Source organism: Pelodiscus sinensis, chromosome 15 (genome assembly GCF_052426305.1).
Source record: "Pelodiscus sinensis isolate ZL-2025 chromosome 15, ASM5242630v1, whole genome shotgun sequence".
Lineage (NCBI taxonomy): Eukaryota > Metazoa > Chordata > Testudines > Trionychidae > Pelodiscus > Pelodiscus sinensis.
In genome coordinates, this window is record NC_143066.1 from 15,571,332 (window position 1) to 16,148,047 (window position 576,716).

The 576,716-nt window shown below is 44.2% G+C and overlaps 5 protein-coding genes across 18 annotated transcripts; 3 read left to right on the plus strand and 2 right to left on the minus strand.

Moving 5' to 3' along the window:
* Positions 1–433: 433 nt before the first annotated feature.
* On the plus strand, positions 434–90,048 carry CIITA (class II major histocompatibility complex transactivator). 6 transcript variants are annotated; one of them, XR_012896117.2, is made up of 23 exons: positions 434–773; positions 35,129–35,275; positions 39,470–39,595; positions 45,402–45,461; positions 47,406–47,486; positions 48,478–48,537; positions 50,353–50,436; positions 51,402–51,548; positions 53,008–53,148; positions 53,286–53,345; positions 62,628–62,735; positions 63,345–63,413; positions 64,515–66,225; positions 66,336–66,509; positions 67,634–67,705; positions 69,631–69,711; positions 72,494–72,586; positions 73,614–73,697; positions 81,414–81,497; positions 83,434–83,517; positions 85,476–85,571; positions 86,716–87,449; positions 89,473–90,048. XR_012896117.2 is itself a non-coding variant. In XM_025183390.3 (22 exons), exons 1-21 carry the CDS (start codon positions 473–475, stop codon positions 85,549–85,551), a joined length of 3,843 nt encoding a protein of 1,280 aa, XP_025039175.2. In that variant the 5' UTR covers positions 434–472; the 3' UTR covers positions 85,552–85,571; positions 86,716–90,048. The 6 variants fall into 6 exon arrangements, 5 of the variants coding, with proteins under 5 accessions (XP_025039175.2, XP_014427762.3, XP_075755411.1 ...); XM_025183390.3 differs by having other exon boundaries at positions 86,716–90,048; XM_014572276.4 differs by having other exon boundaries at positions 86,994–90,048.
* A 1,055-nt stretch (positions 90,049–91,103) lies between these two features.
* Positions 91,104–128,798, minus strand: DEXI (Dexi homolog). The gene is made up of 2 exons (XM_006120650.5): positions 127,581–128,798; positions 91,104–91,746 (listed from the first exon to the last, which is right to left on the minus strand). The coding sequence occupies exon 1, from the start codon at positions 128,162–128,164 to the stop codon at positions 127,883–127,885; it is 282 nt and encodes a 93-aa protein (XP_006120712.1). The 5' UTR covers positions 128,165–128,798; the 3' UTR covers positions 91,104–91,746; positions 127,581–127,882.
* A 9,099-nt stretch (positions 128,799–137,897) lies between these two features.
* Positions 137,898–479,265, plus strand: CLEC16A (C-type lectin domain containing 16A). 9 transcript variants are annotated; one of them, XM_075899302.2, is made up of 25 exons: positions 137,898–138,150; positions 152,597–152,725; positions 153,704–153,837; positions 156,367–156,515; positions 158,279–158,384; positions 159,906–159,971; positions 160,532–160,655; positions 164,038–164,212; positions 166,176–166,229; positions 171,333–171,446; positions 202,848–203,076; positions 221,305–221,434; positions 230,530–230,630; positions 237,227–237,349; positions 242,303–242,412; positions 249,388–249,432; positions 255,995–256,045; positions 266,235–266,363; positions 274,348–274,468; positions 315,256–315,407; positions 317,876–318,080; positions 321,516–321,683; positions 372,575–372,724; positions 392,728–392,847; positions 401,765–403,622. In XM_075899302.2, the coding sequence occupies exons 1-25, from the start codon at positions 138,071–138,073 to the stop codon at positions 402,124–402,126; spliced, it is 3,327 nt and encodes a 1,108-aa protein (XP_075755417.1). In that variant the 5' UTR covers positions 137,898–138,070; the 3' UTR covers positions 402,127–403,622. The 9 variants fall into 9 exon arrangements, 8 of the variants coding, with proteins under 8 accessions (XP_075755417.1, XP_075755419.1, XP_075755423.1 ...); XM_075899304.2 differs by having other exon boundaries at positions 221,359–221,434; XR_012896118.2 differs by lacking the exons at positions 392,728–392,847; positions 401,765–403,622 and adding exons at positions 478,345–478,462; positions 479,003–479,265 and having other exon boundaries at positions 137,899–138,150.
* A 24,511-nt stretch (positions 479,266–503,776) lies between these two features.
* Positions 503,777–507,390, plus strand: LOC106732382 (uncharacterized). Its single transcript, XM_075899312.2, has 2 exons — positions 503,777–506,228; positions 506,520–507,390. Exons 1-2 carry the CDS (start codon positions 505,800–505,802, stop codon positions 506,703–506,705), a joined length of 615 nt encoding a protein of 204 aa, XP_075755427.2. The 5' UTR covers positions 503,777–505,799; the 3' UTR covers positions 506,706–507,390.
* Positions 507,391–551,432: 44,042 nt separating this feature from the next.
* Positions 551,433–557,410, minus strand: SOCS1 (suppressor of cytokine signaling 1). Its single transcript, XM_006128498.5, has 2 exons — positions 557,224–557,410; positions 551,433–555,389 (listed from the first exon to the last, which is right to left on the minus strand). Exon 2 carries the CDS (start codon positions 555,312–555,314, stop codon positions 554,691–554,693), a length of 624 nt encoding a protein of 207 aa, XP_006128560.1. The 5' UTR covers positions 555,315–555,389; positions 557,224–557,410; the 3' UTR covers positions 551,433–554,690.
* Positions 557,411–576,716: the final 19,306 nt, after the last annotated feature.

Consider the following 576,716-nt stretch of genomic DNA (forward strand, 5'->3'; position numbering starts at 1 on the left):
TCAGCCCTGGCTGAATTGGATTTACATAACCACACCCCGGATTCCTTTCCCATCCCAGCATGAGCTGTATTTACATATCAACAGTTAATTATCTTGCAGGGCTAAACAACTTCAGCTGGCTCCATTGCAAGCAGTCCTTCAGACCCCTGGCTTACATCCTCATTATCAAGTAGTCCCATGTTAATATCTCTTCTTAATTCATGAATACAATGTGACCTGTAAAACTGACTGAAAATGTTTTGGAAACACAAAATTCACTGCAATAGTTGTGACTGCATCAAGAAGTGGTTTCTTGGAATCTTGAATCATAACTTTAATCAAATGAGGAAACACCTCAACAAATGACACAAACCAAAGTATTGTGTTAAAAAATTTCACTTCATCTTTTTTTGATGCTGACTGAGTAGATTTATTTTATTTGACCAGTTGTGATCTTGACTGAAATCTCTTTAAAACATTTCAGACTGCAGATATGAATCTCTTCAAAAAGATCCTGCCTGGAGTCAGGGAAATTCTCTCCAGTGGCACAACTTCTGATGTCCATGCATTGCTCAGCTGCATGTTGGAGGGTGATGTTATATCCAAGGAATATCATCAGAACTTACTCCAGGAAAAAGACAGAGAAGACCTAGCAAGGAAGATCTCTCTAACACTTGTGGAAAAATGGGATTTGTGTTTGAACACCTTAGTTCCTCTCCATTGTTTAAAACTATACAGTAATATGCCACAAGACATCACAGATCATGAGCCATCTCTGAACAGGGGTATAGCTGGTAAGTTTGCTTTTCATTTTACATTTATTCACCAATGCTTTTCAAATCTTCTCCCCTTTGTGGTATGGCTTTTTGATTTGGTACAGTGATGTTGATGTGCATAGTAACATAATGGATGTAGTAGAGAGACAGAACCACCATGTGACAATATCTTGAGTTTTTAAAAATAAACCGTCCTGAGAGCAGCTAAGCAGATGACAATTTAAGATCTATTGAAAACATTTCATTTGTGCTGCCTTTGCAGGATAAGAGTCTGTGCAGTGGGAATAGAAAGGAGATACTGGAGACTATGATTGGGAATATGAGTCTGAAACAGACTGTCACTAGTCTCAGGAGCATTTGCAGTGATGATGACTTGGTCACATGGTGCAAGCTCCATCTCCTGAAGTGTCTAGACTAGAGATGTTAGAAATCGGTTATTTTAGTAATCATGTAACAGCAACAATTCTTAGTGGTTACATAGTTATTAAAATGCTTCCCTCCTCCCCCAACATTGGGCTGACAGCCAGCGTGCTCTTGGGTTCCAGAACCACCCCCAGAGAGCCCCCTGCTGCCCTGCACTGCTGCCTGTGTTTAAAAATCGGCTCCCCACGCAGATCAGCTCTCACTTGCCACCCGTGCTGCTGCCTCTGATACAGGCTGTTTCCCATTCTGACACTTGGGGTGTGTCTAAACTACATGGCTCCATCGATGGAGCCATGTAGATTAGGCAGGACGGCAAAGGGAAATGAGGCGGCAATTTAAATAATCACTGCTTCATTTAAATCAAAATGACCGCCGCGCTGTACCAATCAGCTGATTGTCAGCTCAGCACAGCAGTCTAGATGGGATCTGCCGACCCCAGAACCCTTCGTTGGCAGATCCTTTATGCCTCGTAAAACGAGGCTTACAGAATCTGCCGATGAACGGTCCTGGGGTCAGTAGACTCCCGTCTAGACTGCCGCACTGTGCCAACAATCAGCTAATCAGCTTTCCCATTTCCCTTTTTTGAGTAAACTAATCTACACGGCTCCATCAATGGAGCCATGTAGTTTAGAAGTACCCTTAGTGTGCAGAAGGTGGGGGCTCACAAGAGACCTTAAAAATATCTTGCCTCTATAGGCTTCTGCTTAAAAGTTCCCCACGGTCACAGATTCCCTGGCCTTGGGAGATAGGCTTCCAGTGTTCCGTCTAAGATTCTCTATCCAGGAGTGGAATGAGTTTTGTCTTGTGCACCAATATTGAGGTCATGTGTGCCTGTTCAGATGTGTGACACCATGTCACTCAAGTTAGTAACACATATCTGTTATTTATTTTTTTTAAATGCTAAGGAAGAAAGAATACCAAAACAAGGGATAATTAACAAGGTTCACAACTTTAAATGTTTGTATAATATGAAGTCAAATAAAAAAAATAATATTGCAAGTCCAGAGTGCACATGCAAATATTTCAGTAGCCAACTTCCTCTTATAGTCCTCTACTAGACTCTTCCGTGGCTGGGCTTCCTCCTCAATTAAATCTGTCTCTTCTTTCGGAGAACCATGTTAATTGGCCTTTCATCAGAGTAATATTTCTGAGCTTGTGTAGGATAAACTCTCTATTGCACACCTAGACAACAACTTATTGAATATTTCTCCCCATTCACATTGTGTCTGAGGGCCATATTTTATTTTGGATCAGAGGTGAAGTCAACCCAGTGTCTCCCCACCACTGCCCTCAGTTCTTTTTATTTGGACAATTCTTTCTATATATTACAGATAAATAGCCAACTCAGAAAATGTAGCTACCTGGAATGTTTGTACTGCACACAAGATATAAATCAGAGCTAATACTCTTTGATGAATCAAGTGCAGATTTCCCTTGTCTGGTCTGATCAACTCATAAGCATTCTTCAAAGCTTGAATGTCTATTCTACATTATTTTTATTAAGAAAGGTGACAAATAATATTATTTACTTTATGCCGGAGTGCACATGCAGTCCAGCAGGAACTTGGACAGTTCTGTGACAGGATGGTTTATGAATTCAGGACTCATGAGTGGCTGGGCCAGGCAACTAAATCCTGTGCAGTCTTCCTTCTTCAAACTCTCTCAGATGGAGACCTTTCCTTCCCCCCCCCCCCTCCCCCACCTCTTTAGGCTGTTAAGTGTATGTGTGTAATGTGTAAAGAAGGAAAAACAGAAGGTCGAGTCATTGTGGTGTAGCAATAGAGGGTTTATATTGTGTATCAACTATTTCATGCTCTTTTTTGGGGGGGTCTGGCTTTGCAATGCTGAATGCTGTGTATGTTACACTGTTTTAAGACATGTTTATAAATAAAGGATGTAATATTTTTAAGAAAGTGTATTGCTCATCACACTATACCATTAAGCACTAATAAGAAAACAGTATTCCTCTATTTAGCTAGAGCTACATTTCAGTACATTCCATCTGTGTACATCCATTTTACCTCACCCCCACACAACCAAATTCCTTTTTCATCATGTCATTCTGTCTTGTATTACATGACAGTCAAGCCCATACCTCACACAAGCACTGCCCTCACCAAGAAAGTAATAAGCCACTTTTTCCCCACAAGTATATTCCCATGGGCACTAGTCCCACTCTTACATTGAGCTATGCAAGTCCACGTGGGCCCCCAGCTCTGGCTGCTGGCACACGATTCCTAGTTCCAAGCCCAGCTCTGCCTGCTGTCATGTGGCCCCTGGCTCTGGCCACTGCCATGTGGCCCCAGCTCTGGCTGCCACCACTAGGCTCCAGCCCCAGCCCTGGGCTCAGCTCTGCCTGTCACCACGTGACCCCCAGCTCTGGCTGCCACTATGGGGCCCTGCCTTGGCTCCAGCCACCACTCCAGCAGCTGCCACATGACCCTGGTCCCCCACTTTCCTGTCCACCACCACCAGCTTCCCTTCCACATCGTGGAAGCTGAGAGCTGCTGCACAGCTCTACTGATGAGGTAGGTGGGAGTAAAATTCTTTGTGCCACCACCCAACTGAGAAAAAAACCCTTTCTTCTTGAACCCAGGAAGAAGCATTTGGGAACTTCCAACTTCTAACAGAAGAAAGCTTGGGACAAACAAACTGTAATCTCTGATAGCTGACCCCTCAGTCTTAGGCATACATATTCAGACCTCCTGTTACCGTCCAGGACACAAGAATCAAATCATAGCCTTAAAAAAGGTGATTTTTATTACAAAACAAAAGATATACAGGCAGTCCCCGGGTTACGTACAAGATAGGGACTGTAGGTTTGTTCTTAAGTTGAATCTGTATGTAAGTCGGAACTGGCGTCCAGATTCAGCCGCTGCTGAAACTGATCAGTTTCAACAGCGGCTGAATCTGGACGCCAGTTTCGACTTACATATAGATTCAACTTAAGAACCTCAGGCATCCCCAAGTCAGCTGCTGCTGAAACTGATCAGCGGCTGATTCCAGGAAGCCCGGGGCAGGGGCTTCCTGTAGTCAGCCCCTGGTCAGTTTCAGCAACGGCTGACTTGGGGACGCCTGGGGCAGAGCAGCTGGGGTGCTGCTGGGTTGGTCCAGTAGCGCCGCCGCTCCTCGGCACTACTGGACCAACCCAGCAGCACCCCAGCTGCTCTGCCTCAGGTGTCCTGATTCAGCCGCTGCAGACCAGGGAGACGCTGAGCAAAGCCGCGGGGGACCCGGGCGGGATCGCGGCACTGATCTGGAAGCTGATCTGTCTCCTCTCCTTCCCCCCCCCCCCCCCCCCCAGCAGACCAGGGAGATGCAGAGCAGCTTTTCTCGCCCCGGAGGACGGGGGCGGCAGGACCGGGCGTCCCGCCGCTCCCATCCTCCGGGGCGAGAAAATCCCCGTTCGTAACTGCGGATCCGATATAAGTCGGATCCGCGTAACTCGGGGACTTCCTGTACTTGGTAAAGCAAATTTGGTTGCTAAGTCTTATAAAGCAACTGAGAAAAGAACAGATTGTATCTCTGGGATTCAACTTAATTACAGTGTGGAGGGGGACACAGACTCAGCACAAAAGAGTTTAACCAAGCAACAAAAGAAAGAAAATAAGCTGATTGCATCTAAACAGACATTTCTATTTACTCATGCATTCATGTTTAAAGGTCCAGTCCATTCTCATGCCCAGTATTCTTTGTAGGCATGGTAATTCATCTTGTTCCCCCAGCTCCAAACTTAAAACTCACCCAAAGAAAACAGAAGGCAGGTATATATTCCAATTTAAATCCCAACACCCTCTCCCATTGGCTCTCCTGGCTCCCTGCAAACACCTCCTAGCTACCTGAGTTTAACTCTTTAGTCACTGAGGGTACATCTAGACTACATGGCTCAGTCGACGGAGCCATGTAGTCTAGACATACCCTGAATGCTGGCCAGCACTCCTATCCATCACAGGGCCTCAAGAGCCAAAAGCTTCATCAGTTAGGCTATGTCTAACTTACAGACCCTGCAGCAGCACAGCTACTGCTACAACTTTGCTGCTGTTAGGTCTCCCACCTAGTCATTTTTTGTTGACAGGAGAGCACTCTCCTGCCAGCATAATGATACGACCTCAAATGAGAGGCACTAGCTATGACCACAAGATAGTTGCTCCTGCCAACAGAACTGTCTGCACCTGTACTTTTGCCAATGAAACTTTTGTCAGTCAGAGGAGTGTGGCTTTTTTATACACCCATGACCAACAAAAGTTTCATCGGCAAAAGTGGCAGTGTAGACTAGTGGTTCTCAACAAGGGGTGCCTCTAGTACCTCCCCCACACTCATCACATTAGTAGAAAGTGGAGCAAACCGGCCCCAGCCTCGGACCTCCTGCTGTGTAGACATGCCCTAAGAGAGATTAAGAGAGCTAAGAGCAGAATTCACAAAACCTAGTTAGAAAAGTGTTTTAGGAGTATGTCTGAAACAGAAAGTTATGAGCTTACTAATTTTCCAGGGAAGTAAAAGGAGCAATCATAGAAGATAAGGGCACAGAGGAGAAGGGGAAAAATTAGACATGAAAGGAATTCCCTCTGGATTTAAATGATTAGGATGGTTAAACAACAGCTGAATAAGAGTTGATATAATGCTGTATTATTTTTGACATTCTTTTATTGGACATTCATTGTTGATTTGATAATTTAAATAAAACGGAAGACTTAATAAAACTGAAAAGTAACAAATTTCAGATTGATAAAAATCATTTTTAATTTAAATTGCCCTTTGGAACTCATTGACCAGACATTAGTGGGAAAGTTTTAATAGGATTAGATAATTTCAAACCGAGAAAAATCTCTACATTTATACTAGTCAAGATACATTTATAAGGGAGAGAACCCTTTCTTTTTCAGGATGTATGACAACCCCCACACACACTGTCTGAGGACCATACTCCCCCCATGGACATGTTATCACACAACTGACCACTATAGAGGTCTGATTCCTTTCTCTGAAGTGCTGGTGCTGGCCACTGTTGATAGAATCCTTCTAAATCCTGGTGATACCCCTCACCATGGCATCCAAGCATCTCTAGTGCTAACAGATTTATCATCCTCCACCATCCTATGCAGTACGGTAGCATTATCCCCATTTTACATGTGGGGGAATTGAAGCACATGATGAGCAATTTGCTTATGATTACTTGGGAAGTTTGGAATTCAGTTCCTAGCTCTGTCACAATCTCCTGATTCCAGTTCAGTGCCTTAAACACAAAACCATTCCCAGACTGGCTGACTATTAATCTGATCTCAGAAACGCCCTTCTGCTTTTCTGAATGCATATTGCTTTTTATCAAAATATGGCAGCATAGGGCATGCAAACAACAATAAATTACCATTAGCTTGAGCAGTTCACTGCAATATCATTTGATTATTAAGTGCTTCAGTTCTCAGTTCATCCTTGTAATATTCATGTTTTTCTCTCAGCTTCTGATCTTTGCCCAGGAGTTGCTTTTTATGTGGTTTCCTGTGTAAGGAACTTCTCTCTTTATCTTCCATCCACACAGTCACAGCTGTAAATTAAGGATTAGCTGTTTTTGAGGAAGTTGTAACAGCAGCAGCAGAGTGTGGTTGCACTGGGATGTTTATCTCCTTCCAAAGGTGTGTAGAGCAGAAGCATGTAGGAAAGTGCTGGCCTGTATCCCTAGCCAGAGTTTATTCAAAACCTTGCCTCAGGGTCCCATTAATTTGAACACAAAACTGACAAACAAAGTAGGCTGCAGGAACTTCCAGGGCCTTTCTCTTTGACCCATGGACTTCCAGAGGAGTCCACTTGCTTCCTGTGACTTCTCTGCAACCGAAGGGGCAGGTCTGATACTTGAACGTGGCTGCCCCAGCCTTTGAAGGGGCAGAGCATCCTGGGACAATTGTATCTAACACATCTGTGTGCAGAGAGGGAGGGTTTACTTGAATTAGAAAGTGGAAGATACTTATAGGCATTTGATTGAGATCTGCAGCAGCTGACAGTTACAGTGCAAATACCGTGTGGGCTCCCTACATTCCCCCGGGGCTGGGACTCAAAGGAAGTAGGGGTCATGACTACCCTGAGAGCTCCTCTGGGGTGGCTTCAGTTTCAAGTGCAGGAGATGCTAGGTTAGGGTGCCTGACTAGTCAAGTGTAAGAAAGGTGGTCAAGTCCTGCAGCTGGCTGGCTGGCTAAAGAAGATACTGAAGGCAGGGGGACTGGTGCTGCAGATCCAAGAGATGGCCCCATCTCTCTGCTTTTAATATCCTTTATGTGGTGAAATAAGCCTTCCTCCCTGATGCACCTAATTGCTCTCTACTGGGAGTCTAAAATCCATTGAACTTGCAGTTTGGGAACATGATTCAAATCAATAAAGGGACATAGTCATCATAAAAATGACATTACTCCCTGTAAATTTACATGTTACAGATACTATTTTACTATTGTAACATTAGTTGGAGAAAATATTTATGCACTGGTACTTTAAGGCTTATCAGTTTCCCATCCGGGTTGGTTTTTTACACAGAAGAACAGGAAACAAAAATTATGGGAATAGAAAAATATTATTGCAAAAATCCTGCAACAGAGGCTGTTGTAAGTTCTGAAACCACCTTTAACTCTTTAACTTGACTAGATTTCAAGACGATGTCCCACAAACTTGATTGTTGTGGTTTTTTATCCTTCTATTGGCTGTGATGAGCCTGAAATCCATCAGATACAATGATGTAATTTAATCATATTCCAGCAGGTGGCTGCTAACATAGACTCCTAAATACTACAGTTATAGCCCACATGACATTCATGGTTCATACATGACAAAGAACTTGTACATGTTCTTTGTTAGCAGGAGACGCATGTGCATGACTCTAAACTAACTGGCATGGTGCCTGGTTTTAAAAAGTACTTTCACTTTTAATTGTTACAAGTTGTTGTGACTGTCTGGTGGGATGCAAGGTAAGGAGGCTCCCCATGCTGCTTAACTGATTCTTTTGATGCTTTATTTGCAACTTTGGGACAGAGTTGAGTTGTATGGGATTGGAATTGGTTTCAAACTTCTTGGTAAACCGGTTAGGAAAAGTTGTGAGGGGTGTTAGTTTTTTGGTTTTTTTTTTCCTCTGTCAGAGATCACTTCTTCCCACTGTGACTTATAAATCAGCATTTATAAAAATTGATCACCGTGTTACAGGCTCTCCCCCTTCCCTTGTGTTTTATTTTATTTTATTATTTTTGGGAGAGGAATGGAAAAGCACAAGGGAGGAGAGGTTGTACTGCAGCTTTTGGTCGCAGATTCTCATTCTGTGATTTGTACTTAAGGGGGACTTCCTCTTACTTTTCTCTCTGGGAATCCCCACACTGATTTAACTCCAGCCTTGTTCCTTTCTGCTATTATTTATTTGCCTTGAAAGATTCTTTCCTTCCACTTACTTTCATTCTTCACAAGCTCTAGCTAATGGTAGTAATTCTGGATTCTGCACCTGAGAGAGAAGCACAAAGCGAACAGGAACTGGATAGTTTCTGCAGGTCAGTTTCTCCTTGAGGAGGTTTTAGTGAAAGGCTACTCAGTGGGTTCTATGTATCCTTGTGCATATTGCTTGAAAACTGAGGAGCAGGTGGAGCTGCATTTGCCTATGAGGAACTTCTGGCTATTTAATGATGCCTCTGTCTTTGTGGTCAGAGATTGTTGCTGGATCAAAAACTTGATAGAACACTTCTTGTAATATTAGAGGGTGTGGATAAGGGGGCACTAGAGAAACTTACAGATTTTCTGGAGAAAATTAATGTTAAAAGTAAAAGTAGCAGTTCCAGGAAGGCTTCTGTACAGGCAAATGTGAAGGGTATGACTTGTGAGAATTAAAGCTTGTAATGTGGGGAGTGCCAGTACGATTGGAGGGCTGAGTTTGTCCTAGGCTGTCTGAAAAGGCTGCTGCCAAGAGGCTGGGCTTTCTCACTGGTATGAGGTGTCTTTTGTACCATGCCTGCTAAATAACCTTTATGTATTCATTTTCTGGCAACAAAAAACATACTTGTTTTACTTGCTGCTCTTAAATGTGTCCTTTTTCTAATTCTCTCCTGCATGGAGGGCCTAAGATTCTCATGTGCCGATTAATGGCATAAGATATCACAATTACTCATTAGCAGTCTCTGTCTATGTTTTTTATGCTTCATACTGACACCAGTCATAATCTTCCAAATGGTGTGAAATGCCTCTTCTGTTTAACATAGATGTTTATAATGATGGGCAGTAGCATGCATATAACACGCACAGGAGGGACAGTAGCTATTATCCTCCATTTCTAAGAGAGGTGTTTTATTCAGTGCATAGGTGAGTGTTTGCTGTGAATTGTTACATGCTCATCAATCACTTTTCATAAATTAATCTGTGACCACTGAAAGCTCAGGTCTTTCCCTCTGATCTCAAAATGGCTTCTTTACCATTTTTCTTTCATTTTACTAACTTGTCTCATCTAGCATGGAAGCACTATCCTTCACAAACTGACTCCAGTCTGCTTCCATCCACAGAGCAGTACAGGTGGAAAGCAAACCCTTAGCAGATAGTCTGAGAAGTGTCTACCTACTCCTTGAAGAGAACTCTGTGTAATCATGCCCTCTCATTTGATTAACATCAAATGAGAGATTAGTAAGGGACATGGTAAATCCTCCATCACTTCAAGGCTGTGTCTACACTGGCACGATCTCATGCAAAAGCGGCCGCTCTTGCGCAAAAACTTGCTGCCTGTCTACACTCGCTGTGTATTCTTGCACAGGTAAACTGACATTCTAATGTATGAAATCAGGGCTTCTTGCACCAGAACTCTGATGCTCCTGCTCAGGAATAAGCCCTTTTGCGCAACTGTTCTTGCGCAAGAGGCCAGTGTAGACAGGCAACATGAATTTCTTGTGCAAGAAAGCCCGATGGTTAAAATGGCCATCAGAGCTTTCTTGTGCAAGAGAGCACCTACACTGGCATGGATTCTCTTGAGCAAAAGCACAGCTCTTGTGCAAAGGCACATGCCAGTGTAGATGCTCTCTTCTGGAAGAGTTTTTGCAGAAGAACTCTTTCACAAGAGGTGTTGCGTGAGAACGCGCCAGTATAGACGTAGCCCAAGATTTTGAATGAAAACAAAATGTCTTTCTAAAATGTAGGCTGTAGTTCAAGTTGCAGAGTTCAATGCACTGTTTGAAAATCTATGGCCTATGTTATCCATGATGCTATGCTAGGATCATCATACTGCCTCCTCCTGACCTTAAATTTGTGGAAGTCCCATCTTTTTTATTAGTCTAACAATATCAAATGGGTTATTAACTCAAGAGTCTTAAAACTTGTGCAATTAATGAATTTATCTTTTTCCCCAGTCTTGTCACTGGTTCTTTAAGTGATTTTATTGTCTTTATCTGGTAGCTCTTGTTTAGCACTTGTCCCATTAATGTCTTTCTAGCAGTATGATTAAAGTTAGTTGCAAGGATCATTAGTGGAGTGCTGGTACCATTGCTGTTACCCAGCACTCTGTGGGCATGTCTACACAGCGGGGCTAAAGCCGAAATAAGCTACTCAACTTCAGCTACATCAATTGTGTAGCTTAAGTCAAAATAACTCATTTCAGCTTTTGGCACTGTCTACACAGCAGGAAATCCAAGGAAGAACATTCTTCCTCTGACTTCCCTTACTCCTTGTACAATGAGGGTTACAGGAGTCAGAGGAAGAAGTTCTCCAGCTCAAAATTATTTTGATATTATGTTGAAATATCTGCTTGTAGTGTAGATGCCAACTACGTCATTTCAAAATAACATCCATTATTCCGAAATAACACTGCTGTGTAGACGTTACCTCTGTGGAATTGAAATAAGTAGTTTCTGGTAAAATAACATTATTTCATTCTGGCTTCTGGCTTTGCTGCAACAGTTGCTAGAGCAAGCTGTATGTTGGGGCATGTGTTGGGAGGCTGGAAACTGAAGGGAAATGTGGCAAAACAGGAGTCTAACATAGTGAATTCTTGGGGGTTTATAGCATTGTGAGGGACAGGGCATAGATTGGAGGCATGAAATTGGGCTCAGGGAAAGGCAAATGGAGAGGGTGATTGGAAGCAGGGCATGAAAGACTGAATGTAAGGGAATCCTACATCATAGACAGGGGCATGTCTAGCTTGAGAGAAGTTTTCAGACCATGAAGAGATCAGAACCCCAGCTTTCCTTTGAGTGAACTTTTTTTTGCCACTGTGAGGACTAGAAAAAGCTTGGCCTTGAGGATGTGGTAACCAGTGTCCCAGACAGACTGTCAGCAGATGCAAGCAAACAATAACTATCAAGAGATGTGATCTGCCCCATTCATCTTAGCTCTGAACTCTCCACTCTGGGGAGCACCCTCCCACCATCACCCCAAGAGAGAATGTATGGGGGGAAGGCTTATTGCTACCATGCTATCATAGTGCTATTGGCATGATGTCTGACGCTCCCTTCCCTTCCAACCCTAAGTTTTCTGTTGTGCAGTAGGATGCCCTGAAACAGCAAGAAAATCCCCTTGAACCTTCTTTAATTTAAGATTATGCAAATCCCTCCCCCCCTCTATATATATACATACAAATTTCCTATGGGACAACAGAATGATGTCATCACATCACCTGCGTCCACAGGAGCCAAACCCCACCCACTCCCAGCCTGGCCTTACCCAGGGGCCACATGGAGAGCTGGGGCTGTCATGTTGCAGCCCCAGCCCAGTCCTCCCCTCCTCAGTGTCTGGGAGGCCAGAGCTGCCTCAGCCTGACCCTTCCTGGTGGCCATGGGGGAGAGGGGAGAGCCGGGACTGGCTTAGCCTTGGCAGCTCAAAGAGTGGGGTGGGCAGGGCTGGTGTGGCACTCTTGGCCCAGGGAGTGGGATAGGGGGGAAAGCCAGGGCCAGTGTGGTCTCGGTGGCCCAGGGAGTGGGAGGGAGGGAAAAGCCTGAGGCTGGTGTGGCCTTGGTGGCTCAGGGAGGGGGAGGGGAAGGGAAGGGGAGAGCCAGGGCTTGTGCGGCCTCAGTGGCCTTGAAGTGGGGAGGGGCAGGGTGGGGTGAGATGGGGCTGGTGCAGCTCAGTAGCTCTGGAGGGGAAAGGGGAAGGGAGAGCCAGGGCTGGCATGGCCCTGGTGGCCCAGGGAGAGGAGAAAGCCCAGGGCTGGCACAGCCTCAGCGGCCTGGCAGGGAAAAGGGGAAAGCCAGGGCTGGTGTGGCCTCAACAGCTGGAGGGGTTGGCAAGCATAGTGAGCAGGGGGATCAGCCCCCCAGTCTTTTAAATCAGAAATTTAATTTTCTAGTTCCTTACTAGCCATTGTTACCTGGGGCAGGAGTGGGCAAACTTAGGCCCTGGGGCCAGATTCGGCCCTCCAAGCACTTCTCTGGCCCACACAGCTGGGGTATGTCTACACTGCATCCCTAGTTCGAACTAGGGATGCAAATGGAGACAATCGAACTAGTTAATGAAGCGGGGATTTAAATATCCCGCGCTCCATTAACATGATCTCGCCGGCGCGCTAGTTCGAATCACAGCTGATTCGAACCAGGAAGTGCGCGCCGGGACGCGTTAGTTCGGACTAAAGCCCTTAGTCCGAACTAATGTTACTCCTCAAAAAATGAGGAGTAACATTAGTTCGGACTAAGGGCTTTAGTCCGAACTAACGCGTCCCGGCGCGCACTTCCTGGTTCGAATCAGCTGTGATTCGAACTAGCACACCGGCGAGATCATGTTAATGGAACGCGGGATATTTAAATCCCCGCTTCATTAACTAGTTCGATTGTCTCCATTTGCATCCCTAGTTCGAACTAGGGATGCAGTGTAAACATACCCCTGGTTATTAGAAGTGCATACTTACAGCCAGCAGCGGTTCAGTTGTCCCTCCCCAACTTGCTCTGTCCTGCAGCTGAGCTGCTCCCAGGATTCTTCTGCAGGTGTGCAGGGAAGGGGGGGGGGAATGAGGGGAGTGCTGAAGTCAGGGTGTCCCCCTGCCCTGTACCCCATCTCTGCAAAACAGAGGGCCTAGACAGAGAGGCACCATCAGCAGAGCTGCTCCAATCTGAAGCAAAGGGGGATGGGACAACAAAGTGGGACAGATTTCCCTTAAAGAGGTAGAATGTGGCTCCTCTCAGAAACATAGACAGCACACACACTCTGTCACTGTCACACACACACAGTCTATGCCACACTCACATTGTCACAGACACATTGCTGCACACACTCTCCCACTTCTTTGCCACACACACTCCATCTGTGTCACAGTCAATCTGTCACACACAAAGTGTCTCTCACACACACATGCACTCTTTCTCTCTCTGTGTAGGCCCAACCCCATCTCTTATGCATGATGCCTCACGCTTTCCAGGGAGCCCAGAGGCCCCCCCGCCCCTGACCTGGGGCAACTTGGCTCAACAGTTGTAGATGCGTAGGAAGTTTGTGTGGGAGAAAATAAGAATTGTACAAACTGCCTTTGCCATCAGTGTTGTTAAAAACACTCCTTCTGAGATTATGTCTACACTGCAGCCAGAAGCAATTTCTGGCTCAGGCAGACATGACTTCTCTAGCTTTGATTAAAGTAGTGACTAAAATAGCAGTGTTGCATTAAAGCTTGTGTGAGTATATCTACTTGAGCCAGAAATAACCCCTCTTTCTTAGCTGGAAAGGGATCTCCCTCTATACTTACTGCAAGATCAATGCTCCAGAGGGTGGATCTTCTGGCATTCAATTTAGTGGTCTATTCTGAGGGCAGCTCCTGCTGGCATCTCGTACTCCTCCTTTTTCAAAGAGTAAGGGAAGCTAATGGAAGCATTTGCTTCTGTTGGCCTCCCGCAGCATGGGCAGTAAGGCCAGTGGACTGCAGCCCATGCTAGTTCTTACAGTTCTTACTGTGAGCTGTATGGCCCCAGGTAGCAAAGCAGGGTGAGAGCAATTCAGACTGGTGAGGTGAAAAGGATAGTGGGGTCAAATTTTTTAAATTCCTTACCCCGTAATCCTTTTTGGATGAGGTAACTGATCAAATAACCTGTTGGCTGTATTATTCTTTTCTACTGATACTAGGCATTTCCCAGTACAGGCAAAAACCAATCCCTATCTATTCCTCCCTTGAGGAGTTGCTCAACTGATGTCAGACTTGACTTAACGAGATAGGATGAGGACCCGTAATGTCAATAAGCTAGTGCCTTAACTCACCACATCACAGTTTGCTGTGGAGAAGCTGTTGTTTCTTTAACAAATGATATAATTTATGTAGCATGAACAGTTTTACAAGGCTGAGAGTAATGGTCTTGTGGCTCAGCGCAAGGGGGGCATACATGTGTGCAGAATGGCATGGAAGAAAGTGCAAAGACAAAAGGGGCAGTGAGAGTCTGATGTAGCTCTCTTCCACCAAATGATTGTTTTACAACTCCAGCAGATTTTCTAAATGAGAGAAGGGATTGTGACCAAAGGGATTAAAGCAAGGGGCATGAGCCAGGACAGAGTCAGGAATTTTTCGGGTCAAAAACAACTCTTGCATAACTCTTCTCTGATACAAATTCTATTTAGTAGTATAGCTCACAGTAAGAACTAGCAATTGTCATTTAATTTGTGAAGAAGTTAGAAAGCTGTAGATCAAGACTCATGGTCCATAGAGAGACATAATCATTTGGTGGCATCAATATCTCCACAAACTCTACCACTTTCTTGCCAAAACTCCTGAAAATGACTGTATACGGTGCAAAAATAAAACACCCCTCCCCCATGTAAATAACTGAAATGGGACCTATACTCTGAGGGAAGTGAGGCAATGATTAACTTCTCTAACAGCTGGCTAAAGCAACTTGCTGAGACCTTTGCCAGAATCTACATGGGAGTACAGTTGTTTGAGGTATGGTGAATAAGTGACTCCCCTTCTAAACGGGAACAGAGAGTGGCTTGGGGGAAGTGAAGCAAACCATAGGAGTGACTAGCAGGCTAAGTGAAGCCTAAAGATTTGTCCCTTTTTGTACTTTTGCTTTGTTTGGCCCTGGAGGATGAAGAACACTTCAGTTTGTAATAAGTATTAACTGTTATTTGAGTAACAATTTTATATTTCATTTGCTTGCATGGTGCCTTTGTTAGACTAACACTAATCAGCCTCCAACAGACAGTTCTCATATACTCAGTGGAAAACCTCAGTCCAAGCCAGCTTTCATTGTAAACAGTATATTCAAAATGAGTCATGGAGTTTAAAGCCAGAAGGGACCATTAGATTTAGCCTGACAACGTAATGCTACCAGTCTACATGTGCTACCACCTGCATGTGTAACCAGGCTCCTGGAATTTTAGATTAAAGTAGTACAGCTCACAAGACACTAGACTAGTATGGGCCACTAGTAGAGAATAGGCGGAACCTAAGCCCTGGTCTACAGTAGGGAATTATTTCAAAATAACAGGCTGATTATTTCAAAATCTGTACTCCTGCTTTCCTGGGGGAATAAGCTTATTTCAAAAAGGTTATTTTGGGAGCTATTATTTTGAAATAAGTTATTTCAAAATAATTTTCAAGGGTGCCTCTACACAGCACCCTTACCTCGAAATAAGCTATGCAGATTGTGCTACTCAAATTGCTTAGCTTATTTTGAGGTAATTTCTAAATAAAGTGCTATTCTGAAATGTCCCTTAACCCTCATGCAATGAGGTTTACAGGGACGTCAGAATAGCGAGCCCGTTATATTTCGATATAATGGGTATGCTCTTAAGACATGAAATAGCTATTTTGGGATATCAGAGGCATCCCAAAATAGTTCCACGGTGTAGATATAGTCCTAGTGCAGACATGTCCTAAGTGTCCCACTGCTCTATGCTTCAGCAGTGGCCGCAGAATGATTGAGACAGACAAACTCAGATAATTTTGGAAAGTGTCCTGCACTCCCACACTGCAGAGGAAGGCAAAAATCCCCTAAAGTCACTGCCAGTCTGACCTGTGGGGAAATTCCTTCCCAATCCCACATATGGTAATCAGATCCTGAGCAAGTGAGCAAGAACCAGCCAGTCAAGCACCCGTGAAAGAGAATGTTTGGTGTCATCTCAGAACCCTGCTGCCCCTTGTCCCATCTCCAGTTATGGTCATCCCTGCTGCTTCAAAGGATGCTTCTTACTGTTTCTCCAAGTCTGGGATCAGAACATCTCTAAATCCTGGTACCACTGATAATTCCTTAACATCCCTCAACGTTAGTATAGCTAGTACCTTTCAACTATTCTGGCAGTTCTTATGCACCTAATTTTATTCCATCACTAATCTTTATCAGCACAATACACCTTTTATGTGAAGCCCTGCCTTGTAATACCTCTCCTTGTTACTTACCACAGCAGAGTAACCGTCACTTGCCCTTTTGGTCCATTTCATCAATATCACAGATCTTCTCAGACACCCTGGCAATGACTCTATTGCTCAGGCAACCTATGTTTCCCTGTATTGAATTGCTGTTGAAACAAGAAAGTATGAAACACACATTAGTCATTACATCGCTAGAGTGAAGACAATACACATTGCATGTCTGCAATAGCAATTTAATGCTTCCAGTTTTGACAATTCCCAATATAATTGTGTCTTTTTACACAGAAGCTGCTTAGACCTATGACCTATGAGGAGAGGCTGAGGGAGTTGGGTTGTTTAGACTGCAGAAGCGAAGAGTGAGGGGGGATTTGATAGCAGCCTTCAACTTCCTGAAAGGAGGTTCCAAAGAGGATGGAGAAAGGCTTCTCAGTAGTAACAGATGGCAGAACAAGGAGCAATGGTCTCAAGTTGTGGTGGGAGAGGTCCAGGTTGGATATTAGGAAAAACTATTTCACTAGGAGGGTGGTGGAGCACTGGAATGGGTTACCTAGGGAAGTGGTGGAGTCTCCATCCCTAGAGGTGTTTAAGTCTCAGCTTGACAAAGCCCTAGCCAGGTTGATTTAGTTGGGATTGGTCCTGCCTAGAGCAGGGGGCTGGACTTGATGACCTTCTGAGGTCTCTTCCAGCTCTATGGTTCTATGATTCTAGAGGAATTTAAAAAAAGTTTTAGTCTAAATTTCATATGCTTAGTTATAAATTAGAAGGTTTTTTTGGAAAATATGAGATTAGTGTGGGTATGATCAGCAGATTGATAAAATATCAAATTATCTGTTTACTTGGATTTGTTCCCTGGCCATTGAAGAGTTTACCTCTTCTGTGAACACTGCATTGTGTTTGTTGGTGTGTGGTGGTGGTGGGTTTTTTTTCCCCTTCTCTGTTTTTGAGTGAAGCTTTAGAGAGGGAGTTCTCCAGGTAGAGTAGAAGCAGATACAGGACTCTTGAGGGAAGTGTGTGTTGTGTTTGGGGATTTCTTGCTGTGTGCTGAGCTTGTGTTTGTGAGTGAGGGTTGGTGTATGTTCTTTTTTTGTTTTTGTTTGTTTTTTTTCCCTTGTGTTTGTGAGAGAGGCTTTTTTTTTCACTTCCCCTTTGCCCTGTCCCTCCCCTTGATGGAGTTTGTGCTGTGATTGGCTATGATTGGTAGGTGCTGTGATTGGCTGTGATTGGCAGGTGGAAACTGTTGGCTTCTAATTAAAGTTTGAATTCTAGAAGCCTCTGCTGATTGGCTGAGCCTTGGTAGGGGGAGGGACTTTCAGGCACTCCAGGGCTTTATAAGGCAGTAGGCAAGCGACCAAGGAGCTTGCGAACAGGACAGCAGCGATGGATGGTGATGGGTCTGCTGCTGTTACCTGCACAGCGTGTGCCATGTTTGTCTTCCTCCCAGAAGAAAGAACAGATTTAATCTGCACAAAGTGCAAGCTGGTCGACATTTTGGAAGAAAAAATTAGAGGACTGGAGGCCCAAGTGTCGACCCTATGCTTGATTAGAGAGGATGAAGACTTCCTCGATAGAAGGCAGCGTTTAATCCTTCAAGCATGGCAGGCAGAGAAGCCAGAGAGGGCAGTACGTGACCAAGAAGAGAACTGGGAGCATGTAACTTCTAGAAGGGGAAAATGCCAACATGGGAATCCCCCAATGCTACAGAGGTAAGTAATCGCTTTCAAGCTCTCTCCACAGGCTCTGCAGTGCTGAAAGCTTTGGAAGGGATCTCACAAGGAAGAAACCAAAAGGGAACACCATCTACTGGAAGGCATGGGATGCGCAGTCCTAAGGATGGGGGTTCCACGGCCACCACCCCCAAAAGAAAACGACGGGTGGTGGTGGTCGGGGACTCCCTCCTAAGAGCGACTGAGCCATCCCTCTGCCGTCCGGACCTGGAATCTCGAGAGGTGTGCTGCATACTGGGAGCTCACATTCAGGATGTCACTGAGAGGCTTACCAAGCTGATCAAACCTTCAGATCGCTACCCCTTCCTGCTTCTCCACGTGGGAACTAATGATACGGCCAAGAATGACCTTGAGTATTATGACTGCGTATTATGTAGCACTGGGAAGAAGGATCCAAGAATTTGGAGTGCAAGTGGTGTTCTCGTTCATCCTCCCTGTTGAAGGGAAAGGACTGGGCAGGGATCGTCGAATTGAGGACGTAAATGCGTGGTTGCGCAGGTGGTGTCGCAGAGAGGGCTTTGGTTTCTTCAACCATGGGACTCTGTTACGGGCATAAGGATTGTTAGGAAGAGATGGGATCCAACTAACGAAGAGAGAAAGGAGCATCTTTGCGGGCAGGCTTGCAAACCTAGTGAGGAGGGCTTTAAACTAGGTTCATCGGGGGACAGTGACCAAAACCCTGAGGGGAGAGGGAAAGTCGGATACCGGGGAGAAATGCAGAGAGGAAGGAGCAAGAAAGGAGGACCCATGTTTCTAATGGAGAAGATAGGGCAATCAACTGGTTACCTAAAGTGTTTGTACACTAATGCGGGAAGCCTGGGCAACAAACAGGAAGAACTGGAGGCCCTGGCCCAGTCCAAGAAATATGATTTAATTGGGATAACAGAGACTTGGTGGGATGACTCGCATGACTGGAGCGCTGTCATGGAAGGGTATAGACTGTACAGGAAGAACAGGCAGGGGAGAAAAGGAGGAGGAGTAGCACTATATGTAAAAGAGCACTTCGATTGCTCTGAACTCCAGTATAAAGAGGGAGAAAAACAACAGCAGTGATGTTGTGGTTGGTGTCTGGTACAGGCCACCAAATCAGGTGGATGAGGTAGATGAGGCTTTCTTCGGACAACTGAGCGAAGCTTCCAGATCGCAGGCCCTGGTTCTCGTGGGGAACTTTAATCACCCTGACATCTGTTGGGAATCTTATACAGCAGTAAACAGGCAATCCAGGAAGTTTTTGGAGAATGTTGGGGATAACTTCTTGACACAAGTGCCGAAGGATCCAACCAGGGACCGTGCGCAGCTTGACCTTCTGCTCACAAACAGGGAGGAACTAATAGGGGAGGTGCAGGTGGGTGACAACCTGGGAAGCAATGATCATGAGATGGTAGATTTCAGGATCCTGACCAAAGGAAGAAAAGAGAGTAGTAAAATACACACCTTGGACTTCAAAAAAGCAGATTTTGACTCCCTCAGAGATCTGATGGGCAGAATCCCCTGGGATGCTAACATGAAGGGGAAAGGAGGCCAGGACAGCTGGCAATATTTTAAAGAAGCCTTATTGAAGGCACAGAAAGAAACCCTAACCCTAACCCTAACCCTGGTAGGAGACTGGATTGGCTTACAGGGGAAATCCTTGGTGAACTTAAGCACAAAAAGGAAGCTTACAAAAAGGAGAAACTTGGACAAATGACCAGGGAGGAGTTTAAAATGTATAGCTCGAGAATGATGGGGGGTTATCAGGAAGGCGAAAGTGCAAATGGAATTGCGACTGGCTAAGGATGTGAAGGATAACAAGAAAGCTTTCTCATAGACTTTAGACTTTAAGGTCAGAAGGGACCATTATGATCATGCAGCCACAAAATCTCACCCACCCCTCCTAGAATAATCCTCTCACCTATATCTCAGATATTGAAGCCTTCAAATACTTTGAAGGCCCCAAGATGCAGAGAATCCTCCTGCTGTGATCTGTACCCCATGCTACAGAGGAAGGCGAAAAACCTCCAGGGCCTCTGCCAATCTACCCTGGAGGATAATTCCTTCCCGACCCCAAATATGGCGATCAGCTAAACCCTGAGCATGTGGGCAAGACTCATCAGCCAGACACCCAGAAAGTTCCCTATAGTAACTCCTATCATCCCTCCATTGACCTATTTACCACTGAGAATGAATGGTCAATTAGTTACCAAGATCATGTTATCTCATCAAACCATCCCTTTCATAAACCCATCTAGTTTAATCTTGAAACCAGATAGATCTTTTGCCCCCACTACTTCCCTTGGAAGGCCGTTCCAGAACCTCACTCCTCTAATGGTTAGAAACCTTCGTCTAATCTCAAGTCTAAACTTCCTACTAGCCAGCTTATATCCATTTGTTCTTGTGTCCACATTATTAAACTTAAATAATTCCCCTCCCTCCCTGGGATTTATCCCTCTAATATATTTAAAAAGTGCAATCATGTCCCCCCTCAACCTTCTTTTGGTTAAAGTAAACAAGCCAAGCTCCTTGAGTCTCCTTTCATAAGACAGGTTTTCCATTCCTCGGATCATCCTAGTGGCCCTTCTTTGTACCTGTTCCAGTTTGAATTCATCCTTCTTATACATGGGAGACCAGAACTGCACACAGTATTTCAAATGGTGTCTCACCAATGCCTTGTATAATGGCACTAACACCTCCTTATCCCTACTGGAAATACCTCACCTAATACATCCCAAGATCGTATTAGCCTTTTTCACGGCCATGTCACAATGGCAGCTCATAGTCATTCTATAATCAACCAGGACTCCGAGGTCCTTCTCCTCCTCCGTTACTTCCAACTGATGTGTCCCCAGCTTATAACTAAAATTCTTGTTATTAATCCCTAAATGCATAACCTTACATTTCTCACTATTAAATTTCATCCTATTACTATCACTCCAATTTACAAGATCATCCAGATCTTCCTGTATGATATCCTGATCCTTTTCTGAATTGGCAATACCTCCCAACTTTGTGTCATCTGCAAATTTTATTAGAACACTTCTACTTTTGGTGCCAAGATCAGCAATAAAAAGATTAAATAAAATTGGCCCCAAAACTGATCGCTGAGGAACTCCGCTAGTAACCTTCCTCCAACCTGACAGTTTACCTTTCAATATGACCCGCTGTAGTCTCCCCTTTAACCAGTTGCTTATCCACCTCTCAACTTTCATATTAATCCCTATCTTTTCCAATTTAACCAATAATTCCCCATGTTGTACTGTATCAAATGCCTTACTAAAGTCGAGGTAGATTAGATCCACTGCATTTCCTTTATCTAAAAAATCTGTTACTTTCTCAAAAAAGGAGTTCAGGTTGGTTTGGCACGATCTACCTTTTGTAAAACCATGTTGTAATTTGTCCCATTTGCCATTAGCCTCAATATCTCTAACTACTTTCTCCTTCAACATTTTTTCCAGGATCTTACATACTACAGATGTCAAACTAACAGGCCTATAGTTACCCGGGTCGCTTTTTTTCCCTTTCTTAAAAATCGGAACTATATTAGCAATTCTCCAGTCAAATGGTACAACCCCTGAGTTTAGAGATTTATTAAAAATTTTTGCTAATGGACTTGCAAGTTCATGTGCCAGTTCCTTTAATATTCTTGGATAAAGATTATCTGGGCCCCCCGATTTACTCCCATTAAGCTGTTCAAATTTGGCTTTTACCTTGGATATGGTAATATCTACCTCCTTATCTTTAGTCCCATTTGTTAATTTACCATTATCCCCAAGCTCTTCATAAGCCTCATTAAAGACTGAAGCAAAGTATTTGTTCAAATATTGGGCTATTCCTAGATTATCCTTAACCTCCACTCCATCCTTAGTAATTAGCGGTCCTACTTCTTTTATTTTGTTTTGTTTTTTTTCCTATTTATATGGCTATAAAACCTTTTACTATTGGTTTTAATTCCCTTTGCAAGGTCCAACTCTACCTGACTATTAGCCTCTCTCACTTTATCCCTACATGCTCTAACCTCAATAAGGTAGTTTTCTTTACTAATCCCTCCCATTTTCCACTCCTTATATGCTTTCTGCTTTTTCTTAATCACCTCTCTGAGATGCTTGCTCATTCAGCTTGGTCTAACACACCTGCCTATAAATTTTTTCCCGTTTTAGGGATACAGGCTTCTGACAGCTTCTGCAACTTTAACTTAAAATAATTCAAGGCCTCCTCCACTTTAAGATCCATAATTTCTTTAGTCCAATCAACTTCCCTAACTAATTTCCTTAATTTACTAAAGTTAGCTCTTTTGAAATCAAAAAACCCTAGTCTCAGATTTATTTTTGTTTATCCTTCCATTTAATTTAAACTGAATTAGCTCATGATCACTCAAGCCAAGGTTGTCTCCTACAACCATTTCATCTATGAGGTCCTCGCTACTCACCAAAACCAAATCTAAAATAGCATCCCCCCTTGTTAGTTCAGCAACTACTTGATGAAGGAATTCATCAGCTATCACATCTAGGAAAATCTGAGCCCTATTATTATTACTAGCACTTGTTCTCCAGTCTATATCTGGAAAGTTGAAATCTCCCATGATTACACAGTTTCCATGAGTATTTACTTAATTAAAAACATTAAAGAGGTCTCTATCCATGTCTCTATCCTGGTGGTCTATAACACACCCCAAGCACTATCCCAGGGGAGGATCTGATAGTTTTCTTCCCCAATGTGATTTTTGCCCAAATGGACTCTGTCTTCTCCATTCCATCACTTTTTATTTCTTTACAATCTACCTCATCTTTGATATACAATGCGACTCCACCACCTTTACCCTTATTTCTGTCTTTCTTAAACAGCACATACCCTTCAATACCTGTACTCCAGTCATGCCTAGTATTCCACCATGTTTCTGTTATTCCTATAATATCTAGTTTCACTTCCTGGACCAATAACTCTAGTTCCTCCTTTTTGTTACCTAGGCTCCTCGCATTGGTGTACAAACATCTTAATTTTTGCTGTTTGGCCTCATTCACATTCTTTACCCAATTTGGCACGGACGTTGTACCTCCAATATGACCTACTAGACTAGTATCCACCCCACCCTTCCTCATGTTCATTCTCCTACCCCCAGCTATATCCTTTCTTACTTCGCTTTCCTCCCTCTCAGTGTTAAAATCTGGCATAGAGATTACCTGGGCATCTCCCAACCATCTCCCCCAAATTCCTAGTTTAAAGCTCTCTTAATAAGTTGAGCCAGCCTCCATCCTAGAAGTATATTTCCCTCCCTACTTAGGTGAAGTCCATCTCTAGAGAACAGTCCTCTGTCCATAAATGCCTCCCAGTGACCATACATCCCAAAGCCCTCCTTATAGCACCACTGCCTAAGCCATCTATTGATCATCATAATCCTGTCACATCTTAGTTGCCCTTCTCTAGGAACAGGCAGAATCCCACTAAAGATCACCTGAGCCTCAATTTCCTTGAGCATCCTCCCCAGCCTAGCATAGTCTCCCTTAATTCGTTCCAGCGAGAATCTAGCCGTATCATTTGTTCCTACATGAAGGATGATCAATGGATTCCTTCCTGCTCCCTTAATAATTCTCTTCAACCTCAGTTCCACATCTCGTATCTTAGCACCTGGCAGACAGCACACCCTTCTATTCTCTGGATCGGCTCTGGTTACAGGCCTATCTATTCTTCTCAATAAGGAGTCCCCAATCACATAGACCTGTCTTTTCCTAGTGACAGTGTGATTCTGTGGTCTATCTCTAGCTTCCTCTGGCTGCAAGTCCTTGCCATTCCTATTTTCCCTTGTAATCCTAATGCTCATTATTGGTGTTGTCTCCATTAAGTCTTCCCCTTTATCTATGGGACTAGATAAAGGCATGTTAACAAGAAGAAGGTGATCAGAGAGGGTGTGCGGCCCCTAATGGATGAAGGAGGTAGCCTAGTGACAGTCTCCATCCCTAGAGGTGTTTAAGTCTTGACAAAGCCCTGGCCGGGTTGATTTAGTTGGGATTGGTCCTGCTTAGAGCAGGGGGCTGGACTTGATGACCTTCTGAGGTCCGTTCCAGTTCTATGATTCTATGATTCCCAGCTGGCATTTACCCCCTTACAGGAAGAAAAATGTCTAGAAACAAACTGGAAAAGTTGCCATTTCTTCACACAAAGAAGTTGAGGGCTTCCAGTGTTGATTGTATCAACAGCAGTAAGCACCTTAGACAACGAATAAGAATTGCCAAGGGACATGGGTCCTGTCAGTAAAATACAGACTGGCTGCTGCTTTAATAACAACAGCACCCATTCCAAACGAAGAAGGTAAAATGTCCCATTGAGGCAGCATGATGGTGCCAGCTTTATATATCAGATTTGCAGACCCAATATCCCCAGGGGTGAAGGATCCAAATCCCCAGCCCTGTTCTCACCAGGCAAAAGTACTCTCCCATCCACTGAAAAGAGTTGTGACTGGAAAGAGTTGAGACCTATAATGCTAATACCTCCTCTCCTCCCTGTCACCACATCCCTCCTCCCTCTGTTCCCTTTTTTTTCCTCCATGACCCTCAAGATCACCGCCCTTTCCAAACAAGTGCTCCTCCTGCCCTGACTATCACAGAATTTGAACAAATAATTATAATAAAAAATGGCCCCGTCTCAGGGCACTGCTTACCCATGAGACAGCTCTGAAAGGCTCGTCTGGACCAGATAAGGGGGATCCATTCCTCCTGGCCATTTATTGTTCTGCCACAAATGACCCAGCCCTCCCTGCAGCACACACAGCATAAGGCAGTGGCTACTGCATGAATAATGCAGAAAGTTTTGAAATTATAAAAAACGCTTTTTGTAAAATTGCACTTCTCAGCACATTCCATCTTATGACATCAAAACCAATGAATTTACTAAAACCAATGAATTTACACAACCCCTTCTCTCATTTAGAAAATCTACTGGAATTGTAAAGTAATTGTTTGTTGAAAGAGTGCTTTAATGTAAAGGTCCCAGACTTCAGACCCTCACTGCCCCTTTTGTCTAATAAAACCCCTTTTATAGACTAATAAAACATGTAGATGGTATCATGAGCTTTCATGTTAGTCTATAAAGTGCTGCCAGACCATTTTTTGCTTTTAGAGATTCATAGGACAGCAAACAGAAATACTGGATACAAAGTGTTACCTATAAAGTAAATCCTGCCATGCATTCTAGAGCCTGAACTCAACTCACAAGTCCCAGGCGGCTTACCTGGGTGGTCGACAAATACCTTTGATGTCGACACCCGCGCGTCCAGACTATCGCGCTGAGCCGACAAACAGCTGCAGCTGTTTGTCGGCTCAGCGCTGCAGCCATTTAAATTTAAATGAAGCGGCGATTATTTAAATCCCCGCTTCATTTTACTATGTCTGGTAGCCTAATCTACATGCCTCTGGTGACAGAGGCATGTAGTCTAGACGTACCCTCAGTGACCTCCCTATTACCTAGCAGGCCTTCAGAACATATTTTTCAGATAGATAGATACATACATACACAGGCATCTTTTACATAGCATCCGCTCATAAAAAGATTGTGATGCCCAGTGTGACACAGGCTTTCAGAAGAAACCTTCCATGACACTCCTTGATGAGTTAGAATGTAAGTACCAGACTGAGTAGATCCCTGTGTTGCTAAGTGTGGAGGAATGTTGTTGGTGTGGCAGCACTGTAAAGACTGCCAATCGGTGTTCCCTCTAAGATTTTCCATTCATGAGAAGAGTGAGTTTTGTCTTGTGCACCAATATTCAGGCCATTGTGGCACCCACCAGTGGTGATGCTCCCCAAGAGACTCTCCTAGCAGAGAGACCCCAGCCCAGCCCCCTCTTGCTGGGACCCCAGCCTTGCTTCCAGACAGTGCCCCCCACTTTGTGGAGAGTGCTGTTCCCGGGGCAGCCTGTGTGCAGGGCAGGGGCTGCCCCAGGCTGCTCCCCATGGGACTGGCTGCAAGTAAGAAGAAAGCTGCTGCCAGTGCCCTGGGGTGCTGGTGATGGGACAGCACCATGTAGGGAGCTAGAGGGGGTGCACTGACAAGGAGACTGAAGGGAGGCAGAGGATTCTGAGATCCAGAGGGCAGTGGGGGTGGGAAGGGGAAAGAGGTGGGGGAGGGGAGAACAGGAACGCAGGGGCCCCAGTCCCAGGAGCAGCTGTACCGCAGCCCAGTTCCAGTCCTGGCCCAGGCTCAGGAGCAGCCATACTGCAGCTTGGCTCCAGCTCCAGCAGCTATCTGCCACGCAGCTTGTCCCAAGGGCAGTCAGGCAGCCACCATGAGCCTGGGCTGTGGTGTGGCTGCTGCTAGGACTGGGGCCTCAGTATGGCTTATTATTAGAGTGCCCATAGCTAGGTTTTGTGTTTCTGTTGGTGGAGCACACATGCTTCGGTGCATATAAAATTTTATTCCACACATGGATGGAAAAGATTAGAGGGAACATAGGTGAGCAGCCCTTCTTATAGAGGGCCTAGCCTGTCCCTGATTGACTGTCTTCAGCCTCCCTTTTATTGGCTGGTGCCTCAGCCCTCTCCAAGGGCTATTTAATCCCTTGTTAAGCAGTGCAGGGCAACCGTCCCCGTCACAGTACCCTATAGAACAGAGTTTCTCAAAGTGGTCCATGAAACCACTTTGAGATCCTGCTAACTGGCTGCTTCACCATGTTTATTTACTGGCATCACAACCATGGAGCCTTACGGCTCTGATTGGCTCCAGTTTGTGGTATGCAGCCAAGGGAAGCCACAGGAAGTATTGTGGGCTGGACCTCCACATACCTGTGGTTCCCCTTGGCTGCAAACAATGTACTGGAACCAAATGGAGCCACAAGGCTCTGCTGCCATGGTGCCAGTAAATAAACATGCTGGAGTGGCCAATTAGCAGATTTCTCAAAGTGGTTTCATGTTTGTTATTGGGAATGAATTTGTGACTCATTCGGTGTGGTAGCATTTCATAAAAAAAGATTGTTCTTCAGCTCTTAGCAGGCGGTGTAAATAGTATTAATTCATAAAAATTAACCAACCTATGACTGAGGCCAAGTCTACTTTGCAATGCTGTAACTTCCTGGCTCAGGGGTGTGAAAAAACATCCCCCCAAGTGCAGCAAGTTACAGTGCTGTAAAGCATCAGTGTGAACCAGGCTACATTGCTGAGCCCTATTAGCAACTCCTCTCCTGCTGGGTGGTTTACACAGAGCATTGGGAGAGCTCTCTCCCTGCGCTCATGTAGCAGCCATGCTTCCAGTTTAAAGAGCTGCTATAGCAGCACTGCCGTAGCTGCACATTAAACTATAAAATATACACAAAGCCTTAGTCTTAGTCAATAATGACCTTATATTTAAGGTACTGTTGTCATTGCATTATTGTAAAACTGATCCTTGAGAAACTGGTGCTGATATGAAACAGAACCTCTTTTCGCATCTTATTCCTGGCATTGATGATAAAAGAAATGGTGAAGTGCTGTGATACAAAGGAAGTTATCACCTGTAAGCTTCCAGGGGTCCGTACTGTGTTCTGTAAGGTATAATGCCTGTCGCATTCACAAGCAGAAAATTGTAGATGCTAAGCAGACAATTTCAATACTATGGCTTGCTCAATTAAGGCATTTGCATGTTGTTCATACATGGTTTCTCCACAGTGCTTTGTGGGTACTGATAGTTAAGTGCACCTTTTTGTAACTTTAAATTCGCTGGGTGTGTCTAAGGGGGATAACAGGGTGGGAGCTGTGGCCTGGGCGGGTTACATGGTGTGTGTTGTAACTGGAGATGGACAACCACATGGCAGCCCTTGCCCCAGGAGCAGCTGCATGGCAGTCCCAGCTCAAGCCCCAGCACATGGGGCAGCCACCTGCCCCGCGGCCCTGCTCCAGGAGCATCTGGGCAGCTACCACATGGCTCTGGCCCCAGCTTCAGCCCTTCCCCAGGGCTAGAGCTGTGGCCAGGGTGGGCTGTGTGGTGGCTGCCAGAGCTGGAGCTAGGATTGCAGTGTGGGGGACAGCTGGCCCGCGACCCTGGCTCCAGCCCTGGCACACAGGGCAGGCATCCACCATGCAGCCCCACCCGGGAAGCAGTCGAGTAGCCACCACATGGCCCTGGCCGCAGCTCAAGCCCTGGAGTGAAGCTGGGGCCAGGGCCGCATGGGGGCTTCCCAGCTGCTCCCGGGGCTGCGGTGTGGCTGCTCCTGGGGTTGGGGCCACTGGGAAAGCTGCACCGTGGCTCCAGCTCCAGCTCCGGCAGCCATTATGTGGCCCTCCCTGCTGCAGCTGCAGCCCTGGGTAAGGGCTGGAGCTGGGGCCAGGTCCATGTGGTGGCTGTCCAGCTGCTCCTGGGTCGGGGACACAGGGCAGGGGGTATCTCAGGAGCACTTTAGCAGCTACCACATGGCCCTGGCCTCCCACTCTTCCACCAAGACCACCACCACCGCTTATCTTCCACAAAGAAGAAAGGCAAGTGCTGCTGAGCAGCTCTGCCAAGTAGGTGGGCGGGATTACAATTCTTTGTGCATGCCCATGCAGGGAAGCCAAAAACATGGAAACCTGGAAGATTGGTCAGGAATTGGGGGGAGCCTAGTATAGAAAGTGCAGCTTCCCCAGGAAGGTTAGGCATGGGAAAAGGGAGAAGATGTTGCCTTATATATTAAAAATGTATACACTTGGACTGAGTTTGAGACAGAGTTGTTAAAAATCTCTGGGTTAGTGTTAAAAAACAAGGGTAATGTCAAAATACGGGTCTATTGCAGATCATCTAACCAGAAAGAAAAGGTGTATGAGCCTTTCTTTAAATAACCAACAAACATCCAAAGCACAGGACTTGGTGGCAGGGCCGGACGGAGGCATGGGCGAGCTGGGCAGCTGCCCAGAGCTCCAACTGATGAGGGGCGCCTTATGGCAGCTGTAAGGGGCGCGCGGCGTCCCTTACAGCTACCATCAGGAGCTGCGTGCCCGGCTCCTGCAGCGCCGGCCCTGCGGCACCGGCCAGTAGTGCCCTTCCCCCACGGCCGCAGGGCCCTGCACAGCCCGGCGCGCATGCCAGCAGGGAGCCGCGGGAAGCAGCATGGGCCAGGCCACTGCTTCCCATTGCTCTGCTTGGCTACAAAGAGTGATACGGGGCCAGTGGGAGCCACGAGGTTCTGTGGCTGTGGCGCTGGTAAGTAAAACACAGGGGTGGCCAGTTAGAGTGTTTCTCAAAGTGTTCCCCCGTTACAGTTTCAGAAACACTGCCTTATAGTACCCCATCTACATCGTATTTCTCTAGTTTAATTATATGAAGGTCATGTGAGACTATATCAAATGCTTTAACTAAAGTCTAGTTACACTTTCAGAAACACTGCTATACGGGGTGCATAATTGGTTGGATAACTGCTTTCAGGGCATGTCTATACTGGATCAGATCAAATTAAGATATGCAACTTCACATGCAGGGCCAGTTAGGCAGGCAGAACTTCAGATCTCAATGCGTGGATGAGACGATAGTGTAGGGAGCAGGGGTATACATTAATTAGGAACTAAGAACACTTTGGGGAGAGGGGGAGCCTATACAGGAAGGATGGGCTCCACCTAAACCAAGGTGAATCCAGACGGCTGGCACTAAACATTTAAAAGGTCGTAGAACAGTTTTTAAACTAAGAGATGGGAGAAAGTTGATCTGGAAGCAGAGGAGCACGTGGATCAGACAGAGACTTCTCTTAGAGGAGAGTCCATTGATGGACATTCTCTAGGTTTTAATCTGAAAGAGATGAGGGAAGGTGACAAAGTATGGGCCAGATCAGACAGGAAACAATCACATATACAAGAATCTAATACATCAGGGAAGGGCAGACAAATAAACCATGGTAATTTTTTAAAGTGGTTCTACACAAATGCTAGAAGTCTAAATAAGAAGATGGGTGAACTAGAGTACAGCCGCTCCCCGAGTTACGAACAAGTTACGGTCCAACACCTGGTCCGTAACTCGACGTGTTCGTAACTCGGATCCCATAGAGTTACATGGCGACCGCGCTGTTCGTAAGTGCGGATCGCTGTTCATAACTCGGATCCGCATTTACGACCGCTTTGGTCGTAAGTGCAGATGGTCGTAAGTGGAGGTGGTCGTAACTCGGGGAGCGGCTGTATCTTGTATTAAAGGAGAAGATTGACATAACAGGCATCACAGAAACCTGGTGGAATGAGGACAATCAGTGGGACACAACCCTCTCAAGGCTCAGGGTTCCCCCCCCAGAATTGGGGACCCTGTGCTGGCACTCCAGCTCCTCTCTCCCTCTGCTTCCCCAAGCCCCTGATTGATTTTTCTGTGGGTCAGAGGCCCAAAAAAAAAGGTTCCCCACCCTTGGCATAGAGAGTACACTTATAAGGTTTGCAGATGATACCAAGCTAGGGTAAGAGCTTGCAAGTGCTTTGGGGGATAGGGTCATAATTCACAATGATCTGGACAAACTGGAGAAATGGTTTGAGGTAAATAGGGTGAAGTTCAATAAGGATAGATGTAAAGTACTCCACTTAGGAAGGAACAATCCGTCAATCTGTTTCACACATAAAAAATGGGAAGTGATTGTCTAGGAAGGAGTACTGCAGAAAGGGATCTAGAGGTTAGAATGGACCACAAGCTAAATATGAGTCAACAGTGTGATGCTGTTGCAAAAAGCAATCTCTGGTGATAGGATAAGAAGCAATGGGCTTAAATTGCAGCAAGATAGGTTTAGGTTGGACATTAGGAAAAACTTCCTAATTTTCAGGGTGGTTTAACAATGGAATAAGTTGCTTAGGGAGGTTGTGGAATCTCCATCACTGGAGATATTTATGGGTAGGTTAGACAAACATCTGTCAGGGATGATCTAGATGGTGCTTGGCCCTGCCGTGAGGGCAGGGGACTGAGTTTGATGTCTTGAGGTTTCATGCAACTCATGTATTCTATGATTCTATTAACATATGAGTGTCCCAAGCCAAGAAGCAGTTTAGTCACTAACAGGAATCTTTGCTGTTCTTTAGCCACATACAAAGTTAAGGGGAGCCATCTTGATATTTATAGACAAACAATTGGGATAAACAACTTAATACCACAATATGTTGTGTTTATTATCTCCCTTTTATCTTGCTCCTGATGTCTTGGGCAAAACAACACAATTCATTATTATGTCAACCCTTCTTATCTTACAAGGTGTGCTCCTGTAACATCTCTTAAAAATCTACTTATGCAGTTACTTGAAAACTCTCAATATTCTTGTACCATCCTCTCCTATCAGAATATGCTTCTTGCTTAACCAGTACCTAGTGAGTTGTTATTTTGCCAAGGCCAAGCCTACTCTGGTTCAGAGCCTTTGGTTCACATTGGTAGTTGTCTGGGCCTCCAGCAAAGCCTACACCCTGTAACCATTATGCACCCCAGACCCTATGCCAGGTTGTGCCTAGAGGTCCTTGAGTCTCAATAAGACATAAACCAGCTGCTGAGCCTTGCACTCCACTGGAGCCAAATTTGGAGGCCATTATAGATGGAATCTAAGTTGGATGAAACACCTTCTTCCAGCCTCTTGGCATGTGCTACATTATGTCACACTGTCACCTACCTGACGATGTAACTTACCCCTCCTGTGTACCTTGCTGCCTTCTTTTTATGGACCGCAGTGTATTGTGTACCTTCAATATGGAGCTAAATTCAGAGATGATGTCTGAAAGCAAGATGTCTGACCTGAATAAGCATTAGCTTCCCTACATCCAACACATCTCTGCTCTATACTGCACTTAAGCTGGAAGAAAGTTAAGAGAGGCTGTGTTAGCTTTGCTTGAGAGTTCTCAGCATGTTGGGAAAGTCCATAGCAGAGACTGGTGACAGCTGGAACCTCATTTGCAATGCTGTCCCATTAGGACTGCACTATAAGCAAACAGCGGCAGTGATGCGGAGGGCCCAGAGTTGTAAAGGCAAAAAACTTCGCAAGAATTGCTCTGTGTCATGTTAACATTAACTGCACCTGTGACCCCTCTCGTGTCTCTCTCAAGTGCACCACTTGAAGTGCTGGGGCCTATCTGAGTCTTCTCTTTGTGGAAGCCCACAATTCTCCCCCCTCATGGACTTCAGTACCCAAGCTATAAACATCCATGTTCACCACCCGTGATTCCTCAGAAGCGTCAGCGGGGTTTGGCACCTGCAAGAGACTTCCTTTCAGAAGCTGTCACCAGCACATAAATGCAGTGATCCAGAGCAGCTTCTTAAAAAAAAAAAAGTATTTATTATTTATTTATAGCATTGAGAGAAAAGAGTTTGAATGACAAGAGGTCTACAAGCCTAAGGCTTAGCATTTCCCACAGTGCCTTGGGAGGCCCAGCTCTCTAAGACCCATTTTGCAGAGGCTGCCCCCATGTGTAAGTCAGCTCTCCTTGAGCACTTTCCAAACAACCTAATCTCTCCCCCTCCCAGACACTGGATTTTTATCTAGAGCTCTTTGTTTCAGATACGTGGGTCCTGCCGCCCCAGTCAGTCTGTATGATGATGCAGATTGATCAGAGGGAATACTTCAAAGGCATTGACTCCTGTACAAGGATGTTGGAGCCTCCCCAAAAGTGGGGATGTTGTGGGACCCTGTCTACCAAGGTCCTGTTCCTGGCCACACTGTCCCCAGAGCAGGGTGGGGAGCTTTCCCCCACCTGGGATGGTGGAGGGACCCAGGCTCCCCACAGATGCCTGCGCAGCTTTCCCCAACCCGCCTCTGGCTGCAGGGGGATGGGCCTTGGACCTATAGCCCAGCCATGATAAGAGCCATGTTGGCAGCTGTGTGGAGCCATTGCAGACTCTCTACTTGCTTGCAGTATAAGAGGGCCACAGAGAGTGGGCCCTGGCCCATACCCCTGCCTTCCTGGGCCTCCCTGTCAATTAAGTTCCATTGACTGTGTTATATGAAACTACTGTTTGCCTTTCCTTCCTGAAAAACTACAGTGATCTTGTGCAGGAATTAATCCTGCTGTGTAGCAAAGAGCATAACATTCAAGCAGAGGTACATGAGAGTCATAACACAAAATACAGCTATCTCTCACATTCAGCACACTCTGCGAATCCACTAATTATCTGCATTTTATTTTCTTAACTTGCCACTTTTTGTTTTCAGTGAAAGTAGAGATAACTACTTCACTTCCACTTTGTTAGGTCAAGCACCAGTTTCAATGTCTAAAGAGCCACAAGCATCACAAGTTGTATTTGAACTCTACACAGCATTAAGGGACAACCTTGCACACGCAGTCCAGTTCCAGATGACAGTTTTTGCTAACTATGTGTAAACACACAAAGCCTAGCTACGTATATATACTGCTGCTCTGGCAGGTTTTCTTGGCTTCTGCAACATATGGATAGGTCTACACTGTGGGGAAAAGTCAACCTAATGTATGCCCTCCAGATGTGGAAATACCATAGTTGTGTTGACATACCTTAGGTCTAGTTACTGTTGTGTCTATACTGCGGAAGGATGACAGGAGAAACTCTTCCATGGACTTTCCTTATGTTTCTCATTCCAGTGGAGTATGGGTGAAGTTGACAAAAGAGTGATTGGTGGTTGATTTAGCGAGGCCTGATAAATTGACACCCAGGGGGTTGATTGCCACAGCACTGATCCCCTGGTGAGTGTAGATAAGCCTCAACATAGGGAGGCTCACTAGTGGATTCCCAAACTATTTAAAGGGATATTTCCCAATTCATCTATTGTTACTCTAGCCTGTGAAGCAAATTAGGAATACTTTCCTTTAATGGCCAGGGTTTGGGGGGGAGGCGGTTCCCCCAAAGAAAACATGTAGTGGTGAGACTAGTACTTAGAGTTAGTGTTTGGATTTAAAGTTGCTTAACTGCAAATCCTACAGTTTTTAGCAGTCTTGTGAAAAGATTTTTATACTTAACACAAGTTGTGACTGGTCCGGGCATAGGGATTAGTGAGACAGAAGAGTGCACCGTTTCTCTCTGCTCCTGCCTCTGCATGCTTCAAACCTGCTATTTGAAAACCAGCCACCCAGGCAGAACCTATGCTTAGAAAACTTCCTACTTCTCCCTTCCTAATACTCAAAACCTAGATCTCTCATCATTGTCTGTATCCCCTTCCTGCTGCACTAAGGGGACACGTTATCTGAAAAATGCTACTGCCATATGAAGTGAGTGAACCACCTTCTACAGCTGTGTCCTTCATCACGAAACCTCTAAGTCTTTTCTGTGTTTTCCCCTCCCCTGAACCCTTCCAACTCATGATCTTTGTTCTTTCCTCTTTCTTTCTGTTTCTCCTTCCTTCAAAGCTGCAGGGTAGACTGCCCTCCAGCAAGTCATTTAATTTGAAGGTATGTTAGCCCTGCTAATAAAACATATACACTACTTGGGCAGCTCTGCCCTGTTTTTTCTGGTCAGTACCCCCTTCCTATAACAGTTGCACAGAGGGCAACATGGAAAACCTGAGGACATAATAGCCTGCACATCTCTTTCAATCCATAGTACAGAAGTGAAATCATGAGTTGCAGTAGAAACATCCTGCACACCACCACCGGAGTACCCAAACTCCCAGCCCCAGGCATGCTTCGGAGTTGCAATACATGGAGGCAGGGAAATGTGTGCAGGGTTTATTATTGTTGCATACATCTGTGCATTTCTCAGTCTGTTAAAGAAATAGCAGAGGTATTTTAGAACCCTGTGCAAAAATCTATATGTTGTGTGTGTTACACCTCTTGTACGCTCTTGAGGTCACACAATACCCAGGTGGCTGAACTAGTGCAGCAGTTCTATAGTACCTTCCATCTTAATATTTCAGTGCTTGCAGTTATGGTAAAAGTAGCAGATTTCAGTGCTTTTAGGATATGACTTTTGAAAGTGAAAGATAAACAGGCCGCTACAACCTTCTTGTTTAAATAAGCAGCATTCTGTTTTACAGACTTCAGCACTGCCTGCTTTAGAGTAGATTCAATGGTAGATGCCATAATAAACTATTGATTAACAGAATAAAGTAGATGGATGTTTACCATTTTGTGCTTTGGTTTCAGGTAGCAAAAGACAAACCATGGATTCAGCAGTTTTGACTGAAAATAGCTTTCTTGATTTGCTGCACAGCAATATCGATCCATTACATCTATACAGTCTCTTGGACACAAGATTATCTAATGAAGATGAAGAAAACGAACTTTCAATAGGTTAGTAATGCAATGAATTGTTTTCCTGTTTAGTCCAGAATTTGTTAGTCAGGCATTCCTGATGGGTTCCTAACAAGTTTTCTGATCCGTTGATGATTAACTTTTGGCTGCATGTGTGTGGGTATTCCCCTGTCTAACACGTTAGCATGTACAATTAGTCAACATGACAGACTCCGAGAGAGCCTCTAAAGACCACAAACCAGAAAAGGATTAAAAGCACACGGCCAGGCTTATTGTCAAGGAAAGTACATTAATAATCATCGGAGAACAGACTTGCCACTGCGCCACTATGCATATGTGCCCATGAAAATGGAATATCTCAGACAGTACTATGGACCCAGCATGCCCCCTCAGCCAGACAAAGACAATTGTTTGGGGTACTCTTTTATACACAGATACAAACAAGTTACACATCACGCCTGAAATGGCAGGTTGCCACCTCCTGTTGCTTCGTTACCACCCCTTACCTCATACAAAAGGGGGAGGGGGTCAGTCACTATCCATCATGCTGTCAGTTTAGACCTGATCCTGAATCTGGGTTGGTCTGTATATTATTTGTGGGATGTGTGTTGGTACTAAGATGTTTCTTTATGAAGTGTTCTGTTATGACCCCTCTGGAACGTACTTATAGCCTGGTGCCTAGTACCTCTTAGATATGAGTGTTTTTGTAATATCAGCCCTGTTCTTGCCAACTTCCTTAAGCAGACTTGCCTCTTGCTCACAGCTTAACTTTGCTTTATACTAGCAAAGTCGTCACCATTGCTGTCTAGGACTCATACCTGGCCTGTGATATGTGATTTTTCAGGCCCTCATCTTACTACATTCCCCCACTTTTTGTTTTTTCTGGGGAGGATTTTTACCCATCATCCTGGAAAAGCATAATGTGTGGACTGAAGGTGACCCAGTGGGCTAAACTTTACTGTTCACACATTTATGCCCCGTCTGTTCCTGAGTCTGCACATTCCTTGTATGACTGATGCTCAGATTTTATTTGCCACCTGTGTTTTGTCCTTTATGATAGACCCTGGGACCATGACTGAGGAGTGTACTTTTGTGATTTATTTAGAAGCATTCTCAAAAAATTAATATGGATATGGTATATATATACTTGTAGTGTATATTGGGCATATATGTGTAGTATGTATGTGTACATATGACACAACTTTATAATAATTTTATAATAATTAATAATAATTTATTTTCCAATTTGGTACTGTGATTTGATGTTGTGGTGGCATGATAGCAACACACTCCTATTAGGGCATTTATACTTACCATCCGTATTATTATCAATAGCACGCTGAATGTTTTGGAATATTATAATAGGCATAGTTATACTGTGTCCTATAAAATTATATATATGAGAAACAAAACAGAAATTTGGAATAATGACATTACAAATAAGGCCTCTATATAAATGTCTTGTACTGTAATTAGTACTATCCATTCATATTATAGTTTACCCTTATTGCTGGTTGTCTCATTCTGGGATGAGCTTTGCTGGACAGGAGCCAGGAATGGCTAGCTTCTCTGTTCCACTAGTTGCAATGTTCTGTGATACACCAGTAGTTGATATAGATGCAATTATTTCTTATAGATGCTGTCTTCCAGATAACCCACTGAATGGACAGTTACCTATTTATTAATTATTGCTGTGTTGAGATTTAGTGTTGGTACCCAGACACAGAACAAAATTGTTTTGAACGTGTGTCTCAATTAAGGTACAATGTCCCTAATCCAAATTATGACTAGTTCTAACAGGGAATTTGTTTAGCCAACTTGTAGTTCTATGCAACTTAATTTCTTTCTTTTTTAAAAAAAATTGTTCTTCTCTTTTTTTCATATTTTTTGCTGCTATTTGTATGTTGATTTTTACCCGTGTTGTTTAAACAGTTTACCAATGTTATGCACATTGTAAATGGTGTACAGCAATAATACAACAATACAGTGACACGGCAATAAAACAGTTGGTTTTACACAGTAGCCAAGTTTATATTAACTAACAATAATTTCTAGATGACTGCCAGCTTAATTGTCCATATATGGTAGATTGAGGTGAACAGTCTCTCATTTATAAATCACATCATTTTTCTTGTATTGATGCTTAGGCATTTTTCACTGTATTCTGTTATCTTCTGGTGTGTTTGTAGTATAATATCTTCTGGTGTCTTTGGTCTGTAGGATGAAACCTTAAACAGCTTAAGTTAGTTAACATAATCAAAGTTTTTTGTTTTGCATGAACTTTGTTTTAGTAACCCAAATTTAATAAACGGATTAATTTAGTTTGCTTTTAATGTAATAAGGACCATGTCTTTTATAATACAAGCTAAACTTTTGCAATTGTTGCATAAACGTTGATTTTTTACTTGAGATGCATTAATATTATTTTATTCTAAAATAATGCTTAACTGCTAAAATACATACTCACAATTGTCTATGTGGTGTATTGTTTTCCCGTGCTGAACACCTTGTTTAAAAATGAATTTTTAAAACAGGTGTATGTAAATACTTTGAAGGTATTAAACTTTTATGAAGCTGTGTTTTGCTTGGGAGTCCAGTGTGGAAACCTTGTGAAAAAGTTTGGCTTGTTTTATGCTTAAATCGCTATTTTTAAACATTGCTATGTTATTCTTCTAATTATATTTAAAAGTGAAAACAAGTTTGTAAAAATCTATACAAAAATTGTCGTTTTGTTAATATTATCTTAACCTTAATGTTGAGGTTTCCATTTACATTTTTTCTTTGAATTAATTTTTTTTTAAATTAAAATTATAATTAATAAAAAACATTATTTTTGTTTGCAGTTGCAATATTTGTTGAGGCACAAATATTATGTACATATATTTGTAACTGAAATCTTGTTGAACTTTGCCAAAAAATTGGTACTCATAATATAATTATACCCCAAACATAATAGTAAAATTGTGTGGTACAACATTTGTTTAAAAAAAAAAGTATAAAATTGACTTCCATTGCAACAAAATAAAAATAATAAAAAAGTAGTGATGTAACACAATAGACAATAAAAGACCTCCTATCTGGCGGGCATCATGTCCTGGATGGCTGCCTTCTTCCTTGTCCACCTTCTTGCCCCACCCTCTGGGAAGCTCACAACAGGCATCTCCAGGCCAGAGTCCATGATGACGATGGGGGAAAGGGACCAACCTCCCCCTAAGATGCAGTGCAGCTGCTCATAAAAGTGACAGGACTGGCGTGCCGTTCCCTGGCCTTGGGGTAGACCAGTCCGAGTTCTTTTATTTTCATGCACACCTGCTCCTGGATGTCCATGTGGCCCTTCTGGCCCAAGTTTGCAGCCATCCAGCTGTAAACATCAGCATTCCTGTACCTGGTGTAGAGATCCTGGAGATTAGCCTCCTCTCCCCAGACCTCAATGAGATCCAGGGCAGGGGCTTGGGAGCTGGCTGTCGGCTCATTAGCAGCCCTGTGGGGCTTGGTGGGAGTCCTGGGGTCAGCTGTTGCAGCTCAAATGGGGCCTGCAATGTGGCACAGGTGCCTGGCAGGGCCTGAGTTGTGCCACAAGCAGTTTTTCACCTGTGGATGCAGCTTTAAAGGCTGCAGGGGAAGGGAAACTAGAGTTCTGAGGGGTATGGGCAGAGTGGCCACCAGGGCAGCTATGAGAAATCCTGGAGGCCAATTATTTCAAAATAACTACAGCTGTGCCATCCACACACACCTTATTTCCAAATAGCTATTTTGAAATAAGCGTTATTCCTTGTGAAATGAGGGTTTATTAATCTGGAATAAGAAGCCTGTTATTTGAAAATAATTTTGAAATAATGCACTTGCTATGTGGATGCTCACCTTGTTATTTTGAAATAATGTGAGTTATTTCCAAATAATGCTGTAGTGTAGATGTGCCCTCAGTTATTCCAGTGAAGCGCCACTGACTTGATCAGTTACTTCCTGATTCTTACCAGTGTGAAAGAAAATCAGGCCCAGAGTTTTAAGCATTGTAATTAGATTTGTTAGCCTTAAATGTGGTTTCCATTCCCTGTGCTATGAGTTAACTTGGAGTCAACATCCTAGTGAACCAACATCTATCACAACCATCACAGAATGAATGCTTCAGAGAGAAGTAATAATTCTGCCCTTTTGACTTGTCCTGCATTCTGGATTTCTTCAGCCTGGTTATGACATTCATTGACATAATTGTAACTTCTTTTTTTATTCTAGATCCTGAAATTGATACCAACAGCCATGATCAGTTTAGCAATTTGGATGTCTTTTATACAACAGAAAGCAATGAAAGTGAAGAAGAAACTCTCTTTTCAAATACAGGAGAAGCTTATTCTAGAATAGGTATGAAATTATTTGGGGGGTGAGTGATGTTTTGGGGCTAACCATATCAGTAAGGGGCTCTTCACTGCTTGCCCTTTAAAACCCCGAGTGCCATTATATTGTGTCACTTTGGTGAAACCAGCAGCCTGAAACCAGCAGCCTGGCCATATGCACAAAATCTTACCCTGGCTTCCATCAGCTTAGTTACTCCTTGTAGGGTAACACCAACAGTTCTTTCGATCAAAAGTCACCTCAAATCCATTCTTCCTGAGTTCTGAACTACCAGACATATGGAACACTCCCCTCTGGGACATCACGCACCCCCAGCTATCAGCCCATTGTGGCACCCACAGTCCATAGAGGCTGAACAACAGAAATCAGAAACAACAGAAACAACAGAAAAAACACAGACTGAAAGCTGAAATAGAAAGGGAGAGTTGAACAAAAACAGGTCCTGGAAAATAAACACAAAGACTCTACCTCATACTTTACACTTCCACGTTAGATAAAATTCCTTTACTAATACTAAGGAGCTATGCCCCCTGCTCACTACACTCACCAACCCTCTCCCTCTCTCTCCTCTGCCCCTGGTGACTTTCATGACCAGAGAGCATGAGAGCTACACTTGCCAACCCTCCACTCTATGGAAATAGGTGTCTGGCCAGTGAGGAGGGGACAGGAGCGGACTGGGGGCAAGGTGTTGGGCCAGAGGGAGAGTGCAAGAGCAGGTGAGGGTGCAGGAGCAGGCTGGGAGTAGGTGTCTGTCTAGGGAGTAGGGGGCAGGAGCAGGCTGGGGATAGGTGTCTGGCTGTGAGGAGGGTGCAGGAGCAGGCTGAGGATAGGTGTCTGGCTGGGAGGAGGGTGCAGGAGCAGGCAGGGGGTGTGGGGTCTTGGTGGAAGGGATGAGTGAAGGGGCTGGGTGTGCAGGGTCTTGGTGGAGGGGCTGAGTGAGGGGGCTGGGAGTGAGGGGTCTTGGCAGGGCAGGGTCTCACCAGAGGAGGTGTGTGAGGGGGCTGTGTGTCTGGGAGGAGGAGGTGTGTGAGGGGACTGGAGCTGTGCTGGGAGCCCACACGGGTACTCCAGCCTTGCCCCCTCAAGCCAAGAACCCACACCTCCACCTGACTCACCTCCCTGCTGAGACTCTGCACCCTCAGCCCCCTCTCACACACCCTCCACCAAAACCCTACAATCCCAGCCCCCTCAATTACCATCCTGCTGAGCAGTGGGGAAAGCCTGCAAGAAACACGTCCCTATGCTGGTGTTCCACCAGCTGGAGGAGGGAGAAGGGAAGTGGCAATACGCATTCAAGCTGGATCTGGCTGGGAGCCTTGGGGCTTTCCCATCCTTCCTCAGGAAACCAGCATTCGTGCTTCAACCTCATGGGGGGAGGAGAGGTGAGGCTGGAGCACTGGCATAGACTCCCTGCTATGGAGGAACAGAGGGGCCTGAGCTGGAGCTGAAAATGAGCCTTATTTGACTCAGGAGCCATAGGTTGCTGACCCCTGGCATAAGAGGCGGGGCTTTCACAGCCAGAGAGCATGAGAGCAGAGTGCTGATGTAATTCTGCCAAATGTCAGGAAAATCTTTTTTATATATAGAGAGAGACAAGTTACCTATTGCCACTGAAACAACTTACATTACTTGTGGTGAAGGAGCAGCAGCCATCTGTGATGTGCACATGCATAGGGCCTGCCCTATGTGGGAGATGATACTGAATCCCAAATGATGCAACCAGAAGCTGTACCACATTGCTTTGCTTTCCCCCCTCTCTGCCAACCCCTGCTGCATGCACCAGCCCTCCCACTAGTTCTGCAGACAACCAAAGAGACTCTGTCCTCACTAGCTCCTTGCCTTTCCCACCCATGGCATTTGGGGGCATGTGCCCCCCACACTTACCCCCTGATATGTATAGAGGACAGTAATACAATATGCAATCCATTAATTTAACCTCTCTTTTGAGGGTTTAACTTTCTGTTCAGTTTAGGTTGTCTGAACCCGATTATAATAAAGGAGAAGGTCCATATTAGCTGTGAATGTTTTTACTTTTCCCTTCCTCTATATAATGGTACCTTACAAGTTATAATTTGATCACAGTTAACTAGTCAGGCCTGCTTCAGTCTCATTTTGTCTAAGGCTATGTCTACACCTGCAATTGATTGATGAAAGTTTCAGAGTTCACAGGTGTTTAAATGCACACCTGCACACCGAACAACAAATGTTTTTCCGTGGCAAGTGCATGTGAACTCCACTTTGTCTGCAGGAGCACTGTCCTGCTGGCAAGAGAGAGCCACTCGTGGATGCTAGAAATATTTTATTCACAAACGTGCCAACAAACAGTATTTACATGTCAACTTTTAGTGACAGGGCTGTGTTGACACAGCATTGTCACTAGAAGCTGTGTAGTGTAAACATGCCCTTTTATAGTTAACATTTTAACATTTACTAGGGCGCTGCGCCCACTGCTCGCTATGCTTGCCAAACTTTGATGAAGTTATTCTGTCATGCAGCAGGAAAAACTTATTTATATCTTATAGAGAGATATGTTTAAGATGTTATTATTTTCAGTAAAGCCCATCCTGATTACCCCCAGGCCACCTAAAATTGCAATGTCTCTCTCTATATTTTAGAGTGCATCTGTCTGTGCATCTATTTATCTGTTTGTTCAAGAACTCCTTCTAAATTGTAAGAGCTAGGACCATCAAAGTTGGTACGCAGCTTCCTCTTATCCTAACTTAAACCCAGGTTAGGGTTGGTTGTACCTGGAAAATGGGTAGTGCCAGGAATGGGACTATTTCCTATAACATGGAAAGGGAGAGGCACAGAGAGAGGAGGGATGCAATACTGAGAGTGGCCAACAGGGCTGGGGCTCCACCAGCTTGCCTGCCTGCATACCAGTAAGGATCCCCCTGCCCCAAACCTGTAGCCTGTCCCCCTTTGGAGATCCTGCAGACCATGGAGGGAGATGCTGGAAGGGGGGTAGCCCCCAGAGCCTGTCTCCCTTGGAGAGCCTCGAGGCCATGGTGGAGGCTGCTGATGGGGAGTAGCTGGAGAGGGGAAGCCCCTGGAGCCTCTGCTCCTCCCCCCCCCAATAGCCTGCAGGCCCAAGGAGTCATTGGGGTGGGGGGCAGCTGGATGGGATGGCAGCTCCCTCAGTCTCTCTTCCCTAAACAGCTTGGAGTCTGTGGGGGAGGCGCTGAACGGGGAGGCACCCTCCAGAGCCTGGTCCTCTCCAGATAGCCTGCAGGCAGTGGTGGAGGGCAACTGGGGGGCCTGCTGGCAGGGGAGCACTGCCCCAGCCCCATGGGAGGAGTTGCTGCTGGAGCAGCGCCATCCTACCATCATGGATTGCCCTGGTGATCCCCCCCCACCTCCACCTCCACCTCCTAGCCCCCTGTCCCAAGTCCTGCTCCTCCATCTGCCCTGAGCCCCCACACACCTCCCAACCCTCTGCCCTAAGCCACCTATCCCCTGCTCTGCCTCACCTCTGAACGCTCTCTCCAGCACTCTTTTTTGAAAAATACAGTCATTGAAATAATACATGTATATTTTTCATTATTTTTTTTAATTTCTACAGTTACAGACCTGAGCAATGCCGGGTATGTCTGCTAGTTTCTTAAATATAAAAAAGTATAAATTAGTTTAACAGTCACTGTTCATAAGATGTGTCACACCAAAGTGGCAATTCTGTGTCTCGTACTTTTAGTATGAACAATGCTAGATACATAAATGCAATGTGCATATAAGTCTGATTATTACCTATCTCAATAAATATAAGTGTAACTCTTCTGCAGGTAGATGCAGCAGCAGCCAGGGCCACTTCAGTAGAGATTCCTTTCCATCCATCCCACACAAAACTGGCTAGAGTCCCCACCAAGTAACCTGGGAAATTCACACACCATCCCTAGGTACCTCTGGGAGGCAATGCTTCCCCACTCACAAGCACAGAGTCTAAGGGTACGTCTAGACTACATGCCTCTGTCGCCAGAGGCATGTAGATTAGGCTACCAGACATAGTAAAATGAAGCGGCGATTTAAATAATCACCGCTTCATTTAAATTTACATGGCTGCCGCGCTGAGCCGACAAACAGCTGATCAGCTGTTTGTCGGCTCAGCACGATAGTCTGGATGTGCAGGTGTCGACATCAAAGGTATTTGTCGACCACCCAGGTATGCCTTCTGGGATGAGCCCCTCTTGCACCCCAACTCCCTCCCTCAGGTCACCATCCAAACCCTCTGCACCCCTTGCCCTGGTCACAATTTCCTCCTAGACCCCTCCTACATCTCTCCCCCATGCCAGAATCCTCTCCTGCACCCAAACATCCTCCCAGACCCTGCACCTCATTTCCCTGACCCAGGACATAACCCCTTTCTTTTTCACCCCCACTCCCTCTCAGACCCCCAACATCTCCTGCACCCCAGTCCCTTACCCCATGCACCCTTCTGCACCCAACTTCCATCCTAGACCCTGCATCTCCACAAAAAGTGCAGCTTTTGACCACTTTCCAAAATCTTGGAGTGGCCCCCCACCAAAAATTATTGCCCATCCCTAGATTAGACCATTTCCTGATCTAAATGAAAGCAATGTGAGTTTTCTATTGCCTTATTAAGAACAGAATTGATCCCATAGCACCTGAACTACTGAAATAAGTCGTCACTCATGTAAGTGAAGCTTGCTGGTATGAATAAGAGCTATAGTACCAGATCAATAGAGTGTATGGGAACCCTAATTTACTGCTTTTGTAAAGTAGTAATTGGCTTTCCAATTTGAGTTTTATTAAGAAGTGAATGTAGAATCCTTTTGCTTGGCTCTTATGTGACTTCTTCCCAATCACAGGAGTGAAAGTTGCTTTAAACATAACTAATAACAATTCTTCTATGAAATAAAAAGATCTCTCTGGGTATGTCTACACTACCCCGCTAGTTCGAACTAGCGGGGCTAATGTAGTCATCCGCAGTTGCAAATGAAGCCCGGGATTTGAATTTCCCGGGTTTCATTTGCATGAAGCTGGCCGGCGCCATTTTTAAATGCCGGCTAGTTCGGACTCCGTGCCATGCGGCTACACGCGGCACGGACTAGATAGTTCGGATTAGACTTCTAATCCGAACTAGCTGTACGCCTTGTTCCATGTACCTAATCCGAAGCCTAATCCGAACTAGCTAGTCCGTGCTGCGTGTAGCCGCGCGGCACGGAGTCCGAACTAGCCGGCATTTAAAAATGGCGCCGGCCGGCTTCATGCAAATGAAACCCGGGAAATTCAAATCCCGGGCTTCATTTGCAACTGCGGATGACTACATTACCCTCGCTAGATTGAACTAGCGGGGTAGTGTAGACATACCCTCTCTCTCTAATAGAATCATAGAATCATAGGGCTGGAAGAGACCTCAGGAGGTCATCAAGTCCAGCCCCTTGCTCAAAGCAGAACCAATTCCAACTAAATCAACCCAGCCAAGGCTTTGTCAAGCAGAGACTTAAAAACTCTCACTCTCTCTCTCTCTCTCTCTTTCATACACACATATGCACACAATATGCCTGCTAGTATATTTGAAACAGTTTGTACATCTCATGGGTGAAATACTCACTATTGACTACCTGATATATTTTGGTTGGCAAAGAGAAAAAAACCTTCTATTAATGATACTTCCCTGATCAACACTTTCTGTGTTAACTTCCAATTTCAAGTGCTTTGCATGTCCTGAACACTATTTATTTAATAAGTAAAACTAATATACATTTCTGAGTCTCCTTTCAGATCTTGGACTTTTATACGTCATAATAATCTACAATAATTTGTTCTGAACAGTATAATTTACCCCTCTTCTTGTTAGCTGGATTAGCAGAATATGTGCTCAAAGATCAGCAGGAGAGACAGATGGAAGACATTTTTGGTAAGATTTTTTACACAAACAGTAAAGTTTAGATATGATTGCTCTCGATAAATATGTCAGAGAGAGAAATTTCAGGGAGCAAGAGGAGTTATTTAAATTAAGTGCCAATGCTGAGACAAGAACAACTGAATATAAAATGGCTATCACTACGTTTAGTCTAGAAGTTAGTTGAAGTTATAGAATGCCCTTTCAAGGGGAACAGTGCATACAAAAAACTTAACAGGTTTAAGGGCTGATCTTGATGAATTTATGAAAGGGAAGTATAATGAGCTCCGACTATATAACCATGATAGTCCCTTCTAGCCATTAAGTTGGGCCTCAGACACTTTATTTACCTGAGCATCCGCAGGTCTAGCCACTCGCAATTCCCGTTGGCTGCAGTTCGTTGTTCCTGGACAATGGGAGTTGCAGGAAGCAGCACAGGTTGGACCACTACTTTGCATGGCCCACACTGGCCAGGAACAGTGAACCATGCCAATGGGAGCTGCAAACACAGTGCCCTGTGGATTCTCGGTAAATGAAGCATCTGACCACTTAGTGGCCACCTCTGTTCTTGGTCTATGCATGGTAGTATGGAGCAGCAGCTGCACAATTGGGACAATGTTTACATGCTTCCTATTAACATTTTTTAAGTTACATTACTTATTTTTATCCTGCTTTGGTGCATATTTGGCTTGGATTTTGTTCTTATTAGTTAATAGTGAAATTCCTGTTGATGTCAGGGGAAACAAGATTGTGTCCAATGTTTGAAGTATTTGTAGTTTAAATTAAAGAATGAACCTGGCAACATATTTATTCTGATAATAGGGTTACCATATTTGAACTTTCAAAAAAGAGAACACTCCTTAGAGGGTGTGTATCTGTATCTGTATCTGTATCTGTATCTGTATCTGTATCTGTATCTGTATCTACCAACTCATGTGTATTAATACAGTATAACACATTTATACAACGTGAGTTGGTAGATATTGATACAGATACAAGCCTTCTCAGGAGTGCCCTCTTTTTTGAAAGTTCAAACATGGTAACCCTACTGATAACACAAATTATTTCTCTAGAAATTCTGTTTGACTCCTTCACTGTGTCTACATTGGTGCAATCTTGCGCCAAAGCAACCGCTTTTGTGCAAAACTTGCTGCCTGTCTACACTGGCTGCGAGTTCTTGCGCAAGAACACTGACGTTCTAATGTGTGAAATCAGTGCTTCTTGCATAAGAACTCTGATGCTCCCGCTCAGGAATAAGCCCTCTTGTGCAACTATTCTTGCGCAGGAGGCCAGTGTAGACAGGCAACATGAATTTCTTGCGCAAGAAAGCCCTATGGCTAAAATGGCCATCAGAGCTTTCTTGCGCAAGAGAGCATCTACACTGGCATGGATGCTCTTGCGCAAAAGCACATCTCTAGTGCAAAGGCACATGCCAGTGTAGACGCTCTCTTCTGGAAGATTTTTTGCAGAAGAACTCTTCTGTGAAAGAGTTCTTGCGCAAAATCATGCCAGTGTAGACATAGCCTTTGTGTTTTAGAACTTTTTTGGGGGGATATATGACTGAGGCACACTTTAAGTGATTGGCTATGGTCACATGGCAAGTTTGTGTTTCAGCTTGGGAGAGAACCCAAGAGCTGTGATTTCTAGTCCCATCTACTACTCACTAGAACATTGTGAAACATTTAAATTTAACAGTGAGGCTCTTGAGTGCATGACCATCTTCTGCACTGAGAAAGTTCACTAAAGGTGGCTGACTATGATTTCCATGGAAGTTCCAACCTGTGCAGATTTCGATGTACACTTTACTGTACACATACATGCCCAATCTTTTATTTACAGGATTTAGCCTTATTTCAAGAGACTGTTTGCATTTGGTGCTTGAATTTAATTATTAACTTTGCAGTATCCTTGGGGATCCTATTGATTCAGATTTGGCAACAATTTGGTTTTGTTTAATAGGAAAACTCATATTGGATGAAATGTCGAATGAAACTACAGAGGGTTTTATGGAGATAAAGAAGCAAAAATGTCAGAAACGATGTAAGTGAAACAGCATTTGCAGCACTTCCAGAAGCAATTCACCTATGTGGCTGTAGTGTTTTAAAACATCTCCCTTGCAATCATAAACTACCTGCATGGCAGGAACACTTGTTTTTAAAGAAGCATTGGTGCCCCTTTTATGCCAAATTATTTATTTGCATAAGTAGCTGCAACTCTTCTGAATCAGGAGGAGCCATGTCCACTTAAACAGGTGTGACTTGTCCACTCTTCCTTTGATAGACATTCAAACCAATTTAAAACATGCTCCTTATATTGCCAATAGTTTGTTGACTTGTAACATGGCTCTGTGAGCATGTTTTCAACTTTTATGAACTCTAGCCTTGTTTTGTGGCAATGTTCTAATTTTGCTATTTATTAATTATGGTTTAGTAAGTATCAAATGCATTATTTCTTTTTTATTTAAAAAAAAAACCAAACAAATCCACTAATCATTCTGGGTTATCTGTACAAAAATCTGCAGGTTATTCAAAAATGTAGGGTCAGAGTAAAATAACCCAGACCTTCATATTTAATACACTAAAAAGCTCCACTCCTGAGGTAGCTTGAAGCTGTCTCAGAATTTCTAGAGAGACAAGGTGAGTGAGGTAATATCTTTTATTGGACCAACTTCTGCCGGTGAGAGAGAAAAGTGTTCGAGTCACACAGAGCTCTTCTTAAGGACTGGGAAATGTACTCTGAGCATCACAGCTAAACACAAGGTGGAATAAATTGTTAAGCATAAGTAGTTAGCACATATTCGAAGGGACTGGAAATTCTAGTCTGACGCAATGAAATGGTGCAATTTTGGGGAGATTGTGCCCCAAAGAGCAGATCTTGCCATAGGGTCAGCTTGTCATAGAGTGCACAGAACTCTTGTTATGCCCCTGCTAATTCCCCATTTTATTTGACGTGTATAAATTAAGCTTCACTAAAACCTTAAATTGTCAAACTAGATTCAACCATCACTGACTATAAACTTTTTTACTTCTAGCATTCGTGAACACTGCAGAGAATTACTCTGATGCTTCCAAGCCCAAATGCAGGAGAACAGGTGAGTTATTAGCTGAAGGATTTTGAGTGCACTTTTTCTGTTGTTCTGATGTCCAGCACGCTATTAGGGTACTAAACAGAAGTACTGTAGCTCCTGCACACCTGCAAAAAGTTGGATGCATTGATATGGTGATGCATGGTAGTTGGTTTATCTAGCTTGATGTACAGGTTGTGTTAGGGGCCATATGCTGCCATTAATCTGTAAACCCAAATTTAATTGATATTGTAACAAACTTATGACCTCCTAGATACATCAGTGGTCATAGTACTGCACACCTTGGAAATGCATGATGGCAGGGTAGAACTTGGATAGTACTGTTCCAAAAGCACAGGCATCCATCGTTTGAATGAATGAAGAACTCCACTAACAACAGAAGGCCTACGAGATACAATCAAACATTTCTGATTTCATCTAGCAGATGAGAAAACTGAAATATCTGTGTTACTTCTTACGATGTGTGTGTGTGTGTGTGTGTGTGTGTGTGTGCACGTGTGCAAAAGGGATGTGCTAGATTAGTTGCACAGGGATAGCTTCCAATTTTCCCTGGGGGTGTTCAACCTCTGCTCAGCCCTAGCAACACCCCTACTTCATCCTTTCCCTCAAGATCCCACCTTTGCCCCACCTCTTACCATCCCTACTTTCCCACTGCCTCACCTCTTCCCACCCCCTCACCCCAGTATGCCTCATCTCTGTTCCGCCCCTTCCCTCTCAGAATCTCCTGCACACTGTGTTGCTCTCTGGCACACAGAATGGAGCATTCATGCCCCATCTTCTGCCCTGTCCCTTCTCCATCCAACTCACTCCATCCTCCTTCCCTCCATCTCTTGCTGTTCCCCACCCTCACTCACTTTTACTGGGCTGGGGCAGGAGTTGGGTTGTGGAAGAGGATATGGGTTCTGGTTAGGGTTAGGGACACTGACAAATTAAAAGATCTGCCCGGCAGATGTGGAGAGGTGGTGGAGAGTTACTGCCTGCTGTAGGCTAACACAGACTGATCCCAGGCAGAGTCTGCAGTAAGCAGGCTACAGCTTGGTCCCCAAGAGAATGGGAGACACCAAGGCTACAACCTATCTATCTAGGAGCTTGTGTAAATGGCCAGAAATAGTCAAGTCACTAGGTTTAAAATCCATTGCTCTGAGTGCTAGGAGCCTCTTTGCATACATTGTTTTGAAGAAACTGCTTCATTGCAAACTGCTTACAGACTCCCAGAGGGAAATTCTTGCAGGTACCAAGCTTCCAAGGCCTGTGCATATCAGTGTTGGCAGTCCAGAAGCCCAGTGAGAGAGTGATAGGATAGCAGGATTCCTACTTCAGGAAGCATGGCCCTGTCTCTTGAAAGGGCCAGTATCTATTGGAGTTTTGTGAACAATGCAAAGGAATTGTGCCACCCGTCATATGGGACACATTTGACAGACTTGAAAAACTTAATAAAGTCCTTGATGAATGGTTACCTGCTATTTGTAGTGTAGCTGGGTAGCACATTCCTTATTTTTACAGAAGCTCCTGGATCACATATAAATTGCCCATGGATTAAGCCACAGTATTGACTTTAAACCATGCACATAATTTCTTTTTTACTGCCTGCATTTAGAAGGATGTATTTTGCACACATCCTCCATTGAGGATTGGAGTGCTAAATGTTATTGATGCTCATAACAAAAAGATGTCCCAGAGTCCTCATGGCTCAGATCCTGGGCAGTAGTGTGCAATCCAAGGCACACTTTGTATCACTAACACTGACATTTTACAAAGTAGAACATATTTGTGTGGAATTTATAGAGGTTGCGCTCAGTGTCATTCTCTTCATCTTAACAGAAGCAGCAAAGAGGGTGAAGGAAGGAGTATGTACAGAAGACAGCAGAGCTGTTGGGAATATAAGAGCCACTTGCCAGGATAGAGGTAAGCACCTTGAAAATGCTTAGTAACCTTTTGCATTTGATAAAGTGAGAGCAACTTTACCCAAGTTCTAAATAAAATGGAAACAGTTGTTGTTATTACTTATTATTTATATATTGATTATGTGCAGCTGAGATTCCAAGGAAATCCTACTGTATTGTTATTGTCACCATGTACTAGAGACTAGCCCAAACATTCTGGAAGTGTTGCAGTCAGCAAAACGTACAGTATTGCACCTGTGCATCATTAGCAGATCATTTCAAAATAAACAAGGACAAATATTTCTTACATTTAAAGCTATTTCTAATTGCTTTAATAAGTGCTGCACAGAGTAATACACAAGAAGGACCTGACTGTGGGACAAATACTCTATGCAAGACAGATGCCTTTTAAACCCCTGATAAGTTACCAAGTTTGTTATTCAGGCAGGCACAAGAAATGGTTTCATTTGTCTAAAGAAAGATTGTTATTGTTTATCTAAGGAAGCCTGGTTACCTTGACTAGCCCAGTAAGACCTAGGCAGGCAGCCAAAATGTGGGGCCTTACCATCTGCGGCTTCCTGGATCTTGTGCAGCACATAAGGCAGTGGACCATGTCTAGGAAACTGAGCACAACAAGCTATCGTATTGGCTCATTACCTCATACTTGGTAATAATTTACACCGAGTCTGCATATTTACATGCCTGAAGCTATTTAGGAAGACAGGCCAGGAACTCTGAACCTCTTCTTTTAAACTAGTGAAGACCCTGAAGAAACTTTGACATATACACTCTATTTCTACAGCCACATTAGCTGTGCTACATGAAGTCTGTACTCAGTATAGACTTCAGGTACCAATTTTTGGCAGCTCAAAATACTTTGCTAATTTGATTAATTGGGTGACTTATGTCATCGGCTGCAAGTTCTTCTATGATCTGTCTGACTTTTGTAAAAAACTAACATCCTTTAATACTCTTTGTTTTTCAAAGTGGAGTCCCCCAGGTCTCCAGTCAATGGCAGTTTTGTGGCAATGCCTCTGAACTGCTCCCCAGCTAACTCTACCTCTTCGTCTTACCTGAACATGCCGTTTTCTGTTACCAATATAAGTCCAAATGGAAAAAATGTTGTGATGTCAGGTATGTACAGTATTAATTACAGCTTTCTACCCTTATACAATAGAGAGAAACAGTAAAACTCTTTGCCAAACCCTTCACTGTAGCATGCATCCATCTCCTCCACACAATGCTGGTAGGGCGTCTCTGTACCTCATACAGTTGCAAAGGGCTGCTGGAAAGCTGTTTCCTGTCCAACTAGGGCCTTAAAGCTGGACCCCCTTCACTTCATTCCCACAAGATGGAGAGGCAGGGATTCCCTCCTCATTCAGAAACTACTCTTTCTCTGCTCAGTCCAAGGAAGAGCAAGAGTGAAAATCCCTTTGAATGCAGCACTCAGAAACTGATTGTTTAATTCATTCTATGATAGTTACAGCTTGGACCTCTCTGGTCCAGAACCTGCGGGGTCTGACTGGTCCTGGATGGGGGATTTTGCAAGACCAGGAAAGGTCATTTCTGACCCCCCTACTGTCAGCCCCACCCCATTGGGCTTCTCAGCTCACGTGGCAGCCAAGCTGGGATGTGTGCTGGGCTCCCCGGCTCTCCCAGGCAGCCCAGATGGGTTGCGCACATTTGGATTCCCACGGCCCTCCGCAACCCAGCTGGGCCACATGCCAGTTCTCATCTCCAGCTGGTCCGGGCACCTTGTGCTCTCCCCATCCCGTTCCTCCACCCCGCATCGGGCCAGGCTCCCAGGCCTCCCTTGCATTGCACTGGGTTCCCCCACCCCCTGCAGCGCGTGGGGACTCTGTGATCCTGGAACATCCATGGTCCTGCCAGACAGTGGATGTTGCTGGATCAGAGATTCCTGGTTTACAGAAGTGCAATATGTAGTAAAATTAATGGTCACTATAAAAGCAGTACTTGAGCAGGTCTTTATTTGCATTTTGACTTTGTTTTTTTCTGCCAGCGTCCCTGGGAAAGGCTTTGGAGGCTCAGTTAGTTTTTCTATGATTTGTACAACTCCTGTATTTGTCAAAATCTGCTGAGCCAGCGAGTTTTAGGAGTTGCGGTACTGAGTCTGGAGCCAACTGAGAAACTGACATTAGGTAGCTGATATTAGTTAACACAGCGCCAGCTCTGCAGAAGTCCTACCTGCTGCAGAGCTGTGACAGGTGATCAGGTAACAAGCATTGCATCATCAGAATAAACACTTGGACTCTAGGACTAAACTCTGGACTAGATACTTCTTTGCTGCGCTGTGAGCATAATCACTTGGAAAGGTTGTGGTAATGCATGAGTCTTGTAAGTTATAACCACTTAAAGGGAAACAGACTCAGACTTCATAACAGGTTCACTTATGTCCGGTAGCCTTATGCATATTAACCTTCTGTGTCACAAACCCCACCAAGAGCAGCATCACCTTATTATTTTATATATGCGGTAAACAGTATGTCTCTCTGTGTACAAAGAGAATACCACTGAGAGCAGGAAGGGCTGGATCCAGGTGCTCAAAAACTAACTCTATAACTCTTGATTCCAGTGTCTTCTGGAAATTCCAACCCAGACTGTCTTGTTGTTGGTGCTAAAGGCATCCAAGTGATATCAAGCTTTACAGTTCTTCCTGAGCAAATAATTAATTTGACTGCATGGAATGGCGCATCCAATATTATAATATATCCAGGTGAGTGTGGTAGGGGTTCAGCCATTTTTCAGAGGCAGAAAGTAAAATCAGTTTTATCAGTGACGTACCATAAATCCTAATCACAATTGTTTGTAGTTTCACTCAGAAAGCTATTAGCTTATTTGTTTTATTTCTAGTGTCCTCCTCACTCAGTGAAACATTACCTATGTCATCGGATTTCCCCACAACGCTGGCTGGTAAGTGCAGGATGTCCATTCTTCTGCCCTGTATCTTTGAAAGTGTAACAACAGAGACAGTAGATTGTTTCTCTATATGCAAACTCCAGTTCTTTCCTGCACACTTGACTTATGTTTTTCCTAAAACAAAATTACATGCATTTGCTAATGTTGCTGACACAGGGTATGTCTACAAAGCAAAGTTATTTCAAAATAACAGCTTTATTTTGAAATAACTTTACTAGCATCTACAAAGCCATTTGTAGAAATGCTTCTTTCGAATTTGGTAAACCTCATTCCACGAGGCATAATGCTAAATTCGAAATAGCTATTTCAAAATAAGTGCTGTGTAGACACCTATATCAAAATAGGGGGCCTCCAGCCTTCCCAGGGTGCCCTGGTGGCCTCCAGCCTCAACCAAAAACACTCCTTTCCCTTCCCCCTCCCCAGAGCCCTTAAAGGGGTAGACTCTGGCCACAGTGCCTGTGCCAGCTCCAAGCCTGCCAGCCCAGACCAGCTGTCACTGCCCCTGACCCAGTGGCCCCAAAACATGAGCCAGCAAGCCACTGGCAGCCAGCCCTCTGCCGCTCCCCAGTAGCAGTCTGCCAGCTCCCAGAAGCCTGCCAGGGCCTGGAGAAGGCAGGCGCCTTCCTGGTCCAGGGTGGAGATCATGGACCTTATTCAGGTTTAGGGGGGAAGCCATGATCTCTGCACTAGATGGAGGAATGTGGCCATCTGTGGCAGGATAGCTGCCAGCCTGGCCACCAAAGGCCACATGTGAACCCAGGAGCAGGTTTGCATGAAAATCAAATTGGTCCGGCAAGAACCCCAACCCTGAGCGCTGAGCTTCCCCTCCTGCTTCTTCCCCTTGCTTCTCCCTTCCAGCTCCCTCCTCCCAGGTTTCCCCCTCCCCTCTCCCACCCTCTCTTCTCCCCTCTCCTGCCTCCTTTCCTCAGTCTCACCGGAGTTTCATTCTCCCTCCCCCCCCCCGTTGTGTTAAATAAAGGGAGTTTGTGTTCATGAAAATACATGTATTTTGTTTGATATCAGGAAGGGGGGTTACGGAGGGGTAAGTGGAAGGACATGAGAGAGGAATGAGGCACAAGCCTCCAGTGGGGCAGGCCAGGGAGGCTCTTACTGCTCCTCAGGGTGGAAGCTCTCCTGCAGGGCCTCCTGGGTACTGACAGCTCCCCGATGGACCTCCCGGATGGCAGCTTTCAGAAACTGCAGCCAGGCTCACAGCAACGCATCCATGAGAAGCACCAGAGTGCCCAGGGGCAGCTCTGGCTTCATGTTGCAGAGTGCTGTGGTGTCCCGAGTGAGGGCAATAAGAGCATGCAGAGACAAAATGCTTTCCTGTCCCTCATCGAGGTAGGCAAGCAATCAGGGAAAGCTGAGAACCGGCTGTCCGGGGGGGTCCCTTTAAGCACAGGCCTCAGATAGCCTCAGGCAGCAGCCACACAAAGTAACTCCTGACCTGATCCCCTGCCGGACCTGGTTCCAGCCGGCCTTAAATGTGATTCAGCATCCACTCAGTGTGGATGCGCTATTTCGAAAAAGCAAAATGCTATTTTGAAATACATTTTGTGAGTAGATGCGTTATTTCAAAATAACTTATTTCAAATTAATTATTTTGAAATAAGGTATTTCGAAATAATGCTGTAGTGTAGACATACCCTAATAAAAGAACATAATTTGTTGGGCAAATGTCAACATGGTTTCTGTAAAGGGAAGTCATGTTTTACTAATCTCATAGACTTTAAGGTCAGAAGGGACCATTATGATCATCTAGTCTGACCCCCTGCACAATGCAGGCCACAGAAGATCATCTTAGTGGCCCTTCTTGATGATCCACAACGGATCATCCTAGTGGCCCTTCTTTGTACCTGTTCCAGTTTGAATTCATCCTTCTTAAACATGGGAGACCAGAACTGCACCCATCCCCTCCTAGAATAATCCTCTCACCTATATCTCAGATATTGAAGCCTTCAAATAGTTTGAAGACCCCAAGATGCAGAGAATCCTCCAGCTGTGATCTGTACCCCATGCTACAGAGGAAGGCGAAAAACCTCCAGGGCATCTGCCAATCTACCCTGGAGGATAATTCCTTCCTGACCCCAAATATGGCGATCAGCTAAACCCTGAGCATGTGAACAAGACTCACCAGCCAGACACCCAGAAAGTTCTCTATAGTAACTTCTATCATCCCTCCATTGACCTATTTACCACTGATAAGGAATGGTCAATTAGTTACCAAGATTATGTTATCTCATCAAACCATCCCCTTCATAAATCCATCTAGTTTCATCTTGAAGCCAGATAGATCTTTTGCCCCCACTACTTCCCTTGGAAGGCCGTTCCAGAACCTCACTCCTCTAATGGTTAGAAACCTTCGTCTAATCTCAAGTCTAAACTTCCTACTAGCCAGTTTGTTCTTCTGTCCACATTGGTATTAAGCTTAAATAATTCCTCTCCCTCCCTGGTATTTATCCCTCTAATATATGTAAAGAGTGCAATCATGTCCCCCCTCAGCCTTCTTTTGGTTAAGGTAAACAAGCCAAGCTCCCTGAATCTTCTTTCATAAGACAGGTTTTCCATTCCTCGGATCATCCTAGTGGCCCTTCTTTGTACCTGTTCCAGTTTGAATTCATCCTTCTTAATCATGGGAGACCAGAACTGCACACAGTATTCCAAATGGGGTCTCACCAATGCCTTGTATAATGGCACTAACATCTCCTTATCCCTACTGGAAATACCTCGCCTAATACATCCCAAGACCGTATTAGCCTTTTTCATGGCCATGTCACAATGACGGCTCATAGTGATCCTATAATCAACCAGGACTCCGAGGTCCTTCTCCTCCTCCGTTACTTCTAGTAGAGTTCTTTGAAGGAGTCAACAAACATGTGGACAAGGGGGATCCAGTAGAGATAGTGTACTTAGATTTCCAGAAAGCCTTTGACAAGGTCCCTCACCAAAGGCTCTTATGTAAATTAAGTTGTCATGGGATAAGAGGGAAGAGCCTTTCATGGACTGAGAACTGGTTAAAAGACAGGAAACAAAGGGTAGGAATAAATGGTAAAGTTTCAGAATGGAGAGGGGTAACTAGTGGTGTTTCCCAAGGGTCAGTCCTAGGATCAATCCTAGTCAACATATTCATAAATGATCTAGAGAAAGGGGTAAACAGTCAGATGGCAAAGATTGCAGACAATACTAAACTACTCAAGGTAGTTAAGACCAAAGCAGACTGTGAAGAACTTCAAAAAGATCTCACCAAACTAAGTGACTGGGCAACAAAATGACAAATGAAATTTAATGTGGATTTTAAATGTAAAGAAATGCACATTGGAAAAAATAACCCGAACTATACATATAATATGATGGTGGCTAATTTAACTACAACTAATCAGGAAAGAGATCTTCGAGTCATCGTAGATAGTTCTTTGAAGACGTCCACGCAGTGTGTAGCGGCAGTCAAAAAAGCAAACAGGGTGTTAGGAATCATTAAAAAAGTGATAGAGAATAAGATAGAGAATACCTTCTTGCCCTTATATAAATCCATGGTACGCTCACATCTGGAATACTGCGTACAGATGTGGTCTCCTCATCTCAAAAAAGATATACTGGCATTAGAAAAGGTTCAGAGAAGAGCAACTAAAATGATTAGGGGTTTGGAACGGGTCCCATATGAGGAGAGATTAAAGAGACTGGGACTTTTCAGCTTGGAAAAGAGAAGACTAATGGGGGGATATGATAGAGGTATATAAAATCATGAGTGGTGTGGAGAACATGAAAAAGGAAAAGTTATTTACTTGTTGCCATAATATAAGAACTAGGGGCCACCAAATGAAACTAATGGGTAGCAGGTTTAAAAGAAATAAAAGGAAGTTCTTCACACAGCGCATTGTCAATCTGTGGAACTCCTTGCCTGAGGAGGTTGTGAAAGCCAGGACTATAACAGGGTTTAAAAGAGAACTAGATAAATTCATGCAGGTTAAGTCCATAAATGGCTATTAGCCAGTATGGGTAAGGAATGGTATCCCTAGCCTCTGTCTGTCAGAGGATGGAGATGGATGGCAGGAGAGAGATTGCTTGATCATTACCTGTTTGATTCACTCCCTCTGAAACACCTGGCATTGGCCACTGTCGGCAGACAGGGTACTAGGCTGGATAGACCTTTGGTCTGACCCAGTATGGCCATTCTTATGTTCTTATGTTCTTTTCTTTAACAGCTCAGTTAAGTCCAGGACACTAGGCAGCACTGTCTCTTTTACTCAAGCATTAAACCTACCGAGTATTGTGTTTCCAGTGACCAAATCCTTTGCATAACTGTGACGGCGTGTTGGGGTTTTCTCATCTCCTGCACCCCCGTTATGGCACGGACAGACTGCACCAGCCAGTAGCATATAGAGTGTTTATTACTTCTCCCGGATACAGCATAGTACAGATGTAATCTGGTTACAGGGCAGGCCTAGGATGCCTCAGCCCCCCTTGAGATGGGGGAGACTGGGCCCCTAAATTCCAGCCCCTTTCCCTAGGCTGCTTCCTCCATGATACCAGCCAGAAACTAACTAACTCACTTCCAGCCCTGCCCCCAGCCAGGGCTCCACTCCCCTTCGTCCCATTGTTCCACTCCCTGGGAGATAGCAGGTCAGACAGGTTTGGAGCCCCCTTTGCATAATGACACATCCCCTGCCCTGCTGGGCTGTGCTACAGACAGCAGCCAGTGGAGGTCACCCACAGCCCACTGCCCAGCATAGCAACCAGCAATGTACCCCCAGAGGTTCTTTAACCTATGGATGTCACAATAACCCCCAGAGGTTCTTTAACCTATGGATCGAGAATCATACTTTAAAGCTTATCCTATCATTCTCAGGAGTTGTGTTGGTGGTTTGTACATTAACTGCTTTATTAGAGTAAGTTAACTGGCAGTTAACATGGTTTATCATCATCAACAACAACAAAAAGTCAACCCTTTTTTACTAAAAGCTTTTCTCCAAATTTTGACTGTGGGTATGTCTACACTACCACCCTAGTTCGAACTAGGGTGGTAATGTAGGCAACCGGAGTTGCAAATGAAGCCCGGGATTTGAATTTCCCGGGCTTCATTTGCATCTCGCCGGGCGCCGCCATTTTTAAATGTCCGCTAGTGCGGACTCCGTGCCGCGCGGCTACACGCGGCACGGACTAGGTAGTTCGGACTAGGCTTCCTATTCTGAACTACTGTTACTCCTCGTTACGCCTCGTTACTCCTCGTTTCAATTTCAAACTCCCTGGTCCAGTGCACTCAGGACCTGCCCGGTCCCAGATGAGGAGTTTTGCTGGACCAGGAGAGGTCATTTCTGGTCCCCCTTGACAACAGCTGCTTTCCCCTGCCCCTGCAGCTCTGGCGCAGTTGCCAACCCCACTGCTCTGGTCCCTTAGTCTTGCCAGCTGTGCGCCAGGCTCCCATCTCCACTGGCAGCTCGCTGCTGGTAGTCTGCTAACCTACCAGCCCACAAATCTTCTAGCTGCCATCTTCCATGGTACTCTCTCTTCACAGATGTTGCTGGACAAGTGAGTCCCACTTTAGGGAAGTTCAACCTGTACTTCTTAATCCTTCTTTATATGTCAGGCTATAGACGCCTTCTGAGACAACCTCTCCCATTCACTCCTATGTTTAATCCTTTCCTGCAGTCAGTTCCTACCCACTACCTAATCTTCTGCTTTATCCTGTCCTAGTCATCCATCATACCTCCTTTCAGCTGTGAACTCCATTCCCCTGCAGAAATTGAGCTGAGATTGGTTCTGATGTCTCGGGGCAGTGAAGGTGTTTCCTGGTGCTGCTGCCATAGTTCTTGTCTCCTGGAAAGCAAAGCTGATTATTAGGCTATTCCGGGAGATGCTGGTGGAGCTCCTACAGTACACCTTAGAGTACAAAGGAACAACTGCTAATTTATCCACCACCTAGATAATGCAGCTAGAGTTTTTGGCTCCCAAAAGATCTACAGCCTTTTGTAGTTTTCCATTGATTCATAAATGGTAGGCCAGAAGTCACCACTGTGGTCATTTAGTGTGACATCCCATAAAATACAGGCCAGAGGACTTCCCTGAATTGATTCCTGTTTGAACTGGGGCAGCTTTTTTAAGGAAAAAAATACAGTTTTGATTTTAAAATTGCCAGTGACAGATAAGTGGTTTCAAACCTTCACTGTTTATTTGTACTTTATTTCCTGTCTGAATTTGTCTAGTTTCAATTTCCAGCCATTGGATCTTTTTATATCTTTGTCTGCCAAATTGAAGAGCTCTCTGTTATGAAATTTCTGCTGTCTATGGAAGGTACTTATAGACTGTGATCAACTGACCCCTTGCCTGTCACTTTATTAAGGAAATTGGATTGAGGTTACTCTTTAAAGCAGTGGTTCTCAAAGTCCATTAGTGTTCCCCAGCCACCTCCCAGGTAGTTCGCAGAGGGAGCTCACGCCCCCTCATGCAGCGGGGAGCCCACATTGGTGCTACAGCCTCATGGTCAGTGTGCAGCCACGAGCCTGCAGTACCAGCTCTGCCCAGCAGGAGGGGAGGTGAAGAAAGCAAACTCCCCCCTCTCCTCCCCCACATGCAGGCTACATGGCTATGCGTGGAGGAGCACTGCTGCAATGGTAAGAGTGGCACATCCCGCAGTTGGTCCTGCAGGGCAGGTAACAGGTTGGGCTGCGCAGGGCTAAGCCAGGTGGGACAGACTCTCATCATGCACAAGTAGCCAGCACCCCCTCCTTCGCTGGCAGCAGGTTGGGCTGCGCTGCACCTGACAGTGGTGAGAGGCGGTGATGCTGGGACTGAGGATGCTGGGACGCAGGAAGCAGGTGGGGGCTTGGGGCCCTTTGGGCTTTGCACCTATGGGGACTCGGTCTGGGGGAAGGAGCTGAGTAGCATCCTGGCCCCCGAGGGTGCCATGGACTGGACCCCTGTGGGACCCCATCCCCTGCAGGTCTGGATACCCCAGGGTCACCTACCCATCCACCCCTGCCTTGCTGCACTGCACCCAGCCTCCCTGCCTCTCCATTTCCTTGAACCCCCCCCCCAACCACTTTGACCCCAGCCCTATTCCCAGGGGCACCTTACCCACCATTTCTCTGAATCACCTCAGCCACTCTGACCCCCAGCTGTAGCCACAAGCACTCCCTGCCCCTGGCCAGACACCCTACCCGCAGTCCACTTTTGCACCTTCTTTCCTAGCCAGACACCCTATTCCCAGCCTGCTTTGGCACTCCACCTCCCTCACAGATTCTGCCCCCTATCCCTATCCCACTCACTGGCAGCCATGTCCCACACTGAACCCCTCATTTTTGTCCGCACCCCACAGACTAAGGGTGTCCATAAAATCCACTGATTCTGGAACCCCAGAAAAATAAACCTGGCATATAGGAAGACTTGAACCTCAGTCCTCCCTGCCCTTGCCCCTTCCCTCATCCCGGGAGGCTGGAGCGCCAGAGGAGTGAAGTATCTCAGTTGGAGGCCACATCAGTGAGGCTTGGGGGGTTTGGAAGGAATTTTTTCTGCTTCTCACTTATGTGGTCCCCAGCTGATTTTTCTGTGGGTCCTGACACTAAAAAGGTTCCCCACGCCTGTCATAAAGAAAACATTGAAACCTTTCGTGTTGGACACAAATTAATATTTTATTTTATTTAAAATAATGTTTGATAAACTAACATGAGAAAGTTAAAGCGCTTAATCTGTTTAATAATTTAAATTAAACCATTCTCCCTATCTGCAGCACTAGCAAAATGGCTTGGGAGTAATTGTGTAATTAATGGTGAGTTTTCATTAGCAACTGGTGGTCCGCAGAAAGGTTTACATTGAGCCAAGTGGTCCATGGGCCAAAAAGTTTGAGAACCACTGCTTTAAAGTAATGATAGGACTCAATAATATTACTAACATGGCTCACATTAATTGTGTCAGCAGGAACCACAGGCAATGCAAAGCAGGCCACTGCAGGTGAGATTCAGATCCCAGAATGCCACAAACTACGTGTTCATACCTGCCTCTTCCCCTGTGCATCCCCTGTCCCCACTTCTTCCCCTCCCTTTCTCCTCTCCCCCTGAGCTTGCAATGCTCCAGAAGCTCTGGAGGGGTGAGGTAGGAATCGTTGAGCAAGGGGCTGGCGTTTCCCTGTGAGAACCCTCAGGGATGCAGGACCACAGATGGTGCCAGACTCCAGAAGTTCAGACCATAGAGGTCAAACCTGCATTTCTAGATACTGATAGGAATTTTTGTCCTGCTCAGCTATGTTCATTGTGACATCACAATTCAGAAAATGCGGTAAGAACGTACTGCAGTTTTTTATATTCACTGGAATTTCCATTTGTTTTAAAGGAGGCTTTGGTGTACACTCAGGGTATGTCTAGACTACATGGCTCCGTCGATGGAGCCATGTAGATTTGTTGTTTTGGAAAAGGGAAATGAAGCCGCGATTTAAATGATCGCGGCTTCATTTACATTTACATGGCTGCCACACTGAGCCGACATACAGCTGATCAGCTGTTTGTCGGCTCGCGCGCTAGTCTGGATGTTCCCCTGCCGACATCAAAGCCCTTTGTCGGCAGCCCCGGTAAACCTCATTCCACGAGGAATAACGGGGCTGCCGACAAAGGGCTTTGAAGTCGACAGGGGGAACGTCCAGACTAGCGCGTGAGCCGACAAACAGCTGATCAGCTGTTTGTTGGCTCAGCGCAGCAGCCATGTAAATGTAAATGAAGCCGCGATCATTTAAATCGCGGCTTCATTTCCCTTTGCCTATGTGTCTAATCTACATGCCTCTGCCGACAGAGGCATGTAGTCTAGACACAGCCTCAGAGTCAGTATTTGATTCCCTGAATGGATAGTTTTTTAAATTATATTAGAAGACATTCTCAGAACTTTTGGCTTAACTAAACCTATGTAGAGGACATAGATCTGGGGACAGCTAGACTACAAGGTTTTGTCAGAAAAAGGTACACAAAATGCACTCCGCATTTTGCATACATTTTTCCGATTATTTTATTGAAAGAGTCTTTTCCAACATTTGGCCCGTCTAGACTGGGTCAAATGTCAGGAAAACACCCTCTTTCAAAAGCCCCCTTCTTCCTCGTAGAACGAGGAATTAAGGGGCTTCCGAAAGAGTGCATTTGCTCTTCCACAAAAACAAGTATTCCAACCCGCCCCCCCCCCCAGTTTAGCTGTACCCAGAGTCCTTAGTATTCTGTCTGCTCTTTGCTGTCTTTAAGAAATAATACTGATAACCATTTCCTTAACTGTATGAATAGCTTGTTGAATGCATTGTTTCAGCTCAAGTGGACTTGGCTGTTCAAAGCATTTTGGGACCTTCTGACAAAAACACCTCCATGGACCCCTATGCTTACAGGCCAGAGACTGCAGCTATGACTGATCAAGCAGGTAGATACTACACAATTTAAAAACCCCTATACACTTACTTTGCGATTACAATACTTTGTACGTATGGCATAATACAGAGTGGATCCCTGAAATGAGTTTTCACAAGGATGTTATTTGTCTATAATGCTCATCCTAAATGACTAACTACACAACTCGAACTACAATTGTGCAATTACTCTGAGGCTATTCCTTTTTATTACATAAGTAAGTCTTAAGTATGAACATATTTTCCACCACTATGCTAATATTTGAAAGGGGTGGTGGGTCTCATGAATAGTGTTCTAATGTTTCTCCACAACCCTGTTCCATGTAGGGTATTAGAACAGTTATGTTCTTCTGTAACATTGCAATAGCTACAATAATTAACTTCACCAAATGATGAATATCAAGTGAAGTGTCTGCAGAATTTCCTTGTCTTTTGTCTATCACAATGATATGATTTGCGTGATTTTTATCACTGAAATGGGCAAATATTTCTTTAAGTTAGTACATCAATTGTTTTGGCAATGTTCAAACTCATTTAACTAGTCACATTGCTGAAATTAGAAAAGCTCAATCAGTGAATGTTTAAGAGTCTGTTTTTCAAATAAAGTATTTGTTTTCCTCCAGGGAAAGAAATATTCAATGAGATATCACAAATTCTTGATGTTCCTTCGGCACAAATTTTCAAAAGGCCAAGTAAGTTTCAATCCCCTGTGGCAAGGTACTGGCTCAGGCCCCTTGCCCTGGGACATCTTCTGGTCCACAAATCAGCCGGAGACCCTCTCTGGTGCAGTCACCTGTGCCATTTATTATCAGCTTCGCACCACCTTCTATTTACAAAGCTTTTTGGATAACAGCAAACTCAGCCAGCCTCTCTTTCTGCCTGGGGCACACTCTCAGCCACACCATGGCTTCTGGCTCATCCCCATTGGCTGCCTCTCCCTAATGAGGTTCACAGCTGCTTCTAATAGCCCTTTAGGCCTAGGCTTGCTCATCTGTTTGCCATCAGCCTTTTCAGCCAAGGTGTGTCTAGACTGGCAAGATTTTGCACAAAAATTTGCCAGCTGTCTACACTGGCCACTTGAATTTGCGCAAGAACACTGACTTTGTAATGTACAAAATCAGTGCTTCTTGCGCAAATACTTTCACGCTCCTGCTCAGGGATAAGCCCTCTTGCGCATGAATACTTGCGCAAGAGGGCCTGTGTAGACAGCCACCTTAATTTTTTGTGCAAGAAAGCCCGATGGATAAAATGGCCATCGGAGCTTTCTTGTGCAAAAGCACATCTAGATTGGCATGGATGCTTTTGCGCAAAAGCACTTTTTGCGCAAAAGCATCCTTGCCAATCTAGACGCTCTTTTGAGGAAATACTTTTAATGGAAAAACTTTTCCGCTAAAAGTATTTCTGCAAAATCATGCCAGTCTAGACATAGCCCCAGGTTATAGTGGCAGAGCTCTGGCTTAGCCAATATTCTGTCTCACCCCTTAACCTTACATTGTTTTTCAAACTCTGTGGAAAACCAAAATATTTGTTTCTGCTCTATAATAAGCTGCTTGTAGTGGGGAAAATGTCTTGTACAACAGTCATGGAGCTGTTCAAAACTTTCTGAGAGGAATTCAATCATTTATATATTTTAGGAACTAAATATTTTCTGAAAACTATCAGGGGCCAGAATGCTGATGTATTTGAAGAGCATTATAACATACATATTTCAAATATCTAAAAGCTATGCTGAGTCTGCATTTCCTTTCAAATACTTGGTTCTTTAGCTCACGTGTGCTTTTGGTTTTTTTTAGAGCCAGTGGAAGCTTTCTGTGCATCACTTAAAGATTATTTTCAAGATGTGTGCAAATTCATGGCCATGGACCGTGAAGTGACTCTCGATCAACTTTACATTGATGGGGCTTTCATGCAAGGCCAAACCGAAATAAAGAGTGGGAAAAATCTCATAAAGGTGATGGAGAAGGAGCTGGTAATATACAATTTAGAAGAGAAGGAAAAAGCAGCTATAGAAAGAAGCCAGATATTTCAAGTCCCAGGAGGGAAAGAACTAGAGACCAAAGTCATTGTAGTTTTGGGAAAGGCAGGAATGGGTAAAAGCATTCTTGTTCAAAAGATCTGCCAAGATTGGTCCAATGGAAAGTTTTCTCAGTTTGAATTTGTCTTTTGGTTTGAGTGCAGACGACTGAGCCTACCGGAGAAGCAATACAGCTTGAAGGATCTGCTACTTGAACTCTTTGTCAAACCCCGAGAGGGAAGTGACAAAGTCTTTGAGTACATACTGAAAAATCCTGATAAAGTCCTACTCATCTTCGATGGTTTTGAAGAGTTGCAGGTTCATGATGGCTTTACACATTACTCAGACTGCCAATCTTATAAGGAGTGCTACAGCATCAGGGAGCTCTTTGCAGGGCTCTTTCAGAAGAAGATACTCAGTGGTTGTACTTTATTGCTAACAGCAAGACCCAAAGATAAATTTAGTCAGTATTTATCCAAAGTGGACAAGATTATTGAAATGGTAGGGTTCATACCACAACAGATAGAATCATATATAGCCAGATATTTTGAAGGGCTACCATACTGTGATGAGGCAGTGAAATCAATCAAAGATTGTCAATATCTGTTCAGCCATTGCTACAGCCCTGTCATATGTAAATTCATTTGTTTTTTCTGTGAGATGATGTTTGAAATGGGAGACAAAGATCTGCCTTCAACACTTACCACCCTCTTTGTAAAATACCTCCAGCAAAAGTTAATGCCTACACAAACAGATGCGACAGCCATACAAAATCAACAGCACATTACCAAGCTAGCTCAGGTAGCCTGGTATCTTGGAGAAAAGAACCAAAATGCCCTGAAGAGCAGCCTTTTTCCCTCTAAAGAAGTTAAGGAATTTGCTCTGAAATATGGCTTACTGTTGCCATTTACATTCCCAAATCATTCGGGGAATGGGGAAGAAGAATTTGGGAGTGCATTCTCAGACTATGTTATCCAAAATTTTCTGAGTGCAGTTCATCTTGTGCTTGCAGAAGAGATCAAGGATAAAAGCCTCACAAAGTACCTTTCATTACCATCCAGGAAAAAAAGGCCTCACAACTGGTTGGACTTGGTGCCTCGATTCTTGCCTGGGTTATTGTACCTCCAGCCCGATCCCTACCTCTGCTCTCTTTCAGATGAGCATAGAAGGAAAATCATAACTAAGAAGCAGAAAACACTCTTAAAATATATTAAAAAAATACAGATAAGTGAACTCCACCCAGAAAAGCTACTAGAGTTGTTCCACTGTGTTTATGAAACACAGGACAGCTATCTTTTGCAGCATGTGGCTTTAAGGCTGAAACCTGAACTTTCTTTTCTGGGCACTCCTCTTACTCCCCCAGATGTCTATGTGCTGCATTTTATTTTAAAAAGATCACAAAAGGAGTTTTCCTTGGATTTGAGGAACAGTGGTATTAACCTACAAGGGCTGAAACACCTGTCTGGCCTAAAGAATGTGATCTCATTCAGGTTAGTTATTACTTGTAATTGTATTATGAGCATTATGCTGTGACAGACCCTTTCATGCAAGGGTATGGACTCTACATGGGTCAACAAACATGTGTTTTGCCTCTTTACAGGGCTTCACTTAGCGATGTAGTCAGGCTCTGGGAGTCCTTAGAGGAAACAAAGGAATACGAGCTGCTGAGGATTTCAGTTGAGAAATTTGGTATTGATCCCTTTAAGGCAGAAAAAATGAAGGACATTAGTGATCTTTCTGACCTGGTACATATGCAAGAGAAAGTGATCCACTGGTAAGATCCTATCAAATTAATTACATAATTATATTTAAGTGCTACTAAATTTATGAAAGACCCTGATTTGATAACAGTCCAGGAGTGTGAAATTCTCTCTTTGTCCACGGGGCAAGTAGGTGCAGGAAATGCTCTCTTACTCTGCCCATGTTCTTCTGTTGTAATACATAGTGATAATGTAGGGTGGAGGCCCACAAAGAAGCCAACTAACAGCTTGATTTTTTTTCCTCTTCAGCGTTTTTGCCTATAATTTTTTAAATCCCTTATCTTCTAATCCCTTTTAATTATACATTCCTACATTGTGTGACTCTGCTCCAGGCTGGCTAGAGTCTGCTACTGTATGCGAGCTAAGAGAGCCAGTCTTTTATTCTCCAGTGGTAAAGGCTTGTACTTCCAGAGCCAGAGGTCCTGGGTTCTGGCCTCACAGCTGATCCAGCCAGAGAGCTAATTACAGTTTTGAGCGTGCAAATCATTGTTCTGATCTTTGTGAAGGAGACAGGACTACTTGTTGTATTTTGTGAATATTGAATGTTCTATCTGTTTGTTGTTTGTAATATGGTTAGAAGGATTAATTCAAGACATTAGCTCCTAATAGCCCCCAACTTACTGACATTTAAAGGACAATGCAACTGTCACTCACTTTGAAATTTTACATCTGTCTACACTAAGCCCATCATGTGACTTAGCTTTGGGGGAGTGAGGGGGTTGGAGTCAGTGTTCTACTTGGTAACCAAAGAGTGATCTAAATGAGAAAAATTCAAACTAAGAGCTTTGGGTGGATAAAAAAGACAGTGAGGTGCTTTGGGTGGATAAAAAAGGCTGCAGAACACACTGGTTCCCTAGTCTCTTGAGCAAAGCAATTTGGGGTAAGATCGGCCTAACTAAGTCTTTATACACATGGACTGTCTATACTAGTAGTTTTAAAATCCTTTTTCTGTTGTTTTATACTTTCTTCACCCTGAAAGAACAAACAATGCTTTGTTTTGTAAATGCTATTTCTAATAAACCTTTATAGCTAATAACCTGGCTCCACATAATCTGGTATTCTTTGTTAAGCAATTAGTGTTTCTACAAGTGTAAAACTTTTTCTAATACATACAATTATTCCATTATGGTTTATTTAGCATGGAAGATGCCTCTGGCTGCAATTTTTATGAAATTCCTGCTATCAAAAACCTTAGAAAACTAGAATTTGCGTAAGTAACACCCCTCTCCATTTGCTGAAATACTTCTGAAGCATTTAAGACTGTTAAAATAATCTTGTACATTAGCTACAATTTGTTACAGTTACATGGAAGTAAGTTTATGGTAAAAATATGAAGTAAACCCCATTTTATCTATATTTTTCTGACCTAAAGTAGGCTTATTAATTTATGGGCACAAACCAGAATCTCGTAGTGCCATAGCCCCATCTGCTGTAAATCAGCATAGCCCCATTAACTTTAACAAAGCTATGCGGACATATACCTGTTGCGGATCTTGTTCCTTGAGCTGTAAAATACACTGAAGATATTTCCTTCATTATTAGCAATGTCACTTTCCATTTCTCATTCATGCTACATTTCAGTCATGTAACCCAGAGATTCACAAACAAATGCTGTCCCTTTCCATGCATGTTAAGCCAGCTCCATTGCATCATTACTCAGTGTCTGTGTTAGCTAAAACACGGTATAACACTGTGACCCAACTGCTTGGGAAAGGATTCCTGCACAAAAGTGCTCTACTTTCCCATCTAAGGGTACGTCTACATTGCACGCTTATTTTGAAATAAGCTATTCCAGAATAGTTATTCCAAAATAGATTATTTTGAAATAGCACGTCTACACTGCAGGGAAGGCTCAAAATTAGTCGTAGGCAGACTTCCCTAATGTAGATGTGCTATCTCGATTTAAAGCCCCAGGAGGCACTGGGGAGGAATAACTCAGAATGGCCCTGGTGAAGGGCTGTTTCGAAATAGCAGAAGTGGAGTGTCCACACATGCCTTATTTCAAAATAGCTATTTTGGAATAGGCATTATTCCTTGTAGAATGAGGTTTAAAGATTTCTAAAGAAGCCGTCCGTTATTTTGAAATTATTTCAAAATAACGGGATGGCTGTGTAGATGCTCACATTGTTATTTTGAAATAACGCTAGTTATTTTGAAATAACGGTACAGTGTAGATGCACCCGAAGTCTTTTGGCATGAATGAGTGTCTGTATTAAGCCCTCTATTAGAGATGATTGTCGTGATGACTGAGCAAATACAGTGTGTCAGTATGAAACTGCTGACTGAAAACTATTTGCTTCCCTCTTTCTGATAAAGGAATAAGAAGAAATAGTCTTGAATTGGAAAGAATGATTACCTTAAGCACACTTAAACATTCAGTGGGAATCAGCCTTATGCTATTTGCTCCAGCCAGATGCAGTTGATGTTTACATTCAAATCTTTGTTGGGAGCTGATTTTGCCTCTCAGTTATACCAATGTAGCACTACTGAGCTAGTTAATACAGCATAAAGTTCAGAAAAATGACATCAGTCAGAGTTACAGAGAACATGTGACCCCTCCCCTTCCAATCCCTACTGCCAACATATAATTGAAAGTTAAGCCTAGCCTCTTTCCCTTTGCTTGGCACCACCTCTGAATTCTCAGTGTTTTCTCTCCCTATTTCCTCTCTTTCCTGGGGTAAGAACTTGTAAAGTCAATGGAGTTTACAGTTTACTCTGGTGTAAGATAAATCAGAATGTCACCATTGATTGAAATGGGAATTGCATGCATACAGTGACAGAATTTTATTTTAAGAAGAGGGGAAACAAAAATTACCTTGATCGGGTTTAAAACATTTAAAATGAGAAATCTGAAGTAGCTGGATATACGAATGAAAAACATGTTACAAAGAAAAAGAAGTTAGAGGAAAATATGGGCAAAACTTCTCCTGCATACACCTTTGCTGTATTTGATTTAATGTTGTTGGGCCACATTATACGTTAACTCTTAAGCACAGTTAATGAGGAAATGAAGAATTTTGCTTAAATATGATAGCATTGTCTTGCCTGTGGTATGGAAAAAAGATGCTGGTAACAAAATTAAAAAACATGTGCTGTTTCTGTACTGTGAAATTATCATTGTTTTTTCCCTTGCAGGCTGGGTCCAGTCTGTGGGCTTCAGGGATTCTTAAAGCTTGTTGATATTCTTGCTGCATTCTCATCTCTTCAGCATTTAGAGTGAGTAATACTTTTCCCATCAGTCCATGAATAGTGGTGGGTGAAACTCAACAATAAACAGCCTCCAAGCAAACAGGGGAGTGTTTTTTTCTGCTTTAAAAGAGGTAACCCTTACAAACTATTTGTTTGAATAGAGTAGCAGACTAGAAGTTAAGGCCTTAAACAGATCTGCTGTGTCTTTGGACAGATCCCATAACCTTTCTGATAAAGTAGACGTAATCTACTTAGCTTGCTTGGTGGTTGTGACCTGTAATTAATTACCACACGTACACTGAATGAGATCCTTGATTGAAAATGCTATATAAATTGTTAATTAATAGGAATTTGAGTGTTGTATAATGAATTCTTGTCAGATACATATCTACTATATATTTTGTGCAAAATAAAGTCATACTTTGTGATTACCTACTGATGCCAAATTCTGCATAAACAATTCTGCCGCTCATATTAGCTGAATTTACTCTTCGCTACACAGGTGCAACCCCACTGATTTAATTGGAATTGTCTGTGATTATCATTTCCACAAGCAATGTTCTCAGATCTAGCCCAGAATGATTTTCCTCAAACTCTCAAAGAAAGTCAGAGCCAGAGCTGGAATTAGAACTAGAGCTGGTCAGAACATGCCATTCTTTTGCAATGTAAACACTTTGTGAAATTTCATTTATTTTCCCAGAATTTTGTTATTAAAGAAAACAAAACAAAACAAATCGTCAAAATATCCTGTTTCAACATTTTTAACATTGTCAGAATTTTTTTTTCAAATATTTTTATTTTAATTGTATTTTGTAACAACATAATTTACTCAACAAAAGTCTAAATTTAAACACATGAATTTTGTCAAAATCCAACTTTTCAGCTGACCAAAATGTTTTTCTGTATTTTCTTAAAGAGAACTTTCAAATTCTTGGTTTTTTTTTTTTGATGATTTGGAACAAAGACAAATTTTGAAAGACAAGTATTTTGCTGAACAGAAGTTTATCTTCTAAACTGCTCTAGTTTGTATAGATTACACTTACAGAAAAGTTCAAGAAATTAAATATATGTAATAGAAGTTTTATTAATGTGCTTTCAAAAGGGAAGTAAAAGAACAGTTTTATTTTTTTGTAGGATTTCAATTTCAAATATTATTCATTTTATTGAAAAATTACCATACATAGTGCATTTGAATCAGAAACTTGCAAAGCTTCCATAACTAATTTAAATTATTTTGTGATTTGCAACAATAAAAATTTTCTTGATACTAAAATGACAGTTGAATAGGTGACTCGATTTAATTTTGATAGCAAATATTTTTATGAACTCTAATCATAATAGTCATGACTTTTTTCCAATGAAAATCAAAAATAATTATTTAAACCTTTCACCCAGCATATCCTGGTGTAAAAAGTAATGTATTCAGCTAATTTAAGTGGCAGGATTGTTTTTGCATAGTTTGGTATCTGTAGGTAATCATGAAGTATTACTTTATTTTGTACAAACAAATCCAAACTCTTCAAAATATATAATAGATAACATATTAATATATATTTTTAAATAGAGAAAAAAATCACTTCCATCTAATTTGGTGCCCCTTAAAGCTTGCTGCCCTAGATAACCACCTCGTTTGCCACATGTTCTGGGCAGCCCTGCTCTGAACTGTCCAGTGATTTTTATGGGGCATTCCATGAGTTGATGGATGTCAACATAATAGACCACAGTACCCTGCTTTACTGGCTCAGCTGACCCATTATGTGTCCGTTCCTGCCTTAGCAGTGGCTATTGTCTGATTCTTCAGGGAAAGGCCAGCACAACTCAAAATGGGCCTCAGTGTGGTCTGTAGGATTAGGAGGAGGTATGGCCTCAAATCCAGACTTCTAAATTAAAATCCTTTCCATCAAAGGGAACTGTAGTGAAAAGATATTTGGTTTTCCTTTGTAATCCAGGAGGGGAAACAGTGGAGATGATTGTGACAGCACAGATTTTTTCAGTATGTGAAAGAGGAAATACAGCTGAGATGAAAACTATTTCATAACTGTTTTAACAACATTTACTTTGTAATGTAAGTAGGGCTTTGCAATAAGAGGGGCTTATTAGAAAGGCTTGAATATGCAAGATTGCTCTTACCCAGGGTTTAAATTCTTAGGGTATGTCTACACTACCACCCTAGTTCGAACTAGGATGATTAGGCAACCGGAGTTGCAAATGAAGCCCAGGATTTGAATTTCCCGGGCTTCATTTGCATAAAGCCGGGCGCCACCATTTTTAAATGTCCGCTAGTGCGGACTCCGTGCTGCATGGCTACACGCGGCACGGACTAGGTAGTTCGAACTAGGCTTCCTAGTCCGAACTACTGTTACTCCTCGTGAAACTGAATTTAAGTTCTGTGCTTACTTGATCACCTCGGTCCATTTTAAAGAAGTAGCGTTTCAAATTTCTGAGCAGATATCTGCAAGCTTGTCTCCACTATATTGGGGATTGATGCTGCAGTGATCAATCCACCAGCTGATGATTTATCATGTCTGCTTAGGCATGATAAATCAATTTCCAAATGCTCTTCCATCAATGCCAGTATTTCACCAGGACAAGAAGAGTAGCTGGCATTGACAGGAGGGGAACCTCTGCTGATCTTACCACACACAAGACACCATGATAAGATGTCAACTTCAATTATGCCATCTGCATAACTGAAGTGATGTAGATTAGATCCACAGCGGACGGTTGGAATAGACAAGGCCTTGGATGACTAATGGATGGAAAATAGTTAAAAGGACACCTAGTAATTTCTTGCTTTGTGGTCCTGCAGCCTGGATGCTCTGAGTGAAAATGAAATCGGAGATGAGGGAGCAAAACGTCTCTGTGAAGTATTTTCTAAGCTGACATCACTGGAAACATTGAAGTAAGTCACAAGGGTAACAATGTCAACCTCTGACAGCCAGGAAGGAGAAGGTTAATCCTTCAGAGTTGGAATTATGCATTGAAGCTACCTGATGCCGCTTCAAGGGGTGTGTCTAGACTGCAGGCTTCTTTCGAAAGAGCCTCTTTCGAAAGCATCTTTCGAAAGAGGCTCTTTCCAAAGAGCGCGTCTAGACTGCAGGCGGATCTTTCGATAGCGGAAATCCGCTTTTTCGAAAGAGAGCACCCAGCGAGTCTGGATGCTCTCTTTCGAAGACAGCCTCTTTACATTGAAGAACGCCTTCCTTCGAAAGAAGAACTTTCGAAGGAAGGCGTTCTTCCTCGTGAAACGAGGTTTACCGCCATCGAAAGAAAAGCCGCGTTCTTTCGAAATAATTTCGAAAGAACGCGGCTTGAGTCTGGACGCAGGGGAAGTTCTTTCGAAAAAAGGCTACTTTTTTCGAAAGAACCCCTGAGTGTGGACACAGCCAAGGAAAGCAGTTAATTGTTCCCAAGTTTACCTTATTCATTCTTTTACAAGAACTACAGAGAATTATATAAAAGGCACAGTAAATATTGAGAGAAATTTTTTAGTTTCCAATTGTCTGCCATTGCTCCAAATGTGAAATAGCCATTGGCATCATGGTGACTTGGAGCATGGATGGATGGCCTAATTAGCAAAATACTTATTTTATTTGTTTAGATACATTAGACACTGAAAATCAATGGGAGAAGATTTCAGGCTTTTGTTTTTCAAATAGAGTTAAATTCTCTATCTTCTTTCAAATATATTGGTTACAGGCCTTAGTTTTACAGAACTGCTTCACATTTACCCAATCTTCTCTGAGATAATCTGGAAGGACAGCATCATTTTAAATAATTCTGGGATGGGAAAATTTCAGAGTGGTGATGGTCACTTTATCATGTTGCATCTTAGTGTCAAATTTGTAGAGCAACAGGGAAAAAAATTACCCAACATGATAAACTGGTTTATTTAAACTCTGTTAACAAGGACATCTTATTTGTAATAGCTTATCACAGAACAAGATAACAGATCTGGGTGCAGAACAACTAGCTACTGCTCTTCCCTCCTTAGCTTCATTAAAGACACTTAGGTGAGTGTTTCATTTCTATTCTATTGCTTTGTATAAAGTGTCACCGAGCCTTAGTTCAGAAGATAATACCTATACTTGGAATTAATAATGCCCACATACTGCAATGTGTTCACTATGGGCCTTGGTAATTCAGGAGTTACATATTCATATAGTTAGTTCCACTGAAAATATCTCCTTTGAGTAAGGGCCCCAGGATTGAGGCCTTCTGTTTTGATAGTTCTTATACACCAACAGTATTGGATCTTATTTATTTGTGAAAAGATAAATCTGATGTGGAGATACAAGTCCATAACTTAACAGTGTGTACAAAGAGGTATTCTGCCTTTAAGCCATACACAGAGCTCCTACTGGCCAACAGTTCCACATATAGAGCTGCTGTCCATGGCCCTGATCCTGTGAGAAGCTTTGCAAGGGTCTACTTGTGCTGAACTCATGGCAACATCAAGGTCTATATCACTAAACTATACCCAACTGGCTAGGACTTGACTTGGGGTATGTGAAACCAATGTTTCATCTGACATGGGACAGAATTAAATGCCTCAGAAAATACAAGAAAACCGACAGTTCAATTACGGAATAACGTGTTTCTAAGGGAAGCTTCTTCCTAGCCCTTGTACCATGAAGCATAAAGATTTAACCTCAGCAAAGTTTTAAATCACATTTAATAGAGCCAAATATGTTCTCATTAGCTGTCTAGTCCACTAATCCTATTTTTATTTGTTTGTGTAATGTGAACAGGGGGCTAAACATGATTCTCAATAGGACTGTTATTTAAAATTGCTTGAAACAATAATTTTCAGATAAGAAATAATCATACCCTAATACAGAATCATAGAATCATAGGGTTGGAAGAGATCTCAGGCAATCAAGTCCAACCCCCTGCTAAAAGCAGGACCAATCCCAACTAAATCATCCCAGGGCTTTGTCAATCCTGGATGTAAAAACTTCTCCCTAGGTATGGGGAGATTCCACCAACTCCCTAGGGGTATGTCTACACTACAAAGTTAATTCGAACTAACAGACGTTAGTTCGAATTAACTTTCATAGGCGCTACACTAGCGCTCCGCTAGTTCGAACTTAATTCGAACTAGCAGAGCGCTTAGTTCGAACTAGGTAAACCTCATTTTACGAGGACTAAGCCTAGTTCGAACTTACTAGTTCGAATTAAGGGCTGTGTGGCCCCTTAATTCAAACTAGTGGGAGGCTAGCCCTCCCCAGCTTTCCCTGGTGGCCACTCTGGGCACCACCAGGGAAACTCGTATGCCCCCTCCCGGCCCCGGAGCCCTTAAAGGGGCACGGGCTGGCTACGGTGCCCGTGCCAGGTGCAAGCCTGCCAGCACCCAGCCAGCAGACCCTGCACCTGGCACGCCATGAGCCAGCCACCCGATGCCCCCCAGTCCTCCGCCTCTTCCCGGGACCAGGCTGGCGGCTCTCAGGAGCCTGACCAGGACCGCAAAAGGCGGGCACCCGCCTGGTCTAGTGCAGACATCGTGGACCTTGTCCACAAACTCCGCACTAGTCACAGGAAAGTGGCCGTCTAGGGCAGGATAGCTGCCAGCCTGGCCACCCAGGAGCAGGTTTGCATGAAAATCAGGGTGGTCCACTGAGAGCCCCGACCCTGAGCTTAGAATGGCCATACAGGGTCAGACCAAAGTTCCATCTAGTCCACTAGCCTGTCTGCTGACAGCAGCCAACCCTAGGTACCCTGGAGAAGATGGACCAAAGACAGTGACCAAGCTATTTGTCTCGTGCCATCCATCTCCAGCCTTCCACAAACTTTGGGCAGGGACACCATTTCTACCCCCTGGCTAATACCACTCCATGGACCCAACCTCCATGACTTGATCTAGCTTCTCTTTAAACTCTGTTCTAGTTCTAGCCTTCACAGCCTCCTGCAGCAAGGAGTTCCACAGGTTGACTCTTTGCTTTGTGAAGAAGAACTTTCTGTTACTAGTTTGAAGCCTGCTACCCATTCCTTTCCTTTGGTGTCCTCTAGTCCTTCTATTATGGGAACTAATGGAGAACTTTTCTTTATGCACCCTCTCCACACCACTCTTGCTTTTATAGACCTCTATCATATCCCCCCTCTGTCTCCTCTTCTCTAAGCTGAAAAGTCCCAGTCTCTTTAGCTTCTCTTCATATAGGACCTGTTCCAAACCCCTGATCATTTTAGTTGCCCTCCCCTCTCCCAGCCTCTCTCTTCCTCTCTCCCACCTCTTTTTCCCAGTCTCCCCCAGTTTTGTTCAATAAAGAAAGATTCTATTTTTGAACACACGTTTTCTTTATTTTGTACATCAGGAAGGGGGGCTAGGGAAGGGTAAGTGGAAGGAGGTGAGGGAGGAATGGGGTATGCGCCCCCGATGGGGAGGACTGGGCTGGCTCTGCGGGCTTCTGGGGGTGGAAGCTCTCCTGCAGCCCCCCGATTGTCCCCTCCCCCCGGATGGCAGCCTGTGGCAAGTGCAGCCGGGGTGATGGCTGAGTGCTGTGATGTTCCGCGTGTGGGCACTCAGGGCACTCCAAGCCAGGACTGCTTTGCAAGCAGGGAACCCTGAGAACTGTCTGTCCGGGGTGGGGGTCGGGTCCCTTTAAGCACAGCCCTCGGCTAGCCTGAGACAGCAGCTCCACGCTCTAAGTCCTCATCTGATGCCCTGCTGGCACTGCTTCCGGCCATCCTTAACCTCTGTTCGGTGTCCACTCTGTGTGGACATGCTAGTTCAAATTAGCAAAACACTAATTCGAACTAGTTTTTAAGTCTAGCTGAGCTAATTTGAATTATCTTAGTTTGAATTAGCACTGTAGTGTAGACATACCCTAGGTAACTTATTCCAGTACTTCAACACCCTTCTACTGAAATAGTTTTTCATAATATCCAACCTAGACCTCCCACACTGTAACTTGAGACCATTGTTCCTTGTTCTGTCATCTGTCACCACTGAAAACAGCCTTCCTCAAACCCCCATTCAGGTAGTTGAAGGCTGCTAACAAATCTCTACCCCCAACTCTTTTCTTCTGCCCAAATCCCTCAACCTCTCCTCATAAATGGAACTGCTGTCCATGGCCCTTGTCAAGGCTGTTCCCCACTCTGGAAAAACAAATGCAGAAGTGGGACCCTACAAAAGCTCCTCAAAACTTTATCTCTACAGGCTTTGGTACAAAAACTTCCCCCCAAAATTCTAATACCCAGACTTTGGGGAATATCCGCTGACCACTGCCACCATCAAGTGCTTTTGAAACCACAAACAGAGGTGGACACTTGAAAAGATAAAAATTCCTTTGTCCCAGTTTGAGATCCCTACCTGCATTACTATTGGCTGACGAGATACCTGGCAAGGGACAGGAGATATAATTAACCCCTTAGCCACCAGGCAGCTGGTCATCCCTCCTGATTATGACAGCCCTGATCCTGTGAGAAGTTTTTCAGGGGTCTACTTTTGCAGAATTCATGGAAGAATCAAGGTTTTTCTTGCCCTCTGCTGGACTTTCTCCAGTGTGTCCACATCCTTTCTATAATGGGGGAGGGAAGCAGAATTCGACACAATACTCCAGATGTGGCCTCATCACTGTCAAATAAAGGTCAATAATCACTTTTCTAGATCTGCTGGCAATGCTCCTACTAATGAAGCCCAATATGTCATTATATTTCTTGGCTACAAGGGCACACTGTTAACTCATATCCAGCTTCTCATCCACTGAAATCCTCAGGTCCTTTTCTGCAGAACTGCTGCTTAGCCAGCTTGTAGCAGTGCTTGGGATTTTTGTGTCCCAAGTGCAGGACTCTTCATGTCTCCTTGTTGAATCTCATCAGATTTATTTTGTCCCAATCCTCCAATTCGTCCAGATCACTCTGCACCCTCTCCCTACCCTCCAGCATATCTAACTCTTCCCCCTAGCTTAGTGTCATCTGCAAACTTGCTGAGGGTGAAATCCATCCCTTCCTCCAGATCATTAATAAAAACTATCTTCCAACTTTTAATGACTTAACCAACCAACCAATGGAGGTGCTAATGGTTCTTAACAGCCTCTTGTAACTATTTGAACTATCTACTCACAGTCTTTTTTTCTCTTCCACTCCCGTATTCCCTCCTCCCCCCCCCCCCTTATTTATTCTTGGATTTGGACTTATTATACTCCGGTCATCTGAAGAAGTGGGTTTTGCCCACGAAAGCTCATGATAACATCTACATGTTTTGTTAGTCTTTAAGGTGCTACTAGACTATTGGTTGTTTTTTAAGGTTATCCTATTACAGACTAACTCGGCTATCCCTCTGAAGATTAATAAAGATGTTGAATAAAACCAGCCCCAGAACCGACCATTAGGGCACCCTGCTTGATACCAACCTCAAACCAGAAATCGAGCTGTTGATCACTACCCGTTGAACCTGATGATCTAGTCAGCTTTCTTTCTACCTTCCAGCCCATTTATCCAATCCATACTTCCTTAACTTGCTGGTAAAGATTTTGTGGGAGACTGTATCAAAAGCTTTATTAAAGTCAAGGTATATTATATCCACCACCTTCCCATGTCCATAGCGCCAGTTGTCATAGAAGGTAATTGGGTTGGTCAAGCATGACTTGTACTTGGTGAATCCATGTTGACTGTTACTGATCACTTTCCCTTCTTCCAAGCATGAGTGGTATATCGGTAAGGCAAAGAAAGGCAACTGATATTTTTGTTATGGTTCATGCAGGTTCCGGGGCAGTGTGGAAGCCTAAGTAGCAGGGAACCTCCTCAGCTGCCTGCCCAGGAACCTGCATGAAACATACAAGCTCAAATTTCAAACACAGGGCTGCCCAGCTTGCAGGCTGCCTCAGGAGTGCCTGCTGGCTGGGTCCTAGTGCACATTGGATAGTCGACTAGTTGCTTACAACCCTACATTGGACCTGTCTTTTAAGACTTGATCTCAAGGGAAATTATTCCACTGATTAAAAATAAAAAAAAGACATCGAAGAGTAACGGTAGTTCGAATTAGGATCTTTAATTCTAATTCCGTGTGTAGCCGCAGGCACGGAGTTCGGACCAAGGGGGATTTAAAAATGGCGGTGCCCGGGGAACATGCAAATGAAGCCCAGGATATTTAAATTCCGGGTTCATTTGCAACTCTGCTTGCCCTCATTACCCTAACTAGCTCGAACTAACGAGCTAGTGTAGACGTACCCTTATTATCTGATGTGCTTACTGCTGTTGAAAACATCAACCATGGAAGCCCTCAAATTGTTTGTGCAAGGAAGTGAAAATGAGGTGGCAACTTTTGCAGTCTGATTCTAATCATTTCTTTGGGGAAGGAGGGGAAGGGAAGAGGAAGCAAATGCCAGCTGAGGGTGAGGCCTGACACTTTGCCTGATTGTATGAAGAAAGGACAGAGATTTCTCTATTAGCTTTAGCTGGTGCTTGCCATTCTGTGTTCCCCAGAATCAATGAGAGGAGTCCTAGGGGTGTTTGCAAGCTGCCTGTAGGTCAACTATCAGAGTACATGAAAAAAATGTGACTGGCATTTCTTATTCCCAAATTTAGTGCTATTAATTAGGTACCTTCTGCATTTCTGGCACATGGTACAAAACAGTCCCCATTCTGTTGTGAAAGAAATTGCAAAAAAGTGGAGGGTTTTTTTTCCAATAATAATTTGCTTGGGTACTAGGATTTATCTGGAAGGGGATAAGCGTGCAGTGAACACGGGACATGGAATGCACTGGGAAGGGGAGGGAAACAGTGGGAAGTTGGGGAGGGTGTCTGGCAGGGCAGAGGATAGTGTCTGGCCAGAGGAGATACTGCCTCCCAAAGTGGAAGCTTCACCCACCATCCATGCTTCCAAGTGCTTCAAAATGGATTATTTGAATCATAGAATCATAGAATAATAGGACTGGAAGGGACCTCGAGAGGTCATCGAGTCCAGCCCCCCGCCCTCAAGGCAGGACCAAGCTCTGTCTACACCATCCCTTACAGATGTCTATTTAACCTGTTCTTAAATATCTCCAGAGAGGGAGATTCCACCACCTCCCTTGGCAATTTATTCCAATATTTGACCACCCTGACAGTTAGGAATTTTTTCCTAATGTCCAATCTAAATCTCCCCTGCTGCACTTTAAGCCCATTACTCCTTGTCCTGTCCTCAGTAACCAAGAGGAACAAATTTTCTCCTTCCTCCTTGTGACACCCTTTTAGATATTTGAAAACCACTATCATGTCCCCCCTTAATCTTCTTTTTTCCAAACTAAACAAGCCCAGTTCATGAAGCCTGGCTTCATAGGTCATGTTCTCTAAACCTTTAATCATTCTTGTCGCTCTTCTCTGTACCCTTTCCAATTTCTCCACATCTTTCTTGAAATGTGGCTCCCAGAACTGGACACAGTACTCCAGCTGAGGCCTAACTAGTGCAGAGTAGAGCGGCAGAATGACTTCACGAGTTTTGCTTACAACACACCTGTTGATACAACCTAGAATCATATTTGCTTTTTTTGCAACAGCATCATGTGCACCATGATTTTTCCAGGGACTGAGTTGAGGCTGACTGGTCTATAGTTCCCGGGATTGTCCTTCTTTGCTTTTATAAAGATGGGCACTACATTTGCCTTTTTTCAGTCATCCGGGACCTCCCCCAATCACCATGAGTTTTCAAAGATAATGGCCAATGGCTCTGCAATCACATCAGCCAGCTCCCTTGGCACCCTCAGATGCATGATATCCAGCCCCATGGATTTGTGTATGTCCAGCTTTTCTAAATAATTTGTAACCTGTTCTTTCTCCAGTGAGGGCTGTCCACCTCCTTCCCATATTGTGCTGCCCACTGCAGTAGTCTGGGAGCTGATCTTGTCTGTGAAGTCAGAGGCAAAAAAAGCATTGAGTAAAAAAAGCTTTTCCCAAATCAACTAGGTTAGCTCCCTCATCCAGTAAGGGCCCCACACCCTCTCTGATCACCCTCTTATTGCTAACATGCCTGTAGAAACCTTTCTCATTACCCTTCACATACTTTGCTAGCTGCAATTCCAATTGTGCTTTTGTCTTCCTGATTGCTCCCTTGTATTCTCAATCTATATGGCTGTGTCTAGACTGGCCACTTTTTCCGGAAAAGCAGCCACTTTTCCGGAAAAACTTGCCAGCTGTCTACACTGGCCGCTTGAATTTCCGCAAAAGCACTGACGATCTTATGTAAGATTGTCAGTGCTTTTGCGGAAATACTATGCTGCTCCTGTTCGGGCAAAAGTTTTTTTCCGAAAAACTTTTGCGCAAAAGGGCCAGTGTAGACAGCAGAGATTTGTTTTCCACAAAAAAGCCCCGATCGCAAAAATGGCAATCGGGGCTTTTTTGCAGAAAAGCGCATCTAGATTGGCCACGGACGCTTTTCCGCAAAAAGTGCTTTTGCGGAAAAGCATCCTGCCAATCTAGACACGCTTTTCTGAAAATGCGTTTAACGGAAAACTTTTCCGTTAAAAGCATTTCCGGAAAATCATGCCAGTGTAGACGTAGCCTATATTTATACTCCTCCCTAATCATCTGTCCAAGTTTCCACTTCTTGTGAGCTTCCCTTTTGTGTTTAAGGTCACCAAGGATTTCACTGTTAAGCCAAGAGGGTCACCTACCATATTTGCTTTTGTAACTCTACATTGGGATGGTTTGTTCCTGTGCCTTCAATAAGGCCATGTCTGTAATTATTTTCTTTAATTTACCAGTGAACATTTTGATGTATTTAATTGTGGTCCTGCTGTCTTTGTTTTCTTCAGTTTGTACAATAACTACATTTGTGATGCTGGAGCAGAAAATATTGCAAGAATACTTCCTGCAATGGCATCTTTAAGGGTTCTACAGTAAGTATCAAATCTTCAGAGAGAATAAAGGGGGGAAAAGCTTGCTGAAATACTATAAAATATGATATTGTAGATTGATATTTTATTGCTTGAGCTGTTACCATCAGCTGAGGCGTTTCAAATCCGTGGAGACTGGGAATTTGCACCCCTGTGTTCATGGGAACAGAGGGGAAGGAGAGAATGTGGGGGGAAATCACTAAAGAGAGCGTTAAGTATCAGAGGGGTAGCCGTGTTAGTCTGAATCTGCAAAAGCGACGAGGAGTCCTGTGGCACCTTTTCAGTTAGTCTATAAGGTGCCACAGGACTCCTCGTCACTTTTAAAGAGAGCGTTGTGATTGCAGATTGGGGTAGGAAGAGGAAACCCAGGGAGCTATGAGGGGAATGATTACAAGATGGAGCCTAATCAAGTGTTGGTATTTGTGGTTAAGTCTGAAAGTCAATTATGCTCCTCCTTTCAAAACATAAATAACTCTTACCCACTCCACCAGTGATAACCACAGAATTTTGGGAGGGCTAGTGATATTCTTAAAGGCATGTACAGGCTTATCTTGTTTATTTTATTTAAAGAAAGAAGCTGAGAAGCTGTATGCATTCCCCAGTTTCCTCAGGCAGAAGAAATGTGTGTGTGCTGGGTACAGATGTGGTCACTAAAATTAGAAAGGTTTAAGGGACAGTCCCAGCTCTAACTGCATGTCTGGGAGCCACTGAACCACACAAAGTCTGAAGGGATTTGCAATTCATAGCACTTCAGACATAGGTGCAGGAAGCAAATGTGAGGGGCATGCTGCGGCACTCCCAGCTTTTGCACTCAGCTTTCTTGTTCCTAGGGGCTGGCCCAGGTTCAGGTCTCTGGACAGCCCTGGGGGGTCCTGCTGGGCCTTGGACTTCCCTGGCCCTATTGGCTTTGCTGCCGCTTGTTGGCATTGACGACTCTGCCACCTTTGGGATCCCATTGCTCGCTGGCCCCATTGCAGCCTGTTGGCCCTGAGGGTCCAGACCACCCGTCCTAGAGGCTCAACTGCTGCCCAGGATCCCACTGCTGGTCTAAGGTTCTGCTTCTGGCATTGGTCTGGTGCTCAGCAGTTGTCCCCAGTTGTGGCTCCAGTCTGGGGGCTATGAGGGGCTGTGGTTGCCAACTGTTGTGGACCCTATGGATTGGACACCATTGCTGCAAATGGCATCCACTCGGGGCTGAAAGAATTGTTGGGCCTCTGGGCAAGGAAGGGGTAGGGGGTGGCTCCATGCTCTCAGAAGAGGAGGGGCCTTGGGCAGAAGGATGAGTGTGAGGGAAGCCAGCCCTCAGTGCCACCTGAGCCATGCCATGGCCACACACATCCAGCCAGCTCACAGTGGTGATGTAAAGGTGATTTAAACTGCCTGGGGCTTCAGCTGCCACCACTGCAACAGCAGCTGAGGTGGCAGCTGGGAGCTCCAGAACCTTTTGAATAACCAGGCCCCGGAGCAGCTGCCCCCATTCTCCCCTGCCCTGTCAGTGGATCTGTATCCAGTAGGTCCGGTCGGGAGAGTTGACAAACAACAGAGGGGCACAAAACTGGGGTAAAGGAGACAGCCTAACTCAGCATTCCCACCTTAAAAACTGTTCCAGTGCCACTGACTTCAGATACTTCATAAGTCATTGTGTAGTGCAGGGATTCCCAACCTTTTTCAGTCCCCGTGTCCCCTTGGCTTTTAGTAAACCTTCCCGTACCCCCTATTCAATATGAAAAGAAATAAAACTTGAGAGGGCTGAAGAGATGATGACTCAGGAAATTGACTATTTTAATCAAGAACCAGATGGCAGGTTGAGTTTCCCTTTGAGGACTAGTTTTCTTAAATTAATGCCCCATATCTCCCTTTATCTTAAGGATGATGTTTGATTACTATGATGGTTTGTGTGTCCTAGACTAATAGCCAACAAATGTGGTTTTACCTTCAGTGTTCAGTGTAACAAGATAACTGATGCTGGAGCTCAGAAGCTGACTGATAGCCTCAGAAAATGTCCCCACATCGAGAGTGTGGCGTAAGTCTCTGGACTATGTCATTGTAGCTTAGATCTATAAACTGAGTCAGGATTTGTTCTGATGCTGGTTTTAGTAGATTTGTCAGATTTTGTAACAGGATCCAAAAATGTCAGTAGTCCAAAAGCAGCAACTAAGTCTCCAGAATATCTGGCACTCTGTTGGCACTAACCCCTTCTGTGACAACAAGAGCTAGACTGTGCTGCTTACATGCCTGCTTTGAGCATCTCACTGGACAAGTTGAAACACACACACACACACACACACCAATGTACCTGACCTGCTGTGTGGGCTGAGATGAGGGAGATGTGACCCTACCTCCTGCCTAAAAGGGCCACTCTGCATTCTAGGGTTCTTCCCAGCCAAAGGGACTCAAGGGGAGGCAGCTGTTCCACAATCAGAACTGAGCCCCAAAAGTCTACACATGGGAACCTACCTCAAAAAGCCAAAAGCGCATGAACCCTGTAATCCGAGGCTACGTCTATACTGCAGGCTTCTTGCACAAGAACTGTTTTGCAGAAGAGTTCTTGTGCAAAAAATCTTCCACAAGAGCATGTCCAAACTGCCATGTGCTTTTGCGCAAGAGCATCCCTGGCAGTGTGGATGCTCTCTTGTGCAAGAAAGCTCTGATGGCCATTTTAACCATAGGGGCTTCTTGCATAAGAAATTCATGTTGCCTGTCTACATGGCCCTCTTGTGGAAGAGCTCTCGCACAAGGGGGCTTATTCCTCATCAGGAGAGGAATAACTCTTCTGGAAGAAGCCCTGTTTTCCAATGCTATACTGTAAATTTACTTGCGCAAGAACATGCGTGCAGTGTAGACAGCTGGCAAGTTTTTGCACAAGAACAGCTGTTCTTGCACAAGAAGCATTCAATGTAGATACAGCCTGAGAGTCTAAATGCCATTGTTTGTCTTGACAGCATAGTTCAATTAAAACATTTTGCTAGTGGTGATTTTACATGAAGGCTACGTCTACACTGGCATGATTTTCTGGAAATGCTTTTAACAGAAAAGTTTTCCGTTAAAAGCATTTTCGGAAAAGAGCATCTAGATTGGCACGGACGCTTTTCCACAAAAGCACTTTTTGCGGAAAAGTGTCCGTGCCAATCTAGACGCGCTTTTGCGCAAAAAAGCCCCGATCGCCATTTTAGCCATCGGGGCTTTTTTGCGCAAAACAATACTGTGCTGTCTACACTGGCCCTCTTGCACAAATGATTTGCGCAAAAGGGCTTTTGCCCGAACGAACACAGCATAGTATTTCCGCAAGAACACTGATAATCTTACATGAGATCGTCAGTGTTCTTGCGGAAATTCAAGTGGCCAGTGTAGACAGCTGGCAAGTTTTTCCGCAAAAGCAGATGATTTTGCGGAAAAACTTGCCAGTCTAGACACAGCCAAAGTGTAACAGGCTGTTGAGGGGAAGACTGTGTGGACAGTAAATCTTTACTCTTCCGTAAGCCACTGATGTTGGAAAGCAGGGTTTATTATCCTCACACATTTCCCTGGGCAACTTCTTATAGTTTTCCCATTGCATTGTGTTTTAAATAGCTGCTTTGTTAATACTTCCCATTACATCAACTTGTGTGCCATGTCAGGCTGCCAGTTCTGAAAGGCAGGCAGACGGGCAAGCCCTTTTGATGGCTGACCAATGCTTTGGGGGAACCGACTTGTGAGTTCTGACAGATACTCAGGGTCAGGGGTTTTGGTGGGATCTGAGTACTGCTCCCCAAGAGATTAATGTAACTGATTCCGTTACCAGAGAGCACTTGCTGAGTGCATCATTTTCCCTTTCCTCTTCCAAAGAAAAGAATGTGGATTTGTGAACCTTGAACTAAAATGAGGGAGGGAAGAAATGCAAACTTTAAATGAAAGGCAGCTATTGCAAAGAAATAGTGCTGGAAGTTTGCAAATTAAACATTCTGTTAATCTTGTTTTCCATTTCGACTCACTGTCCCTTAGGATGTGGAATCCTACCATTCCTTATGGAGTTCTTGAGTACCTTCAACAGCTGGACTCCAGAATCAGTTTGCTGTAGTCTCAGCTGATCTTGTCAAGGTAGCTGAACTATTTCATTTTATTTTTTAACCCTGTAATCTGGACACTCTGGGAGTGGGAAAGCACAGTAGTTCTCAAAAGGCATGATCTGATCAGAGATGGCATGGTCATATCTAGTCATTGTTTCCATTTTTCCCTTTTCAAACTAATTTGTGGCTGGGAGGTAATATGGATTCTGTAAATATTAATCCTAGGTGGTTTCTATGAAAGCCAAAAGACATTGCTGATACTGTGCTATAGTCCTTACAATAAATGCTTTATTCAAAATCATGCTGTAGGAAGCATGTACGCTACTAGCCAAGCATAATATATGTAGCATCTTCTATTCACACCCCCTGTACAGGCAGTCTCTGGGTTACACGGATCCGACTTATGTCGGATCCGTACTTACGAACGGGGCTTTTCTCGCCCCGGAGGACGCGGGCGGCGGGACCACCCAGACGCGTCGCGGTCCCGCCTCCCGCGTCCTCCGGGGCGAGAAAAGCTGCTCCGCGTCTCCCTGGTCTGCTGGGGGGGGGGGAGGGGAGGAGCCAGCAGACCAGGGAGACGCGGAGCAGCTTTTCTCGCCCCGGAGGACGCGGGAGGCGGGACCGCGACGCGTCTGGGTGGTCCCGCCGCCCGCGTCCTCCGGGGCGAGAAAAGCCCCATTCGTAAGTACGGATCCGACATAAGTACGACATAAGCAGACCAGGGAGACGCGGAGCAAAGCCGCAGAGGACGTGGGCGGCGGGACTGCACAGATGCGCCGTGGTCCCGCTACCCGGGTGGGGACACCTGGGATCACACTTGGGGACACCTGGGGTAGAGCTGCTGGAGTGCTGCCGGGTTGGTCCCCGCAGCGCCAAGGTGCGGTGCTGCGGGGACCTACCCGGCAGCGCCCCAGATGCTCTGTCCCAGGCGTCCAGATTCAGCTGCTGTTGAAACTGATCAGCGGCTGATTCCAGGAAGCCCGGGGCAGAGAAACTCTGCCTCAGGCTTCCTGTAGTCAGCCGCTGGTCAGTTTCAGCAGTGGCTGAATCTGGACGCCAGTTCCAACTTACGAACAAATTCAACTTAAGAACAAACCTACAGTCTCTATCTTGTACGTAACCCGGGGACTGCCTGTATCCTATTACTAGATACTGTGTCTTTAATTTTTTTTCAGATCCTGTAAATCAAGACTGGCTCTCAAGTGTATGAAGTTTGCAGGCTCTGATTCTACTGTTTACCCAGATCTCTGGCAATAAAATTCCAGGCCATTTCAGCACTGTGTAAACCTGATCCTGATCTTTCATACACTGAATTAAATCAGAACTATAACCCCACTGAAGTCAATGTCGCTAGCACCAGTATGAGCAGGATACTTTTGATTTCACGAAGATGAACAGTGGTTATCAAGCTAAAGGGCACAGAACTGATATTGTGCTCTCATAATTTTCACAGGTAACCTTAAGATGAGGTGAAAACATTACTGACTTTCCCTGTCTTCTTTGTTGCATTACGAATGAAGAAAAAAAATCTAACAACTTCACTAGCTTTCCTGAGAGGTACAGAATGGAAAATTCCATTGGAATGTCAGACGACAGTTCAAATCAGTAGATAATGAGGTCCTGATGCTCCTACTTAAGCAGGTTCGTTCAAATGCTATTGAAACTGACTGAATCAGCTCCCCTGAACAAGCCATTAAGAATTATGAAGCTTCACAAGTGTAAAGAAGATCAAGCTACAGTGGCTACTGTTACAAATTAACAAGGTGTTCGTCCATCATGTAGAATTCTATAATAACCATATTTCCCACACCGTGCGAAGGAATGGAGTCTGTGGGAACTGCGGTGGAGACCTGTGGATAAAGTGATTCTTTTCATGATGCCCTCTGTATCTGAAAATGCAGTTGGCATGGTGAGTTTGAACTATCAAGGCCCACTACTGGAGCTTTTTCACATGCAAATCTCCATTGTAAGCATAATAGCAAGATTGCTCAGCTTAAAGATAGCTATATTGACATGGGGCATTCAAATCCTGGCATATTTACAGTCCTTTAGATTTACAGGTGACACTTGTTAGCATTTTTGTCAAATGTTACACTAATCACATCTGTTATGATACTGTTGCTTTCATATGGTCTTTCACCCAAATCTGTTACTTGCTTATTGTCGATGTAAATCCCTTTTAAATAAGAAGACAGAAGAGAAAATATTACAAGGAAGGGAGAAATTAAAGATAGAAAATGTGAATGATTTTTAACAATAAGATCTTCACAGAAACACATGTACATTTAAATGGATTTAATCTGTTTTGCACAGATATCCTGAAAAATGTGTGGAAATATGCAATTGGCTTTTTCATTTAAATGAGATCTGAAAACTGACATATCTGAATAAATGAGAAGTTTGTTTGAACTTACTGTGGGAAATTCTCAGAGGTGTAGCCATTCTAATCTGTAACTTTAAAAACACTTAGTCTCTAAGGTGCCACAGGACTACTCATTGTTTGTATTGTGGTAAAGTTATAGAAAAACCTGCAGGCACAAATCATTAACATAAAATACATGTCAAATTACACACAATGCTTTTGTGAAGCGAAATGATTGAAACTGAAAGTTTTGATTATGAAAGCAAAGATGTATCCTATTCATGTTTATGGACTGGATTCATGGGTCTATGATCTCTTGTACTTCAAAACAGGAACATGGAAATAAGACTATTCAACCAACACAACTTCTACATGAAGGCGATGTCTACACTGCTGATATTTTTTCAGAAAAATATACGCAAATTGTGAACTGCAATTTGTGTATCTTTTTCCAATTCTTTTTTCAGAAGACACTTTTCTGACATTCGGCCCATCTACACTGGGCCAAATGTTGGGGAAAAAACCCCTTTTTCAGAACATCTCGTCTTCCTCGTAAAACAAGGTTTACAGGGATGCTGAAAAAATGCATCTGCTTTTCTGAAATTTTTTTTGGAAAAGCAGATGCCTACCTTGGATATGGCAGAGTTTTTCCGGGATACTAGAGTATCCTGGAAAAACTCTGCAGTCTAGACATAGCTGAAATCACAGCTTCGCATTGTTTCATGGACCACTTTTATAGAGTCTTGAAGAACAAGGCATGCTAGAAAAGCCATTTTCAGTGTATCAGCATATGTTTAGCTATTAGGCTCTGTATTTAATGATCCAAATCCTGATCCTATGGAATTCAGTGGCAAGATGTCAGTTACCTGTGTATTTCAGTTTGACCCTATGTCATTGGACGGTTTTTATGGTTTTCTAGAGACAGTGTGTCAGGACAAGCAAAGTGGTTTCCTGTGCATTTAGGGACTATATATGGGAGAAATTAGATTAAACAAGAGAATTTGAGGGCTCACTTCTGTACTTCAAAAATTGGAAGGCTAGATACTTGCACCTCATTCTGGTGTTGCAAAGTAGCTCAAAGCTAGCTCATCCAGCTACTTGAAAATTTCCCCTTGGTAAGAGGAAACCCAGAATGGCATTAAGACTCTGCACCATACAAATTATAGGGCCCAAATTACAGCTGCACTCCAGCTATTCCTAGTTGCAGAAACTGCCCCTGGAGATCAAAGGCTTCTCTAATTTCATCTGAGGACCAGTCCTTTGCAGGCCCCAAATTCTAGACAGGTCACAGTGCCACACAGTTACCCAACTGGGCCAATGATTCTCATTGGAATAGTTTTCCCACACTGTCGCACATTGGTTGGCTGATACTAGCCATGTACAAGACATTTTAGGCAATCTATCTTCCTGTTGAACTTGAAAAGTTAGTGAAATGGTCACTAATCCCGTCTCTGCTGACATCGTGCTTATATAGTCACATTCCTTTGTCTAAAGTCAACCCACCTTGATATGAGCTTTCATGTTCTTTCCAATAACTTATGCCTTTCTGCTGACGTCTCTCTGGTTCCAGAATCTCTTCAGAGGCAATGAGACAAAGACCAAATAAAGAAAAGAGGTAAGGGAAGATTGAACCAGCTTTCAAAAGAGGACTGGAAGATGGGAGATCAGCTAAATGGAGGAAATAGTAAGAGGGAGACAGGTCAGAGGGCAGAGGAACAAGCAATCCAGCAGATCATTTTTATAATTAGAAAAGGAGACATTTTCTTCACTTTGTGCCAGGCTTTTTGACTCCTGTCAGGATTGAAGGAAAACTCTGAAAAAAAACTCTCCGTTGCCCCTTCATGACTAGTTTTGCAGTCTTTGGACAACTCCTGTGTGTTAAATTCCCACCAATATCTTCGGAAATTCTGTGGCAGACGTGGGCCTTATAAGTTATCTTTTCTTAACTAAGTTGTGCCACAGAGCAACGGATGCTATTTTAGGGCCATATTTTGCAGCCCCTAGCCACAGCAAGTTATGGAACAATCTTACTAAACTGAATGTATGGAGCTGTTTCACTGGACTGTATAAAATAGTTCTAAACTGCACTGGTATTCCTTTAATGAGTTTGAGTGATGTAAAGATAATGTATAGTTTGTATAAACTCAGATGCAATTGGTGTGTGTATTCTGTTTGTAAACATTTAAAATGAAATAAAAATATACATGCGTATATAAAAATATATTTGCTAAATAGTTTTAATGTTTTGTTTGAAAGTTACTCAACTACCTCCTGCTTCCCAGTTGCAAAATCAGACTCTATCACCTCAGCTAATGGAAAGCTGAGCATTGTTTAAACTCTGTTAAAAATTGGGGTCTAAATCCATGTAGGGAACAATCCTGGCAAAAGGAGGGATGAGAACCTAATAAGTATTTCACTTGCTTTACTATCAATGAAAAAAAGTGACCCAGACAGAGATTGCATCTTAAAGTGGTGTCCATTTGTTCAAGAACTCCGAAATGGTAAGAACTAGGACCACAAAATTTGGTATACAGCTTCCTATTATTGTAACTTAAATAAGGTCAGAGTTTGGTTGTGCCAGAATAATGGGATGTGCATGGAATTTGATTGTTTTTCATAGAATGGAAAGGTAGGGGGTCTGGTAGGAGGGACAGTTGTACTGCAGAATCACCAAGGGGAGAAGCAAAGGGACCAAGACAGCTATAACCCCATTGTGCCAGCAGGGGACAGGAGTGGAGAAAGGGACAGCTACCTATTATATATTTCAGAGAGTTTGTGTGTCTGTCACCCTCACCTGGCTATATCCGCTGCAGCTGCAGAGGCCATGGATAGGCACTTTTCACCTGGCCCCAAGCTGCTGTGGTAAAAGAGGGCTGGGGGGGTTGTCTTCTCTCTCTGGGGCAACCTGCACACTGGACGCCTGGTCCCTAACCCCACCCTAGAACAATGATTTAAATGAAGAAAAATAAAACTTGCTTGAGTTAAGGACCTGATCAAAGTCACGTAAGTCTTCTAGATTTTAAAATATAGTAAAAATAGCTCTGCTACTTTCATTTAATGTATTCTTTGTCTTCTATAAAAGCTAGATTTTAGTAGCTAAAGACTTCTAAACATGGAACATGGAGTTGGTTTAGGAAAGTTTGATTTCTAGAAAGTACACTAAATTCCTTTGTGTAAATGAAAACAGAATGACCCCCAGCAAACTGATTGCATACTTTTTAATGGCAAGAGGTCAGTCTCAATGTATTGCTTTTACATGTGTACATAACTTGAATTGAAACACTGTGCAAAGTATCCTATTAAATTATTAATACTCTAGATTTACATTGGATTAGCTCTAGCTACCCTACTGTAAGACTCTGAAAATTAAAAACAAAAAAATATCCACACCTTACAAAACGATCCCTTTCTATAGGACTGTTTTGAACAGAATTTAAGTTGCAGTAAATTTATAATATATGCAAACTGACTTTCTGAACTAACAGCCAGTGAAGTTTTCAACGTGTCCTGCTTTGAACTTAGATTGCTTATTGGGGTAACAGGTTTACTCAAAAGTTTATCAAATCCAAGTAAAGACTTTGTTTAAAGTATTGAGACACCACTTTTTAAAATGTCCAGAATTACCTAAAGAGGCCCGGTGCTGCAAAAGACTCACTACAGTTAGTGTAACAATGCTGATCCATGAATCATGGGGAAAAGTCACAGCAGAAACATTCTGATGCTGCTAAGCCACCTTGTCTTGTCCATTTTGTCTCCAATTCGTTCCTTTTCATTTGAACATTCAAGGCCACAGTTTCTTGTCCCACAAATCCAGTCTTGGCATATTTTCAAGTGTGCAACAAACCTATTTAAAAGAAAAATGGAGTATTATGGCTGCATTAACTCATTAGTCCCCCGGCTCCCCAATGATTTGGGTTTAATCTAGGAAGCACTAAGTAGTGAAGAATAGCATGCAAAAAATCCCAAAGTAGACATTTTTCAGGTGAATATTATTTATGGTTTTTTTAAATTTTTGCTTTGTTTTAAGGTTGAGACTGTTGGTTGTGAATCCTAGGCCAGTTAAACAAATAAAGGTCTGAACCAACTCCCTCACTGAAGTCAATGCCACTCTTCAGATCCCCATGTCAGTGTGCTGGGTTAGGTGCTTATGATAATTCTAACGATTATGCATGTCCAAAATTCATGGGAGAAGACACATGGTGTTATCATTTTAAATGTAATTGGATGGCTCTCCTGAAATTCAGCGTAAATTCATAAACAAAAGGGGTTTTTTAGACAAAAATAGGTTGCTGTTGCCACTGTATAACATGCAAAGTTCAAGCAATTCTTGCCCCAAAGTTCTTGAGCAAAAGTGGATCAAATTCTTGTGTTGTTCAGTGTCATTATTTGAAGCGGCCAGAGTTTTCTTTGACAACTTCCATAACTGTTTGTTAGATACATGTAATCAAACATTCTTTACACACTAAAATTCATTATTGCTGATGTTTGATAATAGCTAACAGTTGTCCCAACAGTTGTAGATTAAACATTTTCTCCAAGATACGACACTCAGAAGGCAGGCCGCAGTTTCTGAATGGAGTCAGACTGTGAAATTAAACAGCGGGTGAAAAACCTAAGTGCATCACTTGTCCTTCAGTGGGGGTGTGTTTAGACTACACCTCTCTGCTGACAGAGAGATGTAGATTAGGCACATCGAAATTGTAATGAAGTGGGGATTTAAATATCCTGTGCTTCATTAGCATAAAAATGGCTGTCACTTTTTTCTGGCATGCAGCTTTCTCGGAGAAAAGCAGCAGTCTAGACGCTGATCTTTCGAAAAATAAAACCTTTTTTGAAAGATCCCTTATCCCTCGTAAAATGAGGTTTCCAGGATCTTATTCTTAATCTTAATGTAAGAACAACACTGTGCCCAAGAACAGGTTTGACAAGATCCCCTGCCCTGAAAAATTTCAGCATACTGATAAGTACAACTTGTAGGCTATGTCTACACTGGCATGATTTTCCGAAAATGCTTTTAACAGAAAAGTTTTCCGTTAAAAGCATTTTTGGAAAAGCGTGTCTAGATTGGCAGGACGCTTTTCTGCAAAAGCATTTTTTGCGGAAAAGCGTCTGTGGCCAATCTAGACGCGCTTTTCCGCAAAAAAGCCCTTATCGCCATTTTCGCGATTGGGGCTTTTTTTGCGGAAAACACTACTATGCTGTCTACGCTGGCCCTTTTGCGCAAAAGTCTTTCGGAAAAAGACTTTTGCCGGAACGGGAGCAGCACAGTATTTTCGCAAGAACACTGACGATCTTACATGAGATCGTCAGTGTTCTTGCGGAAATTCAAGTGGCCAGTGTAGACAGCTGGCAAGTTTTTCCACAAAATCATCTGATTTTGTGGAAAAACTGCCAGTCTAGACACAGCCGTAGTGAAAACATAAACAGAAGTTGTGGATAGTGATCAAGAGTTGAATGCAAGGTATGTGTTTCAGTCAGACAGACACAGGCTGTGACTCATTTCCCTGTCCTGTTAGTAGGGGGCACATGGGAGGGTTGATTTCAATAACACTCACTAATCTCCTGTGCATCCACCCACCTGCCTCACACTGGGGAAGCAGCAGCAGCAGCCCCAATCCCCACTCCCACCCACTAAAAAAGAGGAAGTGAGTGCATCTTTTGAGCCAGCAAGGGAAGCAGGAGGACAGGACCGACTGTTGATGGGGCGGCATAATTTAAAGCCTCCCCCAACAAGTATCATAACCCCTCCTCAGCTGGTAGCCCAGCCCTCCTCCTTAGTTTCCCTATGGGGCATTTGGGGGGGAAGGACAAGGGGACGGGGAGTGTGGAGCCAGACACCTGCATAGCAGGGTTGCTCCAAATCCCAGCCAGCCAGAATGTAGAGAGAAGCTGCACGTGCGCGCGCGCGCACACGCACACACACACACACACACACAAACACACACTCATGCTCTCAATGTCTATGTCTAGACTACGGTCTATTTTTGAAAAAGGATACGCAAATTCTGTGGGAATTTGCATATCCTCTTCTGATCTCACTTTCAAAAGAGGATCTTTTGAAAGTGAAAGTAATCTGGATGCAGTTTTTTTGGGGGAAAAAACCCTTTTTTGAAAAAATTTTCCACCCAAAAAAATGCATCCAGACTACTTTCACTTTCAAAAGTGAGATTGGAAGAATATTTGCAAATTCCCGCTGAATTTGCATGTAAAAAAACCTGTAGTTTAGACATACCCCAACCTCAGCCAGCCAGAACACAAAGAGAAACTGCGCGCGCGCATACTCCTTCAATCCCCACAAAACTCAGCCACCCACCCTGAGCTTCTTCCAGCACAGCCTGCCCCACCCTCTTCCCACATGACTTCTATGGAGACCCTTTGTCCCAGAGAGAATGGGGAGTGCCCCCCCCTCGGGGACCCACACCACGACTGCTCCCACCAGAGCACAGGAGTTAACTGAAATGAGTGAGTGAGTGAGTGCCTCTGTTCCCCCTTACCCTGGCTGAGCTGACTGGCCCCAGATAAGGTCATGTGAGACTATTCACGTGCACACCCATCAGCACGTCACCCTGGGGTTGCCCAGGTCTAGGGCCAACAGTGCTCCTTTCTGTTTATGTAGTATGAGGCATGGGGATCGGGTGCTAGGATGGGGGTATGTGTGCCAGTCTAGACGCAGCCCTGGTGGTTTGACTTTCCCAGTGCCCATAAGTGATCACTACATACAACTTTCCAGAACTGCTTGTGAAGGGAATCAAAACATCTCTGCTTGCAAGCAAGTGTTCACAGTTAGGCCTCATTTACACTATAGAGGAAGATAGAATTAGGTCTTGTAGCCTACAAACCTATACACTCTCCTAAACATTCGCACTATTAGGGTATGTCTAACTGTATGGCTCCGTCGACAGAACCATGTAGATTTGTTTGTTCGGCAAAGGGAAATGAAGCCTCGATTTAAATAATCGCGGCTTCATTTAAATTTAAATGGCTACCGCGCTGAGCCAACAAACAGGTGATCACCTGTTTGTCGGCTCAGCGCGGCAGCCATTTAAATTTAAACGAAGCTGCGATTATTTAAATCGAGGCTTCATTTCCCTTTGTCGATCAGCCTAATCTACATGGCTCCATTGATGGAGCCATGTAGTTTAGACACACCCTAATATTCTAGCTGTAGTGCAAGGGGCTACAGGGATTCGATACTGCAAAAGCTGACATTAGCAGGAGTGTAAATTAGTTATAAGTAAGGGTTAATATATCTTAGAAGTTTGGAATGATTTATAGTGAAACTTTCCAGTTATCTCAGGTACAACACAAACAGCTAGACTGGGGTGTTGAGATGTGAGTCAGTATCTTGTGAGACATCTAAAAAGGTATTAAAATAGAATGACCCAGCAAAATTGAATATCCTGCTTTATCAAGAAAACAGGGGCGAAGTGTAACTTGTGGTATTTCTTGGTACTTGACCGCAAGTTCCCTTTTTGCCCTCTTTGGAGAATTTGTCCACAAGGGCATCCAGTGACCTTTCATGCATATTCAAAAGGATGTTCTAATTTAATTGTCCAATCAAATATGTGCACCCACAAAAATCTCAGGGTGCAGAAATCTGTTTTGGCCTTGAGAGGTTGGCTAAAGGTGATACAAAAAGGGCTGTAAGACCCCATAGCAGTTGTGGTGCAGCAGAATTCTCCTCTTCACTGGGGATTCTCTTCCTCACCAAGGATTCTTCTTCCTCCAAACTTTTCCTTAAGAGTACTAGTACCCTTTTCTAAGTTTCCTCTGCTATCACACTGTGACAGGGTGAGACCACAGAGGACCCTCTGGGGCTCCTCACAGAGTGCTGACAAGGTCACTGCCACTCGCCTTGCCACTCACTGAGACTTCTCATCGCTCTGTCCTCTGCTCCAGCTCCACTGGTCTTCCCCAGCCAAGGCCCCGAGCTGAGATCCCTGTCCCCGCAAGAAGCAGTACAGACACTGAACCTCTTCAGGTCCAAGGAGAGTGCATTTTAGGGCCCAGTTTCCTGGGATAACACTCCCCAAATGGGATCAAACCCCAAAGAATTAGGTAAGGCACCTTTAACAATGAAAGGGGGAATGGGGGACACACTGGTCACTTCCACAGATGATAATTATTTACACTGGGTTTGAGAGAAAATAAAAATGATTTTATTAAGTACAAGCAGTAGGATTTAAGTGGTAATAAGCGAGAACAGGCAGAGCAAAGTAGGTTACAAATCAAAAGAAACAAAAGCACTTAGCTAATTCTACACTGAAACCTAAGTATAAACTTTTTCAAACTCACCCTAAATCCTCTTTTCCAGCTGCCCCTCCAAACCAGGACAGTCTCCCTACCCGGGGTCTTCGGTTCCATCCTTCAGATGCAGCTCAGCCAAAAGACCAAAGACCCCTCCCTTCCTATTCTTTTTAAAGAATTCCCATATTTTATGGGGAGTCACCTGGCCACTCCCTACCTACCACTGCTAAGCCTTACAGACAAAAGACTATTTGCATACAACTGCCCAGACACCACAGCCTCTCTTGATGACTTTCATTCACGGATTTAAAAATCATAAAGCATTCCCTATTCCATGGCTACCTCTAGACTGCCCCCTCTTGCACAAGAGAATACGTAAATGAGGCAAAGCCGTGAATATTACATGGCTCGTTTTGTGCAAAACTCCCTCTTGCATGAGAGCCGTTCTTCCTGAAAAAATGTGGCAGAACGGCTCTTGCACAAGAGGGGGGTTTTGCGCAAAAAGGAGCTGTGCAGACAGCTCCTTTTTGCGCAAAAGCCCCTTGCGCAAAAATGGTGGCTCATTAACTATGCAAATGAGGCACAGCGATAGTCACCGCTTTGCTTCATTTGCATATTCTCTTGAGCAAGAGAGGGCAGTTTAGACATAGCCTAAACGTCTAATTTTACACACAAGAATGATACATACACCAAAATAAGATAAATAGAATCAGCGGATCATGACATGAAGATTGATAGGTCACATGAAATAATTTGCTCAAAGCACCCATGAGTTATGTATATTCGTGTCCATTGGTGGTGGTGGTGGGGTCCATCACACATACTCCTTCACCTTTCACTGAGCTCCTCATTCCACCAGTGGAAGGAGGCTCCCCTCACTCCTTAAGGACTCCAGGAGGGTACATGTGAGCATGGTGGTATATTAGGTAATTGTAATTGTATATTACTAGGTAATTACAATTGTATAATCAGGCTTCATTTATATTACCACCTTGGGTGTTCAAATCCATTTATGTGATTGTTGCCATGGGCTTTGTAATGTTTGTAATTTTAATACCTATTGTAATAAAAATTGCTTTGTTTTGGTACCACCCATAGTGTATGATTGCTGCGGTTCCCGAAACCTGCCTCCAGAGATAGAGTTTATAGCTCTTCACCTCAGTGACCAGGGTTGAGAACAAACCTTGCAACTTTCTAGTCAGATTGGTGAGCCTACCCAAACCCAAAATCACAGGCAACAAACTCCAGCTTCGTTAATTACATAGCTGGAATTGACGTATTTGATATCCAGTTTTCACACCATCCATCGCCCCTTACTTCTTGTGAGGAGCAGGAGTACTGGCACTGATGGGGGTGCCCTCTGAGTTCAATTTAGCAGGTCTTCACTAGACATGCTAAATTGAATTCTGGAAGATTGACCAGTGTCAATCTTCCGCATAGTGAATACATGGCCTCAGGGTACAGGTCCCATTTCTCCAGGATGCCCAAAAGTGGTAAACCCCAACATAACAGATACCATACTCAAATCTAGAGCCTTTTTGTTCCCTTCTATCTGCCTTTCCTCCCACAATAAAATGCCTTGGAAGGAACTTAAAAAGTTAGTTGGGGTGGAGTGTGGCTCATCATAACAAAAGGGTGTTTCTCAAGACCTGATAATCCCGCCAGGAGGTTCCAGACTGCAGTCCATCTCTCATTAGGCTTGGCTCATTAGACCTTCCTTTCTTTTATTTAATATTTCAGTCTTCACCGAGAAGTGTGAAGGAATGCCTAACATAGTGCATGCTAGTGGGAAGGGAGTAGGTTTAGAAGATAAAATAAAAAAAGAACAAGTTAAAAATCACCTAGAAAAGTTAGATGCCTGCAAGTCACCAGGGCCTGATGAAATGCATCCTAGACTACTCAAGGAGCTGATAGAGGCAGTATCTGAGCCTCTAGCTATCATCTTTTGAAAATCATGGGAGACAGAAGAGATTCCAGAAGACTGGAAAAGGGCAAATATAGTGCCCATTTACAAAAAAAAGGAAATAAGAACAACCCAGAAAACTACAGACCAGTTAGTTTAACTTCCGTGCCAGGGAAGATAATGGAGCAGGTAATTAAGGAAATCATCTGTAAACACTTGGAAGGTGGCAAGGTGATAGGGAACAGCCAGTATGGATTTGTAAAGAACAGATCTGATAGCTTTCTTTGATAGGATAACGAGTCTTGTGGATAAGGGAGAGCAGTGGATGTGGTATACCTAGACTTTAGTAAGGCATTTAATACGGTCTCACATGATATGCTTATCAATAAACTAGGCAAATACAACTTAGATGGGGCTTCTATAAGGTGGGTGCATAACTGGCTGGGTAACTATGCTGGTAGTCAGAGAGTAGTTATTAATGGTTTACAATCCTGCTGGAAAGGTATAACAAGTGGGGTTCCGCAGGGGTCTCTTTTGGGACCGGCTCTCTTCAATATCTTCATCACCGATTTAGATATTGGCATAGAAAGTATGCTTATTAAGTTTGCAGATGATACCAAATTGGAGAAATGGTCTGAGGTAAACAGGATGAAGCTTAACAAAGACAAATGCAAAGTGCTCCACTTAGGAAGGAACAATCAGTTTCATACATACAGAATGGGAAGCGACTGTCTAGGAAGGAGTATGGCAGAAAGGGATCTAAGGGTGAACCACAAGCTGAATATGAGTCAGCAGTGTGACGCTGTTGCAAAGAAAGCAAGCATGATTCTGGGATGCATTAACAGGTGTATTATGAGCAAGACACGATGGCTGTGTCTACACTGGCATGAATTTCCGGAACTGCTTAAAACGGAATACTATTCCGTTTTCAGTTTTTCCGGAAAAGGAGCGTCTACATTGGCAGGCTGCTTTTCCGGAAAAGCCCTTTTTCTGGAAAAGCGTCTGTGGCCAATGTAGATGTGCTTTTCCGGAAAAGAGCCCCGATCGCCATTTTCGCGATCAGGGCTTTTTTCCGGAAAAGACTACTGGGCTGTCTACACTGGCCCTTTTCCGGAACAGTGTTCCGGAATAAGGACTTATGCCCGAGAGGGAGCAGAATAGTTTTTCCGGAATAGCGGCTGATTTTGTACAGTAGAGCGTCGTTGCTTTTCCAGAAATTCAAGGGCCAGTGTAGACAGCTCGCAGCTTATTCCGGAAAAGCGGACACAGCCAAGTAAACACAGCCAAGAAGTCATTCTTCCACTCTACTCTGTGCTAGTTAGGCCTCAGTTGGAGTATTGTGTTCAGTTCTGGGCACCGCATTTCAAGAAGGGTGTGGAGAAATTGGAGAGGGTCCAGAGAAGAGCAACAAGAATGATGAAAGGTCTAGAGAACATGACCTATGAAGGAAGGCTGAAAGAATTGGGTTTGTTTAGTTTAGTAAAGAGAAGACTGGGGGGGGGGGGGGCAATAAAGCAGTTTTCAGGTATCTAAAAGGGTGTCATAAGGAGGAGGGAGAAAACTTGTTCAGCTTGGCCTCTGAGGATAGAACGAGAAGCAATGGGCTTAAACTGCAGCAAGGGAGGTTTAGGTTGGACATTAGGAAAAAGTTCCTAACTGTCAGAGTAGTCAGACACTGGAATAAATTGCCTAGGGAGGTTGTGGAATCTCCATCTGTGGAGATATTTAAGAGTAGGTTAGATAAATGTCTATCAGGGATGGTCTAGACAGTATTTGGTCCTGCCATGAGGGCAGGGGACTGGACTCGATGATCTCTCGAGGTCCCTTCCAGTCCTAGTATTCCATGATTCTATGATTGATCAGTCTAGGGTAAATGTTATATGATTAACTTGATTATTATCACTGATTGTATAATGGTTTAATCACACATCTATATTTCACATAACCTCAAACTTCCATTTGTCTTTTTCACTTTTATTGCTGGACCTGCCAAGAAACTGTTATGGAAATCAGTAACACTGCAGGACAAGCAGGCTACATCTAGACTGGCATGATTTTCCACAAATGCTTTTAATGGAAAAGTTTTTCCGTTAAAAGCATTTGCGGAAAAAAGCGTCTAGATTGGCACGGATGCTTTTGCGCAAAAGCACTTTCGTCATTTTCGCCATCAGGGCTTTTTTGCACAAAACAGTTTTTAGCTGTCTACACTGGCCCTCTTGCACAAATACATTTGTGCAAGAGGGCTTTTTCCCGAACGGGAGCATCATAATATTTGCGCAAGAACACTGACAATCTTACATTAGATCGTCAGTGCTCTTGCACAAATTCAAAGCAGCTAGTGTAGACAGTTGGCAAGTTTTTCCACAAAAACAACTGCTTTTGCGGAAAAACTTGCCAGTCTAGACGCAGCCACTGGGTGCGTCTAGACTGGCAAGATTTTGCACAAAAGCAGCCACTTTTGCGTAAAAACTTGCCAGCTGTCTACACTGGCCGGTTGAATTTACGCAAGAGCACTGACTTTGTAATGTACAAAATCAGTGTTTCTTGCGCAAATACTTTCACACTCCCACTCGGGAAAAAGCCCTCTTGCGCAAGAATACTTGTGCAAGAGGTCCAGTGTAGAAAGGGAAGAACTGTTTTGCGCAAAAAAGCCCCGATGGCTAAAATGACGATCGGGGCTTTCTTGCACAAAATCCCGTCTAGACTGGCCACGGATGCTTTTGCGCAAAAGTATCCGTGCCAATCTAGACGTGCTTTTGCGGAAATACTTTTAACGGAAAAACTTTTCCGTTAAAAGTATTTGCGCAAAATCATGCCAGTCTAGACGCAGCTGCAGTGTTTAGTTTTAGTGACAAAAATAAATACATCAGTAAGTCATGCACCAGTCTTGTTTCATATTCTCCTGATTTATTCCATCTGAACTGCCTTTCTTAGGTCAATGTGTCAGAAGAGTTATTAAAGGGTGATTTACTATCATAGCTACAGGTAAAACCTGCCCTTACTTGGTGAGGGTAAAACCTGCCCTCGTCTCTAGAAGGATTTTGGGAAGTGATGCAAGGAGTTCGTCAGATACTGAAATACCATAGTGATGAATGAAAGATTTAAAATAACCCCATAGTACGGCAGAGAGCTCAGTTCTATGTGGGACTGGAGTCTTTGTACAGCTGTGTGCCAAAGAGGTGTGTGCATGCATAAAAGGTTAGGCATGGAACTAAAAGATCCATTGCTAGGAAGATTTTCTGCAAGCAGAAACAGGGATTTCAGGACTCTATGGCTACATTTAGATTGCAGGCTTCTTTCGGAATAAGCTTTTCTGGAAGAGATCTGCTGGAAAAACTTTTTTTGAAAGAGAGCATCTACACAGCAAAAGCGCATCAAAAAAGTGATCTGCTTTTTCTAAAGCTAGTGTCCACATTGATTGGACACTATCTCGCATATAAGGCCACCTAGTTCAGCAGTTGCCTCTGAGTGCGATTGCCTAAACCTAGCTGAGAGATGTGCTTACAGGGACCCCTCCGGACAGCTGTTTCTCTGTTTCTGCTGCATGCTTACCTACCTCTCTGAGGGACAGCAAAGCTTTAGCAGTACCTGCTTTGGTTGCCCAGCTTTTTTGGATGCCACAGCTTTTTCCTTTGTGCCACAGAGCCAGGGCTGCCCCATGGTATGCGAAGACCCCACATGGCCATCCTGCAGTTTCTGCAGCAGTCTGTGCAGGCTGTCTTCATGGCCCTCCACGAGATCAACACTGAGCTCATTCTTGAAACCCTCTCCCTGTGTGCAGGAGCAAGACCCATGCAACCGCACCCCACAATGGAGAGAGAGTTCGGGAGGCTGGACACCAGTTCTGACTGGTGGGTCCAGGTGGTCATGGAGGAGTGGGACAAACAGCAGTGGCTCCAAAACCTCCATATGCAGAAGGCCACCTTTTTGGAGCTGTGCCACTGGCTCACCCCTGCCCTCAGATGACACAAGACCCACCTATGGCCCGCCATCCTCCCGGAAAAGTAGGTCACAATTTCTGTCTGGAAGCTCGCAACCCCAGACAGCTACCGGTCAGTGGGCAACCAGTTTGGCATGGGAAAGTCCACCATCGGGGTCCCTCCCATGGAGATAAGGCACTCTCAGGCTGTCTCCTGCAGGTTGTGAGGGCCATCAACTCCATCCTGCCACACAGGGCCATCTGCCTGGGAGACCTGAACCCGATCATCGCTGCATTTGCTGCCCTGGGGTTCCTGAACTGTGGTGGAGAGATCAATGGAACCCATATTCCACTCTGCACACCATAACATCAAGAAGCCCAGTATATTGAGGGCTACTTCTCAGTGGTGCTGCAGGCCCTGGTTGACCACTGAGGACAGTTTAGTGACATTTTTGTCAGGTGGTCGGGAAGGGCACACGACGCCCACGTATTTCGTCACTCCAGCCTCTACAGGAAGCTGGAGGCTATCTTGTCCCACCGTGACTTTGCGGTTGGGGACGTGCAGATGTCACTGTGCATCATGGGGATGTGGCCTACCCCCGATGCCCTGGCTGATGAAGCCTTACCCTGGCAGGGACCAATTTCACTCCCACCTCAGATGGACGAGGATGCAGGTGGAGTGTATCTTCGGCCGCCTCAGGTACCTCCTAACTTGCTTCAACGTGGGGGAGCACAACATCCCCACGGTCATCTTGGCGTGTTGTGTCTTCCACAACATTGTGGAGAGAAAGGGGGAGGCTTCTTACCTAGGTGGGGGGCAGAGGCCAGCCGTGAAGGCAGACCCTTTGAGCAGTTGCAGACAGCTGCCATCCACCAGGCCCATCAGTTGGGGGTGTGCAGCCGGTACGCCCTAAGGAAGAGTTTCTCTACGGGACCCCAGTAACTCTCTCTAGGGCCTCCCCACTAGAGGCCTGGGCCTTGCTCCATCCCTTTCCCACCACATCCTCCCCCTTCCCCCCTTCCCTGAACTCTGAATAAAGACACCTGTTTGGATTTCAACAGAATGAACTTTGTATTTATCTTTCATTAAAAAAACTGGGGTGGGGGGGCTCTCCAGGCTGGGAGCAGTTTGGGGGGTATCTGTAAGTGCCACTTCGGGTGCGGGGACCTCGGCAAACTTGGGGTTGGCTGGGTCCAGGGGTGTAGGCAGGGGGGTAGGTGCTGGAGCGGGGTCAGTGATGGCAGAGGAGGCAGGGAGAGGGGGCATGGACATTTCTTGGGGAGGGAGCATGGGCATTGCTTGGGGAGGGAGCAGAGGCATTGCTTGGGGGGCAGAGGCAGGGGGAATGGTAGGCAGGAGTTGTGATAGACAGGAGCAGTGACAGCAGCTGGGTGTGATATTGTTTCGCGCACGATAGCACACGTTATTTCCCTGCCACATGAGCTGGTCCCACATGCACCTCTGTCACTCAGCGTCCTCCCGGACCTTCTGCGCCAGGGTCTGCTGCATGTCACAGAGGACACCCACATTCTGCCTCATGAGGCCTGCCCCTTCATCATGGCTGGTCAGGCTATGGAGAATAAAAAGAGGGAGAGGCAATCAGTCATCCATGCAGACACTGCCCCTGAGGCCGTGCCCTCCTCTGTGAGCAGCGACCAACAGTCCTCGGGCCAGAGGAGGGGGATGACCCAGGAGCGAGGCCATAAGTGGCCTGCACAGCAGGCCCTGCCTCACAGGGGCCCCAAGGTGCCGATGGAACAATGTTGCATGCTCCATCCCCCCCCCCTCCCATGGACAAGCAGGCAAGGGAAGTGTCCAGCCACAGTGGGATCCTATGGGCAGCAGAGAAGCCTGGAGCAGCCTGGCCCTTCCTAGGGCCCACACATACACCTGCACTTCACAGCACTGTACGCTGGAGCAGGTGGGGCCTCGCGTGTGCAGGCATGCCTGTGTGCAGCACTCCCCGGTCTGCATGGGGTTGTGCCTGTGCCCTTGTGCCTAGCTTGCTTCCACTCATGCCAGGAGGGCATCCCCCTGCCCGCCGGGGCCAGACGTGTGTGTGGCCTCCCCTGAGCCTGGAACAAGATCCCAGGCATGCTCTGGGGCTGCCTGCTGAGTCCATGTGGTGCACAGTAACACTGCACATAGTTCTACATGCATGGATTGCAGCACGATGTCCAGCCCGAGCAGGCCAAGTGACAATTTCCCACCTCTCCTGCCCTGTATGTGTGACAAACTGAGAACACTCACCTGAAGATCCCTCCCTGGCATCAGATGATGCCTGCGACACGTCCAGGTTTACAGCTACCAGCTCCAGGAACACCGTGACAGTTGTAGCTGTGTCATCCTCCTCCTCCCTCTGCTGTCCCTCATACTGCCCCTCCTCTGTGACCTTCGGCCGGGTGATGACAGATGTCTTGAGTCCAGAATTGACTACCATGGGAGGTGAAAGGGCTTCCCCACCTCCCAGGATCCAGTGCAGCTCATGGAAGTAGTGGCAGGAGTAGGGCCCTCGCTTAGCCCTGGCAGAGCTCCTTCACACTCGGGACCTGTTCTAAGGTCCGGGGTGGGTGTCCCCATTCTACCAGGGCCTTGACCATGTACCCATAAATGTCAGTGTTTGGAGTGGAGATCCTGTAGGGTCTCCTTTCTCCCTCCCCTATCCACCCCAGCTCGAGGAGGGACAGGATCTGCGCTCCAGACCACGAGGTTGCCCGCTGCTTAGTACTCCTTGGTAGGACCAGGGAGCCCTGTCATGCTCCCTGCAAGGGCCAGGGAGGTCTTAGGGGCCTTGTGGCTCGGCCATTGCTCAGAATGCCTGTGGCAGGGAGAGCCGTGCAGTCAGGTGCTGCTCCCAGGGCTGGCTTCCTGCCTCAAGGCTTGTCCAGGATGTCTGCAGCTTTAAGAGGGGCCAGGAGACAGGAACTATATAATTGTGATTACTTTGGACAGAGTGGCCACTAGGACATCTGTGTTATTTCCTGGATGCCTCTTCTTTTGAAAGAAAAGCCCTCTTCCCCGTCCACTTCCGAAGAGCTCTTTCGGAAAAGGCATTCTTCCTCGTAGAAAGAGGTTTAACACCGTCGGAACAACCCTTCTGTTTTTGTTGAAACAGCGCGATTGCAGTGTGGACATAAGTGTTTTCGGAAAAATGGCCATTTTTCAAAAAAAACTCTGCAGACTAGACATACCCTATCTCAGCCATTATGCAGGTATACACTTTCTAGAGCAATCCTCCAGGGGACAAGTCTTCTCCCTTCATGAAAAAATCACCACCTTAATTCTGCAGAGATGATGTCCTTATAAGAAACCATAATTATCAATTCAAGGAAGCTATATTTCACATTCACAGGAGATGGAAGAGCAGTACTAGGAAGCATGGTTGTTTTGGGGGGTTGTTTTTGTTTTTTGGGGGTGGGGGCGGTTGGTCTAGTGCTGAGTTTTCTTTCATAGGAATGAGTTAAAGAGAAATCATGAACTGGTCAACTACTATATATGTGAGAGAGTTGGTCTACCTATGCACCTGTATGTCTGTGTGTTCAAGAACGCCTCCTAAACAGTAAGAGCAAAGACCACCAAAATTGGTATACAGCTTCCTCTTATCATAAAGTAAGCATTGGGTTGTGTGAGGAAAATGGGATGTGTTTAGAATGAGATTGCTTTTCAGAAAACCATACAGAAAAGAGAGAGAATCACCTAGCAAGTAAAAGGAGCTGGCTGAGGGTGCCCCCCTCCATCTGGGACTGCCCTAGTCCCAAGCCTCCCATCCCCTGGGTGCCCTTTATAGGAGGCAGGCAGTATATCCGCCCCCCCCCCCAATTTGTACAGGAACATTGTTGGCTGTTCCCCTTCATCAGGGAGCACGGGGTAAGTGCACAGTTTGCTGCGTTCCTCAATCTGGCTGGGGAGTGCAGAAGACAAACTTGAACCTGCCCTAGCCAGGGGACATGCACTACTCCCACGTCTACGCCCACTGGAGCTGCAGTGGCCATAGAGAGGCGCTTCTCATCTGGCCCCAAGCTGCTGTGGTGAGACAGGGCTGGGGCAGTCTTCTCTCCCATGGCCAGCCTGCATATTGAACCCTTCATTCCCGGCCCCAACCCAGAGCAATGATTCAAATGAAGCATGTCCATTTTAATTTTATTTTCAAAAAAAAAAAAAACCCCAAATTACTTGAGCTAAGAACCTGAGCAACATCAGGTAAATCTTTTAGCTCTGGTCTACACTGGAACTTTATTTCAAAATAATACCCCCCAGATCAAATTTATAAGCAGAACATCAACACTATCAAGCCTGTTACTTCTGTTATTCCACAGGCTGTAGAATTCGAAATCTGTACTCCTGCTTTTCATCAGGAGTAATGCTAATTCCAAACTAGTTGAAATAATGGTACTGTAGATGCTCTAGTGCTGCTATTCCAAAATAATTACTCCCCAGAATAATTCCAACTAATTACTCCCCAGTGCTTCCTGGGGCTCTAAGTCCAAGGAAGCACATTCACAATAATAGAGCCTACCTCAGACTAATTTTGACGCTTCCCTGTAGTGTGGACACACAAGTCCAAATTTGTTAAATTGGGAGTTAAGTCAAATTTAGTAATTTTGAAATACTTTCCTAGTGTATACATGACCTTAGTGAGCAATAAAGAAAAATTGATGGAAGCCTGTGACCTGTCCATAACTTCTACTAAAAACATCCATTACAATATGGATGGGGAGAAGGCTCCAGCACCCATTGCTGCTGGGGATTTAAAGTCACCTGACCCCTGCAGCAGAGGGACAACTGCTGGTTCCCCACATGACTTGTGGAAGCTGGGCATCTATGGGGGGCTACCAAAGTACACAACAGGGCTCCCTAACGAATGTTTCAAATATAGCTTAAAAAACAACAATAGACTAGTAGCACCTTAAAGACTAACAAAACATCAACTACACAAACTTTCAAATACAGCTATTAGGATGCTAGACCAAGTTAGAAGTTACTGGCAAATGTTAAATGGTGTGTCCATGATAGAATTGACCACCATCTTCAGGTATTGCCTCTCTTCAGTTGCTTAAAAAAATGTAATTTGAACTTAAGCATTAGTATTAGAAAACAAAAGGAGGCAAATCTTGTCTAGATCTTATAGATGCAGCCATGATACTCACTACAAAAACACTGGTAAGCATATAATGGTTCAGCAGCTAAAGCATAATTCCAGTATTTTTAAAAAGTCATGCTATTTTTGTTAATTCTGTCTTTGAAGTTGCTCTTCCTCCCAGGTCATAGCAATGCAGAGGAAATAAGGTGCCTTTATTTGGTTTCCAGCACTGCATTCCTCCCAATTCCTGACAGAACTCTGAAAGAAAGGGAGAGTTTAGAATTGGGCATGCCTGGGCTACTCTGTTCAAACCACCACGCAGCCTCTTTTTTTTTTTTTCCCCAGTCTGAAAGTTTTATTTTGGTAAGGTCAGATTTTTAAGCCTGCCAACATCCACCAAATGGCGGGATTTTTATTTGGTAAGACCTATTTGAGATCTTCGACAGAATGGTTAGTCTCTGCACCTAACTGGCTCTGTAAAGTGTATAATGTGTACATTTGAAAGGCTAAATTCTGACCAGTTTTTCACTACTTGTCCATCTCAGTTAAATGAGAAATTGACCTTCCCAGATCAGGATCTCCATGGATTTCCAAAACCTGAAATGTGTCTCTCTACAGACTGAACACAACTGCTCATTTGTATAAACTACTTCTTTATTGTTTTACAGAATACTCTATCTGGGTATGTCTACACTACGAAGTTAATTTGAACTAACGGACATTAGTTCGAATTAACTTTCATAGGCGCTACACTAGCGCTCCGCTAGTTCAAACTTAATTCGAACTAGCGGAGCGCTTAGTTCGAACTAGGTAAACCTCATTGTACGAGGACTAAGCCTAGTTCGAACTTACTAGTTGGAATTAAGGGCTGTGTAGCCCCTTAATTCGAACTAGTGGGAGGCTAGCCCTCCCCAGATTTCCCTGGTGGCCACTCTGGGCACCACCAGGGAAACTCGTCTGCCCTCCTCCCGGCCCCAGAGCCCTTAAAGGGGCACAGGCTGGCTACGGTGCCCGTGCCAGGTGCAAGCCTGCCAGCACCCAGCCAGCAGACCCTGCACCTGGCACGCCATGAGCCAGCCACCCGATGCCCCCCAGCCCTCCGCCTCTTCCCGGGACCAGGCTGGCGGCTCTCGGGTGCCTGGCCAGGACTGCAAAAGGCGGGCACCTGCCTGGTCTAGTGCAGCCATTGTGGACCTCATCCACGAACACCACACTAGGCACAGGAAAGTGGCCATCTAGGGCAGGATAGCTGCCAGCCTGGCCACCCAGGAGCAGGTTTGCATGAAAATCAAGGTGGTCCACTGAGACCCCCGACCCTGAGCTTAGAATGGCCGTACTGGGTCAGACCAAAGGTCCATCTAGTCCAGTAGCCTGTCTGCCGACAGCAGCCAACCCTAAGTACCCTGGAGGGGATGGACCAAAGACAGTGACCAAGCCATTTGTCTCGTGCCATCCATCTCCAGCCTTCCACAAACTTCGGGCAGGGACACCATTTCTACCCCCTGGCTAATACCACTCCATGGACCCATCCTCCATGACTTGATCTCACTTCTCTTTAAACTCTGTTCTAGTTCTAGCCTTCACAGCCTCCTGCAGCAAGGAGTTCCACAGGTTGACTCTTTGCTTTGTGAAGAAGAACTTTCTGTTACTAGTTTGAAGCCTGCTACCCATTCCTTTCCTTTGGTGTCCTCTAGTCCTTCTATTATGGGAACTAATGGAGAACTTTTCTTTATGCACCCTCTCCACACCACTCTTGCTTTTATAGACCTCTATCATATCCCCCCTCCATCTCCTCTTCTCTAAGCTGAAAAGTCCCAGTCTCTTTAGCCTCTCTTCATATGGGACCTGTTCCCTGATCATTTTAGTTGCCCTCCCCTCTCCCAGCCTCTCTCTTCCCCTCTCCCACCTCTTTTTCCCAGCCTCCCCCAGTTTTGTTCAATAAAGAGAGATTCTATTTTTGAACACACGTTTTCTTTATTTTGTACATCAGGAAGGGGGGCTAGGGAAGGGTAAGTGGAAGGAGGTGAGGGAGGAATGGGGTACGCGCCCCCGATGGGGAGGACTGGGCTGGCTCTGCGGGCTTCTCAGGGTGGAAGTTCTCCTGCAGCCCCCCGATTGCCCCCTCCCCCCGGATGGCAGCCTGTGGCAAGTGCAGCGGGGGTGATGGCCGAGTGCTTTGATGTTCCGCGTGTGGGCACTCAGGGCACTCCAAGCCAGGACTGCTTTGCAAGCGGGGCACCCCTGAGAACTGTCTGTCCGGGGTGGGGGTCGGGTCCCTTTAAGCACAGCCCTCGGCTAGCCTAAGACAGCAGCTCCATGCTCTAAGTCCTCATCTGGTGCCCTGCCGGCACTGCTTCCGGCCATCCTTAACCTCTGTTCAGGGTCCACTCTGTGTGGACATACTAGTTAGAATTAGCAAAACACTAATTCGAACTAGTTTTTAAGTCTAGATGCACTAATTTGAATTAGCTTAGTTCGAATTAACTAATTCGAATTAAGTTAGTTCGAATTAGCGCTGTAGTGTAGACATACCCTCTGACACCAAGAAATAGGAGTAATATCTGGAAAAATGTACAGGCTGTCCACTGCAGGCAGCTGGATACCTTCAAAGGAGACCCTAGAAAATGCCCCGCTCAGATGCCTTTTCTAAAGGAAGTGGCAGGCAACTCACCTAAACTTTCATGCCCACAAAGAGAAAATTATTTTGTGACAATGTTGAGCTCCTTAAAATGAAAAAAAAAATCTAGCCATATCTGTGCAGTGATTGCTGGGTTTCCCAAATAAACCTGCTCCATTGCTACAAAGATTCAAATCCTTGTGTGGCAAAAGAGACAAAAGATCTAAACTGACCAAATCAACAGACTACATGTCTGTAAACTTGCTTCTTCTAGTTTAGAACATACTGGTTGCCATCTGAAATGGAATATGAATATAATCATTCTCTAAGGGTACGTCTAGACTAAATGCCTCTGGCGACAGAGGCATGTAGATTAGAATACCCGGCATAGGAAAATGATGCGGCGATTTAAATAATCGCCACTTCATTTAAATTTACATGGCTGCCGCGCTGAGCCGATCAGCTGTTTGTCGGCTCAGCGCGGTAGTCTGAACATTCCGCGGTCGACATCAAAGGTATTTGTCGACCTCCCAGGTATGCCTCATCCCAGGATTATTTAAATCGCCGCTTCATGTTCCTATGCCAGGTAGTCTAATCTACATGCGTCTGTCACCAGAGGCATGTAGTCTAGATGTACCCTGAAATAAATGATGTCTTTATTCAAAGGATTAGACTGGATTAATTCCTTTATTCCCTTGACAATATGGATGTTATACCTTGGGCAATGGCCCTTGTACCCAAGCTGTATTCAAGTTCAACCTCTCTAGTCCAGCACTTTCTGGTCTGGCAACATCTGTGATCTGGCATGATTTTAGTTAGCCGGATGTCTACTTATCATGGGTGTGACCAAGTTTCCTGTGGTTCCATAACGTTTACCACCACCACTCCTGGCTCTCAATGTTCTGTGCTGTTATTTAGCTCTAATTTACCCCTAAAAGCCCCATTAAGCAGTGGTAGTGATGGTAATACTGCTAGACAATATTGACCTCCCGTGGTTCAGCAAATTCTCTGGTTCAGGTCTGGTCAGGCCCAGAGGGTGCCGGATTAGAGAGGTTCAACCTGTATTTGCTTAGCAAAGGACTCTAACACAATAAATTCCTTAAATAGATTGGCTTTTAAAATCACTTGTACTCTAGTGCTATTAATAGATGAAAATGCTCAAGCATTTTTAGCCTAAACTCAATCTCCATTAATTTCCTCTGCCTCATTTACCTTTGATTCATATTAACAATAACTTTTGGAAAGCTCATAAATATGCAACTGAATTTGTTCTTGCTAGAAAATCTCTTGGGGCCAGGTGACAAACCAGCACAAGGTAATGTTTGCTAGACTGTAGCTCCTGTCCAGTCCAATCAATCTGATTTTGTCTTCAGATTCTATTTATGGCAGATTTCCTAGTAGCTTGAGCTGGTGTAGACTAGTATCACTACGGGCATGTCTATATTGGGAAATTATTTTGAAATAACTACTACCAAAATAACAAAATCTAAACTGCATGTCCCCACTATGGAGGAGCCTCAAAATTAGTCCAAGGCAAGCTCCGTTATAGTGGACGTACTACCTTGACTTACAGCCCTTGAGATGTGCCCTAGGAAGCACTGAGGAGTAATTACTTTGAATTACTCTGGGGCGTAGTTATTTTGAAATAGCATCAACAGAGCATCCACACTAATGCTATTTTGAAATAACTATTTTGAAATACGCGTTATTCCCCAAGAAAAGCAGGAGTACAGATTTTGATATAACAGGCTTGGAAGTGTGGACATTCTGCTTATTATCAAAATAAGGAGGCTTATTTCAAAATAACTCCCTCGTATAGACTAGAGCTATATGCGCTGTATTTAGACTAAGATTTTCAAAGCTAACTAAGTGATCTAAATATCCAATTCCCCTTAATTATAATTAATTATAATGGGAACTGGGCTTCCAGATCACTTACACAGCTCCAAAATTCTCAGCTATTGCTCCTACTGCCTGCTGTTTCCTTTGAGAGTGGGAAATGCCAACTAGATTAGAGTGTGACAGGTATGATCATTTTCTGCAATATGCTGCACAAACTTTTTGAATTAAATTTAAGTATCTTGGATGTCCATTTTGTATTAACATTTCATAGTTTATGTATTAGTTTGGGGGTTTACGCAACTCCTCTGAGGGCACCAGTGACCAACATAAACCTTGAGAAGTATTAGGACCTTCAGAGGACTATTTTAAACAATGTGTCAGACAAAGTGGAATGCCTAGGAAATATTCGGGGTGTGGGGGAGGGTAATACAAGTTACCACCTCTGGTTATGCAAATCCCCCAGACATCTGAAGCTCCACCCTCTGGAGGAGACCATTATCTGGCTGGTTACCTAACCACTATGTCAGCAAATGTGTCCACCTTGAAGGACTAGTAAGGAAGGAGAAGTGTGACGATCATATAAAAAGGAGACACAGATTAGTTGCTACAGCCTTCAGAAAACTGCAAGATCTGGAAGGCTAGTAGCCATTTTGATTAAAATGAAAATCAGCATATGAGACAACTGCCATACTGATAATGCTGTACAGGTTGGAATGCTAGCATACGAGGAAGGCAAAGGAACTAAAGATATTGATGGCACAAATGAATGAGAGATTCAAAACAGCAGGAAATTAAAAAAAAAATGAAGACACAGGAAAATAGCTGGAGAAGAAATAATGCTGTTGCGGAAGCTTCAGGAAAGATGACTGCAATTGATCAGACCTGTGTGAAGAATGGATCTGACAAGCAGTTATACATATCAGAGTGAGATCAAGAATGCACTGGACAGGCGTGATGAAGAATGACAAAGCAAAAACATGTAAAGATGAATAAAGCTGTGTGAAACTGATAAAAGCCAGAAAGCGGGAGAAAGGTTTCCTTCATCTCCATTAACATTGATGAGCTGTTTGACAGGCAAGGGCACCATTTTGGGAGGGTAGTGGGGGCAGCAACTGTGCGCTCCAGGATACAGGTAGCTTTTCATCCTGTTCCCCGGACTACCAGGGAGTGAAGGGGAAAAACCTGTGTTCTGTGCATGCCTCTCACACCTAGCTGGTGCAAAGGGGGCTCACCAGCTAGGTGTGATAGAGATGTAGCCGTGTTAGTCTGGGGTAGCTGAAGCAAAAACACAGCTAGGTGTGTGAGGCATGCATGGAATGCAAGTTCCCCAATAGTTTGGGGAATGGGAGGAAAAGCTAGCTGCGTCCAGGAGCACATGGCTGCTCACCCCACCCCCACCTCCTGATATGGCATCTTGTTGACATGTTCCAAAGACAGAGGAATTCTAATGCTGACAATGGGAATAATTACACCCTTCTGCCCACCCTCTCATCGATCATGCCTCTTTTACTGAGAAAGGTAACTCAAGTCCAAGTGAGTTCACACAGTATTTTAGGGGCAGAGAAAAGATCCAAGCTCTCCTAATTCCTTATCCAATGCCTTGTTCACTCTACCACATTGCCTCGTATAAACTGGGCAATTATGCTTAGTAGTCACTCTGTGTGTGTGCATGTGTGGTCTGCTATTTAAAGGATCTCAAAATAATTTGCAAAGGTTTGCCCCATTTATAGATAGGGCAGAGTTCATGACAGAATGTGAAACAAACCCCAGAGGTCTTATCTTCTGCATTAAAGGAGTGATATTATATCAACTTTTCAATATATATAGCTGTGTGAAAATAAGAACTCTCTTGGCTTTCATACAGGTAATGTTTAGTGCTAATGATTAAAGAGAGCTAATATTTGTAATCCTAAATTGAAGTGTGATCAAACTGAATAATTCCTTTGACCTTAGTTTTATATTTAAATACTGGCATGCATCTAAAATGTTGAATCACAGATTTTTGAATATAAAACAGAATTAACAATAATTCACTGGTTAATTTTTTCATATTATACTGGTACTATATATATAAAGGATTAAATAAATACATGTTTCTATAGCATATTTTTGCTGACTCTGATAACTTCATGAGTCACACCTAGTTTTCAGCGATGTACAAAGAGAAGAGCTGTTACACAATCACATCCCAACATGCTTGAAGTAAAACACTCAATCTAAAATAGCAAATGACACCAAGCAATTGTCGCTCTCTGAGGTCATTAGATAATGAGTAGGACATCTTCCTGTCATACTCCTATTTATGGATCCTTAGATGGCAGACCAGACCGATTCTGGAGCTGTAGGTTTTATCGCAGAAGGGGCAAGTGCTAGTGGCTATTGGAGGGGCGCAGGGCAGATTTTGGCACTCTTTCCTCCTTCACCGAGGGCCGGCTCTTGGTTCTTTGCTGCCCCAAGCAAAAAAAATTTTGGCTGCCCTTTTTTTGTTGGCTTTTACACATATTTGCACTTTGCAATTTTGTTTGTTTGTTTTTGACTGTTTAAAATAAAAAAATGAAAACAGAAAATTTGTAGTTAGTGAAATAAAACAATTTCCTACTAGTGTACTCATTTAATTTTAACAAAATCACAATTACAAACTATTTGGGATCAATTATACACTGTGATGAAAAAATGTTACTGTCTTCCGGTGTGCCCAGTTTCTCCTAAATTAAAAGAATTTATATGAACTGATTTTTTCTGGTTTTTATACTTGTGTAGCCTTTTAATAATTCAGTAAAATTAAATTTTTTGCAATGGTACTTTTAATTGAAATTAATGCGAGTCCTAACAAATGATTTTGAGACATGGTGGGTCTCAAATAATTTTTTAGTAATTTCAGTTTTGAGAAATTGCACTCACCAGAAGCCACTGATACTGGTAATTTTAAAAGAATGCATAATACTATAGCAGTGTTTGGAGTGAAAAAATAATTTCTTGCTATAAATTCTAATACTTTTAGAGAAGTTTTAGGACTTATTAGCTCAGATAAAGCTATTAATTCATCATACAATTCTACTCCATCAATGTCAGCAGCGTTATCAGTACTGAGTGCTAAATGTAGGTCCTGGCAGTGCTTCATGAGGTCTTCTTTAGAAAACTGATTTTTAATATTTCCAATATCGTATAAAAATTCAAAAGTTTCACAAAGACCATGCCACTGATAAAATCTTTCCTCATGAAGGGGGCTCAGACACATTTCAGTAGCAGTTAGGAATTAACAAAAATTATCAGGAGTATGGAATGGCTGCAATATAAGGAAAGATTAATAAGACTGGGACTTTTCATTATGGAAAAGAGACAACTAAGAGGGGGAAATGATAGAGGTCTATAAAATCAAGACTGGTGTGGAGAAAGTAAATAAAGAAAAGTGATTTACTTGTTCCCACAACACAAGAGCCAGGGGTCACCAAATGAAATGTATAGGTAGCAAGTTTAAAACCAACAAAGTATTTCTTCCCTCAATGCAGTCAGCTTGTGGAACTACTACATAGGATGCTGTGAAGACTAGGACTTTAACAGGGTTCAAAATTGAGTTAGATAAATTCATAAAGGAAAGGTCCATCGATGGCTATTAGCCAGGATGGGTAGGAATGGTGTCCCTAGCCTCTGTTTGTCAGAAGCTGGGAATGGGTGACACGGGGTGGTTCACTTCATGGATTACCTAGAATCATAGAATCATAGAGCTGGAAGAGACCTCAGAAGGTCATCAAGTCCAGCTCCGTGCTCTAGGCAGGGCCAATCCCAACTAAATCAACCCGACCAGGGCTTTGTCAAGCCAAGACTTAAACTCCTCTAGGGATGGAGACTCCACCACTTCCCTAGGTAACCCATTCCAGTGCTTCACCACCCTCCTAGTGAAATAGTTTTTCCTAATATCCAACCTGGACCTCCCCCATCCCAACTTGAGACCATTGCTCCTTGTTCTGCCATTTGTCACTACTGAGAATAGCCTCTCTCCATCCTCTTTGGAAGCTCCCTTCAGGAAGTTGAAGGCTGCTATTAAATCCCCCCTCACTCTTCACTTCTGCAGACTAAACAGATCCAACTCCCTCAGCCTCTCCTTATAGGTCATATGCTCCAGCTCCCTAATCGTTTTGGTTGCCCTCCGCTGGACCCTCTCCAATGCGTCCACATCCTTTTTGCAGTGGGGGGCCCAGAACTGAACACAATACTCCAGATGTAGCCTCACCAGAGCCGAATAAGGGGAATAATGACATCTCTGGATCTGCTGGCAATGCTCCTCTTAATGCACCCTAATATGCCATTAGCCTTCTTGGCTACAAGGGCACACTGTTGATTCATATCCAGCTTCTCATTCACTGTAACCCCCAGGCCCTTTTCTGCAGAACTACTACTTAGCTGGTTGGTCCCCAGCCTGTAACAATGCTTGGGATTCTTCCGTCCCAAGTGCAGGACTCTGCACTTGTCCTTGTTGAACCTCATAAGATTTCCTGTGGCCCAATCCTCCAATTTGTCTAAGTCACTCTGGACCCTATCTCTGCCCTCAAGCGTATCTACCTCTTGCCCTAGCTTAGTGTCATCTGCAAACCTGCTGAGGGTGCAATCCATCCCATCATCCAGGTCATTAATAAAGATATTGAACAAAACCGGTCCTAGAACCGAACCTTGAGGCCTCCGCTAGAAACCGACTGCCATCCTGACATCCAGCCATTGATAACTACCTACTGGGCCCAGCCTTCTAGACAGCTTTTTATTCATCTTACCGTCCATTTATCCAATCCATATTCCCTTAACTTGCTGGGAAGAATATTGTCTATAAATTGTTCTATTCATTCCCTCTGGAGCACCTGGGATTGGCCTGTCAAAAGACAGGATACTGGGCTAGATGGACATTTGATTTGACCCAGTATAGCTATTATTATGGTCTTATATTAACTTTGAGGATTTGGATCCAGGGAGGGGGGGCAAAGATTTATCTCTTCATGTATATTTGCACCATGGTTAGTACAGCAGGGTCCTGATTTCAGTTGCAGCCTGAAATGAGGGCAATGTTCAAAGACTGGACATTCCCCCAGGGATCAGAGTGGGTAGAATGAAGAACAAACAGGTCACAATTTACCTCCAGTCTGGCACCTGCTTGTCAGTATGAACTGACACTTGGTCAAGGTGAACTCAAGGCTTCTGCTTCCTGCAGCAGACTGAAGAGCCGACGGGGGTTCTGTAAGATTACAATTGGAGAGGCGACCTCGGCTCTGAGAAGAGGGAAGGAAGGTCGCTTCCTTCACCGCCCGCCCGCCCGCAGCAGATCGGGGACCTTTCCGCTTTTGGACAACAGCTACCCCTAGTGGCGAGGACTCGGTTCCCTCTCTCCCCTCTCGCTGATTTCATGCTGTCAACAGGTCTGGGAACGAGAAGCAGCAGCGGTCAATAACCTGGCAAGCACCCCTGGCCCGTCTCCCAGGACAGACCCCCCGGCGGCTGCAGCTCGGCAAGGCTGTTAGCAATCGCTCCCCAGCCAAGAGGCTGGTTCACGGCTCATGGAAGACGGAGCAAGAGCTAAACGCCCCGTAACCAAACGCTCCTGCTGGAGATGGTCCCTTCCAGGGCCAGCCCTCTAGCGTGGACAAGGCAGAAGCCCCCGTGTGCCACCCCCGACCCAGCAAAGGGGAGGCCATTGCCCCGCGCCTCCGCTGGTCGGTCCGGCTGCAGCTTCTGGATCCTGAAACAGGAGGAGACAGGGCAGAGAAAATGCATCAATACTGGCGCTCGATAGCAGGGAGCTGCTGGCCCTGCCTCGGGGCGGCAAGGTCGTGTCTCCCGGCAGCACCTATAGCGAACACTCCCGCTGCCCCCACACGTGCGCCGTGGCCCCCCCTCAGTGCTGCACTGTCCCCGGCCGGGTGTGCTGCCTGCTATCTGCCTCTGCAGCCCGGCCGCGTCCTGGCTTCCTGCGCCATGGCACATCCCTTGCAGCTCATGGTGGGGCTCCAGCCTCGCTGTGTATTTTTAGGTCACTGGCGCGGAGGGGTAGGTAATCCCCAGGGTTCAGTTCCAAAGGGGCGGGGTCCAGCTGGAGCTGGAGTCACTTTTCGTTTAAATCCCTGACTATAAAATGGGCTTAAAGAGAAGCGGGAGCTCAGCTGAGCTGCAAGGAGCCCGGCAGGCAGGCGTGCGTGGAAGGGGGCGAGAGCCGGTGTAGCGAGCAAAACACTAACTTCTCAGAATTTGCTACTTTGGGTGCACTGAATTTGTGACCCATGGACCAGGAGCAAAAGGCCCCCGCCCAAGGCAAAACACCAGCATCCCCTGAGTCCGTTAGCCAGGAGGTAGCAAATTGAGAGATTTTTCTACCAAAAAACACAGTCCCTCTGAATTTGCAACCAGCCAGCAAAGGTAGCAATTCCTGAGCAGTTATACCGAATGTCATGTTTGTTTGACAGAAACTGTGACTGTCACAAAAACGGAGCGGTTTCACTTTTTGCCTATACACCTGAGCCCAGCAGCCCTCACGATGCTCCACTCCCTCGGCTTTCACACCTTGTAGCTGCTCACACAGGCTACTGCCTGTTTCCTCCTGCTGCCCCGCTTCCTGCTCACCGTGCTGATGCTCTGGCTCCTGGATTTTCTGTGCATCGGGAGGAAGGCGCTGCTGATGGGCAGGGCGGAGGAGGCAGGCAGCCCTGGCCAGGAGCCACCCCCTGACAACCCTCCGGTCGGCGTGTCTGACTCCAACCGCATGTTCACCCTGGAGTCCCTGAAAGCCGTGAGGCACAGGCAGAAGCTGGACTTCTGCCCCCATCCAGCTGGATGGGCAAAAGCGACTCCAGATCCTTGACTATGCCCAAGGCAACAAAAATCAACAAACTTTTCTCAGCCAGACCAAAATATGGAGTTTTACATAGATGTTTGATGGAGAAAAGTTGGAAATTCAGCCCCAGAAAAATCGGCGGGGTGGGGCTGGGCATTGCTGGGGGCAGCTGCTTACCTGGAAATGCCACCCCTGGAAATGTGCCTCCCTAAGCACCTGCTTGATTTGCTGGTGCCTAGAGCTGGCCCTGCCTTCACCTCTTCTCATCTGCGCTGTGGCAGGATCTCTCAAATTGCGCCAACCTCTCACGGATTACCACTCTCCATTGGGGACAAGATTCTCCCAAGTATCAACACCGATACCACACTATTTCATGTTTGCTTTCAACATGTCCTTAAATCGCTTTCTCTGGCCCCTAATGCTCCTCTGTCCTTCCTTCAGCTCAGAAAACAGAATCTGTTTTGGGAGGCACTGATCAGGCAACTGGACCATGTGACCAGTCCAGCAAAGTTGTTGGTAGATGACGATAGCTCCTATGCTGTCATGTTTGACTCTTCCAGGATGCTAGTGTTCATGTGCCTGTCCTACCAAGGGATATTTAGGATTCTCCTGAGACAGCATTGAAGATATTGCTCAAGAGCCTTCTTGTCCAAGTTTCACATGCATACAGCAGTGTTGGAACAACCACCGCATGGTACATAAAGAGCTTTGTCTTGGCACTGATGTCCTAGTTCTCAAAGATCCTTCATCTCAGACAGGCATAAGCGGAGCTTGCGCAGCTCTGGCGATGCTGGATTTCTGCATCAAAGTCGACTTTGGTGTAGAGATGATTTCCAAGCTATGGGAAATGCGCCATATTTTCAAGCAATTCTCTGTTGACATTAATAGATGGTACATGAGATTGTCCTGTTGGCAAGGGTTGATGGAGCACCTTGGTCTTTTTGATGATCGGTGTGAGCCCGAGATTCTCGTATGCTTCAGCAAAGGCTCTTAAGATGGTCTGAAGAGCTAAGAGGGAAACAGCAGTGGCCATATTGTCATCCGTGTACTGGAGCTCCATGATTGAAGTTGTGGAGGTCTTGCTTTTGGCCTTCAGTCTCCTGAGCTTGAGAAGCTTCCCATTCATTCTGTAGACAATCTTCATGCTATCTGGAAGCTTGCCATCAATGAGATGAAAGGTCTTGGCGATGAAGATGCAGAACAGCGCTGGGGCAATGATGCAACCTTGTTTGGTTCCTGTTTTGACTTCAAAAGGGTGACTTTGGGATCTGTTGTTGCTCAGCACTATGGCAGTCATGTTGTTGTGAGGCAGCCTCAGGATGCTGATGAATTTTTTGGGACAACCGATCTTTGAGAGGATGGTATACAAACACCTTGGCCAGGTTGATGAAACTCATGTATAAGGCTTGATTATGTTTGCAACATTTTTCTTGCAATTGCCAAGCGGTGAAGATCATGTCAACCATTCCTCGGAATGGCCGGAAGGCTCACTAGGATTCTGGAAGAATTTCTTCTGAGAGTTGCAAGAGTCAATTGGCAAGGATTCGAGCTACGATTTTCCCTGCCATTGCCAGGAGGGAGATGCCGCGATAGTTTCCACATTCCAATGTCACCCTTCTTGAAGAGACAGATGATCAGTGTGTCTCTGAACTCTTGCGCTACCTGCTCCCTATTTCAGATTTTGAGAATCGGGAGATAGAGTTGTTTGTGGAACTCTGGCCCGCCTTCTTTGAAGACTTCGGTGAAGATTCTGCCTAATCCAGTTGCATTGTTGCTCTTCTTTGCATTGATGGCAGCTTAGACCTCATTCAGGGTAGGAAGTATTGCAAGATTGTCCCTATGTTGTTGCTGAGGGATTTGGTCAAGGGATTCTGGGACCATGGTGGAGGGATGGCTCAGAAGCTCGTAAAAGTGCTCCCTCCAGTGAGAAGCAATGGCTTAATTGTCTTTCAAGAGTTGGGTACCATCGTTTGATCTCAATTGTAATTACAGTTCAGTTGACACAGACAGGGTTCTTAAAATATGCTTTCAATTTAAATAGGATAGGAAGGGTTTTTTAGGTGTTTGCTGCTGTAATTTCCAAACTCTGCCCATCTACATGGGAGGATATAGAAAAGACAGGTTCTTCAAATATAGTAGACTTCTCTAAGGCCCATTTCTGTTGTCCACACAAGTCTGTAACTCTCTGTGATAAGCTTGCCTGGCCTATAGGGCCAGTGTGGGGAATATTACTAATTGACCAATTAAGCATGCAGTAGGGGAAGGGATGTAGCCTACAAGGAGGCCTACTAATCAGAGACAGTTGCAATTGGGCAGGAACAAGAGACTATAAAAAGCCCAGGAGATGCAAGAAAGTAGACAGTAGTCACTCCTTGAGCGAAGGGAGAGTGGGGCAGCAAATCCAAGGAGAAAAGCAAGCCAGTTACACAGGAAGAAGCCCAGGGAAACAGTGGTAAGAGCTAGGATAGCACAGGCTTGGCTGCATATTATAGGGTCCCTGGGCCAGAACCCACGGCAGAGGGTGAACCTGACACAGAAGATTGGAGATGTCAGATGAACAGCTAATCTGGAAGGAGTGTGACTTCACTGGGAGGGGAGGAACTTAATGGTGGGTCAAACAACAAACCAGCACTCCTGGAGGGAGAGAGAGGCTACCGACAAAGAAAGTGATTAGAAAGACTGCTGAGGAGGACAAAAGACCTAGAGAGCTGACCTGCAGGACGGCCAGAAGGAGGTGCTGAGAGTGGTGAGGGAACTCTGTCACACTCGCTCTGAATCATAGAATCCTAGGGATAGAAGAGATCTCAGAAGGTCATCGAGTCCAGCCCCCTTCCCAAAGCAGGACCAACCCCAACTAAATCATCCCAGCCAGGGCTTTGTCAAGCCGGGACTTAAAAACCTCTAGGGATGGAGATTCCATCACCTACCTAGGTAACCCATTCCAGTGCTTCACCATCATCCTAGTGAAATATTTTTTCCTAATATACAATCTAGACCTCCCCCACTGAAACTTGACACCATTGCTCCTAGTTCTGTCTTCCGTCACTACTGAGAACAGCCTTTCTTCTTCCTCTTTGGAACCTCCCTTCAGGAAGTTGAAGGCTGCTATCAAATCCCTCCTCACTGTGCTCTTCTGAAAACTAAACAAACCCAAATCCCTCAGTCTCTCTTCATAGGTCATGCGCTCCAGCCCCCTAATCATTTTGGTTGCCCTCCACTGGACCTTCTCCAATGCATCCACACCCTTTCTATATTGGGGGCCCAGAACTGGGCGCAATACTCAGATGTGGCCTGAAGCTAATGGGAATTTTGCATGAGTAACTGGGAAGCCCTAAAATTATTGTCCTCATTCAGAACAAAATCTGGAAACACTTTTATATTAAATAAAAGATTACAGTTTTTAAAAGAATGCCAAATTATTGTATTTCAGACCTCTATTTGATACTTTTGTATTAAATGATCTGGCTTTAGAATACCACACTGTTTTAAACACCATTTAACCACTTGGTACAGGCTGAATTCCATTAAGTGGAATTTATACTAAATGTCTTGAATTAATCTGCACTTTACCATTCCCTAGATTTCTGATTAAAACATCTTTGTATAAAGCACTTGATCAGGATACATACTTTTGGGGATTTTCTGCTAGGGGACAACTGGAAAACTAGAGTTCCTAATTGGTTCCTTTTTATCTGTATAAGAACTGAATTATGATGGTATGATGGATAGGAGGAGTGCTGGCCAGCACTCGGTGACTAAAGGGTTAAACTCAGGTAGCTAAAAGGTATTGGCCAAAAGCCAGGAAAGCCAATGGCAGAAGGTTTTGCAATTTAAATTGAAAGATATACTAGACTGCTTTTTCCTTTGTGGAGTTCTAAGCTAGGAGCTGTGGGAAGCAAGATGAAGTAATCAGACAGAATTACCATGCCTACAAGGAATATTGGGCATGCGAATGAACTGGTCATGAAGTATGGATTAGTACAGATTGTGAGTAAATAGAGAAATGTATGTTTAGTCAGGATTAGGTTATTTTTCTTTGTTTTGTTGTTTGATTAAATTTCTCTGTACTAAATCCATGTATCCCTCTCCCCATTCACTATATCTAAGTTGCACCCAGATATACAAGGTTTCTGTGTGTTTTAAATTGTCCTTTTCTCAGTTGCTCTGTAAGACCTAGCAACCAAGTATGCTTTATCAAGTATAACTTTTTGTTTTGTTAATAAAATCACCTTTTTAAGGTGATGATTTGATTCTTCAAAAGCGGCGAGGAGTCCTGTGGCACCTTATAGACTAACTGAAGCATAAGCTTTCATGGGCAAAGACCCACTTCGTCAGATGCATGTAGTGGAAATTTCCAGATTTGATTCTTGTGTCCTGGAAGGTAACTGGAGGTCTATGTATGTGTACCTAAGAGTGAAAGGTCAGCTATCAGAAATTGCAGTTTGTTTTCTGTTTTTCTCAAGCTCTCTTGTGATAAAAGAGCTTGGAGTTACCCAAATTCAAGTGCTTCTTCCTGGGTTTCAGAAGAAAGGGTTTTGTTTTTACACTTGATGGTGGCAGCTTCCTCACAAGTGCAGGAAATCTGTGACCTTGGGAAGTTTGTGTAAGCAGAAACCTACAGAGGCAAGATATTTAAGGTCTCTTGTGGGCCCCCACCTTCTGCACTTGGAGTGACACAGTGGGGAACAGTCTTGACAGATGGAAAGAAATAAAGGAAGGCTGCCAAGCTTTGTATATATTCTGCACTTTTCCATTGCTAGCCCATGCAGTCCTTACTTTTTCCTTTCTACAAATATAACAATATTTAAAATGCAAGGTGGTGGGGAAGAAAGGCCCACTAATTAAGAGAAAAGTCTCTGCACTGCAACATTTGCTACAGAGCCTGCGAGCTTAAACTGTGAGGAAGAGAAGCAATCTTCATATTCCTCAGTGCTGAACTTAGGGTGTGTCTGCACAGCACAGTTATTTCAAAATAACCGACGTTATTCCAAAATAACAATGTGAGCATCTACACAGCAATTTCTTATTTTGAAATAATTTCAAGATAATGGACATCTTATTTCAAAATCTGTAAACTTCATTCCATGAGGAATAAATTCCTATTCCTAAATAGCTATTTTGGAATAGCTGTAGTGTGCATGCTCCTCCTCCACAGGGCCATTCAAAGTAATTCCTCCCCAGTGCCTCCTGAGGCTCTAAATCGAGGTAACACATCCACATTAGGGAAGCCTGCCTTGGACTAATTTTGAGGCTTCCCTGTAGTGTAGACGTACTATTTCAAAATAAGCTATTTTGGAGTATGTCTTCTGGAATAGCCTATTTCAAAATAAGTGTGCAGTGTAAATGTACCCTCAGAGAACAATCAAGCAATTGTGAAGATAGATGTTAGCAAGACTGATGAAGTCTTCCTTGCATAGGAAGACAGTGCTGGTGATTTGTGGGCTTGAGCAGTGGGACTGGACTGAAAAAAAAATAGGGGAAATCCTTAAAGGTGGTTTTGCAAGACGCAGAAAGATGAAAACATAAAACCTGAATATAATATGTTATATTATATATGGCTGATAAAGAAAAGTTATTGAGGTCTATAAAATCATGAGTGGTGTAGAGAGGGCTGATAAAGAAAAGTTATTTATTAGTTCCCATAATAGAAGAACTAGAGGACACCAAATGAAATTAATGGGTAGCAGGTTTAAAACTAATAAAAGAAAGTTCTTCTTCACACAGCGTGTTGTCAACCTGTGGAACTCCTTGCCAGAGGAGGCTGTGAAGGCTAGGACTATAATAGAGTTTAAAGAGAAGCTGGATAAATTCATGGAGGTTAGGTCCATAAAAGGCTATTAGCCAGGGGATAAAATGGTGTCCTTGGCCTCTGTTTGTCAGAGGCTGGAGAGGGATGGTAGGAGACAAATCGCTTGATCATTGTCTTCGGTCCACCCTCTCTGGGGCACCTGGTGCTGGCCACTGTCGGTAGACAGGATACTGGGCTAGATGGACCTTTGGTCTGACCCAGTACGGCCGTTCTTATGTTCTTATGTTAATCATAATGGGCCTGTCACTGACTCCACAGAGGGCCTGTCACTGACTCCACAGAGGACCTTGATTAAACTCCCATATACTTCAGTAGGAGCAGGATTCAGAACAAGCTATGATTTTATGTTTAATAAGTAATGCCTATGTAATGGTGAACACTGATAGCAACTCTGACTCATCTTGCTGAACTTAAAAAACAACAAATGGTCTGGTAGCACTTTATAGGCTAACAAAACATGTAGATGTTATCATGAGCTTTTGTTGGCACAGCCCACTTCTTCAGATGACTGGGCGGTGCCCACGAAAGCTCATTATACCATCTACAGGTATGTTAGTCTACAAAGTGCTACCAGATCATTTGTTGTTTTTTAAGTTTATCCTGTACAGACTAATTCGGCTACCCCGTGAAGTTTCATCTTCCTGAGTTTTCTGTGATTTGTTTAGTACCATTTACTTCTGGGCTGAGACAGGAGGAATGGCTCCTTACCTATGGCTATTACCTATTACCTATGGCTATCTCAGGGTAATTTAAGATCCAGGTAGAGCTCAGAGTTCCTTGTACCATTCCTCCTTGGAAATCACTCACCCATCATTCACATGAGTTTCACAACATGGTAAGATAATGCTGATAAAGTCAGCCCTGTCTTAAACAGAATTCCCATATGGCTGGCTCTGAATGGCTACGTCTAGACTGGCATGATTTTCCGGAAATGCTTTTAATGGAAAAGTTTTCCGTTAAAAGCATTTGCGGAAAAGAGCATCTAGATTGGCACGGACACTTTTCCACAAAAGCACTTTTTGTGGAAAAGCGTCCGTGCCAATCTAGATGCGCTTTTCTCCAAAAAAGCCCCAATCGCCATTTTCACAATCAGGACTTTTTTGCGCAAAACAAATCTGAGCTGTCTACATTGGCCCTTTTGCACAAAAGATTTGCACAAAAGGACTTTTGCCCAAACGGGAGCAGCATAGTATTTCCGCAAGAAGCACTGATTTCAGACAGTAGGAAGTCAGTGTTCTTGCGGAAATTCAAGCAGCCAGTGTAGACAGCTGCTTTTGCGGAAAAACTTGCCAGTCTAGACACAGCCAATATGTTCAGGGGAGATTTCTGCAGGAACAGTAACAAACTTACTGTCTTTTCTTCCTTTTATGCCCCATAGCACATTCAGCCAGATTTGGCTCACCTCTTCTAATTGTATAATCACAAATTTCATTTTACATAGTAACCTGGAAGTCCCCAACACACCATCTAGACACTGATTACAGTTTGTTCTGCTGCGTATGAAAAACTTCTCTTGGCTTTGGTAGACATTATGTACAAATATCTGGGGACAGAATTTTACCCTGTATACACAGGGGTTACTCATCCATCACTTAAATGCTGCCAATTATGGGTATTGAAAGTTAGCTTCTGCAATGCACCACAGTTTCTTGGAAAGGAAATTTCTCCACCTTAAATTTCCTAAGGAATATAGAATGCTAAAATAATTACACAAGATGGGCTTGGGTCAGACTAACTAGCAAAATAAAAGTGGGATAATTTTAGAACTATGTTCTATTGACATTAATGGAAGCTGGGAAGAACTGAGCACTTACCAGGACCGAGCACTCAGTTATGTATTTGTTCAATGCTGACTCTAAGCACACTAGCCACTGAACCACTAACAAGACTTTCTGCACTTTTCCCTAGAAGTCTCCTACCCAGGCCTAAATCTGCTTTCCTGATGTAATCAGTTTACAGCTGAAGATGATGCAGAGCTCATTGCTTGTCTTGTACCATGGAAAATTAATTTCTTCTTTGGTAAGGGACAAAAATATAATGAAAGGTATTTTAATACTTGTATATTGTATGGAGAAGCCTGATTTTATAAGGAACTTTGAACAATATAGTATATCTTCATGTCTGCTATTATGAACATAATTTATCCCACCCCAAATTATTGCAGTTTCCCCTTTTCATCTTTGTAAATGCTAATATTTCTTATATTTCTACAATGTTTTTGTGTACTTACATTTGCTATAGGTTAGATCAAAATCCTGATAGTTTTAAAAGTTTATTTTCATTATTATATTAAATTTGTCTGACTTGACTACACATACGGACTCCTCATTAAAAATAGTGAATTTCTTAATGAATCACGTTTTAATATTTTTAAAAAATACTGCACCTCCATATAGCTTTTTCACTTGTAAGTAAGTCAAAAGTACTACAATAAATCTACTAGATGATTTACCTCTACTAGAACTTTGCATGAGTAATATGAAATCCTGTATTAATTGCAAATAACTTTTTAAAAGAGGGGTACTTATTCAAAACATTTATGCTGCCTCTACTAGAATTTGAGTTTGACTGCTGTGGCCTTTCTAGGTCAGTTATAAATTGTGATCAGAGACCAGATAATGTAGGGGCTTGATCCTCAAAGTTGTTGAGGCCCCGAGTTCAGCGTTTCTGAAAATAAGTCCTGTTAATTATACCAATTCCCTTGTCAGTGAACTAAACGAGCTGCTCTGTTAAACTGAGAGCATCTGCAGGAATGAAACAACAATTAAATGTTGTACTGGGAAATCTGAGGAATGTGGCAATTGAAATCATGTCAATTAAACTGCTCACTCTGAACCACTGTCCCGCCTTTAGTAGCAAATGGTCTGTTTTGAAGCAACACAAAGGTCAGCGGGCTGTCTCCATTATACACACAGAGCCAAATTCTGGCCTCCGCTGAAGTCAGTAGCGTTGCATACACCTGATAACGGCAGTATTTCAGCCCTTTGTGTGGTGCAGTTACAGACCTTACCACATCCATTGGGGGGAGGGGGAGGAAAGGCAAGCAGAGGCCATGCAAGTACTTAATTTAAAAACGCTCTGTTTTGTAACCTACGTGCCACCGGCCGCTCCCATCCCAGTCAAATCAGCGTGTAACCTACCCGCAGAGCCTTTGCCGACGCGCTGAAGCAACGTACGCAGCCTTTGCGCCAGGAACAAATGGGAATCTGGCTTGAGCAGTACAGATACAACGCTAGCGGCGCAACCCCTCCTCCCGCCTCCCACCCCTACGCTCACTTACATGAACGCGAGCAAAATTATTAGTCTAGACCGGTCTGCGGGGGGCAGGCCGGGGTTACGGGACAAGATGCACCGGAACTAACAGCCCAGTACATTGGGTGAGGGGCTGGGGACAGGTCCCGTGGACTTCCGAGTCTGCAACTTTGACCAAGCTGGAAGAAACGACTTACAGCGCTTTGCAGCCCGGCAGTGCCCGCTGTCGCTCACAGTCCCCCACCAGGGCCTCCTCCGCAGCCTCCGGTTTCCATCTGAGCAACACCAGGTCCTGGGAATGTTAGCGAGAGGCGGCGGCCGCAGCCCCCGTTGACATTGGCGCCGGTGGGGCCATTTTGAGCAAACGGTGCGGCGCTGAGTGAAATCAGAGGCAAGGGCGGCACAGGGCTCTAGGGATGCATTAGCCATGGCCAACAAGAGCAACACAAGCCCTCCAGTTCCTGTATTTCCTAGTCACTTTCTGCACGCCGTTTGCTTGTTATTCCAAATACCCATCAAACACATCCAGCTCGCTGTCCGTGTCATAGAGCACCGAGCCAGGATCTGACAGCACCCCCAAATCCACCAGAGCCTGGTCCATGTCTTCAGGCAGGAACACGATCCCTACATTGAGGACGATGTACTCCATCAGGAAGGCATAGTAGAGAATCAGCACATTGACAAAGAACAAGCCCACGTAAAACATATAGGGCAGGACCAGCAGCGCATGGAAGGCCCAAGACTCCAGCGAATCCAGATGTGCGGAGACTGCGGCGGGCATACAGCTGTGCGGTGCAGAGCTGCCGCGGCTCCCCAGAGCCTGGGGCCCGCCGGCTGCTGGCGCTGGCTGCCAGATGTGCAGAGCCAGCAAGCAGAGGGTGGCCGCGCAGATTAGCTGAAGGTGCTGCGTGGCGGCGGGCGCCCAGCTGTGCGGGGCGTGTGGGAGGTTCAGTCCACCACACAGCTTCACACAGAGCAGAAGGTAAAATAGAAACCTGGAATTCGTAATAAGTAACCCGAGACTGGGGTGGGAGGGACGTTCCTTCCACCCGCAAGGGGAGCAGGAATGGCAAACACCCGAAGAGATCCGCTTGATCCACTCCAAGTATTGCCAGGCTTGGCTTCAGGGGCACTGCCGCAGCTCGGCCTTTGGAGGAAGCTTCTTCAGAGGCATTTCTCCCCGGCTGCCGCGGTCTTGCCGCCTCTCCCGGCCTCGTCCCAGCCGCAAACTTTGGGGAATAAAGGTGCAGGATCGCTCTTGTAGTTGTTAGGACAAGCCCATCAGCCGCCCACCTCCTTAGCGGTAACCCCCGTCCTTCACCCCACCTCCTCCTCCTGCCTCCCCCCCACCTCCTGTCTCCACTGCATGCTGCGTCTCAGCTGTTTATGCCCCGTGGGTCTCCCCCAGCATCACTTCCAGCATTGCTGCAACCAATGCAGACAGCCCACCCAAAGTCCGCCTCTCTCTTTGCTTATTGGCTTGAAGGAGGCACTGATTGACAGCAGGAGGCTTGTTTGTTGATAATCAAATCCCCTTTCGCCGGGGGCTGGGCAGGTTGCTTTCTTCCTGCCTTTCTGACCCAGCTGCTGCATCAGTAAACGCCTCTCAGCAACATTTATGTAGTTTACATGTTGCTTCCTTGCTTGGTATAGCTACACTATTACATCATATTTCATTTCAAACAACTTTACTGTATAACTTTGTCTTTTCTTAAGAACATATACAAGCGTCCACACTGTAAGTCCTAGACATGTTCCAAAAAACTTGGATTTATAGTGAAACCACTTATAATGGGGAATTTCTTCCTGCGGCTAACTTCCATTTGCGCAAGGGGGTGGGGGGAGGGGTTACACGACTTAAGAGCGGGCAATAGGAGGACTTATAGTGCATCAGTTCCTACAAAAGTGACAAGGAGTCCCGTGGCACCTTATAGACTAAGGGTATGTCTACACAGCAAAGTTAATTTGAAATAATAGCTGTTATTTTGAATTAACTTTAATAGTGTCTATACATGCAAACTGCTATTTCGAAATTAATTCGAAATAGCGGAGCACTTATTTCGAATTTGGTAAACCTCATTCTACGAGGAGTAATGCCAAATTTGAAATAGGCATTTCGAATTAAGTGTTGTGTAGACACTTAATTTGAAATAGGGAGCCTCCAGCCCTTCCCAGGGAGCTCTAGTGGCCACTCTGGGCACAACCAGGGAAACTCCTCTCCTCTCCCACAGCCCAGGGGCCCTTACAGGGGTAGAGTCTGGCTACTGGGCACATGCGAACCAGAGGCCTGCCTACAGAAAGCCAGCACTGCCAGTCCCACACCCAGTGGCCCTATCATGAACCGGGCAGCTAGTGCCAGTCCGGTGTCCCCTGCCCAGTCCCCCAGCTCCTAGGTGCCAGCCTGGGACTGTAAATGGTGCGCACCTGCCTGGACTGGTGCGGAGATCATGGACCTCATTGAGGTTTGGGGGGAGGCCCCCAATGTCCATGATCTCTGCACCAGGTGGAGGAACACAGCCATCTATGGCTGCATAGCGGCCACCATGGCCAGAAAGGGCCACAGCTGCACCCAGCAGCAGGTGTGCCTCAAAATAAAGGAGCTGTGGCAGGCGTATGCCAGGGCCACCAGGGACGGTGCCGCAGCAGGGGCTGACACCTGCCCCTACTTCCCTGCCCTCGACTGCATCCTGGGGGGCGGGACGGTCCATGCCACCCTGGGGGGCAGCAAGCCGGGACCAGAGGGCTCTGACCTGCGTGCAGCAGAGGGGCCAGCATGGAGAGTGTCATGCCAGCAGGACCCCCAAGCTGTCCCGGCACCAGAGTCAGCAGGGTCATCAGGGGAGGCCACACTAGGTAAGTGCCATCACTGTCCCCTACCCTGGGGGGGGGATGGGAAGGGAGACCAGAGACCGTGCGCATGGGCCATGCCTCCCATGGATCACACAGCCACCTGTGCACATGCAGACACGTGTCGTGCCACCCTTGGGCAGGTGGCTCCAGCTGCGTGCCACACAGGGGTAATGGCCCAATAGCCACACGTGTGTGTGAAGAGACCTGACATGCTCCTGATCCCAGGGCAGGACCCAGCAGGACGCCATCCCTTCACACGCCCCCTCTACGCAGAGGCAGGGGACATCTTGCCTCTGCCTTGGCCGCACTATACATGGCACAGGGGCATACGTGCGGTCTTAGGGCAGCTCCCACTCCGAGGGAGAGCCAGACATCCCGACCATGGCCTCTGTGCAAGTACGTCGGCTTTGGTGGTGCAGGGCATGGTCGTCCTCACCTCGCAGGGGGCGTTGGGCACCATCCACTGCATCCCCAGGGAGAACTGACCACTCCCTTTCTTTCTCTACAGCCGCACCAGCTGCACATGCAGGGCGCACCACCCCGCCCGGGACAGCCTTCCGCATCGAAGGGCTCCTCCAGACCATCAGCACGTGGCAGGGGTACCAGGACCAGCACCTGGGGGCCCTGCGAGCCCTGCACCGCACCATCCAGGGCTGGGTGCAGGAGGACCTGCAACTCCACTGGGAGCATCTTGCCCAGGGCTGTGCCATGTGCTCACATCTGCAAGCCCTGGTGCAGAGCATGCTGCCCCGTGCCGCTCCAGCACCTGCTGTCCCCCCAGCTACTGTTCCTCCTCCCACTCCTGCCCCCCCTCCCACCTCTCCCTCCTCAACCTCCTCACCCCCCACCTCAACCTCCGCACCCTCCTCCCCATCCCCCCAGGAACACCGAGGCCCCCTCTCCCATGGTGCTGGAAGGTAGTTGGCCCAGCGAGACCCCCACCCCTGAGCACTGAGCTTCCCCTCCCCCTTCTTCCCCTCACTTCCCCCTTCCAGCTCCCTCCTCCAAGTTTTCCCCTCCCCTCTCCCGCCCTTCCCCGGTCTTCCCAGTGGTTCATCCCCCCCCCAGTTTTGTACAATAAACCCAGTTCATATTTCTGAACATACATGTCTTTTATTTGACATCAAGAAGGGGGGGTTAGAGAGGGGTCAGTGGGAGGACGTGAGGGAGGAATGGGGTACAAGCCCCCGGGGGGGAGGACTGGGGAGGCTCTTAGTGCTCCTTGGGGTGGACGGTCTCCCACAGGGCGTCCTGGATCCTGACAGCCCCCACTGGACCCCCCAGATGGCAGCCTACAGCAAGTGCAGCCAGGCTGATGGCAACGACCGCATGGGACGCACTGGCATGACTAGGGGCAGCTCTGGCTCCATGTGACCGAGTGCTTTGCTGTCTCTCATCAAGGCAGCAGGGAACCCTGAGAACTGTCTGTCCAGGGTGGGGGTAGGGTCCCTTTAAGCAGGGAGCTCAGTTAGCTTCAGGCAGCAGCCCCACACGCTAAGTCCCAACCTGATGCCCTGCCAGCACTGGTTCCGGCCAGCTTTATCTTCGGTTCAGGGTCCACTCAGTATGAACATGCTATTTTGAAATAGCAAAATGCTTTCTTTGTATAGATGCATTATTTCAAATTAGCTTATTTCGAATTAACTATTTCGAAATAAAATAATTTGAAATAGCGCTATAGCATAGACATACCCTCACAGAAGCATGCATCTGACGAAGTGGGTCTTTGCCAACGAAAGCTTATGCTCCAATACATCTGTTAGTCTATAAGTTGCAACAGGACTCCTTGTCGCTTTTGCAGATCTAGACTAACACGGCTACCCCTCTGATACTCAGTTTCTACAAGTGTCAACAACTTTAGTGTGGAAAGGATGTATACCACGGCGAGTTATAACAGGGACGTCCTGTATACATTTGATTCTCAAAGCCATTCTATTAATCAGACTTGTTTTCACAGGTATTTCTTCTCTAATAGCGTGAGATGGGGCTCGGGGAGAAAGAGAGATTAGAAATTGTTAGGAACTTTTATATTAAATTGCTGGATTATAGAGGATAAACTTAAAAAAACCCAGATAGTCTGGTAGCACTTTAAAGACTAACAAAACATGTGCAAGTTTCTTTGTGAAGTTGATGAATGTCTACTCCGTATGGCTGACTGTAGTGCCTTGCATGTTCAGAAGCTTCAGGGGGTAGCAAAATTAGTTTGTACAGGATAAACTTAAAAAAACAACAAATAGTCTGGTAGCACTTTAAAGACTAACAAAATATGCCAGTTTTGTTAGTCTTTAAAGTGCTACCAGACTATTTGTTGTTGTTTTTTAAGTTTATCCTGTACAGACTAACTTGGCTACCTTCTGAAGCTAGGTTATAGAGTTATTCCAATTCCTTTTACTTGATGTGATCACCTTCTGGAATTGGAATCTGAAAATCTTTTAAATCCCATGTCAGAACTGTTGGTTCTCTTGATGTCAGAGGCCTTAATAATAAAATACTATGGTGCACTTTTATAGCACATTTCTCTTCAAGGCAGATAAAGAATATTTAGGAATTAAACAGCCATGACGAATGCAGTCACTCCAGGGAGAAAGTTGGTGTCTGTTTAATAGTCCACAACAATGCACAACATCTTAGAGCTGAAACTACAGAGACAACTGGGTAAATACAATGTAAACTTGAGTTGGAATTTGGCCAGTAAACAGGATCCATACACTTATGAAAAGTGCATTGATATCTTACTACCAGTAGTGGTCAATATTTCTTTTTTAAAATTATGTCTGATAATGGCAGCTTCAGTGCAAGATCCTTAACATTATTTTGGACACTTATATAATACTGACAAAGGCCTTGCCTATATTCAAAACATAATGAAAGATTGATTTTTAAACTGATATAGTGAAACTGATGCCAAACTCCAAGTGGAAATTCTTTGCTTAATTTAAACCTAGTTATTTTGATTTATCTCAACTCATTTCAATATTGACTTAAGCTGCATCGATATAAATTTGGTTTAAATTGAATTGAGTGTCCACGCTGGGTTTTTTTGTTTGTTTACCTAAACTGGTTTATAAACAAGTTTAAATTTAAACTGGGGTAACTCTGAATATGGACAAGGCCTTAGCAGGAAAAATGCAATTGACACAATTAATAACACCATTTTTTTTTAAATATTTGGTTCTTCCCCCACTCTTCAACTGATGCAGCCCAACACTGCTTCATTTGAGGCAATGATGGGCAACCAAGACTAGTGAGTAGGCCATTTGAGTGGCCCTCCTGTGTCTCAGTGGGCATGATTGCCAGTGATGGGCAACCTGCAGCCTGTGGCCCATTGGGTTTCCACCTGCAGCCCACGAATCCCCTCTCTGCCCCTTCCCCCATCTTTTGCACACTGGGGCACTGGAGTCCCGCATGTCCTACTCCTACTTCCTCTCCCTCCCAACATTTTCAGACACCATGAATCCACTGATTTCTGCTCCTTCCCTGATCCTTCCGCTTCCTCCCAGAGCTTGAACAGCTATGAACAACTGATTCACTTTACTTGTTTGTAAATAAAGTAGAATACTAATTTATGTCCAACTCAAAAGATTCCCATGTTTTCTTTATTTATCCCAGGGCTGGGGAAACTTTTTTGGGTCGGGGACCTCTGACACATAGAAAAATCAGTTCGGGACTACACAAGTAAGAAGCAAAAACCCCCACTCAAGGCTATTTCAAAACAAGTTATTTTGAAATAGTAACTCCCAAAATAACACTTTCAAAATAGTGGGTACACACTACAGAGAAGTTAGTCTGAGGCAGTCTCCCTTAATGTGGATGCACTACCTCGACTTAGAGCCCCAGGAAGCACTGGGATTAATTACTCTGAATGACTCTGGGGAGTAGTTATTTTGAAATAACAGTAGCTGAACATCCACGCTAACCCTATTTTGAAATAGCAATTTTGAAATAGGTGTTCCTCATAAACTTAGGGGTTATTTTTTTGAAATAGCAAGCCTGTTATTTTTAAATAATTTCCAAATAATGGGCTTGCTGTGTGGACGCTCACCTTCTTATTTTGAAATAATGGGAGTTATTTTGAAATAACTCTGTAGTGTAGACGTGCCCCAACTGAGAGATGCCACTCCTCTGGCTCTCCAGCCCCACCTGGGGGAGGGACAGGAACATGGAGGACTGAGTTTCAGGGCTTCCATAGGCCAGATTTACTCCTCTGGGGCTCCGGAGTTAGTGGATTTTGTGGACCCCCCCAGGCTCTGGGGTTGGAACAAAAATGGGAGATTTAGTGTGCAGGACAGGGCTTCCAGCGAGAAGGAAGGTGCAGTGTGTGGCCAAGAAGGAGGGTGCAGGAGCAAGGGAAGGTGCAAGAGCAGGAAGTAGGGTGTCTGGCTGGACGGGAGGTAGGAGCAGCCTGGGGGTAGGAAAAACCTCCAGGCAGCATGTCTGCACACTGATGTTCCACCAGGCTAGGAGGGGGAGCACTTCTTCCCTGTGTGTCAGATCCTGCAGCAAGGATCAGGACTTTCTCTCCGTCCCTTCCCCTGGCAACGGGAAGCGGGCACTGGTGCTCCATGTTGGGGAGGGAGGATAAGGCTGTAGTACCAGCTCCCTGCTGTGGGGGAAAGAAAGGGATTGAGCTCAAGCTTCGGACCACCAGGAAGGTGGCCATGGAGCCCCCTCACACTGACTTGGGGGCCATGGGGTGTGCGTTCACACCCCCTCTGCATATGGGCTTGAGCGAGATCTAAGATCAGGTAACAAAGAGCTACTAAAATGAGGGAAGGGAAGTGAGATCAAAAGAGACATTCAAACATCTGTAGGTATATTCCAAATCTTCAGTTTACTCTGACTCAAGTATTACAGGGAATTAAAAATAATAACAGTAAGTCAGACATAGATTATTATGCAAATCAGACATGGATTATTATAATTTAGGGCTTTAACTCTTAGGTATCCAAACACTTAAGTATGTATTTAACTTTATGCACATTTACTCCCATTGAAACACATGTAAAAGTAAAGCTCACGTGTAAGTCTGCAGGCCCACAACTTTTGTTTTTCTTTAAAAAAAGAGAAACATGGCCAAAATAGAATATTCAGAGAAAGCAAAATTTATATGGGGGATTGCGTCTTTTCTCTGGAAATTGGCAATGTAGACAGGAAAGAACCAGGAAAATAGTTGATTTCATAAAAAGAATATTTCCGATTAATTCTGGAAAGACTTGTTTTCATTTTATAGAATTGCTAGAGGTATTGCTTAGGTCCTTGTAGAGGATCAGGGAGAGGGTGGGAGGTATAGTAGTCAGGGCTGGAGACTGGGACATTTGGGAGGCTCATGGGGCAGCCTGCAGAAGCAAGGGCAATGCTGCTCTGGCGATGGTGGCTTTCTGGAGCACCCAGGTCCATGTTGCCCGGTTGGTGGCTCCTCTAGCGGAGGCCAGAGATGCACTGTCCGTCTCAGGCCAGCAGCTCCTCCTAGGGGAGGGTGGCGAGGGTGAGTGCTCTGCTGGTCAGCCTCCCTGGTCCACGTCTCCTCTGGGGGGGGAGGGGGAGGCAGAGCTGCGTTGGTGCGCCCCTCCTCCCCTCTCAGGTCTCTTCCGAGGGGAGGGGAGGGCGGTGCTGCTTGGCTCCACAGGCCTGTCTCCCCCTGGGGATAGGGACTGTGTTGGTCACCCTCCTCCAGCCTGCAGCTCCTCAGGAAGGATGGGTAGGGAGGTGAGGGCTTCATTGGCCAGTCCTGGTGATGCTCCTAGAGACCAAGTTACGACCGTTTGTATTTATGATCAAAGCTCCCATGGAGCAGTCGTAAAGATGGTCCCCGAGTTACGAACGCGACCCACGCTTACGAACAGCGTGGTCGCTATGTAACTCAATGGGGTCCGAGTTACAAACAAATCGAGTTACGGCCAAGTATTTGGTCCGTAACTCGTTCATAACTTGGGGAGAGGCTGTATTAGGATTAATTGATAAACCCAGGTTTATCGGTTAATCGTGTAATCCACTACACACTAACATCCCTAGTAGAAAGTTCTTTTTTGTTAATTAATTTACCCATACATTTTTGATACAGTAGCGGGCATAGGCGTTGACTTCTGCTCTAGCTGGGGGTTGCTCGATCCTCCCTTTCCAGGCCATGCCCCTACTCCACCCCTTCTTCCATCCTCTTACGGTATGTGCCCTACCTCTTTCTGCTTCCTCTCCCAAGTGTACTGCATCATCCCTCCTTCCTCTCCCTCTCAGAGCTTCTGAATACCATGATGCTTTGGAAGCACTGGGAGAGTGGGGGAGAAATAGGTCAGTGGGATGAAATACTGTGGGGAGGGAGACAGAGAGGGGAATGTAACTGTGAGGCTATGTCTACATTGGCGCGATCTTGCGCCAAAGCGGCTGCTTTTGCTCAAAAACATGCTGCCTGTCTACACTGGCGGGGAGTTCTTGCGCAAGAACACTGACATTCTGATGTGTGAAATCAGTGCTTCCTGTGCAAGAACTATGATGTTCCTGCTCAGGAATAAGCCCTCTTGCGCAACTGTTCTTGAGCAAGAGGCCAGTGTAGACAGGCAACATGAATTTCTTGCGCATGAAAGCCCGATGGTTAAAATGGCCATCGGAGCTTTCTTGCGCAAGAGAGCGTCTACGCTGGCACGGATGCTCTTGCGCAAAAGCACCTCTCTTGCGCAAAGGCACATGCCAGTGTAGATGCTCTCTTGTGCAAATACTCTTGCGTTGAAGAGTATTTGCGAAGATCATACCGACGTAGACATAGCCTGAGTGCTGAGCACCCGTGAATTTTTCCCTCTAGCCCTGGAGCACCCACAAAGTTGGTGCCTATGGTAGCAGGGGTTAGATCATTGATAGGCAACTTTGGATTAATGAGTGGGCCACATGAGTAGCCCTCCTTCATCTCAGTGGATCATAAGATTGTTGTAACCAAGACAGTCTCCCAGGTTAGGGTAGATTTGCTAACTGTACTTGTAGAACTAGAATTTGCAGGGTGTGCTGACTGAACCATAGCAGAGCTTTGAATGGATGTGGACAGGAGCAGATGACCATTTTGTGGGGTCCAGAGCAGCACAATTTCGCAGGGCCCCCCTTTGCCACAGCACATACGTGGGGCTTCTTGAAGCGTGGGGCCGGGGGGGGGGGGGAGGGGGCGCTCGCCCTGCCCTGTTTCCGCCCCCAGATGTGGAGATTATGGCTCTCAATTGGGTAAAATCCGCTCTTCATGTGTCCTTGCTTTATGTGCATGTCACTTTAGTCATCTAGTAGGAAAAAGCTGTGCAAACGAATGGAATCTGACAAGCCTGCATGTGGGCAATGACAAACAGAACATCTGGCAGGCCTCATGGGCCACGTGTGTGTGTGTGGGGGGGGGGGGGCACAAGTTGCCCACCAGTGGTCAGGTTGTTTACAGTCAGGGGTGTGGAGTCAGACCCTGCCCTGTGTGCTGCCCGCACAGCAGCGGGGGAAGCTGTATAGAGGGGAGCCAGGCCTGCTCTCTCCCCAGACTGACCGGCTCTCCCCGCCTCTCTCACGCTGCGCGTCTCAGCGCCCAAGCGCCGCCCCACCTCAAGCCAATACTCCCGTCCTGCCGCCTACGCGAGTCACAATCAGCAGTGCGCATGCAAAGTGCAGGCTGGGAGTTGTAGTCCACCGCTGCCTCCTGGCCGCGGTAGACTGCATTTCCCAGCGTGCCATGCACGCGCATGCGCCTTTGCTTGTCCTGTCGCTGAGTGCCGGGCTGACCGGCCTGTAAGTGTCAGGGGTCGCTGGTGCCCGGCAGCCGTGCGCTCAGGGGGATGGACGGTTAGAGCTCGCGGCCGCCAGCCTCCCCCTCGCCGCCAGCATGTTCGGCCGCTCCCGCAGCTGGGTGGGTGGCGGACACGGTAAGGCCGCCCGCAGCATCCACTCCCTGGACCATCTCAAGTAAGTGCGTGTGGGGGGCGGCTTCGGGAGGAGCGTGTGTGTGTGTGTGTGTGTGTGTGTGTGTCAGCGTGGGGCGAGGAGTGTGTGTGTCAGCGTGGGGCGAGGAGTGTGTGTGTCAGCGTGGGGCGAGGAGTGTGTGTGTCAGCGTGGGGCGAGGAGTGTGTGTGTCAGCGTGGGGCGAGGAGTGTGTGTGTGTGTGTGTGTCAGCGTGGGGCGAGGAGTGTGTGTGTGTGTGTCAGCGTGGGGCGAGGAGTGTGTGTGTGTGTGTGTCAGCGTGGGGCGAGGAGTGTGTGTGTGTGTGTGTCAGCGTGGGGCGAGGAGTGTGTGTGTGTGTGTGTCAGCGTGGGGCGAGGAGTGTGTGTGTGTGTGTGTCAGCGTGGGGCGAGGAGTGTGTGTGTGTGTGTGTCAGCGTGGGGCGAGGAGTGTGTGTGTGTGTGTGTCAGCGTGGGGCGAGGAGTGTGTGTGTGTGTGTGTCAGCGTGGGGCGAGGAGTGTGTGTGTGTGTGTCAGCGTGGGGCGAGGAGTGTGTGTGTGTGTGTCAGCGTGGGGCGAGGAGTGTGTGTGTGTGTGTGTCAGCGTGGGGCGAGGAGTGTGTGTGTGTGTGTGTCAGCGTGGGGCGAGGAGTGTGTGTGTGTGTGTGTCAGCGTGGGGCGAGGAGTGTGTGTGTGTGTGTGTGTGTGTGTCAGCGTGGGGCGAGGAGTGTGTGTGTGTGTGTGTGTGTGTGTCAGCGTGGGGCGAGGAGTGTGTGTGTGTGTGTGTGTGTGTGTCAGCGTGGGGCGAGGAGTGTGTGTGTGTGTGTGTGTGTGTCAGCGTGGGGCGAGGAGTGTGTGTGTGTGTGTGTGTGCGTCAGCGTGGGGCGAGGAGTGTGTGTGTGTGTGTCAGCGTGGGGCGAGGAGTGTGTGTGTGTGTGTGTGTGTGTCAGCGTGGGGCGAGGAGTGTGTGTGTGTGTGTGTGTGTGTGTCAGCGTGGGGCGAGGAGTGTGTGTGTGTGTGTGTGTGTGTGTCAGCGTGGGGCGAGGAGTGTGTGTGTGTGTGTGTGTGTCAGCGTGGGGCGAGGAGTGTGTGTGTGTGTGTGTGTGTGTCAGCGTGGGGCGAGGAGTGTGTGTGTGTCAGCGTGGGGCGAGGAGTGTGTGTGTGTCAGCGTGGGGCGAGGAGTGTGTGTGTGTCAGCGTGGGGCGAGGAGTGTGTGTGTGTCAGCGTGGGGCGAGGAGTGTGTGTGTCTCAGCGTGGGGCGAGGAGCGTGTGTGTCTCAGCGTGGGGCGAGGAGCGTGTGTGTGTGTGTGTGTCTCAGCGTGGGGCGAGGAGCGTGTGTGTGTGTGTGTGTGTCTCAGCGTGGGGCGAGGAGCGTGTGTGTGTGTGTCTCAGCGTGGGGCGAGGAGCGTGTGTGTGTGTGTCTCAGCGTGGGGCGAGGAGCGTGTGTGTGTGTGTGTCAGCGTGGGGCGAGGAGCGTGTGTGTGTGTGTGTGTGTGTGTCAGCGTGGGGCGAGGAGCGTGTGTGTGTGTGTGTGTGTGTGCCAGCGTGGGGCGAGGAGCGTGTGTGTGTGTGTGTGTGTGCCAGCGTGGGGCGAGGAGCGTGTGTGTGTGTGTGTGTGTGCCAGCGTGGGGCGAGGAGCGTGTGTGTGTGTGTGTGTCTGCGCTAGTGTGTGTGTGCCAGCGTGGGGTGAGGAGCGTGTGTGTGTGTGTCTATAGGGAGCTCCGTAGGGGCAGGGGCGTGAGGAGTGTATGTATAAACAGCCGGAAGGGGGGGAGGGAAAGGTGGAGGTGTGTGTGTGTTTTGGGGGGCAGCCCCATTCGGGGGATGATGGTTAAGGAGGAAGTGTGTGTGTGTTTAGGGGACCTGAAGAATTTGTGTAGGGGGGAGCCCCATGGGGGTGGTTGAGGCGAAGTGTGTGTAAGAAGTTCTGTGAGTGAGCCTCAGAAGGAGCATTTGTATGTGTAGGGTGCCGAGGTGGGTGTGGGAGTGGAGGGGTCAGGTAGGTACTCAGGGAGGGGGGTAGGTTGGAGACTATGTGGGAGCAGGGGATTTGGGGGGCTTGTGATGTGGCTGAGTGAGCTTGTGTTGAAGGGGGGGTGGCACTGTCTGCTTTTGGAGCATGAGAGCAAGAGAGCAAGTGCAGGGCTTCTCTGAGGTAGAAGGGACATGTGGGACTCTAAGCCCTGACAAGGCCTTCAGGGATTTGAGAGTGTCTTGTAGCTGCGGAAGACTGACTATTGGAGGAGTTTCACCCAGGGTTGCTATTGTAACCATGTAAGACAACAGGAAACATCGTTGGTACATCTATGAATATTCATGTAACTATATTGATTACAGTTTTCCTGATGTGAAGCTCTTAAAGAATTTCACAAGTACTGGTTAGGTCAGATAAACTGTTTCCTTTCTCCCTCCCTCCACTGCTCTGTTTTGCCTTGCTGGTGATTGGATGTTCCTAAGTATCTGCAGGGTCATAACATAGCATGGAAACTCAAAACTATGATTTTATAATGCTGAACAAAGTCTAAAAGATGGTAACCCTAGACTAGTGCCAGCACTCTAGAGATAGGGGAGATATAGTTAACTGGGGGATGGAAGTCGTGAGAGAGTAGTCCAAAGTTACACTACAAGCAATACAGAGGGTTTGAAAATATCATCTACTAGCCAGAGAACAGAAACTCCTGGTGGGGAAACAGGAAGAGGGAAGAAGATCTTGCACAGTCAACAGGTCTCATTTCCCATTACCAGGTGCTAATAGAGAGAGATAAGGTACTGGAAATCTTACATGGGAATTCTTTTTTAGGTATTAGTCACTGGACAGGGAGTGTCTAATGAACAGGGGCGGCCCTAGACTAGGTGCCAACAACTGGCGCCCTACGTGAACCATGCAATCGGTGCCCCCACCTCCAAACCCCTCAATGACATTGCGCCACCATTTGGTGCCCCATTTAACTTGGTGCCCTAGGTGACCGCCTAGTTCACCTGCTAACGAACATGAAGCCTTTTGCACTTTTACTGGCTGCTGGGAGGGAGAATATCCCCACCATATCTTGGGGAGGAGAGGAAATAAGAGCAGGTGTAACCGGGTGGTGGGTGGCTGCCCCATGTGCCAGGGCTGGAGCCAGGGCTGCAGTGCGGCTGCTCCTGGGGACAGGGCCACAGTGTTATTTTTAGTACTGTGACCCTGGCCCTAGCTCTGGCAGCCGCCATGTGGCCCCGGCTGCAGCTGCTCCTGGGGTGGGTCCGTGTGGTATGAGGCTGCTTTGTGCACTGGGACTCGAGCCAGAGCCGCGGTGCTGTTTTTAATACTGCAGCCCCAGCCCAGGAGCAGCTGTACTGCAGCCCTGGTTTCAACCCTGGGAAAGGGCTGAAGTTGGAGCCAGGGCTCCATGGTAGCTGCCTGGCCCTGGAGCAGCTGAGCTGCCACTGCGTGGCTCTGCTGAGGGTGTGGGCGGGATTCAAATGTTTTGTGCATGCCCGGTTTTCTCCCTGGCCCATAAGAAGGGGCCAGTCCCGGCTTTCCTCTCAGCCCACTGGGAGGAGCAGGCCCCACCCAACCACTGGGAAGGAAGGGGAAGGCTGGGGCTGTAGGCAGCCCAAGCCCTCTATGTTGGCCCCCGGGAAGAGTCAGGTTGGCAATGGGTGGGGCTTGTTCCTGTGAAACGCAGAGTGACGTGATGACATCACTGTCGTCACAGAGGAAAAAGTTTTTTATATAGAGAGAAAGATAATTACCTCTATTGCAGAACAAGACAAAACTCCCTCTGCTTATGGATGGAAAATCTTAGGGTACGTCTAGACTACATGCCTCTGTCGCCAGAGGCATGTAGATTAGGCTACCAGACATAGGAAAATGAAGCGGCGATTTAAATAATCGCCGCTTCATTTAAATTTACATGGCTGCCGCGCTGAGTCGACAGACAGCTGATCAGCTGTTTGTCGGCTCAGCGCGATAGTCTGGACGCGCGGGTGGCGACATCAAAGGTATTTGTCGACTACCTAGGTATACCTCATCCCAGGAGGCATACCTGGGTGGTCGACAAATACCTTTGATGTCGCCACCCGCGCGTCCAGACTATCGCGCTGAGCCGACAAACAGCTGATCAGCTGTCTGTCGACTCAGCGCGGCAGCCATGTAAATTTAAATGAAGCGGTGATTATTAAATCGCCGCTTCATTTTACTATGTCTGGTAGCCTAATCTACATGCCTCTGACGACAGAGGCATGTAGTCTAGACGTACCCTTAGAGGGACCCCTGTGCTAGAATGGCAGATCTGAAGTGTTTGCCAGAAAACAAGTATGGCATAGATAGCAAAAATATGAGCTTCCTCAGACACACATGTCTGCGACTCCTCATTGATCTGGAAATGCCACTTCTAGGAATCAATGGGCTAATTTGGTGGCCCTGTCTTTTCTTAGCTACTTTGCTGAAACTTGAGGGATGTGAGATCTGTACTCTGCCAGCTTTTGTTTTGTGATGTGAACTACTTTGTAGTTTTTTTTAATGGTACAGGTTAAAACTCTCTGGTCCGCCAACCTCTATGGTCTAGCACAGATGTTGCAGGACAAGAGAGTCCTGCTGGAGGGCCAGAAGCAGCGAGCCCTGCGGGGCCAGCAGGATAGTGGACTGTGTGCAACAAGCTGCAGGCGCAGCCACTAAGCAGGCCTGGGAGACCCGGTGTGTAGCTGCCTGGCAGGGCCAGGAGCCCCTAGCACGTTGGTGGGGAGTGTGTGTCTGGTAGACCAGCGGGCTGGACCAGGCCTGCACAGGGTGGGGAGGGCTCAGAAATTACCTTCCCTGTTTCGACAAAATCCCTCATCTGGGACTGGTCAGGTCCTGAGGACGCTGGACCAGGGAGGTCCAACCTGTAGTGCCTGGAAGCTCCAGTAAGGGTCAAGAGCCCATTATACTGAGTGCTTTACAAATACAGTAAAATTCTGATAATTCAGCACCTTTAGGACCCAGAGGGTGTCGGATTATCATATATGCAGGACTATCGGAAGGAGGGGCTATGAGGGGTCTGGGGTGGGGTGGAGGGGAAGCTGCTTTGCTGCAGGTGTCCCTGATTCAGCCGCTGCTGAAACTGACCAGCAGCGGCTGAATCGAGGACACCTGGGGCAGAGCCGCTGGGGTGCTGCCGGGTTGGTCAGGTAGTGCCGCCCCTTGGCACTGCGAGACCAACCTGGCAGCACCCCAGCTGCTCTTGGGGACGCCTGGCACAGAGCAGCTGGGGTGCTGCTGGGTTGATCCCACAGCGCTGAGGGGCGGCGCTACGGGACCAACCTGGCAGCACCCCAGCTGCTCTGCCCCAGGCATTCCCGATTCAGCCGCTGCTGAAACTGATCAGTGGCTGATTCTGGTCAGCTGCTGGTCAGTTTCAGCAGCGGCTGGGCTGACCAGAATCAGCCACTGGTCAGTTTCAGCAGCGGTTGAATCGGGGATGCCTGGGGCAGAGCAGCTGGGGTGCTGCCGGGTTGGTCCCGTAGCGCCGCTCCTCGGCACTGTGGGACCAAGCTGGCAGCACTCCAGCTGCTCTGCCCCCGGCTTCTATGATTCAGCTGCTGGTCAGTTTCAGCAGCAGCTGAATTGGGGAAGCTGGGCGCAGAGTAGCTCCAATTGTCCGGCTGCCTGGAGCACTTCCGGTTTCCCGATGGTACTGGACCATCAGGAGTGCCGGAGCATTGGATGCCGGACCAATGGAGTTTTACTGTACATAGTAATACAGTCCTGTCCTGAAGAACATGCAGTCTAGTTTAAAAACAGATGTAAACAGACATAATGTACAAACAGAAGGAATGAAGGAAGGAGAATGAGAGTAATGGTGAGAGCAAAACCAGGTTATGTAAATTTAATCATGTGCCCCGCTAAATGGCTCCAGTTATTTTAGTATTAAAATATTAAAGAAAAACTAACCCCAGTTGCCTCCTGCTTCATCATTGTTAGTTAATTTAGACATAGTAGAAAGTAGGTTTGAGAGAGGATTTGAAGCAGGCACAAATATTTGCTTTTTGGAATAATTAAGGGAAAACATTCCATATGGTATTACTGAAACCTGGTGGGATGATTCTCTGGATTGGAATGATAAAATCAGTAATTATAACTTGTTTAAGAAAGAGGGAAAGTGGCACTGTTGAAAATGGTATTATCTGTTTCTGAGCCACCAGGAACAAAATGATCTTGAATGCTTATAGATTGGTATCCTAATTAGGGATGTGATAGTGTAGTCGATTAATTGATAAGAAAAAGCATATAGGTTAATGTTATAGACTACAAGCATCCCCTCGCATTCTCCCGCTGCCAGTAAATTTTTTAACAGGCTGGTCAGCAGCCTGGCTCAGTCCTGGCTTGTGTCTGGTCTGGGACCTACCCCTATTGCAGCTCTGAGTTTAAAGTGTATTAGGAGCCAGGTGGGCAGGCAGCCTGGCTCAGTTCCGGCTCGTGCTGGGTCCGGGAGCTCAGATCCCCCACTCCCCCAAAACGGGCTGCTGCCATTCCATGCTGCTGCCTTTTTATTAGAGGCAGCAGCACAGGGCGATAGGCAGGCAGTCAGTCAGTCAGTCTGCGAGGGGAATTGGTTTTGAAACCGGCTCCCCTTGCGGACCAGCTGGCACCTCGTGTGGCTGTCTCTGATACGTAGGAGTGGCAGGGGGCTCCTCAGGAGAGAGGCCGGAGCATACTGGCTGCTGGCCCTGCCCCTGGGGACTATAAAATAGTTGACTAACCGATAAGAATTCAATGTTATCTTCAGGTTACTCGACTGTGCAGTTAACCAATATTTAACATCCCTATTTCTAATAGATAATGCACATGATGAAGCATCAGGTATTGTCTGCTACAGACCTTCACTAGGGTACACGATTACTGTCTTATGCACCAGTGTCTAAAGCAGTGTTTCCCAAATGGTGCTCCACAAAGTGAAAGTAAGGGTTTGCTCGACAACTTTTCCTGGTGACAAATTTCCGCCCCGGCTGTAGAGGTTCCTCGAAATTCTTCCGAGTTTAAAAGGGTTCCGTGGCCAAATAAAATTGGGAAACACTTCTCTAATGTAGCTCATGTGATACTTCAGTACAAGAAAAACTGATCACAGAACTAAAAATTCATGATAACTTAGGTACAGGGATCGTAGTTTATAATGTGCAAACAGATTAAAGACTAGAACAGTGATTTCATAGACACCTATATTATATATAAAATCACTATTTTACTCTTTATTCTGTTTGCATTTTGTATTTATGTATACACACTCCTTTGATTTGGATATTTACACACTCCATGCTTTAAAATTGCCAGTTTCACAAATCTGAAAATAATTATAAACCAATCACATGGGAGGAAGAACTTAAATCAGAATATTGAGTGAGAATCTTTTAAAAGCACTTTACTAGATACCAAAAAAGTCACAGCCCATCAATCAAGGAAGAAGACCTGGTTTAGAGGGAAGAGAAGACAGCTATAAAAATTTTAAGCGTAATAAAAATATAACAAATGGAAAAAGGGGAAGTTGATAGTAATAAATATAAATCAGAAACTGGGAATCGTAGATAAGAGGAGCAAAGGAACACAGAGAAATTTCTGTTCAGCAATGTTAAGACAACTAGAAGAAAATTTTAAAATAGGATTATTTTTGTTCTTAACTTAACAATAGTATTTGCCTTTTCTACATTTCTGGTATTTCTACAATTTCCATCCAGTAGTAGGCTGAGTTGTTCAATTAATATTTCTGTTCTATTGGGAGGGGGCAGACAGATGAAAGTTTACGAGTGATAGTAAGATATAAGTGAACAAGGGAACAAAAAGTGAGAACAAGGGAATTAAAACTGAAGCAGTACTGGAAGATGGGGGTGGGTGGGTGACATCATCAGAAGAGGTTATGAACAGTATGTTTTTATAAACATTACAAATAGACTAGAGGTAATGTTCAAAGATAAAAATGAGGAGGCTAGAGTTTTCAAACAAGAATTTATAGTTGGAAAAAGTGTTAGTGATGCAGACAGAACAGGCTGGATCTTCGCAGTGTTATGTAGGAAGAAGTGGAATATAGTTAGGTGACTTGGTTGCTCTTAGGGTATGTCTAGGCTCCGTGGCTCCGTCGACAGAGCCATGTAGATTAGTTTATTGGACATAGGAAAATGAAGCAGCGATTTAAATAATCTCTGCTTCATTTACATAAAAATGGCTGCCACGCTGTGCCAATCAGCTGTTTGGCGGCATAACGCGGTAGTCTGGACGAGGCATAAGAGGCATTCTACGAAGCATAATGGGGCAGTCAACCGTGGAGCATCCAGACTACCGCACTGTGCCGCCAAACAGCTGATCAGCACAGCGCGGCAGCCATTTTGATGTAAATGAAGTGGCAATTATTTAAATCGCTGCTTCATTTTCCTATGTCCAGTAAACTAATCTACATGGCTCTGTCGATGGAGCCATGTAGTCTAGACATACCCTTAGAGCCTTAATTTGTCTCCCTTTCTCTATAAGCAATATGATTTTAATTCAGTCGTCCTCAAACTTTGTACCTTGTGCCTCTTCCCCCCCTTTAGCCCTATCAGCTGCCCTCCTACTCCACGCCAGGGCTAGGAGAGAGGCTGTGGTTCTGGGTGGGGGTATATGAACAGGATAAGGGTCCCAAGTGGGAAGATGAGGAGAAAGTAAGCAGCCTGGCAGGTGGAGTTACAGCTGTGCTCTCCCTCCCTGCTGCCTGTGAGGGCTGCCTTGCCTCCTCCTGAATGCTCAGGGAATGAATCAGATATAAAGGACAAAGGACCATAATCCCTTATGGTGGTGCATCTCAGTTTTGGGACTTCTGCTTCAGCATGAATGTAGGTCAGAGGAGCATTGTGGAAATTAATTTATTTGCAAGGAACTCAGATGCTACAGTGATAAGTTTTGTAGAAAAGCACACAAAGAATTCTATATTCACAGCAGAAATTGAATAAAGTATAGAAAATAAGGCATAGAGCCAAACTACAAAATCTTCAATAGATGATCATTCAGTTAACATTTTTCGTCTTGTGCTGTTGATGAGGAAGGGGACTAGTGTTAAAAAAATAGTCTGTGATTATGTAATTAAAGCAGAGGTCCCAAACTCTGGGATGCACCTCCCTATGGGTACATGGAGGAATATATGTTTTATTAATTTAAAGGTGCATACACTGCAGAGATGTTGTACAGGTTAATTTTTATACCATATATTACATACAAGAAAGACACTTTAAAAGAACATGACAGTTGCAATATCAAACATTAAAAAATTAGGAAATTCTGAGTTAGTATAATCACATTTAATAGGTCAGGTTTTGTTTCTGTGTGCTCAGTAGTGTTTTATCTGGACCCCATTACACTGCATTCCTGCTTGCTTCCTAATGGCCCTACTATTAAACTAAACAATCTGTACATACAGTACATATTCTAATGGATTGGCATACATAATTTTTTTACATCACTTGGTCACATACAGTGTTCATACACTAATATGATTTAGCCCTTTGTCCTTTATATCTGATTCATTCCCTGACCATCAGTCATCATGTGCACTGACTGATTTTGGCATCCTGCCTGTGGTAAAAACTGCATATGATCATGTATTTAAAGACCATTTAATACATACACACAATTAAGGCTGTACGGGCAACTTTAATTTAGCATTTCCTAACTTTTCAGTATTTGATATTGTAACCATGACGTTGTTTTCAAGTAGCTTTCTTGTATGTAATATGATACGTTACAAAAATGAATCTGCCCAGCATTCCTGCAGTATTTTTCACCTATAAATTAATGAAATATAGCACTGAATTTTAGCTCAGTTTTTGTCAGGGAATATTTAAGTAGTGCCTGATCCCATTCTTTTGCAAATCCAATCACATGAATGAATTTTTGCCTTGAGACCTAGAAACAATGAGGTCTCTTCCAGCCCTGGCAGTCTATGGTTCTGTGAACAACTTTCCAGTAAAATTCCTGAGGCAAACAGCTGGGGAACTTGTAATTTGTTTCCAGTATTGGCAGTTTGTTCATAAGCTCCATTCATATTGGCATAATGTTAAAATGTCTTCAAATTTAGGGTTTGCAGTTTTATATTGTGTACTAACTTAAATTTGTTTTTGCATACCCTTTGGGAAACTGCTCAGAAATGCTTTGAAATGCATAGTGTCTTGGGGCTAAGGTGAGTTATGTCTAAAGACTGCTTCTATTGTTTACTTGGACCAGCATTGCATTATTGGTTTAATTCTTCTCCCCGCTCTTTTCCGAAGTCTTCTGAATGTAATTTTAGTTGATTTCTAATAAATGTAGTCACTTACACAGTTTTATTTCTTTGTAGAAGTGATAGTTCAAGTTCATGGTTAATTCAAGTAAACAGGGCTGAATATTAGGGATGTTAAATTTTGATTAATCAGCTAATAGCGTAGTCACTGGAAATTCCACCAAGTACTCTATTCATTGATGGGGAGCATGTTATCCCATTGCACCTCTCCTTTTGAATGTACACAAGCGGGTTCCCAGTGGGTTCCCGCGGTCTCTCTCCCTTCGAAATGTACAGGAGCTCTCAGTGCCTAGAGAAGCAGCAGTCGGGACTGGCCCGAGAGGGACTGTGCCGTTTCCCTGCTGCCCTCTGCTTCCCCTCCCCCAACCTCGCAGAGACGGTGCTAGTGTGGAACCAGCTTTTAAACTGGCTCCCCGCAGCACTGGCTCCTGCTCCCTCACCCTTGCTGCGTCTCTCTGGCTATGTCTACACTGCCCTTCTCTTGTGCAAAAATGTATGCAAATGAGGCGAAGTGTGGAATATCGCGTGGAGCCTCATTTGCATAATTAATGGGGCTCCGTTTTTGCACAAGAGGCTTTTGCACAAAAAGGAGACGTCTACATGCTCCTTTTTGCATAAAAACCCCATGTGAAAGAACGGCTCTTGTGCAAGAAGAGGGTTTTTGCGCAAAAAGGAACTGTGTAGATGACTCTTTTTTGTGCAAAAGCCTCTTGTGCAAAAACAGAGCCTCATTAATTATGCAAATGTGGCGAGGTGATATTCCACGCTTTGCCTCATTTGCATATGTTTTTGCGGAAAAGGCTATAGTGTAGACATAGCCTCTGACAGAGGCAGCAAGACAGGGCAGGGGGAAGTGACTAGTCAAGTTCCTACCTATCTGCATGATAAGCAAATGCTTATTGGATAGTCAACTAGTAGCTTACATCCCTACCCGATAAGCCTAGGCTTATTGGGTAGTCGACTGTTTGACTACTCTTTTACATCCCTACTGAATATATATAAAATATTGGAGTGTTGTCAGTTACCAGGATCAGGAACAGTCAACAAGGATTCAACAAGTGCAATTCATGCCTGACCAACCTGATTGCCTTTTATTGCATGTGTGGAAGAAAACAAGCCTTCACTCTGCATTTGTGAGCAACAAGTAGTCAGAGACAGTTTATTTGAGCAATATTGCAAGGGAAGAAACTGCTACTAGGCAGATCGTCGAATACAAGCAATTATGAAGCAGTTTATATACTGTCCGTTAGATATAATAACATTAAACAATTAGTCTCCTTCTCATTACACACACCAATGGCTAACAGTTATTTTAGTTCCACCCAGATGCTCCTTATCTCAAAGTCCCTGCCAGAGTCAGCATTCTGTCCTTATCTCCATATGGAGGCGAGAGGCGAAGGCAGTGTCTTATTACAGCTCTTGCGTTGTCAGGCCACAAACTTAGCCTGACTCTTCCTCTCTTGCTAACAAGACCAACATGGCTGCACACAAATTCCCTTATTCTCTTTTCCCTGCCTCCACACATGGTAACTGGCTCTGTGGATATGGGAAAGGTGGTGGATGTGATATTTCTTGACTTTAGCAAAGCTTTTGGTACAGCTTCCTACAGTATTCATGCCATCAAGTTAAGGACATATGGATTGGATAAATGGACTGCAAGGTGAATAGAAAGTTGGCTAGATTGTCAGGCTCAATGGGTATTGAACAGTGGCTTGATGCCTGGTTGGCAGTCAATGTCAAGCGGAGTGCTGCAGAGGACAGTTCTAGGGCCAATTTTGTTCAACATCTTTATTAATGACCTGGATTAGGGCAGGGATTGCACCCTCAGCAAGTTCGCAGATGACACTAAGATGAGGGGAGACGTAGATATATTGGAGGGTAGGAATAGGGTCCACAGTGACCTAGACTAATTGGAGGATTGGGCCAAAAGAAATCTGATGAGGTTCAACAAGGATAAGTTCAGAGTCCTGCACTTGGGATGGAAGAATCCCAAGCACTGCTACAGGCTGGGGACCAACTGCCTAGGCAGCAGTTTGGCAGAAAAAGTTCCAGGAGTTACAGTGGATGAGAAGCTCGCTATTAATCAACAGTGTGCCCTCGTAGCCAAGAAGGCTAATGGTATATTAGGGTGCATTAGGAGGAGCATTGCCAGCAGATCTAGAGAAGTGATTGTTCCCCTTTATTCAGCACAGGTGAGGCCACATCAGAAGTATTGCATCCAATTCCGGTCCCCCCCCCCCCATTACAGAAAGGATATGGACACATTGAATAAAGTCCATCAGAGGGCAATGAAAATGATTGGGGGGGAGGGGGTTGGAGCATATGACTTACGAGGTGAAGCAGAGTGATTTGGGGCTGTTCGTTCTATAGAAGAGAAGAATGAGGGGTGGATTTGATAACAGCCTTTGACTACCTGAAGTGGGGATTCCAAAGAGGATGGAGAGAGATGTTGTCAGTGGTGACAGATAACAGAGCAAGGAACAATGGTCTCAAGTTGCAATGGGGGATGTCTAGATTGCATATTAGGAAAAACTATTTTACTAGGAGGGTGGTGAAGCACTGGAATGGGTTACATAGGCAGGTAAAGGAATCTCCATCCCTAGAGGTTTTTTAAGTCCCAGCTTGACAAAATCCTGGCCACGATGATTTAGTTGGGGTTGGTCCTGTTTTGGGGAGGGGATTGGACCTCCTGACATCTTTTCCAACCCTATGATTCTATGATTACCTTTGACCTAATCCTCCTTTTCTCCCCTGCAAAAGGGTAACAAATGTTTTCTACCATCATACTGTTCTCTCTGCTTGTAACAGTTCTTTTTTTACACTGTCTGGGACTTGTCTATTTAGACTGTAAATTTGTAGTGGCAGGTACCATTTATTGCTGTGCCTACCCTGCCTACTATAATGGGATCCATTCCTGGATGATTCTTAGACGTTAAGCTTTAAGCGTTAAGCTTACAAAAACTCTCAGAATCTTTACAGTGGAAAAGGCAGTACAGTATGCCAGGCTTATGCTATAAAGATACTAAAATCAGCATATGTGCTAGGGATGTTGGAGGGTAATAGAATAGTCAACTAACTACATGAATTTTTAGCAATTAGTCGACTATTCTATAGTCCTGGGGGGTGGGACCAGCAGCCAGTGCGTTCCCGGCCCCACTCCCGGGGAGTCCCCTTCCACCCCCCTGCTTCCACGGAGCAGCCTCTGCCCGCGGTGAACCAGGACCTGCTACAAGCAGAGGCTGCTTTGCGGCAGCTTTCCCTGCTCCCCTCTTGCGCTGATGCTTCTGATAGAGGCAGCAGCACGGGGTCATGAGGGACAGGCGGTACCATGGAGCCAGTGCTGGGAGAAACTGGCTTTTAATCTGGCTGTCCCCAGCACTGACTCCTGCTCCCCCCTCCCCTTCCTGCGGTGCCTCTGATACAGAGGCAGCGCAGAGGGGAAGTGAGTGGTTGACTAGATTAGCAAATAAGCCTAGGTTTATCAGTTAATTGTCTAGTTGACTACTTGTTGACATCCCTAATGTGTACATTAACATATACGCACATAAACAAACATGAAAAGATTCTGCAGCCGGAGTTAAATTACCAGTCCTTACCATTGCTTGAATTGTCTTAGTGGTCAGCCAGATAGAACAGGATTGGTATGCTCCGTTATTGTTGCAGAATGTACCCAAAGCTTATGGCTCTTGCTGCTCTTTATAGAAATAGCTCTCATGTAAGGCTATAGATTTTGCTTTCAGATAGGCTTTGTTACAGATTTGCCATTTTCACCATAATCTTTCATCGGGGATGTTTAGATCCTCGATCACAAACTGGGTATCCGGTGTTGAGACAACTGCAGATGCTTTGATATTTCAGGGCCTTCAATCTGCACTGATTGGATCATTGGGGAAAGGTGATACTGGTGTCTTGATTTCCTTTTCTCCCTGTTTTGTAATTAGGCCCAACTGTTGCTGGTGTCCTATCTCGTTTTTGCACATGTGCTGTTCTTTATGTGAATCAGGTACACAATAGTTTAAAAACATAATTCTAAAAGGCAGAACAGAACAATTTCATATTACAGTTCTTCACTAACACAATTTAGCTAATAATTTTCAAGTTAGTAATATGAAATAGCTTTATTGCATATAGGTAATCATAAATCAAGAAACTAAGACAATTTCATAACGTTTGACTTACAAAAGCAATAGTAATTAATTACATCTTTCTCCTCTTTTAGGTATATGTATCATGTTTTGACCAAAAATACCACAGTAACGGATCACAATCGCAATCTGTTAGTGGAGACTATTCGTTCTATAACTGAGATCCTTATATGGGGAGATCAGAATGACAGCTCCGTGTTTGAGTAAGTGCTTTATGTCTTCACTATTTTTTTTAAAAAAAGGTCAGTTGATATAAGAACAGAAGGCATTTGTAGATGGAATGTTATCTGAGATGAATTGTGAAGCTTGTAGCATGGTTCCTACCAAATGTATGCTACCTGTAATTCAGCTGTCCATAGAGATTAACTTTCCTACTGTGAAAATCATTGATTACTTTAAGAATTTTCTTAATTATACTTGAATTATTCTTGGTAGAGTTCCTAAACACACTTCATTGTAGAGGGGAAAGAGTAATTGCATACAGAGATGGTAGCACATGGCTGCTGTTCTTAAGACTGCTTTACAAACGTGCATGTTCATGTAACTGGTATTACTAGATAGGTAACATACAGATCCTCTGTAGGATGAGAAATTGTTAGAGGAAACAATAAATGATTATTTAAAAAAACTGAGAAATTCAAAGCATTGTACCATTTTGATGTCCATATGCCATGATAAGCTTTGGCAGTAGCTATGATATTGTAACCTTTAGTCTACAGGGCATTCGTGAGGGTACTGAATCATTCTACACTTTGATTTCCCCTCCTTGAATGACAACAAAAATAGTCCAAAATAAAAAAGAAAAACTGACGTGATATTTTTTTAAAGCTCTCAGAAATCCTAGTAAAATATTTCCACTCAAATACCCTTCTCTGCAGCTGCCTTCATGAGTTTTTGTAGGGTGGAAGCCTACATTTCTGTTCAATTGGAGATTACATATTTCATTAGCCATTAGATCTTATCTTTTTTGGTAAGTTTCTTGAGTGCACTTCCAAAGATTAAAGTAACCAGAAGGTTGTCAGAGAGGTACTATTTGTAGGTAAATGGATGCAATATTACAAAGCTTTACAAACTTCTAAAAAAGAAAATAACCTCCTACTTAAATCAACAGTTCACCTTAAAAAAAAAAAAAGGCAATACATACACAAATGACTCAGTAACACTTTTTCATTACCTTCTAGCTTTTTCTTAGAGAAGAACATGTTTGTTTTCTTCTTGAACATCCTGCGTCAGAAATCTGGTCGTTATGTATGTGTACAGCTGCTGCAGACCTTGAACATCCTTTTTGAGAATATTAGTCACGAGACATCACTCTGTAAGAAAACATTCCTTATTAAACATTTAGTTCTTATTATGAAACAATAAGTACTTTTGGAACTGCTCTTTTTTCATTTTATTAACTATAAAAGGAAATGCATAAGAACATTTTTAGGAATCAAAGTATCTAACTGCTTCTGAGATCATTAACTCTACTCTAAGATGGTTCAGCATGAGTTTCCATTAGTACAAAAACCTTTGAGTTGTACTGTTGAAAGAAAATAGTGTAAAAAAAAAAAAAGAGTGGTTTAATATGTGATCTTTTTAAAGAGGTCATTTAAAATAAACTAGGCACAAAATAACAGAAATGTGAACAGTGTGTTAAGTATGTTTTAGATCGGGGTGGCCTGTGGGCCGAATCCGGCACACCCAGCTGTTTGATCTGGCACACAGCCTCCTTTGCTGCATCCCCATCCCTAGGTCAGTTGAGACCAGGGGGCGGGGGAGCACTCAGTCTCTTCCCCCCACCAACAGCAAGCGGCACCAGAGGGAATCACCAGCTGTTCAGAATGGCTAGTGGTTCTTTGTGGGTCCTGCACATCCTTGGCAAGTGAGGCGAGGCAGGGAGAGACTTCCTGTCGTCCCCTACCCTATGGGGAGTGCAAGAAGTCTCCTTCCTCCTGGTCATGATGCCTAGAAGGAACCACCATTTCTACTCGAGGCCCTGGTCCTTCTGAGTCTGGCCCAGGACCACTACCAACATTAATGAAATGGCCCCCCTTACCAAAATTAGTGCCCACCTCTGCTCTAGATTCTAAATCTTCTCAAATGAGGTATTTAAAAATTAACAACCCAAGAAAGTCACCCATTGGTTAGAGTCTCAAATATGTGTACTTAACTGTTTCAGAACTATTGGTGGATTAGTATCTAAACAAAATGCCATGTGAATGTTAAAGTCCTTTAGAAACATAAGAAGGGAGAAAAAATAAGTTTTTGCGAAATAAGAGGGGAAAAAATGGCCAGAAGAGAGTCTGCACATAAGTTTTTGAGGGTAAATAATATGGAAAAAAAGTTGTTTATTTAAAACACTTGATTTGAAGTATCTAAGATTTGATTACCAGCTACAGTATGTGTAGGGTACATCTACACAGGAGTGTTATTTCGGAATAACTGACGTTATTTTGAAATAACATAGTCCGCGTCTACACAGCAAGCCATTTCAAAATAATGTTGTGATGGCAGACTTCTTACTCTCACTACTGTAACCTTCATTTCATGAGTAGTAAGGGAAGTTGAAGGAAGAGTGTTCTTCGACTTCCTGCTGTGTTAAATGGTGCCAAAAGCTGAATTAAGCTATTTTGACTTCAATTATGCAACTGATGTAGCTGAAGTTATGTATCTTAATTCTACTTTTGCCCTGCTGTGTAGATATGCCCCCCCCCCCCCCATCCTCATTAAAGAGCACCTGGGAGTGTGTGTGGATGGCTTGGGACTGAGGTAATCCCGGATGGGAGAGGGGGGCATGTTCTGAGCTAGCCACTTTGAGCTACCTGATGATTCTGTATCTTTTCTGTATGATTTTTATGAGAAGCAATCCCATTTCAGGCACATCCTGTTTTCCTGGCACAAATCTTACCTTGTTTTAAGTTACAATAAGAGGAAGTGGCATACTGAATTTGCTGGTCCTAGCTAAGAGGTGGGCAAAAGGGCCTTTGTGGCCTGGAACCGGCCCACCAAACAAGTTGATCTGGCCTGCCGTTCCCCCACCCACAGGCCAATCAGGGCCTGCCTGGTGATGGGGGAGCATGCAAAATCTCCTGCACCAGGGGCGCGTGGTGCTTAGTCAGCCACCAGGGTTCAGGAGCAGGGAGTGAGAAATTTTGTGCTCTCCTCACCCCCAGGGAGTAGGGGCAGAGACTTCACATGCTCTCTCCCTCCGCCCCCCAGACTAGTCAGGGTCTGTGGGTGGGGAAGCATGGAAGTTTCCTGGCCCTGCCCCTTGTGCCTAAGGCCCCACCCCTTTTGCGGAAGCCTGGGACCACTTCAGAAATTTCTGAAGTGGTCCTCATTTAAAATTATTGTCCACCCCTGTCCTAGCTCTTACCATTCAGGAGGAGTTGTTGGACAGAGACTCATATACAGACAAACACTCTCGCATATATGGTAGACTAGGCTTGGAAGGTTTTGTTTTCTATTACTAAGTAAGGATAAACATTGATTTTACTGTACACACACACAAAACCAAGTCTATTTCCATCAATGATGATTAAAATTTATGGAGGCTGCTTGAGAACTTAGTTTGTTTTAAGGATATTTGCTTCATTGTTTAGAAACATGATATTGACAATTTGTGTTTTTTAGCAGTTGTGGAACTGACTTTTTAAATGTGTCTACTGTCATTCAATTGTCTACTCACACCCCTCCCTAACAGTTGCCTGCAAGTGTGAAAATTTAAACAAATTAACAAAAAAAAGTCTAACCTAGAAGTCATAAAGAAATAAAAATTAAATGTTATGGAAACTTATGTATAATAACCTATTTCATAATATTTTCCTTTATGATTATGTTATATGGGTTTGTATTTCAGATTATTTGCTCTCTAATAACTATGTAAATTCTATCATTGTCCACAAATTTGACTTTTCTGATGAGGAGATCATGGCATATTATATCTCATTTCTGAAAACACTTTCCCTGAAACTCAACAATCACACTGTACACTTCTTTTACAATGAGGTAAGTGGCTGTTAGAATTCACAGTAAGAAGCCTTACTAACTGCAGTATATACAGAAGTGAGTTTAAGGCCAAAATTTTCGTGGATCCCAGAAAGACTCCTCTTATCCGTGAGCCTTTGCACTTTAACTCAACACAAGCGTCTTTCGAGGACTGACCCAGCTTTATTTGCAGTTTAGAATATCTCCTGTGGTAGCAATAAGTAAGAAACTCAGGATCAAGTTTTGCATGTTGAAACAAGAGTGTGGAGGAATCTTTTTGTGCTATGAAATGTCTGTTTTGTGAGTATTTCCCACTCTTCATACCTGTCTTAATGGTATTATTAACAGATGCTAAAAGCTTCAAGATCAGAGTCCACAAATACCCAGCAAAGTAGTCATTGATTGTCCAAAACTGTTTAGTTGTAGAGGATAACTTTCAATCCCATACCACAACCAGCTTTCTTGATTTAAAAACTACAGCCTCTGAAGTGAAGTCCTGGTCTACACGTAAACATAGTTACAGTACTCAAGGTATTAAAAAATCCACACCTGTGAACACTAGCTCACTGACCTAACCTCTGGTGTAGATATGACTACATCAACTGAACAGTGATTCAGTCAACCTAGCTGTTGTCTTTTAGGGAAGTAGAGTTTCATCACAGTAGCATGAATTTACAGTGATGGTGTCCAACCAGTTACGGTGGCTACTACTATGGCGAACTAGCTGCATTCAACCAGCCAGATAGCTACATGTTGTCCAGCGTGTTGGACACCACGGGTCTACAGTATGGTATTACAGTGGCATTAGCTCTGGAGCCTTAGCTGTGCTGCTGTGGTGCCCATTGCATAGATATGGGCTAAATATAAATCCACTGCAGTGTGGGTGGCAGAAGTTAACATTTGTAATGATTCTTTCAACATTTTTACCTTTTTGTGTGTATAATAACATCAGACTATATAGTTAGCTTTATAAATCTCTGCCTTAAACAAAGTAAATCTTTATGCAATATTTTAAGTTAGATTTCCATTTAGTAGAATTTAATATAGTCATATTTAAGTGCAAAAGAGTATCTAAATTTTATATAATCTTCATTCATTGGCATTTTGCATATGTATTAAAACTACTTCCTGGATTTTACTAAATATTAGTGTTTTGATCTCATTCAACTGCTACCTTTTGAATTATAAATGTTCACAGAACTTGGTATTGCAACATCAAACTTAATTCATAATTCTGAGAATGCAGTGCTTGCTCAGAGAATAAGAATTTTGTGTTACAGATTACAACTAAATAAAGTACTGTAGTAAGTCCTAATTCTGCATTTGAATCCATTCGGAGAGAACCCACATAAAGTCAGTGTGTAAACAGATCCACCTGTTTTGATTTAGTTGCAGGTTTAAGAGATGAACTTTTCACATACCCTTAGTCTTATTTCTCTGTCTTTGCATAACTGTTATTGCCAGAAGAGGGCATCAGAGCTGCTTAAAAAGTATCAGAGCTATTGTGTGAAGTATATGAAACTTACATTAATACATATTTCCTGTAATAAACTCATATACCTGCAAACCTAGTTGGTGTTTGAAAATCAGATTTTGTTTTAAAAAGAATTGTTAAAAATGACTAAATTTGCCCACAGTTATAGTACCATGCAATAATGTGATCTGATCTGATCTGATCTAACTGTTTTGTTATCTTAGTAGGGTAACTTTTTCGTGCAAAATCCTAACAGAAAATAGTATGTTTGACAGGACAGTACATAATGAAGCCTGTATTTTTATTTCAGCATACTAATGATTTTGCCTTGTATACGGAGGCCATTAAATTTTTTAACCACCCAGAGACCATGGTCAGAATTGCCGTCAGGACTATAACTTTAAATGTCTACAAAGGTAAGTTTCATGCATCAGAAGACTAATACACCTAATACTTTGTGTAGCTGAAGTTCAATGTTAGCAATTACAAACTGCATATTTGTCAGGTATAGCTTCTGGTTTATGCAAGGCTGAATTAATTGTAAGCATGCATTGGTAACAAACATACATGTGGTTTGTGTGTGTGTGTGTGTGTGTATGTATATGTATATATATATATATATATATATATATATATAAATAAAATCTTTAAAAAAAGACAAATTTAAATCTACTGTTTGTTTTTAAACATCAGTATGTTGTCTTTCATAAAGAATATTGTGCCAACATAATATAAAACACACAATTAAATTCACCTCAACTACCAGCAGAGGTCCTAATCCGGCCATTTAAAAAGTGTTAGTTTCTTGTTAAGGATATCAGTCTCTTGATATATTGAACATTTATAATGTCAGAAACAATCATTTGTATGGCAGAAATCCTTAATTTTTTTGGTGTATGACTGTGATTCTAGGTTTTGGTGGTTGGATAAAAGCTAGCAATAAGTTGTTCTTTGTGCAAGCAAGTAATTTGCACTCTCTTATAGAAACAATTTGTTTTGTGTAGTTCTGTGTAAATTCACCTGCATAATCTAGGCATAGCATTCTTGCTTCTAAAACCTGCCAGGCTCTAGAGTGCTCTGCATGGTGATATGCATTCATATACAGGGTTTTTATTCTGCAGTGGTCTTTTAAAATATGTAGTCTTTTTCCAATTTTTATACAGTTTTTCACATTACAAATTTAAGAGGAATTTTAATATTTATTTGGAAGAAGACTTTCATACCACCAGTATGAAACTGATCATAAAATTGACTATAAATCAGCAGGTGTTATAGTTGTGCATGGACTGAAAAATGACTATTCAAAAATTAGTATTTTCTAATGAACTTTTAGATACAAAGTAAACATGGTGTTTTTACCTCATGCTGATGATTTTCTCATTAGACTTCACACTGAACAATTTATCATTTAAGCTATAATATATATAGCTAGAATAATAACGTGATTTGGATTGATTTTAGTTCTCTCAAACTCTATGCCATTCTCACACATTGAATTGATTAGAATGTGCCTATTACTAGATGTAGCCAAGTTAATGCAGGATGTAAAATGGCAAATGTGACATTAAAGTAACTGTAATTATTGATTACTAAACCTAAGGCTGGAGAAAATTCAACTCCATGTTTTAAAAGCTACTTGTTTCTGTATTGAATAAGACGTCTCTGAAGCAATGTGGTTGCTAAGTGTCTACATTTTACATGATAACCATGAAACTTTTTTGCTTATGGACACTTTATGGCTGTGTTGGTATCTGGACTTTAAGTACAAAATGTGGCACTTTCTTGTCTTCAACAAGCAGGATCCATGTCAGTTTTTCTCTAACACCTAACCTTGTGCATGTGAGCCAGTTGTTACAAGAACAGTGAAGTATGATATACTTCATACTTTGTGTACATTTATTAAATAACAAGGAAAGTTTTATGATGTTCTTGTCTAGAGTTTAAGTTGAATGTTGGAGAGCTGCGGGGGTTGAATTTGAAAAACACAACTATCAAACATACAGGTTTCATAATTTTCTGACTATCCATTTGTAAATGTTCTGATTTAACACCTTCTAACCTGTATCTTTTAGTTTAGATGCTTCCTGCTTTAGCTCTTTAACCTTTTTGGAAGATGTCTCACCACCCCAGTTCCTAATCCTGTTAACTGTTGTCTGTTTTTTTTGCCTTTCCTCACTGATGATTCCTGTGTTCCTTAATGCAGTGTCATGTAAGTCTATTAACAAGTTTGGCTTTCAGCATTATTGCTTTAGTCTTACACTTGTCTTTTTAAAAAGACAACTCATTTGAATAGAGTGTGGTTTTTCTGAGTTGCAGTAGATTTACTCACTATTCTGAGACTAATGTAAAAATAAGCTTAGGAATTTAACAGGCTCGTTAAGCCTTTCAAGAGTTGTCATATGAAATTTTGATAGACGTCTTTTTCATGGATAAGAGAAACCCATGCAAATGTGTGTGTTTAAAAAAATGTAATATGTAATGGAAATTCAGAATGGTAAGTTGATTATATCTGTTTTTATATTTATCTTTTTGAAACTTTTATTTTTTTTAAACTTCTCATCAGTGGACAACCAGCCTATGTTGCACTACATTCGAGATAAAACTGCTGTCCCCTACTTCTCCAACCTTGTTTGGTTTATTGGGAGCCATGTGATAGAACTGGATAACTGTGTGCAAACCGATGAAGAGTAAGCTTCTACAACTATTTCTTTTTGGCAGATGCATTGAAAATCTCTTAAATTAGTTCCTAAATAAATAATCTTACCAACAAGCTACCTTAAGTCAAAGCATTGAGGAGTCCTGTGGCACCTTATAGACTACTAACAGAAGTGTTGGAGCATAAGCATAACACTTCTGTTAGTCTATAAGGTGCCACAGGACTTCTTGCTGTTTTTGCAGATTCAGACTAACACGGCTACCTCTCTGATACTTGATACCTTAAGTCAGTAATTCTTACAAGATCACATTAAAAATTGCTGTAGAAGGATATTTTCAAATCACTTATCAATTTTAACATTCTTGTAAATAAGTGATTTGTTGGGAGATACATCGCTCCACATCCCAATTGGTTTGAAGTATATAGACTTACTTTATTAATAAACTAAATTATTATGAAGAAGGTACATAAGACTAAAAGCACAACATCTTTAGACATTTGTACACATATTCAGAAAGCTGCTCATTAGGATAGTTTTCTGAAAAATATCATTAGATAAATAGTTCTTCCAAGTTAATTCAACAGCATTATCAATAATATAACTGGCAGATGTGTGGCTTGTATTCTTTTATCTATTCAACTACAAAATTCCTGCTGTTGCTCAAGCTCACTACATTGGATTTGTTCTTTGAGTTTGTATGTAGCAGTTTTTTAAAGCTTTATGTGGAAACAATACAGAAGAAAAATAATAGTTTTACTGGTTTTAAGATAATTAAAATAGTCATTTTTAATAGGAAAAAATTGTAACATTCCTTTTCATGACTGGCTTCTGAAAGGGTCATACAAAGTGGCAGCTGAGATTTTTAAGCTTCTAGAGAAAACCAAAATCCTATACTTATCATTGTGGATGTGGCATTGTGAAATTAAAATAACACTCTCCTTCAAAAACAACGAGAAGTCCTGTGGCACCTTATAGACTAACAGATTTATTGGAGCATAAGCTTTTGTGTGTAAAGACCCACTTTGTCAGATGCATGTAGTGGAAATTCCAGAAGCAGGAATAAATATACAGGCATAAAAAAAGATTTCCAATCAAGAGTAAGGTTAGAGATAACAAGGTCAAATCAGTCAGGGAGGATGAGGCCTTTTTCTAGCAGCTGATGTGGAGGCGTGAACACCAAGGGAGGAGAAACAGCTTTTGTAGTTGGCTAGCCATTCACAGTCTTTGTTTACTCCTAAGGTGATAGTGTCAAATTTGCAGATGAAGTGTAGCTCTGCAGTTTCTCTTTGAAGTTTGTTTTTAAAGTTTTTGTTGTTGTTGCAGGATGGCTACTTTTAAATCTGATACTGTGTGTCCAGGGAGATTGAAGTATTCTCCTGCAGGTTTTTGTATATTACCATTCCAGATATCCGATTTGTGTCCATTTATTCTTTTACGTAGGGACTGTCCAGTTTGGCCTATGTATATGGCAGAAGGGCATTTGCTGGCACATGATGGCATATATTACATTGGTAAATGTGCAGGTGAATGAGGCCCGTGACGGTGTGGCTGATGTGGTTAGGTCCTGTGATGGTGTCGCTGGTGTAGATATGTGAGCAGAGTAGGCACCCAGGTTTGTTGCAGGGATTGATTCCTGAGTTAGAGTTACTGTGGTGTGGTGTATAGTTGCTGGTGAGAATTTGCTTCAGGTTAGCAGGTTGTCTGTGGGTGAGGACTGGCCTACCTCCCAAAGTGTGTGAGAGTGAGGGATCATTGTCCAGGTTGGGTTGTAGATCGCTGATGATGTGTTGGAGAGGTTTTAACTGGGGACTATAGGTGATGGCCAGTGGTGTTCTGTTATTTTCTTTGTTGGGTCTGTCTTGTACAGGAGGCTTCTGAGTACACGTCTGGCTCTGTCAATCTGTTTCCTCACTTCCTCAGGTGGATATTGTAGTTTCAGGAATGCTTGGTGAAGATCTTGTAGGTGTTTGTCTGAGGAGTTGGAGCAAATGTAGTTGTACCTCAGTGTTTGGCTGTAGACAATGGATTGTGTGGTGTGTCTGGGATGGAAGCTGGAGGCATGTAGGTAAGCATAGCGATCAGTAGGTTTTCGGTATAGGGTGGTGTTTATGTGACCATCACTTATTTGCACTGTAGTGTCCAGGAAGTGGATCTTTTGTGTAGACTGGTCCAGGCTGAGGTTGATAGGAAGGTGGAAAGTGTTAAAATCACGGTGAAATTCTTCCAGAGTCTCCTTCCCATGGGTCCAGGTGATGACGATGTCATCAATGTAGTGTAAGTAGAGGAGGGGTGCTAGTGGATGAGAGCTGAGGAAGCGTTGTTCCAGGTCAGCCACAAAAAGGTTGGCATATTGTGGGGCCATGAAGGTGCCTATAACGGTATACTGCCTATACTGGTTTGGAGGTATAAATTGTCTCCAAATCTGAAATAATTGTGTATGAGGATAAAGTCACAGAGCTCAGTCACTAGTTGTGTCGTGGCATCATCAGTGATACTGTTCTTGACAGCTTGTATTCCATTTATGTGTGGGATGTTGGTGTAGAGAGCCTTTACATCTAAGTGCAGGACAATGTAGCACTTTCTTTTAAGTGCTACATTGTCCTGCATTTTGCTTCAGCTACCCCAGGCTAACACAGCTACATTTCTATCACTATTCTACATCTAAGGTTGCTAGAATGGTGTTTTCTGGAAGATCACCAATGCATTGTAGTTTTCTCAGGAAGTCAGTGGAGTCTTAAAGATAGGTGGGAGTGCTGGTGGTGTACGGTCTAAGTAGAGTCCACATATCCAGAAAGTCCTGCAGTGAGAGTGCCGATGCCCAAGATGATGGGGCATCTAGGATTTCCAGGTTTATGGATTTTGGATAGTAGATAGAATAACCCTGGTTGGGGCCCTAAGGGTGTGTTTATGTAGATTTGGTCCTGTGCTTGTGTAGGGAGTGTAGATTCTGGTGCAATTTCTTAGTGTATTTCTCAGTGGGATCTGAGGAAAGTGGCCTGTAGAATGTGATATTGAAGAGTTGTCTGGCAGTCTGACCTATTCATGATGACAACAGCACCTGCTTTATCAGCCTCTTTGATTATGATATCAGAGTTATTTCTGAGGCTGTGGATGGCATTGCATTCCACACGGCTAAGGTTATGGGGCAAGTGATGCTGCTTTTCCACAATCTCTACCAGTGCACATCGGTGGAAGCTTTCTATGTATAGGTCCAGTCTGTCAACTCTCCTTCAGTTGCTTCATTTTGACTGTCAAATCTCCAGGATTATAGGAGGTATCTTGGATGTTTGCATTAGACAGTCATACTGCACAAAGTAAGGCATAGAAAAACAATGCAAATACATTCTCTCACTGAGTTCTAATTATTCTTATTCTTCTGCCTTAGCTATGTTTAAATCTTTGTCTCTTTCAGGCACAGAAATAGAGGAAAACTGAGTGATTTGGTAGCAGAACATCTGGATCATTTGCATTATCTTAATGATATCCTTATCATTAATTGTGAATTTTTAAATGATGTGCTCACAGACCACCTACTTAATAGGTTGTTTCTGCCTCTCTATGTATATTCATTAGTAAATCAAGATAAGGTAAGGAATAGCTGGCATGATTAATTATTAAGACTTAACTAATCACTGAATGATTTCCCCTCAGTATTTACAGTAATATGTATAGTAAGTGTATCCCATAATAGAATAAATATCTTCTGCATTTAAGTACTTTATAAGAAACATAGTTTTAATAATTCAGGTCTTTGTTTTTCTTAAATTAAGAGATGACTGCTGGGGTAGTGCTGTTTTCGGTATATATGTACTTAGCTAAAGACTGATGTACATTGGCTAATGTAGTTAATTATTTGCTTGGAGTCAATTTTAGTTATTAACCATTGCTTAGCATTTCATGTTAGCAGTAGAGAGAGGGACAGGAGTGGAAAGTTCAGGTCTAAGTTTGAATTTCTCTGTAATATGTTTTAAAAGGCCAGTGTAATTAGATCAGAAATATGCTTAAAACAATTTTAAGATTGAAAACAGGATCTCTGTTAGTTAAAATTCTCATATAAAATTCATATACAATTTTCAAATCCACACCTAGCATCTAGTCTGATTTTTTTTTTTAAATCTTTGTGTTCTTTTTTTAAACACGACACTAATTTTAAGTGTCATCTGTGCTCTCCATAGACGGACTAAATCAGATTTGCTATGTACTGTGTGGAACAGATACAAGTTTTGCTTAAATCTAATCTAGGTTTTTATACAATGTCCATCTTGTCATAATTGTGTCATACCAGTTGCTCTGAAGATTCATCATGCTTTGCATACCTACAGTAGACTTCCGATAATCCGGAACCTATGGGATTTAGGTGGTGCCGGGTTATCAGATATGCCGGACTATCAGAAGGTACTATAAGCAGGTTATATTTATATTGTATACATTATATACTGTATATAAAGTGTTCTTAACCCTTTTTATTGTACATACTGTATACAGTATACTGTAATGTTTTAGTTTTTTTAAGCCTTTTTTACCCTTTTTGCTCAGTTCAGCTGCTGCCGCTGTTACCTTGTGACTCATTTTTGCCAAAGCTCACTCACTAGGCTCTTCCCATTTTGATGCCGGACTATCAGGAGTGCTGGACTATTGGAGTTTTTACTGTATATAGCCCACCATCAAAAGATTTTAGTGTTTTTATGTGTTAATTAATTTAACCTGTCATATCCCCTTCCGAGTTAAATAATTATCTTCACATTATACAGAGAGTTAGTGGCAGAACTACAGGTAGACCAGATTTTATGACTTCCAGTCTTATGCTTCAACTGTGTCTGTCCATATCTTTTTTTGAACAGAAAATTGACTTCCAAATACAAAAATATGCAAAAATCCTATTTTCATGAAAGTTATTTCCTAGTAATTTAAAACATGGTTCAGACAAGAGGGACAGTATATATCTTGAAAAAAAAACCAATAAATAGTTCTCTTTTCTATGGTTATTAGTGGTTCTTCCAAAATTCAGATTATTCTAATTATAATGGGGACTTTAGAGTATTGCCATTCTATAAGCATTTATTGTATTCTGATAATGGACATAGATTGCCTATGAAGGCAGAATTCAACAACTCCAGTAAAATGTATATAGATTTGATTTAACTCTGTAATAATAAATTATAAAAGCTTCCTTTTATGAAATTGCCATTTCAAAAGTTCTAAGGCTATGTCGGAGGGGTACAAATGTACTTCTCACGTAAGCATCTGGTAAAAACAAATATTACAGGAAATCTTGGCTTCAAAAACAGTGTGTAGCCATATTTTCAAGTGTACAATAAATGACAAACTCATTCTTTTGAAATCATTTTCCAAAGAACTGGAGTGTCACTAGAAAGTGTCAGCATATTCCTTGGAATAGTGTAGCATTGGGGAGGTAGTACACATGAATAAATGAAATGTTTATACTTGTTTTCTGTATTTTATTTTTAAAACGTTGGCTTTTGTTCTATGTACATGTGTAATAATTTAGCTTTCTGTAATTAACTGATCATTCTTTTGTTTCTTCCATAGCGTGGGGAGCGTCCAAAAATAAGTCTCCAAGTTTCTCTCTATCTTCTCTCACAAGTATGTCATGTTTCAGTGTGAAGTTTATGATGTCAGTAATTTCATTATAAATTGTGTGTTTCAGAGGGTCTGTTTTCAGCTATACATCTGGAGAGAAAATTGTGCTCTTTTGTGAGATGCAGTGTGTACATTCAAGGGCTGCTTGTGCATTTTTTAAAATGATTAATTCACTTGTCATCACATGGCCCAACTACAAGTTGAACCTCTCTAATCTAATACTCTGTTTCAACAACATCTGTAGGCTGGCATGATTTTAGTTAGCAGAATGTCCACCTATCATGGGTGTGGCCATGTTTCCCCCAGTCCCATTGTTTATTTACAGCCATCAGTCCTGGCATCCAGTCCAGCTGTTGTTAAGCTCTAATTTACCAGTAAATATCTTTTAAGAGCCCCGTTTGCACTGGTAGCCTTGGTAATGCTGCTAGACAATATTGACCTCCTGTGGTCTGGCAAATTCTCTGGTTTGGCACCAGTCAGGTCCCGAGGGCATTGGACTAGAGAGGTTCAACCTGTACTACCCTTTTCCTTGGAAATTCTCAGAATACTTTACAAACATTAGCTAACAAAATATTTAGAACACCACTAAAACACTTGCCAGTTTAGTGTAGTCACTTCGGAAGTGGAGTGGAGTGCAGCAACTGTTAAACACTATATAACAGCATTGGATGCTGGCATTGGGCCAGAAGTGAGGAATACAGAATTTAGCGCAACTACAGGCAGAATACATCATTCCAAATTTTAATTTGACTAGAACAAGTGAAAATTGGCATTTTGAATGCTCGCTCTTGTGTGCCAAATTACAAGCAAGCAGTACCTTTGTTTTATCTCTTGAGAAATGTGATCAAAAGATAAACAAGCTTTCTTGTATTTACAAAATTAAAAATAAGTGGCTGTATACTAAGCAGATGATATATCTTCCAGTGATTGAAAATGCCATTATGGATTGTTCGCATCCCATTTAGGTAGTTTTACCATAGACTAGAGTACCAACATAAACATTATTTTAAATAGGGGAATTTGAGTGAGTGGTGAAACATATAGATCAGTGAAAGTTCTTGGACAGTAACAGATGCTTATTTTTATTCTTTAGATTAATGCTATTTATGCTGGAGTTTGGAAAAGCTTGTCAGCTAAATATTAACCTACGTACATGCTCATTACATTTACATTTTTAAAGAAATACATTTTGGTCAACGTATTTTATTGTCTTGGGATTTCTTGTAGATTTCTTGACAATATTTTAAAATGACTTATTTCTATATCTACAAATTCTTAAATCTGCCTTTTTATGGGGGTATACAGATTGATTTCTCTGACAATTATTAGGCATTGCAAAAACAGTATCACTTGTTTTTGTTGCCTCAAGCAAAGAAACGCTGCAGTGGTGCTAAGTTTCTGGTACATGCATCATTTTCACCTTGAGTTAGGTGTATTGACTTTGGAAATAAGACCTTATAGTAACAATCCCCTTGAATATAAGATTTTCAGTCTTCTGAGTCACTGACTGCATCTTATAAGATGTTTTGAGCCCTCTAAACTATATGATATCAGTGAGAGGGTTGAAGTACTCCGCATTAGAGATAGTCAATAACCGTTCTTTCAATCCAAAAAGTTTAAAATTTTTTTTGGTAAAGTGAAATTTCATTTGGGGAGCACTGTCTTGAATAATCTATGGCCAGACGTAGGGTGTATGAACTGAGACTGATTCTAGCTTAGTGGCTAGTGCACTTGCCTTGAAGATTCACATCCTTGCTCTGCATCAAGCAGGGTTTGGGGTAGAGGCAGATGTATGCTGGGTGTCTCACTTTCCAGGTAACTACTTTAACTACTTGGCTGAAAGTAATAAAGGATGTCCTCTAGCTGTTTTGTGATTGACACTTAAGTCCTCTTGTGAATCTAGCGCGGGGGTGAGCAAACGTTTTGGCCTGAGGGCCACATCTAGGTATGGAAAGTGTATGGTGGGCCATGAATGCTCACAGCAAGTCCCCAACCTCACTTCTTGGCTGAAGCACTTGAAAGGTAGAGTGGGGCAAGCTCGTGTTCCTCAGCAGGAGTGCTGGAGCAGGACATTGGATCTCAAAGGCCAGATTGAAAGTTTTGATGAGCCGGATGTGGCCTACAGGCCATAGTTTGCCCACCCCGAACTAGTCCAAATTATTTTGGTGTCAAATTCACAATAGTTTTGGGTTGACTGAAAATGTATTTGTCAAAGAACATATTATTGATCCGATAAAACATCACCCAGCTGTGCAAAGTAGCTTCTGGGACCTATTTATTCATAGAATTATAGAGCTGGAAGAGACCTCAGGAGGTCATCAAGTCCAGCCCCCTACCCAAGGCAGGACCAATCCCAATTAAATCAACCTGGCCAGGGCTTTGTCAAGCCGAGACTTAAAAACCTCTAGGGATGGAGATTCCACCACCTCCCTAGGGAACCTATTCCAGTACTTCACCACCTTCCTAGCGAAACAGTTTTTCCTAGTATCCAACCTAGACCTCCCCCACTGTAACTTGAGACCATTGCTCCTTGTTCTGCCAACCGTCACTACTGTGAACAGCCTTTCTCCATCCTCTTTGGAATCTCCCTTAAGGAAGTTGAAGGCTGTTATCAAATCCCCCCTCACTCTTCTCTTCTGCAGCCTAAACAAACCCAAATCCCTCAGTCTCTCCTCATAGGTTACGTGCACCTGGCCCCTAATAATTTTGGTCGCCCTCCGCTGGGCCCTATCCAATGCATCCACATCCTTTTTATAGTGGGGGGGCCCAGAACTGGATGCAATACTCCAGATGTGGCCTCACCAGAGCCAAATAAAGGGGAATAATCACTTCTCTAGATCTGCTGGCAATGCTCCTCCTAATGCAACCTAATATGCCATTCCCCTTCTTGGCTACAAGGGCACACTGTTGACTCATATCCAGCTTCTCATTCCCTGTAATCCCCAGGTCCTTTTCTGCAGAACTGCTACTTAGCCACTCGGTCCCCAGACTATAACAATGCTTAGGATTCTTCCATCCCAAGTGCAGGACTCTGCACTTGTCCTTGTTGAACCTCATCAGAATTCTTTTGGCCCAATCCTCTAATCTGTCTAGGTCACTCTGGACCCTATCCCTGCCCTCCAGTGTATCTACCTCTCCCCCTAGATTAGTGTCATCCGCAAACTTGCTGAGGGAGCAATCCATCCCCTCATCCAGGTCATTAATAAAGATGTTGAACAAAACCAGTCCTAGAACCCATCTTTGGGGCATTCCGCTAGAAATCGACCACCAACCTGACATCAAGCCATTGATCATACCTCAGGCTTGTCTACACTTAAAATAATAAAAGGCACAGCTGCCACACTATAGTACTTTTATGTAGATGCTATCTCTGCTGACGGGGGTGATTTCTTCTAAATCATGAAATCATTGAGGATCAAGAGTGTATATCTAGGGGCGGAGCAGTATTCATAATATTGAATAGTATATTTCCACTTCAGTACTCAGCATCTTGATGTCACTGCAGCAAAACTCTTTCTTTATGGGCCTAACTATATAGTTAGTATAGACTCAGTGTTATGTTATGGCTTGGTCCATCTGACCTGAGATTACATTTTACAAATTATAACCTGTTTATTTTGTGTTCTTATTGTAATAGCATCTGTCAGTACAAATGCAGGATTATAATAATTACTCGCATACAAGAACTGCTTCCCTGCTTATATCTCCTCAGTCAATGTTAAGTTGTTAATTAATATTGTGATGGTCTATAGTGAAGCAAAGGCTTGATCAAAGATTCCTGAAATATAGATCTCTATAGGTCAATAAATATCTCTGAGAAAGTGAAAGCTGAACAACCAGATTCCTCCACTAAAATAACTTTGTAGAGAACACATTAAGCAACTGTTAATAAAACAACCTTACTGATTTCTGCCATGTTGCATAGACAGAGAGCAGCATTAACATACTAGAAACTCTATACAATGAAGTTTTGTAGCTTAGAACTAACAATTTGAATTGCATCCAGCATTAGATGGGAAGTCAGTGCTGTTCCCAAAGCCCTGATGCCAGGTACTTACACAGGGCACTAGGAATGTAATATTCTAGTTGATTAACCGATGAGCAAAAGCTTATAGGTTAATGCTATAGACTACACACATTCTTCCCCTCTTCCCCCAGTGCCAGTCAATTTTTTAGCAGGCTGGCCAGCAGTCTGGCTCTGTCCCGGCTTGTGCTGGGTCCAGGACCTATCCCTCTTTGTTCTGCATTTAAAGGCAGGCAGCCCACTCAATTCTTGTTCGCGTGTGGTCCGGGAGCACTGACTCCCTTGGACAGGGGGTTGCTGCCACCCCGCGCTGCTGCCTCTAAATCAGAGTCAACAGTATGGGGCAACAGGTAGACAGTCTGCCAGGGGAATTGTCCCACGCTGTTGCCTCTGCTACAGAGGCAGCAGCGTGGAGTGGCAGGAGGCTCCTCGGGAGCGGGGCTGGAGCACACTGGCTGCCAGCCCCAACCCTGGGGACTATAGAAGAGTCGAGTAACCGCTAAGAATTCATGAGGTTAATCGACTATTCAATTAACCAATATTTAACGTCCCTACAGGGCATTACTGTGAGCAAGCAGGCCGGCCATTGTCTTATATTTCTGAATGACTTCTAAAGGGTAGCTCCAAGTTAGTCTTTGAGAGCATATTGCTACTGAAAGCCTGAAAGGTATTTATATAGATTTTAGCCTATCACTTCCAAATAGGAAGTCAAAGGTTCCCCCTTGCCACAGGAAGCCCTGGAACATTTTCGATTAATATCATGTTCATGTTTCTTAAAACAAATCGGGAGGAATAAATAATGCTTAGTTGGAAGAGGATAAAAGGAAACTAGTGAACAATGGCCCAGTAGACTATCCATCAGGCTTGGAATTCAGGGAAAGGGAGATTAATTTGATGTAGAAAGGGATTATGGTCTGTGTTGCTCCTGAATACTAATTAGAGCTCAAGTATATCCCAGTTTGTGTTTTTATTAGACATTATGTAGCTTCAAGAAATGTAACAATGTAATTATTTGGGGAAAATGCCTTCTGTGTCTAAAACTGTATATTGTAACCTTCTTTTCTCCCTCCCACTTGTAATAGGTATTCCTGACTATACATTATGCACCTCTGGTGAACTCGCTGGCTGAGGTTATTCTTAATGGGGACCTTTCAGTATTCTCGTCAAAAGCTGAGCAAGATATCCAGAGAAATTCAGTAAGTGGTCAACTAACTTTTGTATGCCTGTGTTGTACTTTTTTAAAGGAAGAGGAAAGGGATGGGAAAATCTGGTTGGAAAATACTTCTCTGCTTCTGGAGAACTACACTAATTAGCTGTCATCACATTCAGTGGAGACTGTTTTGTAGCCTGGTTGACCTTTCTGTTAAGACACAGACAGACACCCCTACCTACTTAGGTGGGTTTTTTTCACTTACCCTGTATCATTTTCTTCATTAATAGTATCTTTCAGCTTTTTGTAGACTAATGACTTTCTGTAGATGAAGCCAAGCTTATAGCTTTGTTTCTATATACAGTAAACTTCTGATAATCCAGCACCTTTAGGACCCAGGGGGTGCCGGATTATCAGATATGCCAGACTATCGGAAGAGGGCGCTATGAGGGGTCTGGGGTGGGGTGGGGGAGGATGCCACCCCAGACTCCTCATAGCCCCCCCTTCCGATAGTCCAGCTCTGCCCCAGGCGTCCCCGATTCAGCCGCTGCTGGTCAGTTTCAGCAGCGGCTGAATCCGGGATGCCGTGGCAGAGCAGCTGGGGTGCTCCCGGGTTGGTCCAATAGCACTGCCCCTCGGCGCTGCGAGACCAACCTGGCAGCACCCCAGTTGCTCTTGGGGACGCCTGGAACAGAGGAGCTGGGGTGCTGCTGGGTTGGTCCCACAGCGCCGAGGGGAGGCGCTACCGGACCAACCCGGCAGCACCCCAGCTGCTCTGCCCCGGCTTCCCTGATTCAGCTGCTGGTCAGTTTCAGCAGCGGCTGAATCGGGGAAGCCGGGCACAGAGCAGCTCCAATTGTCTGGCTGCCTGGAGCACTTCTGGTTTCCTGATGGTGCCAGACCATCAGGAGTGCCGGAGCATTGGATGCCGGAATAATGGAGTTTTACTGTAATTATAAGTGAAAATGTAATATGTACTTCAGGGTATGTCTACACTACAGCACTAATTCGAACTAATTTAATTCGAATTAGTTAATTCGAACTAAGCTAATTCGAACTAGTGCATCTAGACCTAAAAACTAGTTCGAATTAGCATTTTGCTAATTCGAACTAGCATGTCCACATTGAGTGGACTCTGAACCGAGGTTAAGGATGGCTGGAAGCAGTGCTGGCGGGGCATCAGATTAGGACTTAGAGCGTGGAGCTGCTGTCTCAGGCTAGCCGAGGGCTGTGCTTAAAGGGACCCGACCCCCACACCGGGCAGACAGTTCTCAGAGGTTCCCCGCTTGGAAAGCAGTCCTGGCTTGGAGTGCCCTGAGTGCCCACACTCGGCACATTACAGAACTCGGCCATCAGCCCGGCTGCACTTGCCACAGGCTGCCATCTGGGGGGGTCAATCAGGGGGCTGCAGGAGAGTTTCCACCCCGAGGAGCCCGCAGAGCCACCCCAGTCCTCCTCATTGGGGGCTCGTACCCCATTCCTCCCTCACATCCTTCCACTTACCCGTCCCTAGCCCCCCTTCCTGATGTACAAAATAAAGGACATATGTGGTCAAAAATAGAAACTCTCTTTATTGAACAAAACTGGGGGAGACTGGGAAAAGGAGGTGGGAGAGGGGAAGACAGAGGGTGGGAGAGGGGAGGGCAACTGAAATGATCAGGGGTTTGGAACAGGTCCCATATGAAGAGAGGCTAAAGAGACTGGGACTTTTCAGCTTAGAAAAGAGGAGACTGAGGGGGAGATATGATAGAGGTCTATAAAAGCACGAGTGGTATGGAGAGGGTGCATAAAGAAAAGTTCTTCATTAGTTCCCATAATAGAAGGACTAGAGGACACCAAATGAAATGAATGGGTAGCAGGCTTCAAACTAATAACAGAAAGTTGTTCTTCACAAAGCAAATAGTCAACCTGTGGAACTCCTTGCTGCAGGAGGCTGTGAAGGCTAGAACTAGAACAGAGTTTAAAGAGAAGTGAGATAAAGTCATGGAGGTTGAGTCCATGGAGTGGTATTAGCCAGGGGGTAGAAAAGGTGTCCCTGGCCTCTGTTTGTGGAAGGCTGGAGATGGATGGCACGAGACAAATGGCTTGGTCATTGTCTTCGGTCCATCCCCTCCAGGGTACCTAGTGTTGGCCGCTGTCGGCAAACAGGCTACTGGGCTAGATGGACCTTTGTTCTAACCCAGTACGGCCATTCTTATGTTCTTATGTTCTAAGCTCAGGGCTCAGGGTCGGGGGTCTCACTGGACCACCCTGATGTTCATGCAGATCTGCTCCTGGGTGGCCAGGCTGGCAGCTATCCTGCTCTAGACAGCCACTTTCCTGTGCCTAGTGCGGAGGTCATGGACGTTGGAGGCTTTCCCCCAAACCTCGATGAGGTCCACGATGTCCGCACTAGACCAGGTGGGCGCCCGCCTCTTGCGGCCCCACGCAGGCTCCTGGGAGCCGCCAGCCTGGTCCCAGGAAGATTTGTAGCGGGTGGCTGGCTCGTGCCGTTCCAGGTGCAGGGTCTGCTGGCTGGGTGCTGGCAGGCTTGCACCTGGCACGGGCACTGTAGCCAGACCGTGCCCCTTTAAGGGCTCCGGGGCCGGGAGAGGGGCATACGAGTTTCCCTGGTGGTGCCCAGAGTGGCCACCAGGGCAAGCTGGGGAGGGCTAGCCTCCCACTAGTTTGAATTAAGTGGCTACACAGCCCTTGATTTGAACTACTTAATATGAACTAGGCGTTAGTCCTCGTAGAATGAGGTTTACCTAGTTTGAATTAAGCGCTCCGCTAGTTCGAATTAAGTTCGAACTAGCGGTTTGTATGTGTAGCGCCTATTAAAATTAATTCAAACTAACGGCTGTTAGTTCAAATTATCTTTGTAGTGTAGACATACCCTGAGCTATTTGGTACAAATGAGTGTTCTAAACATGAGCCTCCTAATGTTTTAATTTTGTGGATGTTTTAAATCAACTGTTTTATAATTAGATGTGTAAGTGTAGTATCTACTCTGAATGTAATATTCTCTAAAGTTCTTCCTTATCGTTTTGTTTCTAAAAATGTATCAACCCGTTACATCAGGGACAGTAATGAATCAGAGGTCCCTTTCAATCACTGAATTGGATTCAGCAAACTCTGAGAACAGAAACCTATGGCTGCCATAACTTTCAAGCATATATACATTATTACAGATAAAATAGAATACTTATGTTATGTGAGATTTGTAGTAGAAATGGCAGCAAAAGTTTGAAAATAACTAGACATATTAATCCTATTTAATGGCTATTTAATTTTTTCCCCATGTAATACTTAATAATCTGTTACTTATTTCTGAATTCCCTGCAATGTATGCTTCTATTTGGATACTTACCAGTAGCTAATTTTTCAAAAGGCAGTCATATCCTGGTATAAACAGTCTGTAATTCGTATGTCAAAAGTGAAATATGTCCTTTAAGCCTATGTTTACATTTATTAAGGTGTGTAGGGCACTGATACTAAATGCCCAGTTAGCATTAGGTATAAATAACAGGTGGTGAAACACTGCTCAGATGAGTGAAGTACAGACATGCCAAAACCATAGGGCATATATCATGGCTCTTTACGTGCCCAACCAGTGCCTTCCAGATTTGTGCTGCAGTGAAATACTCTGGAAAGGGGAGCTGCTGGAGCTTTTCCCCAATGCTTCCCTGTCAGCCGATGGTCAAGGCAGTGAGGGGTGTCAGCTGATGGTCAGGGCAGTGGGGTGTGTGTGTGTGTGTGTGTGTGTGTGTGTGTGTGTGTGTGTGTGTGTCTGTGTGTGTGTGTGATACACCCGAGACTTCAACTGCTGAGACTGGGGTCCCTTCGCAGTTGGCAACCTGGAGAAGGTTGACGGGCGCCCCAAGAAGTTTACAGGGAGAGCTTATTACACCTCAGATTTCAGCTGCTAGGATACAGGATCCCTTCGCAGCGGGCAGTCTAGGGAAAACTGAGAGATGCCCCAACAGATCTGTCATCTGGGAGTGACACGATCCAAAACGCCCAAGCTCTTCCTATACCTGTCCCTTATGACCGGCTGAAGTTCTTTTAAATTGTGCTTGGTTCTGTTATAGCAACCGAAGGAGTCAGGTTAAAGCTTAAACAGTTAGTATTTTATTGTTACAGAGTAAACTTAGCTGTTAAATGCTACTACTGTGTTACAGGTAACACAGCCGCTACAAAGGACAGGACAGAAATTACACTAATAAGTCACTTACAGGTACCATGAAACCTTTTTGGTTCTCTGAGCTCTTATTAAATGCATGCAAAATAGACACCTAGCAGGTATATATTCTCACCCCTGCGTTCCAGACTTGGCGTGGCCAGCGTCTTTCTCTCAATCCCTCGGGAAGAAGTAGGGCGAGGTTGGGCGTCCCACAGACCTCGGGAGACAATCAATACCTGCCAGCAGGTGTAGATGATTGGAGCTCAAATGAGGTGGGCTACTAAACCCCTCTTTATACCCCTTGGGTCACGTAGGCTTCTTCCTGGTCTCAAGTGGCCAATTAGGAAAAATGGCTTTGAACGCCAAGTTTTCCACGAAGGGTGCAAAGCATAATTCACACCTGGGAAAATGCAGACAATGGGCACCTCTGGTATGTGATGGGCGAAGATTCCTCTCCTGGGACAGTGCAGGCGTGTCAATTACTGGTACTAGCCATCAGGACGGCGGGAGGCCCCGGGTCGGCAGCTAGCCCGTTTACTGTCTAGTTTCTGTTTATGGTAGAGTCAGGGACAGGCAGCACACCTGCGTTTCCAGGGCATCAAAGGCTGACTGCCTTTCTCTTGCTCTCTGGGGGAGGGGGAGAGCGGAAACCAAGATGGGGTTCATGTCTGGCTACATTCCACCCCCTTGACACACCTCACTATGTCCCAGAACGCAAGATGGCAGTGATGCCAGCACCTTTTGCCCTCCTTGGAGGAAGCTAAAATCGCCCTATTGGCAGGGTCTGATCAGATAATTTTGGATCAAGGGATTGATTAGGATTGCTTCCCAACGCCATATGCCGGATTTGTGCAGAGGAGGTAGCAGTGTACACAAAATGCCTAACAATACATAGAAGCATGCAGCAAGCAATTACAACAAGTAAAATGGTTAATATAGTATTTACAATAGAGTGAAGGAATGGAGTTAATGAAAGTCCAAGGTGTTGAGCTAGCAAATTTAGCCATGAGGCTTTTTCGTTCTAAGTTACAGCGTGTATTATTTTAACAGCGCCCTTTATAGCAAATGCATCTTGTTTAATTTGTAAGCAGCAAGATTGGTTAATTATTGCACATACTCCCCCCAGAGTTATTTAGAGGATTGCGGTAGTCGCTGTCATCGAACCATACCGGTCCCCATTGGAAGATGTCACTCTTGTTTCACCAGTCATTTGGGCTGAGGGGGGCAAACTCGATTCCCAGTCCAGTAGAGGAGTCAAGTAAGGTGTTCTGGTACAGCAGTAGCAGTTGGGATGAGGAAGAAGACCATGTCAAGTTGGAGTACCATGTCTCATTTCAATAGTCTGTAACTAACAACAGTGGTTGCAAGCACTACAACAGCAAGCGGTATATATACACAAAAAGTTCATGGTGGTTTCCCAGATCCACAACAGCATTGTGAGGGATCCCTCTCACTGGAGCACTGTTCAGGGCTATTGCCTCAGTTTCCTGTAATAAAACATAAGGTTTGCCTGTCTTGGATACAATCCAAGCCTCAGTAATGGTTATTGGTGTTAGCCCAGCGTCTGCAGTGGTCCAGACTCCTTTTCCCTTGTAGGAGTGCAGTACGTGGGTTTGTGTCCCCAAACTGGGGTGTTGGGACAAGGGCTATTAAGCGGTTTAGTCCCATGATCGTAGACAACCCTGTTGTCCATCGGATTGGGTAAGCAAAACCAATTTCTGAAACAATTTCTACTCCAGTTAAAACATACTTCCACCCTTGCTTACTGGTGGGTGGTGGACCAATATAATCTACTTGCCAGGTTGCCCATAGTATTTTTCCATCTCTTAGCCTGGCAAACCTTTGCCCTTCTGTTATATGTTTCCTGAGCTCAGCACATAGGGTGCAAGCTTGTACCAGATCTCTGGCTTGTTTGTGGGTGATAGGCCACCCGCTTGCATGTGTCTGCCGCACCAGCTCATTGCTTCCTGTGTGTCCCAAGGTTTCATGTAGCCAAATGTACAGGCGTTCCTAATCCACCTGGGCAGCAAAAATTTGTGCTGCTGCATCTGCTAGGTTATTTAGCTGTGCAGTCGGGGTGTTATTCTTTTGGTGAGCTGCCACATGACCTATGCTTAAGGCATGTTGGGTTGCATGCTGGTATATCCATTTCCAATATTCCAATCTCCAAACAGGCTTTCCCCCTATTTCCCAGTTACTATTCTTTCAGTTAGTTATCGACTGGGTGGCTCCAGCCCATATAGCACAGGAGTTAGTGTAAATGGTACTGGCACCTGCCTCACAAGCTAGCTTGATTGCTGCCAGCTCTGCAAGATGAGCTGTTCCTTCTATGTTTGTGGTCAGGGGTGCAGCGGATGTGTCTGCTGAGACAGCAGCAGCCTTCCCTGTCCACTTTCCTTTGAAATAGCCAGGCAGTCTGTATTCACATATAGTGTTGAATTTAAAAGCAAGCCAAAAGTGTTATCAACTCAGCCTTGAAAAGAGACAGTTAAGTTTCAAAGCTTGAATTTCTAAACTAATAATTTGGTTTCTAGAAAGTTAAATTTAACCTTAAGAGTTGAATGCCCAACAGAAGCACTAACCAATTTGTGCCTTGTCTGTTTGCAATTTTAAGCATTACCCAAAACAAAATAAAACTAGTTCATTTGAAACCCACAAAATAGAGTTACAATATAGAGCTCATTCCTTTATGCAGTTAACCAATTAAGTTTCAGTAGAATCCCTAATTTTCCTTTGCAGATTTAACAAAGGTGTCCATAGACAAAATGTTTACATTTGATTGATTGTTTGCCTAGATGGTTTGCACAGTGCTTAAGGAAGAGGCTGCAAAGAAACAAGGTGTCATTTTTAAAACAAGATTTCCCTTCACATATTACAACCATCACTTAATTCCTTCCACACTCCCATGGAGTCCACTTTTTATCTTCACATTCCCTCAGATCACTTGCTTTGTCCTTTCAAAGAAAATGTTTCTCATTCCTAGTAACTTTCCAATGTCTGCTCTACTTTCCTTATTCCTTCAACTATGCCCATAGGGCTCCAAACTTTTTGCCTTCCCCTTTTCACATGATTTTTCCTTCTTATGGTCCATCCTAATTCCTGCTAAATGACTTTTCCCAATGACACAGGTTTGTCTACTATTAATTTGGTAAGGAGGGTGAGCTTGTTCACTAAGCCTCATACCTCCTGGTACTTTTCTTAAGCATATTCCTGAGGGAAGAAAAAAAAATAAATCTGAGAGTTGCTTTAACTCTCATCATCCATCCTTAAGGGAATCTATCTCGTCTGAGTACTGAGTACTCTCTACTTCTGAAGCAGAGGCTTTTACATTTTTGCAGTTTCATATTTGCATTCTTATATTCAGTCAATTTTGAAAAACACCTCATTACAGGTTTTCCATAGAAGACAAGCTGCAGCTGTTTCCCTCTCCATTGGAGCCAAGGGTTTACATATTCACAAGTAGCTAGCCAATTTGTCTTCTAGGTCTGAAATTGTATGGACAAACAGCTAACACTTGATCAGACCAAGGGCTATGCCCGAACCTTTGCAAGATTTTGTTCAAAAGGGATAACATCTTTTACAAACGCCAATTTCTCAGTCTTCTCTCTGGGAGCCTTCGTAAGAGACTGCTTACATTTAAACATTTTCTAGTATACCCAACCTCCTATTGGGACTAAAATAGCAATATCGATACCTCCTTTTTTTCTTTCTGAATTTGAACTTTCTGATCTCAGGTAGTTTGCTGATCAAATTTAGCTATTACCGGCAAAGCTTCTTTGTGCTGCCAGCTAGGGCATTTGCATCACACAGGAAATTACAACCTGTTGTGGCTCCTGGAGCCTCCACAGCATTTTAATTTGTTTGCAGTTTTAACCCCTTCTACATTATACATGGCATGCCACAGGAAAATGTGCAATCTTTGTTTACAACACTACTTAGCCACATTAAACTTTGCATAGAGTGTAACTCTTTCTTTATGCTTACAGTTTTCCTGTACCTTCATTAAACAACTTGGACTGAAATGGTCTTACTGAAAATAAACCAAACCAATTTGTTTTAAACCTACAAACAAGATTACTGGACCTTGAAAACTTCGTTTATTTATACTATATATATATATATATATATATATATATATATATATATATATATATAAATATATATATATACACACACAGATAGACATACATTCTCTCTGAACCTTTCTTACACTATTTCTACATAGCTGTACAACAATTACATCCCTTTTTATTCATTGGGGTAGTTAAGTTCCAATAGAACCCCCTCCCTTTAGAGTTCTTTTAGCAGTACAGGCAGTCCCCGGGTTACATCAATCCGACTTACGTCGGATCCCTAGTTACAAACGGGGGGGGGGGGGCGCAGCTAGTGCGGGGTGCCTCCCCCACTGTTGCCGCCTCCGGCGGCACGGGGGGCGCTTCCCCCCAGCAGACCAGGGAGACGCGGAGCGGCTTTTCTCACTGCGGAGGACGTGGGTCTGCTTGGGGGAACAAGACACCAGCCAAAAGGGGGCATCCCAGAGTGGAAAATTTAATTTCCTAGGGAACAGCAGGAGTAGCAGGCAGAGACCCATTGTGTTACAGTCCCCACCTTGGGAGCAACAGCTCTTTCCCTCTTCAGCACTAGAGCTGCAAATATCTTGTTAGCGTCACGTGAATTAACAAGTCCCTTCCATCCTGGCAGAGGTGAAGCTGAAAAATTACCCAGTGGTGTGGGTGGGCAAGAATGGGGAGGAGCAGGACAGAAGGGAAGAGGGGATAAGCCCCAACCTCACACCCTGGCTGGAGCGGAGCGGGGTAAGCCCCGAGGGGATGGGTCTGGTTGCAAAGTGGGTGAGTGGACAATGAGGACCCACCTGTGGCTAAACTCCTATTCCCAACACAGAATTTTTCTTTAAAATTAATCCTGTGGATAAATTCTCACACACACTTCACAGGAAGGGATTTCCATTTTCTGCTCAGCAGAATACAACAACAGCTTTGATTGTATCAATATTTCACTGAGCTCTCCAATGACTATTGATTATACTTAATACCCATTTCACTGAACCATCTGTAACAAATTCTATTTGGAACAGTAATATGCATTGAATAAACTTTTTTTAGTTATAAAAGCAAAGATTCTGACTATTAAATGAATAACTGGAATCTTTCAGGTACCCCAAAAGGAAGATTTGGATATAGCATGAAAGACTGAAACTTATGATCAATTTTTAATTAAAATATCAACCAAAAAAACCTTCATATCAAAACAGTATGTGTTTTTCTTAGAATAAGGAAGTTGTATGAGAATCAGGGTCTTTTCTACCTAACTCCAGCTCCCCGTCCCCGCCCCCCAAAATATGTACCAGTTCCGACTTACATACAAATTCAACTCAAGAACAAACCTACAGTCCCTATCTTGTACATAGGGGACTGCCTGTATCGATAATCAAATGTACGGATTTGAGTCAAATTTGCCTGGATTATTTACAGACATTCCTTTGGAAAAAGGGCCCATTTTTCCTTCAGAATGGCTGCAAAGAAACCACAATTTTCTATCTACACCATTTTAGCATTTGCACAGCTGCTCAATTCTCTCCATTCTCTGTAGAGTTAAATTCTCTGTGGGTTTTTCTTTTCTTAAAACTTTCTTATCTCTAAAAATAAAAAAACTGGCCTTGTTTCAGATATTACTCTTGTAAGTATTGTTTTAAGGATTTAGATTTCCAGTACATGTACTTACTGCCTTTTTCTCAGTTCTACCACAAGGCCTTCAATCTATCTGTTACCTGCCTGCTTGTCTGGGCCTGATCCTGTTTTCCTTGCGAAATGGAAAGTGTCTCCTTTCCACAGTCTCAGGCTTTGTCCCATTCTTTAACTTGTAGGCAGTTCTATACTTACAGAACTGCACCCACAACTCCTCAGGATTTCCCCAATCATTTTTCTAACATTTCTCTATTCCATTTTGGGTTGCCCCAACCTTCCTGGGCAAAATTCTTTTCTACTTTACTGAAATCAGTGTTTACCATGACTGGCTTCATGTTGCTGTATTTAAACCTATAACACAATCCTGCCGACTACACCAATTCTGTCAGCCGATGGTCAGGGCAGTGAGTGGTGTGTGTGTGAGTGTTATACACCTGAGACGTCAACTGCTGAGACTGGGGTCCCTTCGCAGTTGGCAACCTGGAGAAGGTTGACGGGCACCCCAAGAAGTTTACAGGGAGAGCTTATTACACCTCAGATTTCAGCTGCTAGGATACAGGATCCCTTCGCTGCGGGCAGTCTAGGGAAGACTGAGAGATGCCCCAATGAATCTATCATCTGGGAGTGACACGATCCAAAACGCCCAAGCTCTTCCTATACCTGTCCCTTATGACCGGCTGAAGTTCTTTTAAATTGTGCTTGGTTCTGTTATAGCAACCGAAGGAGTCAGGTTAAAGCTTAAACAGTTAGTATTTTATTGTTACAGGGTAAACTTAGCTGTTAAATGCTACTACTGTGTTACAGATAACACAGCCGCTACAAAGGACAGGACAGAAATTACACTAATAAGTCACTTACAGGTACCATGAAACCTTTTTGGTTCTCTGAGCTCTTATTAAATGCATGCAAAATAGACACCTAGCAGGTATATATTCTCACCCCTGCGTTCCAGACTTGGCGTGGCCAGCGTCTTTCTCTCAATCCCTCGGGAAGAAATAGGGCGAGGTTGGGCGTCCCACAGACCTCGGGAGACAATCAATACCTGCCAGCAGGTGTAGATGATTGGAGCTCAAATGAGGTGGGCTACTAAACCCCTCTTTATACCCCTTGGGTCACGTAGGCTTCTTCCTGGTCTCAAGTGGCCAATTAGGAAAAATGGCTTTGAACGCCAAGTTTTCCACGAAGGGTGCAAAGCATAATTCACACCTGGGAAAATGCAGACAATGGGCACCTCTGGTATGTGATGGGCGAAGATTCCTCTCCTGGGACAGTGCAGGCGTGTCAATTACTGGTACTAGCCATCAGGACGGCGGGAGGCCCCGGGTCGGCAGCTAGCCCGTTTACTGTCTAGTTTCTGTTTATGGTAGAGTCAGGGACAGGCAGCACACCTGCGTTTCCAGGGCATCAAAGGCTGACTGCCTTTCTCTTGCTCTCTGGGGGAGGGGGAGAGCGGAAACCAAGATGGGGTTCATGTCTGGCTACACTCCCCCAGCCAAAGCCATATTCTATGACATGTACCTACATGTACACCACAGGTAGACTACATGCGACCACAAGTGTAGAGAAGGCCTAAAAGTATCTGAGCCAGTCAGGGGAGAAGGGTTACTTATCTTGTCATAACCATCTTTTCCTAGTCCACCACACTGTTTTTATCTCACAAAATTTAATATCAAGTCTGTCTTTTTTTACTTGTTTAAGCATATTTAAAAGGACCCCTCAAAAAGGCTTGCATTAACAGAAGTGAACTTTCCTAACATTTTGTTGTGTTCAGGGACCTTTGTTATGGGTTGATCTTTGTCACTGGCTATCAGGCACAGTTAATTGGGGTATTCCAATATAACTCTTCATATTGGGTTTCTTTTAAACAGACATTCCAGGGTGAAGTGATAGTAAACACTTCAGGTTACGTATTCATGTAAATAACATTCTTTGACCTTCTGTTTGTCATATGCTGGATGTGTTGGTGTGTATTATTTGTATGCTGTAAATGGGTTTCATACAGAAGCAGTTTACTACAGGGAAATCTGTGGCCAGAGGGTGAAGAATGTCTGCAGAAATTATGTATATATTTTTTCTAATTCACAGCTACTATGTAGAGGTGCTTGTATCTGATGTTTGAGTGATTTGGCACGTGTTTGTATTAATGTTGACAGGTTTGTTGATTATGTACAAGCTTGAGTTCACTTTTACTGTTACTTGTGCAGGTTTTTTTTTTCTTTGTAGTGCTATTTTGGCTGCCGCTTCCTATCATCCAAAATAAAAATGAACTGGTTGCATATAAATTGGAAGTCATTCATATCAGTCACATTAGCTAAGTAGAGTGGGTGCTAAGTCTTTCTGTGTTTACTGATAAAAAATCTGCTTGTAGGAGAGAGAACTGAGCTTTTGGGGTTAAGGCAGTGGCCTCCAACCTTTTTATACCCCATCCCTTCCCCAAGACCTCACCCATTCCTTGAGGCACTGCACTCTCCATAATGCGCTATCCCTAGCTCTTACTCACTCTCACTGGGTTGAGACAGGAAGTGTGGGCTCTGGGGTGGGAATGAGAGATTTGGCTGTGGGAAGGGGTGAGAGGTTGTAAGCTCTGGAAGAGAATTTGGTTGCAGGAAGAGGTGGAAAAGGAGATGCTGGCTCAGGGAGAGGGGGCTCCAGGTTGGAGAGTCTTGGGGTGCTGGAGCAAGCTGCAGGCTTGTGGATGTGGGGGTGGAGGAGTTTGGGTTGGGGCATATGAGGAGCTCAGAACAGGGGGGTCTGGGTGTATGATGGGCTGTGGGCACAGGTTTGCAGCGTGTGGATGGTGCAGTGGTGGTGTGGCACAAGACTGGGAATGTGCATGGTACAGGAGTTTGGGGGTGTGAGGGGCTCAGGTTTGGTGGTCTGTGGTGGGTGCAGGAGTGTTATGATGCTGTGGCCAGATGGGGGCTTGGCCTCAATTCAGGGCTTGCTGGCCAGGTTTCATTCTTAAATAAAATATGTCCAACACAAAATGTTTCAGCATTGTCCTTGTTTATGGAAGGGGCTGGGAATCTGTTCTACGTTGGGCCACTGGCCCACAGAAAAATCAGTCAGGGACCACACAAGTAAGATTCCAAAAAAACAACCCCCTCTAAAACCCTCCAAGCCTCACTGATGTGAGACATTTCACTCCCCTGGCACTCCAATCTCATGAGGAGAGTAGGTAGGAAGGAGGTTCAAGGCCTTGGGCCAGATTAACTCTTCTGGGGTTCCAAGGTTAGTGGATTTTATGGGCCCCTCTACAGTCTGAGTTAGGGCCAAAAATGAGGGATATAGTGTGCAGGACATGGCTGCCAGTGAGTGGAATAGAGATGGGAGGGTGCAGTATCTGGGTGAAAAGTAGGGAACAGGAGCAAGCTTGGGGTAGTTGTGTGGTCAGGAGAGAGGGGGCAGGGCCAGAGTGATGGCGGGGGTCTGGCTAGGGAGCAGAGCAGGGTACTGGTGGGAGTCTGACCAGGGAGCAACAACAGGGTCCTGGTTGCTAGGGTGGGGCTAGGGTACTGGTGGGAGGTCTGGCCATGGGGAAAGGGGGCAAGGGCATCTTGGCCAGTACCTGGGGGTCTCCAGGGACAAGGGTCTCTGGGGCAGGATCTGCAGGCAGCGCTGGAAGAGCAATCCAGCCTCTCAGGATCCTGCACCACCAACTTAACTATGCCCTTTCCCCCCCACCTTCCCGGGACAGGGGAAAGGAAGGGAAAACAAGTAAGCGTGTGCACTGTTGTGGGCAGGAGAAGAGCACATGCTTTCTTGTTCTCCCTTCCTTCCCCGTGCTGCCTTCCTTCCTGGCATGTGGGAAGGGGGAGGGGGAGTTCCAATGCTCCGTGCCAGTTCAGGCTCCAGACCCTCCAGACCTGGTGTGGAGCCTGGGATTTCCTCCCCCCATCCCCGACGCTGCAGGAAGCCAGAGCTAGCTCTATTTTTGTGGGGAGCTGTAGCGCCAGCATAAGCTCCTCATTGAGAGTAGATGGGCAAAAATGGGGCTGGGAACACTGTCTCGTGATCGACTGGCAGTGCCCCTGCAATCGGTGACCATGGGGTTAACAGGTATCAGTGGACAATAGGAAAACTTGCAGTTAGGGAAACTAAACTTGTGGAGTGTTCAACTACAGACAAAGTGTTTTTACAAGGAAATAAGGGTTTCGTTAAGCTCATTGGGGAAACCTCTGTGGAGGAGTCTCCAATAGAAATACTGTTTGCAGGAGGGAGGATTGCTCACTGGGGAGGTTGGACAAGAGAATGTATGCTTATTGGGAACCCAGCACGGTTCCAATAAAATGCACGGACAGCACTGTGTATGTATAATTATGCTCATATATGGTCTTGACAGGCTAAAGCCAGTCAGAGGTATTGAGACGTTCCTGATGTATTGGGGAGAGGGTTGGGCAGGAGAGTGCAGTGTTGTCTTCTCAGTCACCCTTAGGGTTTTACAAGGGGTTGGGGCTTGGGCTTACCCAGCTCCTTGCTGTTCCTGTTGGCTTCAGGTTTTGGGGAAAGAGATCTCTTCCCCACTGTTTCTTTGCTTCCCCAGATGGGTATTTAAGTTATAAGAATGCCTGATAATGATCTTGTAAGTGTTTGTGGGATTGGAGTAAATCCAGTTGCATCTTTGGGCTTGGCTGTAAACAATCGATCATGTGATGTGTCCTAGATGGAAGCTAGGAGCATGTAGGTAAGGATAGTGGTCAGTAAGTTTCCGGTACAGGGTGGTGTTAACATGGCCATCATTTAAGTGTACTGTAGTGTTAAGGGAGTGGATCTCTTGTGTGGACTGGTCTAGGCTAAGTTTGATGGTGAGGTGGAAGCTGTTGAAATCCCTGTGGAATTCTTCAAAGGTCTCTTTACTGTAGATCCATATGATGAAGATGTCATCAATATGGCAGTACACTGACAATCCAGGAAGTTTTTGGAGAATGTTGGGGATAACTTCTTGGTACAAGTGCTGAAGGATCCGACCAGGGCCCCTGTGCACCTTAACCTGCTGCTCACAAACAGGGAGGAACTAATAGGGGAAGTGGAGGTGGGTGACAACCTGAGAAACAGTGATCTTGAGATGGTAGATTTCAGGATCCTGACCAAAGGAAGAAAAGAGAGTAGTAAAATACACAGCTTGGACTTCAGAAAAGCAGATTTTGACTCCCTCAGAGACCTGATGTGCAGAATCCCCTAGGATGCTAACATGAAGGGGAAAGGAGTCCAGGAGAGCTGGCAGTATTTTAAAGAAGCCTTATTGAAGGCACAGAAAGAAACCATTCCAATGTGTAGCAAGAGAAGCAAATATGATAGACTGGATTGGCTCACCGGGGAAATCCTTGGTGAACTTAAGCACAAAAAGGAAGCTTACAAGAAGTGAAAACTTGGACAGTTGACTAGGGAGGGGTATAAATCTATAGCTCGAGAATGCATGGGAGTTATCAGGAAGGCGAAAGCGCAATTGGAATTGTGATTCGCAAGGGATGTGAAGGATAACAAGAAAGGTTTCTACAGGCATGTTAGCAAGAAGAAGGTGATCAGAGAGGGTGTGGGGCCCTTACTGGAGGAGGGCGGTAACCTAGTGACATGATGTGGGGAAAGCTGAAGTTCTTAATGCTTTCTTTGCCCCTGTCTTCACGGACAAGGTCAGCTCCCAGACTAATGTGCTAAGTGACACAATATGGGACGAAGGTGGACAGCCCTTGGTGGGGAAAGAACAGGTTAGGAACTATTTAAAAAAGCAAAACGTACATAAATCCATGGGTCCAAACTTAATACATCCGAGGGTACTGAGGAAGTTGGCAAATGTCATTGAGAAGCCTTTGGCCATTATCTTTGAAAAGTTGTGGAGATCAGGAGATATCCCGGATGACTGGAAAAAAGCAAATGTAGTGCCCACCTTTAAGAAAGGGAAGAGACACAATCCAGGGAACTATAGGCCCATCAGTCTTACCTCAGTCCCTGGAAAAGTCATGGAGGGGATCCTCAAGGAATCCATTTTGAAGCACTTGGAAGAATGGGAGGTGATCAGGAATAGTCACCATGGATTCATGAAAGGCAAGTTGTGCCTGACCAATCTGATTAGCTTCTATGATGAGGTAACTGGCTCTGTGGATATAGGAAAGTCAGTGGATGTGATATACCTTGACTTTAGCAAGGGTTTTGATATGGTCTCCCACAATATTCTTCCCAGCAAGTTAAGGGAATGTGGATTGGATAAATGGGCTGTAAGATGGATAGAAAGCTGGTTGGACAGTCAGGCCCAGTGGGTAGAGATCAATGGCTCAATGTCTGGATGGCTGTTGGTTTCTAGCGGAGTGCCCCAAGGTTCAGTTCTGGGACCGGTTTTGTTCAACATCTTTATTAATGACCTGGATGAGGGGATGGATTGCTCCCTCAGCAAGTTTGAGGACGACTCTAAGCTAGGGGAGAGGTAGATATGCTGGAGGGCAGGGTTAGAGTCCAGAGTGACCTAGACAGATTAGAGGATTGGGCCAAAAGAAATCTGATGAGGTTCAACAAGGACAAGTGTAAAGTCCTGCACTTGGGATGGAAGAATCTCAAGGACTGTTACAGGCTGGGAACCGACTGGCTAAGTAGCAGTTCTGCAGAAAAGGACCTGGGGATTACAGTGGATGAGAAGCTGGATATGAGTCGACAGTGTTCCCTAGTAGCCAAGAAGGTGAATGGCATATTAGGTTGCATTAAGATGAGCATTGCCAGTAGTTCCAGAGATGTGATTATTCCTATTTATTCGGCTCTGGTGAGGCTGCATTTGGAGTATTGTGTCCAGTTCTGTGCCCCCCACTATAGAAAGGATGTGGATGTATTGGATAGGACCCAGTGGAGGGTGGCCAAAATGATTAGGGGGCTGGAGCATATGACCTACGAGGAGCGACTGAGGGAGTTGGGTCTATGTAGTGTGCAGAAGAGAAGAGTGAGGGGGGATTTGATAACAGCTTTCAACTTCCTTAAGGGAGATTCCAAACAGGCTGGAGAGAGGCTGTTCACAGTAGTGATGGATGGCAGAGTAAGGAACAATGGTCTCAAGTTGTGGTGGGAGACGTCCAGGTTGGATATTAGGAAAAACTAGTTCACTAGGAGGGTGGTGATGCACTGGAATGCGCTACCTAGGAAAGCAGTGGAGTCTCCATCCCTAGAGGTTTTTAAGTCTCAGCTTGACAAAGCCGTGGCTGGGTTGATTTAATTGGGATTGGTCCTGCCTTGAGCAGGGGGCTAGATTTGATGGCCTTCTGAGGTCTCTTCCAGCTCTATGGTTCTATGTTTCTATGATCAAAGCAGTGTATGTAGAGAAAGAGTGCTCGGGGGCAAGAGCTGAGGAAGCGTTCAAGGTCAGCCATAAAAATGTTGGCATATTGTGAGGCCATGCCCATAGTAGTGCTGCTGACTTGAACATGTGAATTTTCCCCAAATTGGAAGTAATTGTGGGTGAGGACAAAGTCACATTGCTTAGCCACCAGGTGCACTGTGGCATCATCGCGGATAGTGTTCCTGATAGCTAGTAGTCCATCTTCGTGTGCAATATTGGTGTAAGGAGCTTCTACATCCATGGTGGCTAGGAAGGTGTTTTCAGGTAGATTACTGATGCTCTGTAGTTTCCCCAGGACGTCAGTGATGTCATGAAGATAACTAGGAGTACAGATAGCTTAGCATCTGAGGGGAGAATCAACATAACTGGATAATTCTGCTGTATGTTGTTGATGCCTGAGATGAGAGGACATTGGGATTTCCAGGTTTATTGGTCTTGGGTAGCAGATAGAATACTCCTGGTCGGGGATTTGACGGGGGTTAGAAAATGCTACATTTTCTGCTCTATTCGGGGCATGGACAGATGATCCCTATCGGATGCCTTTCTGCTCCTATGTTTGGGACTTACTTGTTTTTCCTTACCTCTTCTACTTTTCCTGCCCAGGGTCCATATGAATACCAAGCAGGACAGGGCAAAGGTCATCCTCATTGCATTGGCTTGGCCATACCAAAACTGGTTTAGTGCTTTGGACCTCTTAGTAGCAACTCTGTTTCAACTGCCTCCTTGGCTGGACCTGCTGCCCAGATCCTTGCCTCCTAATGGCGTGTTGGCAGTGCTGCTGTATGGTTAAATCTGCAGAAGCACCAGCGCTTGGCCAAGCTCCAGTGGGTCTTGTCAGGAAGCAGAAAACCCTCTACAGAGCAAACTATGTGGCCAAATGGAAGCTGGACTGTGGATAAAGGTGTTTGTCTGAAGCAAGCTTTGCTGCAGCTAATTCCAGACTTCCTTACTGCATCTCAAGCTCCCAGGCTTGTCTCTTTCGTCTATGAAGGTTCAATAGAGGCCATCTCTGCCTTCCATCCACTTTGAGAGCAAATTGTTTTTTGCTGAGGATATGATGCCCAGATTCCTCCAGGGTCTTGAGAGCCTCTACCTGCACATCAAAAATACTGTTCCTCTGTGGGAGTTGAATCTGGAACTGTTGAAGCTTACAGGACCTCCCTTCGACCTTCTGGCTTCCAGTTGTCTCCTTTTCCTGGAAGGCTGCACTCCTGGTCGTAGTGATGTTGACCTGCCAGATCTGAGATGTGGACACATTTCAGAACAAGGACAAGCTGCAGCTGAGGTCACACTTGGCATTCCTTCCCAGTGTGGTTTCCCAGGACATTTACTTAATGATCTTCTTTCTGAGGAGGTGCATAGGCTGCATTCTTTGGAAGTCAGGCTCTAACCTTCTACATCTGAGTCATTCCTTAAGTTGATGCAATTTGTACATTGTGGTGGCTGACAGGAATGATCAAACAAAGGGGCCACCCCGGCAATTGTCACTACCCACTCTACCAGGGTGCCAGCCTCTTTAGCAGCTTTTCTGGCTCAATTGCCCCTCTGTGGGGTGCCTATCTGGTTGTCTATCCATACATTAGCATCCTGCAGGGCACTAACCCTGCAGACCTGGGACAATGTTTATCAGATCAGTACTGCAAAGCTACCAAATGGTAAACTTCAGAGCCCACCTCCATAGATAATGTTTGAGTCTCCGTCGATTTGACATGAACAAGCACTCAAAGAAAAAACTTACCTTGTGTAAATGTGCTGCTCATGTCTATTTCATTACCTGCTCTCTTAGCGTTCTCTTGGAGTTGTTCTGTGAGAGAGAACTGAAGGCGTAGGGCTGATGGTGCATGATACACCACTGAACATGACACTCCAGAGGGCACCACAGCCAACGCTACAGATCTGGCAAGGCAAAAATCTCTAAGAACTGTTCTAGGGATATAACAGTGTAGACAATTAAACAATTAATTAATCAAACAAAAGCTTATCAGTTAATGTTATCAACTATACATAATTTCCCCCTCCCCCTTTCCCTTACCCCCGCTAGTACGTTTTAAGAGGGCTGGCCAGCAGCATTGCTCATACCCTGCTTACTCTGGGTCCCAGGAGCTACCCCCGCTGTGGCTCTGCAGGAAAAGTATTTTAGGAGCTGGGCACGCAGGCAGCCCGGCTCAGTCCTGAAAGCTACCCCTGCTGTGGGTCTGCTGTTACTGCATGAGTCCTGAGCCTCTGGCTGGGAGGAACTCATTGAGCAGTTGTGGAGCTGTGCTGCCACACAGCTTAGAGGTAATACTGTAGGTAACTATTTTATTGTGAGACTCAGCAACAGCACCTCAGTTAAAAGTTTTATCTTTTAGTATTGGAAATGTCTTCAAAGACTTAATGTTTCCTAGTTACTAAGGTGTGGCAAAATGATGGTTAGTTGAAGTGATGGTGAAATAATTGCATTACAAGTACTGTCTGGACCCAATGTACTATTTTAAATATATATATTGGGTATTCCAAAACTGAGGAGCCCTAGAATTGTTTTTACAAGAAGTCCTGGATCAACTAATGGCACTTCATGTGGACAGAAAAAACAGATCTAGGAGAATCTGAAAATTGTTCTCAGTATCCTACTACAAATATGAGCCAGCAAGGGTGCCTAGCTGAAGATAAAGCAATTCAGTGTTGAATGTGAGTCTATAAGAGGTTTGCATCTATTTATTACAGAAGCAGTCAGATTTGTGCCTCATCATTATTTTCAAACCATAGATGTGGTAGGTACTCTATCCCAGTACCGCCCTTTAGATCTATATTCTCTTGCCTAGTGAAGGCCAGTGAGGAAAATACTGGATCCATTGCTGTTGTAGATTAATATTTTCATTAGGGAGGGTAGGGCCACAGTTTCATTTTTAAGATGTGCTGTTGCATCTTCTGCTCAGAAATTAACACTTGATACAGACAGTCTTGCTAATTGACCAATAATGCTGCTTCCTTTTTTGGTTAAGATCACAGAGAAGGTTATAAGATAACTGTTTCTCCAATCTCCCTGATCCTTGTTACTCTGATTATAAAGCTGGGTATGGAATTCAAGAAATACAATCTCCCAATGATGGATGAAGATCAGGTAGAGGGTGCATGCAGATACAGTCTGAGACATGTGCAGTTTTTGATTCCCTCTGATGAGGTAGTGATGACTTGCTGGTGGACTGCACCGGTGAGTCCATTTCAAAACAAAAAGAGCTTGGGGGAAGATAGCTTGGGAATGAACAATTACTCTAACACAAAAGCTAACTGACATATCTTACAAATTATGTCAAAATGCATTTGACAGCTTCACTATGGTGCTAATTTCTGGGCATTAGGCTTTGTAAAGGAAGTAGTAGCATGTTTTGGTGACTACAAAAAGGTCATTGTTTAGGGTTGTCAAGTTTCCTATTATCTGAAAACTAGATCCCTTTGCTCTGGCTCTTCCCTTGTGACTGACTCTTTTGTTCGCTGGGCTTCCTCTGCTTTGGGGCTGGCTCAGGAGCCAGACACAGAGCCTGCCTGCCTGCAGGTAGTAGGCAGCCCCAGCTGAACAGAGGCTGGTGTGGGTTGATGACACAGCATCTCCTCTGCCCACAGTAAGGGTGTGTCTAGACTACAGGGTTGTTGTTTTTTTTTAAAAGTGGCCTTTTTTTGAAAAAAACTTCCCTTGTGTCTAGACTGCTGCTGCGTTCTATCAAAAGTAAATCGAAAGAACGCAGTAGTTTTTTCAACTGTGGAAAACCTTGTTTTACGAGGAATAACGCCTTTTTTCAAAAGTGCTCTTTTGAAAAAAGGTGCTTTGTAATGCAAAGTGTGCATTTTCAAAAGAGCCTCTAGACTGCCTGGGTGCTCTCTTTCGAAAAAGCCTCTTTCGAAAGAGGCTTGCAGTCTAGACATAGCCCAAGTGAACATTTTCATGTCTGGTCAGTACATCTGATGAGATGCTGCCAGGTCCCTTTTTCAGCTGGATTTGAAAACTGGATGTCTTGCAGACTCACCATCAATGCACAACAACACACTCCTATTGATTTACTGCTCAAATCAGATCAACAGTAAACAGTGTTTTCGCTTTAAGTATGCGTACAGATACGGTTCAGTGAAACTTATGCCAGGAAGTGTTGGCTGCACCTGTGCGTGTGTGAATAATGTGGGTGTGTTGTGTGAACAAATACCATGTATCAATATGTAGTAAGTCCTGGAAAAAAGATGAGGGGAAGAAATTACATGTAGATATAACTATTTTCTGTACACTTCCTGTTATTGGACAGTGTTAAAATAAACTTCTTGCTATGTTCTTCTTGTGACTGGAATTAAATATGTGAAGTCAGGGAGACTATAGTATAACAGTTTGACAATAATCACATTAAGGTTTACCTTCCTTCCTGTCAGTGAGATCTGTTTCCTGTATAATTCGGATGTGGCTCAACTCTACCTGTTTTAGGTTTCTTGGTTTTTGTTTTAACCTACTTTCTCCTTCTCGTAATATGAAGATAAGTTACTGGTATTGACTTGCTTTACCAGCACGCATCACACAAGTTCAACCCCAAATTACAAGTTTGTGAATAGTTACTTGAGAAGGTGAATTAGCATTAACCTAAAATTGGCATTAATCTTGTTTAAATTAAATGATTCTTTCAACTTTCATCTTGTAAGATGTTTCTATAAAGAACAAGAACTTCATTGTTCCTCCCTTTTTTCATGCCTCTTGTAACAAAAGCTCATTTATCTAAATAGAGCTCTAATTCTAGTTATTTCTAAAACTTCCTGTGTTGCAGTTATATCGCTGGGTAAAAATAGATTTGAGTGGTTAAGAGGAGTTAATTTTGTGTTTAAAATGTAGAAGCTTTATAACGTGTGTGGTCATTGTGAAGGATTCTTATACCAAACTATTTTTTATCAGAAGACTTACCTGGTGTTGTCCAGGTCCTTCAGGGCAGAGGCCTGGTGGTGGTGGTGGGGAACAGGACAGCAGTCAATGAAAAGAGATGTGGAGGAGAGGCAGGGTGAAAGGAGAGTTAGGGGCCCTGGGCAGGGGTTTAGGAGGAGGGGGAGGTCAGTGAGGGAATGGGGTACTCAGGGGAAGGGATGAGGTGGCCACCAGCTTCTCCCTTAGGACAGTGTGGGGTTGCATACCCCGCCTGCTGTCTTCTCCTTGGGGGTGGCAGGGGCCATACATACTGCCCGCTGGAGACTGAGCTGGGGACTGTGGTGCAGGAAGCAGTACAGGCCGACCCTGCTGGTGCTCTGTGGGCTATAGGGGGCAGGCCACATAGGCCAGCACTCCCTGGGCCCAATTTGAGGGGACAGAGAAGGGGGGACCACATAGGCTGGTCCCAGCCCTACCCGATCCTAGCCCGGGAGGAAGGGAGGCAGAGAAGAGGTGGGGCCATGCAGGCTGGAAGGTGGGTGCACTGGGCAGTCTGGCAATACTGGTTCAGGATGGGACTTCACTGCCTGGTCCGAGCATTGCTCCTCAGGGAGTGAATGGCCCATCGAGTTAGGGTGGGCAGGGCAAGATGGAGGAGGGGTTTGGGTTGGGGGTCACTTATCTGAGCCAGTGGCCGAACAGATGGCAAGGCCCAGCCCCACCTGGCCACTGTCTTCCTTGTGTGGCCATCCTCCTGTGATCACTCTGCAGTATAGCTGTCCCTCCAATCAGTCTATGTTTATGGAAATCAGTCAGATTCCAGGCACATAAAGTTTTCCTGGCACAAACAGACCCTGACCTTACTTTAAGTTAGGATAAGAGGAAGGTGTATACTAAATGTGGTGGCCTTCCCTAACTCTTACCATTTAGGAGAAGTTCTTGAGCAGGTAGACTCTGACAGATGCAGAAATCCATGACTGTTGTGTGAGGATGCAGTGAGTCATGAAGATGTGTATTGAGGAACACAGAGCCACTCTGCAAATGTCCTGAAACAGAACCGTTGCCAGAAAAGCTGAGGATGAGGCATTCACCCAAGTAGAATGTGCAGTGATAGGTGGGGCAAGCACCTAGACCAAATCACAGCACAGCTTGCTGCATGTAATGATCCAGGCCAACAGATGCTGCAACATAATTGGGAGGCCCTTTATCTATCTCTATCCACAGTAGAGGCAAAGAGCTGCGTTGACTATGGGAACAGTTCAGTACATGCAGTCTCTAAAATATACATTTGGATTATAGTACTGTAACTAGCAAAGGCTGACCTGGGCAAGGTTTGAATCAGATTTCTCTAACAAATTACAAATCCTTACTTGACTCTTTTGCAACTAAAAGTTGTGCTGGAGATCTTGGTAGGCATCTTTTTCATGATTTTTCTTCACTTTTCATTGCTGTTCTGCAACAAATAGTGTAGAAGTGTTTAAAAAGTAAAGGGACAGTTTAAAAACTTTTTCTTTGAGCCAGAAGGCTTGAGTATATACATTTTTTACCTTTCAGAGGGGTAGCCTAGTTAGTCTAACAGAAAAAGCTTAAAAAAAAACAATAGACTGGTAGCATCTTAATGACTAACAAAACATGTATGGTAGATGGCATCATGAGCGTTCCTGGGCAGAGCCCACTTCTTCAGATGATAGGAGTGTTAGAAGTCCGGGCTAGCATCAAGGTGCAAACAGCTTCCTAGATGAAATTATCTTTGTGTCCTACAAACAGGGAACAGTGTATTGTTGATCACATCTGTGGGACTGCACAGTTAAGAAATATTCTCTCCAAATATTCTGCATAGTATGTACTTTGATATTTTCAAAATAAGGACATATCTTCAGCTAAATTTGGGAGTTAAAGACCTGTTTTTAAATGAAGTATGCATCAGAAACTTGCTGCCCAAAACAAGAGTTGTTAAGGTATGCTGGAGGAAGATACTAAAGGCTTACCTTTTGAGGAACTTAACTCAAAGGGCAGGAATAATTGGTAAGTTTTCCAAGTGGAAAGAGGCAACTAGTGGGGTTACCCAAGGGTCTGTCTTGGCACCCATCCTATTCCACCTGGGTATGTCTAGACCAAATTCGGCCAACGGAGGCTCTTTTGCCCACCCCTGTGTTAAACCATGACTTTCTGTACTTTATAGTATTTTTAATGTTTGAGTGGCATATAAGTTTAGAAAACTAGATGTGTGAAGATTTTTGGGAATATAGAGAATGACAAAATGAAATCAATTGAAGATTGTCTACCTGGTGCTGTAGTCCCCATGAGAGGGATTTAGATTTTAGTATACACTAGTATAGGGGTGACGAGCCATTTTTGGGTCAGAAGTCACTGAGCCACAGAAAAATCAGTCAGGGGCTGCACACAAGTGAGAAACAAAACAAAACAAAAATGCACCCCTCATCAGTGTGGGCTCCCCAATGCTGGGGGAGAGCCCAGATCCTCAGGGGTTCCTGGCTCATCTGGATCATGGCTTATCTAGACCAGTGTTTCTCAACCAGTGGTAAGAGTATCCTTAGAGGTACTTGGGAAAAGTCTAGGGACTATGTCAACACAACTGAAATTTGGAGAAAACTGAATTTTTGTTTTAAGTTTTACAGAATTTTATTATTATTATTATTTATTTACTTTTTATATCAAAAAATGTCATCACCCGCCTGGCTACAATTAAATTGTTTAAACAAATGTGTTGCAATGGTAGAAAAAAATGTTGTGTGTCTGAAAACCATAAGTACTGAGGGTACTTATAATTTTTTTTTAAAAAGGGGTACTTGATTAAAATGGTTGAGAAACACTGATCTAGACCATGTTGTATGTATTAATATCTACCTAATGCCTGTTGATATCTGAAACTAAACTGTTTATGTGAATTAGAGAACTTGCATTGTGTACCGGTAGGTTCCATATGAGCCAGTTAGTATGTGTCCTGCTAATGTGTACTAGAATTTATATCCCTGGGATGCAGACTAGTTCACCATTGCAGACAAGTCCTATGAAGCTATTATAGGTTTTAGAGGGGAAGGGTGAGGATAGGAGGGAATGATAGTATGTGAGGCAGAAGCACCAAGGAGTAAGAGAGAGTGCTAATAGTGAAAGACTGGGCCAAGAAAATAACATTGTTCTTAATGGTCTAGCTCAGCTGTGGCCAACCCGTGGCTCTTCTCTCCCTCCCTCCCTCCCTCCCCTAGGTGCGGCTCGCAAAGCCACCCCTGAAAACAGCCCTCTCCTCCCAACTCTCTCTGCTCACCAGGGTAGGGGAGCCATCCGGTGCGGCTATTAAAGATGGTGGGAACCTGAGGTGGCCAAAAAGCCTCTAAATGTGCTTTCTTAAAGGGGCAGTCTTTTTTTTTCTTTTTGCTTGACGACTTTGCCCTGGCTCTTCGTGGTGGATCCACAGATATCTTGGTTCTTTGCCTGGAATGGGTTGGCCACCCCTGGTCTAGCTATATTTATTCTTACTTGTATAGACTTATCTTTTTATATCAAGGGTAGAAAATAACTTCCCATTGTATGCGTGTTACACCATGTCTGATATTGTGATAACTTTTTGGTTAGAACTAACATTTTAATGAATCCAAATGTATTAAATTCTGTAAAATCAGGGCCTTCATTTCAAGTGCAGATTGTTTTTCTTGGAGCAATATTATATGCGGAATATGAGCAGACAGGAGGTATATCTTAAATGTCATCTTTTAACATAAATGGCAGAGAAGCAGTTTTCCATGTTTGCAGCAAGCTCAAGCTTAATGATATACATACAGTTTTTTGACCAAATATGGGTGCATATTATCTTTCTAAATATTTTTAATTTCTGATATGGCAAATTCCTTATATATCAGTGTTTCTTAAACTTTTTAAGACTGAGGAAAACCAAACAATATTTTTTTTTTAGGAACACCAAGGATCTTTTTGTTGAGAGAAGGAAAAAAAAAAAAAAAAGCTTGCCAATTGAACACCAGACAACACTTTTGCACTTTTACTGACAATGACAATTTTTGCTCACTGCCCAATGGTAATTTGTGTCTTTTTAATTATCTTTTGAAAAGTGGGACATCTTTTTTAATCTGAAACATAACCTGTCAGTCATATCCATTAAATAAAAAAAAGTTGTCAAAGAAGGAACATTGTATCTGGATTTAATAACAAAATATATATCGTATCAAAGAAGTGTAACAACAAAACAACAGAAAGAGCAAAGATAGCACAAAGCAATTACACTGGTCTACAATTTTTTAGAAGTCGTCTGCTTCAGAGATAAAATGTGCTATTTATTAGGTATTTTGATGTGCTGAATTCAAATATGACAATTAAAACAACTGATTGGCTACTGTTACCAAGATATTTAAGTTTTTACATTTTACGTCTATGCATATTGCGTAGAAAGTAGAGTTTTAATCATAAATTGTAAACCTAGGTCTTTTCATGTGTTTATGGTTGCTTTACATGATAATATTTCACCTGTCCTGTTTATGTAACACTTTAAAAATCAGCAAAAGGGTTATATAAATACAATTTATTAGGAAACAAAAGGCAAAAAACTATTATGTACATAGCTTAGTCCTATTCAGTGTCTACTCGGCACTTCTTGGCTTGTCTCTTGTATTCATTAAATGGAGCATCTCTTGTCACTGTCCAGCAATAGTCTGCAAGCATTGATGGGCTCCATTTGCCCTGATAGTGTTTCTCCATTATTGCAATGACCTGGTGAAATCACTCGCCGTGCCCGTCGCTCACTGCTCCGCAGTTCGGTGGAAAAAAATCTAGATGAGAGTGCAAAAAATGTATCTTTAGTGACATGTTGCAACCAAGGCTTTTGTATGCCTTGAGGAGGTTTTCCACCAACAACCTGTAGTTGTCTGCCTTGTTGTTTCCGAGAAAATGTATTGCCACTAACTGGAAGGCTTTCCATGCCGTCTTTTCCTTGCCACGCAGTGCATGGTCAAATGCATCATCTCGAAGAAGTTCACGAATCTGAGGACCAACAAAGACACCTTCCTTTATCTTAGCTTCACTTAACCTTGGAAATTTTCCACGGAAGTACTTGAAAGCTGCTTGTGTTTTGTCCATGGCCTTGACAAAGTTCTTCATCAGATCCAGCTTGATGTGTAAGGGTGGTAACAAAATCTTCCTTGATTCAACAAGTGGTGGATGCTGAACACTTTTCCTCCCAGGCTCCAATGACTGTTGGAGTGGCCAATCTATCTTGATGTAGTGGGAATCTCTTGCACGACTATCCCATTCGCAGAGAAACCAGCAGTACTTTGTGTATCCAGTCTGCAGACCAAGCAAGAGAGCAACAACCTTCAAATCGCCACAAAGCTGCCACTGATGTTGGTCATAGTTTATGCACCTCAAAAGTTGTTTAATGTTGTCATAGGTTTCCTTCATATGGACTGCATGACCAACTGGAATTGATGGTAAAACATTGCCATTATGCAGCAAAACATCCATGACTTCTAGGAATAACATGATGCAATTCATATAATGTATGACGCAATATTAGCTTCCAATTGCATCATTCATTGTTTTGCCTAAAAAGCAAGTACTGTCCAAACCCAGTTATAGATTTATTCATAGATCCAGTCAAAGATGTGTATTAGTCATTTCTGGTTTAAATTGAGATCCCTTCCTTTTATAACTCACTTATCCTCCGCCATTCGCAAGTCAAGGGTCATATATACTGACCCAATAGCATATCTTGAAAACTAGAGCCAATCAACAATTTTAAGCATCATTTTCGTTCTCAGTGACCCAGAATTAGTAAAGTTTGACTACATTTATTTCAGAAGTATTTTGGCTGTAGAGCAGTGTTATCTTATAACATGATATATTTAGCATAGTACACCAAAACATTATGCTAATAATTTTTGTTTAGTTTAATAAACATCATAATATTTGTTAATAATAAACATCATTACTTAATGGGATGGATGAGTTTGCATGTGATGGCATATTTCAACAATGTTTGGACTGAGATTTGTTAAAGAAAGTCTTAATGTAGGTGTAACAGTCAACCTATTTCAATATTTGGTCTTGATTGCAGTGATTGCTGAAAATCCACTTTCACAAAGGTACGTTGAAGGAAAAGGAAGTAGGACCCTCAATGCCTTTTCACTTAACAGGTTGTATTCACTGTGGACTTTCATCCAAAACTTTTCAAGTGATGAATTGTTTTTCCAGTTTTCAACGTGACATCTGAGGATAGATCTGCCAACATCTCTTTTTCATTCACAGATATGGTGTTTTTTTGGCTAGTGAAATTGAATGGATTCAAAACCCACAAAAATTCTTCCCTTGGATCTTGGTTTGCAGGGAAATACTTCTCAGATTGGAGTGACAACATTTTCAAGTGATTAAAAATAATCTGTTTAAGCTGAAAAAATTGTAATCTTCATTCTTCTCTTTTATCTCGTTCATAAACTCCATTAAGGCACTAAACATATCAAAACAGTTGTTTTCAACTTAATGTTTTTCTTTTGCCCTTCAATTTTATTATAGGTGTTAAAAATAATTTTATGTGGTCCCTGAAGAGACAAGTTTAACTCATTCAGAAGCTGGAATATGTCTGCAAGATAGCACAGTTTCATATTTCAATCTGTGTCTTCAAGGTCACAGTTTTTGCTTGATAGAAACATGATTATTTTTTCTTTAAGTTCACATAGTCTCTTTAATATTCGGCCTTTCGATAGACAGTGAATGGCAGCATGCAGTAATAAAGTTCTATGTGTGGATCCCATTTCGTCACATAAGACTGCAAACAGTTATGAATTAAGAGCGCTGGATTTTATGAAATGGACTGTTTTCACAGCTGTTGTTAGCACTTGATTTAATTCGGCACTTATACTTTTACTTGCTAACATTTCTCAATGTATAATGGAATGTGTGCCTTGCATATTTGGCGCTACTTGTTTCATTTTTGCAGCTAACCCTGCATGCCTACCAGCAGGGGCGGATATAGGGGAGGGCGAATGGGGCGGCTGCCCCAGGCCCCGCGCTTCAAAAAGCCCCGCGCATGCGCCGTGGCGCCACCGCGCATGCGCATGGCGTCACTGCCCCTGCGCCGTGTCAAAGGGGGGCCCTGCGAAATTACGCTGCCCTGGGCCCCACAAAACGGTCATCTGCCCCTGCCTACCAGTCATATTAGGCGCACCATCAGTACAAATTCAAACACAGTCTGACATTTTTAAATCAGCACTTAAGAAATAATCTGACAGTGCTGACAATATTTCCCTACCAGTTGTGTGTTTTTTCAGTTCCAGACAGTTCATGAATTCTTCTTTAATTTCTCCTTCATCCCAGTCCACATCCCACGGATAGATAAGCAGCATAACTTTGTCAACAATATCAGTCGACTCATCCGCTTGCAGAGCATACATCTTTGACATTTTTTTTTAAAGTTGTTGATGAATGTCTTCACTCATCATAATTATGCGATTTGAAACGGTATAATTAGAAAGAGGAATTGTTTTTAGTTTTTTGGCAACTTCATCTCTCAAAATTGCACGGCTTGCATCCAGAATGCAAGGCATAATTAAACCTTTCCCCTATGGTGAATTTTTTCTTTCACTTTGCAGCGTGAATTGATATAAAAAATGATGCTTTAAGGGCAGCTTCATTTCCAGTTCCTGTAATTCGAATCAGTTTCTTCTGAGCTTACAACTCACTCTCTTTTCTTTAAAAAAAAAAAAAAAAAAAAAATTGATTGGCATAGTCTGATATTGGTGGTGTTTTGTTTCCAAATGCCTTTTAAGTTTTGAAGGAACCGTAGAGTAATTACCCAAAATTTCCAAGTAAATAATGCATTGCGGGTAATCATCTTTATATGTGAATCCAAATGCTAGGTATGCAGGATCATATTTTCGACATACCATTTCCTTCCTTTTGGTTCTGGGGAAGATGTGCTACATTGAGAAGTGGAAATGTTTACTTGTTCTTCACTAGTTGATGGTACTGGTTCCTCAGCAGTACTATTTTTACTCACTTCTGCGTTTTTGATAGGGAAATGTAATTTACTCTGTTTACTCATATTGGTGGAAATTATAAATTCAATACTTTTATCAAGCACGGGTTAATGTCAAGCAGCTGACTGACGGCAGCCATAGCAGCATTAGGGACACTGAGGGCCTTATCCTGCCCCCAATTCACAGTTGGCCCCTTACTGCTTAATATTTTGTCCTTCAATATTTCTAGCCCCTGGCTCTGTTACTTTGACACAGAATACTGAAGGGAAGGGCCTTGTCTGTTGAAGAGGGTGCAAGATGCTGGCTCCCCTCAGCTGTCCTCGGTAACAAGTGAGAGCTAAAGACAGCGGTGCAAAGACCAAGTTGAGGTGGCAGCTTTAGGGCAGTTCTCTCCCCTGGCAGGCAGGATCCCCAGACCAGCAGCGGAGAAAGCCAATCACAGCTGGCCTTGCTGCTGACCCTGCAATGCTCTTTCCCTCTGGCAAGGGGTGCAAGTGAGGTGCAGAGCTTTCCCAGGCAGTTGCAAGCCAGGCACAGAAGCACGTGTGGAACGTGGGTAGTCCATCTTTCATTTCCAGGCGCATCACCACTTGCTTACCTCTTTGCACCACTCGCTGCATCTCAGCAGCTCTCGCGGGCATTTTTTTTTTCTTCAGACGGTTGCGGCACACCTGTGAGTTCTCCGCAGAACACCAGTGTTCCGCGGAACACAGTTTAAGAAACAAGGTTATAAATTCTTTGAGAGATACACAACATACTTATATTTTAACTCTAAACATTCTTGCAAATGAAACTAATGTGTTTAATTGAAGTTGATATGACTTTCTTTAAAAGCTTTATTTAAAAATGTTTTATATTAATTTTTTTTCAGTCCCATTTTTTGTTCGGTTTGGGGTTTTTTTGCTATCTTACTCCGTTTTGCTTGTGCAGTAGGATTTTTTTGAGTCCTCTTTGAGCTCTCTTTTTCATGCACTAATACATAACTCTAATTCTGCAGCACACAGCATCAGTGGAACTTGATTACTAGTTTTAGCATTGGATATTGTTGTGTAGCAAAAAACAAGATTTACTTTTTAAGAAATATTTTTCTTGGTGGTACATGCTTTAAAAATTGTCATGTTTAATAGATCTCAGTGTCCTCTTCATCTCAAAATGGTCAAGTTCCCTTAGGATTAGGATACTTTTATTTTGTAGGTGGCCTGGAGCTACAGATAATTAGGTATTGCTAAATTGAAATCCTCTTTCTGATCTTTTTACATGACATGTGTAAGTAAAATTCTTAATAGATTTGTAAATAACTATTTGCCGTGTTCATTTTGAAGTTTGTTCTACAATTTAACACAAAATGGGTAGCAGTAATCTATATCTAAAAAAGATATTTAAATTTTATAGGCAAAATCAAGCATAAGATGTTTCATAAAACCTACAGAGACACTAGAGAGATCTCTTGAAATTAACAAGCAGAAGGGAAAGAAGAGGTTGCAAAAGAGACCAAACTATAAAAATGTTGGCGAAGAGGAGGAAGAGGAGAGAGGACCAGAGGATACTCAAGAAGACCCAGAAAAGGGGAAATGTACAGAGGGTAGTTCAAAAGGCATCAAGGCAAGTGCAGAAAATGAAGGTGAGTCTACAATGACTGAAAGCCATGCAAACTTTATATATGCTAATAGTTAAATAATATCACTTGTTTATGGTTAAGTGTCTGTTTTTGTTAATTTATAATACTGGTTGCTTAACTGAATAAACAGAATCATTAGTTTTTCCACTTCCCCTGATTCCACTTTCACTAATATTTTTAACCTCTCCTTTATGTAGAATTAAATTCTTTAGAAAAACCGTGTTTAACTTGGTGAAAAATGTGTGAAGTGTCTGCCATTTCTCCTGTGCCATCCAGCCTTTAATCACAAGAACAGCTTTTAACTAGCTGTATATAATTAAACATTGTTATTAGTAGACTTAATAACAAGTCTGCTTCATTTGTTAGCGGAGAAGCGAAAGGAGTTAAAAAGTCATCTCCTCCCCCCCAAAAAGCCAAACATCCTGTGTTGACTGGTAATGAGTAAACTATTTTCTGTCAGTCATTGCCACATCTCACCTGTGCCTATTGTTCAAAATTCAAGAAAAACATCCCTCTGTTTTTTTATTTAATTACCTGATTTATGTGCATTCTGAGTGCTTCATGGGACTATCATGCTTGAATCATTAAAGTGTTGGGTGCTGCACCAGAAAACATGCTCTTCATTTGCTTTCACTATTTTAAGTTCATAATTAAGAGGAAACGCATATAAAAAGTAGAGTTTTTATGCATAAAATAAGACAATGATGACAGTTTCTAAGGAAGCATATACCAAGGTAAAAATTTTTTCCCTATGCTACAATTTCTTTGGCAACCCTTTTCATATAATGCTTGCATTTTGATGTGTATAACTAATCTTTCTGAAAAGAATTTCTTCTTTGAGCGACGTCCCTGGGGGTGCTCCACATTAGGTGCTGAGTGACTCAGCACCTCTCGATGGATTTTTCTCTAGCTGTACATTGGGGGTTGGACATGCACCTTGCACAGTGTGATTGGGCCTTCCCTGGTGCCATCGTGCATTCACGGCCCTCCCTCCCTTCAGTTCCTTTCTATCGTCCCTGGCTTCAGATGGAACTCTTCAATGCTTTCCTTCTCAAAATGTTACTGTTATAGCTAGCTTAGTTTTAGGTTCTTAGTGTTCGCTTAGTGTTACTAATAGTTTAAAAAAAAAAAAAAACTTGGATCGCAGACAGCTTGTGGCGTGGGATCACCCGGTTTCAAATGCTGCGCACTCTGCAATGAGGCAATACCAGCCTCAGATAGACACGAAAACTATGTCAAGTGCCTTGGCCACTTGCACTCTCAAAAAGACTGCCCACATAACACTAAGCTTAAAGCGTGGACACTCAAGGATAGAGAACTCAGGCTCAAAATGCTTATGGCTGACAAGGATGAACACCCTTCTTCTGACCCTGGCTCGGGACAGAGTAATGCGGCAAAAAGGGATAAATCCCCGAAAGCCACAAAGGGATGGGCAAACTCCCTGCCTCAGCATTCGCCTAAGAGGCACTCTGCTGGCAAACAATCGGATTCCTCCGATAAACGCCTCAGCACTTTTGACCACCCAGATACCTCGGGTGAACAGCTCATCAAGCATAAAAGAGCTTTAAAAACTACCCCCTCAGAGGCAACAGGCCACACCGTGCCTGCCCTGAACAATGTGGCACCAAGCAGGGCGCCGCTTACTTCAGCACCAGCTCCAGCAACTCCTCAGGAGTGCAGCACGGCACTGCAGCCGCTCACAGGGCAGCCACTCAGCACCGTCCCTCCCCCCTCGTTGTCAGGGGCAACCCCTCATGCTGCGAGCTCTGTCCTTATGGAATCCCAGATAGTGTACTCAGTGACAGCACAGTTCTCCACACCACACAGTCCCATCATGAATTACAGGGAGTACAAAGACTTAGCAATTTCTTCTACACTCCAGTCTCCTATTTGGAGTGACACTATATATCCTTACTCTCTTTTTTCTGATTATACAGAATCACCTTCCTCCCTCTCAGTGGAAGAGAGAGATGACTTAACTGTGTTTTCACCACAGCTATCTCCACACAAAAAGGGGTCAGGAATGCCAGTTAATCCCGCACAATCAGATTTCATCACAACACAAATGGCTCCTTGGGCTCCATACCCCTGCATGCCTCCACCCAGATTTACCCCCCCAAAGTGGCAAATGTGGAACCAATGGCCCCAACAACAGAAAGAGGCCATTTAAAACCAAGCATATGGTGAAACCTCTCTCTTCCCTGACCCAATCACCTCAAGTGCCTACTGATAGAAATGATAGTGAGGATCAATATTCCCCACATTCGTCTTCTGGAACTTTACTTCAGGCTAACTCACTTTCTGCCACAGAGGAGGCAATCCTACCACCATCCTCTAACAATGTGGAGGATGTTTCTTCCTTCCAAGACCTTTTTAAAAGAGTTGCAATGGATTTAAATATCACCATGGAAGAGGTACAGGACTCTTATCATGAACTCACAAACATCCTCCAAACGACGCCATCCACAAATATAGCTTTACCTCTCAATCCAGCCATACTTTAACTGGCTAAAACCTTATGGCAGACACCTGCCTCCATCCCACCTACATGAAAAAAAGGGAGATCAGAAATATTATGTTCCCCCCAAAGGCTCTGAATTTCTTTTTACACACCCTCCGCCTAATTCCCTTATAGTGGATGCTGCACAGCAGAGAAATAAACAACCGAACCGATTCACTCTATTTGAGAAGGACAATAAAAGATTGGTGATAGAAATGTAGCCCTGTTAGTCTGGGGTAGCTGAAGCAAAATGCAGGGCAATGTAGGACTTTAAAGACTAACAAGATGGTTTATTAGATGATGAGCTTTCGTGGGCCAGACCCACTTCCTCAGATCAAATAGTGGAAGAAAATAGTCACAGCCATATATACCAAAGGATACAATTAAAAAAATGAGCACATATGAAAAGGACAAATCACATTTCAGAACAGGAGGGGAATGCGGGGGGGGGGGGGGAGAAGGAAGGAAGATAAGTGTCTGAATTGATATTAGAGGTGGGGAGAGTGGGATGTCTATGAGCTAATGGTATTAGAGGTGATAATTGGGGAAGCTATCTTGATAATGGGTAAGATAGTTTGAGTATTTGTTCATTCCTTCTCGGAGAGTGTCGAATTTTAACATGAATGACAGTTCAGAGGATTCCCTTTCAAGTGCATTCTTACCAACAACCACAGGACATACCACACTAATACCAACCCTGGTACCTTCCCTTGCAACAAACCCCGTTGCCAGCTTTGTCCACATATTCATTCTGCTGATACCATTATTGGACCTAACCAAGTGAGTTATAAGATCAAGAACACATATTCCTGCGCATCCAGAAATATAATTTATGCTATCATGTGCCGAAAGTGTCCGTCTGCTATGTACATTGGACAAACATCTCAGACACTTTGCCAAAGGATTAATGCCCACAAAACAGATATCAGACAAGATCACAAAGAAAAAACAGTTTCTTGTCATTTTAACCAGAAAGGACACTCTCTCAATGACTTAACCACCTGCATTCTGCTACAAAGACCTTTTACATCTGCACTTGAAAGGGAATCCTCTGAACTGTCATTCATGTTAAAATTCGACACTCTCCGAGAAGGAATGAACAAATACTCAAACTATCTTACCCATTACCAAGATAGCTTCCCCAGTTATCACCTCTAATACCATTAGCTCACAGACATCCCACTCTCCCCACCTCTAATATCATCAATTCACAGACACTTACCTTCCTTCCTTCCTCCCCCCCCCCACATTCCCCTCCTGTTCTGAAATGTGATTTGTCCTTTTCATGTGTGTTCATTTTTTTTAATTGTATCCTTTGGTATATATGGCTGTGACTATTTTCTTCCACTATTTGATCTGAGGAAGTGGGTCTGGCCCACGAAAGCTCATCATCTAATAAACCATCTTGTTAGTCTTTAAAGTGCTACATTGTCCTGCATTTTGCTTCAATAAAAGATTGGACTCATTCAGCAAAAAGGTTTATGCCTCGGCTGCACTTCAAATGAGTAGCAAACTACACCGGCGTTACTCAGTAAATACAATCTTAATAACTATGCGAAGTTTAACACATTTATTGAACATATCCCTGACCATAAAAAGGCACAATTTAAAACTATCATCTCTGAAGAGCAAACAATATTGCATATAGCATTACAAGCTGCCCTCGACACAGCAGATACAGCCACAGGGACAACAGCCACAGCGATAACTATGGGACAGGCTTCATGGTTCCATTCTTCTGCCTTTCCCCACCAACTCCAACCATCAGTGGAAGATCTCCCGTTTGAAGGTGAGAAGCTTTTCTCGATGAAGACCAATGAACTACTTCAGTCAATGAAGGATTCCAGAACTATACTACGCTCACTGGGTATCCAAACACCTGCAACAAGATATCAACCATACCAGAGTTCAAGGTACCCACAGCCCACTTATCGTTACCAGAGGTAAGATCACCCACTGTATCATCAATTTAAAACTATTGCATCTGACAAAGTGGGTCTTTGCCCACGAAAGCTTATGCTCCAACACTTCAGTTAGTCTATAAGGTACCACAGACTCCTCGCCGCTGTATCAACAGTGCGGGCGAAATAGACAACAAAGATGACGTCCTCAGAATAACAACCACAACCGTTCATCCCAACCCAATAAGCAAATTTGAAACAGCAGTTGAGAGACCGAAAACCACATCACCTACCCCAGAGCTTTATAATGTATCAAAACTATTCCACTTTCGTTTGCTACCATTTACCATGGAAAACTATTACCTCTGGCAATACAAACTTTCTCCTTAGGTTATACTGTTCCTTTCCTCTCCCTCCCACCACCCTGTCCCTTTTCAGAGATACCTCTCATGAGATCATATTACAACAAGAGGTGGACCACCTGCTCCAACTAGATGCCATAGAACCAGTTCCCCCTGAGTTCCACAGAACCGGTTTTTACTCACACTATTTCCTAGTAGAAAAGAAGATATGTGGGTGGAGACCAATTCTTGATCTTAGATCGCTAAACAAATACATAAGAAAACAGATTCAAAATGGTCACTCTGGCCACCATTATCCCAGCTCTGGAGATTGGCGACTGGTTTTTGTCTCTCAAATTACAGGATGCGTACTTCCATATATTGATACGACCGACTCTCAGACCTTTCCTTCATTTTACTGTAGGTCTCTAATATTGCCAATACACGGTCTTACCCTTTGGGCTCTTCATGGCACCCAGGGTATTTTCCAAGGTATTAGCAGTTGTCACAGCTCATGTCAGAAAATGTGGAGTCCCTATCTTTACTTACTTATACAATTGCCTTATCAAAGCAAGGACCGAACACAAGTGCCACTAGCATACTCTCATGGTTGCCTTCATTCTTTAGGGCTTCTGGTAAACCATGGCAAATCAATGCTTACGCCTACCCAAACTATCCCATTCATTGGGGCCCATCTCAATTCCATCACAGCTATGGCCTCTCTGTCTACCGACAGATTCATCCGCATCAGTTAACTGGCACAATCTCTCCAAGAGATGCCCTCAGTAACAGCTCACAACTGCCTACAACTTTTAGGTCACATAGCATCGTGCAACCCCGTGTCTCCAAGGCTGGCTCCGACTTGAATACAAACTGCACATCCATCAGATGACCAAAACGCTAACACTACCACATACAGTAAAAGCATCCCTACAATGGTGGAAGAAATCATCCAGCCGCTGCATAGGCATACCCTTTCAAAGCCCAGAACCCACAGTAGTCATTACTATAGACGCCTCACTCACTGGATGGAGAGCTCATATGAAAGGCCGAACAACACAAGGCCTGTGGTCCTCCTCAGACCGCATTCTTTGCATCAATATCCTTGAACTCAGGGCAGTTTGCCTAGCATGCCAAAAATTACTCCCCCATTCCACAGGGATTCATATCACAGTATATATGGACAACATGGCATGCATGTATAAATAAACAGGCAAGGTGGCACTCGATCACAGACTCCTGCAAGGAAGCCATTGTGCTTTGGAACTGGTATCTAGCTTGAGATATCCACATAACCACATGCCAGCTCCCTGGGGTCATCAACTCAACAGCAGCTGCCCTCATCAGAGCCTTACCATGGGACCACTAGTGGGAACTCTATTATACAGTCCTGAATAACATATTCAGCTAGTGGAGCTTCCCATACATTGACCTATTTGCTACCAGAGCCAACAAAAAATGCCCAATGTATTGCTCCAAGGCGGGCATGGGGAAACAGTCCCTCAGGGATGCTGTCATTCTAATGTGGAGCATATCCTTGCTTTATGTGTTAACTCCATTTCCCATCCTCAACAGAGTCCTCATAAAGACACTGAAACACAAAGCAAAACTTATCCTCTTGCACCTTGTTGGCCTCGCCAACTGTGGTTTCCCCTCCTACATAGTATGGCATGACACCACCCAATCACGCTCCCATGCAATCCAAACATTTTATACCAACCGGAAATCATGTCTCCTCACTCTCAATTCCTGACACTCCACCTCAAGGCAGGGTACCTCGATGGTTCACGGGCATAGAAGTATAGTGATCCCAACAGGTGTGTGATGTCCTATTACAAAGCAGGGTTCCTGCAACAAGAAAAACATACATTAATAAATGGACCTGCTTCACACACTGGGTGACCTCCCGTAATATACCACCAGAAGACGCTCCACTCCCTGCAGTTTTAGAATATTTACTACACCTCAGACAATCACAGCTCTCTCTCAGCTTTCTCAGAGTACAGTTGGCAGTGATTACAACCTTCCACATACCAGTGGAGGACATCACGGTGTTTGCACACCCCATGATCAAGCGATTTCTAAAAGATCTACAGGCTCTATGCCCAGATGTTGCAGTCCCTCAAAACCATGGGACCTGCACATGGTATTAACAGCACTGACAAAGCCACCATTTGAACCTATGGCTACATGCTCCCTATGACACTTAACATTAAAGACAGCTTTTCTGGTGGCACGTAGAGTGAGCAAGGTGATGGCCCTTGTGGCTGAACCAGCCTTTACCATCTTTTTCAAAGACAAAGTCTCCATGCTGCCACATCCTAAGTTCTTATCTAAGGTGCACTCCTCTTTCCACCTACATCAAATGATATATTTACCAGTATTTTTTCCAAAGCCTCACGCCAACGCTTTTGAAGCACAAATGCACACCGTAGACGTCATAAGGGCACTTTCCTTCTATATTCATAGAACTGAACCTTTCAGATTGTCTCCATGACTCTTTGTCTCCATTGCAGATCACAGCAAGGGAAAACAAATGTTGTCACAAAGATTATCACATTGGATTTTAGAATGCATTGCTACATGCTGTTTGCTAAATGACTTACCTTCGCCGATTCCATTCTGAGCACACTCCACAAGAGCGGTTGCCACTTCCATCACTTACCTGAGGAAAGTTCCCGTGGACGACATGTCAGCAGCCAGGTGGTCATCAGAAAACAATTTTTGCAAGGCATTACGCACTTGCCTTGGGACTTCTCCATCATACTAAACTAGCAAAAGCTGTATTACAAACGGCTTACTTACTTGATCTGATGTCCTTACCTCCATAGAATATATTGTAGTCACCTAATATGAAGCATCCCCAGGGATGCTTCTTGAAGAAGAGGAGGCAGCGGTTACTCACCTTCCTGTAACTGACATTCTTCGAGATGAGTGTCTCTGGGTGTGCTCTATTACCCTCTCTTCCTCCCCTCTACTTTGGAAAACTTTAGTAATAAGACATAAAACATCTTTTGCTGGGTTACAGATAGCGAAGGAAAGGAGGGCTGCGCGTGTGCGATGGCACTGGGGGAGGCCCGCGCGCTGCGCATGTGCGGCCCGCAATGTACTGCTAAAGAAAAATCCATCAAGAGGCACCGAGACTCTCAGCACCTAATGTGGAGCATCCCCAAGGATGCTCATCTTGAAGAACATCAGTTACAGGAAGGTGAGTAACCTCCTCTTACAAGGCCTTCATTGTGAATTCATGTAAATAAAGCTAAATAATACATGAAATGGCGAGGGTGTCATTTTTTGTTCCAATTATATAGCTGAACTCCATGTATGCACTAAGAACATTTTTGATTCTTCCTTTTCCCAGTTTCACAAGAGGCTTAACAAACTAATTTTGGGGTAGTCAAGGGGCCATGTTAGAGAAGTGAAGGCAAAAAGTTTTGTGTGCCTAATATCTGAAAATGGGAAACTGTGTGCAAAATGTTTTTCTAAAACATTTGAAGTGGGCTAACATGGCTTGCATCCATACTACACTTTAAAAATCCCCTAGTACACAGGATAGCCTTAATCAGGTAGGTACTTATTGAGTGTCTAATTCCAAACAATAGTAATAAAGAGGTAGCCGTGTTAGTCTGATCTTGCTAAAACAAAAGGAAAAACTATGTAGCACTTTAAAGACTAACAAGATGGTTTAATAGGTTTTGTGGGCCAGACCCACTTCCTCAGATCATATTCTGGAAGAGAATTGGCATGACCATATATATATAAATGGCCATGCCAATTCTCTTCCAGAATATGATCTGAGGAAGTGGATCTGGACCACGAAAGCTCATAGACTTTAAGGTCAGAAGGGACCATTATGATCATCTAGTCTGACCCCCTGCACAGTGCAGGCCACAGAATCTCACCCACACCCTCCTAGAATAATCTTCTCACCTATATCTCAGATATTGAAGCCTTCAAATACTTTGAAGACCCCAAGATGCAGAGAATCCTCTAGCTGTGATCTGTACTCCATGCTACAGAGAAAGGTGAAGAAAAAAAAAGCTCATCACCTATTAAACCATCTTGTTAGTCTTTAAAGTGCTACGTGGTTTTTCTTTTTGTTTTAATGCCAATCAAGTAATATAATGCTAATCAGCGTAGTCTGTACTGGGCTTTGTTCCATGATTTCACATATTGTAAAATGTGTGTATTGTTTCCTGGCATAATAGGGCTGTTCTCATAAGTTTATGATAGTGATATAGCTTTTATAATTTATTCTTCAGCATTTATTCTGTATTTACCTTGAAACGCTTTAAATTCAAATTAGGCAAATATAAAACAAAAAGGGATTAGATGTTACTGTTAAGGAAAGGAAGAGTCAGGGTTGGAACAAAAGTTGTCAACCCCATTGTGACTGAAGAGAGGCTTCAATGTGGCCCACAATGTGGACCATAGTTTAGTGTGTTGTGCGTCACCTTCCCTCCCATTTACAATCTGTGACAGCGCTATCGCAATCACAGAAATATATTTGAAAAAGTAATATCAGGAAAAAAATTGGGAGGTGTTGTAGTGATGACTTATTAGCTTTAAATAAAAGCTGCAGACCAATTTGCAAACCTCTGCTTCAGTAGGTCTAGCGATGATCACATTTGAGTAACTTATCTTTGTGCTAATATTTTTAATACCCTTTGTTCTAGTTTGTTTTTGTTATTCATAAGGTTAAGTTTATGTGAACCTAGGTTAGCCTAAGGAGTTGTAAATCCTGACTTGGTGAGACTTTGATCGCTTGCACCTGAACTATAAAATAAAGGGTTCATTGGTAACCGGGATGCTGCACCAGAGTTGATTTGTATCACGCATATTAGGGAGATGATTTGACTAGGAATCTATTTTTATTGGCTAACTATAGCTGATGGAAGAAGATCCAACTCTGTGTAAGTTTGTGGATTAATTAGCCCTGTATAATTCTTGGGAATGGCACTTCTTTACTTGGTTTGAGCTGATTGGCTGCTTTTGTCATGATTATAGCCACCTGATCCACATCAATTCATGTAACATTTCCATGGAGCTACATGCATATACCAAGATGACACTGTATTTTGAAGTCTGAATTCAGTTTCTTTTCTGTTGCTGCTGCTCCTTGGAATCATATATGTGGTTGCAATAAAAATGAACTCATTTTTATACCCATGGAAATAAACGTATTCTAGGGACTAAATTGCACTTCTGATTTATGTATTGTGCTAGACTCTAACTCTGCTGAAACTACAACAAACATTTCTACATTGTCAGTGTCTACCTCTTTTTAAAAAACAGACAGATTTTTGTCATCCCATGAATGTGGCTTTGATAAAAATTGATTACATTTCTCTTCCTATAGTTTCTGGACAAGCAGCTACTATAAACTCTTCCGTGAGCATATGTGCTTTGTAAAGGAAATTTTGTATTTCGTCATTGTGCTAGGATTCTAAACTATCAAATGGCATAAGTGTCAAAACATTCCGCTATCTGCATGAAAGTTGCCAAGGCAACATGCATGCTAGACTTTCCTGAGGAAACAGAAAAAATATGATGAATCAGTGTGAATTGTGTCTTTGTGGGGGCTTTGTACACTTAACCTTTGTGGTGGAAACAAAGTCCCAGATTGCTCTGAGTAGTCTGTAGGGATGAGAGTACTTGGCTTGAGGAATCAGTTGTCACTGTCAAGGAATGATTGGTTGTGGATTTTAACTGCTGAGCCTTCTGACAGTGGAAATTCTGATTTTTGAGGCAAGCCGAGGAAAGGGATGGAGAAGTTTGTAGCATGGCTATGTACAATTCAGTTATAATTTTAGTTTGTGTATTACTGTAACTAAAATCCTGTATTATGCACAGGTATAATTTGTTAGTTATGAGTTTTTAAAAAATCATAAAAGGCTGAAACTTAAAAACTGAAAAACCGTGAAGCTCAGTTATGATCCAACCTCGTGATATTCTGAACAAAAAGATGTTGTCATGATCCTAACTGTTTTTATCACTTCATGCTGACTCAGCAGACATTCTAGGCTTTGGAGTGATGCAGTGACAATCCTAGGATCTTGATACATAAATATATTGAACTATCCTTTAACCAATATCTTGTTCTTTCATGGTTGGTGTTTCTTGTTTGTTTGTGTAACCTCTTATTAGTGTTGTTCTAAAACTTTATCCTTTCAAATATTTTGATCTTGTCTGATATAGACTGTTTTTGTTTGAAATAACATAGTGTGACAAACCTCCTCCTCAAGGTTGGTGGGCCCCATGCTTTTAAGCAGATTGCTTGCCTCAGCCTCACAGCAGCCGTCAGTTTAGACACTATCTCTAGGGTACCGTCTTACCATTTCTTAAGCCACTCTCATTGGCCAGCATGGGGAAAAGAGAGGAGACCAAATTCCATAGTCTCTGCTGCCCTTCAAGTGCTACAGGGCAGGACAGATCCAATCACCAAAACTAATTCTCCTCCATTGCTGAATTGGGGAGTTGGGGGAACCTGTATCTACCTTCTATATTGGGTTCTGGTCTAGAGACCCTGCGATATCTGGTACCTGTAAAATATCCAGTATCAGCTGGGCGGCAACTATGATCACCTGGACCACTTCCTCACAGACCTCCATAGTACTTTCCTTACCAAACACTCCTCCTTCCGGTACCTACTTGCACTTGCTCCACAAGATGCTCCACAGCACCTTCTTTCCTCGGCTCCTTGAACACAGTGAGTTAACAGAATCATAGAATCATAGAATAATAGGACTGGAAGGGACCTCAAGAGGTCATCGAGTCCAGCCCCCCGCCCTCAAGGCAGGACTAAGCTCCGTCTACACCATCCCTGACAGATGTCTGTCTAACCTGTTCTTAAATATCTCCAGAGAGGGAGATTCCACCACCTCCCTTGGCAATTTATTCCAATATTTGACCACCCTGACAGTTAGGAATTTTTTCCTAATGTCCAATCTAAACCTCCCCTGCTGCACTTTAAGCCCATTACTCCTTGTCCTGTCCTCAGAAACCAAGAGGAACAAATTTTCTACTTCCTCCTTGTGACACCCTTTTAGATATTTGAAAACCGCTATCATGTCCTCCCTTAATCTTCTTTAAAGAGAAGTCCTTTTTAACTAGGGATGTTAAATGGTGTTTAATCACCTAATTGACTAGTCATAGAATCCTAGAGCTGGAAGAGACCTCTGGAGGTCATCGAGTCCAGCCCCCTGCTCAAAGCAGGACCCACCCTAACTAAATCATCCAGCCAGGGCTTTGTCAAACCAGGACTTAAAAATCCCTGGGGATGGAGATTCCACCACCTCCCTAGGGAACCCATTCCAGTACTTCACCACCCTCCTAGTGAAATATTTTTTTCCTAATATTCAATCTAGACCTCTCCCAATGTAACTTGAGACCATTGCTTCTTGTTCTGCCATCCGTCATTACTGAGAACAGCTTCTCTCCATCTTCTTTGGAACCTACCTTCAGGAAGTTGAAGGCTGCTATCAAATCCCCCCTCACTCTTCTGTAGACTAAATAAGCCCAAATCTCTCAGCCTCTACTCATAGGTCACGTGCTTCAGCCCCCTAATCATTTTGCATCCACATCCTTTCTATAGTGGGGACCCAGAAATGGATGCAGTACTCTACCAGTACCGAATAAAGGTGAAAAATCACTTCCTTAGATGTACTGGCAATTCTCCCACTAATGCACCCTAATATGCTGTTAACTTTCTTGGCTGCAAGAGCACACTGTTGACTCATATCCAGATTCTCTTCTACTGTAATTCCCTGATCATTTTCTGCTAAACTGCTACTTAGCCAGTTGGTCCCTAGCCTGTAACGATGCTTGGGATTCTTCCATCCCTAGTGCAGGACTCTGCACTTGTCCTTGTTGAACCTCATAAGATTTCCTGTGGCCCAATCCTCCAATTTGTCGAAGTCACTCTGGACCCTATCTCTGCCCTCAAGTGTATCTACCTTTCCCCCTAGCTTAGTGTCATCCGTAGACTTGCTGAGGGTGCAATTCATCCCCTCATCCAGGTCATTAATAAAGATGTAGAACAAAACCAGCCCTAGAACCAATCTTTGGAGTATTCCACTTGAAACCAATGGCCAACCAGATAGAAGAACATAAAAATGGTCATACTGGGTCAGACCAAAGGTCCATCCAGTCCAGTATCCTGTCTGCTGACAGTGGCCAATGCTAGGTGCCCCAGAGGGAGTGAACCAAATAGGTAATGATGAAGCGATCTGACCATATATAGAGCCATTGACCTCTTGAGCCTGACAGTCTAGCCAGTTTACAGTCCATTTATCCAATCTGTACTTCCTTAATTTGCTGGCAGGAATATTGTGGGAGACCGTATCAGAAGCTTTGCTAAAGTCAAGGTATATCACATCCACCGACTTCCCCATGTCCACGGAGCCAGTTACCTCAACATAGAAGATAAACAGATTGTTCAGACATGACTTGCCTTTGGTGATCCCTTATTGATTATTCCTGAATACTTTCCCTCTTCAAAGTGCTTTAAAATGGATTCCTCGAGGATCCCGTCCATGATTTTTCCGGGGACTGAGGTAAGGCTGACTGGTCTGTATTTCCTTGGATTGTCCTTCTTCCCTTTTTTAAAGATGGGCACTACATTAGCCTTTTTTCAATCATCCAGCACCTCTCCCGATCTCCATGAGTTTTCAAAGATAATGGCCAAAGGCTCTGGAATGTCAGCTCCCTCAGTACCCTCGGATGCATTGAATCCGGACCCATGGATTTGTGTATGTCTAGCTTTTCTAAATAGCTCTTAACCTGTTCTTTCTCCACTGTGGGCTGCCACCTCCTTCCTATACTGTGTTGCCTAGTTTAGTAGTCTGGGAGCTGACCTTGTCTGTGAAGATGGAGGCAAAAAAACCCATTGACTATTTTAGCTTTTCCCACATCATCTGTCACTAGGTTACCTTCTTCATCCAGTAATGGTCCCTCACCCTCTCTGATCACCCTTTTATTGCTAACCTGCCTGTAGATATCTTTCTTGTTACCCTTCATATGCCTTGCTAGATGCAATTCCAGTTGTGCTTTTGCCTTCTTGATTGCTCCCCTGCATTCTTGAGCAATATATTTATACTCCTCCCTAGTCATGTGTCCAAGTTTCCACTTCTTATAAGCGTCCTTTTTGTGATTGTCAAAGTCAGACCGGACTCACAGATTTGTCAGACCGCTGTGTTTATTAGCAAAGCTACTCTGTTAAATGCACCCAGAAAATGTGAGTGCCATACAAGGTTCAAACCCCTTGATTTATACAGTCAAAAGAAAGCCAAAATTAACAGGATTAAAAGAGGGACAAAACTTCACATAATTAGTGTGAGGCTAGTCAAGTATCTTCATTTCCACATCAAGCACACAGCAATCTCCTGTCCATATCTCCCTGGTTATCTCAATTGCTTTCTGCCTAACACCTAATGTTCCTTTTCCTATTAACTCTGGCTAGCACTCCGATCTGCATACCTACAAACAACATTAACATACTTGTCTTCTTCCTGTTCAGAGACAAACAGTATTCCTTCAATTTATTCAATTATTACAGCATAATTCAGCTTTCTCTTACAGTATAATTCTTTCTACTTTCACATGTTTAAGCTCACCAAGGAATTTCCATTGACTAATAGATTAGTTGATAAGAGGGGGAAACTGTAGAGCAACAGAGTTCTTCGAGTGCTTGCTCATGTCCATTCCGACTAGGTGTGCACGCGCCACGTGCACGGATCTCAGAGCTTTTTTCCCTCAGCAGTACCCTTAGGGCCATCAGGGAGCCCCCTGGAGTGGCACCGGTATAACAGCACATATAAAACCCTGCTGGCCCTTCCATCCTCTCAGTTCCTTCTTCCCGCCCGTGCGGCAGTTGGAGCGTTAGACTCTTAGTCTTCCCTTAGCTTCTTGTTCACTTCTTAGTCTGTAAATAGTTTTTAGGTTTAGTATTAGTCTGTAAATAGTTAGCCAATACAAGGGCTTTGCCCCTTCTTGTTCCTCTCCCCGGCTGGGGAGGGGATGCCAGGACCACAAGGCTTCAAACTCTGCGAGTCCTGCCTCAAGCCTATGCCCTGCGGAGATCCCCATGTCTCCTGCTTAAAGTGCTTAGGCGAGGCACACTGTACCCAGACCTGCAAGATCTGCAGAGGTTTTAAACCATGGACGAGGCGAGAGAGGGATGCTTGTTTGAAGAGGCTGCTAATGGAATCCTCTTGCCAGCCCCCAGCACTAGAGGGCAGCCAGTCGGTGTGCAGTGCCCACCCGCCCCCATCAGCACGTGAGACCTCCTTTGAATCGGTTAAGACTAAAGCTAAGTCTTCCTGGCACTGCTTGCAATCCCCCTCTCGCAGGATATCTAAAGAGCGGAGAGGTCTCTCCCCTTGCAAAGAGAGCTGCAAAGTGTGCCCTAAGGAGAGGTACTCGACCCCGAAAGGCCTTAGTCAGTCACGGACTGAGATGGGCAACAGCCTTGCTACTGCTACTTCGGAGGCAGAGGGAACCCTGTGAGACTTACAGCCCTTGACCCCAGAGACATTCCATGTGGCAAGGGACCTTATAGCTTTAACTGCCCCAGACCTGTCGGCGTTCCTGCTTCCGGCACCGAGCAGGGCCCTGGTGCACAGGTAGGCTCAGACACAGGGTCTTTAATCGCCAGCACGATTGGCATGGGGTCATGTCCCTGGTGCCGCAGATGCAACAGCAACCGGATCAACATTTTTCTGACTGCCTCCGGCATCGTCCCTGCTTTCAGCCACGACCCCGGCACCAACCCCAGCCCTGACTTTTGCGCCACCTTCAGCCCTGGCTCAGTCACTGGTGTTTACTTTAGCCCCGATACTGGCACTCTCAGCAGCAGAGCCGCTCACAGCACATCTGGCGCCGGCAGTGGCATCAGCGCTCATAGCACCGCTAGAATAGTCAGCGGCACCAGCGCTCTTAGAGCCTCCAGCACTGGTAGGGCATTGACGTCTATGGTGCCCCCGGTGCCGGCAGTGGCGCTGGCATTTGTAGCGCTGCCAGTGTCTGTGACGCCCTCGGGGCTGGCAGCGGCACCGGCATTTGTGGTGCCCCTGGTGCGGACAGCAGGATTGTCACTTCTGGCAGTGCCGGCACCTGTACTGCATCTGACCCCAGCAGCGACACCGGCACTTGTGGCGCCCCCCGGCACCGACAAAGCCAGGGGCACAGATTAAGGTACTGGCTCAGACAAGCCATATCGCCCCAGTACCGACCCTGGCACCAGGAACGGTGCCTGTACCAGCATGGACTCTAACACAAATGTCAGCACTAGCGCTTCTCCCAGCATATGCAATTTTTGTACCCACGTTGGCTCTGATCCCAGACCCAGTGATGACACCGTTACCCATACTAACCCCGGCGCCACTGGCATCTTCAGCGTTTCCTGATCGACCGGACCCCTGTTTATATTGGACATCGGCTCCCCTGATGTGTGTGTCCACGGGACATCATGAGCAGGCGGTACTGGCGCCGCCTTTCCTGCCCCCTGCGCCAGCCCCCACGCTCAGGGGAAAGCCACGGGCTATGGCCCAGCACTGAAAGGACCAGGAGTCCACTGGCCCCTCACCCTCTCCCTCATTAGCGATCTACAACCCATCCTGGACAATGATCCCTCACTTTCACAGGCCTTGGGAGGCAGGCCAGTCCTTGCCCACAGACAACCCACCAACCTGAAGCATATTCTCACCAGCAACTACACACCTCACCATAATAACTCTAACTCAGGAACCAATCCATGCAACAAACCTCGGTGCCAACTCTGCCCACATATATACACCAGCAACACCATCACAGGACCTAACCAGATCAGCCATACTGTCACTGGTTCATTCTCCTGCACATCTACTAACGTACTATATGCCATCATGTGCCATCAATGCCCCACTGCTATATTCATCGGCCAAACTGGACAGTCCCTACGTAAAAGAATCAATGGACACAAATCAGATATTAGGAATGGCAACATTCAAAAACCTGTAGGGGAACACTTCAATCTCCCTGGATACAGAATTGCAGATCTAAAGGTAGCCATCCTGCAGCAAAAAAACTTCAGGACCAGACTTCAAAGACAAATTGCTGAGCTACAGTTCATCTTCAAGTTTGACACAATCAACTCTGGATTAAACAAAGACTGTGAATGGCTAACTACAAAAGCAGCTTCTCCTCTCTTGGAATTCACACCTCCAGATCAGCTACTAGAAGTGGGCCTCATCCTCCCTGATTGGATCCAGCTGGTCATCTCCAACCTGATTCTGGCCTGCATATTTATACCTGCCTCTGGAAATTTCCACTACATGCATCTGAAGAAGTGGGTCTTTGCCCACGAAAGCTTATGCTCCTACACTTCAGTTAGTCTATAAGGTGCCACAGGACTCCTCGCCGCTTTTGCAGATTCAGACTAACACGGCTACCCCTCTAAAACTTAGAGAGTTAGTGTTCAGGATCTGAAACAGTCTTCTCTTTATGGCATGGCACTTCCTAGGACTGGGGAGGAAAGAAACAGAGAGCAAATTGTTGCAGGGCACCAAAGTTAATCCATTGGCAGCAGTTAGTGGATCTATCAGCTGTCTGGCTGTGAGGGGTTTCTTATGTGACTAAATATGTAGTGTAAGGATAGTTTAGGGCTGCCATTGCTGTCAGGGAATGAAGTTTTGATGTTAGTGGTGAAGAACTAGAAATAACTACTCCCTGTAGGAGAAGAGTGGCTCTTTGGATAATTGCTTTAGAAATGTCCTCTATGCACAGATTTATATTTACTGGGAAAAAGTCTTAGTTCATCAGTGTTTTTTGTAGTGTACCCTTAAAGAAATTTAGTGAGGCCTTTGCCAAAACTCAGTATTGTGGAGGAAGTGTCTACATAGACAATTTACCTGTTGAAAGCCTTTCAAACTTATGAGGTTTAAACTCAGAATCTGAATCCTTAGCCTTAAACAGAGTTCATTTGCATTAGTTACTACAGAACAATTTTACTCCTTTAAATTCCAAATACTATTTCCCTACATCTCTTTGTGCCAGTGTACTTTTTATAAAATCTGAAACAATTACATAACATAACAATACACTAGTTTTGTTATGGTTGTTCACAGAGCAAACAATTTTTCACTTACATCCCCTGAGATAATTGAAAGTGTAAATAGGTTTTCAGCAGATAACTATTATTTTAAAAAAGCTGTTCATATGCTTGATAGCTAATAGTTTTGTAAAGGATTTTATATTCAGAACTGAATGTATAATTATTTATGAAACCCTGAGCACATTTTCTACAGATGGTGTTTAAAATCTTATAAGACATGCTTTTTAATATTTTGTGGTGATGGTAGGAAAATTAGCATTCTGACATGTGAGCAGTGTCTTCCCTAATTTTTACATGCATAACACTTGAAAAAATCACTATTTTTCACATTTTGCATTAAGAAGATTTCAAATAGCTCACATCTTCCTCTTAATACTCAATTTTGGCTGTTTCTTTCAGAAATAGAGATGGTAATCATGGAGCGGTGTAAGATGTCAGAATTGTCTGTTTCAGCAGTGACAGAGCAGAATACGACTGATGAAGAAAAGAGTGCTGCTGCCTCTGGTAGTGAAATGACCAACTGGAGCAGGTATGAAAGAAATCACCTGATAAGGTTCCTTCCTTCTGCTTCTTGTATCCTTTTTCCAGGTTTGTCCTCCACCCCCACTTACGTCTATTCCAAACATTTGACTTTGACTGACTGGAGTAGCTGACTTATGTATGGTCGTATAGAAGATGTTGCAGTAGGGAAGTAGTTTCTAGCCTCTTTGCTCCCTGGAGACTGCTATTTCTAGTTTCCCTTTCTGAAAGGAGTGCCTTGTCTTACTGCAACACACAGGGGGGATACCTCAGTGGTTTGAACATTGGCCTGCTAAATCCGGGGTTGTGAGCTCAATCCTTAACGGTGTCATTTAGGGATCTGGGGCAAATCTGTCAGGAATGGTACTTGGTCCTGCTGTGAGGGCAGGGGACTAGACTCAATGACCTCTCAAGGTCCTTTCCAATTCTGTGAGATAGGTATATCTCCATATATTAAGCAGGCCTGGCCAAAGAGTTTGTGGGGCCCGAGGTGACGTGCTGAGAGCAGGACTTGGCCGGTGGATGCTTTAGTTTAAAGTCAAACCCAATTGAGAGGTTGCAGAGTCCAGTCCAGGCAGTCCCACCAGCTATCTCTCACAATGGAGGGCAAGTTTGAATACATTTGTTTCCCAAAATTTTGCTTTAAAATGTGCAAAAACATGGAATTTTTAGGAGTAGCGGAGGGCCATGGCAGGGCAGTGTGTAACTAATTCAAAAAATTATTATGGCCTATTAAGTAGTAACCCATAAAACTTGTTAGAACTCTTAAATACACTGTTGGGCAGAGCCGAGGCCATGCGCTGTTAGGGTTGCCCGAACACACGGGCTAAAAATTTGTCAAGCAAAAAAAAAAACCACCCCCCACACCGACCACACATCCTGTGTGGCTACTACCAAGAGCCACCAAGCTGGGAACAAAGTGGGAGGCAGCAGAGCCTGCTCTGCAAAGCAGCCGCCTGCTACCCAAAGCAGAGAGAGGCAGACCTCACACAATGGCAGAGCGGGGGGGGGGGAGGGAGACCATGGGTAGGAAGGTGACTCCCCCATAGCCAGGTCTTTGGGTGTCCCAGTGGGAAGAAGCAGAAATTCCACCCCATTCAGTTTTGGCTGAGAGCCCATGGAAGGCCCCTAAATGCAACTACAAAGCACCTGCAGGCTTCTCTCCTGGACTACGGTGCCACAGCGTGCTTGAACAGCGCTCAGGAGCAGGGACAGGGCTTCTCCTCCCCAAGGCATCACTCCTCCTCGGACACATTCAGCTCAGGGCTCCCAGCACCGATTGCGCCCCGCCTCCCAGCCACTCCCCCCTCCTGGGCTTCTGCACACAACCAAAGGCTCCCAGCGCCGATCGTGGCCCCACCTCCCAGCCTGGGACTCCCTCTGGTTGTGTGCAGAAGCCTGGTGGGGGCGGGGGGAGTGGCTGGGACTCCAGGCTCTCTGTTACTGCTCCCTAGCCTGCCTCACCTTGAGGTTCCGCTTTAGCTGAGCTGCACTGCCACAGCTCCGACAGCACTGCCAGTGCTGGGACATGATGCAGAGTTGGTCCTGGGCCCTCCAGGGGTCCTGCTGCCACAGTTGGCCCCCACTCCAGGCTCCCTGGGGCTCGGGGCTGCCTAGGTCACAGAGCGCAAGGGAAGAGGCTTGGGGAGTGCACACAGACATGGTGCAGGGCCTCTGCCCAGAGCTCAGGCCCTGGCTTGGCCTGGGAGGCAGAGCCTGCCGGGTTGGGATGCCTTGGTCCGTACAGCCACGGGGGCTTGAATTTCAGTGAGGGGTCCTGTAGGTGCAGGGCTCACGGCAACTGCCTTGCTCGCCTTGCCCTAAGGCTGAGCCTGTACAGAACTACTCTATGCTGAAATAGGGTACAGTGCATGTAACACACAAACTGCTCTGGTGAAGTGTTTTGTATGTCTTTTGGGTTGCTGTTTTTCATACTTGCACTAATACTCTGAAGCCTCAGTCAACATCGGGGCTCAATTATGTGAGGTGGGAATCTCGCAGCAAGGGAGTCAAACTTTTTAGTGCATGAGAGCATTTTAAATGTGAACATTCTTAGCAGTTAAAAGCTGAAATACTACTACCAATTAGGAAACTAAAAGTGAAAAGCATTTACTTTTCTTCCTTTTTGATTGTCTTAAATTGCTAAAGAATTAGTAACATGTAAATTATCCTGATTTAATTTTTTTCAAATTAAATCTTGATTCCATTTTATCAATTTACTTTTCTCTACTAGGGTATCCCGCTGTGCCCTTTTCCTGTTTCGATAAATTACTTTTAAATGTCACCACACCCTGCGTAGTTTGGTTTGGATGCTGGAATGATCAATAGCAATTTTGATAAAGAGAATACATTGTTAGTAACATTTGTTGTACAAGTGGTTTGTAGTGTTGTAGCCATGTTGGTCTCATAATATTAGAGAGACAAAGTGTGTGAGATCATCTCTTTTTTACTTGGCCATTGTCAGCTGGTGAAAGAGATAAGCTTTGAGCTTACACTGAGCTCTTTCTTGGGGCAAAATGCAGGACAATGTAGCACTTTAAAGACTAACAAGATGGTTTATTAGATGATGAGCTTTCGTGGGCCAGACCCACTTCCTCAGACGAAAGCTCATCATCTAATAAACCATCTTGTTAGTCTTTAAAGTGCTACATTGTCCTGCATTTTGCTTCAACTACCCCAGACTAACACGGCTACATTTCTATCACTCTTTCTTGGGGAAGTGCTCTGCATAAGCTTGAGAGTTTGTTCTTTCACCAACACAAGTTGGTCCTGTAAAAGAGTACCTCTCCCACCTTGTCTAATTGTCAAGTGGGACAACTATAAAACAGTTCATGTCCAAAAATCTCTATTTAGAATATAAGGACAAGACATAACATATTTCAGGGCTTCATGGAAAGTAGAGATGGGCGATAATAACGGGAACGTAAGATTACATTTACTAGCAAGTGTGGGCAGCATAGGGGTTTTTAAGTAAAGTGTGAGTGAGCAAGAGATTCTGGTTTACCACTTCGTATACAATGAAGTTGGTCAGGATAGTACTGACTGTGTGTTAGAACATTCGCTTTTAAGTCTTCAAAACACAAAATATTCATTTGATCATCCTAACACCTTGTCAGATGTTTGCATTTCAGGACACATGAGAATGTAGATAGCAATCTAACAGCATCTTGTGTCTTCATTCAAATGTCATCTGTGCAGGTGTGAGGCATGTCTAAAAGCAAAAGTAGATCTTATCACATATGTAAGGGAAGTATTCCTAGACTTAACAGAATAAAATACAGCACAAAACTTTTTGTTAAAGTGAATTATTCAGTTACTAGGTAAATAAACTTAAAATCCTGACAGTAATGAAAAAAATCAAGTTTATTTTAAAGATTTATCTGTTTATAAGGAATATATTCTTTCCTACTTTAATTATCCAGTCTAATTGATCTCTACAAATGTCATAACTCTAAGTCCACACTTACCAAAAATTATGACATACTGGTGGAAAGTGCGGTAACTGTGTGTGGTCAGTATAGGCAAATGTTGACTTTTTAAATGGTGTTGAATGAAAATCCATCTTTATAATGCACTAAATTTAATATTTGATGTAAGTAAAACTTAATTTTTCAAGTTTTACTGTGCTAGACATTTGAATGCTAATGCAAATTAATTTTGGAATAAATAGAATCCTTGTTAGTTACGGGCATTTGTTTAACATTGGGAGAGATACTAGAATTTGGAGTTTCTACAGAAATTAAAAAATAATTTGCAGCCTTATCCTTCAAATCGCGCACCCATTAATTATTATTAATCATTATTAATGGGTTTTGTATTATGCTCCCATTAATCTTTATTAATGGGAGCAAAAATAACTGGGAAATTTAACACAAAATTTGCTACCTGACCATTAGCCAAATAGCAAATTGGATTTAGTACTGCACTGATGTACTATGATTCTAGCTACAATAGTTGGGAGAGAACATATGTGACTGTCAAATTCACACCAACTGCTAAGGTAGGACATTATTGCACAGGTTCTCAATTCCTCCCAGGCTATTTTTTTTTGTGAGGATGGATGAGGGTGGTGATGGGGAGGGGACTTTTAAGTCATGTCTGTGCTTCTGATGTTTTGTGGGTTGTAGCCAATGCTTGGATAGTTGAATGGAATGCAGCAAATGTGGCTTTATAGGGAACCATATGTCCAAAATCATAGACTCATAGACCATTAGTACTGGAAAAGACCTTGAGAGGTCATCAAGTCCAGTCTCCTGCTCTCTTGGAAGAACCAAGCATTATCTAGATCGATGTTTCTCAACCTTTTTTTAAAATAAAGTACCCCTTTAAAAAAATAAGTACCCCCCAGTACCTACAGTTTTCAGACACACACATTGTTTTTCTACCATTGCAACACATTTGTTTAACAACTTAATCATAACTGGGCAGGCGATGAAATTTTTGGGTGTAAAAAGTACAAAAATAATAAAGTGCTGTAAAACTTAAAACAAAAATTCAGTTTTCTCGAAATTTCAGTTGTTGATGTACCCTCCAGACTTATCTTGAGTACCCCTAAGTGTACTCATGCCACTGGTTAAGAAACACTGGTCTAGAGATCATCTCTGATAAGTGTCTGTCTAACCTGCTCTTAAATATTTCCAGTGATGGAGGTTCCAAAACCCTCCCTAGGCAATTTATTCCAGTGTTTAACCACCCGAAGTGTTAGGAAGTTTTTCCTGATGTCCAGCCTAAACCTCCCTTGCTGCAATTTAAGCCCATTGCTTCTTGTCCTATCCTCAGAGGCCAAGGAGAACAATTTTTCTCCCTCCTCCTTAAAATACCCTTTTAGATACTTGAGAACCACTACCACTTACTCTTATTTTTTCTAAACTAAACAAGCCTAGTTTTTTCAGTCTTCCCTCATAGCTCATGTTTTCTAATCATTTTTGTTGCTCTTCTTTGGACCATCTCCAATTTCTTGAAATGTGGTGTCCAGAACTAGACACACTACTCCAATTGGAGCCTGATCAGCACAGAGTAGAGCGGAAGAATGACTACTTGTGTCTTGCTCACAACACTCCTATTAATGCATCCCAACAGTGTCACACTGTTGACTCATGTATAACTTGTGGTCCTCCATGACCCCTAGATTCCTTTCTACAGTCTTTCTGGACAATTACTTCCCATTCTGTATGTGTTAAATTGATTGTACCTTCCTAAGTGAAGTACTTTGCATTTGTCCTTATTATACTTCATCCTGTATACCTCAGACCAGTCCAGATCATTTTGAATTTTGACCCTATCCTACAAAGCACTTGCAACCCCTCCCAGCTTGATATCATCTGTAAACTTAATAATCGTATTCTCTATGCCATCATCTAAATCATTGATGATATATTGAATAGAACCGGCCCCAAAACAGACCTGTGCGGAACCCCACTTGTTATACCCTTTCAGCATGATTGTGAACCATTAATAACTACTCTCTGAGAATGGTTATCCAGCTAGTTATGCACCCACCTTATTGTAGCCCTATCTAGGTTGTATTTCCCTAGTTTATTGATAAGAAGATCATGTGAGACAGTGTCAAATGCCTTACTGAAGTCTAAGTATACTAGAGATGTTAAATTGAGAGTAATTGGCAAATCGAATAGTTGATGCATTTCGCTTCAGCTAGTCAGTAGGACACCTCCACCTTTGAAGAGTAGAAACAGCCGTGTGGAGCCCGGGGTCACTCCCCTGCTGACCTCAGGCTGCATGCAGCATTTCAAAGTGGCAGTGCTGCATGGCTGTCTAATCTTGCCCCTGCATATCTGTGTTGTTTGCTTATATTCATCCTTTGTAATTTGACTTAGTTTCTACTTTTTATATGACTCCTTTTTTATTTTTAGATCATGTAAGATCTCCCAGTTGATCCAAGGTGATCTCCTGTCATACTTTTTATCTTTCCTAGGTAGTGGAATAGTTTGCTTTTGGGCCCTTAATAATGTTCCTTTTAAAAAAACTGCCAACTCTCTTCAGTTGTTTTTCCTCCTAATCTTGCTTCCCATGGGACCTTACCTGTCAGCTCTCTGAGTTTACTAAAATTTGCCTTCGTGCAATCCATCGTCTCTATTTTGCTCTTCTCCCTTCTACCATTCGTTAGAATCATGAACTCTGTGATTTCATGGTCACTTTCTCCCAAGCTGCCTTCCACTTTCAAATTTTCAACCCGTTCCTCCCTATTTGTTAAAATCAAATCTAGAACAGCTTCCCCACTAGTAGCTTTCTCAACCTTCTGATATAAAAAATTGTCTCCAGTGCAGTCCAAGAACTTGTTGGATAATCTGAGCCTTGCTGTGTCCCATCACCACCAACCGTAGGTTGTATGTTGTGATCATGGTTAAACTAGTGGCAGGATGGACTGGAAAAGTGCAGTGTAACTTGCTTGCATAGTGACTGTTTCTGTTGCAACCCTGGATGTTATTTTTTTGTTGGTGCTATTGAGAGGATGGGACCTGTATTTATTTTTTAAATTTGGGATTTATTGTTAATATTAAAGCATTTCATACTTTGAGTCCGAGATCATCAGTTCATAATTTTGATATTATACACTTAATTGTACGTGTTTCTGATGCTTAGTACTTTTATGGGTCAGCCTCTGTGAAGGGATTACACTCACTGCAGCATGTCTTCTTGCATCTAGGTTGGGGAATGAAGCTCATTGACCCAGCTTCCATTTTGTTGCTCATTGCTCACTCTGCAATAGGCTTTGGTCTGGAAATTTAGCCCTCTGCACAGGTTATCATGTTGTCCACCTCTAATGTCTAACAGAACAACTGTCCAAATGCTGTTGCCAGACAGTTACTCAGCCCCAGCTTGGGACTCTATGCCAATGGCTGTCACGGGAACTTAGGCTACTTGCTGTGAGTTCGTCATCCCTTCTAGACTTTTGCTACACTACATTTTTCAAGACAGGCTCAGAGGGCTGACTCTCAGTGCTTCCTCCTTGTCCATGATCACCTTCCTCTTCTCTGGGATTGACAGTGGACCCCTTCCTCTACAGCCCCCTTCTAGTCACTCATCTTTCTGGTTTTATAGTGCTGTCCCCACCCTACTTTAGCTGGGCTTCATTCTCAGTTTCAGCCTGCCTTCTCTCTTCTCAGGGCAGGTGACCCAATTGGCCTCAGGCCCTCATGAGCATATGAGTATGGAACACTGGCTCTTAGAATGGCTTCATGCATTTCATTGTCGATGAGTTTCAAAAAGTAGAGAGAGGAGTTCTTGTCTCTGTGCTCAGACTGGCAAACCTTGCTGTAGAACTCAAGGCTCACAGACTGCCTCTGCATCTGACCAAGTTACTAAAACTGTCCCATTTTCATCATCTGTAGCTGACTGCAGTATTGTGAGTATTTAGGGTTGCCAGGTGTCTGGATTTTGATTGGAAAGCTGTTGAAAAGGGACCCTGGTGGTTCTTCTGACTGGACCATTAAAACTCTAGTCACCAGTGCAGCAGGGCTAAGGCAGGATCCCTGCCTGGCCTGACTCTTGTGTGGCTCCTGGAAACATCAGCATGCCCCTCCCACAGCTAGTGACTCCACAAGTGACTCTGAAAGCTGTCGTCATCTCAAGTGCTGGCTCTAGAGTTTCTGTTGGCCAGGAACTGTTGCCAACGAGAGCTAGAGAGGTGGTGCCTGAGTGTGGCTACGTCTAAACTACACTCCTCCGTCGGCAGAGGGGTGTAAATTAGATGTATCTTGTACTCAAAATGAGGAGTGCAGGATCTTTCCAAAGGGGCATTTCTGTTGAAAATGCCCCGTCTAAACTGCCATTTTCTTTCTAAAAGCCCCATTTTGAAAACAGCTAAAGGGGGGGGGGGGCAACAGGGCTAGCTGGGAGACATGGGGGGCCAACACAAAGCAGGGCTGGTCATGGGGGGGGTGGGTCAGGCAGAACAGGTTTGGCCATGGGATATCAGGAAGAGGAACGGGTCGGCGGGAAGCAGAGCTGGGGGGGGGGGGAGAGTACAGGGGGGCTGGCCGGGGAAAATCAGGAGGGGAAGTGGGGGAGAATCGGTGAGCAAATTGGCTGGTGGGGAGCGGACTGACTTGGGCACTTGCTGTCTGTCCCGCGCAGGGTCCCGGCGACGCACGAGCAAGGAGGAGGCTTCTCCTCCTCTTCACACTCACCCGACTGAGGGCTCCCAGCGGCAATCGCAGCCCTGTCTTCCAGCTGGGACTCCCAACCACTTCCCCCACCCATACCAGGCTTCCGTCTGGTGCTCAGCCAGAAAAATCAGAAAATACCGGATATTACACATGTCTGGTATTTTCTGTTTTTTACCGAACAGAGCGCGTAAATACCGGACTGTCCGGTACAATGCTGGACACCTGGCAACCCTACCCACCCCTCCTCCCCCATGGCGGCCTGGCTGAGCGCGCAACACTCCGCTGAGCTGCCACGGAGGGAGGGGAAGGGGACAGAGCGGTGATGTACATGGCCAGGGGTGATGTACAAATGGCCCCTTGTGCTCCTGGCTCCCCCGCGGCAGGCGGGGAAGGGGGGGGGGCGGTGACATACAGGGCCCTACCCCCTGGCCGTACGTCACTGCCCCGCCCCCCTCCCTCACAGCGGCCCAACTGAGCTTGCAGCACTCAGCCAAGTGCCACAGCGGAAGGGGAAGGAGTGCGGGGAAAGATGGAGGGGAGGGAGAGGCAGGAGGAGGAGGAGAAGAGAAAGGGAGAGTGAGAGGCAGGAGGGAGAGAAGAGAAAGGGCGAGGCAGAAGGCGAGAGAGGCAGGAAGTGGAGGAGAGCTGAGACAGAGAGGGGGAGGCAGTAGGAGGAGAGAGAGAGAGAGAGACGGTGCGAGAGACCGGAGGCTCAGGAGAGAAGACCAAGGTAGAGGAGAGACCTGAAAATCCCATTTTATGATGGGCTAATTGGCTAGTACCAATAATAAACACAATAGAATAACTGCTTTCAAACAGCTTGACTTTTGTTCTTCACCATATCTAAAAAGAAATTTGAGGCATAATTTGATAGTGAGACAGTCTGTTGCAAAGGTAGATAATGGTACAGGCTGTGTTACAATTATTTAGTTCTTCAGGCATGAGACTAAAATCATTTAAATATTACTCTTTTTCACAGGCCTTTTCTTGATATGGTGTATAATGCACAGGACTGTACTGAAGATGATTATTATGCTCTCTTCGTGCTTTGTCTTCTGTATGCAATGTCTCAAAATAAAGGTAAGACGTTAATCACTTTGGCTAATCTTAAATGTGTCTTTCTCCACAAAAAGGAGAATGAAATGAGATCTGACTGGCTGTACTCAGCGGTTCTAGTTCAGTAAACATTTCTTCAATGAAGTGCATATTTGTTTTTTCTATGTGGCATAAATCACAAGAAACAAAATCCTCATACGATGCAAGGAAAAACAGATGTGGGAGAGTAAAAGTTGTGTAGTATCTGCCTTCAAAATAATTTTTAATAGAATGCTATAAATGTTTGGATGGTTTGTTTCTTCACTTGGTTTCCTGTTACTAGAAATGAATTTGTGCTGGCTGACATGATTTAGTTGGGATTGGATTTGATGACCTGTTCAGGTCTCTTCCAAACCTGTGATTCTGTGATTCTACTCATTTGCGTTTTATTCTCGGTTACTTGACTTCTGTACTCTTAAGCTAAACTAATAAAATATTTTCAATATGAACACTTGGGCCTGATTCTCCCCTGACTTTCACAGAGATGTGCTTGAAATTAGTGAAAAGTAGGCATAAAATACTGCCATGTTGAAGAACTCTGAATTGATAACATTTTATCCTTTGCTTAGGTTTAAGTAACTACAGGATATGCAAGGCAGTGGAGAATTAGGTCCCTTGTTTTTGAAAGTCTACTGGCCCTGTAGCTGGTAGTCAATTCCCCAAGTCCTTTGCTAGTGACACAACTCTATTTGTCTTTTACAACTTTGAAATATGTTGGTTTAAATGTTAAAGATTTTATTATGAAGGGGTTTTTACTTAGTATTTTTGCAGTTGGTTCATATGCTGGTATATATGATATTACTTGGGGTGAGTTGCAGATAGGGTTGCCAAGTGTCCGGTATTGGCCCGGACAGTCTGGTATTTGTGGCCTCTGTTCAGTTAAAAAACCCCAGAAAATACCGGACGTGTGAAATGTCCGGTATTTCCTGTTTCCCTCGGATGGAAGCCCGGCAGGCACAATTTTCCCCTGCCATGTCTGGCGGGGCAGTGAGGAGTGTGGCAGAGGCGGAGTAAAGGGCAGGCAGGAGGGGCACTTGCCCACGTGACATTTTGAGCAAAGACCTGGGAGCTGGCCACATGATGCCTCCCTCTACACACTGTGAGCCGAGGCAGCCGGGCTGGGTGGCAGGAGCGGCGACTTTAAAAGTAAGATTTCCTTACTTGTCCGTCCCATTCCTCCGGTGCCTGGCTTCCCGGGGGGGGGATTGACAGGGAGAGCATTTGATCGGAGCGGGGCAGGGTGCTCCTGGCACTGGGGATGCCTGGCTCAGGGGGAGGGGTGAGTTCATTGGGATGGGGGACACTGAGGGAGGAGTGAGTGCACTGGGATTGGGGCACTGAGCACGGGGCCATTTAAAGGCGCCAACACTCCTTTTTTTTCTCTCAACAACTTTGGTCTCTCCCTCTTCCCCCCCCCCCCCCTTTTTTTTGTCTTAACAGAATTTTTTCCTGGTATTTTTTTTTGGGGGGGGGGGGGTATTTTTAGTTAAACCATCTGGCAACCCTAATTGCAGAGTTGGCATGACTGCTGATTATCTTGTAATGAACAGATGCAACTTAAATTGATTTTTCATTGTGAAAGAACGTAAACTTATGAAACACACACAATGATATGAATTGAAGCTAATATCAGAATTTGGGGAAGTCCTAATACATGAAAGGCATTGAATAATGCCCACATAACATAAAAAATAATTTCACATGTGGAAGTATAGAGAAGTGGTCCTCTAAGTTTTTGGCCCCTGGTCTGCTTGGCTCAATGCAAACCATTCTGCAGACCACCAGTTGCTAATGGAAACTTGCGGTTAATTATGTAATTATGCCTAAGCCATTTTGCTAGTGCTGTAGCTAGGGAGAATAGTTTAATTTAACCAGTAAGAAAGGAATATTAAACAGACTAAGCACTTTAACTTTCTCCAGTTAGCTTCTCAAACTTCATTTTAAGTCAAATCAAATAAATTAATATTTTATGTCTAACACACAAGTTTTCAATGTTTTCTTTATTTATGGCAGGTATGGGGAACCTTTTTTGTGTCAGGGGCCAGTGACCCACAGAATAATCAGTTGGGGACCACACAAGTGAGAAGCAAAAAAAACCTCCTCCAAAAACCCCCAACCATCACTGATATGGCCTCCAACTGAGACACCTCCCTCCTCTGTTGCTCCAGCACCACTGGGTGAGGGGAAGGGAAGGCACTGGGAGGGCTGAGATTTAAGGCTTCACATAAGCCAGATTTACTTTTCTGGAAATTCGGAGTTAGTGATTTTTATGGATCCCCTTAGGCTCTGGGGTAGGGACAAAAACAAGGGGTTCAGTGTGTGGGACAAGGATACGGGTGCAGGATCTGGGCAGGAGGTGGGGTTCATGAGTGAGTGAGGGTGCAGGAGTAGGCTGGGACTAGGGTGTCTGACCAGGAGGAAAGGGGCAAAAGCAAGGGAAGGTGCAGTGTGTGGCCAGGAGACAGGTTGCAGAAGCAAGGGTGGGTGCAGGCGTAGGCTGGGAGTAGTGTATTTGGCCAGTGGGAGGGTGCAGGAGCAAGCTAGGAGTAGGTGTCTGGCTAGGGAGGAAGGTGCAGGATCAGGCAGGGGGTAGGGTGTGTGTCTGGGGTGGGGAGGGTTCAGAAGCAAGGGAGGATGCAGGAGCAAGCTGGGAGTGTGAGGTCTTGGTGGGGGGCGTAGAGCCGGGAGCGAGAGGGGTGCAAGGTTTGGGCATGAGGGGTGGAGGTACACTTACTTGCCTTTGCACCCCACACCACTCCTAGGCAGAGACTCACGCTGCTCCCATTGGCTGGATTCTGGCTAATGGAGGCAGCAGGGAAGCCTCAGGCAGCACGTTTGTGTGCTGCTGTTCCCCCCCCAGCCAGGGGAGGGGAGGGGAGAGTGGTAGTTCATGGATCTGCTTCTGGCTGTACTTCTTCCCTGTGAACCAGATGGTGCAGAGAGGCTTGGGGCTTCCTCCCCTACCCCACCCCCCACCCCCAGTGGGAAGCTGGTGCTGGCACTCCAGCCTCGTGGGGTATGGGGCATGGGGCTGGAGTGCTAGTGTGCACTAGCACTGAGGGAGGGAGAAGGGTGGCTGTTATTGAGCCACGGGACCACTTGCAAGGTGGCGATGGATCACTAGTGGTATGCGGACTGCAGTTTTAGAACCACTGGTATATAGACATGATAATTACAATTACAATTCAGTTAACCATCAAAATATATTCTGGTTTAAGTTTCCAGTAGACAATTGTACTTCCTCTTCACCTCTTGTATCTTTTTGAAATACTGACGAGTACAAAATATATCTTGCATGACTGCAGCACTATCTCAACAAAAGAATGTGACTCTGCTTTGGTGGTAAATGCATTTCCCTTAATACTTTGAACAAGGTCAATTGAGGAAAGGCAAGTAAATTGATAGAAATCCTGGAAGGTGAGGATGAGAAGACTCTCAGTTTAAATAACCATTACTTTTTATGCAAATTCAGGATGCTTTTATTTTGGAAACAATTAAGGGTTATGGGCACATGGGTGAAGAGATTATAAACCGTGGACAATTTTTTTTTCTCAGGGGGTAGAACTAGTTTGTGAAACTGGTAAATATAATTCAAGACCACGTACTGTGGAGAGGAGAAATGGATTTTTTTGTCTCTGACATGACTCTATTTTCTAGCTGGAGTTGTGCAGTGAATGTGATAGGACCAATATAATACAGATTGAGTATTTTAAAGATGGAAGCCAGGGATTGGTGACACATCAAGACCTTTAAAAGAAAATGAAGAGTGAGGTCTTAAGTTTGTTATGTATCAAATATGCCCTTATCCCATGGTATATTGGGATCATATATCTTACAGTCAGGAGCGGCCCTAGACGAGCTGCTGGAAATGTGCGATCAGCGCCCCCGCCTCCAAAGCCCTCAATGGCCATTTATATTGGCGCCCTTGGCGACCGCCTAGATCGCCTGTATTGATGGGCCGCCACTGCTTACAGTTGCAAAACATTGTCTTTCTACATTTGTAGTTCATGTTGAAGGGCATTAATAATGCTAGACTGCCAATACTTAAAAAAAAAAAAAAAAAAAAAAAAGAGGAGGAGATCAGGCTCTTGTTACATTATGTAAATGAAATCAGATTCGGTTTGGATGCAGCACATGTGAAGTTTATTTGGAAATAAGATGTGACATTTTGAGGAGTTAAAAATTAATTCCCAATAGAACAGATCAACGTGGGTTTTATGTGAGTAGTTTATTATAATGGAAGCAGTTAGATTCAGTAATTTCAGCATTCTTATTAAAACCTTTATTACAGCTATCTAAGTGGATAAATATTTTAATTCTTGTCCCTGTGTATATATAGAACACTTCCTTTCAAACATAATCTTTTTAGCTTGACTAATTTGGGAAGTTGAGTCCCATATATTGGGCTAGGCACAATGCAATGATAGCATAGTTTGAAGTCATAAATGTCTATATTTCAGATTATAATCCTTTTCTGGAATTTTATAAGCATCCCAATTCTAAATAATTTTGTCATAGGCGTGCAAAGTAGCTATAAAATCACTTCTGTGTTTCTCTATATGGGCTTGAATATGTTTTCTTAATACTTGCTTCTCATTTGCTCCATTATTAAATTTGTTCTGTTAAAGGTTTTGTTAGCTCTGGAATCCAGATATGGACAAGCAATATTTCTCCTTTTAACATATTTGGCTGTCATGTTGGCTCTTTGGCCAAGTCTATCTTTTATGCTGAGGGATTTTTTTAGTTCTTTACAAATAAGATGAATTAGACACTAACTTGGCAGGTGACCATTGTAGGGGCAGATGTGTGCCTGGAAAAAAGATTCAGTGTCCCTTCTGGATGAGTTCCAGCACGTAATGCTCATTGAACTTCTGAAGGTACTGTAAAGTTTCATCCTATGCCATCGTACTGTACTGGTTTTTTGACCTTCATGTTTTTGTGTGTAGTAAGAGGGGAGAAATTCTATCCAGTACTCATAAATGTCCAGGCCCTCCCTAAAAGACAGTAGAATGTGCGTAACACATTCACATTCATAATTTGTCATTATTCAAAAATCAATTTTGTGACTGATAATCTTTCCAATAGTAATGCTTTATTTTCTTTTTTATTAAGATTATTATGAAATTTGTAGCAAAATGTGTATCTTGGCCTCAGTTTCTTTGAATCCTACCACCTTTTCTTTCATCTGATTGGCACTGGTCTACGATTGATCATGATCCATATAGTTTTTTTCAGATGGCATTTCATTGACAATAAGGTTTGTTAACTCTTTTGCAGGACCAAACTTTTTCAGGACCAGTGCTTTTAAGTGTATACTAGTCTGAACTTCAGAGTCTCAAAATGTGCTTTTTGGATAATTGTATACCAGCCAAACGATCTCCAAGACAGATTTCCCTGTGGCTCTGTTATATGATTCTTTTTTCTTTAGATCAGTGTTTTTTAAACTTTTTAAGACCAAGGAACACCAAACAATATTTTTTTATGAGGAACACCAAGGATTTTTTGTTCAGTAAAAAAGAAAGGGGGGGGGGGGAGAGTAGCAGAAAAAGAGTTGGGAGGGGGGAAGTTATTGAGCGGGAGAAAAAAGGGTCGGGAAAGTTATCGCTCAAAAAAAGTGTCGCCTGCCTCTTTAAGGGCAGCCATTTTTAATTCTGTTGTTCTCCACAGCGCGCAGTTTAAAAAACACTGCTTTATATGTATTAAAGACCGTTACAGATAACAGGTTGGGTGGTGGTATCTCCAGTGTCTGGATGGGATTCAGCTCCATCTGTCTTATCTCATCGTACTCTGTGTGTAATTGAAATTGAGAGTTGGTCGAAAACTGCCTGCATAACACAAGATGGTGATAATGTGCAGGAGAGAATTTTAAGACTTTACAGGAATGAGCCTTGCTCCAGTTGTTGTGTGGCTTTGGCCATTTTTGGCCCAAGAGATTTGCAGTTTGGAGGTTAATTTGGAGTACATTGTTCTGATGTACTGTGGAAATATTTGTTACAGCTATTTGGAGCCAAGATAATGAGCTTTTGAACACAAGTCTGTAACCATTGTCTAAGAGGTTTTACTCTAACAAATGTTAATAAAGGCTAATATTTCAGCCTAGCATATTCTGACAAATCCACCTTGGCTTGAAAAGACTTTGTTTTTATTTTTGGTAGGTATTTTCACAAAAGCCAGTGTGTTTAGCATTTTGGATTTGTAATTGTGAGGTTTTTAATCAGGCTTTTTCCCTAAAAACTGTCAGTTGATATGATAAATACATTTTAACATGTAGGAAAAAAATCTCTAAAATCAGACTCTCTGCAGGACCCTTACATGACTTGATGAGTTGTCAATAAAGGAATTTCAATGGGATTTGAGTGCCTTCATCCCTCAGGCTCCTTTGAAAATCCCAATCTGAAAAGCTGAACAAATGTTACAATCTGCTGCTGCTGTTTTCTTTTCTGACTGTGGCATAGCCATTCAAATGTAGCAATTTTACTCTATGCCTAATGCAGATCTATATTGCGTTTGACACTCTACCTTTCCAAAATGATTTAGCTGTTAGCTAAAAAATATCTTTCTGTTTTCTCCTGCTTTAAAAGGAATTGACCCAGTCAAGCTGGAGAGAATTCAGCTTCCTGCGCAGCATGCTGAAGAGAGAGGCTCATACAATCATGTTCTTGCAGAAAGGCTCATCGGGATAATGAATTATGCTGCTCAACCAGGTAGAGCATTTCTAATCATGCTAGCTGATTCCTTTTTTTGTGCAACAATAAGTTCTAATAATGTAATGCCAGTGCTAAAAATATTTGAACTATTAAGTTATTGGTTCCATTTCCCATGGAGAGGAGACTGTCTCTCTCCACTGGAACTAGCATGCTCTTGTATCTAATAAGCAGATCTGGCCTGTGAAAAATGCACATGGCGGTAGTCATTGAGGAGCAGTATAAGTAACAATTCTACTTTTGCCACACATCAGCGCTACGTCTACACTGGCACCCTTTTCCGGAAATGCTTAAAACGGAACAGTTTTTCCGCTATAAGTATTTCCGAAAAAGCGCGTCTACATTGGCAGGATGCTTTTCCGGAAAAGCGTCCGTGCCAATGTAGATGCGCTTTTCCGCAAAAAAGCCCCAATCGTCATTTTCGCGATCGGGGCTTTTTCGCGGAAAAGACTACTGTGCTGTCTACACTGGCCCTTTTCTGGAACAGTTTTTCCGGAAAAGGACTTTTGCTCGAACGGGAGCAGCATAGTTTTTCCGGAAAAACAATGACGATTTTACATTAGATCATCATTGCTTTTCCGGAAAAGCAAGCGGCCAGTGTAGACAGCTCGCAGCTTATTCCGGAAAAGCGGCTGCTTTTCCAGAATAAGTGGCCCAGTGTAGACACAGCCCAGCTGTTGGAATTGCTTGTGTTTGAAGTCCTGCACACATGCACTTGAGTAATTACAGCAGTAGTTTCACTAAAGTGTAAGTAAAGTTACTTCTGTGTGTGATTCTTGCAGTAATTGTCGCTGCCCTTTATTTGTAGGCCGATTACAAATTTTCAGTCAATTTTTAGTGTAATATTGGATATTCGGCTAAATTACATTTTGCACAGAAATTGTCTGCTTTCCTTTATTTTTTATCAGAAAGTTGAAAGTTTTTAATAAAGTACAGATTTGTGAGAGGGAGGTTGGTAAGCAACACACCTATTTTTCCAATGTGATCTCATTAGCTAAGGTTGCCAGATACTTTCAGAAAAAATCCAGGACCTGGCGGGGAGAAAATTGGATGAGCAAAAAAACCACCAAGAGAAACTTGTTTAGAATGGGGGGGAGGAAGGGGAGAGAGAGGAGGAAAGGACCCGCCAGACACAGCAGGGGAAAAATGTCCCTGCCAGCCTTCCATCCGAGAAAAACAGAAAATACTGGTATTTTCTGTGGGTTTTTTTTGTACCGGAGAGAAGATGCAATTACCGGACTGTCCAGGTGAAAACTGCACACCTGGCAACCCTAACCCCATGCAGGGAAGGGGTGAGGGAGCTTCCCTTCCCTTCCCCTCTTGCAAGGGATTCCTCCTCCCCCGACCCAGCCTTTCCCTCAGGTCCCGCATGCCTCCATAACTGTTAAGGAGGCATTGCAGCCAGCGTAGGGCTAGCTAGGGGTATAAGACCCTGCCCCTTGTGGCAGCCAGCCTATTGCAGGGAAGGAGTTCTGGGGCTTGCCCAGATGTGGCCACTCCTTCCTCCATAAATAAACCCCATGCGGGGTAGGGTTGCCAGGTGTCCGGTTTTGAACTGGACCGTCCAGTATTTAAGCTTTCTGTTTGGGAAACAAATTGAGAAAATATAAATGAGAAAATATAAATGTCTGGTATTTTCTCAATAAGATGTAATGTAGATTGTGATGTAATGTCAGTGTGTCTGGTATTTTTGTTGAAACCATTTGGCAACCCAAGCTGGGGGTTATTCTCTTCCTTCCCACTCCTGCAAGGTATTCCCTGCACCACCTTCTCTCCAGTCCTGCATGCCTCCTTAACTGTTAAGGCTCTAGTCTATGAGAAGCTAGCCAGCTTATTCAGGGAAGGTGTGTGTGGGGGCGGGGGGCAGGGGAAAGCTGGCCCTGTTATGACTTCCTCCTTCCTTCCAATAGGTGCTCCATGCAGGGAAGGAGCTCAGGGGCTTTCCTTCCCTTCCCTTCCCTCCCACTCTGGGAACGTCTCTCCTCCTCTCCCACACCTGCTAACGGCAAAATGAGTTTCACTGGAAGCCTTTGCAGCCACCTGAGCTTGGGAAGGACCTGCAGCCTCTTTTTTGCCTCTTTCCGGGCATTTTGCATGTCCTTTTTTTTCCTGTTTTTTTTACTGGACAGAAGATGCAGTTACCGAGTGAAAACCGGACACCTGGCAACCCTATTTTTAGCCAGCTCATCTCTTCTAAATTAATTAACTCATGGAATTCAAGCATTAGTTCTTCACAGCCCCCCACCTCCCTTCTTTACCCTCTAATTCCCCCCAAAAAACCGAATGAGGAAACAAGCTTTTCCCACCTTTACTCCTTCATGCTGTGACACCAATGCATTTCAGGCAGGTCCCTAGACATGCATAAGTGGACATCAAAATGCTTTTTTACTTAATAGGGTGTGATCCTTTGCAGTCTTTAACTTGTGTTTTGTGTATGGACTCTGTAGTAGCCTCGCTAATGCATCATATTAGTGATTCTCTGACAGTATTTTAATAAGTGACTCACAAATGTTCTTTTTATGCTGTGTGATGTCAGAGACTGAGAATGCACATGCTTACTGAAGGAAGTTATGCAGAGCTAGAATTTGTTTAGTTTCTGTTTAAACAAAAGCACTTCCTTGGAATCCATAATGAGCACTGCTAGTCAAAACTGACAGTATGTTAGACACAGTTCAAAGAAGTCATTTTATCACACACACACCACTTTCCAGCTGTGGAAATAGGAGAAAGAAAGAGCCTGAAGCATGGGCCTCGTGCTTGAACCAAAGTAAGCAAGAGTTATACTATGAGTAATAGGCCAGGCCCAAAAGCAAATGTTTGCTTGCAAGTCAGTGTCTCTACACTAGAACTGCTAGACAGTACGAGAACAACCAGCTATATAATAAAATAGCTTAAAACAACAAGAATGAAAGCATAACAATGGGTAGTGAATGCTTTGGAGGAAAGTACAAGAGGGGGTACCAAATGTGGCAATAATACATAAGATGATCTGGATAGTGTGTATCAAAAATTGTTCATTTCTGTCTATAAATGTTGGGGTACCTTGACTTAACTCTTTGGCCAGCCTAAGGGACAGTAGTGAAATCCATACTATCAGTTGAGACGAGTCCTGGGTACAAATACATAGGCCCTCAAAGGCCATCTGGCTACCAACAATTATTAATGTCCTTGGTTCAACAATAAACCTGTCTCGGATGCCCTTCATGTCTTATCTGAGTCTGTGGTCTTTGAGGGCTCTCATGAAGTCTATTATGCTACCTACTCAGAACTGGCATGATATACTGAGGGAGCATACAAAAACACATGCCTCCGAATGTTCATCATCACTGATAGAGCAGGAGATCTGTCAAGATGCCACACTGCTGAATCCTGAAATTTACTGTATCACTGACCTGAACTACTACAGTGGAGAGAGGTCTACGTTGGCCTTTTTTATCCTCTTCTCCATTTTCACTTTCTCTGAGCGATCTCATCCTGAAACATGGATGAGACTCTGTCATATTTGCCTCTTCTCAGAACCCCCATCTGTTTTCCAGATTAAGATCTCTTCCTGTCTTTGTCATCTAATGAATGTCCAGCTGTCAGTTTCAGATCAACATGGCCAAAACAGAGGTTTTAATCACCCAACCCCCAAATCCTTGCACTCTCCCTCTTTTCTCTATTACTAGGCAACATCCTTATCTTCCCTGTAATCTAGGCATCATCTTCTCTGCCAAATTTAATCACAGCCTGGATGTGAGAATCTAGACATGGCAAATTCTTTCTATATAACACATTGTTGCTAATATATAGCATTTCCTATAATCCACACAACTAAAACTCTTGTCCAAGTCCTCATCTTGCATATTGACTCCTGCAGCATTCTTCCCCGACTCTACTTCTTTTCTGACCTTGACAAAAGCAATCTTGCCTCACCCAGCTATCGCTTTTCTCTCTTATTGCTTTGTCTGTCACCTGACACTTTGCTTCCCCACCACATCAGACATGTTACTTGTCTTCACTTTCAAGGTCATTCACTGCCTATTCTTTGCTACCTGTTGTCTTCTACTCTTTTGAGATGTTGACTCCTACCCCAGCTTTTGAGTGATGCCAATCTTGGTTTTAAAATAAATAACCTTTGTTTTCTTCCAGGTTGCCCATCGTGTGCGGGAAGGACTCTCTATTAAAAACCTACAACGCTACCTCATTTTTCTTCTCAAATCCCTCCTAAAACTCTCCTTTCCTCAATGCCTTGAAAAAACTTAAGTTAGGCAGCAGTCTCAGCATACCAGCAATCTCATACTGACCAGTGTTGACTGTTTTGTTCTCTCTGCATTAATCCACCTATTGTGTGTGTTGTCTGTCATCTGGCTGTGTTCACCTGTTGTCTGTTTCCAAATATTTAGATTGGGAGCAGAGAGAGACTTTTGTTTTTATACAGTTTTAGTACAATGAGTTCCTGGTCCATGATGTGGTATCCTGGGTGCAACTGCAGTACAGACAATAAATGGTGTTTATATTTCTGTTCTTGAAAACTGTACTGATATAACACAGTTTTTCAATCTCATAGAGTGGGCTCAGGATAGGAAGAGAAGAAAATTCATAGGGTTTCCTTTCCCAGAATGTTTAAAAAAAGGCCTCTTCTTTGCTGCAGTCTGGCTTATCCCAGAGCCAAAAAATTTGCTTTTAGTACTGTTGTGTATCTGGGGCTGAGTCTTTCCTGGCAATGGTGATTTGATAGTTCCCAGAGAGGGAGTTGACTCCATCCATTAAAAAAGGCTTCAATTTTCTCTTGAGAGATCATTATTTTATGTGCTTGAGAGTAAATTATGTCATTGTAGTATAGTCTGGTTTTGTTTTGTGTGGCCATTGTGGGGGGAAGAAATGGAAAAACCATGGAGAGCCTCTGCTTAAAAAGATTTCTCCTGAGTAAATACCCTGTACATCAGAATGCTAATTGGCTTCTTATTTTAGATGGAAAAGTTCGTCTGGCAACACTGGAACTGGGCTGTCTATTACTAAAGCAGCTGGTATTGTCTAAAAATGGCAGTATTATAAAAGATGTTCACCTTGCTTGCCTTGAGGTAAGTGTGTGCTACCATTTGCTGTTTCCAGTATTTAGCCATCATCATAAGAAAGTGTCTCTTTGAGTTAGGGCCCACATAAGCAGTGGTTTTGTTGTTTATAACTCACTTAAACAAAAGACTATTTGCTGTACAATTGCACAGAACTATCTGAGTTAGAGGTAACATGATGTCTAGTGGTTAGAGCTGGGACTCCTAGGTTGTGTTCTCAGTTCTGCTATTGCCTTGCTGTGTGAACTCAGGAAAGTGTCAACATAGCTGTGTATAAGGGCACTTCAGCACTACCCCACACTTCAGACTCCAGAGATGTGAATAGATGTGCACACCGAAGTGCTGGGTTGCAGTTCTCCTGTGTAACTCTTCCAGGTGCAAACTAAATGGTTGCTACCTCACATCAATTTGGTCCTGTTTGAAGAGGGATTAAGTTAATGTGAACTAGGAACCTTTTTGTTCCAATGCAGTGTCCACATGGGGGAGATACAGGGCAGCTCTTTGGTGCGTAGTGCTATTCACAACCGAGTCTGAATTGCAGAGCCACTTAGTAGACATGCCCTGTGGTTCTGTGTAAAATTTGAGTGCTACCCATCTTGCAATTGTGCAGTGAAAGTTAATTGTGATGCACTTCAAGTTGTTCAGATATAAGGGGGGAAAACCCTATTTTCATTAAGATTTGTGGGGCGAGTGCATCGAAACCATGACTAGTATTTAATCAGCTTTTTTTCTGAGTAAAATTATCAGTAAATAATTCTCCTTCAAGTGGCTTCTTCATATTCTCATCCATGGCATATGCCATTCAGGTACCACTGAATCAATGGAACCATAACTAAAAGTGCCCATTGGAGTGCTCTTGAACTCCTTCCTGCCCCTTTGCTCTCTGTTCCTAACATTATAGGGATGAGTCTAGGAAAGAGGGTGTGGCACGCTGGCCAGTTCAGTTCTTTCCAATTACTAGTGGGGATAGATTAGGAATTGCTCTATACCATTGGTCTGAATCCTTCTTAAATTTCCCAGTTATTTTTAATGAAAATCTGTATACATTCTAATAAATCTTTATGCTATGTTAGGATTTTAGTGTTAGTGCGGTTGTTCGAAATCTGACTATTGGAAGAAACTTTGATGGCTGATCCAAAAATTAAGCATCTTGGCTTTAAGATGTGTACTTCTTGCCATTCTGGATTCCGAGCATTACTGTCACATGGTGTCTTGCCAGCCCCAAATTAGAATGCTTATTAATTGTATCAGATTGTTAATTACTGGCCAGACTGGTTAATGCTCCCACGGCAAAGACGACAGTATAGGCTAGTTTCTTGACATTACTCATACCTTCATTACAGGAAACCCCCGCATTACAATAACCCGAGTTGCAACCCCCCGCGCTTATGACTATTTTTTAAAGTGCAGAAGGGGCTGAATCTCTCCTCCCCCGACTTACATCCTTGGCCCGCATTTACGACAGTGCACGGTGCCTATCGTGAATGCGGGTTCAAGTAAAGACGCCCCCCAACTTGCGATGCTTCCCCAGGAATCGATCGTGTCACAAGTTGGGGGCTGCCTGTACATCATTTCACCAAAGAATGCTAGTGTCCTTTTGAATCTTTACGTCTAAAGATACAAGATTTGTCTGCAAAACTGAAGGAGGAAGAACACTTCCCTTCTGCAGTGCATAATACATTGGAAAATGAAGAGTAGATAGTATTACACAAACTTCATGAAACAGGCCTGAATTTGATGATTGAACATCCATTGAAAATGTGGGAGTGACTTCAAGAAAAGAGAGTTCATATGCAACCTACAGTCTCTCAGAAGTATTAGCTGGATTTTCACAACTTGTGATACTCCTCTGAGAGAGCCTAGCTTTAGTTCAACCAATATCTTAAAATAGACAAATTATATTATGCCAAAAATGGCTTCTCTTATTCATATGCACAGTGGGGCCAAAAGCCTGGCTGGGCAGCTGAGCAAGGTGTGTGGAGGAGCCCTGCTCTGTGCCCCCAGAAGGGGCGGGGTCTTGGATAGAATGGACAGAGCTGGGGCTAGGCAAACCTCCGTACCACCCGGAGAGTGGCATGCCTTCCCCCAGCAATCTTCAGGACTGCTCAGAGTGTGCCACACAGTGCTCTGGTAGTAATTTAAAGGGCTTAGGGCTCTGGCTGCCACTCCTGCTGTAAGAATGACAGCGCAGCTGGGAGCTCTAGATCTTTTTGTATCAAATAATCAGTAAAGTTCTATGCTGTGTATTATGCAGGAGGTTAGACCAAATGGTCATAATGGGCCAATTTTGTATCAAAATTGTCCCCTAACCCCGCACCTGTCAATGGGCCTGCACACACAAAAAGCTTCAAACTCCTTAGTAGTATAAGTGGCTCTTCAGAGGTCTAAAGGTAGATCAGTCCTGTACTCCTTCATATAAGTATCAAAAGAAGATAGATTTATGGGGATTGGGAGAAGCCGTCTCTTCCTTCACTGTAGGTTTAAGAGTAGTGAAGTAACAAGCAGTGATCCTTCTGTACCAATATCATCTTTGGGTGAAAATGTCAGTGCCCACTGAACTTCACAGACAAATATAGAGATCTCAAATGCCCTCGATATGGTCAATCAGCAAATGGCAAATGCCTTGAGAATATGTCTCTGCATTAGAGCTGTAATTTTTGCACACAAACTGTCCAGGAGCTGCAGTCCAGTCCTAATTCTAGCCTATTCCCCTCATTTTGGAGATTCACTGCATGATTTTTTCCACTGCATTTCCACAGTCAACTGTTTATCATTTAGAACAGGGGTAGGATCTGGGAGCAGGAGTGGGTTGAGGAAGAGAGTCTGGGTGGGATGTAGGATCCATGAGTGAGCTGGGGGTGGCAAGTAGGATGGGAGTCAAGCAAGCCAGGGCCGGATTTGACACACGGGTTCTGCAGGGGGAGGAAGTGGCTCTGCATGCTGCTTCTCTCCCTTCTCCAGTACAGGAAAAACAGTGCAGAATAGCACTGCCTGCTGTGCTGATTGGCCGTAATTATGGTCAATAGCAGCAGTGGGGGACACAGAGCTATGTGCTTCCATGGAGAGCTGTGCCAAATAAGTACCTCCCATCACCCAGACCTTCCCAACCCCACCTTGTTCCTGCCAAGATCCCCCACCACCAGCCTTCTCCTGCACTCTAGAGAGTGTCAGAAACTTAGCATTCTCAAGCCTCCTGGGAAGGGGGAGATGAGGGGCTGACTGCATCAGGTAGGTGGGGGAAAGAGGGGTAAATAGGTGCTGGCATGGGGGTAAGGTGGAGGCGGGGGACGTTGGTTTGTGCTGTGAGGTGGGGGAGGCGTGGATAATTTGTTTGTGCTTTAACTGAGAGTTAAGACAGGACAGACTGCTGGTTCCTGTTAGTTTGAGAAGCAGGATTTTATCTCAGCCCCCACCTGGGCTGGGGGGGAAGAGATTGCACATGGATAGGTGGGGGAATGAGGGTGTGTGGGTGCTGGTGTCAGTGCAGTGAGGTGGGGAGAGTTTGTGGTGTCCCTGACTCACTTGCTGCAGTCCTCTTTGGCTGGATTGGGGGGGGGGGGAGGCAAGCAGGCTGCATAGAGTGTATTTGTGCCAGGAGGACATTTGCATGATTACATTCAAAGTTTGCATTGGTGTTAATGACTTAAGGTAAGAAAGAAAAAGATTCTTTTAACAGAAGGGTTTTTTTGAGTATTGCAGATATCTAAAATTCTGATCTTAATGATTTTTTAAAATCCTGTGTTACTAATTAATACAATATACCATGTATTGCATTAAAGTCTGATCTTTGATATGTGGTAGAGTTCTGGCACTTATGAGTCAGAAGTAGTAAGTACTAGGTGTGCTGTTAGTTGTTTTGTAGGTTGAAAACTTATTTTCAAGCTCTGTGAAACATGTATCTGTCTACAAATCCTGAAGCCATGTGTTAATTTGTTTTGGGGCTTCTATTCCAAATAGGGAGGAACTGGTTGAAAATTTGAAGGCATCTTGGGTGAAAGCAATCATGTAATTATAGAGTTCATGATTCTAAAGAATGGTAGAAGTGAGAACAGCAAAACAGAGACAATGGATTTCAGGAAGGCAGATTTTAATTAACGCAGAGAGCTGATAGGTAAGGTACTATGGGAAGGAAGACTTACAGGAAAAACAGCTGAAGAGAGTTTTTTTAAAGGGACATTCTTAAGTGCCCAAAAGCAAACTATGCCACTGAATAGGAAAGATAGAAAATATGGCAAGAGATCTTACATGATCTAAAAATCAAAAATAAGTCATATAAAAAGTGGAAAGTAGGTCAAATTACAAAGGATAAATATAAGCATACAGCTCAAACACGCAGGGGCAAGATTAGAAAGGTGAAGGCCCAAAACGAGCTCAGTCTAGCTAGCGACATAAAGGGTAACAAGAAGACATTCTACAAATATATGAGAAGCAAGAGGAAGACCAAGGATAGGGTAGATCTGTTGCTCAATGAAGAGGGAGAAACAATAACAGGAAACTTGGAAATGGCTGAGTTGCTTAATGACTAATTTTGTTTTGGTTTTTGTCGAAAAGATTGATGGTGACGGGATGCCTAACATAGTGAATGCTAATGGAAATGGGGTGTAGGTGTAGAAGTTAAAATAAAAAAAGAACAAGTTAAAAATTACTTAGAAAAATTAGATGTCTTCATGTCACCAGGGCCTGATGAAATGCATCCCAGAATACTCAGAGCTGATAGAGGAGGCATCTGAGCCTTTAGCTGTCGTCTTTGAAAAGACATGAAGGTTGGGAGAAATACCAGGAAAAAAAAATATATATATAGTGCCCATTATAAAAAGGGAAATAAGAATGGAGAAGAAATTAAGGAATTCATCTGTGAACATCTGGAGGAGAATAAGGTGATAGGTAACAGCCAACATGGATTTGTAAAGAAAAAATCAGGTCAAACCAATCAGATAGCTTTCTTTGATAGACTGTCAAGCCTTGTGGATAAGGGAGAAATGGTGGACATGGTATACCTAGACTTTAGTAAGGCATTTTGTACTATCTCACATGACCACCTTATCAATAACCTAGGAAAATACAACCTAGATGCGCTACTATAAGGTGGATGCATAACTGGCTGGGTAACCATTCTCAAAAAGTAGTTATTAATGGTTTACAGTCTTGTTAGAATGGCATAACAAGTGAGGTTCTGCAGGGGTCTGTTTTGGGACCAGTTCTGTTCAGTAGCTTCATCAACAATTTAGATGATGGCATAGAGGTTGGATAGACATCTATCAGAATGATCCCTAGACAGTGCTTGATCCTGCCATGAGGGCAGGGTCTGGATTTGATGATCTCAAGGTCCCTTCTAGTTATAATATTCTATGATCTTATACTCTTTGAGTTTTGTTAGTCTCTAAGGGTATGTCTGCACTAGCCCCCTAGTTCGAACTAGGGTGGCTAATATAGGCATTCAAACTTACAAATGAAGCCCGGGGTTTAAATACTACCTCCTGCAATGAGGTGTAACAGTTAATCCAAACTAAGGACTTAGTTCGGATTAACTTCTGACTGCCGCGCATAGCCGCGGGCAGTCAGTTCAAACTAAGGGGATTTAAATCCCAGGCTTCATTTGCAAGTTCGAATGCCTACATTAGCCACCCTAGTTCGAACTAGGGGACTAGTGTAGATATACCCTAAGGTGCTGCAGGATGATCTGTTGTTTTTTCAGTTATAGACTAACCTGGCTACCCCCTGAGTCTTTGAGTTGGTGACACACACAAGGTGAAAGTTCAAAACCAGGAGAACTTGTATCTGTTTTTACAGCATGAATCTTAAACATTCCCCAGAGAAACTGTAGAAGTCTTAATGAATGCCTTTTACCCTCCTTTCCAGTGTCAGTAAATATTGTATTAGTTTTGCTTTCCTGGCAAATACTATTTCCCCTTGACTCATAGATTTGTTTAGCATTTTAAGGCTGAGTTGTGTGGATAATATGCATTTGATGTGTTTACCAGCTTGGGGGGTTAGAAAGGATGATGATACGTATACTCCAAGTGTAGTATTAATTTTCTTTTTATTTGACTTCATATTAAATATCATAAGCATTGCTCAACTATCACTTGTTTTAATATATTTTCTTCCACATATGTGGACTGCTTAAAATATTGTGGCAAGCTCCTTGCCCAAGCCCCATTGTCCTGGGACTGCTTCTTCAGCCACAAATCACCAGAGACCCTCTCTTGTGTCAACTTCCCAACAGCTTCTGTTTACAGAGCTTAGGTTTTTCCAGCAGCAGACTTAGCTACCTTCCCCTTCTGACTGAGGCGGGGGCGCACACACACTCAGGCACTCTCAGGCTTCTCCCCCTCCACTTCCCCTCTGGCTGACTTGTATAGCCTTCTGGCTAATGAGGCCCAGAGCTGCATCCATTAGCCCTTCAGGCATGGCCTTTTCAGCCAGGCGGTAGTGGCAGAGCTCTGACTTAGCCAGCAGTTTCTCACAACATATTGTGTATGCATGTAGTTGTGTTTTGCTTATATTGGTGGTGCATATCCACACACTACCTCAATATTGATGTTGCACATAAGAAATTTCAAATCCTCAGAAAAAAATTCAACCCACCCAAGGATAGAAATTGTTAGAGGGAACAAAACAGTTTCATGTGCAGAGGCCACTCAAAGGAGAAATAATTATTTTTAACTGTTGGGCAAGCATATTTGCATAACCTACCCACTTTCCACTCTCCCTTGAGTCTTGTAAACTACACCTGAGGAGGCAGTGGGAAGGGACTGAAGTAGCTGGAATACTGCAGCTTCCTTTATAGGCTGACCTCCCCCACACCCAAACATTTGGGATCGAGGAGGGGAAGGGGACATGAGAAGTCCAGTGGTGCACCTGGCTGACACATTCCATGAGTGCAAATATTCAGAGTCCCTCTCAAAGAACTCCAGTGGGCAAGGAGGTAACCTTTATTTCAGGTATTAATCACATCATCACTTATGTATTTGTTTTGTTTAGGGTGCAAGAGAAGAGAGTGTTCATCTTCTGCGGCGCTTCTATAAGGTACTTTTTAAAGAGGCAGATAAAATTAATTACTAGCTCTTCCAAATGGGGTAGACCACACTATATGCATATATTAGAAAAATGTATACAATATTCGGAGGAAAAAAAGGACTTTAATACCACAAATTTCAGGAGTTTAAATGACTACTTGTTAGGGGTGTTAAATTTAGAATAATCAGCTAATCGGTTGATGCAATTTGTATTGACTATTGGATTTGTCGATAAGGGCACCTCCACCTTTGAAGTATAGGAACAGCCCCAGGGTTTGCTACGCTTCAAAGGCTAAAGCGCTGCAGGGAGCACTGGCCCAGCAGGGGACTCAAGCAGTCCCCACTGGCCCCATGCTCCCTGCGGGTTTCAACGTGGCAGCGCCACATGGAGCCTGTGGTCAGCTAGGGACTCCACAGGAGGCCCTGAGCTCTACGTGACACTGATGCGTTGAAATGATGTATGCAGCCTGGGCCAGCTGGGGACTCCCCAGCAGACACCGGGATGCATATGGTGTTTCAAAGAGCCTGGTCTGGTCCTGGGCTCCACATGGTGCTGCCGCTTTGAAGCCTTCCCCCGCCCCCGGCCCCCTCCTTTCTGCCTCTTTCTGATAGAGGCAGCAAGGTGGGGGAAGCGACTAGTCAACTAGTGTTGGGTAGTCAACTAATAGACTAGTTGTTCATATCCCTACTACTTGTATGCCTGAATATTGCCCATATTGTATGGAGTGACATTGTAGCTATGTTGGTTCTAGGATATTAGAGAGCCAAGTGGATCCAATGAAGATATTACCTCAGCCACCTTCTGTGTCTGTTGCTTTCAGGGCAGCATAACATTCAATTTTTGTAGTATAATAATCTTACTAGCTGTTTCAATTTATTGGAAAAAATGGTTGTTGCAAATTGCTTATTCTTTATGACTGTACATGTCCATTCAACTTCAGGCATGTGTGCATGCAATCCATCAGAGTTTCAGATGGTTTTCCTTAGTGGTGCCTATTAGCGTGACAGATGCATCTTTAGTATAAGCACAGAACTGTCATTGAGGTTCTTCTGTTTTGGAGCATGTTGAAGTGCTTACTCTAGTGTGTTCCCACTGTCAGTGGTTTTTTCCTGTGTCTGTGTATGTCTATATTGCATATTTGTGTCTGTTTAGGTTTTCTTTCTTTTTCTTGGTTTTCTGGCGTTGAGTCCCCAGGTGTTGACATTCTGTACCAGGACATTCTTGGTCCTTGGGTTTGAAGCCCTGTGCTGGTTGCTAGAAGATTCTGCCAATAAGTTACCCTAACTCCAGGTGCCTGAAGTGTCTGGGTGAGGGCCACATTCAGATCCAGTGACAGATCTGTAAAGACTTAAAGCTTCATACTGAAAGGACAGGAAGGTGAAACTGTACCACACTTTTATGGAGGCTATCTTGTGTCCATCTTTGGGGCCTTCCCATTTGGTGTGGGTGTTGGGTCAATCCTTGTCAGCTAGAAATGGCCCTCCAGACATTCCCATTTACCACACAGACAAGATCATCAAAAGGAAGCTGTCAAGCCCTCTTGTCTGTTACTAAGCAAAAACTCCAAGAAATGGAATGAACATATTCATTTATTCTAAGAAATAAAATCTATTACAGGTTGAACTTATCATGGGTGTGGCCAAGCTTTCCACAATCTCATAAAGTTTATTTCTAGCCACCAATCCTGGCTTTCAATGTTCTGTGCTGTTATTTGACTCTAATTTCCCCCCCAGATATCTTCTAAGAGCCCAGTAAGCAGTGGAAGTTTTGGCAATGTTGCTAGACAATATTGACCTCTCGTAGTTCGGCAAAGTCAGGTCCTGAGGTGCCAAACTAGAGAGGTTCAACCTGTGCTAACTGATTCTGTAATTATTGAGATGTATTGTACATGTCCTTTCCGTAACCCAACCTCTTTTTGTATTGAAATGTATCTGCCAAGAAGGAACTGAGGAAGTGTTGGAGCAGCTCCACCTTTTTTACCACTTAGCTGGTAACACAAAGGGTGCATGTGCCATCCTGATGCGTATTGCTAAGGAAAAAAAAAACCATATTCAGCTCTCGTGGGCTGGGTGTGCACACTCCTGAAGTAATGGGCATGTGAAACACATCTTGAGGAAAAACAAGACATATCTACACTGGGAAGTTATTTTAAAATAAGGTCAGCATCCACACTGCCAAGCCTGTTGTTTTGAAATAATGGGCTTGTTATTTCAAAATAACAACTCTTGCTTGTGAAGAGGAATAAGCTCATTTTGAAATAGTTTTTTCAGGAGTTATTATTTAAAAATAACTTGTTTTGAAATAACCTGGTAATGTAGACATAGCCACACAGAATAGTTTAGTAACAGTTGTGTCTTGGAGGTAAATTATTGGATCGAGTGCATGCAACATGTCAGAGGTGCATAATTGTAACTGTTACATGGTTCTACTACTTATGGATGGAATTTGCATATATCTGATTTGTTGTATGAACAGAATCTGAAACTTAAACCTCATTGTGGTATGTGAGAAATTCTATCAGCTTTAGGGAGACGTGGTTATTAAGAACACTTCTTGCTCAGCAGTGCTCTTTAGAAAAAAAGTAATTTATTCTCAACATTTAAAATATTTTCCCACTATTTAAGTAACACATGTACTGAATTCACTTCTTTCAGTACAGTACATTGTAAACATACCATGAGAAAAGTAACTGGGACTGAATATTTCAATTATGTATTCCTACATAAGTAACAATATACTAATGTCAAATACAGTAATTCCTCATTTAACACTATAGATGCATTTCTGAAAATGTTTATGTTAAGTGAAAACATGTTATGCGGGGTCAATTTTCCCATTGAAAATAATGGAAAAGATGGGGGTTGCGTTTCAAGTGCTGGTGTCTGTTGCAAGGGGATGTGGATTGCAACTGCTTTAAACACTAAGGAGAGGGGATCACCACACAAGTGTAAAGGGTCTGTTTATTTAGTTAAAACTGGGAAGGGAGGGGAATCTCACTCATAGGGTATGTCTAGACTACATGCCTCTGTCGCCAGAGGCATGTAGATTAGGCTACCAGACATAGGAAAATGAAGCGGCGATTTAAATAATCGCCGCTTCATTTAAATTTACATGGCTGCCGCGCTGAGCCGACAAACAGCTGATTAGCTGTTTGTCGGCTCAGCGCGATAGTCTGGACGCGCGGGTGTCGACATCAAAGGTATTTGTCGACCACGCAGGTAAACCTCATCCCAGGAGGCATGCCTGGGTGGTCGGCAAATACCTTTGATGTCGACACCCGCGCGTCCAGACTATCGCGCTGAGCCGACAAACAGCTGATCAGCTGTTTGTCGGCTCAGCGCGGCAGCCATGTAAATTTAAATGAAGCGGCGATTATTTAAATCGCCGCTTCATTTTCCTATGTCTGGTAGCTTAATCTACATGCCTCTGGCGACAAAGGCATGTAGTCTAGACGTACCCATAGACTCGACCACACTTTACAGTCCCAGGCAGGATGATAAGGCAAGTAGAAGGCAGTTCATGGTATCTGATCTTCCCATGTTGACTCCTGAGCTGGTTCACTGGCCAGGTGATCCAAGCAGAGGGTGTTCTGGGAGGCTCCACTTGATGGTCAACCAACCGTGTCTCTGTCCCTCTCTCCTTTAAGGATCAGTCACATGTAGCTTCTGAGTCTCTGGGCCTTCTGAGTCTGCTGGTGCCATGTGCTCTGTTGTTTATTCCTGCAGTTTACCTCAGAGTTTTCCCGCCTATGGTGTCCACCTCAGACATTCTTTTGCACTCGCTCAGGGAAGCGATGGGGTTAACAGATAACACTTTTAATAGTTTAGGGAACAAAATAACATCATTAACAGGTGAGAAAGAGAACAACATCCATTTTAACTCCCCCCTTGCTCCTCCTTTGCCTCCAACAATGTCAAAGTCAATTTTCTATTGGTGCTCAGTCTTCAACATGAACAGTAGATGATGTAAATGGAACAGGGCTATCTTGGTCATCAAATTATCTTTTTTTAGGTTGAACATGAAAAAAACTTTTGATAGAGAGCTGCTTTGCTGCTTTTTGTTTTTCACTGTAAAGTTCCTGGTAGCAAGATATAGTGCTTTCTAAGCTTTTCGCTACTTTTGAGCTCCGTTCATGATCAGCATCATTCTCATAAAAAATGTTTATTGCATCACTTATAAGCTTAAATGCTGCAGCCATAACTTTCATTGATAATGTTCGAACAACTGGCTCAGCATGTTCAGGCTCATTTTCCAGCCGCTGCTCATCCAGAAGCTTCAACTCGTCAATAGACAACTCCTCCCCATGAGAGTCGAGCAACTCTTGCACATAAGTAGCATCCACCTCCTCTAATCCTGCTTCATGGGCTAGGGCTACAATCTGCTTTTTAGCTTCAGCTATTTCAGTGTCAAACTCCCTGAACTCGTGAACGCATGCAGGCCGTATATGGCGCCATACTGTGTTAAGGCAACTCGATGAAACTTCTGCCCAAGCTTCTGCTATAATATCTATAGCATCTTTAATGTTAAATTTTCTCCAGAATTCCTTGATTGTAGGCTTAGTCTCCCTTATAAGCCTAGCAAACATATGGCGCAAGTAATATGCCTTGAAAGCAGCTATCGCTCCTTGATCAAGAGGTTGAATTAATTAGGTTGTATTGGGGGGTAAAAATAACACACAAATGTTTTCTGACAGATCAGTAAGGGAGGGAGGATGCTCTAGTGCATTATCTAGAAGAAGTAAAATTTTGAAAGCAAGATTTTCTTGCAAACAGTCTTTCAACTCAGCAGTTAGGCGATTGCTGAAGTAGTCTGTGAAGATGCTTGCTTTCAGATTAGATCTCCAAACAACTGGTAGATGATCCTTTGAATACCCAGCTAAAGCTCTAGGATTGGCAGAATGGTAAACTACTACCGGTTTGAGCTTGCAATCCCTGTTGGCATTGGTGCATAGCATCACAGTGATACAATCCTTTGCAGCTTTAAAACCAGGGTGCATAAGCCTCATCATGAGAGATATATGTGCGTGCTGTCATGCGCTTCCAGAAGAGCCCTGTTTCGTCCAGGTTAAACATCTGTTTAGACGAACAGCCACTTTCCTTTATAATAGCTTCAAATATCGCTGGGAATGATTCAGGAGCCTCCGTGTCAGTAGCAGCAGCCTCTCCAGTTATTTTTATATTATGTAAGTTCAAATGCTTTTTAAAGCATTCGAACCAACCATGACTTGCATTAAATGGCTTGGCATCAGATTCATTCAGTTCTATTTTAACAGCATCATATAAAGCTTTGGCTTTTTCCTGAATAACAGCCAATCTCACTGGCATCTTTCGTTGTGTTTGGTCTTCAATCCAGATAGATAATCGCCTCTCCATATTTTCCATTAGGTTAGATCACATACAAACAGCCTTCTTCACACTTGGGGTTGCATTTTTGCAACTTTCTTTAATTTTCTCAGCTTAGGCACGGATTGTGTGTACACTAGACTCATGCATATTCAAAGCATAGGAGATATCACAAGTGCGTTCACCTTTTTCAATTTGCTTAATCACTTCAAGTTTCTCTTCTAATGTAAATGATTTTCTATGCTTCTTGCTTGCAAAAGCAGATGTATCACTTTCCTTACACTTTTCACTCATGATAAGGGATACAATAACACACAGCAAGATACAATATCTAATGTCGTAGTTTAACACAAACACGTGAGTGACTTGAGTAAGGGGAGGAACACTGTGATCACATGTACAAGGTAGTCATCTGCTCATGCATAGAGTACAACTCCCAATAGGACATCAGCTGGAACCCAGAAGTGTTCCCGTCAGCCCCTCTTGGTTGGGCTGCTGAGAGTCACATGTGCCTGGAGGCTCCAGCCTGCACTTGTTAGGAGCTGGGACCAGGACATAAGGTTGGGGGTGAAAGGGGACTGGGTTATAGCAGGGAGCCAGGGAGGAGAGGTGTTTGGCTCTGGGGAAGGGAAAGGGAGGGCAGGTGAGGGGGCTTTTGCAGCCGGCGGCTGAGTTTCCCCAGCTGGCCGGTCACGGGCAGCTGCCCGGGGGTTCCTCTGCCTGCTTACAAAGCAGCGGAGGTTTGCCGCTTGCCGCACAGTTTCCCCATGACCCCCTCTGGCCGGAGGCAAGGCATCTGTCCAGAGGGGGTCACTGGGGAATGGCGCTGTGAGCGGCGAACTCTGTTGCTTTTCAGGGAGGCAGGGGAAGCCTTGTGCAGCTGCCGGCCACTGGCTGACCCTAGGGGAAATTGTGTTATTGTGGGGACGGGGTCGTGTTGTTTGAAAAATGTTCCCCCCCAAAAAATCGTGCTATCTTGAAAACGTGTTAAGCAGGCACATGTTAAGTGAGGAATTACTATATCCCAAAACAGTTAATGAACAGATATTTAGGTAAGTTCATAAATGAATGTTGAATGCTCCACAATGATAAAGGATTTTTTTACTTTAGATTACTGTTGACTTATGAAAAATCTGTTTTTCATTACACACATTACTTCTCAGCCATGACCCAGAATCCACAAAGTGCATGTTTTTGCATACAGAAATAATGTTTTGTATCTTTTTAAGGGAGAAGAGATTTTTCTGGATATGTTTGAAGATGAATACAGGAGTATGACAGTAAGTGATTAGAAAACAGAAACGCTTATGTAAAACTTCACAAAACACAAAGGACTGGCATAATATAGCCACATGTGTTTTTGCTCAGAGGAGCATGCCTACATTTACATAGACCTTTTAAGTAAATGTTGCACCTTGGTTCGGTGATGTGATGGGAGCCTCAAGGGTTAAAGCTGACTACCCAGTGAAAACTACTGGATGATGGTGAAACAAATGATTTTTATTAAGTGGTCAAAACCAGCAATTAACAAGTACGTGTTTAAACTAGCAATTGCTCAATGCTTTTACAGGATAGAAAACCCTAAACTTAGCTGTACTTAACTAATTACAAACTTCTTTGATTACAATTTAACTATACCAAATCACTGTCTCTAATTTGCTTAACAAAAATACAAAACAAAGACAATATAATGATAATAAAAACTTTGTCCAAAGTCAGCCCCTCTATGGTTATTTTAGGACAGCTGGTGGAGTTAGTTATAAATCTACTTTTACAACTTAACAACTCCGGGGCTTCTATTTCTAACACTTATACTTAACCTAAATACAACACTACTATACAACACAAAATTATACAATTTACACAGCGTGGTTAACAGAACTTAGATGCACTTTACAGAATTACACAGTGAAATTAACACAATCTAACTATTAATTAAACCAATAACTAATACATTTAAGCAATACTTACAAATCCAGAAACGATAACAACACAAAGACACACTAGAACTTGGAGCATGCTCAGGACTCGTGCACCCCTATATTTGATTCGAAGGGTGGGGAGGCAGCCTCAGGGTGATCAATCCTTTAGCCGGGCAAAAAAAAAAAGACACGTGCCCTCAATACACGGAACCTCCGTCGAACAAAGGGATTGAGGGTCTTTTATACAAAACTTCGGTGTCTGTGCCATGCTAGGGTCTGCATTTGGCAGGGCCTGATAGGCTAGTGATGAGGTAGTATAACAATACTGCCCTATAGGAATTTTCGTGATGTATGCGTGATCTCCTCGTGGACAGGACCAGATGGGGCATAGTTAGTGTAAGACAATTGTGTTTTATTACCCTATGTTTTTACTTTTTCCCTTGCCCCTAAGACTGGTCAAGCTACGGTCAAATGAGGCTTATCTGTAAATTCAGCTAGGCGTTATCTAGTTATGCTTACCTCCCTATTTTCTTGGTGCCTTTGAGTTCCAGGATGCCTATAAGGTTAAATTCCATTCACAAAAACTGCATTGTGCTGCCCATGCTCCTCTGAGTATCTGGGTTTTGTGTGAGGGGCCTTGTGTGGCAGGATAGGCTATACGCGAAGGCCATGGACAGAAAAAACCTGCTTTACAACAGTAAAAATTCCACATACTCTAAAATTGTATGAAAAGCATAATGCCCTCAGAAATGCAGTACCTGTTTAACATCATGCTGAAACACTAATCAATGGAAGTAAGAACATAAGACCTGCCATACTGGGTCAGACCAAAGGTCCATTTAGCCCAGTGTCCTGTCTTCTAACAGTGGCCAATAACTGATGCCTCAGCGGGAGTGAACAAAATTAGCAATCATCAAGAGATCAAGTGAACAAAATTAGCAATCATCAGGTGGAAGAGATGGATGAGGCTTTTTTTAAACAATTAACAAAACTATCCAAAGCCCAAGATTTGGTGGTGATGGGGGACTTCAACTATCCAGACATATGTTGGGAAACTAACACAGCGAGGCACAGGCTATCCAATAAGTTTCTGGACTGCATTGGAGACAACTTTCTGTTTCAGAAGGTTGAAAAAGCTACCAGAGGAGAAGCTGTTCTGGATTTGGTTTTAACAAATAGGGAGGAACTAGTTGAGAACTTGAAAGTGGAAGACAGTATAGGGGACAGTGATCACGAAATAATAGAGTTCATGATCTCAAGGAAAGGTAGAAGGGAGACCAGCACAATTGAGGTAATGGATTTCAGGAAGGCAGATTTTGATAAGCTCAGAGAACTTGTAGGTAAGGTCCCATGGGAAGCAAGACTGAAGGGAAAAACAACTGAGGAGAGTTGGAAGTATTTCAAAGGGACGTTGTTAAGGGCCCAAAAGCAAAAAATTCTGCTGTGTAGGAAAGATAGAAAATATGGTAAAAGACCAGCTTGGCTTAACAAGGAGATCTTGCATGATCTCAAAATAAAAAAGGAGTCATATAAAAAATGGAAACTAGGACAACTAACAAAGGATGAATATAGGCAAGCAACACGGGAATGCAGGGGCAAGATTAGAAAGGCAAAGGCACAAAATGAGATCAAACTAGCTACAGGCATAAAGGGAAACAAGAAGACCTTTTATAAATACATTAAAAGCAAGAGGAAGACCAAGGACAGGGTAGGCCCACTGCTTAGTAGGAGGGAGAAGCAGTAACAGGGAACTTGGAAATGGCGGAGATGCTCAATGACTTCTTTGTTTCGGTCTTCACCGAGAAGTCTGGAGGTGTGCCTAATGTAGTGAATACAAGCAGAGAGAGGGTAAGTTTAGAAGACAGGATACACAAAGAACAAGTTAAAAATCACTTAGGAAAGTTAGATGTCAGCAAGTCACCAGGTCCTGATGAAATGCATCCCAGGATACTCAAGGAGCTGATAGAGGAGGTATCTGAGCCTTTAGCTATGATCTTTGAAAAATCATGGCAGACAGGGGAGATTCCAGAAGGCTGGAAAAGGGCAAATATTGTGCCCATCTATAAAAAGGGGAATAAGAACAACCCAGGAAACTACAGACCGGTCAGTTTAACATCTGTCCCAGGGAAGATAATGGAGCAGGTAATTAAGGAAATCATATGCAAACACTTGGGAGGTAATAAAGTGATAGGGAATAGCCAGAATGGGTTTGTGAAGAACAAGTCATGCCAAACTAATCTGATAGCTTTCTTTGATAGGATAACGAGCCTTGTGGATAAGGGAGAAGCAGTAGATGTCATATACCTAGACTTTAGTAAGGCATTTGATACGGTCTCGCATGATATTCTTATTGATAAACTAGGCAAATATAACTTAGATAGGGCCACGATAAGGTGGGTGCATAATTGGCTGGATAACCGTAGTCAGAGAGTTGTTGTTAACGGTTCTAAATCCTGCTGGAAAGGGATAACAAGTGGAGTTCCTCAAGGGTCTGTTTTGGGACCCGTACTGTTCAATATCTTCATCAATGATGTAGATATTGGGATAGAGAGTACGCTTATTAAGTTTGCAGATGATACCAAACTGGGTGGGGTTGTAACTTCTTTGGAGGATAGGGACATAATTCAAAATGACCTTAGCAAGTGAGAGAAATGGTCAGAGGTAAACAGGATGAGGTTTAATAAAGAGAAATGCAAAGTGCTCCACTTAGGAAGGAACAATCCGTTCCATACATACAAGATGGGAAGCGACTGTCTAGGAAGGAGCATGGCGGAAAGGGATCTAGGGGTCATAGTGGACCACAAGTTGAATATGAGTCAACAGTGTGATGCTGTTGGAAAAAAAGCAAATATGATTCTAGGTTGTATCAACAGGTGTGTTGTAAGCAAAACTCGTGAAGTCATTCTGCCTCTCTACTCTGCACTAGTTAGGCCTCAGCTGGAGTACTGTGTCCAGTTCTGGGCGCCACATTTCAAGAAAGATGTGGAGAAATTGGAAAGGGTACAGAGAAGAGCGACAAGAATGATTAAAGGTTTAGAGAACATGACCTATGAAGCCAGGCTTCATGAACTGGGCTTGTTTAGTTTGGAAAAAAGAAGATTAAGGGGGGACATGATAGCGGTTTTCAAATATCTAAAAGGGTGTCACAAGGAGGACGGAGAAAATGTGTTCCTCTTGGTTTCTGAGGACAGGACAAGGAGTAATGGGCTTAAAGTGCAGCAGGGGAGGTTTAGATTGGACATTAGGAAAAAATTCCTAACTGTCAGGGTGGTCAAATATTGGAATAAATTGCCAAGGGAGGTGGTGGAATCTCCCTCTCTGGAGATATTTAAGAACAGGTTAGATAGACATCTGTCAGGGATGGTGTAGACGGAGCTTGGTCCTGCCTTGAGGGCGGGGGGCTCTCGAGGTCCCTTCCAGTCCTATGATTCTATGATCCCTTCCCTGTCATCCATTTCCAGTTCCTGACAAACAGAGGCTACGGACATCATTCCTACCCATTCTGGCTAATAGGCATTGATGGACCTAAACTACATGAATTATCTAATTCTTTCTTAACTCTATTAAAGTCCTCGTCCTCATCACATACTCTGGCAAGGAGTTCTACAAGTTGACTGTGCCCTGCATGAAGGAAAACTTCCTTTTGTTTGTTTTAAATTTGCTACCTGTTAATTTCATTTGGTGACCCCTAGTTTTTATGTTATGGGATCAAGTCATTAACTTTTCCTTATTCACTTTCTCTATACCTGTCATGATTTTATAGTCCTCTATCATATCCCCCCTTAGTCTCCCAGTCTTTTCTATATCTTCATATGGGACCCATTCCAAACCCGTAATCATGTTTGTTGCCCTTTTCCAAACCTTTTTCAGTGCCACTATATCTCTTTTGAGATGAGGTGACCACATCTGTACACAGTATTCAAGGTGTGTGTGTATCATGGATTTATATAAAGGCAATAAGCTATTCTCCATCTTATTCTCTATCCCTTTTTTAGTGATTCCTAACATTCTGTTTGCTTTTTCGACTGCCACTGCACATTGAGTGGATGTTTTCAGAAAAATATGCACAATGACTCCAAGATCTCTGAGTGGTTATAGCAAAATTAGTCCCCATCATATTGTATTTATAGTTGGGATTATTTTTTCTAATGTGCATTACTTTACATTTATCAACATTAAAATGACATTTTGTTGACTTTTCCCCAACAAATTATGTTCATCTATGCATCTGACAAGTCTATTCTTTATTATGGTTTCAACTAATTTGCCCGTACTGACGTTAGACTTACCGGTCTGTAATTGTCAGGATCACCTCTAGAGCCCTTTTAAAATATTTGTGTCACATTAGCTAACTTCCAGTCATTAAGTACAGAAGATGATTTAAAGGACAGTCTATAAACCACAGTTAATAGTTACACAATTTCACATTTGAGTTGTTTCAGAACTATTGGGAGAATGCCATCTGGTCTCAGTGACTTGTTAGTGCTAAGATTATCAATTAGCTGCAAAATCTCCTCTGACATAGTCTGGGACAGTTCCTTGGATTTGTCACTTAAAGAGAATGGCTCGGGTTTGGGAAACTCCCTAACATCCTTAGCCATGAAGACCTTATTGTCTTTGAGTGCTTCTTTAGCATCTTGACCGTTCAGTGGCCCCACTGATTGTTTAGGAATATAAACAGTCATATAAACATTTCTGATATACTTAATAGTAATTTTTCTATTACTTTTTGATTTTTTTTGACTAGCTATTCTTCAGACTCCTTTTTGGCTCTCATTTTTTTTTACACTTAATTTGACAGAGTTTATGCTCCTTTCTATTTTCATCACTGGGAAATAACTTCCATTTTTTTTAAATGATGCCTTTTTTATCTCTCATGGCTTCTTTTACTTGTTTTTTAAGCCACTGTGGCACTTTTTTGGTTCTCAACAAAAATTTGGGATGTAAGGTGGATCTCTATTATGGTGTCTTTGAAAAGTTTCCATGCAGCTTGCAGGGATTTTACTTCTGGCACTGTACCTTTTAATTTCTGTTTAACTAACCTTCTCATTTTTGTGTCGTTAACCTTTCTGAAATTAAATGCCACACTGAAATTTCCCACTACAAGGCTATTACATTTTATTACATTATGGTCACTGTTTTCAAGCAATCAATTACATTTACCTCTTGGCCCAGATCCTGTGTTCCACTTAGGACTAAATCAAGAATTTCCTCTTGTGTGTTTCATAATCAGCTGCTCCAAGAAGCAGTCATTTAAGGTGTCAAAAAACTTTATCTCTACATCCCATCCTGAGGTGATGTGTACCCAGTCAGTGTGGGGATAGCAGAAATCCCCCACTATTATTGAGTTTTTTAAATTTGTGTAGCCTCTCTAATCTTTCTATTTCATAGTCACTATCACTATCCTGATCAGGTGGTCGATAATATATCCTTACTGCTATATTCTTATCAGAGCTTGAAATTACTATTCATGGAGATTCTGTGGAATATTTTGGTTCATTTAAGCTTTTTTTCTTCATTTGATTCTACATTTTCTTTCACATATAGTGCCACTTCCCCACCAGCACGACCTGTTCTGTCCTTCCGATATATTTTGTACCCTAGTATGACTGTGTCTCATTGATTGTACTCATTCCACCAAGTTTCTGTGATTCCTATTATATCAACATCATCCTTTAATACAAGGCACTCTAATTCACTCATCTTATTATCCTTTTTTCTTCTCTTAGGTGTGTGGAATAAAATAATCCTGATTTCCATGCTAGATTCTGGTTTAGGTAACACTGCTTATGCTGTGACAGTGGTCATCAACTTGTTGCTCGTGATCTACAGGTAGATCAGGCACCTATGCCAGTAGAGTGCGATCCTGAAGAAGGCTGTCTCTGCTTGCCTCATGCTGCTCCTGAAAGCAGCCATCGGGGTGGAAGTAGTTTCTGCAGCCCTTGTGGGGGAAGATGGGGGCAGCTCTTTGCTGCTTCTGATGCCAGTGCTGTAAATGGAGCGTCCATTGGCTGGGAACTGACAAATGAGGGCTGCACTTGCAGGCTCCGGGCAGCAGTGTAGCACATGGAGACCCCCTTTCCTCTTCTGCCTCCAGGGGCCGGCCACAAAGAGAGGGTGCCTGAACTCAGCTAACCAGTGTTTCCAGGAACAGCGTGGGGCCAGGCAGAGGCAGCTTGCCTTAGCCCCACTGTGTTGCTGAGCCAGGAGCCACCTGTAATAAATGCTCCCCAGCTGCATTCTGCAGCCATATCCCCAGCTCTGAGCTAGCCCCCAAACTCCCTCCCAGAGCCTTCACTCTGTACAGCACACAACACTCTGCCCCAGCCTGGACCTACCTCCTGCACTCAAGCTCCCTTCCATAGCATTGGGGTGGAGGAGGTAGTGGAGGCCTTGGGTTTTGAGAGGGAGTTTGGGTGCAGGAAGGGACGCCAGGCTGGAGCAAACTTCTTCCCTGAGTTTTCACTCCTTCCTCCTGCACCCCAAAACTCTGCACCATTTGGAGCTTCTTCCTGCATCCAAATTCCCTTTCAGAGCCTGCAACCTACACTTCCTCCAGCATCCCAGCATTTGATCCTATCTAGATGAAAGTTAATGAGGGTGGAGAGTGGAGTAGGCAGGGCTTTGGAGAAGGGATGTGGCCTCAGGGACAGGAGGAGGGAGGGCAAGGTAGATCCTGGGTTGCCTTTAAACTTAAAAAATGATCTGTAGCATAAAAAGGTTGGAGACCTTACTGACAACAAGCAGCAGGGTCTGGGTTTTACACTGTATTTTTAAGATGACATCTCCAGCAGCCTAACAACATGTGTGAGAACCTCTTCAGACTTGCATATTGTCAACTCAGTTTAGACTGTTTTAATTAAAACTGGTTTATATGAGCAATGATCTAGCAGCAGTTTTGACATTGTTGTATAATGATAATGCTGGCCAGAGAATAGTCCCTGATTTTGCAAAAAATGTAAACTCTTTAATACTCTTTAACAAAGTGTACAACATACAGTTTGTATATTATAAAAATCTATTAAAATTGGGAGGAATCTTGCAAGTCTGTTCAAAGTAGGGAGGCTGGAAATAATTGTTCAGAAATGTTTCCATTAGTCTTTAAGTATTCATTAGATATCATTGAATGCTGATCCTGTCCTAGTCTGAAAAGTGCCTGAAAAACTAGCGTTTCATGTGTATTGCCTCTCTACCTGGGCACTGAGCCTCTGTGTTACAAAATCAAAGTTGTTCTCTACCAGTTCTGCAATTTTAGATCCAAAGATTGGATTCTTCTCCCATTGTATGTCAATACGAGACTGATGTAAATCTATTAACGTCACTAGAGTTGTTTCTTATTTCCCCTAGCAGATGAGAAAATCAGGCCCTAGGAGGCAATCTCTCTTTCAATCACAATCAATGTAAAAGTGACTCTGGAGGCAAAAGTGACTCTGGAGGCAAAATGAGGTGCTCATTGACAACTGTGCAAGTCCATTGTCATTAATAGGGTTTCTGCATGTGATTTGGTCATAATGAATAATTCTGTTGAAGCAAAAGAAACCAGTTCACTCACTGCTGTATTTGCAGTTCCAACAAGCAAAATCTTGTGTTTCAACCAAAATTCAAACCTGTTTTTTTTGTTTTGTTTTACTTTTTCAGCTAGAACTGTAGTTTGAAATTTTAGCTTCATTTTTTAACTCAGTTCACCTTCATCACTAAGAAACCTGATAAGCTTGTGTTCCTATATGTGATTTTTATCCTTAAGATAGCTGGTTCACCTTATCTCAAGACAGTTCATTTCTTGTAGTTACACATTCACAACAACATTATCATTAAATTAAACTTCAGTGTTGTCTTTTCTGCTTTATTAATCATGCATATCCACCAAACTTCATCAAAATAGCTTTTACCTGAGCTGTGCAACATTTTATATGTCTTAGGAGTTTCTTCCAAAGGTGTATAATGTTGAGCTACATTATTTTTTTCCTGATAACAAGCCATGAAGACCTGCATTCAGAGCCTTTGTTTGTGACTGATTACAGTGCTTTGAGCCTTATTTATTTCAGCCCCCTTTTATTTTGCAGCATCTGGAGGCACATCATCATAAAAGAGTAGACTTCACTTGTACAAGACTTCCCCGGAGGTGGATGTCTCACCCTGATTTAGGGCAGTTTTCACCTCAGTGTGTCACTTAAGAGAAATTAATTGTTCCAGAGCTACTCTGCCTGACCACAAATGCATGCGCTAGGCTGCTCCCCTGCCCTACTGTAGCTTAGCTATCCAGTTGTCCCAAAGGCTAGGGAAAAAACTGTTTGGTTTGGACTCTGGCTTTGCAGGTTTAACTTTCTGTGTGGTTCCCTCTGCCCCCCTCCCTGCCCCAAGCATCAAAAGGAAAAAAAAAATCCAAAACTTCCAATAGCAAAAGAGGAAAACAAAGTGTCCTTTTAAAATCCCGAGGTCTCTGTTCCTGATTCAAAATGATCCCATCAGCACAGCGCTGGGGTGTCTGTAGATATAGACTGAGCCCCTAAAAAAGTCTCAAGAATAGGATTAGACATGGAGGCCTGTTTAGCCTTGCTGCGGGTGACCATTCCCACCTTCTTAGCATGGTTGACTGTCCTCTCCCACCAGCCTAGGAATGGGATAATCTTCATAGACTGCAAAAGTCCAAAGTACATAACAGGCAATGTGTCTGTTGGCAAGTCAAGAGTCTTCCCTCAAGAGTTGAACAGTTACTTGCGCTTCTGGGTTGATGAATTTGGGGTCTACTTGTGACCGGTGGATTGTGAACATGTGTCTCCACGCAAAAATTTCTTCCTGCCCACACTCATAGCTTCCCTTCACTCTGGGGGTATCTGAGAGGCATCTGGACCTAAGGACTCTTGTTGGGACCGCAGTGCAATGCACTGCACTCTGCTGGTGCTCTTGGGGCTTCCCCTGCCCTTTGTGACATCATCCATTAAAAACATATACTCTGTGGGAAAATGTCAGATTTAAAATGTTATAAATACATATTAACACTTATTTTATATGCATTGTAATGCTCCTTTCTCTTTCTTGGTGCACTCGGGGGAGGGGGGAGAGTCACGCTTTACCTTGAGGTATGTCTACACTGCAGGGGTTTTCCGGGATACCAGAGGATGCATCTGCTCTTCCACTTCCTTTTGCGGAAAAGCAGACATGCTCTTTCGGAAGCCCTGTCTTCCTCCACCTTCGAGGAAGAAGGGCGCTTCCGAAAGAGAAGGGTTTTTCCAAAATTTGGCCCAGTGTACTTGGGCCAAATTTCGGAAAAGTCTCTTCAGAAAAAAACTGTTGGAAAAAGGTATGTAAATTGCAGCGCGCAATTAGCGTACCTTTTTCTGATACATCAGTGTAGTATAGACATAGCCTGAAGAGCACATATTGACAAAGACTGAGAGTATTTTGTACAACTTCTTTAAATTATCAGGAGTCCTGAAAATATCATGTAAGCTGCTACAGCACTTTGTTAAAAATGTGAATTGCTATGTAAGTGAATTTGCAAACTTTTATTGCTGTAAAGTTGTTGAATGTGGCATCATTTTCATAGGTTAAACCCATGAATGTAGAGTATTTGATGATGGATGCCTCCATTCTGCTGCCTCCAACGGGGACACCACTAACTGGTATTGATTTCGTGAAAAGACTGCCATGTGGAGATGTGGAAAGAACACGAAGAGTGAGTGAGCCTACTTTTCTTAAATCCTTTGGTGAAATGACTCTTAAGACTTTCCTAAATAGACAGGTGTCTTCACATTCCATAGGAAAAACACCATTTCAGCATGGAGCACCAATTGTATTGGCCAGAATACCAGAAATTACATCATAGAATCAAAATTAAAAATGCGGGGCGGAGGGGGGGGAGACCTAGTTAAGTCACCTAGTTCATATCCCATTCAGTGCAGAATTAGTTTTTCTAAAGTTTTTCTTGTATATAGTAACTTTAATTTGTATTTAGGAAAAGGGATTTTCTCTGCTTTACTTGGAGGAGTTCCATTGTCAAGGTGTATCCCCACCTTCTCCATATCCACAGAGCCATTTATCTCATCGTAGAAGGCAGTAGGATTGGAAAAGGTTCAGAAAAGGGCAACAAAAATGACTTGTCATTGGTGAATCCATTTTGAGTATTTCTGACCACTTTATTCTCTTCCAAATGCTTTAAAATGGATTCATTTCCAGACTCTTTTCAAAAATGTTAAAGAAAACTTTGATATTCCAAAGGAAATATCTTTATAAAAGTTTAAGGCTGTTTTCTTGCTGTCAAAACTCACTTTCATTAATGTGCTTTCTGGTGAATGACAGGAGCAAAGGATTCAGCTCAGTACCATATGACTGGAAGGTAGCAATACAATGCTGATTTTTTAAAAAGGGCTCTATAGGAGATCGTGGCATTTATAGGCTGCTGAGCCTAACGTCAGTACCAGGCAACTTGGTAGAAAGTTCAGTAAAGAATAGAATTATCAGACACTGATAAATATTAATTTTTTATTTTATTTTATTTTATTTTATTTTATTTTATTTTATTTTATTTTATTTTATTTTATTCCGGGGGAAAGATTCAAGCCAGCTTTTATAATGGCAAGTCATGTTTTCCTAATTTGTTATTGTTTGATGGAGTCCTCAATCATGTGGCTAAGAGTGATCCACTCAATATAGCTTACTTGACCTTCACAGAGGAGTTGAAATATCACTTATTTAAAGCATCCTTGAACATACTGTGTAAGATTCCATAAAGCCAGAATGAGGGAGGGTGCTCAGAACTTGAATAAGCCACACTAGCTGTTCACAGATGGCTTTAATTTTCACTACAGCTCTGGTCTATTAATGTTTTATATTAAATGGTAGCTGCAGAAAAGATAAAGAAATATGAGCTCTTAGTTGGCTTTTCATATGTATATTCCTGGAAATACATCCCACTGTGTATGGCTGTTTAACAAAAACTCTCTCACTACCAATTTGAGCACTTGTATTGTATTTTAAACTTTGAATTTTTGGAGTGGGGAAAAATGGTTGGAGGCCTTTTCTAATAAATCATTAATTGGAGTGCTTATAAAATTATTGAACATTAAAACACATAACAGTAACCTTTTTAAAAACATTAAGACTTTTGAACTCCTTGTTTAAAATGCAATGAACTTTCTGGAACATAGTACCTTATTTTTCCTCTTCGAGTGGTCCCTGTGGGTGCTCCACTCATGGTGTTGGGCTCGTCCCGACGCCGCAGCTCGGAGGCTTTGCATAGCTGTTTTCAGCCGGGTGCGCCATGGAGCTTCTTGTCTCTCTCCTCACAGCAGTTCTCCTTCCTTCAGGGAACCTGTAGTTAGTTAATTGTATACTTAGCTTCATTTGTTGCCAGTTTTATCTTATCTACAAAACAAACAAACAAGGGTTCCTGTTAATGCTTCAGCTCCCTGCTATTATGAGCCGGGGATCAGCTGCGGAGTAAAAAAAAACAAAAAACAAACTTGTTCTGTGGGAAGAAACTGATTAACAGTCATGCCTGGATCTCCAGGTTTTAAAAAGTGTGCCCACTGCAGTGAGCCAATGCCAATTTCTGATGGGCATTCACTTTGAGTACGTTGCCTGGGGGAGCCTCGTTGTGACAGGGAAGTGCGGCTAAAAATGTTCTTCCTTATTAAGGCACTGGACCCCAATGCGGGAACTCCTGAGCAACGGGGGAGAATCCCTAAGAGAAGAATCTCTTCCCTTGATTTGCGGGAGAAAAAGAAAAAAACCTTCCCAGCTAGATCCCTTCCACCTGAAATAATGGTGGTGGGCAAACATGGATCCTCTGGCTCTGTCCCGCGAGCCTCACCATCTGGTTTGGGGGCAAAGGGATGGAAGGCTCCGGTGCCCAGGAGTCCATATTCTGGGCCAGAAGCAGCCTTGGTGCTGGCAAGTGTAACCTATCTGAAAAAGGCGCCGGCACCACACCGCTCCTCTTCAAAAGCCCGGGACAAAGCTGGGTGGGCAGTGGCGGCGCCGCAAGAAACTCTCATGGCACCAGCAACTCATAGACTCATAGACTTTAAGGTCAGAAGGGACCATTATGATCATCTAGTCTGACCCCCTGCACAGCGCAGGCCACAGAATCTCGCCCACCCCTCTTAGAATAATCCTCTCACCTATGTCTCAGATATTGAAGCCTTCAAATACTTTGAAGGCCCCAACATGCAGAGAGTCCTTCAGCTGTGATCTGTGCCCAATGCTACAGAGGAAGGCGAAAAACCTCCAGGGCCTCTGCCAATCTACCCTGGAGGAAAATTCCTTCCTGACCCCAAATATGGCGATCAGCTAAACCCTGAGCATGTGGGTAAGACTCACCAGCCAGACACCCAGAAAGTTCCCTATAATGAATGGTCAATTAGTTACCAAGATCATGTTATTTCATCCAACCATCCCCTTATCATAGAATCATAGAACTGGAAGAGACCTCAGAAGGTCGTCAAGTCCAGCCCTCCGCTCTAGGCAGGACCAATCCCATCTAAATCAACCCAGCCAGGGCTTTATCAAGCCGAGACTTAAACACCTGTAGGGATGGAGACTCCACTACTTCCCTAGGTAACCCATTCCAATGCTTCACTACCCTCCTAGTAAAATAGTTTTTCCTAATATCCAATCTGGACCTCTCCCACCACAACTTGAGACCATTGCTCCTTGTTCTGCCATCTGTCACTACTGAGAACAGCCTCTCTCCATCCTCTTTGGAACCTCCCTTCAGGAAGTTGAAGGCTGCTATCAAGTCCCCCCTTACTCTTCGCTTCTGCAGACTAAACAGACCCAAGTCCCTCAGCCTCTCCTCGTAGGTCATGAGCTGAGCTGACAGCGTTGCCGGCGCAGAAGGCAGATGTGGTGCGGACAAGCAGCATGCACACTTTGAATGCGCTGGCACCGCTTTCTTCCCCCAGCAAGTGGCTGCAGAGCAGTGCACGATCGCGGATATGCTGCCAGCACCGGGGGGAACCCCTCTGGCACCGGCATCTCGCCAACCAATGTCGCAGGTGCCACATGGGGCTTCTCAATTACAACCAGCCCCGGCACCGGTATATACAACGCAGCAACAGCTGACGGACGTACTGGCACAGGAGCAGGAGCCAGAGATGCAGCCCCAAGCAGCGGCACCATTCATAGCACAGGGACAGGGTACTCACCTCTCTCCTTCCCCGAGATTTTCACTGGGTCCCTCTCTTTCTCCTACGGTGTATGGCTCACCTTCACACCATGGCTACCGGTACCTCAGCCCCAGGCATCCTACCTATTATAGACAAGATTCTCCATATGGGCGCCCTCATTGCAGGGGCTATTATAGACACCCATCCTACTCTCCATCATATGGACAGTCGTATTACTACTCTCCGCCCATTAGGCACAAGAGACGGCATAACAGCAATAGATCGTCCAGGTGTTCGTCTCCTCATCCATCAAATCGGTATTACGAGTACCACCGCTCTTCTCCGTACTCATCACGCCCACATTCCCCTCATAATGGGCATCAACAGTCCCCATGCTACAACCCGCCATCAGCGAGGCACTCTCCGCCACACCAGCACTGTGACCGTCACCTGGTGTCCCCATCACGCAGCCAGCCTGGTACAATGCAGCAGTCAGACCTGGAAGAGGGTCAGTTGTCTGAAGAGGATGACCATCAGTCTGAAAACCCAATTCCTGACGGTTCACCCTCATCTTCTCATGGGGCAGTTTCCTCACCGGACACGTCCCCACCAGATAACAGAACAACAACAACGCACTCATCTCTTTCACCATCGACTTCGACCCTTTCAAAACCAATGGACGGCAATTACATCAGACCGCTGGGTATTGCAACTGGTGGTATTTGGGCTCACCATCCCCTTCACTACCATACCACCCACCCACAAATCCACCAACCCCGTCCCTTTTCAGGGACCCCTTTCACGAGAGCCGTTTGAAAGAAGAAGCTCAGCGTTTGCTCTCCATAGGGGCTATAGAGCCCGTAACTCCTCAGTTCAGAGGACGGGGCTTCTATTCACGGTATTTTCTAACAGAGAAGAAGACTGGAGGATGGAGGCCGATCCTTGACCTCAGGAAGTTAAACAAATACCTACGCCGTCAAAGGTTCAAGATGGTGACCCTTGCCAAGATACTACCGTCACTAGAGAAGGACAATTGGTTTGCAGCCCTCGACCTGCAAGACGCCTATTTTCATATAGCCATACATCCAGCTCACAGGCGTTTTCTCCGTTTCACTATCGGCGATGATCATTTCCAATATCGAGTGCAACCATTTGGACTTGCATTTGCTCCCAGAGTGTTTTCAAAAACCTTGGCAATAGTAGCAGCTCACTTGTGGCGCAGAGACGTGATCATATTTCCATATTTAGATGACTGCCTCATAAAAGGGAGGTCCAGACAAGAAGTCCAACGCATGGTGGCATTAGTCAGACAGACATTTCTATTGCTTGGGTTCATAATCAACGAGCAAAAGTCGTCTCCATATCCTATACGTTTCATAGGCGCACATCTCGATTACACCACGGCCCGTGCATACTTATCTCGAGCGCTTCCAACTTCTACGGGAACTGGCCACTGTAGTCATCCATGCACCTATGGTCACTGTACTTACCTGTCTCCGCCTTATGGGGCATATGACTGCCACCACCTTTGTGGTTCAACACGCAAGACTTCATTTTTGTTTTCTCCAAAATTGGTTTCCTTCGGTGTACATTCCAACAAGGCACTCCATGTATAAAGTGATAACCCCAACTCCTCTAGTTCGCAGATCCCTGGGTTGGTGGTTGCACCCGAAAAATCTGCTAGCAGGGGTTTCATTCAAATGTTAGCAGCCATCGATCCAGCTGACTACAGACGCCTCCCTCTTGGGCTGGGGGGCGCACACTGATGGTGCGTTCGTGCAGGGCAGATGGTCCATAGCGGACACACTTTCCCATATCAACCTCCTAGAGCTGAAAGCTATATTTCTTGGCTGCAAACATTTTCCGTTCGCGTATAGCTGGTACAACCGTCCAAGTACTTACGGACAACATAGCAGCTATATATTATATCAGTCAACAAGGAGGAGCACAATCACGAGGACTGTGCACACAAGCAGTCCATCTATGGGACTTGGTGCATAAAAACCCGTACCACTCTGATAGCATCTTACTTATCAGGCACGAGCAATGTCATGGCGGATGCTCTAAGCAGAATTTTCCCTCAGGATCACGAGTGGGAAATTCGCCCCGATGTCTTGGATGACATCTTCCGAGCTTGGGGAATACCGCAAATAGATCTCTTTGCAACCTACAAACCCATAGCTGGTTCAGGGTAGAGGAGCAACTTTGTTCAGAAGCTGTAAAGTCAGTACAGTTGAACAGCAGGAGACAAACCACAAGAAACTCTTATTTGGCAAAATGAAAGAGATTCATTGCTTGGTGTGAGAGAGCTGACATCCAGCTGCACTCTGCACCAATGCATAAAATTCTTGATTACATCTTTTCCTTACACCAGGCAGGCCTTTCAATTTCTACGCTAAAAGTTCATCTCTAAGGAATCACTGTCTTCCATACCACCAACAAAGGTCATTCAGTTTTTACTCACCCCATGACCAAAAGGCTGCTTAAGGGAATAGCTAATCTTAGACCCCCATGAAGACCCATTCCCCCTACTTGGAGCTTGGATTTGGTACTTGATGCATTAACTCTTACAGCCGCTAGCCACCATGTCCTTATCAATGCTCAACACAAAGGTAGTATTCTTGTTGGCTATTACATCTGCCTGCAGGGTGAGCGAACTGGCAGCATTAATGGCAACACCACCTTTCACAGTTTTTACCAAGGACTCAGTCACGTTACGTACCCATCCAGCCTTTATCCCTAAGGTTGCTATGCAATTTCATATCAACGAGCCAGTCATTTTGCCTGTCTTTTATCCAAAACCGCATGCTTCGAATCGAGACTCACTATTTCATACCCTCAATGTACGTCGAGTGTTGGCATTCTATATAGACAGAACACGGACCTGGCGTATGACGACCGTCTAATAGTGTCCATAGCGGATTGCTCTAAGGGCACTGCATTGTCTTCCCAGCGACTGTCCAACATCATAGTTTTGTGTATCACCATGTGCCACGCAATGCGCAATAAGCCCCTCCAGACTGTACCTAGAGCGCATTCCACTAGGGCAGTGGCAACATCCACTGCTTTTGCCAGAGGAGTTTCTCTTCCAGAAATCTGCAGAGCAGCCACATGGTCCTCGAGCTTGACCTTTATGTATCACTACGCAATAGTGCATAGATGGACTCCTGACTCTTCAGTGTCCTCAGCAGTGCTTTCGGTCATTGACAGACCTGAAGTCCAGGAACGCAACGAGAGCACTGCTACAAAGTCACCGTGAGTGGAGCACCCACGGGGACCACTCGAAGAGGAACGAGAAGTTACTCACCTTCGTGCAGTAATGATGGTTCCTCGAGATGGGTCCCCATGGGTGCTCCATGTCCCACCCTTCCTCCCCATTCCAGAGTTGTTTTGTTCTTTGTATCCTTACAGATACAGAACTATGAGAGGAACTGACAGGGAAGCCGGGTGCACGTGAAGATCAAAGGGCACGAACGGCGCGAGCATCCGGCTGAAAACCAGCTATGCAAAGCTCCGAGCTGCAGTGCCGGGGCGAGCCCGACACCATGAGTGGAGCACCCACAGGGACCCATCTCGAGGAACCATTGTTACTGCACGAAAGTGAGTAACTTCTCATTTTGTTTTATTGTTAAGTCCATTGTAACTGCTTTTTAATAAATAAATTGTTGTATGTAGTGGTGTTGTAGCTGTGTTGATCCCACTTTGTCTTTATAATAAACACATTAAGTATGTGAGCTTTCAGAATATTATTAACACTAAGTTATTCTTGCACGCATGTAGATACTGATTCTCTGCTTTTCTGTCTCTGGGGTCAGTGATATTCAAGCTAGTTAGCTTTACAACCCTTGCTCTGAAAGACTGATCCCAGTCACTTTGAGCATATATTTTTACATCGAACAATGACACTCCATCTATTAAATAAGCTGTAGTGCACCTGAAACTACCTTCTGCTTCAGTTCACTTGGAAGGTGTCAAGCTATTGTCTAACATGACGCTTGAGTGTGGAGCTTACTGACTTTCCCTCCTTTCATCCCTCCCCAGTTGTTGCTGAGGGTATCACCACAACAATATTCCTGGGTTAAAAGTACTCTAGAGAATTTGGGATTCCCAAGCGAGAATTTATAGTGCTACTAGCCATGCTACTAGTCCCGTCTCAAAAATAATTATAATAAAATAAAAAGTCTACTCTCTCAAACAAAAAGAATCATTCAAATTGATCCACACATTTAACAACTATCTTAACAACATTTAACAACTAGCCTTATGATCTTCAATTGTAGAAGTATACCTTCACTATACGTTCTCTGCTGATTTCAAAGGATGGAAAATCCACAGTGTGCGCTTCTGCCTTGGTTTAGTTTTGTTGACAAATGGTACGCGAATGTACTTTTTAAGTTGAAACAGTTGACATACCACACTGCAATGTAATCAGTGGTCTTAAACATAGATGTATTTTATACAACTCTTTAAGTGCTTATTTCATTGTGCAGAGAGATTAGTATCTTTAGTCTAATGCAGAATAATTCAACAGTGTGTTTTTAATTTCTTTAGGCAATCAGAGTTTTCTTTATGCTCCGTTCACTATCACTTCATTTGCGAGATGAGCCAGAAACTCAGTTGCCACTGACAAGGGAAGAGGATCTAATAAAAAAAGATGATGTTCTTGACTTGAGTAAGTAGCTTCCTTCCCCAATTATTAAATACATATAATGGAAAGTTGCCTATTTCCTTTGTGGAACTGACAAAAAAATAGGTTTTTATTCTTCATGTAGCTGCATAATGACGACTGATGTCTTGGTACTAACTTTAGCTTCTGTTACAAGTCTGTTAGTCTGAATACATATCCCACCAGTAATAGATAAAAAGGGAAATCAAAATAGTAAATTAAGGGTTGTACCGAATTTATTTTTCCTTCGTTTGGTCCTTCACTAGAATTCCAGCTACTTCAACCCCTGAATAGGCTTTGCTAGTACAAACGCTGTTTGTCTTAACTAGTTGGACCTGAGAGGATGCATTTTGCTATTGTTCTCTTATGCTTTGGTTTTTCAATTCTGCCCTTCCAAAATGTGCACAACCGAAATTTAGACGGATAGAAAATAAATCCAACTATATCTGTGCTATCTTTTTGGAATCACTCTCTCTGTATCCCACTTTCCTTTTCACATTTCAGTATTAGCATTTAAAGATGGTAGTACACTGACTTTTTTTCTCCAATTGAACAGCACACCAACGTATAAGGTCTGAGGTAAATAGGGTGAAGTTTATTAAGGACAAATGTGAAGTACCCCACTTAGGAAGGAACAGTCAGTTTCATACATTCAGAATGGGAAACGACTGTCTAGAAAGGAGTACTGCAGAATGGGATCTAGGGATCATAGTGGACCACAAGCTAAATATGAGGCAACAGTGTGACACTGTTGCAAAAAAAGCAAACAAGATTCTGGGATGCATTAACAGGTGTGTTGTGAGCAAGACATGAGAAGTAATTCTTCCGCTGTATTCTGCGCTGATTAGGCCTCAATTGGAGTATTGTGTCCAGTTTTGGGTGCCACATTTCAAGAAAGATGTGAAGAAATTGGACAAGGTCCAGAGAAGAGCAACAAGAATGATTAACGGTCTAGAGAACATGACCCGTGAGAGAAGACGGAAAGAACTGGGCTTGTTTAGTTTGGAAAGGAGAAGACTGAGAGGGGACATGATAGCAGGTTTCAGGTATCTAAAAGGGTGTCACAAGGAAAAGGGAGAAAAATTGTTCTCCTTAGCCTCTGAGGACAGGATAAAAAGTGATGGCCTTAAACTGCAGCAAGAGAGATTTAGGTTGGACATTAGGAAAAAGTTCCTAACTGTCAGGGTCTTTAAACACTGGAATAAGTTGCCTAGGGAGGTTGTGGACTCTCTATCTCTGGAGATATTTAAGAGCAGGTTAGATAGACATCTATCAGGAATGGTTTAGATGGTACTGGGTCCTGCCCTGAGGGCAGGGAACTGGACTCAATGACCTTTCGAGGTCCCTTCCAATTCTAGTGTTCTATGATTCTATGATATTCTGAGGGGCTGTGTCTAGACTACATCCCTTTTCCGTAAAAGGGTTGCAAATTAGACACATGGCAATTGCAAATGAAGCGGGGATTTAATTCCCCCTCGCTTCATTTGCATAAAAATGGCTGCCGCTTTTTTCCGGCTCGGAGCTTTGCCAGAAAAAAGCGCCAGTCTAGACGTGGATCTTTCAGAAATGGCTTTATTTTCCGAAAGATCCGTGTCTAGACTGGCGCTTTTTTCCGGCAAAGCTCCGAGCCAGAAAAAAGCGGCAGCCATTTTTATGCAAATGAAGCGGGGGGGACTTAAATCCCCGCTTCATTTGCAATTGCGATGTGTCTAATTTACATCCTTTTTACGGAAAAGGGATGCAGTCTAGACACAGCGAGGGGGTTTAAAATCTGCAACTTCAGATTAGTGCAACATGCCCAAAGTATAGTCTCTAAGGATATGTCTACACTGCATTCCTCTTTCGAGAGAGGAATGCAAATGCAGACAAACGAAATTGCAAATAAAGCGCGGATTTGAATTTCCTGCGCTTCATTTGCATAAGTGCGTCTGACCACTTTTTCGAAATACCCTATTTTGAGCTAAAAACACTGTTTAGATGCCGTTATTTCAAGAAAAAACCCTTGTTTTGAAATAACCCTTAAACTTCATTTTGTAAGGGTTATTTCGAAAGAAGGTTTTTTTCAAAATAACCCCATCTAGACTGCGTTTTATTCTTTCAAAATAAGGTGTTTCGAAAAAGCGGCTGGACACAATTATGCAAATGAAGCACGGGAAATTCAAATCTATACTTCATTTGCAATTTTCTTTGTCTGCATTTGCATTCCTCTCTCGAAAGAGAAATGCAGTGTAGGCATACCCTCAGCCTTACATGATGCCTATGTAGGAAGTTGAGAGTCAAGGTAGTCTCCATTTGCAATATCATTAGAATGAGACTTTCAAATTCTATTTAAGAAGCAGAAAACTGGGAGACATGTAGAAAATTAAAATTCGTTCTTTGCAGTAATTTGTGAACTAAACCTTAGGAACCATTGTGTAACTTGTTCAGAATGCTAAATGGGAAAGCTCACTATACAGTGAGGATTAATCCATTATAATTATATCCGTGCATTTTAGTTAATAAGGTTTCTGTATAAATCAAGTGAGATACTTGGAGTGATTCTGGCCTTAAGTCAGAGGCACAAACTGCAGGAAACTTACTTTGTGACTAAGTTTCAGAGGGGTAGTCGGGTTAGTCTGTAACTGGAAAAACTTAAAAAAAACCAATGAATAGTCTTGTAGCACCTTAGAGACTAACACGGAATGCAGATGGTATCCATCCTTTAACTCCATTCATCTGAAGAAGTGGGTTGTGCCCACAAAAGCTCAGGATACCATCTACATTTTTTGTTAGTTTCTAAGGTGCTGCAAGACTATTTTCTGTGACTACAATGCAGCATAAGAAAAGGAAACATAACATGTCTTTAATCTCATTTTTATAGTGTGGGGTGTATTTTTATTAAATAAAATAGCAGTGTGTGGGGAAATCTGATTTTTCCCCTTCTATTATGCAAAAATATAATAAAAATGTAATACATTGCATTTACCTATCAATTTTAATTGATTAAAGTTAGCCAGTTGAGCTCTTAACTAATAGTGTGCAGGCAGTTTAGTAAGAATTTACAGGCACTGCGTCTGAATCTAATTAGAGTTAATGCAATGTAGCATGTTATAACTGAAGTAGATTCAAATCCCAGCAAATAAATGAAATTTACCTGCATCTAAATGGCATATTATATTCTAGACAGAACAGAAAACTGAAATCACTTTTCTGATACTTTGGTCTCATAACACTGAAATGTTACACTTGATTGTTTTTATTGGTCCTGTTTACCACAGCACTTTCAAATTGTTACATTTATGTTCAATGTGATTGTGTCATAAGTGTTGTAAGGGTATTTCAAAAGGATTTTTTTAGCATACTTGATTTTATTGTGAGGCACTGAAACAGGTTAATCACCTGAACAAAGGAAACTCTTTGAACCTGTAGCATGCCCGGACTTCATTTAATCCCAGGGTTTGACACCACCACTGCCATGCACCAGCAAAGCATTGAAAGAGCATTCGGTATAAAAACATACAAATGACACAGAAGATTTCACTTTTATTCTTAATACAGGTTGAAGCTCTCTGGTCCAGTACTCTTGGGACTTTACTGGTCCTGGATGAGGGATTTTTCTAGACCAGCAGAGGTCATTTCTGGCCCTCCTGCCACTGGCACCCTCCAACCTTGGCCTGAACACCAGCCTCCCCAGTAGTCCCCCCCCCCCCACTGGCCCCCACTGACCTGTCCGTTCTCACTGCCATGGTGAGCAGCCCAGCCACCTCTATTCAGTGGGCTCCCACTGTCATGCCGGGCTGGCCAGCCACTGCTGTGTGCTGACCTCCTGCTACCACATAAGAATGGCCATTCTGGATCAGACCAAAGGTCCATCTACCCAGTATCCTGTCTGCTGACAGTAGCCAATGCCAAATGCCCCAGATGGAGTGAACAGAAATAAGTAATCAAATGATCCCTCTCCTATTATCCATTTCCAGCCTTTGACAAACAAAGGCTAGGGACATCACTTCTACCCATTCTGGCTAAATAAGTATTTATGGACCTAACCTCTATGAATTTATCTTGTTCTTTTTTGAACTCTGTTAAAGTCCTGGTCTTCATGACAGCCTCTGGCAAGGAGTTTCACAGGCTGACTTTTCGCTGTGTAAAGAAAAACTTCCTTTTGTTTGTTTTAAACCTGTTACCTGTTAATTTCATTTGGTGACCCCTAGTTTTTATGTTATGGAATCAAGTAAATAATGTTTCATTATTTACTTTCTTCAGACCTCTATCATATCCCCCCTTAGTCTCCTCTTTTCTAAGCTGAAAAGTCCTAGTCTTTTAAATCTGTCTTCACATGGCACCCATTCCAAACCCCTAATCATTCTTGTTTTCCTTTTCTGAACCTTTTCCAGTCCCGCTGCCTCTGCAGACCAGGCTCCCGCTGCAGTGTCCAGTTCCTGCTGTCGTTCCGGGCTCCCTCTGTCCTGTAGCTGCAAATTGGATTCCTGCTGCCCTGCCAGGCTGCAGGGCTCCCAGGTGCTAGCTTTCCACCTGGACTTTTTAGTCCTGGAACATCCATGGTCTTTCTGGACCATGGATGTTACTTGTCTAGAGCAGTGATCCCCAACACGATGCCCGCGGGCACCATGCCCGCTGGGCCATTTGTGTGCGCCCGCCAAGTGCTCGGGGCTGGCCTGGCCCTGGGCACGTGGTGCATGCATCGTGCCAGAGCCAGCCCAGGCGTATAGTAAGCACCGGCCCCGGGAGCGCCGCAAATTGGCCGCTCGTGTCCCGGGTGCATGGTGCTCAGGAGGAGCGCTGGTCCCGGGCGCGCGGCGCTTGGGGGGGGGGCTCGCCGGGCGCGTGTGTCAGCCGACGGTCAGGGCAGTGTGTGTGTGTATGTTTCCGAGAAAAGGTTTAACGTCCGTGCCTTTACTGCTAGGACCGGGGTCCCATCGCAGAGGGTGGCCAGCAGGCCAACAGACGCCCCGTTATATAGGAAGAGCTTATTACATCTTAGATTTCAGCTGCTAGAATTTCATAATTCCTTCGCAGCGGGCAGCCTTGGAGAAAGACTGAAAGATGCCCCAGTGGATCCTGTCACCTGGGAGTGACACAGATCCAAACGCCCAAGCTCTTCCTATAACTGTCCCTTTAGACCGGCTGAAGTTCTTTTAAATTGTGCTTGGTTCTGTTACAGCAACTGAAGGAGTCAGGTTAAAGCTTAAACAGTTACAGGTTTATTTGAGGAAGCTTATAAATCATATGGTTGCAATGGCTATTGTTCTATTTCTTAACTATTAGCAAAATATAGGTCTTAAAAATGGTTACAAAGAAGATAAAGATAGAAAAATAGAAATAATGGTACCAAGTAACAGCTTACTCTTTCTATGTGTACACTTAAGACAGAGGACCACATCCAGGTACCATTTTTACCCCCTTCTGTGCCTCTCGACTCCAGCATGTCAGGCCAGGGCCGGTCCCTCAATTCCTAGGAAAGACGAAAATACGAGGTGGGCGTCCCCATAGAACCTCGGGAGGTCAAACACCTAACCCGACCAGCAAGTAGAGGGTAGAATGACACTCAAAGTGAGTGTGTGCTGGGCCCATCTTTTATAATCATGGGGTCACGTATTTTCTCTTTCTTATCTGTAATGCCAATTGATGCTGGTCTGTCTGCTGTGAGACCAGTTCTTACAATTTACACTTGTAAGAGAGAATTGAGATGATTAAATTTTGAAGTACTGGACATTGTTTTCTCAGTGGGAAATTCCTCTTCCTGGGACTGTGTGTTCGAATCAACATAGGTGCCAGCCGCAGCGAGGCCAGCTTATTGACTTAGCTGCTCTCTAGCCACATATCTGTGTTTCAGCTTCTCAGGATCAGATGAGCCAGCATAGACTATGCTGATATTATTGCTCCTTCTCTGCCCTGTGCTTCAGAGAGGCAAATAAGATGGATGATATGGGGTTATAGTCTGTCTGGCCACAGCGTGGCGCTTAGGAGGAGCGCTGGCCCCGGGAACGCGGCGCTTCGGAGGGGGGGCATCTGCCCCGGGCGCGCGGCGCTTGGGAGAGGAGGGGGCACTGGCCACGGGCGTGCGGCACTTGCAGGGGGGGGCCCGGCCCCGGGAGCGCGGCTATGGGGTGCCCCGCCCCCGAGCACGTGGCTATGGGGGGGGGCTGCCCGCCCCCGGGCGTGCAAGTGTCCCCGCCCCCTGGCGCCCGGCAGCCTCTAAAGGTTGGGGACCACTGGTCTAGAGAGTCTCAACCTGTAGGTACGATCAATAGCTTATGTAGATCAGTACTTAAATCTTGGACACATTCTATTGGGTTTGTGATACTAGAATTTGCAAGATGAAGTGGAATGCTTGGTATGTTCATTTGGCTATCAATCTCATTTGGCTATCAATCTCATTTGAGCTAAAATTCATCAATGAGCTCCTGGATAAGTTTCAAGCAATGTTAATGACAAAACAAGATGAGAGAGCTGAGCTTATTGCAAAGGGGATAACTACTAGGACAGGATCTAACTAAACTGGATCACTTATTAAATTCAGCAAAATACTAATTTGTATGTTTAGTTTCACTGGTAGCAGTGTGGAGGCATAATATTTTAACAAATGCTTAAAGATGACAAAATGCTAATTGTGACAGAGATCACATGGGGGCTGACACACAGTCTCTTTTAACTTGAGGTGTACTTGGTAGTTTTGATTTGGTAAATTATCTTCCTTCATTTTGCTTTAAATTAATTATTAGTCCCTTCAAGTCTTCAGGAGGTATTCTGAAAGAACTGAAACCACTTTACAAACATAAGTTGTATAGTTATAACAGGTGGCACAACTTACCATACTTCCTGTTGGATGCTGATGGAATTTGGAAGTTCATTTTGCCAACCATATGGGTGCATAAAAACTTGCACTACATTTGCTTATTCATTTGGTATGAGTCACGTCAGGCCATTTCCATCAATACCTATTTTTTTAAAAGGCCAGATATACACATTTAAAACCAATTAAGTGTGCATACATTTTCCCTTTCCTTTTTGATGCAGCTACTAATCTATGAAACATTAAAAATATCACTATACAGATTTTGTATAGGTTTTGAAAACAGAGTCAATTATATTTTAACAAGGTATTACAAAAGTCTTGGAGGATGGGTTTTCATTTCTGCAACATTCCCATAATTTTTTTCTTTTTTTAAAAAAAATGTAGTGTTAAATTCCCTAAAAATATAGGGAACAAACAATTAACAGTTGTTAGTTGATTAGGAAAACAGACTCCTACTAAATACAGAGGGTTATTCTCCAAGGAATTGAAAACGTAGACCTAAAATAATTTCATGTGTTTTCCTGAATTATACGTTGTTCTTTTGCTGAGACTGTGAAGTGGAGTAATGAAATACTTGATATCTGCTTAGGAAACTATGTAGTTTATAAACTAACTTGAAATGCAATTATGATGTATCTCTCAGTTTTGTTTGTGTTCAACTAAATCAAATTGCAATATTCTTTTTCACTTTTAAAGAGGAATGATGTAGTTATTTCCTGCATATTGATTATTTGATTGGTACCTGTCTCCTTCAATTTTTTTTATTTTCAGTAATGCTCATTGATGTGATTTAATGTGTGTTCCTGTAATATTTCCCCATTTTTATAAAATAATCCTAATCAAATTATGGCACAGTACATTGGATTTGTTCTACTAACATAAAAAAGGTTAATATACTTTTCTCCTGCTTTTATATTACCAAATTCTCCCCAATATTTTTGCTCTTAAACAGTTTTAAGAGTTATATTTTCCTATCAGGCATTTTAATGGAAATTCAGATATTTCTTTTTTGGAACTACTACCTGTATTCCTATTCCATTATATTTTATTGATGGAGTTACTAAATGGCACCTTACAGAGCCTGCACTGTGTGCAAAATTAGAACTACAGGCAGTCCCCGGGTTACGTACAAGATAAGGACTGTAGGTTTGTTCTTAAGTTGAATTTGTATGTAAGTCAGAACTGGTACTTATTGTAGGGGAAACTCTAGCCAAACATTTCTCCACAGCTCAGTTTTATTCTCCCACACCTCAGTTCCCTCAGTCCTTTATTCTCAAGCTGAGGTGTCTGCTGAGAAAAGCTGCTCCCTGGTCTGCTGGGGGAGGCGCTAGCTTCGCGTCTCCATGGTCTGCTGGGGGGAAGCAGCTAGTGCGGGGTTGCCTCACCCTGTTTGTAAGTAGGGATCTGATGTAAGTCGGATCCATGTAACCCGGGGACTGCCTGTATAACTGAAAAGTACACTTTTTGACAACTTTAAATACAAACCAAATAAGTTACTTATTTCTTTGGATGAGCAATTTTATGCTCTATTGAGACAATATTGCAATTCTCTCAATGGTGCATAAAGGTAAATCTTGATTTATTATTTAGGTTTATCTTCCTAGTAAAGATGGTACATGTAAATTGAATTGATGCTATGTAGGATTGCCAAAAACTTGGATCTCAGAAGTCATGAATCCGACCCTCCAAAAATCAGGAGAAAAGAGGAATCATAAAAGTAAAACAATAACTTTAGTTTAATCATTGATGTGAAACCCTCATCCAGTTAAGCCATATGTGTGTGTACTCATTTATTGTGCTGGCTTGCATAGCTGTAGTACAGATAGCTCTGGGCTAAACGAGGGATAATTGTTCAGATATGGTAACTGGTTACTGTTGATGCCTCTGATCTTGCACCTCCCTGCTTGTTCCAATAAATGGAGTTCTGTTTTTAACCCCCTAAACGAATTATACATCTGCTAAGATGCACCTTTCAAAGCCCTCCCTCAATTAAGTCCAGACAAAAGTTCTTTGGTTGCCTTAGGAAGTTTCATTTCACATAATCCTGCTCCATCTCTGAGCTATTCATTGTGCCTGCAAGATGTTTACTGTCAATGAGAACTAAGTGATACAAGTTCTTATGGATAAAACCACTGCCATGTTTCTTCAAAAAAAAGCAGAGAGGTGCAAGATAACCTCAACTGTGCCAAGAGGTTATACTCCTACAGAATTTATGAATTTCTCAGTTTCCTTTACAACCTTTCACTTTCCAGGATTCAGACATACTTTCAGATTCCTTTGTAGAAAAAATAAAAAAAGAGATATTGACGGAAATGGCCTTTTAATTTTCTGTTAATTTAGTGGTATTTCACATATTTTACTTTTCCTTCAGACACACCCTAAACCATACTATACCCATACCTTACAACTCTTGTGACAAATCCTGATCTTAGCAAATTACCTAGGTGACTAAGATGTACCCTGAGAGTTCTTTGGTAGCCACTGTAGGAAGTGCAAAGAATCCTTGTCCAGCTGATCACAGTGCGTAATACTTTATAGCTGCTACATTAGTCCCTGCAGCTCCCTTCATAGAACCAACATATCCATTATCTCTATTGTGTTAAGAAATCATTCTATACTCCTTCGCATCTTTACACTTGGGTGCAGAAAGACCTTGTGGAGCACAACTTTGCAGTGTAGGAGATCCCTATGCAATATCCAGACTCTTAACCCTTTCATCCCCACCACACAGTGTAACTACACCAGGACCGCTACTTTTGTGGCCTTCTGTAGTCATGGGTTGTGGAGAAATAAGCTGATCAGAAGTAACATGCAGAAAATCCATTCTCTTATGATTAATTTTTTTTAAATTGTTTCACATTTTCAAAATACATCTATATGCACCCATATAGTGCTCTGGGTGCCTTGCTATAAATTAAAAATTACAGCATGAAACCTCTGTTGAAACATAATGCTTTAAAACTATCATTCTTCTCTTCTGCACCCTGAATCACACATCCAAATTAAGGGAGAGGATTGGATTCAGTAGATCAAATGTAATTAATCAAGGAACTTGGGCAAGAGGTTGAAGCTGACATTCCTAATCTAAGCAAGTGCTCTTTGGGTTCTTTTTAATTTTTGGTGGCATCTTCAATCCAAGGAGCTTGGAGCTTATGAACACCAGTCTCACCACACTCCTGCAGGGCAAGGTTTTCTGTATCACTTGGATGCAGTAAATGAGTGAGACAAATCTTTTACACTACCCTTTTCTTGTTGATACCCCAGCTTTACAAGTACTGGTGCTAGCAGCCATCAGGAGCCCAGAACTTGGCACTCATCCATCTGAGCATGGTTAGATGACTGTAGTTAAAATACTGAGGGGTGCCTGGAATCTTGTCTACATTACTACTGCCATCATTGCTACTGAACTGGTGGTAGTAATGGTGAGTAATTTTTACAAGAGAGGCTAGTGAAAACATAGCCAGAACCTATAATATGCTCGGAGCTTATTTTAGAGCTCCAGTTCTGAGTTGTAGAAAAAAATTAAGAATTGGTCAGCATGTTGGTGACCAGCTTTCTGAGATGGGCAGTGTGAACTAAAACTGTATTATGGATGCATCTTACCTTTTTATATTTCAACATTTTTTTTCCTCTGTAAAAAATAATTTGGAGTTTAACTGTTCAACAAAAAAGTAGTTGCAGAAATGTTTTTCAATGACTTTGCTGGCCAGCATGTGCAGTTCATAACACCAAGTGGAACTGAACCTGGGCCCTCTGGAGCAAATTGCACAAACCTATGCAGCTTGAGCTAATAGCCAGCTATCTCTCAGCTAAGGCCATAGAGCAAACTCATTCTCTCACCCTGTAAGTGGTCTAAGTGCTACTACAGGGGACAGTGACCCACTTTCAGTAGATATGTAGGTTACAAAAGCAGTGATGATATTTTTGACAGCTATTTAGGGTACTTCATTTTCAGAGCATTTGATAACATGTTTACTAATTCTAAAAGCTGTAAAATATTAGCATCCTTATTTTCTAGGGAGTGTTATAGATTGCCCAAGGCCCCAGAAACACTTATACTAGTAAGCTACATCTAGACTGCAAGCCTCTTTCGAAAAAGAGCGTCTAGACTACAACCAGTACTTTCACAAAAGCAAGCCGCTTTTTTGAAAGACAGCACTCAGGCAGTCTGGATGCTCTCGTTCAAAAAAGCAGTTTGCATTACATAGCACCTTTTTCGAAAGAGCACTTTTGAAAAAAGGCGTTCTTCCTCGTAAAACAAGGTTTTCCGAGGTCGCAAAAACTGCCACATTCTTTCAATTTACTTTCGGAAGAACGTGGCAGCAGTCTAGACACAGGGGAAGTTTTATTTGAAAAAAGGCCACTTTATTAAAACAAAACAAAACAAAAAAAAAAAACCTTGTAGTCTAGACATACCTGTAAAGACTAGATTTTGGGAGTTTGTGATATCTAGTTTGGTGCTTCAATATCAGAATCATGTGCTGGGACAGATTTACATAATTAATTTAACACAGGGGCATTCTTCATTTGCTTATTTTTTGTGAACATTGCTGTCTGGCATGCAGTTAATGATTCCATTCATTCTAAAAATTGAGTGATTTTTTTATATCAATGTTTGTGTTTTCTCAGTTTACATTCGTGCATGAATGCATTTCTGCACAAGTAAAAGAAGGTGACTACTTTCCTAATACTGTACAGCAGCTACAGGTTGGACCTCCCTGGTCCCAAATGGGAAAATTTGGTAGATCAGGGGAGGTGTCCCCTGCCACCTGCCCGGAGCTCTTGCCAATGATCCCCCTCTGCTCCCTCCCTAGCTGGGCTGTCCATCATGCTGCCACTGCTCCCAAACTCTGGGCTGCCATGGGTGGCTGGGGTTCTCTATCCCTAGCGCTGGCCTTGTGCTGTCACGGATGGCCAAGGTTCTCTGGCTCTGCGCTGCCACAGGCAGCTGGAGATCTCCATGCCCTGGCTCTGCACTGCTGCAGGTGGCTGGACTTCTTTGGCTTTGCACTGCTCGGGCATCTAAGATTCCCCAGCCCTGCACTGCTGCCTACTGCCGGGCTTCTCTGGTCCGCAGACTTGTGCTGCAGCAGGCAGCTGACGTTCTCTAGCCCCTGGCTCTGTGCTGCTATGAGCAGCCAAGGTTCCTTGGCCCCACACTGCTGCGGGCTGCCGGAGTTGTATGATCCCGGCCCCAGCACTGCTGTGGGGCTCCTCCAGCCCTGCTGCCCTCCTCCCAGGCTGGGTTGCTGGCCCTCCTGCTGTTAGGCTCCTGGACTCTTCGTTGCCGGACCAGAGAATGCCGGATTTCAGAGGTACAACGTGTACTTAGAATTTTCTTGTGCTGACAAGCACTGGGCTGAAATCTCTACTGCAGGGACCCTATCCACTAATCCAGTTATCGTATATCCTTAATTGCTCTCCCTTTCTATATGATGCAAAGCCATCAGTTCCTTGAGATAAGTCAGAACACCTAACGTTGAAATGAGTTTCAGAAATATATGGCTGACATATGAGGCATTTTAAAATGACAGTGGTGTTATTTTACATGATGGTGTAATACATGCAGGAGTATGAAGTTGAAGTATGGCATGCCAGCCATCTGCTTAAGATATAAGTAATTCCTTACATATGCTAATAGTTTTGTTCTTCAAGTAGTCCCCGTGGGTGCTCCACTATAGGTGTCGGGCTTTTCCCGGCACCGCAGATCGAAGACTTTCAATAGCTGTAGTCATCTGGGCCAAGCATGCACAATTCGTGTCTCACGTCGTTCGTGCCCTTTGATTGTTGCGTTAGGTCTGGCTCCCGCCAGTTCCTCTTAACCGTCCTCAGCTGCGCATGGAGCTCATCTGTTCTCCTCATCCAGTCAGGATCCTGCAAACATAGTTGTTAAGTTAGTTAGTTAATTAGTTGTTTATTAGTTATTGTAGAAGCTCTTCCCTGTTTAAAAAAACCCTGTTTCGTTTAGCAGCTCTTACACCACTTTCAAAAGTCTCCTTCACGTGAGACAGAGCTAAACCCTCTAGTAGTGCGACTACTTCACCATGCCTAGCTCACCAGGTTTCAAAAAATGCTCCCTCTGCTGCAAGGCCATACCAGCCTCCGATGGCCGCTCGGCATGTATCAGATGTTATGGGGAGGCACATATCCCGCATATGCCCATTGCTGCAAACTAACTGCTAGGGCACGCCATGACAGAGAAATGCGACTCAAAATGATTTTATTTGACAACACCCCAATGGCTAGACCACAATCGACCGTGACGCGGAAGCGCAGGGCTTCTTCCCCAGACATAGCTGCGCCTAAAAAGATAAGGGCATCTCCTACCTGCTCTCTTCCCACCGAGCCGGTCAGCACAGCACAGCACAGCAGAGGAGACAAGCCCAGTACGTCCGGCACTGCCTCTGGACCCTCTAGATTCATTACAGCTTGTAATCCTAAGAAAATGGCAATTTTGGCACCAACTAGTCAGGCACCACCGGCGCCGAGATCTGCATCGTCACCAGAGATTCAGTCTAGGCAACAGTCGTCCCTGGCACCAACGACGCTTGAATCACCACCGGCACCGACACCGTTGCAGCAGCTGGTAACGATGGACGCACGGCACAAGTCAGCACTGGTGTCATCGGCACTGCAACCTTCCCAAATGCCATCAGCATTGCCACATGATGGGGGTTCATCGGCACTGTCTACAATGGCACGGAGTAGCATGGTGGCACCGAGTAAAGCCGCGCAGAAGACAAACAACTGTCAGAGCCCTATATCTCCTTCTCCGACCTCTTCACCACAACCATCCCCTTCACCACCAGGCCATGCAGAGCGCAAATCTGTGTCATCATTCCAGCATTCGTCTCCCCTGTCACCATACTGGGAACCGTCACAAGATTATAGGAAGCATTACTATAGATACGATTCACTTTCTCCAGCCCTTTCCTCCAAACATTCACCGCATTCACCGAAGCACTTGGCTCATGTCACTTATTGCAGGTGATACCATAGCATTGTATCGTCAAGACATTCATCACCAACCCGCTCTGACCGCTATTATGACCATTACCACAGACTGGGTTATTCCTTGCATCACTATTATAATTCGCACTCATATAGACTATCTCCATGCCGTTGTCACTCACCTCTCCATCAGGAGACTACAATCGAACCACAACAATGTCAGCAACGGCAACCAACTCCGTCTCCGCAAAGCCCTGAGATAGTGACGCAACATTCTGAACCAGAAGAAGGCCAGTTATCCAAAGGGGGAGGATCAACAACCCGACCAACCAATAATGGACCATTCATCTTCTTCTCCAGATGAGGCGATCTTTCCAGGGGATACATCTCCACCAGACGACCTGAAGCAATTTCAGGAACTCTTCAAGAGAGTAGCAGAGTCTCAGGAGGTCCAATTAGCTGAGGTGCAGGCCAAACAGTACTGTTTATTGAAAAACCAGCACCTTTAACAATGCTCAAATAGCTCTTCCCATTGATGGAAGCAATCATGGAGGCATGGGAAGCAATCATGGAGGCTGCGGAAGATATTTGGCAAACTCCAGCCTTGGTAGCGCCAACTAGTAAACAGGCAGATAAGAAATACTTTGTGCCCTCTAAGGGCTTCGAATTCTTGTTTGTTTACCCACAACCGAATTTGCTTTGGTCGATGCGGCTAATCAGAGATCTAAAATGCCTCAGTACAGAAATACGGCTCCTGACAAGGACACAAAGAAATTGTATATTTTTGGCAGGAAATTTTCCTTTTCCGCCACATTACTTCTCTGCATTGTGAATTATTGAATCATAATTTTGAAAATTATTCCAAATTAACCGACCTTCTTCAACACCTTCTTGACTCCAAGAGGCCACTTTTAAGATCTGTGGTCAAGATGGCTATATATCGGCAAGAGCAGGGCTTCAGATTGCCCTTGTCATGGCAGATACAGGTGCATGCTCCACCACCACAGCTATAGCTATGAGGAGATCATTTTGATTTGCCTCGGTGGGAGTTCCCAAGGAACTTCAGAATAAAGTTGAAGATCTTCTGCTCGAAAAGAGAGAGCTTTTTGCAGACAAGACGGATGAGGTCCTTCATTCCGGGAAGGACTCCCGTATGATGTTACATACTCTTGGAATGTACGCGCCACCTTATAGGCGTAAGAGGTATTATCCGTACCAAAGAAGGTATGACTACCCATCCCAGAGGCAAGAGCATCGTGCCTTCAATTAGGCCCATCCAAGACAACGTTTACAACACAGATGTCCCCGATCAATCAGGCTGCTGCAAAACAGCAGACTTGATGTGTCGGTTGAGGGCACGCAACCAGTCGATGTCGTAGGGAATCAACATCACATCCCATATATTTTTCACCAACTTCTACATCCATTTTACAACCAATGGGCCACCATAACAATGAACCGTTGGGTCTTAGAGCTTGTGGCATTTGGACTAATAATCCCATTCATATCTATTCCTCCCACTACCCCACCAACCTCGTCCCTCTTCAGGGACCCATCTCACGAGGATCTCTTAAAGCAAGAGGTCCACCGACTCCTGTCCATCAGAGCCATAAAAATGGTCCCATTGCAGTTCAGAGGAAAGGGTTTCTATTCCCATTTTTTTCTCACGAAGAAGAAAACGGGGTTGGAGGCTCATCCTAGATTTGAGAAATTTGAATCACCATCTCAGGAAGCAGTGTTTCAAAATGGTGATCCTTACCACAATAATACCAGTACTAGACCAAAATGATTGGTTTGCAGCCCTCAAACTCCAAGGCTGTGTCCAGACTCAGGCGTTTTTTCGAAAAAAGTAGCCTCTTTTCGAAAAAACTTCACCTGCGTCTAGACTGCAGACACGTTCTTTCAAAATTAAATTGAAAGTACGCGGCTTTTCTTTCGGCGGCGGTAAGCCTAATTCCATGAGGAAGAACGCCTTTTTTTAAAAGTGCTCTTTCGAAAAAAGGCGTTCTTGACAGCAAACAGGGCTTTTTAGAAAGAGCGCATCCAGACTCACTTGCTGCTTTCTTTCGAGAAAGCAGCTTGCTTTTTTGAAAGTTCCGCATGCAGTCTAGACGCTCTCTTTCGAAAGAGGCTTTTTCGAAAGTATCTTTCAAAAAAGCCTCTTTCCAAAGAGGCTTGTAGTCTAGACATAGCCCAAGACGCATATTTTCACATTACCATCTACCCAGTGCACAGGCGATTCCTTCGGTTTGTGCTTGGCAATGACTATTTCCAATACCGAGTTCTACCGTTTAGCCTGGCAGTTGCTCCCAGATTTTTCTCAAAAACTCTGTCGGTAGTGTCCGCATGATTAGGTTGCAAGGATGTCATGATTTTTCCTAATCTCAACAACTGCCTTATAAAAGGCGAGTCTCGGGAAGAGACATCCCACATGGTCTCACTAGCCAGGCAGACTTTCGATTCTCTTGGCCTTACAGTAAACGAGGAGAAGTCCACAATAGATCCGACGCAAGTTATATATTTCATAGGAGCATGGTTCAATTCTTATCATGGTACGAGCATACTTGCTGATGGAATGTTTCTGCACAATTCAAGATCTAATTGCTATCCTGATGCATGCCCCCACCGTATTGGTGCTCACTTGTCTACAGCTCATGGGGCATACGGCAGCCACCACGTTTGTGGTTCAACATGCAAGATGTCACTTCCACTGACTTCAGCATTGGCTGACATCAATATATATTTCGTCGAAACACAGCATTCACAAGATCATAACTCCTCCTACCCATGTTTGTGCAACCCTGTTGTGGTAGACCAAATCAAGCAACCTCATGGCAGGCATTCCATTTCACTGGCTGCAATCTTTGAATCAGGTGACCACAGATGCATCCTTCACCAGCTGGGGTGCCCATATGAATGGCATGACAGTTCAGGGCAAGTGGTCAGTCTCGGAGTCCCTTCTCCACATAAATCTCCTCGAGCTCAGGGCAGTGTTCCATGCATGCAAGCACTTCTCTGTTCACATTGCTGGCACAACTGTCAGTGTTTGACAGACAACATTGCAATGATGTATTATATAAATCGACAGGGAAGGTTGCACTCCTGACCGCTGTGTGCAGAAGCAGTCCGATTGTGGAATTGGTGCATTCAAAACGACATCACATTGGTATTATCATACTTACCTGGCACAAGAAATGCAGTGGCAGATTCACTCAGCAGACATTTCCCCGCACAATCACGATTGGGAGATTCGCTCAGACATCCTTCACACCATCTTCCGCCTCTGGCGGTCTCCGGAGATAAACCTGTTCACGACCTACGAGAACAAGAAGTATCAACACTATTGTTCAAGAGCGGGCATTGGGAAGGGATCCTAGGGGACTCATTCCTGATCCATTGAATCATGCCCCTGCTCTGTGCATTCCCCCTGACTGTACTGATATCCAGAGTGTTAGAAAAAATCAACACAGATTGAGCACAAGTAATCCTCATAGCCCCAGCATAGGCGAGGCAACCAGGGTATTCCTTTCTATGTTGGATGTCATTACAACCACCCTGTCCTCTTCCCCTCCTATCAGATCTTCTTTTTCAGGACCACGGCACTCTCCTTCACCCGAGACTGGAAACTCTACATCTAATGGCATGGCTCCTAGCTGCATTAGAGCAGCTGAGGAGCTCTGTTCGGAACAAGTAACGACGGTATTAATGCATAGCAGGAGAGAATCTACAAGAACAACATACCTTGCTAAGTGGAAGAGATTTGTAGCCTGTTGCTCCGATAATCCGATCAACCAATATGCATCACCACTACACCAGATCCTCGATTACGTTCTTTACCTTCAACTATCAGGTGTCTGTCTCCTCTTTGGAAGTTCATTTGGCAGCAATCAGTGCCTTTCACCATTATATAGGGGGGGTTTCAGTATTTGCTCATCCAACCACAAAAAGACTAATGAAAGTGTTGACTTTCCCTCACTCAGGCCTCCTCCACCTACCTGAAGCTTGGACTTGGTGCAGGATACCCTAATGTATCCCCCCCTTTGAGTCATTAGCCACAACTTCTCTCTACATGCTCATTGTCAGTGTTTTTTCTATTGGCAATCACATTTGCACACAGTGTTACTGAGCTGGCAGCCTTGATGGCTACTCCACCATACATGTCTTTTACCAACAATTCAGTGATATTGTGGGCTCACCTTGCATTTGTTCTCAAAGTCTGCTCCAACTTTCATGTCAACGAACCGATTGTACTATGTTCATTCTATCCAAAGCCCCATCCTTCTGCACAAGAAGTGCTCTTACATACCCTTGACGTACGTTGAGCAATTGCTTTCTATATCGATAGAACACGGGACTGACCTGATAGTATCACTAGTGAACCAATCTAAAGGTAATCCTCTGTCGTCTCAGCGCATTGCGAAACTTGTAATAACATGCATTATTACCTGCTATTCCATTTGCAACAAAAACCTTCCGAATTCCCCGAAAGCACACTCCACAAGAGCTACGGCTACATCAACAGCCTTCATTCAGGGGGTGTCCTTGCATGACATCTGTAGAGCAGCTACATGGTCATCGAATGCCACATTTATGAACCATTATGCTATAGTGCAGTGGTGGGCCACTGATTCCTCCGTGGCTTCAGCAGTACTCTGTCATTGACAAGCCTTGACTCTAGAGCACATTGTTAGTACTGCTATGTAGTCACGTACAGTGGAGCACCCACGGGGACCACTCGAAGAAGTTGTTACTCACCTTCGTGCAGTAATGATGGTTCTTCGATATGTGTCCCCATGGTGCTCCATGTCCCGCCCTCTTTCCTGCTCCGGAGTTTTGGTCTATTTCTCGTTCCAGATAACCGAGCAGTCAGAGAAACTGGAGGGAACCGCACCGTATGCAACGATAAAAGGGCGCAAACAGCGCAAGATGCTAACCACGCATGTGCAGCCCGGCTGACTATAGCTATCGAAAGTCTCTGATCTGCGGCCCAACACTTACAGTGGAGCACCCATGGGTACACATCTCAAAGAACCATTGTTTCTGCATAAAGGTGAGTAACTTCTTCTTTCTTACTGCAAGCTAAGTCACTCAGATCCAAGACTTCCATCAGCTGGTAAGGCAGCAGTCTGGTTGATGTTGTTGAGAACTAGTGAATCCCTTCCAGCAAGAAAGTTGCTGTGTATTTCAAGTAGTTTCTATCTCAGTACTGTTATGTATAGATAAGTTTTAATATTGCACCATGTTGTTAAATGAATATTATTACTGAAGGTCCAAGCCTGCAGGGGGAGGGATATTTTTAAATGACTTTACTGAATGAATCTATTTTTACTCATGCCTCCCACCTTCACTGCTGTTCCTTTTTTTTGTACATCTGTAACCCACCCTTCATGCTGTTCTGAGACAACCTCTCCTTTACATCAACTTCTGGATGAAACTGGAATACCTTTAGCAATTTTAGTTACTCTTATATGACACAATGCAATTAACTCAACAGGTGTCAACGGAGTCCATATTTATAAATAACAACTCAGCTCCAGTAATAGATTATTTTTTGCCTTTTAGCAGGTGAAATTAATACATGTGTATAATTACTGCCTGTGCAGATACTAAGCTATATTCTTGACTTTGATTTAGAAGAGCCTGATTTCAAGATAGTTTAATAGATCTCACCTGAAAGTCACTTTCCTCTTCTCTTACAATATACTGACTGTTTTACTGTTAGATCCGGGTTTGTTGTTGTTGTTGTTGTTGTTGTTTTGTTTGTTTTTGCATCTTAATCCTCTGTGAAGGATTCTGTTCTTTCTCCGTAAACTAAATGCTAATGTAATTCCTCTTTTCAAGCACATCTTCAAATACATAAACGGAAGAATATCAAGCAAATATCTGATATTTGGTCAAACAAAAACCATTTTTTCATATTCTAAGCTTGTAATCCTGGTAGTATGACTAGCTTGGGTGGTGTTTCTTCTTTCCAAAGAGAAGTTAAAGTAGAAGCCAGGATAGGTGAAGTGGCTGGGAAGAACTGATGCTTTTAGTCTCTAACGCGTTGGCCAGTTTTTCTCTATTATGCATTAATTGTACCTTTCTAGATCCTCTGAAAACAGATGTCAAAGGTTTCCCCTTTTCTCAGTGGCAAAATGGAAGATTTGAAATATGCCTGTACTTTCTGTAGGGTTGCCTTGTCTTATTCCTCATACTGTGTAATAATCTGTTTTTATAACAAGTTTGATAGGGATGTAAAATCCCATTCAATTGGTTAACCAGTTAAATATTGTTTGGTTAACCTTTCACATGCCAAGCTGTTAGAGAGGAAAGAGCATCTTCGCTGGTATGCTTGCAAACCTAGTGAGGAGAGTTTTAAATTAGGTTCATCAGGGGATGGTGATCTGAGCCCTGAGATAAGTGGGGAAGGATGATACTGGGATGAAACACAATGAGGAAGAAGCAACAGAGAAGCAACCATTTGATTCAAATGGAGAAGGTAGGGTGGTCAACTGGTTATCTAAGGTGTTTGTTCATGAATGCAAGAAGCCTGGGAAACAAACAGGAAGAATTAGAAGCCCTGGCACAGTCAAAGAACTATGATTTGTTTGGAATAATGGAGACTTGGTGGGATGACTCACATAATTGGAGCACTCTCACAGAAGAGTATAAGCTGTTCATGAAGAAAACTCTGGGGAGAAAAGGAGGAGGAGTTGCACTGTATGTAAGAGAGCAGTATGATTGCTCAAAGCTTCAGTTTATAGAGGGAGAAAAGCCCGTTGAGAGTTTGGGATTAATCTTAGAGGTGGGAGCCTTAGCAGTGATGTTGTAGTTGGTGTCTGCTATAAACCACCAGATCAGGTGGATGAGGTAGACGAGGCGTTCTTCAGACAATGAAGAGAAGCTTCCAGATCATAGGCTCTGGTTCTCATGGGAGACTTTAATCACCCTGACATCTGTTGGGAGACTAATACAGCAGTACACAGACAATCCAGGAAGTTTTTGAAGAATGTTGGGGATAAATTCTTGGAACAAGTGCTGAAAGACCCGACCAGGGGCCATGTGCAGCTTGACCTGCTGCTCACAAACAGGGAAGAACTAGTAGGGTGTGGCAACCTGGGAAACAATGATCATGAGATGGTAGATTTCAGGATCCTGACAAAAGGAAAACAATAAGAGCAGCAAAATACACACCCTGTACTTCAGAAAATCAGACTTTGACTCCCTCAGAGAACTGATGGGCAGGATCCCCCTGGGATACTAACATGAAGGAGAAAGGAGTCCAGGAGAGCTGGCAGTATTTTAAAGAAGCCTTATTGAAGGTACAGGAACAAACCATCCCAATGTGCAATAAGAAAAGCAAATATGGTAGGCAACCAGATGGGCTTAAAGTTAAATCCTTGGTGAGCTTAAACACAAAAAGGAAGCTTATAAGAAGTGGAAACTTGGACATAAAACTAGAGAGGAGCATAAATATATTGCTTGAGAATGCAGGGGAGCAATCAAGAAGGCAAAAGCGCAGTTGGAATCGCAGCTAGCGAGGGATATGAAGGGTAATTCGGTTTCTACAGGTATGTTAGCAATAAGAGGGTGATCAGAGAGAGAGTGAGTGGGGCCCTTACTGGATGAGGCAGGTAATCTAGTGACAGATGATGTGGGAAAAGCTGAAGTACTCAATGCTTTGTTTGCCTCTGTTTTCACAAACAAGGTCAGCTCCCAGGCTACTGCACTGGCAGCACATTATGGGAAGGGGCTGGGCAGCACTCGGAGAAAGAATAGGTTAAGAACTATTTAAAAAAGCAAAATGTACATAAATCCATTGGTCCAGAATTAATGCATCTGGGCCCCCCACTATAGAAAGGATGTGGACACATTGGCTGGAGAAGGTCCAGCGGAGGGCAACCAAAATGATTAGGGTCTGGAGCACATGGCCTATGAGGAGAAGCTGAGGGATTTGGGCTTATTTAGTCTGCAGAAGAGAAGAGCAAGTGGGGGATGTGGATGGTTCGGGGTGCGATCACCCCCTCCTGGGGGGGGGGCTTGGCGAACCCCTTCGCCCTCTTTTAACGGGGTCCTGTCCAGGGACCTTAGTTATAAGTCCCGTCTGTTGGGTGCGATCACCTCCTCCCAGCCAGGCCAGGGAGGAGGGTTCAGCGGACCCTGCAACTGTAGCCCATCTCTGCAGGGTGGGGGCCTGCTCCCACCATCCGGTCCTTCCTGGGACCTCTATCCAGGCCGGCCCTACTGTCCGACCGGCACCCTTCTCTGCTTAACGCACGCGCTGTCGCTGACCAGGATTGAATACACCCGAGGGATGGGGAAGGGGGACCCGGTCCCACCCTCGCTCCGGGTCCCAGCCCGGGACCCTACGCGCAGAAGCTCACTTGCGCCCTGACACAGTAGAGGGGGGAAATTCCCTCCGTAACCCATCTACCCAGGGGTACCAAAAAGGTCCCGCCCCGGGATCCTTTCTCCCTTCCCGCCACCACACCGGTTCCCAGAGCCTACCCAGGTTCAGGAGTCCGGGTCCGGTGACGCTCTGGCGTTGTCCCGCGGGTCTGTTTCCTCCGATGGGTCCAATCTCTGTCGGGTTGCTCCTTCCAGGGCCGTCGGGGTGGGGTCCAGCCGCTGTCTGAGCCGAGACTGGCCAACCGCCAGTCGCAGCGGCCGTCCCTGGAACCCCTAGGTCAAGGCCGGGCCATCTGCCGGCCTCAGTCCTGCCTGGGATCAGTCCTGTGCTTGGGGGCTCTCCTCCCTCCCTGTGAGGAGGCTGCCCCCTTCCTCTCTGGTGGTGGGCCTTTTTAAAATGGCCCGCCGCGCTGGACGTCACTCGGGGCTCCCCCCCTTCCGGTAGTGTGCCAGCGTTTCCTGCAGCCACCCGGCTGCCTAGCTCCGCCCTGGCCCCACCTGGCACTGCCCCTGGGCAGGGGCCAGCGGTTCCCTGCTGGCTCAGGCACGGCGGCTGCGACTGGCCCTGCTGTCCTCCTTCGCCCGTGCTGCGGCTGGGGGAAGGGGCTTGGACCGCGTCTCCGTGGTCCAGCGGCCCGGGCCGTCACAGGGGATTTGATAGCAGCCTTCACCTTTTTGATGGGAGGTTCCAAAGAGGATGGAAAGAGGTTGTTCTCAGTAGTGATAGACGGCAGAACAAGGAGCAATGGTCTCAAGTTACAGTGGGGGAGGTCTAGGTTGGATATTAGGAAAAACTGTTTCACTAGAAGGGTGGTGAAGTACTAGAAATGGTTTACCTGGAGAGGTGGTGGAAGTTTAAGTCCCATCTTGACAAAGCCCTACCTGTGATGATTTAGTAAGTGTTGGTCCTCCTTTGGTCAGGGGACTGGACTCGATGATCTCCTGAGATCTTTTCCATCCCTAGTCCAGTGTTTCTCAACCTTTTTTTGCTCATGACCCCCTTCTGAGCCTCGTTTACATCTGTGCCCCCCCCCCCATAGCCGCTATTAGTTGGAAAAAAAAGGTACATAATTTACCTAATGTTCCGTTTTTTCTATGTGGCCTCCTAGAGGTAGAGCATGGCCCCTGAGGAGCCATATGGCCCGCGGTTGAGAACCACTGTATGCTATCAACAAAATTGATTTAACAGTTATTGCTGTAAATAACAAGGCATAGTTATCAGCGCTGTTCAATAGACTTGTCTTATAATCTTAAACTTCTAGATCTGCACCCAAACTTTAAGGTCATTTCAGTACATTTTTTTAACTTCAACAGAAGGCAATAATCTGTTAGGTTTTTTAGTTAGAAAATACTTTATAAAAGAAAAATGAATTCATTTTTCAAAATTGGTCCAAAATAGAAATTAATTTTTTCTAGGACACCCTTTCCCATCATCCAAAAGTAAATCTTTTCTGTTTAGTGGGGAGAAGATTGTTTTGTTTTGTGATAATTGGTCCTTAAGTTGTTTCCCCCTTACTATTGACTAGTGTATCTATTTTGGTTGTTTAGTGGGTGACTGTTGTTCAATTCTACTAAGTATTTGCTGTACTAACAGACTAGGTTTAATGTGACTATTTCTATTTCCATTATGTAGCTGAATAGTATTTCTCAGTGTCTTGTATGACTATTGTTATTTCTGTCCCAGTTCTCCAGTGAAGTTTAAGCAAGCACTCTGCTACTTAGGGTGCCCTTTTTCAAATGAGGAGTTGTACCATTTGTCATTAAAAGACATTTTTCCTCAAGAGTAAGTGTATTAAAGGCCTATTTAAACAAATTAAACAAAAGAATTGTGGTCTGGGTAAACTTTCTCAAAATCTAAATGATTGTGGTGTGCTGTTAACCACTGGTTTGATTCAGATATTCTGGGAGCTGGAGAGGGGGTAAAGAGAGCTAACAACTACTAAGAACTTGAACAATCAATATTTATTTTAAAATGCTTTGGCTTTCCATTTATATGAAGGGTGCTTTAAAAATGAATGTAAGAAAACTACAAATTCCTAACTACATTTTTCATCTTCCTGGAAGATGGTTTAACGTTGTTTTTTAAAATTTCTTAAAGTGGTGTTTTCCCATTTCAGTCACACCCTGATTATCTAAAGAAATAAGAGACCCTAAATCTGTTCATTAGAAGTGTAAGTGTTCATTTTAACTCATGTAGGGAGAAATAATTGAATTTTGCGTAATAGGATTTTAACATAAAAGGAATTAAGATAATAAAAGCTCTATTGTAGTTTTCCCTAAAGGAATCAAATTCATATAGATCACAATATGTACACTTCCTTAAGCTATCATCTCCTTTTCTGAAGTGTTGGTATTGCAAATCTGATAGCTGAAATACAAAGTTTTTGATTTAGCAGATTTATTGATTGGACTTACTGCCAATGAAAGTGCTTACTAAACTCTGGGAAAGAAATACTCTCGCATAACCCAATATGGTCAAATTGTCAATAAGCAGAGGAAACTAACACTACTGTGGGTAATCAGTTTTTTGTTTGTTTGTTTTTTAAATTAAGTGCAGTGATTCACAAAATTGTGTTCTCAGGGTACTTTAGGATTCAGTGGAAACAATTTTATGCTATTGTTTAATTCAATGTGTCAATATTTGATTGTGGTTTTAAGTAGGAAAGGGAGTGTTAAAATTCATTTGTAAAGTGCAATTGAAAGGTTTACAAGTATTGTAAATATATATTTAGAAATGAGCCCAGTGTCCCATAGAATAGTTATATTGCATAATGATGGGGTTATAATGTAGCTACTGTATAATGCATGGTATTCTGATACTTTTCCAGTCTGGAAATCTGTATATGCCATATTTTGTAGTTGGCTTTAACTGTATGGCAACTAGCTTTGTAATTAAAGTTCACTTGTATATTAAATTGGCAGTGGCCTGTCATACTGCTTTGATATTTGTTTCAGATTATTGGTTGAAATCATTATAATTTCAAGATTCCTTTCATTAGTTCAGGGTACTTAAATGGGTAGTAAAAAGGTTGCATGTACTGAAGGTTAAAATATTATCACTGTGTCCAACAAGCGTACAGAGGTACACTCTGAATACCCTTTTAAAATGGGGAAAATTAGATTTTTGCAATTAGAATTTTTTTGGGGGGCGATTTAAATTGCTGTGATTAGAATTAGCTCTGGTGCTCTTGAAGCAGCATCAAATTTTTAATCTTGTTTCTTTGTTTTACTAGCAGGTGTCTATTTCTGTGGTGGGCCCAGGCAATCAATTCTTTTATTCACACTTGTATAGGTCTTAACAATATATTTTTCTTGAAGTGATGCTGCCTATATGGGTTCCAGATGTTAGTGCAGCAGATGGAACAGCAGGCAATGACATGGGCTTCCCTGAGTCAGTAGAAACAGTTCTGATGCTCATCACCTACAGAGAAGGAGCATAGTCATGAGGCATAGTTCTTGAAGCTGACTTGTGGGGTCATTGTACTGGAAGGGAATAAAGGGTCTCCCCACTAGGAGAAATCAAATAGGCGAGTCTCTCTAACCTGTACAATACTATATATAATGTTAACAGTTATATTCAGATGAGAGAAATGGTCAAGAATTCTCTTACCAGAGCTCTCAAAGAAGAACCTCCACTAAGTAACCTCATCTTCATTGCTCATCATAAGATGAGGGGTGGAGAGCAAAAGGATTTCATAGTGAGTGTGTTTGTAGTGAGTCTAGGATAGCAGCATGGCCTTCCTCTGACCTGGAAGGGGAAGGGGTCTCTAAGACCCCTTGGTGGGTGGGACCAGATTCACCCAGTCCCACCCACAGGAAGCAGGAAGGCAGGTCCGGGAGTATAAGAGTCAGAGCTCAGTTGGAGCCTGGCTGCTGAGCAGGCCAGATGCTCAGCCCAAGCTCCAGAAGAGGAAGGCCCTGCCACGTGGTCCTTGACAAGAGGACTGTGTTGGGCCACCGGGGCTGCTGCCTGCCTCCGAAGACTGGCCAATGCTGCCACAGCCACTGCCAGGCCCCGACGACTGGTAAAGGCTGCTGAGACTGCTGCCATGGCCTGAAGATTTGCTGGGCAAATCTCACAAGATCAGGGGCAGGTCTCACAAGATCACGTTGCTTTAAGAAGTACAGTCTCTCCTAGAATTGGGAACTACCGTATTTTCCAGCGTATAGGGCGACTGGGCGTATAAGACGACCCCCTATCTTTTTAATTAAAAGATAGGGTTTCATCTTATACCCCAGCGCCCCTCCGCCTCCTTTGCTCCCGGTGTCCCTGGTCTGCTGGAGATGGTCCCCAGCAGACCAGAGGCACCGGGAGCAAAGCCGCCAGGAGCGCCTGGGCTCCCCCCCCCCCCCGCACCGGAGCCCCTCCGCGGCTTTGAAAGCCGCGGAAGGGCTCCGGCGGGCAGGCAGCCCATGCGCGCCTGAGATGCCCCCCCGCCGGCTTCCCCCGAGGCTTTCAAAGCCGCGGAGGGGCTCCGGCGGCGGGGCATCCGGCGTACAAGACGACCCCCGATTTTTGGGGGATGTTTTTTAACTTCAGAGGTCGTCTTGTACGCCGGAATATACGGTATAGAAGAGGTTTCTTATTATTGTCAAGGTAAAGGATTGTAATTTTGTTACTTCCTAATTCCCATTTTGACTATGAGAAGTTGAACAACTTTATCAAGAAAATCAAATTCAAGGTGCTTATCCTCACTTCCCCTACCCTTTCCTCATTTAGCATAACACATACTTCCATGTGGCAATATATCCTGGCCATAGGAGTTAGCTATACTTTAGAGTAAGAGACCCCGACTATGCTGGACCTTCCCTTTGGCCCGTTGTTATCCCTAACGGTCTTCACAAAATGCATGGTGGAAGTAGTGATGTACCTATTGTCACTTTTCTTTACCTGGACAATTGGCTATTGTACAGCACTGTAAGCATCCAGATACATAGCAGCATCCTCATTATCAGGCAGATGTTATTTCATTTGGGCAGAAACTGAATTTTGGCATATTTAATGTTAGAGTCAACACAGTATTCTCAAGGGCAGTCCTCGTCATTAACCACAATGGCACATATTCTGACAGCTTTCAGAACATAATTGCTTTGTCTATTGACATAAGCACAGAAGCTTGAAAACTGTAACTGTTATTTTTATGCCTTTTGTGTTTTCAACTCACTTATGCTTTCAGAATTTTCCTTATTAAAAGATCTTCCTGCATTGTTCAATTGGTATTACAACTGGGGGAGCAGATAGATAATGACTGAAAAGCTAGTCAAGGCAAAGAAATCCAGTAACTTTTGTAACTACATAATGCAATAGCCTTATAAGGAGGTGGGTAGGCTTGCTGCCTCTCTTTGAATATCTCAGCTGTTTACAAGACAGTTCAAGGCTGGTCTCTTATGTTTTTGTTAAACACAATAGATTTCCTCCGCCCCCAGATACAAAGTGCCCTATTATTCATAATTCAGTGTCATACTTTTTCTATCTTGCCTTCCATGTGTTCACCTACAGCTTTTCTTCCAGCATGCTCAACATGTGGAGTTGGGAGAAACTTAATAACCTGCAGTCGCTGTTTTTGACATCTGCTGGAATGTCTGTTTCCACTCCTCCTCCCAAGAGATTGTCTTTGTCCTGGAAATAGGAGTGCAGCTGACATTTCTTTTCTCAACTGTCTCCTGGAGCTGGAAGCCTGCTGGGAGTCTAAACACATGTCAGCCATTATATTTACTTCCTGAGCACTGCCATAAAGTGTTAATTTACAAACAAGTGGTAGGAAAAATAAGGTTTTGGCTATGTGGCTTATTCAGGAATGTAAAATACTCAAGCAGATTTGTATAATAAAATTAACAAAAAATCCTACACTTTCTTCTAAGTATCTGTTAAAGTCTCAAAAGAGTAGATGCTCCATTGTAAAGGTCTGCCTAATTTCAGAATGTTTTTGTAATAAGCTATAAAACAAGCTTGCATTCACAAGCCATTCAAATGGCTTTCAAGAAACTTCACACTTTCTCTTTGGGTTCCTTATTTAGTTCCTTTCTAGTTCTGTGTATGGTTCATAAATGTCATGTACTTTCCAAGAAAAGAAGCTTGGTTTAAATGTAGTGTTATGCAAATACAAATCATTTTGACAAATAACTGCTTAGATACCAGGATGAAGAAAGCAACTTTGAAAAATACTTCCTCTTATGTAATTCAGCAGCCTGTTCCTTCTTAGATAAGTTTATTATCCATGGTATCAATGAGAATTTTAAATTTGCCCTTTGGTACTGAAAGTTTTGGATTTAATTTGACTTAATTTGAAGATAGGCTTTAATACACTTATTGGCATATAAGAACCATAGATTTAAGCAACAGAAAGATTTTGTTGGGCTTCAGCAGAAAATAATTTCAGTATCAAAATAATACCCGTTTAAAAATCTGCCTGAAATGTTTGTTCAGAATTAGAAAAGTCTCGTGTAAAATGTCCCATTAAATAATAATAGTCCAAAAAACAATGGAAGTTCATAATGTAAGGCACTTCACTGAGGTGTGTAAAGTAGTGTGATGGGGAGATGTTGAATTAGCTGTTTGGAAAGAGGTTGCAATCAGGTCTTAAATTCAGCTGGAGTGAACCAGAGTGGAAGACCAGTAAATATATTTAAACCTACAAGAGTCCCTATGCCTGCAACAGGGCAGAAGACCTTAGTTCCATAAGAGAAGCAAGGAGAGTCTAGGAAATAATCTGGGAAGTACTGGTTGCAAGTACTATTATAAAATAGCTGCATATGGGAATGAGATGCTTCTGGGAAAGCTCATCTGTTCTTTCTTTTAGTTTCTGAGGCCATGTCTTCATTCTGCAAACGATCTTCCGGAGTTTGATTATAGTGGGTCTAGTAAAGACCCGCTAAATCAAATTGAGAGGGCACCCCCTTTGGCGGCTGGTACGCCTGCTGCTGTGAGAAGGGACACCAATGAGTGTGTTTGTTCCTGTCAGCCTTCTGCTATGGGGATGGTAGTGAAACTCAAATTAAGGTACGTTAACTCCAGCTACACAATTAATGTAGCTGGAGTTGTATATCTTAATTCAGTCTTCCCCTTTAGTGTAGACCTGGTCACTGCCCAAGTAAAGAGCCTTTTGCTACACTCCTTTCAGTAGAGGTGAATCTTGCAAATGTCTGACAAGGAAAGGTTTGTATTATAAACTGAGGTATAATTGTAGCCAAGGTAGGCATGCCCATTCTAATTTTAATCCGCCTACTATGGGAAATGATAGTATAGGTAACGAAGTCCAATTTCCTCTAGTGAGGACAGAATTATTTGCATGCATACTATAGGAAAATTCATATGGAATTCTGTAGTACAAATAAAACTCTTGCTTAACATCCGAGACTAAAAGTCTTTATACAAAAATGTATGGTACACGTTGGCAATATCTACAATATTCCTCATATAAGATATTCCACTATTACCTTTAAAGTTGATTTTGGTTGCATTTCATATAACTTGTATTGTCCATCAAACTGAAATTTAAGGGCAGCATTCCACTTCTGAAATGTACAAGAGCCCTTCTGGGACTCTTGTACATTTCAAAGCAGAAGTGCCAGTGTGGAGCCCCGGGATCAGCACAGGACTCCATGCTGGCCCCAGGCTCCATGCAGTGTTTCAATCTTTGAAATGCACAAGAGCCCCTGTTAGGGCTCTTGTACACTTCAAAGGTGAAATGCTGCACTAGTCCTTATCGACTAATAGAATAGTCGATGGAAATCCCATTGACTATTCAATTAGTTAATTAATCAAAATTTAACATCCCTATCTGGCATAATAATATCCTTTCAAATCACTGGAAGAAAGATGCTACTCTGAGTATGCTAAAAAAAAGCCAAGAATAGCTATTTTAGAGGCTTGATGCTGTTTGTTGGTCCCAGGAAACATCTGCCTGCATCCATGTTAATATCTCAATTAGCAGTGCACTTTGTGGTAAAGGATATTGAGTGCAACTTTACACTTGGTTGTTCCAGTGGCAACCAGCTTTAGACAGCTTTTTCAGAAGGTGATTGCCTTTAATAAATGGTGCTCAGCACTTTTTGTGGGCTTCCATCAAACCTTTAATTCAGTGAACTGAGCAAGCTTGTGGGATCTGATGGGTTTGCACTCTGCACGGCTGAGTTGTGCCTTCACTGCCTGAGCTACTGTGGCCACGTTACTATTCGTTCTAGCACTCTGGATGAGAGCTAGTGTGAACATGTATACCTGTGCAGGGGAATCATTCCCCTACCTTATAATTTAGCTGTAACCTAAGGAAGCAATTTGAGACAGAAGTGTGCTGTCAGTTGGATACTATGTACTCATTACTTTCATAATGACAAATGATCAGTGGAATCATATTGCTGGTTCCTAGAGTAGATTCTGGTTCGTGTAAAGGTGATAAGTGTCTCCATCAAATCCCAGGCCTCTTGTCCATGTGGGCCATTATTTGTTGTTTGATTTCTCTCTGTATAACTTCCATTTCTTGTTTAACTTGGATTTATAAAGTTTTAGCTACTGTTTTTTAATGTAAATTTAGTTTCCAGATGCTATGTTTGTCTGCCAATCAAATATAAAGTACTTGCCTATCCACATCACTAAAATGTAGATATATTATAAAGTGATTATAGCTTTATAAAAAGGTATTATATCTGTAGAGGTCATATAAAGAAAGAGGAGCAGGATAATTGTCAGGTTGCACCTACCAAATCCCCAGTACATCAATTAATATGTTTGCTAAAATGCTTTAGATCAGTGGCGCTCATGTATAAAACACAAGTACTTGTTGTGAGTACCAACTTTTGTAATTCTAATCACAGTTGTAGTGAATTCTTTGATATTATAAAACAGTCTATGTACTCTGATGACTCTCATGCAGCAGTTTGAGAATTGCTGGGTTAGAACACAACCATATTTCAAGTGTTTCTTCACTGGGAACAGACAGCCCGGTTAGTGGCTGTGCATGCTTTACCATACAAACATCGTCTGTATTCGTGAGTGTCTTTTCCAAATGTTCACTTGATTCTTGGCCTGAGAGTGGAGGCTATCAATCAGGCTGACAGTTCTGTGGGAGTATTTATTAGATTTAATAGTATCTTTTTTTTAATTTTAAAAATATCTGACATACAAACTGCAGAGTAAACAGGGATCCAACTTGGCAAGTGTTAAATGGCACACAATACCACTGCCTAACAGATTATGATAGGAGGCTATCCTACTAAAACTCTAAGGGAATGTAAGTAATTGAAAAAGAAATATAATTTTGGTGGAATGTAATTGCCTAAGTTGGAATTTGACCAGAATGCCTGAGTAAAAATGGTCTGCAAATAATTAATCTGCAGCTGTCATTCAGTGGCAGCAGCGGGAAAGGAGGGAACAACAGCGAGCAGAGGGGAGGTGGCTTAAAAGCAACAAGGAGTGGTTGTGTGTTGTCATTATGATTAACTGGTAAGCCCAAGCTTATTGGTTAATGGTGTAACCAACTGTAAATTAGAAAAAGTGTAACTGAGGTTGCATAGCAATTTCTCGTGATGTAGTCCCTAATGAATGAGTAGTTTTTTCCTTTCTGCTCCTGCGTAATTTTTGTTTTTAATGTGACCTGTGTTCCTGTTAGCTGTAAAACAAAACCTTATGCTCTGATCTTTAAGAAACAAAAGGTAAAGTTATTTTTTCAATACCTTTTCTGTGGTGCTGACCTGCTGGATCTCAACATGTCAAGATTTTGTAACTAGTCTATGCAATACCTACAATAAAACTCTAATGACATAAAAAAGTTTGTAGGATCTGAAGTCATAGTTCAGCTGTGGGTCTTGGACCTAATCCTGGATTCTTTAATGATTTAAATGGACAAACTGACGAAACGGAAGTCCACGTGGCCCTTACTTAACTGCACTTGTGGTACCACTGAAGGAGAGGGAGGAAGAAGAGGACACTGATGTGTATAATCAACTTCTTAGCATTGAAGACACTTCAGGGAGTACGTATCAGGTTGGCTGTATATCCCTTGGGCATAGAGAACTTTTCATCTATGTTATATTGCTCAATCCAGGCATAGTCACATCCATCTGTCTCATTTTAAATTCTCAGCTACTTCAGGCTTAATGCATGTCAGAAGTGAAATTTTTTTTTTAGTTCTGAAAAAATAAGATTAACACTCATACCATTGTAGTTGTTGAAGTTTTCAAAAAGTTGCACACATTGTCAAGTGCTGGTGTTCTCTGAAGTACATTGAGGCACAAGATATTAGTGGGAAAGGACCAGCAGAGCATTTCACTTCTTATCGAATGCAATAGTCATAGATAGAGGGAGAATAAAATGACTTGTGTGTACTATGTTATGCTCGGGTTCATTTGCTGGAACTAGTTGGGACTGCTTAAACTTACTGTAATATTTTTTCACATTTTACCAGAAATTATTCTTGAATTCCTCGCTGATTACATTTTGAACAATTATTGCAGTACTATTTTAGGGCAATTTTTTCAACCGCTCTTTAGTCACTAGATCCCATATTAAAAAGTGGCTTAAACTCCCATGATAATCTTGACATACCCTGCATATTGCATTAGATCAGTGTTGATGTTACTGTGACGTAGTGGGGGTACCTGGCTGGTTCTCTGGGGTATCGATGACTGGTCCTGGTCCCTGGGGCTCGCCTCGGAGGTGTCTCTCTCCGTTGCTCAGCCAAGATCCGGGCTCTGCGCGGTTCCCTCTCTCTCCAGGACTCCGGTTCACACCCGGACCGGCTCTCCGTGAACTTATCCGCCAGCCTCCCGGCCTCCTGGGGGTTCTCTGGTCTCCGGTCCTTGAGCCACAGCCTCAGTTTGGGTGTGCACGCTTCATAGAACTGCTCCATCATGACCAGCTTGAGCAGCTCCTCTGCAGTCTGGGTTCCGACTCCAGACACCCACTTGCGGCAGTATTGCGCCAGGCGGGAGGCCAGGTCCACATAGGTCTCCCGTGGCCCTTTCTGTACCCCCCGGAACTTCTTCCTGTACATCTCGGGGGTCAGCCCGAACTTGTGCAGCAGGGCCTCCTTGACTCGGTTGTAATCCCCTGGCTGTAGGTCCTCCAGCTGACTGAGCACTCCGGCCGCCTCCTGGCTCAGTGCGGGGATGAGCTCCTGCAGCCAGTCAGCTGGGGGAACCCGTTGCAGTCCACAGGCCCTCTCAAAGGCACTGAGGAACCCGTCTATGTCACCCATGTCCTTCAATTGGGCCACCACGGGCCTCTCCAAGCATCTGGCAGTCCTGGGACCCTGGGGCCCATCCGCACTTGGCGCAGCCGGTGCCCCGCCGGTTCTCCGCTCTGCCATGGCCAGCTCATGCTGCCGCTGCCTCTCTCGATCTTGGCGTTCCTTCTCTCGATCTTGGCGCTCCCTCTCTCGGTCCTCTACTTCCAATTCCTTGATCCGCAGCTGGATCTCCAGCCGCCGTAGCTCCGCTGGGCTGGCCCCTGCCCTAGATGGCCTATGACTTGCAGGCCTCCCGGGAGACGCCGTCTCATCTCTCCGGTGGGTTCCAGCGCTCCTCCCCCTCTCTGAGCCTGACACACTCTCAGGGGGGGTCTGGCTGCTTCCCCTGGGGACAAGATCCTGGCCCTGTGGCTGGTCATTATCTTCCAGCTGGGTAATCGGTTGGGCCTTGGTTGCTTTCTGCACAGGCAAGCCCCTCTCTTTGCACAGCCCCACCAGCTCTGCCTTCAAGAGTTGGGCGTAGGCCATCTGCCCGCTGGTCCCCTTGGTGCAGACTCACCAGTCTAGTGCTGCAGCGCCCCACGATTCCCAGGAACCACTCCGCTCTGTCTCCAGCACGCCTGGCTCCAGGGCTCTTGCTTCTACTGCGCCTTGTCACTTGCCACTGGAAGCTCCATCCACGGGGTGCAGTGCATCCCGCTCCTGACACCAGTGTGACGGCGCGTTGGGGGTCCCCTGTCTCCTGCACCCCGAAATGGCACAAACAGACCGCACCAGCCGGTGGAATAGAGGAAGTTTATTGCCTCTCCAGGATACAGCACAGCACAGATGGAATCTGGTCACAGAGCTGGGCTAGGATGCCTCAGGCCCCCTTGAGTTGGGGGGAGACAGCCAGCCAGCCACCAACTCACTAACTTCCAGCCCTGCTCCCCAGTCAGGGCAGCATTCCACCTTCCTTTGTTCCTCTCCATGGGGGGTGTCTGGTCACTGGTTTGCATAGTGACTCATCCTGTTTTGCTGGGTCGTGGCCCCCACGACAGCCAGTGGGGGTTACCCCAGAGCCAGCAGCATAGAAACCAGCCAGGTACCCCCACTACGTCACAGTTACAGATAATGTTGTAGTGTTATGTTGTTTTTAAACTGTATAATCAATAAACTTAAATTCGCTTCCTAAACTAGAAAGTGTTGTGACGAAAGACTTTTTTCTGTTGCAACTATAAACTGTAGTCTTATCAAACCAATTACAGTATATTTGAGAATTATCGGGAAAAAATATAATAGTTGAGGAAAAAGTAGCATGAAGATATGGAATGAGAAAAGAAAATAGCACATCTAGAAAGTGGAGAAAGTTAGCCTCTACAGCAGCCACAGGAAACCTATACTCCTTGAGCTAGGCAGCCACCGCATACGTGGTCCTGACCCTAGCTTGAGTCCTTTCCCACGACTGGAGCTGTGGCCAGATCAGGCCACGTGGCGGCTGCTGCCATAGTACTAAATATAGCACCATGGCTCCAGCCCAGAAGCAGCTGCACACACTCCTTGTATTCCAGGACCAGAGCTGGGGTCACAGTGCTATTTTAGATGTCAGTTCCAGCCCCAGCAGCCACCATGCAGCCTCGGCCCCAGCTCCTCCCAGGGTGGGGCCGCATGGCGGGTGGCTGCCCAGTGTGCCGGGACTGAAGCCAGTGCCACGGTGCAGCTGCTCCTGGGCCAGAGTCACAGTACTAAAAATAGCAGGTCCTCATGGTGACATTTGTTACCAGATTTGCCTAATACTCTGGGATATGCTCATTTATCAGGGTTACTCTTATGGGACTGGGGAAAGGTTAACCATTCTGTCAGTGTGCTGTTTGTGCTTCCTTGTGCTCTCATATGGAGCTGAATTCTTCCTGATGCCAATTCCCCCTCCCACTGGAGCTCTCCTGCAGGAACTAGGTTCCTCAGGATGAAGTTCTTCCTACCTTAGCAACACACAGAGACATTCACACCCACTAACAGAGCATGTCTGAGAGGACTGGGTAATCAGCGCTCACAAGCTGACCTCCTCATATGACCCTGGATTCAGCAGGCTGGGTTAACAGAAGTGCCACACTTCACCCTCATGTGCCTTTGCACTCAGTGGGCTGGATTAAACAGCACTTTAAGATGCCATCCTCATATGCCCCCAGGTTCAGCACTCCCTATCCCCACTTTCACACCACAATCATTCACTGGTAAACCACACGATGAGCAAACCCCACAGGATTTTGGGCACTACAGGGATCTTTAGCTTGGGTACAAGAAACGTTGTTGCAGAGCGAATGGGGAAGCCAAAACAACACCCCTTGAGGAAGAGTGAGCAAAAGAGAAAGAGAGAGCGAGAAGCAGCCAGCTTAACAATGAAAGTTATTTATTTCTGAGTAGTGAATAGATATCAGAAAGTTACAATATTAAATCTAAATTGAAACTGATTACAAATGTTAGGTAACCATATAACAGTTTACATAGGGCAGGGTCAGGAGGCTATGCTTAGAGAGGTAGTTGATGGGAGAGAGAAAGAGAGAGACCTCACCACTCCATGGAGCTTGCACTGATCAGGGTTCCCAGATGATGATGGTAGCTGGGGGTCCACAGGGCAGGAAACAAGCAGAACAGAGGTCCCAGCACGATCAGACAGGAGATGAAAAAGTCTTACCTGGATTTAAACTGCATCAGTTCCATTATCAGAACAGTTTTTCTTGGGGCAAGGTTAGGAGTTTTTATAGGTAGAGTTCAAAGAGAAAGAGGAGGGACAATAGAGACTGATCACTCCTAGTTATGGATGATGTTCCTTGAACAAGCTCACAATGCAACTAGGCAGTTTCAGTTTTTTAGATGTCAATAGGATCCTTACTAGAATTGGTCTGATAATGACTAATTTGGGTGTGAGCAGGCCTGGGTTCATTAGCATCTAGAGTAGAGATTTCCCATCAGGCAGTGCTTCTCTGCTTTCGGTATCCCATAGTTCACTGCATTTCCTGCCGTGGAAGAGCTGGTCTCCATTCTGTATGCTAATGAGTTCTATCTTCAATGCAGATGAGGCTGGGGTGTTTCCTTAATTAGTTTAGTGTGTCTTCCCTGGCCTTTTCATTGCTTTGTCTGATTCCAGCAAAGGCTTAGGGAAAGAATGTCAGTCCCTGGCTCCCAAAAGCACAGGGCTGGTAGGTAACACTGTACAGGCCAGGGGCCATGGTACTAAACATAGCACCATGGCCAGGGCTCCAGCATCAGCACAGGGCAATCTCCCACCACAAGGCCCCACCCCAGGAGCAGATGGACAACCACCATGCAGCCCTTGCCCCACCTTCAGCCCTTCCTCAGAGCTTAGAGCTGCAGCCAGGGCTGCAAAATGGCTGCCTGGCTGCTCCTGGGGAAGGCCACATAGCGGGTGGCTGCTGGAGCTCGAGCCAGACTCCAGTGTGACTGCTTTTGGGAGTGCAGCAACAGTGGGATTAAAAACTATGATGTACCATCAGCACTTTATATTTCTGGGAAAAAAAGTATTGATTTTTGCGTGTGTGTGTGTGTGTGTGTGTGTGTCCAACAAAGTTTTTAAATGGTTTAATTTTTGAAATAAAGTAATGGGGCAAAAGTGATTAACAGATGAACAAATATGTATCCTTGATAGATTAGGGAAGATGCACTGTGGCAGCCATATAGATTGTAATGGTCCTGTGGTCAAATAAACATTGATTTGCCATGTTGAGTTTGCTTCTAGTTTTTAAATCTAATTTTTTAGGAGAAAGTGTAGGACTACCTCCTTCCCCCCTTTCAAGGAATTCACTGGAATTCAACTCAACACCTATTTAAACAATCAGACCCACTCCAATTCCTAAAATGGATTCAGGAACAGTCCTGTGTCTCAGGTACATAAGCCTAGGGTTAATTAATTCAATTCTAACTTCTTTACTTAGTGGGTCATAATTTTTAGCTTAAATGTCCAGAATATTGTGCCCCTTTTCCAGAACTGTGAAACTTTCAGAGCTTGTAATTTCCTTTAACTCTGGTTTTCTTTCGATATACTCAAACAGACAAACAGGTAAACTGAATGTAAAACACCAGGGATAATTCAACTTCAAGGTTGAAAACTCAAGTTCCAAAACCACTCAGATTGCTCCTTTGCAGTTATACTACTATTATGATTTAGAATATATTGATCCTGGTTCCCCACTATAATGCTTCAGAGTTGCACTGGAATGAAACGGAAGTAATGCAGCAGTAAATCAGCTTTACTGAATGTAATATTTGTCTCTTTCTGTATTATTTAAATGTGAACTTTAATCTATCATTGTTTATTAATGTATCCCATAAATATCCTCAGCACATCCTATGTATATTATGTATCCCATAAATGTATATAGACTGTACAGAATATCCTGTTTGTTATTGTGAGGGCAATCTTATCTTGTTCTTGTATTTTTAAAAGAAGTGTTTTGGTATAAAATACATATAAAACATTAATATTATAAAATGTAAACAGATGGAGATCAGTCCTTGTCTCTTGCCTCACTTTCAGAGCTATGTAGGATATGTACCAGTGATTACCTCTGAGGTTGAATACATTTTTTAAAATGTAGCAGTTAGTCATTGATCAGAGACTTTACTTGGAAGTGTTTTCAAAGAAACGTCACTGCAAATCAAACTCCCAAAGAATCAAACCCCCATTCATTACTGGGAATCAAATTTTCAGTATTAGTTGTACTGTACATAGATATATCTGTTAACTCAGTAAAAAAAGACTGACCTCCTAAACCAAATGATAAAATGTCAAATTGTGGGTATTATCAGCACATAGCATGACTTTTAATATATTTAACAGCTGGTCAGGTGTACCTAGATGGCAGTATGAGTAAGAAAAGCCACAAAAGAAAATTAATGCTGGAGAGTCACATGCAACTAATATTTGATAAAGTACAATTGAGACACCTTTTCCTTTAATAATACAGTAAAACTCCAATAGTCCGGCATCCAGTGGTCCAGCACTCCCGATAGTCCGGCACCAACTGGAACCCGGAAGTGCTTCCAGGTTGGTCCCGCAGCGCTGCCCTCACCCCCCTGCTCGGTGCCTGGCAGCACTGCAGCTGCACTGCTCCGCGCCGCTTCCTCAAATTCGCTGCTGCTGCTGCTGAAACTGACAAGTGGCAGACTTGGGGAAGCTGCAGAGCAGAGCAGGTAGGGTGCTGCTGGGTTGGTCTCGCAGTGCCGCCCCTCCCCCTCCTGCTCGGTGATAACTACTGCACTCTGCAGGGTGGGGAGCCTGCTCCACTCTCGGCGTCGGTGCAGGGCTTCCCCCTCCTTCCTGCAAAATGGCAGAGGGTTCGCTCTTCACTGTGCTGTTCCCTGCCCACCCCCAGGCGCAGTGCGGGTCCCGGCAGACCCGTCACAGCCCCCTACCGGAGTACCTCCCAATACTCCGGCATATCTGATAATCCAGCACTACCTAGGTCCCAAAGGTGCCGGATTATCAGAAGTCTACCGTACAACACTTTATATGAGAATTTTGAGTAATCCAAGTATCTAAACACATTTAGTTCTGCTGTAGTCTCCTACTGGCTCCCTCCCTCTGGCTTCCCACACATTGCTGCTCCACCCCAGACCCACACTCCCTGTACACCCTAGGGGCTGGCAGCAGCTCCCCTCTGCTCCTGGCAAGGACTTGCAGCCAGCCCCGCAGGGAGCAGTCTGGGGCAGTCCCTGCCCTGCAAACAGGGAACCACGCTCCCTTTGGGGACCAGTCTCACCTCCACAAGTGCGTGTGCTTCCTGGGAGCAGGACTTAGGATCCCAGCAAGGGGCAGGGAGGACTGGGGTCTCTGTGCTGGGAGAGTCTCTCAGGGAACAGCACCATTGGTGGAGTGCCACAGTGGCACACAACTGAACAAATGCACGTGACCTCAATATTGGTGGAAAAGACAAAACTCTCATCACTCCTGGACAAAAAAATCTTAGAGGGAACACTGCCTGAGGCCTCTCTTTCCCTGTGGAACTGGAGCTTGATGGGGTGTGGTTTTCTGCTTCTTAGTTGGGGGCCACATCTGTGAGGGTTTTTTCTGACTTGAGGGCCAGATCAGTTAGGGTATGTCTACACTAGCTCGTTAATTCGAGCTAGGTAGGCAAATCAGGCAACCGGAGTTGCAAATGAAGCCCGGGATTTAAATATCCCTGGCTTTATTTGCATGTTCCCGTCCGGCCACCACTTTAAATCCCCCTTAGTTCTAACTGACTCTGCGGCTACACGCGGCACTCAGAAGTTAATCCGAACTAAATCCTTAGTTCGGATTAACTGTTACTCCTCGTGGAATTGTTACTCTTCATTTGCAACTCTGGTTGCCTGATTTGCCTACCTAGCTCGAATTAACGAGCTAGTGTAGACATACCCTTAGTGTTTTGTTATTTTTAAAATTCTCACTTGTGTGTGGCCCCTGACCTATTTTTTTCTGTGGAACAATGGACCCGGACCCAAAAAAGGTTCCCTGTCCCTGCTCTAGAGATTAGACAATGGTGTGGTCTCCCATACCAAGCTCCCTCTCCCCCCCAAAAATGGGGAAAAGTGTTGTTGAAAAAAAGGGGGGAGTGAGACCAAAGTTGTTGAGCAAAACAAAAACAAAAAAAGGACCCAGAGAGTTATTAAGCATAAAAAAAAATTAAAAACAGCATGGCCCCTTTAAGATCCGGAGGGGCTGAGCTCTGCCTCTCCTAACAGGCTGCCAGCAGCCGGTTGCCATCTTGCCTCCCTCCCTGCTCTGGGCCAGACAGCTCCCCTGCAGAACCAGGAAAGCGGGGGGTGGGAGGGGACTGGGCCCAATTGCTGAGTGTGTTGTAGGGTTGCCAGGTGTCCGGTATTGACCCAGATAGTCTGGTATTTTCACCCCCCTGGCCGGGAAAAAATCAGAAAATACCGGACATTTTAAGTGTCCGATATTTTCCGACCTTTTTTACCAGACAGGAGCCAAAAATACTGGACTGTCTGGGTCAATACTGGACACCTAGCAACCCTAGTCTCCCACCATGGGAACTGGTGGGATGGGGAGGAAAACTGGAAGGGCTACTGGGGTAAACAAATAAGCAATTACACTGCAAAAAATACATGCATAGCTTTGAGTTCACTGTTATCTCAGCCGTTCTCAAGGAGGAGATATCAGCATTAAGAGGTTTAAGTTCATCTCTGAAATCATTGTGTGTAATAACATAAGCCTGGTAAATGAAAACCTGAACCAGCTAAATAACATACAAAATAAGTCATCATCCAATGTATATCAGGAATAAATTGTGAATAAACATAATAAAATGACTCTGAATGGGAAGAGAAAATGAGTATCTGAAATATGGCAAGATAACTTGTTTTTAATGAAAAATATATTCCTTGGGGAAAAAAACTGAAATACCTAATAAAATATGCTGTTGCCACAAGTTAACTGTAAAGCTGCCTATCTTAACTATTTCTTTTTTCTTTAGATAACAGTGATTTAATTGCTTGTACCGTGATTACAAAAGATGGAGGTCAAGTTCAGAGATTTCTGGCTGTGGATATTTACCAGATGAGTTTGGTTGAGCCAGATGTTGCCAGGCTGGGCTGGGGAGTAGTTAAATTTGCTGGCCTTTTGCAGGTAAGATATGTTAACCTGCGGATTTGTTTTCCAGCTGAAAAGCCTATAATGTAAGAAGAACTGTAATGAAACTTAGTATTCATTTTACCACTGCATGTTTGAAATTGATAACATGCCTCCCTATTTTCTGTGTGTTTAGTAGTTTTTCTAATTCTATCTTCTCTTAAATTGCTTTATGCAATTTCTGTCTTTCCAAAGAAGCTCTTAAAAAGTTCACAGGCTGACATCTGCAAATGAAGTAACTCCCTCATACAGGCATCTCTATTTAACAAAGCATCTCTGATCATTGAGCACTGAAGTTCCGCTCAAGTCCATAGCATTTCAACACATGCTTGAAGTTAAATCTATGTAGTAGATATTTTCTCAATTAGAGCAGTAGAGAACAGATCTTCTAATACTTGTGATGAGATGCTTCAGAGGGGTAGCCATGTTAATCTGTTTTAGCAAGAACAGCGAGGAGTTCTGTCGCATCTTAAAGACTATAGGTACGTCTACACTGCACACTTATTTTGAAATAAGCTATTCCAAAATAGTTATTCTGAAATAGCACGTCTACACTACAGAGAAGCCTCAATATTAGTCCAAGGCAGGCTTCCTTAATGTAGACATGCTATCTCAGTTTAGAGCCACAGGAGGCACTGGGGAGGAATAACTTAAAATGGCCCTGATGAGGGGCTATTTTGAAATAGCAGCAGTGGAGCGTCTACACATGCCTTATTTCAAAATAGCTATTTTGGAATAAAATTAGGTATTCCTTGTAGAATGAGGTTTACTGATTTCAGAATAAGCGGTCCGTTATTTCAAAATTATTTTGAAATAATGGGATGTCTTTGTAGACGCTTGAATTGTTATTTCAAAATAATGCTAGTTATCTCAAAATAACGGTGCAGTGTAAACACACCCTTTCACATTTATTTGGGCATAAGTTTTTGTGGGCTGGATCTCTCTTCAGATGCATCTTCAGTTTGGTAGGATATAACACACATACAAAGATGGGAGTGTTAGATTACTGTGCAGAGGGCCAGTGCTAAGGAGATCAATTCAATCAGGGTGAGTGTGGCCCACTCCCAACAGTTGATAAGAAAATGAGAATACCCAAAGGGGAAAAAATACTTTTTGTAGTGAACTAGCTGCTCCCAGTCTCTCTTCATATCCAATCTGATCATATAAAGTTTGCGTATGAACTCCAGCTTTGCAGTTTCACATTGCAGTCTGGTTTTGAAGGGGTTTTGTTGTTGTTGTTGTTGTTTGTTGAAGTATGGCAGTTTTCAAGTCTGTTACTGTGTGTCCAGGGAGATTGAAGTCCTCTCCTACTGGTTTTTGAATGTTGCCATTCTTGATGACTGATTAGGTTCATTTATTATTTTGAGTATAAACAGTTTGGTTTGGCCAGTGTACAGGGCAAGGGGAAATTGTTGGTACATGATGATATATATCATATTAGCAGATGTGGCAGACAAATGAGCCTTTGATGGTATGGCTGATATAGTTAGATCCTATAGTGGTGCCACTATGGTAGATATGTGGATTGAGTTGGCAATGGTCCTAGACCAGAGAGACTGGGAACTTAATTGCAAGGGGTGAGCTGCCTGCACAGTGCAGGACAGAGGGTGAAGAAGCCTGGTCACTCGCAGCAGCACAGTCAGGGGCTGGAAAATTGCAGCCTCCTGTGGCAATGTAGAGCCAGGGAAACCTGGTCACCTGTGGCACCACCAGATCAGTGCAGGGGGCTGGTGAACCCTGGCCGCCCATGGCAGTCTGGAGTTGGGGGGCAGCAGTGGCACAATGGACAGCCTGGCTGGAGAGGGAGAAAAGGGGGCCAGAGGCAGAAGGCCACTGGGGAAGGGGACAGGGGACACCTCCCCGGTCTGGCAAGTTCTCTCATTCAGGACTTATAAGGTCCCAACTTGCCAGACCAGAGAGGTCCAAACTGTATTAGGATTTGTTGTGGAATTTTATGAAAACTTGTATTCTACAAAATTACCAGAATGTTGCAATGAAATATAGAAAATTCTAGTCCTCTGAATTGCTAGTACTTGAAAAAAAATGAGATTTCTGCATCTTTCATTCTAGTTTATATTTTTTTTTCATTTAATCCAAATATGATGATACCTAATTCAAATACCTTGGTATTCCAGCTGTATCAGAATGTAAACATATATAAATGAGTTGCTTTGCAAAAGTAGTGTCTGTTTATTAAGTTACGCCAAGCTCAGTAGTCATGTTTCTAGAAAACGTATAGTGGGTACAGCTATTTCACTTAACTGAATGTTTGCCTGAATTAGCTGTATTGGTTTTACTTCACAAGAAATTTGTATGAATTTACTGCAACATTTTGTGTATTTTTAACCATTACTCCATCTTTCTGACTTCTTTGTTGTAATGATGTATTGCTCATCTATAATTTAACTAACAACAATGAACAATTCAATTTGTTTCACAGCTAACTATAGTTTGTTTCTTTATAGGATATGCAGGTAACTGGAGTAGAAGATGATAGTAGAGCTCTGAATATAATAATTCACAAACCTGCATCTAGTCCTCATTCTAAGCCCTTTCCCATTCTCCAAGCAACATTTGTTTTTCCTGATCACATTCGCTGTATCATTGCAAAACAGCGTTTGGCAAAAGGCCGCATCCAAGCTCGACGTATGAAAATGCAGAGAATTGCAGGTAAGTGGATGCCTTCAAATGTTTTTGTTTGAAGTGGTAAACATGTCTCATGACAATTCAGTGTAAGATCTGCTCTTGTGTCCTCAAATGCATCTGAAATACTGTCTCTCAAGAGAGGAATCTTGAAACCAGTTTCCAGTTTCTAAACAATAGATCTTAACAATATCTTCTTGCTAGCAGATGTACCCAATGTTGCTCAGGTCTGTAACTGAAGGAATTTATTTTAAATTTTTTTTGGAAAATAATGCATGTGTTATTTCCATGATTGTATTTTTTTAAAATAAAGGCTGGGGTAAGAGGTCAGGACTGAGGAGGAGCAAACGTGGGCACCATTTCAGATTTTGATGGGGGGTGGGTGATGACCAGTGCATGCTTTGATGGTGGGCAGGGGGAGAGCGATAGCATGAGGGGTGGACTGAAGACAGAGGGAGGCTTCAGCGGTGTTACTGAGCATGCTTGGTAAAAGCTAAGAACGAAGCTCTATATAAGAACATCAGAATGAACATATTGGGTCTGACCAAAAGTCCATCTAGCCCAGTATCCTGTTTTCCAAGAGTGCCAGGTGCTTCAGAAGAAACAGAACCTGCATTCATCAGATGATCCATCTTCTGTTGCCCATTGATCGCTTCTGGCAAACAGAAGCTTGGGAAACCATTCCTGCCCATTCTGGCTAGTAGCCGTTGATGCACCTATGCTCCTTGAACTTATTTTGTTCTTATTGGAACCCTGTTTTATTTTGGGCTTTTCCACCATCTCCTGGCAAAGAGTTCCATAGGTGTGACGAAATAGTTTGTTTTAAATATGTTGCCTATAAATGTAGTTGGGTGAGCTTCTTGTGTTATGTTACTGAAGGAGTAAATAACATTTTCTTATTCTATTTTCTAAATCTCTAACTTATCCCTCCATGCTTTAATCATTTATTTTCCAAGATGAAAAGTCCCAGTCTTGTTAATCTCTCCTCTTATGGAAACTATTCCTTACCACTAATCATTTCTGTTGCCCTTTCTGTACCTTTTCCAAATACGATATATCTTTTTAAGATGGGGTAACCAGATCTGCATACAGTATTCAAGATGTGGGCATACAATGACTTTATATAGAGGCAATATGGTATTTTGTCTTATCATCTGTTCCTTTCCTAATGATTCCCAATATTCAGTTAGCCTTTTAGTTTTTAGACTGCCACTGCACACATCAAATTTGGTAATCCTAACTCTTATGGTTTAGGAAGAGTTCTTAAACAAATGACAAACTGATGCACAATCTGATGCACTCTAAAAATATAGAGGGTATGTCTACACTACAAAGTTAGTTCGAACTAACTTTCATAGGCGCTACATTAGCGCTCCGTTAGTTCGAACTTAATTCGAACTAACGGAGTGCTTAGTTCGAACTAGGTAATCCTCATTCCACGAGGATTAAGCCTAGTTCGAACTTACTAGTTCGAATTAAGGGGTGTGTAGTTATGAAAGTTGCGCCTATGAAAGTTAATTCGAACGAGTGGGAGGCTAGACCTCCCCAGGTTTCCCTGGTGGCCACTCTGGCCAACACCAGGGGGAAACTATTGCCCCCCTCCTGGCCCCGGAGCCCTTAAAGGGGCACGGGCTGGCTACGGTGCCCGTGCCAGGTGCAAGCCTGCCAGCACCCAGCCAGCAGACCCTGCACCTGGCACGGCTCGAGCCACCCACCCGATGCCCCCCAGCCCTCCCCCTCTTCCCGAGACCAGGCTGGCGGCTCCTGGGAGCTTGCCCGGGACCGCAAGAGGCGGGCACCCGCCTGGGCTAGTGCGGACATCGTGGACCTCGTCCACGATCTCCGCACTAGGCACAGGAAAGTGGCCGTCTAGGGCAGGAGAGCTGCCAGCCTGGCAACCCAGGAGCAGGTGTGCATGAAAATCAAGGTGGTCCACTGAGACCCCCGACCCTGAGCCCTGAGCTTACAATGGCCGTCCTGGGTCAGACCAAAGGTCCATCTAGCCCAGTAGTCTGTCTGCCGACAGCGGCCAACCCTAGGGACCCTGGAGGGGATGGACCGAAGACAGTGACCAAGCCATTTGTCTCGTGCCATCCCTCTCCAGCCTTCCACAAACCTTGGGCAGGGACACCACTCCTACCCCCGGCTAATAGCACTCCATGGACCCAACCTCCATGACTTGATCTCACGTCCCTTTAAACTCTGTTCTAGTTCTAGCCTTCACAGCCTCCTGCAGCAAGGAGTTCCACAGGTTGACTCTTTGCTTTGTGAAGAACAACTTTCTGTTACTAGTTTGAAGCCTGCTATCCATTCCTTTCCTTTGGTGTCCTCTAGTCCTTCTTTATGGGAACTAATGAAGAACTTTTCTGTATGCACCCTCTCCACCCAACTCCTGCTTTTAGAGACCTCTATCCTGTCCCCCCTCCGTCTCCTCTTTTCTAAGCTGAAAAGGCCCAGTCTCTATAGCCTCTCTTCATATGGGACCTGTTCCCAACCCCTGATCATTTTAGTTGCTCTCCCCTCTCCCAGCCTGTCTCTTCCCCTCTCCCACCTCCTTTTCCCAGTCTCCCCCAGTTTTGTTCAATAAAGACAGATTCCATTTTTGAACACAATTGTCCTTTATTTTGTACATCAGGAAGGGGGGCTAGGGAAGGGTAAGTGGAAGGAGGTGAGGGAGGAATGGGGTTCGAGCCCCCGATGGGGAGGACTGGGCTGGCTCTGCGGGCTTCTGGGGGTGGAAGCTCTCCTGCAGCCCCCAATTGCCCCCTCTCCCCAGATGGCAGCCTGCGGCAAGTGCAGCCGGGCTGATGGCCGAGTGCTGTGATGTGCCCAGTGTGGGTACTGCGGGCACTCCAAGCCAGGACTGGTTTGCAAGCGGGGCACCCCTAAGAACTGTCTGTCCAGTGTGGGGGTCGGGACCCTTTAAGCGCAGCCCTCGGCTAGCCTGAGACAGCATCTCCATGCTCTAAGTCCTCCTCTGATGCCCTGCCGGCACTGCTTCCGGCCATCCTTAAGCCCAGTTCAGGGTCCACTTAATGTGGACATGCTAGTTTGAATTAGCAAAACGCTAATTTGAACTAGTTTTTAGTTCTAGACGCGTTAGTTCGAATTAGCTTAGTTCGAATTAACTAATTCAAACTAAGTTAGTTTGAATTAGCGCTGTAGTGTGGACGTACCCAGAGAGAGATTATAGCAAAATGCATATTCACATAGGATAATGTCTGCCCCTGTGTGGAGGAGGAGAGAGGGTATGAACTATATGTTTAGTATTGCTGAAGTCATTAATGGAAGGTACTCAGGTGATGATAATGCGGGCAGTATCAGAACCTACATAAACTAGAATATCAGCAGTTATACTTTCTGAACTTCTATCTGTTAAGAGATGTATCTGTTAAGGGGGTTTATGCAAGTAGATGGTTATCCAGAAGGTTTATTAACAAACAATCAATTTCTTAAATGTAGCTCTCCTGGATCTTCCTGTACAGCCTTCAACTGAAGTGATGGGTTTTGGACACAGCTCTACATCTGCATCACAGCACCTGCCATTTAGATTTTATGACCAATCACGGCGTGGCAGCTGTGACCCTACTGTACAACGATCCGTTTTTGCATCTGTTGACAAAGTCCCAGGTAAGATAGCACTTCTGATGATGTAAGCAGCTGTTCCACATCAGTCAAATATGTGAAACATATGGCACAGCCTCTTGATCTTTTTGAGCAAAACCTCAACCCTCTCCAGAAATGTTTTTTCTTTCACTATATCTTTTTTAATTATCTTGTACTATTATATGTAACTTATTAAGAAATGAAACCATTCTATATTCCAGTGTTATATACAATTAAGTTGTTACTCTGAACCTCAGTCAGTGTGTCTCCTTAAATATAGATCTAATGGTTGGTATTTTGGCATCTGTCTTGGTTTTGGGTTATAAATAGGTCTATTCAAAATTTTCTTAGAATTACAACTTTGAAACTTCTTAGAAACACTCCAAATGTTACTAATCAAGTTGTGGTAGTTTCATCAGTAGTACAAAATGACTAGTTCAGGAGGGTGTGGTTACCCAAAAACACTGATTATAAGGAAAAGATGACTGCACATTTCAGTGTTATGTGGTGTAAACTTAAGATAGGTAAGATCCAAGCCTTTCAAAGCCCTGTTTCTAAAAATGGAAAAGCTGGTTTACAAGTTCTTAACTGAATAGCCCAGGCATAAGTCTTTCCACCTTCAATAAATGGTGTGACAGTGCTTGTGCAGATGAGTATATACTTGATACCTGAAAGTTAGTGATATCTGGTTCTTATAGGAACACTTGCTATATAAATTATAACACAGGGTGTCCCTGCTATACATCCAAGATGCGTTCCAAAAAAGTGGACCTATAGTGAAAGGATGTAAAGCGGGAAATTTTTTTCTGCGGCTGACATCCATTTACACAAATTGGTCCTTTTTTTGTACGACGGAAGAGTGGAGAATGGGAAGACTTCAAACAGAACAGCTCCCTCAAGCATCAATTACACTAGTGAGGAACCAAGGCGACTTATAGCGGGGACACCCTGTAGCATATGGTCCTAAATTAGTTAGCTTTGTATAATGCAGTAGAAATATCTGTCAAATGACTATTGATACAACTTTAAAATATGTTAAAATTGCTTGTTAGAAGTCTAATGTAATTGGCTTCCATTTCCAAATGAAATGAAATAAAAAAGCTTCCTTTAAAGGTGTAGTATGCCTCTGTATCAGAGGAATAAACTCAGAAACTTCTGAGCAGATATACTCCAGGATGAGCCTTGAGGAAGAGTTGTTTAGTTAATCAATATAAGAACATAAGAACGGCTATACTCAGTCAGACCAAAGGTCCATCTAGCCCCGTAGCCTGTCTGCCGACAGTGGCCAGCACCAGGTGCCCCAGAGGAGGTGGATCGAAGACAATGATCAAGCGATTTGTCTCCTGCCATCCTTCTCCAGCCTCTGACCAACAAAGGACAGAGATACCATTTCTATCCCCTGGCTAATAGCCTTTTATGGACCTAACCTCTATGAAATTATCTAGCTTCTCTTTAAATTCTGTTCTAGTCCTAGCCTTCAAGCTTCCTCTGGCATGGAGTTCCACAGGTTGACTACGTGCTGTGTGAAGAAGAATTTTTTTTATTAGTTTTAAACCTGCTACCCGTTAACTTCATTTGGTGTCTTCTAGTTCTTCTATTATGGGAACTAATAAATAACTTTTCTTTATTCACCCTCTCCACGCCACTCATGCTTTTATATACCTCTATTATATCCCCCCTTAGTCTCCTCTTTTCTAAACTGAAAAGTCCCAATTGCTTTAACCTCTCTTCATATGGGACCCGTTCCAAACCCCTAATCATTTTAGTTGCCCTTTTCTGAACCCTTTCCAAGGCCAAAATATCTTTTTTGAGGTGAGGAGACCACATCTGTACACAGTATTCAAAATGTGCGCATACTATAGTTTTATACAGGGGCAGTAAGATATTCTGGGTCTTATTTTCTATCCCTTTTTTAATAATTCCTAACATCCTATTTGCCTTTTTGACCGCCGCTGCACACTGTGTGGAAGTTTTCAGAGAACTATCCACGATAACTCCAAAATCTCTTTCCTGATTTGTTGTAGCCAAATTAGCCCCCATCATATTGTACGTATAGTTGGGGTTATTTTTCCCGATGTGCATTACTTTACTCTTATCCACATTAAATTTCATTTGCCATTTTGTTGCCCAATCACTCAGTTTGGTGAGATCTTTAAGTTCTTCACAGTCTACTTCTGTCTTGACTAAAGTTTGGTATCATCTGCAAACTTTATTACCTCACTGCTTACCCCTTTCTCCAGATCATTTATGAATAAGTTGAACAGGATTGGTTCCAGGATTGACCCTTGGGGGACACCACTAGTTACCCCTCTCCATTCTGAAAATTTACCATTTATTCCTACCCTTTGTTTCCTGTCTTTTAACCAGTTCTCAATCCATGAAAGGACCTTCCCTCTTATCCCATGGCAATGTAATTTACAGAAGAGCCTTTGGTGAGGGACCTTGTCAAAGGCTTTCTGAAAATCTAAGTGTACTATATCGACTGGATCCCCCTTGTCCTCATGTTTGTTAACCCCATCAAAGAACTCTAATAGATTAGTAAGACATGATTTCCCTTTACAGAAACCATGTTGACTTTTGTCCTACAAATTATGTTCTTCTACGTGCCTCACAATTTTATTCTTTACTATTGTTTCAACTAATTTGAGACTTACTGGTCTGTAATTGCCAGGATCGCCTCTAGAGCCCTTTTAAAATATTAGTGTCGCGTTAGCTACCTTCCAGTCATTAGGTACAGAAGTCGATTTAAAGGAAAGGTTACAAACCACAGATAATAGTTCAGCAATTTCCCATTTGAGTTCTTTTAGAACCCTTGGATGAATACCATCCAGTCCCGGAGATTTGTTGACATTAAGTTTTTCTGTTTGTTCCAAAACCTTCTCTAATGACACTTCCATATGGGACAGTTCCTCAGATTCATCACCCACAAAGGACAGTGCAGATTTGGGAATCTCCCTAACATCCTCAGCCATGAAGACTGAAGCAATGAAATAATTTAGTTTCTCCGCAATGGCTTTATCGTCCTTGATTGCTCCTTTTATATTTCGATCGTCTAAGGGACCCACTGGTTTTTTAGCAGGCTTCCTGCTTCTAATGTACTTAAACATTTTGTTATTTCTTTGAGAGTTTTGGCTAGCTGGTCCTCAAAATCTTTTTTTTTTTTTTTTTTTTTTTTTTTGCTTTGCTTATTACATTTTTATACTTGATTTGACAGTGTTTATGTTCCTTTCTATTTATCGCACTAGGATTGGACTTCCACTTCTTAAAAGATGCCTTTTTTTCCCTCACTGCTCTTTTACATGGTGGTTAAGCCACGGTGACTCTTTTTTAGGTCTCTTGCTATGTTTTTTAATTCGGGGTATATATTTAATTTGGGCCTCTATTATGGAGTCTTTAAAAAGTTTCCATGCAGCTTGCAGAGATTTGGCTCTAGTCGCTGTGCCTTTTAATTTCTGTTTAACTAACCTCATTTTTGTGTAATTTCCCTTTTTGAAATTAAATGCCAGAGTTCTGGACTGCTGAGGTGTTTTTCCCACCACAGGAATGTTAAATGTTATTATATTATGGTCACTATTCCCAAGCAGTCCTGTAATGGTTATCTCCTGGACCTGATCCTGCACTCCACTCAGGACTAAATTGAGACTTGCCTCTCCCTTTGTGGGTTCCTGTACCAGCTACTCCAAAAAGTAGTCATTTAAGCCATTGAGAAATTTTATCTCTACTTCTTTTCCTGAGGTGACATGTATCCAGTCAATATGGGGATAATTAAAATCCCCCATTATTATAGAGTTCTTTATTTTGGTAGCCTCTCTAATCTCCCTCAGCATTTCAATGTCAGTATCGCTGTCCTGGTCAGGTGGTCGGTAATATATCCCTACTGCTAATTTCTTATTATTGGAGCATGGAATTACTATCCACAGCGATTCTGTTGAACATGTTGATTCATTTAAGATTTTTATTTCATTTGATTCTACGTTATCTTTTACATACAGTGCCACTCCGCCAGCCACCCGGCCTGTTCTATCCTTCCGATACATTTTATATCCCGGTATGATTGTGTGCCACAGCTTTTCCTCATTCCACCACATTTCAGTGATGCCTGTTATATCAATCTCCTCCTTTAATACGAGGTACTCTAGTTCACCCATCTTGTTAGTCTCCTAGCATTTGTGTAGAAGCACTTAAAAAATTTGCCACTGCTTATTTGTCTGCCCTTCTCTGATGCATTGGATTTGTGTATATGCGGTTGTTTGTCTGATCTGGTCCCTTGTTTGTCCTCTCTTCTCCTTTCTTTCTGACTACAGCTTAGAGAATCTCTATCACTGAATTCTTCTCTAAGAGAAGTTTCCATCCGATTTACATGCTTCTCTGCACCTATTGGCTTTCCCTAATTCTTAGTTTAAAAACTGCTCTACGGCCTTTTTAATGTTTAGTTTCAGCAGTCTGGTTCACCCTGGTTTAGGTGGAGCCCATCCTTTCTGTATAGGCTCCCCCTGTCCCAAAAGCGTCCCACGTTCCTAATAAATCTAAACCCCTCTTCCCTACACCATCGTCTCATCCATGCATTGAGACTGTGAAGCTCTGACTGCCTACCTGGCCCTGGGCGTGGAACTGGAAGCATTTCCAAGAATGCCACCATAGAGGTCCTGGATTTCAGTCTCTTTCCTAGCAACATAAATTTGGCCTCCAGGACATCTCTCCTACCCTTCCCTATGTCATTGGTACCTACATGTACCACGACCACTGGCTCCTCCCCAGCACTACACATAAGTCTATCTAGATGCTTTGAGAGATCCAGTCTTCGCACCAGGCAGGCAAGTGACCATACGGTTCTCCCGGTCATCACAAATCCAGCTATCTATGTTTCCAACGATTGAATCACCCACTACTAATACCTGGTTCTTCCTAACAACTGGCATTCCCTCCCCCTCAGAGGTATCCTCAGTGGAAGTAGGGTCCCAACTATGGGATGGTTTCCCTCTGCTTCCATTGAATGCTCTGTTTCCTTGAGACTTTCATCCTCCCGTAAGAGCTCTGGGGCTCTCAGATTGGAGGTGGGACAGTACTACAGTGTCCCGGAAAGTCTCATCAGCATAGCTCTCTGACTCCCTTAGCTCCTCCAGTTCAGCCACCCTGGCCTCCAAAGCTCCAACTCGGTCTCTGAGGGTCAGGAGCTCCTTGCAATGGGTGCACAAATACACCACCTGCCCACAGGGCAGGTAATCATACATGTTACACTCGACACAATAAACAGGATAGGCCCTACTCTGCTGCTGGGCTTCTGTCTCCATTTTTCTTATGAATAAGTTTAATTATAAACTGGGCTTCTTATTAAATATCTGGAATATAGATTATTATAAAAGTTATGTTTAAAGAAGGTCAGAAGAAACTAGCGTCCTCTAACCTCCCCCTCTAAACTCCCTGTTCGCAAGCTCCCTGGTCGCTGACTCACAGCTTTATAAAGCCCTGGTAGCCCCTCCCCTTGACTAAGGCTCAGTCAATTAACAGAGGTGAACAAGAGGCCAAAGATATTTTCTTCAAGTGCCAAAGAAGCATACTAGATCTTCTAGTGCACACCCTGTCAGATATTACTGCTGTTGGATTATGGGTCACTTAATTTTACATGTCTTTTAAAAACTTTATGTAACTCATCTGTCCACTCTGATTAGCTCCTTATAATATAGAGGTTACAAATGGCTTTTCTCACCTATTGTGTGGAATCGGGCTAGTTCAATGGTTTGGAGTTTTCTGCTTTTGGACGGTGGTGAATCTTTGATTCTCCATTTTTGCATCACGCATTTGATAGTGGGATGATATAGGAGGTGCTTTTTGTTTGTCAGAGCATGCACAGGTGTCCTCTGGGTAGAAGTTGGATGACAGCTTCTTCTGCTGCCCAGAATGGTTAGTGGGACTTAGAGCAAGTGTGAAGTGGATAAGCAAGGTTGTCATGGTGATTTCTTGTACCTGCATAAGATAGCCATCTCTTGACTGATGATTGGAGGAAAGACGTTTGCATGGAGTGAAAACCAAAGCAGTAGAGTGGTCTTCAGGCTCACAGCTGTATTTAACTAGATACTTCGCGGGCAGGGTTGCAAACCTAGTGAGGAGGGCTTTAAACTAGGTTCATCGGGGGACGGTGACCAAAACCCTGAGGGGAGTGGGAAAGTCGGATACCGGGAAGAAATGCAGAGAGGAAGGGGCAAGAAAGGAGGACCCATGTTTCGAATGGACAAGATAGGACGATCAACTGGTTACCTGAAGTGTTTGTACACTAATGCGAGAAGCCTGGGCAACAAACAGGAAGAACTGGAGGCCCTGGCCCAGACCAAGAAATATGATTTAATTGGGATAACAGAGACTTGGTGGGATGACTCGCATGACTGGAGCGCTGTCATGGAAGGGTATAGACTGTACAGGAACAACAGGCAGGGGAGAAAAGGAGGAGGAGTTGCACTATATGTAAGAGAGCACTACGATTGCTCTGAACTCCAGTATAAAGAGGGAGAAAAACCTGTTGAGAGCCTATGGGTTAAGTTTAAAGGAGCAAACAACAGCATTGATGTTGTGGTTGGTGTTTGCTACAGGCCACCGAATCAGGTGGATGAGGTAGATGAGGCTTTCTTCGGACAACTGAGCGAAGCTTGCAGATCGCAGGCCCTGGTTCTCGTGGGGGACTTTAATCACCCTGACATCTGCTGGGAAACCTATACGGCAGTACACAGGCAATCCAGGAAGTTTTTGGAGAATGTTGGGGATAACTTCTTGACACAGGTGCTGAAGGATCCGACCAGGGGCTGTGCGCAGCTTGACCTTCTGCTCACAAACACGGAGGAACTAATAGGGGAAGTGGAGGTGGGTGACAACCTGGGAAGCAGTGATCATGGGATAGTAGATTTCAGGATCCTGACCAAAGGAAGAAAAGAGAGTAGTAAAATACACACCTTGGATTTCAAAAAAGGAGATTTTGACTCCCTCCGAGATCTGATGGGCAGAATCCCCTGGGATGTTAACATGAAGGGGAAAGGAGTCCAGGACAGCTGGCAGTATTTTAAAGAAGCCTTATTGAAGGCACAGAAAGAAACCATCCCGACGCGTAGCAAGAGAGGCAAACATGGTAGGAGACCGGACTGGCTTACAGGGGAAATCCTTGGTGAACTTAAGCACAAAAAGGAAGCTTACAAAGAGTGGAAACAAATGACAAGGGAGGAGTTTAAAGGTATAGCTCGAGAATGCTGGGGGGTTATTAGGAAGGCGAAAGCGCAAATGGAATTGCGACTGGCTAAGGATGTGAAGGATAACAAGAAAGGTTTCTACAGGCATGTTAACAAGAAGAAGGTGATCAGAGAGGGTGTGCGGTCCCTAATGGATGAAGGAGGTAACCTAGTGACAGATGATGTGGGGAAAGCTGAAATACTCAATACTTTCTTTGCCTCTGTATTCACGGACAAGGTCCGCTCCTGGACTTCTGCGCCAAGTGACGCAAGATGGGATGAAGATGGACAGCCCGTGGTGGGTAAAGAACAGGTTAGGAACTATTTAGAAAAGCTAAACGTACATAAATCCATGGGTCCGGACTTAGTGCATCCGAGGGTACTGAGGGAGTTGGCAAATGTCATTGTGGAGCCTTTGGCTATTATCTTTGAAAAGTCGTGGAGATCGGGAGAAATCCCGGATGACTGGAAAAAGGCAAATGTGATGCCCATCTTCAAAAAAGGGAAGAAGGATGATCCAGGGAACTATAGGCCAGTCAGTCTTACCTCGGTTCCTGGAAAAATCATGGAAGGGATCCTTAGGGAATCCATATTGAGGCACTTGGATGAGAGGAAAGTGATTAGGAATAGTCAGCATGGATTCACAAAGGGCAAGTCGTGCCTGACCAATCTGATTAGCTTCTATGATGAGGTAACTGGCTCAGTGGACATGGGGAAGTCAGTGGATGTTATATACCTTGACTTTATCAAGGCTTTTGATACGGTCTCCCACAATATTCTTGCCAGCAAGTTAAGGGATTGTGGATTGGATAAATGGACGGTAAGATGGATAGAAAGCTGGCTAGAAGGCCGGGCCCAGCGGGTAGTGATCAATGGCTTGATGTCAGGATGGCGGTCGGTTTCTAGTGGAGTGCCCCAAGGTTCGGTTCTAGGACCGGTTTTGTTCAATATCTTTATTAATGATCTGGATGAGGGGATGGATTGCACCCTCAGCAAGTTTGCGGATGACACAAAGCTGCGGGGAGAGGTAGATACGCTTAAGGGCAGAGATAGGGTACAGAATAACTTAGATAAATTGGAGGATTGGGCCACAAGAAATCTGATGAGGTTCAACAAGGACAAGTGTAGAGTCCTGCACTTGGGACAGAAGAATCCCAAACATAGTTACAAGCTGGGGACCAACCAGTTAAGTAGTAGTTCTGCAGAAAAGGACCTGGGGGTTACAGTGGATGAGAAGCTAGATATGAGTCAACAGTATGCCCTTGTAGCCAAGAAGGCTAATGGCATATTAGGTTGCATTAAGAGGAGCATTGCCAGCAGATCCAGAGATGTCATCATTCCCCTTTATTCGGCTTTGGTGAGGCCGCATCTGGAGTATTGTGTCCAGTTCTGGGCCCCCCACTACAAAAAGATGTGGACGCATTGGAGAGGGTCCAGCGGAGGGCAACCAAAATGATTAGGGGGCTGGAGCATATGTCTTATGTGGAGAGGCTGAGGGACTTGGGTCTGTTTAGTCTGCAGAAGCGAAGAGTGACGGGGGATTTAATAGCAGCCTTCAACTTCCTGAAGGGAGGTTCCAAAGAGGATTGAGACAGGCTTTTCTCAGTAGTGACAGATGGCAGAACAAGGAGCAATGGTCTCAAGTTGTGGTGGGAGAGGTCCAGGTTGGATATTAGGAAAAACTATTTCACTAGGAGAGTGGTGAAGCACTGGAATGGGTTACCTAGGGAAGTAGTGGAGTCTCCATCCCTAGAGTTGTTTAAGTCTCGGCTTGACAAAGCCCTGGCTGGGTTGATTTAGTTGGAATTGGTCCTGCCTAGAGCAGGGGGCTGGACTTGATGACCTTCTGAGGTCTCTTCCAGTTCTATGATGAGGTCTGTTTGTGATTTTCTTCCCCATACAAGTGTGCAGCATTAGGCTATGCAGTAGACTAAAATCGCTTTAGCAATTCATAATGCATAAGTATCAAAACACTAGCTAGAACCTTCTAGCTATTGGACAAAATTAATCTAAGTAACAGAGAACTGAAACAGTCAGAACTTTTGAAGCTGCTGATGAGTGGGTTTCACCTATAACAGGTCTGGCCAAACAAGGAAAATAAGAGAATACTGCTGGTTATCACCTACAGCCCCCAGCTAAAACCTTCCCAGCACATCACTGACAATCTACAATCAATCCTGGAAAATGATCCTTCACTCTCACAGACCTTGACTATGTAGCACTTTAAAGACTAACAAGATGGTTTATTAGTCTTTTTAGTCTTTAAAGTGCTATATAGTCCTGTTTTTTGTTTCAGCTAGACCAGACTAACATGGCTACATTTCTATCAGTATCTCACAGACCTTGGGAGACAGGCCAGTCCTTGCCTACAGACAACCCCCACAACCTGGAGCAAATACTCAGCAGCAGCCGCTACATGACATACCACAGAAACACGTATCCAGAAACCTTTCCCTGCAACAAATCCCATAGCCAACTCTGTCCACATATCTGAACAAGCGACAGCATGACTGGACCTAACCAAATAAACCACACCATCAGGGACTCAGCCACCAGTATGTCTACTAATGTGATATATGACATCATGTGCCAGAAATGCTCCTCTGCCGTGTGTATGGGCCGGGCTAAACCAAACTATCTCCCTGTGCCAAAAGATAAATGGAAAGAAATCAGATTTCTAAAAGGTAACACATATAAATCAGTAGAACACTTGAACCTCCCTGGACATTTGGTAATGGATTTAAAAGCAGCCATCCTTCTTGTCATGAGGTGTGCCAGTCCTGCACTGGGTCTGCAGGGGTTAACCAGGCCTACTTGGCTGAGAGGGTCCCTCCCCCACAGCTGTGCTGGGCATGCTGCAGCTGGGAGACCAGTATAAAGGCTAAGGGAGCAGCTCAGTCATGACTGACCACTGCAGAAGCAGGAGCTGCTGCCAGAGCTCCAAAGAAGGAGCAGCACTTGGATGCTGCAGCAGAGACCGTCCAGGGAGGCCCCCAGTCCAGAGGAGCAGCAACTGATGAACACCACAGCAGAGGCCAGCCATCAGAGACCAGCTGGGAAAGCATACAGCCCAGAGTACACAGGTGGGGAAGATGCTGATGGTCTGGAACAGTGAGGGAAGTAGCCCACGGCGAAAAGCTGGAGCACCCTATGAGTTCAGTTTGTTTGGGACGGATTTCCCGCTGAGCTAGTAGTGGGATACTCCCATCACTGACAGGACCCTGGGCTGGGACCCGGTGGAAAAGGAGGGTCTCAATCCTCCTACACCACCCTGTTAGTCCCCATGGGGGGCACTACATCTGGACTATCAATTCAGGCCAGTAGGCCTTACTGCCCTGCAATAGGGACTAAGCTGCTGGATCCTGTTGCCCCGCTGATGGGGGCTGCCACAGACTTGGCTACTGGGCCTTATTATTCCACTGACTGGGCTGCTGCTGACTCGGGGACTGTAAGAATTATGAAGTGGAGCACCCCAGATGGGGCTTGAGAGGGGGCTGGGCTTACCCCACCCCATGACACTTCTACAAAAAAAAATCCAAAACCAGATTACAAAAAGGAATACAAATTAGGACTGAATAGAGATTTGAATTGGTTATCTCACTACAAAGGCAACTTTCCCTCTCTTAGTATTCAAACTGTCATCAGCTGCTGCAAGTGAGCCACATCCATCCTGACCAGGTTTTAACACTGGTCCTACACTTTAGTAATTTCCATTCCAATTCATTCGATAAAGTAGGTTTGACTCATGAAGATTATACCCTAATAAATCTGTTATTCTAAGGTACCACAGGACTCCTCATAGTTTTTGCAGATACAGACTAACACTGCTATCCCTCTGAGATTTGACTACGTTACAATATAAATTATAGAATAATGGAACTGGGAGGATCCTCAAGAAGTCATCAAGTCTAGTCCTATGCAGTAATGGCAGCATCAAGCCCTGTTTAGATAATTCCTGACAAGTGTTTGTCTAATCTGCTCTTAAAAATGTCTAACTCCTCTGACAAGGAATTTTTCCTCATGTCCAACCTAAGCCTGCCTTTCTGCGATTTAAACCCATTTCTTCTTGTTCTATCATCGGAAGTTAAGGAGAATATTTTCCTCCTTCCACCTTATAACAGTCTTGTAGCTACAGGTTGAACTTCTCTAGTCCAGCACCCATGTGACCTGACCAATGCTGAACCAGAGAATTTGCCATACTGCGGGAGGTCAATGTTGTCTTGCAGCGTTATCAAAAATTCCACTGCTTACTGGGCTCTTAGAAGATATTTAGGGTTAAATTAGAACTAAATAGTAGCACAGAACACTGAGAGCCAGGACTCGTGGTTGTAAACAAACTTTATTGGCCACACCCATAAGTGAACATCTGGCTATCTAAAATCATGCCAGACCACAGATGTTGCTGGACCAGAGAGGTTCAACCTTCTACAAAAGAATTTCAAAAACTAGTTACAAAGAGAGACGGTTGAAATGGAGTTCATTTACAAATTCAACACTATCAATTTAGGATTGAATAACTAATTAATGCACTGCAAATCCACATTTCCACATCAACTGCTGTGAATGAGCCCATTTCCACCTTGATTTGACTAACTTCATTTACACAAGTACAGGCAGTCCCCGGGTTACGTACAAGATAGGGATTGTAGGTTTGTTCTTAAGTTGAATCTGTATGTAAGTCGGAACTGGCATCCAGATTCAGCCGCTGCTGAAACTGATCAGTTTCAACAGCGGCTGAATCTGGACACCAGTTCCGACTTACATACAGATTCAACTTAAGAACCCCAGGCGTCCCCAAGTCAGCTGCTGCTGAAACTGATCAGCAGCTGATTCCAGGAAGCCCGGGGCAGAGCAACTCTGCCTCGGGCTTCCTGTAGTCAGCCGCTGGTCAGTTTCAGCAGCGGCTGACTTGGAGACGCCTGGGGCAGAGCAGCTCAGGTGCTGCTAGGTTGGTCCAGTAGCACGGCTGCTCCTCAGCGCTACTGGACCAACCCAGCAGCACCCCAGCTGCTCTGCCCCAGGCGTCCTGATTCAGCCACTGCTGAAACTGATCAGCAGCGGCTGAATCAGGACTCCTAGGGCAGAGCAGCTGGGGTGCTGCCAGGTTGGTCCAGTAGCACCAAGGAGCGGTGCTGCGGGACCAACCGGCAGCACCCCACCTGCTCTACCACAGGCCCTGGGCTTTGCTCCACGTCTCCCTGGTCTGCTGGGGGGGGCACTAACTGCGTCCCTCCCCAGCAGACCAGGGAGACACGGAGCAAAGCGGCGGAGGACCCGGGCCGGACTGCGGCGCTTCCAGATCAGCGCCGTGGGTCCGGACCCGGGTCCTCCGCCGCTTTGCTCCCCGTCTCCCTGGTCTGCTGGCTCCCCCAGCAGACCAGGGAGACGGGGAGCAGCTTTTCTCGCCCCGGAGGAGGCGGGCGGTGGGACCAGGCGTCCCACCACTCCAGTCCTCCGGGGCGAGAAAATCCCCGTTTGTAACATAAGTCGGATCCGCGTAACTCGGGGACTGCCTGTACTCTTTCTTTTGTTCTCTTTGTATATACCCATGCCTCTGTAAACTCCAGTCCATTTCATTTGATGCAGTGTGTTTTACCCTTAATAAATCTGTTAGTCTCTAAGGGTATGTCTACACTACCCCGCTAGTTCGAACTAGCGGGGTAATGTAGGCATACCGCATTTGCAAATGAAGCCCGGGATTTGAATTTCCCGGGCTTCATTTGCATAAGCCAGCCGGCGCCATTTTTAAATGCCAGCTTGTTCGAACCCCGTGCCGCGCGGCTACACGCGGCACGAGCTAGATAGTTCGAGCTAGCAAGCCATTCCACACTTCCATGAGGCATACAGATAGTGTGGAATGGCTTGCTAGTTCGAACTATCTAGCCCGTGCCGCGTGTAGCCGCGCGGCACGGGGTTCAAACAAGCCGGCATTTAAAAATGGCGCCGGCCGGCTTATGCAAATGAAGCCCGGGAAATTCAAATCCCGGGCTTCATTTGCAAATGCGGTATGCCTACATTACCACCCTAGTTTGAACTAGGGTGGTAGTGTAGACATACCCTTAAGTGTACCACAGCATTCCTCATAATTTTTCAAAGTAATTTTTAACTTGTTCGTTCCACATTTTAGCTTTTGAACTTACCCCATTTTCATAGGTATTCATTATATTAGGCATCCAGTTGCCACCAATCCTTCTTGGTGAAAGCCAGAACAAACAGGTCATCAAGGACCTGTTTCATTAACAAGCTTCATTAACAAACATAACTTCTTCCTATATGTACTCCTGCTTCTGTAACTTCCACTCGATTCATCTGATGAAGTGGGATTTTCCCATGAAAACTAATGTCTTAATAAATATGTCTCTAAGGTACCACAAGACTTGTTTTTCCATGTTTTCTGTTACTGTTTTTCATATTTCATTGAGTAACAGACCTACCCTGTCTTTGGTCTTCCTCTTCCTTCTAATGTATTTGTAGAATATTTCCTTTTTACATTTTATTTCTCTAGGTAGATTGAGCTTGTTTGTTCCTTTGCCTTTCTAATTTTGCCTCTACAAACTTGTGTTGTGAAAATGATATAATGAAGTTCATCTTTTTAAAAAGCAGTATATAACAGTTCGTAAAAGTGCTACATTGTGTGCATTATGGCCAAGTTAACGTTGTTGGAATTTCATTCGTTCCTTATAGTTTAATCTGTTTTGTTTTATTTTTGGAGAAAATGAGCACACTTATTCACCTCAGTAGAAGCCGTGAAAGCTCATTTTTAGTGATTGACTGAAATGGAAGATTAGAAGTAAAAGCTCAGGTATTTTTAAAATTCATCTGATAAGTAGCAGTTGAGTTACATTATCTCTGTACAAGTTATTTTCTACTGCTGCATGTTTTAGTACTGGTTATTCAGTACTTGTATGCTGGGTGAGGCAGCAGAGTTCTATTTCTATTTATAGAGAACACAGGACTTACCTGTTCTTGCACAGACATGGATTCACAGAATAAAATAGGCACAGATTCTTAACAATATTCTTAGAATAATAAACAGTTCCTTAAAAGAGCCAAGAGTTATGCATAACTTAGAGTTGCATAATCATAATGATTCATATTTTCTGTAGATGTGACAATCATCAAATAGTCCACATATACTTAACACTATTAGAAAAATGTTTCCAAAATAACTAAAGAAAAGTCCGTTAATAATGTCTGCCTGCTATATGCTACTCACTCCATGTTCTCTACCATTAGTGCTATACAGCTAGTATAGCTATTGTAAAAATAGTTAACATCTCCTGTGCCTCATATATAAGCAAAATTGTCAATTAGGTTCTCATTAAAGAATGTTTTATTGCTTGATGTAATCAGCAGATACACACCAAAAAAACCCATGAGTAGTTTCCATGAAATTTTGCTTGGCACAAAGTGTTAACTCAGTGGTTCATTTAGTGCTGATGTACTGAAAAGCAAATGCTATAATTGGACTTCTCTCTGCAGGGCTGTTGCTGGGGGGGAGCAAAGGAGGTAGATGCCCCGGAGCCCAGCAATTTAAAGAGCCTAGGGCTCCCAACCACTGCTGCTACTATCGCAGCTGTGAAGCTCTGGGATTTTTAAATTGCTGGGCACTGCAGAATGGCTAGCAGAAAGAGGCTAGCCCCCAGTCTGGTCCCTTCCATCTGAGGCTTTGCCTCCCCCAATTGTGTCCAGAGCCAGCCCCCCAGCCTTTCCCAGGTGCCCAGCATTTCTGTCTTCAGCCCTACCTTTCTGCACTGATATCTAAATATCCTTCATTCAGGGCCCAAGTCCTGGACAAAATGTTAGAAAAAGTTCCTAATTTGCACATAAGTAGGTCTTTTGTTCCTTAATATCCTTGTTCATCTCCTGGCCCTCCAGAAGACTCTACCTCCTCTGATGAGTAAAGCATCAAACCCTCATGTACTCTGCATCAGGCTGAACCTGAACTCTGCAGCATTTCCATATTGCAAACAAAAATTCTGTGGCAAAGCCAAGTAAACCCCAAAGGAAAAAAAAATGTGATTTGAAATATTGAAAAATGTAGGCAGTAAAGAATTGGTTTTGGTATTTTTGTTAAAATGATCAGTGTGGAAATGGTTAATGGCATTTGAATTATCATGATTAGGCTATATATATATATATATATATATATATATATATATATATATAAAATGCTTCTCTGAACTACTGTGTCTAGCTGTTTGAAGATTTCACTGCATGGGTTATGTTGTTCACCTTTTCAAGGACAATTAAAAGGCAATTTTAAAAAGAGCAGTTGAGACTATTTGCATCATATTACATATATATATATATTATGTAAATTATCTAAGTTCTTTATGTGAATAATTCCTCTGCCCCAACTTGCTCTTCGTGTTTTCTAACCTAACTTCAAAGCTGCTTAAATAGTGTGTGTGCCAATGATGTCTTGAAAGAAAAGATACATGAAAGAGCACTAAAATATGACAAGAAAGCAGTTTACCGCAGTGACAACTTCTCTTATTGTGTTTATGAAATGGGTATTATGCAAATACATATTGAAAGGTTTTTCTCAACGCATATGATTCACTTGGAAATATGCATCTAAAATAGAGCATATTTTATCAGAGAGGAACAAATACAAAATAATTCTATGGAAGTGTTACTCAGTCTTTACCGATTGTGGCCACTAATTAATATGCTCAAAAGGTTTTTTGGAGTATGTTAAAATTCTTCACAAAACTACAAGGAGCTTTGAGATCCTTTCCAGGGCCATCATGCTCACCATCTGCCTGGATACTGGTAAATCTTGCTGCCAGAAATTCTGTACCCTTGAAGTTCATAATTGTACTTTTGAAGGGCACACTTTCTGTGGAAAGGATCTGATATCCCCTCAAGGGAAATTTACTTTATAAATGTTTCTTTGTGGAATATCTTCCAAGGGAAATATCTCTTAACTTACCCACCAGTTTCCTAATTTCAGATTAAACCAGATGAACACTGAGATGTATATTTAGTATACCTTACAAGAAGGAATAATAAATATGTCCTACATAATTCTCTTTAATCTTTTTACCAAGTGGTGCCACCTCCTCTCCCACTTACTAATGGTTAGGAGGGATTTTTGTTAAAGTAGGAAAAAAAGAGTTCCCTCTGTCCCCTCACAGAGAATGGTATATAAAAGAACATAACCCAGCACTAATAGAATGATATTTTTAAAAAAAGATAATATAGGCAAAATAATTGGAATATTATCTTAGTGTATTTTATGAATGTGCTGGAAATCTCATCACTTCAGTCGCTGAAACTGGTCTACACACACACTGAAAACATCTTGAAGATACATAGATTCCAATATAGAAAGAATAATTATGATTCTTGCACTAACATGGGCTGCTCTAGATGACCAAGGTAGCTTTACTCCTGTTTCAGCGTCTGAGATCTGTGAACTCTGTAAAATTCTGTTGTAATTTGTAAATCAGAAGAAGACATATTTTAATTTGAAGGATTCCCACGTTACAGGATAACCAGAGTACCTATAGATAGGCCTTTGGGGTTGGATGAGATCTTTTACTTTAGAATGAAAAATTACTGCATAAAGAAATTCCAATTGGAATAAGTCACAGCTACCATAGAAGTACCAATCATTAATAGGAATCCTCAAAATAAAATAACCAGGCATGCTTTTCAGCTCTGAAATAAAAGAATGCATAAAGTGTGAGAATAGGAGACTGCAGATGCAATATCAGTGTATAAATTGTAATCTGTCTAGATACTACACATAACAGTATGAAACTGTGCCATTAATGAAGGGCTGCATAGCATCTAGGATTTAGGTATTAAGTCTCCAATAAAATACTTTAAAATTAAGAGAAGGTGATAACATCTTTCCCCCTTTTACGGGATGGTCTGGAGAAGGCAAATCTTAGTACAGCTGGAATAAATGAAGCCTACTTTGGTTCTTTAATACTTTTGTTAAGGATGACAGGTGGACAAGATTACTTTTGTATTTTTCCCTCTGCACTGGGCAAAGAGATCTGTTTACCTTAGTCATTTAGTAGTGTCTTGATTTGTCTGGAGAGCTGACTATCTATACCTCCCATTAACTTCGGGGGGGGGGGGGGAGGTGGAGGGTCTGTGAGCATCTTGTTCTCTTGAAAATCAGGACAAAGTTTTGTTTTACCTGGACTATGGGACTCCTGGGATACCCCAGACTTTAATCTCATCACCTACCTGCCTTCCTAATAATCTACACTGAGTATTACAGCAGAGGGACAGATCTGCTGAACCAGCTTTCTATTTAAAATTCTTTCAAGTGCTCTAAAATCTTTGGCTTTGTCTAGACTGGCAAGTTTTTCCACAAAAGCTGCTTTTGTGGAAAAACTTGCCAGCTGTCTACACTGGCTTCTTGAATTTCCGCAAGAACACTGACTTCCTACTGTCTGAAATCAGTGCTTCTTGCAGAAATACTATGCTGCTCCCGTTCAGGCAAAAGTCCTTTTGCGCAAAGCTTTTGTGCCATAAATGGCAAGATATAACTGATTTTTACTCCAGTTAACACTGCAGGGTCAACACAGTAATGGTGGATGTATTATATCAACCGATAGCAGGGAACTCAGTCTCCTTCCCTCTGTACTGAAGCACGGAAATTATGGAACTTGTGCGTTGCACACCAAATCACCCCCATAGCGATCTACCTCCTAGGGGTACTCAATGTCATGGCAGACACACTCTGCCGCATCTTTTTTGACCATCACAAATGGTTTGTGAACAGGTGATTGCAAACAGGGAGTTTAGAGAGGGAGTTCTCCAGGTAAGGGAGAAGTGACTACAAGACTCTTCAGGGAAGTGGCTGTGTGTAGTATGTGTTGTGTTTGGGACTTCCTTGCTGTGTGCTGAGTTTGTGTTTGTGAGTGTGGTGTGGGTTTTTCCCCTTTCCCTGCTTCCTCCTCTGCCCCCTCTCCCCCCTCCCATAGAGTGTGTGCTGTGATTGGCAGCTGGAAACTTGGCTTCTCATTAAAGTTTGAAATCTAGACGCCTCTGGTGATTGGCTGAGCCTTGGTAGGGGGCAGGACTATCAGGCAGTCCAGGGCTTTATAAAGGAGTGAGTCAGTGACCAGGTGATTGCAAAAAGGGAGTTTAGAGAGGGAGTTTGGAAGGGGAGAGGGAACTCTTATCTTTCTTTTAAACACTTTTTTAGCACAGCAGGTATGGATGGTGATAATTCTGCTGTTGTTACCTGAACAGTATGTTCCATGTTTGTCGTCCTCCCGGAAGAAAGAAGGGATTTAATCTGCACTAAGTGCGAGCTGGTTGCCATTTGGAGGAAAAAATTAAGGTACTAGAGGCCCAAGTGTTGACCCTTCTCTCGATCAGAGAGGATGAAGACTTCCTTGATAGAAGGCAGCGTTTAACCCTGCAAGCAAAGCAGGTAGAAGAGCCAGAGAGGGCAGTACAGGACGAAGAAGAGAACTGGCAGCATGTAACTTCTAGAAGGAAAGAAAAGCCAGCACAGGAATCCCCCATTCCTCCAAAGGTAAGTATCGCTATCAGGCTCTCACCACAAGCTCTGCGATGGAGAATGCTTTGGAAAGGACCTCACAAGGAAGAAATCGGAAGGGAACCACTTCAACTGGAAGGCATGGGATGCATAGTCCTAGGGATGAGGGTTCCACGACCACCACCCCCAAAAGAAGAAGGCGGGTGGTGGTGGTCGAGGACTTCCTCCTAAAAGGGACTGAGCCATCCATCTGCCGTCCGGACCTGGAATCTTGAGAGGGAATCAGCTAATTCTCACCTCTCACCCAGTTCCCGCTACCCGTTGCCTCCCATGGAGATGGTGCTAGTTAAAAGCTAGCACCCCCACATCACTGGCTCCTGCTGTTTCCCCTTGCTGCCTCTAATAGAAGCAACAAAGGGGTGAAGCTACGAGTCAAAGAATTAGTCAACTATCCAGTAAGCAAAAGCCTAGTTACTCACTGCCCTAGCTTGCATACATAGTACACCACTGGCTAGAAGGATCTGTTAGCCATAGAAGATTCACCCTAGCTAAATAGATCAAGGAGATATGTAACAGTTCTTTGAATCTGAGCATATCCTCCCCCGCACCTAGTTTTGGTTCATTTCCCATCTTGAAACAGAAAAAGATTGAGAGGCATATTGCTAAAATGTATGTGTCAAAATGGCATTCTGTTTTGGGGAAAATAATCAAAAGTATTTTGTTTAAAAATAAAAATATATCTGAATTCTTACTGCCAAGGGAGGAGGAATAGGGATGAGAGGGGTTGAATATCCATTGAGGAGAGAGAGGATAGACAGAGATGAGTGCTAGAGGAGGTGAAAGTGAGTGGCGGTGAGGATGGAAGGTAGGTGACTGGGAGAGTAACTGGAGAGAATAGGGCCAAGGGTATTTGTCAGTCTGACATTCTCTACTCTGTGTGCCAGGATTGCGGCATTCCTTTTTGGTAAGCTGGGATCTGGAGGACCTACAAAATGTGGAAACTAGGTAAAATTACAAAGGATAAATATAAACAAAAAGTACAAGTATGTAGGGGCAAAATTAGAAAGGCTCATTCTAGCTAGACACATGAAGAGCAACAAGAAAACATTCTACAAATACTTGTAGAAGCATGATGAAGACCAATGGCAGGATAGGCATGTTACGCAATGAAAAGAGAAAAAACAATAACAAAAAATGTGGAAATGGCAGAGGTGCTTAGTGACTTCTTCGTTTCGATATTCACCAAGTAAGTTAGTGGTGAATATGTCTAATATAACAAATACCAGTGAAAAATATTAGGGGTAGGTTCAGAAAGCTTAAAATAGGGAAAGAACAAGTTAAAATGTATTTAGACAAGTTAGATGTCTTCAGGTCACAAGGGCCTGATTAAATGCATTGTAGAATACTCAAGGAGCTGACTGAGGGGATATCTAAGCCACTAGCTATTATCTCTGAAAAGTCATGGAAGATGGAAAAGATTCTGGAAGACTGGGAAAAGGGCAAATGGAGTGCCCATCTATAAAAAGAGGGGAAAGGACAACCCAGGGAATTACAGACCAGTCCTGTGGTAGGAAAGATAATGGAGCAAATATCTGGAAGATAAAGTGATAAATAAGAGAATGGATTTTTCAAAAACAAATCTTGTCAAACCAACCTGACAGCTTTTTTTGAACATGTAAGAAGCCTTGTATATAGGGAGGAAGCAGTACAAGTGGTGTATCCAGACTTTACTAAAGCTTTGGATACAGTCTCAATGACTTTCTTTTTATCAAACTTGGGAAATGTAATCTAGATGGAGTTACTATTAGATGGTTACCCAATCAATTATGTACCTGTTCACATAGAGTAGTTATCACAGTCAGGCCGGAAGGAAATAATGAATGGGGTTCCACAAGGATCAATTTGGGGATCAATCTTGTTCACCATTTTCATCATCGATTTAGATAATGGTATAGAGAATGTGCTTATAAAGCCTGAAGATGATTCTAAGCTGAGAGGTGTTGAAAGAGCTATAGAGTATAATAGCATTAAAATTCACAATGATCTGGACAAACTAGAGAAATGGTCTGATATAAACAGGGTGAAATTCAATAGGGTAAATGCAAAGTACTTCATGCAAGAAGAAATAATCCATCACACACACATAAAATGGGAAATGACTGCCTAGGAAGGATTATTGCAGAAAGGGATTTGAGAGTCATAGTGGATCATAGTGGATCACAAGCTAAATATTAATCCACAATGTAGCACAGTTGCTGTAAGGAATAATTCTGGACACTCTGGATGCAGGTGAAAACAAGCAGAGGATTTATTGCACACAGCTGGTGGAGTTTCCCTTGGGGTTAACCTGGTGAACACTAGTTAATCAAAACTGTACAGTAGATTATATAGGCAGCAGATGGGCAGAGTGGAAGCGAGTTGATAGGATCTGTCAGCAAAACGTAATGAGCACATAAGCCAGTGGCCCCCAACACAGTGCCCGCGGGTGCCATGGCACCTGCTGGGGCATTTGTGTGCCCGCCTAGTGACCAGGGCTGGCACGAGCCATTTTTGCGCCCTGGGCGCCTGGTGCACATGCAGTGCCAACCTGGGTGTGCAGCGCATGCACGATGCTGCCCTGGAGTTGCAGCGCATGCGCGTCCCCACCCCCAGGCTCCTGTGTAGCCAGACAGAGGCCCACTCTCCCCTCTCCCCCCTGTCACTTCCATCTTGCTTGCCCCTCTGAGGTGCCTGAAGCACACAAGACACAGAGAGCAATAAAATCAGCATAGTCTTTGATGCCTTGATAGAGGCTCAGATATGCTGGCTCATTGTGACCCTGGATAACTAAACACAGATAAGAGAGGGTGATCAAGCCAATCGCTGACCTAGAGGCTGCGAGAACTGCCCTTAGCTGGCACCTATGTTGATACAATCACACAACCGTCCCTTGGAGAGGAATCTCCCACAGAGTAAAGAATGTCCAGTACTCCCACTTAAGTTAACTCTCTTACAAGTGTAAATTAAGTTCACAACTCCCTTGTAAGAACTGGCATCACAAAGACGAACCAGCACAATTTGGCACCATAGATAAGAAAGAGAGTACGTGACCCCATGGGTATAAAGATGGGTCCAGCAGCACACTGCCTCTGAGCATCAATCTACCATCTGCCTGCTAGTCGGGTTAGATAATTGCCTCCCAAGGTTCATACGGGGACGCCATGCCCAGCCTCGTATTCGTCTTTCCAAGGAATTGAGTGACTGGTCCTGGCCTGACACGTTGGAATCGAGAGATGCAGAAGGGGGTAAAAATTGTGTCCTTTTTGTTTTAGTGCATGCATAGAGTAGAGCTCTTTAAAGATTAAGCTGTCACTTGGTACTGTTATTTTCTATCTTCCTTTTCCTTTGTAACCACTTTAAGACCTGTATTTGCTAGCAGTTAAGAAGTAGAACAATAGCCATTGTAACCACATGCTTTATAAGTCTCTTTAGTAAACCTGTAACTGTTTAAGCTTTAACCTGACTCCTTCTGTTGCTGTAACAGAACCAGACACAATTAAAAGAACTCCAGCCGGTCACAGGGGCAGATGCAGGCAGAGTTGGGCTTTTGGGTCCTGTTGCCTCCATGGGACAGACCCCTGGGGCACCTGTCAGCCTCTATAGGGCTTCCAGCTGCGAAGGGACCTTGCGTCCTAGCTGTCAAAGACTCTGGTGTAATAAGCTCTCCCTGCAGACTCTTGGGGCACCTGTCAGCCTTCATAAGCTGCCTGCTGCGAAGGAGCCTTGTGTCCTAGCAGCTAAAGACTCGGGTGTATAACACACACACCAGGCACTGCCCTGACCATCGGCTGACAGCCCAAAAAGGTTGGGGACCACTGACCTACGCCAATAAACTACAAAGGTTACACAGCATCTCCGCCCATTGCCAATTAAACATCTTATCAATAATATAGGTAGTTACTCCTAACAAGCTCAATAAGCCAACATAAACAAGACAAGCATTTTAATGGCAACTTTGTTGAAATTATGATGCATCTACTGTGAGATGATACCACCTCGTGTTGGTGCAGTCCTTGGGTCTCATTCTTATCTAGGATTAAAAGAGACAGCGAGAACAACTTCTGTAAAGTTTGTTTTGGTTCCAGCCAGGGTCTTATCAGAGTGAGGCCTTTTTGGAATGTGGTTGCCAGGGTGACCACGGTCATGTTAGCTGCTTGTTCTGTGTGTTTCCAGGCCTTGGCTCAAATTTAGGATTTTAATAGGGATTCTTAGCACAATACCATGGACTGCCTCAGTTGCAACCCCTTACAGTTGCAAAACAAGCAAACATCATTCTGGGATGCATTATCAGGCGTGTTGTAAGCAAGACACAAGAAGTAAATCCTCTGCTCTACACCACACTGATTAGGCCTTAACTAGAGTATTGCATTCAGTTCCGGGCATCATATTTCAGGAAAGACATGGACAAATTGAAAAAACTCTGGGAAAAAGCAACAAAAATGATTAAAGCTCTAGAAAGCGTTAGGAAAGATTGAAAGAATTTAGTTTGTTTAGTCTGAAAAAGAGAAGACTGTGAGAGGGTGCATAATAACAGTTTTCAAGTGCCCAAAAGAGTATTACAAGGAGAAGGGATTAAAAATATTCTCCTTCAGCTCTGATGATAGGACAAGAAGCAATGGGTTTAAATTGCGGCAAGAGAGGTGAAGACAGTAGGAAAAACTTCCTGTCAGAGTGTTTAAACACAGGAATAAATTGCCTAGGGAGGCTGTGGAATCTCCATCATTGGAGATACTTTAGAGAAGGTCAGGGATGATCTAGATCAGGAGTAGGCAATAATTTTTGATCAGGGATGCACTCCAAGATTTTGGAAAGTGGTCATGGGCCACACTTCTTCCATTATATTAATGGACAAGATGCAGGGTCTAGGATAGAGGTTGGGTTCAGAAGGGAGCTTGAGGTAAGAGATTGGGGTGTAGGAGAGGTCTGGGGGGACGTTTGGGTGAAGGAGGTGGTTGTGACCTGAGACGGGACTGGGTTGCAGATTTGTGAGGGGGTATGTTTGCAGGAGGGGGGGCAGAGGGCTTGGGTTATGTGGGGATGGGGGGCAGAAGGTTGGGGGGAGAGAGAGAGTCTGGGGTGCCACTGGGAGACTTACTTGGGTGATTCCCAGCCAGCAGCCCAGCATGTTCTGAAGCCTGCCTGGCCATGACACAGGCCATATGTGTCTGTGAATAGCTACGAGCCTGAGGGGAGAGGGAGGAGTACTTTGCACACTCCCTGTTCTTCAAACAGGCAGCTCCCATTGGCTGGAAACTGTGCACTGCAGAGGCAGTGCATGAAGCCTCTTCCCCTTCTCCCCCCCCCTCCCCCCCATCCCCCGGGCTCAGCTAAAGACAAACAGCACCTTGACATTGCTTTTCTCAGCATCATGTGTCGGGGGAAGGTAGGCATGGAGCCTGCCTGAGGCCTACCACTGCATCCACAGGCCAGATCCGCAGCTTGGTAGGCTGCATCCAGCCTGCGGGCTGCATTTTCCTAGTCCTGGTCTAGATGGTGTTTGTTCCTGCCATGAGTGCAGGAGTCTGGATTTGAGGTCCCTTCCAATTCTATAGTCTATGTATTTAATAACAGTTTTGATTTTTCATGGCAGGCAGTGTTTTTGATTGCTTTTAATAGATTTTCAATGGATTTCATGATGGTACATATATGAAGTAAAATTATAATGCTGGGTAATTTTTTAATGTAAACTTTTGAAATGCTACCAACATCAGTTAACTGTGAGTGGTCCTAATTTTCAATCTCCTCTAAATTTTTCCTGTGTTTGTGGGACATTTTAAATGTAAGACCATCACTTATTTAATCTATTTTTCACTGTTTGTCCCACATTTTAGATAATAAAACATATATAGCACCTTTCACTGGAGACTTTGAAGCACTTTATAAACATGCGAGGTAGATAAAGATTATAATGCATATTACACTGAGCATGTGCTTTGCTGAATAGGAAATTGAATTGCAAATCTGAAGTGCTCAAATATTGAGCGGGTCACTTTTTAAAACTTTTTTCTATTTTGCCTTTTGAATCATGGTTCCTTTTCTCCAGCCCTATGAAGTCTAGAAACCTTTATTTTTTTATGACCTCTGAGATTGTCTCATTGCAGGACTCCAAAAGTTCAGGGAAAACATCAGCTATCATGTTTCAGAGAAGTAGCCACACTAGTCTGTTTCAGCAAAAATAACAAGAAGCCTGAGGAATAGTGATAGAAATGTAGCCGTGTTAGTCTGGGGTAGTTGAAGCAAAATGCAGGACAATGTAGCACTTTAAAGACTAACAAGATGGTTTATTAGATGATGAGCTTTCGTGGGCCAGACCCACTTCCTCAGATCAAATAGTGGAAGAAAGTAGTCACAACCATATATACCAAAGGATACAATTAAAAAAATGAACAAATATGAAAAGGACAAATCACATTGCAGAACAGGAGGGGGATGCGGGGGGGGGGGGAAGGAAGGAAGGTAAGTGTCTGTGAATTGATGATATTAGAGGTAGGGAGAGTGGGATGTTTGTGAGAGAGTGTCCTTTCGTGGATACATCGTCTATAGCCAAGCCCTTCGATACAACCGCATCTGCTCTAATCCCACTGACAGAGACCAGAAGCTTCAGGATCTCTACCAAGCATTTATAAATCTCAACTACCCACCCAGAGAAATAAAAAAGCAAATTGAAAGAGCCAGACGAATACCTAGAAACCATCTACTTCAAGACAGACCCAAGAAAGCCAACAATAGAACACCACTTGTCATCACCTACAACCCCCAACTTAAACCTGTCCAACACATTATCAATAAACTACAGCCTATATTGGAACAGGATACCATACTCAAAGAGGCTCTGGGAGACAGACCCATAGTCTCCTATAGACAACCACCTAACCTCAAGATGATTCTTACCAACCACCACAGGTCATACCACACTAATACCAACCCTGGTACCTTCCCTTGCAACAAACCCCGTTGCCAGCTTTGTCCACATATTCATTCTGCTGATACCATTATTGGACCTAACCAAGTGAGTTATAAGATCAAGAACACATATTCCTGCGCATCCAGAAATATAATCTATGCTATCATGTGCCGAAAGTGTCCGTCTGCTATGTACATTGGACAAACATCTCAGACACTTCGCCAAAGGATTAATGCCCACAAAACAGATATCAGACAAGATCACAAAGAGAAAACAGTTTCTTGCCATTTTAACCAGAAAGGACACTCTCTCAATGACTTGACCACCTGCATTCTGCTACAAAGACCTTTTACATCTGCACTTGAAAGGGAATCCTCTGAACTGTCATTCATGTTAAAATTCGACACTTTCCAACAAGGACTTAACAAACATTTGAACTATCTCACCCATTACCAAGACAGTTTCCCCAATTATCACCTCTAATACCATTAACTCACAAACATCCCACTCTCCCTACCTCTAATATCATCAATTCACAGACACTTACCTTCCTTCCTTCCCCCCCCCCCGCATCCCCCTCCTGTTCTGCAATGTGATTTGTCCTTTTCATATTTGTTCATTTTTTTAATTGTATCCTTTGGTATATATGGTTGTGACTACTTTCTTCCACTATTTGATCTGAGGAAGTGGGTCTGGCCCACGAAAGCTCATCATCTAATAAACCATCTTGTTAGTCTTTAAAGTGCTACATTGTCCTGCATTTTGCTTCAAGAAGCCTGAGGGCACTTTAAAGACTAACAGATTACTAGGGTATTAGAGCATAAGCTTTCATGAGCTACAGCTAACTTCCTCAGATGCTGAAATGAAGATGGCAGGAAGGAAAGAGAGATAGGAATATGAGAATTTCAACAGCAGGTAGCACAGGGAATGGGATTACCATGCGTTTAAGTGTTTTGTTGAATCAATCCTATATCCCTGCGCATGTCACTAAAATCTACCAGCTGTTAGAACTTCCACAGAATATTTGGAAAGCCAAATTTTGGTTAGAATTGAAGCAGAGTGCAGCTTCATACATATAGCAGCATGTTTTTTCTCTTCAAATAACTTCTTGAATGCAAGAGGAACAAATTATGTCCATATTTGACGCCAGAACTTCTTTAAAATGCACATTAAAAATAATGTATTAGATAATTTTGACAGTCATCTGCAAAGGAAAAAGAAAGGAAGATGAAGAGAAGTGACAAGCTAATTGGGAGGAAAACAGGTCAGTGAGGCTCAGAAGAGAAGCAAAACCCAAATCAAGGATTAGGGAAAATGTGGTTTGGAGAAAGCACCGTTTAACAAGAAGCTACAGTGAAAAGCTGTGGACTAAGATGTGGTAGGAAGGAGTGGGGGTAAAATTAGTCATTGAACACTGAAAAAACGTAAACCACATGGCAAAATATTGAGACTAAAAATGATTAGAGCATGAATCTGTCATATAATCCATTATAGCTGTGCAAACTCCCGGCTGCAAAACCCTGGATCTGTGAAACTTGTCAGGTTTTGTTTTTGTAGCAGACCTGGTCTGAACTTCACATCTGTAATATTTGTGGATATGGATGGAATATTTTGAATCAAAACGGTACAGAATTTACAGTATATTGTTCAGAATGACAATCCAGGAAGAGGTGGAGAGTTGACCAGAGCCTGCTAGTTTGCTCTTGGGCACTCAAACTGACTCTGCAGATCAGAGTAAGTAGAGCAGTGGAGAGGGAAAGTAGGTACAGGCAGTCCCCGGGTTACGTACAAGATAGGGACTGTAGGTTTGTTCTTAAGTTGAATTTGTATGTAAGTCGGAACTGGTACATATTGTAGGGGAAACTCTAGCCAAACATTTCTCCAGAGCTCAGTTTTATTCTCTCACACCTCACTTCCCTCAGTCCTTTATTCTCAAGCTGAGGTGTCTGCTGAGAAAAGCCACTCCGCGTCTCCCTAGTCTGCTGTGGCGGAGGGGGCGCTAGCTTTGCGTCTCCCTGGTCTGCTGGGGGGGAAGCAGCTAGTGCGGGGTTGCCTTACCCCGTTTGTAAGTAGGGATCCGATGTAAGTCGGATCCATGTAACCTGGGGACTGCCTGTAAATGGAGATATGACTTTGACAGTATTTCTTAGTGGATAACTGTGTCTCATGTCTCGGTTTTGTGGGTATTTTCCCCTTGACTGTGTTGTGTCCTGATCTGGAGTGCTATCTCTTTATATGAGGTGACAATTGAGGTTAAACCATTCAGAAGCAGAGACAGAGGGGGAAACTCTGTAATTTAAAACAGAGTGAACATGGCCTACATCGGTCTCAAAGGAATCATTTTGTTAAAATAAAACTAAGGAGCTACAACAGCTTCTTGCTTGCACTGAAATGTCAGTGGGATCTTATAAAGCTTTCCTTGTCAATACTGTGACATTAAGGAACTTGCCATTTTCATCATGCAGAAAAGGCATTGTTCGATAGCACCTTAGGGAAATGCATTCTTTCTGGATGACCAATTGGGTATCAAACCTTAAATTTCACGTGAGCTTGTTGGACACAGGAAAATCATGGTTATTGGAATCGAAATGGAACATGCATCAGTGTCTGCATTTCCAAATTTTACTTTTACTACCACTTGAGAGTGAGCTGCATAGCAGTTACCGATGAAGGTATCTTTAGACCCTCTTAGATCTCATTTCACTTCCAATAGCCATGACTAACTCTGCTTACTTTTTTCTTTGCAGATTGTTCCTGAAGAAGTCTCATGATTGAAATAGATCTTTCTTTATCAAGGCTCTCAAGCTCAGGCATTTTAGATTATTGAGATTTTATTTTTTTTAAAGTGAGATTTCTAGCATCCCAGTGCAGCACCTTTAAATTCTTCATCTGCAGATGAAGTGCTTAAAAACTTGAATTGATTGTTTTTATTCTCCTTTTATGTGACTTGATATGGGTCATCTTTTTTGTTTTCGATGTGCATTCTTGCTGAATCTGTTTTATGTTGTGTCAGATGACAGCCACATCAGACACTATTTCTTTTCTCTCATTTTGTCAATATAGCATTGTGTTAGTTTCACAAACTAGTCTTTCTGAAAGTTTGCTGTACTTCTAGTTCATGTCCTATTGTGAGGAAAATATTTTGTACAGGGATACATTTTTTGTTACAAAATAATTAGCACATTTTGATTAATATTTTTTCACATAAGTTATACATCTTCCAGTTGTGGTCACAATTTGATAAAACATGTATTGTCTTACCACTTAATTCATGAGAAAATATTTGTTTTTTTTTCTGCTTACTGATTATTGTGTGTCTTTCTTTGAAAAGTGAATATCTGTAGCAAAAAAATATATAGCTCTGTGGTAAATCACATATTTTACTGTGTAAAAAACTCACATTTTGGAGTATGCTCTCATTTGAGATCACCTCACTTATCTCCTGCTCACTGAAATAAATTATACTTCAAAGTATGCCATTTGTATGGATGTGACTTTGCTTATTTATGTACATTAACTGTAATGTACATTGCTGTCTTCTATTCATGTCAAACAAATTGAGGCACGGTAAGCTCTTGTGGTGTGAACATTCTATGATTATGTGTTTGTAGAAAGCTAAACATAATGAAGCTGAGCAAGCTGCTGGAGTGAAATAAATAATCACTTATGAGTATTTCCAGTAGAAAGAAACTGGAATTTTTGAACCTTGCATAAAAAATTGAACACTGAAAAATTACTTTATATTTTTGTCTAGTTCCAAAGAAGGTATATTTCTGCTAAGTTGAACTATTACAGAAACACAGTGGGTGAGAGAACATCTTTTGTTGGACCAACTTCTGTAGATGAGAGTGTTCATTTCATGTCAGAAACTTTCTCTCACCAACAAAAGTTAGTACAATAACAGATATTACCTCACCCAACTTGTGTCTAACATCCTGGGACTGACATGGGTACAACAACACTGCATAGGTTGAACTATTGATGTTATTGTGACCTGTTAAATTTTTGTCTGAAAATATGGCATATTCTTTTGCTTCATCTTCCTCCATAACACACAGACCAAAGAAGAAGCACTGCATCAGAAAAAATGTGATTATGGCAAATATATCTAGGAATATAAAACTGTAGGCTTATAAGGATATGCTTCATTTTAATGAGAAGTTGAGGTCTCCTTTAGTGTGCTTTAATTTCTATTTGAACTTGTTTTTTTCATCCATGTTTGAATTTACTTTATTTAGTGGCCTAATCTGCAATGATAAATTTAAATCTATGAATTAGAAAGGTATTTTACATACAGAATGCAGTGTTAACCCGTGGGGCAAAGTCCTACTGATGATTTTCAAGTATCCACTTGTCCAAATAATATGTCTAGAAGTAATGGGTCCCCAAATATGTTATATTCTGAAAAGTTATAGGCAAGATATCTTAAGCATCTTATTGTAAATTTTGTGTACATGGAGTAATATTTTAATCTTTTTTGTAAATAGCTTTTAAAAATCCTTTTCAGCTGGAACTTTTTCCCCCTTATTCACTTCTCCCTATTTTTCTACTTAGAGTATCAAAGGAAATGTGAAGTATTGTCTAATGTTTGAAGCATAAAGTGAGGAATTATTTTCCTGGTGCTGTCACTAATTTATAACTGTGGGCAAGCCACTGAATTTCTCTGTGTGTTAGTTTATCAGTTTACTCATCTGTAAAAAGTGAGATACCTACTTTTCTTCCTTGGGAGGTATTCCCATGAGTGCTCCCTTCTGGATGTTGATGTACCTCTGAGCTGCATGGAGACTTTTGCAGCAGTGTCCCTGGGTCATGTGTCTATAGGGTGTGTCTTGCAACCCCCTGAGCAAGACCTGGAGTGGAAGTCAGATCCCTTTCTACCATCCCCAGCTGAAAACGAAGTGCAACAGTTGTGTTAGCAAAGCACTCTTCTTAGAGGTTCTTTAGTTAGAGTAGTTTCCTTCTTTTATACCTCTTAGTTAGGTTCTGAGTGTGGGGGAAATCCTCCACTTCAGCAAACCTTTAACATTTCCCAGTTGCCAGGATGTCCAAATCTCCAGACTTCAAGAGACATGCCTCCTGCGGAGTGTTTGCTGTCTGAGCAAGGGGTATATCCTCCAAAGATGTATCTGTTGTACAAAACTGAAGTCCAGGGCACACTGAGATAGGAATCGCACAATGAAACGCTTCCTAATGGAGAAGTCCTTTCAACTATCCTCTGACCAAGGACAAGGGGAGCAGTCAGGAACAGGCTCCCAAGAAGGTCAATCAAAAAGTCCTTGAAGCAGCTGAAAGTGGCAGAAAAAGCACTAGACAACTTGGCTGCAGAGAGCACAAAAGAGAAAAAAGTGCTTTCCAGCAGCAGCCACCATTCCTGCTACTTTCCCAGCACCACCAGCACCTCAGACAGACTTGGCACTGACAGCCATTCTACTCTCATTACAGCAGCACAGACTTGTCAATCCTCGTCTGCAAAGAACAATGCAGCTCCATCAGTGCAGGCACCAGTATACAACAGTTTGTGAGTTTCCCCAGTGCCAGCATCCTCCCTGCTTGCGGCACCCCTTTCACCTACTCCGCATAATGGTTACTCATGGGAGGCGTCCCCCTTTTCCACTTACGAGGAGGCAGGCTTTTTTTCCTCACAACTTGCCTCCCTCAAGAGCCCACAAGCTTGACAAACAGCCTATTACAACTACCCATCACCATAGTATGGGCACCAATGGGAGCCACCCTCATCACTATTCTCAGGTCCTTGGCTATATTAGAATCATGGGGTCCCTGTATGTCCTACCTCAAATGACAAGACTGCCCTGGGGTGGGGGGCACCATCTAATTTCTATCACCACCTCACAACCTACTGGGCAAATGGGACTTACCTGTCGACAGCCACTCAGAATACATAGTCCATGACATATCTTCCTATCAGACAAATCGAATGTGCCTCCACAGACACCTACTATAAATTATTATACCCATTTCCAGGACCTATTTAAATGGGTGACAGTGCAACACCACAAATATATGGAGTTGTCAGAAACCCAGTTTGAATTCACCAGGCATACTGCAACCACCCTTCTCAGCTTTGGCAATCAATGTAGCAATTCTAGATCCCACAAAAATCAGCATGGCAGACTCTAGCCACAGCAACACCCATTTTTGCAGGAGAACTGATCACAAGTACTGTATCTCCACAAAATGCTCAGAATATCTCTTCGCCCATCCCTCCTCTAATTCACTAGTGGTGGAGGTCGTGAACCAAAAGTCTAAACAATAAAGCTACGTCCACACTTCAGGGTTCTTGCGCAAGTAAATTTACAATAAAGTGTTGGAACAGAGTTCTTCTTGCGTAAGTTATTCCTCTTCCCAGGAGGAATAAGCCCTCTTGCACACGAGCTCTTGCACAAGAAGGCAGTGTGGACGGGCAGCTTAGCTTCCTACCTACTTTGCTCCCTGAACACCGCAGCAGATGAACTCAACAGATGATTCCTCACAGACCTGAGTGGGAACTTAACAATGAGATCTTCATGCCATATTCAACCAACAGGGTTACTCAACCACATAGACTTCTTCACCATGGTCAAGTACACTAACGGGTACCCATTGTTAGACCCATTGTTCCAAAATGGGTCTTGGCAAACATTCGATGGGTGAATCGCTCAACCTTGAGTAGCAGCCATACCAGGCCTATGGGTTTTCACCCACTCCACTGCTACACAAGGTGGTATATAAAATATGACTCAACCAGGCAACCGTAATCTTAATCACCCCAGCAGGGCCCAGACAAAGCTGGTACCATTATATCCTTCAGATATCCATCTCTCCTCCTTCACACTACCTCCTGTTGACAACTTGCTAACACAGTAACAGGGCTAAATCTGAGACACAAACATAAGGATGCTTCAGCTTAAAGCATGTCTCCTGTCTTCATAACAAGTCCAGAATGTCCTATTACACAGTAGGAAATCATGTACCCGTATGACCTACACACATAAACAGAACAGGTTTAATGCCTGGTGCACTGAAACACAGATTCCAAAAGGGCACCACTTCCCCTCGTCCTGGACTATATCCTAGAGTTAAAACAAGCCTACCTTTCCCGCGGCTACATGAGGGTACATCTAGCAGCTATCACTGCATCCTTTGTCAAAATAGATAATGTGACAGGGTGAGGCCAGGGTGCTACCAGAGAGTAGTAAAAGGGAAGTATATTGGCCCTAAAATAAGTAGGCCCATGTTCCCAGCATAAACTAACAAGGGATAATCCAGAACCAGAAGGAACTTGCCAGAATCAATCAGGGCAGTCAGGCCAATAAAGACACCTGCAGCCAGTTAGGAGGTTTCTAGAATTGAGTCAGACTAAACAGAACACCTGGAGCCAATGAAGAACCAATTGACTAGTTTAAAAGGGCTTTCCTTCTGCTAGTTCACTGTGTGCAAAGAGTTAAAGGGAGAAGGTGTTGTTGAAGGACAGGGAAGAACTAGTGCAAGCGGGTACCAGAATCAAGAGCCTGTGGAAAGAAAGGAGCGGAGGAGAGCCATGGGGAAATGGCTCAGGAAACTGTAGCTGTCATGCAGGTGATACTGGAGACATTGCAGACAGCTGCTATCACAGGATCCCTGGGCTAGAACCCGGAGTAGAGGGCAGACCCGAGTTTCCCCCATCACCAACTCCCTATTCAGCACTGAAAGAGACTAATTTCAGTAAAGGAGTCTGGCCTGCCCTATATCACTTGGAGGCACAGCAGAGCCTATGGTGTTTAGTCTCCTCTTTTCCCCGTGCTGGTTAAGGATGGGCACACAAGCTGCTGCCCAAGAGAAAGTGTCTAAACTGAGGGCTGCCATGAGGCATCTGATTCACAGCATTCCAGCTCTGGGAGGATAGGTGAGGAGTGGGGATGGAGTGGAAATAAAGCAATTTGTGGCTCCTCCAAAAGTGCTGGGAGGAGCAGGAAATGTGGGCCTCTGGTGCCCTGGTACAAAAGAGGCATGTAGGGGAGGGGAATGGCCAATGGATTCATGGACTGCAGGTTGCCCGCCACTGGTTCATAGCCAATAAAAGAAATAAATTTGAGGTCCAACATTAATTTGGGAAAAGCTCCTAAGTCCTAGCTCTGGAGGGCCATGCTGAGGTACTGAACAAACTGTTTTGCCATACATCATATGGCTTTTTGCTAATGAAACAAACTTCCCATTGCTGGTTCTGCAAGACGCACTAAGTTTACTAAGCTAGGTAGCTTGCATGCTAAACAAATGGCAGTTTGGACAAAGCAAGTAATATTATAATGTACGTGGGCAACCACAGATAAATACAAACACTCTTGTTTCACCATTGAGAATCTAAATCAGAGTTCTCTGCAATAAATTTTGGACTATATCTCCAGAATTCCAATATGTTATAGTTTTGCTGGCTTACAGAAAGCTATGTGCTAAAAATTTAATGAGAGCTAAAATTGTGCCCTAAAAATGTAACCCTTGGACTAACATGGTTACAGCATCATGAATAACAAATGTGAAAGCATACGGGATCTACTTTTTCAGCACATTACTGGCTAATTCTGTATTCTAGTGTTCTTCTTCAAAGGTTCATTTTATAGCTTTAGATATTTATCTTTTTACATCTACTGTATTCTTTGTTTTTTACAGTTTATATTAGATTGGGTACCTCTTATTTTAAAATCAGAATGGAAATCGCCCACTTCATGGCATTTTTGGAAGACTATCTAGCGCACCTAGGCCCATCCAGTTAGGGACTAGATCCTAGCTAGGCAATGTTATGCTGCTTTGATTTTTGAAGCCAAGGTTCATTTGCATCTGCTGCTACCATTTGATTGGGAGCTTATAGAAAAGAAAAAACTTAAACAATGTATGGTTCTGCAGCATCTTAGAAACTAACAAAACATGCAGATTGGCCCATTCTCTTCTAAAGCAATAATCTCTTTGATGCGCTGTTACTCCTACCTTTACCATTCATAGAGTGATCAGGAATATCTATAGCTAATGGGACCTTACTAAGTACTGTTGAACCTACCCAAAGCTTCATAAACCGTCACATCTGTTAGAGACCCAGAAGTAATCCTAGGCTATGTCTACATTACCAGGTTATTTTGAAATAAAAAATAACTCCTGAAATAACTATTTCGAAATAAGCTTATTCCCCTTCACAAGCAGGAGTTATTTTGAAATAAGAATCCCATTATTTTGAAATTACAGGCTAGATAATGTGGACGCTCGCCTTATTTTGAAATAACTCCCTAGTGTAGACATGCCCCTACTGAAAAAAGTGCAGCGTACTGTCAGATGTCTGCATCTGATATGGAATGCACAGCTTAGTTTATCTAATAGCTCACGTTATGACACTGTTGCAACAAACAGGCCTTTTTCTGAGAAATGCAGAGAAAAAATTTTAAGTCAACAGTCTCAACATCCATTGAAGTAGACATTTGAATTTCAGAATGAAGCTATCCTCATATAATTCAAAGGAAAGATTAGTTTTCTAGAGTTGATACAGTTTAAGCAAGTAAATATATTACATTTGGTTTACTTCAGTATGGAAATAAAAGGCTAATGAGCTGCTTGACCATAGTCAAAATGAAGAAGGAAAAAGATTATTCAAACTAGTTAACATAATACAAGAAACGAAAAGTTATTTTAATCTAGATATAAACTGTATGAAATGGGATGCAATTTATTGTTATGTGATTCCAAAATATTAGAGACAATGCTGGCAACTAGTTGCAAAACACTATCCATTATAAGTTTTCAGTTGCTTATAGCTTTGACAGACTTTAACTATTAGTACAAAAATTTTTGTGACACATGTCTATATCTGATATTTGATGTGTTAGCAAACCCCCCTCCCCCCCCCCCCCCCCCCACACACACAAAGCTCTCATTTTTTTCCCTAAGAATAAAATTAGGAAATTGTTTGGCCAATAGTTTTTATTTATTTAAAAAGTTTTAAATGCTGAGAAGTTCTAGTATCTCCATGTTTTGATGCAGGGATTTGAACTCTGACACAGAATTTGCTCTAGTATCAGAGGTGCCAGTTCCAGTGAATAACCACCCAAATTTGTAGCCATCTGAAAATCCCTGTTTGCACATTCTCAGATGTTTGTTAGAGTTTGGCTGCAGAAGTCTCCCAACATTCCTTCTCCACTGAGTAGGATTTTTCCTTCAGTTATTCCTTATCTGCTACAGTGGCACTGGACATCAGAACTAATCAGACACACATTTTTCTGTGCTCTCAGACTATATCTTCACCGCACACTTATTTTGAAATAACTCCTATTGAAATAACAGTGCACAACTACACATCAAGCCCATTATTTCAAAATAATTTTGAAATAACAGGCTTCTTACTCTGACTTCTGTAGCCCTCATTTCACAAGGAGTAAGAGAAGTCAAAGGAAACATGTTCTTCCTTCAACTTCCTGCTGTGTAGACAATGCCAAAAGCCAAGTTAAGCTACTTTGACTTCAGCTACACATTTAACATAGCTGAAGTTGCATATCTTAATTCGACTATAGCCCGCAGTGTAGTTGTACCCTCAGTGCTCCCACTTCTGACACCCAGACATCCATGGATGAGTAGGAGAAACTACCTGACTCTCATGCAGGGTACTGATTAGTAAGGGATTGGGTGGGGGGAGCGAGAGAATGGTAGTGACAGGAGAAGGCACAGGGGTAGAAGTTTTTGTAACTGTTAGAGAATATTCTCCTTGGGTCTTGGAATAGAGTCCGGGATTCTCAGGTCACAACATTACTCTTGACAGCAAATATGTGTGAATCCCATTGTCTCATACTCTGCTATTGTCTGGATGATCCTTGTCTTATTTGTTTCATAAGTTGGAAGGTGAGAAGCTAATGAGGCTTGATATTGCAGCAAGAGAAGGAATGGTCTTATGCTTAAGACAGTTGAATGATACCCTGGAGAACTGGGTTCTGCCCTACACTACCATAGAGTTTGTATGGGGTAGCACACAAGTAACTTATAATGACCCCATGTGAAAAAATTGCATGTTCCTCTTTTGCTGGGTGCCCAACTTGAGATTTAGGACCTGAACTGTGAGAATTTCTGAGCTAATATAAGTGCAAGTGAATTGAAAGAAAGTTTGTTCTGAGTGGCTATGTCTAGACTGGCAGATTTTCCGCAAATGCTTTTAACTGAAAAGTTTTTCTGTTAAAAGCATTTGTGGAAAAGAGCGTCTAGATTGGCATGGACGCTTTTCTGCAAAAGCACTTTTTGCGGAAAAACGTCCGTGCCATTCTAGAGGTGGTTTTGTGCAAGAAAGCCCTGATCGCCATTTTCGCCATCGGGGCTTTTTTGTGCAAAACAGTTTTTAGCTGTCTACTCTGGCCCTCCTGTGCAAAAACATTTCCAGAAAAGGGCTTTTGCCTGAACCAGAAAGTCAAAGCATTTGCGCAAGAAGCACTGATTTCAGATAGTAGAATGTCAGTGCTTTTGCGCAAAATCAAGCGGCCAGTGTAGACAGCTGGCAAGTTTTTGTGCAAAAGCACTTGCTTTTGCGGAAAAACTTGCCAGTCTAGACACAGCCAGTATGTATAAAGTGCCATAAAATGCTGAGTTCTCTGAAAAAAATCAGTCTCTAGGCTTCTTTAAAAAGTCATCCAAACTTAGCCTGTACTTGTGGCAGTTCAGGCTTTAATCTCTCTCTGCCTCAGTTCTCTATCTTGGGAGTGTGATTTTGTTTTTACCAAAATAGTTGAACCACTGCAGTCCCTAGAGTGAATACAACTCTACTGGTATAGAGATGCTGTCACGGGTCAAGCATTCCCCTCCGCGATGCCTCCTGCTGGTTCAGCCCCTTCCTGCTCATGGTGCAATTTCCTCTTAGTACTGCTCTATGTCAGTGCCCCTGCACTCTAGGGTTCTCCCCTCCCAGACAACCCCCAATTTCCTTCTACCCACCTTGCCTCAGTGACCCACTGCCTGTCATCTTCTAGCCCCTATCTGAGGGGCAAACTGTAATCTGAAATGGCCACTCATCATTGGCAAGGGGGTGTGGACCTGCTGCCTTCTATCCTGGCTGCCGCCCTGCAGCCCAAGGTATCTTCAGGCCCTGTAGCCTGGGAGAGAGGTCAGGCCAGAGCTCCCAAGGTCTGCCTGCCTTTTCCAAGCACCACTCTGTCTCAGGAAGCCTGTAGCTCCCCTGGTAGCCAGGTCCCTCCTGTTCCACAGCTGGAGCAAGGGTGTCTGTTCTCCTCACAGGAGCCCTTATTTATACAGACCTCAGCTAGGTCGTAATTGGCTGCTGTCTGCTACAGCTGCTTGCCCCAGTCCTCTCCCAGGGCTGGATCGAACCCTTCTTAGGCCAGTACAGGGCAGATGCTCTGTCACAGATGCATAATACTTGCATAGCTTATTCCCATCCTTGTTGAAGCATAGTGAACACTTTCAGGAAGAGCAAAATAACTTTACAAAAATAAATATAAGCAAGCTAGAGGTAAAAAGAAGCAACATGAACTTTAATTTGTAAAACTGGTGGAGCAGTAGGCAAATGAACCCTGACCTCTTTTCTACATGTCCTTTTTAATAACCTGGTTGAGAAGCAGCTGCCAGCTCTGGTTAATGTGCACCTTTCAACACCCTCAGATCAGCACCTAATTTAATGCAACGGGTGGTCTCTATTCAGGAAGGCGCCTATAGCTATTCCAGAATGAGGCTGAAATTCCATTGTGAAAGCTCTTTGGAAAAGCTTACATACTTCCTACTCATGCTACACCAAGCTGTAGCCTATGTCTTGTAAAAGTGAGTGAGAGAATTTTCCTATGGCTTGCTCATTATTGGGGATAGACTGAAATAAGAGTGGAACTGAAATGTTCGTGATTGTTCAGAAAGCAGTTTCATGCATTCTAACAATGATTGTGCTTTGCCTGTGCGGTCTCAAGACCATTGATTGTTCCCTGTTTCCCAGAATAACTGGTCTTCCAAAATGTAAAGTATGTACCAGAAACCTAATATGCAAAAATAAACTTCATTGGGCATGACTGCTACTCAACTCCTTCAAATCTGAGTAAGTTTAGTTTGTGGTTCCTTTCAGATAAACCATCAGGCGCCATTGTATGCAACCTCACTTTGTTAATTTTGTCTAAATGATTGTGGGAGTTCAGTCAGTTTGGTTTCTGAAACATAAACATAAATATATCCTTGTGTTTTACACTAAAGATAGCTGCTTATTGGTTATGTTGAATTTTTAAAACTGATTTTTATCAGAGTCTTAATGAACATTGACTTAAAATACCAAAGAATCCTGACATGATACTGTAATTCTTCCCCTGTGGATAAGTGTATGGTCTTAACGAGGTGGACAGAATAGTGTTCAAATGTAGAGCTACCTGGGCATAGATGCAACTTTTACCTGAGCAGCTCATTGTCTTTACTGTTCTTACCCTGCTTTCCATAAATTCTTTAAACTGGAATCACAAAAGGCACTGAATCCTAAAATGAAGGATTGTAGATAAGTTAGAAGGGAATTATGGAACATAGTCATAGGAGATATTGTAGGAATATCTTGGCATGTGATAAAAGACTTTCTGGTGGATTTATGTAACTATGAAATTTACAATTACAGCAAATGAAATTAAAAAACTATTTTAAATGGAAAAGTATGAGTACAATCTCCAAAGCCAATTAAGAGCTAGATGTTTATTCTTCCAAAAGTGATCTTTCCTAATCTTATACAAGTATCTTGACCTCTGTTACCATCCAAACTCTTTTGTCCAGTTTCCTACCTTTGTAATGATGGGGTTTATACATTTACTTTCAGTTCAATTTTTGCTGCTTCCCTCTGATACAAGGATAGTCATTCAGTTCCACATCATAGTCATTAGAACAGTGATGTTAAGAAAGTCAAGGGTATATAACTCATATTTGCTAAACCATTTTGCATTGTCACGATCCTTTTTGTTACCTGCTTCATCACCCAATTAGAGGATGCTAATGCAAAGAGGATTGTTGATAACACACAACTTTGTCTAACTCAGGTCACAGTATTGAACTATTCACCTAGGCCTGTAACTGACTTTACAATACAGTGAGGCTACGTCTAGATTGCATCCCTTTTTTGTAAAAGGGATGCAAATTAGACGTATCGCAATTGCTAATGAAGCGGGGATTTAAATATCCCCCGCTTCATTAGCATAAAAATGGCTGCCGCTTTTTTTCAGCACGGAGCTTTGCCGGAAAAAAGCGCCAGTCTAGAAATGGATCTTTCGGAAAATAAAGCCTTTTCCGAAAGATCCCTTATCCCTTATTTTAAGAGGGAAAAGGGATCTTTCGGAAAAGGCTTTATTTTCCGAAAGATCCGCGTCTAGACTGGCACTTTTTTCCGGCAAAGCTCCGTGCTGAAAAAAAGCCGCAGCCATTTTTATGCTAATGAAGAGGGGGAGATTTAAATCCCCGCTTCATTAGCAATTGCGATACGTCTAATTTGCATCCCTTTTACGAAAAAGGGATGTAATCTAGACGAAGCCTGAAAGCTTTGCTATCCAGCACTCAGTTAACCAGAAAACTTTATTAACCGGCATTGGCCCCGTCTTCAGGCATTCATACCTAATTTCTACCTGTCCAAGCGGCCATTGTGGGGCTTCTGACAGCCAGCAGTGCCAGCTGATGTCATCAGCAGGCTCCTCCTTCCCCCTCAGCTTGTCTTGAGCTGCTAGGAGCTGGCTCTGCCAGTAGGGCATGGGAACAGAGAAATAAGCTTTCTTATCCAGCACATCTAATTAATTAATTAATTATTCTCCTTTAGTGCAGAATAACAAAGCTTTCACTGTATAGCTAGTTCATCATGTAAACTCCTAGCATGTTGATCAGCTTCTAGCAATATTTCACAGTGTCTCTCTGTGAACACTAGCAAACACTGTATTGAAATTGATTAAAATGGGCTTTTACCAATCAGTGTCTTTTTTGGTGATATGTCTAAGGAGGAATATCTGTTAACATGATCTACCAAAAAGGAAACTAGCCTGTTCTCATAATGTCTCATTCACTGTCTTCATTCTATTCAAGCTTCTATCTGTAAAGAAAATAAATAAATGCTCCTATGTCAGATTGTTTTAAAAGAGTCACCCATCTGAAAGCTACTGAGATGTTTGAAATACAAATTGTAGTTTTGACTAGGTGGAAAGTAGGCAGAGTGCAGGTGAGTCATTCAGGGGTGCGTAATGAGTGTCTCTATGGCTGAACATGGATATCTCTGCTGATCATGCTGTCACATCATCAAATTACAGACATCACAACTACAACACACTGGTTATGAAATTTGTATTGTTCTATTTTTAGTTTGAATTTACCAAGAGGGCTCTAAATAATCAAGCATGTTTATAATTTAGTTTACAAAGTGTTATACATTTTCCAAGTTTATTGTAAGTAAAGAACGTTTGCATGATCTATACTTAGGAGGAATCTCTCCCAGAGAATGCAACAATTTTTATAGCAACTGTCATCAGAATTTGAGCTCCTTTGTTTTGCCATGCTTGTGGGGGTTTTTTAGATCTATATGAATACAGACTCTTTTTAAATAACAAAAATAAAACAGAATGTGTGAGAAACCAGAATAGAGACCATATACAAAAGTTTTCTGATGTGCACAAATCCAGGTCCAGTAGTCCAGGCATGAACTTTATTACAGAAACTCACAACTTCTCTGTATAGAAAAATTTAATACTGTTTACACCAATGGTAACCTGTGTGTCATAGACTTTCTTAGATTAACTTCTCTTTTGCATTAAAAGCCCATCATTCTATATCATCTTAAATTTCTTCTTATTAATTACCTCTTAAGTTTAAGTAAAATGGGATATAAATGATTATACAGTACTGAAAGTATATGAAGTGATTAACTTTTGGAATAGAATTCTTACTGTGTAAACATTGGTTTTTTTAATGGACATCATGTTTATTTTGTAAGATTTTCAAATGACTGATGGGTCTGTGTTCTGTACTCCTTTCCATGCAAAGTGCCACAAGCCTACCATATGAAAATACATGTAGACGATAGAATGGAAACCAGAATTTTTCTGTCATCAATCAAAGCAATCTAATCTAGCTCATGTTTTTATAAGACATCTCTTGCTGTGGTATTAAAGAACAGGAACTTCCTCCACATTTACTCCCCCATACATGCCACCAAAAATGTCGGGAGACTGAGCTTTTAACCAACAGACATTGAGTCACTTTCAGATAAGCAACTACGTAGTTTCAGTTCTTTCCCCTTGGTAACATTTTTCCAGGAGTTAAGCTGCTGTTAACTGGAAATAAATCTCTACCACTGCAATTCCTACTGCCCAGGAGAGTAGCAGTGCTGTTGGTTCAACTAACAATGACTTTCTGGACAGGTTTCCAAATTAGGTAATAGGTAAATACTGAGGAAACTTGCCCCTCCTTTCTCCATCTTGCCCCTCCTTTCATTCTGCTCTCAAAAGCAAACCAAGCCAGTTAAAACAAAAACAAACAAAAAAACCCAAACACCAACCCCAACAAAGTTTTTTTTTCTGGGAGGGTTTGGTCTTCTGCATTGTCTATCTGTTGTTTTATATTATGTACCATATCAAGCAATTTGTCAATGTGTTGTTGGGTTTTTTTTTAATTCTGAGATTAGTTTGAATGTTCAGTCTATTACAGATTGTTCTGGAGGCATTTGGAGGGGGAGAGGAGGGCTGAATGCCATATAATAAAATCATTTGAGAAAGGAAAAGTACTACAGGGGAGGTATATGTGAATTGTAGCAACAAAGTTATGCAAGAGTAAAGACCAGCCCTGATACAGACGCAGGTGCAGATTCAAAATTTTGTTTCTGCAAAAGTGAGCCATGGAAATCTGCATCCACGGATGTGGATGTGTGTGGATATAGGGCACATATCCACAAATATTTATTGGTTAGAGTTGATCCTGCTTTGGGCAGGGGTAGACTCGATGACTTCCTGAGGTCTCTTCCAGCTCTGGGATTCTATGATTCTTTGAAATTTGAAGGGTTCTAGTTATGGTTTCTAACCTGTTGCATTATGTGGGACTATATGGTGAACAGCAAGCTGAAATATCTTTTCCTTTATTTGCTAATGGCCAGATTTTCTGAAGTGTTGAACATTCACAGATGCTATTGCAATCACTAGGAACAGGAGATCTTGAACACCTTTGAAAACCAACATATACTGATTGTGTGTTAAATGTTGTGTCATTGAGACCTGGTGTTTAAAAAAATAGCAGTAGTATTCTAGTTATATGACATCATATGGATCCCACTTCACTGGATCTTTCTGAAAATAGACTAGAAAATGACATTATTCAGTGATTAAAATTATTTACATAGTTTAGTCCTATTCAGTGTCTACTCGGCGCTTCTTGGCTTGTCTCTTGTATTCATTAAATGGAGCATCTCTTGTCACTGTCCAGCAATAGTCTGCAAGCATTGATGGGCTCCATTTGCCCTGATAGTGTTTCTCCATTATTGCAATGACCTGGTGAAATCGCTCGCCGTGCCCGTCGCTCACTGCTCCGCAGTTCGGTGGAAAAAAATCTAGATGAGAGTGCAAAAAATGTATCTTTAGTGACATGTTGCAACCAAGGCTTTTGTATGCCTTGAGGAGGTTTTCCACCAACAACCTGTAGTTGTCTGCCTTGTTGTTTCCGAGAAAATGTATTGCCACTAACTGGAAGGCTTTCCATGCCGTCTTTTCCTTGCCACGCAGTGCATGGTCAAATGCATCATCTCGAAGAAGTTCACGAATCTGAGGACCAACAAAGACACCTTCCTTTATCTTAGCTTCACTTAACCTTGGAAATTTTCCACAGAGGTACTTGAAAGCTGCTTGTGTTTTGTCCATGGCCTTGACAAAGTTCTTCATCAGACCCAGCTTGATGTGTAAGGGTGGTAACAAAATCTTCCTTGATTCAACAAGTGGTGAACACTTTCCCTCCCAGGCTCCAATGACTGTCGGAGTGGCCAATCTATCTTGATGTAGTGGGCATCTCTTGCACGACTATCACATCCGCAGAGAAAACAGCAGTACTTTGTGTATCAAGTCTGCAGACCAAGCAAGAGAGCAACAACCTTCAAATCGCCACAAAGCTGCCACTGATGTTGGTCATATTTTATGCACCTCAAAAGTTGTTTAATGTTGTCATAGGTTTCCTTCATATGGACTGCATGACCAATTGGAATTGATGGCAAAACATTGCCATTATGCAGCAAAACATCCATGACTTCTAGGAATAATATGATACAATTCATATCATGTATGACGCAATACCAGCTTCAGATTGCATCATTCATTGTTTTTCCTAAAAAGCAAGTACTGTCCAAACCCAGTCATAGATTTATTCATAGATCCAGTCAAAGATGTATTTTAGTCATTTCTGGTTTAAATTGAGATCCCTTCCCTTTATAACTCACTTATCCTCCGCCATTCGCAAGTCAAGGATCGTATATACTGACCAAATAGCATATCTTGAAAACTAGAGCCAATCAACAATTTTAAGCATTTTCGTTCTCAGTGACCCAGAATTAGTAAAGTTTGACTACATTTATTTCAGAAGCATTTTGGCTGTAGAGCACTGTTACTAGTGTATCTGGAGTTCTGCTGCATTTATTCAATTTTCTTCATTTTTTGATAGTTTCAAAGCACTTTTTTAGCATACGCACATCAAGGACTCTATCTCAGTGGGAAGGGCAGCGCCTCGACCCACGCTCACTCAGGTAGCCCATGAGGTCATCATTGTAAGTGGGACTATCATAGAACCATAGAGCTGGAAAGAGATCTCAAAAGGTCATCAAGTCCAGCCCCCTGCCCTAGGCAGGACCAGTCCCAACTGAATCAACCCAGACAGGGCTTTGTCAAGCTGAGACTTAAAAATCTCTAGGAATGGAGACTCCATTACTTCCCTAGGTAACCCATTCCAGTGCTTCACCACCTTCCTAGTGAAATAGTTTTTCCTAATATTCAACCTATACCTCTCCCACCACAACTTGAGACCATTGTTCCTTGTTCTGCCATCCATCACTACTGAGAAAAGCCTTTCTCCAGCCTGTTTGGAACCTCCCTTCAGGAAGTTGAAGGCTGCTATCAAATCCCCCCTCACTCTTCACTTCTGCAGAATAAACAGACCCAACTCCCTCAGCCTCTTCTCTTAGGTCATATGCTCCAGCCCCCTAATCATTTTGGTTGCCCTCCGCTGGACCCTCTCCAATGCGCCCACATCCTTTTTGTAATGGGGGGGGGGGCAGAACTGGACACAATACTCCAGATATGGCCTCACGAGAGCCGAATAAAGGGGAATAATGACGTCTCTGAATCTGCTGCCAGTGCTCTTCCTAATGCAACCTAATATGCCATTAGCCTTCTTGGCTACAAGGGCACACTGTTGACTCACATCCAGCTTCTCATCCACTGTAATCCTCAGGTCCTTTTCTGCAGAACTACTACTTAGCTGGTTGGTCCCCAGCCTGTAACAATGCTTGGGATTCTTTCATCCCAAATGCAGGACTCCACACTTGTCCTTGTTGAACCTCATCAGACTTCTTGTGGCCCAATCCTTCAATTTGTCTAAGTCACTCTGGACCCTATCTTTGGAGTGTATCTACCTCTCCCCTAGCTTAGTGTCCTCTGCAAACTTGCTGAGGGTGCAATCCATCCCCTCATCCAGGTCATTAATAAAGGTATTGAACAAAACCGGTCCTAGAACAAAACCTTGGGGCGCTCTGCTAGAAACCGACCACCTTCCTGACATTGAGCCGTTAATCACTACCTACTAGGCCCGGCCTTCTAGCCAGCTTTCTATCCATCTTACAGTCCATTTATCCATTCCACATTCCCTTAACTTGCTGGCAAGAATATTGTGGGAGACCGTATCAAAAGCCTTGCTAAAGTCAAGGTATATCACATCCACTGACTTTCTCATGTCCACAGAGCCAGTTACCTCATCATAAAAGCTAATCGGATTGGTCAGGCACGACTTGCCCTTTGTGAATCCGTGCTGACTATTCCTGATCACTGTCCGCTCTTCCAAGTGCCTCAGAATAGATTCCTTAAGGATCCCTTGAATTATTTTTCCACGGACCGAGGTAAAACTGACTGGCCTATAATTCCCTGGATCATCCTTCTTCCCTTTTTTGAAGATTGGCACTACATTTGCCTTTTTCCAATCATCCGGGATCTCTCCTGATCTCCATGACTTTTCAAAGATAATGGCCAAAGGCTCCTCAGTGACATTTGCCAACTCTCACAGTACCCATGGATGCATTAAGTCCGGACCCACGGATCTGTGTACTTTTAGTTTTTCTAAGTAGACCCTAAACTGTTTTTTATCCACCACGGGCTGTCCATCTTCATCCCATATTGTGTCACTTAGTGCATTAATCTGGGATCTGACCTTATCTGTGAAGACAGAGGCAAAGAAAGCATTGAGTACTTCAGCTTTCCCCACATCATCTGTCACTAGGTTATCTCCTTCATCGAGTAGGTGCTCCACACCCTCTCTGATCAACTTCTTCTTGATAACATGCCTGTAGAAACCTTTCTTGTTATCCTTCACATCCTTTTCCAGTTGCAATTCCAATTGCGCTTTTGCCTTCCTGATAAGCCCCTGGCATTCTCAAGCTATACATTTATACTCCTCCCTGGTTATTTGTCCAAGTTTCCACTTTTTGTAAGCTCCCCTTTTGTGCTTAAGTTCACCAAGGATTTCCACTGTAAGTCAATCCGGTCTCCTACCATATTTGCCTCACATCGGGATGGTTTCTTTCTGTGCAGTCAATAAGGCTTCTTTAAAATACTGCTTCTTTAAAATGTAGACATCCCCAAATTATTCCCCCGTGAGCCCATCATCTGTGTCCTTATCTAATCAGCAATAAGTCACTCGCACGTGCTATTAGTCCTTGCCATCCATCTTCGTTCGCTCGTTCTAACAATCTGCATCCCTTGGACTAGGAGGGTAGGGAGACCTGGGACCTCCCTCACTTCAGGTCTTGATCCAGAACCATAAGAGCAGAGGCAGCGTTTCTCTGCTCGGTTGGTGGGGACATACCCCAACCTGCGGGTTCTGCACTACCCCAACCTGGGCCGCTTCCTACCCTCTGTGTAGCTCCATGGGCCTGGCTCACCCCATGAGGGGCGGTCCTTACGCAGCTCCGTCCTTCCCCCTTACCTTTTAATCTTGGCACCCAGCTTTTCTCGGACGCCCGCACCAGCGCAGACCTCTCAAGCCGCCCACTGGCATCAGGTGCTTCTGCGTATGCGCCAGGAGTAGCATGCGAGCAACCCCCACAGCGCCGCAGGGGAGTCGTTCCCCGGCCGCAGAGCGCCTCCGCTTCTTCCCAGTTAGTGCGGGGGACAGAGGGCTCCGGTGCCTGGGAGCCTGACAATGCATCTCACACTGCAATTCAAGGCTTTAGGTGGCCACAACGGAGAAGAGAAAAGAAAACACAAAAGATGGGTGTATCCTGGAGAAGACAGAAGAAGAATTCCAGTTTTCAGAATAGCTGCTACAAATAATTAATCTGGGTTACTGATAGTCAATGTGGACAAATACTTGATTTCTGCAATATTAGTGGATGTGACTTTACTGTGAGCCAGGAGGTGGTCATGATATTTGGCAAGAAAAGTCAGAGAAATATCAGAAGAATCCAAAAATGATATTGGGAAAAGTTAAATAAATTGTACCTTATGCTGAGTATCTCCAAGGTAATAGAGGCATTTGTCAAAATGCTGACGGACCTTATATTATCATTTTCCCGTGGAGACTGCCTCATAATTTGATCAAGAAAGTGTGCCAGGATCCTGGAGTTGTAAATTAGATGGGTTACAGAGTTATATAAGCCAATTGTATTGCCTGGGCATTTGGTGGCTCAAGTATCAAAATAACATTGCAGTATTGTGTCAAGTTTCTGTTCTGTTTATACTTGGAACATAGACATTGGTGACATGAAAATGCTGGTAATTTTTGCTGGGCTATTTTGATGAGAGCTTACAAGAGTGTGTTTCAGTTTTGGCCATGCCTAAACCTATACCAGGTAGAGAGAGACAAGCACTGTTCATATACTCTGTAAGATCCATGACAATATTTTTGCCTGTGCAGAAGACAGTGACTGGGAGAAATAACTTGGTGATGTCCAATCTGAAACAAATCAAGCAACACCGTGTATGTGGGATGTCTCTGCCATTTAGCAAATATTTGCAGTAAATCCAGAATAAATCATTGAGTTGTTGAGGTACTTATTCTGATGTACACTGTTATTTCTCTTCAAGCTCCTACGTGTCAGCTACTAAACCCTGTCCTATTGTCCTGTTCATAGACATTGAGCCGTTGAATATAAGCTTTAGCATTAAGACACCTTGGAACGTCTGTTGAAATTAATCTATAAAAAGACTGCATTATTTAACACCATGGTACTATGTAATATTGTTTTTAAAAGACCCTGTAAAATATCAGCTGTTAAAAAATGCAGCCAATGTTGTGTATGATCCGCAGTCACATTAGAAATTACAAGTAGTCCCGAAGAAGCCAGTCCGCATGTGGATAAGCAGATGCATTCTAATATTCACTTGATGTAAGTGAAATGTGAATGAATGATAATAACCAAAAGGCTGTTCTATTTCACTTCATGGCACTCTATATATAAAAATGAAACTTCTTTTCAATATTATGCAAACTGCTAAAGACAAGAACATTTTTTTTCTCATCTAGAGGACTTGGGGATATTAAGAACTCATAATTTGTTGCTTGAGAATTTATAATCTTGACTTTGCTGTTGAGTTGCATTGTGGTCTTGGGCAAATCACTCAAACTGAAATTTTTGAAAGTGGGTAAATATTGAGAAGTTGTGTTCTACATCTTCCTTCATCACTATTCCTCCTATAGCAGTAGCAGTCCTAAATGACCTTTGCAATGAAGTATAAAGCAAAAAGAATATACATCAACTGCTATAATACCAACTAGCAGAAAATCATCCTAAACCCTGTATCCTGTCTTTGACAGTGGCTAATGCTAGATGCTTCAGAGGGAATGAACACAAAAGAGCAGTTATCAAATGATCTATCCCACTGTCCTGTCTGGGGTGGTGTTTGATTTTCATAGCTCTCACTCATTCCCTCTTAGCTGTCTCTTTTCTAAAATGAATACTCCTAGTTTCTTTAATCTGTCCTCATATAGAAGTTCTATACTGCTAAGAACTTTTGTTGCTTTGCCCTCCTCTGCATTTTTTCCAAGTCTAATATGTCTTTTTTGAGATGCAGCAGCCAGGCCTGCACACATGGATTTACTTAGTGGCATTGTCATGTGTTTTGTTATTATCTATCCCTTTCCTAATGGTTACTAGCATTCTGTTTGTTTGGTTTTTTAAACTACTGCTGCATGTTGAGCAGATTTTTTCAGAGACGTATCCATAGTGATGCAAAGATCTTTCTTAGTGGTTTACCTAATTTAAACCCCAGTATTTTGTCTATGCCAGTATTTTGTATGTATCGTTGGAATTATGTTTTCCAGCATGCTTTACTTTGCATTTATCAACAATGGGCAAGAAAATGGCAGGTGAAAGTCAATCACCAAGTTTTGTGAGATCCCTTTGTAACTCTTTACTGTCAGTTTTGGACTTAACTACCTTAAGTCATTTTGTATCATCTGCAAACTTTGCTATCTTGCTGTTTACTCCCTTCTTCCTTGGAGGACACCACTATTTACCTCTCTGCCCTATGAAAACTGACCTTTTCTGTCCACTTTTTCTTTCCTATTTTCCTGTTACTGATACATGAGAGGACATTCCCTCTGACCCTATGGCTACATCTAATACTGCAGCTTTCTTCCGCAAAAGCTTATGCAAAAGAAGAGCAGAGTAGAATATCACCACACTTCATTTGCATAATTAATTAGCAGACGGTTTTGCGCAAGATGCTTTTGCAAAAAAAGGAGCAGTGTAGATGGCTCCTTTTTATGCAAAATCCCCTCTTGGGCAAGAGTCATTGTTCCTCATTTTTTCAGGAAGCTAATTTAAATGGTAGATTACATACCACAGTTAGTAGTGCTGTAATTTCATATTTGAGTTCTTTCAGAACCCTTCAGAATTATCTGGTCCCAGTGGTTTATTATTGTTTAAACAATTGCTGTTAGTTTCTGTGTCTTTTGTTAGTTGCTCGTCAAATATTTATCTGCTCTGCATAAATGTATTTTTATATTTGACTTGCCAACGTTTATGCTCCTTTCTGTTTTCCTCAGTAGACTGTGACTTCAGTTTTTAACAGATATCTTTTTGTCTTTAACAGCCCCTCTTACTTTATTTAGGCATGATGGTATCTTTTGGGCCCTTGTTTTTTTATTTGTGTTATACATTGTATTTGGGTATTATGGCATGCATTGTGTATTATGGTATTTGTAAAAATTGTTCATTCAGTTTGCATGCACTTCACTCCATGTTCACTTTTAGATGTTTTTCTCATTTAAAAAGAACAGATGTCAAGTGTTTAAAAAGCATACACCAAGCAAAACAAGTCTTATAGTGCTAAATGTTTCCACGTCTTCTGCCTCAAGTGACGATGGTGTACCACAAGAACATGAAAAGTGCTGCATAATAGAATCTGTACACTACACTTCTTGAGTGGGGTTAAAAGTATTCTTCATTGGGAAGAGAGGAAGATCAGATATTTTATAATACTCTGTTATATTCTGACTGGAGAAAGTCTCCCCAACAGCTGGAAAAGCATGTAATGTCTGCATTTGGTTTGATTGATAAAATCCTCCATACATGGTGGTTTTCCAATGAAAAGTACTCTACAGGTTTTCAGCCTCACAATGAAACAGCTGTGTCCAGTGTAACATTAGTAAAGCTCTCTTTTTGGCAGTTTGTCTTTGAATTTATTTAAGTCAGTATTTATTACTACTTCACATATGGACAATGCACATCAAGGGCACCTGACCAGGATCAGCATTGAGTTTGGTTCACTGGTTGGATCATTAGCTTCCCCAGTTTGTACCTGGTCAAATACTGATGACGAGTGCCACACTGATCTGTGCCCCCCAGTATTTACTGAAATTGGCAAGAGCTTTCAAGCATCCATCAGATCACTGTCCATATTGTTTCACAAATTCATTTTGTGTCTTTACCAAGCATCTCTGCATCTTTCTTCCATCATCCACCTGCAAGTTTATGTAGCATTTTTCAGTTAGGAGTAACTTGCTTCTCAGCCCTCCCAACTGAGCGCCTTTTAATGAATTGAATCAACATTGTGAGGTCCTGTTTGAATAATTTGTTATTAAATGTCATTGTCTTATCTTGTAGGTTTTGCAGTAGCCCAGTGTATCAACCAGCACAGTCCATCACCACTTTCATCGCCATCTCCTTCTTCCAGTGGCAGTGGGAGTACTGGACACTGTGATTCGGTTACTACCAGCTCAACTTCAACTCCTTCTGCAGCACAGAGTCCATCAGGTAAATCTTGATTTTTAAACTTGGCATCCAGAGTGCACATTACTTTATCGGATTAAATTTTAAGTCATGTCTTATCGGATTAAATTTTAAGTCATATTTCAGACTTTTTTTTATTATGCTGGATGTTTTTGCAACAGTGTCTAAGAAAAAATAAACCAGGACACAGATTATGAATGTCTTCTCAGCTTTCCAGACTACTTTAGTCCATGGATACTGTACTACTATCAGTATTCATTTGACTGCTGGTTGAACGATGCACCTTTACCTTTCTGTTTGTCTGCTAGCAGGTTGTCTGTTTTAGTTTATTTTAATCTGGAAAGTGGTTTATATTTATAGTCTTCATCTGATCAGCTGAACCTCTGTGACTAAGTGAGATTCTCCACTCTGTGTAACTTTCCATAGCTGAAGGTTTCTGTTCACACACCACTTCTTGTGGTTGTACCTTTAAAAATAAATAAAATGACTCACTTTTGTATATTTAAAACTGACAGTTATATATGTATTGTAACAAAAGGGCCAACATATATATAAAAATAAAAGCACAAGTGTATATAAAAGATGGTGCATGATTAATGTGGAGTTTTGGTTAAACAGGCATTTGAAGAGGCAAATATACTAATTGAACCTAATAACTTGTTTTCAAAGATTTTACACAGCAAACCATAGTGGTACCATTGTGCAAAAGTGCTTTATGTGAAATTCCTTGTTGCCATCCCAATTAGGACTTTCTTTTCCATTCATTGTGTTTTTAGAACATCCCATGCTGGCATTTATCCTGAACATTTATTTATTGATTCAGTCATTGATATGTATGAGTCAGAGAGCTGCTGAGATACAGAGTTGGGGACAAGACAGGAAGGTCATCCTGCAGCAGATTCTCCTTGAAATGCTTCCATTGTCCTCCTGCTCCACTCCAAACAATTTTGGTTTTGAAAATAAAGGCAACTACTTTTTAAAAATATAAGCAAGTTGGACAGCCTTTCCCAGACTTGAAATGTGAATAGTCACCTGAAATTCTGAGTGGCCTTTTCATTTTCTGATCTTAACTCATGGGCATTCTGTTATCACCATCCTTGGGGAGCCTGAGAAAGACTTGAGTTACATTCTTGCAGGGGTCTGTGTTCTAAAATTGAGATTTTTCAATGGTTATGGAAAGTAATCTATTCTCCACACATATAAACCAAGTTGTAAACACTAAAACATGTTGTTTACCATATATCAACATTTCAGAAGTAGAATAACTTAGACCGCATGCACTACAATATACCCTATTACCAATAAAGTTTCAATAAAACATCTTCACAAAGGATATACCCTTGTAAAAGATAATATATTGTGTGTTTACATAGCTATTCAGTTGTGGGGTTCAGACCCTACATACTTACCCTTCAGCCACATATTAAATGTTGCTTAATTTTTCAGTATCTAATTGTCTTTAATTACCACATAGTCAGTAAAGTGAAGGTCCATTCATCTATAAAGAAATGGACACACACACACTCCTGGTTTTGAGATGGTTAGTTTTGACTAAAATAATTTCTCAAGCTTCATTAAATACTGTTGTGTTTCTATCAAAATCCAAAAGAGGCTTTTTCGGTCTTGCCACAAGTAAAATCTTTGAAAAAATGCATAACTCACACATCTTTAATTGATTGGACTCCATCAAGGAAGGAAGTGAGTTAAAGTCTAAGATCCCGTCTGAAAGTCCCTGCTGCCAGCCATAATCCAAAATGCTGTAAACTCCATTATCTTCGATGATCATGACTTTGTACTTACCACGTGGCCAGTATCAAAAGCATTTAGGACTTGAGAGATCAAAACCAAAACATAAACTTTACCAGGAAACAACCTGCCAGTCCATACAAATCACATAGCACAGGTGATATTCTCCCTGTCAGAAGTACTTCTTAAGTGGTCTGCAGCTTTCTAAATTATTTTGAGATTGAGTGTAACAGTCATCATAACTGGAGGTTAAGTCATACACTTTGAAAAGTCCTCACCTCAAAGACTGAGGACATAACCCATAACCTTCTTGTCATGCAGAGACGAAAATACTCTGCCATTACTCACAAAAAATCATTGTCATAGTCCTTTGCCTCACCTCTATGTTCATCATGTAGAGAAGCATTGCATCACCATTTTGATATAAAACAAAATATGAAATTCTAAGTGCTAAACTAAAATTCATCTTTTAGTACCTTACTCAGAGTTTTGAAATGACCATGTAGAAATTTATCATTTCTCAGTTTTACAGTCTTTGTTCATTGGTGGTCACTGAAAACAGTTTTATCAAAAGAGAGAGAAGCATGTGAGAATTAAAGGATGGAGAAATGGTAGGATTTTCAAAAGCTCCAGTCTATACTAGTCTTATATGCAAGATTTTTATAGATAGAAATCATATGCTTATATAGCTGAGGAAAATACCACTGAAAAATTCCATCTAACATCATTTGCTGTACTTGAATCTTGTGTGATCATGAGCTGACATAAGAAAATTTGCAATCTGATGCTTTCCAGTGGTGGCTGAGACAAAGAATACTACATTTATGTTACACATATTACAGTAAGGTGCAGCGGTCCCTGTTAGGATCAGGGCCTCATTGTGCTGTGTACTGTAAAAATGAAAAGAGAAGACACAAACTGCAAGCATTTTAGATATTCTGCCACTAGTAGAAAGAATCTCCCTACAGCAAGACAAAGCAGTTTTCATGCATATAGTACTTCCTTATGTTATACTTTTAAAGATAATGGAGCAAATAATTAAAGAATCCATCTGCAAACATCTGGAAGGCAATAAGTTAAAGTCACCATGGATTTGTCAAGAACAAATCATGTTAAACCAACCTGATAGCTTTCTTTGAGGCAATAAGTAGCCTTGTGGATACAAGGGAAGTGATAGACATGATATACCTAGACTTTAATAAAGCACTAGATCACTTACCCAGCATTGCCGAGGTCCTTCAGGGCAGGGAGCTGGCGTTCTGGGGGGTGCAGGAGTCAGGGCAGGAAACGAGAAGGGGCTCAGGACAGGGGGTTATGTTGGCCACGGACTTCTGCTTGGAGACAGCCTAAGGCAGTGAGGACTCTGCACGCCGCTGTTGGCTTGTCCCTGGAGACCAGTGGGGACTCTCTCCTGCCTCTGTGACCCTTCCTGAGGCAAGGGGCTCTCTCCCTCCCACCTGACCCCTCCTGGGGTGAGGAGGCTTTCTTCCTCACCCCTAGCCCCTCCTGGGGCTGGGGCTCCTACCCTCACAGGGTGAGGGGCTCTCTCCCTCCTCTTTATCTCCTCCCAGTGTGGGGAGGGGCTGGTCTAGTGACAGGCAATATGGCAGAGCCCCAGCTCCCGTCCACTCCTTTGGTACTATGTCTGACTCTAGTAAATATCCACAGTGGATAATTTGCAGTATAGCTCTTCCCTGCAGGCTTGCTGCCCCCAGTGGCCACTCTCATTATCACATCCCTCCCAACAGGAGTCCCTTCTTTTGCATGTTATGGAAAACAGCTCCTTTGCTGGAGCTTCTGGTTGCCCTGGCACAACCAAAACCAGATCTTGCTTTAAGTTAGGATATGAGTAAGCTGCATGCCAAATTTGGTGGCCCCACCTTTTACCATTTAGGAGGAGTTCTTGAACAAATGGACTCACAGACAGACATACTGGCAGACAGATGCACTCTGAAATATGTATAGATTGAATGCAGTCTTGTATGCCCTTCTTATCAATATACTATAAGGTGAGTGGATAATTGTTTGGGTAACCACTCTGATTCACAGTCATGCTGGAAGGGCATAACAAGTAGGATTCCCCAAGGATCATTTTGGGGACCAGTTCTGTATAGCATCTTCATCAGCAAGTTAGATAATGGCATAGAGTACTCTTATAAAGTTTGTAGATCATACCAAGCTGGGCGTGGTTGCAACTGCTTTGGAGGATAGGGTCATAATTCAGAATGATCTGGGCAAACTGGACAAATGGTCTGAGGATGGAGTTCAGTAAGGACAAATGTAAAGTACTCGACTTAGGGAGGTCCAATCAGTTTCATACATACAAAATGGGAAGTGATTGTGTAGGAAGGAGTACTGTAGAAAGGGATCTAGGGGTCATAGTGGATCACAGGCTAAATATAATTCAACAGTGTGACACTTGAAGGGAAAAAAACCCGTGATTCTGGGATGCATTAAAAAGAGTATTGTGTGCAAGACACAAAAAATAATTGTTGTGCTGATTAGGCTTTCAACTGGTGTATTATATCCAGTTCTGGGCACCACATTTCAGAAAAGTTGTGGAGAAATTGTAGACAGTCCAGAGAAGAGCAAAAAAATGATTAACTGTCTAGAAAACATGACCAATGAGGGGAAACTGAAAGAACTGGGTTTGTTTATTTTGGAAAAGAGAAGACTGAGAAGGGACATGATAGCAGCTTTCAGGTATTTAAAAGGTTGTTCAAAAGAGGAGGGAGAAAAATTATTCCCCTTAACTTCTGATTATAGGACAAGAAGCAGTGGACTTCCTAACTAGAAGCAATGGGCTTCCTAACTGGACATTAGGAAAATCTTCCTAACTGTCAGTGTGGTTAAGCACTGGAATAAATTGCCTAGGGAGGTTGTGGAATCTGCATCATGGAGATCTTTAAGAACTAGTTAGACAGACACCTGTCAGGGATAATCTAGATCAGGGCTCAGCAACCTATGGCTCCCGAAACAAATATGGTTCATTATGGAGCCAAATATGGTTCTTTTGTAGTGGTTTCACAGCTCAAGCTCAACACTCTCCTTTTGCTGTCTTCACAGTGGGGAGCTGGTGCTGGCACTCCAGCCTTGCATCCCTCCCCCCTGCAAGATTGGAGCACCAGCACCAGCTTCCTGTGGTGGTGGGGAAGGGAGATAAAGCCCCAAGCCTTGCTGCGTGATCCAGCTCATGGGGAAGAAGTACACGAACGCACAGCCTAGAGGCTTTCCCCATTGCTCCTGTTGGCCGGAATCCAGCCAATGGGAGCAGCAGGAGGCTGTGCCTGGGATACAGTGCCTGGGAGCAGTGTGGGGCACGAACCCAAGTAAGTGCCACCCTTCCCCTCATGCCCAGACCCCACACTCTTAACCCCCTCACTCATTCCCTCCATCGAGATCCTGCCCCCTCTCTCCAGGCCAGATACCCTACTCCCAGCCTGCTCCTCCACCTTCCCTTGCTTCTGCATCAAGGATGCCATTTCAGGCAGCTGGAGTGGTAGCAGCTGTGTGCTCCAAGACACAGCTTGCTTTTCATCCCATTCCCCAGACACTAAAGGCTACGTCTACACTGGCCCCTTTTCCGGAAGGGGCATGTTAATTTCAGCTATCGTAGTAGGGAAATCCGCGGGGGATTTAAATATCCCCCGCGGCATTTAAATAAAAATGTCCGCCGCTTTTTTCCGGCTTTTAGAAAAGCCGGAAAAGAGCGTCTACACTGGCCCCGATCCTCCGGAAAAAGCGCCCTTTTCCGGAGGCTCTTATTCCTCCTTTTCCGGAGGCTCTTATTCCTACTTTGAAGTAGGAATAAGAGCCTCCGGAAAAGGGCGCTTTTTCCGGAGGATCGGGGCCAGTGTAGACGCTCTTTTCCGGCTTTTCTAAAAGCCGGAAAAAAGCGGCGGACATTTTTATTTAAATGCCGCGGGGGATATTTAAATCCCCCGCGGATTTCCCTACTACGATAGCTGAAATTAACATGCCCCTTCCGGAAAAGGGGCCAGTGTAGACGAGCCCTAAGGGAGTGAGGAGAAAGTGCTTGCAATCCGTACGTGTCTCTCACACCTGGCTGGTGAGCTCCCTTCCTCTGAATAGGTGTATGACATAACTCAAATATGCTTCTTGCAAAATACTTCATGTAATGTATCATTTTAAAAGTTATAATCTTATGAATTTGTATATTTTATTTGTGTGCATGTATCATTCCTGTGTTTGAAATTAGACTTATGAAACCTGTTTACTGATCTAGACATGCTAAGTGAAGGTCGTAACTAAGGAACTTTATGGCCTGGGATTTTGGACAATGATCTATCAATGGTCTTGCTTTTCCTGTAAGCCTGGACTATGATTGGTCCTACAAAGACTTGTGACCATGTCACCTGGGTCTGGAATCCATTTGAGTTTTGTAATTTTCTACAATGGTGTGGGAAATTAAACAAGGCTTCTCCACCCCAACAAGGTACATGATAAAATCTGGAAACAAAAAACGGTAACGACAGGGGTGGAGGAGAACTGTTGGACCCGAGTCAGAAAGGACATCTGTGGCCTGAGAAGGACATTACCTAAAATAAGAATGAGGTTGAGAAATAATGAATTGTAACCAGTCCTCTTAGTGCAGTGGTCACCAACCAGTAGATCAGGATCTACCGGCAGATCTTGGAGCCTCTGATAGGGGATCCTGACTGGTTTGGCCAGGAAGCTCTTAAGTGCTGGCACTTTGGGGTAGGGATAGCTCAGTGGTTTGAACATTAGCCTGCTAAACCCAGGGTTGTGAGTTCAATCCTTGAGGAGGCCATTTAGGGATTTGGGGCAAAAATATGTCAGGGGTGGTACTTGGTCCTGCTGTGAAGGCAGGAGACTGGACTCAATGACCTTTCAAGGTCCCTTCCAGTTCTAGGAGCTAGGCAATCTCCATTAATTTATTTTATTTAGTTGCCCCTCCCCCCACTGTCATGCTGTTCCTGTTCTCTTCCCTTGGAGCTGCCCTTTAGAAGCCTCCTACTTGCTGTGCAGGATGTGGGAGGGAGAAGGGGTGTGTGTGTGCTGATATCAGGGTATCCTCCCTCTCCCAAATCCTGTACCCCATCTCCACACAGAGAGAAGGAGGTGGAGGGAGCTCGGTAATGCAAATCTCTGTCACTCACACACACTGTGTGTGTGTGTGTGTGTCTGACGTTCTCACAAACACAAACTGTCCTTCCCTCTCATCTCCTGACCCAGCACATACATGGGGGATTGTTACTACATTTACTGCTTGCAAAGTGGGTTATTTTTAGTTTTAGACTGGTCTGTGCATTGCATAACTTTCATTTCTCTCTTATGCCTAAATTTAATTCTTTGAATACTAAAATGCCTAGCCTATCATAATTATCCCTATGGTTAGTTGTGCTCCTGGAGGTGGGTGGCATGTTGCTGCAGCCCCTGAGAGAGTCAGAGCAGAGGCTCTCCACATGCTGTTCTTGTCAGCAGACACCACTTCTGCAGCTCCCATTGATGAATGAGGTAGAACTATGGCCAGGTCAGTGCCCGTGGATGAGTAGCAGCACATAGAGCCATTGGTATACATGCCAGCTGCTTTTGGGGGAGGGGAAGAAAAGCCTCAGTTCTGCTGCTCCATAGCTGGGGCAACTGTCCAGCTACTCTGAGGGTGGGTAAAACTTGAACCCACCACTCTGTGCTCCTCATACAACTGCATTAGCCCCTGGTCCATTCCAGAGCTCATTCTACTGCTTTACTGTCAAAGGGTCCCTTATCCTTTGTCTGGTCACTCCCAGGCTGGGCGGAGGGGATGGCTTGAAGGTAGGGAGGTGCAGTGGCATCTCCAGAGAACTTGGGGATGGGCATTTGCCTCTGGAGCACAGGATGGTGGGCTTGATTTCACCTCCTCGTCCCCCCACCCACTCAGGCAATGGCTGGGCTACCAACACAGGCTGCCTGCGAGATGGACCTGGCTCCTGTATTAGGAAAGCAGGAGAAGGGACCTGCTGAAGGTAAGGCAGGGGTGGGGGGGGGTGGGTTCTGGAGTGGCTTAGGCAATAGGGTATTTGCCTGCAGAACATGTGGTGGAAGGTCTGATCCCCCCTGCACATCTTGGGAGCAACCAGACGCAGGACAAGGGACCACCCCCAAAAAGGCAGAGAGGTGGGGTCGGTTCTTGAGAGGACTAGGAAATACAACACCTGCCCAAGGAGGACAGGGTGGTGGGTTGGATCCTCCACTGAGCAGCTCCAAACCCTGCCCACTCTGGGAGCAGCCAACACAGGATACAGAACCCACCAGAGAGGGGGTTAGCTCAGCCCTGGAGCCCCCTAGGGGATAGCACAGTCACTTGATGAGGACAGGGTGATGGGTTTAAGTCTGGGGAGCAGCTGGACAGCCAACACAGGCTGCCCCAGGGAGGGACCAGGCTCTTGCATTAGGAAGGTAGGACAAGGGACCCCCACTAAGGGCAGAGGGGGGTGGACCCTGGAGTGGCCTAGAGCAGTGCCCCTCAAACTCCGGGGATACCCAAGAGAAGTTGGGGGAGGGATACATCAACACAACTGAAATCTGGAGAAAACTGATTTTTTGTTTTACGTTTTACAGCATTTGTATTATTTTTGTACTTTTTACACCCAAATATTTCATCACCTGCCCAGCTACAATTAAGTTGTTTAAACGAATGTGTTGCAACAATAAAAAAAAAGTGTGTGTGAGAAAGCTGTAGGTACTGAGGGTATTTATACATTTTTTTAAAAGGGGTATTTTATAAAAAAGGTTGAGAAACACTGGCCTTTAGGATAGGGTATTTGCCACATGCCCAAGACTAGAGTCTGCACCCCTACCCCAGCCTGGTGAAAGGGAATGAGATTCAGGGAAGAAGGGGAATGGAGTGAGCAGGGTGAGGCCTTGGAGAAGGAGTGTGGAGCAGGGATAGGGACCCAGAGAAGGGAGGGAGGAAGCCAGGCAAGGGTATTTGGGTTGGAGGTAGAGCTTACATTGCACTTAAATTGAAAAAGTGAACTTGTGGTTAAAAAGGTTGGAGACCCCTGTCTTAGTGTATTAGGCTTAGCTGACATGTTTAGTTTTATTTTGCTTAATAACTTAATTTTCATCTGTCTGTTCTCATAACCACTGAAATCCTACTTTTTATATTTAATAAAATCACCTTTGATCATTATTAAAGCCAATGTTAATCACTATTACTTGAGGAGTGATACCAGCTTCCCCTAGGTCAGCAGCCATTTTTTTGCAGCAGCCTTGCGGAACCAAGTAAGCATGGTGACTGTGGTCGAGGTGTTGGGAGCCCGGAGGAGTGGGGGAAGAGGCTGGGCGCTGAGTGTTTGTAGGTTGCCAGGTGCCTGGCATTTTCACCTCCTGGCCGGGGAAAAATCAGAAAATACTGGACATTTTAGGTGTCCGGTATTCTTTGAATTTTTTTTACCGGACAGGAGGCAAAAATACCGGACTGTCCAGGTGAATACCGGACACCTGGCAACCCTATTCTGAGTCAATGCTGTGTGCAATCACTTCATGTGTGAATCACTTTAGTAGTACTGGTAGGAAAAAACATGACATGGACAGAAACCAGTGGAATCCGACAACCCTGCACTTGGGCATTAGTAAACAAAATGCCTCACAGACCACAAATAGAAGCCTGATGGGCCACGTGCAGCCCCTCAGGCCATAGGGTGCCCAGCACTAATTTTGAGTATTTTGAGTCTTTCTTTTCCCTTAAATAGCTTTATGGAACCATTTTCAATGCCCCTCGCTTCTAGAAGTGCTGCCTCTGAAATTTGTACTCTTTAAATGCAATTCATTGACCTACCTTGAATTGTAGAAACAATAGCCTCCTGCCAGGAAGTACCCCTTCTAGGAGCAGCAATTCCAGGAGAAAGATGAGAGAAAGTGTTTTCTCAGAGCTGATTCATATAAGAGTAGGTTTGCAGGTTACCTGTAATCTGTTTGCACTGCATCTGACTGATTGAAGATTGTAATCTGAAATAAGTTTCATTCCATTCCTATTTGTAAAGGATCCAATAAAATATTTAAGGGATTAGAAAAATGGTGTTATTTTAAGAAACTACAGTTGAAAGGCTATTGGTTTGTTTTTCTATAATCATTCAGAAAGGCATTTTGTAACAGGACGCTTGTGTAATGTGCCCAAATTATTGAAAGTTACATAATAAACTAGAAACCTTATGCCTGCCCTATTATAGCTGTTCTCCAGAATTAGTGTATAAAACTATAACAAAGTGTTTCACACTGTAATTTCCAATTCAGTGTCAAGCCATTCTTTGCAGAAACTACCACAAAAAGAAAAAAACACAGAAATGCGTTATGGACTTTTAATATATAGTACAAGGTATTTGCTACCACCTCTGCTTGTATCAAATAGAACCAGGGTATTCATCTTCAAGTAGTGTCCCCATGGGTGCTCCACTGTTGGTGTCAGGTTGTCCCAGATCAGAGTTTTTACGAGCAGTGGTCAACTGGACCATGCATGCGCGGCACATGCCTCACACCTTTTGATCTTGTGCAGTCTGGCTCCCGCCAGTTCTCTCCTTGCTGCCCCAGGTCGCAGATGGAGTGAGACCTCTATCCTCAATGGCTGTACTCAAAGAAGGGATTTTAGTTTTAGAATAAGTTTTTCTTAATAGTTAAGTCAGTTTTTCAGTTGTTAATCATAGTTATAGTTCATTTGTTTAAAAAAAAAAGATTTTCTATGTTAAATGTTTTTTCCTCAAAAAAGGGGGGGGGGGGAAATTAAGCAAAAATAACACTGGAAAAGTAAGTAGAGACTGCTTTTGCATTTATCTACAGTGGGTTCTCTAACCATGCCCAGGTTGCTGGGATTTAAGAAATGCACCATATGTCAAGACCCCATGCCGGTTTCTGACAGCCATGGGGAATACATAAAATGTTTGGGCGAATCTCATGTGCCTCAAAAGTGAACGCACTGTGCACTGTGCAAAACTCACGTTGAGGGCACGGCATGATAGAGAGATGAGGCTCAGGATGTTTTTATTCAACAAAGCCCTGCAGCCCTCAGAATCAGACTCACAGAGAAAAGAAAAATGCAGAGCTCCTGCACATAAAAGGTTCCTTACCACCGGCCTCCACTACTAGAATATCGAGTGGGGAGAAACCGGAAATATCTGGTGCTGCTAAACTGTGGCTTAAAATGGCCACTGAGCCGAAAACTCAGCACGGAACATCTGCGGTACCAGTAGCTTCTACACCAGGAAGACGCTCAGCGCCACCCACCTTGGCACCATCGGCAGCATCGGTGCCATGCTCTGCCAAACTTTTGGCGCCGACCCAAGCAGTGCAGACATTAGCACCGACTTACGTGTCACAGACAACGGCACCAACCCACATGGTGCAGATACCGGCACTGACACATTTGGCACCGGCATTGAGGCATGATTCAGAATGCCCAGCACTGGAAGAGAATGTTAGCTCCTCGGCAGCAAAAAAGGCAATGCATAAATCCTACAGAACATGGGATCCTACCATGGAGTCGCTCACCTTTTCACCTGCTCCATCATTACCGTCATCTTTTCTACAATCACCGCAGATGACAAAGGCCCATTCTCACACATGAGATGCATTACAGACCCAGAGCCGATCTCTCTCCTGAACCACAACCATACCAAAGATACAAGTCCTTATCACCTCCTCCGTCCTTAAGGGGTTCTATCAGAGCATTCCACTCTCCTACTCTCTCATCTCATACATACCATTATGAACGCAGATTGTGTTCACCACGATATCACTCTCCTGATAGATGGGAATACCAGCAACTCAGGCACTCACGTCACTATGGCTAGTCATCTCATTGGTCGCTACGATATCACCATCGACGACAGAGATATCATCCATCCTGCTGCCTGGAATATCTGCACACACACGGATGGATATTCATCCTCACCAGCGCCTCACAGACTGGACCCTACAACATGCCTTCAAACCCCCAACCAATACATGAATACTCTGAACCTGAGGAGGGACAGATTTCTGAGACAAATAAACTGCAACCTGATGTTCCACCAACAGATCAGTCGTCTTCATCTCTCAATGAGGTGGTTATTCCCAGTGACTAATCATCACCTGACAACCTGAAACAGTTTCAGGAACTTTTTAAGAGAATGGCTGCTAGCCAGGAGATACAGTTCACCGAGATCCAAGACAAACAACACCGACTTCTTAAAAATCTCCAACCATCTCAATGTGCAAAAATAGCAATTCTTATAGATGAGGCTAATTATGAAGGCTACGGACGAGATCTGGCAGACTCCCGCATCAATAACCCCAACCAATAAGCAAGCAGATAAAAAGAACTTTGTCCTGTCCAAAGGTGCAGAATTTCTTTTTTCCCGCCTGCAACCTAATTCGTTAGTGGTAGATGCAGCTCAGCAGAGGTCAAATTCTGGGGATAAGGATAGTAAGCACCTTGACATCTTTGGGAGTAAGATGTACTCACCGTCGACCCTTCTCCTTAGAATAGCTAATTATGCAGTGTTGCTTTCCAACCATAATTTCGATAATTATTATCAAGCATTTACCAGATTCAAAAAGATCTATAATGAAATCAGTAGTACAGGAGGGCTATGCTTCATCAAGAACTTCTCTCCAAATAGCCCTGGATATAGCCAACACAGCAGCCTGCGCCACATCAACTTCTATGGTAATGAGAAGGGCTTCTTGGCTTCAGTCTGCTGCAGTTCCTCATGAACTTCAGGCAAAAGTGGAAGACCTTCCTTTTAATAAAGACACATTATTTTCATGAAACACAAAGTCTTACGTTCCACTAAGGATTCAAGAGCCACCCTTTATACCTTAGGTATGTACACCCTACCATACCGACGTAGGCAATACGTGCCATACCTATGGCACCGAGACTTTTCATACCCTAGATACCAACAATGGGGATTTGATCAACCCAGACCAAGGCGATGACCTCAGAACAGCCGTAACCAGACTCGGTAGAAAGCAAACAGCAAGTTTGACTTCCAGATCAAGGGCTTGCAACACCTCCCCCTGTTGGATCACCATGATCAAGCTACTCCAGTCTTTCATCATCAGCTGAGACCATTTTACCACTGCTGGGCCACCATCACATCAGATCGCTGGGTTCTAGAAATTGTGCCATGAAGCTACACCATACCCTTCCTAATACTACCTCCCACCTCCCCACTATCCCAGTCCCTCTTCAGGGACCCTTCTCAAGGATCTACTCAAAAAGGAGGTCCTCCATTTCTTATTCATCGGAGCAGTAGATAAGGTGCCAGAAGAGTTCAAGGACAGGGGGTTTCTATTCCCATTACTTTCTCACAACAAAAAAGATAGGTGGCTGGAGACCAATTCTAGACCTTCGCAGATTGAACCGATACCTACAAAAGCAACAATTCAAGATGGTGACCCTAGCATCCATTATTCCAGCATTAGCTCAGGGAGACTGGTTTGCATCCCTCGACGTGCAAGATGCCTACTTTCATGTTACCATACACCCAGTGCACAGATGATTTCTACGCTTTGTGATTGGATCAGAACACTATCAGTACTGTGTCCTACCTTTCAGCTTGTCATCAGCGCTCAGAGTGTTTTCTAAGATCCTTGCTGCTGTAGCGGGTTATCTACATCGACAGCATATCATGATTTTTCCTTATTTAGACTGTTTAATAAAGGGGCCAACAGAGTCGGGGACACTCCATATGATATCCCTAACCAGACACACATTTGACCTCTTAGGCCTCCTTCTCAATGAACAGAAATTAACGCTTCTACCTACAAAAACCTTAGAGTTCATTGGAGCCCACTTAGATTCCACCATGGCGAGGGTGTACTTACCATTATAATGATTCTGAGCAATCCGAGACCCTGTATTTACTCTCTCAAACAGCCCCAGAGCACCAATACTTACCTGTCTTCAGCTCATGGGTCATATGGCAGCTACAACTTACGTGGTTGCTTATGAGAGGCTTCATTTTCGCTATCTTCAACTCTGGCTGGCCTCTGTTTACACTCACCAGAAGCAGGATGTACACAGGCAAGTGTCCCTAACTACTGACATTATAACACCTCTAAAGTGGTGGACCGAACCAAACAACTTATTTGCAGGAGTCCCGTTCCATTGGGATAAACCTACCATACAGATTACTACCGACCGAAGCCTCCCTCATTGGATGGGTAGCTCATATGGGAGACATGTCCATCCAAGGTCTATGGACGACCAAGGAATCTATTTTGTATATCAATCTGTTGGAACTCAGGGCAGTTGCAAATGCATGCAGACGTTTTCTGCCACATATCCGGGGAACCAGTGAGGATACTTACCAACAATGTCTCCACAATGTATTATATAAATTGACAGGGTGGCACTCGTTCTCACTCCCTGTGTGTCGAGGCGATTCAACTGTGAAACTGGTACATCCGCAGTGCGGTTACCCTGATAGCTTTCTGCTTACCTGGGGTCAACAACGTGTTAGTGGACTCACTCAGCAGACATTTTGCCCCAGACCATGAATGGAAGTTACATCAACACATCCTCCAGCCTATTTTCAATCATTAGGGTCATCCACAAATAGACCACTTCACCTCACACGACAATACGAAATGCCACCAATACTATTCCAGAGGTGGCACAGGCCATGGATCTCTAGGGGATGCCTTTCTCCTCCATTGAAGAGGCCCACTCTTATATGCCTTTCCTCCTACATCCCTTATTCCAAGAATTTTTGAGAAAATCAACAGACGGTGCAACAGTGATTCTCATACCCCCATTCTGGGCACAACAAACATGGTTTCCCTATCTTTATCAGATGTCTCCTCAACTGTCTTATCACCTTCCTACATATCCCAATCTCCTAACCCAGAACAACGGGACCCTAATTGATCCTCAACATCATACGCTATGGTTGACCACCTGGCTCATTGTTGGTTCCAAGAAGGCGAACTCCACTGTTCAGACAAAGTGAGAGATGTCCTATTGCAGTGGTCCCCAACACGGGCCATTTGTGTGCGCCCACCAAGTGCTCGGGGATTGCAGGGGGGGCGCCGGCCCCAGGCGCGGGGCTCTTGGGGGGAGAGCGCCGGGCGCGCGGCGCTTGCGGGGGAGCCCCCCGCTCCAAGCACACGGCTATGGGGGGGGGCGCCCCAGGCCGTGCATGTGTCCCCGCCCTCTGGCGCCCGGCAGGCGAACGGCCACGCCCCCTGGCGCCCGGCAGCCTCTAAAGGTTGGGGATCACTGTCCTATTGCATAGTAGAAAACAATCCACTTGATGTACCTACCTTCACAAGTGGTGCAAATTCCTATCTTGGTGCACCGCTAAATAACTGGATCCATGTAAGGCACCCTTTCACATTATTTTAGACTATATCCTACAATTGAAAGATACAGGGTTAGCCTAGAGTATTTGAAAGTACACGTAACAGCAATCACCGCGTTCCACAGATCAGTTGATGGAGCTGATTCCCAACACTCTTACCCGTGCTTCCTTTGAGCCAATAGCAACCACTCCGCTTTCATAGAATCATAGAAGTGGAAGAGACCTCAGAAGGTCATCAAGTCCAGCCCCCTGCTCTAGGCAGGACCAATTCCAACTAAATCAACCCGGCCAGGGCTTTATCAAGCCGAGACTTAAACACCTCTAGGGATGGAGACTCCACCACTTCTCTAGGTAACCCATTCCAGTGCTTCACCACCCTCTTAGTGAAATAGTTTTTCCTAATATCCAACCTGGACCTCTCCCACCACAACTTGAGACCATTGCTCCTTGTTCTGCCATCTGTCACTACTAAGAGCAGCTTCTCTCCATCCTCTTTGGAACCTCCCTTCAGGAAGTTGAAGGCTGCTATCAAATCCCCCGTCACTCTTCACTTCTGCAGACTAAACAGACCCAAGTCCCTCAGCCTCTCCTCATAGGTCATATGCTCCAGCCCCCTAATCATTTTGGTTGCCCTCCGCTGGACCCTCTCCAATGCGTCCACATCCTTTTTGTAGTGGGAGGCCCAGAACTGGACACAATACTCCAGATGTGGTCTCACCAAAGCCGAATAAAGGGGAATGATGACATCTCTAGATCTGCTGGCAATGCTCCTCTTAATGCAACCTAATATGCCATTAGCCTTCTTGGCTACAAGGGCACACTGTTGACTCATATCTAGCTTCTCATCCACTGTAACCCCCAGGTCCTTTTCTGCAGAACTACTACTTAACTTGTTGGTCCCCAGCTTGTAACTATATTTACCCACCACGGGCTGTCCATCTTCATCCCATCTTGCGTCACTTGGCGCAGAAGTCCAGGAGCGGACCTTGTCCGTGAATACAGAGGCAAAGAAAGTATTGAGTATTTCCGCTTTCCCTACATCATCTGTCACTAGGTTACCTCCTTCATCCATTAGGGACCACACACCCTCTCTGATCACCTTCTTCTTGTTAACATGCCTGTAGAAACCTTTCTTGTTATCCTTCACATCCTTAGCCAGTCGCAATTCCATTTGCGCTTTCGCCTTCCTAATAACCCCCCAGCATTCTCGAGCTATACCTTTAAACTCCTCCCTTGTCATTTGTTTCCACTCTTTGTAAGCTTCCTTTTTGTGCTTAAGTTCACCAAGGATTTCCCCTGTAAGCCAGTCCGGTCTCCTACCATGTTTGCCTCTCTTGCTACGCGTCGGGATGGTTTCTTTCTGTGCCTTCAATAAGGCTTCTTTAAAATACTGCCAGCTGTCCTGGACTCCTTTCCCCTTCATGTTAACATCCCAGGGGATTCTGCCCATCAGATCTCTGAGGGAGTCAAAATCTGCTTTTTTGAAGTCCAAGGTGTGTATTTTACTACTCTCTTTTCTTCCTTTGGTCAGGATCCTGGAATCTACCAGCTCATGATCACTGCTTACCAGGTTGTCACCCACCTCCACTTCCCCTATTAGTTCCTCCCTGTTTGTGAGCAGAAGGTCAAGCTGCGCACGGTCCCTGGTCGGATCCTTCAGCACCTGTGTCAAGAAGTTATCCCCAACATTCTCCAAAAACTTCCTGGATTGCCTGTGTACTGCCGTATAGGTTTCCCAGCAGATGTCAGGGTGATTAAAGTCCCCCAGGAGAACCAGGTCCTGCGATCTGGAAGCTTCACTCAGTTGTCCGAAGAAAGCCTCATCTACCTCATCCACCTGATTCGATGGCCTGTAGCAAACACCAACCACAACATCACTGCTGTTGTTTGCTCCTTTAAACTTAACCCATAGACTCTCAACAGGTTTTTCTTCCTCTTTATACTGGAGTTCAGAGCAATCGTAGTGCTCTCTTACATATAGTGCAACTCCTCCTCCTTTTCTCCCCTGCCTGTTGTTCCTGTACAGTCTATACCCTTCCATGACAGCGCTCCAGTCATGCGAGTCATCCCACCATGTCTCTGTTATCCCAATTAAATCATATTTCTTGGTCTGGGCCAGGGCCTCCAGTTCTTCCTGTTTGTTGCCCAGGCTTCTCGCATTAGTGTACAAACACTTCAGGTAACCAGTTGATCGTCCAATGATGATACTCAAATGATGATACTCAAAGTTACATTTCTGCTAGCCATTACCTCCCCCCGCAGAATTGGACAAATAGCAGCCCTAATGGCAGTGCCACCATACACCATTTTCAGCATGGACAAAGTAATGCTGCATCCTCATCCATCCTTCATTCCAATGGCTTGCTCAGATTTCCACATAAACAAGCCAATCATACTTACAGCTTTCTACCCCAGGCCACATGCAAGTGCTTGCGAGACTTTGCTTCATTTGCTCAACATGAATAGATTACTTGCCTTCTATTTATAGAGAACTCTAACCTTTCACAAAACAGAGTGTCTACTAATTTCAGTAGCGGAACACTGCAGGGGCCAACCCCTCTCATCACAACTGATCTCAAACATTTTTGTTATTTGCATTAAAAAGTGCAATGCCATACGAAATAAACCACTGCCAGAGACACTAAGAGCTCATTCTACAAGAGCTATAGCAACTTCCACAGCCTTCCTTCACAGAGTTCCTCTTAGAGATATTTGTCAAGAGGCCACATGGTCCACTAACGATACCTTCATGAAACACTATGCAATTTCTAATAAGCTATTTACTGACACTGCAGTAGCATCTGCAGTTATCTCAGCTGTCAATAAGCAGTGACTCCGTTACCCACCTTTCTTATACTCGGGTACTGCTACACAGTCACCAACAGTGGAGAACCCATGGGGACACTACTCAGATAAGAAGAGGAAGTTACTCACCTTGGTGCAGTAATGATGGCTCTTCAAGATATGTGTCCCTGTGGGTGCTCCACTACCCAATCTCTTCCCCTCTTCGGAGTTTCTTATTATATCTTGCAGATACCAGGGCAGACTTGAGGAATTGGCAGACCCTGGACCATGCAAGAGATCAAAAGGTGCGAACGGCACGAGGTGTGTGCCGCGCATGCATGGTCCGGCTGACCACTGCTCGTGAAAACTCCAATCTGCGGTGCCGGGACTACCCACCACCAACAGTAGAGTACCCATGGGGACACACATCTTGAAGAACCGTCATTACTGCACAAAGGTAAGTAACTTCCTCTTTTCCTTCACAAGGGAAGTAATTAAATTAAATTAAATTAAATGCTTTGTATGTTACATGCCTTCCACACATATTTCAGTAACTTGGAGAGTAGAGCACAATAGTTATTTACCTACTTTGCTGTGAATGAGTTAAGCTATTTTTCAGCTCTTAATACTACTGAACACACTGGTAGCTAATATTGTATTTCCTGGCATACACTTCTAAAATTATGGCAACCTTTAAGTCCTTGTGTAGAAAATTATGGAGTTAAATGTAGTTCTTGCAGTATTTTTGTTCCTTAGAAGTAAAAAAGCAGAAGTTGTGTATTGGAAGAAGGAAAGTCCCCATAGGGAAAGAACAAGCAATACAATCAAAACAAGTCACATGTATTGCTAGCAGGGTTTTTTTTTATATGTTATACTCTGATATTCCTTGAAGTAACATGCCCATGTGAATAGTTGCTATGTATAAGATGAAAATGTTTTCTTGTTAGTCATACTTACTTCACTGTGCTTTTTAAACTTACAATGTAGCTCCTTTGGTATTAATTGAAAAGTGTGTGGTGCTCATATCTGTATGGTAAGTGGAATGGGGAAGCTCTACACGTCTACAAAATTCATGTGCTAGCGTTCGGTATATTTTCATTGCCACACAGCATTTTATTAAGAATTTTTAAAACTATGTGAAGTCATAAAATGCAGCTGGTCTGAAAGTATTTATGGGATGATAACAGACGGTGGAGATATATAAGCCCAGCACCTAAGCAATTAATGTTGGGTATTTTAGGAAGGTTTTCCCTTCTTGTATTCCATTTACAACATACTATACTCCTAGTTGGGACAGATGTAGCTTTGGAAGTGAATGGATAATATGGAAAGACTAGTCCTTTGTTGCTGGGTGATTTGCATTCTAATTTGTAGAGGTGATAGATTCCAAAATTCTGAGCACTGGGATCCTGTAGAAAACCAATGCATGCCACTGTGCTGACACCTTCTCTGTCCCTTCCATTTGTGATTCAGTAACCTAACTGTAGTATTGTTTGAGTTTTGTTATGCTAGTTATCCTCTCTGTTGACTAGGTACAAAAATACTTTTGTTTAACCCAAATTTCTTTTCCAGAACCCTATATATGTGCTAAGCAGTCTCTCTTTTCTTAACTGCTGGTTGTCCCTTGATATCTCTTTAAAATACTGCCCTTGGTTTTGTGACAATCCAAGGGCAATATTTCAGTTTCATGTCTTTGAGTAGAAATATTGGATTATCCAAAATATCCTTTTGGCAGGAGAACCCATGCTATCATGTAATTTATTGCTGCTGAGGAATCAGAATATTATTATCACACCACCATTTCTAGATAATTGCTTCTGCTGAATATTTTTAAAGTGTCCTACTAGATTGCAATGTAAAAGTCTACCAATCCTGCCTCAGTGTAACTTCAGTAGGAGTTCAACTGATGTCAGAATTGCACAATCTGGCCTTAAATGCCATAAGTAAATCTCCAGCTATGTATATATTGTAGGCAACAATATACATACCCTTCAGACATATTTTCCTAACATACAAAGCTCTTGATATGATTTAAGAGACCACTCAGAATACCAGCAGTTATGAATATGTCACTGTCACTTATTCTTGTTGATACTCTAATATTTATCCTTTGTGTCCATTCAAGTTTCCCTTCTCCATTTTGTTGCTAAAGCCTTTGAATGATATATCGCTGTGTTTTCCTCTAGTAAGGTCTGGCAGGAAAGGACGACGGCGGGTGTTTAGTCTGTCGGAGGCTGACAGTCACGGTGGACACTGGGTTTAGGTCTTCAAGCAGCAGCTGCAACCGCAACACGTGCAAAATCAATGCAGGCAGGTTCCTCCATAAGATTTCAAAAGGCCACAACATTTAACTGAGCATAGCCATCATCTATTTTCATACTAACAAAATGACTGACTCCTATTTATATGCATGACATACAGAACTTAATAGTATCCACCTATATTTGATTGTTCTAGTTAAGAGATATATACGTAGATATAGCAATTGACTTCTAAAAGGTTTTAACGAGTGGTTTCTCATGTTGATTATCCTTAGTTATTTTGCTAAGAAAAATTAATTCTTCTCCTTGTCTGAAAAAGGTGCACCGAGCTCCAGATTTAAAGCAGCCATGTCTTCTCTTGAACAGAGGCAGCCATGGTTCCAGTGGAATTCAGTAAATGGGGGTTTCTAAATTGGTATGAATGCAAACAGCTAGCCTACAGCAGGATCTCTAGCCTGTAACTCAGGTGAAAAAAAGAAATAGTCGGCTAAAGGCTGTCCAGGATTTGACCTGTCACATTTTCTATTCCTACAAAAATCCTCAAAAACACGGTCAAATGTTATTTTTTTAGCTTTACTTCAGTCAGGCAATTAAACATTGGATGAGAAGGTGGAAAAAATAGCCTCAGGACATTATTGAAATTTACGAAGTAGTAGACACTCTGTTTTTATTTAGATCAGACTTTTTGTATTCTTTATAGTAGTGGCATGAGAATAGGAAAAAGCATTGCCTATTTTGTTGGATGACATTATATAAATAATTCTCTTATGTTTGTAGATTTATTAATAGTCTTCTCACTTTGTTTCCTAGTTGTGTTTTAGATTGGGGTTTGGGTTTTTTTATCTCTTTGTAGTGTTGTTGCATGGTTTAATTAAGAGATTTTCCTTTAGCCCATGCCTGTCTATTTTCTTTCTCTGTTCCTTTCTGCCTCCTTTTTCCAAATTACCTCACTTATCGCTCTTTCACTTTGTAAAGTTAATATAGGTGATGAGCAAATCCAGGGCATGCTGCACATCTTAACTTATCATAGAAGCTAGTAGGAGTTAAGGGTACTCAACACCTTCCAGAGTCTAGCCATTATTTTGCAAACTCTAATCAGAAATTATTTAACTGCATAAGAAAAAAGTTTACCCAATATATTTCAAGTGTTAATTTCCCACATCAGTCTGGCACACTCTTGTTCCTAGGAGTTGCTGTACACCCCAGACACCAGAGAACTTTTTAAAATAAAAATAAACCTCTGCACCCTTTCTGTACAAAAGTCAAACTCACCTGCCACATTGGGAAAATTCTAATATCAGAGAGGTGAAGGTGTCAGAATAACATGGTTAAGTTTCGATTCTCTCTCTCTTGCATCTCAGTGCTTCACTGATTTGATGGAAGCTTGAGATCCAGGAGTGAGAATCCTGTGAAATATCTCCAAATAAGTAGAATATTCTTCTTTAGGACATTTTCCACTCTGCCTGGGGCAGAAATTCCCAGCTTTGGGGAACTTGACTGTTCTTGCCAAATGACTAACCAGTGTCATAGACTCTAGAGTTTTGGATCAGCTATAAATAGGGATTCAAACCTTCGGATCTTTTCTGAACTAAACTTAAGTTCTAAACTTTTTGTAGATGGTGAATAATATATTCTCTCCTCGATAGAATGATCCTGAAGGACAGTAGCTCAGTTAACAACTGTGGATTATGCTTGTATGTAGGAGAGTTTTAAATTACTTCAGAGGGATAGCCGGGTTAGTCTGTAATAGGAAAAACTTAAAAAACAACAAATAGTCCAGTAGCACCTTACAGACTATCAAAACATGTAGATGGTATCATGATCTTCCGTGGGCACAACCCACTTCTTCAGATGACCGGAATGTTGGAAGTCCAGATCCAAGAATAAATAAGGGAAGAAGGGAGGGGGGCAGAAGGAAAAAAATGGAGGGGAGGAAGAAAAAAGAGACAGTAAGCAGATAAGATCGGGGGTAGTGGAGTTAGTCTGTAAAAGGAAAGACTTAAAAAACAACAAATAGTCTATTAGCACCTTAAAGACTAAATAGTTACAAGAGGCTGATAAGAACAATTAGTTTGCACTTGGAAAGGAAGATGACCAACACCAGATTCTACCCAGACATCAAGAACTATTAGCACCTTCATTGTTTAGTTGGTTGATAATGTGCGAGCTATCTGATATCACAATTCATGCCATTTGCATGAGAATTAAACTTGTGAATGAAGTTAAATTCCAGTCCTTCTCTGTGTATTTGGCTTGTGGAATTGGTCTGAAACAAAACAGCGACTTGGAGATACATTAATGAGTGCCAAGGAAGATTAAAGTGTTCTCCAATACGTTTTTGTGTGTTGCCTTTTTGGATATCTGATTTGTGTCCATTAATTCTTTCCTGTAGAGATTGTCCAGTTTGGTCAATATACATTGCATTGGGGCATTGCTGGAATTTGATGGCATAGATCCCTTTAGCGGATGTGCAGTTAAATGAGCCTTTGATTTGGTGGCTGATGTCCTTGGGTCCAGTGATGAAATCACTGGTATAGATGTGTGTGCAGAGTTGGCACTGGGGCTGATTGCAGGAGTGGGTTCCTGGATGATTATGACAGAGGTGTGTTGCATGGTTACTGGAAAGAATTTGTTTGAGGCCAGGGGGTTGTCTGTAAGCGAGAATTGGCCTTTCCCCCCAAGGCTTCTGAGAGTGAGGGGTCATATTCTAGGATAGCTTGTAGATTGTTGATAAGCATCGGAGGGGTTTAAGTTGAGGACTGTAGGGGTACGTCTAGACTACAGGCTTTTGTCTACAGAAGTTTTGTTGACAGATACTGTCGACAAAGCTTCTGTCGACAAAGAATGTCTAGACTACATCCAGTTCTGTCGACAAAGCAAGCTACTTTGTTGACATGACAGTGTAGACGCAAAGGACAGTGTAGATGTAATAATGCATCCTGTCGACAGAACTCTGTTGACAAAAGGCGTTATTCCTCGTAGAATGAGGTTTACCGCCGTCGACAAAACTGCTGAGTTCTGTCCACATTATGTCGACAGAACTCAGCGGCAGTGTAGATGCAGGCATAGTTTTGTTGTCAAAAGTCCACTTTTGTCGACAAAACCCTGTAGTCTAGATGCACCCTAGGTGATAACAAGTGGAATTCTGTTGTTTTCTCTTCTGGGCCTGTCTTGAAGTAGTTCATGTCTGGGTATTATTTTGGCTCTGTCGATCTGTTTTTTCACTTCACCGGGTGGATATTTCAGATTTAAGAATGCTCTACATAGATCCTGTAGGTGTTTGTCTCTGTCTGCGGGATTGGAACAAATACGTTTTTATCTTCGGGCTTAGCAGTATACAATAGATTGGGAAATGTGTCTGGGATGGAAACTAGAGGCATGAAGGTAAGTGTAGTGGGTAGGTTTGGTGCAAATTTGTCCGTCATTTAATAGTACTGTATCGTCAAGTATGCACCTGAGCTTATCTACTCACTGTCTCCTTTTTCTTCCTCGTCTCCATTTTTTGTCCTTCTCCACACCCAGCACTCCTCCCCACTTAACTTATTTATTCTTGGATCTGGACTTCCAACACTCCGGTCATCTAAGAAATGGGTTGTGCCCACGAAAACTCATGATACCATCTACATGTTTTGTTAGTCTTTAAGGTGCTACTAGACTATTAGTTGTTTTTTAAGTTTTTCCTGTTTTAAATTAAACACAGATCTTACCTTATAAACTGATCCAAGTTACTAACATCCACTAGAGATATCAAAAATTTCTGTCATGCTAGCACTAGTTACCCCATTATGTCGTTCATTGTTTACCCTTACTAGTGGCTATTTTTTCCACTAAACCATAGCATTGTCAAGTGCTCTGCTGGGATGCAGCAAATTTGTCACAGCTGCCCTTGAATATAGAAATACAGTAAAGGAAATGAACTTCACAGAGCTACTAATGGGTTATGGAAAGCATAAGATGAAAGAAAAATTAGGTCCATTAATAATAAATATAACTTCGAGAAAAAATACAGTACAGAAGATCTCTCTTTCTGTACTTTCTATTTATAGGTTTTACAGCTGAACTATTTCAAGGGCAAGTTGAATTTGTTCTGCCAATATTTATGCCATTTTCTAATCATTCCTCTCAGGTTGTTTTACAGCGTGTTGAATAGATGAATAGAAAATTACATTTCTTGTATTTCCTCAAATATTTTTCAATCCTGTATTTTTCTTTAAATATAAATGGTAGGAAGCATTTTAGCATTCATTTAGGTATTGTGTAGGACTGGCACAGCAAAGTACAGTAGGCTTTAAAAAAACATTTAGGATTATACCAAAATTTCTATCTCGGGGGAAATAGCTATAATTAAAGCAATTGGGCATGGAACTAAAGTGTAACTGATTTCTAAAGAGCTGCAGTGGAAATATGTGCATTACATTTTCATATTTGAATTCATTGATATATTACATTTACCAAAATTATTAATGTGTCTGAAATAGTAGTGGTTATTAGCTAATTGACTAGTTGATAGAATTTCCATCGACTACTCGATTAGTTGATGGCAGGGGCGCTCACTACCCCCGTTGTGGCTCTGCAGTTTAAATGTAGAAGGAGCCTGGCGTGCAGGCAGCCCAGCTCTTACTACATTTAAACCTCAGAGTCACAGTGAGGTTAGCTTCCGGGGGCAGCGCAAGCCTGAATTAAGTAGTCCCTGCTCACACCGGCTCTGGTACCATTGCAGCTCTGCAGTTTAAATATAGTAAGAGCCCACTGGGCTACATTTAAAATGTAAAGCCAGCACCAGCTCCTGATTTTCCGCTCCAGAGGATAAGCCTAAACTTACCGGGTAGTCGACTACTCGAGTGGTCGCTTAGGGCACATCTAGACTACATTTTACTTTCAAAAGAAGATATGTAAATTCGGTGGGAATTTGCATATCTTCTTCCGATCGCTTTTTCAAAAGAACATGTAAACCTCAATTTTTGAGGAAGAAGGTTCTTTCGAAAAAAGGGGTATTTTTTTTTAAAGAACTGCGTCTAGACTGCTTGCTTTTTTGAAAAAAACATTTGAAAAAGCAATTGGAAGAAGATATGCAAATTCCTGCCAAATTTGCAAATCTTCTTTCAAAAGTAAAACATAGTCTAGACATGCCCTTACATCCCTAGTTTGAAAAATAAATTTTAGTGAATATTTTCACTATATTCAAAAGTCTTGGAATTCAGAAAAATAAAAATAATAGAAGTTCCTGGTTGATATTTTCTTAGCATTCTTTTTTCTTGAAATCTTGCATCAGTTCCTCTATTGTCATTTACCACATTCTCCCCAAAGGCCTTTTACAGCTAATATGAAAAATTTGCAGGGTTATTTTGTATCAGCACCATCTTTCAAAAGACAAGTAGTCCTATGCTACCTTAGGGTGCATCTGTACAGCACAGTTATTTTGAAATGACTCATGTTATTTCAAAAAAACAGTGCGAGTGTCTACACAAAAATTCAGTTATTTTAAAAAGTATTTGAAATAACGGACTGCTTATTTTGAAATATGTAAACCTCATTCCACGAGGAATAATGTTTATTCCAGAATAGCTATAATGTAGGGTCTCCACAGCTGCTGTTTCAGAATAGATCCTCCTCAATAGCCTTTCAAAGTAATTATTCTCCTCTGCCTCCTAGGGCTCTAAATCAAGGTAGCGCAACCACCTTGGACTAATTTTGAGGCTTCCCTGTAGTGTAGATGTGCTATTTCAAAATAAGCTATCTCAGAAAAAAAATTACGAAATATCGTATTTTGAAATAAGCTTACTGTGTAGACTTACCCTTAGAGACTAACAAAAATATATAGTATCATGAGTATTCATGGGTAAAATGTAAGATGAGATGGATTCTACCAACAAAGGATCATACTACTATATTTTTTGTTAGTCTCTAAGATGCCACAGGACTACTCATTGTTTTTAAAGTTACAGACTTACATGGCTCCCCCTCTGAAACTTTCAAAAGGCAGATAGCGATGACATTTGAAAAAAAGTAGGAGCCAAGATTTTGCTACAATTTATAAATCTTGTTTTTCTTTTTATTAAAAAAAGCAAGACGCTATAGCCCATAGAGTGTGAGCAAAAGTGAAATTAAGTGGTTTCTAAAGTGAAAATATGCATTTGTTTGGAGTCTTGTTAGCAGAAAGAATGGAAGAAATAAAAACCATGTCTCTCACCCACAACCTAACCACTCATTCTCTCTCTCTCTCTCTCTCTCTCTCTCGGGTGACCATTCTTATCTTCATTCCATTCTAAGGTCTGGTAGGGTTTTTTCTTATGTTTTGCCTTAAGTTTATATTTTCTCTTCTTACAGAATTAACTGGAATTCATATCGAAACTGAAATGTCTTTTAAGGACATTCTGGAGTTAAAACACACACACGCACTCACGCAGAGAAAAAAAACAGTCCTCAACTTTCTCTCTAGAATGCTTTGTAGATTTTTTTGCAAACATCTTATGCACTTATGTAACTGCCTGCAGGTGGAACCAAACCTGGAATCTGTGGAGCTTAGTGGAGGAGCCGCTACCTTTTGAGCTATAAAGCCAGCTGGCATTCAGCTTAGACTGTAGAGCTCACTCATTCTTATCTTTCTCTGTATGTGGTCTAAGTGCCGCTACATGGGATAGTGAACCAACGCAATTGGTGTGTGCGTTACACTTACACATGCTATCTCTGAAAAGAAGAGCCATATAAATTAATCTGTCTGGTAGTTGGGCACCTCTGTGTGTTAGGACATTTAAAGTGGAAAAAGTCCCTTTTTTGTGCACAAACTGTGGAAGCCTCAATACTTGCCAGTGACTTTGTGGTAAAATTCAGAAGTGTCATTGCAAAAAGAAAACCACTTCCATGAGAGGAATACAAGCTCTTACCCGAGTTCCTTTTGTGGTGATGTACAAGGGAAGAGATGTTCTCACTGTTTACAGAGCTTTAGCTCCTGCCGAATATATCGCAGTGACCACTAGGTGACCACTCTAGCCAGCACCTATACCTGCCGTTCCTTCTAGAAAAGCACCAAGAACTTTGAAACTCCGCTTCCTATTTTCTTGGCAAGTGCTCACTTATTATCTGGCCAGGTGACAATGCCCTGCCTGGCAACAATGCTAAGCTACTGGAGCAGGGAGAGTGGGCTATGCAAGGACCCTGGATGCCTTGCAATTCCAGGAGAGCTGCACTGTGGGATAGCTACCCTCAGGTTGCTGCTCTCAGTGATGGAAGTGCTGCAAATGTAAAGGCTCTCTGATGCATGTGCCCCTGAGTACACAAACCAGAACTTTTCTTTTACTGGATCCCTATCACTGGTGAAACTGACAGCACAGAAATTCTGCAGCTGCGTCTAGACTGGCAAGTTTTTCTGCAAAAGCAGCTGTTTTTGCAGAAAAGCTTGCCAGCTGTCTACATGGCCACTTGAATTTGCGCAAGAACACTGACGATCTAATGTATAATCATCAGTGTTCTTGCGCAAATACAATGACTCTCCCGTTCCGGAAAAAGCCCTCTTGCGCAAATGCTTTTGCGCAAGAGGGCCAGTGTAGACAACTGAGAACCATTTTGCACAAAAAAGCTCAGATGGTGAAAATGGTGATCGGGGCTTTCTTGCGCAAAACCACTTCTAGAGTGACACGGACGCTTTTCCGCAAAAAGTGCTTTTGAGCAAAAGCGTCCATGCCAATCTATACGCTCTTTTCCGCAAATGCTTTTAACAGAAAAACTTTTCTGTTAAAAGCATTTGCGGAAAATCATGCCAGTCTAGACGTAGCCTGCAAGTGTAGACAGCCTTTGTTACTGTAATCTGAAATGATGCATATTGGCCTGATGTGGGAGATTTTCTAATGTAGGACAAATCTTGTAAGCCAATTGGGGTTTTTCACATCTGAAATATCCACTGCAGCCAAATTAGTAATTTTTCCACTAGTTACCTAGGATTTTTAAGAAAAAGCTAAAAGAGGATGATCATTTTTAAAATGGATGCTTATCATGTGTAATTATTCATAGCCACCTTCATTGTGTTTGCTCTGTACCTGTGAGCACAAAAGTGGATGAGGAATAAACAGTCCTGTGTTATCTGCATTAACCAAAAGTTCTGTAGACTTATTCTCCCATGGTTGAATTGTCGCATATGATTGTTTCACAGGTTCATGAGAACCAATCTTCTTCATGGGAAAATGAGTACTACAGTTCCCCTGTAGCCAAAAAAAACTCTGTGGGGTTATGTTGGGGGTTATATTCTGTGCTAAAATCTAGGAAAGCTTTCTTCACTACATCCCCCCCAAAAAGACTAGTGATATTTACACTGTCACATTTTGAAGGAATTACTTACAAATACAATATTTAATATCTGTCCTTAATTCAAAAAACTTACAGATGGCATTTCACATCTCTGTCAAATATTTGCTATATTTCATTATTTACATTTCCACAGTTTACGTGTGTAAACATATTGCTTCACAGATCTTTGGTTTCCTCCTTAGTTTTAAGTGTAGTAAAAAGCTTTATACTGTTAGGCTGTGTCTAGACTGGCAAGTGTCTCTCATGGAAAAACTTGCCAGCTGTCTACACTGGCTGCTTGAATTTTCACAAGAACACTGATGAGCTCATGTAAGAAATTAGTGCTTCTTGCAGAAATACTATGCTGCTCCCAGTCTTGCGCAAAAGGGCCAGTGTAGACAGCTCAGATTTGTTTTGCGCAAAAAAGCCCCGATCGCGAAAATGGCGATCGGGGCTTTTTTGTGCAAAAGCGCGTCTAGATTGGCCACAGATGCTTTTGCGCAAAAGTGCTTTTGCGCAAAAGCGTCCATGCCAATCTAGACGCTCTTTTCCGCAAATGCTTTTAACGGAAAACTTTTCCGTTAAAAGCATTTGCGGAAAATCATGCCAGTCTAGACATAGCCTTAGTGTCTTTCATGTGTATTGAGCATAACTCAAATGCTAACACTGCCTAATGTTTTCTTTAGTAGATGACTCTTCAGCTCCTGAACAGCCTCCGATGACCTTCTCCAGTCAGGTGATGTTGGTTGATGAAACCCCTGCAGCTGCCTCAAAATCTGGCAGAAACCCTGTAAAGAACCCTGACATAGAAACATCTAATCTGTCTCCCAGCCTGATTCCTGCACAACAGCCCACAATATCTCTTATCTCCGATGACAATACAGATGCACTGAGCGTAGATTCACTTACACTGGTCCCACCAGTTGATCCACACAGCATTCATACTTTCAGCTGCATTCCTCAGTCTTCCTTGCTGTCTGAAGTTTGCAGAGTGACAGAAGGAGAAGATTCTGATCAGAGTCCACAGGCAGACTATGATGAACAGTGATGAAAATGTTACTGGGTGCTCTTTATTTTGTTTAGGTGAGGTAATGGGGGCATTAATAAAGCCTCAAAGGCCTGTTGGTTCACAAGGAAGAAGCTAATTACTGAGTAACTCAACATACGGGCAACTCTTTAAAATAAAAATACATTCAGCATTTTTGAAGGAAATCTGTTTGAATCTGGATCTTGATATTTCAAATTCTTATTTAAAAGTCATAGAAATTGCCTATGGATGGTATTTGAAAAGGACTTGCACTACCAATACTGTGCCACTTGCTTGCACCATTTATCTGTTGGAAAGTGAAGAAACTTTGTGGGGCTTCGTGATATTTTACTTTTCTGAATATGGAGACACAGCAATTGCCAGAAAAAGGAGCTATTTGAAGGTATTATAGTACAGAGATGCTGTTTCCATTTGAAACAGTTTTTCTATTTTGTTGGTCTCATTCAGCTTGTAGAGGTATGGCAGGTCTGCATAAAAATGGACTGGCCACTTTCAGTATTGTAAACTTCAATATTGTATCCTCTGTGTAATATTTGTTTCAGTGTTTGACTAAAGGCAACATAAATATCAAGCAAATATTTTTTTATTAAAATTAAACAAATCCCTGATGTTATAACAATCAAGGCTTATTCAGGTTAACATAGGATTTTTTTGAGAGAGAGAGGTGCAAAGGGATTTGCCAAACAATGGAAGGTCCTTCCCAACATGGCCTATGCTGCCCCCAGCTAGGATTCTAGCCAAGCCCCCGCTGCTGCCTGTCTGGCTGTGACTCCCTAGGCCAGACCTCCATGTCTACCAAGGCCGAGGCTCTGCAGCTACAGGAGTGGCCAGAGTTCTGTGGCTGCTAGTCCCCGCGACAGCCCAGTAGAAGGGGCCAGAACTCCCTGCTGCACTGCCCGCCCCTCTCTCAACATGGAGCTCCTGGCTGAATTGTGCTCCTTCCCCATCGTTCCTGCCCTGTGGCTGATCTCATTTTACCTGGACTCTGTGGTCCAGGAACATCCATTGTCCTGTTGGACACGGATGTTGCCCGACCAGAGAGTCCTGGTTAAAGGAGGTAAAACCTGCATTTTAAGAGAGTGATCTCACTTTCTTACGTGATTGCTTTAGTCTGCTCACTTCTGAGAGAGGTAAATTACTGCTTCTGAGGGACGGTAAAATCCCTTCTGCAGAAGGACATAGTCTCTTCTTTAAAAGTAACCACGCTTATGCTACATACAAGTTTCCATCTCTAGTGTAGCAGGGAAGGTGCCTTTCCCAGCTGATATCTCACTTTAGATACTTAAAGGGGAATATATTCATTTTTCTATGTGGAATCTGCTAACCTTGATGTTAATCAGATTAAACTGCTTAGTGAATGTGAATCTGGTCTGAAGCCTGCCTTATTTTTCTCTAGTGATAGAAATGTAGCCGTGTTAGTCTGGTGTAGCTAAAACAAAATACAGCACTATGTAGCACTTTAAAGACTAACAAAATGGTTTATTAGGTGATGAGCTTTCGTGGGCCAGACCCACTTCCTCAGATCAAATAGTGGAAGAAAGTAGTCACAGCCATATATACCAAAGGATACAATTAAAAAAAAGTGAACACACATGAAAAGGACAAATCACATTTCAGAACAGAAGGGGGATGCGGGGGGGCGGGGGGGGGGAGGAAGGTGAATGCCTGTGAGGTAATGATATTAGAGGTGGGGAAGGGTAGATGTCTGTGAGTTAATAGTGTTAGAGGTGATAATTAGGGAAGCTATCTTTGTAATGGGTAAGATAGCTTCCCTAATTATCACCTCTAACACTATTAACTCACAGACATCTACCCTTCCCCACCTCTAATATCATTACCTCACAGGCATTCACCTTCCTTCCCCCCCCCTCCCCCCCCGCATCCCCCTTCTGTTCTGAAATGTGATTTGTCCTTTTCATATGTGTTCACTTTTTTTTAATTGTATCCTTTGGTATATATGGCTGTGACTACTTTCTTCCACTATTTGATCTGAGGAAGTGGGTCTGGCCCACAAAAGCTCATCATCTAATAAACCATCTTGTTAGTCTTTAAAGTGCTACATAGTGCTGTATTTTGTTTTATTTTTCTCTGTAGCTCCTGGCACAGAGCAGAAGAAATAAAAGAGAAAGCATAAAACTTGGCATGTTCTTTGCTGAACTGATTCAGACTTTAACATAAATAGAATTTTACCTGTCTCAAGTAAATCTCAAGTGCACTCATTGGAAGTAGTGATTAAACTAGCAGGAAATATATAATGATGTAAAATATTTCCTGGTTCTCAAAACTTAACAAACCCTTGTTTTGCTTCTGTTTTGATGTTAATTAGCAACAGAGCATATGATCTGATTCTGTCTCTGTTTAAATCAGTGGGAATTGCCATTGCATTCAATGTTTGTTCCTCAGCAAGGGAATACTTGAGTAGGACGTTTTAAAGATTATATTTGTATATTTGACACAATTCTGACTTTCAGTCTGAAGTTTGTTTGCTTGCTTTTCAGGCATGGTCCTTTGTGAAATAACTTACCCATAGCAAAATACGCATACACAATGGCTACGTCTACACTGGCATGATTTTCCGGAAATGCTTTTAACGGAAAAGTTTTCCGTTAAAAGTATTTTCGGAAAAGAGCATCTAGATTGGCAGGATGCTTTTCCGCAAAAGCATTTTTTGCGGAAAAGCGTCCATGGCCAATCTAGATGCGCTTTTCCGCAAAAAAGCCCTGATCGCCATTTTCGCGATAAGGGCTTTTTTGCGGAAAAAAATCTCTGCTGTCTACACTGGCCCTTTTGCGCAAAAGTTTTTTGGAAAAAGACTTTTGCCTGAACGGGAGCAGCATAGTATTTCCGCAAAAGCACTGACAATCTTACATGAGATCGTCAGTGCTTTGGTGGAAATTCAAGCGGCCAGTGTAGACAGCTGGCAATTTTTTCCGGAAAAGCAACTGCTTTTCTGGAAAAAGTGGCCAGTCTAGACACAGCCAGTGGTAGAGGTGGAGCCAGGAAGTATTCCTGTGTTCATTGACTGGTTCAGATCTGTTACACTGTCTGACTGATGCGTGTTGCTTTTGTGAAGTTCAGCACGTGTTTAACCAATCTAATTGATGGTCTGATCCTGTAAATGTGATGGTCCCAAGCCCTACATGAAGTCTGAGAGTTGGGGGTCCTCAGCACTACTCAGGGGATGCTTAGCAACTTGTCGGACCAAACTCAGATCAGAATTTGGCCTTTGAGTTAAATGAGAGCCCAGATTTTTTGGACCATTCTTAGACATGATAGTTGGAAGACCATCTCAAAAATGATTGCCTGTTTATTTTGAAATCTTTTGTGATAGATGTGACATTTCACTCAACCTAGATGAGAGAAAATGCCATATTTGGCAAACTGAATTGTTCTGAATAGCATTACTTTTAATTGGAAATTTGGAGTCTTTGTAAAAGAAACATATTTACCTAATTTAATATTATATTCTAGTTGAATTGAGTCAAGAGGCACAAAATAGGCTAATTAGCATGTAGTGCACTCTCTTACCTTTAAGCTATAATGCTCAGAGATGAGAGACAGGCATATTTTTAATGAGCTTACAGAAAAGTAAGACGTGAAAAGAAAGAGTCTTAATCTCCGTTTCCAGGTACATTGTGGTAGTTTTGAAAGCCAACAATCAACATGAAATTTCTGCTGGAAGCTTTAAAAAAGAAGAGAAGGGTGAAAACAAACATTGATAAAGAGAAAATTGAATAAATTGCTAAACAGTTATGTCATGCTAACAATTGTTCTGACTTGTTTATTTCTAATCTTAGACCGTGTACATAAGAATTCATAATGCTTGCTGCATTAAGGAGAGTTCACCCCAATAGATACTGAAATGTGTCTTCTGGAAATCTTTGATCTGTGTACAAATATAGTGTATTACTCATCCGCTGTTCTTTGAAGAGTATCATCTCTATCACTTATCAGAAATGCCCAGGAGCTGCTTCCTTGGCCCCCTTTCACTGTAAAAAGGAAGTACAGACAAGAGAGCGTTAGCCTAGCAGTCCCTTTTATTTAAACAAGAATTGATTGAATCAGTGTTATGTTGCTATTCTCTTCATCAAACCCTGCTGTCTAAACATATTAGTCAATCCTAAGGCTCAATGCAATTCTGAGGGGTCTGTAAAAAGAATCATTAGAATAATTGCATATGTAGAAATGGACCAGAATGTGTAACTGGATTTGCACACTCAAAAGTTATGAGATGCTGTGATTTGATTGTGAATCTTAGGGGTTCTCATAATTCTGGCTTAATGTTAACTAGATAGTGCCCCTCAAATGTCTCTCTAACGAGAAGAAACCAAAAAAGAAGTCAGTAGCATACTGAATTTGGCTTCTATTGTTTCTTAGTCTATTATTTTCACATGTATTTAATTAAATCTGTACCAAGATGCTATATTTCACATGGGCTGTTCTGTCTCTCTTCACCTTTGCTCTGCCCCATTACACTGCTAGTCTTCATAGTTTTCAATTAACAGTAAGATTAGAGCATAGATTTTCAATCTAACAGAGTAAGTGGAACATATAGTGAAGTAATATTTAGTGATCTAGAGCATGATTCTGATCTCCACTTGACTCGAGTAAATCAGGAGTACTTCTGAAGTCAGTGGAGTTATGTGGGTATAAACTTAGCAGGAAGCCTCATTTGCTTTGCTGAGGCTTTTTATGATTTCTTAGGAAACTGTTTTTGGTTTGCGTCATAGGATTTTGAGGATTAAGTATGTTCAGTAGAAAAGTTGTCATTGTTTTAATATACAAATAAAGAGCCTATAATTTGAGTGAGTAATTAGCCTGGTCTCACAGTAAGGGATGAATGCGTACACATTCTCCATTGCTAATTGGTGGGAGTTTAAAAGTCAGATTAGATAAATTGATGTACGTCTTATTGACAAACTGCTGGCTACCAAAAGAAATAGTGCATTTAATTCTCTAAATTTGGCAGAGAGTTGTAAATAAGGAATTAACTTGTTAAAGGCACTCTCCAGCATTCCTCATGGCCTTTAGTTCAAGGAGTTCTAAACTTTGTTCAGGTAAGCTCTTTGGTAACAAAAGGTGAGAGAATCCACCACATGTATGGAATTAGCGCAAGTAATTTCACCTTCTGGGTTGTTGTTGTTGTTGTTAAAGATATGCCTGATGCCCAATCCCAAATTCTAGCTCAGAAACTCCAACTCCATACTTAAAATCAGGGAAGAATCAATTCTGGATCCCTGTTTGCAATTTAGTCTCATCTCTAGTGAGCCTCATAAATCCCTTGAATATCAGTGAGAGTAAAAAAAGTGTTCCTTTATGAATTTTAGTTCTAAAGTGTCATTGTTATGTGTACAAAATTTTAAAATATAGTGAAAATTAAAATGGTTTAGTTATAGCAAAATGAGCAGGAGCAAGCAGGTTATTATGATCTTTCTAATTAAGCAATAAAATACAATTAGCTGCAATTTCTATGCAGTTACAGTAAGTGGCCTTGGATGATTATTTTAACCACTCTAGAAATGCAATAATCACCTGTAATTGAGTGGCATTTTTCTAATAGGAAATGGATTTTATTAATAAAGTAAGGGAAACCCTTCAGGTCAGTTATCAAATTTCTGAAGCCATTCATAAAATTCAACAACATATCTGTTTGTTATAATCTGTGTTCAATGTGCTTTTGTATAATCTCATATGTTTTTGCGCCTGAATTTGCTCTTATGGGTGTGTAACTATAGAATAACCTAGTTAATATTCACTGTGCTAATCACTACTTCTCCACAGCATAACCAAAGCAGCCAGTAGGCTGAACAAAGGTTTAATTAGATAAGTGTTGTTACCTGACAATTGTATCAAACGGCTACTACATGGAGGACTAAACCTATTAACTAAATGCCAAAATGAAAGATTTGAGAAGAAAGAGGGAAGCATCAGTTAGGCGCCACAGCCTGGTGAGAAATCTGTTTTCCACCTCCAGCTACTTGGAAGGGAGAGGCTGCTGGGTGTTTTATCAGGGTGTTGCCTTGATCCTATTCTGATCTTTCTTGGGTTTCTGGCTACTGCATGTAAGATACATTTAAAACTCCGTTTCTTCTCTGGATGCTAGAAAGGAGTTTTCTTTCCATGCATCTACAAAGCTCCACTATCCTCCCGCTCCTGCTGCCACCACATTGCTGACTACTGCACTCCATTAACCAATTCTTTTTTGCATGGTCCTCTCAAAGAGTAACTGCTTGCCTCTGCTGCTGTTCAGAGCTTTCCCAAACATCAGCAGGATCATAGTGAAATTCTTGTCAGTCTTTCTGCTTCCAGTAGCACTGAAACTATTTTTAGGGGGGATGCTGAGCTGTGGCCCCCACAACTGTTTCCATCCCTCACTACCCTTGGCTCGGGTCACACCTAGAGTTGCCAGCTCCACCAGACTGGACAGAAAATTTCTTTCTAGCCACAGTTGGAGCAGCTACAGAGCCCCAGGCCAGCAGCAGGACCCTGAGCAGCAGTGGAGCCTCCAGGACTAGTGGTCTGAACCCTGGGGAATGGCAGGCAGTTGGACCCTAGGGGGTGGTAAAGCCAGTGGGACTCTTGGGGATGGGAGCTACTGGAGAACAGGACCTGGGGCTGGTAGCAGGACAGCAGCCTTGGCACAGGCAAACTGGGTGCAAAACTAGGGAACGCTGCAGCACCCCACACCCCTGCTTCCCAAACCTGTAACTGCGTCCCACAACCTTTTGAACAGCAGCAGTGAACTGGAGTAGAATTTTGTTCGTTTTACTTTGTTGCTGCCCAGGAAACCTCAGAGTGGCAACAGAGACACTGGAAAGACAATGTTTCACTGGGTCACATGCAGAAGGTTCTCTTCACACAAGATTAAATATTTTTACAATAGCAGTTTACATTCAATGCAGCTATTGCTGTCTTTGGCTCCCCAGAGTCTGTTCAAGCCTTACAGATTGCTAAATTTTTATTCCTTTTGCAAAGTAAGATATTGCTCAGTATTTTTACTAGTATCTTACAAATTTAAAACTACATTCTGCTTGTCAAAAGAATAGTACATTTTTGAGTCAGTCACCCTTTTATTGTATTTGATTACTTGGTAATTTGCAGAATTCAGTAGTCGATAATCAGTCATCTAGTCATTAGTGTGATTTAAAGTTTTACCGTATTGGATTAGAAATTTCTGTTGATAACTATTCATTGTTTATTTTTAAAGATTATAGTGACTGGGTATTATGTATATTTTATAAACACGGGTGAGATTATAAAGAGTTTCTTGAAATAATAAAAAAAAAACACATAGCTTAATGAGCATTAATGTTTAATGGCATTTTTTTAATTCAAATATTTTTCTTAAGAAAATATACAGATCTCGAGCTAACGATATAAAGTACAGGCTAATATGTAGTGTTCCCAGTATTGCTTTAAAATAACCAGTCACATATTGTGTCTGATTTTTACAGTGTTGGCTGTTGGCTGGTCATTTATACTAATGAAAATATTCTGATTTGGTTGTGTCGTCTTCTCTGGTGTAAATAACTACCCTAGAGCTCAGACAGAGGAAAACTTGGCTCATATGTTAATGTTTATTACCCCATAAGTGGCTGTAAGGACTAAGTGCAGTTGAAAATTTTACAGTGTACATAAAGCTAATTTAAGAGGGGCGGAAATTGGGAATGACTTCAGTTTTGAAAACTAGGGATGATTTACTAGAACCCTGAAAGTCTGGCTTTGTCCTGTATAAACATTAAGTAATAATTTATTTAAAAATCGTAAATTCAGGGGAGGCCAGCTGTCAGGTCTCCATCTACAAATATGTTTCTTTTGTGGTTTGTGCTGTTGAACGTTGTTGCGAACATTTTGCTTTATTGTAAATTGCTTTGAAAGTTTGATTCTGTTTTAGGTGCAAAGGGGGAAACAAACCTATTTTTTTACATAAATGAATGTATTTAGGCATTGTGCAGTACATAATCACTCAGTGAGCATAAAGGACTGTCGTCTTATAAAATATATTTGAACAATCTTGTGTATAAAATGTACTTGATTTAAAAAAATCCAAACACAGGGTGGATTGAATTCTGAAATGTCTTTTCTGCGTGCAATAAATATAAACTATTTAACAGAAGTTGCATTAGACATTCATAGTAAATGTGACAGTACTTTATGTTCATCTAAACTTAAGGGACATGTATGTAAATAAGTAAATAAGGAGAGGAGAAATTGAGAAATATTTATATATGTTTCTGAAACCTTACAGACTTCTCCAGTAAGTTCAGTTTTCTGGCTTCACTCATGTTTTCTTGGTGTTGAACACCTGAACAGGAATAAAAAATGTAACTTTCTTTGTAAATTGAACTTTGCAATAAAAATGGTGTTACTGAGAATTTTACATCTTCTGTTGCTGTTTGTTAGGTAATCACATACAATAACAGTGCATGGCAGCTCCATTAGATCACTTTCAAGACTTTGCTTTAATTAATAGGGACAAAACTGTGAAGGTTTGGTTTAGGAATCTTCCAGATGAAAATGGAGCTATCCCCCAAATCTGAAATTTCTTACATTGGTCAGGAAGGAAAGAATCCAAGGGAATGAGTGGGAACACAGGAAAGTGGCCACAGAGATGGTGGGTTACAGGAGTTAGAGCAGGAATCGGCAACCTTTTTAAACCAAAGAGCCAAACAACATCAAAATTCAGAAGAGGTGATAAACAAGGAGCCGTGTAAGAATGCCCATTTGCATGACTGAAAATATACAACTTAACATTATTTATAATTGGCATAATTATTAATAATCACAAAAATGAAATGTATTCACAGACTTTATTTAATGGGACTTCTGCTGCATCTTTTTGCACATTTCTTTGAAGTTTACATTATAACTGGTCAAATCCAGCTTCATGCACGTATTCAGGCTGTTTTCTGTAAATATTATGGCAAGGGGCTGGGGACGTGGGAGGTGCAAGGGGCTGGGCTGGGATGTATGAGGGGCTCAGGGCACAGGGTTGGGCTAAGGGGGAGGTGCAGGAGAGTTATGGCAGGGGACTGGAGATATGGGGTGCCGAAGTCTGGGGCTATAGGAAGCAGGAGTGTGGGGATGTGAGGGTATGAGGGCCTCAGGGTAGGGGGTTCAGTTGTATGATGGACTCGGGGGGGATGCAGGAGTGTTATGATGCTGTGGCCAAATGGGGGCTAGGCCCCAACTGGGGGCTTGTTGGCCAGGCTTCATTTTTAAATAAAGTAAAATATGATGTACAGCACAAAAGGTTTCAACATTGTCTTTATTTATGGCAGGGTTGTGGAAACTTTCTTGGGTTGGAGGCCACTGACCCTCAGAGTAATCAGTCAGGGAGCACTCAAGTGAGAAGCAAAAAAAACCCTCCAAAAACCCCCAACCCTCACTGATGTGACCCTCAACTGAAACACCTCACTCCCCTGGTGCTCCAGACCATGGTGGGGGGAGGGGCAGTGAGGGCTGAGGTTCAAGGCTTCAGGCCAGGTTTACTCTTCTGGGGTTCCAGGGTTAGTGGATTTCGTGGGGCCCCTAGGCAGTGTTGGGGGGCCTGACATAGGAAACCAAACTAAATGATTGGGGATGTCTTCTGGCCTTAAACACGACAAAAAAAAATTGACCTCATTTTTTTGTCAGGTGCTTATTTGCAAGTCCCACATTGCTTTGGTGTTTGTAGGAGTTTTTATTTTGTCTTTTAAACAGCAAAAATGCCTCACTGATTGCCCCTTCCCCATCCTCACCATGGAAAAATCAAGTCAAAGTTTGCAGCATGAACACAACTCAACAAGCGTGTGTAACGCATGGAAAATATTGCTATAAGAGCTAATTACAGTATCTTATTTCAAGGGAATCACTTTGGCCTCAATTCTTACCATGCACAGTAATTATTTGTCTTTTAACTTGCCCACTCTTCATGAGTATTCTCTGTGACTACTAATAGCATCTCTCCAAAATGCCTGGCTAGCTACTGCTCTTATAAGATGAATAATGCTGCAGAATGGATTTTTTTATTCATCTGCACTGTCTGGATATGTCAGATGCTCACTCTGCACTCTCCAGTGCTTACTGCATAGATGCTTTTTACAAGTACTAAAGCCCTCCGCTGATAAAAACGTTGTATATCCATATCTGCAACCATATCTGCAAAAATGAGCCACAGCTATCCACAACCACATCTACGGATGCAGATACCAGCTGATATAAAGTGGATATTTGTGGATTTGCAGCACTCTATAACAAGTACCTTCCATATTTAAGGGGTAAAAATAGAAGATTCTAAATTTTGCAATCAAAGTAGAAAAATGCAGGACTTTTCAGAGATGCTACTATATAGCTGCATTTTTTATATTATCAAAATAATGGATGCTATTTTATATTATGACGGAATAAGCATTCATTGGGCTGGATTGAAAATCAGTTCCAAATGCCACACTATCCACAAACAAAAATAGATTAATATAAGACTCAGAATACTTAACTCTCTGATGTGTGTGGATATATTTGGGAATGGTATTGGGAATATATCATGTGCTTCAATTTTGTTGGGTTTAGATCTTTGTGAAACAAGAATTTTGTTAAGCAGAAAGATCAAAAGAAACAACTTCCTCTCTACAGTAATGCTAAGATTTTGAAGTTACTAATGATTTTGAGTGTCTAACTTTGAACTTCTTAAAGGGGTCTGAGTTTCAGAAATTGACAAGCACCTCCTGTCTGAAAATTAGACTTTTTTAAATAGTCTTCATCATTAATCACTTCTGAATGTTTACATCGAGATTTGCAGACCTCTTGTGAAATATATTTTAAAAGATCATTCTCCCTTCTCCAGCTGTTGGGTTTATTGAGTAGAAAGCACCAAAATATCATTTCCCTCTCTTTAGTGACACGTCATTAACTCAGATTTTTTTTTCACCAATAAACATTGTGGCAGGTGGTGGGAAGAGCAGGTTAGCAGTTGCTTTAAGCGGAAAGTAAATAGTAATATTTATTAGAAGAGAAAATTATTTTAAATTTGTTCTTTTCGGGAGGGGGAGATAATTTATTTCAAGCTGTACAGGCTATTGAATGGCTTATAGGAAAGTGATACTTAAAACTAGTCAACAACATGTACACATCATCTGCCTAGAGCTGTCTGGCTCACTAAGACACACTGAATGATAAGAGTTGACACAACAACAGAAAATATCTTTCCTCTCCCTATGCCCCCAGTCCCTGTCAGAACATTTACCAGCCATTCCTGGAGGGGCAGCATTCTGAATTTGGTACATCTGACCACATAAGAGAATGCTGCCATGTGTCTGAGCAACTGAAGGCAGAGCCTAGCTGTAGTGATCAGCAAGTTGCGTAGCTGGGTCACGAAGTCCACAAGGACTTGAAACCTATCCAAGGGGAGGAAGGCTCAGGCCAGAGTTGAGTCTAATACTGTCCCTATAAACTCCATGCGCTGATCTGGCACTACCAGTGACTTTTCTGCATTTACCAGAAGGCCTAGGCAGTGGCAGGGATGAAGCAGACAGTCCACATCTAGGTGAACTGTGGAGAAGTAGTCCCCCTTGACCAGCCAATCACCCAGATAAGAGTGTATCTGCACCCCTTGTCATCGAAAGTGAGAAGCCACCACCAATATACATTTGGTAAAGACCCTAAAAGGCCACAGTAAGGCCAAACGCAAACTGGATCATTCCCACTAAAAAATGCAGGAAATGTCTGTGGCCCTTGAAAATGGCAGCGTCCTTGAAATTCAGGGTGGCATACCAGTCTCCTGGATCCAGGGAGGGAATGATGGAGGCCAAGGAGACCATAAAAAACTTGATCTCACCAGCTAGCAGTTCAGATTGCATAGGTCCAAAATGGGCTAAAACCCCTCATGGGCCTTGGGGATGAGAACGTAGCAGAGGTAAACCCCCTGGTTTTGGTAGCACTATGGAACCTTCTCCACTGCCCCCAGCCTGAGCAAATTGTCAACCTCTTGCTGTAAGAGTTGCTCATGAGAAGATGTCTGTGGTCTCCCTTGAGGTAGATAGGGCCCTTCCCCTATGAAGTGGATTCTTGGATGGCCCCCTGTTGTAGGATGCCATCTCTAGGCACCCTTTCTGATACTCCCTTGACTGGCTGTTCGTTTTATTTTCCTCTGTCACCTCCATCCACCTATCTCCTATATCTCCCACCTCTCTTATATCCTTTGGGTTCCCATCTTGGATATATCCCTGGAGCAGTATGGGAAGGCCCTCTAGGAGTTGTTCCATTTGCATCCGGAGAGCTAGCTCTTCCATAGTTTTCACCTTTGCTCCAGATACACGGGTATCCCAGTTCCTTTTAGTCTCATAGGCAATTAGGGGCACTGTCATACCTGGTTTCCACTTTCAGGCTCTAAAGCAGCAATGGGCATGTTCAGCTGTGAATCCCATCCTAAGTCTGACCCTTTATTTAAAAACTTCATAGTCATTCATGTTCTCCCTGGGCATTTCAACTCCCACTTGTGTTAGGAGTCCACAGAGTTGTAATCTCAGCTCCACCATGTACTGGTCTTCGGGGATCATAGAATCCTAGGGCAGAAGAGATCTCAGGAATCATTAAGTCCAGCCCTCTACCCAAACCAGGACCAATCCCAACTAAATCAACCCAGCCAGGACTTTGTCAAGCCAGGACTTAAAAACCTCTAAGGATAAAGATTCCACCACCTTCCTAGGTAACTCATTCCAATACTTCATGAACCTCCTATTGAAATAATTGTTTCTAATATCCAACCTAGACCTCTCCTACTGTAACCTGAGACCATTGCTCCTTGTTCTGCCATCCGTCACTACTAAGAACAGCCTCTCTTCATCTTCTTTGGAACCTCATTTCAGGAAGTTGCAGGCTACTATCAAGTCCCCCCTCACTCTTCTCTTCTGCAGACTAAATAAGCCCAAATCCCTCAGCCTCTCATCATAGGTCATGTGCTCCAGCCCCCTAATCATTTTGGTTGCCCTCTGCTGGACCCTCTCCAATGTGTCCACATCCTATTGCTAGTGGGAGGCCCAGAACTGGACACACTACTCCAGATGTGGCCTCACCAGAGCCGAATAAAGGGGAATAATCACTTCTCTGGACCTGCTGGCAATGTTCCTCCTAATGAAAGCTAATATTCCATTCGTATTCTTGGCTACAAAGGCACCCTGCTGACTCATATCCAGCTTCTCATCCACTATAATCCCAAGGTCATTTTCTGCTGAACTGCTCCTCAGCCATTAGGTCCCCAGCCTGTAACAATGCTTGGGTTTCTTTCATCCCAAGTGCAGGACTCTACACTTGTCCTTGTTGAAACTCATCAGATTTCTTTTGGCCCAATCCTCTAATCTGTCTAGGTCACTCTGGACTCTACCCCTGCCCTCTACCGTATCTACCTGTCCTTCCAACTTAGGTCATCCGCAAACTTGCTGAGGGTGCAATCCATCCCCTCATCCAGGTCATTAATAAAGATGTTGAACAAAACTGGCCCTAGACCAATCTTTGGGGCACTCTGCTAGAAACCAACCACCAACCCATCATTGAGCTATTAATCACTACCCATTGGGCCTGACAGTCTAGTCACCTTTCTATCCATCTCCAATCCATAGTCCCTTAATTTGCTGGCAAGAATGTTGTGGGGGACGGTATCAAAACCTTTGCTAAAGTCAAGGTATATCACATCCACTGACTTCCCCATATCCACAGAGCCAGTTACCTCATCATAGAAGCTAATCAGATTGGTCAGGCACGACTTGCCCTTCATGAATCCATGCTGACTATTCTTGATCACCTCCCGTTCTTCCAAGTGCTTCAAAATAGATTCCTTGAGGATCCCCTCCATGATTTTTCCAGGAACTGATGTTAGGCTGACTGGTCTGTAGTTCCCTGGATTGTCTTTCTTCCCTTTTTTAAAGATGGGCACTACATTTGCCTTTTTCCATTCATCTGGGATCTCTCCTGATCTCCATGAGTTTTCAAAGATAATGGCCAAAGGCTCTGCAATAACATTTGCCAACTCCCTCAGTACCCTCGGATGCATTGAATCCAGACCCATGCATTTGTGTGTGTCTAGCTTTTCTAAATAGTTCTTAATCTGTTCTTTCTCCATCAAGGGTTGCCCACTTCCTTCCTATACTGCATTGCCTAGTGCAGTAATCTGGGAGCTGACCTTGTCTGTGAAGACAGAAGCAAAGAAAGCATTGAGTACTTTAGCTTTTCCCAAATTATCTGTCAGTAGGTTACCTCCCTCATCCAGTAAGAGCCCCAAAACATCTCTGATCACCCTCTTATTGCTAATACTAGACAATTAGCCCATCATAAGACGGGATTTTCAGGTCTCTTCTCCATGTCAGTCTTCTCTCCTGAGCCTCCGGTCTCTCGCTCCGTCTCTCTCTCTCTCCTTCTCCTAGTGCCTCCCCCCCTCTCTCTCAGCTCTCCTCTGCCTTCTATCTCTCTCTCCATCTCTCTCTTTCTCTTCTCCCCCTCCTGCCTCTCACTCTCCCTTTCTCTTCTCCTCCTCCTCCTGCCTCTCACTCTGTCTCTGCTCCGTCTCTCTTTCTCTTCTCCCCGTCCTGCCTCTCACTCTCTCTCCGCTCTCCTCTGTCTCCTTCAGGGATGCACACTTGTCCAGGCCCCGCCCCCCTTCAACCCTCGTTGTGGTGCGTGGCTGACTTCTGCGTTGCTCAGCTGGGCCGCCGCGCAGGAGCAAGTGGTGCAAACAGCCTCTCTCTGTCTTCTCCTCCTATTGCCTCACCCTCTCTCTCTCCTCCCCCTCTCTCTCTCAGCTCTCGTACGCCTCCTGCCTCTCTCTCCGTCTCTCTCTTTCTCTTCTCCCCCTCCCGCCTCTCACTCTGTGTTTCTCGTCTCCTCCTCCTGCTGCGTCTCTCACTCTCCTCCACCTCCTCCGTTCTCCTCTGTGTCTGCTCTGCTTTCCTTCTTTTGAATCTGGCACCCTTTCCTGATGTCAGAGACACACGCTCATCCAGGCCCTGCCCCCTGGCTGTTCCCTCTGGGCGGCGCTGTTGCCTCCCAGAAGGGAAGAAAGCTCTGGTGCTGCATGGGGAGCGAGGAGCCCAAATAGCCGCTTGTGTCACTTGCTCCTGTGCGGCGGCCCGGCTGAGTGGCGCAGAAGTCAGCCAAGCGCCATGGTGGGAGGCAACAGCACCGCCCAGAGGGAACAGCCAGCATTTCAGCATTACAGATTCACAGACATTGGGCTACTATATATATGATGCCTATAGAAACCTTTCTTGTTGCCCTTGCTAGCTGCAATTGCAATTGCGATTTTACCTTCCTGATAACCCCCCTGCATTCTTGAGCAATATATTTATACTCCTCCCTAGACATCTGTCCAAGTTTCCACTTCCTGTAAGCTTCCTTTTTGTGTTTAAGTTCACCAAGGATTTCCCTGGTAAGCCAATCTGGTTGCCTACTATACTTACTTTTCTTACTGCGTATCAGGATGTTTTCTTCCTTTGCCTTTAATAAGGCTTCTTTAAAATACTGCCAGCTCTCCTGGACTCCTTTCCCCCCTTCATGTTAGCATCCCAGTGGGATCCTGCCCATCAATTCTCTGAGGGAGTCAAAGTCTGCTCTTCTGAAGTCCAAGGTGTGTATTTTACTACTCTCTTTTCTTCCTTTTGTCAGGATCCTGAAATCTACCATCTCATGATCACTGCTTCCCAGGTTGCCACCCACATCTACTAGTTTCTCCCTGTTTGTGAGAAGCATGTCAAGTTGCGCATGGCCCCTGGTCGGTTCCTTCAGTAATTGTTCCAAGAAGTTATCCCCAACATTCTCCAAAAACTTCTTGGATTGTCTGTGTACTGTTGTATTGGTCTCCCAGCACATGTCAGGGTGATTAAGGTCCCCCATGAAAACCAGGGCCTGTGATCTGGAAGCTTCTCTGAGTTGTCTGAAGAAAGCTTCGTCGACCTCATCCACCTGAGCCAGTGATCTATAGCAGACACCAACCACAACATCACCCCTGTTGCTTCCACCTCTAAACTTAACCCATAAACTCTCAACAGGCTTTTCTGCCCTTATATTGGAGCTTTGAGCAATCATACTGCTCTCTTACATACAGTACAACTACTCCTCCTTTTCTCCCCACCCGTTCTTCCTGAGCCGTTTATACCCTTCCATGACAGTGCTCCAGTCATGTGAGTCATCCCACCACGTCTCTGTTATTCCAGTCAAATCATAGTTCTTTGACTGGGCTAGGGCTTCTAATTCTTCTTGGGACACTGTACCCAAGACAGGGCCTTTCAAAACTTCCAAAGAAGACCTGTACATCATCTCCTACCCAGTACATTAGTATTTCCTGGTCTGTTGAACAGTGATTAGAGCAGGGTCATTGGGTGGAGAACCTGAAGTGTCCTGCCTTTGAGCTTTCTCCAGTGCAACTGTGGCCTCTGCTTCAGCATGCCTTGCCTGTGCTTCCATTTGCTTCGCCTTGGCCTCTAAGCTCCTTATTTCCATTTCTGCCTCCTTGTCTCTCATTCTTAGGCAGAGCCTAGTTGTCGTTATCAGCGAGTTGACTGCCTTAGGGGCACTCTCCAACAAAGAAGACAGTGGAGAAGAGTTGCCATTTGTGCTTCTGCCCCCACAAGGTTATTGCCCCTTGGCCTCCTCCTGTCCTCTCTCCTTGGGGTGTGAATCTTCCCCAGAGGTGGACATCTTGCCCTGATCTGAGGCTGTTTTCACCTAGGGGTGTCACTTAGAGGGTGTTAGCTACTCTGTCCTTCTGCAAAAGCATGCACTGGCCTGTTCCCCTGTCCTCTTCTAGCCTAGCTATCCAGTTGCCCCGAAAGCTAGAAAAAGAAAACAAAACACAGTTTGGTTTGGACTCTCTGGCTGTGCAGATGTAACCTTCTGCATGTCTTTCCCCAAGGCAGCAGCGGAAAAGAAGAAAGAGAGAGAGAGAGAGAGAGAGAGAAACACCTCCAAATTCCAAACAGTTAAACAGAAGAAAATAACATCACAGCACTCGGCCATCAGCCCGGCAGCACTTGCCGCAGGCTGCCATCCGGGGGGTGTGTGTCAATTGGGGGGCTGCAGGAGAGCTTCCACCCCGAGGAGCCTGCAGAGCCACCCCAGTCCTCCCCATCGGGAGCTTGTACCCCATTCCTCCCTCACCTCCTTCCACTTACCCCTCCCTAGCCCCCCTTCCTGATGTACAAAATAAAGGACACTGGTGTTCAAACATAGAAACTCTCTTTATTTAACAAAACTGTGTGGGCTCCAGGACCGGGAGGGGGGCAGATGAGTTTCCCTGGTTGTGCCCAGAGTGGCCACCAGGGAAAGCTGGGAAGGGCTAGCCTCCCACTAGTTCGAATTAAATGACTACATAGCCCTTAATTCGAACTAGGCATTAGTCCTCATACAATGAGGTTTACCTAGTTCGAATTAAGCGCTCCGCTAGTTCAAATTAACTTTGTAGTGTAGACGTACCCTCTGACACTTTGGCTGTGTCTAGACTGGCAAGTTTTTCTGCAAAAGCAGCTGCTTTTGTGGAAAAACTTGCCAGCTGTCTACACTGGCCGCTTGAATTTCCACAAGAACACTGACGATCTCATGTAAGATTATCAGTGTTCTTGCGAAAATACTATGCTGCTCCCGTTAGGGCAAAAGCCCTTTTGCACAAATGCTTTTGCACAAGAGGGCCAGTGTAGACAACATGGTATTGTTTTGTGCAAAAAAGCCCAGATCGCGAAAATGGCGATCGGGGCTTTCTTGAGCAAAACCACGTCTAGATTGGCACGGACGCTTTTCCACAAAAAGTGCTTTTGCAGAAAAGCATCCGTGCCAATCTAGATGCTCTTTTCCGCAAATGCTTTTAATGGAAAACTTTTCCGTTTAAAGCATTTGTGGAAAATCATGCCAGTCTAGACGTAGCCTTTGAGTGCAGAAGGTTGGGGGGGGGGGGGGGCGCTGCCTGAGAACTTCAAAACCTTTCCTCTACAGGCACTGGTTATAAAAAAAATTCCCCCCAGAATCCCAATACACAGATTTTGGGGAATCGCTGCCCAAAAGAGCTTAACAAAAGAAAAGAGAAAAACAAGCTGCAGTCTCTGGTAGCTGACCCCTCAGTCAGAGGCCTGCAGATACCCATAGACAGACCTTCCAGGACACAAGACTCAAATCATCACCTTAAAAGAAGTGATTTTTATTGCAAAAGAAAAGATAAACTTGATAAAGCATACTTGGCTGCTAGATGTTATAGAGCAATTAAGGAAAACAAATTAAAACAGAGAAAAATCTCTGGGCACAATACACAGTAGTAAATGGGGAGGGGAGGCATAGAATATCACAGAGAAGTTCAAACCAAACCACACAATAACAAAAAATTATCCTGAATACAACTGGATTCATTTTTCCCTACTTCCAGTTTTCTCTTTGTTCAGTCCACTCCCATGCTCCAAATTCCTTGGAGGCATGATAGTCCTGTCTGGGTTTAAATCATTCTGTGTCTCTCAACTCCTCTCCCACACAAAGAAAGCAGGCAAGGAATCTATAACCAGTTCAAATAACCCTCTATATCGATTGGTTCTCTGGGGACCCCTAGCCAACACCTCTGCTAGCTACCTGAGCTGGTCAGCACTCCTGTCCTGTCCTGATGTTAGTTGAGAGTATAACAGTTCATCGGGCTGCATTCAAAGCTAGCCAAAGCAGGATATCAGAAGAGAACATGGTTTTTTACTCTCCCCTAGGGGAGGCAGTGCATGGAACCCGCATCACAAAACCTTTTCAACATTAGTGCTGTAGTAACATTTGCACTTAACAAGGCTTCCTGTCGCATAGGTTGGCTTCCATTGTCAATTATATTTTCCCTTTGGTTTGTGTCCTGCTTAATTCGTTTAAGATCTGCTCTTTTTGGGCAAGCCACATGGGGATGGAGACATCATTGTGCAATCAGTGGGGGAGGCTAAGAAGGAAATGCACCCTCTCCCCAGCCCCAACAGTTTAACATGATTTTAATGTCAGGAAGAACAGCATTGCGCTAGAGGGTTTGTAGCCTCATTTGCATATTTCTGGCACAAGACGCCATGGTTGTAGACATAGCCCTAGGCTACGTCTACACTGGCACCCTTTTCCGGAAATGCTTAAAACGGAACAGTTTTCTGTTATAAGTATTTCCTGGAAAAGCGCATCTACATTGGCAGGATGCTTTTCCGGAAAAGTACTTTTTCCGGAAAAGCGTCTGTGCCAATGTAGACACGCTTTTCCGCAAAAACGCCCCGATCATCATTTTCGCAATCGGGGCTTTTTTGCGGAAAAGAAATCTGTGCTGTCTACACTGGCCCTTTTCCGAAACAGTTTTCTGGAAAAGGACTTTTGCCCGAACGGGAGCAGCATAGTTTTTCCGGAAAAGCACTGATGATTTTATAGTAGATCGTCAGTGCTTTTCCAGAAATTCAAGGGGCCAGTGTAGACAGCTGGCAAGTTATTCCGGAAAAATGGCTGATTTTCTGGAATAAGTGGCCAGTGTAGACACAGCCCTAGAGTTTAAGAATACTGCCAGGCAATGAGACCTGATACAGTCTGTAGGCAAATTGTTTTCAGACAGTGTTAGTCCTGGGCACTTGTTTCAGAAGCTAGAATATTACATGGTAATCAAGTCATGGCAGCCATCTTTTACTACCAGCATATTTCTATTTGCACTGTTTTGTTCTATTTCTGCAGATTTTAACCCCCAGGGGACTGCCAATATTATAAAGAGTGTTTATATGGCTGGGCAAATGTGTGATCTAAGAATTTATTCTTAATACAGCTCCACAGTGGTGTGGTGTGCTAGAGCGAAAGGTGAAGGTGAAGCTCTGAGGACAGCTCATTACAGGCGATGACAGATGGTTGAAGAGGGAGGAGAGGCAAAAGAAAACAAGGGGAAAGAGTCTGCGTCTGAAGGAACATTGCTCATAAATAGGGCTAAGGGGGTGTGCCCCGGTGCACCGCTCCGGTAACAGCTGGCCCAGGAAGTTTGATCTGGAGCAGGCAATTTAAAGGGGCTGACTGGGGGCGTGCAGGAGGGGAGATGCGCATTCTCTCAGCCGATTTACTGTGTGGCCATGGCAGCCTGGCTCCGCTCCTGGAGAGCAGGCAGAAGCAGCCCCCATGGTCTGGCTGCAAGAGGGGCTGGAGGCAGCCCCTCTCTGGCCTCTCTCCTGCCAGGGGTGGATCAGGCTCCTGTCTGGCCATGGCTGAAACAGCCCAGCCCCAGCCACAGTCTAGCCCCATCTGCTGTGGGAGAGGCTGGCGGCAACCTCACTCCTGCAACAGCAGGGAAAGGGGTGGAATTGTTCCCTGTCCAGTCACAGCTGTGGCTGCGGCGGCCTTGCCATGACCTCGATCCTGGGACAGGCCCTGCAGTCTGGCCCCCATATGGCCATGAGAGGGGCTGGCAGTGCCTCCCGGCCTCCCTCCGGTCATGGTGGGGAGGGGCACTACCAGTCCTGTATGGCTGTGGCAGCCCAGCCCCTACTTCAACCTGACCTTGATCCTGGCCCCACAGCCTGGCTCCCATCTGCCATGGAAGGGGCTGGTGTCAGTGGCCCCATCTGGCCACAGCAGCTTGGCCCCGCTCCTGCCACAGTGGGAGTAGGAAGGGAGCTGGAATCGGCCACGATGATCCTGGCTTGGCCCCTGTCTAACCACAGCTGCCCTGCTGCAGCAGCCTGGCCCCAGCAGGCTGGGCTGGCACATGGGGTGGGAACACAGAGACTCCCCTCCCTCAGGGGCTGCAGGCATGTGCTGGCCGCTTCCAGGAGTAATGCAGAGTGAGGGCACACAGGATGCCCACCTAAGCCTCACTGTGTGGCCACTGGTGGGAGGTGGGGGTCCTGGCCCCTTTTAAATTGCCTGGGACACTGAGTAATTTTCCCCTTTACCCCCCATTGCTAGACCTGGCTGTGGAACAAGTGTTCACAGGCTTACTGCTATTTCCTTGGCTGACGGCAGATGGGTCACCTTTTCCAGCATTCCTTTGCTGCCACAAGGGCCAGATTCTCAGGTAATAACATAAGTCCACCATTTGGGGGGCTCTAACCCCCCCCAAATTAGTAAGACTTCAGATAAAATCACAAGAGCTGGCAGCCTATGAGATTCTTTGAGGCTCAGCAGCACCTGTTCAGTACTGTGTCTAGGGTTAGGTGTAGGAGGGCTGATGGTTACATTTGCTCTTTACATTGCACCAGATTTGTACACTTGCTAAAGCAGCAAGTTCCTCATTCCATCTGGCCACATAGAAGGTTTCAGGGTGAGTAATAACCTTTAAGCATGGGTTACTTTGATCAAGAAAGTGTGGGTGACAATCAGCCTGGTAGGTTAATTCTTGAGGGGAAGGGGAGGCTTTCAGGGCTGTAATGGCAGGTGGCTTGATTTGCTAGTAGAATGGGAGGTGTGAACTATGGAGGCAGAACTTATTGTTGAGAGGAGAATATATACTAGATCTCATAGACTTTAAGGTCAGAAGGGACCTGCACTGTTTGTTGATGCTTAGCAATTGGCATGCTACAAGTGTCAGAGACAATTTCTCTGATGTTCCCTACAGCTAAAGAGCAGAAGGAAAAGGTTCAGTGATGCTGTTACTTAATAGATGTCAGGTCACATTTGACTTGTGTGTGGCGGGCTGACAGGTATCCTTTCCCAGAAGACCGTACACCCCCATCACTCCCCTGCTATGCTGGTGTGCATGCCAGGACATGTTGGGAAGCTGAATTTGGATAAGGCTAGGTCTACAGGACTGAGAATCAAATAACCGTCCACTGACTCTTCAGTTTGGTTCATAATTGAAAGGCTTTATATGTGTGTCGATGCAGAGGTGAAGTGAAAGTATTGCAGTTTGGCCTGGCCCAGCCTGTTTTAACAAAACTGAGAGTCTTCCAATTTTCTCAATGTAGATGAATTGAGAGAAAATTTGCTAACAATATGTTTTCAGCCACACAGCTGAGATTCAAACTTTTCTGAAGTTCTGGGTTATTTTGCTGTAGGAGATTGATTCAAGCCTAACTTTGCTGGCCTAAATTATGGAGATATCTGGGAATAATGTTAATTTGATATATACCCATGAAGTACATAGGTTTTCTCACTGGCAATTTTAAAAATCACATGTATTTCAGGCGCAAAATGAGGAAAGATGTCTAGGCAGGTTGGTCACTTGCATGATCTATGAAGAAAAATAAATCCTTTTTTTGGACAGAAGTGCACCTTTTCCCCTCATCATTATTCTGAATACTAATTAGGAAACCAAGGTTGACATGAACAATTCAGCAGACATTGCCAAGGTTTCCTGAAGATGAATTGGCCCTTTAGTCCCACAAAACGTTAGTCAAAATGCTGAAACAAAAATGTCACCTACACAGTAAAACCCTCTACAAACTAAGAAAACTGTGTGAGACCAAGAAAACGAACATACTCTACCAATTATAGTGTTCACTGTTCGTGCTAAATAACATAATTATTTACTCTGTTGTTCTGCTTTATCCCCAGCTTTGAGTCAAGGAGAGAGGTGACTCAGAGTTATCTGTGGATGAATCACTGTGTATTTCCTCTTTGCTGTATTATTTAAATGTCTTTATTTGTTTCTCTTATTCTACTGTTCATGGCCAAGATTTGTTTCTCTTCATTGCTGGCACTGCCCACAGGCAAGATGACACTGAAATGAGGAAGAGTGTAGCTTGAAGACAGAGCCACCAACACAATATTTCCTGTTTTGGATTAACTGGCTTCTGTTGTCTGGCTCAAAAATGTCTGACGGGCAAAATAAGTCTGACTGTGGGTCTTCTGGGAGGTGAGGTTGGGGTGACAATGGAAAGTAACAAGTGAAAGGCAAGAGGGGATGGTAAAGCAATCTCAGAAAACAAAGTTGTGTGGCTTTCATACCAGATTTTCATGGCAAGATTTTTGGCCTTTTAGACCAAGAGGAAGAACAGTGACTCCTCTTGAATTATTCTTTGTTAATCTCTAATAACTTGGTGTAATGTGTACAAAGAACAGAAGTATCAGAGGGGTAGCCGTGTTAGTCTGAATCTGCAAAAGCAGCGATGAGTCCTGTGGCACCTTATAGACTAACCGAAGTGTTGGAGCATAAGCTTTCGTGGGCAAAGATCCACTTCATCAGATGCATGTAGTGGAAATTTCCAGAGGCAGGTATAAATATGCAGGCCAGAATCAGGCTGGAGATGACGAAGTGGATCCAATCAGGGAGGATGAGGCTCACTTCTAGTAGCTGATCTGGAGGTGTGAATTCCAAGAGAGGAGAAGCTGCTTTTGTAGTTAGCAAGCCATTCACAGTCTTTGTTTAATCCAGAGTTGATTGTGTCAAACTTGAAGATGAACTGTAGCTCAGCAGTTTCAAAGAGAGTTTCAAAGAAAGTTTCAGCTCAAGTGTAATGGGGTGTATCAGCCCGGCATGGGGAAGCAGAGATAACCAGGCTCGCCTGGCTGAAGAAGTCCCACTCCTGCAGCCCTGCTAGGCATGCTAAGTCTGCAGCCCAGGTATAAAGGACTGAAGAGAGGCTCAGTCTGGGCTGGCTGCTGAGGAGGTACTGTCAGAGCTCCTGGAGGTGAACTGTCTGTGGGATCAGTCCTAGAGACCAGCCAGAAAGACACCCGAGATCCTGACTGTGACCTAGAGGAAGGACCCTGGAAGGAGTCTGGCAGAGATGGGCAGGAAGTAGCTCAGGGTGGGAGATTGGCTCCAGAAGAGCCTGGAGTTCCCTGTCAGGCTACTGGTGGATCGTGCCACTGCTGTTAGGGCCCTGTCCTAGGACCCAGTGGAGTAGGGAGGGCCCGGTATCCCTACCCACTCCTCAATCCCCAATCCTTGGAGCCTGCTCCCACTTCTACAGACTCTGGCCACTAGGCCGCACTGCCTCAGCGAGCAGGGCACTGGTTGTTGACTCCAGCCGCTAGGCCTTACTGCCTTAGCATGAGAACAAAAAACAGGACTATGTAGCACTTAAAAGACTAACAAGATGGTTTATTAGGTGATGAGCTTTCAACCTAATAAATCATCTTGTTAGTCTTTTAAGTGCTACATGGTCCTGTTTTTTGTTTCAGCTACACCAAACTAACATGGCCACATTTCTATCACTATTAGCACGAGAAGGCTGTGTGTTTAGGACAGTAAATGAATTACTGTGTGCTCAGGGTTGGGGCAACAGTAGCATTTCATCCCTTAGGTGACCAATCTTACTGTAGGCTTAAACCATATCAGTCGTGACCAAAATTTCCTATCAAGCGGTAGCTTTACTGGACTAGGTGAAGTGAGTTTCATGGGGGTCTTTCTTCTGTTCCTGCAACTGTTGGTCCATATCACACAAAACAGTACTACATTTGGTGCCTTTGGTTGGAAATCTCTGTCAGGAGTCTAAAAATCTGAATTTGCCATGAAGACTGAACATCTCTCCTCGGTCTCTCCAAAGCAGTGGTCTCTCCAGACCAAGTGAAGCCACATTGATGGGACAATACAGAAAGCTTGTTTTGCTGAGGTGATCTTCTGTGGATAAATGGAGTTTCACTCTCTATCAATCCATTTTGACTCCTCTCTGATAAGAAATCAGCTGCCCCCTGCCTTTTATATGCTGCTCTTCCTTTTAATGTCCAGGAAGAAGGTAAAGCAGGGAAGGATTTTTCTTTTAAACCAAAGAAACTCTTACTTCAATAACAGCATAAACAGTTACTCCATTAGAGCCACAAACTCACGGCCAGCAAAAGAGGAAAATGCTCAAGTGTGTGTATGTGTGTGTATCTAAAAATTAATTGCCAATATCTGTTAAATAACAGATATTTTACAGAAAGCAAATAAGCAAATTGTAAAAACCAGAAAATAAGCTCTCAATTTTTTGCAGCCACATTTACATTTTAGATTCTATGCATAAATTATACAACTGTAACTCTAACCATTTTGCTGCAGCACAGTCTATATGCCTAAATAAACAGGGTTTATTCCTATCCCATAGTCCATCCCTCCAGACCACATTTCTTAATTCAAATGAATATATGCTATCACTTCATTAAATTTTAAATCCAGAGTTCACAAGAACTGAATGTGTGTGACTCTTTTTGGTTGCTTCTCCATTTTGCACTTCACATGAATTTGCTTATCACAGCTTATCAGCTCAAGGCTTTCCTGTGAAAAGCCTGTTTGTGATCAGCAGCTGCTCAATAGTTTGTAATTCATACATAGCTGCCAAAATTGTTCTGAGGAAAACTGTCTTTTTTTTTTTTTTCTACGGTTGGGTAACTCTGGTTGGAAGGGTTTTTTTGTTTCTGACCAGATCTTGCACATTGAATGCAGCGCTTTGTCGGCTAGTTTGTCAAACTCTCTTCAAGTAAAGAAGTGTAGACCGTGAGTTAGAACTGGGGTTTGAGGACGGGAACTTCTGAGGCTATGTCTACACTAGGAAATTATTTCAAATTTATGAAATTTGACTTATGGACTCCCGATTTAACAAATTCGAACTTGCATGTCCTCACTACAGGGAAGCATTGAAATTAGTCGGAAATAGCACATCCATATTGAATGCAGCCTGCCTTGGACTTAAAGCCCCCGCAAGCACTCAGGCTGCTTGGTCTGGCCAAATACCTCCTGTAGATGCTTGGTCTGGCAAGCTGCACTACTTGCTTACAGGGGCTCCTCTCCATGCCCATGTCTCACAAGGCACACCTTCACTGCCTCCCCGTTGTGGGACAGAAAAAGGGTGCAGTGGTCATGTGCCTTGTCGTGCTCTGGTTGCTCGCATGGATGCCACAGCACTGCCACCATGGAGCCAGAACTGCTGAGAAGCAGTGCCATGCTCGTGGCTCTTGTGCTGCACCTCATGGTGCAGTATGTCAAGAGGGCACGTGTTACTCCAGCAGGAACAGGACAAGGATGAGGAGGACAGGGAGCATGAACCCTGGTGTGGCCTGCAGGCCCTGCTCAGCCAAGTCCTGGTGCTCCTGCTACTGTGCACTCCCCTCAATCCCCTAGACACAGTCAAACAGTGCTTCTGGTGGAGGAAAATGAGCTCAGACTGGTGGGACACATTGTCCTGCAGGGATGGGATGACCAGCAGTGGCTGCAGAACTTCCTCATGCATAAGGCCACCTTCCTCGAACTCTGAGAGTGGCTCACCCAACTGAGACCTGTTATCCCCCTGCAGAAGTGCGTGTCCATTGCCCTCTGGCAGCTCACCACTCTGGACAGGTGCCACTCAATTGGGAACAAGTTTGGTACGGGGAAATCCAGAGTCAGGGCCGTGCTCGTGCAAGTAGCCAAGGACATCAACCACATGCTGCTATAGAGGGTCATCACTTTGGGCAACATGGACAGCATTGTCAAAAGCTTTACCAAGACAGGCTTCTCCAAATGCAGAACACACACCACCATCCTGGCCCTGACCACCGGGCCTCAGAATTCATCAATCACAAGGCAACTTCCTCATGGTGCTGCAGGTGTTCTTGGATCACAAGGGATGCTTCACTTACATAAGAATTGGCTGGTTGGGAAGGGTGCATGACACCTGCATCTTTTAGAACTCTTGTCTCTTCTGAAAGACGCACGCCAGCACTTTTTCCCCCAGACTGCACAATCAGAGTCAGGGAGGTGGACATGCCCATCATGATCCTGAGTGATGCAGCCTACCTCTTGCTCCCCTGGTTCATGAAGCCCTACACGGGCGGCCTGGACTTCAGCAAGGAGCACTTCAACAACAGGCTGAGCAGATGCCGAATGGGGATGGAATGTGTGTTCAGGTGTTTAAAGGGGAAGTTCAGGAGTCTTCTCACCCACCTGGAATTCAGTAAGCAACAAATTCCCATTGTGCTGGCAGCTTGTGAGAGCAAGAGAGAGACTTTTCTGCCAGGGTTGTGGTCTGAGGCAGAACACCTGGTCAAGCAGTTGTAGCAACCGGACATCATACAGAGAGCCCTACAGAGAGCACCTCAAGGGGCAGTACTTATCAGAGAGGCCATGAAAGACAGTTTTATGTAAGGCCAGTTCTGAGACTCTTTCCCTGTGACTCTCCACAAGGGGCCCCTGTGTGTTCTTTCATCCCCCCTCCCTCTTCCTCTGCCCTCCCTTCCCCTCTCTTCTCCTTTCCTCCCCTGCAGACCAAACAATAAAGACATCATTCTTGAACAAACAGGAATCTTTATTCAGGGAACATACAACAAAGGAAGGAATGGGAAAAGAACCTGGAATGGAGGTTGGGGCTCAGGGATGGGGCTGGGACTGGCATCGCCTTCCGGGTGGCTTAGAAGCTCTGGCTGCCCTAGCGGGTCCTCCTCATCATGTTCTGGGGCCCTGATGGCCCCGGAGAACCCTTGCAAAGCCATTGGATGGGGAGTTGGTTGGAGTCCTACTCCATGCAGGCTGCCACATGTTTCATACATACAGAATGGGAAGCGACTATCTGGGAAAGAGTACGGCAGAAAGGGATCTAGGGGTCATAGTGGACCACAAGTTGAATATGAGTCAGCAGTGTGATGCTGTTGCAAAGAAAGCAAGCATGATTCTGGGATGCATTAACAGGTGTGTTGTGAGCAAGACACAAGAAGTCATTCTTCCGCTCTACTCTGCACTGGTTAGGCCTCAATTGGAGTATTGTGTGCAGTTCAGGGCCCCAGAACATGATGAGGAGGGCCCGCTAGGGCAGCCAGAGCTTCTGCATTTCAAGAAAGATGTGGAGAAATTGGAGAGGGTCCAGAGAAGAGCAACAAGAATGATTAAAGGTCCAGAGAACATGACCTATGAGGGAAGGCTGAAGAAATTAGGTTTGTTTAGTTTAGAAAAAAGAAGATTGAGGGGGGACATGATAGCAGTTTTCAAGTATCTAAAAGGGTGTCATAAGGAGGAGGGAGAAAACTTGTTCATCTTGGCCTCTGAGGATAGAACGAGAAGCAATGGGCTTAAACTGAAGCAAGGGAGGTTTAGGTTGGACATTAGGAAAAAGTTCCTAACTGTCAGGGCAGTCAGACACTGGAATAAATTGCCCAGGGAGGTTGTGGAATCTCCATCTCTGGAGATATTTAAGAGTACATTAGATAAATGTCTATCAGGAATGGTCTAGACAGTATTTGGTCCTGCCATGAGGGTAGGGGACTGGTCCTCTTCCAGTCCTAGTATTCTATGATTCTATGTTGCATCACCGAGGTGAGGGTGGAGAACATGGCCTCATGCTGGTGTGCCAGCTCTTCCCAGGTGGCCTTTCTCTGCTCCCAGTTAACAGGCTGCTCCTCCCAGTTGGCCTGCTGCTCCTCTTGATTGGTGACCTGCTTCTCATGCTCTGCCTTGAGTCCCCACACAAGGGACTGCGGGAAGAATATCTGCTCCCTCATGAGCTCATCCCGGGTTCTTTTCCGCCTGCAGATCCTGCTCAGGCAGGCAAATGCAGTGGGAGGTGGGGGATGGGCACAGCTTGCAGCTGCCCCAGCTCTGAAAAAAAGTCACAAGGGCAGTTACCACAGAAGACACTGTGTATTAAGCCAAGCCCTAATCTCTCAGACAACACCTAAAGTCTTGATTCAGTTGATTGCAATGTGCTTTGAGCAAGGCCATATGTTGCCTAGACAGCAGGCACTTTCCAGCGGGGGGACAGAAATCGCAGGAGACCATCGCAACATCCACAGCCCAGAGAAGCAGGCATGGGAAAGTGCTGGCCAGGCCAGGAGCCTCTGGGACGTGGGCGGAGGGGTGTGGTCAGGGTGGCTCAGCTTCCTTCTGTGTCTTGTATACTCTGGGTCAGGCATTGACCACATCCCACAGAGAGAGAACTTCTATCCCTGCCCACTGGTGGGGTAGGGTGTTGGTTGGAGGAGGTGTGAGTGAGCGGCTGACGCTGCTTGCTGGAGAGGGTGCTAATGGGCTCCGCTCCTGTTCCTCCTCCTAGCAGGTTCCCATGTATGAGATCAGTCTTCTGCGTATCACCACGTTTGACCGGGAGCAAATGTTGACTGAGTACAGACATGAGCCTGTGCCATGTGCAGCACTGCTGTGTGGTGCTATGACCCCAGACTCCTTAGTGCTGATGTGGTATGGGAAGGTGTCCTACTATGGAGGCTGTAGTAAGGCAGGCCTCTCCAGGAACCTTGTGAGAAGGATGGAGGGGTTCATGGTTCCGTCTGAGAGCATCATGAAGCTGAGTGCTCAGGACTGGCGCTCTGTGTACACACACGAACAGGTGCAACCCCCAGGCTGAGTAGGCCGAGAGAGTAGCAAGCAGCCCTTTGCAGCCCATCACCTGTCCCTGCTTGTAGACAGGGAAAGTTGGAGAACTCACCAGACGTGCCCTCCCTGGGGTCATTGGAAGCAGCTCCTGGCCCTTGGGCATCCTTGCTTGGCAGGCCTCCACCTCCTGCTCATTGTTGTCATCCTCCTCCACCACCCCATTCTCCTTCAGACTTGTGCCAGGCATATCTTGGCTGGATTCAATGACCATGGTGCGGAAGGTGACCTGCCTTCCTCCCAGAATGGCATCCAGCAGTTCGTAATAGTGGCAAGTGTGAGGTGCTGCCCCAGAGCATCTGCTCTGCTCCCTGACCTTCTGGTAGGTCTGGCACAGCTTGTTTAATCTGAGCTTGAACTGCTCCAGGTTCCTGCTGTGGCCTTTCTCTGCCAGGCTGATGGCAATCCCCTCACAGATGTCAACATTGCACTTCTTGGTGCGGAATTCCTGGAGGTTGGACTCCTCCCCCCACACCTTGATGTGGTCCAGGATCTCCATAGCAGTCCAGACTGAAGCTCTTAAAGGGAAGTGGAGGCTGGGAAGTGGGAAGTGGAGGCTGTAGAAGCAGAAGTGCTGGCAGCTGTCGGAGTGTCTGAGGGGACGTTGGGGGCGCTCATGTTGTGGTGTGCTGCTTGCAAAGTTGGCCATGTGGACCAATTTTTTTAGAGCTCCATGAGAGGAGGAGAGCAGTAGAGATGCCAGGTGTGGCCAGAGTGGTCAGAGCTGACAGCTGTGGGAGGCCAATTAGTTTAAATTAGTGTCACTGGAGTGTCCACACTAACGCTATTTTGGATTTACAAGTTTTGAATTAGTGTTATTCCTCATGAAAGTCAGGAGTACAAAGTTTGAATTCCAGTCTGTTATTCTAAAATAATGGGCTTAGTAGTGTGGATGCATAACTTACAAATTCAAACTGGGTTGCGGGGGTATTTCAGACTAAGGTCCTAGTGTAGACCAGACCTGAGTTCTTTTCATGGAATCTGAAATTTCAAGTTCCATTTTTTCTTCTGCCTAACTTCATGGCTGTGTCTACACTGGGCCACTTATTCCGGAAAAGCAGCCGCTTTTCCGGAATAACTTGCCAGCTGTCTACACTGGCCGCTTGCTTTTCCGGAAAAGCAATGACGATCTACTGTAAAATTGTCAGTGCTTTTCCGGAAAAACTATGCTGCTCCTGTTCGGGCAAAAGTCCTTTTCCGGAAAAACTGTTCCGGAAAAGGGCCAGTGTAGACAGCACAGGAGTCTTTTCCGCAAAAAAGCCCCGATCGCGAAAATAACGATTGGGGCTTTTTTGCGGAAAAGCGTGTCTACATTGGCCATGGACACTTTTCCGGAAAAAGTGCTTTTCCGGAAAAGCATCCTGCCAATGTAGACGCGCTTTTTCCGGAAATACTTATAACGGAAAACTGTTCCATTTTAAGCATTTCCGGAAAAGGGTGCCAGTGTAGACGTAGCCAATGAGACCTTGGGTAAGTCACTTAACCACAGTGTTCCTCAATTTACCCATCTATAAAAACTGATTTATTCCAATGCTAAAGTGCAGGTGAAGTTGTGAGACTCAGTTAATGTTTGTAAAGTGCATGGCAATTCTTTGGTTAACATTGCATGTATTTGTACTTTCTGTTAAACTAATGAAAGCCAATAAAATCCCTTTCTCAGGCTATGTCTACACTATAGAATTTTTTCGAAAGAACAGCCATTTTTCCAAAAAAATTTCATGTATGTCCACACTGCAATTGTGTTCTTTCAAAAAAAAATGGAAAGAACAGAGGGATTTTTCCGACATTGGTAAGCCTCTTTCTATGAGGAAGAAGCCTTTTTCCGAGAGCTCTTTCAGAAAAATGCTTGTGGACGGGGAAAAGGGAGTTCTTTTGGAGGAAGAGGAAAGAGGAAAAAGCACAGGTGCCCTGGTGGCCATTCCATCCGTAGTAATCACAGCTTAAATGCAAGATTCAGCTTACATGCGAGCATCCATTCAGTGTGGATGCTATCTTTTGAAAAAGATTGCTTTTTCAACGTGCTTTAGCAGTGTGGATGCTCTCTTTTGGAAGTTTTTTCGGAAGATCCCTTCCGGAAAATCTTCTTCCGAAAGAAGCCTGTAATCTAGATGTAGCCTCTCTGTGACTATTTGCATCCAGTCTGTCTTTCCACCCTGCGCACAGCCCCTGGGAATGCCACATCCTGAAAAAAATCCCTCTTCTTTCTAGCAGCTCAGAGTGAGGTTTAACTTTCAATTATGTTTGTAGTGAGCCAGTGTTGACAACACTGATAAATTTGTCATGAATCTCACACCATCTGAGTTTTCTTCTTAAAGTCCCAGCACCTAGAATCCTATGAATATATGAAAAACTCTGCTTCGACACAAAAAAAAAAAAAAAAAAAGAAGGGGCGGGGAGAGTTTCTAGCTCTCACCATTGTTGAGAAAAATTTGAATATGTGACCTGAGTGCACATCGATGGCTTAAAAATTAGAAGGCAAATAAAAAGAACCTCAAATGGACAATTTTTAAACCAATCTCTTAATTGCTGGTGCCACTCATGACATTTGTACAGAGTAATTGGGGCTGGAAGCAATGGTTAGATTAGTATCTAAAAGAATTAGGAGGAGTCTTCTGCTCTGACGCGCATGGAAATAGGTCTTGTTTGGTTTTGGTCAACCAGCTAGCTGTGGGCCAGTTTAACCATACCCTGACAGATAGCCTCAAGAGTGGGGTATGGAATGCAGAAGGAAAGCTCTTTGGAATATTTGTTTTTCTCCTTGCAGAGGGTTTGCCTATAATCTTCTCTAGCCCCCTCCTATCTGACTGTTTTCTACAGTAATAAAGAAGTAGAGTACTTCTCCTTACATTGGGGTCAAGCCGTGCGTGAGTCATGTTCTGCAAGAGTTTAAGCATCATTAACTGGGAAAAGCATGACTGGGGCCCCTGAATTCCCAAACTAGGCAGTTTTGATTGTTTCTTTACATGCTGTAAACTCTTTCCTACCCACCTTTTATGACTGCTCGTCGGGACTTCTGACTAAGGATTCTACACAATTTGCACTCAATGTTTAGGGGCATAGAGTTCCTGTCCTGAGTTCCTGTCCGTATTATACGAGATAACTCTATCAGGAGCTGGTTAAGCTGAAGTTCCAAACCTGGTATAAATGGAAGCATGGGAATGGTTCCACTATTGCCAGGAGCTTTCCTGCCATGTGCTATGGGCAGAGCTAAGGGCCGGAGGGGGCACACTGTGCTCTGGGCAGTGCTGAAGGAGGAAGAGAGCTTGTTTGAGTATAAATAGTAGTGAAGCCATGGTCAGTGGCAGCAGTGGCATAGTTTAGCTGGGCTAAGTCCAAACCTGGCTGAAGCCCATGGGTTATGTGCATGGTATGGCTAAGTTGTGCCATCACTGCTACCACCCTTGCTCCTGGGGCTATACTTCTATTCCTGTTGACATTAGCTCCCATCAAGCCAGTGAGTTGGGTATCACATTCCTATGTGGATGTAAACCATCTGCCATCATGCAAATCTCCCCATCACCAAGGATTTCACTGTTAAGCCAAGCTGGTCGCCTACCATATTTGCTTTTCTTAGTGTGTATCATGATGGTTTGTTTTTCTTGTGCCTTCCATAAGGCTTCTTTGAAATAGAGACAGCTCTCCTTGACTCCTTTCCCCTTCAAGTTAGAATCCCAGGGGATCCTGCCCATCAGTTCTCTGAGGGAGTCAAAGTCTGCTTTTCTGAAGTCCAGGGTGTGTATTTTGCTCCTCTCCTTTCTTCCTTTCTTCCTTTCGTCAGGATCCAGAAATCTACCATCTCATGATCACTGCTTCCCAGGTTTCTACCCACATCTACTACTCCTACTAGTTCCTCCCTATTTGTGAGCAGCAGGTCAAGTTGTGCATGGCCCCGGTCGGTTCCTTCAGCACTTGTACCAATCCCCAATACTCTCCAAAAACTTCCTGGATTGTCTGTGTACTGCTGTATTAGTCTCCCCACAGATGTCAGGGTGATTAAAGTCCCCCATGAGAACCAGGGCCTGTGATCTGGAAGCTTCTCTTAGTTGTCTGAAAAAAATCTTGTCTGTCTTATCTACCTGAGTTGGTGGTCTGTAGCAGACATCGACCACAACATCACTCCTGTTGCTAAAGCCTGCAAACCTAACCCAAAAATTCTAGCTCCAGGTAAGCAGCACACCTCTCAAGATTCCTGGTAACTATCACCTCTCTCCTTTTGGGAGTGGTGGTTGTGGAGCCTAGACTATGCATCCCGTGCCTTCTGGTCGATGGGGTCTCCGTTTATCCCTTCCCTCAGAGGTCTCTTCCAAAGCATTCTCCACTATACTACCTGTGCAGAGAGCCTGAAAGCAGTTACTTACCTCTATCAGGATTGGGGCTACCTGAGCTGTCTTTCTTCTCCTGGAGGTTACATGCTGCCAGTTTCCTTCCCCGTTCTATACTACCCTCTCTGGTTCTTCAGCCTGCTGTGCCTGGAGTATCAAATGCTGCCTTCTATCCAGAAAGTCTTCATCTTCTCTGATGGAACCGAGAGTTGATACTTGGGTCTCTAGTCCTGTAACCTTCTCTTTGCATATGGAGATCAGCTTGCACTTCATACGGATGAAATCACTTCTATCTTCTGGGAGGAGGACAAACATGGCACATGCTGTGAAGATAACAACAGCTGATCTCTCACTATCCATACTGTCTTCCTTCTGAGAGACTCTTCAGATATTGTTTTTATTGCACCCTAAAGCCCCAGGGGTCCCGTAATTATTCCTCCTTTACCTGAAGAACTCCCGCACAAAACTCCCTGTTAGCTGCTCCTGTTCACTAAGGGTATGTCTACATTGCGTGGGTTTTCTGGGATACCAGAAGTATCCCGGAAAAACTCTGCCTTGTCCAGGGAATGTGTTTGCTCTTCCACTTTTTTTTGCGGAAATGCAAACATACTCTTTCAGAAGTGCTGTCTTCCTCATTCCATGAGGAAGAACAGATCTTCCGAAAAAGGGGGATTTTCCAAAATTTGGCACACTGTAGACAGGACAAATTTCAGAAAAGCCTCTTCTGAAAAAAAAAATCGGAAAAAGTTACGCAAAATGCAGAGCGCATTTTGTGCAGCTTTTTCAAAAAAATGAAAAGCTGTCATGTAGACCTAGCCTAAATTAACAATTTACCAAGTATCAGAGGGGTAGCCATGTTAGTCTGAATCTGCAAAAGCAACAAGGAGTCCTGTGGCACCTTATAGACTAAGGGTACGTCTACACTTGCTCCCTAGTTTGAGCTAGAGATGCAAATGTAGGTGACCGAAATCGCTAATGAAGCGGGGATTTAAATATCCCAGGCTTCATTAGCATGATCTCGTTGGCACGTTACTCCACTCAACAGCTGATTCGAACCAGGAAGTGCGTGCCGGGATGCATTAGTTCGAACCAAACCCTTTGGTTCGAACTAACATTATTCCTCAAAAAATCAACCATCATATTTTGAGGTGCAGGTGAAGGTTTAGGTGGGCCAGCTATTATTTTGGGTATAATTTTCCAACTCTTGTTTAAAGCAGAGATAGGTACAAGATGCAAAGTTTTGGACCCAACTTCCACAAAGGTTAGGAATGCTCAGAACTAGGGCTTTATTTTAGGCAACTTTCTCATTAAAGAAGCTATAAATAATATAAAAACCAAACCAGTCTCACAAATTCAGAATTTAGCCTGTTAAACCCTTCTTCACTCTGTAGATAAAGTAAGGGCAAACATGTAGCCTCTGCATTAACTTCCTGTCCTTTCTTCATTTTATGCCACAGAAGTTTACAAATCTTAACTATGGCTGATTCTGAATACTGCCATAAGACCTGGAATTTGCATCAGAAATGAAAGAAGTCTTTATGTAAGTGATCTACAGGAAAATGGGAGGAGATTTATCCCGAGCCAAGGAAATCTTAAGCTGAGCAATATTGCAGTAAGGAAGGAGCAAAAGTGTCCTGAAGTCTGTCTTCTACAGTGCAGAAAAATCCTATATTTTCTGAGACCTCAGGCTCCATTAGAAGTGTTTGATGACAAAAGTGCTGTTGACATGCAAAAGTCACCAAAACTGAAAATTCATCACATTTTTTTCCTGCCACCCATTGGCAACATTTTACAGCCCTGTTATTAGCGCTCCCATTGACAGAAAAAGCAAAGCAACGTGGGTAAGCATCCCACAGTGACTGGTGTCACTTTCAGTCACTCAGTATGGTGGGAATGTGCAACATAGCACTAGGTATTTTGGGAGTGTGAAAAACATATTCTCAGCCACTTCTTTGCTTCCCAACCCGCTTACTTTCATGCCACCTGCTGCAAACTCCAGAATCTGTTGTGAGAAATCATGGATCCCGGCCTTCTCTCCCATGTTGTGTACAATGTGCTTAGGACAGGGGTCACCAACCCATTAACTGAAGAGAGCTGAAACAGAAGTGGAAAAAATGCGAAGCAATTTTTGTTGACAAAAAAAAAAAAGACAAGGCTTTTTGGCCACATCAGGCTCCTGTCAGCCGCCGCCGTCTTGGCGACGCGATTTTGAATCAACACACCTACCCCAGTGAGCACAGGGAGCTGGGGGCCATTTCTAGGAGTGCAGGGACGGCTTCGCAATCCACAGGGGAGGCTTCACAAGCTGTATTTTAAGGGGGGAAGAGATGAATGCAGCTCACGAGCTGTGGGTTGGCCACCTCGGGTTAGGACATCAAGCCCTGCAGCAGAGCTACTTATGCAATTAAGGCAAAGGAGAAGACTTGGAGGGGGATGACAATGTGAGTGACAGGGACAGCAGCGAAATGGCATTGCATTGGGCTGTAACAGAGCAACTGTGCACAGTGGAGTGTTGCTTTTGGGCTAGGGAAGCCGGCTGTGAGTGATGGGATCACAGTGACATGCAGGTGTGGGATGAAGAGCAGTAGCTGCAGAACTTTCAGATGCATAAAGCAGCCTTCCTGGAGCTGTGTAATGAGCTGGCCCCTGAACTGTCAGAGGGGCCCATCAATATCAGGGAGGCTGACAATATCGCTGGCAAATGCCTCAAGGGGGTGTTTGCCCCAAAATCTATACAAAGGGGCCATGTGAGGTGTCAAATGAAAGCTTGTGGTCTACTGATTATGTGTGCGCTATTCATGTTCTTGTATGATGTCTGCATGTGGAGTTATGAATATGAACTCTGTGTTGATACTGACCTGGACTGCCTGTTGTAAAGAACAATTGTTCAATTTGACTATGCTAATTAGTGAGGCTCCAGGGACAATGGCTCTCAAATTGTCCAATACACACTTGAGGAATGTGTCTGGGAACCTGCAAATCAGCCAGGGCATAATGGCTGCCAGCATGTGAAACAGAGATAGGTCACTCGACCATGTGACCTGCTCTGGCCAGGAGGATGCCAGGAGAGATGTATAAGGCCATGAGGAGGACTCCATCTTGCCTTCAATTCTACTACTGATTCCAGATGCAGCCTTGCGAGGAACAGCGAACCGGGAAGAATCGTTGGCCCATCCTGACATAGGATGTACACCAGAGACTCTTAAGACAGCAGTTTGTAACATCTCTGCTGAGAGCCTGCATCGAGAACTTGCTAACTCTCAGCGGGGTAGCCTTGTTAGTCTGCATCTGCAAAAACAGTTAGGAGTCCTGTGTCACCTTAGAGCAGGGATGGGCAATAATTTTTGCAGGGAGACCACTTAATTAATTTTGGTACGTGGTCGCTGGCCTGAAACAGAAGGGGTGGGACTGGGGACTAGCCTCCTCCCAGAGGTGTCTGGGGCTGGAAGCTTTGAATGAAAAACACAGCAAAAAGCTTGCAGCTCCCAGCCCCACTGCTACTACATTGCTTGGCAGCCACTTGGGATTGCTATGGCTATTTAAACAGTTTGCGGCCCCTGCCAGGGTAGTGCCGTGGCCGTGAGCCATTTAAATAGGAATCTGCTGCCTGAGCCACTGCCTAGAAATATGGTGATACGGGCAGCAGGATATAAATAGAAAGTGGCCAGATGCCATCAGCAGGTCAGATCGATGTTATGTGGGCTAGATCCAGCCCCCAGCCCTGACTTAGAGACTAACAGATTTATTATGGAATAAGCTTCCAGCTGTTAAAGTCACAGTTGCTTTCACAGTTGTGCTACGCACATTGCATATCTTATTTCAATGTTATTTCGAAATAGCTTATTTCAAAATTTGGCACTGGCTACACAGCACAATTTGTAATACTCCTACACTTGTCCACAGGCTGCCATTACTCTGACTGACATATCTCTGCAAGGTTAACAGGCAAACTGGGGTTAGCGTCTGCATATGAGCCCTGGTCCTTATGCAGCCAAACTCTGTGTTGCCTTGGTTCTAGCAGCACAGTATGGGAATGGTGTGGGAGCGCATCGTACTGCAATGGTGGGGAAATGGCAGCCCTGACTTGGAATCTCTGTGACAAAATTGCTAAGAACCTCAGGCAAAGCTTCGACACCATCTCCTGCCAGAATCTACTGATATCAGTGTACAGGTCGATGCTCTGTCTGGATAGAACGCGCACCCAGGCAAGGCTTAGCCCACTCACAGAAATACAGCCTCCAGTCGTCCTGCACGACCATCCCTCCCCGGCTGTGAGAGCAACTTCCCAAGCTGCAGCCTTCCCCCCATACCACTGCTGTACACAGCAACTTACTGCCCCACGTGGTCACCCCCGCTCCTCTGGCGGCACTAGAACATCTTACCACCCTGAATGGCTGAGGCCCCCCCTCCTTAGGCTGCACTAGAACAACTCACCATCCCCATGTGGCCACTCCCCCTCCCCCAGCTGCACTAGAACAACTTGCCACCCCCCTCCTCCCAAGGCTGCACTAGGACAACTTACCACTCTGCATTGCCACCAATCAGACTTACCTCCCCTCCTGTCCTGCCTGCACAGCAACTTACCTAGCGTCTCTTCTGTTACTTCATGACCCTGAATCTCTTCCCTTCCTTCATGCTCCATGTACAGTTGCTGAGAGTCCTGATAAACATCAGAACTTAAGAACAATTCCTCACTGCCTGGTTCACTGGTTGCCATTGGACTGAGCCTAATGCCCTCAGCCACTTCCACCTCTTCATCAATAATTCTATCTCTGGGAGAACTCCTGTTTCTGACTCTCTACTATGGGCAGTATCTGTATTCTCCTTGGATGTAGACATAGGATGCCATGACAACTTCCCCAGGGTTTGCAGGTGAGAAGGGCACATCTGTTTACCTGTTTACATTGCTGCAGAGCATCAGAGTTCAAAATGCTGGCCAGAATGGCTAATTGGGTAATGTGAGAAACATGCTGGAGGTCAATAAACTTGACAAAAAACCTACTATAGTACGCACTGCATGATTGTTGGCAATAAAAGAAAGGGGAGAGACAAAAGTCATGTACAGAGGAGGAAGTATTTTGTTGCCAAAACTGGGCATTTGTCATTACTTTTGTCATGTGCAATTTGAATGCTCTCTGGGTTTTGTCACCAAAAAGGGGGTTGTGACAACAAAACTTGCCAGTGTAGACAAGGCCTTTAATCTGCCACTTGTTTAGAATCTGATTCTGCAAGATACGTGCCTGACTCAGACCCCTGCAGTTCTAGTGCCCTCAGTGACACTAGTCAAATATTTAACTAGTCAAATCCATGATAGGTGCATGAGATGAGACCCAGAATACAGGACCAGAGTGATAGTTTATTTGTGGAGCCTTAACTTTAAAAAAGTTAAATACATAATGTCATTTATATGTATACTAGAGAGACAATATGGGACCAACTTCTATGGGTAGGAGACAGACAATCCATTTTGTGGGCAAAACGTCCAACAAAAAAATACATAAAAAAAATCAGAAAGCCTGAGAGAAATCTAGGGATGGGGGCATGTGACCCTCCTATAACCCTTGCCCCTGCATCACATGTTCAGGTCTGTGTACACTTGCAAGCTTGTTTCTTTCACCACCAGAAGTTGGTCCAATAAAAGATATCTCACCCACGCATTTCTCTAATATCCTGGGACTCACGCAGCTACAACAAAACTGCATACATCCATGCGTATATATAATATTACCTTACTTCTAGTAATATCATTTTTATGTAGCAATAATAGCCTTTCCTGTGGCTTCGATGTGTTGTTAAATCTGCTTGGTTTTCTTTATCAAGCTTCATTATTTATTGAAAGAGGAAACAGGTTAAGAGATGGAAAAAAATACCATGTACACACACAGCCAGCATATCTTTGGGCCTGAGCATCCCCTTTATACAATCTATATCTGTATCTATCTAAAGAGAGAGAGAGAGAGAGAGAGATTTTAGAATACATCTGTGCATCTGTTTGTTCAAGAATTCCTTCTAAACCATAAGAGCTAAGACCACCAAATTTGGTATGCAGCTTCCTCTTAACTTAACTTAAACCCAGGTCAATGTATGGTTGTGCCTGGAAAATGGGAAGTGCTGGGAATGGGACTTATTCCCATAACATGGAAAGGGAGCGAGCAGGGAGGGGAGGGAAGGGACATGAAAGGGAGGGGCACAGATAGGAGGATGTGATACTGGGAGTGGTCAGTGGGAGAAGCTGCAGCACCAAGAGAGTGGCAAGCAGGGCTGGAGCTCTACCATCTTGCCTTCCTGCCCCAAACTTGGAGCCTACACCCCTTCCCATGGAGAGCCTGCAGGCTGTGAGGGGGCCGCTGGAAGGAGAAACAGCCCCGAGAGCCTTGCCCCTCCCCAGGCCATGGGGGGCAGGGCTACTGGAGGGATAGAAGCCCCTGGAGCCTCACCCCCACAACAGCCTGCAGGGGGGAAGCCTCCCAGAGCCTGGCCTCCCCCCAGACAGCCTGCAAGCCACAGGGAGGGGCCACTGCAGGGGAGCATTGCCCTGGCCCCCAAGAGGAGTCACCATGAGAGCACCACCAACCTCAGCACCACAGACAGACCTGGTAAGCTCCCCCCCCCCCCACCTTTCAGCCTCCTGCCCTGAGTCCTGCACCTCCCACTTGCCTTGACTTATGCACCCCGTCCTCTACTCTGAGGCCCCCTATTTCCCAACCCTCTGCCTTAAGCCATGTCCCCCTGCTCTTCCTCACCCCCAAACTCTCACTCCAGTCTTCATCCCCCCCCTTTTTTTTAAAAAAAAAATACAATCATTGAAATAACATCTGTGTATTTTTCATGTATTTTTCAAAACGAATTATTTCAGTTACAGATCTGGATACATCTGCTAGTTGACTATAAAACTGTGTATCAACGTTCTTCTGAAGCATGACATTAACAAGGCAAGCATTTGTTAGACCCCTTGATGAACAGGGTTGCCAGGTGTCCAGTATTTTCGCTTCCTGTCAGGTAAAAAAAAAAATCAGAAAATACCGGACACCTAAAATGTCCAATATTTTCTGATATTTTTTCCTTCCAGGATGCGAAAATACCGGAAACCTGGCAACCCTACACACACTCAGCAACCGGGCCCAGCCCCCAGATCCCCAGCCCTTTCTCCTTCCTCCTTACCTGGTTCTGCAAGGAAGCTGCCTTCTGGCTCTGATCAAGATGGCCACTAGCAAACTCCTAAAGACTTTTCTTAAAGGGGCCATGCTGTTTTATTTTTTTGATTAAGAACTCTCGGGGTCCTTTTCTTTTTCTTTTTTTGCTCCACAACTTTGGTCCCCCCCCCCTTTTTTTTCCTCAACAGAATTTTTTCCCTGGTGTTTTTTTTTGGGGGGGGGGGGGGGGGGAGAACGGGTGTGTTCGGTATTTTTGGTCAAACCATCTGGCAACCCTGTTGATGAAGGCCCAGTTAGCAGATACTGTTGTGCTTAAGATTCTGCTTTTTTCATTCCACAGCAAAGAACAGCTGGACAAATCAATGAGTCTGGTACAAAGAGACAGATTTCCTGAAGTCTGATGTTTTCTTTTTTCATTCCCAGACCCTATAGGATGTGGTTCTTTGTGCTGAGAGGATGCTGTAGTGTGGCTACTTGTGTGATTATTGTTTGTGTGAAACTGGATAGCAGGGGGTGGTTAAATCTGTTTCAGCTTTATGTAATTAAGTCTGGAAGGCCTCAGTGGTTACATTACACGTACTAATTTTAAGCTCTTTTACTGGTTTAGAAACTAATTGTTGCATTAAAATCTGTCTTTTTAAAAGAAAAAGTGCCCTTTTTTCTAATCATGGGGGTGAAGAGGTGTAAACTTTTGCTCTTCACAGCATCAAGAGACACAAGCACAGGGGAAGGCAGGAGCAGCTTGGTAGCTGAGCTTCCCTCCCCCATGCTCTGGCTAGCCCAGGGAAGGCTTGGGCTGATTTCCCTGCTTACTTAGAGGGCTATGGGATCAGGGGGGTGTATTCATACCCTTACTGTCCACATTTACAAAAAAGTACCCTCCTCTCCTCCCCCCACCCCCCTCACACACAGACAGAAATTCCTGCATTCCTGCCTGTTCAGTGTTCTGCCAAAAACATGTGAAAAAAACCAACCAAACAGAACAAACACCATTTTGGGAATGGAAAAAAATTAGCTAAAAATAACACTTTATATTTTTGTACTTCAGTGAAACAGCCCAGTCTTCCAGTTGGATCCCCACAGGGAAAGACCTCTTCGCCAATCTATATACAGGGGAGGGAAACCATAGCTTTGATCTCATTAGTCACATGGAGAATCAGATTGTTAAGGCCAGCAGGAATCATAATTCTAATGGTGCAAATAATATAAGGGCCTGAAGTGTTTGGGGCTCTTGAGTCTTAAAAACAGTGACAGTGGAGGCTGCCTCAGACTGTGTGGGATTCACTTCTTATCAGACTGATAATTGTAGCCATTTTTACAAGCATGGACAGAGATGGCACTTGCTGTTTGATATTGCAGTCAAATGGAGCTAGCTTGCTAAGAATATCGCTACTGTCTGTATGGGAGTGAGAGCAAATTTAAATGCAAAAATGCTTCAACTTACGTCTGATAGATGAAAGCATATCCAGGGCTGCAAGAGGGAAACGAGTCTACTGGGACATAGTTGGATATAGTTTCCAGAGGCTGTGTCAGTCACACGTTTACCTGGCAGTAGACTTTGGACAGAGAACTAATTTGGCAAAGCAACATGAAATGTGGCTTTTAAAACTGTTTTCCATCACAAAACGTATGTTTTTGGGCCAAGTGCTGAGTCCTCTTTGATAATACTGACCAGCTAGAGTGCATACAGCACTGCAAAGGAACAGCATTCTCCCTTGAAGAATATTTATAGAAATGCAAGAGAAAAGTTCAGTTTTTGGAAGCAGGCCTGCTCATAGTAAATTTCCACAGTCATCCGCTCCCTACTAAGCTCTTCACCACAGAAATTTGCACAATAGGATTTTGTTTCCTAAGAATTAATCTGCCTAATGCTTATTCCCCACCTACAGCCACAATCCTGTGATATATGCTAGGACAATATGTCCTTGTCCAGTTTTGCTTATATGGGGGTGGGAAGGAGAAGATTTATCTTTTGTTTCTAAAAGGGGGGGAAAACCACTCTGTGCTTCAAAACTTAGTTTGACAATCAGTAAGGGCATGTCTACACAGCAGCGTTATTTCGGAATAAGCTATTTCACAGTTTTTCTTCCAGACTAGTTTATTCCAAAGTAAGTGTGTAGTGTAAACATATCCTAAGGCTACATCTGCACCGCATGATTATTTTGGAATAAGCTATTCTGGAAGAAATACTCCAAAATAGATTATTTCAAAATAGTGCGTCTATACTACAGGGAAGTCTGGAAATTAGTCTGAGGCAGGCTCCTCTAATGTGGATAGGCTACCTCAATTTAGAGCCCCAGGAAGCACTGGGGAGTAATTACTTTGAATGGCTTTGGGGATGAGCTATTCTGAAATAGCAGCAGTGGAGCATCCACGCTACTGCTATTCCAAAATAGCTATTTTGGAAGAGGTGTTATTCCTCATGGAATGAGATTTACAAATGCCGAAATAAGCCGCCTGTTATTTTGAAATAACGCTCACATAGTTGTTTCAGAATTACAGACGTTATTCTGAAATAATGCTGCTGTGTAGGTGCACCCAGAGGGTTTGTCTAGACTGGGAAGATTTTGTGCAAAAGGGCTACGTCTACACTGGGAAGATTTTGTGCAAAAGCAGTTGTTTTTGCACAAAAACTTGCCAGCTGTCTACACTGGCCGCTTTGAATTTGCGCAAGAACACTGACGTTCTAAGGTAAGAATTCAGTGCTTCTTGCGCAAATACTTTGACACTCCCACTCAGGGATACGAATACTTGCGCAAGAGGGCCAGTGTAGACAGGAACCTTAATTTTTTGCACAAGAAAGCCCAATGGCTAAAATGGCCATCGGAGCTTTCTTGCGCAAAAGCGCGTCTATACTGGGCACGGATGCTTTTGTGTAAAAGCACTTTTTGCGCAAAAGCATCCGTGCCAATCTAGATGATTTTGCGGAAATACTTTTAACGGAAAAACTTTTCCGTTAAAAGTATTTCTGCAAAATCATGCCAGTTTAGACACAGCCTTAGTGTTTATGAATATGGGAGCTGACGAGGCTTTGATATGTCACATGGGACCAACTTTTGTGTGTGTGCTTTAAAAGAAGGCTTGTTTTATTTCTTCTTTTTTTTTAACAAAATCAGCAGTAAATAGAATACAAGTAGGAATAAAACTCAGTTTTTCTTTCAGTGGCAATGTTCCCCTGCTATGCTGACAACTCAGACACAACAGACGTGCAGGAGAAATAGAAAGTAAAACTAATTAGTGCAATTTCACTGGTAGAGAAATGAAATACAAACAAGCAGATGGTGGGGAAATAGTTTTCTTTAGCATGAACTTACTTCCGCTTGAAACTGTGCGTGATGGGGTGAAATCACAGAAGTCCCCTTAGGGCTGTCCCCTGGTGTGCTGATCATGTCACTGACGCCTCCCTTCCTGATCTCTGTGGCTCCCCACCACACTGTCCTGCTGGGCCAGATCTTCTGGTCTCCCCCAGCAGAGAGCACAGTGCTGGGGTTACTGTCCCACAGCAGAGCAGTACTGACACTGAACCAGTTCACCTCCCATGTAAGGGCTCAGCACCCAGGAAACCAATCCTCAAATGGGACTAAAACCCTGAATAAATCTGTCTTACTCTGTGTGAAAGTTTTACTCAGAGAAAGCTCATAAGGTCAGCCCCTTCTATCAGTGAAAAGAAGAGATGCGCAGTGGTGGCTCCCCTCCAGGTAACATTTGTTTACATGGGGCCTGATAGTAAACAAAAGTGTTTTATTTAAGTTCAAAAATAGGATTTAAGTGGTTGCAAGTGAAAGCAGTCAGATCAAAGTAAATTACTGAATTACAATGAATAGAAAATGCATAGCCAGTTCTAATTCACTAAGGTCACTTCTATACTTACTGGCAGAGCTACGTTCCAGAGGTCAATCTTCTGGCATTTGACTTAGCAGCATGGGCATCCAGTGGCTTAGGCGGCGAAGGCTCTGCCTTCCCAAACCACCAGCCTGACCCTGCCCACACTCTGCCCCCAGAAAATCTGCTGTAGGCGTTCTGGGAGTGGAGTGTTGCTGCTCTCAGCATCTGCCCTCCCAGTGCTCCATGGCCGCTTGGGCCATGCCGCCACCTCCCTTCCTGCTGCTCCAAGAGCTGAGGGAGGAAGGAGGCCATGTGGCTTCTCTCCCTGCTGGAGTTGCATATCTTACTTTGATCTCCCGCTATTGTGTAGACCAGTGATCACCAACCAGTTGCTTGCGGCACCCCAGGAGTCGATCACCACAGACAGTTGGCCAGGCAGCTGCCCCTCTTTGCTCCAGCCCCGTAGCACAGTGCAACCTTGGCAGTTTGAACGCCCATGGCCAGCTTGGCTGGAGCAACTTGCCTGCTGGGGGGAAGAAGAGGTGCGCGTGTGCGCACATGCGTGCATGCCTGGCTCTTGTCTCCTGTTCTGGGAGGGGGCAGGGCTGGGCCTGCTCTGCAGAGCTGGAGCTAGATGGCCGGCACACTTGGCCGGCTGGGGACTGGACTACATCACATGTGCCCCATGGGCTGTGTGGACATAATGTTTTACTTTATTTAAAACTAAGTTTGATAAACTAACACGAGAAAGTTAAAATGCTTAAGCTCTTTAATAATTTAAATAAAATTAGCTGGAGTCCTAGAAAAATGGCTTGGGTGTAATTATGTTGTTAACAGTGAGTTTCCATTAGCACCGGGTAGTCTGCAGAAAGGTTTGGAGAGGGCGGGGCCTCAAGAAAGGGGTAGGATTGCCAGGAGTCTGGTATTGACCCGGACAGTCCAGTATTTTTGCCTCCTGTCCTGTAAAAAAATTCAGAAAATACTGGACACCTAAAATGTCCAGTATTTTCTGATTTTTTCCTGGCCAGGAGGCGAAAATCCTTGGTGCTTTTCAGGTTCCACAGTGGAGCTGTCTGGCCCGGAGCAGGGAGATAAGATGGTGGACGGCCGCTGGCAGCCTGCTAGGGCCAAAAGCCTCAAAAGTATTTATTTAAAGGGCCACGTAGGTGTTTTTAAAAAATTTTATTTATTTATTTTTTGCTTCCTAGGGGTTTTTTTTTTTTTTTTTTTTTGGCTCAACAACTTTGGTCTCACCCTTTTTTTTTTCTCTCAACAGAATTTTTTCCTTGGTGGTTTTTTTTTTAGGGTGAGGGTGAGAATTTTTTCCTTGGTGGTTTTAGTGTTTGGTATTTTTGGTTAAACCATCTGGCAAGCCTCGAAAGGGGTGAGGTTTCGGAGAAGAGATGGGATAGATCCTGGCTTGCCATGACATTTAAAAAGTGATCTTGAGTGTAAAAGGGTTGGCAATCACTACTATAGGCCAAGCTTAAGAAACTTGTTACACGTAATTTTACACCTTAAACAGCTGTTCTTATTTCAGGTAAAAGCTTCAAAGCAGAGTTGATTTTGTATTCTAACTTGGGCCTACAGTTTCTTCCAAGCTCTTTGTGTCCTCTTAGGGTGGGCCATGCAGTTTCAAAAGCCAACTGAAGACAAAGGTTGATTGCTTCCCATTGCTTAAATAGACTTTCCCCTGGGCCTGGAACCCTTTGTTTGGCATCTCCCATTCCCAGGCTCAAAATGGATTCCTTTACCAGATAGTTTGTTTATATTTGGGTGTTCAGGACAAGGAAGATTATTCAAAGGTTGTTGATTTGGTCACTGAGTTAATATGTTTTCAGGGCACCAGTAATGCCCTTCATTAGCACAATCAGAACTCTAACAGATCCACATTTCACCTGAACAGCCCTGGTGAAAGGACTGAATAATAGAACAAACTCCAGCAAATAATGGATTATACATGGACTTTTCAGCCTCTCCAAAAGAGAACTGGATCTGGCAACAATAGGAAAGTAGCCTACCTTGACTGAGAGCCCTTCAGTCAAGCCTAGTCAGTATCAACCTCTAGACATAGCCCACACACTCTCCTTTTGTCTGTCTTGCTTATTTAAGATTATATAAACTCTTTGGGGCAGAGGCAGTTTCTCATTTGAGGACTGTACAGAGCTGAGCACAATGTGTCCTAGTCTTGGTCAGCACAAGATAATTGGGAGAGAAAAGGACAGTGCTTTTGCGCAAAATCTTGCCGCCTGTCTACACTGGCCACGAGTATTTGCGCAAGAACACTGACCTTGTACTTTACAAAAGCAGTGGTTCTTGCGCAAATACTCTGACACTCCCGCTCAGGGAAAAGCCCTCTTGTGCAAGTATTCTTGCACAAGAGGGCCAGTGTAGACAGCCACGTTAATTTCTTGCACAAGGAAGCCCAATGGTTAAAATGGCCATCGGAGCTTTCTTGCACAAGAGAGCGTCTACACTGGCACAGCTGCTTTTGCACAAAATATGTGCTTTTGCGCAATAGCATCCGTGCCAGTGTAGATGCTCTCTTGCGCAAATATTTTTAACAGAAAAACTTTTCCGTTAAGAGTATTTGCGCAAAATCATGCCAGTCTAGATGCAGCCTGGGTGAGAGCATAGAAAGGGAGACACGGAGTAATGGTAAATGGATGAGGGGAGAGATCAGAATTAGGGATGTAATAGTATAGTTGATTAACCGATAACCGAAGTTTATAGGTTAATGCTATAGACTACACGCATTCCCTTCCCCCCCCACCCCCCCACGCATTCCCAGTAAATTTTTTAGCAGGCTGGCCAGCAGCCCAGCTCAGTCCCAGTTAGCACTGGGTCTGGGACGTACTCCACTGTGGCTCTGCATTTAAAGTGTATTAGGAGCCAGGTGGGCAGTCACCCTGGCTCAGGGAACTCAGATCCCTCCCCCTCCGGACAGGGGCTGCCCGGGGACTATAGAATAGTTGACCAACCAATAAGAATTAATGTGGTTAATCAACTATTCAATTAACTGATATTTAATATTCCTAATTAGAACTAGAAGAATTAGGCTATAAATAGATTTGGGGCTGGGACATTAGCAAATTGAATCCAAGGGGATCATGACATGGAGTGTACATAGCCTGCTAACATTCAGTGAGTATAGAAACCTTTGACTGGAAGGAGAGGAAAATGTGCCCAAGGTGTATTATACATTTGCTTTTCCTTGAACATTATGTAGCAGCCATTGGACAGATTTGAACCTAGGCTTTCTGGAGCTTAGTGGAGGAGCTGCTACACCTTTAGCTATAAAGCTAACTGGCTTGTAACTTAGCCTATAGAGCTCCCTTGTTCTTATCTCTCGCTGTAAGTGGTCAAAGTGCCACTACATAGGACAGTGAACCACACCCATTAGGTGTGTGGGTTACAGTTACACGGGCTGTTTTCCCATCCCAGAAAACAGGCCAAGGAGGCAGTGTTAGGAACATATGTGGAATGACTATGCAGTGTATTGTAAATACCTCTTGGCACTACTACCGAGTGAAAGGGGAAGTATCTGCAGCACCTGCAACAGTTAAATGGATTAGCAAAGCTTTCTCTGTGAATGGAATTCATCCAAAATCTCAGCCAGGAAATATTCATCTATGGTTTTGTGCTCAGGCTGACATTTCCGGAGGGCACAGATTTCAGCTGAACTCAAGTAACCAATCACATGCCTTCATCTGACAGGCCTTGTTCTTTATCAGCCCATTAAGGTTGGGCTTTTAGCCAATGAAAATGTCAGATTTTTGGCAACAAGCTTACAAGTATTAGGAAGTGCTGTGGCTGAATAATGGAATTAGAGGGTTTAGAACCCATCAACTATGTCCCTTTCCAGGATAGACCCAGAGAGGGTGCAAGTGGCCAAGGAGGAATACCGGAGTGAATCAGGTACCACGAGGTATTTGGATGGACTGCAGGCTATACTGAAAAATACAAGTGTTGACTCTGTCTATAGATTGATGCTGACTAGGCTCAATTGAATGACTCTCAGGGCAGGCTACTTTCCTATGGTTGCCTGATCCAGCTCTTTTGCAGAGCCGCAAGGTCCATGTATAATTTCAGGCTTCCTGTGACATCCTTTCCCAACCTAGTTCAAACTGTTTTTCATCATCCAAATGAGAGAGGCTTTCAAAAGGGAAGAATTTTCATAAGCTGAGACTAATGTGGTATTTTAAAACAAAATTGCACTGTGGACAGATCTTGTTCTCAGGCCAGACAGATACCTGGAGTGTGACTCCCCTACCTGTGTTAATTGCAATCAGCTGCGTTGATTTTGGTTCTAGTTTCTTCTCCCCATTAGTTTACAAGATTGTTCTTCCTCTTTCCCTTGAATCTCTTTCTTTCTTCTACTTGCTATTGCTAGCCAGCCTCCTTCCATGGTTTGTTCTCTCAGGATGGGGGTATCAGTCACACACTTCCAGCATCCAACACTCTTGAGATGCCCTCTGAAAGTGTGTATGTCTTCAATGTCTAGGTTCTTCCTTCTCCCACTGCCTGTGCTGAAGGATCAGTTTGCAGATCATGTGGCTAGATATGTGCCTAGATGGTCTCTTCCTGGATAAATTGTTTCCTTGCAAAATGCCAGGACCAACTGATCCTGTTGGTGCTTTGGATTCACTTTTAATTTGCATGGGTGAAAGGACATGAAAGCCCAAACTTCCTTCTGTTTTGCTTCAGAATTATTATTACAAGGAATCATAAAGAAGGTGCAGGGAAGGGGGTACATCAGTAAAAGTCAAAGTAGCTCCTTCTCTGTGGTTTCCTCCTATTAAAAGTGTGATTATCTGATTGTACGAATCTACATCTGCAATGAAGAGAGGGCTTTTCTACTCTTCTTAGGCAAAAGGGTCAATGACAGTAAATAGCTGCAGCAAAGAAATCAAACTAGTGTTGCCCCTTTGACCCAATATTTGGGGCCTTACAGGTTTGTTTCTGTTGAGAGGGGAAATGGAGGATACAGGCCAGGTATTTCTGTGATACAATCCTGTTTGTTTACATGGAACAAAGCCCTGTTGTCCTGAAAAAGCCCTAAGTCTGCCCTTCCATCATGTGAGGTCTGTGTGTCTCTCTACTCACCGCTGGCTTTCTCTGTGCCTGCTTCTAACATGCACACAGCTTGCCCAGCAGTCCCCTATCTCCTCTGCATTCAAAGAAACCCTTCAGACCACATACAACTTAGCCCTACTCAGGCTTGGCCATGAAGCTCAGTGCCTTGGGTAGTAGCCTCTCTTTTTTCCCATCTATTGCTGTGGAGAGGGGCGTTGAATTGTTCCTTCTATTTAGTCTCAGAGAAGAGTGCTGAGCACTCCACTAGCTTTAAACAGGTCCAGAATTGTCTATAGATCAAATGAACTACTTGATGGTACCCAATTTTTTGGAAGGAAGTCAACATGGTTTCTGTAAGGGGAAATCATGCCTTACTAATCTGCTAGAGTTACTTGAGGAGGTCAACAAATATGTGGACAAGGGGGATCCAGTGGATGTAGTATATTTAAATGTCCAGAAATCTAAGTATTCCTTTTTGACAAGGTCCTTTACCAAAGGCTCTTAAGTAAAGTAAGTTGTCATGGGATAAAAGGAAAGGTCTTTCATGGATTGATAACTGGTTAAAAGACAGGAAACAAAGGGTAGGAATAAATGGTAAGTTTTCTGAGTGGAGAGAGGTAACTAGTGGGGTCCCCCAAGGGTCTGTCCTGGGCCCCATCCTATTCAACTTATAAATACATGGTCTAGAGAAAGGAGTAAACAGTGAAGTGGCAAAATTTGCAGATACCAAACTGCTGAAGATAGTTAAGACCAAAGCAGACTGTGAAAAGCTCGGAAAAGATCTCACCAAACTAATTGATTGGGCAACAAAATGGCAAATGAAATGTAATGTTGATAAATGTAAAGTAATGCACATTGGAAACATAATACCAACTATGTATACAATATGATGGGGACTAATTTGGCTACAACTACTCGAGAGAGATCTTGGAGTCTTTGTGGCTAGTTCTCTGAAAACATCCACACATTGTGCAGTGGCAGTGAAAAAAGTAAATAGAATGTTAGGAGTCATTAAAAAAGGGATAGAGAATAAGACAGAAAATATCTTATTGCCTCTATATAAACCATGGTACGCCCACATCTTGAATATTACATACAGATGTGGTCACCTCATCTGAAAATAGATATATTGGCATTGGAAAAGGTTCAGAAAAGGGCAACAAAAATGATTAGGGTTTGGAATGGGTCCCATATCAAAAGAGATTAAAAAGACTTGGACTTTTCAGCTTAGAAAAGAAGAGACTAAGAGGGGATATGATAGAGGTCTATATGATATGGAAAACGTTATTTACTTATTCCCACAATATAAGAACTAGGAATCATCAAATGAAATTAATAAGCACCAGGTTTAAAACAAACAAAAGGAAGTTTTTCTTCACATAGCGCACAATCAATCTGTGGAACTCCTTGCCAGAGGATGCAGTGAAGGCTTAGAACTTTAACAGGGTTCAAAAAAGAGCTCGATAGATTCGTGGAGGTTAGGTCCATCAATGGCTATTAGCCGGGATGAGTAGGAATGGTATCCCTAGCCACTGTTTTTCTGGAAGTGGGTGACAGAGGAGGGATCACAAGAAGATTACCTGTTGTGATCCTTCCCTTTGGGGCATCTGATATTGGCCACTATTGGCAGACAGGATACTGGGTTAGATGGACCTTTGGTCTGACCCAGTATGGCTGGTCTTATATTCTTATTATCAACATTACAATGGTTTATTTTTGTTCTACAGAGAAATAGGCATAGACTGCAGGAAACCTAAGCTCTCCAAAACTTCTGGCAGAGGCAGAGAGGGAAAGCTAAATGCTGTACTATTGAGTCACTTGCTATATCCATTGTCAGAGTCTTCAGTGAGTTTTTTGTTTTTGTTTTTGTTTTTGGCTTTGTTTTGTTTTGTTTTCATTTGCATTGAAGAATGCTTCAAACTAGAACAATGTTGAAAGGGAAGATACAGACTATGCAGAATGCCCAGAGGATCCGCCAGATTGTGTTTCATTTGTAAGCACACTCTTCCTGGAAAGGGCAGAAGAGATGCAGGTACACGTTGTTCATCTTAGAGCCTAATTCATTTTTCAGCTACACAAGGCATCACATGCTCATCTCACCCCAAATGCAACTGTTGTGTCCACGCATCAGCTTCCCACACACAACACCTGTTCCTACCAACTTTATGCAGTTGCACCTACTGTGCTGCCTAAATGTTCTTCCCTCATACATTCTCAGAAAATTTGGACAGCTATCCCAGAGTGCTTCAAAAAGGGTTAGCTGGGGGGCTCGGCCGCCAGGGCAGGCATGTGCTTGTTTCCCTCTGGGGGTGGGGGAATCCTGGGAGGAGGAAGATACAGGGGACTCTCTGCCTCCACTGGCACCCCACTCACCAGCCCCCACTCCCCCACTCCCCGAACTCTGTCCTCACTCTCCTGTCCCCAGCCACAGAATTTTGTTCCCACTCCCCTGTTCCCAGCCACAGAACTCTGTCCCTATTCCTGTCCCCACTGGCACCCTGTCCCCAACTGCAGAAACCTGTCCCCACTGGCTCTCTGTCCCCTGCTGCAGAACCCTGTCCTCTGCCCTCCCAGAACCCTGTTCCTTCTCCCTTGCCCCCAGCCTCAGAACTCTGTCCCCACAAAATGTATAATTATAAATGCTTCATTTTAGATTTAAATAGCATGAATAAAAAACAGACCATTTATTTCATAACTATAAACACGTGATTTTAATTTTATACGTCGCATAATTTAAAAATAAACTGTTTATCAGAGTGTGCAAGTAAGGGCTGGGGATAGTAAATGATGGACAGGAGGATAATAGAGAGGGCGGGGCTTCAAGAAAGGGGCGGGGCGGTTGATCTTCAGCTGTTCAGAGATTTAAAAATGACATTGGGTGTAAAAAGGTTGGAGACCACTGGTATAAGGTATCTTCCCTGCTTTCTTTGTGTGGGAGAGTTAAACCAGGAATTGAGAGACACAGAATGATTTAAACCCAGGCAAACAAGGAAGTAGGAAGGAAGATCAGTGTAGATGGGATCAAACTAGAAAATGTAGAGAAGTTCATGTATTTGGGGAGCAACATGATGTATGATCTAGACTGTAAAAAGGAAATAGAGACTAGAATAGCAAAAGCAAGAGCGAGTTTGAAGGTGATGGATAAGATCTGGAAAAGCAAAGCGATTAGCTTAGGAACGAAGCTAAGCATCTTGACAACATGTGTATTCAGCAGCATGTTGTATGGATGAAACAAAAGACAGGACTATGCAGCACTTTAAAGACTAACAAGATGGTGGCCAGACCCACTTCCTCAGATCAAGTGGGTCTGGCCCAGAAAAGCTCATCACCTAATAAACCATCTTGTTAGTCTTTAAAGTGCCGCATAGTCCAGTCTTTTGTTTCAGCTAGACCAGACTAACACATCTCTAGTACTGTTGTATGGATGTGAGACATGAGTGATAACGAAAGATTTGAAGAGAAGGATATTGGCATTTGAAAGGAGTTGTTATAGAAAGATCCTGAGGATAGGATGGATGCAGAAGGTCACCAAGAGGAATTATATAGGAAGATACAACTGAAAGAGAACCTACTGAAGAAGGTTATACAGTGGAAGCTACAGCTATTTGGGCATATCTGCAGAATGAAGGACGAGTGAAAAGTCAAGAGCTTGGTATTCGGCATAATGGATGGTCCGAATAGGAGAGGCAGACCCCACAGAGAATGGGTAGATGATGTAGTAGATTGGTGGGGAGCTAGTCTACAGAAACTAAGCCACTCTGCACTGGACAGGGGAAGATGGATGGAAATAGTGGGGGAGGCATCGGACACCAGTGGGTGTTGAGCCAATGGTTGTTGATGATGATGATGATGAGGACAATCATGCCTCCAAGGAATTTGGGTCGGGAAGTGGACTGAACAAAGAGAAGATCATAAGTAAATAAAGGGGGAGGGGAGTGAATCTAGTCATGATCAGGGTATTTTTCTTTATTTTGTGCTTTGGTTTGAACTGCTCTGTGTGAATCTATGCCTCCACTCCCCCCTTACCACCTAAGCATTGTTCTCAGAGATTTTCTCTGTGGTTTTTATGTGTTTTTCCTTAGTTGCTCTGTAACATCTAGCAACCAAGTCTGCTTTATCAAGTATGTCTTTGGTTTTGTAATAAAAATCACTTTTTTAAGGTGATGATTTGATTCTTGTGTGCTGGAACCTTCTAAAGTCACCCACTATGTCATACACATTTCCCATAGTGGCTGGAATAGGAGGTCTGTCTGTGTGTCTGCATGAGAGGTCAGCTACTAGAGACTGCAGCTTGTTTTTTTTTCTCTTTTCTTTTTTCAAGCTCTCTTGTTGCAGAAGAGGTTGGGGTACCCTGAGGATGGGTTCAAGTGTTTGCCCCTAGTTTTAGGGATAAAAATCACTTGATGGTGGCAGCAACCTCCCCAAATCTCTGTATTGTGATTCTGGGGAATTTTTTTGTAACCAGTGCCTGTAGTGGCAAGGTATATTTGAAGTCTTTGCGGGCCCCCACCTTCTGCCTCAGAGTGACAGAGGAGGGAACAGCCCTGACACCATGTATTCGCTGTGTTATGTGCTGACACAAACCATGCTTAGAGTCAACGATGTTGCTAATTTGTTACAACTTGGGTTCAAAGCTATAGTATAGACAGTGCCTCTTAAGCTACAAGAGTGTGTCTAGACTACATGGCCCTGTTGATGGAGCCATGTAAAGTAGTTTACCCGACATAGTCAATGAAGCGGGGATTTAAATAATCTCCGCTTCATTAAAATAAAAATGGTTGCCACGCTGTGCCGACAATCAGATGATCCAGCACAGTGCAGCAGTCTAGATGTGGATCTGTCGACAAGGGAAGCCTTTGTCGACCGCTCCGGTATGCCTCGTGAAATCCTTATTCCTCATACAATGAGGTTTACCGGTTATTTCGAGAGAAGGGCTTTCTCTCGAAATAACCGCGTCTTAACAGCGTCTGTTATTTTGAAATAGCACTATTTCGAAATAGCGCCATAATGTGAATATGCAAATGAAGCGAGGGATATTTAAATCCTAGCTTCATTTTCAATTTTGAATGTCTTCATTTGCATCCCTATTTCGAAATAGAGTGCAAGTATAGACATACCCTCACAAATTGATGTAACACTGCTTGAGCCAAATCTCCCATTTCTTTTAGGGCAATCCCTTATCTGTTGAAACCTATCCGACGCAGTTCATGGTGGGGCCGTCCAAGTCTTAGCTGTTCAGCTCATTACACAAAAAGGAGTCTGTTAACATCGAGTCACTTACAAACCCCTTTTCCAGCAATTCCACTCACTTTCCCACTGACCCTTGCAAGAAATGCGTCTTGGCAAGCACCGTAACCGTGGTGAGTGATGCGGTGGGGGTGGCTGGTGGCTGTGCATATGGACAAAAGAAATTCCAGCCAAGGCTAGTAAATTTCCCTTGCAGGAATATTGTTCTGATTATGCCAAACTTCTCCGCAGGTGGGTAACACTCTGACAGACACCTCCCTGCTCAGGCCACGCAAGGAAACCAGGGCACAGCTTCTCTAGGCTAGTGGCATTCACCCGGCTCCATATGCAGCCAGCCTATATTCTCCTTTGGTTCCTGCACAAGTGATTGAGGAATGGTGCAGGCTAGTGCCCTGCAATGGGGAATGGGACAAAGCTGCACTGCGATGGAACTTGTGGCAGAAAATTAACATAAGTTTTGGTAGCCTCTCTCTGCAGGAGTCCTTTGATATCACAGTAATATCGAAATCCTGCTGGGCCATATTGACTAGCTACACAGGGCTATGGGCAGCTCTCAGAAACACAGCCAGCCTCCCACTTCTCTGTGGCCTCAGTCTTGCACTCCATTATCCTGCAACTCATCCCCCACTGCCTGCTTCCTGGAAAGTGGTTGCTCAGACTGATGATGTCCGTTAACGGTTCCTGACTGCCAGACACACTCGGCAACTCCTGGGGAGCCTCTAGTCCTTATCTTCTTCAGTCTCTCTCTCCCAGTTAGGGGCTCCAGGTACTGCCCCTGTGCCTTCAGAAATATCTACGAGGCTCTTGGCGGTGAAGGTAGGGTCACCACCCAGTACAGTGTCTAACTCCTTATAGAATACACAGGTCTTCAGTGAAGAACTGGAGCATTGCTTCACTTCATGGGCCTTGTGACAGGCTTGCCTGAGTTCTTTCATCTTAACTCTGCACTTCATTGTTTCCTGCTTATACCCCTTTTCACACAAGGCTCGAGAAATGTGCCCGTACATGTCCCAGTTCCTATGCGTCACTCTCAGTTGGGACTGAATGGACTCCTCTCCCCATACAATGAACAGATGCAACAGCTCTGTGGCAGGGACGTAGTGGGCCTCTGTAGCTATGCTGCTGCTCTGTGTAATCCAAGAGGGAGAGCATTTGGTGTGATGGCCAAGAACGGGTGTCTGGGAAGATGTCATGAGACCACTGCATGCTGAGCCAGCTTGTGGGGAGGGGCAGAGGGTCCAGGAGCTCAGGCTGTGAAGGACACCACCATTTGTAAGGTCACCCCTGTGTGGTGTACCTCATGCATTGCATCAAATGCTTCAGCAACCATGTGGATGAAACTAGTCACAATCTTCTACAATGAACTCACACGGAAATGCCCAGTCAGCAGGAAATAGGATTTAAATTTCATGGGCTTGCAAGGGGGTGGGGTGGATAGTTGGTCACCTGGCTGTAGGGCAACCAAGTTCAAACTGCTAACCAGATGGCTGATTGGGAATTGTGAATGACTTCCTGGAGGCCAGAAACAGCAACAAAACGCCTGCAGGTGTCTACACTGCATGTTTGGCAAACACAAAGGGAAGGGAGGAAACTGGAACTGGAAGTTTTTGTGGAACTGGAAGTTTTTTTGAGGATGAAAATGGCTGTTTTCCCTGATAAAAGTTACGTTGCAGTCTACACACTCACACAGTTTTGTCACCAAAAAGCACTTTTTCTTCAACATAACTTGCCAGTATAGACCATGTCTGTGAGGGGAACTCTTGCCAGGTTAGCAGCGTGGGTTATAATAAGGGCTGTGATTTTTTCTGGTGACATTTCAATAGCAGCCAAAGCCCCAGTGTAGACGTAGTTATACTGGCTTAACAGTGCTTTTGCCACTGTAGTTTATTTTACTCATTGAACTGGTATAAGCTATACGGAGTGGGGAAACTTTTTGGAGTCAGGGGCCACTGACCCACAGAAAAATCAGGTGAGAACACACACAAGTGAGAACCAAAGAAAGAAAGAAAGAAAGAAAAGAAACCCCCCAAATTCTCACTGACAGGGCCCCTGACTGAGAAGGAGAAAGACGCGCTCCACATTCCCCTCGCACACCAGAGCTTAGGGGGGCCCAAGCTAGTAGATTTTGTGTACTCCGTCCCCACAAGTGGGGTGGCGGGATGGCTGGAGTGACAACATAGGGAGGGTGGGGGAAGTGTGACGTACCGGGCCAGGTGTGGGCACCACTGAGGGCATCCACTCAGGGAGAATTGCTCAAAAACCAGGGATCCTTACAGCTCCAGACTGGAGACTGTTCCCAAACAGGTCATAAACCAGCCTCACGAGCAAAACCTAACCCCAGCTCTCCTTGTGCCACAATCAGCCCCAGGGCTGGGGTTATAGAACCCAATCTCTCCTACCCTGAATGGGTTCTTCCGGTCCCAAGAAACCAGCCACAGTTCCTAGTCAATTTACACTTTGGATCTTACCCACAAGAGCACGCTGGGCCAATCCTTTGGAATCTAAACTCTAAAGGTTTATTGAAAGAAAGAAAGAAAGAAAGAAAGAAAGAAAGAAAGAAAGAAAGAAAAGCATGAGAGCAAGGTTGTTAAGGAGAATACGTTACATGCATCAAATCACCAAGTTCTCAATGTAGGCTCTTAGCAGAGATGTTACAAACTGCTGTCTTAAAAGACTCTGGTGTACATCCTATGTCAGGATAGGCCAACGATTCTTTCTGGCTCGCTGTTCCTCACAAGGCTGCATCTGGAATCAGTAGTAGAATTGAAGGCAAGATGGAGTCCACCTCATGGCATTTTATATCCATCCCTGGTATCTTCCAAGCTGGAGCAGGTCACATGGCCCAGTGACCTATCCCTGTGTCCCCTGTCAGCAATCATGATATTGGTTGGTTTGCAGGTCCCAGACACATTTCTCAGGTGTGTATTGGCCTCTCTGAGAACCTTGTCCTTGGAGCCTTGCTAATTAACATAGTCAATGACTGAGCATTTCTGGCCCATTGCTCTGTCTCAGACAGAGAATCTTCCAGCATCAACACAGAGTACATATTTATAACTCCAAATACAGATATCACACAAGTACATGAATAACATAGATAAAATCAGTAGAACACAAGCTTTCATTTGACATCTCACATGACCCCCTTTGTACAGACTTTGGGGCAATCACCACGCCTCTTGGGTGCAGCAGTGACCTGTCTGATCCCTTTAAAATCCAGTAATGTGACCGGGAGCCCTGAGCCTCAGGGGCCAGATTCAGGCAAGCTGGGGACCCCTTAGGTTCCCCATCCCTGAGATATACCATAAAAGCTTCTTTCTTTTTTTCTGGTCTGGGCTGCTTCTGCACTAGGTATAGCTGTCCTGACTTCAACTTCATCAGTACAAATCACAACTCACCTTTCTCACACCAGGGCCTTGCAAGGGTACAGCTAAAGGGCTAAACTGATAGTTGAAAATGGGGAAAATCTCCAGTATAGACAAACCCTTAAATATCTTTGCTCCTGTAGGCCCCTTTGCTGACCTTTACTGGGAAGAAGATCCTGAGTGCTGCAATCTAGCCTTAGAGACTACAACTCCAGAGTCTCCAGTTTCCCACCTTGGGAAAAAGGGGGAAAACTGCTCTGTTCCAGGAGTGCTGGGTGCTGAGAGAGCAGCTGGTGGCAGGGTTGCCAGGTGTACAGTTTTGAACCGGACAGTCCAGTATGTGAGCTTTCTGTTCGGGAAACAAATTGAGAAAAAATAAATGAGAAAATATAAATGTCCAGTATTTTCTAAATAAGATGTAATGTAGATTGTGATGTTATGTCAACTGTGTCTAGTATTTTTGTTGAAACCATCTGGCAACCCAAGCTGGTGGTACCCTCTGTCAGTTCAGTTGTGTTGGCTGTTCTTCACCTGTGCCATATTAACAGCATTACTGCACGCTGGGTAATTAAAACACAGAAGGTACACAAACAACTGGGCTCTTTTCTTCTCAAATCTTGGAAGCGAAACTCAGTGGAGTCCATTTAGGTTTTGTTTCTAGGCTGTCAGTTTCACTTTCTAGTTCCCAGAGCTTCAATGTTTGGGCTGAATCTGCAGCAGGGGACAGTTGCTTTGTTTAAACACAGCTGTTCTCACTTGGATTTGAAAAGAAGTCTTGGAAATGTTTCTGTTTAGGCTTAATCAGAGTTTACACTCAAAATGCAGACCTGAATCAGTGCTGACAAGTTCCCTTTAAAGGAGCCTGAGAGAAATCTTCTCTTATGTGGCCTTTTCGTCCCTTTTTACCCTAGATGTGCCTTCTGAGCAAATCCACCCGTTTTTCTTTGCGTGGCTCAGTATATTCCCACTAATGGGTATTGAACAGCCTGGTGCTGTGTGGCACTAATAGTGGAACCTTCTCCAAGCAGTGCCTATTAGAGCACCCGTCTCCCCCTCCTTCCCTTTCCTCAGTGTTTTCAAACCTTCCCAGGGTGAAACTACAGAAGGGGTGCTGTACCCTCTGCCACGTTCAAACTACCACATGGGATGAAAGTTAACCCATCTGGTTCTTTGGATCTGGCCTTTTCTCCATCTATAAGCCATTGTTCATTTACAGCTATTGTTCTCTGTACAAGGTAGTTTGAAGTATCTTAGTAGGAATAGCTAGTTTAGTAGAGTTGGCACGGTCAGTTCCATGGGATGGTGTGGAAAGTGGGATTGTGGGGCTTTCATTCACCTTGTTATGTTGCATGTGATTTCTACTGGCCTGTATTAACCCCATGTGTGTGCCTCAGTTTCCCTCTCACTGCACCAATACCTAGATGGTGATGGGAATTTTGGTGTAACAGACTTCTCCACGTACACAATGGCTGATGCTGTCCGTAACTTGAGCCCAGGAGGGGTGTATGACCAGGTGATATCTTTTGCAGGTGAACAAAGGCCAGAGGAGGGGCTGGCTGGGGGAGGGGCTGGCTGTTCTAAGTGTGTGAGTTAGTCTTAGCTGATTTGGGGTGCAGGGACTGTGGTCAAGGCCCTTGGTTCTCAGCCCCTCTTTCCAAGATGGATTGTACTGACTGCTACTGGTTCCTGTGCTGACAAGCCTGTTCTATGCTATATCACAGGGGTGGCCAACGCATGGCGCTCTGCTCATAGAAATGTGGCTCTTATTAGGATTTTTTCCCAGACACGTCATTTTCCCATGTTAAATTGTCATCCAGCCGGCGTTTTTAAAAACACAAAAAATGCCTGGGATTCAGGGAGGGTGCGGAAGCACAGGCCTTCAAGGGACCATTTGACTGTCTTTCAGAGCTGTGTGCCTGTACAGTTCACAGCTGTTCTATGCATGCACCCCAGCACCAGGAGGGAAAAGTGCGTGGCTGCAGCAGCAGTGGTGGCTCCAGTGAGATCCAGGGTGTTAATAAAAGAATGAAAGAATCTGGGGCTGTCTGGCTCTGGGGGAGGGGTGGGTGCATTGAGTGGAGCAGGGGGGCTGAGGGTGCATTAGGATTACAGATATATAAAAATAAATATATAATACGTGGCTCTTTGCACTACTATCCAGAACTATTTTGGTTTTAGTCTCTAATTGGTAGGCCACCCCTGCTATACCATGTGAACCAATAAACCTTTTGTTCTACCTGCTGGCTGAGAGGAACATCTGGCTGCAGATGGGGGTGCAGTGCCAGTGACCCTCCCACACCATCAGGGACAGATGGTGAACCACAGAAGGAGAAGCCAGGCTTTAAGCAATGATATTTGAACTCAGCTGCCTTCCCAGTAATACACTGGGTCGCTAAGTGCACAGGAGAAGACCTCTCTATTGCTGGTGTTTGATTTGCTGGACATTTAAGCCCAAAGCTCTCAAAGGCAGGCAGAATAGAATACAGTGGCTCCTATTTAAAGGAGCTTTCACTGCTGAGTCACCCAGATCCAGAGGATTATTGGCGCCTAAAACTAAGAGGCCTGTTCCTACACCAGTGGCTTTTTCCTACAGAACTAAATTGTCTAAGGGAACTTTACTGGTGCTGGCTCCTGGTCCTTTGGTTAAAGCTGGCAAGGCTTTAAAGTAACCACTGGTGGAAAAGTGCTAACTGCCTGCTAAGGAAACAAGAGTTATTTCAGTTCCAGCTGTATTGGTTCCAAAGAAGCAGCTGAAGGAGAAGATAGCCACTGTTAGCAGTGCCAGAATTCTGACATAGCCTCTGTGGTTCTGACATTGAACCCAAAATGGTACTGGGTTCTGCATTGAAATGCAGAATTGTGAAGGTGAGTATTTATCAAGATCCTGTACTCTTCAGACCTGGGACTGGAGTTTCATCCTCTACTCCTATTCCAGAGCCATTCTTGAATCCAAGATGATGTTAGCAGTGATGGCTGATGTCCATCTTCCTGTGTCTGACCATTCCTTAGATCTGATCGACAGGAAGCTGGCAATGAGAAAACACCCTCTTTATCAATTCTATGATCTGATTATGGTTTCATGAAAAGAGGAGATATAGTCTTTCTCCAGGTCTATCTATGGCCTGGTCTACATTAGGAGTTTAAATCAAATGTAGCTGCATAAGGTTGATTTTCTAAACAATGAGTCCACTATCAAGCCCGCTCCACTGACTTTAAGGCTGCTAAAGTCAATTTTGGCATACCTGCTTTTCACAAGGTTTCTGGCCACATTCAGTCTGCATCCGCTCCCAATCACTCTGTGTGACTCACAGAAGACTGATATCTAGCGTGGCAACCTGATTGAAGGAAGAGGGAAAGCTATTAGCTGCTGCCTCTGCTGCTAGCATAGGATCTGTTCCTTATCATGGATGGTCTTTTGCAGACTTCTGAGACAGGCCAACTCCTTGATTCCTGTCAGCCAGTTTTCAAAAAAGCAGACAAGCTGTAAACAGTTTTCTTGAATTCAGACATATCTTGTGCCAAATTCACTAGTTATGGCTGCTTCCAGAAACAGATTTAGATTTGGCTAAGCTCATTCAGTTCCCACTGATGAAAACTGACACATTTAGGAGAAAAGTTTTCTCATCCTCGTCTAATTACCAAGTGGTGATTACCCCTTTTTTTCCCTCCCTCCTCCCCTTCCCTGTTTATTTTGGGTCTGAACATCCTAAACTCAAAACTCCAGTCATTTGAAGAAGTATGCTGTGCCCACGAAAGTTCATGATACCATCTACATGTTTTGTTAGTCTATAAAGTGCTACCAGACCATTTGTTGTTTTTTTCGGGTGGTGATGGCCTGTTAACTATTCCACTTATTGGATAGGAGGGCTTTCTTTGTCCAACATTTGCCACCTGATAAAAGAAGACTGGCTAATGCCATTGTGATAAAAGGACAAAATATGTCCTTTACCTCCCCCTCCCTCATCCCCCTTCTGTTCTGAAATTTGATTTGTCCTTTTCATATGTGTTCATTTTTTTAATTGTATCCTTTGGTATATATGATTGTGACAATTTTCTTCCACTATTTGATCTGAGGAAGTGGGTCTGGTCCACGAAAGCTCATCACCTAATAAACCATCTTGTTAGTCTTTAAAGTGCTACATAGTCCTGTATTTTGTTTCAGCTACACCAGACTAACACGGCTACATTTCTGTCACTATTTTGCTGACACTCTCTTTCAAAAAAGGTTTTCCAGAAGATCTCTTCCAGAAAAGCTTCTTCGGTGAGAAGCTTGCATTCTAGACATAGCCTAAGAGCTAATCCTGTATTTCTTTTCATTCATCCCTAGAATTTATTCTGGCAGTTTCAGAGGGGTAGCTGAGTTAGTCTGTAAATGGAAAAACTTAAAAAATAACAAATAGTCTAGTAACATCTTAAAGACTAACAAAACCTGTAGATGGTATCATGAGCTTTCATGGGCAAAATTCATTTCTTCATATGACTGGAGTATTAAAATTCCAGATCCAAAAATGAATAAGGGAAGGAGAGAGAGGGAAAAAAAGGAGAAAAAAGACAGTGAGTAGATAGTTCAAGTTACAAGACACTGGGGCTATGTCTACACTGTTGGGTTTTTTTCAGAAAAAGGTACGCAAATTGCAAACCGCAATTTGCGTACCTTTTTCTGATTCTTTTTTCAGAAACAGCTTTTCCAACATTTGGCCAATCTACCTGGGGCCAAATGTCAGAAAAACCTCTTTCGGAAGAGCCCTTATTTCTTATAAAATGAGGAATATAGGGCTTCTGAAAGAGCACGTCTGCTCTTCCAAAAAAAATTTCAGAAGAGCAGATGCATTTCCTGGATGTGGCAGAGTTTTTCCGGGATACCAGAAGTATCCCAGAAAAACTCCATAGTGTAGACATAGTCTGGGAGTATTAGATGTGCAAATAAGCAAGGGCTTGGGTCCTAAATTCACTTTCAGGAACAACATATGGTCAGAGCAGCATAGCTTTACTATTGCTGATCCCATGCACATCTATTTATTCCACTAGTTCCCCTGACTAGACTGATAGCTTCTTCTTTAGTAATAATGTCTGACTCAGCTTGAACTTGCAGACTTTTACTGGGAAGATTATGCATGTGAAGATGGCGGAAAGATGCCCTAGATCACCTTCATAATGAGCAGTTTGTTTTGATGGATTGCCAATTGTAAATGTAAACACCACCTTCTCGGTGAGTCAGAGCACCGGATATGAGACAAAGGTCAGCATTTGTGTTCCTGTGAAATTGCTAATTCAGTTTTTTTCCCTTGCTACAAATAATCAGTGCTTTTCTGAAGTAATAAACAACTGCTTCAAAATGTCTGTAGTTTGATGATGTCCTATCAGGCCCTGATGAACCAATGTGCACTTGCTGTACTTACATAGGACCACTATCTCCTGGGGGCCCCAATCATAGGATTTGGTAGAAAGTGGCTTCATAGGGATCAAAATGTCACTCAGATTTGGCCCTACTGGTTCTCCATTGTGATAAGTGAGCCCTCTGTGAGTAAGGAGGTTTGCAGCTTTGCTCATTCAAGTTTGCTTGGGCCACCCATCCATCACGTTGGGGTTCCCTACACTGGGCCCATTACTTACCTCCGCTCATTACTGAAGACACAGCTTTGGGGAAAAAGAACTGTAAGATTTCTGAGAACTGGTAGAGCCAATAAGGGGGAAAACATAGTGAACAATGGCTCATAATATTTGCTGTGAAATATTCCCAAAATAAAACACCTCACTTATCTAAAATCAGTCAGTGGAATTTGAACATGCCCACTGTTGATTATCCCCTGACTGTTGCGGATGCTATGGTCCAGCAGAAGAGCAAGGAATTACAGGTATTATGGGGTCCTTGTCTATCTTTGTTACAAACTGTGGCTACGTCTACACTGGCGCCTTTTCCGGAAGGGGCATGTAAATTTCACTAGTCGTCGTAGGGAAATCCGCGGGGGATTTAAATATCCCCCGCGGCATTTAAATAAAAATGTCCGCCGCTTTTTTCCGGCTTTTAAAAAAGCCGGAAAAGAGCGTCTAGACTGGCCCTGATCCTCCGGAAAAAGTGCCCTTTTCCGGAGGCTCTTATTCCTACTTCAAAGAGGTATAAGAGGTATACTTCAAAGTAGGAATAAGAGCCTCCGGAAAAGGGCACTTTTTCCGGAGGATCGGGGCCAGTCTAGACGCTCTTTTCCGGCTTTTTTAAAAGCCGGAAAAAAGCGGCGGACATTTTTATTTAAATGCCGCGGGGGATATTTAAATCCCCTCGGATTTCCCTACGACGACTAGTGAAATTTACATGCCCCTTCCGGAAAAGGGGCCAGTGTAGACGTAGCCTAAATGTCTGACCTTGGACTGGTCAGTGAAAAAAACCCAGGAGGGGAGGAGCATTTTTTAAAATCTGCCCCAGATTTAGGTTCCCCAAAGGGAGCTCACATTAAAGTTAATGTGGAAGCAAAAAGTTCTGGCCCATGGTAATTGACAACCACATTGGAAGTCGAGGTCACTCAGACCTTTGCACAATCCAGGCCCTGAAACCAAAGCAGTCACATGTAAGGGTTAATATTCACCAAGTAAGTTGAGAACTTAAATCGGACCCTGGCTATTTAAATCTGAAGACCTATTGTTTTATTATGGGCCCACTAGAAATGGAACTTCATCCTGTGAAAGGAAACCAGAACAGGAATTATGTAACACTCTTCCATTCATTATATGCAGGCTAGTATGTAACAGACATTCCTGTGGCAAGAAGAGATATGCTGGTACTGCTGCTGTTCCTGCTTAGCACTAAGATTTGCCATGAACAAGATCAAAAACAATCTCAAGAGAATGCATTGATAATGCAAGGATCACAAGCAGATCCTGCTGTGCCAGCTTCACTTGTCTTCCCTAGCCAAGGCCCCAAGCTGAAATCCCTGCCCCCCTCTCCCCAAGCAGAACAGACACTGAACCTCTTCATGTCCAAGGAAAGTGCAGTTTAGGGCCCAGTTTCCTGGGATAACACTCCCCAAATGGGATCAAACCCCAAAGAATTAGGTAAGCCACCTTTAAGAATGAAAGAGGGACTGTGCACACTGATTACTCCCCCAGGTAACAATTATTTACACTGGGTTGACAGAAAATAAAAATGATTTTATTACGTACAAGCAGTAGGATTTAACTGGTAATAAGTGAGAACAGGCAGAGCAAAGTAGGTTACAAATCTAAAGAAACAAAAGCACTGGGACTACATCTACACTGCTTCCCTCTTCTGCAAGAGGAAATGCAAATGGAGTGCTCATTTGCATATGTTGTGCTCTCATTTGCATTTCCTCCTTGGATCCCTTTTGCGCAAGAGGTTTTTGCACAGAAAAGTGATGCGTAGACACCTCCTTTTTACGCAAAGAAACCCTTTTACGCAAGAGCCATTCTTCCTCAAAAAATGAGTTACTTGGCCACTCCCAACCAACCACTGCTAAGCCTTAAGGACAAAAGGCTATTTGCATATGACTGCCCAGACACAGAGGCCTTCCTTGATGACTTTCATTCACACATTTAAAAATCGTAATGTATTCCCTACTCTGGGGGTCTCCAACCTTTTAAAGCATTAGATCACTTTTCAACTTTAAGTGCAATCCAGGATCTACCTCAAACCCAAATACCCTTGCCCCGCCACCTTCGTGCTACTTCTCTGAGGCCCTGCCCCTGCTCACTCTGTCCTCACATTCTCCCTCCCTTTCACCAAGTGGGGCAAAGGGTTGGGGCACAGGCTCTGGTCTTAGGCTAAGGGATTTGGAGTGTGAGGGGGCTCTGAGCTGAGCCTGGGGCAGGGAGTTAGGGTGTCGGAGGAAGTTCAGAGTGCAGGCTCTGTAAGAGTATGTCTACACTAGCTCATTAGTTCCGCGAGGAGTAACGGTAGTTCGAATTAGGATCTCTAATTCGAACTACCTACTCCGTGCTGCGTGTAGCCACGGGCACGGAGTTTGGACTAAGGGAGATTTAAAAATGGCGGTGCCTGGGAACATGCAAATGAAGCCCGGGATATTTAAATCCTGGACTTCATTTGCAACTCCGGTTGCCCTCATTTGCCTACCTAGCTTGAACTAAGGAGCTAGTGTAGACATACCCTAAGGGAGTTTGGGTCTGGGGGGGGGTACTCAGGTCTAGGGCAGGAGTTTTGGGTGTAGATGGGGGTACATGACTGAGGCAGGGGTTCAGAGCTGGCTCCAGCTGGACACTGCTTATCACAGGTAGCTCCTGGTGGCAGTGCAGTAGGGCTAAGGCAGGCTCACCCCTGCCCTGGCCCTGTACCACTCTCAAAAGCAGCCAGAAAACTCCTTCCATCCCAGGCCTTGTTGTCCCCTTCTCCCCATTCTGTGGAGATAGAATACAGCGCCTGACATCAGCGCCCCCGCCTCTCCACGGAGTCCGAACTAGCGGACATTTAAAAATGGCGGCGCCTGGCAATATGCAAATGAAGCCCGGGAAATTCAAATCTCGGGCTTCATTTGCAACTCCGGTTGCCTACATTAACCACCCTAGTTCGAACTAGGGTGGTAGTGTAGACATACCCTATAAGAATGTTTACACACCAAGTTGCAAAGATTAATTAAAGGTGAAAGGTTGAATCAATGTAGTTAAACTGATGTAATTTCAACATGTAGTCTAGAATGTGTTTATCAGAGCTGAGTTTTGCCACATTTAGCAGTGTGGTGATTTCTGTTCCTTAATATAGCCTTTTTGGTGGTTGATTGGTCAGCTAATTGTTTCCATTCTGACTGGATTACCTATGTCTGATTGTCAGGCAGGAATTATTGGGGAGACAGGAAGAAAGAAGGAAAGCAGCAATCTGTTGTTTGCCCATCTGTCAGCCTGACATGACATCCCAGGAAGTGTGCTGCCAAGGACCTGTAACTAGGGGTACGGCTAGAGTGCAAGGAGCTATCGGAAAAAGATACACAAAATGCATATAGCCAGGCATGCATCCATCTCTGCATTTTGTGTATCTTTTTTCAATACTTTTGTCAGAAGAGGGTTTTCCAAAATGTGACCCTTCTAGACTGGGCCAAATTTTGGGAAAAAAAAACTCTTTCGAAAGCCCCCTTCTTCCCCATGGAATGAGGAATACAAGAGCTTCCGAAAGAGCACATTTGCTTTTTCACAAAAAAAATGGAAGAGCAAACATGTTCCCTGAACATGGTGAAATTTTATCCTGAAACACCGCCCCCTCCCCGCAGTCTAGCCATACCCTCTGACATTACAGCACAGTTGTCAAGCATCATTTGGCCCTCTGCTACTTATCCATGTGGGTATGACCTTCAGCAGATCCGAAGTGATTTCACAGCTCCGGAAGTATGGGTGAAGGAGCTGGGGGTGCAGGTGCTGTTCTCTTTGACCCTTCCAATCAAAGGTAGGGGCCCAGGCAGAGATGGCTATATGGATGCTTGGCTATATGGATGGTGTCATCTGGAGGGGTTTGACTTCCATGATCAGGGTCTGCTGTTCCAGGAAGATTGCTAAACAGAGATGGGATCCACTTATCAAGGAAGGGAAAGAGCATGTCTGATATAGCCTGCCTAGCCTAGGGAGGAGAGCTTTAAATTACAAGAGACAAAAGCCCACAGGTACATCAAAAACATGTAAACCTGGGAGAAGGGTCGCAATCTGAGGGGATTATGGGCTGGCACTGCAAGAAAAAGGGAGCGAAGAGAGAACATCTTCATCTAAGATTTAAATAATGGCCTAGAGAGCACACTTAGAAAGCTTGCAGCAGCTGGGAAGGGCTGCAAGTACTTTGTAGGACAGGATTAAGATTCAAAAGGATCTTGGCAAACTGGAGAAATGGTTTGAAGTAAACAGGATGATGTTCAGTAAGGATGTAAATGAGATGGTACTCAGTAGAGCTTAGGAAGGTTCAGTCAGTTTCACACATACAAAAAGGGAAGTGACTGTCTGGCATGGAGTATTATAGAAAAGGCTCTGGGGATCATAGTGCATCACAAGCTAAATATGAGTCAACAGTATGACTCTGCTGGAAAAGAAGCAAACATCCTTCTGGGATGCATTAATGGGAGTGTTGGAAGTCAGATATGAGAAGTAATTCTGCTCTCCACCACACTGATTAGGCCTCAACTAGAATACTGTGACCACACTGCCAGCTTTAGACCTGGGCGACCAAGGAGACCTGCTGATGGGCGTGCACATGAATAGTCGCATGTGACCTTACCTGGGGCCAGTCAGCTAAGCAGGAGGAGAAGCACAGCAGCCAGCTCAGCCAAAGTCAAGGAGGACAGAGGCACTCGCTCACTTGTCTCTGGTAAATGCTCTGCTTTGGTGGGAGCAACAGCAGGTTGCGCGCCCAGGGTGGGTGCCCTGTAGAAGACATGCGGGGATAGGGTGAGGCAGGCTGTGCTGAAGAGGCTAAGGGTGAGGCTGAGTTTGGTGGAGACTGAAAGAGCGTGTGTGTGTAGTTTCTCTCTGTGTTCTGGCTGGCTGGGGTTTGGAACAGGATGTGTGGGCATGTGTGTGTGGGTGTAGCTTTGCTCTGTGTTCTGGCTGGCTGGGGTTTGGCCCAAGCCAGCTATCCGGGTTTGTGTTATTGTGGAGCAGGTCTGGGTCCACCCCTTTTTTCTTCCCCTTCCTCCCCTAAGAGCCCCATAGGGGAACTGAGAGGGGGGCTTGGCTATTGGCTGGGGAGAGGAATATGACATGAGTTATTGGGGGGGGGGCTTTAAATTGTGTCCCCCATTAGCAGTTGGTCCTGTCCTCCTGCTTCCCTGGCTGGCTCAGAAGCTTCACTCACTTTTGTTGGGGGTGGGTAGGAGTTGGGATGGGACTGCTGCTGCTGCTGCTGCTGCTGCTGCTGCTGCTTCCCCAGTGTGAGGTAGGTGGGTGGATGCAGAAGAGATTAGTAAGTGTTACTGAAATCGGCTCTCCCATGTGCCCCCTATTAACAGGAGAGGAAAATGAGTCACAGCCGGTGGTGTCTGTCTGTCTGAAACACATACCTTGCATTCAACTCTTGATCATCTATCCACAACTTCAGGCTTTGGGTTTTTTTGTTTGGTTTGGTTTTTTGGAGCAGCTTTACTTGGTGAGAGATTAGCCCTTTTGAGCTTCACAGACCTGGAGAAGAGCTTTGAGGAGTTCCAAAGATTGTCTCTGTCACCAACCGTATTTGGTCCAATTGAAGCTATTACTTCACTCACCTTGTGGCTCTCATCCAGGCACCAGCATGACTACAACAGAACAGCAAAACCCACTGTATCACGTCAAGATATACAAAATATATAGCCTAGTACCAGACATGATGTATTGATTTAACTATTCCTTCACTCATACATTTGTAACAAGCCAAGTTCAGAAGTTTATATCACTGAATTTTAACTCTAATAAGTTCTCAAGCAGCATTTTTCTTGCTTTCCCTATCTGTAAATAATTTAATTATTATGGATGAAAATATTTCAGGATTTCTGTGTACTATGAAATCAGTTAAATTTCTAAGTTATTTGCAACAAAAGAAAAAAAAAACCCTAGAGATTTCAGATGCCTAGGTATCCTCTGGAATCAGTTAAAATTGCCTTCCCCAGTGAAGGGCAAGTGATCCTTTTTTTTACCCACTGTTTCATTTCACAATCTGATTCCATTCAAAAACAGCAGCCTGCCTTTTGTGTGTTGTATCTTAGGGAACATATTTAATCTAAAATAATCCATTCTCCATGTAGCTCTTAAAGGAAGAGCTTGGCCAAGAAAGACTGCGACAATGCCCTTTGCAAGGGGCAGAGACAATAGCCCTGAACTCAGGGGAGCAGGGAACTGAACAGCTTCCAAGTGAAGTGGGGGTGGCACCATGCCAAGGGTAGGGGAGCCGAGGCACCAAAATGCAAGTTCGCCCAGGGCACCGTTTTTCCTAAAGCCAGCCCTTTGTGACCAGTTCTAGGCACCACATTCCAGAAATGATATGGACAAACTGAAGAAAGTCTAGAGCAACAAAAAAGATTAAAGGTCTAGAATAATTAAAGGGCTATGAGGAAAGCTTGAAAAAATGGGTTTGTTTAGTCTGGAGAAGAGAAAACTGAGGAAACGTGATAACCATTTTCAAGTACATAAAAGATAGTGACAACGAGGTAGAAAAATTAACCTCTGAGGATAGGACAGGAAGCAATGGGCTTAAATTGCAGCAAGGGTAGTTTATTATGGGTATATTTACACAGCAACGTTATTGCAGAATAATGACCATTATTCTGAATATCTACACAGCAATAATATCGAAATAACGGGTGACTTATTCTGAAATCTGTACACCCCATTCTACGAGGAATAATGTGTGTTCTGAAACAGTTATTTTGAAACGGGCTGTGTAGCTGGGGGAACTGAAGTTACTTTGATAGAATAGTGATAGAAATGTAGCCGTGTTAGTCTGGGGTAGTTGAAGCAAAATGCAGGACAATGTAGCACTTTAAAGACTAACAAGATGGTTTATTAGATGATGAGCTTTCGTGGGCCAGACCCACTTCCTCAGATCAAATAGTGGAAGAAAGTAGTCACAACCATATATACATATATTCGATAGAAGGCGCCTCAAGCTCTTCCCAAGGTGCCCTGCTGGCTGCTCTGTCCACACTCAGCAAAACTCTATATTCCCCTCCTTCCCCTGGAGCCCCTTAAGCTGCAACTGCAGAAGGAAGGGCTTGTGACAAGCATGAGGCCCTGTCAGCCCTGAGCCACCCTGCAGCTGCCTCAGAACTTGGCAAATGAGTGACTCTGTTGCTCTACCCAGTCCTCTACTGCTCCCAGGGAGCAGTCACACAGCTCCCAGGAGCCTGCCAGTGGCTGAAAGAGGTGTGCGCCTTCCTGGTCTGGTGTGGAGATACTGGACCTTACTGAGGTCTGGGGAGAGGAGGCAAACCTCCAGGGTCTTTGCACCAGACTCAGGAACGTGGACATCTATGGCCACATGGCTGCGACCCTGTCCAGCAAAGGACATGTCCGCACCCAAGAGCAGATCAGGATGAAGGTGAAAGAGCTCTGCCAGGCATATGCAAGGGCTCAGGAGGACAGCTCCCACTCCAGGGCAGAACCCCACACCTGCCCCTACTATGAAGATTTCGACCGCATGCTGGGGGGTGGGACCAGGGCCGGCTTTAGGAAGTGAGGGGCCTAATTCAAACCACTTTGGGAGGTCGTCCCCCCCAGGATTTTTAGTTAAGCAAAAAAAAACAAAAAACAAAAAAAGCACCCACACAACAAACCACAAACACACACAAATATCACATCAGAAGTAGATCTGATCAAAAATGCCATCCTTTATTATGCAAAATTTTACACAAAATTAAATCAGTTGCCTTAAGTGTAGGTCAAATATTTTCAATTGCAAACTATCCAATTTTTTCAATAAAGTTTAAAGATTGATTTTTAAAAAGTTACCAGGGGGCATTGCAATTTTCTGTTACATTGATCTACTTTTTAAATAGCAAAAAAAATGAGTCTTTGTTAAGAAAGTGTCAGTTCTGTGGTCAAATTCCAGGCCTTAGTGATTTCAGCACCAATGATTTCACTAGATAATATGGTACCTCACCACCATTGCCTCATTTGCACTGCTCTTCAACACACTGCCTGCATGTTGAGTCCAAGATCAGTCTAGACAAGATTTTATCAATGATTTTTGCTCATGCAATCACTGAGACAAGACAAGGACTCTCAATTGATTCTAGTCAGCTCTGCCTTTAAACACTGGATGCAAAGTGTCAGATACGATTGAGGACTCCCAAATAGACTCTACATCACCAGAAATAAAACCCGTTTCCATCTTTTGTGACTTTCAGTTAGATGTGACTCACTATCCTCTGCTTAGTGTTCAAGTTATGGTAGACCCTAAGCCAGGTCATGTTAAGTTCAGGTCTTTTAATCCTACAATATGGATAACAACATTTAATTCTCCCAGCTCCAAGTCTTAAGTGAATTTCAAACCAAAAGAGCCAAAATTGATTACCTTGACACAGCAAGTGTGTCTACTGATCTCTGTGGCAAAGTAGGTTGTCTATATAAATAAGGTCTGCTCCTGAAGCCTTTTCCTACAGTTGATTAACAGATGGCAGTAGATAGCTCATTCAGACCACTGGCTGATAATAGTTAGTCACCCTGACCAGTCATTAACCATAGTCATGGACTCACCCTACTCTCCATTGTCTCTATGATTCTCTGATGACTTTGACAAAAAAGGAGGGTGGAAAGGGAAACTGAAGGGAGAGGTCTCTCTAAATTCACTAATCAAAGAGCAGTATTGCCAAACCAAAAATCACAAGGAACACCTACACAAAGTTATGAGAATGGTCTACAAATCATAAGATATTTTAAAAATAAAACATGTTTGATTTTTATTGGCCTTTTGTTTGAGTATTTAGGATTCATGTTTTAAAGCTGGCCTCCTTAGGTGTAAGGCCCAGAAGTATAGAGAACTTTTTTAAACGAAAGTTGAGATTCCTACATAATCAACTGACTCCAGGCCTTTAGAAAAAACACCAAAATATTTTAAGACTTGTGGTAAAACAATGGATGAATTCTTGTGAGCCCATGCTTTGCCCACAATATCAATAAAAAAACAATAGCAACATCTTCTCCACTAAACATCCAAATGAGATACAGGCAGTCCCCGGGTTACGTACAAGATAGGGACTGTAGGTTTGTTCTTAAGTTGAATCTGTATGTAAGTCGGAACTGGCGTCCAGATTCAGCCGCTGCTGAAACTGATCAGTTTCAACAGCGACTGAATCTGGATGCCAGTTCTGACTTACATATAGATTCAACTTAAGAACCCCAGGCATCCCCAAGTCAGCGCTGCTGAAACTGATCAGCGGCTGATTTCAGGAAGCCTGGGGCAGAGCAACTCTGCCTCGGGCTTCCTGTAGTCAGGGCTGGTCAGTTTCAGCAGCAGCTGACTTGGGGACGCCTGGGGCAGAGCAGCTGGGGTGCTGCTGGGTTGCTCCAGTAGCACCGCTCCTCGGCGCTACTGGACCAACCCAGCAGCACCCCAGCTGCTCTGCCCCAGGCGTCCTGATTCAGCCACTGCTGAAACTGACCAGCAGCGGCTGAATCAGGACCTGGGGCAGAGCAGCTGGGGTGCTGCTGGGTTGGTCCAGTAGTGCCCAGAGCGGCGCTGCAGGACCAATCGGCAGCACCCCAGCTGCTCTGCCCCAGGGTCCAAAACAAAAGCCTGGTCTGCTGGGGGGGGGGCACACTAGCTGCGCCCCCTCCCCCCCCCCAGCAGACCAGGGACACGGGGAGCAGAGCCGCAGCGGCAGCGGGGTGCCGCGCCTCTGAGGCTTTGCTCTGGCAAAGTCTCAGAGGCGCGGGACCCCGCCGCTGCTGCGGCTTCAGTCCCGGTACCTGTGGTCTGCTGGCATACAGATAGTTCCACGAGGCGTACACATAGTTCGGAATGGCTTGCTAGTTCGAACTATCTAGCCCATGCCGCGTGTAGCCGCGCGGCACGGGGTTCAAACAAGCCAGCATTTAAAAATGGCGCCGGCCGGCTTTTGCAAATGAAGCCCGGGAAATTCAAATCCCGGGCTTCATTTGCACGTTCGGTATGCCTACATTACCCCGCTAGTTCGCACTAGCGGGGTAGTATAGACATACCCTCTAAAAGTATCATAAGGAAGAGGAAGAAAAATTGTTCTGCTTGGCCTTTGAGGTTAGGATGAGACACAATGGGCTTAAATTGCAGCAAGGGAGGTTTAGATTGGACATTAGGAAAAACTTCCTGCCTGTCAGGATGGTTAAACACTGGAATAAATTGCCTAGTGAGATTGTGGAATCGCCATCACTGGAGATATTGAAGACCAGATTAGACAGACACCTGTCAGGGATGAGCTAGGGCAACTCAACTTTGGAAGCCCCAGGGGCCACACTGATACTTATAGAACATGATGAGGGCCTCAACTTAAGTGTGGTTGCATATGCAAGCAAATATATACAAATAGCTTCTCTCACACTGACAGGCATGAATACAAAGATTAAGGCAAAACTACACAACACACAGGCCCCATTTAAGTCAGTTCTGCTGATATTAATCAAATGCAATAATTACCCGATTTCTACCCATGTGACAGCACGTTTCATGAGCAATGACAGTCCCAGAATTTAACTACTAAAACACATATCAACAGAAGATCATTACACTGACTACTTTTTTGTTTTGGCTCCCACTCACCGGCCATGTGTTGATCCCCACATAAACCCAAACTGCACCATGGGTCGCAAACAAACTGGCCGTGGGCAGCATACGTAGGGTATGTCTACACTACCCCCCTAGTTCGAACTAGGGGGGGTAATGTAGTCATAAGGAGTTGCAAATGAAGCCTGGGATTTGAATTTCCCGGGCTTCATTTGCATAAAGCCAGCCGGTGCCATTTTTAAATGCCGGCTAGTTCGGACTGCGTGCTGCGCGGCTACACGCGGCACAAACTAGCTAGTTCGGATTAGGCTTCCTAATCCGAACTAGCTAGTTCATGCCGCGTGGCACGCAGTCTGAACTAGCTGCATTTAAAAATGGCACCGGCTGGCTTTATGCAAATGAAGCCTGGGAAATTCAAATCCCGGGCTTCATTTGCAACTCCGTATGCGTATATTACCCCCCCTAGTTCAAGCTAGGGGGGTAGTGTAGACATACCCCAAGTTATTAATAAATATTTTTAAACCTTTACCTAATCTCTCTGCTGCCATGGCTCCTCTCCTTGCTCCATCATCTCCCCTCGTGCCTGCTGCCCCCTAACACCTCACCCTCCTCTGCAGTCCTGACTCCTGCCCTCCTCATTGCCCTCAGCCCTCCTGCAACCTGCTCCCCTCCACCAGCCCTTCTCGCCCCCCTGTGCCCACTCCTCCAATAGTCCCACTCTGATCATGTGAGCTACCCCTCCTCATCCCCTCTTCTAACACCTCCCTTGCCTCTCTCCTCTGGTGCTGGTCCCTCCCCTGCAGGTGTCTGCCCTTCTGCTTCACCCCAAAATCCCTTGGCACCTGCACCTTCCCTTAGCCCTGCACCCTCATGGTGCCTCCCTCTTCCCTTACTGTCCCTGCCCCCTTTGCCCTCTTTTTCCCTGATACCCACCCCCTTGCCACTCTCTGCCCCATTCCCCTCCTGCCTCTCTGTGCCCGCACACATGCCTTGCTCCATCCCCACCTTTCTCATGTCCACTCCTTCTTTCAAGCTTTCTCCCAGCACCTCCCCCTCTAGCCCCCAATGCCCTTCCCTTCTCCTCTCCTTTCCCAGCATCACTCTGTCCCCTCTCCCACTGACACCTCCCCTCCTGCCCTTGGCCTCCTAGCATTTGTCTCTCCTGCACCCCTGTCTCTTGGTGCCTTCCCCTCCCCCCACCCAAGCCCCTTCTCCTTCCACCCCTCTGCCTCTCCCCAAGCCCCTTCCCCCCACACTCATCCCATCCCTACCCCCCCAAACTCCCCACCTCTTCCTAAGCCTAAGCCCAAGCCCCTCCCCTTCCCTTCCCCCTTGCCCTGCCCCGCTGCCACTGCACAAGCCTGTTCCCTACCATCTGCCTTCCATGTTGCGGTTGTGGGGCTGGAGTCGAACCTGGCACCAGTGAGGCCCCACAAAGTGGCCTCCCAGGACTTTTAAAATCCTGGGCCGTGACATTACGTCATGGCCCGGGCATCCTCCCCGCCCAAGTGCAGCGCCGCATGTGGGCAGCAGCAGGCGGCAAGGAGGAGTCGCACACAGCAGGGGCTGAGGGGGATGCTCTGGGGGTGGGGTGGGAGGACATGTGAGGGGACCAACAGGGGGGGCTGCGGCCCGCTCCGGGCAGAGCCGGGGGGAGACCCAGCTCCACATATTGGTGGAGCAGGGCCCCCGGCTCTGTAACTCGCTGGCCAGCACTTCCGGGTTCAGGGGTGTGGGCCCCCCTTAGGCATGGGGCCTGATTCAGCCAAATCAGTTGAATTGGCCTAAGGCCGGCCCTGGGTGGGACAGTCCCTTCACCCCCCCACCCTGGTTGTGGACTCAGGGCTTGAGATGCCTGTCGTCATCCCCGCAGGGAGAGGAGGAGGAGGAGCCAGATGAGGCCAGCAGCAGCACCCTCCTAACCCTGGAGCTGGTACCCCTCCCTGTGGACGTGTCCCAGGTGTCGTCTGAGGCTGGGGAAGGAACATCATGTGAGTGCCATCACATTCCCTTCGCACGGAGGGTCGAGGCGGTGGGCGGCGAGGGGTAGCTGGGCACTGCTTGCTTGGCCCTTGCGGCCTGGGGATCATGCAGCAGCCTGTGCACATGGGAGCACACGCCACACTACTCCTGGCCACACAGCCCCAGGAGGCTGCCACAGAGGATCCTTGAGCTATTGGCCACAGGGTGTCTGGAGAGGCCTGCCTTGCTCATGACAGCAGATTGGGACACACTCCCCCCACAGGCCACCTCTAGAAGGAGGCTGGGGACACACACTTACGCACACACTCACACTCAGCAGTCCTGCCCACAGCACATGGAAATGCCTGAACTCTTAGGGCAGCATCCATTCCTGGGGACATCTGGGCCCCTGAAGGAATAGGCCCACTGGCCAGAGTGTACATGACCTTGCTCCAAGCACGCCACCTTTGACTGAGCCGAGAACTGTCACTCTCGGCTCCCAGATGAGTGCAAGGCTTCAGGCACAGCATCCTCTGGAAAGACTGACCATCTCTCTTTATTCTCCACAGCCAGACCAGCTGCAAGAGGGGGTGGTCAACACCACCCAGGACAGCCTCCCGAACCCCCGAGACCCATGCAATTGCCAGCACGATGCCTGCTCCGGCTTCTGTTCCCACTCCTGCCCTTGCTGTAGCTCCCCCTACTACTCCCTCTCCCACTCCTCCCACTTCTGCCCCAACACCCTGCTCCCCATGGCTGCTGTGGCCCCCACACCCTGGCAGTGGGATCACCAGAGCCAGGCACCACTCCCAGCCCCAGCCCCAGCCCCAGCCCTGAGCCTCTCCTCACCCCTCCACCTGCTTCCAGTTCCCACCTCCAAGGTTCTCATCCCCCCTCTCTTCTCCCTTCTCCCAGTTTCTTTCCCCAGTCCCTCCCTAGTTACTTTGACCCCAAATTAAAAAAAGCAGATATTATTTTTTCAAAAATAAACTGTTTTTATTGTTTCAGCAGGGGAGGGGGGAAGGGGGAGTATAGGAGGAAAGGCAGAGAGGGGCGATGCACAGGCCCCTAGTGGGGCAGCTCAGAGGAGAGTGTCACTGGGCTTTCTGCGAGAAACTCTCCCTCAGGGCCTCCCAGACACACATGGCCCCCTGAAGGGCCGGCCAGACGGCAGCTTTGAATGGGTCCTGCCAATGTGGTCAGCCTCTGCCCCCAACCCTGGCAGGAATTTCTCCCCCTTCCTTTCACAAATATTGTGGAACACACAACACATGGCCACTACGTGTGGGATGTTGCCCTTCCTGAGTTCCAGCCAAGTGAGGAGGCATCTGAAATGCACCTTGAAATGCCCAAAGGCACCCTCCATAACCATGCGGGCTCTGCTGAGCCTGGCATTGTAGTGTTCCTGAGAAGGGTTGAGGTGGCCGGTGTATGGTGTCATGAGCCAAGGCAAGAGAGGTTAGGCCACATCCCCCACCCTGCAGATGGGCATGTCTATGTCCCCAACCTTGATGGCGCAGTCGGAGAGAAAAGTTCTATCAGGAAGCTTCTGGAACACGCTAGAGTTTCTGAAGACACGTATGTCGTGCGCCTTCCCCAGCCGCCTGATGTAGATGTCAGTGAATTAGACCCTGTGATCCGCGATGGCTTGTAGGACCATTGAAAAGTATCCCTTCTGGTTGATGAAGAGAGATGCCCAGTGGGCAGGTACATGGATGAGGATGTGGGTGCCATCATCAACAACCCCCGGCCCTGCAGTTGGGAAGGCTGTGTCAGCAAACCCGATGATGATGGCATCCACATTGCAGAGGTGGATGACCCTGCGCAGCAGGATGGTGTTGATGGCCTGCACCACATGCAGATGGAGACAAACGAACAGAGATTAACAGGGGTGCCAGGGCCATTGGGAGGTCCCACAACCCACTGCTGCTCCTCTCCCTCCCACACACACACACCAGGAGCAACTCCCCTCACTCACCCAACCCCTGGCAGGTCTTTGTGAGGGTGGGACTGAAAAAACCTCCCAGAGTAAACTAGAGGCATAAGGATCTTGAGCAAAAAGGGGTTTTTGCGCAAAATGGACATGTCCACACTGCTTGTTTTTGCACAAAAACTTCTTGCACAAAAAGCATTGGAAGAGATTGAAAATGCTAATGAGCATGAGAAAATGCTAATGAGCATTTCATCTGCATTGCCGCTTCCAAAAAAAACCTGTAGTGTAGACATAGGCTGGAATAGATTGTGAAGGGAGGTTGTGGAATTTCCATCATTGGTGGTCTCTAGATAATACTTAGTCCTGCCATGAGTGTATTAATTGACATCTCAAGGCCCCTTCCAAGCGTACAATTCTATGATTCTGAATCTTTTGGATTTTTTAAATAGTTGTTCAGAGAAACCTTGTCATTTATTCCACTGTCAACCAGTAATAGGAGGGAAAAAATACCAAGCAGCTGAGGCTTCTCTTCTCTCTTTCTCCATACCTTTTGCATACATTTCTTTTCCTCTATAAATAACACAGAGTGTTATTTGGAAGAGAAAGTCATTTTTAGAGGTGATAAATCATCATCTGGCAACTGGAGAGACAAAGGGGGCTACAAGCCAACACTGAACTTCCTTGAGCGAGAACAATGTCCACATTTTAAAAAAAGCCTTGTGTGTGTAGGAGGGAAAGGAGCAGACACACTGTGAGGGGTCACCTCTCCCTCGGTCTGGGTCCCCTCCTTCGCCACCCTTGTCCCGGCCCTCCTGACTGTGTCCCTCACTCAGTGCGGCCGCAGACACCTCCTTTCTTTATGCTTTCCCCCTTGCTCGGGGGTTGAGGGGGGCCTGGGCCCACCCTCTCTCCAGGCCCCAGCCCAGGGCCCTAAGGTGGGGGTGCTCCTTCCCGACGCCACCCACCTGGCTGACGGGGCTAACTGCCTAAACATGTCAGCCTGCAAGCAGTTCTCCATCTGCCCGCCACCAGCTACTTCCTCACCCCTGAGTGTCTGGGCTTCACCCTCAGCCTCCCGCTCCACTAGCCTCAGTTTCCGCTGTCCTCCCTCAGTCCCGGCCACTCCTTCCCCTGTTCTCTGCCTCTCCTCCTTTTAATACAGCCGTCTCCCCTTCTGCGCCTGTGCCGGCGTCCCAGGGCCGGCTCCCTGCCCTGTCTCCGTTGTCCTCACCTGACCTGCCCCCCCCCCACTGCGCCTGCGCCAGTGCTGCTGCGACTGGGGTCGGAGGCGCATGCGCCATCAGAGAATAGGGTGCCGCTCGCCGGCTCCGCTCTGGCTTCCGGCTCTCCTCTTGCCGCGGGCCGGGGAGAGAGCGGCTCGTCCGGCCCCTGGCGGAGGTCTAGTGGCGGGGACACGCCTTGCTCCGCGACCCCGTCACACACACCAATTTCATTTTATTTGGTGCCAGAAGGAGTATAGATTAGGAAAGAGCTTAGAAACATAGCAGCTGCAAGCACCACTCTAACTTCGTTCACCAGTGGAAGTTATGTGCCATTGAAGCAGTATAACCAATGGCAGTTTGGCTCACTGCCGAATGGAAGGAACTCATAGGAGTATGAAGGAGCAGTCAATTTTTGAAGAAGGCAAAGGGCCAAAATGTTGGAGCAGGATTCTCTAGGGCAATAGTTCTCAAGCTATGGTCAGTGGACCCCTTAGGATCTGCAGACAGTCTGAGATTTCTAACAGGGTCTGCACCTCCATTGTTGGGGTCTGCAAATGAAAAAAAAAGTTGAAAACCATTATTCCAGGGGTCCTGGGAGTCTGCATAATTCCAAGGTCAGGTCTCCCCTAATTCCTCTTCACTGTTCTTAATATAGGCCTTGACTGCACACAAATGTACCACTACAGTTAGAGCAGTACAAACGCCACCTCTTAGGGTGGATGCAGCTATATTGCTATGAAGCCACTTCATAGCTGTAAATCTGCACCTGTAAGGAAGGGGTGTTAGCCACACAAAATTCTCTGTCAGTTCTACACCCTAGGGCTCAAGGTGTAACCTTGTTAATTTAAATACCCACCCTTATCCAATTCCTAGGGCTTGTGGTGTAACTTTCTGCAGGTTCACGGGCTCTTTTGCTAGTAAAAAATCTTTATACGTTAATATCCTTACTTTCTACTTATTAACAGGTACCAAGCAAGCAGAATATCCATGCTAAGCATAAAGTGCCATGCTCACCAATACAGATCAAGGCAGGAAAATTTCCCACGTTGGCCAGCCAAGGTCAGTCTTGTTGGGATTCTGGTTGCTGCATGTCACAGTTGTGCAGAGCTCTGATATTAGGCTGTGTCTTGGAAGAGAGTACTTTCAGGTCTTTTCTTCTTGTCATTCTTTCTGTTCCTTCTTCTCCTTTCTTCTTTTCTTGCTGGTCTCCTTCTTGGAAACTTGAGTCCTGCTTAGCTAGACCTTACCCAATTATTTTACTAAAATGTTACTAACCAATCATAACACACTGTAACAGAATTACCTAACCAATCATACCCATCACCTTAATTGATTTATACCTAGCAAAATTAATTATACAGCAGAAAAAAAAATTAAAAAACAGATAGGCTGTGTCTAGACTGCATCCCTTTTCCGTAAAAGGGATGCAAATTAGACACATCGCAATTGCATATGAAGCGGGGATTTAAATCCCCCCCCTGCTTCATTTGCATAAACATGGCTGCCGCTTTTTTCCGGCTCGGGGCTTTGCCGGAAAAAAGCGCCAGTCTAGACGGGGATCTTTTGGAAAATAAAGCCTTTTCTGAAAGATTCCTTATTCCTTTTTTTATGAGGAATAAGGGATCTTTCAGAAAAGGCTTTATTTTCCAAAAGATCCCCGTCTAGACTGGCGCTTTTTTCCGGCAAAGCCCCGAGCCGGAAAAAAGCGGCAGCCATGTTTATGCAAATGAAGCGGGGGGGGATTTAAATCCCCACTTCATATGCAATTGCGATGTGTCTAATTTGCATCCCTTTTACGGAAAAGGGATGCAGTCTAGACACAGCCATAGAGGTAATACAGACAAACTATAGGAATTACATTGCCAGCTGGGTGATTCTTTCTGTGCTCCAGGAGAGATAACACACTGTTGTTTCTTAAACAAAACAAAATAAAACAAAAAGCAACCTAACTGCGGGGGGGAGGAGGAGGGACAGAAATCTCATATGAAAAAAGGTAGCGATATTTGGGTATAAACATACCATAGTCCTGGTTTGAACTTGAAACATACACACGCTCACACACGTGCGCACACACGCACACGCACACGCACACTCTCTCTCTCTCTCTCTCTCTCTCATTCACTCAGAATACTGATCAGCCCCTGGCCTGTGGTTGGAAAGATCACATTTTGGGGGCTGAATGGGTGAAAAAAGTGGTGTCATGGTTCCAGGACTAGCAGCACCTCTGCTGAATCTCCTCAGCTTTCAATCTTCTATCTTTTGCCTCTCCTTGGGGTGTTGGGGAGGAACATGCAAGTCTCTCCCTCTTATTTAGAGCAAGTACTGGGCTATAGAACCCTGTGTATCAACTGTACTTACCCTGCAGGTATGGCTGGGGGTATGTCTACACAGTAGGGTTATTTCAGAATAACTGATGTTAGTGCACATCTACACTACAAGCAGTTAATTTGACATAATGTCAAAATAATGGTGAGCTGGAGGACTTCTTACTCTGAGTCCTGTAACCCTCATTGTATGAGAAGTAAGGGAAGTCGGAAGAAGAGTGCTCTACCTTGGACTTCCTGCTGTATAGACAGCACCAAAAGCTGAAATCAGCTATTTTGATTTAAGATACGCAATTGATGTAGCTCAGGTTGCGTAGCTTATTTTGGTTTTAGCCCTGTTCTGTAGACATGTCTTCATTGTGGGTCTTGTGGTACAACTGTAGATCCTTTTTCCTGGGCTCCATAGAGACAAGTATGGTATGGCTCAGCCCACTATCCCAGATATGGAGAGACCAATCTTCCTTAAAAAGCATCATATCCCCCCAAAAAATGAATAAAGGATGCTCCATTGACTGATTGGAGTTAGAGATTCTTGTAAGTCTATCATCTAAAATTGTCATTTCTCTCTGTCTTTGTCTTGTTTAGGATGTTGCAAAATCCTTCCGGAAAAATTTCTTTGAGAGACAGTGCAGGGAAGTCCCTGTTTATTTCTTATAATCTAATAGCTGATTTACTGAGGCTTGTCCTTGCAAGTTTGAAGCATTATGTGCCATGGTGTGTTATCTGATTCATTAGAGGTTAAACTTCCCTTTGCTAAAGTCTGTTGTTAGGTAATAAAATATGATTGTACAGTCTTTGTAACCAAATCTAGACAATGACATGCAAATGAGGCACTGGCAGGGAATGCCTGGGAGTTTTAGACAGCCTCTTTTCCTGGAACGATAAGGAAATTGATTTCTCTGGTAAATGAACAACAACTCAGGGTCTTAAAGTACAACAGCACGTGGCTGCTCAGTGACATTTGTCAAACATACACTGGCTTCTTAGAAATACGGTCACTGAACGGAACACTGGTGTCTGTAACAAATATTTTCTGTTTTGTTACTAAAGAAACAGAGTAATGGAGCTGAATTCTCAGCTGCTGCAAATTCCATTGATCTCAGTGGAGCTGCACTGACCCTGTGTATACCAACAGAGAATTTACCCTATAGATGTAAAGCATTTCATAGATGAGGCATACAAGTACTCTTTGAAACCCCAAATGGAGCATGTCATCTTACCCATTGAGAAAGAGGGTCCGAGAAAGTTAATTTGTTCAGTTTTGAGAATGAACTCAGCTGAAATATAGCAACACTATCTAGTCTTACAGAGTGTCCAGTCTGACATCAGTAGATTCAGCATTGCGAATTATCTTTTTTCTATGCTCCAGAAAAGAACCCCTAAGATGGATGTTCTTGATATAACCTTTAACTGAGCTTGAACTTCCCAACTGCAGAGTCTGTCCGTTCACCAGCCATAGATCAGGGTGGAAGCAGGACCAGCTGGGTGAACATACAAATGAAATCAGAGCACTCTTTAGGGACTGTAGATTACAGTACACTTGCTAACTATTTTATAGCTCCTTTTCCATAACATCTGTCATTATTTATCAAGGGGGAGACTTTCATAAGTGCTCAACTCTAATAGCTTTCATTGAAAGCCAAAGGAAAAGCTCACCCAACTAATTTATACTATGCTAAATTAGAGTATAAGGGTGAAATCCTGGACATACTGAAGTCAATGGAAGCTTTTCCACTGATTTCAACTGAGCCAGGTTTTCACCTTATTCTCACAGAGTAGCTTTTTCCTTTTAGTTGATTCTTCAGACTCAAATATATGATGTGGCTCACTGTTACAGATGATAAAGCAAAGGAACATGTAAATCATATACATACATATATGGCGAGCGAGTTAATTTCAGAGTCTGTCCAAGTCAGGAAGCAGAAGTACTAGACCACTGAAAAACTCACTTTTGGTATGTACAAAACATATCATTGCTACTGTTTTGCCCCTATTTTATGTGCTTCCACTTATACCTAAAATTTAATTTAATTTTAAACCATAAAGCTGTCTCTAACATTTATTTTGCAGTTTAAATTGAATACAAATTAAACTAAGAATTAAAAATATATTTCAATTTCATTAACACGTACACAGTAACTTTCTGTTGTGGATATGGTGCAGCATATGTGGTATTGTTCTAGTGGGTTTTACCAAGTGGTGTTGTTACTCAAACTTCCAAATCCTGTGTCTTAGCATGTGGGCAAGTGTTCAGTCTTGGGAAGACATGCTGTGGTGTAATATTGGAAAGAAGCAGTGTTCCTGAGACAGCAGTAGGGGAGTTTACTCTCCATCTTGGTCTCAGATTGGAGTAAGTTCTTAAGAAGAGTTGCACCCTAGGAGCTGGGCATTGGTGTTGGGCAGAGATTCTCAAAGAAGGAATCACCCTGCATTTCTGTTCAAGGAACAGTATGTATATGTACATAAAGCAAATTATATTTTGAATATACCCAGGTGCCACATAATTAATTTCTCTTCTAATGGGAAGCATGGCAATGGGATGACACTGCTATCAGAAGAGGGACATTGGTGGCTAAAGAAAGGGCAACAGCGTTGTTATACCCACTTTATGTATGAGAAAATAGAAACACAAAGACATCAAGACCCTGATCTCAATTGATATCGAGAGCTCTCAACTCACTGTCCTCAAGGAGGCATTTGCTGTATAGGAATTGTTAAATGCACAATTTTTTTGTCTTTACTTTTGGCATGAGCAATCACTGCTGCTTTCAGCAGTCGCTCATGTGCCACCTGCAAGATGCCAGACGCATGGTGATTTTTTGCTGTTTAGGTTCCACTTCCCTTTTCTTAATGTCTGTTTGTCACAACTGAGAGCTCTTGTATCACTTACATATTAGTAAGAAGACCACATTTATATTTATTAAAACCATTGCCTGATTTTAGTAGCTTCCTGACAGTACCATAGAATTTTCTGTTCATTTCTGGGAAATCATATGAATTACACTAATGCCTTACATGGAACAGATAACTACAAGGTGCCATCTCATGATCATGAGGTGCCTCAAAATGATTCTTCTGACAACAGCATAGATTTGATCCTTGAACAATTGTGTAAGAATTAATCTTTTATTATTGAGTTTTCCAGGATGCATTTAAGAGCAGAATCAATATGGGACTTAATGATCACACTAAGGCTATGTCTAGACTGCAAGCCTCTTTCGAAAGAGGCTTTTTCGAAAGTATCTTTCGAAAAAGCCTCTTTCGAAAAAGCGCGTCTAGACTGCAAGCAGAACTTTCGAAAAAGCAAGCCGCTTTTTCGAAAGGCAGTCTGGATGCTCTCTTTTGAAAAACCCCTGTTTGCATTCAAGAACGCCTTTTTTCGAAAGAGCACTTTCGAAAAAAGGCGTTCTTCCTCGTAAAATGAGGTTTACCACCGTCAAAAGAAAAGCCGCGTTCTTTCGATTTAATTTCGAAAGAACGCGGCTTCAGTCTAGACGCAGGTGAAGTTTTTTCGGAAAAAGGCTACTTTTTCCGAAAAACCCCCTGAGTCTGGACACAACCTAAGAGACAAGGCATTTGGTACCATTTTCCATTACAATCTTTAGTATCTCATGTGCAAAGGAGAGGCTGGGTGGGGGGGAGGGATAATGTTAGAATATTTTAACTCAAAACCTTTCATTGAAGTATTCCACCTGTATAACTTCTGGTCCTGGCTGGATTAGGAAGAGTGATGGAGTGTAAGTGTGACTAACAAATTAGACAAATATTTCAGATCCGGAAAAAAGGCTTTAGGTTGCTTTGAACTAAGGTTCAAACCAATTCTTATATTGGCCACATAAGTGTCCCTCTCTTTTCTTCCTTTAGTTCTTTGTGTACCTGATTTCTGTTCTCTGCCCCATTATTTCAGCTACTCTGTCCTAAATCCCTGCAGCCCTCTGTTCACAAGAAGATATACCTAATTTCCCAGTTACCCTTCCTGTGACTCATTAGACCTTTTCTCAGGCTCATTTGGATGAGTACAGAGCTATACCATGGGCCAAAGACCTTTCATTTTCCTAGTAATAACTCTAGTTATAGTAAGAGTCTGATCCACAACAGTCCTGTCAAGAAACTGAAACTTTATTTCTTGCCTAGTGGTTATTATACCAGTTAAACCAATTTCTTCTGATTCTGCTTTTAGCTAGTTATTGTTGTGTAGTGGTGAATTAAACCAAATGTATTTCCTGATATCGTAAGTCAAGCAGATGCTGACTGATCATCAGCCTCCTCTGATTGCAGTTGCTTCAGTTATGACATTGCATTTTACAGCTCTAATAAATATTTACTTATTACAGATGGCAATGAGCCCATCTCAGGTGAAGTGTATGAAGCAGCACTTGTGTGAGTTAAATTGGCGCTAGAATTGCATCACACCTGAGACAGCTGAAGCTTAAAGCAGCAAGGGTTTGAACTCTTGCAGACACAAGGTACTTGGAGAAGAGAGAATGTGAGGGTCTGGGGCATAGGGAAAGTGCTAATGAGCTTTGAGGAAGGTGAGAAAACTGGAAGTCAGGATTCCATGCCCATTTCAGCTACTAATGTAGTGTCTGGCACTTGGGCAGGTCATTTTGTGTCTTTCTGGGCTAAGTTCAGCCCATGGTTAATGTGTTATTTCATTGGCCACAGTGGAGTTGAGCCTGCTGTGTAGTAACTGCTTCCATTGCCCACAAGGAAAAGGGAGGGAGAGGGTGGTATTAATGCCTACTCATGTGGTACTTTATAGGGTTTTCATGAGGTTTAATTAGTGGAAGCCATGTGTGTTCCAGTAATGAAGATGACACTATGAGGCTGGGTCTACATTGGCATGATCTTGCGCAAATACTCTTTAACGCAAGAGTTCTTGCATTAAAGTATTTGCGCAAGAGAGCGTCTACACTGGCATGTGCCTTTGCGCAGAGATGTGCTTTTGCATAAGAGCATCCGTGCCAGTGTAGATGCTCTCTTGTGCAAGAAAGCTCCGATGGCCATTTTAACCATCGGCTTTCTTGCGCAAGAAATTCATGTTGCCTGTCTACACTGGCATCTTGCACAAGAGGGCTTATTCCTGAGCAGGAGCATCATAGTTCTTGTGCAAGAAGCACTGATTTCACACATTAGAACGTCAGTGTTCTTGTGCAAGAACTTCCCGCCAGTGTAGACAGGCAGCATGTTTTTGCGCAAAAGCAGCCGCTTTGGCGCAAGATCGCGCCAATGTAGACACAGGCTGAGATCAAAGTATTGTCCATCACTGCTGTGCACTCTACGCCAGTAGGGAGGGTTTCATAAAGGTTGTTTTAGTTAAAACAACAGAAAGTTCTGGCAGCCAGCAGGTAGGTTGTGGCAAACTGCAAGGAGGAGGAGTTTGATTCTCTCTGGGTGTGCTAGGCCTCCTTTGGTGTTTTCAGCACCCTGTGGGTTTTGTGGAATTCAGCTTCTTGCAGGGTATGTACCTGGTGCGTGCTGGAATTATCCATTGGGCTGTAGCAGTGGATGTCTTTCTCACAGTTATAAATGTGGGTGTAGCAAGAGGTAGGGCAATGCTATAGAAGCAGAGTTGCAGTCTCTCCCTCCCTCAGCAGAGGCCTCTGTCAGGCTAACAGTCTCAAGGGATACTATAGCATACTTGTGACAGCTTGAGGAAGGGCCACTGATTTCGGGGTTTTCATTGGATGACCACTGGTTCTTGAGCTATGTGAAGGGATGACACTTCCTTATGCACTTTTTCCTACCATTCATGATAGACCTCTGCCATACCCCTGAATTTATTTCAGTTCTAAGGTGAACAGTTCTAGCCTTTTTAATATTTCCTTGAATGGAAGCTGTTACATACCCCTAATCTCCTTCTTCTTCTTCTTTCTTTTTTTGCGGGGTGGGGGTCATTCTTGGGGTCTTCTCTAACTCAAACATATTTTTTGAAGGGAATGACCAGAACTGCACACAGTATACAAGGTGTGGGCATATCATGGATTTATAGAGTGGCATTATGTTCTCTTCTCTCTTTTTAGCTATCTTTTTTTCCCTAATGGCTCATAACACAGTTAGCTCTTCTTCTTCTTTCTTTTTTTAAAAAACTGCTTCTGTAGATTAAATGACTGTTTTCAGAGAACTATCTACAACAGCACCACAATCTCTTTCTGGAGTGGCAACAGCTAATTAAGGACCCACCATTTTGTACGTATTGTTTGGACTGTGTTTTCCAATATGCATTCCTTTACAGTTATTGACACTACATTTCAGCTGTTATTTTGTTTCCTAGTCATCCAGTTTTGTGACACCCCTTTGTAACTCTTTGCAGTCCTCTTTGAACTTAACTATCCTAAGAAAGGGTATGTCTACACTACAATGTTAATTCGAACTAAGGGTATGTCTACACTACCCCGCTAGTTCGAACTAGCGGGGTAATGTATGCATACCGCACTTGCTAATGAAGCCCGGGATTTGAATTTCCCGGGCTTCATTAGCATAAGCGGGGAGCCGCCATTTTTAAATCCCCGCTGCTTCGAACCCCGTGCAGCGCGGCTACACGGGGCTCGAACTAGGTAGTTCGGACTAGGGTGCCTATTCCGAACTACTGGTACACCTCGTTTCACGAGGAGTAACGGTAGTTCGGAATAGGAACCTAGTCCGAACTACCTAGTTCGAGCCCCGTGTAGCCGCGCTGCACGGGGTTCGAAGCAGCGGGGATTTAAAAATGGCAGCTCCCCGCTTATGCTAATGAAGCCCGGGAAATTCAAATCCCGAGCTTCATTAGCAAGTGCGGTATGCATACATTACCCCGCTAGTTCGAACTAGCGGGGTAGTGTAGACATACCCTTACTTAGTTTGAATTAGTTAATTCGAACTAAGCTAATTCGAACTAACGGATACAGACTAAAAAACTAGTTCGAATTAGCGTTTTGCTAATTCGAACTAGCATGTCCACATTAAGTGGACCCTGAACCGGGGTTAAGGATGGCCGGAAGCAGTGCCAGCAGGGCATCAGAGAAGAACTTAGAGCGTGGAGATGCTTTCTCAGGCTAGCCGAGGGCTGTGCTTAAAGGGTCCCGACCCCCACCCCGGACAGACAGTTCTCAGGGGTGCCCTGCTTGCAAAGCAGTCCTGGCTTGGAGTGCCCGGACTACCCACACTGGGCACATCACAGCACTCGGTCATCAGCCCGGCTGCACTTGCTGCAGGCTGCCATCTGGGGAGAGGGAGTAATTGGGGGGCTGCAGGAGAGCTTTCACCCCCAGAAGCCCACAGAGCCAGCCCAGTCCTCCCCATCGGGGGCTCGTGCCCCATTCCTCCCTCACCTCCTTCCACTTACCCTTCCCTAGCCCCTCTTCTTGATGTACAAAATAAAGATAACGTGTCTTCCAAAATGGAATCTGTCTTTATTGAACAAAACTGGGGGAGACTGGGAAAAGGAGGTGGGAGAGGGGAAGAGAGAGGGTGGGAGAGGGGAGGGCAACTAAAATGATGAGGGGTTGGGAACAGGTTCCTTATCAAGAGAGGCTAAAGAGACTGGGACTTTTCAGCTTAGAAAAGAGGAGACGGAGGAGGAACAGGATAGAAGTCTCTAAAAGCATGAGTGGGGTGGAGAGGGTGCATACAGAAAAGTTCTTCATTAGTTCCCATAAAGAAGGACTACAGGACACCAAAGGAAAGGAATGGGTAGCAGGCTTTAAACTAGTAACAGAAAGTTGTTCTTCACAAAGTAAAGAGTCAACCTGTGGAACTCCTTGCTGCAGGAAGCTGTGAAGGTTAGAACTAGAACAGAGTTGAAAGGGAAGTGAGATCAATTCATGGAGGCTGGGTCCATGGAGTGGTATTAGCCAGGGAGTAGGAGTGGTGTCCCTGCCCAAGGTTTGTGGAAGGCTGGAGAGGGATGGCACGAGACAAATGGCTTGGTCACTGTCTTCGGTCCATCCCCTCCAGGGTCCCTAGGGTTGGCCGCTGTCGGCAGACAGGCTACTGGGCTAGATGGACCTTTGGTCTGACCCAGGACGGCCATTGTAAGCTCAGGGCTCAGGGTCGGGGGTCTCAGTGGATCCCCTTGATTCTCTTGCACACCTGCTCCTGGGTGGCCAGGCTGGCAGCTCTCCTGCCCTAGATGGCCACTTTCCTGTGCCTCGTGCAGAAATCGTGGACAAGGTCCACGATGTCTGCACTAACCCAGGCGGGTGCCCGCCTCCTGCGATCCCGGGCAAGCTCTCGGGAGCCGCCAGCCTGGTCCCGGGAAGAGGGGGAGGGCTGGGGGGCATCGGGTGGCTGGCTCGATCCGTGCCAGGTGCAGGGTCTGCTGGCTGGGTGCTGGCAGGCTTGCACCTGGCACGGGCACCGTAGCCAGCCCGTGCCCCTTTAAGGACTCCGGGGCCGGGAGGGGGGCAGAAGAGTTTCCCTGGTGTTGGCAAGAGTGGCCACCAGGGAAACCTGGGGAGGGCTAGCCTCCCACTAGTTCAAATTAAAGGAATACACACCCCTTAATTTGAACTAGCTAGTTCGAACTAGGCTTAATCCTCGTAAAATGAGGTTTTCCTAGTTTGAACTAAGCGCTCCATTAGTTCGAATTAAATTCGAACTAACGGAGCGCTAGTGTAGCGCCTATGAAAGTTAGTTCGAACTAACATCCGTTAGTTCGAACTAACTTTGTAGTGTAGACATACCGTGCAAACTTGTCACCTCACCATTTACTCCTATTTCCATTTATGAATCCGTTGACCAGCAGATATGCCTATAAGCATCCTTGTGGGACCCCACTATTTACCCCCTCCACTGTGAAAAGTGACAATTTATTTCAACTTTTTTGTTTCCTATCTTTTAACCAGTTATTTATCCCTGAGAAGACTTTACCTCTTATCCCATGATAGCTTGCTTTGCTTACTTTGCTTAAAAGCTTTTGGTGTGGGACCTTGTCAAAGGCTTTCTGAAAGTTCAAGTATTACACTGTAGCAACTGGATCATCCTTGTTCACATATTTGTCTGACACCCTCAAAGAATTCTCAGAAATTGGTGAGATATGATTTCCCTTTACAAAAGTCATATTGAATCTCTCCGAACATCATATTCATCTAAGTATCTGATAAGTCTGTCCTTTACTGTTGTTTGAACCAATTTGCCTAGTTCTGAAGTTAGGCTTACTACTCTGTGATTACCAGGATATAGATAGATAGATAGATAGATAGATAGATAGATAGATAGATAGATAGATAGATAGATAGATGCAAGAGAGAGAGAATCTTTAGGTTCCTTCAGAACTCTTGGGTGAACACCATCTAGTCTTGGTGACTCGTTATTATTTAATCAATTTGGTCCAAAACCTCCTCTGACACATCAGTGTAGGACAGTTCCTTAGATTTGTCACTTACAAGGGCAGGTACCTCAGATGTAGGGATCTCCCTCATCCTCTGCAACGAAGACAGATAAAATGTATTCATTTAGCTTCTCCACAATGGCCATGTGTTGTGAGTGCTCCTTTAGCAATCCCACTCTTGTGTTTGGCAGATTCTGATGCACTTTTAAAAAATGCTGGTTTTTTTTCTTCTTAGGCCTATTTATACTTGACTCACCAGAGTCTATGCTCCTTTTTATTTTGCTCAGTAGGATTAGACTTGCTTTTTTAATACTACTCTTTTAAATCTCTAAGGGTACGTCTACACTAGGTCGTTAGTTCGAGCTAGGTAGGTTAATTAGGGCAAGCGGAGTTGCAAATGAAGCCTGGGATTTAAATATCCCTAGTTTCATTTGCATGTTCCCGGGCGCCGCCATTTTTAAATCCCTCTTAGTCCGAACTCTGTGCCCGCGGCTACACGTGACACAGAGTAGGTAGTTCAAATTAAAGATCCAAATTCGAACTACCGTTACTCCTCATTCCACAAGGAGAAACGGTAGTTTGAATTAGGATCTTTAATTCGAACTACCTACTCCGTGCCGCTTCTAGCCGCGGGCACGGAGTTCGGACTAAGGGGGATTTTAAAATGGTGGCGCCCGGGAACATGCAAATGAAGCCCAAGATATTTAAATACCAGGCTTCACTTGCAACTTTGCTTGCCCTAATTACTCTACCTAGCTCGAACTAACGAGCTAGTGTAGACGTACCCTCACTGCCTCTTTTACTCTGTTTAGCTATGGTGGCATTTTTGGACCTCTTCCTGGATTTTTAATGTTATTTTGATTCTGCATTTAATTTGAACCTTTCTCATGGGTGGCAGGTGGACAGAGGGATTGAGGAAGCTAGCCACAGGCTGGCCTACTCCATCCTTTTTCCCCCCACCAGAGCATACCCCTCCAGCCCAGGGCACCTGGTAGGTGGGTAGGCAGTGCAGCCCCCAGTCTCATCCCCAGAATAGTGGGAAGCCAAATGCAACCCCCTATGGTGTGGGCAAGCAGCATAGCCCCTAGTTGTGGAGTGCCGCAAGCACTGGCTCCAGCCACCTGGAGTCCCTGGCTACAGGCTGGCCCACAGTAGCTCCAACCTGGGGCAAGGGTGTCAGAGCCCTCTGCCTGAAGTGGAGGCAAAGGCAGGCAGTCCACTTGCTCCCCAGTTACCTGTGGCATTCTCTGTGACCTGGTGGTGGGGGAGGGGCTTGGAGCTGCAGTCTGGCCATGTAAGAGCTGGATGGGCAGCTGTGAGGAGCAGCAGTGGACCCTCCATTTACCTGCAGTGCAGGGGAAGGAGAGCTGAGAACAGCCTTCAGTCTCTCCCCCCCCCCCCAAGGCTCCCAGACCACCTAGGATAGGAGGAGAGTCTGCAGCTCCATGACTCTTCATAGCTGCCTGTGCACAGCTCCTACCATGGCCGGGCTGTGGCTCTGAGGCCCTATCCCTGGCTGTAGCTGGCTAAGGGAGAGCCACATGGGCATGTGTGAGGGCCAGCATGGAGTCATGGCCCCTCCTCCTGGCCTGGGTGGCTAGAGAGGTGGGGCTGGGACATGTGATTCATCTCCCAGTGAGAGAACCTCTTCATCCTTCAATCAAATCATAAAAAGTCCTTTGGTGCTTGGGACAAGCTTTCCTCCCAAGCCATTATACTTTTATGTTGCTGCTGATTATGCTGCACATTGCTATTGTAAGCGGGGGAATGGGCTCACTGCTGAGGGGAACTTTCCTGGCTTCTATGCTACCCCTGTGAAATGGGCTAGGGACAGCACCTGAGTCCCTAATCCCACTTCCTTTACCTAGAGACTTGATTCCAGGGCTCCCCTTCTACTCTCCTGTATGGCAGAGTCCTCGTTATCCCAACAAGGCTGGGCCCAGGGTTCCTGGGAGCTTGATCTCTAACCTTGTAACTGTCACCTAGGATGGGGGGCTGGGTGTCACCAATAGGAGAGAGCACCCTGCAGTGAACACTTCCCTGACCCACTGTATTTCAAAGCAAATACAATTTATTAAACAAACACTTAAAAAAAAGGAATAAGAAAAAATGGAAGAGACTGGAAAACATCTCTCTGCTCTACAGCCTGGAGCCCTCACAAGCAGCACCTCTAGAATGTAAGAAGTTTGAGGGGTAGCCATGTCAGTCTGTAACTTTAAAGCAATGAGCAGTCCTCTGTACTTTAGAGACTAGCAAATATATCATGAGCTGTCATGGATCTACCTAGGAAAGCTCATGATACAATATCTTTGTTAGTCTCTCAGGGCACGTCTACGTAGCAGGGCAAAACTCAAATTAAGCTATGCAACTTCAGTTACATCAATTGCGTGGCCGAAGTCAAACTAGCTTAACTCAGCATTTGGTGCTGTTGACGCAGCAAGAAGTCAAAGGAAGAGAATTCTTCCTTTGTCCTGCCTTGCTCCTAGTGAAATGAGAGCTACAGGAGTTAGAGTAAGAAGTCCTCCCGCTTGACGTTATTTTGAAATAATGGCTTGCTGTGTAGATGTGCTCTTTGTTATTTTAGAATAACACAAACTATTCCGAAATAACGCTGCTGTGTAGACGTACCCTAAGGTGCCCTAGGACTTTTGTGGAATGTCAGGGCAGTTCACACTCTGTTCCTTGCAGGTCCCAGGCCATCTCCTTTGGCCCTGGCTGTGCTGCAGGAATGTTGCAGGTCAGACATTTGCTCTGGGTGGCAGGACCCTTCTCCCTAGTGTTAGCCCCTCTCCAGTCTGGCCTGCCAGGCCTTTGAGCTGGTGAAGTCTCCCTGCACTGGGCCTCTACCCCGGGTCCCTGCTGCTCACTGCATCCAGCTCCAGCCTGCTCTAGGCCCAGCTCTCTTAGGCTCTGTGTGTGGCCCTCCTGTCTCTGTGGCTGTAGCTTTGCTCCCAGCATGAATCTGCTGCTGGGCTGGGTCTCTGGCTCGGTCTGGCTGGCACAGTTTTGGTCCCAGCTCTCTCCTTAGCTTGACCCCCACTCAGTCTGACCCAGGAAATCTCAGCTCTTCCCCAGTCGGCTCATTCCCTCGTTGGCCCGTCAATCAGGCTGACCTGGAGTGCTGGCCTCTTCCCATTGTTCCTGGGGGCTGTCAGTCTCGGGGTCCTGATTCCTCAAAGACCCTTCCCCTTCCTTTTGATACTGGGAGCTGGCCAGCCAAAAATTCCCACTGAGTTTTAGTAAGGGGCCCATAGTCCCTTTACACAAGAGCACACATGTTCTTTGGAAAGAATGTGTGGGTGTGCAGGAGAGGTGTGTCAAGGGCATGACATGTGAGTATTGGTTAAGAGAACAAGCTTTACTTTTTAATCCTTGCCATCCAAATGGGTTAGGCTTACAAAGGGGAATATGCTCGATACACACACATGACAGCAATCAATGGCTGCTAGTTCCAACAGTTGCTGATACATTTTTTAAAAGGAGGAACTGTTAAAAGGCAGGGAGAGAGATATTAGAACAACATATTGCAGCTTGCCAAATAGCACAAAGACTAAGGTGAAACAGAGGAGACAGAAAAAGGGACTTAAGAAAACAGGATAATGATAAACAAAGGGAAAGAATTGGAAAGGAGCTAGAGAACTGGAGATTTACAACATCTTCTCTAAGCCAGCGCTAATGGCTACCACAGGTGATCAAGATCATTTCTGAACTAAGCTCTAATCAGTTTTGTAGCATCAGTTCAGCAGAATTATAGGGAAGTTGTCTCTAGCCTGTCGTAGACACCTTCCTCTTTCCCATCTGAAAGGGCAATGATGGCGGTCCATGAATCATACACTCTCTTCTGCTTAGTACTTTCCATTAGATTTCAGAGTAGATAATGAGAAGAGTAGAAAACGTCATACCCATTTGTGTTATGTCAGTAAGTTAGTACATCCGGGCTGTGTCTAGATTGGCCAGTTTTTCCAGAAAAACTTGCCAGCTGTCTACACGTGCCGCTTGAATTTCTGCAAAAGCACTGACTTCCTACTGTAAGAAATCAGTGCTTTTTGCGGAAATACTATGCTGCTTCCGTTCGGGCAAAAGTCCCTTTTGCGCAAAACTTTTGTGCAAAAGGGCCAGTGTAGACAGCTGAGATTTGTTTTGCGCAAAAAAGCCCCGATCACGAAAATAGCGATCGGGGCTTTTTTTGCGCAAAAGCGCGTCTAGATTGGCCACGGACGCTTTTCCGCAAAAAGTGCTTTTGTGGAAAAGCGTCCGTGCCAATCTAGATGCTCTTTTCCGAAAATGCTTTTAACGGAAAACTTTTCCGTTAAAAGAATTTCCGGAAAATCATGACAGTCTAGACATATCCCCACTGTCCTTGCCTCCTACCATGAAATCCAGGGAAAGGAAGGTGATTAGTATTGTAACTGACCCAGTAATTGCTAGTGGAAGACAAGGGGATGAGTTTCTCGTGCCACGCTTGTCCTTGGCAGCTCTGGTACTTTGCAATGGTTCTAGAGAAAGAAGACCCTGTCTCCCCTAGAATCTAGGAGGAAAACAAGACCTTTGTGGGGCTATCAATTCACATCTCTTCAGGCCAGCAGCCGGTAGGTTCCCAGGGTAGAGTAAGCTCATGCATCCAGCAGCAGCACTACGCAGGCAGTTCTTTGTATACCTGCTAATTTGTTTCCAAAGAAAATGACGGTGATTCCAGCATCCAGAGAAAATACATCAGAAGAACTAGGTGTTGGCACTTTCTTGTAGGAAGCTTGGAAGTCTTTCAGCAGAAGGGAGGAACAAAACCTTTTGAAATCAGATTTCCCAGGTTGTAAATCAAATGTTCTGCAACAAAACATTAGAATAAAGAATCATTACCACTATCTAGCCTCCTTCAGCCTCTTTTTCCTTCTGTAGCATCTTTTTCAAAGGCTGAGTTTCCCTCAGACTAATTTTTCTCAAAGTTCCTGTTCTTTTAAATGTATCTGCTTATTGCCACTCCCTCTCCCTGCCCCTCCTGCCTCCTCCTTTTATTTTCTAGACAGCTGCAATACAAAACAGATGAGGCCTTCACAGGCCTTATGTGTTCTGACCCGTACTCCAGGAGGTGTGAAGGGTGTGAAAGCACCTCCCATTGTCCCCCAAGTAAGCATGCTCCAGCTGGCCAAGGGAAGGCAGGAGCAGTGTGCTACCTGAGCCTTCCTCCCCCATGCTCTGGCCAGCCGGGAGAAGGCTGGGGCAGATTTCCTGCTTACTTGTGGCACCATGGGGGGGGGGGGGTCCACATTTATAACAAAAGCACCCCCCCACACACCCAGAAGTTCCTGCTCCTATTGAAGCAGGGTGGTGGTGCAGTGTTGCTTAACAGCCAGTCTGTTGACCAGCACTGGTCCCTGAGATTTCCTTGACCCTGTTTAGGAAGACAGCAAGCTAGTCCCCAGAGAGCTGAGTTTTATTTCCAGTTCTGACACTGGCCTGCTGGGTGATCTTGGGTATGTCATGTTCTGGCTTGTGCCTCAGTTTCCCCCACCTGCAATGTGAGGATATTTACTCAGCTTATGACATGCTTTGAGATCTACTGATGAAAAATGCTGACACACATTATTATAGATGTAAACCCCAGGTGGAGTGGAAGGCCGAAACCATCATCCTGATTCTCCAGCTCTTTGTGCAGTCACTTGTGTTTATCCAAAGTGAACATAATGTGCTATGGAATCAAGATGACAGCACTTTGCACTGGAGGAAGGCCCTGACCCCTTGATGTCAATTGAAAGATTCCCACTGAATTCAATGGACTTTGGTTCACACTAAATCATAGCACACTGTGCTAGGCAGTGCAGAACCATCTAGAAGTGTTGCATCAGGCTGCTTGTAAGAACCACTAGGAAAATCACTCTGACACCTCAGCTATTTGTTAACAGGTAGCAACTTAAACCCAGAGTACAGAGATGAAAAGAGGAAAAGGAAACACTTCCATCTGCTCTAGAAGGAATGCACAGGAGATGTGCATTCTAACCCTAGGAGACTATGATCACACATAGTCATCGACTGCATGGTCCCTATTTAGCAGAAATACACATTATTAAAGGCACATCAGAAAATGTATTAAATACTGTGCCAGAAGTCACTAGATGGTGCTGTTAATTTTACAAGTTCCTTTTCATAGTCTGAGTATTGTGGAATCTGAAGAATTTCTGCTTTGTCTTTAGTCCCAGTGGGTGTTGTAAATGTCTGTTGGGGAGATCTGTGGCAAATAAGGCAGATCACAGGTTTTCCTAATCTTGCTAGCTTGCCTATTCTCCTGATTGTATTGATAAGACCAGGATGCTTGATGTTTTGCTTAAAGCCTCAGCTCCTGGAGGGAGTTGATTAACATATACAGAAGACTCCCCCTTTTGCAGTTAAAAATTTCTATTCTTCATGTAATTGCAGGGTCTGCCTTTATTCGGTCATTTCCTAACTTCTGAGTGCTTTAGCAACTTTAGTCATCTTTTAATGCCTTGTGTGAGATTTGCTAGGTTTAAAAAAAAAACCTGGCATTATATTGATGCCAACGCTGCTCATCAGCTAGTTGGACCCAAATCCATACTAGCAGGGTATAAGAGGGAGGCTGCTTTCAGACTTCTCTGATCTACAGAATTAATTGATTCCATGTAAGCAGACTGCATGTGCTTATATGACTTAGCCTCCATTGCTCAGATCTTATTGGCATAGAGTCATAATGAAGCAGCAGAGAGCACTTGTGTATTATTAGATTGCCCTGTTCTGAATGTCTTTGTCTGTTTTCCCAGGAAAGATTCCTGGAAAGAACACGTCAACAATTTCCTGCCACTACATTTGACTAAATCGTTACCATTGACCAAGCACACATAGTATCTTGTGCTTATCTCCCTTATCTCCCTTGAGTGCTAGAACATTTCCCTTGAGGAGGAAATGCAGCAGGCAGGCTTTACTTGCACACGCTGTACTTTTCTCACTGAATTCTTGGTAGCACAGGCTCAGCTCCCTCTAACTTGGAACAATCTGTGCTGTATTTCCTGTAGGTCAGCCTCACAGCAGATTCACTCCACATGAGTGCTCATCAAATTGAGTAAGTGTTTTAGTGACAGTTGGACTCCTACCTTAGACTTTAACCTCGTTTGCGTGGGGGGGTTTAAAAGGCTGTGTGAGAATTACTACAAGATGCTGGTTTTGTACTGTATCAACGTATCCTCTTCTGAACACTGTCCAGGAATTCTCTGGAGCCTTGCTCTGTGGAGGTTTCTATAGCATGGAAGAAATACATGGAAGCAGATCATAAGCTGTCTGATCCATGCTCTCTTGTGCACTGCTTTGAGTTTGGAGCATAAGCATAGAACACTAAGGTCTGTTTCACTCTGCAGTAAATATATGGCTCCATGGAAGTTGCATGTGCAGTGAGACCGGGATGGGATAGAGAAGGAATCTGTTCCTGTAGATGTTTCTTCCTGCCTGGTGAGCAGTACAAGTGATCACCAGAATTTGAGTGCAGGGCAGGCCAAATAGATGCTGCACCGATAACACTGCTGCTCCTGACTAACATGTAATGATTGAGGGCAAATGCACAATTGGCAACATGCAAAGAATCTTATAGCTCCTCAGAGCAGGTGATTGACACTTATTGCTTGCTTGGATAGTCTCCATTTACCCAGCAGCCTTGGGTTACCTTCTCGTCCCACCCTCAGGGATCTGCAATATCAAGGTCTGCATCTCTGTATTTATTTTCCCATGTTCCTGTACTCCTAGACCATTCCCCTCTCTTCAAAAATGTCAGGAGAAAAAAGGTTTTGGCTTAGCGAGGCTTCCCATTTGAGTCAGCTGGAAACCGATCTCAGACAATTGTTACTAGGTGTGATAAGGCAAACTGATCTTTTGCATAAGTTCACATGTGCTTGCACTGGGTGATCAGAGATCCCAGTTTTAAAGGGACAGGACTGTATTTAAGCCCTCCCACAGGTATCCTGATGCTCTTAAAAATGGGCAGATTGTCATGGTTTTTGTGTCTCCTCCCTCCCCCCCCCCCCAATCAGTACAGATGGGTCCTGCTGGTGGCTGGATCCCTGCTCGCCAGCAGGCTGTCCTCCAGGGCTGAGTGTCTGTGAGTGTGTGTGGGGTGGGAGAGGTCTGATAACTAGCTGCTGCCTAGTGCCTGCCTGTATGTACCCTACCACTGCGGCTCAACGTGTGCAGTAAGTGTCGGTGGGAAACGGGACAGGGTTCAGGGCTTTGCTGGCCATGAGTGGGCATGCAGTGGGGGCTGTACTGGCAGATCAGCAGTGAGCAGCTGCTCCATGCACTGCATCTTTGCCCTGCCACCAACCTGGCACATCCACTCCCATGTGTTGCCTCTGCTGCCCGCCCATCAGCCCTTTATGTGCTCCGCCCTTCTTGCTGTCCTCTCCCTGCCTTGCCCCTTTGCTTCCACAAGCACCACTGCTCCCCATTACCTCCTCCCCCCAGCAAGGCATGCCCAACCCTCATGCTGGGTGGAGACCCAGCCCTCCCTCGGAGAGCTCAGGTCACTAGTGTTTGGCCTTCCCCCCACAACCTCTGGTTGGGCGAGTGCCCTGGGAAAGCTCAAGACCCTCTGGCCTAGGGCTCTGGTCAGAATGAGTGGAGCCCTGCATGTGCCAAAGCCCCGTGTAGTCTCTCCGTCTTTCAGCTAAGCTCTTGGAGTGGCATCTTGGAGACACCATCACAGATAGGGAACCACATCACAGAAAATTCCCCAATCTCCACCCCCCATTGTAGCATCCATGTTTCCGAGAGAAGAAGATATTGATTGCTTTGGCTGCTTATATAACAGCAGCCTCCACTGTAGCTTTTTCCCCACTCAGAGTTGATTCCCAGCTGACCACTATCTGTCTAGCATTGCAAGTTTCCACAGGGCACTTGCCACACACTTCCCCACTGCCAGAGCGGGTCTCATTCATGTGTTCCTGCACTTCAGGGTGGGGAAAACAATTCACAAAGTTCCATGAAGGTGGCCTGCACATTCAGAAGTTTTGCAGCCACTGCTGATTGTCCTGTACCTACCTGCAGTGCTATGCAGTCCCACCAGTCTGTGCTTGTCTGACGGCACCAGAACCAGCAGTCCACTGTTTCCAAAGGTTCAAATGCCAGCAGCATTTCCAATTTGCTCAATTCATGGGCTTCCACAAACAGCATGTCTATGACCTCCCAAGTTCGTCTTCTTGCTGACATTCAAGGCATATGGTCTTGAAATACTGCACCATTAGGTACAAAAAGGTAGATATCAACAGCACAATGCATTGATGCATAATGGGATCCAGGCTTGTGCTGCTAAGGCATCTGTGTGAGTAACAGGGACCAAAAAGGGGAAAAAAGACTGTTTCTCTTTGATCTCAAGCAAGGGGAGAGGGAGTAGATGAGTGCAATGTGGGATGCTGATGACATGAACATAGAACCATTCTCTGCACAATTTTGGTCCCAATGTGCACTGGGAGCATAACCCAGAATTCCAAGTGGTGCAGGCACTGTGAGAGAGCTACTCAAAGTGCATCGCTCTCCAAGTCGATGGCAGTCTCCCTACTGGAGGCATGCTACTTTGAACTATGTTGAATTCTTGTGCACAGTAGGAACATGGACCTTTGACTTTACAAAATTGGGTGATAAGAAATTTACCTTCAATAAATTACTTTCCTATGTGCAACTTTTGTGGTGTTGGAACTTGTCAGAAAAGTGCTCATCTTTTTCAGAGTTACGCATTCAATAATTCAACAAAATGGAAGTTGCTTTCAGAGAAAAAGATGGGGGAGGAGTTTCAGCTATTTTCTAGCCAAGTGAAGAGTGTCCAGCATCTTGGCGGGGAATTAGACTAGACGACTCTTGTGGTCACTTCTAACCGTATGGTTCTATCCTTCTATGCCTCTGTATCTATTAAGCCTGCCAAGATAGACACTGCTGGAGACACATATCAATGAGTAAGCATATTATTGCTGTCTCTCTGTTTTCTGTAAACCACTGCTTTTCTTTGCTGCTCACTTTCACTTTTCCTATCATTTCTTTCACTATGTCCACATGATGCTTTCTTTTTTAGGTTTCACCCTTGGGGGTATCAAGTTGAAGACCTACCTTTTCTATGCTTCTGATCCATCCTGGAATCTTTCCTCTTTCATTACATGGACTTGGTCAAATTTCCCTTCCTGTTTAAACATTTAAAGAATTTCTTACTTGGGTTTTTGAGAGAGAAGTAGTTCTAGCTCACTCTCATTGACTAGTTCTACAAAAGACAGCCCAAAATATAGTATTTTCTTATTTGAAGCATAACCATTAGAGTTGTGTGAATAATGGATTTGTCTGTTCCAAAAAAAAAGAGAAAAAATTGGTTTGGGTCAAATAAAAAATGAATTTTTAAAAAATGTTGACAAAAAGTTTCAAAAATACATTTTGGATCAAACAATTTTTTGTTTAATTTTGGAGTGAACACCTTTTTTTAACAAATGAAAACACAAAATTTTGACACAAAATTGTTCTCAACTTAAATGTTTCAATTTGAAACTGTTGGCATGAAACTGACTTTTCCTGAATTTTTGGGGGAGAGTGGGCTCAACATGAACGTTTTGCCAAAATAGACATGAAAGTCACAAATGTGTTTTGGTATTGTTAGATTTGCAGAGTTTTGGCCAAAAATGTCACTCAGCACTAATAACCATTTCAAGATCAGGCAAATATGTGCACATGCTAAACTACATTATATATATACAGAGAGAAATTCATTGTGTGGGACAATGTCAGTGCGTGGATTTACCTGAGTCTGATTTTGCTTGAGTTTCAGTTGAGGAATGATCTCTTGTTGTTCTTTTTGAATATTGTGTACATTTTGCATGTTGGACTGACTCATGCAGTGTATTACTTCTTTTGTTTGGTGAGTTTCCCCAGTATCTTGGTATCATGGGCTAATTGATCATCTTTAGTTCCAGCTGTTCCAGCTTGTTACATTAGAGTTGTCCAGCACAGAATGTCAAGCTCACTGACATTGAAATTATTCCTTGGTATTCTCTAAATATCCCTTGCTTATTTTCATCACCTTATTCCTTTGCGCCTTTTAATTCCTTTCCTATTTATTTCCCTCACAGGGTACGGCTAGACTCCGGTATCCCGAAAACTCCGTCGCATCCAGGGAACGAGTTTGTTCTTACGCTTTTTTTTTTTTTTGGTGGAAGAGCAAACATGCTCTTTCAGAAGCCCCTGTATTCCTCATTCATCCCAGTCTAAATGGACCAAATTTTGGAAAAGCCTCTTCCAACAAAAGTATCAGAAAAATGTATCTTTTTCCGATATATCCTCACAGTCTAGAGGAACCCACAGTATTTAAAGCATATAGTACATCAGTAATACTTCATGAAAACAGATCTTCTCTACATTTGGGGATAGCCCCAATTCAGTGACCAGTAGAGCCGCAGTGTAAACAAGGGCAATCTGGGTTTGCACCTCGTCCACTAGCAGAGGTCAATATAGGGCAGCTACATTGCACCCTTACCTCGAAATACATTTCAAAATAGCTTATTTTGAAATTTGATGCTGTCTACGCAGCGCCAACTTTTGAAATAAAGCGATATTTCAAAACGTCCCTTAATGGGACACCAGAAATAACAGGCGTGCGATTCAAAATCTCTTTTGAAATAATGGGCTGCTTAAAATACACAAAATAGCTATTTTGGGATAGGCTACATCTATGCTGCAGAGCTATGGGTACAGCTGCACTGATTACTGAGTCCAGGCTATTTCAAGTGACCAAAGAACTTGCATCTGAGACTGTGAAAAGTATCACGTTTACACCGTTTCTGAGAATGAAACTTGATCAGAAGCAGATTCCTTCCTGCCATTGGTTAAGTAATAAAGGCATGTGTTGGCCAGTCTCAGCCCTGAGTCACCATGGCAGTATATTTATAATTTCTCTTGGGAAGTAATTTTAAAGAAAAAATCTGTCTCCTAGCCATGAATGAAATGCTGCCATCTGCAGATCTTCAGTCAACAGGAGATACTAAAAATAGGCAGCGGGATTTATTTAACAGCCAGATTGTGATTAGATGAGTGAGGTAATACCTTTTATTGGACCTTACATAGTACTCTGAATAAGATGAGAAGCTTCTCTCTCTGGCTACGTCTACACTGCAGGTTTTTTGTGCAAGAAACTTTTTGTGGAAGAGATCTTCTGCAAAAAGTTCTTGCACAAAAGTGCGTCCACATCTCAAAAGCGACGCACTTTTGCGTAAGAGAGCGTCCACACTATCGTGCCAAGGGTACCAGGTCCATCCATTGCCATGCATCCGCTTTCACATATAAAGCCCCCCTGAACCAGTTCTAGCTTGGCTAGAGATCACCAGTTGCTCTCGAGTGGTGTTGCCAGAGCCCAGCAGAGACACGCACTTAAAGGGACCCTCCTGGACAGCTGTTTCTCTGTTTCTGCTGCCTGTTTGCAGACCTCTCTTGAGTGACAGCAAAGCTTCAGCAGTGCCTGCAGTGGTTGCCCTCTTCTTTTGGGGGACTCCACAGCTTTTTGCTTTGCTGTGTGCCATGGAGCCAGAGCTGCCCCTGGGCAGGTGACAGCCCCACATGGCCATGCTGCAGTTCCTACAGCACTTGCTTCCAGTTGCCTACATATTAATGCTGGACATGGACTCAGGACTCCTCGTTACCCTCTGCATGGTTGCGGCTGCTCCAGTCTGGCTGCTACACCCCACCATATACAGAAGGTTCTGGAGGTTGGAGACTAGTTCGGACTGGTGGGACCAGCTCGTCATGGAGCAGTGGGATGACCAGCCCTGGCTGCACAACTTTAGAATGCATGAGGCCACCTTCTTTGAGCTCTGTGCCTGTCTCACTCCTGTCCTCCAGAGACGCGACACCCACCGGTGGTCTGTCATTCACCTGCAGAAGCGGGTCGCAATTGCCCTCTGGAAGTTGGCCACCCCAGACAGCTACCGCCCAGTGGCCAACCAGTTTGGGGTGGGGAAGTCCATCACTGGGGCCCAGTTTATGCAGGTGAGGAGCTCACAGGCTGCAGTCCATGCACAGAGGGGGATGTGGGGAAGGTGCTGGATAAGGGGGACCCTTGGGAGAGAGGAGGCTGGGGACTGTAGGGGGTGAACTGGGGTCTTGTGCTGTCCTGCCCTCACACAGTCCTGCTGCCGGGGGGGTGGGGAGTACAGGCTCGTAGTGGGTGGCTCCTGTGAGGGGAGGGGGGCAGAGAAAGGGAGCGGGACAGGCACTTCCCAAGGGCTCATGCAACCCCTCTCTCATTCTCGGTTGTGTGTGTTTCTGTTTCCCCTGCAGGTTGTCACTGCCATTAACTCCCTGCTGCTGTGCAGAGTCGTCTATCTCCAGGACCTGGAGGCAACTATGGTCGGATTTGCTGCTCTGGGGTTCCTCAACTGTGGGGGAGCCATTGATGGCATGCACATCCCCATCCAGGCTGGACCATCAACCAGTTTATTAATAGAAAGGGCTACTTCTCAGTAGTCCTGCAGGCTCTGGTGCACTACTGGGGCCATGTTACAAACATTCACGTGGGGTGGTCGGGAAGGGCATGCGATACCCAAGTTTTCAGGAATTCTAGCCTGCGCACCAAGCTGGAGGTGGGCACCTTTTCCCCCTGCCAGGACTTTGCGGTGGGTGAGCACAACATGCTAGTGTGCATAGTGGGGGATGCGGCATACCCACTCATGCCCTGGCTGATGAAGTCCTATACCAGCCACCTGGATCCCAGCAAGGATCTTTTCAATGCCCACTTTAACCGAGCCCAAATGCCTTTGGGCACTTCAAGGGACACTTCTGCAGCTTCCTCACCCACCTGGTCGTCAGGGAGCACAATATCACCAAGGCGGTGGCTGTGTGCTGTGTGCTTCACAATATGGTGGAACAGAACCGGGTAGGCCTTCCTCCCAGGGTAGGGGCCAGCCCCCAGCTGTGAGGGCCATGCATGTGAGCAGCCCTAGACTGCTGCCATTCGCCAGGCCCATCAGGCTGGTGTGCATATCCAGGAGGCCCTAAGGGAAAGGTTCTCTCAGGCCCCCCAGTAACTCTCACCAGGGCCTCGCCAACAGGGGCCTCTGCCTTTCTGCTCTCTCCCTGTTCCTTCTCACCCCCTCCCCTTGCCCCTTTCCTGGCCTCCCAATAAACACATCTGTTTGGTTTGAACAAAAAAGGAGCGCTTCTTTATTGAACATGAGGAGAAGGTGGGCAGAGGGAGGGGGAAATGTCTGAACTGGGAGGGGGCATCATGACTGGGAGGAGTTGTAGGGCGGCTGGCCGTGCCACCTTGGGTGTGGGGAACCTCTTCAGTGTTAGGTGTGTCTGGGGCAGGCTGGAGGGGCGGCTAGAGTGGGGTCAAGGTTGGCAGGGGAGCAGGAGGAGGGGCCATAGGCACCACGAGGGGAGGGGGCATGGGCAGTGGGAAGGGAGGGAGCAGAGGTATGGCATGGGGAGGGATGAGAGGCATAGCAGGGTGGGCAGATGGATGGGCAATGGCCAAAGGAGGTGTCGCCCCACGCCATCATGTCAGTCCATGCACGCTCCCGCCATTCCAGGTCGGCATTCAGCCTGCGCAAATAGGTTGTCGTGTATGTCATGCATGACACTGACGTGTTGCCGCATGAGGTCCTCCAGCACCCTGGCTCATCTGTGGGTCCCCTGGACTCTGGCAAGTGGCTGCAGTGGTGGTGTGGCTGGGCCCTCCGTCCAGGCTGGTCTGGCTGTAGAGAATGCACAAGAGGGAAAGGCCGTCAGTGCTCCCTGGACACACATTCCCTGTGCCTGTGCCCTCCTCTGTGAGTCACCTCACCAGTCTGCAGCCCACAGGAGGGGGATGTTCCAGATGCAAGGCCATGTGTGACCTGCACTACACACCCTGTGTCACAGGGGCCACAATGTGGCCAGAGGACCATGGTACCCCTTTCCCCACCCCCCCACAGCCAGTCAGGCAAGAGAAGAGTGCAGCCACAGTGGGATCCCCTCATGGGCATCAGAGGAGCCATGAGCAGCCTGGCCCTCCCTGAGGTCTGCACACACAGCTGCAGCTCGCTGTGCTATCTGTGGGAGTGGCTGCTGCCTCGCACGTGCAGGCATGCCTGTGTGCAGTGCTACTGGGTGTGTGGAGGGTTGTGCCTGCGCCCTTGGAGCTAGCCTGCTTGCAGCTGGGTGCACCTCCTTCCCCACTGGGGGCAGAACTTGTGTGACCAAACATGAGACTAACAGCAGGATCCCAGCCATGTTCAGGGGCTACTTTCTGTGTCTGAGTGCCGCACCCTCCAGCTACACATGCTGGCTGAGGAGCCCAAGCTACACTGTACCCCCTGCGCCCTTTGTGCCCAACTCCCCTGCCGTGTGTGCGTCTGCGTGTGCGTGTGTGTGTGCGTGCATGTGCAACTCACCTGAAGATCCCTCCCAGGCATCTGAGGAAGCCTGGAAAATGTCCCAGCTGGCACTCACTGGCTTGAGGGACAGGATGACAGTCCCTGGCTCCTGTTCCTCCTCCATCTGGGGCTAGACCTGGCCCTCCAACTCCTTCTTCGAGGTGACCTCTGGGTAGACGACCACCTGGGTTTCCAGGCCTGAGCCCACCACAATGGGGGAGGGCTGGAAGAGGTTTCCCCATCTCCCAAGATGTGGTGGAGTTTGCTGTAGTAGGGGCAGGTGTGGGGTCCTGCCCCTGAGCATGCCCTGTGCTCAGAGGTCCTGATGTACCCCTGATGGAGCTCCTGTACCTTTGCCTGGACTTGCTCCATGGTCTGGGCAGGGTGACCTTGCTCCGCCAGGGATACGGCCATGCGGGAGAAAATCTCCTCATTGTGGCACTTGGCCCAGGGATCCTGCAGTGACTCCTCCTCACCCCACAATGCAAGGAGGGTCACAATTTCAGGGCCACTCCAGGTGGGGGCATGCCTTTTTGTCCCCTGGGGGGGGAGTCCTGGGACCCCGGGACTGCTCCCTGGAAGTCTCAGGGAGCTTGTTGTGATGCCATTTGTGGCAGAAGCAGAGCCGCATGGTGAAGGCACCTGCTCCCTGCAAATTTCCTGCCACAAGGCTTGTCCAGGGTGCCTGCGGCTTTAAGGGGGGGCCAGCAGACAGGAACTATAGAGTTGTGATTAACTTGGCCAGAGTGGCCAAGAGGTCACCTGTTTTTTTTCCTGGAGGCCAATTCTTTCACAATAACCCCTGCTGAGCATCCACACTTGAGCAAAAAGGAGTTATTCCTTGTAGACTGCAAAAAGACCTCCATTCTGTCGATTGACTGTAAATTTTCTTGCGCAAAAATGTGCTTACGGTGTGGACGTTCTGTGAGGTTTTGAGTAAAAATAGCAGGTTTTGTGCAAAAATCCTGTAGTTTAGTCATAGCCTCTCACTACCAGAAGCTGGTTCAATAAAAAAAATTACTTCACCGGCCTTGTCTCTCAAATACCTGAGACGGTCACAGCTACGACAACACTGCATGCAGACTGTGTTACTAGCAGTCGCCAGCTGCCACCAAAAGGAGTCTGCTCATCCTAATGCTCCAACTAAAGTATTATCAAATCAGTGACCTGGAGAGAGAATTGTCCCCCGATAATTACCATTATTCTTGGTTATTACACAAAATGCTTTTTACTTGGAAACAACTATTACTTGGTAAAACAGATACTTGCTTAGTTACTGAGCATTTGTTTTTTGCTGCTCTTGGGTGGGATGCTCTTCCCTCAAACAGGTGAAACGCAAGAATAGTTCTCCTGAGGTTGATAATCATTCCAGTGTGAACTAGAATAACTAAATTTGGAACTGGAGCTTCTGAATGCAGAGATGGGTAAAGTTATAGGTCTTATAAGCAGAGATGAGCGCCAACCAACATCCTATTCTGACCGCTCCAGGATTTGGGAGAGGATTGGCAAAGGTTTTGGAAAGGATCATTGTAGAAACAGGGACGAGATACAAATTTTGGATGGAGATCTTGATTTTGGGGAAAGATGGATCCAGGTCCAAGCCTGCAGCTCAGAATACATATCTTCAAAGCCACTATCCCTATTGGCACCAGTGGGCTTCCTGGGAACCTCATCAAGTCTGCCTGTTTTTAAATGGGTATGAAAACTGAATTGCCCTTTACACGGGGGGTGCTGTCGTTAGATCAGAGATGACAGTAATTGTGGAACTATTTGAGAAATTCACTGTTGCTACCTATCTCTCAAACAAATAACAACTCTCTCTGAGCAGGCATTCCTGTATATGTCAGTGGAACCAAGTTCATTTAAATGCAAATAAAATAATTAGTCTCATCTTGCCTTAAGAATCCCATTGGATTAGAGTTCTCCACTTTTCCCCCATCATTTTATCATTGCACTTTACATTGTTTATTGAAAATTGCATGGCTAAGTTAAGTTTATCTTGACCAATTGAACTACATCTGTCTTCATCACAGAATGCCACATATTGATTCCAAGAAATGCACTTTTCCCAGTTAGCTTGTCAATAGATTCTATTGCTCTGTGATGCTTATGAAGGGAAAAAAAAAGTTGAATGACTATTATCAAGGGTGTTAGTTTTATCCACGAATAAAGATATGGCTTCACAGACCAAAAGGCTGACATCATTTGCTGGCAAAACTCTTTAGGAGTCTAGGAGTCTGCTCTCAAAGAGCATTGTTCAATTTCCAATGTTGCTGTGGTTTAGCAATGAGATTCCTAGTTTAGAGGACACAATAGAATGTAGTCTGTGCTATGGAACTGTTAATGAAAGAAACAGCATCACCAGTGGAAGAGTGTGAGATGTTTTGACCCCTCAACTAAGTACAGAGGAGTGCACCAATTTAAGAAAATGCAATGGGGTCAATTCAGCATGGTTCTTATAAACAGTCTGACTTGCGCTCATACATCCACTGCGGTTAACTGGGATTTTAGATTGGGATTACATATGCAACTTTATAACCATTTCACTGCTGCCAGATACATCTTGGACCTAACTTTGATGGGCCCAGCTTGTTCCAGTGTATCTGAAAGTGAAGTAGCAATCAGTTGGTGACTCAGGGATCAGAAATAAGCTATGGAGCCATTCAGCTTCAGGGTACAGGTTGACCATAGGCATGGGCAATGGGTGAAGGTAGATCTGGGGGAGGCAAGTCCACAGTCCTGCCCTTCCTGCTCAGGCCCCACCCCTTATCACAAGGAGGCGGGGGTGGCACACCCAACCCCGGAGCACAGGGAGGGTGGGCACTCAGGGGCAGCAACACTATGTACCATAGGTATTCTAGGGGCAGAGTGGGTGGGGCCAGACTGGCAGTTTGGGAAGGCAGTGTCTTTCCTGCCTACCATGCCCACTGCCCGTGACTACAGTCCAAGTTGATAGTAACCAGAAGTTAATGCCAACCCTGAGTTCTTTCTGGCCCACATAAAGCAAGTTGGTGTGCTTGATATATAGTTTCTAGTGGACAAAGTCCATATCACAGCTGGCATTCATTGGCAGCTTCAGCACAGAGGCCTGAAGGAATAAGGAAAATGAAATATTATTGCACCTGGAAGGGGTTATAATTCATGGTCGGGGATGAAACACATGAAAGGGTCTGCACTGAAAATCTTCCACTGCTGCATATGTAACCCATACACCTACTGTGGGTCACTGTCAAATGTAGTAGCCATTAGACCACTTACAGAGAGAGATAAGAACAAGGGAGTTCTACAGCCTGAGCTGAAAGTTTATAGCTCAAGTTGTAGAAACTCTTATACTAAACTCTAGGGCTACGTCTAGACTGGCCCCTTCTCCGGAAGAGGCATGCAAAGCAGGCAAGTCAGAATAGGGAAATCCGCGGGGGATATTTAAATCCCCCGTGGGATTTAAATAAACATGGCCGACGCTTTTTTTCCGGCTTGGGGAAAAGCCGGAAAAGAGCGTCTAGACTGGCGCGATCCTCCGGAATAAAGCCCTTTTCCGGAGGATCTCTTATTCCTACTTGCAAGTAGGAGTAAGAGATCCTCCGGAAAAGGGCTTTATTCCGGAGGATCGCGCCAGTCTAGACGCTCTTTTCCGGCTTTTCCCCAAGCCGGAAAAAAAGCGTCGGCCATGTTTATTTAAATCCCGCGGGGGATATTTAAATCCCCCGCGGATTTCCCTATTCTGACTTGCCTGCTTTGCATGCCTCTTCCAGAGAAGGGGCCAGTCTAGACGTAGCCTAGAAGTCCCAGGTTCAAATCTGCCTGGTGGTGGTTAGGCACATATTCTATGAAGAGAAAATACAGTTCAATAGCCCCTAGATTGCAGTGTGCTAGGCACTATACAAATTTGAACTAAAGACAACTGCTATCCCAAAACCTCACACTCTAGGACTAGGTCAAAATGCCAGAGTGGATAGACAGAAAAGACAAAACAATGAAAAAATGGGTGGGGTTGCATAAATTACTACTGTGTTCCTAGCTATGGCAAGAGGCTGCCATCCTATCCAATGGCTAAAAGGGGGTGTCAGGTTCATTGTCTTTTGTGTGCATCTAAAGCCTCTCACCAGCATAAGCTAATATCAAGTGAGAGGCCTGCATGGTTCTCTGAGCTTCCCTGGAGATATTTTAGGACTGAGAGTCCCTCCTCTCCAGCCATATAGAAAACAATTCAATCACCAGTTGGCTTTCAATAAAGCCGTTTTGTCCCTAATGGATTGTGGGCCTTGCTGGACTGAATGAACACAACACTCACAACTGACTAGAACATTGCTACAGAGATTTCAAACTCTTTGGCCTGTCTGTAAGACAGAAATTTATTTCTTGTGCTTCCAGTTCTTACCAATTACTTGGCATGAGTCCCACCCTACCTGCTTGGCAGACACACCCATGAATGGATACATTATCCTTTTAAACCAGCACTGTTTCTATAAAGAGGATTTATAGCAACATTATTAAAATCTGGGGTAAGAGTCACCAGGCAGGCAGGCAGGCCACTGGCCAAAATCAGAGCTTTCCTATATGAAGGGCTCAACAATCTATATACAACCCGGAAGAGCTGGGTTCGGGCGATCAGCGCATGCGCAGAACGATTTGCACATGCGCAGATCGCCGGACAGTGCGGCTAGTGAGCAGGACTCGCCCGGCTCGGCGAGCCCTGCCTATATGGATAGTCTAAGCCCGTGTTTCTCAAACTGAGGGTCCCAACCCCTCGGGGGGTCACGAGCAACTTAGAGGGGAGTCGTGGTATCGTAAAGTTTGAGAACCCCTGGGCTAAGCATTCAGCTGGCTTACAAATGAACTGAAGAGAGAAACACTGCTGCACTCTATTGATATCTCTATTGATATTTCTCCATAGGGTCACCTCACCCTATGAACCTGATAGAGTCACATCCAAAACCTGCAAACTTCATGCCAGCATATTTCTGTTTGGCCTGGTTAATGTCATGTGACTTTGGAAAATGGTGACAAGCCTGCACACAGGCCTCTCAAGATTTGTGCCCTTCCTTGACCATTAACTTTGACTTTGGGCATCTTCATTGGGCAGTTGCTTTAACAAGCATGTTCTTTCCTCTTAAAATGACCAAGGGATGATGTTGTGTCTGCTGATGTGAAATGTAACTTCTTGGCTAAATGACAAATTGGGAGTTTTAAAGCATTAGATTATTGCTGTTTTTTAATCCCCCTGCCACTAATCCAATAGCCTTTAGTATAGTGAATGTTACTGTACCCGCCCCAGTAGAACAGGAAAATTATAGCAAATTACTTTAAATTCCTCAAAGATTATCTACAATATCTTAACCACTATTGTTCCAGTTTTCAAAATGCAGTAACTCAGGATTTATAAAAAGGAAAACTATGGGTTCACCTACATTTTTATTTGGCTTAAACATGCCATTTCTAGTCTTGATGGCTAGCTGGCTGATTGACCTATGTTGGGTTTTAGGTGAAAAGCCCACATTCTAGAGCAGTGTTTCTCAACCTTTTTTTTATAAAGTACCCCTTTTAAAAAAAATTATAAGTATCCCAGTCCCTACACTTTTCAGACAATTTTTTTTCTACCATTGCAACACTTAATCGTAGCTGGGCAGGCGATGAAATGTTTGGGTGTAAAAAGTACAAAAATTATAAAGCGCTGTTAAACTTAAAATAAAAATTCAGTTTTCTCCAAATTTCAGTTGTGTTGACGTACCCCCCAGACTTCTCTCGAATACCCCTAATGGTACTCGTACCACTTCTTGAGAAACACTGCCCTAGAGGAAAAGGAGGAAACATTTGCTTGAAAGACTTTTTTTAAAATGACAGGTGCCTAAAATTTCTTATAACTGGTTTATTAGAAATTGTCTTGGTGATAGAACTTTCCATTGACTTCAATAGGCATAGAATTAGGTCTTTTATGAGCAGTGAAGGTAAAGTAAGCTACATTTATCATAAGGTTCTGCAGTATGCCTCAGAAATATTACCAACATATGTGCAGGGTGTGTGCATAAACAATCAAACACACAAGACTAAAAAGCTACTTTTTTTTTCTTAAAAAAAGGACTTCACGCTACTCATTGCCTACACCTCCCCCTCCCCAGGAACACTACCATCGGTTTCTAAGAACATGCTGCTTTCAACTTTTCCATGTGTCATTTAGTCTCTAAACTCTTTGGAGGTTTTACACATAAGTCAACTTCTTCACAGTATGTCTAGCCCACGTTTGTGTGCTACTTGAGGTCACTGGATACCCGCAGATCATTTTCATTCTGAGAAATGCTTGCTGTAACACCCTTTTGTGAGTGTGTGTGTGTGTGCGTGTGTGTGTGTGTGCATGCACACATGCTATAAATTAAATTTCAGGCTTTCAATTTCCAATTGGAAAACTATGAAGGGCCAGATCCTTACTTGGTGTAAATCAGTGTTGCTCCAGTCACCTCTGTGGAGCTCACTGAATGTACAAAGTTCAGGCCCTGGCCCTAAATATTAAAGAAAGTTATAAAATTGTGGAAGTGAGTCTGCTAGAAACACTTCACCAGTTTAATGTGTTTGGGGGCAGGGATGGGAGTTTCCACCACATTTCATTGCTTTTTCATGTGTCTGTCAGTTGGTGTGATCAGGAATTTCTTTAACAGAAGTGGAATTACTATAATTCCTTTACAAGCATGCTAATAACAAAACAAGAAACTGAAATCATTTCTGCTAATGAGAGTTTTGAAATGATTGTTTCAAACTAAAAGGTCCCCTTTCAGTGGACCTCATCCCTATTACTGTAACATCCAACTTATTTAGGGTCTCTGCTATAAAGCAATTTCATTTAATAACCTTTCTGGGCTTCCTCAGCTATACCACTAACATCACTTGAAACACTTCATAAAAATCTTGTGTTGATCTTAACTCATGTTACAAAGTAAACAGTAAAATGCTAGGAAAAGAAGACAGCTGTTTTACTGGAAACTGGTGGGCCAAAGGCTATTTCTGCTGCACAGACTCCAAATGATTGCTGCACAATATGACATAATTATCTGAAAGTCTGTACCTTGAAGTAAAAGGAACACTATTGATTTTCATCTTTAAGAGTTACTGAAAACCCAAAGGAAAGGGAGCTAGGGAGTGTTAAGTTCCAGGTAGAGTAAAACTGAGACAATGATGACTGCTATGAAGGAGAGCAGTTGGGTAGCCAAAATGTCTGGGTAACTTTAAAGCTGCATAATTCTGTACCAGCAAACTTCGGGGAAACAGTCAGGTTTGTTTTCCTGGAAGAGATAATAACGTAGAAACCTCTTTCTTGTGGCTTTCTTTAATCACATGCAGGGATGGTGTTAAAAGCAAAGCATAGAGAGAGAGAAAGGCTCTTCTTTTGAACTACAAGAGCCCAGCACATCCCTCGTTCAGCTTTCTAAAGGGAAGTTCAGCTGAAATCTACATTTATCGGGTGTGTAGGGCTGTCTTGCTGAGCCCCTTTTAAAAATAACCTTTTTTGTCTGAGGAATCTCAGAACTATGGTGCTCAGAGAATGCTCAAGATCAGCGAGTCAGACAAAGATCTGCTTCGGCCAGGGTCTGAGTTTGAACTCACCGTGTAAAACAAAATCTTCACAGTTCCCTTCCCAGATTCTGTGTCAAGAAAGTTCAGGCCTTAAAGTCACAGATGCCAGTACCAAGAACAACTACAGTTATAAGACAGGAAAACTCCTGAAGTCTTTGGGAACTGAGCCCGGTGGAGAGGTACTCTTAACACACACAATATTTCTCTCCAAATTCAAACACATATTTTACAGTATGTGCTCAGTTTCAATTAAAATATTTTAACTAGCTTAAAAAAGCCATTTGTCTAGAACTGTTTCTGCAGCCAGGAAAGGTAACCTGGGAGCCATTTTGATGATATATTGTGGTATCTGTTTCCATTACACATTTACAGGTCTGTGCCTCCTCTCAGACAGATTTATGTAGATGTTGTTTTGTCAATGAAGGATTGGGACTAAATCCGCTCTTTTTCTCCACTCCAGGGGTGCTCAGCTCTCCAGGTACTGAAGAACCAGCAAGGCTTATAGCTGTGTGTGGATTTGGGGGGAAGGGGTGTGCTACGTAGAAGGTGTTTTCCCTCTGCACTGTCATGTCATGCTGCAGGTAGGAATACAGAAGCACATGTGGTAACAACAGAGGTAAGTGCTTTCTTAGGCTTTGTCTTTACAACACAGCATCATTCCACTGATGGTTGATTTATCATGTCTGTTTAGAAGCAATAAATCGATCTCTGAGTGCTCTCCCATCGACTCCCATACTCCAGCAGGCTGGAGTTGACAGGAGAGCAGCCCCCGCTGACCTTACCTCACAGAAGATACTGCAATAAGTATGTTGACTTCAGCTAAGCTATTTACATAACTAAAGTTGCATAGATTAGGTCAGTGGTGTGTAACCTTGGGTCACAACCCCCAAGGGGTTGCGGATGTCTTCCCGGGGGCTTGCAGCACTTAGATCTGGCCAGCTGGAGGGTTATTGTAGACAATGTGTTTATGACAACCTTAGAAGTAGCAATCAGCATGGTAAAGAAAGACTAACCAGATTAAGGAACTTCTATCACAGAGACCAGCTCCCGTTCCAGGCACTGACCTGAATAAGGATACGAAGGAAGGAGCCATGGTGAAGAAAGTGGATCTGCTACAACACAGTCCCTCTAACTGTCCCTCCCCCACAACACTGGTAGGCAGAAGCTACAGCAGAGTTGGCATCCCTTCCTGGGAGTTTCATAATGGAATGTGGCTGCCTGAGGAAGCAATTGCCCAAAGTGACAAAGCTGGATGCGTAAGGACTGTGCTGAAGGGTTCCTCTGAGCAAATGCCATCTTTGAGTTTACTGCATGATGCAAATACAACACAAGGTTTGAAGCAATGGGAGGATTTTCCTAGCAGTGATGGATCCAGAAGTTTAGAAGGAGTCCTGTAGTGAGATGAAAGGAGGTGGCCCTAGTGTTTGTCTCAATAGCTGGGGTGCAAGTCAACAAGGTTGAGTTGATCTAAAGCCTCATGTTAAGTTCAGTGGGCTACCAATGGGCAAATCACTCCAATCAGCCACCAAAACAGAGTAATCCACCACATTTAGTAGGAAGAGTAGGAGGACATTAAGAAAAGAACGTTAGTTTTGTTTCCTCCTTTCTTCTATAATCTTTCTCTTTTTCTGGAAACTACATATTGGCACACATGACTGTTTGAACTAGTGTGAGCAGGGGCTGAACGGCTGCTTGCTATCAGCCAGCTAAAAGGAGAGAGCTGCCCTGGGGTAGGTGTGCCCCCTACAATTGTTTAGCTGTGCAAGATCATTAACTATTAACTGTTGATATGTAAATACAGCTCATGCCAGGATGGGGAGGGAATACGAGGTGTGGCTATGTAAATCCAATTCAGCCAGGGCTGATGGAGGATCAGTGTTGGAATGGAATGTGGTGTATTGTAACTAATTTGGGGCTGTTGTGGGGGTCACAAATCATGATACCCCTATATATGGGAACTGTAAAACATACCATCAGTGCTTGCAGGAGAGACACCACCATCATTGTAAGACGTCTCCGAGGAACAAGTCTCCCCCCTTCCAGAGTTGAGTGAACTGAGCTGGGGGGAAGAGTTAAAGGGCTTGAGTCAGCCTCCTTCACACCTGCCAGGTGTGAGCTGTAAGACTGGCCCAACCTGCCCCTTTCCCCCTTTCATTTAAGGACAGATCTAAAGCAGACACCATGAGGAATCGTTTTGCTAGTCCAGTGGAAGCTGGAATCTTTTGCCAGTCCAGGTGGTGGCTAAAGAGTTCAAATCACTAAGGGTATGTCTACACTACCCCGCTAGTTCGAACTAGCGGGGTAATGTATGCATACCGCACTTGCTAATGAAGCCCGGGATTTGAATTTCCCGGGCTTCATTAGCATAAGCGGGGAGCCGCCATTTTTAAATCCCCGCTGCTTCGAACCCCGTGTAGCGCGGCTACACGGGGCTCGAACTAGGTAGTTCGGACTAGGGTCCTATTCCGAACTACCGGTACTCCTCGTGAAACGAGGTGTACCGGTAGTTCGGAATAGGCACGCTAGTCCGAACTACCTAGTTCGAGCCCCGTGTAGCCGCGCTACACGGGGTTCGAAGCAGCGGGGATTTAAAAATGGCGGCTCCCCGCTTATGCTAATGAAGCCCGGGAAATTCAAATCCCGGGCTTCATTAGCAAGTGCGGTATGCATACATTACCCCGCTAGTTCGAACTAGCGGGGTAGTGTAGACATACCCTAAGAGCTGAAATCACTGGTTTGGCTGGGAGCCAGACCCATTGCAGCCAGCGAGGAGCAGCGACCAGCAGCATGGTGCGGCTGGTTGGAGCGGCAGCAGGCGAGGAGCAGCGGCAGGCGACCAGCAGTGTGGTGTGGCTGGTAGGAGCAGCGGCAGGCGACCAGCAGTGTGGTGTGGCTGGTAGGAGCGGCAGCAGGTGAGGAGCAGCGGCAGGCGACCAGCAGTGTGGTGTGGCTGGTAGGAGCGGCGGCAGGCGACCAGCAGAGTGTCCGGTGGCGTGGAATGAGACAGCTGGTGGAGCATGGCGGAGTGATTCGTAAGGTGCCCCCTAACTATTCCCCCACTCCCATTTCTACCCAGGTTGGGAGGTGAAATCCTGCGGGTGAACTTTTGGACTCTGGGTGGCACTGACCAGGGACAGAGACTTTTGGGGTGTCAGACATTGGGACCTCAGGTGATCCTTGGCTGGGGGAAGGGAGGCTTAGCTCCTGTTTGTGTTATGTACTCTGTTTGTGGTGTTTTCTCAAGTAATGCCGTATGACTTCTCTCTGGCTATGGCTACACTGACGCGATCTTGCGCCAGAGCTATGCAAATGAGGCTAAGTGTGGAATATCGCCGAGCCTCATTTGCATATCTAATGAGCCACCATTTTTGCGGAAGAGGCTCTTGCACAAGAAGGAGCTGTCTACACTGCCCCTTCTTGTGCAACCAAAATGCTCTTGCACAATGCCGTTATTCCTGAAAATAATCAGCATAACAGCATTGCACAAGAGGGTTTTTCTTGAGCAAGAAGGGGCAGTGTAGACAGCTTCTTCTTGCACAAGAGCCTCTTCTGCAAAATGGTGGCCCATTAGATATGCAAATGAGGCTTGGTGATATTCCCTGCTTAGCCTCATTTGCATAGCTCTGGTGCAAGATCGCGCCAGTGTAGACATAGCCTCTCTGTTTCATTAAATGTTTCTTTCCTACACTCAGACTCTGTGCTTACGAGTGGGGAAGCATTGCCTCTCAGAGGCACCCAGGGGTGTGTGAATTTCCCAGGTTACTGGGCGGGGGCTTGAGCCGGTTTTGTGTGAGATGGACCCCAAGATATTGAACCTGGCCCTGGTTGCTGCCAGGCCTACCCAGCAGAAGGGTTACACTAGTGATGGACAAGCTCCAAAACATTGAAACAGGCATTCAATTCCAGCCATCGAGAGTCCCAGCACGGGCCAAATGTCAGCCTCCCCCAACTTTCCTTCTCACTACTGACTGTCCTGCCCCTTGTTCCTCTCATGATCTGACAGTCTAATCCAAATATGGAAGTCAATGGAAACTTTCCCATTGACATCAATGGGCTTGTGATCAGCCTCTTCCTCCCCAAACGTGTGAAATTCTCTGCTGGCCTGTGCAACACACTCCCATGCCCAAATAACAGAGAGGAGAGTTTCCCTCGTTCCCATTATGCCATTCTTCACAGCTTCACTCAGTGAATCGTACACTGTACAAAATACAAAGTAAGACAGACCCAACTGAGTCTACAATCCTGGAACTAACCCTGGACAAACACACTAACCCAGTTCCCCCAAAACCTTCCATACTCTAAATGCAAAAGGGCTTCTTTTAGCCTCAGCAAGAACTTACAACCTTTTGCATCCTCTCTTGAGTGCAGTTCTGCAATTGCTAGTCTGAAAATCTCCACTGACTTCAGTGGGAATTTTACTTGAAAAAGGGCTAAGGATTAAACCCTTATTTACTAATTGCTAGTTAGTACAGTTCTCTGTAAATCTGAGGTCTCCCTGGATTAACTCAGTTATGTGTTTCTCTGGGTTACTCTAGTAATTTCCTCCATAAATGTTCAGCTCAGATTACAGCTATTTTACTATTTCTTTTCCCAATAAAAACAGAAGTTTAGCAAGATTCACTTATCCATTTCATGTAGCATTAATGGGAAAAAGTTTGCTGTTGTATTTTTCTTCTGTCAGGCTTTTCACAAGAATAAGGTTGTGATTTGTTAGAGCTTAGTCCCTAAAATGTCTTTGATAAACACTGATACACGATTTTTCCTTTACAGTTCAAAGCAGAAATTCTTTTGCTTGTATTTCTTCAATGTACTTGACTCCCTCACTAAAGGCTGCGTCTAGACTGGCATGATTTTGTGCGACTACTTTTAATGGAAAAGTTTTTCCGTTAAAAGTATTTGCGCAAGAGAGCATCTATACTGGCATGTGCCTTTGCGCAAAACCATCCGTGCCAGTGTAGACGCTCTCTTGCGCAAGAAAGCTCCGATGGCCATTTTAGCTATCAGGCTTTCTTGCACAAGAAATTAACGTTGCTATCTACACTAGCCCTTTTGCGCACGAATACTTGTGCAAGAGAGCTTATACCTGACCAGGAACATCAGAGTATTTGAGCAAAAATCACTGATTTTGTACATTACAAAGTCAGTATTCTTGCGCAAATACTCGTGGCCAGTGTAGACAGGCAGCAAGATTTTGCACAAAATCATGCCAGTCTAGACGCAGCTAAAATGATTTCTTTTGGTGACAACAAAAAGCAAATCTGTTCTTTAAATATTTCAGATTAAGTGTGAGTAGGCGTTGAGCTATGTTTTGACAGCTCTTAGATTTTCAGAAATCCTTCTCTTTACAAAAAGGCCTGTCCATATGAAAAACAAGAGCCTGCAAACTATTCAATGACTCTTCGTATAGTTGTGCTCTACATCAGGAAGTTTCCATTTGTGTTTTACTGAGTTCCAGTATCACTGATTTGTCTCAGCTGACAAGCAGTAGGCCGTACATCCTGATGCTCTCAACTAATCACCCTGGCAGAGCACTTTAGAAAGGATCTTCCCTTAACAGTAGCAAACAGAAATGCATTGGCTGATTATAGCCAACAGCACCAACAAAACAATTTGAAATTCCAAAAATCAGTATTAAAAGAAAAAGTCCAAGTCTATTTTCAGTTTCATGCACAGGATCCGAGAAGACAACAATTGTAGTGTGTTTATATCTGAGGGAAGAATTTGGCCCTATCGGTGTAAACATAACTTGCAAAAAACTTTTGATTTTGGTGGACTTGTGTATTTTATTATGGAATTTAAAGGAATTCAAGATAAAATCCTACCCTCAATTGGACTTGCATGGACCTATTGGTTTCAGAAGAAGTGTGTTCAGCGTATCATTGAACAGAATTGGGCCTTCTGTGTTAGGCACCAACACCTGGCTGAAGAGAATCCTGCATGTGTGATGTAGGAAGCACTTGACTTGGAACCTTTTGGTTCCTGGTTTATCAGAAAGGAGTTAAAGCCCCAGAAAACTGCACAATTCGCTAGCAGCAGAGAAGCAAATCCATTGACAAGAATGCAAAATGGATGGCTCTAGGGTTATGGTCCATGCCTGATGAACATTTAGCTGAGTGAATATATTTTGGTCCAGGGACGTGCTAAAAGGGCTATAACTCTGAAGGGAAAATGCAAGTCTGAACAAGTCTGTCTTTTTAACTTGGGGCACAAAGACACTCATGCAGGTTTGGGTGAGAGTCCTCCTTTTTGACGGATGTTCTCTATCCTTGCCTCTCTACCCCAATCCACCTGATCACTCAGTATTACACAATTTGAGTGCAATAAATTCTTTAGAAGTGTGTATCCAAGGTATTACAATGACTAGACTTGCATTATTCATACACTCTACTGGAGTGATGGAGAGGAAATACACAAGCATAGTAGGATAGAGGAACTATTTGTCATGTACTACTAATTTGGAATTAAGCCACTCATGAATGACAGGGTATTTAAAACAAGGAAGAACATTTCTCAGTCCAGTTCCCCATTGTGGATGTGTTGCTTCCACAGTTATTAGGAACTTTAGCTTGTTTTGTTTTACAAAAAAAACAAGAATTCACAACTGAAAAAAGCACAGTGACATTCTATTCCCATCCTGTTCCTCCTGCTGAGCCTTTGATGCCACTTCTTTCACCTGGCTTCATTTGAAAAAAAAAGGGGTTAAGGCTCTACCCTCACATTTCCTCAGTTGGCAGGGTTGCTTGGTATCTTACTCTTTTTGACAGAGGAAGCAGAATTCCTAGAACATTCCTTGAAATTATTACAATTAGATGTGGGTCTGATCCAGGCAATCACAACCTTTGGGATTCAGGCTTAAAAATATTGGAAATGCTCCTCTGTCCCAGTAGGCTTTAATTAGAATAACTATAAGATCTAGTTAATATCTGAGAAGCACTCAAAATATAAAATACACTGTATAATGACTAAATATGGTCATAAGCCACACAATCACACAGCTAAGAGGGAGTTTTAAAAGTCCCAAACATCAACATAAAAGTAAAGATGCACCCATTTGTTTTGCCACATAGCTGAAATTTTCCCTAATTGTTTCCCTCATTTCCCTATGGACTTGCTTCACCAAGTCGTCGTCGTCCCCCTCCTCCTCCTTCTTCACCAAGTCTTACTTCTGCTTTTCATCTAATATCTAACAGGGCCTTTCCATTGCTTTCACTGCTGAGATAAAAAAAATCAAGCTCTGCATGCATGTGTGGGCACAAACATGCAACTCTTTATTCCCCACTTATTTATCCCTGGCCTCCTCTTGGTCCCTATGCGTGGTCTCATTGCTGCTGATGTGAGAGCTTTGCAGCTCATGTCTCCCAGCCAATGACTCTTTCTGTATCACCCATTCTCAGCTGGTCTGTATTTTTCTCCCTTCTGAAATTGTATTTATTAGCTTTGGTGTTATCTGTGGAAGCCCTTTGGGTGGGGACAAGTAAAAAGGAAAACACCACAAGGTTTTCTTGGTAAATTTGTCCTGAAGTAAGTGGGGATTCTCCACACACACCACAGACCATTGGGCTGACCCCCAAACTTCACAGATCTTGAAATTTGTGAACCTCAGGAGGCAAGGAGATGAACAGGTGCCTAGAGTCCCTATGCTGCTACATTTTCTCCAGCACTTCACTGCCTTAGCAGTCTTTTCAAGACTTCTGAAGCTGACAGCAGCAACAGCTCTCAGGATTCCCTCTTTAAAAGGGAATTTCCACTTCAGATGGTATGGATGAATGGAGAACAATAAGGCTGCATGACATTTCTCCTCTGAGGTCCACAAGTCCAGTGGCGGGTGTGTGTGTAATATGAAACCCCTTTACTGAGCCTAGCCTGCTCACTCAGCCCTGTCCCCAACACATTGCAGAGTATAAGATGCTGGTGTTGGGGAAAGTTGAACCCCAGATCAGCATATGGAGTAAGGTCATATTGTAGAGCAATCCTCCCAATGACCAGACCTAAACCTGCAGTCTCTTGTGTGTCAATGGAGTTTGTAGAAGCTATTTTATGTTTAGCTAGAAGCCGTCTTGTATATCAGAAACCATTTCAGCTTTTCTCTCAAGCACGTAGACCAGAGTGAACTTTCTGTCACCCCGTGAGAAGAGGCCTACAGGATGGGCTATTGGTATGTGTTAATTGGGCTGGTTGGGACAGGAGATGTACTCCCTCGTACCTGTCCGCCATCTTGTTGATAAGGCTTTGTTTTTCCAAATTTAATTGAGGATTTCTGTAATTGGATGCCCTGACGTCAGACTGTTTGACTAAGGGTATAAAGATACTTGGATTGATTGTATTAGCAGCCTTACTGGGCCCGGCTCTGCTGTGACCACGTTTGGCTCATGCTGTGATTTATTAATTAATAAAGCTGTTTGTTAGCTGCCTAAACACAGAGGAGCGTGTTTTTGCTTCGACAATTTGGAGGTCCCACCGAGATTCCTAACGCGCCACTTGCCCGTATGGACGGACCGGCACTCCACTTCCAAACCTCTCAGAGTGCTCAAGAGAAGGTAAAGGGGATACCTGTTACGAAATCTCCTGGTTGAGGGCTTGGGATTTGGAGTGACAGCCGGCCATCGGGGTAAGGGGAGCTACGGAATTCAATTTTGTGGAGCGGCTAACATTTTTGTTTGTCTGTGTCTATCTTTGTCTATTAGGCCTGTCTTATGTGTCACAGTTCCAAAAGGGCACACCAGTGTCTCTAGTGAGGCAGCCATGCGCTGGACCCTCTGTGTTCGGACGCTAAAAGCTGGTGTGGTGCCATTACTCTCTCTCGGCACACGGAACTGTGGGGAAGCTTTGTTGTCTCTCTCTGTTATTTGTGGGCGTAGTACTGACCTCTGAGGTTAACCCCAGGCCATAGTGCCCCATTCTGCCAGGCTGACTCCAGGCGCCAGGACGTGGTGTTCTGCCGGGCTGGGGCAGGTGCCGGAAACCCCTGCGAGCCAAGTGGACCTTGAGTCCAGTGCCTCGCAACAAAAAGGGGGGGGACCAGTGTGAGCAGGTGAATTCTTGATTCGGTGACTCGCAGAGCGAGCAGGCGGATTCTGATTCAGTGACTCGCAGAGCGAGCAGGCGGATTCTGATTCGGTGACTCGCAGAGCGAGCAGGCGGATTCTGATTCGGTGACTCGCAGAGCGAGCAGGCGGATTCTGATTCGGTGACTTGCAGAAGGTGTAAGCAGGCGGACTTTTAGTTTGGTGCCTTACAGAATTAAGCGCGCGCAGAAAATGGGGGTAGGTCAGTCTACAGGAATTCCAGTGCCTTTATGATAAGTGCCTTCTGGTATAGGATCCTAATGAAGTCTGATATTAAGTGCCGGGTGTCTTAGGGCAGCGTCACTTAATAGAAACCCATGGGAACTGGACAATAAATAAAGATGCATCTAAATGTGGAAACTGTAGGAAAAATGTGAAAAAGAAGAAAAAAATTGTGTGTGGAAAATGAGTATGAATGTTATGAGTGAAGAATGAATGCCGCTGCATAGGTCTGAGACTTGAGCTGATCCCAGCGGCACCAGGGCTCTCCCATGAGGGAGCTCTGAACGCAAGGAGGGGTGGGGGGTCAGCTGAACCTCGAGACTCAGCGGATATGTGAGGGAGTGACGACTCCCCTTATTTCATGAGCTGCTAAGGTCTGACACTCTAGACCCGGCAGACCCTTTCTTTGGAGTGTGTAAAGTTAGTTTAGGTGGGGGTTAGTGTAAACATCCCCCCCACACTGCCAAAAGGCACCCCTGTATATTACTTGTACATGCATAATGGTCCAAGGACCTGTAAGCATTTAACAAATTTGAAAAGAAGAAAAATTAAAGCCCTGAGGGATGAAAGTAAAGCTCAGAAAAGCAAAAATCCTCCCTGCAGTAAGATAGGTAACTTAAAAGTTGCTGCAGCACCTCTGTGCCAAAATAATGCACAAGAAGTGGAAAAAAAAAGAAAAGAGATTTCTCAGTTGGCACACCCATATCAACCAAGCTTGGGGGAAAATTTGGCACATCACCACCCCTCTATCCCTCTTTATAACGCATACACAGATAGAGAGGAAACATGAAAAAATAACTGAAAGGAATTAGCTCTTCCCTTTGGAAACACGGGCTCCTGTAACAAACTTGCCTGATCCAAAGCAAAACATAAAGTTTAAAATAGTGATAGAGATGTAGCCGTGTTAGTCTGGTGTAGCTGAAACAAAATACAGGGCTATGTAGCACTTTAAAGACTAACAAGATGATTTATAATAAACCATCTTGTTAGTCTTTAAAGTGCTACATAGTCCTGTACAAAGTTTAAAATAAGTTTAACAGTTTAAGGAAAGTGTTCCTCCAAATCCTAAGGGGGAGGGAAAAAAACAAACACACCTGCTTTAAGAAATGACTCCTTGTTTCTTGCAGCCTCTTTTAATCATCTTAGCAATGAAACAGTCAAGTTAAACATTTGGTTACAGACACTTTGTTAAATCTATTAAAGAGAAAATAAGGAATTCTACTGAAACTTAATTGGTTAACCGCATAAAAGAATAGAATCTATACATTGTAAATTTGTACAACCTGCACCCTTAGGGTTAAATGTGTCTTCCAAGGAACCTAATTATTGTTTAAAAAAATCCAAGCCCAGAAACTTCACAGTGTTTCTGTTCAAGGCTGAGCTGATAGCACTTTTGGCTTGCTTTCAGATCCAAGGTTGTGTGTGTCTGCAAACTGCCTGTCTGTTCTGGAAGTGGGGGAGCACTGTCCCCCATAAGTAAGTCTGTAACATTGCATGTGATTCTTTTCAGGAAAGGAAAACCTTTTTGCTTGCTGGAATAGTAACTAGCAAGCACCTTGTTCTAAGAGTTTCTGTGGCAGTAAAAAAAAGCCTGGTCTGCAGTACAAGAGGGAAACTGAGGCATGCCACTGATAAGTTAGGCTAGCAACTCAGAGGTAATTCAAGAGAGTGGAAGGTCATGAGTACCGATGAAGCTCTCTTGTTCTCAGAAAGTTACAGCTCACTCGCCCATAGAAGTGGTAAGGAACTAGCTGTAACTAGTTCCCCTAGCAGATCTTAGGCAGTATTTTAAGTTATAATGAGCCACCCCGACGGGGGTAAAAATGTTTTCTTTGTCTTTTAGATCATCAAGAAGTGCTAATATCAGCTGAAAATTAACTGAAGAAAAAAAAAAACATGGTTCTGTGTCATGACATAGTAACTTTGTGTTCTGTGTTCTGTCCAGATTTGTTTTGTGTGTGTCTTGATTGTGATATATGTATTTTTAACATTGTTGTGTGTACAATATTGTTGTTTTAATGAAAGAATAATTTAAGTCCCTTGAATAATCTTAACTGCGTGCTTTACACAGATGGCTTTTTTGCTTTTATAATTTTAGTAGAGTTTTAGTAGCAGGCTATGCAGTTTGTACTGTCTGGAATGTAGCGGAATCTGCTCCTCTTCCTGCTGTTTTTCCCTTCTCTCCTACCATCGCCAGCTCCTACGCCGTCTCTTTCAGAACTGGCCCTCCTGCGAAACCAAGCCCCAGAATCAGAAAAGCAGGAGTGGAGACTGGCAGGGTGCACCTTGCGCCCAGACCACTTGTGGTGCAGCTCTGATGGCCACATTGTTGCCCCAGTGGTCTTGCTACCTCACTTTGCCTCCGTGCTCCATGGATTCTCGCACGTTGGCAAAGGGGGGATGGTGGCAATCCTAAAGCAAAAATTGGTTTGCTCCCAAATTCTCCCAAGCAGCCAAAGATTACTGTCTGGCTTGCCCTGTCTGCCAAGCCCACAACGTGGGTAAACCTGTAAAGACAGTTCCGGCAACCAGACCTCCACCTTTGGGACCATTTCTGAATTTACAAATGGACTTTATTCAATTGCTTAAATGTCAATCTTTTGAATAATGTGCTGGTTATTGTTTGCTTGTTTTTGGGATGGGTAGAAGCTTATCCCTGCAGGAAACATGATGACATCACAGTAGCTAAGAAACTTCTAAATCATTACATCCCATCATGGGGAATACACTTTGTGATCTCCAGTGATAAAGGTACCCACTTTACTGGGCAAATTGTTCAAAAAAAACCCTGGAAAAGTACTACTCTACCAGACAAGCACTGCACTGTGCACGACACCTGGAAAGCGCAGAAGCAGTAGAAAGATGAAACAGGATTTTAAAGAACAAACTTTTTAAAATATGTGAGAACTCTGGCTTAACATAGATAGTAGTACTTCCGATTGCCCTAATGAGCATGAGAGCCACTCCTAATCAGAAAACTGGACACAGTCCACATGAAATTGCATGTGGCCAACCTATGAGACTGTAAAGCAGCCCAGAAATTAACCTGGCTGGTGCCACACTTGTTAAAGGAAGCATAGTCAAGTATTGCCAGGAACTTATGAGGTGTGTACAGTCTTATCATTCACAGGTTAAGGACGCCTTCCAGGAGGCCCCGACTGAACCGTGCCTTAAACTACAACCAGGAGACTGGGTTTGCGTGAAAGTTCACCAGCGGAAGACTGCCCTGGAACCCAGGTGAAAGGGTCCCTACCAAGTCCTTCTGACCACCCATACTGCTGTAAGGTGCGAAGGATTGCCCACCTGGATTCACGCATCCCACTGCAAACCCGTTCCAGCCCCTACAGAGGTTGGCCCCAACAAGGAGCACTGCAGACCTGGTACCAGAGACCCAGGTCCAGAAGCAGATGGGAATCACCACAGACCTGGTACCAGAAACCCAGGTCCAGAAGTAGACGAGGATCAGCGCAGGCTTGGTACCGGCAATCCAGGCCCAGAAGCAGACGATCCTAAGAGGCCGAGGCTAAAGTACCAGCTGTGGCCCAGTAGAACCTGCCAGCGATAGGTGTAGCAATCTACGAAGTCCTGAAGAACAGCCAGCATGAGGCTGGACAAACAATTCATGTTGAGCTTATGCTTAATCTTGTTTTTAAAACTAGCAGTTATAACCTATATGGTTCAAATGTGTTTATGCTTTTAATGAACCAAGTTTCCCAAGAATTTAATTTCACAGGTTGCTAGATATGTGCTCACAGTCCGGTACATTCAGAAGGAGGCATCCCAATGATTCCAGTCCCACTAAACAACACTCAAATGAATGGCACACTGTTTAGTGAACTAAGCCAAATGATACTTGGCAGGATAAAGGGTTTACTAACCCAGGGTATATCCGCCTAGCCTTGACCCCAATTGGAAAGTACTGCTGGACATGTAATGGTTCAGGAGCCAGGGTGAGAAAAAAAGCCAAAACCAAATGGCCCTAGACTATGTCCTAACTAGTAAGGGCGGGGTTTGTGCCTTAGTGGGAAGAGAATGCTGTGGGTATATTTCTGACACCAGCAAAGAAGTAGAGGAAGATGCCTCAGAGATTGAAAGAACTGTGGAACGCCTAAGGCAGAGGGAAGACTGGACCCTCTGGGATTGGTTGGGAGGCTGGTTTGGACATGTGGGAACTTGGATTTTGCAAAGAGTAGTTTTAGTATTGGCTATATTCTTTTGTGCTTATTGCTGTTTCTTGTTAATCAATTGCTTTATTTCTTGTATTCTAGAAAACACAAGACAGACCCTTACCAAAGGGAATGTGGAACTCATGATGTTAAAATAGGATGAGCAGAGAAAGGAACAAGAAATGTACATAAATACTTTAATGGAAAATGGAGGTATAAAATGGTTTCAAGGTTAGCCTTTAAAAGGCTAAAAGTGGGGAGTTGTAGAAGCTATTTTATGTTTAGCTAGAAGCCGTCTTGTATATCAGAAACCATTTCAGCTTTTCTCTCAAGCATGTAGACCAGAGTGAACTTTCTGTCACCCCGTGAGAAGAGGCCTACAGGATGGGCTATTGGTATGTGTTAATTGGGCTGGTTGGGACAGGAGATGTACTCCCTCGTACCTGTCCGCCATCTTGTTGATAAGGCTTTGTTTTTCCAAATTTAATTGAGGATTTCTGTAATTGGATGCCCTGACGTCAGACTGTTTGGCTAAGGGTATAAAGATACTAGGATTGATTGTATTAGCAGCCTTACTGGGCCCGGCTCTGCTGTGACCACGTTTGGCTCATGCTGTGATTTATTAATTAATAAAGCTGTTTGTTAGCTGCCTAAACACAGAGGAGCGTGTTTTTGCTTCGACAAGTTGTTTGCACAAGGATTAGAGGATCCATTCCTGTAGTTAAGGGGGCAGGCATACTGTCTGAAAAAAACCCAAACAAACCAAGAAAACTAAAAGGAAAACTCACACAATGTTGCTGTCAGGCAAGTCCTGACAAAGCTAAATGCTTATGGATGTTAATCAGCAAACATGAAACTCCCAGACCAAATACATCTTGTTAGGGTGATCAGATGTCCCATTTTTAAAAGAAAAATCCTGTAGTTAACCCTTCCTGCAGGTCTACACAGGACCAAATGTCAGAAAAAAAACCTCTTTCAGAATATCCCTTCTTCCTCATGATACAAGGTTTACAGGGATGCCAACAAAACGTATCTGCTTTTCCGACTTTTTTCAGAAAAGCGGACACATTTCTTGTATGCAGCAGAGCTTTTCTGGGATACATCCGGTACCCTGGAAAAGTGCTGTAGTCTAGATGTACCCTAAGTCCTGCCCCCAGGAGTATGTGGGGCTGCTCTGACCCCTAGCCACTCTCCCTTGCTGAGCCATCTCTTTGGCCAGGGTTAGCCAACTCTTCCTACCCTGATTTAGCCAGGGAACAGGAGGTGACTTTTAATCAGCTTCTGAACCTAATGAATGGAAGTTATCTAATGTGACTTCAATATTTAAAAAGGGCTCTAGAGATTACCCTGGCAATTACAGACGGTAAGGCTAATGTCAGTTGCAGGCAAATTAGTTGAATCTATAGGAAAGTATAAAATTGTCAGACACATAGAAGAACATAATTTGTTGGGGGAAAGTCAACATGGCTTCTGTAAGAAGAAATCATGCCTTACTAATCTACTAGAGTTTGTTGGGGGTGGGGGAGTATCAACAAACATGTGGACATAGTATACTTAGAGTTCCAGAAAGCCTCTGACAAAGTCCCTCATTCAAGGCTCTTAAGTAAAGTAAGTTGTCATGGGATAAGAGGGAAGGTCCTTCCATGGATTGATAACTGGTTAAAAGGCAAGAAACAAAGGGTAGGAATAAATGGTAAGTTTTCTGAATGGAGAGAGATAACTAGTGGGGTCCCCCAAGGATGACAGACAGCATCCTGGGACCAATCCTATTCAACCTATTTATAAATGATCTAGAGAAAGGGGTAAATGGTAAAGTAATGTATATTGGAAAAAATAATCCCAAGTATACATACAATATGATGGGGTCTAATTTAACTACAACAACTCAAGAGAGTGATCTTGGAGTCATTGTGGATAGTTCTCTGAAAACATCCACTCAGTGTGCAGCGGCAGTCAAAAAAGCAAATAGAACATTAGGAATCATTAAAAAAGGGATATCTCTATCCCTTCTATCTTATTGCTTCTATATAAAACCTTGGTACACCCACATCTTGAATACTGTGTACAGATGTGGTCACCTCATCTGAAAAAAGATATATTGGCATTGGAAAAGATTCAGAGCAGTGCAACAAAAATGATTAGGGGTTTGAAATGGGTCCCCTATGAAGAGAGATTAAAGAGACTTGGACTTTTCATCTTAGAAAAGAGGAGACTAAGGGGGGATATGATAGAGATCTGTAAAATCATGACTGGTGTGGAAAAAATAAATAAGGAAAAGCTGTTTATTTGTTCCCAGAATATAAGGACTAGAGGTCACCAAATGAAATGAATAGGCAGGTTAGATCCATCAATGGCTATTAGCCAGGATGGGCAGGAATGGTGTCTGTAGCTTCTGTTTGTCTGGAAATGGGTGACAGGAGCGGGATCACGTGAGGATTACCTGTTGTATTCCCTCACTCTAGGGCATCTGGTATTGCCCTCTGATGACAGACAGCATCCTGGGCTAGATGAATTATTGGTCTGACCCAGTATGGCCATTCTTATGACTGGGTTATGTTGGTGGCCAGTAGCAGGTCAGAGAGGTTAGCTGCCTTTCAACACTGCAGACAGGCAGGGACAAGCTGCTTCCAGTCACAGGGGAAGGGAAGGGGATGGGGAGCTGGGAGGGTGATCTCAAGAATACATAGGCAGGTCATCCTTACCTCATGGCCTCACCTCCCTGAGGCTGGAAGCAGCTCCCATCCCTTCCCACCCACACAGCTCCAAAAGGCTGCCACTGGCCAAGCTCTGGTCTGAGCTGCAGAAGAAATCTGAGGAGCAGGGGGCCTATGATCATGTGCACTTCCTCCCCCCTCCCCCCGCCACACACACACATTGACTTGAGAAGACCAGGTACCACTGGGAAGGGAAGGTTGGGTTAGGTCAATCAGTCACCACCTCCACACATGAGAGAAGTGTACAGGCGTGCACGCGCATGTGTGTGTGTGTGTGTGTGTGTGTGTGTGTGAGACGTCTCCTCAGGCAAACATTAAAGATAAGCAGGTAAGTAAAAAGACTCCAGCTACATTGTATTTCTTTTTAACAGGGACATAGTGAACTTGATGTTAATTTGAACATTTATTCTATATAGCTCTGATTGAGTGCCATTGAACTCACTTGAGTACGAGAAATTTTACCAGGTATCCCTTATTCAGCATAAGGAAATATCGTCACCCTACATCCAGGGAACTTAACCAGATTATTCATGAACCATAAAGTAAGACAAAGAAGAGAAGAAACAAAATCTTACTAATGCCTGACATACATAGATCCTAATCTAGCTAAGAAGAAACAATGCAGTTCCACGAAAAGTCAATTGTTGGGGGGCCAACAACGTGTAATAAAATAATTCATTCCAAAACTGACCTTTGATAGGTAGGAAATAAGATAATTGTATAGGTCCTGACCAAATGCATATTTCTCTATTAAGTGGTTCAGAAGAGGTCTGTATGCACAGCCCTTGTGCAGAAATGCAGCAAAGTTTTTATTTCTCATGCTCTATCACCCGAACTTCCTGTCAGCTAACTGAATTCTGTCTCTGCTACTCTTAGTACCATCCTCATCTCTTATAAGTAAAGACTGATGAATACAGTCCAAATACCACTTTATTTTATGTGGTAAGAAATCAGATAATCCCCTCTAGTGAAATCAAAGCTCTCTTCCAGCTCTCTGAAGCAAACTGCAGTATATTCAAAAAGTGTCAATCTGTTGCGTTAGCACCTTGGGCCAGATCCTATTGCCTCTGAAGTCAATGGCAAAACTCCTAGGCCACGTCTACACTAGAAAATTATTTCAAAATTACTAAATTTGACGTTTCTCCCCATTTAACAAATTTAAAATAGCGTGTCCCCGCTACAGGGAAACATCAAATTAGTTTGAATTAGGCCATAATAGCACATCCACATTGATTGGAGCCTGCCTCACACTTAGAGCTCCCGGAAGCACTGGGGGGAGGGCACCAAGAAGGCAGATACATCCTGGGGCTACTTGGTCCAGCAAGTTGTGACACATGCGTACAGCAGACTCCTCTCTATGGCCACATCTCACAACCCACTCTTCCACTGCCTCCTCGCTCATGGGAGGCAAAAGGGATGCAATGGGCATGTGCCTTCTTGTGCTCTGGTTGCCTTTGCGGATGCCACAGCATGGAGCCAGGGTTGCTGCAAAGCAGTGCCAACTCATGGGACTTGTGCTGCGCCTCATGGCACAGTACTTCCAAACTGCATGCATGTTGCTAGAGCAGGACAAGGACGAGGACCAGCAGGACAAACCTCAGCATGGCCCACAGCCTATGTGAGAACAAGAGGGAGACTTTTCTGCCAGGGTAAGGGGCTGAGGCTGAGTCGACTCAAGGCAGGGAGTTCGAGCAGACACACATACAGCAAGGGCCTGTGCTCATCAGAGAGGCCAGGAAGGAGAGTTTTATGCAAGGCCATTTTGGAGACTCTTCCCCATGCCTCTCCCTAAGGGGTCCCTGCATTCCCTCCATGTGTCTTTCCTACTCCACCCCTCCCTTCCTTCTTCCCCCTCCCCTGCAGAGCAAACAATAAAGCCATGTTTGTGGAAAACAGGGCTCTTTGTTGAGGGGACATACAATAGGAAAGAGACTGGGGAAAAATCCCAGAATGGGGTAGGGAAGATGGGGACTCAGGAATGGGGCTGGAAGTGGCACCTGCCTCCGGGTGATCTGGAGCCATTGGCTGCCCTAGAGGCCCCATCACCCTGCATTCTAGGGCCCCAGCATCCCCTGGTGAGCCATGGATGGGAAGCCGTGGGGCGTGGGAAGAGGGCTGGTGGCCTGCTCCATGCGTGATGCCATGCACTCCATCACCGAGGTGAAGATGGAGAACATGGCATCATGCTAGCACGCCAGCTGGTCCCAAGCAGCCTTCCTCTACTCTCAGTCAGTTTGGTGCTCCTCCCCATTGGCCCAGTGCTCTTCCTAGTCAGTGGCCTGCTCCTGGCCCTTATCCTCAAGTCCCTGGATGAGGGACTGCAAGCAGGCCATCTGCTCCTGCATGAGCTCCTCCTGAGTGCGTTTTCACCTGTGGATACAAGACAATCCAATAGATCGTGTGGGAGGTGGGGGATGCACCAAGATCACAGCTGTCTGAAAAGTTACAAGGGCAGTCATCACAGGAGACACTGTGTATGAAGTCTAGCCCTAATCCTTGAGCTGGCACCAAAGGCCTCAATTCACATGATGGCAATGTGCTTTGAACAAGGCCATGTGTTGGCTAGACAGTGGGCACTTTCTAGTAGGGGCACGGATGTTGCAGTGGACCATTGCAACACCCACAGCTCAGGGACAAGCAGTATGGGAAGGTGTCAGCCAAGCCAGCAGCCTGAAGGCAGGAGGGTAGGACTGGGTAGCTTGGCTTTCTTCTGTGTCCTGCACACACCAACTCTGGCTCTGGCGGCATCCCACAGAGAGAGAACTTCTATGCCTGCCTGCTGGAGAGGGTGGGTGTTGGGGGAGGGGTGTGTGAGCAGCACACACTGCTTGCTGGAGAGAGTGTTGCTAGGTTCCCCTCTTCTTCCTCTCCCAGCAGGTTCCAATGCATGCGATCAGTCTCCTCTACATCACTGTGTTTGACTGGGAGTGAATGATGACTGAGTGTGGGCATGACACTGGACCGTGTGAGGCATTGCTCTGTGATTTCATGATCTGAGACTACTTAGTGGTGCCTTGGCTGGCGTAAGACAGACCTCTCCAGGAATTTTGTGAGAAGGACTGATGGATTCCTGTATGAGTGTCATGGAGCTGAGTGCTCTGGACTGGTGCTCCATGTGCATCCACGTGAACAGGTTGTTGTGTGACACACACACCCCTAGGCCAAATAGGCCAAGAGAGGAGCATGCAGCCCCTGGCAACCCATCACCTGCTCCCACTTGTAAATAGAATCATAGAACTAGAAGAGACCTCAAGAGGTCATCAAGTTCAGCCCCTTGCCCAAGGCAGGACCAGTCCCAACTAAATCAACCTAGCCAGGGCTTTGTCAAGCTGGGACTTAAAAACCTTTAGGGATGGAGATTCATCACCTCTCTAGGGAACCCTTTCCAGTGCTTCACCACCCTCCTGGTGAAATAGTTTTTCCTAATATCCAACCCAGACCACTGTAACTTGAGACCATTGCTCCTTGTTCTGCCATCCATCACTACTGTGAACAGCCGCTCTCCATCCTCTTTGGTAGATAAGGAAAGTTAGAGAACTCACCTGAAGTGCCCCCATGGTTTCCTTGGAATCCTGAGAGATATCCTGGGAGGGTGGAGACTGGCTCCAAAATGAGGAGCAGGTCCTAGCTGCCAGGCATAGTTGCCTGCTGGCCTCTTCCTTGTGACCCTCCTCATCTTCCACCACCCAGCCCTCCTGCAGGCTGAAATCAGGCATGTCCTGGCCAGACTCAATGACAATGGCAGGGGAGGTTACTGGCCCCCCTTCCAGGACGGCATTGAGTTGGTCATAGTAGTAGCAGGTTGTGGCGCCACCCCAAAGTGTCTGATCTGCTCCCTGGCCTTGTGGTAGGCCTGCTGCAGCTCTTTAATTTTCATGTGGCACTGGTTGAGGGACCTGGTGAACCCTTTCTTGACCCAACTGGTGGTGATCTGGCTGTAGATGTCTGGGTTCCTTTTCCTGCTGCAGAGATTCTGGTGGTTGATCTCTTCCCCCAGACCTCAATGAGGTCCAGGATCTCTGCACCAGTCCAGGCCAGAACTCTCCTGCATCCCTGGGCAGTGGCTGCTGTGGAGCAGCAGAAATGCTGGCAGCTGCGGGAGTGTCCAAAGGAGCATTAGGGTTGTTCATCCCTGCCTCAAGGCCTGGTCTCTCATACAGGGCTTGCAAAACTGGCCATGTGCGAGAAACCCTTCTCCTCTTGCCGGGACTTTAAAAGCTCCGCAAGAGAAGGAGAGCACTGGAGACACCAGGGCTATGTCTACACTTGCAGCTTCTTGCTGCAGAAATATGCAAATGAGGTAAGCGTGGACTATTGCCGAGCCTCATTTGCATACCTAATGAGCCGCCATTTTTGCAAAGAGGCTCTTGCACCAGAAGGAGCTCTCTACACTGTCCCTTCTTGCACAAGAAAACCCCTCTTTTGCAATGTCGTTACACCAATTATTTTCAGGAATAACGGCATTGCGCAAGAGGGGTTGTGTTGTGCAAGAAGAGACAGTATAGACAGCTCCTTCTGGCACAAGAGCCTCTTCTGCAAAAATGGAGGCTCATTAGGTATGCAAATGAGGCATGGCAATATTCCATGTTTAGCCTCATTTGCATATTTCTGCTGCAAGAAACCATAAGTGTAGACATAGCCCAGGTGTGGCCAGAGTGGTCAGAGCTCCGGCTGTGAGAGGCCTCTGAAGGCCAGTTATTTCAAAATAGCTGCATCAGCGTATCCATACGACTGCTATTTTGAAATAGCTATTTTGGAATTAGCAGGAAAAGCAGGAGTACAGATTTTGAATGAAGTGGCCTATTATTTAGAAACAACAGGCTTGGTAGTATGGACACTCCACTTATAGCTGTGATCTTAAGGAGGTTATTTTGAAATAAAGCCCTAGTGTAGACCAGGGCTTACTGAGTTCAATGTGAGTAGCATCTGGCCCATAACTCAAATGCATAGTTCTTTGAGAATACCCATTGTTACAGGTGAGCTGTTAAACAAACCAAATTTTATATATATATATAACAGGGGTCTGCCTCTTTGTAGGTAGTGAAAGTACACTGAGATGGTGCTTAAGAATATGCAGCATTGTTTCTGGGTTTTGTTGGAGTTATAAGACTACTTAGTTTTGTGCTGCACACTGCAAATTTTTTTTGTCTGCAGCTTTTTACAAGGTGCTCTTACCACGATGTGCTGTCTCATAGCTCATTACTTGTGCTTTCTTGTCAAAAATGAAAACACAAAGACGCAGCTCTTTCCCAAAAGAGCTTGCTTGAAAATTGGCAAGTAACTGGAGAGATACAGTAAAGAGTGCAGGTCGGAAATTACTAGTTTTTGTGATGTTAGTTCTAAGCTGCACTTCCTGTGCAGCCACCATGCCAGAATTTACTTGTTATGGTGATCATGTTTAACCAAATATAGCTGCTTTTCTTCGCTTTTTTTAAATTGTCTGGAATTCAGAGAACAGTTTGTGGAGTGGGCAGATTTAATCAATATCTAAAAATGTGACAAAGTTTTGACTATTGGATTTTCTTACCGAAGTATTACCAATGATCTCCAGCATGCATGGCAAATCTTGGAAAGGGATATAATGTCTGATGGACTAAGAGGAACACTTGCCACTTACTATGTTAAAGGCACATTATAAATGAGAAATAATTAGTTGTTAGCCTCATCTTATAAACAGAGAAACAAAGGCAGAGTATTTGTAATGATCAAGACTGTAGGAGTCATTGACTGGACTAGAATTCAGAAGCTCCTGGCTCCCCCTACAAGAACATGTTGGATTAGTTTAAAGGAAGATTATTTAATGGGAAGGCTTGGACTAGACTATTCAGAATATTCATCTAGCTCCTTTCTAAGTGCTCCAAATGAAAACCAGAATTTGGTCTTAAAATATAATATTAGATTAATGTTCATGACTCACCCTCAAGTCGGTGATTTCAAAATATATTTGGGTGTTGCTTCTCCCTCCCCCAGAGCTTTAACTTTTCTGCAGCATCATATTTGAATAAGAAATGTGAAGTAATGCAACAGTGTTAACATAATGTAGCATAGGTAAATTAGTTGGTTCCAGTGAAATTGTTGTCATTATCTCTGTCACAACATGTGTTATTAGCAGTGCTCTATGGAATAGCTCATTCTATGATTTAGATTCCTGAACTCTTCCTCATACATCATTAAAGTGAAATGTGCAGTTACACATTATTCACAGCAGACAGAAGTACCACAGGCAGCTTTGATATCCAGAGAAGAAGAATATTTATGCCAAGTTTTAAACAAAAAGCTAATTATTTTATTAGTGCAGGCGGAATGATATTTATATTGTGCAACTCTTCAGAGGAACTGAACTGGAGAGCACGAAATCAAGAAAAGCTGGATGGATTTTAGCTGGAAGGAAAGGGTTTTAATTCTGCTGTTTTGAAGTTTATTTTCATTGAGAATGGGTGATGTGTTGCATAATCCTGAACTTATATGGGGCAGTTCAGAACAAGAGAGCCATGAAGAGAAGATGGTACAAAAGGACAAGTGGATAAAAACCTCACCCAGCTCAAATCCCAAATGGAAACACATGTAAACAAGCAAGTGAAATATGAGGCGCTTGAGTTCACCCTGCAGTCCTAAGGAGTGTCACTCTGGATCCACTTTACAAGTAGAATTTGGTGGACTGCTGCACAAATAGCACTTTCTGCTTAGGAAAGGCCTAGCACCAAACCAGTGAGAAGTACAGATTTATAGTACCTCTAACTCAAGGAAGGAGTAATCAGCCATTTGCCAGAAAAAAACATAACACAAAGATGTGGCAATTTCCCCCAAATCAGTCAGAGGACTATAAAGGAATCAGTTGAGCTTATCATGCAATAGTTTCAGATTCTCTGGCACAGATTTTGCTGTTACACACCACTGTAAACCTCCAATCAATTGCATCAGAGCCTCAATCTGGATTAACTCAATTGACATTGACTGAGATTTACACCAGCAAAACCAAGACCAGAATATGGTTCTAATTTCAGAGGGAGGAGGAAGCAATGAATTATACTGACAACGTCACACTTTGTGCTGCTGGCTAAGAGCTAGAGGCAGAATCCAATTTTCCTTAACAGTAAGTAAGTAGCTTGCCTTGATCTTTAATTCAGCTCCCTCTCTCCTGATCCAGTGTATGCTAGGACCATAGTCTTCACCTACTCACTCCTCCATATTGCAGGTGCAGTTGGTTATGTGCCACTTTGGAAAATGACATGAGTTGCACTTTAGCCACAAGGCTTCCTAACATAAAAGTACAAATTAACATCTAATTCAATAGAAAATATTTAAACTCTCATCCACTGTTATAAAAGGTTGCTGGAGAGGCCATGCAGCCTTTGTAGCCTAGTTATTCCATAAAGGCTTTGTGACTTGGTCAGGTAAGGAACATAAATACTTTAATTTTGATTCTTTAAAAAGCCTCTACCTTATGAGTGTTCGTAATAAAGGTCTCTTTTCTTCTTTTCCCTTTCATATTCGGCACATTAGCCTAATTGCAAAACTGCACACTTTATATGGATTAACTTTAAAACCAGACAATGCATTCATTTCAGTTCCAGTATTTATGGCAGTTAAATTAGACCCATAATAAGTTCAAAGAGAAAATTAGATCACCACTAACATAATCTATGTGGCAATTAATTAACTGGCTTTTCTAGCATTCACTAAGGTGTGGACCTAGTCCTGCATTTTATTCAATGGTAGCCTTGCTGGCTCATGCTGTAAGGAAGCTAAATTTAGGATTACACATTTTAGGTCCAGTCCTGAAACTGCTCTATAACTGGGACCTTCTCTAAAAGTACAAGAAACAATTGCTACTAAGGTGGCTTGCATAAGCGTGATGCTCACCAGCTAGTGCTCCATGGTGTTTCCTTTAGTCTTCTTGAATGTATTACCCATTCCAGCCCACTCCTAAATGCCACATCTTTTCCAAAGCTCACACAATGTTTTCCTTTCTAGAGCACATTTGCTTTCCACAATATTTCTGAGCACAACTCTGTTTCCATTGACTTCATTGGGCATTGACTCGGGCCCTACAGGAAGAACTGTACATATTTTGGCTTAGGCTAGTCTCAGTATTTATTGGAAGCTATTCCTATGGTGATTGTTATTGTATTCATTGGGCTGCATTCAGACAGGGGAGTTACATCTGCACTCACAAATCAACATCATACCCATGGCATAACATCTATTCATGCTAGCTTCAAATATGACCATGTGCCAAGTTTAATATTGAAATTCAATAATCCATATGGTGTATTAATGATTAACTGTAGTAGGTCTTTGTACAAAGAGTCGATGTGTTATTTTGCTAACAGGAGTTTTATTGGTAAATTGTGGTATTGTAGAGGCTTATATGTGCTTAAGAAATGATTTACCTTCTTAGAGTATCATTTCTTTAACCTGTTTGAGGTTCCTCTACATGGCATCTCCTGACATATGCTGGAGGTTATGTGGATTTGCAATCCATTGTGATTTGTGGCATACAATGGAATTAATTTACAGTTATCTTGGATTTAAGATTCAAGTGAAATAATAAGCACCAAAAATTATAATCCCAATGAATTTAGAAGTTGGGGTACTGGACAGCAGAATCCTCTGCTTATCCTCAGTCCAGGTACAAGTTTCCTTATGTTGCATGTTTCAATGGTGTTTCCCAGTGTGCTTTATCACAGATCTTAAAATACCAAAACATGAAGTATGTGCCTATAATTTTTAAGGTATAGCAGTTTAACTACAATATAAATTATAATGGGGTGGTAGCACTGCCTATGATCAAGGCTACCCAATATTTCCCTTTCCAAGATGTTTTCAGTTGCTTATAACTTTGTCAAACTTTACCCATTTGGGCTGAACTTTTCCATGGTGGAGGCCTGCCCAAAGCGGAATGAATCTGGAAAACTTCAGCCAAAATAGTTCAGCCATTCCCAGGAACAAGCGTAAGGAAAAATAGGTTTCTATTTAAAGTTTTGAAAAACTCTGCTAACCTTTACTTTGGAAAGCTGTAGCACTTGCAGGGTTTGGAGCAGATCTCTTCTGCAAAAAGCTTCTTGAGCAAGAAGCCTGTAGTGAAGATGTAGCCTGGGGAAATGCAGGATAGTGAGTGACAGGATAGCAATCATTAAAGCCCATAGAGCACTCAATGATGAGAAAAAGCACTGGGGAAAGTGTACCAAATGCAGGCCAAAATAATCCCTTGCGATCATCTATAGTTGCATTTAATAAGACACATCCATAGTATTTAAAAAAGTTGAAAAGTGTCTGCAGCTTAACAACCATAGGGTGGCACACATGCAGTGTTCAGTATGTTTTTAGTTTTGAATATCTTGAGTTAACTCAGGCTATGTCTATACTACACTGATGTATTGGAAAAAGGTACGCAAATTGCGCCCCTTCAATTTGCATACTTTTTTCCAATAGTTTTTTCAGAAAGGGCTTTCCTGAAATTTGTCCCATCTAAACTGGGCCAAATTTTGGAAAAGCCTCCTCTTTTTGGAAGAGCACTTCTTCCTTGTGGGAGGAAAAAGACAGGGCTTCTGAAAGAATGAGTCTACTCTTCCGCAAAAATAAGCAGAAGAGCAGACGTGTTCCCTGGACCCCGTAGTGTAGACATAGTCTTGGATATGGAGGCCTAATGTGTTTCAGATAACCATGTCCTTATATTAACAACTTCAGTTTGAGGCATGAACATTCTCTGCTTGTCATCTGTGAACTTTTTTTTTATAATGGGATAGAAGTGATAGATAGATAGAAGATAGAAGTGATTTAGCATAATTCCAAGAAACACAAAGACAATATTGATTGCCATTTACAATGGTCACCAAGCCCTTCTGAAATTAATCAACATGACAAAACTGTACCACGCAGGGCAAATTGTATGCATTAGCATTACTCATACAGTCACTCCCTTTCTGTATCATAACAATGGGGATATAGTAAAAAGTAAGATAAAGAGAAACTTACACAAGGATATAGGAAATGAATTCAGCTATACCAAAAAAATGTATACTGAAGATACTAAAAATTAAGATCTTATCTTTTGAAAAAATACTATGTATATTATATACACCACCAAATAAAGGCAATATTCACATAAATTGGAGAGACAGGTAGTAAACAAATTTAGCAGGTATCACTGACTACTTCAACTACATTCTGCTCACTATTTCAGCTCTTCCGAGATTTATTCTAATGGGTCTCAGAATCTCTGAAAATCATCCAGATCAGAACTTAAAATTACATCATCACATGTATATTCTCTAAAGAGATAGCAATATGCTCTGCACAGTATATATATGTGTTATCCTGTACATATATATGCATTTGCACATGCACACAACTAGATATAACAACCCTAACTAGATAGAACAACCCCATTTGTGGGTCAGAAAAAACAAGCCAGATTACTAATAGAATCTGGAATTGGTTATCAGGTATTACAAGAAGGGCGAGCTTTAGACATATCTTTAGGTTAAATTTTGTTTTCACACTTGGAAAGAGCACAGGGAAGCTCAGTCTAACTCAATTTCCAAGAGCAATCAAGTTCTCCAACAAGGAAGTTTGGTCAAGGTGAAATTGTATTGTAGACAATATCAGTTTCAAGTTGAATATCTCAGAATATCTGACTTGGGCAGATTTAACAATATCTGTGCTAATTACAGGAGGAGACAGGGTGTACAATCTTGGTTAAACTTTCAATATCTAAATTAAACATTATAATCTTATATGGAAATGGCTGTTCCATCATCCTCGTGGTGTGAGTTAGCAAGGCATCAGTTCAAGTAACAAACCCTCCTGTTACAACTACAGTTCTTAGATTTAACTCCAAAATAATAGTTGTAAAATCCTGGTCCCATTCAAATATATGGGAGGCCTGCATGGTGACTCAGTAGAGTCAGAATATTACCCCAATCAGGAAAGTCTGGGGAGAAATAAGCCTGCTGTTGAATGTGATTAATATTTTAGTTGTACATAAAATGTGGGAAAAGGCTATGCTTGGACAGAGCTGCCTGTAGTGCACTTACCACACCAAGAAAAGGGAGCATTTCTAGTTTGCAGTACAAACATTAAGGTGGAACAGTTCTTATACTGAGAGAGCTTTTAGCTACTAAAAGCTACTAGAAGATTCAGCTAGTGCTTCTAGGGCAGTGACCCACATCTGTTTCTCCACACTGCTAACTTTCACTGTATTCTGAAGCCACATGAATAAATTGCATCTAAATTAAAGGCCTGGTTTCATTTCTTTTTTACTTTTAGGAGAGCTGATACCTTTTGTGTCATGTCTCAATTGGGCTTACTCTGTCTACACCTGAAATCTTTATTTTTCCTTTTAAATTACCTCTTTTTTCCCTAATGCTATGATCTCACGGACTGCATCACCAGCCTTTGCATTATTCAAGATCACCACATTTAGTGCTATCTCTGACTCTCCCTTTTTTCCTCTCCAATCTGAGCCCTTGCAAAATCCTGCTGCTGTTTCCTCTACATCACCATCAATGTTCATTCATTCACTCCTCTTTATTCCTCCTTACCAATAGTTAGCAATCTATTTTTCTTAAAACCAAAATATTTCATCGCAGCATGAAGCATAAAGTAGACTAACACAGAGATCCCTTCTCCCAGGTGACAGGTATTTCAAAAGATCTTACTATAGAGCAGAGGGAAGCCCAAAGCAGAACAAATTGGTGAGTGCCCCTGAGCCTCCTGCCAGTACTCCCTACAGGTTTGGCTACTTGTAGACACTATCTTTTTACTTGATGCCATCGTCATTATGGCCACCTGAGAGTCAGAGGAGCCTAATTTAGTAAAGGCTCCAGACTCCTCTCCTTTCTCATTATGCTTTGATAAGGAAAGAGCAACAGTCAGGCCTCCCCTTCCCCATTCTGTTACCAGAGAGGCCTGGGCCAGTCAATTTTAGATGGCTTATTCCTCTTGCTTTAATACAGACTGGCTGTGTCAAGACTGGCCAGTTTTTCCGGAAAATCAGCCGATTTTCTGGAAAAACTTGCCAGCTGTCTACACTGGCCGCTTGAATTTCCACAAAATCACTGACGATCTCATGTAAGATTGTCAGTGTTCTTGCGGAAATACTCCTGTTCGAGCAAAAGTCCTTTTGCGCAAAACTTTTGCACAAAAGGGTCAGTGTAGACGGCTCAGATTTGTTTTCCACAAAAAAGTCCCGATGGCGAAAATGGTGATCGGGGCTTTTTTGTGGAAAAGCGCATCTAGATGGGCACAGACGCTTTTCCGCAAAAAGTGCTTTTGCGGAAAAGCATCCATGCCAATCTAGACTCTCTGTTCCGAAAATGCCTTTTCCAGTCTAGACGTAGCCACTGTGTTTGCTGTGTGCACCACACTCTGAATCCATTCTGTATTTAAGGAGCTAACATTTACCACAATCTGCTTCCTGGTCTTAGCCTCTCTTTGAGCCATCCTTGTCACAGATCTCCAGTCCCAAGGCATGGAGAACAAGTAAAGTTTGTTATGAATCATGAACACTTTCTCCAGTGCTAGTTCTTCATCTCACCTAGGTATTCCTGCTCCAGTTCTGCCACATATCCCTTCCAACATTGTACGTCTTTCTTTCTACCTGACCCTTTCTCCATCTCTTTCAATTTCTGAATTGTTACTTCCCCTTATATGCAGCTGAGTTCAAATTCTTTCTATGCACTTAACAACAAAAAAAAACGTGAATATGTTCCCCCAGCTTCATCCCTGCCTTCATCCCCTCTTTTAGTTCACTGTCATCACAGAGCTATAGTGCCTATACCACAGCCCTCCTGTTCCCTATGCTCCAGTCATTGTTTATTTCACCCACCTGTTCCCAGTCTTATTCCATACCAGAATATGTATGTGAAATAGACTCCCTGTAAAATCACTTTCTTAACCCCCCTAACTTATTCCATTAAGCACTGAACTTATAATCACATAAACTGCACTATGTTCCTGAGGGCTAGCAAACCATAGTTTGGAAATCTATATATATATATTTGAGAGGGCGTCTATCCGTGCATCTGTGAGTCTATGTTCAAGAACTCCTCCTAAACTGTAAAAGCTAGGACCACCAAATTCGGTATGCAGTTTCCTCTTACCTTAACTTAAACCAAGGTCAGAGTTTGGTTGTATCTGGAAAACAAAAAGGCTACGTCTACACTGGCATGAATTTCCGGAAATGCTTAAAACGGAATACTATTCCGTTTTCAGCTTTTCTGGAAAAGGAGCGTCTACATTGGCTGCGGAGTTTCCATGATAACGATGCGCTTTTCCGGAAAAGCGCGTCTACATTGGCGGCGCGCTTTTCCGGAAAAGCAAAAGCCCGGAACCATTTTGAAGAGGGCAAAGGTCACCAGACCTTTCTGGAGGCGGGGCCGGAGCTCCGTCCAGACGCGTGGTTAAAGGGGTCTCACCGGGCAGCCGTTGGTCTCGTGCTCCCATGCCTTGGGGCCTCTGCCAGGGACTGGCACCCTTCGCAGGGTCGGTGGTTGCCCTGTGAGTTTTGGGGACACCACCCTTTGGCCCCCAACTGCTTTTCCCGGCGTTTTCTTTTGTCTGCCCTGCTCTATCTGCCATGGACCCATGGGTGGCCATGTACCTGCTCGGGCCCCTGTTGGAGCTGTACAGGTGCCTGGAGCTCATGCTGCAGGCTGGTGCCCTGGCATTCATGTACCAGGAGGCAGAGATCGCCTTGGACTCCCTCACCAGGGAGGTCCTGGCAACCGCGTGGCATCAGCACCCGACCATAGACCGGCCCATCTGGACTTTGGAGACGAGCACCGACTGGTGGGACCGTGTGGTCCTCGGACAATGAGACGACCACCAGTGGATCCGGAATTTTCAGGTGAGGAAACGGACCTTCATGACGCTGTGCACATGGCTCACCCCCGCGCTGCAGAGAACCGCCACCCGGCTGCAGGCACCCATCCCTGTGAACAAGAGGGTTGCCATCGCGCTGTGGAAGCTGGCCACACCGGACAGCTACCGCTCGGTGGCACACCAGTTCGGGGTGGGGAGATCCACCGTTGGAGTGATTGTCATCCAGGTAAGTCCCAGGGGGAGTGGGATGGGGGGAGGGTGCTCCACTCCAGGCCCAGGAACACCCAAGACTCCAGGCTGGGTCGCCCAGGGGTTTCGGCCGTCCCTCCCTTGCACAGGCCCGCTGGTGGGGGGGGGCGTGGGGCGAGGGGGGTCTTGGGGGGTGTGTGTGTGTGTGTGTGTGTGTGAGAGAGAGAGGACAGAGGAAATCAAGGGGGGCCCAAGGGAGCACACACTCACCCCTGGCTGTATGTAATGTGTTCCCTTGTGTTTCTCTGCACCCTTCTGCAGGTTGTCCATGCCATCAATGACGTTCTGCTCCCGAGAATCATCCGCCTGCGCGACGTCGATGAGACGTCTGCTTTTCCGGAATAAGTGGCCCAGTGTAGACACACCCAAAGTGCTGGGAATGGGACCGTTTCTCATAAAATGGAAAGGGAGGGGATAGAGAGAGGAGGGATGTAATTCTGAGAGTGGCCACTGGGGGCAGCTGCAGCACCAAGGGAGTGCCCAGCAGGGCTATGGCTCTGCCATCTTGCCTGCCAGGACACCAGTAAGGAGCACCCCCATCCCAAACCTAGAGCCTGCCCCCCTGTGGAGAGCCTGCAGACTGGGGGGGGGGGGCACATCTTCGTGGGCAGGCTTGCAAACCTAGTGAGGAGAGCTTTAAACTAGGTTTGTTGGGGGACAGTGACCAAAACCCTGAGGGGAGTGGGAAAGTCGGATACCGGGAAGTAATGCAGAGAGGAATGAGCAAGAAAGGAGAATCCCTGATTCGAATGGAGAAGATAGGGCGATCAACTGGTTATCTGAGATGTTTGTACACTAATGCGAGAAGCCTGGGCAACAAACAGGGGGAACTGGAGACCCTGGCCCAGTCCAAGAAATATGATTTAATTGGGATAACAGAGACTTGGTGGGATGACTCACATGACTGGAGCGCTCTCATGGAAGGGTATAGACTGTTCAGGAAGAACAGGCAGGGGAGAAAAGGAGGAGGAGTAGCACTATATGTAAGAGAGCACTACGATTGCTCTGAACTCCAGTATAAAGAGGGAGAAAAACCTGTTGAGAGTCTATGGGTTAAGTTTAAAGGCACAAGCAACTGCAGTGATGTTGTGGTTGGTGTCTCCTATAGGCAGGAGCCTGGCCCCTTCCCAGACAGTCTGCAGGGCACAAGGGGGCAGCCTTTAGAGCCTGGCTTCCCTCCGCCTCTGACAGGCTGCAGGGGAAGGGTGATGCAACCACCCCCCTCCCCTGACAGCCTGCAGGCCCAGGCAGGACCACTGGAGGTGGCTGCAGCCTCCAGACCTCCAGAGCCTGGTACTCCCAGACAGCCTGCAAGCTGGTGGGGTGCTGGGGGGGAGTCTGGGGGGGAGTCTTGTACTTGCCACCAGAATTGACTTCTGCACTCCCTCCCCTTACCCTGAACCTCCACCCTCTGCCTTGAAACCCCAGTCATCTCCCAGCCCTCTGCCCTAAGCCACCCACTCCAGTCCCTCCTCACCCCTGAACTCTCATTCCAGCCTTCATACCATCATTTTTTTAAAATATACAATCATTGAAATAAAGCATGCATATTTTTCATTTATTTTAAAAAAAATACTTCCACTTCAGAGAAAGACCTGATCAACACTGGGTACATCTACTAGTAAGACATGACATTCAAACAGCAGGGTGTACTACTCATTGGAGAAGCTGGTAAATTCTTCTCTGTTTGGAATCTTCCAAGACTGAATGTCTTCTAAAAGGTATGTTCTAGTTCATCCATAAAGTATCGGGCTTGATCGTGTTCACTGGTTTAGTGGGAAAGGATTATGTCCTCCATAGCGGAAATTACTGGTTGAAATTCTATGGCCTGTTTTATATAGCAATTCAGACTAGCTAAATGGTCTCTCCTGACTTTTGAACTATATGGACAGTGTCTTGAATTGAAAATAAAGGGGATTAGTGTAACAGTAAATCAGGTCCTAAGGATCCATGGATCCCACCAAATGTACAGAATGAGATACACTTTCAAAACTATATATATAATAGTAGTACTAATACATAAATATTCTGGGTCAGACCTTCCTCTCAGTTATGCTGGGTCAGACCTTGCTCTCAGGTAACTCCAGGGAATACAATGGATTCTCATGATTTACAGTAATGGAAGCTGCACGCACAGTCTGGCCTTTTGTGTTCAACACAGACACTACAACAGGCTGTGTAAATCAGAATAATCCGTAGCCATGGATACTCCAATGATTAGCCAAATGACCCTTTCACCTAACAAATACTAAAACAGGCTTAAAAGAAAAAGTATTGTGATAGAGCAAAAAAGACATGAAGTTACTATTCCTGTAAAAGGGAACTATAAAGGCTTGGTAAGAGATGAGTGTACAAAGTACCTCTGCTTTGAAGTATACAGAATAATGCTGTTAACCACAATAATGATGTAAAGAATGTACCTTCTTAAAAAAAAAAATCTCATTCACAAGTGCTGGCAGGGGCGGGAGGAGGATGGAGAGAATATGCATATCTCTTAGAAGAGCTCATTAGCTGGGAGATTTTATTCAGCACAAAATTAGCCATTTTAGTAATCACATCAATTCAATTAGTAGCAAGGAACAAAAGAAATGTATCTGTTTTTAATGCAAGCCTTTCCAATCGCAGGAGCAAAAAGGCAACAGTGATTCACCGCTATTCAGAGAGTATTCATTCTGTTTCTTTGTGATAGTGTGATGATGGCTGGAGACATCTATGTGACAGTGCAGTGATAGGATCTATGAAAAACTTGTCTATAACTGATACTAAAATGATAGTAGAAAGTCTATGGGACTTAATTCTGCTTATGACACTAACAGCTGAAATCCAGGTCCACTGAGTAAACAGGGCAACATATGGCCCCTGCTATATTGGATCTGTTCTGTTCAGATTCTTAAACCAGATCTGTATGAGATCTGTGCTCCAGAGACTGCAGGCTACTTTCTTTGTTATGTTCTGGGACAATTAAGCATATCATTCTTATAATCTGTAATATCAGCTACATATGGCACTGGGTTCAGGGCAGAAGGGCAAACAGTTTGGGCATGCTCATTCACTTTACCAATTAAGGCTCTACATTGCAGCTGTTCCAAATTTCCTGCTTTGGCTTATTAACACTTATGCAAGGGGTGCTTTGCTTTTGCATATCCCCTGGAGACCTTAGCAAATGCTCTGTTTTAGTTTGTGTTTTGCCTGTTTCCAGTGACAAGAAGAGTAAATGGAAGGAAATATTTACAGGCTGCTGTGCTGTGAAACAGCTGTTGTGCAGAAATTCACACGTGAAAATTTCTTCTGTGTGTTTGAAGAGTGTAACAGTTACAGGAAAGCCGAGCTTTGGCCACCTAATGAACAAGGTCTGAGGTCAGTGAGGGCAAACATTCTGGAAATCTTCAGCAGATGCTCTACACAGTAATTGGTTTGCATTTTGGCTGCATTTAAATCAATTAAGACATGCCAGAACTAAGCTTGTCTTAGGCAGACTTTATCTTAAAAAGATAACTATACAGTGAGGCTGTGTCTAGACTGGCAAGTTTTTCTGCAAAAGCAGCGAAAATGGCAATCGGGGCTTTTTTGCGGAAAAGCGTGTCTAGATTGGCACGGACGCTTTTCCGCAAAAAGTGCTTTTGCGGAAAAGCGTCCATGCCAATCTAGACACTCTTTTCCGCAAATGCTTTTAACGGAAAACTTTTCCGTTAAAAGCATTTGCGGAAAATCATGCCAGTCTAGATGTAGCCTGAATGAACAAATGAGAAGCTTGAAAAGGCTGATATCATGAAAGAGAGGGTGGAAGTAGGGACTGGATGTGTGCATGACACTGATAAACATGGTACTGAGTCTAAAAGAGACTGTTCAGGAGGTGGATAAATTGTTGAATGGGGGATTAAATACAGGCCAGATAAATGTTATTGATGACTATGTACGGGTAGTAGATTGCCCTGGGGACACTTTTTGCCTGGCTGTTGAAAATAGCATCACTGCTGAAGCCTCACTTCTTGTAAATGACTTCAAACATAACAGGATTAGTGAGACCACAGGTGAGGCTATGTTTGTCATTCAAGATTCTATTGAGCCTCTGCCTACCCATCTGGCTGAGTTAACTAGGTTCTCTGGGCAACTGTATAGTTAATGAATACAGCTGATTAATATAACTTTTCTACAGCAGCAGCAAGCTATAGAAATTAGTTTGTTGTGAAAGAAAACAGTGCTATCAGTAGAAATACCAGAATGAGCCTATTATATATAAGCAACTAAAATATTCAACTACTATCATATGACTGAGTAGCATTAACCAGGGGAGAGGAACCTTTTTTGTGTCAGGGGCCACAGACCACAGAAAAATCAGTTGCGGGGAAGGACACAAACAAGTGGAGAAGCAAAAAAAAACAAACAAACAAAAAAAACCGAATAAACCATCTCCTCACACAGCAGAGCCTTGGGGGCCCAAGCTAGTAGATTGTGTGCACTCCAGCCCCATGTGGGGCTGGAGCACCATCATGGGCTCTCTGATATTGAGGGAGGAGCCCCAAGCCTCAGGGGCCAGATCCAAGCAAGCCTGAGGCCCCATCCAGTTCCTAGGCCTGAGGTTCCCCACCCCTGTATTAGACAATTGCAGGTGTTTGGCTATCAACAACAAGACCATGAACAATCCACCTCAAAAGCTTTGTTTTGTCTCTACTATGCCAGGCATCAATGCTGCAGTGATCAGTCCACTGGCTGTCAATTTATCATGTCTGTTTAGACCTGATAAATTGATCTCTGAATGCTCTCCTGTGGCCACCACTACTCCTAGACAACGGGAGTAGCCCCCCACAGTAAGCTATTTCAACTTCAGCTACTCTATGGCTGCGTCTAGACTGGCATGATTTTCCGCAAATGCTTTTAACGGAAAAGTTTTCTGTTAAAAGCATTTGTGGAAAAGAGCGTCTAGATTGGCACGGACGCTTTTCTGCAAAAGCACTTTTTGTGGAAAAGCGTCCATGCCAATCTATACGCACTTTTGCGCAAAAAAGCCCCGATCGCCATTTTAGCCATCGGGACTTTTTTGCGCAAAACATATCTGAGCTGTCTACACTGGCCCTCTTGCGCAAATGATTTGCAGAAGAGAGCTTTTGCCCGAACAGGAGCAGCATAGTATTTCTGCAAGAAGCACTGATTTCTTACATGAGATCATCAGTGTTCTTGCGGAAATTCAAGCAGCCAGTGTAGACAGCTGGCAAGTTTTTCTGCAAAAGCAGCTTTTGCGGAAAACCTTGCCAGTCTAGACACAGCCTATTTGTGTAGTTAAAATGATGTAAATTAGATTGATGGCAGGAGTTAGTATAAACGAGGCCTTTGCATCATAAGGGAACCACACACATTCCCATAAGCATTGAAGTCATATTTCTAATGCTGTTTTAAGACCATTTGTTCCCTACTCACAATAAATGTTATAATCCTCCCCAGAGAAGGCAGCCTTGGCAGACCTGGGAGTGCTGTTCAGATTCCTCTCTAGCATTTTATCATTAACTGCTTTCTTCACTTTATATCCACAGCTGTAGAGTATGGGGTGGGAAGGGCTCAGACAAGCCAACAGAAGCATGTTATGTATTAAGTTGTATTTTTGTGTTTGTAAGGTACAATTTAAAAAGTTTCAGTGTATATGTGTGGTGTTTTCACTGCTGGCTGTGGAAATATTGGTAATCATAACAGAAAACAAGCAATTTCACAATTGATGGGACAACACAAAAACTTTAGGGACTTCATCACTGTTCCTAGAAGCAGCAGACATTTAAATTAACACAAACAGATGTAGGCCCTCTTATAACTGCTAGCTCAGGGGATATATTGGGAATTGGAGGTGCATCCTCATAATACTTTGGGAAATCAGTAGGTACTGTGGAGTCAGCTCTACAACAGGTAAGCTACCTGTTGTTTTACTTTATACTGCAAGACACCCCCATCCCTGACAAAACTCAGAATAAAAGGGTGCCACCCATCCCTTGATTTGCACACTCTAGATTGCACCTCCTAAAGGCACAGCAGTGTCCTTCGTACACAATTTTGACTCTTCGAGCTGTCAAAAAGCCCCTTTCAGTTTAAGGACTAAATTCCTCCTAACTTCATTTTAAAAATGAAGCTAGCAACTGATATTGTTTTAGAAAGAGACCAAAGAGGAAGCAAGCCTAAAATCCATATCATCCTCTCTATATTTAGATCTAATTTATCATCATCCCAGACCAGTCTATTATTGAGCTCTTTGTACTTGAGTGAGTGCCTCTGTCAGTTTGTTGGATAATTAAAGAACCATGATTACAACTACATCATTTCATGCTTTTGTTATGAGTGTCACACATTTGGGTTCTGAAGGGTTAAGAGATGCTACAGTATCAGCTGGCTACCAACCTGTAGGCCACCCTTTGTCTAATGATTTTTTTTTTGGGGGGGGGGGGGCAAAGCTCTTTAACTTGCCTTTTAATTGCTTTCTGCTGCATTCCAAACCAATCAGTACTCTTGCAATTTACATGTTCCTCACAATGCTGTAGGAAAAATGCTGCTTTTGGTAACTGCTTCCAACTTTAGAATTAAATAGAAGTGGTGTGCGCTAACCCCAGTTATGGGAACTCTGCCAGGAAGGGAAGATTTGATGCTTTAGGAAGACAGCTGTGCCAGTACTCAAGCAATCATGCTATATTGTTAAACTTGTGTATTTGAAATCTTTCTAAGCTTATACTAACTTTCAGATCCTTAATTGCTTTTGCGTATTTTTAACCTTGAAGCTAAAATATTAAATAAAAAACCACATTACAGTCTGAGTCCCTGGAGTGGCAATAACTTCTAAAAAGAAGGTGAATTACAGCACTGTAAGAGGTTTCTTAACCTCCAAACCCTAAAGTGACTTCATTAACAGCATACAGAGCCATAATGATCTAGCACATAGCTATGAATAGCTCTGTGCTACTTTAATTGTCTGGTGCATTCTGTTCTTTAAACAGTTTCATAATTCTCATTGTCAAGGATGTGTATGAACATTTGGGGAAAGCACTAGGTTACAGGAAGTTTAACCCAGATGACTTCTTAAAGGAAAGACTGTCTCATGGACTTTCCTGGCCTTCCATTCACAGCCCTATTTCCAGTCAGTTATGCTCATAATATCCTTATAAGGAGCTACATTGATTACACTACACTTGTCTGGAATGCTATGTAAACAAATTACTAATGCAATCTATTAACTGGAAAGAAGCTGGGATGTTCAGAGGAACCTACAAATGCTAGGTACCCAAACCCCAATGAAATACTATGGGAACTGAACACTTAGTTCCCTTAAGCACCTTTGAAAATTCCAGTTAAAATGATATTCATGTGGTTTGGTTCTGTAAAACAGAAGCTTCTTTCCTACTGCCTTGTAATTCTATATGCAACTTTTAACAAATTAGACAAGTCCAAGATAGAGGATTACCCCCTCCTCTGTGAATCATGCAGGACAGCCAAGCATAGTACAGAGGCAGTTTCAACAAAGGTTTCCTCCCCTCCAAAAAAGGTTGTATTTATTCAGCACCTTGGCTCTTTTCTTCTATTAATCCCCCCTGGACAAATGTCTAAACTTGGAACGGAGAGCAATCAACCATACCTAATCCTCCAAATACTACATGGAAATAGCAGATATATAAAATATTCAAATCCCTCCATAAGCCTTATTTCACAAAATTAGGAAGGTCTCAGCACCTATGCTGCTAGTCTCATTGTTAAAATAAACCAAAGTTATAAATCAGTACCCTGCTCCTGTTGATTTATAGGGGAGCTAAAGAAGGATCCAATACAGACCTATTCTTAGTGTATTCGGTCATTAGATTAGATGCTCCCTGTCCCAGGTACTATATCTGTCTTTGTCTGCTAGCAGCAGCTGAGTTATTGGACCAGCTCCTCAGCTGGGATAAATCTATGAAACTTTGACTCCAGTGGATTACGCCAGCTAAAGACCTGGTCCATCACCTCCACCTAACTGTTAAAGACACAGCAATCAGAACCCAGATAACTAAAGACGCCAGATATGCTATGTTTTTTAAAAAAACTTTTATAATAAAGTTTATTAGGTTATCTTCATTAGAAATATTATAAAATAGAATATTCTGCCCAGCAGAAAAATAATGCCAGGGTTTAAAAACCCTGAGTTTGTGCAAACAGTTTGTGTAAACATAAGTAATCAAGTGTTTAGGTTCCATCCCAAAATACAGTAAGCTGCTACAAAAATAAATTTGGTCATTCAGATTAAAAAACACAGCTATCTTCACACCTCACATACTTAATGCTTTCTTTATATCTGAAATGGAAATGATTTCAGGTAGTCCTTTAAAACTGGATTGAGAGGGATGTGGTTTAAATTCTCTCTCCCGAATGTTGCCACAATGCTTTTCCGGCAGAGCTCCTGCAATGGCCGTAAACGGACTTTGCGTAATGGGGTGACCAGCACCTTCTTAGAGGAGCTTATATAATGTTCCAGTAGCTTAAAGAGACAGTCAAAACTCTCCTTGCTGCCATCCAGGCTGAAACGCCCAGCTTGAAAGTTGATTCGGATGCTGGTAGGTCCAGTAGCCGTCTTAACACTGATGGCAAAGAAGCAATTTTTTTGTCTGCTGTCTCTGAGGAGGAAAGTGCCCTCAGGCTCAGATTTCAGCTTCTCATGGGCTGCGCTGACTGACAGTGGGCCCCAGTAGAAGCCACATGCATCCAGTAGGGCACTTGCTCGGGTGATGCTACTGAAATCCGCCTGTGAGCGGAAGGTTCGGAAATGTGTGTCGCTCTGTGCTTGCACAGTGTTGGACCGAGCCGGGCCATGGTAACCTCTAGGCTGAGAATGATCCCGTGCTGGAGGGTCAAGTCGACATCTTGGGTCTGCTGCAACTGCATTATCTGCTGCCACCTTACTGTGCGCTACCATCCTATAGACTAGACCAGCGGATGCGGTCTTCCATAGCGTCAGTGGCCAGGGCGGTGCAGCTCTCTAGCAGCTATTCTGAAATTCCAAAACAAAAAACAATATTAGACCCTCAGGAAAGAAAGAAGGAGAAAGGGGCCCTCAACCTATGTAAACTGAGTCACATCACTATGTTTCCTTGTAAGAAAATAAAACCCTTATCCTGCTGATTTAAATCTAGGAAACAACTGATTAATAGCATCACTTTTTGGCCAGGTTAGCAATCCATTGCTTTTACAACATCTGAAGCTCGAGTATCCAGCCAGGGAATCAGTTACAAATTATGCAGTTTCCCTATTAGTCATAGAATTAAACACATTCTGGATCGAGATGACTGATGGGAATCTTATTTAAAATACATTTTCTACATATAGCCTTCTCCATTACTTCCTTAACCTTGCATAAAAACATGTAACTACTGATTTGCTCATTTCCTTTTCTTGGACGTAGAGATCTGGGCTCTGACTGTGTTTGTTACACTGTAATAGAAAAAGTGGCTAAAGGAAATGTGAACTCTGCAGCTGGGTACAAATCTTCAGAAAGTGAATGGAACTGGCAGAAATGAATGGGTGGCAATGGCATTGTGCAGTTCAAATATGATTGGTAGTGCATTTTGTATCACTGCCAAGTTACTCATAATCCTAAATCTACTCTTTCTTCAATAAGCTGGTAACACAAGCATAGAGATCCATTTCCCACCCCTTGTTCTCCCTCAGGGATTGCAGTGCTACCACCTCACTAAGCCATCACAAAACAACCTCTATGAACCCTTAAAGCATTATTCCTCTGTCTCTCTTTTTTTGTATTGCATGCACATTAAGTGGCCCAATCTAAATTGCTTCCTATTGATGTATCTTTCAGCACCAAGAGCCAAATTCATCCCTCATGTAATTCCTTTGAAATAAGCATTGTTGTACCAGCAATTAATTTGGCCTCAAATGTCTACTTCGGCAGCATGGTTCGATACATCTCTGCTGGCTGCCTTGACCTTACTGGCAAGCATAGATTTTAGGATTTATCCCTTCTGTCAATTATAGAGCCACACTGGCAGATTGTTGAGAAAGCTTGAGGCATTCTCAGAAATGAATCCCCACAGCTGTCTCAAGTACACAGCAACATGCCTACTCAGAATCACAGACAGCACTTAACTGGATTCCTGTCTGTAACTGTGACAGACACTTGAGTTCAGTTTCATTTAGATCATTTTAGTGACTAAAATTAGAAATAAAATTCCAACATCAGCAAATAACTTAAAACAAGTGAAGGTTTTCTTCACATGACACTTTTCTAATTGGCTGAGGATCACTATTCAAAGTGAAAAATAAAAATCAAGGCCCACGGGGTTTAGGTATGAAACATTAAGATGCTCCAGAGTAACCCATTCACGTCCAAGAGAAGCAAAATATTTTACTCTTTTGGGTGAGGACATAAAAAGGAGTCACTTCACTGTCGGTAAGCTTGACAACAGAGTGGCTTTCCCGTGTCTCATTACAGGGTCCGATAGCTGTTTGTCCTACGAGCAGGGGTTTTGCCCCGCTGTTGTCCCCTCCCGGCCCAGCTAACGTTGGTCTGCCAATTTGCCACTGCGCTCCACCCCAGAGATGGATACTATTCAAGGATGCAACAGGATCTATACGTCGCAAAGGGCTCCGGGATCCTTTGGCAAGCAGGGAGTTAGCTAGAGGCGCAGCGAAGGACGATTCTGCTACCTCATCCGCCCATCGTTAGCCCAGTTCTGTAGGCTGGTGAGTTCTTGCGCGAAGGCTCGGAAGTCCTCGAACGCTTCCAGCTGGAAGCGGACTAGGGCTCGCTGCGCAGCAGGACCCCGCTCGGGGCCGCCTCGCGAGGGCTCGCGCAAAACAGCGCCCCTTACCTTCTCTGCCCTGGGCCGCGGGGATCAGCGCTGCGCCATCAACCCGCGCAGCGCGCTCCCGGCCCCCGCGCGCAGTGGTGCACTCCTAGGGCTGGCACCCGCAGTCGCGCCACCATACTCTGCCAGCGAGCCCTGCGCGGAGCTCGTAGCCTAGCCAGGCTGGTGGCTGCGCTGGAGCCGGACTGCTCCGCTGTCGCTCATCCCCGGCTCTTTTATACCCGGGCCGGCTGCGGGCGGCTCCGCCTCTCCCCGGGATTCGCAGAAAGCACGTGGCCCCCACCGCTCACTTTCACTTTCCATCTGCGTCAGGCGCAGCCGCGCTCAGGCGGGGGAGGGGCGGCCCGGCGGCTGCTTTCGCTTCTCAGGAATCGGCCGCTTCGGAGGAAGCCTGGCGCGGGTCCCAACGGCCGCCCCGCCCTGTCGCCGGCCGCTTCTAGGGAAAGGCGCGGCCGGGGCGCTCTCGCTGGCACGAGGCGCGGAGCGCTGCCCCCTCCCCCGTCAGTCTCCGGAGCCCGGCTGGGCAGGAGGGAGGGCTCCTGGGCAGCTCGCTTAGGCGCCCTCGCCTCTGGCTCCATAATAAAGCGGGGGGCCCGCCTCGCTCGCCTCCTGCCTCTGGCGCATAAAGGGACCAGTCGTCAGCAGCGGGCGGCTAGTGTGTTGGGGAAACCGAGGAAGGAGGAAACGCTGACAACGCACCGCAGCACTCTGGGGCGCACAGGTGCGGTAATGGAGGCAGATGTTAGAGGTGTGTAGCGACGGGAGGGTCGGGGCAGCTGGCCTAGGCTATGAATTTACTGGGGAGGGAAGGGCATAGGGGGTGGAACTTGTAGAGGTAGTGGGGGCCCTCCAAGCTAGCTGGTCACACAGATGTCCTGGTGATTAACATGGTAGGGCTGTCAATTATGAATTATTATTAACAATTATTTATCAAATGGCATCCCAACATACACGACAAATAGGGGTATAATAAAGAATACAAGGGGGGACCTGGGTTAGTTTTCTCTGACCCCCACAGATTTTGAAATCCTCTTTTGAAACCTTGCTTTAGTTATTTGTCCCCAAGTGTGTATGTTTGTTCCTTGAGCAGGCCCACCTGAAATGTAGTTCACCCAAAGGAGAAACTTTTTAAAGTTAGTAAACACCTATTTAAATGGCTACGTTACCTTTATTTCCAATCTGATGGTGTGAGAAATACCAGCTCACCCCCATCTCCCGTTCAAAAACTGAGTCAGCTAATGATTAGCTCTGATGACAACAAGGAGAACACAAGCATTTGACTGCAATTCCTGCAGACTGCAACTTGCTTCGCCGTATGTTTTGAGCCCTAATACAATGTAAGATAGAAATTATACCAGTCCTCTATGCTGAAGTTTTGAATTGAGTTTTTCATTTAACGCAGGGTTTTAACATCTTTGGTAGGTATGGAAACTACAGCACATCCTCCACAAAGTAAAGCGTTTACTCTGAGCACAGACTGAATAAACAGTGATCTTTCATGCCTGCAGAGTGCACATGCTCTGGAATGCATGCAATAGGTGACAGAGGTGCCTGATGTTCTGAGGTAGCTGTTGCCTTGGATTGGGAGCAATAGTAGGAGTGAGATTTTCCCCCTCTTATAATGGTAACTGTGATCTTTCTGGGACCACACAAAAGTCTGCTTTCCATCTGACTGATAGGTGCTGGACATAGCCTAATCTGCGATCAATTTAAGGGCATGTGTTTTCCAATTGTTCTTGAGTGTAACTGTTCCTTTCGCAGTCCCTCTCCACCACAGGCATGACTAACATAATGGTGATGGCTTGGCTTGCAGAGAGTTCAGTGTTAAACTTGGAGATTCACACTAAGGTATTTAAATCTTGATCCTCAAATGCATTTAGGCACTTAACCTAAAATAAATACCTTTGAGGAGCAAGGCCTTAGTTACCTGAAGAGACCTCTAGTGGTTCTGTTCCCTATTTGGATGGCAGATATAACAAACCAACTTAGTATGAATGGTATGTATTGTAATCAAATGTACAAATCATCTGCTTCCAAAGAACTGAGCAATTGAGCTTTGTGCTTGCTTTTTGTGATTGTTCATGTCAGTGAAGCTCATGTGTGCAAATATTTGTGGAATGTGAATGTAAAAGTGTAAAATTTAAATTCTTTTGTTTGAATAGATGTTAGTGAAAAATCGGTTTGCATTGTTTTCTTAGTTGCCATGAGCACCGTCATCACAACTGAGCTGATCTATTCAATGACTGTCACTGAGATTTATCTATTTATTTTTATTATGTACCAAGATTCCCCATTGTGTTCTGCGAACCTGTATTGTAAGACATGGCCTCTGCCCCAAAGAGCTAACAATTAGACAAGAAAGACAAAGGATGTGAAGTCAAAGAGAAGTGAAGTGACTTGCCCATTCTCATACAAAAGGTCAGTTCTGCAGCTCAGATCTCCCGAGTCCTAGCCCAGTGCTATATACATACAGCCATATATTTTGAGTGTAGAGTAGGGATGTTAAAACATTTATTTTTGTAAATGTGCAACCACTGAATTTTTTTCAGTGGTTACACGTTTACATGCAAGAGGGCAGGCAGGAGTGGGTACTTGCGAGGAGGTGGTTTTTAAGAGGCAGAGGCTGATACAGAAGCAGCAGTGCAGGGGACAGGCCGGAACTGGCTTGAAAGCCAGCTTCCTGAATATACTGGCTCCTGCCCGCCCCTCAGGCACGGGGCAGATTTTGCAGCCATCATGCAGCGCAAGAGGAAAATGTTACAAGTTTCTTCCAATTTCCATAAAAGCTACATGTGGCTAGCTATAGGCAAACAAGATCAGATAAGAGGGAGAGATCAGCTGCTCAGCTGCCATGTGTTTTTCTATTATAGATTGCAAGGGGAAATCCTGGTATGTGTGTGTAGGTACATCAAGCACTCGGTAGAAGGAGGTCTTTCCAGGAAGGGAACAGGCAGAACTGCCTGAAAAGGGTAATCTAGGCCTCATGGATCAGCAAGAGGGAATGGAGAGGTCTCAGTTGGTAGCTGTGGTCAGAGCAGGATGAGACTTGTAGGAACAACAGCACTGGTGGCTCAAGTGGAAGGAAGTAACATGAGTGCACATTGTGAAAGCCACAGAGAGTTGATGTGTGTGAAGGTTGGCACCAGTCTTAGGTGATCACAACTGTACCCAGATGGCCTAGGGGGAGATACTCAGAGACCCAATGGTTCCCTACAAATAGCTGATGATTCTCTCTTGAGAGTGCTGTAGTGGATATTCATTATTTATAGTAGAGAGCTAATAAAACTGGATGGAGATTATTCCTCTCTGGCAATGTGTTGTAATGGGGACTGTTATGCTCCGGATGGAGGAAACGTTATAAAATGGGCAGGGTGGCCAAGGAGCCAGTCATACCACTTCACTCTTCATCCGCTGTAGAATTCCTGGGACATTTCATTCCCTTAATCACCTCTGCCCTGGAGGGTCCTTCCATCACTCTTCATTCCTTTGTTCCATCAGCTCTTCCTCCTCTTACTCTTTCCCTCCCAAAATTGGGACTACCAGAAGCTTATCATAGGAGAGAGAATGCTTGTGAGGGTTTGGCTTGCTGGAGTGGACAAAGTACAGTAGACTTGCAATAATCCGGAACCTTTGGGACCTAGGTGGTACCGGATTATTGGATATGCCAGACTATCAGGAGTGTGTGTGTGTATATATATATATACACACACACACACACACTGTAGACAATATATACTGTATATAAAGTGTTTTTAACCCTTTACCGTATACTGTATACAGTATGTACAATAAAATGTTTTAGTTTTTTTAACCCTTTTTTACCCTTTTCACTCAGTTCAGCTGCTGCCGCTACTGCCTTATGACTCGTTTTTTGCCAAAGCTCGCTCACTAGGCTCTTGCCATTTTGATGCTGGACTATTGGGAGTACTGTACAATTGGAGTTTTACTATGTATTTTGCCCACTATAGGACAGTAGTGCATATAAACAGCCAATAAAAGTTTACAGACTTGCCCAAAAATAAAGAAAGGAGGCTCCATATTAGGGCAGCAGGATCCCCTGGAGCTTGAAGTGTGTCTGGCAATTAGTATTGTAATCCTTCTGCCAGATCCAGGTTCAATATGTAGGGCCGTGGTCACCAATGGGTCAATCGATCGCAAGGCCTTGACCAGTTGGTTGCGAGGTATCCTGTCTGCCCCGCCCCCATTTCCCTCCCACCCCCGAGAAGCCCCACTACCCACCTCAGGTGAAAATGGAGGTAGTGTCAGCTTCCCAGGGATGGACAGAAGTCCTGCAGCTTAGCACCACTTCCTGCCATTCTGGAAGTGCACTAGCTGCTCTACCGGGTGTACTGCGGGAGGGAGCATCGGCTCCCTGCACCGCACTGGAGGGGTGAGTCAGCCCAGGGGGAGGCGCACATGGGGTTTCCCAGTGCACGCGGGGGGGGGGAGGTTGGCCCCAGGGCAGGCATGCGCACGCGGGGCTTCCCTGCGCAGAGGGGGGTCAGCCCCCGGGGCAGGTGCGCTCTGGTTTCCCTTGGGGAGGGGGGGGAATCCTGGGAGGAGGGAGATGCAGGGGACTCTCTGCTTCCACTGGCACCCCACTCCCCAGCCACAGAACTCTGTCCCCACTCCTCTGTCCCCAGCCACAGAACTCTGTCCCCACTCCCCTGTCCCCAGCCACAGAATGCTGTCCCCACTCCCCGAACGCTGTCCCCACTCCCCTGTCCCCAGCCACAGAACTCTGTCCCTGTTCTCATCCCCACTCTCTGAACTCTGTCCCCACTGGCACCCTATCCTCAGCTGCAGAAACCTGTCCCCTCTGGCAGTCCGTCCCGTACTGCAGAACCCTGTCCTCTACCCTCCCAATACTCTGTTCCCTCTCCCCTGCGCTGGTTTCCTTCTGGGGAGGGGGGGGGAAATCCTAGGAGGAGGCAGATGCAAGGGTCTGCCTCCACTGGCACCCAACTCCCCAGACCCTGCTTCCCAGACCCCACTCCCCAGCCTCAGAACTGTCCCCACAAAATGTATAATTATAAATGCTTCATTTTAGATTTAAATATCATGAATAAAAAGACCATTTATTTCATATCTATAAACACGTGATTTTAATTGTATATATCGCATAATTTAAAAATAAACTGTTTACCAGAGTGTGTAAGTAAGGGCTGGGGATAGCAAGTGACGGACAGGAGGAGAATAGAGAGAGCGGGGTTCAAGGAAGGGACGGGGCAGTAGATCTTTGCCTGTTCTGAGATTTAAAAAGTGATCTTGGGTGTAAAAAGGTTGGAGACCGCTGATGTAAGGGTTCCTTTTCATCCATCCAACACAGAACTGGCTTGAGTCCCACTCGGTAACCTGGGAAATTCACACAACACCTCTGGGCACCTCAGGGAGGCAATGCTTTCCCAGTTGCAAGCAGAGTCTAAGGCTGTGTCTACATTGGCAAGATTTTACGCAAAAGTGGTCACTTTTGCGCAAAATCTTGCCACCTGTCTACACTGGCTGCCAGTACTTGCGCAAGAACGCTGACGTTCTAATGTAGAAAATCAGTAGTTCTTGTGCTAATATTCTGATGCTCCGGCTCTGGGATAAGCCCTCTTGCACAACTGTTCTTGCGCAAGAGGCCAGTATAGACAGGCAACGTTAATTTCTTGCGCAAGAACGCCCGATGTCTAAAATGGCCATTGGAGCTTTCTTGTGCAAGAGAGCCTCTACACTGGTACAGATGCTTTTGCGCAAAAGCACATCTCTTGCACAAGGGCACATGCCAATGTAGAGACTCTCTTGCGCAAATACTTTAATGCAAAAACTCTTGCGTTAAAAGTATTTGTGCAAAATCATGCCAGTGTAGACGTAGCCTAAGTGTAGTGAAGAAACTTTTAATAACAGCAATCTATCATTACCCTCTACAGGAGCACACACAAACAGTGAAACCCCATAACATAAACAAACCCTGTAAGCAAGGTACTATCCCTGGAGTCTGCAGGGCAGAGTCTTTTGCTTAAAGACCTTTAGTCCAACCCTCAACTCATATAGTGTGGTTCCCCCCACCTCCCACCCCACACACACACACTTCAAACAGTCCACTCACAACTCTGTCCACTCAGTGTAACCAAGAGTCCATAGGTACATCATCATGACATCTCCCCTTGTTGAGCATGTGGCAATGCCACCTACGTGCTGCTCCCACTGTCCACTCACGATTTCAACAGCTTCCACCCCACCATCAACCTCAGCATGGACCAATCTACACGGAAGGTCCATTTCCTGGCCACCATGCTACAAATAAGTGACGGTCACATAAACACCACCCTATACTGAAAGCCTACTGACAGCTATGCTTACCTGCATTCCACCAGCTTCCATCCCAGACACACCACATGATCCATTGTTTACAGCCAAGCACTGAGGTACAACCGCATATGCTCCGACCCCTCAGAGACCTACACCTACAAGATCTTCAACAAGCATTCTGTAAACTACGATACCCACATGAGGAAGTGAGGAGACAGATTGACAGAGCCAGACGTGTACCCAGAAGCCTCCTGCTACAGGACAAGCCCAAGAAAGAAACCAACAGAACACCACTGGCCATCACCTACAGTCCTCAGCTAAAACCTCTCCAACGCATCATTAGTAATCTACAACCCATCCTGGACAATGATCCCTTGCTTTCACAGGCCTTGGGAGGCAGGCCAGTCCTTGCCCACAGACAACCTGCCAACCTGAAGCATATTCTCACCAGCAACTATACACCGCGCCTTAATAACTCTATGTCAGGAACCAATCCATGCAACAAACCTCAGTGCCAACTCTGCCGACCCGCAACACCATCACAGGACCTAACCAGATCAGCCATACTGTCATTGGTTCATTCTCCTGCACATCCACTAATGTAATATATGCCATCATGTGCCAACAATGCCCCACTACTGTATACATCAGCCAAACTGGACAGTCCCTGCGTAAAAGAATCAATGGACACAAATCAGATATTAGGAATGGCAACATACAAAAACTTGTAAGGGAACACTTCAGTCTCCCTGGACACACAATTGCAGATCTAAAGGTAGCCATCCTGCAGCAAAAAAACTTCAGGACCAGACTTCAAAGAGAAACTGCTGAGCTACAGTTCATCTTCAAGTTTGACACAATCAACTCAGGATTAAACAAAGACTGTGAATGGCTAACTACAAAAGCAGCTTCTCCTCTCTTGGAATTTACACCTCCAGATCAGCTACTAGAAGTGGGCCTCATCCTCCCTGATTGGATCCACCTGGTCATCTCCAGCCTGATTCTGGCCTGCATATTTATACTTGCCTCTGGAAATTTCCACTACATGCATTTGACGAAGTGGGTCTTTGCCCATGAAAGCTTATGCTCCAACACTTCTGTTAGTCTATAAGGTGCCACAGGACTCCTCGCCACTTGTGGAGTCTGTTTTAGTTCTATCATTAGAAGGGGGGAGGAGGGAAACAGATTGAACTGGTCTTACAGCTCACACCTGGAGGGCATTAGCATGCTGGTTCAGAGCTTTGCCCTTCTCCCCAAGTTGACTTCATATAGTTTGGAAGGAGAAGCCTTGTCCATCTGAGATTCTTTAAACTGACAGTTTCTCTCCTCTGAACTGATTTAACACAACCTGCTTTTCAGCATTCCCAATAAATGCAAGCTTTGGCGGTCATATCTTACAATTCTTGCATTTAGGGGTAACACAGTTTGTGACTCCACAACAATCAAATGAGTTACTATAGGCAAAACACCATTATAACAATAGAATATCTAGCAGGCCTAAGCAAGTGAATGAACATAACCACACCCAAGTTTCCTTTCCCATTCTAGCTGGCTGTAATGAAAGCATTGATTCAGACCCTCCTTACTTCATGTTTCTAGTCTATGGTTCATTATCATAGAATCATAAAATCCTAGGATTGGAAGAGATCTCAGGAGGTCATTGAGTCCAACTCCCTTGCTAAAAGCTATTGTTGTAGGAGGGTTTTCCTAGAATGCTGGCATGAGTAGGATGTTGGGGGAGCAGAGCTTCCCAGGATGTTGGTATGGGAAATTTTGGGGGGGCTGTACATTTTTTGAGCATGCACCTCTGATGGACTCAACAAGTTCTGATCCTCACAGGACAATTTGGCCCTGCAAAATCAGTTCAGGAAAGAATTTTAACACCATATTCCAGATCACTCCCCTCTTTCTGAGAGCTTAACCAAATCCTGACTCTGCTCTGTGGCTCTGAAATATTGTCAGGCTTAATTAATTATTGTGGCAACTTGTGTGTAGTATTGTTCTCCTGTAGACCTGGGGGTACCAAATGGGCAACCAATGTTGAAAATTATATTTAAATAAAATCAGCACAAGAGTGTTATTTTGACAACCAGTATCAGAAGACACTAGACAGTGATAGATAAAATATCCTTTCCTGAACCTTAGCATTGTTATTTCCAAAGAACAATCCAAATAAAAAGGGTCATTTATTATTATTAGACATGCTAGTGTAAAGATCGTGCCAGATGAGATTGGGATACCATTGTGCTAATCTCTGTACAAAAAGAGTCAATGTCCAATCAACTCATCATCAAAATTGACAAGACAGTATTATTGTCCCCATTTTACAGCTGGGGAACCAAAACACATGCAGATCACGTGACTGCCCTAAAATCCCACTGGGGGTCTGTAAAATAGCTGGGACATGAACCCAATGGAAGTCAGGTTACAGAGCCAGCTGCTAGTGGCTTCATCACAATATCATTCTTCCTTTTTTTTTATTTTTCTTCTCTCAAATCTACATTTTCATTTAAAATGAAATCCATGAAATCTGAGCTCTTTTGATTGTGTATGTAAATAAAACATCACCTCCCTCCAAATGCATGGAAACCAGTAGTTTCAAAAAAGGTGTGAACTCTCTTCATCCTGCTTAATTAGCTATTAATGTTAAGTCTGAAGTTTGCGGCACTGTTGAAATATGTTAACTGTTATGTGGCTACACATTCCTGTGTTTGTCCTCATATTCCCGTGATCCACCATCTGACCACAGCAACACAAGCACAGAGCAGCCGGAGGAGGCCCGCTTTAATTTTGACTCGCAAGGCCAGATTGTCCACTGCATTTGCTCAGACAAAAATGACTTAAACAAGTGATTGTAAAAATTATTCACTTTCTGCAGATGTAAGTGACTACCCCAAATGTGAGGTTTTGGGTGATAGACATGATGCTAAATGGACATGTCATTTAGCCAAAGAACAGATAACTGTGTGAAGTGGTGTGACTTTTTATGAAAGCTTGAGGGATACCACTTATAGCCAGACAAGACCTACCTAGTCTGTATGGAAAGAGTAACTTATGCCTAGTTAGAATTTGTGGTGTTCTGCAGATAAAACTTCCTGTAGATTTCCCCATCCCCGCAGTCTTCACCACATAAATCTGTATTGCTCTTGCCCATTGAAGCAAAGAGTTTAGGAAGATTCCAAAAAGATTTAGCCATATCTCTTAATAATGAGGGTATCCATTTGATAGAATGGAAGGTTCTTGTCTTTGGGGGAGTCTGTATTATGTGAGCTAGCCCCTTGCATTTGAGAGCACTTGGGCACCCATCCCCCACTGCCTTTGGCTCTGAAAATAAATAAAAAAAACCAACCAACATGTTTCAAAGCTTTAAACTGCCATGCTTCAGAGCCTAAGGGTATGTCTACACTTGCACTCTCTTTTGATAGAGGGATGCAAATGAAGACATTCAAAATTGCAAATGAAGCCAGGATTTAAATATCCCGCACTTCATTTGCATAGTCGTGTTATGGTGCTATTTTGAAATAAAACACGCTGTGTAGGCGTGTTATTTCGAGAGAACCCTTTATTTTATGAGGAATAAGGGTTATTTCGAAAGAAGGATTTTCTCTCGAAATAACGCATCTACACAGCATGTTTTATTTTGAAATAGCGCCATAATTATGCAAATGAAGCATGGCATATTTAAATCCAGGCTTCATTTGCAGTTTCAAATGTCTTCATTTGCATCCCTCTATCGAAAGAGGGTGCAAGTGTAGACATACCCTAAGGCAACTACTGGGGGTTGCAACAACCATGGCCTCAACGATATTCAAGTTCTTAGCTCCTACTGAACTAAGTGACAGGAACCTAAATACTTGGGAGGATCTGTGCTAGAATGCTCACTTTCAGGAGAATTGTTCATTATAAGAGGGCTTGCTGCTTCTCTGAAACAGCTTGGTGCTAGCCAGTGACAGAGCCAGGATACTGGATTGAATAGCAAATGGGTCTGAGCCCATCTGGCAAGTCCTGTCTTCCTATAAACTCAGCCAAATCAAAATAAACTTGAGCCTCCAAGATTCAAATGTGAACAGTTACTAGCAGGAAATGTGGTTTTGGTCTTCCACTTTAAATAGTATGGACAGCTTTTTTTTTATTTTGGTAAGTAGGTGCGTTTAAAATAAGCCTCCGTTTATTGTGAGACCATTGTGTAAGGCCAGCTTGCTTATTGGTGGTTCACACAGATCAGATGTTAATGTTTTGGTTTGGTTTTTATGGGGTGTGCCAAAAACCCTCTGAATTCCTTATTTCCCTATTGATGGTAATTTGCATAGCTAGCAGACTGGTCCTGTCCAATACAAATCTTAGTTCAGGCATATTTTTAAGCACAACCCTCTTTTTATAAAGGTAGGTTGGCTTAAGACACTTACTTTCAGTGGCTACATTTACCATCAAAGTTAGTTCTATTTCCTGAAATTGGTTTCTGATCCCCCTGAAAGATTGAAACTGTGGTTTTGCTTTTTTTTTTTAAGGTTGATTTCAGGGAAACTGAACTGCATGCATGAAACTGTAAAATATCAACTGTACAGATAAACTGTGATAGCAAGTTTGTTACTCATATGACCATACTCCAGTTCCCTGAATTCCAACTAATTCCCTGCTTCTAGTAACTGGTGACAAACAGCTCACACTTCGGCTATTTTCTGTTGAACTTTGGCAAAGTGTGGTTGAGAAGAGGGATTGGTGGGTGGGAAGCATTCAACTCTTTCTTTAGAACTGGGAGGTAAACTCATTTATTTTACAACTATGGGCTCAGTTGATTTGGGTCAGATCCATCCCTGGTTGCATCATGCATGCACCATCATCATGTGATAGGTTCTCTGCACACGGACTGTATTTTTGGTGAAGCCTGCACTTCTTCAGAATATAAATTGTGGTTGATTCAGCATCCTTCAATCCTGCCTGCACATCTAATCCCTTGCCTGTTCATTGAAAGGAGGCATTGGGGACCATTGATCTAAAAAGCAGAAGAGGCAAACATAGCTTATGCTGCATAAAAAATAACTCCAATACTGCAAGGTGTTGAATGCCCCCGAACTCTCATTGACTTTAGCAGAATATGAAAGCACTCAGTACCTTGTTGTAGATGCTCATATATTGCAGGATTAGGCCTTATGCTATTATTGGTTATTTGAAAAATAATGTTTAAGTGATTCTAGTGAAACTGAGTGTATGTCTACACTACAGAGTTAATTTGAAATAACAGACGTTATTTCAAATTAACTGTAATAGCATCTACAGATACAAACCGCTATTTTGAAATTAATTTGAAACAGCGGAGCCCTTATTGCGAATTAGGTAAACCTCATTCTACGAGGAATAACGCCTAATTCAAAATACTTAATTTGAAATAAGTGCTGTGTAGACACTTATTTTGAATTGGCTGGCCTCCAGCCCTTCCCAGGGAGCTCTGGTGGCCACTCTGGGCACAACCAGGAGAACTCATCTGCTCTCCCCAGCCCCGGAGCCCTTAAAGGGGCAGACTCTGGCCACAGTGCCTGTGCCAGTTGCCAGCCTGCCAGCACCCAGCCAGCAGACTGTGCACCTGGCACGGCATGAGCCAGCCCCCCGCTGCCACCCAGCCCTCCACCGCTCTCTAGGACCAGGCTGGTGACTGCCAGGGGCTGCAAAAGGCGGGCGCCTTCCTGGTTAAGTGCAGAGATCATGGGCCTCATTGCGATTTGGGGGGAGGCCTCCAATGCCCACAATCTCCGCACTAGGTACAGGAATGCTGCCATGGCATCTACAGCTGCATGGCTGCCAGCCTGGCCATCAGAGGCCACATGTGTACCCAGGAGCAGGTGTGCAGCAAAATAAAAGAACTGCGGCAGGCCTACGCCAGGGCCCAGGGAGAGACACTGCATGCTGCCCTCCCTCCAGATGCCCCCTCTACACAGAGGCAGGGCACATCTCACCTCCTCTCCCCCCCACACCACACTATAGGCAGCACCAGGGGCTGGAGTGCAGTCCTGGGCCAGCTCACACTTCCGGGGATAGCAGGACATGATGGTGCAGACACCTGCCGTCCTCGCCTTGCAGAGGGGGGCTGGGTTTCACCATTGTGTCCCCAAGGAGAACTGACCATTTCTCTTGTTTCACCACAGCCGCAGCACCTGTGAGTGCAGGGTGCACCACCCCCCCTAGACCCTACACCTGAATCTGAGCCAGCAGGTGCACCCGCAACCAAGAGGAATTCCAGAGGCAGCAGCTGTGCCTGCAGGGACGGCAGGTCCACAGCCAGGAGCAGTGGGTGCAAGAGAACCTGTAGCTGTGGCGGCAGAGGTAGAGGGAGCTCTGGGAGCAGGGCCTTGCCCTCTGCAAACACCTGCAGGCCCTGGCGGAGCGATTGGTGCCTCCTGCTGCTCCAGCCCCTGTGGCCGCCCCAGCTATCGCTCCTCTCCCCACCCCTGCTCTCCCTCCCGCTTCTTCTGCCCCCTCATTCCTCCTGCCCCACCCTCCACACCCACTCCCTCCCAACACCCACAGTGCTGCGAGACGGGAGAGCCAGCAAGACCCCCAACCCTGAGCTTCCCCTTCTCCTTCCTCCCCTTGCCTCCCCGTTCCAGCTCCCTCCTCCCAGGTTTCCCCCTCCCCTCTCTCGCCCTCATTCTTACCCTCCCCCCACCCCAGTTATGTGAAATAAAGACTTTTTTTTGTGGCAACACAGGTGTTTTTATTGTAGATCAGGAAGGGGGGTTAGGGAGGGGAAAGGGGAAGGAGGTAAGGGAGGAATGTAAGGCGCCAGGCTCCAGTGGGGCACACCAGGGGGACTTCAGTCCTCGTCTTCCTGTAAGCTCTCCTGCAGGGCTTCCCAGATACAGCCAGCCCCCCGAAGGGCCTACCGGCTGGCAGCTATATGGGGCTGTGCATACTGGCCAGCCATATGGTCAGACTCTGCCATCCAGGCTGGCAGGAAAGCCTCCCCCTTCCTCTCGCAATTGTGGAGCTCACAGCATGCTGCCACCACGTGCGGAATAATGTGCTGGGAGAGGTCGAGGCAGGTAAGGAGGCACCTAAACCTGGCTTTCAGTTGGCCGAAGTCCCCCTCGACCATGATGCGGGCCCTGCTGAGCCTGGCATTGAAGGCCTGCCGGGAGGGGCTGAGGTATCCCATGTAGGGCTTCATGAGCCAGGGCTGTAGGGGGTAGGCCGCATCCCCCACCAGGCACACTGGCATGTCCACATCCCCGACCCTGATGTGACGGTCAGGGAAGAAAGTCCCGGCCTACAGCCTCTGGCACACGGAGGAGTTGCGGTACACCCGCGCATCGTGTGCCTTGCCAGACCAGCCCACATTGATGTCCGTGAACTGGCCCCGGTGGTCAGACACGGCCTGCAGGATCACCGAGAAGTACCCCTTCCTGTTGATGAAGAGGGAGGCTTTGTGGTCCGGGGCATAGGTGGGGATGTGCGTCCTGTCGATTGCCCGCCCGCCCCACCCCACCCCGCAGTTGGGGAAGCCGAGGGTGCCGAACCCCTGGATGACCACGTCCAGGTCGGTGAGGCAGACCACCCTGCGGAACAGCACCCTGTTGATGGTGCAGAGAGACACACAAAACCGAGGGTCACTGGGGTGCCTGGGTGGCTGGGAGTGTTAGTTCCCTACCACTGCCCCGTGCCCCACTCCCAGGAGCAACCCCCGCTGCAATCCTGGCCACCGTGGGCAGTCTGTAGCGTGGCCAGGATGGACCGACCTCTCCTGCGGCGGACACTTATACCACCTCCACCCCTGTTTTTGTTGGAGCAGCCCACGTCCTCCTTGCAGCCCCCCGTCCTGGCCCAGTGGCCGGTGAGTGCCGTACCTGCATGAACACCGCTCCAGCGATGGATCTCCCCACACCAAACTGGTTCCTGACGGATCGGTAGCTGTCCGGCATGGAGAGCTTCCAGAGGACGATGGCCACCCGCTTGTGGAGGGGATTGGCGAGCCTCATGCATTTGTCCCGTTGCTGCAGAGCAGGGGCGAGCCACTCACAGAGCTTGAGGAAGGTGTCCTTCTTCATCCTGAAGTTCTGGGTCCACTGTTGGTCTCCCCAGCGCTCCAGGACGATGCGGTCCTTCCAGTCGCTGCTGGTGTCCAGACGCCAGATGCGGCGGGGCACGCTGGTGTCCGGGTGCCGCTCCTCCAGTGCCCCCAGCGGGGACAGAGAGGGGGCAAGTGGGTTGGCGTGCAGCAGAAGGTGCCAGGCATCCTCCAGCAATTGCTGCCAGGCTTGCAGCAACATGTTCAGCATGAGCACCAGAGTGCCGACAGCTCCATGGTGCCGACAGCAGTGGTGTCCCAAAGGAAAGCGACTGAAGCAGGCGGAGAGGAAAACGCTTTGCTGTCCCTCAGCAAGGTAGGCAAGCAAGCGGGAAAGCTGAAACCAGCTGTCCAGAGGGGTCCCTTTAAGCATGAGCCTCCGATAGCCTCAGACAGCAGCCACACAAAGGAACTACTGACCTGATGCCCTGCTGGAACCGGTTTCAGCTGCCCTTAAATGCGATCCAGTGTCCAATCAGTGTGGATGTGCTATTTCAAATTAGTTTTTGTGTCTAGATGCGTTATTTCAAATTAACTTATTTTGAATTAACTAATTTGAAATAATGCTGTAGTGTAGACATACCCCAAGTCAACTTCCCAGAAGCTTGAAGGCTGAGTCTAATTTTCATATCAAAGTGTATATTTAAAAACTCAACAAGAAATAACTGCATTTATGATTCGTTTGTACTTTTGGCTTGCATTAGATACTTAATTCCCATCTCTTTTCCCAGGAGGAGGGGTTCCTGACAATACTGGATGGGAGACGAGGATCCTGTGCAAGGGACTCACATACCCTCCAAGATTTAGGGGGTGGGGAAGAAGAGGATGAATGGGGATCTTCAACTAATCATTCCTCCCACAGAGGAAAAAAGGATTAGTTCAACTCTGAGGCTATGGAACAGTTCCATTGCTATTGTACGGCCTTGGGGAGATCTTCCAGCTTCAGTCATTGCCCATTTCAGCTTCTGCTGGGTTCCCTTACCCAGATGTGTATGAGCTATTCTATTTCAATGCAATATAAAATACATTATAGGAACATTACTTAGGTTGCAATATCAAGCACTCCAAGTTGGGAAATGCCAGATTTACAGTTGTCTGTGTAACCTTCATTCTGCCCCCATGTACATCCAATCTGTGCACTGAATGAGCCAGGGACCTGTGAAGAAAATAGTATGTGATCCAGTGGGGCAAGTTTAAGATGCATGGACCATTAGGCTAGCTGCAATTGCAAATCTGGCATTTTCTAACCTTCATATCCTTGACTTTGCAACCTAAATAATGTGCATCTGACAAAGTGGTTACCCACAAAAGCTTATGCCCAAATAAATCTGTTAGTCTTTAAGGTGCCACAGAATTCCTCATTGTATTTGCTGATACAGACTTAACACAGCTACCCTCTGAGATTTGTCAACCTAAATAATGCTCTTTTAATAGAACTTTTTGTATGTCATTTCATAGGTTTTTAAGAACAAATTCTATTATATAACTTGAACAACTCCACCCCTATAACACATCAGCAGCAGAAAAGGAGGTGGGGATTACAATGGATGAGAAGTTGGATATGAGTCAACAGCATATTAGGGTGCATTGGTAGGAGTACTGCTAGCAGAGCTAGAGAAGTGATTATTCCTCTTTATTTGGCACTGGTGAGACTACATCTGGAGTATTGAATCCATTTATGGGGCTCCATTACAGAAAGGATGTGGACACATTGGAGAGAATGCAGTGGAGGGCAACAAAAATTATTAGGGGGCTAGAGCACATGACTTATGAGGAGAGACTGAGGGATTTGGGTTTATTTAGTCTACAGAAGAGAAAAGTGAGGGAGGATTTGATAACAGCCTTCAGCTACCTGAAGGGGGATTCCAAAGAGGATGAAGAAAGACTGTTCTCAGTGGTGACAAATGACAGAACGAAAAACAATGATCTCAAGTTGCAGTGAGGGAGGTCTAGGTTGGATATAAGGAAAAACTATTTCTCTAGGAAGGTAGTGAAGCATTGGAATGGGTTAGCTAGGGATGTGGTGGAATCTCCATCCCTAGAAGTTTTTAAGTTCCAGCTTGACAAAGCCTTAGCTGGGATAACTTAGTTGGGATTGGTCCTGCTTTAGCATGGGTTTGGACTCCATGACCTTCTGAGGTCTCTTCCAACCTAGTATCTATGATTCTATGTAGATCTAGAAAACTTGCTTTGGTTTGTGACACCAACCAAGCAAATAACTTAACTTCACAGTGTGTCTTACACTGTTCATCTTTAAAATTGATACAATAATTCTGATCTACTCCAAAGGTTGTGATAATTCATTCATGTTTTCAAAGTGCTTTAACCAACTTGGTACATCAGAGCTGATAAGAAAAATTCCCTCTAAATATTTTTTCAGTGTGAAAATACTTTCCAAATATCCAAAAAATATATGGCTTTGTGTAACCTTAATTAAGCCTATGAAGAATTAGTCAGTGGGACTGGGTTTAAGTACCTTGCTGAATCAGGACTTACCTATATATGAGAGAGCTTTAATTAACTATTAATCTCCCATAACAGCAATACATAGAAACAAATGACAACCAGCAATGAAGATACAGTGACATTTGGAAGAAGCCTGCAATGGATGCATCCACATGATCTATGATGATAAAATAGTGATAAGTCATCTGCTGAGCTGAGTTGGGTGTATAGTTAGAATGTAACTCTCATCAAAGGGGTAGGTAGATTCCTGCTAAAACAATCCCCCTCATTCCCAAGAACTCAACTGTGACTCAACTGTTGCAGTCACTGGGACTTCAGGTAGTGTTTTAATGAGGTATTTTTGCTCTTGGTTTTGCACTGGGGGAAGGGCATTTATTTCCTCAGTTGACATCAGTTGGAATTTTACCGTTATGTGTTTTCATTTAAACAGAGATTTTAAGTTAGCATAATGACAGCAATAGATAGTCTGATCAGATTTGAAGGTCAGCAGCATTATAGAAATTTGTCAATTGTCTTAAAATACCTACGTTAGAGCTGTCAAGTGTCCTCTCCATATTTTTCAGGGCTCATAATTTGGTTCCTTTACTGTTATTAAACTTCGTAACTTTAATTAGTTTATATTAAATATGAACTAATAGTTTCCTCTTTTTGCAAACAGTTCTCTTGTCTACCATGGCAGGTAATGAACATATATTGCAGGTAGTTGCATGCAGAGCTGCTGGGAGATTTGCAGAGCCTTATGAGCTAAGCTAAAACCATCTCTAATGAAATGTTCTGTTTTTCTCCTGTCCTTGCCCTTCCCTGCCCTACATTTTGATGATTCTTTCTTTCTTTCACATTTACATCTCATCCAGCTTATCTCCTCTACTGCATTTGCCCTTTTCCATTCTTTTTCTTTACAGTTTTCCCCTTAGCACGACAGCACCACTGGAAAAGTGCTCTTTGGTGTTCTGTTTTACACCTGCTGGACTTTTCTCTGTCTGAGCTATAATATTGGCATTCAAGTCCCAGATCCCCAAGAGGATTGCAATAGTGCACAGGGCAGAGGAATCAGGAACATGAAGAGTGAGCAAATGTGTTCACCATGCTCTGAGATCTTCAGCTGAAGGGCATGCTTGAGTATCAATGCAAAATAGTGTGCTCATTAATTATGAATGAGTGGGAGATCACTAGCAGCTTTTCCGTCTTGTGGGTTTTTGTGTAGTTTTTTCTCTTACTCATTTTTCACACAAGGGAAAATCTTGTCTCCTCTGGCCCTGAGCAGAATCGCTATGATGCTGCGGTGCAAAAGGAGGAGGACGTATGCTGAGTCCTGCCCCCGTCCCTCATCACGGCTCCGTGGGGGCCCCTTCTGCTATCAAACCACAGAGATTTAGAGTTGGGCTGGGGCGTGCTAGAGGCAGGGTTTGTGAAGGCATGTCCCCTAGCCCCACTGCAGTAGCTATATCTACTCTTGTATTGAAGCTTTGAGGTTGCTATAACAGGTATGGAATAGCCTTTCTTCCCCTTTCAGCCTTCCACAGGCCCTCATGTAGCTCTAAACCAAACTAATGGGAGCTGTGCAGTATCCCAAACATGACTCTGAAGGAGAGAGAGAGATGCTGGTCACAACAGGCAACATGGCTAAAGCAAGCGACTGTTAACATTGCTGTATGCTAAAGAGAGGAACATGTCTCAGAATGAACAATACCCTCTAATGAAATCTGGAGCTTGTGGCTTTTATACCACAAAACCATGTTCTCTCTGCCCCCAAGCACAATAGCTGACAGGGCCAGCACAGGTTTCCAGAATAACCTATAGTGCCTAGAAGGAGCAAAATACACACAATAAGGGTATGTCTACACTAGCCCCCTAGTTCGAACTAGGGAGGCTAATGTAGGCATTCGAAGTTGCAAATGAATCCCGGGATTTAAATATCCCGGGCTTCATTTGCATCTTCCCGTCCGGGCGCCATTTTTAATTCCCCTTAGTCCGAACTAACTGCCCGGGACTACACGTGGCAGTCAAACGTTAACTCAAACTAAGTCCTTAGTTCAAGTTAACTCTTACGCCTCATGGAATGAGTTGTAACAGTTAACTCAAACTAAGGACTTATCAATTGCACCGCAGCGCTGAGTAGTGGGTAGAATTTTCTCGCGGAACCCTTATTTTCACTTCGCGGAATCCGGGGTTCCACAGAACACCATTTGGAAACACTGGTCTAGACCATCCCTGATATATGTCTGTCTAACCTGCTCTGAAATATCTCCAGAGATGGAGATTTCAAAACCTCCCTAGGCAACTTGTTCCAGTGTTTAACCACCCTGACAGTTAGGAAGTTTTACCTAATGTCCAACCTAAACCTCCCTTGCTGCAGTTTAAGCCCATTGCTTCTTGTCCTATCCTCAGAGGCCAAAGAGAACAATTTTTCTCCCTCCTCCTTGTGACACCCTTTTAGATACCTGAAAACTGCTATCATAGCCCCCCTCAATCTTCTGTCCAAGCTAAACAAGCCGAATTCGTTCAGTCTTCCTTCATAGATCATGTTCTCTAGACCTTTAATCATTCCTGTTGCTCTTCTCTTGACCTTCTCCAATTTGTCCACATCTTTCTTGAAATGTGGTACCCAGAACTGGACACAGTTCTCCAGTTTAGGCCTAATCAGTGCCCACTCTGCTGACACTGGAGCTAGCTCAGC

Bases quoted from the DNA above. Each gene is read 5' to 3' on its own strand.
- CIITA (XM_025183390.3), top strand. From the start codon at position 473: ATGAATCTCTTCAAAAAGATCCTGCCTGGAGTCAGGGAAATTCTCTCC. The intron at 48,538-50,352 runs GTGAGTTATTAG...TCATCTTAACAG, and splicing joins GCCCAAATGCAGGAGAACAG to AAGCAGCAAAGAGGGTGAAG. The intron at 72,587-73,613 runs GTAAGTCACAAG...TATTTGTAATAG, and splicing joins ACATCACTGGAAACATTGAA to CTTATCACAGAACAAGATAA.
- DEXI (XM_006120650.5), bottom strand. From the start codon at position 128,164: ATGCCCGCCGCAGTCTCCGCACATCTGGATTCGCTGGAGTCTTGGGCC.
- CLEC16A (XM_075899302.2), top strand. From the start codon at position 138,071: ATGTTCGGCCGCTCCCGCAGCTGGGTGGGTGGCGGACACGGTAAGGCC. The intron at 159,972-160,531 runs GTTTCATAATTT...ACTTCTCATCAG, and splicing joins CACAACTATCAAACATACAG to TGGACAACCAGCCTATGTTG. The intron at 315,408-317,875 runs GTAAGATATGTT...GTTTCTTTATAG, and splicing joins AATTTGCTGGCCTTTTGCAG to GATATGCAGGTAACTGGAGT.
- LOC106732382 (XM_075899312.2), top strand. From the start codon at position 505,800: ATGGCCATGCTGCAGTTCCTACAGCACTTGCTTCCAGTTGCCTACATA. The intron at 506,229-506,519 runs GTGAGGAGCTCA...TTTCCCCTGCAG, and splicing joins CTGGGGCCCAGTTTATGCAG to GTTGTCACTGCCATTAACTC.
- SOCS1 (XM_006128498.5), bottom strand. From the start codon at position 555,314: ATGGTAGCGCACAGTAAGGTGGCAGCAGATAATGCAGTTGCAGCAGAC.